Genomic DNA, 471198 nt, shown 5'->3' on the forward strand with positions numbered 1-471198 from the left:
TGTTGTAATAGACACAAGACAACAATAGCTACGTGCGCAAGCACGGCACAATGCAATGCGAGATTCTATAAAGCTTCGTAAGAGAGTTGTCGCTGACATACCGGTACTCACCTGCGCGTGAATTATTGCCGATGCGCGCCCACTGATACGCCGCACGCTAAGGGGCAGCGTGCGAAACTCTTGATGCCTTCATCATCATCAAATATATTACAAGACAAAAGAATTGCAACGTGAAAGGAGGACGTGGCCCTCACAACTTGCGCGGTTGATTTTTTTTAACTCTTTCGCTTGTTGGTTTCACTTTGAAAAACAAAAAAACAAAAATTAATTCTTTCTCCCTGATTTCGGTTGTTGTCTTTCTCGCGCATCTTGTTTATTTATAACATTGGCTTTTTTTTTTTTACTAGCTGTATCGTTGGATTTTTTTTCGCTTGTATCCCACGACATTAAAAATAAGCCGCCGAGAAAGTCCACCGATAAAATATAAACAGAATTCATCTGAATATAAAAAAAAAGAAGCAAAACAAAGAAAATGACATTACGCGTTGCGTCCCTTTATTTTTTTTCTCTCCAGAAAACTGGAACCTAAAAATAGAATCTTTTTTTCTTCGTAAATACAGCAGTTATTCTCTTCCTGTATAATACACGGTGAGAAAGTGAAACAAAAACGAAGAAGGTCGATGACGTCGGGCAGTAATTGATTAAAATAACCACACACACAAAAAAAAGAAAGAGCCAACAAACGGACAAACAAGAAAGAAGCGCACGGTAGCTGTAGCCAATCCAGCCATTGAAGAAATACGATGGATGTTGTGGATTTCCGTCCTATTGTGAGCGAATTGTATTCTTCCGATAGCAGCCTTTTGCCTGCCCATGAAAACTAGATCGACGTCAATGATACTTGCACGTCTTGACCATTGGCCGCCCGCACAATGGCACAAGAAAAACTGTCGACACAATCACAGTGGGGACCGATGGCCCGCCACCGGGCAGACTCTCTTTTGCCATTCATAGCATTTTCGTTATATCCAGAAAAAGAAAGGTGTAGAATGGTAAGAAAAAAGACGGGGGGAGATGCATAGCATGGGAAATAACAAGGAATGAATGTATAAGAAAAAGGGGTTGTTTCCTTCCAGCGGAGAAGGTTATTTCTCGTAAATCTATATTATTTTTCATTCCGCCAGGTCAACATGTTCTCCCGTTATTGAAAATAGATCGACCGATGGATTTCCGATTTCGCTTTTCTTTTTCTTTTTCCCACACTATGTCTACATGTGAAAGAGGGGGGGTTCCCGGCTTCCCACCCCACAAAATATCGTTATTCTCTCGGTCGGGGTTGTTGAGCACCTTAAGGGATCTCAGGTACATAACAAAACAAAAAATACCATTTTTAGTTTGTTGTACACTTAAAAAAAAAAGGGGGGGAGGCAATATAATGGCATACCTGTTTTTGCTCTAGTAAAAATGTGCGCATAAAACTATGCGAATTGGCGAGTAACAATCACGAGCAAGGTCATCCAACGGGGGGTGGAACTGAAGACTCAAAACACAGCAAACAGAAGAAACGAGTGTACACTTGTATGTGCCCAATCAGCTACAAAACTGGGGCAAAACAAAAATTTCGAAAAACAAATGATATGGGGGTCAACCCATTGCTTTTTTTTCTCTTTCGATCTTGAAGTGGATGGCTCATTAAACTAACAACAGGGTACCCACAACGAGGCTTTTTGGCTTATCTTATCTTTTTTGCAATAAACGCTGTCATTAAGAAATCAGCTCTTTGATTTACTTCCAGTTTATTTTTGGGCTCTTACTTTGTATGGGCAATGCGATTGGCACATCAGACGAGTCATCGAATCAAACAAGAAACGACCGCATTTCCGCGCGTATAAATAAATCGATTTCAATTTCTAAACACGTACTGGGAATAAAAATAAAAATAATAAATAGCCAAATTTCTTTTTTAGCTCTCCTTCATCAGTTGTCAAGGAAAAATCCATTTTTATCAAATCCAAATGCAGACAATGCCAACTTGTTTTTCTTGTCCTGTTTCCAAACGTCTTCCTTTGTCGTTAAGAAACGAGACGACCGGTTTCCCCACATTCGCCCGTGAAAAGGAGCGAAATACAAGGTGAACCCTTTCCATCCCGCTGCGCGATCGATTTAACAGCGAAAGTAAAGCAGAGCGCCATGGGAAAACATTCGCGAAAGGGTTCTTTTTCCTTTTCATATCACATAGGAAATAAGGAAAAGTGTTCTTTTTTTTTTCCTCCTTCAACTCTTTTCAGGAAGAAACAAGGTCAAAGTCTAGCCCTATGTATAACGATGCATTTTCCAGGTCCTTGTGTACATACCTTTTTTTCATACGTGTCGCTTGACCTGAGATTTTCCCACGCACACCGACGCCGCCGATATAGCAGGTCGTTGTTTATGCACTTGTTTGTGCACTCGGCTGCATAAGGGAGTAAGACCCAGTGGGATCGTACACGGTCAGTGAAGTGGGGGGGACAAATAACGAAAAAGAAAGTATAAAAAGGTAAAAATAAGAACATGCATCATCCTTTTCGCTCTTTTATGAAGGAGGGGAGGCTTGAGGAAAAAGCAATTCAATGATGAGGAAAGGGGAAATCAAAGGAGAGCGGCATCCGGTTGTCTTTTCTCTCATCCATCCTTATTTAAAAATAAAAAGGGACTCAGACCGTCTCCACCCCTACGCTGATAATCACCTGACATTGTCTTGTGTCAAAATCTGCTGTCCACCCTTTCCCTCACGGTTGACATTCGTCCCCAATGAAAGTTGATCACTCATCTTTTCTTTCTTTTTTTTTTTTTTCGCTCTCATTTTTTGTTTTCCTGCTACCTGAAAAAAAAAATAGTGAATCTCTTCCGACTTGGCATTTCAAATTCCGACAAAGAAAAGAAAAGGGTAAAAAAAGGAAGACAAGCTATTTGTCAATTTGAATTCAAATCGGATAAAGCCGGCCGACAGTTTGACCTCGAAATTCGTTCCGTAAATCAAAACAAAAAAAAAAAAAAAAGGAAAAACCGCTCGTATAACGTTTGATATTGTCATCGATTGCTGTCTGTGTTTTTAAAAAGTTAATTTAATGAGGTGCAGACTTAATGCAAGAGAGGGGAGCGAGAAGCGGATGAACTGCTGTACACAGGTGGGTGTTGATGGAGGTCAGCGTGAAGTTAACGAACCGAAAAAAGAAAATGAGTTTAAAGAAAAACCGCACAGCACCAATCCGTTTTAAATAAATAAAAACAAAAACGGTTCAGCATAGGAATAATCTGATTAGCATTTAAAAATCCGATTGACTGTCTGTCTATGTTTACACAAAGCTTTATTTTTTCTGTTCCAGAAGAATGAAAAAAAAGGGGTTGAAAGCCCCATCGTCTTCGAACTTAATGAGCAAACAAAAACTCAATAAGCCGAAAAGGAAAAAGAAACAAAAATACTCGATATTAAGAGTTCATTTTTTTGTTTTGTTTCTTATGGTACCGATGAGAAAAAAGAGGCTCACGATGAGAAAATAATAATGAACGCGCGCGCGAGGTTCAAACGCGAGTTTAGCCCTCATTTCCTTAGCTAAATGCCGCGACTATTACGTATAGCGGATACATTTTTTTTTTTGGCATTACGTTTGTTCAAACTCTGTGTGTTTTGTTGTACTAAGAATAAAGATCAACCGCCGCGTGCCTCAGTCGATTTGGAAATCTTTTTTAATGAAAACTTTGGCCTTATTCTTGTTGTTTGTTGTTAAAGGCCTCTTTATGTTCCTTTAAATATTAGCGTGCTTCTTTGTTTCTTCGTTTACTTCCATTTTCGGGCCTTTTTTTTTTGTGTGTGTGTGTGTTGTTGTTGAGAGACAAATCGTCGTGGACTAACAATGAAGCAAGGGAGCGACTATAGCCGACCCCCACGCATTTCAAAAAGAAACTCCGAACGAGTTCGCTGTACACAGTCCGGCAAGGAAGTTTTTATGTATGATAACTGCTCTGTAATTAGGGGTCGTAGCTGGGACGGCAGCAGACAAGTCGATCAATCACTGCACGATCGAAGCTCTATGCTCTCTTCTATACTTTCCTCCTCCTCGGCTAACTATTCACGCAGCGTGTAATTATCGCATCGATTCATTATGCGCCTCAAACGGACCGAAGAAAAGGGCAGCAGCGTCTGAGGAAAGCAGCAAAAGCAAATGGGCATTCAACCATTTATTGAACTCTCAGCACTTCCATTTTTTTGCTTTTGTTTCGTTTTAAAAAGTACGCATTTGGAAATTCTAGCATCTGGATTGTGCAAGAAGTTTTGACTTAACTTTGTTGCTTTGGTACGTTCTGTTTGGTTTCGCTTTTCCTCCCTTGGTTGACAGCGTTTCATTTCCCTGAATGTTAAACATTTCTACAGGACACTATTTAACGCACGTTCAACAGATGCGAATAGTTCTTTGGTTCCGTTTTATGTGAACATACTCGTAATCAAAAGGAAAAGTTATATGGTCGGAACCAGCGTTCAACTGAGGTAGTAACAGATTTCATCGAATTCCAAGTGAAAATTTTTAGCTCGATTTATAATTTTTGAGTAATGTGAATCAAAAGCGGTTGCACTTAAAAAACCGATTAAAGCGACGAAAGCCTACGATTTATTAAAAACTATGCTATTAACGGGGAAATGAATAGCTTATTTTCAATCAGCGATTAATATTAAGTGTATCGTGCGATTTTTATCGAATTCCATGAGACATGGTTTTTTGCCGATTTTGACAAAAGTGAGAAGGGTATAGCCTTCCCACTTTTTGAGTTTTGGCTAAAATCTAGATTTCATTAAAAATACACCATTTTGATCCGCAATTAAACGAGGAGCGCAAAAATGGGCTTTGGTTTGACGTGGGACTGGTAGTTTTTGAATGAAACATAATAAACAGACGAACTTATTGTTTTCGCGTACGGGCATTTTCGTTCCATTTATTTCGAAAACGGCTAGTTTGATAATAAAATGAGTTACATTTTTAAAATTCGCATTCAATTCTGAGCCTATCGAGTGGTTTTTATTGATTTCCAAGAGATTTTGGTTTTTGGCCGATTTTGACAAAAGTGAGAAGGCTATAGCCTTCCCACTTTTCCATTTTTGGCTAAAACCTAGATCTCGTTACAAATACATGATTTCCATCGAAAGTTGAATGAGGATCACGAAAATCGACCTTATTTTCTCGTGGGACTGATAGTTCCAGAGTTATTCGACTTTAAAGTGGTTGCGGGGCTTAATTAATAAGCCCGACAAAATAAGCCAGCCAAAATAAGCCCGACATTTAATATTTTTTTTTTTGTTATTTTTAAAAACACAGGTATGGCTTCTAAATGGATAACTTTTTCTAAATCGGCGTTCAATTGTGATTATAATGCGTGGTTTTTGGAGAAGGCTATAGCCTTCTCACTTTTTCAATTTTGGCTAAAATTTAGATTTCACTGAAAACACATCATTTCGATTCAAAATTCAACGAGGATCATGGAAAACGACATTGTGTGGGACTTGCGGTTTTCGAGTTAGGATATGGCGTTGTGTACATTTCGGCAATAAGAGGCAGAAGGAAAATGGTAAGCAGGGGTCTTCTGATTAAAAGACCGCAATGTGGAATCGGATTTTTTTTTCTGTACTGTATGGCCTACCTGGTATGTTATAACATACTGTAACAGTCGAGTACGTAAAAAACCTGTGTAATACAAAAATACCTTTGTGCAACATCACCCCGCAGACCTTGGTGAGATATGTAACGGATCGGATCTAATAATAATCTGAGAACTTTCCTTAAAATTGTGAAAAGAAGAAGGAAAAAAAAAAGGAAACGAATGAAAAAAAGGAGTCCGATATAAACAGTTGACGCAACATTTATTTATATATGTATACGCATGAATAACTGCGTGCCTTCTATATATTCCTTACGTATTCGTTTAACTCGACTTCTTCTCTTTCCATTCTCATGAATATAAATCATAGAGCAACCAATTCTTCTCCAAAAAGAAGAAACATTTCTTCTTCTTCGTCTCGATTTCCCATCTACCATAAACACATCCATATATCCGTATCTATAGAGCTCGCATTCATCGTGGTGCCATATTTTTATCAAAAGCCTATCTATATATATAACTACGGCCACCTCCCCCGCCACCCCTTTTCTCATTCTTCTGGTTCTGTTTTTTTTTTTTTTTTCCTTTTTTTTCTTTTCATTTTTTTCTTTTCATTTTGTACATCAAAGGCCCTCTGCGTCGTCGATGTTTCCCGTGTTCTTGTTCCTCGCCGTATCGCCGGATGGTAAAAGGAGAGAGTCTTGGCCTACAATTCTGAATCGTATTATGCGACGCTCGATTTGACAACGACAATCACGCGCACAAATAGGGGAAGTATGTAATGAAAAATTTCAACCATGAAAACTTAAAAAAACATAAAGAAGTTGATGATATCAGGACGTTGAACGAAGATGACGCGCATTTTCTGCCCAACATCCGACAAATTTCTACGCTGTGTTTCTCTTTCGTTCAATAAACTGCCGTTGCGCTAAATTATTTTAACAGTTCCGTAACCAACGGCGATTCGGAATGGCTAATATTCGCTGGGTTTTTCCACACGAAAAAAAAATAAATATGTTATTTCAATCTGTCGTTCGATGGACTTCCTCTTTTCTCGTCGCTTACAGGTCGACACACTGCTGGCCAGGCTATTTTTATTTTATACCACACAGATTGCAATTTTCGATTACTTTTCAATCTAGTTCATTTAACGGCGCGGGTGTTATGTTTTCCATGAAGGCATAAAAAAATTCAACAGCGATAGTTTAACGTCCTTGAATCTCTTTTTTTCTTCTTCTTACTTTCTTTTCAAGCTTTTTTTTTCGTATTATTATTACTTTTCCTTTGCCAGTTCACAATTTTGCTTTCATCCTTTTCTTTTTCACACAGATTTACCAACAGATGGCGGGCAATTCATTTCCCGTCATCAAAAAAATTTGAAAAAAAAAAAAGGGAAGCTATAGGAGCAACAGGACAGCACCATCCACAGCGAAAGAATGAAACAAAACAACGACATACAATGGATTTTGCTGGTTCTTCTGTTTTTCCTTTTTTATTTCATTTTTTTATGAGCGCTTCTAATAACTCCTTAAGGGTAACGATCAGGTGACGACGTGGAGGAAAACCACCGCCGGAGACGACACAACACATTAGTAGCTTCTTAATCGCGGTCCCATGATTTTTATGATTCTCCCATTTTTTTTTTTTTTTTTCCCTCAACCTCTGATAAAATCAAAGATTATGCAACAGATGAGCGGTTATTGGTTGGCTGGTTTGTTGGTCATCGTTGCTTTTTTTTTTTCTTGTTTCTGTGGTGACCGATATCGTTCTATTAAATACCCGTTAATGGGAAGGCCCGATGCGATTTCATTGGCTGAAAACATGGTGCGATGTTTGACGCTTCTTTGGGCACACGTACGCAACAACGTTCTTCCCACCGTGGACGCCATTGCACCGACGCACAACTTTTGGATACGATGACAAAGCGATTTTTGTTTTTTATTTTTTTTTTTTCCCTAAAGGATATTTTTGTGAATTCACACGGGAATTTTGTAATGTTTTCTTCTAGATAGATGGATTTAATTGTTCCCGCGTGACGCATTTCCGATATTGACCGTGCGTATAACAACGGTCAAAAAACCCTCCCTAAGGACGAATTCACTTTGTGGGGTTTCCAACCAATGCTTCACAACACTAAAAAACGTTTCGTTTTCTTTGAGGTGACACCTGTACTATCCGGACTGCTAATGTGCACGGTCAAGTATCTTCACTTGCGAATCGAATCCAGACGTGAAAACAAAACTAGTCGCACGAAAATTTTGCGTCACGTGAAAGGGCAAAAACAACAAACACATAAAATTGCAACAAAAAAAAAATCGATTGGTTTAAAATCCAGACACTAAAAGTTGCGGATCATTCGTAATATTCCGGCAATCAAGGTCATATAAAGGGTGGAAGAAGCGATTTGCCTATGAGCCTATAGTCTGGACAATATTATCTATACATAGTGTGTGTGTGTGTGTGTGTGTGTATAAAAGCTACAAATGCAAGGCAAGTTTAAACGATGTCGGCATTTTGGTTTGTGGTGTTTGCATATTTATCGAAAAGATCTCGAAAAAGAAAAAAATCTTGTGAGAAAACTATTAAATGGCGTATTGGGAAAATCGAGAAAGATACACCCGAAAATGGAAAGGGGTGGAGATGTCTGCGATGTTGAAAGCAGTTGGACTTGATAGGTTTTTCTTCTTCAACTTGCACAAGGGGGCGAGGAACGTGAAATAGTAATAATAATAATAGGCAGAGGGACCGACGCTCGTCGGCTGCGTGTGGGTGTTGCATAGTCGACGATTGGCCATTCAAAGATGCGCTTTTATTCGATTTTGACCTTTGACCCGTTTTGTTTGCTTTCTTATCTCATAGACGAGCTCGTTTCCTCGCCCAAATTCTGATTCGGTTCTCCTTTTTTTTTTTTTCTTCCACTAAAGTTGGTCGATCGGCGAAGCAGGTGATACGGGACAGACGCACACAACGGCGGCGGTGATGCTTGACATGAGGATGCGACCCAGACTCTCTCAGCAAATGATCTCCGATTTAATGGTAATAGAAAAACTAAATTCAGTACACGGTTCTTCGCTTAAAACGAACAAAATCGAAATCTATCGCTGTTTTTCAGAGGCTCTTTTATATGTTACGTTACTATCTTGTGGTCGTCCCCCGGATCCGATGATGGCGACACACCGATCCATACGTCACGACTTTTAAGCTTATAAAGAAGATAGTCTAGTATCTCTCGTCGCTGCTTTTTGTTTTATTTTGTTAGAACCTTTCCGACTTTTCATTCCACAATCCTCGGGTATAAATAAAAGGAAGTCTGGCGGACGGTATAAAAATGTCGGACATGTTAGATAGACGCAAACCGAGTACGATATGCGCGGAAGGGGACGACATTCGAATCAAACAGCCAAGCAAAACAAAAAAGGCAATCGATTGTTATAGAGATCTCAAAGTTTTTTTCTTCGCTCTTTCACCTTGTACGTCTTTCTTTTGTCCTTTTGTCATTGTATGTATAGCTATATTCGGTACGGCTCTCTATGTGTGTATATCCTCGATCTAGAGCTGTCAGTGGATCCTTGTTTTTCTGCGGGGCATTTTTTTTTTCTTGACAAGATTGAAATTTAAGAAATCTGTTGAAGTAAAAAGGCAAACAAGAACAACAAAACCAAACCGCCAAGATGAAAAAGTCAAGTCGAAAGATATGCATACGCACTAGCCAAAAAGAATTGACAGCAGGGGAGCGATATCGGTGCTGCGCGTCAACCATCGCATTGGAAAACATTTCCATCAACAGTATTTCTTTGAGATATATGTAGGCCGTATAGAAAAATGATCTAATCAAAATCCGGCCAGGTCGTCGCGGGATAGTTGACATTTCACGCTCTAGCGCACCTTGCACCGCAATCTGTTGCTTCGCTACACATACACGGAAGAGGTCCCCAAACAAAATTGCGCAGTGATTTAGAGGCGCTGTGCAGTTTTTTTTTTTTTTTTTTTTTTTTTTTTTCGAACGTTTTTTTCATACTTTTCACGGCGCGTTAATTCTTAGAGCAAAAGATGGACGAAGGCAGCAGAAAAATAAAAGACCAAGGGGGGCATCAGCCAAGTTCTCAACAGGTTATCTGCTTGGAAAAATCAAGAGTTGAGTTGATCTGAGTGGCAGAGAGTCATCACCCGACGAAAACATAACTCGACAGATGCGGTCGACAAGATAAAAAAAAAGTTTTTTTTGAACAAACAGTATGGAAGGAAAAATGGAATAGCTTTTGGTAAACGAGAGAAAATTGAGTCAAACTTGAATGGTTATTTTCGTTCGAACCGCTGGCGCAGCGTTTCTATGGCTATGCCTTCCAACTATCCCCCGAGGTCATTCGCTAATAAATAATAAGGATAAAACGTAATTAAATCTAAATGATAACGACCTGTGTGAGTCGTGCGGCTTGTTGTAAATAATGAAATTAAAAAGAAAAAGGGAAGCGGCGAAATAGATCAGCTGACGGACGGGGTCCCCCGCAATGCCCTTTTGTTAGCTAAACAGAATTTTAAGATAGAAAATAAAAAGAAAATAATTCATTTTTTTAAATCGCTTGCCTTCTTTTGTCTTAAAAAAATCCTTTCATCTTTTTGTTTTCCTTTTCTCGGATACTTGAAACAAAAAGGGAACGAAAAATTGAAAGAAGCCAACTGAACGGCAGCGGCGGCGCTAGCGGCCGAATATGTGTTGTCTGCTTTACATGATTGCTTCATCGCGGATTATTTCCAGAGCACCATGTAGAGAGAGAAAAGAGAAAAAGAAACACACACACAGTGAAAATAAAGAGATAGAAAGATGTTTGCATCTGTAAGGAGAGCTGCTGGCGAATGGTCGGCCGCTCGTCCGTGTACAAGAACCAACAAATACAGAGCGATAGAGAATAAAGTAGAGAGAGAGAGAGAGAGAGATACTTTCACGTATAAGCAAAACAAAAAGAAAGAAATGTAGAAAGAGCGAAAGAAGAGCGACCCAAATTATATGCATAAACTGCTCGGCACACACAGACACACAAGGGCGCAGCTGGGGGAAATGATGATGATGGCGCGCCGTTGCTCCCTTCATAAAGTTCCTCCTTAAGTCTTTTCTACCTTCTCAACGGTTAATGGCCACTAGTGATATGGTTCCGCACACACACACAGACACACACAGACACACGCGCTCCACTATCTGCCTCTATCTCTCTAATTTACACACCCAACTCGTTGACAGCTCTCTCGCATTATTCAGCCAGTCCAACAAGCAAAACAATGCAATGTCTATAGCAGTTATGCTCTGTAGTATAAAGAAGATAGAGAGAACCTGCAACACGATGCAAATGTAAGGAACTATTGAAAATGTAAATAACATAAGAACAAGTGGAATGTTATTTTCCTCCGTTTTGTCGTCGAATGTCTCATTGTTTCCATCGCAACAGCGCAAAAAAAAAAGAGGCAAGAACCCAACAAAAAATTCCATTTAGATAAATCCGTTTTGAAACACATAGCGTGAATGACAATAGATGGCACTGGTTGAACCATTCCGGAGAGCCTTCAGACCTGAAACGGTAGAGAAAAAAAAAAGAAACGAAAATAATTCTAAAAAAAAAAAATAAGCCATCGTCTGGTGTACACGGTTCACACCACCAATCACGACCTCCCGCTGTTGGCTTTTAATTGCATTTTCTATACAAGCAGTGTTGTGAGCCTATACGTGATGGTACGAATGCGGACGAAACGTTACATACTAACCAGCTGATTACTTTCTAGGTTATCAATTTTCTAATGATACTCGGGAAAAGACCGAACCTGGAAAAAAAAAGGAATTAGGAAGAAGAAAGAGAAAGAAAACGAGACAAAACAAAAGTGTAACGGCCTTGCAGCGCAACCACTAATGAACTCATCACATCCCCTTTGCGATGGAACGCATTTCTTTTTCTCAGATTGTGAACGACGATGGATCACCAGACATCACGTACTTTGCCATTCCTAATATATACTTTATGTTCCAGCCATTACTAACCTTTTCTTCTTGAAAATTAAATGATATTGTCACATAATTCAATAAGATACGCTACTAAACTGTCGATCTTGCAGATAAGGTACACAATGACCGCAGAGATTTGAATGCGTGAACGCGCATTTAAATGACGTGAAGCGCGTCACCTTTTTGTTCGATTCCAAAACATTCGTAGGACATAACACGAGACGTTTGAGATTGCGTATCTGGAATCAGGAAATGAGTTCACGTGTAAAATATGATCCGAAGAACGTGTCGTTGTTCTATTTTGCTCCGGATATAACAAAACACGGCACGTCAACCGCCTTCCTTTCAACTATGCGACTCGCGACTCCGTGAATCAGTCCAACTTGTTCTCGTTCGCATTAGTTTTTATTTCTAAATGACCAACCCGTATTCCATTATGGATAAGGAATGGGCGCGGCTTTGGTTACAAGATTCGACTATCACAATTTCTTTCAACAAATTGATGTGGTTTTAAGATTTTTTTTTCAAAAATAGTCAAGATGTTCAGGTAGTAACCGTACGTGTTGTTGAGTCTTTTCGATTTTTTTTGTGCTCAATGTTTTGGCTTTTTTTTTTTTGTCTCGTTCGATTGGCGATGAAGTCAAGCCAAACTAGGTGCTATATTACGACAGCATAGAGAGGGAGGGGGCACTCGGGGTCCGCCTCACAATGTACACACTACGAAAAGGAGAGGGGCGAAGGAAAAGATGTTTAGTTTTTCTGTTGCGCCCTCCCTCCCCTTCTTTCCCGAGCGCTTCGTCTACGAGCGTGTGTGTGTGTGTGTGTGTTAGCTAACACACACTGCTAGCAGAAGGTGAGGGGAAAAGGAAAAAAAAAAAAAAACGCGCACGGCACAAGAGTCACAGAGTATAGAGCCATCGTAAGAGTGAGAGAGCGCCCAGTCGTAGACCGGCCGAACTCGCGGTCGGATCACACACGCACGTCTTCTCATTTTCTTTCACCGATTGAATTAGTTGATTTAACTTATCAATTGGTTTATCCCTTCTCCCTACTGTTTGACCTCGCTCATCTTTTCAACCTGCCACTCGTTGAGAGAAAAATTGCTGTGGTGGTTTTTGTGGTGATTCGGCTGACCGTTTCTCTATTGTCGTGAGTGCGACACTGAAGTGATCGTGACATCATCGTTATTCTTCTGCTTTGAATCCAACAACACGATTTTGATTTGATGTGCCAAGTGTCCCGCAACCCAACAACAAAAATTATCCCGTGCTGTTTGCAGATTGCTCTAGTGCCTAATCCGTCCGTTGAAATCGCTTAACGCTAGTGACTTGAACGCCGCAACTTGAGGCCAAAGACAAACCGGAAACGAAGGATCGGAACAATATATACAGTGACACAAAGTGTTGGGTTTTTTTTTTTTTCTGTGTGTGTGTTTTATTCGAACAAACTATTCGTCTATTCGTGAATGAAAATGGCTGTCTTCGCTGCCCAACATCAATCGGTCGCCTGCGATACACTCAAAGTCAGTTTACAATCCAATCAATCGATCGAAGTGAGAGCAATAGATTTATTTTGTGTGATCGATACCGAGTTATGTTTAGATGCTAACGTTACGTTCAGTCGGCCCCAAAAACTATCGAAATGTGGAAATAATAAAATATTAGCGGTCATCCAAACTAGCAGCTCCTCCGCCGAAAATGAAACGAAACCGAAAAAGCATTAAAAAAAAACCATGGGAGGTCCCGCGTAATGTCCGACTGAGCAAAAAAGGGCCACAAAATCGAAGGTGGAACTCGAGGGGGTTTTTTGATGCGCGATAGCAAGAGAAACAAAAACAAAACAAAAAAAAAAAAACAGAAACATATAGAATCGGGAGTCCGTCTGTTCTACACGCTATAACCAGTTCAAACTCGGCGCTCTATGGCTATGATTTTTTTTTTAAACATGTCTTTTTTTTTTTATACTTCAGAGTAAATGAACATTAGACTGCCATTTCATAACCTTCTTGTGTGTGTGATTGCGCCTAGCCGGAGTAAATGCGGTTCAGAGTCAGTTTCTTATACCTCCTACTACTAGTCGTTTGGGAGAAAAAAAAATAAAGTATTGAGCAAAGCCAGAAAGGAATGTCGATTTAGTGGGCCGTTTACACACAGCGTTACAAGCTGTATAGTCGAGTATATAGCTTCTATATGTATTTCTTTTCTTTCTTTTTTTTTTTTTAAAGCTCGCGCGCGGAGCTTTTTGGAAGAGTTTTCCATCATATCCCCCCGCAGTCATTTGAACGGATCCGTTTTCTTGAATTGATTTGCTTAAACGATCGGAACGATTCGAGAAAAGGAGAGAGACCATCTGTGCGGTGGCGCCCAGTTAAAGACTAGAGAGATGGTTACGAGTTAAAAGGCAAAAAAAAAAAAAAAAAATGCAAGGGGAAGAAGAAGTAGAAGAAGAGACGCTCGTAATAACAAGCACCGTGCGAACGTTTGTATAAACATGCAGCGGACAAGTTCTTCTTCCTTTTATTTTTTAAGAAAAAAGAAAAAGAAAAGTTATCAAATTCTTGCTTTTTTTTCCAACAAATATCGCCCCCCTCCCAACGCACGGCCAAAGTCTCTTTTCTGCGCCAGGTGGCGGCCATAACTCACGTCTTCTTCCGAACGAGAAGAAGAAGAGAAAATGCCGAAATAGTGTTGATCATTTAGTGCTAGAGAATAAGAAGAAAGATACAAAAAAAGTGAAGAGAAAGATAAACTTGTTGAAATTTTCCTCGTCCTCCCCTTTTTCTTCCTCGTCTGTGCGTATGTTAGTCAGTAATTTGTTTGCCTTTTTTTTTTGCGGTCATCTCATTTGTTTTTCTTTTCAATCGGACCGGTTGTCAAACAACCGGACAGAATTGTAATTCACGTTCAATGTGTTCTTAGTTGACTAAAAAACATGTCAAAAATCAAGAGTAGCTGTAGAAACTAAGATAGCAAATGTTTATTGCTGTTTTGTTTCCAGTTTGTTTTGCCCATTAGTCTTTTTTTTTTTTTTTCTTTTTCCCGTCCATTTGCGCACCGCCACAAACTTCACACGCAATTCAGACCGGTCAGTTGTCAACAGCAACCGGCATGCAAAAGCCAGTTGACCGATTTCGAGTTGAGCATAAAAGAAGCTGAAAGGTTATCGAGTTCGGTTACCTGGGAGACAGATGCATTTGTTTGATTATACCACTATATAGTTTATAGTATAAGGTGTACTAGTTGCACAGGGCTCTTCAATAAAAAAAAAAAAAACAGGTTCTATTTCTGCTTTTCCACGTTCTCTATATGCATATACGTACGCGCATTTTTCAACACAAGTGGATTACGTGAACTTTACAAAGGAAGGAGTCAAGGTGAGAGAGAGAGGGGAGACCCACATGATGATGCATCAGCACAGCTTAAATAATGTGAAGGATGATTGCTCGCGTCTAGGTTAGCGCACGTTATATAAATTGGGCCACCTCTCTCTCTCTCTCTCTGAATTTGATTCTTTTACATTCGTCTTTCCTTTCGCTACTTCGTGTATTCCTTCTTTTTTTTTTTTTCGCTTCTTGTTTTCATTCCTCGTCTTTTTGCTTCTGCTGTCTCTCTTTCTTCTCTCTCTCTCTCTCTCTCTCTCTCTTTCTCATCTCCATAAGAAAAAGGTGATCCGCACTGTACCACTGACTTGTTTACGACACGTTGCGCTGACGAGACTTCTGAAGACTTTTAAAAGGAAAACAAACAAACTGTCATCTATTTCTCCACGTATACCCGGGTACAGATTAGGTATATACATAGACTCAAAGCTACGTGATCTACATAAATCGGTGGTGGTAACAGCATATCAGCTCCGGCGGCCAAGCTCATTTTTTTCTTATTTTGGCCCGATTCTTTTCTCTTTGTCGTGAAAAAGAGTTTTTTATTTTATTTTTATTTTTTTTGGTCTTGTTTTGCATTCGATCTCTCGTGTCGTCTTTTCGTCTTAGATTTCCAAAGATTGTGAACTCCCAAAAAAAGAGGGGAGACCTTCCTTCATTCTCTCTCGGATGATCCAGAAAAAGAAAAAAAGGAAATTTTTCCAAAACAAAAAACCGAGAAGAGATGGTGGGAGCTTTTGCTGTTGGCGCGAGATCGCGTCCTACAGACTATATAACGTCACTGGCCTTGTTCCATTTGCACCAACGGGGCCTAACCTATAAATAACAGACAGAAGAAGAAGAAGAAGAAGAAGAATGCTGCTGCCCCCCCCCCCCATTTCTGTCTATCTTACACTGATGGGTTTTTCCCTATGCGCGCGTTCTTCTTCTCGTCGTTTGCTCGCCATCTCTTCGTGATGCAATCCATACAGCTTCAAGTGATCTCTCGTGGCGCTAACCGACAATGCGAGAAACCGATCTTGTATTTATGGGACCCGTGGCCCTAAACGCACTATCAAACGGATGACTCTAACACGATCTGCACTACACGTACCAGCAAACGTGTTGTGTCGCATAGGTGTAAAAGAAAAGGCAAAATAGAAGGGACTAAGAACGAGAGTGAAAATGAATTCTTGCTAGTAACACAAACAAGTAGTTGTAGCCTTGTTGCGCTTGGGGTTCGTGATGACGGCAGCAAAGGACGGCACGATCTTTTCGATGGGGGAGAACACGGCCATATTTATTATTATTTTTTTTTTTTTTTTAGAATAGATGAACAGAATAGCGTACAAAAACCCATATAGCGGTCGTCTCGTGTTTTGCCTTTGATCCGTCTTCGCGTGTCCCAACAGCAGCAACGTGCAATCGCCTGTTGTTATCCTACTCCGTGTTTGGTTTTTCTTCTTTTTTTTTTTTCTTCCATTTTCCTACTATTCATTTTGCTTTTATTCAGAGCATTACAAATCCACACGTCGTGTTCTTTTTTTTTTCGGGATTAAACGTGAGCGTCCCTCTCGAGCAACCATCCTTTCCGAGGTTACGGCCTATAGAAAAACAAAACAATGTCCTTTTTTTTTGTTATTGGCATTGGTTTCGGATGCGACACACATCCGCCACCTTTTTTTTTTTTTTTTTTCAAAATAGCCTGCCGCACGTGACTGATTTTTCTGTCGTCAACGGCAGTTACGATGCTGTATACACACGTAAATAGGCGAGCAGATTTACTTGAGTAGACTTAACGGTCGATTTTCGTTTGATATACGATGGTGTTGTGCAGGTTTCTGTACCGTGCAACAACACCATAGCGACACGGTCCAACTGTCTCAAACAAGAGGCAACTGGTCAGAAAGTGCGTATGTATGTGTAACAACAACAACAAGCGAAACGAACGATTTATTATACCTCCTCTACTTCCCTGAAAACAAAAAACAGAAAACAAAAAACAAAAACAAAGGGAAAATGGAGTACAAAAAGAAAAGGGGAACAAAATCGTAGAAGTAATACAGGATGAGGTTTACAATATATCACAAACGATCGATAGGCCTGCGTGAATGTTTAAAAACAAAAAAAAAGGGACGTAAGAGAGAAATTGTTGCACGTCTATTGCATGCTTAAGTTAATAGCGAATCAGCGCACCTGTATGGTCTATATGGAAAGTGAAATCGAGGCCGGCAGATGGGCAACGTGATGGTTTCACTAGCCGACTGTCCGCGGTCGTCACCCCACTTGCAGGAAGTTGATGGAAATAAGTCAGAACTTTCTTTTTTTTTTTTTTTTCTTTCTTTTTCTTCAACTGGTTCGTTATGGATAGATCACCACAATAGCGTGGCAAAAGCATCAGAAAGACAATTTTTGCTTGTCGCATATCATCATCGCGTATAATACACTGGCAAGTTGACTGTAGCCGACTGCAGTTGCGCTAACTCTTGTCATTCATTCATCACTGGACGCACGGGCAACAACGAGGGCGTCATATATAATTCACGCTTCAAGTCGACGTCGTTATTGTTATGGTTATGATGATGGTCGTTATTAGTACGACAACTCGTGCGGGCGGGCTGAAGCTAGGCGGACAGACGGATGGTAGGCGGAGGAGAGAAAGTAGGGCCATTATTATATATACAGTATATATATAGAGAGAGAGAGAAAGAACCGAGACCGCTTGTTTGCATAAGGATATAACATACACACGTTGATATAAATAAATACTCATCGGCTCGCTACACAAAATGTAGATGAACCGAAAGGCGGAGAATGGACGAACCCCAGCGTTCAACTCTCCCCCTTTATTTTTTCTTTTAATGTAATGACAGGCGGTGCGGTACTTTATGAGAGAGAGAGAGAGAGAAAAAAAAAAACTTGTTGCGATTGATTTTTTTTTTCTTTTGACTAACGATCTCTTTACCTTTTTCGTTTTTTTTTTTTCTCTACAGATGAACCAGCTGTGTAAAGTGTGCGGCGAGCCAGCTGCCGGCTTCCACTTTGGCGCCTTCACCTGCGAGGGATGCAAGGTACAAAAAAAAACTCAAAATGTTTCACTTCTTTTCTTTCGACGACAATCATCCCAAAAATAAGAAGAGGCAACCCAAAAAAAAAAAAAAAAAAAAAATAACTTGCTTCAGTTAATCGAAAAAATGCCAGTGAAGAGAAGAAAAGAAAAACGAAACAATTATCCTACGCCATCCCATACTAGCATTTTTTTTTCTTCTTTTCTCGGCTCACTATGTATTACACTATGTCTGAAAATGCCACGCAAATCTGCATACAGACGGCCGCGCATCTCATATATCTAACCCATAATGGCAGCCCTAGTTTATTCATATCTCTACTCCTCCTCACCGAAGTAATTTTTTTTTTTTTATTTTTTTTTTTTTCAAAACCTGGAATGCACTCGTTCTCGATTCGACTCGATGAGGTCGACGATTTCTCTCTACGTCGTACGTAGACGTTACTCTTTACAAGTGTACCGAGTTCCTTATCCCTTTAGCCTCTCCACCCGCCAATTGTGAACATTATACCGTTGGGCAGTTTTAGTTCGGGACCTTATTAGGGATGCGCCGACGTAATGGATCCCTCCTGCCTCGCTGGCTGTCCCATTCCCAGTCCGTTCGCTGACGAGGTGGAGAAGCCATTGCGCTCGAGCCAACAGCTAACTATCCGCACAAAACTGCGCGGCACATTCTTCGACGACTTTCTCCTCGTCGAGAGATATTGCTGCACACTATATTAAGAACGAAAAAAAGAAAAAAAAAAAGAAGAAGAGCTTTGATGGACTTGGCCGGACTGGACCGGACTAGGCCAATCGTTCGTAATCACGCCATGAAGCCAAAATGTAAAGAAGAACGAAAAAAAAAAAAAAAAAAAATCCTTTAAAATTACAAACGTTCAACGTTTTAATCTATTCCCACTCTCTCTCTTTCCCTCTTTGTATTTTGTTCCATAGAGTCGAAATGATGTTTTCTCAACGCCTCTTCTAACCTACAATGTAACATACCACCAGAGCATCAAAACGTTCTTCTTTTTTTCTACCCTCCTGGACGCCCCCTTTTACCTGCGCTATCCTCCACTTGATCATCATTTCTCTCTCTCTTTTCTGTTTGTGTGTTTGTGTGTGTGTGTGTGTGTGTGTAGAATCAATTAAAGAGAGCAGTTTCACAGGCACACGACTTGATGGTCGTGGAACACACTAGACAATATCGAGAGCTATTAAAAACAAAGCTGCTGAAAGAGCCTTTGCGATGCACTCCAGAAAAATAAAGAGTTCCCTTTTGTGCTTTTCCCCTTTTCAAAATGAAAAGAAAGGCCAATAGAAGGAAGGAGTTTTTCAGTATATTTAGTTGGTTCGCTATTACGTATGGGTATCGTCATTAAAACGAGACTGAACACTTTAGCAGTTGGTTTTGTTTTCACGGCAAATAATTTGACATTAACATTTTCTCGGTCTAATCACGAAACGCGCTCAGCCTACATCTTTTCCTTTAGATATATGTGTGTGTGGCACGGCACACCGATCTTTTGCTTTTTGTTTTTTTTTTCAGTTTTCTAAATCACGATAATGTACAAGTCTCGACGGCCGCCACAATCCAAATACTGCTCTGCTTTTGTTTAACTCTCTTCGAGCAGGGCTAGCAGGAGGTCATCACCTTCTTCTTCGTCCAGTTTCATCGTGTAGGACGAGAATGACTGGTGTTTATAATGCAGTCGGAGTAGACCGGTGCGCAGTGCACAAGATTAACTATAAGATTTCAATTTTTACGAATAAACTGCTGGCCACCATGGCATGTTGGCCCCCGTAGCCGCGCTGCCGCCGCCACCAAATGGATGGTGATGACGACGGGCCGATGAATATTCATGAAATGGGTGCACACACACGCAGCTTTTTTTTTTTTTTTTTTTTTTTTGAAGGGGGGAATGATAGAGAGAAAATGCACAGAGCCTGTCCGATCCGCTCATTATAAAAGAAGAGAGAGAAAACAAAAATGCTATTTGTAAAGAAAGACGAGAAAATCTTAAACTAAATTACGATAATGACGGCCGGGGTCTTACTGGGATTCTTTTTTTCGTTACACAGACGGCCGTATCTCTTGCGTGGCATCTCTGCATCCCCTCGTTCCAGAATGTTTTTGTTTCGTCCATTGTTTTGATTGTTGATTCATTAACTCGGAATAGGCTCTATATCTTTTAGCCACGATATCGTATCCTGTATTGTGAACGTTGGGCCGCGGTGGCCTATCAACATTCATGCTTCCCTTGTTAAAAATCCGAGTAACAGAAGCCTGAACAATCATTAACAACACAAAATACTGATGACATCTCAAAGAAAAAGAAGAAAAAAAAAAAAGGAAATCATTTTCTTTTGTGGTGTGTTTCACCTCGGCTGAGAATAGATTTATCAGTGATTTGTTTGCTGTTGTTGTTCGTTGGTGTGTCACTTTTTCCTTGTTGGCGAAGAAAACAAAAACAAAAATGGAACGTGAATCCAAACGAAAAGCTTCTTCGTCTAAACGTGCGTCCGCTTTTGCCTTATGAGAAGCTGCTCGCTCTGGTTGAGGTTTATTCTCCTTTTTTTTTCTCTCTCTCTCTCTCTCTCTCTCTTCCAAAAACCCATCGGGCTCCATGTTTTACGAGTTGGTATTCACACTATGTAAATACAGACAGATAGCGAGTCAGAGCCCAAGCGAGACTCTATGAGAGCTGTTGCTGCCGTTGTTCCATTCTACCTCCATCATCCTCAATCCTCCTCCTCTTTGGCAGGGGTTCTGGACTGCCTTATTGGAATGAGGCCACCAGCTGAAATAAACCGATAACAGGCTCAGTCCAACAGCTTTCTTGCAAATAAAAAAAAAAAAAATCCCTCAAATGAATAAGAGAATTTCAAGAGAAAAAGAAAAAAAAAAAAAAATCAGAATAAAAAAAAAGATTGCATTGATTGCGATGCTTTTATTTCGTTTATTCGTTTGGGTTCACCTCCCGAAACGCGGGTGATGATGATGAAGGCGCAACCATAGAGCGCAACCTTCCCTCCTATCGGGAAAAACGCAGGTGTGGCGCAATAGACTGATCAAATTGGGAATCACGCAAGCCCGAACTGTGGCGCGGCACACACGGCGGTGATTTGTCAAAAGAGAGGAAAACGCCAAAAAAATAAAAAAATAAAAAAAATAAATAATCCGGAACGGGATTGAAAATTAGTTGAGCTTTTTTTTTTTTCTCTTTTGGCTCTGCTCTACTGCTGTGGCAATATTTCAATTAGTTATGCCATCATACATATTGTCACTCGTATTGTCCATTCTACGCGTGCGCTTTCTCGTTTTCTGAACTGTTTTTGTGTGTGTGTGTGTGTTCTGTTTTTGTTTCGATTTCGTATTTTTATTTTCCTCTCGTGCCGTCAGGATTAGAAGAACGTATGTGGGCGCGGTTGCCTAATTTCCGCTCCCTTTCGCTATTTAATGAGCATCTATGCTTGCTCGTCGTTGTTACCTTTTGCTCGTTGTTCTTGCTAGCCGTGCCGTTACCGTTGAGCAGGACGCCCCACTCCGATAAGTACACACAGTCCGTACGGTCACGGACGATAGCCGACGCCTGGGCGCTGACGAACGCTTTATGGCACGGACAAGCAAAAATATATACCACACCATATCCTCCACCTTTTTTTTTTTTTTTTTTTTTTTTTATTCTTTTTTTTTTTTTTTTTTTTTTTTTTGTGTGTGTGTGTGTGTATGCCATTCTAATTGCAGCGGCTTTCACCGTTCCTCTGTGGAGATGTACATTTGATTATTGCGTTTTCTTATATATTCAAAATGACCAAACGCTTAGACTGGAGCCCTGCAATGAGCTGAAAAGATACCGCGAAAAAGAAACGACGCCCGAAATGATGTCATCGACTGATTTTTTTTTTTTTTTTTTTTATCCAGTTGTCCACCCTCCCCCACCTCTTCACTTGTATGCACTTAACAGTTAACAGTTGGAGTGTGTGTGTGTGTGTGTGGTTATCCCACAAAAGAAAGAAAATCATCGGATTTTCTTTTTTCTTTTCTTTTTCCCCTTCTCAGCATTTATGTTTGTTTTGAGGGGTTTTTCTTTCTTGTTCTCCTCTTTTTTTATTTTTTTTTTTGTAGATTTTATTTTCTCGTCATGTTCTCGCCAAATAGAGCCGAGGCACTAATATTCGCGGAGATCGTGAGGCGCCCGCATTTACACAGGAAAACATGGCCGACTCGAATGTCTTGATCTGGACGAAACGATTCGAGGCCAAAGGCGAACAAATAAGCGATGGAAGGCGTCGATTGCTGGCATTGAGACAGCGTTCCAATAGTTTTTGATAGGCCTACATTAAACGCGATCCCATAAACGAGCGGATAGATTGGTCCATTCGGTTTGCCTCTTTACTTTTCGTGTGTGTTTTTTCTTCTGGCTTTTTACGACGCCATCAATTGATCTTCAGCTTATATTGCAGCTATGAACCTTGATTGAGATTCGAAGGCAATTTCTACGTTGATTAACAGTTAACGCTCAGCTCTTGAGGCCTAGATATATTTAGAAATGGCAGCTGTTTCAATTGGTCGCGCGTAGAAAAAATAGTCGTCCGTGTTGAAATTCGATGTAAATAAAAAATCGTTTGCGATGGAACATTGTAATCAACTTTTGTCTTTATTCACGTACTTTGCAGTCGTTTTTCGGCCGATCTTACAACAATCTGTCGGTGATATCCGAGTGCAAGAATGGCGGTCAGTGCGTCATCAACAAGAAGAACCGGACGTCGTGCAAAGCCTGCCGACTGCGCAAGTGCCTCCTGGTGGGCATGTCCAAGAGCGGCTCCCGCTACGGCCGCCGCTCCAACTGGTTCAAATTGCACTGCCTAATGCAGGAGCAAGGGCCCGTCTCTTCCGTCTCCGTCTCTTCCTCGTCGCCCAATTCCAACGGAAACAACAACAACAACAACAGCAGCAACAACAACAATGGCTCCATGTCGATGGGTGGCATGGGCAATAATCCGTCCCCGAATTCGTCGGCCGAATCGATTGGAGCTCACCATCAATCATCCAGTTTCCATCATCACCATCAACAGGCATTGCGACGCGCTGGATTCCATCAGCATCACCTGATGACCGCTGCGGCCATGGTGGTGGGCGGGCCGGGCGTTCCTTCCAGCATGTCCAGCAACGAATCGAATAAAGACGATGCCGAAGCTGAATGCAAAAACTCTTCGGCCTCGCCGTCCGTCAGTTCGCCAGGTTCACCTCACCATTCAGATTCTTCGCTGGAGTTGGATCCATCTTCGGTAGCCAGCGCTGAGCGCACGAGTGGCAAGCAGAGCAACAACCACCGGGGGCATCACACCAATCATCACAGTAGCTTACATCATCACGCTGCACTGGCTGGCCTGGCTGGCCATCACCACAATCCTTTCGTCAACGGATTGAAGCAGCCGTTCAACCCGGCTGATTTCTTCCCGCCTTTGGGCATGCCCATGCTCCCACCTCATTTGCAAGCGGCAGCAGCTGCTGCCGCGGCCGCCGCAGCCGCCGCCAACCTCCACCACCACCACGGATTCTATCCGCCCAACCTTCCGGCGCCCAGGCTCCTCTTCCCTCCTGGTATGAGCTTCCCGTCGTCGGCCAACTCGCCGCCCATCAGTCTCAGCGGCAGCGGGTCCAAATCTCACGGCTCCTCCTCGGCCACGCCCAATTCATTGTTGCTGGACGCTGCCAGTGCGAGAGCGGCCAAAAAGTTCAACATCGAGTCGATGCTTCACCTTCACCAACAACAACAACAACAACAACCAGGAACAGCTGCAAAAGCAACAGCTCTTACGCAAGCGTTCTACCTCGTCCTCGTCGCTGAAGGTGACGCCGCCGCCGTTGCAACAATCGCCGCTCGAAGAGCAGGACACGCCGATGGATCTGTCGGTCAGGAGTTCGTCGGTGGCCATTAAAGATGAGAATCTGTCGGAACATTCCGATTGCGCCGCGTCGTATCTTCGCCTCCATCACGCCGACTCCGACTACGACAGCAACGAGAGCGACACGCTCAACGACGACGACGACGCCGACATCGACGACGATTCGGATCATCAAGCAGCTGACGGAAGCAGCGACATGGAACGGAAGCCTTTTCATCCGCTAGATTTGACGCGGAAGTAAAAAAAAAAAAGAAATAAAAAAAATGCTATTAGATATTTGTGTAAGCCGATTTAGAGCCGCTGTAGTACATGACTGTGCTGTGCCACTCGCTATGCCCTGGGCGTGGCTTATTCCCTTGTTTTCCATTTTTGAGGTTTTTGATTTTTTTTTTTTTTTTTTTTGTTTTGTTCGTGTCAGGAACTCACTATACCGACTACTTCTACTGCCCGCCTTCTCGTTATATATAACCATCCAACCCAAATTGTTGTCGATCCTCAAAACACATTCCGGAATCGAACAAAAATATTAAAAAGATTCCAAAACAAAATTCAATTCCGGAATCAATTACAAAAAAGAAAAAAAAAAAAAAAAAAAAAAAAAAAAAAAACGATTAGAGATTAAATGAATTTTTTTTTTTATATCAAACTCCCGGTGGTTTCCGATTTTCTATTTGTCATTCGTGTTTTTTTAAATGTACGTGTGCATATTATATTATCGCATTTTCAAAAGTGTGCGTATTAACATCAGATTTCCACAGTGGCCAGTTTGTTACGCGCTTTGTTTTCTGTTCCACGGGGTTTTTTTTTTCCCCATTCGAAAATCTAAACGACGGTGACAACACAATCCCCTCCTTTTTTCACGATAAAGATTTTCAATTCGAGGTTGCCAATAATTAACGATTCAGAGAAAAGATGACTGTGTCTTATAGAGCCTAAAATTTATCAGACGATAGCACAATTGTTTGATGCGAATGTTTGTTTTGTTGCGTGTCTCATTTCACATGTCTAGCTTTATATCATTTTTTCACTTCTATGCTTTACATACAGTACAGAGCAGCGGAGCGTTCATCCATCGCTGATGCACGACGATTCATTTTTTTTATTTCGATGCCAGTGATCCATTTTTTTTTTCTTCTTTTCTCTTTCCCTCTGTCGCCCCTCTCTTTTGTCTCGCTTTGTATTTTGTAAGAGATGTACATAGTTTTATAACAATTTGTGTGTGCGTTCCGGTGCAGACGAGATAGACATAATTATATCTAGGATTTATTATTATTATTTTTTTTTTGTTCATTCCCCCCCTTCCTTTCAAAAGCCTACCTATCCTCCATTCCTCTCTTGTATATTGTGTTGTTCAGATTGGTAGGGAAAGTTCATTAAAAAAAAAAAAAAGCATTTTTTTTTTTCTCTTTATTGCCCGGAGAATTCGACGACTCGCTGTGGGTGGGTTCGACAAAGACGAAAGGGACATTGAGCCAGTTTGTTTCAGCTAATGTATATCATTGCCACACATTCCATGTCGTAGCGACTCTCTTTTCTATTATCGCAGCCATTTCCTCCTGCCAGTCCCTTTTTTAATGGAAAAAAAAAAAAAAATATCCCGTTTGTGTTTGTTTTTGTTTTTTTCTTGTTGGAAACTTTCAAACATCTTCCGGGTATTGTCCGGACGATTCCGGAAACTGATGAATTCAAACCGACCAAATAAAATTAAGTGAACGTAAAACACATTTCACCATTAAAAACATAAGATCGTTAATAAGACGCAGACCGGATTGATAAACAAGAGCTGTGGGATGAAAAAAAAAGGAAAAAAAAAAAGAAAAAAGAAAAATACAAATCCCGAAAAAGGCCATCAGATATATCACGACATTCCGAAACCTTTCCCAGTCTGAGGTATTTCTGCGTACCTGATAACAATCGAGGATTCTTGAGCAATCACGACCCAACCTCACATTCACGCTCTCACTTTAAGACACATCCGGACGCAAACTACAAATCGGTACGCTTCCCTGCCAAAAAGGCCAAAGGTTTTATACACCAGCATCACACCTGCCTTGTCTTACGTCCATCAATGTCCCACTCACGCAAAAACTGTCGGTCGTTCTCCTTTTTATTTATTTTTTTTTTTTTGATGTAAGAGAGGAAGGGAATTCCGATAACGAAACCGGAATCAAAATGTTTGGCTGAATTGTGTCTCAAGCGTTTCATCATTCGGTTGGGGGAAGATAACACACACACACACACACACACACACACAACAAAAGAAAAAGAGAATCGAACACCTCCAGTCATAGAACACACACACACCCGATGCAAATTCCCTTTTTTTTTTCTTTTCTTTTCTTTCTCCTCCCACAACTAGTTTGAACGAAGTATGTTGTATGTATGTGATTTTTTTTTTTTTTTTTACTTGTTTTTCATGTGCTGTATACGTCGTCTTATTTCTTTTGTGGAGGTGGATTTTGTTTTTGTTCAGCATTTTTGTTTTTCTTACCCATATGACCCGTTTTTTCCAACTGCTCCTCAACTGTTGACCAGAATCCCGGTGTTTTTTTTTTTTGTTTTTTTTTTTTGTTGCTGCTGCTTTTGGATTGACTGACGCAATCCGAAAAAATTCTATGATTTTCTTCGACAAATATCGACGCATAAAAATCCAACCAATGCCCCCTCAACAAAAACATGAAATGAAAACAAGTGCCGATAGCTCCACTGTTGAATGTTCCCAAAGAGAATTACGAAATAATAATAAACGATGGCTTCCATTTTTTAACACGAATTTCAATTAGCGTCTAGCAAACGATGGTTTTACAGTGCACGTATTGTATACTACTGCACAATATTTGTTGTGCGAACGGCACGACAATTCACGATAGCATCGTGTTCGGAGCGGATGTGTTGGAAACTCGACCGCCTGCGAGAGGCGAAAGAAGATTCGTGTGATTGGTCAACAAACGAGTCGAGAAAGAACACACTTTGAAGTCAATACTTGGGACTGTTGAAACGAAATGGGAAAAAAAAAAAAAAAAAAGACGTCGATTCCCAAATGTAGACTCAATGACCGAGCATTTTATGCGCTCCTTTAAACGGGGCATACAGCTCAACTCTTACGTTCAAAAAAAGAAAACAAGGAATCGCCGTCGACATTTAAGGACGAAAGACATGTTTACCTTTACGACAGTCCCGAAAAAAAAAAAAAAAAAAAAATTTCTTTTCATCTTTTTCGGGGTTTTTCATCTTCGAGTACCAAAGAGAAGACTCCCGACGAGCAAATACAACCCAGTTTCACTGTTGATGTTTGGCCACAGTGCACACAAACTCTACATTTGACAACTGCCAGTCACCGTCCTAATGAGACATTACGCAAACTCGAGACAAAAAAAAAAAAAAAAAAATAAATGGTCGTTTTTTTTTCTTTCCTGAAATAATGAACAGAACTTTGGAGTGATATCTTGTAAATGGTACGTAGTCGTATGAAATATGTCCCGTAGAAAGGCGAAAGTTGCACCAATTTGTACGTACATGGATAGCGCGCACACGTGTGCTCCACTCTCGCCATTTGCCTTCCACAATTCTAAACGAAAAAGTTTAGAAAAACAAAGAGGAAAATAGAAGTAAGAAACCAAGAAAAGAAAATGTTAATATCAAACAATCCATCACTGGAAAAAGGTGAACAGAAACAAGTGAACATCGCCTGGCCCTGGACGGTAACGTCCACGGTCGTTTCAATGCAAAGCTGGTTCACCTTGTCTGTATGTCATTGGGCGGTTTGGTGAGAGATGTGGTCCGACCACTACACTCCCACCTGTACCTCACCTTCCTCATTGTCTGAAACGATTGGTGTAGGCAAAAATGTATAACAAATCTCCTGTTCGTATATGGGGGCCCCAAATAAGAAAAATACAAAAAAAGTCAATCAAAAACAAAACAAAACAAAAAAAAACGAAGGGGCAGAATCGAATTTCAGATTTGTGGAACGTGAAGGGAAACAGAAAAAGACAGAAGAAAAAGAGCGATTTCTTTCTCTATTCACTCTCGTTATGTACGGTATACTGTATAAATGAATACGCGATGTGGGGGGTTGATGCTATTATACATGGCACACTATGTAGCACAATGTGTTCGGGAGATGAGAGGAAACAACTTGGAAGTTTTTCGCTTGACTTTTTGTTTTTCCTTCCAAAAGAGATTGATTTACAGAAAATCAGGCCCTCTCTCTGCCTGTCGTGCGTATACAGAGGGAAATGCCCCGATTGCTCTTGTCGAGAGTAACCTACCCCCCACTGGAATAAAGAGGAGAAACAGATCCAATCCAAATCGAAATCCGTTTCTGTTTTTGTTTTTTGTTTTTTTCAACAAAAGTGATTGGCGCAGAGAAGCAAAAAAAAAAAAAAAAAAAAAACCGGCTGGAGAAAAAATAACAAGAGATTTAAAGAACTGACTGTGAGGGCACCTGTCCTTGATGGAGGATGAAGGAGAAGGTGGACCCTGATTTATTCATGAGGTGGACCATGCGTCTTTTTGTTTTTTTTTTCTTTCAGCCTGTTTTGGTGAACTTGGTGAATTGCTGCGATCATCATCAGAAGCCAGGGGTAAAAACATACTCAAAGAAAATTGCAGTTTACACTACAATAGAAGACGTGGGGGGAAATCCCAAAACGAACTGGAACCACATCTCCTCCATCACCAGGAGGGTATTTTTTTTTATTTTCTTTCTTTCTTTCTTCTCTCGTTCTAGATTGCTATACGCGCAAAACAGATTGATTGGTGTGTAATCATTTCAATTGTATTCCATTCTTTTATCTCCCCCCTCCTAATTTTTTTTCCTACCTCCCTTGAAGTCAGCGTGACTTGAGCCACCCGTCTAGAGAACCCTCAGCTCTTAGATGATGGATACAACCCGCAGAGCGTCGGTGCTCTCCATTTTTTTTCCCCTCCGTTTTGTATTGCAACAACTAACCAGCATCCGTCATTTGATAAGCATTTTTTTTAAACTTTATTTCGATCTATAACCTTGATTTTACTTTACACGTCCAGTTATTTTTTTTGTTTCCCAAATTAACTTAATGAAATGCTTTGCATTGTTATTACTGTACACACGTATGGTTGTACAATGTCTAACTTTTGGAACAGGAGATAAAACCTGGAGGCTTTTCTCGCTCTTGCTGACGGTGATAGGAATGCGATCGGGAGATCATTACCGGTGTAATTACACGCGAGGAGGGTTGAGCGGAGAGAACGGAATGCAGTGCGCAGGTGCTCCATTCGATGGCTCATCCATTGACGGATGAACTGCCTTCTCTCTTTCGATGCTTCTTCTTCCTGCCTATTGAAAGGTCGGACAAACGGAATCTGCTCAGGTAGCTGTTCTAGACTTCTTTTTGTTCACCGATCGTTGGAATCCGTTTCATCGGTCAGATTGAGCTTGGGCACGAGCCTCTCATCAGAGAAGAGAGCTTCCATTTTTTTTTTTTTTTTTTTTGTGTACTGGGGGGCTCATCGTTCTAACACATTTTACCTCTCTCTCTCTCTCTCTTTCATATTTTTATTATTTCTTATTTCTTTCGTCTTTTGTTTTCTTTCTTGATCATTATTTATATTCTTGATCTTCATCATCACACACGCAGCTGGAAGGCATTCATTTGTTTCGGTTCAAGAGCGGTGCGGGCACGAGCCCCAGCTGGGCACGCGCCCGCGGCCGCTTCGAAATTTGTTGAAGGCTTTTTTTTTTTCTTTTCCTTTAATTTTATTTTTTTTCGAGTTCTTTACATATTTTTGGGGGGGTATCTCCTTTTTTAATTGCATTTTCTTTGCCCCGTTCATTCGTGTAGGAATCTTTCCTTTATCCTGTCCCGGCTAAGCAAGCCAAAACTAAAAAAAAAAAAAAAGCCAAACAAGAAAAAGAGATACATAGGGACGCTCCGGGTTACGTGTAAATTACAGGTTCGCCACTTTTTCTCTTCTCTTTTTTTTTTTTTTTTTTTTTTTTTGAATTTTGGCCTTTCGCTGCTGCTGCCGCACCCCCGCCGCCACCGGATGATTTCTGCGATCAGTTCGACGTCATATGTTAAATTCCTTTTTTTTTCTTCTTCTTCTTCTTCTTCTTCTTCTTCATTTCTTTCCTGTCCTATTGCTTCCCTGTTTCGACTGCACACCTGTCAGAAAATTTCGGCGTGCTTTTAGAAATAAGTCCTTGGAAGACCCCCATCATGTATAGCCCGCTGTTGCAAGAGATTTATTCGGTGCACCTCCCTTATAGCGCGCACTGATTCCCGATGGCCTTTAATAACTGCAAGACTAACGTACATGGTGTAATTCATTTGTAGGAAATGGTTTTCCATCGTCGGGTTATTATAGCGTGCGTTCCGTCAAGGGGAAACGACAGAGAGTGATCGTAGCAAATAGATCCAGGCTATGCAATTAGATGCAAACGAGCCACGTTCTGTGTGTGTGTGTGTGTGTGTGTGTGTCTACGAATTGAAAAGCGACGTATCAATAGATAGAATTTAATAGTTCAGAAGGGCAAAAGTGAAATTCCTAGGAGTCGTGGACTACATAGAAAATGTGAAATAGACAACAGTTGGCTCTGTGATATATATTGCTTGTCTATCCATGTTAATTTTTTGGAGAGAGAGAAAATAGATTACAATCAGCGCTCTTCGGCTGACGTTATTGCAAGCCTTTAGGGGGTCAATCGAGTCCAACGTCTATGTTATCGATTACGCTGGCGGGATGGCAGGTCAAATAATAAATTAAAAAAAAAAAAAATGTGGTACACTTGCGCGACAGGCAAACAACGAGAAAGCGCACGACCGGTGTCTTCTTTGAATTCAATGGCAAACGCTTTGGCCAACAGTTGGCCCGATAAAAGACGCGGTGTGCGGGAAAGAATGGCGAAAACGAGACAGCGATAGAGAAAGAAAAGAGACAGGCCATAAAAACGACAACAACAACAACGAAAAAAAAAAAAAAAAAAAAGAGGACCGCATTCTTGGGTGTGCCACGATGGGTTGTGGAATGTTTTGCCGCGTGTGTCTCAACTTAAATCACGTCGCATTTCGTTCCCGCAGCTGGGACATGTGGGTCAGACTAAATGACGTCATACGTGGGTCATCGCAGAAAGACTCCATCTTTTACTAATTGAACAATTGCTGTTACTGTTTCCGCCGCTTACGTTTGAAATTTGGCAATGAACTCTCTCTTTTTCTTTTCTAACTCAAAGAGCTTCACGTTGCCATATCTTGGTCCCGTAATTGTTATACATTGTCCAGTATTGAGGCCATCGACGTTTTGACACTCTCGGTCCCAAAACCGCCGCATCTTTCTTATTACGCAATGCCCAAAGCGATTTTCTCCAGTTCATCTTCACGACCATCGACGGCGGCGTCTTTTTGTTCCATTTTGAAATCCAACACACACACATAAAAAAAAAAAAAAGCACGAACTTTCACTCCCGCTACCTCGCGATAGATCATCGCGCGATGTCGGAGAAAGAGAAAATCGTCAAAAAAATCAAAATACTGTAAATAATAAATAAATAAATCAGAGATAAGGAGATAGAAAAAAAAAAAAGGACGAATTCAATAGAGGCACAACGGGAGCTGACGTCCCCTTCCGCAAAAAAGGGAAAAAAAAATTTAAAGAGGAATAGAAATTATTCCGTCTCTTAGAGAGGTTTCCTCGAAACGGACTCCATTTGGCTGTTGACTTATTCCTTTCGTAACAAATACTCGTGTGGGTTGTATTGCTCGTTGCTAGGGTCATGTTCCACCTTTTTTTTTGTTTCTCCTTTGACTGTGCAATAAGGGAAGTCTGTTTTTTTTTTCTTTGTATGCATTATCCCAACGCGCTGCCCCGTTCCTTTATCGCATTCGTTCCAGGGAAATTCGATTCTAATTGGAATCGGAAGTGATGCGAGCGCCCAACTCTGGCGTTGCCGTCATATATCTTCCGTGGGGCTCTCTCTCTCTCTCTCTCCCGTTCCCCTCCCCAAACCTACGCAGGTGGGGCACCATATACTCACGCTACAATAGACACACTCACGTCAACCGGTCGGGGAACTTTTTTTTTGCATACATTATCCAAATGCAAGCACAAAAAGCGAACCCGTTCAAATATTATTTACCGCTTTTCCCACTTTTTCTTTCTTTTTTGTTTTGTTTATCTGCACCGTGAATTGTGTGCCGTTAGATTGTGGTTTGCCCCTCATGTTGTTGGCTATCGTTTTGGTGCAATCCGACATGTGTGTGTGTGTGTATATACGTAGTCTGCATAGTTTCCTATGATTCATATGCAACAGGACAGTAAAGAGCCGGTATACCGGATTCAGTGCAGCTCTGGAATGTTGCGCACCGAGTCGATTGCCCCGTGCACTCCCGCGTGCCTCCTCGTCGCGCCCATTGTCTTCTTTTCATAAATTTGAAGAGAAAAACAAAGAGGAAGAAAAAAAATGTATGTATAAAACAAAGTCCGAAAATGAGAAAATAGAAGAAGAAATAAAAAGAAAAAGGGAAATTTCTTTAGCCCATACCAACCCACGCCTATGATTGCGTTAGCCGTTAGGCGTCATCTCGATAACTCGAGCCCCGCCATTACGCTCATCGGTTTAATCTTCTAGCACTTGTCCGAGGCCGTAAAAATCGCATTCCATCCTTTTTTTTTTTTTCTTCCTTTTTCTTTAAAATTAAAAAAGATGAATAAGAAAATGAATAAGAAGAAGAAGACGGAAGAAATGGCTGCTGTTTCGGAAAATCAAGCTAACGATTGTTTAGAGTCGAGGTCATTGACGAGTGCCATTCTCCTCCGTAAATTTCCACCTGGGAAGGTAAGGCAAACGACACTGAGGTCAAACCGTTTTTTTTTTTTAATGCAAACGAATGGCTCGAACGATTGTTATCAATAGCTTTGGATATGCTGCCTGCGCTATGGTAATGCGCTTGATGTTTATTAGGAATATCCAGCAGGGAAAATATCCACAACACACACACACATGTATACAAAAAAAAAAAAAAAAGAATCGAAGAATGTGTTGGTTTTTTTCCATCTTCTTCCACCTTGCCGCCGCTTTCGTGATTACGCCGCCTCACAAAAAAAAAAAAAAAAAAACGAAACAGAGAGGCCAGCATCAGCCTCCAGTCAATACATTTCGATTGGCAATGATTGAAAACATGTCAGGTGGATGGGCTATTCAGGTGGAATATAAAAGCTTCAAAAAAAAAAAAAAAATATTCACCGCGCCGGAAATTAAACTCCATAAATATAAATTCCATTTGGGTATGTGAAAGAAAAAGGTATATTTATTTATTCGGTTGGTCGCGTCCGCGGATGACGTGACAAGTGATGAGAGAATAACGAATCGTTCAATTGGATATCCACTTTGTTTATCCCCCCATAAAAAAAAAATTGTTTAAAGTAAAGAGATCAAACGGCGCGTAAATGCATTTTTCAAATCCATGAAATCACGGAATGAAGGATGGAACGCACACCGTGCAAGGGTCACTGTCAAGACGATCTCCAATGCGCTCGTCAGCGCGCCGACAATGTGTGTTCTTTAACACCACATTCACGCATGTGAAGCTGATGATGGACGAATTCCATCAAAGCATTAGACTGTTATGCCGCATCGCATACGAGCGTGATGCGTGTGCGATGATTACGAGCCAAGCCCTTCACTCTAAATCCAGTTTATCATATTCTTCCAAACCCCCTGCTGTTGCTCTGTACCTGTTTCTTTTGCTCGCCTTTTCCTTTCCCTCCCATTTTTCTGACTCGGCTTATTTTTTTTTGTGTTATTTTGATTTGATACTTCATCGTATTGATTGCTGTCGGCTGCATTTTTTTGTTTCAATTATTCCGCTTAGAGCGATGGATTATTTTGATTTGTTGAATCCCTCCTATTTATTGTTTTCTGATTTGTGTGTGTGTGTGTGTATGTGTGTGTGTGCGTGGGAAACGTCATCACGTCCGTCTCTTCTGCTCTGTCTTTAAAATCTATCGGCTGCTGCCGTGCTGCGACCGGGATTCGCCAGAGGGACACGAACACCAGTTGTTGCGTTTCCCGATAGCTATCATCAGAGTCAGATCCGGGTCGTCGTGTATACCAGTTACATATATAGCATAACAAAGAGCGCACACAGCGCATAAATAAATTGTAGTGTGTGTGTGTGTGTGTGTATGTGTGTGTGCAAGTATCACGGCATCATGCGTCAACGACCAACACACAACGTGAGCTCTCCAAACCACCGATATGTACCTGCGTCACCTTGTTCTCCTTATTCATCATCTTTCTTTTTTTTTCTCTTATACATTTTTTCTATCATTTTTTGCTTCATCTTGATAGCTAAACGTATGGCAGTAGTAGGCGGTATGGAGACTTGTTAGATTCTTATGCCATTTCAACATTTCCAGCAGAGAGGACACGTAGCGAAATGTTGCGTGGGTGCTTTGTACAGCAGTTTTCTTTTTGAGTGGTTGGTCCAGCTCATTGGTTGCGACAGTGCGTATAGAGGTTTCCCTCTTGTATGTTACGCTCAGCTGGCCCGCCAGTGTGAGTGAGAGAGGCACCGAGACTCATCAGTCTTCTCTCTCTCCGAGTGGAAGTGCTTTATGTATTATATCTACTATAGCGTTTGTACGTGTATATATATATTCGTCTGAAATCCTCTACCGAGAAAGAACGACAACACCAAAAACAGGTTCACACATGTAACGTATACGTCAGCCTTTCACCATAAAAAAAAAAACAAAATGAAAGAGTGAGAAGGGGGGAATAAATAAGTAAAAAAAAAAAAATAAAAAAAAGGGAGTCGCGAGAGATGCAACAGTTCCATCTTGTGCATCTTCTTCTTTTGCCTTGTAGGTTCCATCTCATTCGCTGCTGGGAATCGGTTTCTAACCGACACGATCAGTACATGTACATGTCGCTTGTTGGACAGTGTGGTGGGTGTTGCGCAGTCTGTAACAATATACCATGAATAAGCAATGACATTTCTATTTGGTAAAATCATTCTCGCCTTTTTTTTTTGTGTTTTGTTTATGTCTTCCCTTTCTCTTAAAGTCAAAACAAGGTAAACTATACCCACCTTGTTAGACCGGCAGAACTCTGACAATTGAATAGGATTAAAACAATTCTACGAATGTTCAGCCGTTCATTTTTGTTTTGCGATTCACAATGGAACTCATCCAAAATAGATCCACGTACGTGAGTGAGTTGATTGTCTACGTGTGTACTGGTAAGAGTTGAAGAAGACAATGATGTCACATTAATAAATAATAATGACTTTGAACATGAACAATTCAAAAACTATAAGTCCCACAAGAAATTCAGGTCGATATTCGTGAGTCCCGTTAAATTTTGAATAAGAATCATGTATTTTTGGTCAGATTTAAAATTTTGCCAAAATTGAAAAAGTGGGAAGGCTATAGCCTTCTCACTTTTGTCAAAATCGGCCAAAAACCAAAATCTCTTGGAAATCAATAGAAACCGCGTGATATATTCACAATTGAACGCTGATTTTAAAAACATAACTCATGTTAAAGCCACATCTACGTTTTTGGAAATAATAAGCCCGAAAAAAAATTGAAAAGTAAGACGCTGATAGCAAAGAAAAGTTTTGTTTTGATTCAGTTATTATTTTATAACGCAGTCAAAATGCTTACTTTTTTAAGCGCAACGACTTTTCAAATAATGCTGAATCTACAAGACCATGGGCTTATCTAATTTTTGGAAATGATGTATTTTTAACGAAATTTAGATTTTAGCCAAAAATGAAAAAGTGGGAAGGCCTTCTCACTTTTGTCAAAATCGGCAAAAAACGAAATCTTTTGGAATTCGATAAAAATCACATGGCATAGCCAAAATTGAATGCTGAGTTCGATCATTTAAGTGTTTTTCTCCTTAACCCAGCCGTTATTATTTTTTAATAGGAAAACTATAGAAATTTTAAGCCCGACTTTTTTTTGTCGGGCTTATTTTTCAAGCCCCGCAACCACGTAAAAGTCGAATTACTCTGGAACTATCAGTCCCACGAGAAAATAAGGTAGATTTTCGTGATCCCCGTATAGTTTCCCATTGAAATGATGTATTTTTAACGAAATCTAGATTTTAGCCGGAAATGAATTTGTCAAAATCGGCAAAAAACGAAATCTCTTAGAATTCGCCCAAAATCCCAACGTCATACTCAAAATCGAACGCTGATTCCGAATAACTGATCCATTTCTTCGTCAAATCACCCATTTATGAACTATTTACAATAATTGTGCTGTATCTCAGTGTTAAACCTATATGTAATGTTAAGAAAAAAACAACTCACACAATATTCATAATTTTTAAGCCTTATATTGCTCTTCTATTTATTTAGTTTTCTCTCGATATATTTTAGGGTGCGGCGGCCTTCGAAAGTGGCAAGGAGTGTCACATGGACTACATTTCTCGGCTCTTATTCATTTTTGGCGACGGAGGTGCATCAATTACGGTGTGTGCGTGTGTGATGCCGGCGGGGCTATCCTTCTATTTTTTTTTTTTTTTTTTTTTTATTCTATCCCCACCCAGGCTGTCATTTACGACTTTGTTAGTCCCGTGTAAAATTCCGCTCCCATATTCACCAAGAGGGGACAAAACGCAGGCCGTTCGGATAGGTGAAGGGGCATTGGGTCCAGCTCTAGAACGAACGGCCGCACTAGAGTCAATTGGCACCTACCTGTTAGTACAAAGGAGGTCTAGTGGCAAGTGGAAAAAGAAAAAGGAAATCTAAAAGCCACGACGAACAGAATGAAAAGGGGGAGAAGAAAAAATGGCCCTCCCACGTCGCGCCCACGGGCTTCTTTGACGCAATTCTATATGACACTGGCTCGCGCTTGCCTCACCTCATTCTTTCGGGGTTGTCGGTGACCGTTTTTGACGAGTTGACGACTGACTTTTACCTCACACGTCCCTTCCCTTGCAAACCATTCGTCTTATTTCGTTCGGGGTTTATCGCCTTTTCGATGGGCAGCTGGACAATGTCTAGAAATAAATCAAACGGGTCGAAGAAACCCCATCGGATATTTATATGTATTTTTTTGGAAGTTTTAATGCCCGGATCGTTTTGCGAGTTTTGTACGAGTTTTAAAATCGACGCAATAGCGACTACACACCGCATATTATATGGCAAGCGTAGCGATCGTGTATACCTGTCTATCCGTGGTGTAATACGCTTTGATTTATTGTTTCTGACGGAACGGATTGGCTTATATATGTTTTTTTTTTAAGTGTCAAACTATTCAACTTGTGGCACATCCGGCCTGTTGGTTTTCTTATCCGTTTCTACAATAACAGAAAAAATCATTTGTGCTTTATCTTCACGCCTACGATTTACTGTCAGACAAATAGCCTATTGATCTTTGGGCACTCCCCACACGATATCCCACCAATCAATGTAGTTGGAACGTAACAAACGAAGAATCATCCGCTTACTTCTTCATGACTTCATCCCATTCGTGTGGGAAAACGAATGAAGAACTGATGATGGCCTCTATTGAAAAATGTTTGAAGACCCCATGCTGAATTAATTGCACAACGTACTGCACTGGACATGATGTAACGCAGAACTAGCGGACACCGTAGAAAAAGATGAAGAAACGATTTACGAAAAAAAGAAGAAGAGACAATGATACATCCTGTACAGCATCACCTGGCAATAAGACGAAGGCAATAGTTCAGAACTTTCCCAAAAAAAAAAGGAAAGGAGTATAACAACAGCAGAGTCATATGCAAGAGAAAGATGTGAGGACTTGAGGAAGACGGTGAAAAAAAAAAAAGAGTAGGAACAAATATCGAAAAAAATAATAATAAATTCAGAGACTTTGATGGACGACTGTCGTTATCGTATCCAGGGAGAGGAGGAAGAGTAAGAAGAAGAGCTCGAGATGGCTCACAAGACAACAGGCAACAATGTGCGTCTCGCTGTTTGTTAGGAAACAAAACTACGCTCCTACATATCTACTATATAGAGAAAAAAAGAATGAAAAAAAAATATGCATAACAGATCAGTTTTCCCTCCCACCCCCCTCTTTTTTTTATTATTTTGATTTGTTACGGCCTCGTTCACATTCGACTGGATCACCATAATAAATCATCACTCCATATACTACGAAACTTATTTCGGTTCCTATCGTGATCTATTGACCCGACACTGTCCGACACACTTAAATGCGACGCTGTTGCGTGAACAGTGTTCACGAAATTTAGTCGGCTAGATGCGCACAAGGTCTGCGTATATACCAGCAATGCCATTCATCAAGTATTCGGACGTAATTTAACAAACAATTAGCCGCAAACGGATGTGAAATAACCCGTTATTCTTAGTAGAGGACGATGTCTTTCTTCGTATTCCACGTAAACGGCTTGTATAATCTATAACTAGCTAACAAATGCTTAAATTAGCATAGTATTTTCCCGTAATCGTGGCCGTTTATGGTATTGCGCAAAAAAATATATAATCCGCCATCAAGTTGGAGGGGAAAAGGATCTCGAGAGCGTTTCGTGATTTGTCATCGGAATCCGATCGTTTGGTCATCATAAACACGTCGTCGGTGATATAACGATGAAGTAACGGCATGATGCCGTTTGAGCGTCTGATGAATGATACGATTGAAATGAGTGATTGCGCCGTGTACCTCTCCATCCAACCGGTCCGCAACTTCTTCAACTTCCATCCGCCTCTGGCGACTCTCTGACGACCATGTTTGGAGTCTGTGTGTCTGTTTGTATATATAAATAACATAGGTATATATATATATATGTGTGTGTGAGTGTGTGTGTGCTGTACCACGGTACGTACATATACAAGTGTGTGTATAAAAGAGCGTGGGAAAGTGTCAGAGTAACACACAGCGCATAATGAAAGGGGGCGAGGTTTTTCTTTTTGGGCGACCTACCTTCAGTGCCATCTTTTCTCTCTTTCTACAGGTCACTCCTTCTTCTTCAACGAAAAATTAAAAAAAAAAACCTGTTATACATCTTTGAAGATGTGTGACCACCTACGCCATTGCTCCTCTTCTACAAATGTATATATACCAACGATGGCAATATAAAATGTTTTATGTCCGTTATTTTTTTTTTTTTATTTATAATACCTGTATAGATTTTTAGGTTGCGAGATTGATTTCTCACCCACTATTGGTATCACATCTTTTCTTTAGATACAGTTGGAAATGGCGCTACAAGTTCACTTAGCACCTGAGCAGCGAAATAAGACGACTGGCTGTTTTCACCTTCTGTCTTGAAAAACGTAAACCTTTCATGGAAAAAGAAAAACATGTGGGCCACATCAAAGCGAGAGACCAACGTCCGTTCGGTCAATATTCTCTTCAAATGTCCTCTGACTTTTATTCCCCTTCTTAAAAAAAAAAAAATGTGTCTCTTATATGTGTTTGCCTCTATACGTTCTCGTGTGTAGGAGGATTCACAACGGGGTTCCTCCGTTCGTCTTCTTCCTTTTTTTTATTTTTTTATTTTTTTTGTGCGATGCATTCGTGTTCGTATCGGTTAGTTTTCTCTGTCTCTTTCAGTTTCATCATCTATTTTTTTGTCGTTGTCGGGAAACCGAGCGCATGATCCCCGCAACTCGATCGAATTTGTCCATACGTAGGTGTAACCTCCACATTCCCGAAAGCCTTTCACAAGTTTCTTATCCTTTGTCACGGTCTCTTTTGTTTCTTTTTTTCTATATCTTTTCTTTCAATAGGAACAAAGCCATTCTTACAGTACAACGTATGACTTGTTGTCTCTCAAGTCACAAATAACTCGGCTATGGTCTATCACAAAGTCGAACCATTCATCACTGGTCGGTCCCGCCCCGGAGTTTTGCATCGCAGAGAGTTCAATGCACTTGGATTTCAGCTGACTTAACGGTAAATACATTTCACGGCTTATATAGCGATGCGTGATTGAAAACTATAGGGATGTTGCACAACAACGGCAACCAAGTGGGGATCAATTAAAAGAAAAGTCGTATAGAATCTATAGCCCATGGCAGTTTAGGAATTTGTCTCATAAATACAATCCAAGCTTTCGATCCGATAGCGCAATAGAAACAGGGGAATCGTGAGAGTTGAGTGGATCGATTGGTTGATGGTGACAAAATATCGCAAAGTTCAATCTTTTGTATTAGAGAATAGCATTTTGAGGCACTCGAGTTACGAACGAAAATGAAGTCCCTTACAGGTAAACGTTTTTATTTTACAGCCTTTTTTGTTTTCCCGAATACGAAGGTGTTGCTGCGGCCGGCAGCCGAGAGGCCATTACGAAATGCCGCCACTTTATCTGTTAATGATGATGATGGCAAAAGGTGCTTTTGGTTCAATCAGACGCTTAAGCAAGGGGCTAACGCTTCCAGCAAGTTATGGCACGATTAGTCAGACAACATTCAGACAACAACTTTCTTTTTCTCTCTCGTTTTCTTTGATTCTTTTTTCAAATCATATCGTTCCTTTGGCTTCCTCTGTCTAACGATCAGTTTGTTAGACGTTGATCTTTGACGGACCAGGCCTAATAGCAGAGACATGCAATTGAATGATGATTGCTCCTGCTTCGATTTCTCGGAGCCAGACATTGTAACAAGCATTCGTACCTTTTGTTTTTGTTTTCCCATGATGTACTTGATTACCTACCCCGGTGGGCCGAAATGTTTTCAATCCATAGAGGGGATGAACGAAACCAATGAGAATTTTTAAAAAGAGATGTTTGACAACTTCTCACGGTTTGCCGATCATGTTTCGTTATTTCTCTTAAATGTGCGCACACATTTTTTACTTTCATCTTCATTTTCAGGGTTTTTAGAAATACAAAGAGTCGACAAATGTTTCGAATATAAAAGGCGGAGTCCGCTGGAAATAGTCTTAGGAAAAAAAGAGGCGAAAGAAATCCATCAGAGCACGCCCTCCTCGTTTTATTTTTCGTTTCTTTATTTAAACAGTGTGGACGCGATTTACATTGGGAGCTACTGCGTTGTATGACTCCGCCATATACTCTGATGTAGACTGACGCCTCTCTCGCACTGTCTCCAAGGTTGTTATTATGATTACGGGTTTTCCCGAAACATAAAAAGAAAAAAAGAAAAATTTCAAAAAGAAGCCACCAACGTGAAACAGGCCGCTTATTTTTCTCCTGCTGGGTCCATTTTTCAAATACGCGCTGCGGACGTGAGTAATTTGTATAAGAAAAGTTGATTGAATCGCTACTTTCTGGGCTGCCTCCTTGTCGCCTCGTTTCTCTTTCTACCACACCTTGGCATTGGATGGGCCAAGGATGAGAAGGAGTGGACACTGGATGCAACGGACTGCAATTGTATGGCGGGAGAGCAGTGGAAACATCTGATCGTAACCAGATGCACGCCGAAGAAGGAGTACGCTAATTATAGTTATCACCCAAGTGAGTCAGTATTTTCATCAAAAGCTCCGATTCTCGGAAGCATTAACCAGCATTCCTTCTATGTGTGTGTGTGTGTGTGTTATGTCTTTCGCTAACGCTATGCTGCACACACAACTATTTCGGCTCCTCTCGGAAAAGTCAGCGCCGTGCCGCGACAAGTGAACTACTTTTCTCTCCTTTTATCCGTTTATCTCACTTCTGCGCAGTTTCCACTCTCTTCATTGCGCACCCCTAAAAAATAATGCTTTTGTAAAAATTACATTGTACTATCAGATAGGATCTCAATAGACTTTCAACATCGACGAGATCTCATAAGAAGAAACTTCTTTAATAACACAATAATAATGGACTAAATAAACCCCGTAAAAGGAAGGATCTGCATTCTAAGCGTCGTCGCGATTTCTCTTGTAACATTCGCATTTTCGAGAACATTTTTTAAAGTCTCCATCGAAGACGTCGACCACCGCCGTCGACTCGATGGCACGATATCATTTAGATAAACATATCGTAATGGAATGGAAGAGTGGAGCGCCGGAACAATCCAGCCATAACGAAGAAAAAAAGGGAGAATGTTCCACAACAACAACAAAAAAAGAGGCTCTACAGAAAGGAACGGTAAGTGGGTTGGGAGGGAATCATGTTGTACGGTCAGCACTGCGGCTAGAGAGAAACAGAGACGCACCGCCGTCATCCGTCTCCAAAATGATGGCCGCTGACGACGGGCTAAGGGTTCTTCTCGACAAGGGCATCACCTTTGGTAACTGCTGTTCTTGTTTGAGCTCTTGCGGGTGGTTGAATTCTCTCGGTTAAAAGATGACGATCTGTTGAAGGAAAAAAAAAAAAAAAAGAAGGAAAGATGGAGGGGTAAAAAAAAGGAAGGTATAATTTTTTGATTTTCTGCCGAGTAAGCAACGCTCAAAAGAAGCCGAAAAATAAGCCACCAGCAGCACCGAACAGAAGCCAGCTGCACAATCACCTTCTCGCTATAGCAGCTTCTCTCTTCCTCAGCAAGTCCCTTCTGTTGTGCGTACATACGTTTGTGTGTGTTTGTATGTGTCTCTGACCGTCGGCTCTGTTAGTTCGGTCGTATTCAAATAAATAGACACCAATCTTGTCCCTATCGGGAAAAAAAAAAGGCTGAAATGATGTCGGCTTCTTCTATCGTTAATATGATCGAACCTCATCTACCCCAAAAAAAGAAGCAAGCGAACAACCGATGCGGATGAGTCGAATCATTCCCCAAGTGTTTTCCTGGAACTTATTAACAATAGAACGTGTAACAGTGGACTGTTCGCAGAGGAACGTAACAGAAAATAAAAAAAAAGAGAAAGAAATTCTCTATCCTTTAGCGGTTGAGAGAAAGAAAGAAGAACAGGTAAGAACGACACGCGCAAAAAAAAAGGATAAAAGGAGTGACCGAGTGGGCGAGTGTTCACGTCTCATACGACGCCCTCTTTTCAGTGCGATGTTATTTTATTCTCGGTAACTTTGGGTTATCCGTAAAGACGCACTTGAACTTGTTTGTTCACGATAAATTCCACTTTTGGTCTATTTTTTTTTTCCCAACTTAATTTCATTTTGATGAGAAGTAGAAAGAAATGAAAAGCGGGAAGTGAGATACAGGGGAAAAACCCAATCTTTGTTGTCTATACATCAAATATAATCATGCCTGCCAGGGGGTGTATTAGTGGCCTTCGTGAGGGCAGGACTGATAACCTACCACCTTGGTTACGTTCACTTTTGCGGACGAACGAAGGTGAAAGTTGATCCGGCCTATAAAAAAAGCGAAGCATACTGTACATGTATATAGTCATCATAACGATGGGTCATATACCCCTCTGTGCGTACACACACCCTCTATGGATGGCCATAAATATAAGGTCTATTTAGAGCAATCAATTTACCAATGCATCCCACTTCCCCCTTTTTATTTTCAATTCACTTTTTGATGAGCTGATGATGATGACAATGTTCCTGTCATATGATTTCTAGTAATCCCCCCCTTCTGAACAATCTAATATCCCGGATGACGCAACCGGATCTTCCATCCAGATGGTCACCATACACTCATTGGAGTCACCCTCAAAAAAAAAATAAATAACAACAAGAACAATAAAAAAGGAAAGAGAAAACAAAAGCCATGATTGCGTTTAGGGTACTCCCAGATAGTCGAGCAGTGAAAACGAAAATGGAGATCACCTCTCTCCGCTTTTACCTCTTACCTTGAAAGGTCATTTGTGACGCTCCTGTCGTTTCTGCCTGGATTTAATGACGCAATAAAAGTGAACCAATCAAACTCAAAACTAGGGAAAAAAAAAAATAAAATAAAATAGGGTCTTCCTTTCTTTCCTCGCCCTTTCTCGATGATGATGACTCTCCGTCCACTGTGTATGACATGTAGAAGAGCAAGAGGAAGTAGGACTTTTATGATCACCCCTTTTTTTTTTTTATTTTGACTTTTCTTTTTTTTTAATTGTGTTATATATCAACTATGATGCATTACTTTTTTTTCCCCTATCCTATTGTTGGTTGAGCTTCTTCCATCAGCAAGAGGGGGAAGGATGAAGAGCGAAAGGGAAACGAGGACAGGAAGTCATTTGAATAAAGCACTCTTCTTTGAAAAAAAAAAAAAAAAAGAATCGACACTACGACGACAGTCAGCGAGTTTCCCCCTTAATCACGACTGTCGTCTTCATGCAGTGGACGTGTCTATCATTGTGTAAAACCACCTTATGAATCCTGCATGAAAATGGAGAAGAAAACGAGTGTTACGACGGTCACAATAAGAGAGAGTTGCTACGTTAAGACTCGGAATATTTCTGTGCTCATTGTTCGTTTGCCTATTGACACTGATGCCATACGTACGCGATAGAGTACATTTGTAAAAGGGGAGTTCGAAGTGAAAGGCATTGACACAAATTCGGCCAACGTTATAAAAACGATAGCAGCCGGTGGTAATTGTCGGATGCGTCGTCGACAAATAGAAGGAAAATCTTTCATAGCAAGAGAGGGGGGTCTTCTCTTATTCTTTTCTTCCAAACAAGCGCACGCAGGTCATTTGTTTCACAATTTTTTTTGGAGGGGATTCTCTTGTCTTATTACGTTTTTTTTTTTTTTTTTGCCGATGCGCACCATCCGGTGAATGGCCATAGAACAACTCATCGTTTATTGTTGCGTTTCGGCGCATTATTACCTTCGTCTCTGATTTTCTTTTTCTTTTTATTCAGTCATCAATGTCGATGATGATCATGACGACATGTAGAGAAAGACAATGGTTATAGATGTTTTACATACGGCCAACTCTACGGTACACGCGTAGAAAGAAAGACGTCGTGTTCTTTCGAAGGACTGTCGTAGTTTGCCAGCCGGGCAAACGCACGCAGAGAAAAAGGAAAACTACTTGTTACTGCCCGATTGAAAGTTTTCCAGTTCAAAAGGCCAACGGCGTGAGATGACACTTGAAATCGGAATTTAGGGAAAACGGACGCATTTCCCATCTGCCCGCTCTTTCTCTTCTCGCACTGCACTCGTCTTCTTTATTTATTTAAAAGCTCTCCTCTCGCAACGTCTATAATATGCAATATAAGAGAAAATGTAAAAAATAAAAAGTGAGCCAGTCCACCGACTGCGGGCCACTATATACGCAAGATAACTCAACATTTTCCAAGTAGATTCGATAGTTACTCTACTCGCTCTCTCTCTCTCTCTCTCTCTCTTTTGAATTGTTATTTTCTTTTCTCTATACAGGATGTACGTGTACATTCGATAAGAGAAACCAGGGTTCCACTCGCTCTCTGTCTCTCATTTGCTTTTTGATGACGTCGACCTTAAAGTGCAGACTGCAGTTCGGCCGAATCTAAATAGCCGAGATAGGTGGAAATCGAAAGAAGGCGGGGCTCGGCCGCCGAAGGGAATCAAAAAGGAAGATAGGGTTTCAGTGTTTCGACGCTATAAAAGTGAGTTGTCGCCGCATTCCGCATTTCAAACGATACGCACTCAAAAATAAAAGGGAAATAGAAAAAGAACCCGGGCAACGAGAAAATGAAAATAAATTTAAAAACAAAAAAAATCGACAACTTAGAAGTGGATGGAAACAATGGCGCACAAGACAACAACAAAAAAAACTAAGCGAGAAAGTCTGAATAACAAAAAAGAATTAGAGAATCACCAGGTAAAAGACGACGAGCGAACAACTGGTGTGCTATGAAAAGTTGTGTTGGAATGATTTGGTTGTTTTTCTTTCGTGGAAAAAAATAAATAAAATACAAAGATGTGGGCACACGGCGACGTGCGTGAGAATGTGACAAATCTCTCGCTCGCGACATTGTCTCCCAACGATCAACCGCCCGAAGAGAGTTGAACGAGTGCGAGAGGAGTAGAAGGAGAGAGAGAGAGAGAGAGAGAGAGAGCGATGGATTTTTGAGTTAAGAGCAGCAACGTCATCCTCTTGTGAGTTCTGAAGACTCTGCCCAGCAGCATGCCAAAAACTGTTTCGTCTATTTTTCTTTTGAGCTAATTCAATATTCATGTGCGCCTATATTATCTTTGTGTGTCTTCGATACTATGACCGTACCTTATCGGAATATTCATCATCATCATCAAACATCATCATCATCATCGGGAGTTACTGAACCGAACACGGACGAGCACTGAATTTTAAAAAAATCTCTAAGAAAATATGGCAACCCAAACGGCCCATAATTCGGTTGGCATTTTAGCAGGGAAAGAACAGTCACAAAATGCATGCGGCTCACCCCCCGCCATTTGGAGGAGAGAAAAAAGGCAACAACACCACAAGCCAAAATCATATCAAAGGGATCAAGTTCATTTTGACGATGGGCCGCCAACGTCGCTGACCGAGAATCACCGATACTTCTATTTCTTTTTAAAGAGAAACCCAACTAGTAAAAAATAGAGAAACGCCATCCAACCCGCCCATTTGAAAAACTAAACGAAAAGTATCGTCTGCAATATTCATGTGACCTTTTCGAGTTGACTTGGTAATTCGTCGAAAGAAGAAAAATAATACGGACGGACGGATATAATAACGGAGAAAAAAAAAACTAGCAAAGGTTCTCCCGGAGCATTTTTTTTTTTCCTTCTAGCTGGAAAGAAAAAAAAAAGGAGCGTTCAGCGAGCAGCGTGAGAGATGTCGGCGATTGTCACGCTAATATCTTCCAGCAGTGTCATCCAGTCCCTTATGTTGGGTCTTATGTGTATATATAGCGCATTTATTTTCCTCTTTTACCTTGGATTGTCGGGCACCTGGAACCGGCCCAACTAAAACAGCCTACGACGTCTTGGCGGGATGCAAGTGCAGTCTCATTCTCTCGTCTCACTGTAACTGCTCCCCCCTCGTGTGTGTGTGTCTCTTCCACATATCTCCCATATATACCTGATGATGATGATGATGCGCGCATAACACGGACAAATCTCCACTCCCTCACCCTGGCCCGTCTCCCTTGACCTCTCACAGTCCCGTCCAAAAAAAAAAAAAATAATATTTCCCAGCAGCGAGTCGCCGTCACAACACGGTGACAGAGCCAACCAACATAATACCAATAGTCTCTTATCTGATTCGAATAAATATGTGTGTCTGTCTGTGTGTGTGTGCACGCTGTCGTGCTGTTCGTTAAAAAGGGGAGGGGAATATGGTTTTGAAAAAAAAAAAAAAAAATGAAGTGGACGTTTTTTTTTTTTTTGTTTTGTTGTGGTTCGGGAAAAAAAAATTCCCGTCTCCACTATTCTCGTATCAATGTGACATTTATCGTGAATAACAAGTCATGCGTCGTAACTAGGAGGATTAATTGCGATAGGTTGGATGGTGCCAGTCGGATCGTTTCTTTCCGGTTCGTTCTCACCATCACTTTTTTTTTTTTTTCATTCCTGTGCGTAGATGGTGGACTATTAATGCCGCATTCGGCTGGCCGCATTGGTCACAAACAAGACGAAACTAACGTTTGTTCATGTTGTTTTGTTTGCGTCGATAAGTTGGCCATCAAAATTCGAGAAAAGAGCTGAACGAGGCGTAACGGGTCGGAGCTTAAACTCGAAGAGAGTCCATTGCGACAAAGCAAATCTAACTTGATTGCGGATGATGGAGAATAAAAGAAGGGGGGAAAATAGAAATAGCGTTGCTACGATGAAAGAGGAAAAAAAACAACTACGAAGAATGGCATAGGAGGCGTGCAGAGGAGGAGCTGAATGGAAATGAACAGGTTACATACACCGTGATTCGCCGTAACGAGCCTCTCAGTCTCCGCCCCAATCGACTGTGATACTTTCAATTTACAGATCTGTTAGCAATTCTAATAATAAAATAACACAGCAGCAACAACAAAAAAATGAATCCTTGGCCTAAGCTTACACTAAATCTATTCTGATTCACTTCACCTTGTCAATCAGTCCCCCCCCAAAAAAAATCTTTAATCTAAACCTCTCGGTGCTTTTCTCGCTCACAGTTCTCATTGTGTAACGTCTACTGTGTAGTGGCCGGCCGCAAACGAGATCTTTTGTCGGCTCCCCTACACCGGGACACACCTTATACGTTGAATAGGGGAGGCTTACAATAATAGTAGCAACCTACACAGTCCATTGAATCATCGGCCGTCGCAGCAGGTGATCTAATACTTTGGTTTTTAGCTTCATATCAGTTTTTTTCCCCCTTGTTATTGTAATGCGCGTCGCGGCGCTGGACTTAAAAAAAAAAATAGGAAAATCGTATCCTCTTGGCTACTTCCTTTTTTTTTATAGGGGGTTTTGTGCTGATTCTTTTTCGCCTTTTTTTTACAGTTGACATTTGCAAGAGGGGTGCCTTACAATTCAATCAGCCGTGATGAATATACGTCGTGTTTAGTCTATCCCTACCGTACGTGCGCTGATAACAGGGCGGTGAATTCACACAGACTTAGACAATCTCGGTGAGAAAATGTGGTTTTAAAAAAAACGAGATTTTCCCAGAAAAAAAGAAGAAAAAAAAAAATCTTTTGTCGCTCTAACGATCATATTAGCTTAACAACTATTATTTCGCTTCAGCTGGCTAATCTGTTTTATTTTTTTTAACGAGCAACAACGGATCTTTTATTTTCTGATAATCACTCTTCTGATTTTTTTCTTTCTCGCCCATGTTTCGAATAGTATTCCAAGTTGGCAAGCTGATGCATTTGAAAATGCTCTCACATGGAAATAGGATGCGGTGAATCCATCATCCAGTTTGATGAGATCCTTCGTCTTTGGCTATTATCTTTAGCCTTGCAATGTGGTGTATACACGTTTATGTCGTCATACCTTTGGTATTTTTCTTCCCGCACAATCGAGCGCGTTGGCGCGTTCTTGCGACAGTGACAGCTTTTTTTTTTGTTGTTTGATAATTCTTTTCTTTTTTCTTTTACTTAAGATGACCATGACTCTCAAGTTGGAAGAAAACGCTACAAATTCCGCACCGAATCGTGAAAGGTTTCCCATCGCAAAGAGGCAATCCTTGTGCGTTCAGTGTTGACTTGGTGTTGGCGTGTCACTTTGGAAAGAGTGACGTCGCCCAAATATATATACACACACAAAGAATATACACATTCAAACGACACGGCTTCGCTAGTGTTTATTGATTTAATATTCATCTTCTCCCGTTGGCGTTCAAGGTAGGCCTCGAAGATTTCAATGAATGCCTTGCTATTGTTTCGCTTTTTTTTTCCATATTCTTCGTTTGCCAAAAGAAAAAAAAAACTTGTCGGCCAGGTACATCTATGGCGCCATTGGTATTCGTTCATCTTTTTTTTTTTTTGTTTCTCTCTCTCCCCCCTATTTGTTACGCTGTCGGGACCCCTGAACGTTTGGCGATTTTCATTGTTTCCCCTCCATCTCGACCGAATCCGGTTAGGAGCTAATACGGCGAAAGTCATATAAGAAAATGAAAGAACACATTTCGAGGAGAACACAAAAAGATAAAAAGAAAAAGAAAGAAAAAACAAAAAACAAAAAAAAAAAACATCTGCTGAAAATAAAATATCGATGCCTATGTGACGTCATTGCTTTGGAATGATAGTGCTGATTTGGTTTTCCTCTGTTGTTTTTTTTTTCTGGTCTACCATACGCTCGTGTTCATCAGTCGAATTTCACGGGACACGATCAAGTTCAAGCGACGTCATTCCGACCCAATGTGGATCCGCGGCCGTTTTTTTCTGTGTTGTCGGCGTGAATCACTGTTGGACAACAACCACCGTCAGTTTCCCACGCAGTTGGCCTAGTTAACTATTAGTTAGCATTTCTGTCAATGGCTTATCTCACCGTGAATTTTTTTTTTTTTTGAAAATCGAGGTAAAGAGAGAAGACGAGTGCGCTCCCATTGATTCCGCTGTTGCCGAGTCCCGATCGAATGCCAATGGAATGTTTTGGATATTTAAAAAATAATAATAATAATAATTTCTGGGCAAGTCAAAGAAGTGAAAAAAGGGACTCGAGTCAAGTCATGGTCGTGCCACGGAAATTCGTTTTGATACCTATTATTCATCTTGTTTTTGTGTTTTCGTGTTATTTTTCACGTTGGTGTTTTTGTTCCGCGTCGGGATCGAAATGTGTCGCCGCTGTCGGTGCGTGTAGCGATTGGCGTGGCCCAATCGATTGGTCTCGATACAAGCGTGAACGATATGGACTCAAATGCTGCGCTTGCTAACATCACGAAGTGCGAAGAGAACGAAAAGAGAATAAGCGGGACTCATCTTTTTTTTTTTTTATTTCTGTCGTGTTTCTAATTATTTTCTCTTAGGCGTTTTTTTTTCAATTTTCGCATAGTCTTTTTTTTTTTTTTCCCTTCTTGTTTTGTTTTGCTTTGTATATTTTCCTTTTCTTGTCACTTGTTCTCTTTGGATGTACCGTACCCTTTGAACGAGACGAGAGGCATATAACACGTGCAATGAGGAGGGAGTTAGACAGTACAAAGAAAGAAAAAAAGAGTCAAAAGAAGAAGAAGAATAGACCAAGGCCGGCATGCTGTGTGTTTGAAAACGACACTCCGAATACAATCGATGGCCTTGCGTCTTGTACGTAATTGAGGCCGTTTGAATGTTTAAAACATGATTATTTTGCTTGCAGTGGCGGTGGTGGTCTATTGTTCGATTGATTATTGCGGCGCAATGGAAAAGGAAAAAAGACAAAGGTCATTTGTTTTTATTCGATTCCGAGAAAATCTCGGCAGATAACACAGCGGGTCAAGTTAAACTTGAAGAATTGGCAATGTAGATAAAACTAATAACTGTGTTGTTTTTTTTTATCACTTTTCGTGATGGTGGTGTCGTTTTGTCTTTTTTTTTTTTTTTTTACAGAATTTAACAAAAAAATATTCGTGGGAGAGGAAAATGTGTTAACTTTGATGAGGCAATTAAATGCAGGGCTCCTGAGCGGATGCTGTATAATATCGATAGTTTTTTTTTTCCTTCTTCTTCTTCTTTTCTGGTGTTTAAATGTTTTCTGGTCGATGTTTGTTGGCTCTTCTATTCTTTTTTGGCACATCTTCCCTCAGCTTTTTTTGGGGGGTGTCTGCCCTTTCTCCGCTTTTTTCTTTTTATTGCCGTGCTCGTTTTTTATTCTTTGGAAAGGCCACAAAAAACGGGAAAAATCCATAGCGCAACCCAAAACCATCCGAACAAATATTTCAATATGAAGTTATAAAAATATCCTTTTAAACGTTTTACACACACACACACACACAATGAAGAATGAAAGAAACGAAAGCGAAGACTTGCGCTGTGCAGACTTTTTGAAAATCGTCCCAGCCCTTCGTCTTAACCGCCGTGCCCCGGGAGAAGGACCCCCTGCCCGCGCCCCAGAGAAGAAAAAGAAGAAGAAAAGAGTTGATCCCTTGAAAAAAAAAAAAAAAAAAAAGAGAAAAGGCCCGCAGTCTTCTCGACGGGTACCGCGCGATCCCCGCCAATCGTCCCTCCACATGAAACGGTAATAAAAACACTCCCACCTACCGTCGTCTCGTCCGCCGTCGCCATCCGTTTCGTTTCTCTTTCTGAACTTCTTCTAACCCGTCCAGTATCTTATTGTACACGAGAAGACAAAAAAAAAAAAAAAAAAAAAAAAACATTTCCTCCCGATAGCGTTCGAGATTGGGGAGCACTTCAACATTCAAATGGTTCCACACACATACACCACTTTGAGAAGCCACCTCCGCCGGCGAGAGTTTAAGAGCTGCTGCTTTTTACATTTATTTATTTATTTGAGTTTTCCTTTTTTTTTTTTCTATTTGGCTGCGATTTGAATGTCACGCAGCAACCCGAATAACTGATGCTGCCCGTACATCGACGTTCAAGTCAAAAGTGCGTGAACGCGCGTTGTAGTGATGCATAGAACCTGAACGGATTCCAAACGCCAATGGCGAAGAAGACGCGCAGTTTTGACCACCTTCGTCCAATGTTTTACGACGAAACAACATGCACTTGTGTCCTTTATATTTGGTCGATTGTTTTCTTTTTCCCGACTGTTACAAGAGCGGCTATAGACGAACGCTCCTTTAAAGACGGCGAACGGAGATGTCTGGTATCGAGGTCTGTCGTGAATGGGGACGACAGGTGAATGACAACCAATCTCGCCAGATAATCGGAACTCTATTCTACTCTTTTGCTACGAGAGCCTTTTGTCGTTGTCTTTCACTATTGTTTGGATGCTGAATTTTTTTAAGGGATAAAAGGAAAAAGGGCAGCAGCAGCTCTCTGTTCAACAAGAAAATGGAGATGCGCACATTTCAAGAGGCAAAAGGAACTCAATGGATTGGCAGACAGTTTCGACAAGCCGCTAAAAAGGTGAAACGGACAACAACGAAATCATCTCTTTCTTTTTTTTTTTTTTTATTCACTCTTCACCTATCTCTGTTTTGGGAAAAAAAAAATAAAAATAGACGAAAAAAAAGTGGAAGAAATAACTCGCCGGTTGTGACGAGATGCAGATGATTTTGAGAGGCTGTTACCTGAGCGAGTAGACGCGGGACGATAGGTTCAGATGAACACGATAATACTGTATTTCTGTTTTATTTTTTTACAACCTTAAACTGAGCAAAACAAAATGAAAGGTGAAATGGGAGAAAAACAGAAATTGTAAATTTCAATTGAAGGATATTTAAAATGTCAGGTGTTCCTAGTCATCCCAATCAAATTCAAAGTGGCTGCGCTAAAAGCATTTTGATTGCGTTGTATTTGAAAATTTATATTACTTAATGAAAAACAAAAATTTTATTTGGAATCGGCGTCTTATTTTGGTTGTAGTAGGCTAGTGTTCACGTAAATTACAGTCAAAATTCTAACCCCAATACAAAAATCAGGCTTCAAAAATAAGCCCGACAAAATAAGCCCGACGTTTCGATGTTTTTTTCTTTAATTTTTAAAACATAGATATGGCTTTAAAACGAGTTATTTTTTTAAAATCAGCATTCAATTGTGTATAAAACGCGTGGTTTTTATTGATTTCCAAGAGATTTTGGTTTTTGGCTGATTTTGACAAAAGTGAGAAGGCTATAGCCTTCCCACTTTTTCAATTTTGGCTAACATCTAGATTTCATTAAAAATTCATCATTTCAATTGGAAATTAGACAAGGATCACGAAAATCGACGTTATTTTCTCGTGGGACTCATAGATTCAGAGTTATTCGACTTTAAAGTGGCTGCGCTAAACCCACGTTGGTTGTTGTTTTACTGCGCTAAAAACATTTTGACTGCGTTGTGTTTAAAAATCTTCGTAACTTAAAGCTATTTGGAATCAGCGTTTTATTTTGATTGTAGTAGGTTGGGCTTCGTGTAAATTCCGGTCAAAATTGTAAGCCCAATGTGTTTATACAAAAAGTCGGGCTTAAAAAAATAAGTCCGACAAAATAAGCCCGACTTTTCAATATTTTATTTTTTATTTTTTAAAACGTAGATAGGGCTTTAAAACGAGTTACGTTTTTGAAATCAGCGTTCAATTGTGAATATAAAGCGTGGTTTTTATTGATTTCCAAGAGGTTTTGGTTTTTGGCCGATTTTGACAAAAGTGAGAAGGCTATAGCCTTCCCACTTTTTCAATTTTGGCTAAATTTTAAATCTGGCCAAAAATATAAGATTCCGATTCAAATTTTAACGAGAATTCCAAAAATTGATTTTTTTTTCTTGTGGGACTATTAGTTCCAGAGTTGTTCGACTTTAACATGGTTACACTAAACCCCCTTTGGTTCCGTTTGGTTATGAAAAACATAGTTTACACTTAAACAAATGACATATTCAGAATTTGATTTTCATTACGGGTTTAGCAGTAGCTTTTGTTTAATTCCAACAAAATTTTAGTCTGGCTTACTTCGTTTATGGGGATTTCAATGCAGGATCTCTATAAAATTACCAAAATAAATGACGAACCGGCCGGCCGAAAAAAAAAAAATTGAGAATTCACGTTTTAAACTCCAACTGAGCATTGTGTGAGGGGAAAAGATGAGCCAAAATCCTTATTCTTTTTCTTTGGCATTGACGGTTTGATTGTTGTAACGGAGCACTGGGAATTTCTTAAGCTCTTTTCATCACGCTCTCTCTCTCTCTCTCTCTTGCTAAGTCTCTATCTCTTTTCTTTTCTTCTTCCCAATAAAGTCTCCGGTTTTATTTCAAACATTATATTGCAACGCACGCGTCCTCAATGCTTCAGCACTTTAAATGCCATTCGTTTTGGAGTGTAGCTTTTCCTTCTTTGCCTCCCTGGATGATATCGAATCGACGCAGACCAATTTTAGCGAAAATGACTTGAGGATAATCGGCAGTAGGCTCGTAGATAAACTTCGTTAGACGAGTAAGAGATACTCACAAAGAGCATCACATATTCGACATCTACAGTCCATTCCCGTTCAGCCAATCCTGTGCGCATTTCACAAGTGGGTTCGTACAAACAAATCTTGGTGTGAAAATGGCTAAATAAGGAGAGAAGAGCGAATTTGGCCAACGTTATTGTTAGTCTCGAGCTTTCGATATTGGCGCTTGCATAGTTTGTTAGACCAAGTCGTGATGACAAGTCAACGGTAACGCAAAAAAAACAAAATGGTTAAAAAGAAATAGCGAAAAAAAGTTCGATTACATTCATCCCACCAGTTTGCGTCTGTCGAGTATCCAATCCAATCTAATAAATCATCGAAACTCGTTTTGTTCGTTCCTTTTTCTTTCTCATTCGTGGCTGGCGGTGGAGGTTTTTTTGTTTTTTTTTTTGTTTTTTTGTTATACGATCTCATCCGATTGAACGCGCGGAAAAACGAATCGCTGCTTGTATAATGAAACCGCATCCACGGTGTAATCATAATCATGCATCATGCGGTTAAACAGATGAATCGAATATTACGAGCTCTGGTGCAAAGCTGTACGCCATTCTCGTTCTCGTATAATAATATTCACACGTGAGACTAGCGAATGAAAGGGAAAGAGAGAGACGTGTCCAAACTTTAATCAATTACGGTATTTTTATATTTTCCAATCGGTTCCGATCGATTGTGTCTGGTGCTGTGTAACGCGCCTCGCGTGTGTGCAGAGTTCCAGCCGGTTATGATAGGCCGTCACTTGTTTTTGTGTCCGTGCGCTGTGTGTGCGCCTCTTCTGAGTATCGCTTTTTATTGGATTCGTTTTTACGATGCTAACATCATATTTATTCATGTGTGTGTGTGTGTGTGTGTGGTGTGTATACATATATTGCAGCGCATCATGCAAATTGTTGGGGAGAGAAGATGGACAGGTTGAACCAACGGAGCGAAAAAGAAAAAAAGAAACTGCTTTATCTTATATTCACTGTAAATAGATAAGGAATAAAATTCTCGGCGTGAGTGCAGCTTATTTCCAGGCGACGGTCCCAGTAAAAAAAAAAAAAAAAACTTAATAAAAAAAGAGGCTAACGTTATAGAGTCTGCGTTATAGAGGTGCAGCCACATTTGTTTATTTATTTATACCTATAATACCTCTTTAACTTATTATTATTATTATTATTGTTTCCCCCTTTTTTTTTTATTATGCCTTTTCTTTCCGGTGTTAGGTAAAAATGAGGGAAAGCGATTCACGTATAGCCGGCGCAACATTTGAATCACGTAAAAAAAGGGGATCCGCAATATGGACGTAATTTAAATGGCCGACTGGATCTAAAAACTGTGTCCGAATGTTGCGGTGACGGACTTTCTTTCGTCGCTTGGTTTGTCCGCGATCTACGCAATCATGAGAACAACTCAAATCCGAAAATCTTTCAAACCGCAATTTTGTTTACATGGTAGAACGGAGCGCGACCATACGCCAACGAGATGGACAACACGGTCATGAGTGGGTGGACTCTCAAATGCCCGCTGAGTTGCTCAGCAGCTCGGATGCTTTACGCGCGGCCGCGTCCGCTATTACTGCGCTTTAGAGGCTGAAGACATTGACGGCTGTGAGTAACATCTGCATGATCCGGCACGCGCCGCCACGCTCGGCCGCTCCTTCAATTAACCCTTGATGCAACCTTTTTCTCTTCGTTTCTTACAAATTGTATTGGAACTCTTGGCGCTGACTGGCCATCCCATCAACCCCGGATGGATACCCCCGCGTTTTGCGTATACCAAGCCAATCATTTCGTCCAAAATGAGAATCGTCTCATGGTGTTCTGCGAGTAATTTGAAAGCTAAAAAAATGAGAAATGAATAAGAAAATAAGCATTCACCCACTCCGTGCCGTCCGTCAACATGCCGTTCTCGGTCGTTGATGTCGTCGAATAACAAATCAACGATGACGACACGAGCAATCTCGACAGTACGGCACACACACACACACACACACACATCATTTATATGCAAATGCAAGGTTTGCATACTGAGCGTATGAATATTATAGAATAACAAGACGAGTGAACAACATTTCATTGGCTGCGAGACACCGTGAAAGAGGGGGGTTGATGCGGTGGGTTGAACGCGTGAATAGTTGCTAAGAAAGTTTCTCGTCTCTCTTTTGTTTTCTATCTGAATTGCTACGTGCTGTCGAGACGAAGCCATTTGTTTCTCTTTGTCTCTTGAATTCTCTTTTTTTTGTGTGTTCACGTGCATACGGTAGGGCAGACTGTAGGAAGATTTCTCTGATTCACTGGTCTGTTGGTTTGTGTCTCGTGCACTTCATGTTTTTGTCCGATCCTAATCGTTCACTTCTAAATCAAAAAGCAGAGGAGATAAGAAGATGCGCTTCTGGCCCTCCTCCCGTTCCGTAAAGAAAAACGAACAAGCTCGAGCCAAAAAGTTAAATGATACATTGCGGATGGATGGAACAAGGATAACCCTAGAACACGACGAATTCCAACAGGCCGTTTTTAGACCTGTTCGTCGTAAATAACGGATTACGCCAGCAAGAGCACGTCAACATAGTCGGCATTGAACAAAACACTACATATGCAATTGTGGACATAGTAAAGAGAGCCCCACAACGATAAGAGACTGTCTCTCTCAGCTGGACCGTAGGCAAAATGTTTAGAGAGTTTCTTTTGCGGCGTATTTTCTTTTTTGTTTCGAACCATAGTGAATCAAAAACCCCTATCGAATAGCAAATGCGTGTATGGATGGTTTAAGCCTAACTGCTGTTTAAAATCTCGTTTCGATCTTTATCCCGTAAGATGCGAGTCGCTAGCCGGGACTCGATCCGATCCGCTCAATAAATCACGCATAACGCCTACCCTACCTTGGTAATCATAATCGATCGAACGCGGTCGGGAATCGATGACACCACGCGGTGCGACTCGATAAAACAAAACGGAAAAAAAAACAACAACAAATGAAATAAAAATACCGAGACTGTATGCGTGTACATGCGCACAACACGGGAGAAAAGAAGAAGAAATCCCGAATGCGCACACACGCAGGTCTGCCGCCGCAATCATGTTAAATTCGGAATACGAATGTATTCTTCATCATCGAATTGAGGAAAAAAAAAGAAAACGGGGGGAAATGAGGCAAGAAGACGTATTGATCCATCACGTGATTGTCTTTTTCTTTTTCCTACGTCTTGGGTTGTAATGATGAAAATGCGCTTCTATCATGAACAAAACGAAGCGGCGTCAGCGGCCGAGGTGGGAATTTTACAGAGGATCCTCTTCCGCCGCCACTCGCAGACGAAAGATCGGAGGAAACAACAGGATATTGATGTGTGTGTGTGTGTACTGTAAGCTAAGGAATGGGGATACATGACGGACAACGTATTCTCTTTTGGACGGGCTGGCCGGTCTTCACCGGCACGCGTGACCCTACTCCCTTTGCGTGTTTCCAACAATTTTTGATAGATATATATTTATTTATATAACTATGTGATTTCCTCCGACTATGTTGGTGCATACGATGTATGCATATATAGGAGACGGGGAATTCGGGTGGGGAAAGGAATGAAAAAAAAAAAGAAAAGAAAAAAAAAAACGCGATCCGAGAAAAAACATTCCGACTAGTTTGTCTGGCCGGTGCGTTTGCGCTCCAGCGGAATCAAAGAAATAAAAATAATTCCGTGGCGTGATGCTGGGCGCTGGGCTCTTTTGTTTCCATTCCGTTTTTCTAATAGGCAGGTGGACGATGCCGTCATTTGCATACTTCATCGGCTAGAAGCGGGTTGCCTATGCTCGGCCCTGCTCTCCCCCGTCGCGATATGACGGAGAGAGAAGGACCCTTTTTTTCTTTTGTTTCTATCTTATGCTTTTAACCTGGCCATACTTTTAACCTCTTCGTCTTCTTTCGTCTTCTTCTTCTTCTTCTTCTTTTTTTTTTTTATATCTCAGTTAATATAAATACAATAACACAAATTCGATTCCGGAGCTATCCCACAAAAATAAAAATTGCTGCTCCATTCAAGGCGACGGCGGAGGAGAAACGTTCCAGCCGCCGGACGGCCACCAACCATCACACCGTCCGGGAATGTCTATCCTCCTTTTGGACAGCCTATACATTTTCCTCTCGGCAACAGCTGACAAGTTCATTATTATAAATGCCGGATTTATTATCACGTTCGAGGTCTATTACTTCATTCCGATTTCGTCTTCTCTCTATCTCTTAGCGCGCTCACTTTGAAAAATCCCTTTCATCGTCTTCTTTTGTTTCTCCATCTCTTATTCAGATTTATTTTTATTGGAGTTTTCGAAGGGCCCTTATTCGTATGCCCTTTTAACGCTGCGCCGTTTGTTTCGTTCGGTTAAATTGGTTTTTAAACGAGATCAGACGTCATTCTCCGTTTAAACCCCCGCTGACTTTCATGCCCGATGACCAATCGACCCGTCATTTGGGTTTTCTCTTTTTTTTTTTTTTTGCTTCTCTGCGGATCTTTAAAAGGCATGCCATTTCTTTTCTTTTCGATTGTTGCTGTTATGTTTTGTTTTCTGCTACACGTTTGGGAAAGCCAAGCACAGGATGAAGATGCTACGACGCTGAGCAAAATGGAGATTTCAAATGGGACGGGCCACTTTGGCAATACACGAAAGTTAAGAAAAGAAGAGCCATCGGATGACCGAAATTGTCGCTGACGGGCTTCATTTGGCGTCAGCCAGGAAAACAGGATGGACCGTGTCTCTCGACGGGCGACCGGACACGCGACTCAGCCTCTGCGGGCATGTAAAACAATATAGCTATATTTAAAACAAACAAAAAAAAGAGAAAATTCATGTTTAAAAAAAAAAATGGAAGGAATTTCATTTTCGGAAGATTGGCCGAAAACAAGAAAGAAAAACAACAAACAAAAAATTGAGGATTCTTTGGTCGATTCAACATTTATTATCGAATCCGATGTACATATATCTTTATCAATGACATACGCAGCGACACGACGATTAACGGACAAAAGGAATCGGAAATCCCGGCTGATAATCGATCAAGAACACGAGATGTTATGCTCTGATAGAACGTACCGACGATGTGGCGGATAGGTAAAACCGATTGGATGAACACCGGCACGATGATGTTAGAAAGGAACAGAAAAAAACAAAAAGAAAACGCGCGCGTATGTCGGAGGACTGAAAGTCGGCTGCGTGCAGTGAGTTACTAAATATATTCCCGGCACAATAATAATTACACTAGACAGCACCGGATAGCTGTATAGGTATAAGTATAAGCTGATTTGATATGCAAATATCAATGTTTTATCTAGCCGGTCCATCAGCGGGGGCACACACATCAGTTGGGGCATTCCATCCATTCGGCCATCCATCTATCCCCAGATATGTTTGTGTATTTAAATACCCAAAAAAAAAAAGAAGGGGGGGAACGGGTTACGTCTATCTTTACTTTTCTAAGTTGTTTCGCTTTCTTTCTCTCTACGTGTGTTGGTTATTGTGTGGCATCTCCATCGGGGGGAAAACAACAAGAGGAAAATATGAAATGCATTGAATAATCTCGGCAGCGGTGATGGCGGTAGCGGCCGATTCAAGGAGCTCCTGAGACGCATAGCGCATTCCGACGCGCAATACATATAATTGAGGGCCCATATGGAGTAGATTTGAATTTGAATTGATTGCGCTTCCAAGTGAAAAGGCACAGCCAAGAGAAGCCAATGCTTTCCAAGGGTTGTGCCGGTATTGTCGAAAATCATCGAAAAGAAACAGATGTAGAGGATTGAAGAAGAAGATGATGATCGAGCAGAGAGGGAGGCACATTTTGAAAGCGAAAAAAAAAGGAGATGAAGAATAGTCAGGGGTGTATTGTTTACTTGTGTGTGGTTTGATCGCGGGGGAGGTTAGAAAACCCTTCAGCACAAAAACATACAACAAAAAAAAAAAAAGAACACGCCGAAATCGAAGAGAAAACATACAAGACCCAATTGTTGCTGTTGTTGTTCATGAAAGATATGATGGATCAGTTTCGGTGAGGATCCCCGTGAATGCAAGCAAGAGCTCAGCCAAGGCACAGTCCGTGCGACTCGGTAAAGATTTTAAAAAGGAGAAGAAGACGGCCCAAAAGGGAGGAGGAGGCGAAGTGTAGGGAGGGGGGCAAAAACGCTTCTGAATGTTTGTTTTGTTGATAAATCCACGACGCGATGAGCAGCGTAGAGTATCAATTACCTTGGCCTCGTACAAATCCCGACGCTGTTTAACATAATGTTTGTGCATGTGTGGGATCGTCGGGAAAACTGGGAACCTGCCATTCTTTCCAAACGAAATTTCCCTTTGAATTCAGCACCCACTAGAGAGGAAAAAGAAAAAGTAGAATTCAACTATTGCCCCTCGAAAAAAGAAAAACCGATCGTGAAAAAGGGGCCGACAGTGGGGAAAATCGTGACGGCGACGCTGTCTGACATGTTCAAACTAACCGACTGCTAATGAATCAAATCTTTGAATCTCCCTGTGAGCGAGGGAGAGAGAGGCTATTCTTATTGCGAGATGATGACGTAACGATGAGCTATTCACGTTGGTGGCGGCGGCATGGGCGGCAGGGTCGTGAGACGAACTGCCCAACGGAATCCTCATTCGAATATTTCAAAAAAATCAAAAATAAATTCCGTTTTTGATCGACATGCGGGATGTGCTTTGGACGTGTAATCAAAAGTGGATCTACCCCTCTCTTTCTCTTTTATTCGACTGGACGCCCTTGTACGATCGATCAGAACTGGTTTACCTTTTGTTTTTTTGTTTTTTTTTTCATTCTCTTTACCGTGACCGCTTTATTTTTTAAGTGGTGGCTTAAAAAAAAAAAGACAAGAGCCAAACACAAGCAACAGGTCAAACGTTATGAACATAAGCATTCGAAAGAGAAACAGAAAGGAACTATTGTTACATAGCTGTCCATCATATTCTGGGCCTGGCCGTCATCCATCACTGAATTGAACTGGACTTCGCCTTGGGCAGCCTACAAGGACCTTTCACAGTGGACAGTTTGAAACATCGGGGTCTTTATGGCTAATAAATCCAATGTTAAAAAAAGAAAAATCTGAATCGGTTCAATATAACGCCCACGGATTCATGTGACGTCATGCAAAGATCCGTTGAAAAACATTCTTGCAGCGAAAGAACAAATTAAAATTCGTTGTAATGGTCACTCGGAGCGAGCGTGTAACCGACTGCCATCACATTATTAACATATGAACCATCCCTCTTTATGGTCGGTCGTTTCTAAAAAAAAAAAAAAAAATCATTAGTCTATCCTAATAACAGTTATGATTCATGACCTGATTATTTGAATGGGCAGACAGCAGCCGGAGCAGTTGGGCAGAGCAGGCGCGGATGTTCACACAGCTGGAGGCGAACGCGCGGGTTAAACCAATTCATTTACTGGTGGAATGGAAACGCATTAGTTCAAACCATCATTATAGTCGTAAATGGTAATAGCGTGAGAGAGCTCTAGCTTAAAGGTGCCCCTGCGTGCGTGTGTGTGGTCATGGAACGAGTGAAAAGTCGAGCAACCAGCACTGAAACCTTTTCTTTTTTTTTCCGTTTCCCTCTCATTGCCTACCATGCGTGCAGACACACACACACACACACACACACACACTGAATCATTTCTTTATTGTTTGTTTGTTTTGTGGAGATTTTTCTGTTTCTTTTCACGCTACAAATCTTCACCTGTCAACTTTCGACTCATTTGGAAAACCGCCCATCCAATTCAGGGGGGAGGGGGGCTCATCTTATTTCGTTTGAAGCCTCTTTACTTTTGGCTTCTAAAACGCTTTGGTTTTTTTCTTTTTTTTTTTCGAGAACAAAATTAGGTTTTTCAATGAGCTTTTTCATCTTCCTTGGCCTTTTTTCTCTGAAAATGGGAAAAGACAATTGCCATGCAGAACCGTGTGCCGACGGACGTGCCATCACCAATTGTTGCTTTTGTTTTGCTCTAAACAAAGAATCACGCGGTGAACGTACGTGATGGTGATTGTTCTGTTGTTTCTCGACGACATTCGAATCACCGAAGGCCAAACTATGAGACTCCAAAATTCCAAATGAAAATTCAGTCGTTGAAACGTGTCAGTTGACACACGATATTATGGATTTATCGCTAATTCTTAAAACACACGAAACACTGAGGATCAAATTCGCAGGAATCCGTACCAACCCATTAACGAGTTTCGTGAGCCCGCACGCTGTATGTTTTCCTAGTAACTGGCTTATCTCTCGAGCTCAATCCCGCGTTTCAGCACGACACTGACTCACGAGAAAAGTAAAGAAAAACTTAAAAACCAAAGAAGCTTTAATAATACCAATGCTGATGTAATTATTGACAAAAGAAGAAGAATGGGACACTGTTTAATCTGATAAAAAACAAAACCGTTTCACGGACAGTTTCTAGCTAAACAGACTCCATAAAAATGGAAGGGAAAGGAGAGAAGAAGAGGGAAAAACCGGAATCGTTTGATCATGGTTTTCTTTGCCAAAAAAAAAAAAAATAAAAAATGTTTGGTTCCCACCAGAAAATTTCAGATGCGTCTTATCCTGCACTGATGTGTCCTTCTGTCGACTGTGTGGTCATTTTTTTTAAATTTAAACAAACAAGAAACGAAGAAACGAGAGACACAGACGGTGGGGGAGACGCAGACAGGATGTATACTAATCTCAATGACGTCACTATGATAAATATCTGGACGTAAACAGAAATGGATGGGCGACATTGTTGGTTCAGGTCGTCTCCTCAACCTAATGGATAGTCTCCAACTTGGTTCTGCCCGATGATGGGTGGGCAATCGTTCACATTCCACCAAAAGAGAACCAAACGACACTGTACCAGGGCGGGCCACGAGTTGGTGGTCTTCTTCTTCTTTTTTTTTCTCGTGACAATCGAGAGCAATTAGTCGGCTGCTTCACAAGGAAACCCGGACATGTAAAAAGATTCGTGTCAAAACAATTTTCGGCTAGATAAGAGAAAAAAAAAAAAAAGGTGGAAATAAAGTACTAAGTCAAAAGGTAGAGAGGGAGAGAACCAACCGGATTTGCATTCGAAATGTCGTGTGTATTATTTATTACACGCTGCTCGCAGCAAAACTCTTTTTTCTACCTTCCATTTGAGTTTGGTGGTCGACATGTACCTGGTCAAAAAACATACAATACGGTCAGAGCATTGCTATGTCATCTTATTGCCTCACGAAAACATACAGAGAGCGAGGTCCAGTCCCCGTCGCGTGATTGATTACCTCAACTGACAGTTTGAATGTGGTTATGAGTTCCATGATGGCGATAGAACTGGTTTACCCCCTTTTTTTTTCCTTTTCTTTTTGTTGGGATTTATTAGTTTCAAAAAGCGATCGTGTTTACTTTCTAGGTTTCTTGGCTTAATTGAGTTTGTCGTTTTCCTTTTTTCGCTTATCGCCCATACTGATAACATTGACTTGGGAACAAGTGAAGGCAAAAGAAACCGAACGAGAGCCCTGCGTTATTAGATATCATACGAACGGGGCTGATAACAGCTCAAATATCGCGAAATGTCATATAAATTTGGCTTTTGCTATCCAAACTGCGGTCGAAAGGGGAGGATCGAATATCGATGTCGTCGGTGTTGTCATTTTTCTTCTTCCACACACACTTTCTTGTTTTTTGTTTACGTTAATGGGGGTTAAATTGAAATTCTTGTTTCAATTCTACTTGGCTTGGCTCCCCTTTCTACCGTTGTTATTGCAATGGATGGCCAAGGTTTGTTTTAACTTCATCAACAAGAACGTTAAGTATCTGCCTCGTCTCTGTCTCAAACAACGACGAACAAATTCATGGCAAACGAAATGGAGAACGACGTTGAACAAAAAAGCGAGGCAAAGAGAATTTGCCTGGGCCGTGATGCCATCAGACGGCGCGCGTCATCCTCGTCATTGATAACAACCAGCTGAATAAAGAGGGGGGGCAAAGAAAAACAAAACAAGATAGCGAATATTTTTGTATCATATGAACCCGACTGGTTCCGTTATTATTTTTCATTTGACCTGTTTAAGCGCTAGGCATTTCGTGCGACTGTGTGTGGTCAAACACAAGCTAAAATGCGCACATCTTATCTTATTCATATGACATGTTGGAAACCGCAGGAGAGAGAGAGAGAGAGAGAGAGAGAGAGAGAGAGAGAGAGAGAGAAAGTCGCCTGGACGTTCACGACCGAAAAAAAATCTGCTCGACTGGACTTGTTGTGAAAAATGGCGCTCCTTCTCATAAGAAGAAATACACATATACAAAAAAAAAAAGGATGGACGAAGGAGAGCATGCCAGTAAGGTTTTTTTTTTGGGAGGGGGGGGGGACATTGGAGAGGAAATGAAAAACGAGCTCCCTTTTCTCTGTCTCCTTCCTTTTAAAATCTCTCTTCTTTTCGTTTTAATGCGCTCGCAAAAGGGCCCTGACGACTATGGATCGAGCGCATTACTGTCATTGTGGAGTCGAGTCACGCGGGATTCAAGTGGATCACTTAAATTGTCAACGTTCGGCGGGACTAAAGGAGGAGGAGTTTTTTTGTGTGTGTGTGTGTGTGTACAAAAATGGCTCATCCATCAGCTGGCCAAGAAAAAAGAAGAGAGTCCGGTCCGTTGTCTCCTGCTGAGTTTAAATTCTAAATCTTAAACAAAAAAAAATGTGAAACAATCCAATAGAATCAAAGGTAATTTAACACGTTGCTGTCACAGGGTCACTTCGATTTTTTTGTGTGTTTGTTTTATTAATTTAATTATTTATTCGCTTTAACTTTGCTGGCATTGACCATAAAATACGCTAAATAGACAAGATCATTGTGAGACGATCTCCTTTTCCGGCCAACGTTGCATAGTCCATCTCCGTTGTTGATGGGGTTACCGTTTCGTTTGTCCAGCACAAGCGTTTTCATTCTCTGTGTGGTACAAAGACAAACGGAACGAGCGCACTCCATTTAAGTCTTTCAAAATGGGATTTTTATGTTTTAAACCATTTTTGCTTTGGTTCTTCTTTTTGAAATTTCCCTGTTTTAGACGTCGCCCGTCGTCTTTTGAATTTTTCTTTGGGTTTGCTTGTTTCGTCATCCAGCAGGTCACGGGTGCGCTCTCGATGGCCAAAACAAAAGAAGAGCGGGCACAGTCCCTCGTCTGTTTTCTTTTCTCGCCAGTTTGGCGCTACAATCTTCTTCGACCCTTTAGCCTGCGTTCCAAACTTGGAAGATATGGCCAAAACAAAAACGCACTTCACGTGAAACATTTTTTGTTTGGCCTTTCGTGCGCCTTTTTACGTCGTCGCTGATTCACCTGCGGACGGTCAAGTTGAAGAGACAAGTCTATGGACCATCTCAACAGTCCGTTATGTAGGCATTTGAAAAGCGGCGCGAAATCACCGAGCCAAAAAACGCGGACGAAAACGACGACAGCGGGAATGACAGCGGTAGCGAAAAGGCGGCGGCACGCGCTCTTCTCAATCGATTCCAAAGAAGAGACTAAACAATAAAAAAGAAAAAGAAAAAAAAAACGGCACCCGCTTTCCGAAGACATTGAACCTTATTTTTAAATGCGCATTCGTGCGTGTGTGTGTGTCTCCTTTCTTCTTATGCATTTTCTTGTCTTTGCGTTCGGCGTTTATTTTTTTTTTTTTTTTCAGTGGACAACGACGCGCGGGCAAAAGAGAGCATTTTCGAGAAAAGGGCGACGTTGTTTGCATATCAATGTCTTGACTTCTTTTTTTTTTTTTTTTTTTGTATGTATTTCGTTACCCATCATTGTAAAAGGATAGGTTCAAAAAGGGGGGCAACATGCAATCCAAATGGAATCGAGAACAGCGCAACTTCTTTTTGTTTCACTTTGGTCGATGTTGGTCGTCTTGACCTTTCACGGACTGACCAAATGCGTCGTTGCGACCAAGATGATCATCACGATTCTGAAGTTGTATCAATAAGGCGGAACTACAAACGAAACAGCAAGACGGCGACAAAGAGCGAATTCAATCGAACTATGTCGCCCTGGCCAAAATGAAAAAGAAAAAAAAAAACCAAAAAGGAAGATAAAATGTATATATATTTTTTTAGTGCAACAGAGAGGCACGTGTGTCACATACTCGACAGACAGTCACACAATAAATAAAGCAAAAAAAAAAACAAAGGGGGACTTAGGATATATAGGAAAAAGAAAGGTAGAAAGATTAGAAACGAGAGATGGATTGCTACACTTTACTGCCAGTATGGAGCGCACGTATTTTTCGATCCCATTCCCACACATCGTTCACCTCACTCCTTTCTTTGATGGAGAGATTCATACCAGCAGCCACCCACTGGCAATACCACCTACCCGTATATGTGTTCTTTTGGCTCTGTGTGCTCTTTCTCTTCATCGTTCTGTCGTATATAGTGTTTTGTATTTCTACGTAATATGCGGCACCCGTCGCCGTGCAACCGGTTATTCAAATAAGATCTAGATTTCTTGTCAAAACTTGACCACTTGTCGTCCGTGTAACTCTCGAATCGACCGTCAACGGTTTTTCAATTCTCGTTCCACAACTGGTCCCCCGCCTGCAAGTCTCCTCCACCAGCAAGATGGCGTTGTTCTCCCTTCTTTTTTTTTTTGTCTACATGTCCGATGATTATCGGGACCCAACCTGTTGATCGCCGCCTTATCGTGTCCCCTAAGCAAAGACACACACACAAAATTCATTATTCATTCATGGCCGATTACGCAATGAGCCGCCTCACCTTCAACGTACACTCGGCCCAATCTGATGAAACTTCCAGACCGGTTTAATTGGATCAGACCTGTCACAGGTTAGTCACATCAAGATTCACGATCGCTATACATAAAATGGGCACGTTTACACGACAAACGTCACACAATTTGTTAAGGGACGTGTTGTTGACACGCACGATTTTTCTCTCTCTCTCACGGTTCTCCGGTTTCGATGAATCATTTGACACGAACATTTCGAGTCATTTGTAATTTCCTTTCTAAAGTAATGCTGCCGATGGCCACCGCCCTCCTTTTTTCCCATCGCTCTGTCGCTGCGTTAAAACATGATAATGATAGTGATGAGTATATGCTGAATGGATTATTTCAATCATCAACCTGGCTGGTTGAAAGAGAGGACCTCCACAGTGTACAACCGAGGGAGGGGTTAACGAGATTCATAAATCACGCACGGGAAAAAGAAAAAAAAAGATTCGCTTGATGATGGTGATCGACCGGCAGACTCAGACCGTTGGGGCCGCTATGCACACGCGGCGGAGGGACGTTTTGTTGTTGTTGTGTGGGCCATTTGTGTTGAGATAAAGTGGCACTGGTTTGTTATGTAGTCGAAATCATTTGCATACGTGCTGCAGACGGTCCATCAATACCTTCACGGCGGCGCTGCTTGTATAATCTCTCCGTGTGTAATAATTTGTTAAGACCTCCTTTCTCTTCTCGTCTTCTCTTTCTTTTTTTTTTTCTTCCCCTTTTAAAGTTCTTTTTACTCGATATGTTCCACCTCCACATAGTTCAGGCTAAACACCATCTTCTAACTTTACCTTATTTGTAATTTTTTATTATTTTATTTTTTAATTTATTTGTATTTCTTTTCCTTTCCCCTTTGCGTCATCGACGTGTTTTTGTTGATGGGGCAAGCTGATAGCATTTCCGGCCGACAACGGTATTAAAATATATGCTAATTAGATGTGAACAACTGATTCCTACTTTTGATACTCTTCTCTATCGTTTCTTTGTTTTCAACTGTCTCAGTTAAACGACTTGTTGATCGTTTTTCTCTTCCCTTCCATTATATTACGTCGAGGGGGAGTGAATAAATGCCCAGCCGTCACACACACACACATACAGAAAAAAAAGACAAATTCGATATCCCAAAACAAGTGGCTTTTCCAATATTCTTTTTTGTTTTGTGTTCCATTCCATTTTAGTTCTGTCGATACGCTGATGCAGAGAGTTCCGGAGCAGTAGAAACAGATAGAAAGATCCATCGTCGTCGTTTTTTTTTTTTGCTGGACAAGTTATCTCTATGCAAATTTTATGGATCTAAGAAGAAGAAAAAAAGAAGTGCGGCACTCAGCTGCTGGGATTGCTTCGCTCTTTAATACGTAAACCTTATCGTCCCTACCGTATTGGCTGCCTACCATACAGACCCCTCTACCAGTTAAGTATAGACTGTTAAATGAAAAGATACATATACAGAGGCAAAGAAAAGCAGTGCGCTGACGGTGAAGCTCCTCATCCGTTCCAGCACATCACAAAGAGAAGAGAAAGAGAGTGGGAGGAATCCATCCATCATTTTTCGGGGTAATTCGTAGCGGAATGCCGAATACCAACACAACAACGGCGGATGAAAATGAAAAGAAATGCAACCGGCTTGTGAGTATGGTAACATTGGTTTCAGGTGGGAGATTACCTTTGGGCTGTACTAGTAGCAGTAATAGAGAAAATCATGTTAGTGTGAAAAAACAACTTTGAATTTAAATAACTCAGGAACTATAAATCCCACAGAAAAACGAAATCAATGTCTGTAATCCTTGTTAAATTTCCAATTGAAAACGTGTGCAATTGTAGCTATATCTAGGTTTGTTGTAGTAGAAATAAAAAAAATAGAAAAAGTCGGGCTTATTTTTGTCGGGCTTATTTTTTTAAGCCCGACTTTTTACATAAAAACATTAGCCATTGAAATTAAACCATTTATAATCAAAATATAACGCAGATTCTAGATAAAATAGTCTTTCCCCCTTAGTTATGCAGTTTTGGAATAATATCGTCATCTCTGTTGTTCTAGATGTGAATGCATTTCCTGTACTGTTTTCTAATTAACAAAAAAAATATTTCATGATTACACAATAAAGCGTACAAGATCTCCAAGGATACTGAAGAGATCATAATGGAACTATTGAGCGTAATGCCGAGTTACAAGAGAATGGGGTATTTTATTCACGCTACCTATGCGAGTGTGTTATGCCATCCGGCTTGGATATCGTTTTGTCTGCCTTATAGTTCGTTCATGGAACAGAAGACCTGGAGATTGTGCATTGAAATCAATGGACTTTCTTATACACACTCGTTCGCATCGGCTGTGTATACAAAATAGACGCTCTATGCATTACAGAGCGATGAGGTACCGACGAGAGCAAACCATCGTTCCGACAAGTGGAACGGCCGGTTAGCGTGTCGTGCCTTATCAGTTTTATTTATTTCTATTTCGGAAATAGTAATTTGATCTGAGCACATCAACCGCATTCCAAGCCGCAAGTGCTCGGCTAAAGGTTTGGCGGCGACGACAACAGAGAACACCCCCTAGCTACAAACACACGAAAAGAAGAATAAATACAATTGAGGATATAATATAAAAAAAAAGGTAATGAAAAAGAAAAGAAAAATGAAGCGGCCAACATTTTGTTGAATAAAATAAAATAAAAAATGGTGGAGGCAAACTGGGCGGTGTGTTGTTGTGTTGGATACCATTGGGTACTGTCCTGGTTCGACGGCATCGGTGCGATGACAGATGCGCGGCTGATGGACCGAGAGCGATCCATCATCATAGATTATCCTCTCGTCCGCGCGTCGTGTATTGTACATACACGCTTTGATCTTTCACGTTCTTTTCTTCGTTGAATTCTCTGTTTTATTTTTTTCAAAAACTGTTTTCCCATATACCACAGTTAACCGAAACACATCCAACTTTTTTGAATTTTTAAGCTGCGAAAGACGAATACGAATACGCAGCGAAAAATTGTTAGAGCCTTCACTATAAGAGGATGGCCAGGGCAGCTATTCATAAAAGAAATGTCCGGCTCTCTTTTTTTTTTTGTTTAGTTTTTATCCCATCATCTTTTTCTTATTGGAAGGCTTGCCTACTCCTTTTTAACTCGCGACCGAGTTTGCGTGCGTTATCAATGAATAAATGAATGTATTGTCCGTTTTGAAAGGAAAATAAAAGTAACAAAAAATAAATAATAATAATAAAAAAAAAGAACAAGACGAAGATGAGGCGAACCCAGAAAAACATTCCAACACGGACACGTAGAAAGGGCGCGCTGAGCGAAGTCAAACCCCACTTGACTTGCATCGGAATCGTATCAACGTCTTTCACTTGGAAACAAGGGAAGGGGGAGAACCGAGAGAAAAAAAAACAAAACAACAATAATAAAGGAAAGATAGACAGACAAGGAGGTGGTAGGCTACGATGTGTATAGTAGATGGGCGGATCCCGACCGCAATAGACACACGCTCTGTCGGTCTCTCCAAATCGGCATCCACCATTATCGGAATCCAACACACACACACAAAAAAGTCACAACAAAAGTTTTTGGATTGTTTTTTTGTTTTGTTTTTTTCAATGACGAAAACGGGCGTGTTTGAGTTACGACCGCCTCACAAAAAAAAATGGGATGAATCGTCTTATCTTCTGAAAATTGAATTTCTTTTATGTAACATCCGTCACGGAGTTGGAGTTGAAACAAAACGCCATAAGATTCCTAAACAATAGGAATTTTGTATATTTTGATTTGTTTTTTCGATTCTTCCAAACAAGTTCGCCATAACTTGCGATGTCCTAGCGGTTATTTTCTTATACATAACCGCATGATAATCTAATAAGGAAGGCAAAGGTGCGGGAATTTGCGCTCGGGTTCTGGTTATTCATTGCGCGGTCGTTGTCGTCGTTTTGTCGTTGTCGACGATCGTAAAAACAATGTGACGCAAAAAGAAAACGAATGGAATGTGTCTACACGCGTTGCGTTCACCCTGCGCGCGCGAGCGCATTCGGAGAAGAAGAAGAAGAAGAAAAAAAACGGACTTACGCAATGGCAACAACAAAGAAAGAAGGAAAATACACGGCATGTCAGGCGACAAGTGGGTCACGATCATTCATCCCGACAAAATGGGAACTACAACTCATTTTTCAAGCACGAGAACCCCCCGGAGAAGAGCCGAACCCTCTTCTTTGCCCACACTTTAAAGGTTCTGTTTCGTTTGTTTTGTTTCTTTTTTTTAATCTCGCGCCTATCCTTAACAATAACGATGGTCGTTTTAGCCTTTAAATTTCTCCCAAGTACGGTATGTGTTCGTACACTATAACTCAAAACTACTGCACGTACAAATAGCGGACTATTAACGTGACATTTTTCTTTCGATTTGCAAGAACGACCGTCATCTCTGTGTCCTTTTTTTCGAATCCGTGTGTCGTCTTTTGGAACGCGCTGATTCTATGGGAAAAATGTCGGTAACCCAAAACAACCATCAATAAACGAATTGCTACAAATCCCGGCATTGTAGTCCGTGCGTTCAGTTTGTCACTTCACGTCCCATTTGAATGCATTTATTCTTCTTCCTAGAAAAAAGCGTTCCAGATTGCTTTTTGATTCTCGCCTTTTATGTAGACACAGTCCGAATCTTTCTCAATTTGGGAGAGGAGAAGACAAACCCAGGAACGGAGAAACGAGACGGAAATCAAAGGAAAAACACGCACGGACACAGTGCACATGAAGACGGACGAAGAGAGTCGAGCCAAGTTTTATCGGTTTGCTGTGACTAACACTTGACATTCGATCTCTTTTACCACCCCCAATTTTCTGTAGAAGAAAAAACAAAGATTTTCTTGGCAGGAGATAGAAGACGGTTGATGCAACAAGAGGCGGAAAGGTTTGTTCTATTCTTTTTTATTTGATCCCGGAGGTCAAACGGTCTGGAAATCCAATTAGAATGCAAAGCGATTCGACTCGTCTTTCTTGTACAGTCGTGTGTCTGTCTCTTTCTTTTTTATTTTCTTGCTTGTCTATTCGCTTCCTAGATTTCTTTTTTCTTCTTCAGTTTCCATTTGTTTCGGATTCGAAAAGAATGGAATTAGTGCTCTGGCAGAATGAAGAAGAAGACTGAGAACTGTTGGAGAGATTGATAATAGACGCCCGTCTGAGCCGTTAGTAGAAGGAAATAGCAAGTCAAACAGACACGGAGAGAATCAAAAGTGCTAGTTGAATACTATGAATTTATCAAATTCATCACATCGTTTCAAATTTAAAAAAAAACAAAACAAATGAATTGTGCTGGAAATTCCTGATGCTTCAGTGGACTGATCCGGGATGATTCAACACACCCACACGCGCAAGCAAAACATAATCGTAATAAAGAGTGTGTGGGAGCTATTTTTATTCTTTTTTTTTTCATTCTTAAAATTATTTTTGGAGTTTTTCTTCCCGTGTTGGTGGACGCTGTTAGATGCCCAGTGTGCGTTACTCACAGGCGAGAAATCCCCCTCAAAAATTTAAATAATCCCCTAGACATTATGACAGATGCCAGCTCGGAAGGAGAAGAAGAAGGAGAGATGCCGATCATTTGCATGTCGTCCATTAGCTCTTCTTTTTTTATTTTTATTTGTGTGTGTGTGTGTGTGTGTACCGTTTCAAAGGAAAGAAAACGTAAACAGTAACACTGAATTTGATTTTTAATTTTCCTGGAACTGAAACAAGAAAGGAAACATAACAGAACGGGAATTTCCGATGAATTCATAATCACGCTTGCACGCAGGACCATAAGAGTTCCACGGAATCAATGCTCCAATTAACCGAAAAGAGCTTTATTGTTGCGTAGACAGCTTGAAATGCAGAAATTGAACTCGACCTCCAACACGGTCCGATTCTAAAAGCAAAAGAATTGCTGAGAGCTCCGAGAATTCAAGATCTCTTTTCTCAGTTTCTGCAATTGAATTATTCCAAATGTTATAGAAAGGATAGCACAAGATAAACTAAAACCTTAAAAGAAAAATCACCATGTTTTTAAACCGTTTTCATGTTACAGACCGAAACGTCTTAGGAGGTCGTGAGTTACCCAATGATTCCCTACTTCATTGCCACCTTCCCACAGATGCGCACTTGGTCGATGGCGGTGAGAGAAAATAGATTTGAAAAGAGAAAATGATAATACCACGTAATATTCATTGGCTGCTGACTAGCAACAGTGGCTCCGGGTCGGTCACGATCCGTCGTGATTGAACTCGGTATACAACACGGTTTTTCTCTTTCTCTTTCCCACCTTGTTGTGTTGTCCGTTTGTTGTTGCGTGAACGGATTCCATAGCTGATGGTGGAGTACCACCATCGAACAAGCGAAACATGGCAACGAGCGGCAGCCCCAACAAGCTTCCGTCCAACTCGAATGAAAATAAAACCAAGGAACAAGTTTCGATCGCAAATGGTAGTCGTTATAGCGGCCATTACGTACGACTCTGTACTATAACAGATTAGAGTTTTCTATATGGGCGAAACGAGATGGAAAGAAGGCAAAAACTGAACAATAAGAGAAATAGCAAACGAATCAAAAGGTATACACATTTTGGAAACATCATCGATCTTTTTTTTTGGGGCTGGCAGTCGGGAGCTCCTCGTTCGTCTCGACACCCTCCACCCCCACGCAGGACTACTTGATGATTCTTCGTATGCGTTTTTGCCAGTGAGAAGAGTCTTTTGTTTTTTTCCTTGTTTTACGTTTTTTTCTTTTTTTTTTTAAACCCGGATGAATCACTACGACGCTGGCACACGCACACGAAGCAACAGACAGACGACCATACGGAAATCAAATGAGTAGTTGAGGCAAGAGGTTAGACCTCATCATCCGTGAATCCATCATGTCATTAAAAGTGCAGAGCGCAATCATCGCGCTAGGGAAATTTACATCCGTTATCTCGTTGATTGAGTGAAATTCCAACCAACCAAAAAAGAAGAAGAAAATAACAACATCCCGGTTATTGTTCGTTTTCTCCATTTCGTTTCTTTTCTTCTTCACTACACCCATTCAGGGAAAAAGAAAAAAAAAAACATTCTTCAGCGTCTATATGCACGTCACAGGCGTCCAGCTCGGCGTGAATCCCGCCGCGATTCCAGCAACTGCAACTCTTTATTGTGGAGTTCTTCAACTTGGCGAAGAAGAAAACAAAATAACGAAATCGGGCAATTTTCAATTCGAAATTCATTTTCGACAAAAGAGGAGAGAACGAACAAAAAGGATGAACGAACCAAACAGAGAAACGTGTTCACCCAAAAAAGCTAATACATCCCCTCTGTGTGAGTTAGTCTAACAAAAAAAAAAAAAATATGGACTGAATTTTCATTTTTCGTGAAAAGACATGGACCCATAAGCGCTCCTCACAGCCTGACTTCATCATCATCATCATCATCCATAGTGGTAGGTACGCACTATACGCACAGCGTTCCATAACAGAATGGGAAGAGCCTCTTTTTTTTTTTTTTTTTCTTTTACACGTTGGGTCTCGTCTTCTGAAATGGGGAAATAAATGGGAGAGAAGCGCCCGCTGCTGTGACCGAAAGGGTCAAATCGAGCCGATATATTATCAAGAACCCATTTTTTTTTTCTTATTCTTTCGTCTGACTAGTGGGTCGTGCTTGCAGTGGGTTATATAGAGGCAATATATATATATATATATATATAGGATGAGAGCGGAGGAGAAGGCAGAAAACTCAGCAGGCGGTCAGTTAACACTTGAAAACTTGCGCGCGCGCGCGCGCGCCAGCCATCAGAGCTCGTAAACTTTCATTCTTTCCAAATAGCGTTCATTCATTTGTATTATACCGGCGAGAAATATTTTTTGTCGGACTTTTAAGATGGGGGGGGTTTTCTCTTGGCCTCCAAGTCCCATCATTCATTGATATGAAATGACGTTCAGTTTTCTTTTTCCCTTTTCTTCCTACACATTATTAGATGGCCCTATACTCATCTTCTTTTGTGTGTGTCTACATACACCTTCTTTTTGTGCGATGCGTGTGTGGTGTATGTACGTTCTTTCGCCGGTGTGTTTAAAAGAGCAAAACTCTATTTTCGTTGCCATCAGGAACGAATTTGTTTTTTTGTTTTTTTTTCTCTTCTATCTTTTGCTGCTGCCCTTTTTTTCCCTCCTTTTGCTGAGATTTTTTTTTCTCTCGCAGTCCCGCGTGACGGATGGCGCAACGTGAGGGCTGATGGCGAGAAAAACTCTCTGCGCGCATGTAAATCAGGAGAGCAAAGCGCTTTTATTTTTCCCACGCCATCCGCATCTCCATCTTCCATTCGGCCGTCGCTCGCGTGCCCATTCAACGGAAACGGAACAAAATAACTACAACACTTACATATATGCATATGCCGAGAGTAACATTGGCGTGCCATACCGTATCACCGAACTATTGCAACACCAACCTCTTTTGGGGCCCTTTAAACCACCCGGCCGTTCACCCTCCTCTTTCCATCCCATCCATAAAAAAAAAAGAAAAAAGGTGAGAGAAAATCCCAATTCCATCGCATTCCGGTTGGGTTAGCCTCGACTGGGCTTTTTGGGGTCGACCCCCATTCGAGCCCCCCGCGTGAAATTAATCAACGCGCACCGTAATGTAATTAAAACACCTGAGGGGACATGCTGGGCAGAGAGAAGGAGAAAAGAAAAAAAGAGAGAGAGAGGATCTCCTAAGAGCATCAAAGGTCAGCATCTCGTACATCTCTCTGGCCGTCCGCCGCGCCCCCGGTACATACAGCATCGGGCCACGCGTGAGACATGATGAATTTATCACGGTGCCATGTGTCTGAAGTCATTCCATACACTGGGCTACGTCTTTGTTTTTTTGTTTTTTGTAACATATTTACCACCTTTTGTCTACGTGCAATACTTCTTGTTTCGGTTGAATTTCGGTATTGCACGAAGGCACAACTGTTGTTATGTTGTTATATAAAAAGCTGGAGGTGTTGTTCCAGCGGATGAAAAGAAAAAAACTTCAAAAATAAAGAAGGTGCACAAAACCAATTTTTTTGGTTTTGTTTTAGAGAGAGAGAGAGAGAGAGAGACATGTTTAATTCAATTCACTTCTCTTCTTCTCTTTTGTTACTCACGAATAAGAACTATATAGCCGAAATGCAGTGGAGCTGTTGCGCCATCCATCAACGACGTGACCTGCACGCGCGCACTATAGACGTGAAAGAGAGACAAAAAAAAAAAAAAAAAGCTCAAAATCTGTTGAACATTATTCAAGCGTCGGTGTATAAATAAATGCAACTGAATGTTTTTCAAGTCGTCTATAAGCCCCATCAGAACTATATTGATTGGTTGATTTCATTCATGTATTCATATCATATCTCAGCCGAAGATTCTCCGATCCTTCTTCCTGGTACCGCAACACTATGCCGCCTGATTACTTACACATACCTGATCGCTATAAATATATATCAGCTAAATGAATTAGGTGCCACGAGGATGGTACTGTGCTCGGAAACAATGAGGTGCAGTACGAGCAACAATTCTTACTTATTTTCGGCGCCGTGGACAGGCTTCTAGCCACGCAGCGTTCAATTTGCTGATTGTCCAAATTTTGTGATAAGCAAAAATTGCTTCGGCATTCGTTTGGTTCGAATTGCATCACATTCAGTCCAATCTAAAAAATAAAAAAAAAAAGAGAGAAAGAATGTTCATTTCCATACGGTATGAAGCTCATCTGCATTTTGATATCGGCAGGGACTATTGTTCGGCATTTCATGACTCCAAAAGTTTTACTAACTAACCAAGGCTCTAAACGGGAATTCTTACTTCAGCTGTTGCTTTCCTTACGTTGGCTATACGTGTTTGTTTTGCATATATTGCACCCTTGCCGGGGCGTAATGAACTAGCCCTAATTGATTCTCACTCTGTGTGTGTGTGTGTGTGTGTACGGCCGAAGACTATCGATCAGCCGCGGCGGATGTGGCCCATCCATCACGCGCATTCGATGGATGAACACCAACGAGCATACGCTTTTGTTTGGGCGACACACACGATGCAAATGAATTGAATGAAGAATAAAAAAAAAAACACAAAAAAAAAGGGAACCAACTATAAGGATAGGCGATGATTGGTTTTATTCATGGGCACTCATTATGAAACTTGCAGTTACGTCACGCTGTGCGTTATTCAAAAACGCGCCCGTGTGGTCGTCCCTGTCAATGTCGTGTGTTTCTTCATCGAACAATCGTTTGGTTGGGCCCTTTTTTCTTTTTCTTTTCCTAACGTGCCAGCGTAGGTGGTGTGAGGAGACACGATCGGCGTGAAAACCTGAATTCCATTGATTTATCTTCATATCGAGACCGTTTTGATTGCTCGTTCAATTTCCTCATTCAAATGTGGCCTGCCTCGACCACAGCCGAAATCAGGCACTCTATACATATCCACTATACAATGCATTTATATAGTGTCTGCAAGAAAGAAGAAGAAGAAGAAGAAGAGAATGGAATCACAAATGTGTATATGTGGTATACGATTATTGGAGAACTGATTCATTTCGGTCCGCCGTAACTGTTCGATGCTGTGTACCGGTGTCTGTGTGATTGTTATTTATGATGTAATTCTTTTGGTGGTGTACAGACAAAAAAAAAATATGCTCCATAGTTCTGTCTGTTCTGTGTCTGTTCTGCTTTTTTTGGGATGTACAGCCTCCGTGGTCGATGGCTTTTTCGTGATCCAGCCAATGGAATTCCGTTTCTCTTTGGACACTATATCGTCCGTTACTTCCACTTCTACCACTTCGTTCTACATGTATACGACAATCGAATGAATGGAACTCTTTTCACGATGTGTGTGATGGAGAGTTGGAACGCGTCGCTTTCAATTGGTTCCACCCATTCTCACACGAGCCAGTCTCGAAACATGAACAAGCACATTGAAAAGTGAACTTTTTTGTGTCGCAGTTGTCTCTCTCTTTCGTAAAAGGGCTGGGTTTAAGGTGACGTCATTTGGTACGTCTGCAAATAGAAAAAAAAATACATATATACTTATATATGTTTTATAAGAAAAAGAGAGACTGGGGTCAGACCTCGCCAGTTTTTTAAAGAAAAAAGGGTTCGGAACAGTTGGAGAGTACCACTTGGCTTGTGCCATTCAATAAGGGAGGAGGAGGTAAAGAGACGATGCAAATATAGAAGAAGAGAAAGAATCAAAGAGCAAAATAAATAGTACCTGCCGGTTTGAACTAAACGTTGTCATCAATCAATCACAGCGAAAGCGTATGCGTGCATGGCTTATCCATTGCATTATGTAGCAATAATCTAGCACCATCCTCCTTTGACTGTCACGGGGCAGAAAATGACGTCATTTTAATGAATGTTCATTTTCTTTTTGATTCTTTCATTCTCGTTTTCTTATTTTTCTAAGCGGCGATTGATGGAGCCGAGAAACTCTCTTTGTTTGATGCCATTTTTTTTCGGTACATAAAAGAGAAATGACGGTCGTTGTTTGATGAGCTTCATCATCTTGTGGACCAACCCATTCCCCCCCCCCCCCCCTCTAAAGAAAACTGTATAGAGTCAAGTAAAAGTGAAAAGCTTAGTTGGCATGATATCCCCGTTGCTTTTAATAACCAGTGAATAAAAGAATCGTCTCCGTCTAATTGAAACGAATCACTAAAAGCTTTCTAAAACATTCGAACGGTCACGTTGGGCTAAATGGTATTTGTACGTGTTACACGCTGAAAGAAAAACCGCCGTCATTAACGTCGTCGTTTGTAGACTGGCAGCGTGTAAAGAGTATCGAATCCGAACGGTATCTAGGTTGATGTAGAAAGTTTTTCATAGTTCACCAACCACTCGGACGCCAGAGAAACGTCTAGAGAAACTCTTTTTTTTAACTATTAAAACGCTTTAAAACGCAACAAGGGGAAATAAAAGAGGTTAAATTGCGAAAAAAAAAAGAAAGAGGGAGACGAGAAAGAGATGGATTACGTGGATCACCTTTTTCGAAGAAATAATCACGATACGTTATTCACTATAGAGTGCAGTAATAAGGTAAAGGGCAAGGTACAGGTCATTTTGGGTGCGTTCCAAAATTGAAAAAAAAAAATTATAATACCCGCGATGGTCAGGTGTGTTATCTATCCGTTGAAATGTACACTCTACGGAACATGCTGCTCTTCACACTGTATGTACAAAACCGTAGATTTCTTGGGATAGATACACAGAAAAGCGTAGCACGAACAAGAAAAGCCAAACTTTGCAAAAAAAATCGATGGGATTCAATGCTGTTTTTTTTTTGTTTTTTTTTGCCAGACGACAGAGACCCGATTCTTTACGTATAGTGGCAGGTGAATTGCGGATGTTGTTCGACAACAAAAACATCGGCCGACACTCTTGCAGCCTGTGGCGGCTTTGCGGAATGCTAGGCAGGTCAACATTTAGAGAGAGGGAGAGAGAGAGAGAGAGAAAGAAGAAGAAAAAAAATATGAATAAGGACTTTTTTTTTTTGTAGTCGAGACAGATCTTTTTACCTTTCTCACCTGTGTGTGTCGGCTCGCGCTGACAATGGAACAAAAGGGGGGCCATCGGCGAGTCAACACTTGTCGGCTCGGGAACCTGTCTTTTGTTAAAGGTGAGAATATCTAAAAATTGAAATTGAAAAGCAAAAAAAAAGAGGAAAGATTGAACACAATCCAATCTCTTGTATTCACCTTTTTACCTTGTTGTTGGTTATTTATTTATTTATTTATTTTACATTTTTTTCTTTTTTGATTCGCAAAAAGACTGGAACAAAAGAAGACAGATGATGCCGATTTTTAGGGTCGAAGTTTGTGGATGATATCCCGGTGTTTCTTTCCTTTTCCTTTTGCTTTTTTCTTAAAAATAAGTCTCAACAGATTTTCGAAAATGTGATAATCGTGCAGAAAGGAAAAGCTTTCAAAACAAATCAGGGATTAAAATCAGACGAGCAGCGCGCGTTCCATCTTAGATAATTCGTCCGCATTTGTTGACCTTGTGCTCTGAGAACCCCCCAAAAAAATATATTTTGGTTTTGTCCCTTCCATTTTTGGGTGGGTTTTCTATAACGTAATCTGATTTCATTTTTCCTCTTGTGTGGTTGCCCTGCATGTTCCACTCGCCTGCGTTTACCCAAACCATCTAAGCCCTTCATTATTCCATTAGACTTTTTAAAGAATTTCAAGGCATTGAAAGATTAAGGTCTGCCGGAAAAGCTCCCAATGGAAGAGGACGGTGATGACGGCCGAACGCTCCCGACAACAGCAAACAAGCCAGTGGTCGGGATCGATCAACTTCAACGGCTCGTTGAACTGGAAAACAACAAGGAAAAAAAAGTTCAGTCAAGAGCAAAACGAGATGGATGGAAAGGAAGGAGCGGGAAGGAAACCGGATTAAATCGGATGGGGCGTGATGATGATGATGATGATGCAAACCCAACGTCCTCCACGGGTGGACCTTGTATAGTTTGTGTAACATCCAAATAGATTAGAGTCACCGCGTCATCCATCTTGGTGAAAATGAAAAATGAAACACTTGATGAAATCCGATCTTTTTTCAAGGACTATTTGGTTTGAATTATTATTTGTATACGTAACGTTGATGTGATGTTTCACCAGTTGTTTGTTTAAACAAACAAAACAAAAAAAAAACTTCTTTGGGAATTTGATTTGTTGTCAGTTGATTTTTATGGAGGCCTATCGTAACGCATAGTTTACGTTTGAACAAAAAATTCACTTCGATTGATGCGAATGATTTCGAATCCATCACATTGACAGACCGGTTCAAATCTAGACCGGAATTACTGGAATGATGGATCGCCTTTAGGGCGGAATGTTTCCATATTATCCTCGTTTTTTTTTTTTTCTTTTTCTTTCTATCTCTCCCACCCTTCTCTCCTCTTTTTTCTTTTTTAAATGTAGTTTACCGTGTCTGTATGCATATTTATCTCTTACTTTTTTCTTTAATCTTTCGATTCTTTTTCTGTCTTTCCCATACCTGTGAGAAACCCAGGTGAAATTCTTGCTTAACGTGAACCACCACCTTACCGCCTCTCATTGAAAATGATGACCCATGAACGAATAAAAAAAAGAAGAAGAAGAAGAGGATGGGAGAGCTATGGCAAGTACCAAATGATGGGCTTTAGACTTTATTTTTCTTCTTCGCTCAATTGAATAATTCAACCAAGTAGTTCATGCGTCGTCGCTCCAGGCCCCCCTCCTTTCACTCGTTTACTATCGAATTGTGTGTGTTAGCCAGAGAGAGTTGTGTGTGTGTGCGTATTCAGAATACACACACACACACACACACACTATAACTTGTAGTTATATTTCAATCTCTGCCCTAGCTCCAGGAGTGATGTCGGCCGCTAAAAGGAGTATTACGAATTATTGCGCCATGTTGTAAAAGTATATATGACGCCCTGTAGAACGTGTATGTGTGTGGGTTAAGAAACAAGTTCTCGATCGACGATTGTATGAAATCTAATGAAAGCATAAATATTTTCAAAAAATATAAACCGTGGGAATGGTGATGAATAAGTGCTTACAAGTCCGGGGCATACCTTTGGACGATCATTATTATATAATTCCCTACTCTTTTTTTTCTCTTGTTTTGTATAGATAAAAGTTGAAAAGCTGGGGCGATATGTTGTCGAGCGAGAGCGGCCATTATTTAGAAAATAAATGAACAACTCGAAACACGTACGCCATGAACAACTCACGATCCGACTCAATTTTTCTTCTTTTTTTTTTCTATTTATCTAATAATTTTTGTGCTGTTGTTGTTGTGTGTTTCTATAGAGGAGAAAAGAAGGAGGGGGGGGGAGACCGCCTTGGTTGCTCGTCGATCCATCACCACCTTCGAGCGGCGCCATCACACAAGGTAAGCAATTAACATTCAATTAATTAAGGGTCTCTCTCTTGCCTCACGATTTTTTGGTCTTTTATTTTTTATTTTTTATTTGTCTGCTGATGTGTGTCTAGCCCTTTCATTATTATCTTTTTTTCAGTTCAATAAATACCTACGTTGCGAAGCCACCCGGCTTCCTTTTCGGTTTGCCCGCTCATGCCTCAGTGGCATCAGCTTCATCAATTTTCTTCAGAAATGCAAGTAAACCTTGAACTGCCTTTGTTGTCCCTCGACTTTTCTTTTGTTAATCTAATTACCTGCCAGTACTTATCCCGAAATCAATGACGGTCAACCCTACACGCACGCACAAGAATTCCTCGCGTATGAGAGAGTTCGCTTCGCTTGAAATTAGAGTGGAGCAACCGCAAAAAAGACGCATGCATTCCTTTTGTTCATCTCATCCTCTTCTTCATTTAAAATGCCCTATCTTGTTTCAGTTTGCTTTTTTTCAGGTTTCCTTCTCTTATTTTTTCAGGTGAGCTCCGCCGTCCGTGTGTAAATTACTGTGCGTTGGTTGTTTTTTGTTTTTTTTTATTATGTGACATCGTACACCTTCGACCTCGATGCGGCCAGTGTCATCCAATCCGTCACCTTGAGAAAATGAGTCGACGTGATTTAAGAAGAAAAGTCAAAGAATAAGGACAGTGAGCCATGGGGTCCATTTATGCGGGAATAATATATTTTTTGAACAAGAACAAGGTCTTTTCGTTCTATCAACTGTTCTGTCTATGTCTGTGTGTGTGGTATATAATTAGGGTTGGTACCACTAAGCCAGCAGCTCAGACCCACTTGTTCGCTTATTTATTTTGTTTATTTTCTTTTTTTTTTTTTTTCACCAAAAAACAGAAAACAAAATCTGCATTGACCTTTCTGGGTTGCAACATCTGTGAGCTGTTCTCTCTCATCCGCCTCCCTCTTTTGTTTTCCCCTCATTTTTGACAGTGTTTTTGATAAACACATAATTACGGTGTATATACATAGTAGTATAGTTACTATATACTCTGTACGTTTAAAACGCGTAGCTGATGCATTGTTCTTATTCCTATTCCAAAACCGCAATTAGCATTTGAAAGTATATAATTCATTTCCATTCTTCTTCTTGTTTCTTTTTTTTTTTTGGTTTATATTCTTGATAAGTGTTTTCGATATCGGAGAGGAGGTGGGTTCACACATGAGCTTATATTTTCTCTTCATTTTTTATATTTTGCTGAAGTCTTTGAAATTATACGTTCCATGCAACTGTACAAGGAGAACTTTACATGTTTCTAGGATAGCCCCAGCAGCATATTGCCCGACATTTTGGTATCACGTTGTGTATAACATATTTTTTTTTTTTTTCAATATCCACCTGAAGCGACGAAGGATTTCTCCTTTATTCGTGTGAGAATATAAAAATGCATTCCTTTTGCTATACAGAAGAAAGAAAAAAAAAAAATGAAAGAATTCACACCTTTATTGTTATACCACAGCCAAGGCATAGGACACCGTTTCTTTCATTTTTATTATTATTTTTATATACGTCTATGTATATTTATACGATATGATATTATTTCATTTTATTTCTCTTCTGCCTCTTTTCTTCTTTTCTTTGCCTTTTCGCCGTGATTGAATCGCTGGCGTCTTATTCCTTCGCCGCCGTTGTCCTCGTCAACATATCATTTTTTTTTTTTTTTTTTCAAGGAAAAAAAAAAAGGGCTATACACACATATACATGATACAGCCCCCTGCTATAAATAATATCCGACCATTAGACATTCTTAATGGCCGGTTATAAAGCATTGTATACACAGGCTGTGAGGTATTATATATAGAAGAACCATTTTCGGCACTATAGTGGATTTTTCTAACCTTCTTCCAATACGATGCCATCCATCCATCCGTCCACCAACACACCGCACGCAACCACCACCAAAAGATGAAGGGAAAGAACATCTTTCGGCTAAAAAAAAAAAAAGAAAAATGTATGGAAAACCCATAAGCATCTGCGATAGGTGGAAGAAGAATGTGCGCAAGCGAGAAAATGAAGATGTTTGGAAAGGGGGACGACATGATAACAAACGGCAAAAGAAAAAAAAAAAAGATTCATAGAAAAGTGTTAAGAAAAAAAAAGACATTAAAAAAAAGATGAGCTTTAAAGATTTATAGGTCATCACATCGGAAGGGGATTCCGATCGGCTTATGAAACACGGCAAACCTATTCAGGTGAGTCGTCGGCCTCCATCAGATCTGATTTTCAATGGGGTCTGCAGCTCTGGTCCTCTTTGCAGTGTAAAGAAAAGAGAGTTATAAATCTTAGTACATCAAAAGGGCCCTTCTCCCTTATACATCTTTGAAGAATAAAAGAAGAGCTTGGACTGTTTAGGGAAAAAAAGAAAGAATGAGGGAAAACGTTGCATCTTCTCACTAGAATTCTTGTGGTGTTCTAGCGCAACGAGTAGCAGATGAATCTCGGAACTGTTACCGCAATCGTAGCGATCCCCCAACGCGCTATAATTAAGAAAAGTCATTAAAAAGGTAAGGGACGCGTTAAAGAAAAAAAAAAAAAATAAATAAATAAATAAATCCAAAACTTTGAAGTCAGCAGGATAATAATTTGCTACGGCGACAAGAAGCGCTCCGCTATACACCTTCAAGATAGACAGTTTTCTACCCCTCTCTTGTCTTCCTCATTTCTTAATAGCTCCGGTCGTAAATAATCATGCTAATCGCGTGTAATTAACCCGTGCTCAGTGCTCTTCTCTTTCACATGTCCCTTCCCCCCCCCCCCTTCTTTTCTCAACAAACAAATGCCAAACTGTTCTTGTGTTACAAAGTATTTCCTTTCAAAATAAAAATCAGCCCCGGTTTGAATGCGTCGCCAAATGACGTACGTCAACGAAAGCTTGTGAAATTCTGCAGCTAGTTTCAATGTAGCAACCGTACATGCACATTAAACATCAATTCAAATTTCTCCTCATATGAATTTTCGCTTTTGTTTCTATGCTCACGTAATGGGCAATCCATTTTTTAAAAAAAGAAAGACGGGAATCTAAGCTATAAAATGTCGTGTAAAATATGATCCCGGAGCGTGAGGATGGCCAGCGTTTCTCGGGATTTTTCTTTTTGGTGATAACGAAAAGCTGATAGCGAAAGGATGCCGATGCTCATCCTTGTATTACAATCATAAAAAAATAATAATAATAAACGTGAGGGATTGATGACACCACGTATGGTATTTCTCTCTCATCTTTAGTGGTGTGTGCGTCTTCCGTGCGTCGTGTTCCAGAATTTGTGGGAAAAAGAGAAATGGCCGTCGCATTTTCGGGAGACGCAATGTGTTTCCAAAACGTCCCGATGATCGATGGTTGAACAGCAAACAACAAACCACTCCCTTGTTTGCCATTCACAGCAAAGAAAAAGAAAAAAAAAGGAAAAATTTAATAGAAGGTCCATCTACAGCGGGATGGGTCTCTCCATCCTTGTTGTACGGTGCGCAGCGAGCGGTACGGCACAACGGAAAGAAACCAATGGCTGGATTTTGTGTAATGTATGTGATGATGGTGATCATCATTATCATCAGGCCATCATCATCATCATCATTGCTGGGCCCCGCCGCCTAAAAGTGTCGATCATTATTCAAATAGATACCTCCCAAGACACCAACCGTATAACATCCTCCCGAAGACCCCGGCGCCATGTCCTTTTATTTATTTTTTATTGATCAACGTATAAATTAAAAAGAAAAAAAACCTTGTGTTGTATTTTCTTGCCCTCCTTGCCATTTCGTGTGGTTGAAATAAATAAAGGGGAGAGAAGTTAAATAAATTTTTTAAAAACTATACAACGTCCATTTGCCAGACCATCTGGCGGAGCCACCAGAGTTTTTGAAAATGCTGTAAAATGACAAGAGAGCGCCGATTTAAACTGTAATATATCTGTATAATGTCGTCGCTTTGTATCGGCTAACGGCCCGTAACCAATGGCTTGATGGTTTTCTCTCGTTTCTCCTGAAAGTCGGAATTTGTTCGCCGCCCTTTTGCGCTGCGCATCGAAAACAAGACGAGTAAAAGGACAAGAGAAATAAAGGAACAGACAAAAAAAAAAAAAAAAAGGGAAAGAAATCAAAGAAAATAAAATAAAAATCCCGAATTTAAAATGGTCATTCTACTTGAGTTACGACCTTCTTTTTCGTTCAATTCCCTTTTTATTGATTTATCGAAATAAAAAAAAAATGTGTTACAAAGAAATAAGAAAAAGGGAAATACGAATCGTGCTATAAAACTACTTCGTCTTTAACTCTCCTCCTACTCCCGTTGATCTTTTCTAGTGAAATAGATTAACCAGAATCCGGGGGGGGGGGGGGGGAGGGGGAACACATATAGGCTCCGGAGCTATTCACTTGAGAGACGGAGACGTAACGTACACTAAAACCCGGAGAAGAAGACGATTACGGCCAAAGTGAAATGCTTTTTCTTTCGTTTTCTATTCTTCTTCTTTCTCTTTCTTTTTTTTTTTTCTTCTTGGCATTCTGCGATGTTCTACAGTTTGACCCCCCGAAGAGTCTCCTCTTACCTATTTTTTTTTTTTTCCCCCTTTTTTCTCTTTGACTATGGCACGGCCAGCAATACCTATAAATTCCCGCACCGAACCGTGCGCGCTGGAATGGCGCGGATGCCACGTGGCGGGACTCGACAGGAAGCACTTGGCGGACACTTTACAGAAGCCATAAATATGGCTGCGCGCTCTCTCTCTCTCTCTCTCTCTCTCTTGCGCTTGCTATAGTCTTCTCGTAGTCTCTATAGAACCTCTCTCTCTCTCTCTCTCTCTACTATCAGTTTAACAAAAGCGAAACACACATACACAGAAAAAACCAAATAAATGTTTCTCTTCTTCGTATATATATATATATTTTTTTTTTTGCGTGACCCAGCCCCATATTTGGAGTGTGCGGAGGAGGAGTAGGATTTGTTTTTTTTTTTTTCTCTCCAAACCTATACCTAAGCTTTTTCATTCTCTACCTCAACGAACATAAGAATTCGAAAGCGACCCCCTTTTTTTTCTTATATAATTTTTTTTTTTTTTTTTAGTTTTTAACGGCTTTTATGTAGATTAATAATCAGTTTGGCTTTTCAAAGGGTTCGGGCGATAAATTCGTCCAAATTAGTCAATCGTTAACTTACAACTTGTTTTTTTTTTCCCCTTGGCTTGCCTATCAACCGTTTATATATTTTCGTTTTGGTCCTTTTTTTTTCGCTTCTTTCGGCTGTCTAAAAGCCGAGGAGATCGAAGAGGTGGAGGAAGCTTTTTTTTGTAGTGTGTGTATCTTTGCTAATCAGTTATGGCCGATGCGGCGTCATTGGCGGCACTAGTCTTTTGCCCTCTTCCTCCTACCTTTTCTTTTGGATCTTGTTCTTCCATTTTATTTTTAAAAAAAAAAAAAAAAAAAAAAAAAGAAAAACGGAGGTCAGAAGGACGTCGCCTTAAGTTTCTTCACCTTTTTTGTCCCCTTCTTTTTTTTTCACCCATTTCTGGTGTCATTAAATTACGAACGGAATGGAGATCCCAAGAAGTCCACCATTCGGCTAGGACATCCAATCACCCGGCGACAGTTTACGGAGAACGATTGTTCCGTTACGTAGAAAAAGTGTCCCTTTTCGCCAAAGGTACGCCATCGAAAAATGACGCTGGCCAATGAACTTTGGCTAGAAGTTAAAAAAAAAAAAAAGAGACAAAAAAAAAAAACCATTGGCGATGATTTATAAGGCGATGTTTCACTGAAACGTTAATGCGCTAACATTACAATCTCTTCTAGTTGACAATGATGATGATGATGACGGCTGGTGATAATGGAAAATGATGAAAAGGTGAACGCGCTGGAGCCAATGAACCCCAGTCAAAGGAGAAAAAATAATTATTATTGCTATTATAGCAGTTTATTGGGTGTGAGGAGTTAAAGGGGGGGGGGGGTTATCCATCGTTCAAATGATCGACACGACGGGCGCACCCCCTGGGCCAGCGCAATTACCGATGCCATTTCATCGAGTTTAAGAGACTTATGGACTTAAAAAAAAAGAAGAGACCATAAAAATGGCTTTTCGTCTTGAAAAATTTCCCCTTCTTAAAGTCCCATGGTCCCAGCATCACCTTATTATTGCTCCATTGTACGCCGCAGTAATTACCGCATTCGTCACGGATCATTTCTTTATTATGTGTGTGTGTGTGTGTGTGCCACATACAATAGTGCACCGTATGACTGCGAAGCTATACGAAGCTTATAGAACGACCGAGAACCCCAAAAAGGATGGAGACGGCCGAAAGACCATTGGGCGCCTATTATTGAGTAGTATTTAAACTTTGCAACGCACACAAGCACTCGTCATCATTGATTTATATGTAGGTTTCAGCTATTTTTATTGCTGTGCACTTTTACTGATAATAACGGCCGGACGGCACGCAATCCCACAGGTATGTATTCTCCACCCTGAAGGAAAAGGGAGGGAAGGGGGGGGGGGTTATATTAGACCTATAACTTGTTGATCTTTTGTGTCTGAAATACATCTCTTCTTCCTCTGCATTTTGCCTCTTTTTAAACGCATTCTCACCGTTGCCTTTCTGTTTCGTTTGCCTTCGTTTTACGAAGGGGGAAAAAAGAAATAGGATAAAAATGGGGAGAAAAAAAGAGAAATAATTGATGAGACAAGGTGTTGCTCTCACCTTTCAGCGTCACCATCCTAGCGATCATCGTTTTGAATAAATGAGCTATTAGTTTTTCCCTTGCGTTAGTTGGTTTTATGAAAGTGTCAATGCGATCGATTGACTGCGTGGAGCTATGCAATAACATTAGAAGTTGAATGCCTTATCCGATAACAAATCAGGTCTGAAAGCAAAACGAAAATACCAAGGGTACGTCAAACGTACAGAACAGGTGGGGTAAATGGGGCGTGGAACGTTACGACTTCAAACTTTAAAACCTTCATTTATTTTTAAAATAACAATTAGTAAACAAAAAAAGCCCTTGAAATACAGAAAAAACGAAAATTGATAAAGAGAATTAGTCAATTCTAATTGACGTCACGTGACGGTACATTATTCACACAAAAAAAAAAACATAATGAATTCCTAAATTGGCAACAATAATAATAAAAAAAAAAAAAAAAGGAAAACTATACTTCTAAATATATCCAAACATATACCATATTTTGTCATGGAAGCGGCAACAAGAGAAAACCGCGGTGGTATGTAACTCATGTCAAACTTCCATCAGCTGTGCACACTTGTGTACACGTACACCAATACAACCAACAATACAATACATTGAATACATAAATATAGCCTAGCCTGCTGTATATTAGAATAGTATTAAAATAAAAAAAAAAAATAAAAAGAAAGAAAGAGAGACTTTGGCAGCTTGCAGTTAAAGCGTTTTTTTTGTGAAAATGGAAGCGACGTTGCATATGGCATTTATATTCGAGAGAAAAAAAAAAAAGAAGGCATCGACACACACAAAGAGTCGTCGTCTGTTCCTTTAGTTATAGAGGAAAAGTAGGCGATTTGAATGCACGTCGCAACCTTCATCAAATTCACGCGCGAGAATTCACTGTTGCGCGCATTTTCTTTTTTTTTTTTTCTTTCCGGACCGCGCTCTGATGATGTAGCTCTGTGGGCCGTCCAGCATTTCAGGAAAGAGAGAAAAAAAAGAAGCGGCGTCGGCAGCCAAAACAACCACAACTACACAACCACAACAGCATCACAAGCTGAAAAGAAATAAGCCAAGATGGGAAAGCAAAATATAAGATGGGACATACCCAGCATATCCAACAGCATACAAGGAAGTATAAATATATATTTTGTAATATGCATTGATTTACAAGCAACCGGGTCCGGTCATCGCGACGCCCGCAATATCAAAGCCTACTTTAATACCTAAGCGAACCGAATTAATTTACGATTCTCTTTTTCTTTTCTTTTTTTTTTCCAATAAACTAAACCGCCTTCGTCGCACCGCATTTGAACGCATCACCAACCAACCACACACACAAAAAAAAAAGGGCTAAATATATCCACGTATTAAAGTCCTAACGTATCATCAACACCGCCAACCAAAAATCGATAACGAACGGCCCGGGCGCGTGGCTAATCGCGTCCGTCTCAACAGCCTATTTAGCGCGTATAGCACACACAGCATCAGTTCGTTGCTGGCCCGTAAAAAAAAAAAGGTAAAAAGTACAGTATGTATTCAAGTGTGTGTGTGTGTGTGTGTGTATACAGACAGACACAGCAGTTTATGTAAATCGGGCGGAATCGATTATTTAACTGATGAGCCGTACCAGGTACAAGCGCGCAGAGAAAAGAACGATCAAGACGAGCAAGATGGAAGAGTATTAAGGCAAAAGGATGTTTTCTCACTATTACGCGTAGATAAATAGTGAGATGAAGAAGAAGAGGATTGAGCACTCGATTGAGCGTGACGACACGCGGAATCCGGATGACCGAAACACACTGTTCCCGCACCTTTCCTTTTTTTTTTTCTCATCACAGTGTTTTGGCCTTCTTCATCTCCTTTTTCTTTTCTCAAATTTTGTTATTTTTTTTTTTTTTTTTTCATTCTGGAGTTCTCTCATTCCCGCGTAGTCGAAAGAGATTGGAATCTCGTTTTCTATATACTAAAGGGTCGCAAGATGCTGTTCATCATCATCACCCAACCCTACTTAAATTCCAATTCCACAGAGCGAATTACCATATACAACAGTTGGACGCGCTCTCTCTCTACTCATCTCCTTTCATATTCTTCTTTTTTTTTCTTTTTATTTATTTATTTTTTTAAAACGTTCCTGTGGCTAGCTTTGATCGACATGATTTATACTGATACATGTGTCTTGCGCCCTTTCTCTAGCGGTTTTGCCAACAATCACCTTAAACAATATCGAGATTTGGTGCGTGGCAACGAACATTCAAAAATCTTTGATTTGGATTCAATCGCTCATTTCCAGGGGCTTTCTTCAGGTAGATTAACAAACAGGCAAAATTTAATTGTGGACGTGACGAGGAATAATTTAACAGGATCCACCTGCTGATGGCGACAGGCCACGACAAAGTTGAATGCAGTCCACTGCTTCAAAGTATACAGTCGTTGGCGTTTTGTGTCCAGACGCGGCATGTGCGCTCTTTATTCAAAGTCATAAAAAACCATGAAAAAAAAAAAAAAAACGAGTGTGGGTTTTTGCGTTCAAATCGCATATTTTTTCTTTTCCGTATGCATAGCCAAACGTTTCCTTTTTTTTTATGTTTATTCTTTTTTAACCCGAGATTTCGTGTTCCGTTTTAATATCCATCCACTTTTTGGAAATGGCTTACGTCGTAACGGTTTCAAAAACCACTAAATAACATTTTTCTCTCTCTCTCTCTCTCTCTCTCTCTCTCTCTCTCCACGAAATGTAAACAAAATGGCAAAAGAAAAGAGCAGTTTCAACTCAAAAAATTCTCGACAGCAAAAAAAGAAAAAAAAATGTAAAATACCAGAATTTTTTATAACAAGTGTCGGTTGGCTGGCCATTGAGCAGTATACGTCTCGTTGTAGCTTGTAAACGTTACGTACCGATAAAATTCTTTTTCCCCTACCCATTATGTTCTATGTGAGTCTCGTCCAACTGTTGATGAACCGTTTTTTTTTTTTTTTTTTGCAGGCGAGATAATCATACAATAAACGACGCATTTTTTTTTTATTTCCTATTTTATTTCACTTCCATTGCGTCCAGTGTAACGTTAGCCAACTGCCATCACAGTAAACGGAGACGACGTTATAATGTAGGGAAATTATCCCCGGCGTGTTTGCAGCGTCGTGAGAGAGAGAGACCCCCAGAAGAAAAATCGTTAAACTGTTTTGAATTCATGTACATTGGTAACGTCCGTGTTGTTGTTACTTTGTGCTCACTGTATATACATCTTATACAGCGGGATAACAATGAGTGTGGGTTAGGTTAATTCCGAAAATCTTACGTGCGTGCATATTATATATCTGTTATCGGTAATCGACTAGCAATTTGTTTGTGCTCGCACCCATCCACCGTGGATATGAATTGCTAAACTATTTGCATCGCATTCACAGACATATGATGGGAAACTATTCATTTCCCAATAATCGGAATATCTTAACGACCGGCAAACAGACTGGGACGATCCTCTTTTTTTTTTTTTTCTTCACGAAAAAAAAAAAATAAAAAGATGAGCGTGTTTCTTATAATCAGCTTGTTTCTAATATTATCTGTCTTTCTATTTACTTACATATTTATTTATGCACATTTCTTCAAAGAGAAACTGATTTGCATGTTTCTTTTCTCGATCGGGAAAAGAAACGGTGAATGCGTAAAGAGAAACAATCCCGATGAAGAAAAGAGGCATAAATTCAAATACAAATGCAAGATATCAATGATCCGATTATCGAAAATCAAATTCAAAACTGTACTATCACATAATCAATGTTGCAATACGCCAACATGTTATTGTTTCTCTTTTCGATTACGTCCGCACACACACACAAAAAAAGGACGGCGTGGGAAAAGGGAGTTTCATATAATGGCGTACATGATCGAAATCGTGGACGTGCCCGTTTTCTCTTCTTCTCACGCCGATCAAAATGTACCTCCTATATGTACGCATACTGATCATCACTGACTCTCTCTCTCTCTCTCTCTCTCTCTCTCTCTGTATCCGAATACACTCTTTTTTTTTTTTATTACTTGCTCAGTGAACTTCTTTTCTTTTTTTGGCCGACGGCCCGCCGTATAGTCGCCACTGGGGCTGCTGTTTGGGGGCTGTTTGCGCCCTTTTCTCTTCTCTAATGTAATCGAGATAGTTCACACAAAATTATAGACTCTCTTTTCTCAGCCTCCGATATCGAATGACTAGCAACAACAAAAATCATCCCTGGGTTTTTTTGTGTGTGTAGGAAACCCATCGGTATAGCGCAGTATAGGTACATCCTCGGGCGTGTTACGCAAGTTTTCGATCACGACCGACCCGAAGCTGAGAACGACAATAGGTGGAGATAGAAAAAAAGGGGGGGTTGGGTTGGGGATTGCGATAGGGTATGTTTCAAAAGAAGAAGTAAGAAAATGAATATAAAATGATTAAAAGAAAAAAAAAAGGGAAGAAAAATCTCACGGTATGGGTCAGTCACTGTCTCGGACTCTTTTAATACTACATGTCTATGTAAATGAGATGATCGGTAGGCAATAATCACAATATTTATAGAGGAAAAAAAATCATACCGGCTGGGCCTGTGAAATATAGAAAGAGCCTTGTGAGAAATACAAAGTTTAGAGGCAGAGCTGCTGCATCGAAGTGGAATAAATTTAAATACTAGTCCAGCTAATAGCGGGGTGAATAAAGATGGAGGGGGGTATGTAGTTCTAGTAGTACACATACTTTACATAAGCGGCTTGCTTGGTATGTCAGAAATCTCCAATCAGAAACAAAAAAATCCTTTCTTCTTCCTCGTTTTACATCAGCCAAACTGAACGCCAACTCACGACCGTGTAGGCCAACGTTAAAATTTGGCAGGTGCTTTTCGTTCCAAAGGAAAATCAGCTTAAGACAAAAAGGCATTCGGTTTAATGTTTGACCAAAACCTCAGACGGTGGTCCTTAAAAGATGCGCTTCTGTAAGTGTAAAAGACGTTTTCGGTTTCTCTCCAGGCACTCACGAAAAAAAAAAAGAAGGAACCAAACAGCTCAAACACACACACACACACACACACACAAAACATGTGTGTTTCAATATTTATGTTAAAGACAATGGGCCGTGTGTACAGATCGCCGATGTTGAGGCCCGTCCTACAAGGACCATTAGATGCGCGTCTATCGTATAAAATATGGGCAAATGTTACGGAGCGGGTTCTGTGCTTTTCGTTGTCTTTCCCTCCAACTGCACAAACGATGTCGAAAACGGTTCGGGAATGTATGTAAAGAAACAGATTTAACTATACACTTTGTATGTGTACATGCATTATGATGTGGTGCCTGTGTTGTTTGGAAATTCCTTGGACATTAGGCCTATATATATATATGTACATTACGAACGCCTCCTTTTATGCAAATGAACGGGATCCCGGTGGTCATTAAAAAGTGCCTCCCGAAAGCCCCCCCCCCCCCAAAAAAAAAAAAAATGAACAAGAGAAGCTAACTGTTTGTTTCTTCTGTGGTACGTTGCCCATACATTGCATTCACTGTCGCTATGTGTTCCTTCTCTTTTTCCATTCTTTCTTTTTGTTTGGCACACCTGAGCCTTTCATGGCTGTCATTATCGTTAGCAGTTTTTCTTCAGAAAAAAAAAAATTCAAATAAAAAAAATTGAATAAAAAGGCTGGCGTGGTTCGAACCCCTGTCTCCCGTAGCACAGCTGGTGCGATATATAGAGCCATATACACCTGCAGGCAGGTATAACAATTGGTGACCTTGTTTTTACCCATCCTGTTATAGTCCATATTTTCTGATTCGATTTTAATGACATCGTTTCAGTGGCGCATTTTTTTTTTTTGTTGGTCGACTTTTGTTTTGTTTTTCCTTACCCTACCTTCCTTCTTTGAATTTACCTGAAAACCGTCCTTGAATCGTTTTGCATTTGGGGTGACGCATCGCAATCGATTTCCCGAAGGAAAACTTTTAAAATGTCACCCCTTCCCCACAGCCTCCATGGATTTTGAAGGATACCTTGTTTCTTACTCTGCCTCTTTCTTCGACAACCTAAAAAAAGCTGCACGTGTCGACTTTCGCCGTTTGTATTTCAGTTGGTGCACACCTTTCAGTAGGGTACACGAATTACTGGGGATGATTCACCTGTGAAAAATCCTGCGCAAGCCAACCCAAACATACATCAAAAGGTACGGTTTGATACAATCAATCTTAAATAGGAAAACTGTGTAAATGATTTTCATTAGATTTATGCATTTAACTCATCCGTATTAAGAAAACAATAGCTGAAAAAATTTAGCCACAGAAATAAAGTGCCATAGCTCCGGTTGTTGTTGTTGTAAGAGTTTAGCTTTGGAGGTCACATCGAACCAAAAATAACAGCAAAAAAAAAAAAAACCCAAAACAAAGAATCGATAAGACAAAAAGAAAATGGAAAACTATGGCCGTTGTTTGTGTATATTCTAATTGGAACATGACGCGTGCTGCGCCCATTGCACACTCCTATATACGTGTCGGCTGCGCGTTGCTCCCGCTACATGTTGCGTCCGTCATTTGATCGCCCGTCTTCATCCATATTCATTTGTTTTCTTTTTAATGGATCGGGTTGCATTTTTGTTTTGTTTAGCGTTCATCGTTCGTCTGATTTAAATAGCCCGCCTCGGCTTATGTGTGTGTGTGTGTGTGTGTGTTAGTCGAACCTTTCAAACGATACAAATTACACTCTCAGAGGCTGGTCAAATCATTCTTTACAGACATCCACAGCGGAACGCACGCGCTTTACTGGCGTTGTTTGCTCCGAAAAAAAAAAAACAAAACACGAAAAACGGCGCAACAAAAACAAAATTTCAATAGGGTCATAAACGCAGGCGAACACACGTCACTCTGAACGTTTATTTGTGTGTGTGGCCACTGATTTATAGAGCGTTAAAAGGTTGAGGGGTGATACGCGAATAGGCTCACCTTTTCTTTCAAGGTGGTATATCGCCCGTTAACTTTCCAACTGTTTCCAGATTTAAACCAGAATCGATTTCCTTTCCACCCCCCTCACTTTTTAATTTGGTTTTCGTGGGGGGGATGCTATTCCGATCTGTTTAGTTGGAATGGTTTCACATCGTTCACAAAAGGCCATTGCGTTTCATCGTTTCATGGACCCATTGGCCCATTATGTTTGTAATGATCTTCTACACTTCAAACGCTTGCATTTGTCCAATGACTGCAAGAGAGAAAACCATTAGCTCCACATAAACCGTAGTTGTGTGAAAATAAAAATGAAATGAAAAACTGTGTGAATGTTGGAACGAGACCAATTCACTACGGACGTGATGACGATGGCTAGCGGTCAATCATCGTAGTTAATGTGTTCCCTTTCAAACCGGACTCTTAGTGTTTTTCGTTATTCTCCTTCATTTTCCTCTTTCTCATTTCGTGCAATAATTTTTGAAATAAATAATAGTAAAAAAAAGAAAAAAGAACGTGGTCGGAGTTTAACGACGTCATTTCCATGCTAATCGCTCGACACCATTCCTCAATTGAAAGCCGAGAAATGGGAAAGGTTGCATAATGCACACGCGGTCATGTTGCACCGGCTGAGCTTTGATTTATATACGGAATGAGGCGGAGAAAATGATGATGAAGAAAACGGTGGAAATGCACCAGCGACGACCTACTTTGATTTGACGATGCCAAAATAAAAAGAAGAGAAGGAAAGAAATATAACACGACATGTCATTCGTAGATTCTTGTCACGACGTAATGAGAGGAAACGAGTCATTATTAATTACGTAAAAAAAAAGGAAAGAGAAAGGAAACGAAATAAAACTTTTCTTTTCACTATAAAATGAGTCAAACACATTCCGGACTAATTGCGGCTGAAATAAATAAAAAAAGAAAAGAAAAAGGAGATGCGCCATGTGGATTTTTGGCCCTTCTTTCCTCTCCTTTTTTTTTTTTTCTTTATTTTATTTGGATTATTTTCCTCCCCTTTTTGCCCCATCCATTATTATTACGCCTTCAGTCTCGTTTCACTTTTTACTTTGGGAGACTTCGTTGTCTGATGACGAACGTAACTAGACATGGGTCATTATGTCATCGACATGTCGACAGCCCAGCAGCGCATGTCCAACGGCGTTTGCTCGTTGAGGGTATAATCATACATTGAACATCAACTCATGCCCATTCGCAGCTAATGTAACAGGTATAGCTTTTCTCTTTTTATTTTCAAATTTGAATTTCTTTTTGTTTCCTAAAACAAAAAATGTTTTTCTTTTTTTTTTTTTCAATGATGATTTACCGTCCACTGTCCGAGATGATCCGGCCGCTGTGCCTCGACTTCTCTTCAATCGAATTGGCCCGTGAGTTTCTTTTTTTTTCTTTTTAGAAGCCCCAACTTTGCTGCTGTTGTGCACTCGTGGACAGAGTATTTCTCTGTCATGTCGAAGTGGGCAGTTAAAAAGAAAAGAAAACAAACACAAAATGTGTCCGGACAGGCGAAAGCAGAGAAGAAGGTTAAAAAAAAAAAAAAGAAAAAGAAAAAAGAATATACAGGCATCCGGATGTGTGTGTACAAGGGTATCATAAATCACCACTCCTTTCTTTGATGGTTCCAGCACGGCCAACCTTTTCTCCTTCACGCACACCAGCAAAAAGAAAAATGAAACTTACCACCACTACTAAAACTGAAATGAAATATACCGAAAATTTAAATTTAGAAATCATCTTTCCTTTTCTTCTTTTGCGATGCACATTGTGTGTAGCGTATATAGCCTACTTCGGAAGACCCACACAATGAACTAGAAATACGAAATTAAGAAAATGGTACACGAAAAAAAAAAAAAAAAAACCCAGAGAGGGTGGAGGGGCGTTTTCATCCTGGAACTTGTACGGATCTCATCGCAATAGCGGCGCGTAGGCGAAGGCACAAAATCCATCATCCGCTTCTTGTTGTCCATATTCTTTCCAAACCACCACACACACCAAAAAAAAAAAAAATAAAAAAAAAAATAAGTAGATGTTATGCATTTTTTTATTTTAACATCATCAGTTCTGGATCCATCGACAATTATGAGTTTTCCACAAAAAAAATAAGAATCTTCTTCCAGAGTTGTGAAGAGAGATCAAGGCGAAGAGCGGGCGTGGGCGGTAGGTGGGTGGACACGTAACGAGTATAACGAAGTATAACGAGATGCTACATTATGTGTATTCTTTTTGATTCTGTGGAGGTCACGAAGATGCTTCCGCAATTTGCCTCTTTTGCTTCTTCGTGTGCTCCATCCACGGGCTTGCATATGGCAGGCCAGCAATTATCCGTCTATATGTAAGATCAGGCCGCATGTAACAACGTTTCATCTTGTTTTGAAACATTCACGTTTTCCAGACCAGAGGTAGTCCCTCCTCCCCTGGAACGAAGGAAAAAAAAAAAAAAGAGAGAGAAATAGATTATCTCAACCATAGTGTACGTATGCAGAGTAGGGCGATCGGTTTTTCCTTTTATTTTTTTTTTTTTTGCGGGATGTATATCGAAAACGTGACGTGCTTGTTGTTGATGAACAATGCAAGCCAACACGGCCATACTCGAGACAGGTACACACGGACGAATGCGAAGAGGAGGTGATAATTTTCTCATAGAATCCAAGGTTAATCATCATCACGGACATCGTCAGACTTATGCGTTTCGAGTACCCGTTTTTTTCTTAAATATTCGTGTTAAAAAAAAAGGAAAAAAAAAAAATCCTTTTGTAAACGGGGAAGATGGAAAAGAAAATAAATAAAAAAAAATGTCGAGAAATAGTGCTAGAGCTTTAAGGTTTTTTATATCAAAACCTATAGAGGAATATGGGAGATCGTTAAAACAAAATTTCCCCCCGGCGCGCTTGTAATCGAATGGCTGCATATAACACACACACACGAGCCACTAACGGGGCTATACTATTACCGATCATCAAACTACTATTTCAAATGCAAAAGGTGTGCATATAGTGCTATATAAATACACGTATAAAAAAATAAATACATAAATGAATAAACTGACGAAATGTTTGATGGCCTTGCTGGACACCATTTTTTTTTTTTTTAAGGTTTCCCCGCTGTAAACTCCCGTACGGGATCCTCCTCGTCAAAGGACGGCGACTTGCAATGTCATTAATGACTTGAATATGTCAGACTTTTAGGCACCAGCAACAAACAGTGTGTAACAACAACAACAACAACAACAACCAAAAAAAAAAAAAGGGGGGGGGGGGGAATAAAAGAAAATAAATTTTTTAAAATTTCATTTCATATAACAACTTTTTTTTGTTCAGTTTGTTTTATGACTTGGCGATCGTATTGCGCATTTTGGATCCGATCACCTTAGAGAAAGAAAAAAAAAAGCGCTGTAATGCGGCTTCTTCTCTTTTTGATGAAAATAGAAAAAATAAATAAAAGAAGAGAGAGAGAGAGAGAGAGAGAAAGAAAAGAACATGGCAAAAATAATAATAGACACAGAAAGTCATTTGCCCCGTGTGGTTGCCCGTTGTCCATAATTTCAATCTGATGTTCCCCTATGAAGAATCTGGCCGAGTATAGACTAGCAAAAGTAAAAGTTCTTGAACAAAAAAAAAAAAAAAATTCTTATTGTCTTTTGTTGAAACGAAAATAAAAATCCATTTCACGCGTCCATCTTTGTTCTTTATCTGCATTTTTGATTTACCATAAGAAAAATCGATGACCCCCCCCCCCTGTGTTGGGTCACCGTAAAAACAAAAACGTTTCGTGTTGGTTTTCTTTTTTGAAAAAATTCATTTTCGAAATACAAATTTTTTTTCTTTTTTTAAGGTGATGACGTGTAAATGGATAACTGGGACTTTGCGGGCGGGCTAGTTAAAAAAAAAAAAAAAGGAAAGATCGCTAACTAGATCATTGTTATTTGTTGTTGTTTTGTTTTTTTCAGACTGTGGTCCGTTTAACACAACAATGAAGCAACGCGTTAAAGCCTTTCCCGGCGGTCCTGCGGGTTGTGTGTATCTCGCCTTGATTTGAATATATTTTTTTTTAGTTTTCTTGTGTTCAGTCCGCCTTTTTTATGACTGACCCGTCAGTTGGTCCGATTTTGGCATTAGCCGGCCAAAAAAAAAAAATACATTTTTTTGTTTTTGTTTTACGAAATAAATTTCTTCTTTCCTATCCTGTAATAATAACTGTCTCGAACAAACAAAAAAGGGGCCAAAGGAGAAAAACGATCGATGGCGCGAGCTCGCACAACGAGAACCTTAAAAACATTTAATATAACATTCAGAGCACGGTGCTGACTGATCGTATACGTACACTCCGATTCCGATCTCCTTTTAATGGCTAGTCGCGTCACGCAATTTAAAACAAAATGTTTTCAAAACAACAAGAAAATCACATATTTTTTTTTTTTTTTTTTTCCCAAGCAGCAATCTAAAAATAAAATTCATATGCAATCATACAATTGAGATTCACTATTTTAATTGATTCGGCTTTGAATGAGCAAAAAAAAAAAAAAAAAAAAACCCAACAGAATCCGGTATACAGAAAATGAGCGTACTATTTCGAAACGCGCGGTCATAAGTGTGGGAGATGATGATTTTCAATCACTCGCTGGAATGTGCCAAATAAGAAAACAACGGTATAGAAAAAAAAAAAATGAAGAAGCAGCTAAGAAGCATTTGCATACAGCGCAAAAGTAACACGAACAAAAAAGGGGGGAGGAATTATTTTAGAAGGATAGAAAACAATAGAAGCTCGCACCAGCAAAATATGGTGATTACACATATTGTCTCGTAGGTAGAGCAAGAACCATTTTTACGACGCGGCTCACATATTTTCTTTTCACCAACGCGCGCAAAAAATAAAATAAAAATGTTTTCAAAAGAACCTTCATCTTTCTTTCTTTGCCCTCCCTCCCTCCCTTTTTTTTTTTTTTTTTTTTTTTTCAAGAAAAGCGCTACCTTGTCTTCGCTAAACACAAAAGAGAGTTTTGGTTGAACTGGAAGAACAAGTTTCTCCGCGACGGACCATTCGTCAAGTCGGCACGTTAAAAAAAACCCAAATTTGAACGGGCCAGGGACTATATATCTCATTGGTTTTACTCATTTCATGGCTGCTGTTGGACAAAAGAAAAGGCGAAACACAACCTCAGAGAAGTCGTTAAAGATATGCCTCCCCCACCTTTGCGTGTCACCTATTAAACAAGGTGAAATTTGCCCGTCGACTGACCAAAGCTATACATATACGCAATCAGCTCTACACGCAGTATATCTACCACGTCGCGCACATGTTCGCTGTTTCTTTTGTGTTAAAAAAAAAAAAAAAAAAGGGGCACTAGTGTTTTATTTTGCTTTTTCTTGAAAGAAGGTTGTTGCGGAAGAAGAAAAAAAAAAGAAATATGGCGACGAGGCGATTTACGAGCTTGATGGTGTCAATACAGAAGCCGCAGGGTTTCCAGGTACTGAATTCTACCGACACAACAGCTTTTTTTTTTTTTTTTTTTTGCGCAACGTCCCATTTTGTTTTTCTTCATTGTTTTGTCGTTTTCTATACCAGTCGTTTTTTTTTTTTTTTTTTTTTTTGGGGGGGGGGGGGGGGTTCTTTTTGCTACCAACTAGTTCAATTTCGGCGCTCTTTACAAAAAGAGATAAAAACGAAGAGGGTAAGGAAAAGTTCGTCTACGTTGTTTTGTTGCACCCTCTATTTCTTTTTCAAAAAAATTGAGAATGAAAAAGGAAAACTAAACAATATGCCTCCTGCGACACACCTGGACGAAGAGACTTGCGACTTGGCATGACGTAACAAACACGCAATTGATGCAGTTCGATCAAAGTGTCATTTGGTTTTCCCCGAGTTTGAATGAAATGATCAAGCAGCAAAAAACAGAATCGGTTGGGGACGTTATGCAAGAAATCGGTAGTTGGCTGAGAACAGGTGACCTCGAGGGCCGCGTGAAAGTCGATCGACATCGTCCGGTTGTCATTTTTTTTGGAGGTGAAAAGTGGGGGGTGTTTATTCCGGTTGTGGTCACCATTATTTACGTAACAGTGAGACGCTGCCGTATTTTCCAATGATGACGAAGGCAAAGGAACAAAAAAAAAACAGCACTAAAGACCCTGATCGCTTCTTATTTACATGAAACGTGTAGGTGCGACGTGTGCGGGTTGTGCAACGCAACGATCCGGTTCCTTTTTTTCTCACAACATTTCTGTCCTTCATCATTTATCAGCAGCTGCTTAACAAGCTTTTTTTTTTTTGCCTTTGCCTTCATAACAGTTTTCTATTTTTTTTTTTGTTGTTGTTGTTGAATTATTTTCGCTTGACGTTAGTTCATTTGAATAATATTTGGTGTCCGTAATTCAGGCATTTCTTGCGGGGAGAAAACAGAGAAAGACATTGCCAACTGTTTCTGCATTTCTTCTTCTTGAATTTGTAATAATCAGGTGTTGAATCATCGTTCGTCCGAGAATCCTTTTCACCGGTTACGTTGAGCAATAGCATCAGGTTCGTTGCATATACGTGTTGTTTAAGATCACCTGTAACCCACATCTACATGTGGGCCGGTTAGGAAGATGTGCCTTTTTCTTGCAGCTAACCATTTAGCTGGACTGGCCATCTAAGGATCGAACCTTCTTCTTTTTATTTCTCATTTTATTTTATGTATTTATTCTAATACTCTAACTCATTCAGTCTGCTCTTCGTCTTTTATCCGCGGAATGGCAAACGAACCCCAGATCATATAGCAAAAAAAAAACAAAAACCAAATTATGGGAAACTGATATCCCGGCGCTCTTCTTTTTATTAGCGCTTTGGATATTTACCCGATTTGGATAGTTTTGTTTTTTTTTTTCTTTCCGTTTTCGTTGTTTTTTGTTTTGTTTTTTTTTTTTTTACTTTTTTTTGGATTTTATTATGATACCCTTTCTGTCTTTCTCTCTCTCTCTCTCTCTCTCTCCCATGGTTTCGTTTTGTTTAATGTGCCTGGTCAGTTGAATGTATTCTTCCCCTTTTTTGAAATAAATAAAAAAAGATGGGATAGGGCCCTTTTGATCTTCTTCTTTTAACATCTCCTCGAATGTAAAAAAAAAAAAAAATCCAGTTCGGAAATCGGTCGTTAACCAGGAAGAACTATGCACGTCTTCTTCTTTCTGCAAATGGTCTTGCTGGGTGGCGCTTGTTTTAAAAAAGCAAAAATGCATTAACACTTAGGTTGTTAACATTATTTTCCTTAACAAATACACACAAAAAAAAAAAAAAAAGAAACATAAATCGGGTTTTAAAAATAATCTCAACCGATGGTGTGACCACCCTGATTCCTCCATCCTTTTTTTTGCGCAATATCTCCCTGAAAAAAAAAAAAAAAAAACTAAGAGCAACATCACAGCACGTAAAAAAAAATATATATATCAACAGGTGAAACTGACCGATCGAGCATTTAAAAAAAAATCAGCCACTAATCGAACCTCTTCAAACATTCCAACGTTTATCTTCGTACGTCATTCGAAAAAAAAATATATCGCCAAAGGTGAGAAGAAAAGTGCTGTCCGATGGCGCAGACAGACGAGGCTACAATTCTGAAAGGATGTCACCTGTTTTTACTGCGCAAAACAAAAACAAAAAATGTTTTGGCCAATTTCCAATTTCCACTAAACGGCTCACCTGTCCGCTTGATCATTGGAGAAATTCACCTGAAAAAAAAGCTAAATAGATGTTGCGTTATACGAATGTTTTGAACATCGTTCCGTACGGTTCCATTTCTCATTTCGAACAGGTGCGTTGGGAAAATGAATGGTAAACTTTTTCATTCTTGCTACCGCTTTATAGAACGCTGGTTAATACAGTGCCGCTGTTTGCGTTTTAGACGCTGTCTACCTTAGACAGTGATTCATTCTGCGGCATATGTTATAATGGGAAACGAATAGTTGCATCAACGTTACGTCCACCTGTAATCTCTTAGCCATTTTGTTCGCCAATTGTAACATTGCCAAAAGCCACGTGACGAGGGCCTTTTATTTTCACTTTGAAAACGGGAAATTCACTAAGAATCAAAAGAGAAACGAGTCAGTTGTCTAACAATTTCTACTTGTCTAACGTCGAATCTCAAATGTTTACGATGCTTCAGACAAGAGGAGCGAGAATGATATGACTATTTCTTTTTTTTTTTTTCTTTCTTCTTTCTTCTTGCTTCTAAAATATAAAATCAAATCATCCACCAGAGCGTGTGAACTGTTTTAAAGCGTGAACGTCTGCCACAGTACACACACAAAAAAGTGAAAATCCTTAATCATTGCGTCTTGGCTGTTTCACGATGAAAAGCCAACGACCAATCCAAGCATCCACATGGCACTACACGTTACATGACATATGGGATATTTGTATAAAAAAAAAATAAAAAGGGCAAAGAAAAGAAAAAGGAGGCGGTCCCATTGAACTAACACTTAAGACTGACATTATTTCAGATAACTATTCCATAGTCTGCCTTTCTTTTTTTTTTTTTTTTTTCTCTCTCGACTGTACCGATTATTATTACCACGAGATGACAAAAGAAAGTCCACAGTCAGTCTCTTTACGCGTGATGCTTTAACAATGTCGGACGGTGAGTTAGAATAAGAAAAAAAAAAAAAAGAAGGGGGGAGGAAGGATAGGGACTTGGTTAAAAGAGAAGAGCGCAACGTCACTCTTGTGAACGGGTGGCCCAATGGCACATGTTGAGCAGCGGTGTGTCCGTCGTCATCAACACAACAAGACTTCCAAGGACTGTCATTATCAAGCAGTCCCCCAGGTACGCGCTACCTGGAACGAAATGATAAAAATTTGTTTTTTTCTTCTTCTTTTCCTGTTTGATATTTTCTCCGATTTCTTTAAACAACGTGCAATCACAGGTGATTTTTTTTTTTTTTTTTTTTTTTGCTTTTTCTCTATCTCGTTTGAAGAAGAGATTGCGCTGGGTTGACCGCGGCTGCGAGAAAAAAGAGCCGCTCGCATCCCGCGCAAGATGAGCCGCGCTCACTAGCCGGGACAATTGAAGAGTTTATCTAAACCGAAATGAAACGGCCGTATCGGATTCGAGTAGAGAAGATTTCGAAATGAATAGGCAATCAGCCGAGCGTTATAGACGCACACACACACACACAGACAAAATCTCAAATATCGCGTCGTGTGTGACAACGATCCGTCGACAATCATTCCCACACTGTGCCGCTGTTTCGGTCATCAGAGATGCCATGACGTCATCGATTTGCCAGTGCCATGTATTATTATTTATTTTTTTCGAAATCCACTCAAAATTCCTCTTCCAAAAATAGAAGCCGAAAGAGACGTGGAAATCAGTGCGTCGAATTATTTACACATACCAAAATTCATTCCGTAAAAAGAACGTTGAAAACATTCACAAATTTTATTATAATTTTTTTTTTTTTGTTCTCTCTCTTCGGGCCTTTGTTGTTTTTGAAAAAAACAAAAAAACAAATGTTGTTCGCCTTACAGGTGAGCAGAGCCACACAACCAGTTTTTTATTAACTCACTAAAAAAAATCGGTCGGCATTTGCATACGGGACAGCAGCAGCACATCGAGAGAATAAGCTAACGATAGAGAACCGCGAGTAAGCGCGGGCGGAGACGGACAGTAGAATCGTCATGCAGCCGTCTGTTTTGGTGATTGGGTTCGTTTTTTTTTTTTTTTTTTTAACAACCCACCGTTCGTTGTATCGATGAATAAAGAAACAACACATTCCGCAAACTGAGATGACACACAAAATGGAAAGCAAAAACCCTCCCCCAACAACCGGACCTAGTAAAAAAAAAAAAAAAAAAAGGTGTCTGGGCTCGTAACAGGTTCAGGTGTCTTATCGTCGTGTTACATCTTAAACGCGCTTGTGTCAGCTTCATGATGAAAAGAAAAACCGAAAATATTTTCATATTTTTTTTTTTTTTTTTTTTTTTTGTCTATTTGATGCGAGTAGCGTCTCTGAAACTCAGCTGCTTTATGGCTGGATATTTTTTTATTTTGATTGCTTTACCAAATAGCCCGAGCAGCTATATAGCACCACTTGTATATCTCACTCGTTTTTATATGTGTGTCACTCGCATTCTCTAGCTGACTTTTGCCTTGGCCATATATCCTATATATTAGCATTCCGTACAATACCACACGAACGGCCAGTGAAGGGAGTCATTGGGGTCGTAAAAAATTTAAAAAAAAAAAAAAAAAAAAAAAGGGACCAAACCAGTTTTCGTCGATGGTGTGAGTGATATAGACCTATTTCGTTCGATTGATGATGATGCCGTTCCTTTCGGTTTACTTGTTGCGAAAAAAAAAAAAAAAAAAACTTGTTTAACAACTGGCTTTTTTTTTGGGAGGGGGTTGTTCCCAGACGAGTCATATGCATACACTAAATAGTATATACGTCGGCAGTCATATAGCAGTGTGAATTGTGAGTTGGAACCAAAAAAAATCGTGAAAGGGCGTGAAAAAAAGCAGACGATATTTCGGGATTCCAGTCGATCGGCCACCGTGGGAAGAGCGTCTCAGCCAGCGGAGAAGGTAAAGTACCAACAGAAAATGATGAGAAAATAGAAAGAGGAGGGGGGGGGGGGGATTGAAAACAAAAACAAAACTGGAAACAATGAAAAACCAAAAATAAAACGAAAATGCGTACACAATCAGATGGAATGAAAAAAAAAAGGAGATGATGAAGAGAGAAGAGAAGAGGCGGGAGGGGGGGGGGCTATATATCGCCCACTTTTTTTGGTATTTCATTTTTTTTTGTTTTCTTGAATAATCACAGACCAATCAGCCATGCCTATTCTACCTTCTTGATTCACTTTCTTTTTTTTTTTTTTTTTTTATTCCAACCGAAAATCCATCGTAAACTTATGGAACACGCCGCGCCATCTACACGTGAGAAAATGGTTCGTCATTCACGCAGTTCTAATTGAAACGCCTACATTATCAAATCACGCGTTTTTACATCGTTGACAAGGTCACGTCATTTGTTTTGTTTCTTTTTTTTTTTCTGTGTCTGTTTTGGGTATCCATTTTTCCCTAAAACAAAAATTGTGAGCGTGATGGATTCCTTCCAATCGGCACGCCCGCTAGCATTTTTTTTTCAAAAAAAACAAAAAACAACCACCGCCTCCGATATATAAGAAAATCCACCTGTGTTGATGTTGCCCATTTTTTTTTTTTTGCTTCCATTATGGGCGCGTCACGATATTCCCATTTTCCGATATAGCGCCACGAAGAAGAACAACAAAGCCCATCATTAGCGCAATCGAAATCGGTGTGCGTATACATGTACATCAACATGTTTCGTTTTTTTTTTTTTTTATACCATCAGCTCAGACGGGGAAATTATTTGGCACAGCTTTAAATATTACCATTTCGTTCGTGAACTGTATGTATTTTTTTTCCCGCCCCCATTTCGTGCATTTTCAAATCGGGAACAATTTCCACCCAAAAAAAAAAGGTTCTGACAATCAAGTGACGAATGAAGGAGGATCGCAGGATGATAACCAAGAGGTTCCATTAAAGAGTCAATATTTTGGTGGTCGGGCATTTTTTTTTTTTAGAGGGGGGTGATAGATGGTCTATGCGTGGAACAAGGGGTTCGACGTTGAAGTAGATGCATCTAACTCGTCTAAAATTTATCTATATAGGCCTATGTCTAATACTCGAAGAAGAAGAGTTTTTTCTTTTTTTTTTTTTAAAGCTTTTTTCCCACACTGCGTACATATCCATACATTAGACATATATGTCTTCCGGGAGCCCATTCAATGGCGAGACATTTTGGAGAGACGAATAGCCTTGATGAATATCGTCCCGTTCCGATCGACAAGATGGATGTCTCTCGACCAACATTTATTTGAAGAGAAGTGCTGGCCAGAATAGAGGCAGAAAACACAGAGGCCGCCAACAGCAGGAGGTGCACAGAATCTCCCTTTTTTTTTTTTTCTTAAATTTTATATTTTCAGGTTAAAAGAAAAGAATCTGATGGCGTAACATAGACACATTTATTCTTTAACTCTTTTTTTTTTTTAGCCGGACGAATATTGAATAAAGTCACAAGTAAAATAAAAAAAAAACGAATAATCATATTCGTATCGCCCTAGAGGTGTCCATCTATTATAAACAAGTTGCAGACTAGCATTATACACACATATAGGCAAAGCATCTGATTAGTGCGCAGACAACGCGGATCTCATACCGAACTGGTCAAACGAGAAATCAGAAAACACGAACATCAAAACAAAAAAAAAAACAAAAAAAAAATGTGAAAAAAAAAAAATAAAAATAAATGACTGTGGGATGAGATGATGAGCAGGGTGAAAGCGTGAGAAGACGAAAAAAAAGATTCTCATGACTTATTGCGTCTGAGAGAGACTCTCTCTAACTAGACGCCAGCCAAAAATAATCGAAAGGGAATCGAATCAAAGAAAAAGAAAAAAAAAAGACAAGCATTTATTACCACGCAAATGAAGCGCGATTGTATATACACACGTCAGGCTGTATACGGTCATGGCGTCACTGTCATTACAAAAAAAAAAAAAAGCCAGCTATTAAAATACTATAAACTTTGGGGTCGATAAGCTTCTGATGCTCCTCTATTACACCCTATAGAAAATTCTAACCCCCTCAAGAAGTCTATAACCAGCCCCCTGGAAATGAAGCCCCTCTCCATCATCATCTGCATCAGGGTCTTAGCCTTCGAGAGGGGTGTCTTTTTTTTTTCTTTCCTCCCGTGATCGAGGACTTGATGTGTCGTCTACCGTTTGATATCGATAGGGCGCGGCTTCATCTTCTATTTTAAATGCCCCAAGCCTTTTAAATGCTCCTTTATTTCGTTGTTGTGTTTCCCACATCGCACTGAGATCGACGCACGATCGTGATAAGCACAACCCTCTATTGTTGTGGCTGCGAGTATTTATCTCCCGTTTGCCCTATTCCCCCCCACAAAACACAGCAACATTTTTATCATCCCATATAGACTCCTTTTTTTCTTTCAATCGTTATCATCATCATTATTATCAATTCTTTGTGTGAAGGTTTAATGTGCTGCCGTATTTTTCCTTTTAAAGCCCAAACTTTGCTTGAAAACCCCAAATGGGGTGATTTTGTATTTTGACTACTGGCACGTTTAAACAATTGACAGGTGATATGTGGCGACCTTGATGTACAATACGTTTTTTTTTTTTCCCATAGAGTTTTTTTTTTTTTTTTGGTAAAGATCCACTCAATCTTTTCGTCTCTCATCACGCGGGGTTCTATACCCGCAATCGAGCCCGTAATTTCTATTTAATAAGCCACCGACAACAATTATCGATTCAGACGTTACGCTTCTTTGAGGTTTTTTTTTCGTTTGGACGAAAATCATTTCCCACGTTTTATAATGTGGTTGACCCCATCTTGATTACATCAAAGCTGCAGTCCCCGGCTGGGTCATAAAAACAAATTCACGTGTATAAAAAAAATGCATGATGACGCGTCTCCGAAATTGCCCTAGCGTCAGAGAAAGTCCCGACAATCGACACCCGATAACAAAAATCGCTGCCTCGTTCAACATTTGTTTAATTGGGTTCAAAAGAAGATCGAGCCATGTTTCTATAATTTCGCAGAAAACAAAAAACAGCAGGTTGATGATGCAACAATTGTTTGTAATTAAGCAGAGCTCAACGTTTTCTCTCTTATTATGTTCTATAATTTCTTTAGTTTTCGAAATATATATGTATACGTATATTCTCTACCTGTGTGCCCTACAATTGCGGTCGACTCTTTGGTGAGCGATTGGCACAGGTTACACGCGTATCCACGAAACGTCTTCGTTTTCTTCCAAGGACTCGAAAGTTGCCGAACATTATTCTCCTTTTTTTTTTTTCATTTCATCCCCATTTCGTCTATGCTGACCTAAAAGATAAAGCACTGCGATAGGGACCTTGTCTTTAGCCACATCAGAGTAACCAGCAGCGCGTATGAGCTGGGCTGTGTCCCGGTCATTGGGAAAAGAAAAGAATAAAAGGCATACAACAACACACATACATTTCCCACTATAAGACATACAAAGAATAAAGCACTGCATTTTGTTTTTTTCTTTAAAAAAAAAAAAAAAAAAAATCTTATCTCTTCATACACACACATGTGCTGGGCACGTATACGGCGCGCACACAAAAGAATTCTTCTTTTTTTTTTTTCGGGAGGTTATTATTCGTTTATTATCGTCACGCGGCCATAAGATAATCGAGTACCGCAATGCCCCGGTGTTGAACTTTTTCTTGTTGTGAAATTTGTTGCTATGTGTGTGCGGTTTAACCGTTTAACCGACCCCGTTTTCTCCTCGAGGTCCAGCAGGTCCACACACACACACACACACACACACACGAGTTGCCTCCCGTATATATTATTCAAGAAAAGTCAACCCATTCGGATGGTTGTGTACTGCAACTCGTATATATATTGCGGCTATTGCTTGCGATTTGCGATGCGATGGATGAAACGATTTATGATGCCCGCCGCCGTTTTTCATCCATGTATCACGATTATCGCCGTATAGTCTTGTGCGTATGATAAGAAGAAGGTCTCCTGCTAGTTCGTTTTCCTTTTTTTAGCAGTCCAGGCATTTGCTTCATGGCAATTGTGATGATGCGGTAGGGCCTGTCCTGCTGTCCTCTCTTTTATATATTTTTCCTCCATTCTATTTATATCTGCCCCTTTCTTCCACTTCGTGTACTTGTTATTATTCTTTTCGATATCTTTTTCAAAGATGGCGCACACTCACGACGGACCTTGATGTCAAAGACATATTTTTATTTATTTATATTCTCTCTTTTGGGATGAGCTTTCTTTGAGGTACCAGCAGTGCCTTGTCGTCTATTCATTGCGTCTTTTCGGCGGGGACAAACACATTTTTTTTTTTCCTAACCCTTCCTATCAACAACAACACACGCCAACATTTCTCTGTCTATCTCCATGAGAGTGGGACATTTGTGAAAATCCTTGTTTGAATCCGATGGATGCGGCGGGATACCTGGTTATTATTCTTGGTGGGCATCGCACTTCTTCTACATACATTCCTATATCTACCTGTTTTCGCCATTGTTGAACGCAGGTTCCCGATAAGGGGCTTCCCAATCGTCTCATGTGTCTCTTCTTTTTCTTCTTTTCACAACAGCATAAAAAAAATCAGATGATGATTCATCGTGTTCTCTAATTTTTTGTTTTTGCTGTGCATGTTTTCAATGACTTGTAGCTACTTCTTACCTGCTGGCGGTGTGGTCTACATCAATTTTCAGCTACCTGCGTGAGCATGCTAGAGCATGGATAAGGTCGATTGGCCATGGAACTGTTTTTTTTTTGGTTTTTCTTTTAAAGGATAATTTTCACAGACGCCAAGCAACAACAGTTGCATCACACAAAAAACAAAACAAAATGAAGGATTGATGTGGGTTCCAACCGGTAATTTACGACTTAAACGATCTGTGCATGTGTTTTGCACTGTTATGCTCCTTTTTTCTGCATTATTAAACCGATAAAACATGAGCCAAGAGCATATGGCATTGTTTACTCCACCCCTTGCTGTGGTCAAAGCGATATCGTCAAGCAACTTCTTCCATATTTTCAGTTGCAACATATCAACCCTTTTTGTTTTCTCTCTTTTTTTGTTTTTTTTCTAATTCTTTGCCTTTTCGGAAAATACATCACCATTTTGGAATGCTTGACTTTATACACAACAGCGTCTCCGCCCTTTTGTGTGTTGTGCTTGTCGTCGTGTGATTACGTATCGGACGTGAGATCGCATACTCGTATACCACTCGTGTGCCACAGCGGGCCGAGCCTCTGGTTTAAAGAACTCGTCCACCCCGCCGCATACCAACGTAACTTAACTAATGTGACTGGCCCCAACTGTGTAAAGGCCATTTTTCCAAGCACTAAATAATTTTTTTTTTTTGGTTTTTTCATAATTCCATTATAGCACACGTCCGTTCCAGTTTTCATACTTTGACAAAGCGAACGAAATGGCGTGTTGTACGCGGAAAAAAAAATGGAGGCGAATGATACGTGTGAAATCCTTGGGATATTCAAAAGAAAACGGAATATTTAAGCGTGGTCAATTTGACATATCAAATGAGGGGAACGAGTGATGGAATAATGTGAACCACACACACACACACACACATGTGGTTTGCCGTGAGTGAGCTAATGGATCAGCGGCCACCTCCCGTTGCCGTAACGATGGTGTTCTATAAAACGGTCGGGAAAAAAAAACAAAAATAACTCATTACAATCTAACACATAATAAATGTGATACGCCCCTTTTCTCAGAGCAACAAAACTGAAAAAAAAAAAAGAAGTGATGATTCTATAAAAACTCGGTTCATCATCATCATCATGAACAGGCGGACTGGTTGTTCTCTTTTATCATTATCAAAATCCCGGTAGGAGGGCCACTCCTTTTTGGTCAGCTCTCCTTCTCTCTGATTAACCTTTTTGTTATAATCACACACACACCCTAATGTATATCTACTGCTTTCATAAAGTATATAAGGTTAGCGCGCATAGCTCCCGGTTGTCTCTCGCAGCGTAATCAGAGAAATGATTAAGAAATATACAAAAAGGGAGAAGAAAACAAAAAAGAAAAAGGAGAACACAACACCGTTCTTGATGAAAATGGATCTATTTAATACATCTATTTCTACCTGCGCTCATGTGTGTTTCTCTGTTACACACGGCATTTTGGTAAGAAGACGGACAAGGGTTGCGTGACTGCGGCTTTGCTACTGCTTATGTAGAACAAGAGTGGGGAACCGAGACTGATGGCAATAAAAGAAAGAGAAAGAAAAAATGAAGAAACGAATAAATAAACGAACGAAACAGCAACAAAAAAAAATGCTGCTGCACCTTAGTGTGCATACACACATATATAAGCTTCGGTGATAATTACCTTGTCAAATGTTCAAGTCTTGAAAGAAAAGAGGGAAACCTTTCACGGTGGTGGCTTTTTTTTTTTGGCCGTGATGATGATGATGATTTCCCTGACTATTTTTAAAAAGTCGGGGTTTGCGTGCACAGTCATTTTGCGCTCTTATGTGTATAGCTCAACTCGCATACATCCATCAGTGACCTCTTCTTTCAGCTACTGTTGTAATGCGGCTTCTTCGTTTCTCTTTTTCTTCTTCGTCTTTTGACGCCGTTTCCATTTCACCCTCGTTATTTGAATAAGAATTCTCTCAACAATTCAGTAGTTCTCGTCTATCCAGGTGTGGTATACACAGGAGAAGCTCCCTAATTTTTCGTTGTTTGAGAGTAGTAATAACAAGACGTGAACTTTCTCTTTGATTTGCAACCACACACAGATACGTAGAAAGACAGCAGACAGGCACGTAGGGGAGAGAAAGTCGTCACCTGTTGGATAAGAGAATATGATGGACACTTGTTGAGAGAGTGAAAAGCCCAGGAAATGAATGATTTCCTCGGATTGTGTCATAGGGGAGAAAAAAAAAGGAATCTCTTGACAAGCTTTTATTTTCTTTCTATTTCTGCAAAAAACTTGTAAATCAACTTTCATCAATCAAAGGTATAACTCACCGTGCAATATTAAATGAGTGTACATCCCGTAGGGAAAGAAATTTGGCAAACTGCTTTAATCTAAAAAGAAAAAAAAAATCGTTCATCATAAACGCCATAACTGGACGTTAAACAATCGCTTGTGTTAGGTAGCAAACTCGTTATTAAACATTGAACCTTGTGAATCGCCTACTGGACATGTTTGTTTTCGAAATTTTCAGGGAAAACGGAGGGATATAAATTTAACATAAAAAAAAAACAGAACTCCAATCTTGACATTTGATCTAAATAGTTGATTGGCTTCAGGTGAAATCACAAGAAGGGGGAAATAAGGTGGGCGTTGCGGGGGGTTTCGATGTGAAAATGCCGCAGGAAAATAGCTCACTGGTACATATCTTTTATCTTCATCATTCGTCCCATTTCTTTGGAAATGTTGTGTGTCTGTTTGTAGGGGTCTGATTCCGAAAACGTCACACTCTGACAGTTGGATGTCTTTATCGAGTTTCGTTTATCTCTCATCTTAATACTAAATATTTGTATTACGCTGGCAGTGCCTGTTTTTTCTTGGAGGATGACAGCTCACCACAGAATTTCATAGACGTGAAAAAAAAGCTCCCGCAAAAAGCCTGCTAACGTCACGTTAACAAACCGGTTGCTATGGTAGTCTTTAAATATTTATTAAGATCAAAATTAACGACAATACCCACACACATTCAGGTTTCCACAGCCTTAAGCTGAACGAGGTTTCTACTCACCTGTAACGTTCACGGTTCGGTATGGTCTAGGTATGCACACCTTCTTGAATTCAAAACTCCTCCTCCTAGTCAGACGAAGAAAAAAAAAGAAAAAAGATGGGGAATAGAGAAGAATTATTATTATACTTTTATGTTTTCTTTTTCTGATTGTCTTCATCGTATCTCTTCCCATTTCTTATTGCAGTAGTACTTCATTTTTTCCCATTGTGCTGGAATGAACTTGATCGCACGATCGGACCCAGGATTTCGGGTGATGGACGAGCGGAGTCGAATCGTGTTGGCGCACATTCGAGAAGAGCAAGGTAGATGGGTGAGCATATTTGGAAAATGGGAGGAGAAAAAAACAAAACAAAGTGACGTCAGTATTTAATGATGGGGGGGGGTGGGATCTTCTTTAGTCGGGCGCCATCATTGCTGTAGGTCTGCGACCGTACGACTGACTGACAGCGCTACCGTTGATTGTTATTTGCCGGGATCGATGAGTGCGGCCCCCCCACACACTCACGCCGATTAAAAGACCCCATATCACTACGTTCCCCAGGAAAAAAAAAAATGTTGGGTTCACGTAGTCTAATGAAAACAAGGGGAAATCCCTCCGATGGCAAACATGAAAGTCACTGAATGTCGCCATTTCTTTTATTAACATCTTCACAACAAAATAGCGGCACGTATGCACGAAATCGATACCAAGTTTAGAATAGAAAGTTTCCCACTCATTTCGTAAGTACAATTAAAAGAGTGAAAACACTTTTCAGGTACTCAATTTTTTGTTTCGGCCAAATACCAACGCCAAGAAGCAGAGAATCGTTGCGAATAAAAAGAGGATGATTTGATCAAAAAAAAGTCCTTTTGGCCTTCGACTCACCTTTCATCTTACATGAATTTATGTGTACATGCGACTGGAATTTGCCTTATGTATTACTTCGAAATAGAATCGCATGGAGCAAAGAGAGGCTCACTTGAGAAAGAACGGAGATGTTCTCTCATGTGTCAGTAGAAAAAGAAATATCCAGCTGTGTGTATGCTTTGCACTCCATCACATCGCTGTCTCAACTCGACCGTTACCAAATTAGCCACTGGGGGGCTGAGAAGCTCAGCTTTTTTTTTTTCGAAGAGTGATAAGAGTCTGCATCTTCATTTTTCTCTATTTTGAATTTCTCTTCTGTTTTGAAGCTTCTTCAACTGTTGGACGCGTTCCTTTAAATCGCGCATCTAGTAGAGGTCCAAGTGTGTCACGGCCGCCGCCACGCAGCCAAAAAGGACGACATGAGAAAGAAAGAAAGGAGGATATCAGATAGAGTCTGACAGAATTATATCACACGAACAACTGTACGCATTTAAGGTCGACCCTATGGATGAGAACACGATGGGGGGAATAATACAGCCCACAGCTGAATATGCTCTCTCTTCTCAGCGGTGTCTTTTTTGGGGGGGTGGGGGGGGGGGACTGTTGCTGCTGTTGCAGCTGAGGCACTTGTCAGCGCTTATCTGCAGGTTATCTACCCAGCTAGCGGTCACATAAAAACGTTGGATTTATATGCAACTCGTTCCACCGAATACCCCCCTCCTCCTCCACGTACAGAGCAAAAGGAGACCTATACTGGAACACACGCAACAATGTAGCCAAACGTACCCACAACTGGATGCATTGCCAGCCCTCATTAAACCCCGATCGAGAGATTAAACCAGACGACAAGAAAAAGAGTTTTTTCCTTTTTTTTTTTTCCTCTTTTTGTTTGTGTGTTTACGGGTTAAAAGGTCCCTCGGTGAGCCACAAAGGCTACGGGGGAAATAAAATAAAAGTTTCCAGTCTAACGGTTGAGAGAGAGTGGACTCAGTCCGTCCCATTCAATCGCGGACACATATATCTCTCTCGCTCTCCAACTTACAGTCGTAGATGACTATCACCGTCTTCTTCCCAGCTGGCCGTTAGAGTTGCAGTGCACATAGATGTCCCCCCTCCAACGTCTCCAGCTGTGTGACTTTCGTCTTCCCGCACGCAGCATCTTTACCTTAACAATACGAAAAGAAAAAAAAAAAATAAGAAAAGGAGAAACAAGTGTGTTATTACACAAGAGAGCGCGTCATAGACACACAAACTCTTTCAGGGGAAAGTATTAAACGACTGTGCGACCCACGCGAGACATAAACGAAATAGGACATGTTTCAAAATCCCTCCTGCGCCCCCTTTTACAACAAAAAAAAAAAAAAATCTAATAAATAAATAAATAAAATAAAAAAAATAGTGGTAGAAGTAAGAAAAGCCGTTGAGCTTGGCCATCACCAATGCAACCGCCATAACAATCTAATAAATCTGGTTCAACAGCGACTGGATGTTTGTAGAGAAAAAGAAAAGAAGACGAGAAAAGATGGTTTTTCAATCCGCTTCTTGTTATGTGTGTTAAGCTTTCTGAGCCTTGATGGCTGAGCAGAGGCAATGACAGTAAATCAACCTTTCTTTTTGAATACGTAAAGCCTTCCCGTCTCTGGTCCGCAGTCAAAAATATTCTGCGTGCAAGTGATGTTTCGTGCAAAAACATCGTCCTGCCATGAATGAAATGACCAATGCGTGCCGATCAATACCAAATACCTACTAAAAAAAAAAATCGAATCCTCCTGATTTTTATGTTTATTTTTTTTTTTTCGTTCCAGACACTATTTTGCATCCTATAGTGTGTAAAGCTAACATTTTGTATAATAATGTCTTTCCATTTATTTCGCTATCGCGTATAGAGTCGACACCGAAAATGGTCAGCACTTTTTTTTTTCTTTTCTCTTTCTGGTTCACACAAATGGACGTCTAAGCTGGTGACTACAATTTCAATGGCTTCGCCTTTTTGGCAGAGCATCCAGTGCAGACAAGGTGTCTGAGAATGAGTCACCACGGCGACATTTGCTCAAGTTCAAGCCGGACGCACTATTTCATACTGAATAATAATAAAAGCTTTAGGGGGATATACGGCGCGATTACAGAACAAAACGACTTTTTCTGTCGTGTCATTTTCTTCGGGATTTTTTTTTCTTTATATTGTTTGTGTCTTTTCTATTTGCACCTGTTTGCGCGGGGTCCGCTTTAGAATCCCTAACTGATCTCATTATGGAATTATAACGCGCGCGCTCGTCTCTTCGGCTGCAGTAGGAAGGAAGTGTTTGTATGGCAGCACATGGAAATCTAAATGATTTCTCGTGTCATTTGATACGTAATCCGCTTTCGAGACAACAAAAGATTAAACCGAATATTACATACTTGACGAGCCAGACGTTTATTTCAGAAAAAGCGCGCTCGGGCTTACGTTTGACTGCCAAATAGAGAGACAAAATCGGACGCTGACAGATCTTGACTAGCAACGGCGATTGTTGGCTGCCTTTGACTCGGTCGGCTCCTCTTTTTTCCCCTCCTCAGCCGCTCTTTTTTTTGTGTGTGTGTGTAAACTAAATAATGCAACAGGTTGAATCTTTTCTTTCTCATTTAGGATCTAGATCCAAGAATGGTCATCATCTCTCTTGCCCTGTCTTTTTCTTTTCACCTTCAAATCGGAAATCATCGTTCATCTTACCTGTTGCGAACAGAAAATCCGTAATTTTATGCACGCAAAAAAGTCATTGGCACGTCTGTGTATCGAGTTCTCATTCTTGGCCGTCACTGCTGCCCATAAATCGTCTATAAAAGTACGATTATAGCGCATCACCTTTTTTTCTTTTGCCGTACGTTCTGTTGAACCGCACCGAAACGTTCACGTCCGTCGTCATGTTGCCGTCACGAGGTCACCGTGCGTCTATCCCCAAACCAGCATGTGCAGATGTTTATCGTGTAGCTAGCCCGAGTCCTTGACAGCAGCAGTATGAGCATTCCGCAAGAGCCAGACATAAATCGCGGACAATTCAGCGCTCAACCCAAGACCAAAGAAAAAGCGTTCACAAAGAGAAACATATTACAAGCAGTCATCAGTTTCATCAGAAACGAAATAAAGACGAAGAATAAATAAAAGTGCACAAAGTCAACCCTTAAACATGCCAACGGGTCAGTGTGTTCATCTAGATCGGGAGCGATTCTCATCTCGAGCCATCAATTGAGCTAGGAGGATAGGTGGCAGTGGTAGTAATGGAGTACCACACAGGCACATACAAAATCACGCAATAAGAGTTGAAGAGCCCCTTTTTTTTTTATATGGAGATCTATGTATGTATATCTATTTGTTATCCAGGGCTTTTATTGTTAGTGATGGTGGCGCGCGAGTTCTTCGTTCGTGAGTTGTTGTTTTTTTTTATACGCGTCTGCATTAACGGAGAGACGATCGACCCGAATTCTTTAACGCTATTTTTACGACTGAAGGAGAAAGAAGATGTGAGGCAGAGGAGTGTAACACAATACTTTGAGTGCGTTCAAGATTTTCTTTTTGGCTTGTATACACAACAAACTGGGCGGGCGTCGCATCATGTCGTCTTGTGTAGAGTTCAAGCGCCTTTTGGTAATAATGGGCGAAGCAAAAAGAAACGAACGAAGCAAGCTTGTAGATAAAAACAGCTGTTTGGTGCTGGCCAAGGAAAGAATATGCCTCTGTCGCCCGTCTCATGTCCGAGTGAGAAAGACGTGCAGAGTACAGTGAGAAGGCGAGAGAGAAGATGAACGGGCACATTCAAGCGCGAGCGGGACACTTGAATGACAAAGCAAGAAATTCAAAGTCACTCGACACCGGGCAACTTTGCCCGTCAGGTAGAAACACACACAGACTAAATATCGCGCCGGTTGTCAGTTCCCACCCACAGCCAGGTGCGACGCGGGGTAGATGCAACGTCGCACAGACAATTCCATCCGCCGCGCCATCCGTGAATGTACAAACTAACTGGAATGACAATGAAACGCGATGAAAAATTTGTTTAAAAGAATTTGTTTTTGCCGTGACGAAATAACAACGAAAGGGAATTACCCGTTTTGTTTTCTTATAGTTTTTCCTAGTTCATGATCATGTAGAGCCCACACGATTTACGTGGACAACTTGTGTTGTTCTTAACAAGATTGAAGCAAATGAAAAATTCATGAGGCCATCATTCCAAACATTTTTTCCTAAAAATAACTCTAGCCACCACTCAATTTTAGTTGACAATCCATCGTGGTGGAGAGCAAGAAACTCAAGGTATCCACAAAAAGGTAATATGAGATCAAGAAGAATAAGAGGAGCAATTCCTTATTCTTTTGCTCAGTGACTGGGCAAAGCGTTTTCTTTTCTTCTTGTCATCGTCTGACCAAAATCCAATTTGTGGTTGGCTCGGGGTACGAACACACACAACGGACCCACACGCGTATGTATATATATAAGTATCCAGCAATTCATGTGTGCAGACAGAGAGGTCTCGAGTGATATTTGACACCTTCTTCTACACTCTACCACACGGAGAACCTTCTTGCGCTGACTACTCATTTTTTTTTTTTTTGGCATTCTTTCATGGATGGCTGACTTCCCTGCTGTTATTTCTCATTGCCCGCAATAGACGTTTTGCTATTCTTCACGCACGCATTTTTTTTTCTGCCTGTATCATGGAGCATGAAAAAGACGAGAGACACATCTTCTATGATACACAAATGAAGAGAAAAAAAAAAAGAAGTTGAGACAGCAAAAAAAGAAGAATTCTAATCAAATAAAAACACAGTGATATGGCTGTTGCCACACAACACCAGACACCACACGACCACCTGATTCTAATGCATTGTCCACCACGCCGCACGTTCTCCTATGGCATGTAGACTTGTATATTCTAACACACACACACAACACAAAAATGGATATAACAAAAGAATGAAAGAAGATTTCAAGGTCTTTATAAAATCTACGCGCATTTGGGCTGGAATGCACCATGCAGCACGGGCTAATAATGTACTATACCTCTTTTTTTTTTATTATGATACAGAGAAGGAAGAGAGAAAAAAAGATCCATAAATTGTTCTTCTTATTGGAAAGAAAGCGGATTGTGTCGTTGGCAAGCGCTGGAAGATGAAGGAAAAAGAACAGCGTGGCGTTGCTGTAAAAACAGAAAAGACAAGAGGACTGTTTAAGAGCCTTTGATTGTTTGGCGAGAAGAAGGAAGAAGAAGAAACCTGTAGAAATAACGTTCAATACCGCGTGACTGGACGACCAACAAAAGGTCCGCATGCTACACTACCTCGTCTGTATAAAGAAATCCAAATCATCCTCTTCTGTGTGAACTGTATGTATACTCACCTCTCGGCTGGCGATGGAATAATCGAAAATCTCACACACTCACTTCTCTCGTTTCTATTCCCCTTTGCCACTATTCTCGCTCATTTGGATTTCAATTTAAATATTTGATAGTCTGGTATTTTTTGGGCTCTTGTAATAAATGCCTTTCTTCTCTCGTGTCTTTCACCCTTCCTTTACCTGTAACAGTAAGGGCTTTTGTATTTGTATTTAACGAATGTCGACTACACAAGTTTCTTGTGGCAGCATTTTACAGCGTTCCGGTCTTATGAAGGAATGAAAGAACAAGACAAACCGAGAATGACGTTGGCAGATTTCGGCCCTTGGGGGCCGCCCAAGCAACACTATATGGCCCGTCTCACCCAAGACACATCCTAACTGATAGGCACTACAATGTTTCGTTGACTTCGCACTCTCCTCTTCTTATTAGACAACGGTCGACAAAAGCTACTCAACAAATAAGGGAGGGGTCCTTGGCGTCTCTTTCAACAGCTCGTAAGACACCAACATATGGCGGTGCCAACAGAAAGGCTCTCGGCACAACATTCCACACTGTTTTGCCCTTCTACAACTCTTGACTTTCTTTGCAACCATGTCAGCCTTCTTCCTCTTCCACGTTTCAAATCGAGACATTTATTTTGTGCCTGTAGGTATCAGGTTGTTTTTGTTCCACCGGAATAATGCCTCACGTGCTATCTTAAATGATTGTACGTGATATCTAGTTCTGAAACGCCCATTCAGTAGACGGCATGCTTGTTTTCCAATTCACCATATGAGTTATTGTATTTGTTGATTCTCTTTTTGCATTTATTACAGCTTCACGAAAACCCTCCCTATTATCTACGGACAATGATCCAGCTTGCTAATTGATTGCTTTAAACAAATGTAAGGGTATTTTCTAGTAGGTAAGTCCACTAACTTTTCACGTCAATGCAAAGGTCCCAGAGTGTGATGAGGTAACTTGCAGAAATGAGCCAGCAAAGAGTTAAATTTCTTCCTCAACTAAGAACAGTAAACAAGTCTGAAGCGCCATGAACCTTTTCAAATCTGTGGACATCTTCTTTTTTTCTTCATGATTATATATCACAATTTCGAGGCCAAATAATTTTCTGAAGTTAAGGTCCCTTCAAGCAGATTAGCCACTTTCAAGGCGCATCCGTAAAACGTGGTCAAACCAGAACCTCCATGACCATAATTGTGTATGACCTGCAGAGACAACAATCGTAAAGTGACGGCAATTATCAACGGGATTCAGAGGCAGTTATAACATATTGTGCGTAGAAATAGCTCCTGCATACCGTCAGCGGTTTGTCGTCGATCATCTTCTTCTCCAGTTCGACTCGTAGTTGACTGCGGCCTGGCCGCAACCCAACCCATTCGTATAAGATTTCCGCTTTCTACGTAATATTCAGTGCCCAATAAGCATATGTTTGTAAAATAAAGGGAAAAATTAGGAGATGTGTTGCGCTGCATTACAGCTATTATGTGGTAACGGCATGTTTATCAATTACCTCTAAAGAGGGGAACAGGGAAGTACAACCTTCGAGGATAAATTTGGCATCTTCTTTCCTGGGAATGGTATCCCACTGATCCTTATCATGCGTTCCTCCCAATACAACACTGTCCTGGCTGCTCAAAATAAGAGTAATGAAGAACATTCATTGAAAGGGAAATTGGAAGACCGGGTAAATACTTTGGGATGATGTAATTTCCAACATCACTGTCATCAATCAAAATGGATTTTTGCCAGGGAGCTTTTATCTATATGTACAGTAAGGATATCATGTAACACAATGTTTTAACCGTTCCAGCAACTTGGCGAAAGACTTACACGAAAGATATGTCCACGGATCGGGTGAACTAATGTATCTTTGGCCAATTCTTTGGCTCCAATTCCAGAGCAATTGATAATTACATCAAAATCAGAAGCTAATTCTTCGAGACACTCTAGCCGTTTTACTACGACGTTGCCTCCTTTGCTGCGGAATTGCTCCATTAAATGTGGCATTAATTTGGATCCTTCACAGGTGAAAGTGACAAAACGATAGCCTTGCCTGCCAAGAAATGATATTTATTAGACGTCTGATTTCCGGTGTACGAGAAAATATTAACAGACTTCCACTGTGGTTTTTTGTAACGGGCCAATTCTTCTTTTTTGAGAACTTGAAATCCATAAACGAAATCGCTGTACGAGGGTATGGAACTCGGTGTGTCAGAAGTTTGTAAACATGGCACAAGGGACACTCCAAGCTTTCCACCTAAAGGTGAATTCCACAGTTCCCTTAAGAAATCCCATGTGCCCTTGGAATAAGCACTGCAAAAAGAAAATATATACTGAAAAATTATGCAACTTCAATTCTTTATCATAAACCTTACTAAACATCACTTTCAGGTGTATCTCCGAGAAGAAAAGGCATCCAGAGACCAGCTAGTGTTTTAACTGTTTAATTTTTTCAGTTTACTATATAGAACCTTGTGAACAAATTACCTGCTCCATCACTTGTTGTCCCAGGACTAAATTTGTCAGCAAACAGGGTAATAGGTAGATGTGGAAATTTCTCTTGCAAAACCTTTGCAACACTCAGTCCAACTATTCCTGCTCCAATCACTGCTACTCTCACAACCATCTCAAGAGTTTTGAATCCAACACAATATCACAGATAGCCACTATCAATCTAGTCTGGATTTCCTAGACCTTATTTTAGTGGGACTGCTGATAGCTGCAACACTGGATGCCTCTGAATTAGGTTCAGAAACAGTTCCTAGTAGCTCTCGGACAAACTTGAATCGTGACAAGAAGAATTTCCAAACAAGAAACCAACCTAAAACAGACCAAGTGATCTTTATTGAGTATAGAAGTTTTGAAAAAATTTTATAGGGGCTCATATGGTACTAAATTGAAAAGAATGAAAGCACGTATCAGTTGGAAAACTAAAACTCTAGATAACTGTCGTTTAACTATCGCCTCTAGTAATGGCAATGATTGAAGAAAATACCTATTCCAACAATGCTCAAAACAATAATAACAGAAGCCACCAATCCCAGGATCACGAGCAGTATATCCGTGACGAAATGGCTCATTTTTAACAAACATTTACATTAATTATGCTTCGCCATGTTAACACACGGACAAAGTTCGTGCTTTATCAAAGTTGTTGTCTTGTTGACGATTCGTTCATAATAAAACATTAAAGGCCTGTCCACTATTTAGCAAACCAAGGTTTGGTCAAGGTATACGTACAAGGTTTGCCATCTGCAATGAGAAAGAGGAAGTTCTGATGAATAGTATAAATCAAAATGAGAAATGATTTCATTTCATTTCGATAATTGGCCAGATTTACTGATCCCTATAATTTATCTACTAAATATAACAACTATTTTTAAAATTTGTAATTTGATCAATCAACAAATGCAAATAATGCCCTTTCGTTTTCCTATAGAGGACCCAAATATTTTCTGGTGATTATAAATTAAGCTATACCAGGGTTTCGTATTTTGTGTATTTTGATATTTTATTATTGCATTATTAGAAAGATGTGCGTAGATTTCGAAGCATGCTACGCTGACTAGTGACTAATAGTCAACTTTTTCGTAATGGTTTTGCCGCCATTTTTGCCGTAGCGGAAGTCTACGTTATGCTACGCGCAGACTAAATAGTCCCGTAAAATATATACGTTATCAGTACAATTAGTTAATGTCATTATTTTTTAACTAAATAAAAATTCAAGTTTATTTTTTCAAGATCCAGTGTGTGCCCCACTTTGTCCAAATATTGGATTGAGGTAATCGAGGAATTCTTTTGAAATAGAGCCTCCGCCTGGTGGTTTTTTTTTGCCACCATGTGGGACTACTCACCGGTTTTACTGAATCCAACCCTAGTCGGTAGCCGTTTGATTCTTTCACGCCAGCCCATTAACAAGTCCTAGACATTTTTTACGGCTGAAAGATCTGTGATATTTATTAAATAAAAGGAGGGAAAATGGTGCCCGAACCCAATATTCAACTAATTCAAATTTTGGAGAAAACCGTATCGTCAGGTTAGTTGGTTTTATATTATTTTTTTACATTCACAATACGGCATGGTTACAACGCCATTGATCTTCTAGTTTACGAATGCTTTTTCTAACTGCCATTCACATTTGTTTTCACAGAAAAGAATGAATTGGAAGCAGCCCAAAGTTATCTTGAACAAGCTGCTAGGGGGAATCTGGTGAGTAATGGTTCTTTATAAGTCATTTGGCTGTAGACCTTCTGTTACCAAGTGAAACTCCACCAGACACAAGAAATTTTATAGTGGCCTACCATTATTGTTGCTTGTGAGTGCTCATATACATTAAAAATGTAATTGTTGGATTGTCATTTCTTTAAGGTGGAATTTATCAGAGCCTTATCTGATATTCTTGCCCATGGAGCCAATAGCCCTGTTGCCCGGATGGCAGCTGGTCTGCAGTTGAAAAATTGCCTGACTTCTAAAGATACAGATGTTAAGCTAGAGTACCAACAAAGATGGTTGTCGTTCCCACCCGACCTAAGGGCCTATGTCAAAAAGAACATTTTAGCTGCCTTGGGAACAGAGACTATTCGACCCAGTTCTGCTGCCCAGTGTGTTGCGTATATGGCAGTTGCTGAACTGCCAGTCAGTCAATGGCCAGAACTTATTTCAGTACTTGTTGCCAATGTCACTGCAGCCAACAGCACTGAAATGGTTCGTGAAGCCACACTTGAAACTATTGGATACATTTGCCAGGATATTGTAAGTGGCTTCATCAAGATTATAAATTTCAATTCTGATCAAATTGGCAAGAGGCATATCAATTATATTTTTTTTTTTCTAAATTAGGATGCTGAGGTGTTAGCAACTCAGTCGAACGAGATCCTTACCGCCATCGTTCATGGTATGAAGCGCGAAGAACCAAGTAACCACGTCAGATTGGCCGCCACAACTGCATTGTTGAATTCTTTGGAGTTCACCAAAGCCAACTTTGATAAAGAAGTATATTCCTCGGTTAGTTTGATCAGTCAATTTTTTACCGATATATTTTTTTTTACGTAGAGTGAACGCCACTTCATTATGCAAGTTGTATGTGAAGCAACGCAGTCACCTGACACCAAAGTGCGTGTTGCAGCTCTTCAATGCCTGGTCAAAATTATGTCTCTCTATTATCAATACATGGAGCACTATATGGGACCTGCGCTTTTCGCCGTAAGTCACAATAATGAATAGAAGAAAGGAATATTAAAGCATAAAATTTCTGAATAGATTACCCTGGAAGCGATGAGATCGGAAATCGATGAAATCGCCCTTCAAGGTATTGAATTCTGGTCGAACGTTTGCGATGAGGAAGTGGATTTGGCCATCGAGGCTAGCGAGGCTGCTGAAATGGGGCGTCCTCCCGAGCATACTTCGAAATTTTACGCCAAGGGCGCGCTTCAGTACTTAGTTCCCGTATTGATGCAAACCCTGACCAAACAAGAAGAGTATGATGACGAGGACGATTGGAATCCTTGTAAGGCAGCTGGCGTATGCCTCATGTTGTTAGCTAACTGCTGTGAAGATGTTATTGTTCCTCACGTGCTTCCGTTCGTCAAGGAAAATATTGAGGTAGAGACGTTCGTATTTTATATCTTCCGTGTGACAAGTAAGTTTAATACTTCTTTCTTTAGAATCCTGATTGGCGTTTCCGCGATGCTGCTGTCATGGCTTTTGGCTCCATTCTCGAAGGGCCTGATGCCACACAGTTAAAGCCAATTGTAGAACAAGCCATGCCTTTCCTGTTTAAATTGATGCATGATACCAGCGTTAATGTTCGCGATACTGCAGCATGGACGATAGGACGTGTTTGTGAAATCATTCCCGATGCCGCTGTAGCCCCTCCGAATTTGCAGCCATTGCTTCAAGCGTTAGTCACTGGACTGACTGCAGAACCTCGTGTTGCCTCTAATGTCTGCTGGGCGTTCTCAAGCCTTGCTGAAGCTGCCTATGAAACTGCATCACAGGTATTTAATTTCTTTTTATCCGAAATTATTTTTAAAATATATATATATGTATTGTGTTAATGAACAGGCTACTGACGGAAATGAACCGGACTCCTACTGCCTATCTGAATATTTTGAGCCAATTGTTCAGAAATTGTTGGAAACTACCGATAGACCAGACGCTGCCCAAGCTAATCTTCGTGCCGCTGCCTATGAAGCTTTAATGGAAATGGTCAAAAACTCTCCCAAGGACTGCTATCTCACCGTTCAAAAGACTACAATGGTGATCTTGGAGCGATTGCAACAGGTATTTCTGCCAACATATTTTCCAGAATTATATAAATATTTTGGATTTTTCTATCAAGGTCCTTAACATGGAATCCCATGTGTCATCGCACTCGGATCGAGTCCAGTACAACGATCTGCAGTCCCTACTTTGCGCCACGCTTCAAAGCGTACTTCGTAAAGTCACCCCAGAAGATGCGCCCAAGATTTCCGACCCGATCATGGCGGCCCTGCTGCAGATGTTCAATTCGAGCGCTGGGCCAAACCGAGCTGGTGGTGTTCAGGAGGACGCGTTGATGGCAGTGGCTACTTTGACTGAAGTTCTTGGCGAAGGCTTCATCAAGTACATGGAAGCTTTCCGCCCCTATCTCATCATGGGATTGAGGAACCACGCTGAAACCACCATATGTCAGGCGTCGGTTGGTTTGGTTGGTGATATTTGCCGAGCCCTTGGTGTCAAGATTCTTCCCTTCTGCGATTCGATTATGTCGCTTCTCTTGGAAACGCTTGGCAACAATGATGTCGATCGGAAAGTGAAACCACAAATTCTGGCTGTATTTGGAGATATGGCTTTGGCCATCGGCCCAGAATTCAAGAAATACCTTGAACTGGTTCTTGGCATGCTTCACCAGGCATCTCAGGCCCAAGTCAACCGGGTAATTATAGTTTTTAAGATTTTATCCATATAAATTTCTTCAGTACCTGGTTTTCCTCAGAACGATTTCGACATCATGGATTACTTGAACGAGTTGAGAGAATGCTGTTTGGAAGCATACACTGGAATTGTTCAAGGTCTCAAAGGAGAAGACAAGGAAACGATTGGCACCGATGTTCAACTTCTACTTCCGCATGTTCCACACATGATCAATTTCATCACGACGATCGCGAGAGACAGGGAGAAGTCGGACGGAACGATTTCCGCTGCCGCTGGCCTTATCGGGTATACAATTATTGTTATCGTGAGTGGTATCAATCTAATTTTGTTTAATTTTCCACAGCGATCTTTGTTCGGCATTTGGTCACCAGTTATTGCCATTTGTTGATACTGAACCCATCACCGAGATGTTGACAATTGGCCGACGATCAAAGACAGGAAAAACTAAAACGCTGTCGAACTGGGCCACGAAGGAAATCCGTCGCCTGAAGAGCTCAGTCACTGCTAGTTGGTGAGTATTTCAGCTGCTAGCGTATTTTAGTTTCAAAGTGAGAGGAACGCTTTATTCTAGTTAATTTCATTTTAAATTACCCTTATTTTTATCCATAAAGTTAAGTTATTTTATCTTAGGTTAGGTACGTATAGTACGATAAACATTGGTTCTAAGGTTGATTGTGAGTGAAAGAGTATGGATATGAATGCGATTCTTTGTCTTATTGTCTGTTGCAGATTGGCCAAATGAATGGTACGCATGCGCGTGAAGCAAAAGAGAAAATACGTGAACATTTTGATGATGAAGCGTGAGTGGTGGATGAAAGTGAATCGGACTATGCCTACTAGTATCTCTTTTCAAAACTTGAAAACTTATTCCTCACTTCAGTACACCTACACGCAGTCTTCCATCCTCTATCTCTTCTGTCTTTCCTTATTTTTTTTTACGGAAACCATCGCACCAATTCCTCTTCCTCGCCAGCACTAGTTCGCCCTTCCGTTTCAGTCTCTTTTCCTCCCTTTTTCCGTTTATTTTGGTTGAACGCTGTACGAATGTCCGAACGGATGTCTGCGAGCGTGTGAGTGTATGTATGTGTACAAGTAACATATCCATCATGTATGTCTGTATGTGTGCGAATGGGAAGTCGGTCAATTGATCTGTATGGAAAGATGTGAGAAAATGAGACGTGAAACTTGTATGATTGAAGTGTCGGGGAGGGAATTCGAGTAAATGAGTGAGCGAAAGAGAATTTGCACGCAAGGGCGACCTTAGTGTCAAACCAGTTCTATCAATTTCTCTCTTCCCCCTTTCTATCTAATTAAGGTTTTCCACTTAATCCAAGAAAAAAAGGGAAGGGCTTGCACATTTAGCTAAACCAACGACTGATAACGCGGGAAAAACGACTTTATACTGACGTGAGTGTGTGCGTGAATGTATGTTTCGGGTTTGTTTCATGTAGTAAGAATCTTAGATGTCCTTGCCAGCCTTTGAAAAAGATATTCACCATCGTAAGGGATAGTGCGTGTTGATTCCATTCCAATTTATATTACCGACCGATATCTATAATTTGGCCAGCTTATGAGACATGGTAATAAGCGAATAGTGATCTTTTTTTATTTTAACATTTCCCCAACAATTTAGAATCTAATCATTAATTTCAAACGCTCTTAATTTGGTCGAGTCATACCTGTTGTAAATGAGAATACCAAGTACCTTTAAAAGTAAAAGCTCATCTAAGAGAGGGCGAATTGTTTAGAAATAGTGAACTAGAACTTGGTAATTAGATTGGAATAGAAGAAAAAAAAAAGTTTTTGCGAATTGTAATTTCGGTGAATGAAGAAATGATGGGGAATTTTGTAACGAAACAATGTGTGAATGGAACTCTCCGGTGTAACTGAAACTGTGTAAATGTGACCGACTTAATACTTCTTAACGTGACTAATAAATGTGCGCAGTGCGGGCCCTTGAAAAAAAAACAAAACATTACTCGCCTTCATTACAGTATTTAGCACGAACGATTACAAAGTACTAATCTAGTGACTGAGAATCAAAGAGATCGGACATTCCTTCCTGTCTTAAAATTTTTATTATTTCATCACGTTTCGATTTTAAATCGAAATCTTTCGATGCAAGTGGTTTGTATCTTCCGTTTCATGTTTTATTTAATATTTTTTTTTTAATAACTACGCTCAATTAATGGGAAACGTACCCCATACCTTCAGTGGAAAAGCTTGTGTCTACTTGCCAACTTTTCACTCTAAACTACTTACTGGTTCTTGCAGCAGTAAACGGTGTGATTGCATCTTTGTCTTTAATTAATACAAATATTCGTCGTGATTTTTTAATTTGGTTTGAAAAACGAGATTTGTACGCCTTGGTGGATGTTTTTGCCCGCAATTGAAATATGGTAGGTATAGAATTTAACACCTTACATTTGTGACTGATATAGATTGTTGCGGTCTTTATCCAGGTGGTAAATGAAAGAAGAAAAATCCGTGTTTGGTAACCAGGAAACAACGAGTAACTGTTAGAGGTAAACCAGTGTCGGTCAGTCTTACGGTAAAAGCTTGTGTAATATATATATAACAAATAAATACAAATTTTGAGGGATTTTAGTTCACCGTACCAGAAACCTTCGGTCTGTTATGTATTGTTACGGTTGAGAAAGCTGTAAAGGGCCATCTTTTTCCGTCTCGGCGTCGTGTGTGAAATAGGTGAGTGTAGGCTGACGTACCCCCGAAGGCCGCATGCACCGTACGGAATTCCTTTTTTAAAGCGCTATTTGATGTTGGCGTTTCTTCCTCCTAGCCAATTGCTGAAAAAAGAAAAGAACAAAAAAAAAATTGTGGAACATCTGAAAATATTTGCTAATCTATCATTGTGGATTTTCTGCTTAAAACGGATCTTTGGATTATTCGATGAAATGGAAGGTTTCGGATGGATTTAATGTGGGACTCCATTAACTCGCAGCTGTTGTAAGGTAACGGTTCATACTACAAGAAATGCATAACAATGTGGTACTCGATAAGACTCTGCGCATTAGGAAAACAGAAGGTCAAAAATGATTACTGCCTGCACTCCATTTCATTTGGGAAATGGCACCTGTAAGGAAATACTGGAGGAATTAGAAGAAATAGAAAGGATTTCGGGCGACCGTTTTCCCCTTGATTGAAGCGAAGGGGAACAGGGCACATTCATGGTTATAACATTCATGGCTGTTTGCCCGTTTCCCTTACCTGACGGGTCTCTTACCTGTTGAACCTCCTCTCCTTTATCATCTTGCTCTTTCTCCTGCTTTTCTTCCTCCGGTTCCCTTTCCTCTCTCTTTCTTCCTCCCCTTCACTTTGTCGGTTAGTGGTGGCGCATTTCGGTCTGGCTGGCAATGGCAGCATTCAGCAGCAGTTGGTAGAGATTCAGTCGAGTCGAGTCGCTACGCTAGTTGAGAATCCCCTTCACCTCCGCTCTCTCTCTTTCTTCAGTTTTCAACAATCACAAGGAAAACTAGGATGTGCTCTTGGACCGGATTTTGATTAGCACATCGTCTACTCCATATTCAAAGGTAAGACATTTTTCTTTTATCGATTTCTTTCTTTTTGTCTTTGTTTTAGTGCATATTGCGGTGTTTCATAGACAGCATCTGGGGTACTGGGTAGTTGCGGTTTTGGGGTCTCTTGTTTTTTGTGTGTGTGTGAGCGTTTTGGCCCTTGCCAATGCCGTGCAGTGTTCGTGTTGTTTTGTCCAGCCTGGCGTTCTGCCTTCCATCGTGGTATGGCAACTTCGAGCGACGACCTACTTTCTCGTCTTCTCAGTTTTCGACACGGATTAGCGGTTCGAACATATTTTCAGTGTAACCCCAAACTCAGATGTGTTTATCATAGTTCTAGCAAAATTCTTGAACTATTTTTCGGCGTCGCGTGTCCCTAATTCTTGTCATTTATAGATTTATGAATCAGTTTTCGTTCAGTACGTATTCCTTCAAACTGAATTCGACAGTCACGTACAGCGTAACACGTAAGCCTGGCTACATTCTAGTGAAAGGATGAAATTATGCGTACACTATTGCGTGGGTGACTTTGACGAACGGTGGTTGCTCTAGCTCTTGCATTCTATAGTACATACCCAAGACACGAGAAAGGAACTGGATCAGCTTTTCAAAATTTAATGCACATTCCGTGTACACCTATAATATACAGGTTGATATCCGATTAAAAGTAAAAGCTAGGGCGTTGGAGAAAAAAAAAAACGTACGTAACCAGATTCTTTGATGAAGTTGAAACGAAAGAGGGAAAGTTTGTGTAACGTTTCGTAATGTAAGGATCTGATTCAGGCGTGGGCGGAGTATGTGTGGAGGAGGGAAGTAAGCTTCGGGAACTCTTTTCTAAAGGAGAAAGAGAAGGTCATGTATCTTTTAGTATAATAGAAGGATACGTTCTAATGAATATCAAGAAAGGAACAAACAATAAATCGAATATGGCCCTTCTTGGTTGTGTGGTATCTCCCAAAAAGGGGGAACCGGAAGGTCCATTATTCTTCACCAAGGTTTTGTGCAATGATTTCGTGGTCTCTGTCCCCTCTTGCGTACTCACCTGAGCCAAGTCTGCTGTTATTTATACTTTTGTGAGTTTCTGTTTGCTAACAGCAATAAAGAAATGATCAATTAGAAAATAGCCACATTCCCTGGGCGCAATTTTTCCTTATCTGGTGGGAATCGATAATGCCCGATGTGTCAAAAACATCATTTCCGAAAAAAATATGCAGAAAAAGAAAATGCGAAGCGTACACTTAACCTCGATTTTATCTTTTCGGAAGAGTATTCCCACCTTAAAGGTTATGTGCACAGTTGGTTCGTGACTGACACATATTTCTTCCTACTGCCGTGAAGAAGAAAAAAGGGAAGAATTACACGGGCGGAACTTGGTCATTTGCATGGAGAAAACAAAAATAGGAACATCGACCCCCATTTTTGATGCATTTTAAAAGGCCAAGTAAAATTTTTTGGGTGTTTTTTTTTCCCTTTTAGTCCCTTCCTCTCTTTTGTCTTTCGTTCTCTCCCCTTTGAGAAAGCATGATCGATATGCCGCGGGAGTTAGCTGTTGTTACACTTGTTTCTCCCCTGCAGCCATTCAAACGGAACGGGAGAGAAAAAGAACAAAAATTCACATTCAAACGGGAGGGGTTTCATATACATATTAAGACAGTGTCCCTACCTGAAACAACGTCAGTCGGTGTCTTGACCACTCACTAGTGAAGGTGCGTCGCTCGTGCCAGCCCTTTTTTTTTTTTTTTACATGTACTCGTGTGTATGTGTGTGTAAATGTGCCGCCTAAAACAGTAGGGATTGGATTATTTGCATATAGACTCATGTTTGAATCGTGAAGCCACTGTCTAATAAACTATGGCTAGCAAAGATCGCGCTGTGTATAGTAAACGGTTGACACCGGGTCGGAGTAGTAGCTCCCAAGACACTTCCACCTCTGATTATGGTCGAGTGATTCATAGCAACTTCCATTTTGCCGAAGGTCCTAGTGCCCTTTACTCGGGCCGAAGGAGTGCCCTAGAAGACGCCAGTCCCATAAACAAACCGCTCGTCAGTTTAGATGTTAACATTGATGTAAGTTTGCCGTTAACTTTAGCGCGACAACTATCCGTAAAAATGTAATTCATTGACCTGTTTCCCGTGGAATTTTATGAACGCAAAGGTGGAAACAAAAAAGTAGAATGTTCCGCCTTTGCAGTTGACCTAATTTTGACTGTTGGTGATCACGACCGCAGAGTGTGTATCTTCTTGGGAATGAAATGGGTCGGCCGGAAGATGGTTCTCGAACAATTGTTACAAGCTGTGACGATACTATTGTAATTTTAATTCAAATTGAACAAGTTTCCCTATTTTTCTTCTTCAAATTATAGTCAAAGAACAGCGTGAGCAGCCGAGGGAAACGGGTGCGAAGTGTCAACACGATGGCGCCGCAACAGCCGATGAACGTGGCGAATGATCCAGGTGTTTCCGACGAGGAGGAATACACGGAAGATGAGGAGAGCCCGTTAACCAATAATGATATATATGGCGGCAGGTAACATTAAAATACTCTTTTAACAACTCCGTCGCATCATTTCGTGAGATCCCTCATGAGGATGATGCGAGAACGGTCACGTTGGTTCATCTACCGTTATAGATGTGTAACATGTGCCACCTGTTTCCCCTACATCACCGTTAGACGAAGAAGAATCCCATCTGTGGGCTCTTAGAGGGCCGTAACAGGATATGCAATCACGGCCTTATAAAGGGCAACTAGCATCTGTTTAGACCATTGATTCTTAGCACTTGGGTATTTTGGAACAGTCTGGGTTACTTGAACGGGATTCACAACAGTTGTTTTTATTGCTTGTTTAAGGAAAATCGAGTTTCAAACGAGAACAGACCAAACTCTTTGTATTGTGGCGACGAATTCCATTTAGTTAACAATGGAACTGGTTTTCGTTTGAATTTAGTTTTCAAGGGTCTAAGGCTTGTCATATTTCATTGCAGACATGTTTGGAAATAGTAGATCTAAAAAGCATTTGACGATTCTTGTCACGAACCGGCTCAAACTATTCGTTCTTAGAAATCCCACCGTTCTTTAGAAACAAATAAAAAAAAAGTTACTTGAACAGCGCATGATATTATATCCAACAGCATAATATGAATGGCGTAGACAGATATGGCGGATGTTTTACCTGACCTACACACCTTGCCAACAGCCTTTATTTTCCACAACTTTTCTCTTTTTGGTACTCTTTTCCAATTGGCAATTATAGTGAAAGTTTTCTAGTGCAGTCTCCTATCTTTTTTTTTTTCCTATTTTGTTGAAAGAGAAAAAACGAGGCCGAATCGAGTGAAAGGGAAGCGACAAGAAGACTGGATAATAGAATAAAAGCATAAGCCCGGCAGCTAAATGGTCTTTTGTGTGTATAAAACTAATGCCACCTCTCTCTTTCTGCACGTAGTCGACGTTTTACCCACTGAATATTCAATCAAATTTTCGAATGCTATTCCATAGCCAAAATGTACGTCTCTCAGAAGGACGAACGAGATTGAAACATTGTTTGGTTATTTTCTAAAATAACGAACCTCGACTGGTCGTGAATTGAAACCATTTTAAATTACGTCACGCCTCCATTAAAAATGAAAGCTTCAAGTTTACTTCTGGGGAGTTGTTACCAATGGGTTTTCTTGGGGCTGGGAGAGGGTTTTTGAAAATTCAGGTTGTTACACCTGTACTTACTACCTTCGCTATTTTTTTTTGCCACCTTGTCACGCAGTACATTACGTCGTGCAAGCTTTCCAACTATATTCCGTAGCTAGTGTCGTAATTTTTTTTGTCGCAATTCATGAACGTCTAGAACAAAGAAACATGGGGGATAGCGCTCCAGTTTGAAAATGTGATGTGCCGTAATAATATGCAGTCAAGTCCAACCGTTATTTTACTGCCCCATCCCTCCCGTCTGGCAATCCTTTCTAAAAGTGTGGATGTGTATTTGGGTATTCGACGAAATTAAGGTCATTTTTTCATCTGACTAGTGTTTGTTTGTTGCCCGCTTACTTTAGCGAATGTCCGACGGGCTATTCAATGTCTAGAACAGAACCACACCCATACCAAAAAGAAATCCGAGGTCAACCGTGAACAAAAGAAATGCTTTCTATCCCTTTTTTTTTCCTACCCGTTCTCCTTGCAAGACCTTCGTGATCTATATTAACTTAAACTAAACTTTCATAACTGCTGCAAGCGATCATTTCTTATTTTTTTAGTTTCTTTTTATCTTTATGAATTGTATGATTTTTTTTTCCTACAGCCAAAGAAGCGCAATCGACACGAAAGGATGGGACGTATTCCGCAATTTACCACCGGAAGATTTGAGTGGTTCCCTTGCCAACCAAAAGGTTGTCGAAATGACAGTCAAGATCTTCAAGGTGGTGGCCTATTTGTTGACATTCGTCGTCGTCCTCTCGGCTGGTGTCATCTCCAAAGGCACTGTCTTATTTATGACCTCTCAAATCAAACCTGGCCGATCAACAGAATATTGTACTCGACGTACGTCAATTAGATATAATGCTTAATATGGAATTATTTTTTAATGATTCGTAATTGAAAATTAGGAGCTGGAAGGTCCTTTCAGGCCCATTTGAGCGAAGATGAGCGTGTCTCATGGATGTGGGCGTTGCTATTCAGTTTCGTCATCCCCGAATTCTTCATGTGGTTCCGGTCGTCACGTATTTGTTTCTTTCGACAATGGAAACGGCCGCGCTTTTTCGATTTTATGGTGGTCGTCGTCTTTGAGACGCTGCACGTCATTGGTGTCGCCATGCTCATCTACGCCGTCTTGCCCAACATGAAGGTCGTCCAGGGCGCCATGCTCACTAATTGCGTCTGCCTTGTTCCAGGCATTCTTGGTCTATTGTCACGCAATTCCAAGGAGTCTAAACGATTCGCCAAATCAATTGTCGACATCTTTGCTATCATGGCCCAGATTAGTGGATGTTTTCTTTGGGTTATTCCGGAGCTCAACAAAACCAACTGGCACCACGTCTGGATGTTGCCTGCATCGCTCATCTTAACATCGTTTGGATGGTGGGAAAATTACGTTGACAAACATTCACCTATAGGTACGTTTGTAATCTTCTTGCATTAGACTGGAAATGGATTAACAATAATTTCGTTTTACTTTAGGTTTTGTCAAATACTTGGGCAAGATCAAAGAAAAGATGAAAGCCACTCGCTATTTCACTTACATTTTTGTTAGTGTTTGGAAAGTGATGGTCTTTTTCTGTTCAATGCTCTTGATCGAACTCCTCACGGTCGGCAAGATGGACAACATATTCCTGTTCTTTATGCCTGGTTTCGGTGATCATAAAGTCAACTTGACGGAGCTCAGTACCAATAAATTCGCTAACCTAGACATTCCCGGTGCTGGACGATTGACTGAAACAGAAACCATCCCGGCATGGCCCAATACGGCTATATATCTTTGCGTCATTCAATCATTCGCTTCGATGCTCTGTTTCGGTCTTGGAAAGTTTGCCTGTAAAATTTGCATTCAGGTATGTTAGACAAATTATAGACAAGTTTAACGTGATTGTTCACACTACCCTTTTTTGTTTCGTGATTCAGGGTTTCAGCTACGCTTTCCCCGTCAATCTGACGATCCCAGTGACCATTTCACTCTTGATTGCGTTTTGTGGCTTGCGAATTGGCAATCCCTGCATGTTTTCCGACGCCATACCACCGTATTTATACTGGGATTGCCCCAACGGCGACTTCCTCACCGAGGTTATTACCAATCAATACGCCTGGGTCTGGCTCCTCTGGCTCCTTTCGCAAACTTGGATTACTCTCCACATTTGGACGCCAAAATGCGAGCGTTTGGCCACCACGGAAAAGCTGTTTGTCAATCCATTTTACTGCTCGCTACTTATCGACCAGTCGATGGGCATGAACCGTCGCCGAGACGATGAAAGTGACGTTAAAACGGAAGACATTGAGCTGGAACGTGACGGCGTCGCCGATACGGACATGACACAATATTACGAGACCATATCCATCGGGACGGAATCGTCGACAGCCACACCCAAGACCGTCAAGGCTTCGGACAGCATCACCCGCATTTACACTTGCGCTACCATGTGGCACGAGACCACCGAAGAAATGTTGACCTTCTTAAAGTCCATCTTTCACATGGACGAAGACCAGTCTGCCCGTCGTGTCGCTCAAAAGTATCTCAAGGTGAGCGTCTCTAAAACAACGCCCAAATTCATTAGAATCATTGAAGGATGTTTTGTTTTTCCGCCCTTTTATTTTATCTGACATTCCGTGATTGTCCCTGAATTTTGAATTCTATTATTTTTTTTTAAACAGATCGTCGACCCTGATTATTATGAATACGAAACTCACATTTTCTTCGATGACGCTTTCGAATTGAGCGATCACAGCGATGACGATGTCGTTGCTAACCGATTCGTGAAACTCTTGATGAACGTCATGGACGAAGCGGCCTCTCACGTCCATCAGACCAACATTCGACTTCGCCCGCCCAAGAAATACCCGACACCTTATGGTGGCCGTCTCGTTTGGACACTACCCGGCAAGACCAAGATGATTGCTCACTTGAAGGACAAGGGCAAGATCCGTCACAGGAAGAGATGGAGTCAAGTCATGTACATGTACTACCTCCTTGGACACAAATTGATGGAACTGCCCATTTCGGTCGATCGTAAGGAAGTCGTCGCCGAAAACACTTTCCTCCTCACCCTCGACGGCGACATTGACTTTTTGCCCAATGCTGTACAACTCTTGGTCGATTTGATGAAAAAGAACCGAAACCTGGGCGCTGCATGCGGACGCATCCATCCCGTCGGATCCGGCCCTATGGTGTGGTATCAACTCTTCGAATACGCTATCGGCCATTGGCTCCAAAAGGCTACCGAACACATGATTGGCTGCGTCTTGTGTAGTCCTGGTTGCTTCTCCCTCTTCAGAGGCAAAGCTCTCATGGACGACAACGTTATGCGCAAGTACACGACCCGATCCGACGAAGCCAGACATTACGTCCAGTACGATCAGGGCGAGGATCGTTGGCTTTGCACCTTACTCTTGCAACGTGGATACCGTGTCGAATACTCTGCCGCCAGTGACGCCTACACCCATTGTCCTGAAGGTTTCAACGAATTTTACAATCAACGTCGTCGCTGGGTGCCTTCCACTATGGCCAACATTATGGATTTGCTGGGCGACTACAAACGGACCATTAAAATCAACGACAATATCTCCCTGCCTTACATCTTCTACCAAAGCATGTTGATGGGCGGTACTATCCTTGGTCCTGGAACCATTTTCCTCATGTTGGTGGGTGCCTTCGTCGCCGCTTTCCGTATCGACAACTGGAGCAGTTTCATCTACAACTTGATTCCGATCCTCTTCTTCATGTTCATCTGCTTTGTCGCCAAATCCGAAATTCAGGTAAGACTGCATAAAGATGATCCAAACTTAGGCCATTAATTAATTTGTCTTTTTTTCTTCTATAGTTACTTGTTGCGCAGATATTATCCGCCTGTTACGCCTTAATCATGATGGCTGTGATTGTCGGTACAGCGTTACAGTTAGGCGAGGACGGAATAGGTTCGCCATCGGCCATCTTCTTGATAGCCTTATCAGGGTCGTTTTTTATAGCAGCCTGTCTCCATCCACAAGAATTTTGGTGCGTCGTACCCGGTCTCCTCTACCTGATGATGATTCCCTCCATGTACTTGCTCTTGATTCTCTACTCTATCATTAACTTGAACGTCGTATCCTGGGGTACTCGTGAAGTTCAAACCAAAAAGTCTAAAAAGGTACGGGGGCTCTAGAAAGGCAACATAGTTTGATTAATTGACCAACTGTTTCATCGTATGCAGGAAATTGAAAGGGAGAAAAAGGAAGCTGAAGAAGAGGCCAAGAAAGCCAAAATGCAAAAGAAATCTGGCCTACTAGGATTTTTCAATAGTTCCATGACAGATTCGGAAGAAGGATCACTGGAATTGAGTTTTGCAGGACTATTCAAGATCATGTGTTGTACCCATCAAAAAGCGGTTGACGAGAAGCAACAATTGCTTCGCATTGCAGACACATTGGAATCACTAAACAAGCGTTTAGACATCATCGAAAGGTATACCCGCTTTTACAAAACTTACGTATCTATGCTTATTTATCTAATGGTTATCTTTGATCAACCAGAGCTGTTGATCCTCATGGTTTGGTGGGACCTCGTCGTCGATCCATGTCACGTACGTCACATAGAGGCGGCGGCGGTGTCGACGGTTTGGCTTCCGTCCACGAAAACGATGGTGGATCTAACACTGACGATAGCGATGACGAAAGTGACAGCGTTGGTAAGTCGTTTTTGTGACTTCTTGTTGGGTTGTGTCTCATAAAAGTCGCTTGGTTTTCCCAGAACCCAAAACGGAACGTGACGAATTGATCAATCCCTACTGGATTGAAGATAAGGACCTGAAACGCGGAGAAGTGGACTACTTGTCTGGCCCTGAAATTCAATTCTGGAAAGACTTGCTCGACAAATACTTGTATCCAATCGACGAGAACAAAGAACAACAAGTGCGTGTTTGTTTTTTCGTGGTTTCGTGCTTTGCTTTATCGTTTAATGATTTGTTTTTATCTTTTTTTTGCATTAGGCTCGTATTGCGGCCGATTTGATCGAGTTGCGCAACAAGTCCGTCTTCTTCTTCTTCATGTTCAATGCCCTCTTCATCTTGATCGTCTTCTTGCTCCAGTTGAACAAAGGTGCCCTGCACGTTGACTGGCCTTTGGGTGTCAAGACCAATATTACCTACATCGAAGAAACATCTGAGGTGCGTGACGAGAATCTATCTCTATTCAGCGTTGTATAAAACTATACCGTTATTTTAACTAGGTTTTGATTACGAAAGAATATTTGCAGCTGGAACCTATAGGTCTTGTTTTCGTCTTCTTCTTCGGCCTCATTCTTATCATCCAGTTTGTTGCTATGTTGTTCCATCGTTTCGGAACGTTGTCCCACATCTTGGCCTCTACCGAGCTCAGCTGCTGCAGTCGCAAGGTAAAACCGTTTGTTTCTAAGCTCTTTAAAATTGATACTGTAACAATCTTTTACTCGTCTTAAAATAGGTCGACGACTTGTCGGAAGACGCTTTCATCGACAAAAACGCTGTTGAAATCGTGCGTAATTTGCAACGGCTGCGAGGCATTGACGATGCCGATGAAGATAACGAATCTGGTTCTTATCGGGATCGCATTGGCCATCGGCGAACAATTCACAATTTGGAGAAACAGAAGCAGAAAAAACGCATCACTGGCACTTTGGATGTGGCTTTCAAGAAGCGCTTCTTTTCCATGACTGCCGAAGGCGAGATTGAAGGTAAACTTAACAGTTATTAATAGAAAGTAATGAATTTAACCAATGGTTCCGATATTTTCGACAGACACTCCGGTAATGAGTAACATGCGCAAAATACCTATGCGTCGTGAAACCATTAAAGCCTTGGAAGTCCGCCGAAACACAGTTATGGGAGAGGCCCGTAAACGCTCTACCATGCAAACACTTGGTGCTAATAATGAATTCAATCGTAACAAGAATCGGCATCGTAACAAAGCAACCGTCGTTGGTAACACTGTCGAGCGCATTTACTCACTCAACGCTCAACTCAACCAGGTTGTGGGTAATTCGAATGCAGCCGTTCCCAATGAAGGTTATGAAATGAGCTCGGACGAAGATCGTTCTAATGTTACTCGCAACTCAATGCGCCATGCGCAACCAACACCCCAGCCCGTCTTGGCTGAAGTGCGGAACAGTCAGTTGTGAGCCGACAATGCTCAAACGATGCTGAAGAATCACTTCCTCTAAGTGAATCCTTCTACTCTTCCGTTCCTTCCTTCTGGCTTTTTTTTTTATTTTACAAAAAAATTATTAATGACCGTAATGGGACCTACTTACGATTGAGTGCTTGCACATGGCATTTATTTGACTTGTAATTTTTAAAAGATGGACTATTCGTGTACAAAAAATATACATTAAAAATAAATACCCCTTGTAGTTTTTGCGTTGTTGAGAATGAGAATCACAGAGAATAAGGGTCGGGTCTATTGTACCGACAGATTTTCGGTGCCCGACGATCTGGTAATGTTGCATGGGAATTATTTTTCTTATGTTTCCGCCGCCATTGAGAATGAAGACAAATATTCGGTGTATTTCAAGGGTGGTTGGTTTAAGATGAAAACCAATAACTGAATCGGAATCAGCGTCCAATTTTCATTATACTTTGTGTGAGTTTCGACGAATTCCAAGAGATATCGTTTTTTGCCGATTTTGGCAAAAGTGAGAAGGGTAGGCTATACCCTTCTCACTTTTTCGTTTTTGGCCAAAATCTAGAAATCGTTAAATATACATCATTTCAATTTGAAATCACACGAGGATCACGAAAATCAAAGTTATTTTTTCGTGGGACTGATAGTTCCAGAGTTATTAGACTCAAGTGGTTGCGGGGCTTGAAAAATAAGCCCTACAAAATAAGCCCGACATTTAATTTTTTTTTAATATTTTTAAAAACACAGACATGACATTAAAAAACGTTATGTTTTTTAAATCAACGTTCAGTTTTGAACATAATACGTGGTTTTTATACATTTTCAAGAGATTTTGGTTTTTGTCCGATTTTGACAAAAGTGAGAAGGCTATAGCCTTCCCACTTTTTCATTTTTGGTTAAAATCTAGATTTCGTTAAAGATACATCTTTTCAATAGGAAATTAGACAAGGATCACGAAAATTGACGTTATTTTCTCGTGGGACTGATAGTTCCAGAGTTATTCGACTTTTACGTGGTTGCGGGGCTTGAAAAATAAGCCTGAATTAAAATTTCTATAGATTTTCCTATAAAAAAATTATAACGGCTGATTTAGGGAGAAAAACACTTACATAATCGAACTCAGCATTTAATTTTGGCTATGCCATGTGATTTTTATCGAATTCTAAGAGATATCGTTTTATGCCGATTTTGACAAAAGTGGGAAGGCTATAGCCTTCCCACTTTTTCATTTTTGGCTAAACTCTAGATTTCGTTAAAAATACATCATTTCAATGGGAAACCATACGGGGATCCCGAAAATCGACCTTATTTTCTCGTGGGACTGATAGTTCCAGAGTTATTAGACTTTTACGTGGTTGCAGGGCTTGAAAAATAAGCCCGACAAAAAAAGTCGGGCTTAAAATTTCTATAGATTTTCCTGTTTAAAAATAATAACGGCTAGTTTAAGGAGAAAAACACTTATATGATTTTTATCGAATTCTAAGAGATATCGTTTTATGCCGATTTTGACAAAAGTGAGAAGGCTATATAGCCTTCTCACTTTTTCATTTTTGGCTAAAATCTAGATTTCGTTAAAAATACATCACTTCGATTGTAAATCACACAAGGATCACGAAAATTGACGTTATTTTCTCGTGGGACTGATAGTTCCAGAGTTATTAGACTTTTAAGTGATTGCGGGGCTTGAAAAATATGCCCGAATAAATAAGCCCGACAAAAAAAGTGGGGCTTAATATTTCTATAGATTTTTCTATTAAAAAATAATAACGGTTGGTGTATGGAGAAAAACACTTACATAATCGAACTCAGCATTCAATTTTGGCTATGTCGGGTGATTTTTATCGAATTCCAAAAGATTTCGTTTTTTGCCGATTTTGACAAAAGTGAGAAGGCTATAGCCTTCTCACTTTTTCATTTTTGGCCAAATTTCAAATTTGGCTTAAAATATATCATTTCGATGCAGAATTGAATGCTAATCACGAAAATTATGTTTATTTTTCAATTGGCCCTATAGTTTTTAAATTTAACGTAAAAAATATCGTGGGAAATTTGCCTCAAAAATCTGAAAAAACTGACACCCATTACTAATGGTTGAATACCCCAGAATACTCAAAATTTAATGCTGATTCCGGTAAAATTGTTCTTTTTTCATTAAGACAATCGTTTTTTAAATAAACCTAATATTTGACACAACGCTAGCCCGCCAGTCTCCGGTAGGACATGGGTTAGTGTAGTACATTGACAACCCGTTTTCCTAGTGTAGGAGTTGAAAAATAAACAAAAATTTCATACTTAAATGGGGTAGCGCCAATACCTTCCAGTGGAAAGCTGGCTGTTGATATTATAGAGGTTTCGCACTGTCATCTAGTGACAATCTACCTTCCAGTAATTTAAGGCATCACCGACTTAGGAATGGAACTTAAATTTAACAATTCTGTTGTTAGTATGGAAGGAAGGGCAATTGTGCAATACATGACGCTTTACAATTTATTTCTATCGCCTCATATGTCGAAAATAACTTTGTTCAATAAGAAAAAAGAATTTTATTCGCCTTGTGACCAAGTTATAAGTTTTGACATGCTATGGGGTCATCAGTCATAATAAAAAAATTTTATTTGATCGCAAGTGAAGACGAAATGAATAAATAGCAAAAATTTCGGAGAAAGGTAAACGACGGCACGACTCAGGAAGCTGCAGCTTCATCGCTTGTAGGTTTCGTTCTGTTGCGTACAGCGGCCTGGATCTGCTGGACCTGTGAATTGGTAAGTCGGCGGATCTCGCCATTGGAGAGAATCAAGGTTAGCATCTTCGAGTTGCCTTCTTTAACAATAGTCAATCTTGCTCCAACAGCTTCTGGGCCAGCAACTGAACGAAGAATATCAGCACTGATAATATTGTTCTGCCTCGGATCGCTAATAAGGATTTGCTTGGAAACGGCTGGCGATCCATTGGTCTTCGGGGTAATGATCGGGTTAACAAGGGATGGCGTCACGGTAGGAGGAATTGACTTAGTTACAGTTGTGACATCTATTGCGGCAGGTGGATCTGCGTGAGCCAAATTAGTGGCAATAGAGGTTGTAGGAGTCGATTCATCAGCAACTGGAATTGCAGAATTTAATTCATTTGAAGTGGGTGCTGCAGAAACAACTTCAGGAGAAGAAGAATCGACAGGAGTTGATTCGGGAACTGCAACGGCCAATTCAGGAACAGCTTGAACTGCAGGAGTGGAGTCAGAAACAGCAGGAACAACAGAAGCGGCGTCCCTAGAAGCCGCATTAGTAATGATTTTCAACTTTCGTGGCAACGGAGAGGCGCTGATGACTTTAGGACCAGCTGGTGTCATTTGGGCCGTGACCATGAAACGCCCATGTTGTCCCATATCCAATGCTAGACTGCGCGGTTCGTGAGCCACAATCAACCCATTTAGGGCTGCCTGGCTTACTAACTGGGTGATGTCGATGGACACCGGTGCTGGTGGACTGCCACCCGCTTTTTGAAGATGGAGAGGTGGCCTTTGATGAATGAAAATTTTTCTCGGTTGAGCAGCAATTGGGCTAGACGTAGTTGACTGTAAGGACCGGTTCGTTTTGAGCTGTGTGAGAAATCCAGCTGTTTTCGGGTTCGTGATTCTTACCAGTTGCCCGTCTTTAGATGGAAAATAAACGGATGGTGAACCGTTAGGTGAGCTGGCAGCTGATGCACTTGGACGAGGATCGTTACTGCTGAGTAAAGCCTGCTGTCGGCGGAGTTGACGAAGCTGATCAACGAGCTGGTCTGTTTGGACGCCTGCTGGAGGAGATTTGTCTACAGACTTAATCACAGGTTGGCTATTAGCTGGTTCTTGAGGTGGACTTGTGCTTTCTTCTGGAACACCAACAAATTCGGCTGTTGCCCTGGTAACGCGTCGCCCAATCCAGAATCCAGGATTTTTCATTTCCGGGATATAGTTAGAACGTTTGCGACCCACAGGTGTTTCAGGTGTTGAATGGGCGTCCGAGTCCCAAGCCGGATCAAAGTTATAGGAGCCTTTGCGATTTTGTTTACTAGGAGGCTCTTCTTCCATAGGACTGGAACTTCTCGTACTCTGATGAGAACCATTAGCTGTGTGTAAAATACGTTTAACTCGAAGTCGGCGTGAATGTCGCACGCCATCGTCCGATCCGATAGAGCTCGCGTTATCTTCTGGTTGAGAACCCTCCGATTCTGACATGCCTGAATCACGAATTCGATCGCTTTCCTCTGTTGCACCAGAGCTTTGGCGATTGCTCGATGAAGAGCATCGGTAGCGTTCCCATTCTTTCCAAAGTTGTTGACAAATTTTTTGGTTGGCTTGTTGCTGGTCAGACGCCAGTGGCTGGGCTTCCTCCAGCAGAGACTGAAGGTGCTCGCGGAGTTTTACCTCACAGCGAGGACGGGGTTTTCCTTCTTCATTTACATCGCTAAAGCGATTGATCCAGTCCTGCAATTCTTCTACATTGGAAATGATGAGTTCGAAGAAGTAGGGATCATAAGATGCACGATCAGGATCGGCAACCGCATCGGAGATCGATTCTGGTTCCAAAGAAGTGGTACTTTCAGGAGCAACTGGTGTTTCTGGCTCATTTGACGGCGCGAGTTTTTGCAGCAATTGAGACACCGTGAAGCGTTGAGTGGTAGCTGATGGCGAAGACTCTTCACCCTCACATTTAACTTGACCTTCTTTCATCGGTTCGCTCAATTCATCGTTGGTTACAGGTTGTTCGATCTCTTCCTGCTTTATATCGGTCTTAATGGTTTCGCCCTGTAAAAGAATTGGCTGCTTTGTTCCTTCATCTTCTTCTTTGGAATCATTTTCTACCTTGTCAAGCGTCTCATCAGCTTCATCAACGACATTGTCATCTTTACCGATTTTGGGCGTCTCTTCTTCTACTTCTTCTTCTTTAATAATCTTTTCTTCAGTCTGAACTTTTTCTTCAACATCTTCTTTTTCTACTTTAATTTCCACTTTTTCTGCTTCTTCAGTCGCCGTTTCTTTTTCCACAGTTTCTTCTGGCTCTTCAACGATCTTTTGCAATTTCTTTTTAACCGGCCTCTTTCGACTTCTTGTTCTCCGACCACGTTTTTTTCGCTGAGCAGTTTTCGCCACAGCAACGGTCTGCTCGTTAGGCTCTTCATCTTCTTCGTCTTCCTCTTCTTTGTCACCGTTCGGTTCTTCTGAAATTTCGCTAACTTCAACGCTATCCTCATCATCCTCCGATTCACTGGATGTGTCTTTATAAAGGGTGAGGCCAGTTTGTCGTTGCAAGGTACGCGGGGAGACGCGTGTACCTATTCGAGATGGACGTTCATCGGCTGTAGTAGATCTTTTTCTCTGAGGAGTTGGAGTCGTGTTGACAGTTGGTGTCCTTCATTTAAAAAAAACAGAAGTGGTAAATATAATTTTTAAAACTTTCAGATGAGTATTATTCTTGTGTACCGTGATTGCTTCTTTTTGGCAGGCGTTGACCTTTTTGGAGTCGTTGAAGCCCGTTTAGAGGCTGTTGACGCTCGTTTACGCTTCTTAAGTTCGGCTGCCTTGAGCTCCTCTTCACGGATGCGTTCTTCTTCTGCTTCGCGACGCTCAGCTACGATTGGTCCCCATATGGGATCGTCTTCGAACTCCCCGGTTTTCTGACGATAGACCCGAATATCTGACCCACTTACAGCCGGGAAATGTAGATAAGTAAACCCATTAGCGTCTTGACCGAGAGTCACTTGCCGTGATTCGGGCCCTTCCTCTTCCGCCATGGCTTCTTGTACTGTTTTGTGGGAATGCACTACCGTGTCGCACATACCCTTGAAAATCCAAACTCTTTTCAAGAAGCTCAGTTGATGGTAGAGTTTACCTCCATCTAGAGGATTAGTATCACCGCAAACCCGCCAAAACATGGGCTCCAAACCAAGTACTTCGTGTACTGCAAGTAAAAACAGAAATGTCATTAGTTGTAAAAAATCATTCAGTTAAAAATAAAGGCGAAAAATTGTACATTTCACGAATTGGCGTCCTTCCCGATTGTAGTTACGGTACCATTCAGCAACCCGGCTGTTGACTTTGGCAGACCAAACAGCGTAAGGCGTAGGAGGCGATTCCGCTAATTTCACGCGCTGATTGGGAGAACTGAGCAACGACGTCATGAGTGTGGCCAGCAAAGCCGAAGCTTCGGGCATGAGGAACATGTGTTCCAACTCGTACTGTGCAATCTCCCCGATGTGAAGAGCTCCACGAGCAAGATGCAGAAAATGGCCAATTTGCGGTATTTCCCACATTGTTCTCATCTGGGCTTTCACCTGCGGATTCATCATGCGTTCGGCCCAGAGACAACGCTGACGTTCCTTTTCTTCACGTTTTAATCGTTGCTCTTCGGCACGTTTCTCTTTGGCCAACTGATCACGCTGCTCTCGCTCGTGTCTCACTCGGTGTAAAAGCACCGAAAAATACGCATCAGATGACCCAGGACGAGCTTTCCGTTCAGCGTCGGTTTCCGCAACGGCACAAAGGGAGCGTAGGTCACTGGGTAATAGAGCCAGTTTCTGCTCAAGACTTTGTTCGAGTCGCAAAGCCTTTTTCGTTATGGGGTGATTGGGCCCGTTGTAGCGATAACAATTCTCCAGTATTAATCTCATGTCGCTGACAAAATCGCTGATGGAAGTGTACTGATTCTGTCGAAACTTGTCCTTGATCAAGCTAAGCCACATTGGCTTCTTGACGACTTGATGGTAGTCGGGAGCGCCGTCTTTGACTGGATCCACTTGTTCCATGAAGGGCCAAGTTGTGTTGTGGTGAAGAGAAATTGTGAGATCCAAGAAAATACGTAGACCCCTTTGTAATTCCTCACTCAAGTGGGAGAATTCCTTCATTTCACGCTCTCTTTGTTGCTCTTTGTAGAAGCTGGGGCTTGGCTTGACAACTTGTTGTGGTGGCTTAGGAGCCAAAACTGCAGGCTGAGACAGCTTCTTGCTGTAAAAGCTCTTGACAGCTACTTTTTTGCTGGGCTCATTTTGTTGAGGTTGGATTTTAACTTGTGGCTTAGGAGTGGGCTGCAGTGAGATTGGCTGGGCTCGACCATTGGTTCCATTTATAGGAAGCTTTGGCTGAATTGCAATTAAACGAATGTTTCTCAAGGCATTAGTCAGACCAGCTTGAGCCGTAGAGGGTTGCTGGACTGTCTGTAAAGTTACAACTTGCATGATAGGTCCAGAGGATGTTAAAACTGTTGGAATGTTGTAAATTGTAGAAGGCTGTGTCTGTGCTTGTGGCAGTTGCTGAATAGGGGCAGCATTTGTTGCTGCACCAGCAATAACCTCGTTGGAAGTGACAACTTCCTCACTGTGGACAACCATCTCCTCAGCCCCTACGGAGAAGCACTCTTCAGTGGCCCCTACTGGCCCTTGATCCATCTGCGGAGTAAAGCAATATGGCATTAGTTGAAAGCAGCTACAGGAAAAGGGGAGGGGAAGGGAAGATGGAGAAGACACAACATCAGAAGTCAAAACAAACACACACTAAACAATTCAAACAAGCAGTTTCCCGCCATGTCAAAATCAAGGTAAATACGGCTTGTTTTCCTTAACGTATTAAACAATTAAAAGAACATCGGTCATGGCCGTGACGAGCATTGTAGAAAGGAAAAAGTTGGTAGAGGATGCCCAAAAAATCTAAGAAATCTTGTTCACAAAAACAAACAATAATCACCGTAGCTGGCAGCGGTCTTCGAATAAATAATCACAACTCTAGTTAATTTTGCTTAACAGTGTTTGGCGCATAGGCGAGAGGCCATAAGTAAGAACCAAGAAAAAGATATATTTTACCGCATGGTTGCCGGTGTGACAAAAGTTTCTTTAGCTTTAGCGATCGGAAAATCACTTAAATGACCAATATCGCCTAAACTAGTATATCAAATATTTTATTTATTTAATCTTTAATGTTCAATCTGCCATTAAGATTATAATTTTTGTTTAAAAAAAATTATACTTCTAGTTGGCTTTGTTGGCTGGTGGTGGCACCTATCGGTGTGATTTTAAGCGGAAGCGTATCTTGTGACGATGACAAATTCGTCTGAATCGTGAATGACTGAAAGGGACGAGTGTCACAAGATTCAAAACACGACTTTCATTTTTCAAACAAACTCAATGACTTATTAAATAATTGTAGAAATGTCTACAATGCCGATTGACTTGGCTGATTTGCTGCGTAAATTCAAATGGAAACGAGAGTTGGACAATAAAGGCATTTCGTAAGTTGAACAATCGCATAAAAATATCCGACAATTCGATCAGTGATGAAAACACCAGTCTTTGATTTACAGATTCAGAAAGACCTTAATATTTGTGCTTGTTGGCACGGGCTTATTTCTATATTTCGGACCAAATTTTCTCCGATGGCTCTTTACATCAAAAGGCAATTCATATGGTAAATTTTTAAACATTCCTAGAATCTTAATCACAAACTGTCTTCTATCAAGTAACTATGTCATGAGAAAGACCTATTTACTTTAAGCAAATTTACAAAAGCTAACACTAAATATTCAAAATAAAAATTTGTGTTCAGACACTCTTAGTAGGTGCATCAATGACAAGATTGACTCCTACGTACTAGAATCATTGGATTCTGATTCCCATATAATATATCCTCCCGCTGAACCAGACTCTTTATCAGATAAATCAAATGTCCTCAACCATTTTGTTGGAAATGGGATGGTGGGGACAGAAACTAAACCAGATTCACCTCTATACATCAAGAGTGAAAAGGTGTTGTCTTTGGCTGTCCCGTTCCAGCCCATCACAGGTGTCTTCCTGCCAGGTGCAGACAGAAGTGATCATCAAAGAGAAGCGTCAGTGCTTCAATTTGCTAACGGCCTCGCCCACAAAATCCAGTGTATTCCCTACGGAAGTGCTTGCCTAACTGTCACGCATCAAATTTACGCTCATCGCACCATCTCATCTCTCCTAGTCCAAGATATAAAAATTACGAATCCTACAGATGAGGATGTAGTCCTATCACTGGAAAGGGGAGGTCTATCTAAGTGGCATACTTCTGTTGTCTACACACACAAGTACTGTCTTTCAGTCAGTTAAAAGCTTTAACCATTTTCGTTTTAATTAGACTTCATTATCATTCGCAGATTCAAAATTGGTAGCGAAGAACACGACTGTTTGGTGATAACGGGTTCATTGACCGATGGCGCTAAGCAATTTGTCGTAGCTGTAACGACAACAAAGCTGCCGTCTACTATCGAGGTAAAAAATTATTAGAAAGTTAAAGCGAATTGGCTTAAGTGTTTTACCCGATGTCCACCCTAAAATTAGGTGAAGAAAAGATCTTCAGAAACATTTCACGTGTATACTATCACAACGTATTCAACAATGTTGAATATTGGGAAATATACAGCCATTAAAGAGAGTCTGGAAATGGATGCCTTACAGGTATGTTTTTCGAAACTACATGACATCTTTCTTTGTTCCACATAAAAACAACAAAAGAGATATTTGTTATTGTAGATGATGAACTCAGTGGTAACCATGACTTCACGCCAGCTGCGAGCCGCCCACGTCGAAGTGTGGCATCACCTATTTTCTAGTGGATTGTTCATAAGTACGTCGAAAGCAGCCGGTGCCATCAACGGTGACCGAATTAACGCCACGCTGTATATGACTCTGTCGCAAGTCCGCGCACAGAAAATTGAATCGGAAATGAGTCAGGAGGAACTCAACCAACACCATTCCCATCTGGCCTACACGGAAGGCTGTTACGGTGGCCATCATACTCTGTAATCTTTTCCCCATATTTCCTTAAAAAAATGATAATAATATCTCTGCATGGCAACCATCTTTAGCCAAGCTGCCAGACTTTGGCTAGATCTCAATTCAATGGATCGAATCGTCCAAGTCACTAGTTTATGGTTGAAGACTTTAGAGTCTCAGGGTTGCCATAAATTAGTGAAGATGGGTGCCGAGGGAGTGATGCAGGCGATGCTGTTGAGTTTCGGTTCGTGGAAGTTTAGCAATCAGCATCTCGAGTTTAATACGGAGCCCAAGGATTTACACCGCGACTTCCACTACCGGCGGATTAATTACGGCAACGGGACGCACGTCAACGTGACGGTGGCTGTGCTGGACGACAACAAGGCCGCCCTGTACGTGGCGCTGGATCGCAACGACAAGGACTATTACGGTTGCGACGGCGGATGTTTGGATTCGCCCGTCCAGTTGAGCTCGCAGCGGAGGCAGTTTCCCGTCAAGTTGACGGAACCGAGGACGGCCGTCCTCTACATCACCAGTGATAAACAGCACATGGAGAATTTGAAGCACACGATACACGTCCACGAAGTGGCCGAGGGTAAGCAGACAAATAAAAATAATAACCTAAAATATGCAGACTTCAATGGCCTACTAGTCTCTTTTCTAATTTTAAACTAACGATGTTTATGTTTATCTTTTTCCTTTCCCTAGCTCCGGCACACGAGCAGGTAAGATACGGTTGTGTATTGAAGACTTGCTTCGAACGATGATTAATGTCCGTTTCTGTTTATCTCGCTTACAGCACGTCATTGCCCTTCATAAACACGGGCACGCCCTCGGTGGACTGCCGACCTTCTTCTGGGCCACGTTCTCTCTCCTCATCGTCCTCTTCCATCTTTTCCTTTTCAAGCTCATTTACAACGAGTATTGCGGAGGAGTCCAACCGGAAACCAAGTCAACCCGCTCCAGGTTTCTGACTCATTACAAATATTTATTTCCTTTGGTTAAACAAAAAAAGTAATGGGGGAAAATGTAACGTAATTTTATTTTTATTTCTCAGAAAATTTTCGGATCTTTAAAACCAAAACAATTTGGCTTTACATTTCATCCATCGGAAGAACAAAAATAAAGACATGACTAGAAGACGACGAAAATGATAGGATACATTAATAACTTTTTTTGTTTACATCATTTCAGCGTCATAAGGATACCAGTCGACGTACACGTCCATGTTGGTGCTTTTGACTGTGGCCAGCATCAACGCGTAATCATCTTGATCCAACTGTGTTTTGTAACAGTTTATTATAGAGGTTGTTTGGTTATTAAAAACTACAAAAAAAAAGAGAACTGTTTCTTTTATTGCTACTTGCCTGTGGGCAGTTCCACAAACGAAGCAAATTAAGGTCACTGTCTCTTTGCAGAAGCTCAAGCAGCAACGTCAGCGAAACGTGGCGACAGCCGTCAAATGTGGCGTGCGATAAGGACATCATGGGATTGACCTTTTTGTCCCCACCCGAGAGTAAAAAAATGTGTAAAGTTTAGATATGGGGTTACATTGATCACGCAGACATTTGCGTCCTTGTGTGTCTGCTGCTGTAAACAACACACAGCTGCCATGGGCGCTTATCGGTTGCCAGGCCAGAAATATCATTTGAAGAGCGGGGGCAAAATAAAAACAACTAGTTTGGCGAGTTTAAGAAACCCAGCAGTGAAACAACACACACACAGGCTTACCGTCCACAGTTCGTTGAATAACTGGTCAGTTAGAACGTGGCAGTTACGGAAGAGTAAATTTTGAACACGCTGGCAAGGAGTCGTTAGTTGCTTGATGACGAGAGCTGGAAGCTGAGCGCCAGCTAAGGCCCACAGTTCCAATGCTTCCAACTGAGTGTAGAGTTCCGGTTGGATTGAATCCACTGGCGCAAAATGGCAAATTTCCGATAGTGCCAGATTTTTTAGTTCCAGACATGCCATTCCGATAACTATAAGCAATGTATTTCCAATGACATATTTAATAATGTTGTACGTTAAAAGAATAATTGAATACACACAAATGTCAAGTATTTGAACATACCTTGAATGTCGACACATGTGAATCGGGTCAGAATGAGGTTGTTGAGTTGATGTCCGACAGCCTGAAGTACAGGGACGATGCTCGTATAGAAATCCATCGAATAAGCCGATGGGCCATTGGCTAACGACAGATCACACAATCGGCTCAATCGGCTGAGATTCCATAGTGCCGATTCTTGAAACGATGGGCTGGATGTCAAGGCAACCGACTGCAAATCCGGACACAGATGAAGAGCCGTGACTAGATTTTCGGACGTGCTTAATGGATCGCTTGACTTGAGACTTGTCAGGCGATATGGTGGGCATCCATTCGATTCATCGATTAACTCCTCCAATGCTCTTTCGTCACCTCCCAACTCAGTCAAATGATCAAATACTTGGTAAATAAATTCGTATTCCACCTGGCGTAGTTGTGGCATTGTCCTCAAAGCTGTGGCTATACCCTTTAAGCAACCAACGGATGAGAAGAAATGAATGGCAACGATGTCAAAAAGCCTACAAATGAATACGTACGTACATAATGGCTAACATAAGTGTCCGTCACAAGGAGTCGCGTCAGCTGGCAAGGAAGGCCGTCCTCTTCCGTTTTCCGGCCGAGCAATTCCAGGCCCCTATCCGAAATGGGAGTGGACGAGACATCTAAACTGCGTAGTTGGCGGCACGTCTCACCAATTTGACCTAAAACCTGTTTTGTTTTGAGGAGTTAAAACAAAAAACAGATTGCTTTTTTTGTTTGTTATTTTTATCAGCATGTTTTCCCATTTAATAAGTGGGCAAAAAAATGAGGTTAAAAACGCAAATAACTTGATCGTTGATTGGTGTCATCTGAAAGTTGATGTACTTGAGAAACGGAAGTTTGGCCACAAGCCGGCAGAGTAGATCAGGCCCCAAATACGAAATGTACGACAAATCCAAACGCTGTAAATTCTAATAACAGAAATCAAAAAAAAAGAATTCGATTAGCGTTAACGTTATTATCATAGCGCTAGAGTGAGTTATTGCAAGCGGTCATTCTTCCCCTAATTTCGATGACGAATGATTTTTGCAATAATAACAAGCACATCCGCTGCATCGTCAACGTATAACTACAAGCTATTGTTGCTCTTGTTGTACATTTTTTTGGCCGCATTCAATCAAAAGAAAATGGACAAATATTTGTTTGGCTTTCTCTGATGCTTAGGATGTCCACATCGATCGATGTCTACACGTACTATTTAGGCAGTCGAGCATTTTTTTTTTTCTTTACTTGGCAACGATCACCGACGAATTGGATGGCGAAATAGACATCTCCGATACCCGACGCCAAATTGAAGCTAACATCCATAATAAAATCACATTTAATAGATTCATAAAGGCGTTAACACAATATCGAGTGCTGGCGATCAAAACCTCTCCAGATGTGGCTGAATCAAATGATGGAGGTAAGCCCGGCCTAGGGGACGCTGCTGGGCAACTGTTTGGAGCATTTCTTCAAGTAAATCGGACGCTTAAAAAAAAACAAAAAAACAACAAAAATAAGAAATGCAAAATGTTTTTATAAAAAAAAAACGAGAGTAAGAAAATCAAAGCAAGTGCAGGCAAGCAATAAGTTAATTGTCGAGTTAAAACGGACAAAGTAGGCGGTCTTAAAAGAGAAGGGCTAATTAAATCAAATTAAAAAGTCTCTTTTACATTCAACGCTCGCTTAAAATCCAATTAAATCTACGAGACTTTCTAGGGCTCATGGCAACAGCTGGTAGACGACGATGTCGGAAGGATTATTCCGGTTGACATATCGCCGTTGTTGGGAGCAACTGGACCCACTCGTCTCTCACTCGACTAGGATCATTGGAAGATGCTGGTGAAGTGAGTCGAGTCTTTTGTGATGTGAAAAAGAGACGACTTGGATGATGTTTGACGTGGCCACGGATGGAATGCCTCTCCATATCAGTCCCGAGACAAAAGCATGTCGTCGCCATGAAGCGATCCCACTTAATCCTTCTGACGACAACGATGACGACGTAAATGCTAAAAAAGAAGTAGCTCCTACATCCTTGATAGTTTGGATCGAAAAAAAAAAATTCTAGTGGGCCTGTACCCGCTAGATAAGAACGACATACACCAGGCTCTTAACCATATAAATAAATATATCACGTACTTTATTATAAGGTAAAAAAAAAAAGTTTACAGTATGTGAAAGCTATTTTTCCGGGTTAATCTAAAAAAAAATTGTTAGGATTAAATATAAAAGTCCCGTTACATTAAAAAAAAAAAGAAGAAGAAGACCTTTAGCAGGTGACACTATCGTGTGGCCAAGAAATACCAACGGGCTATTCGGCAGATGACACATCTCTTTATATCTCTTTCGTTTCCTTCTTTTTTAGCAGACCACAAACCTCTCAACTCTTTTTCATTTCTCTTTGTTGTCACGGTGGATAAATCCCGAAGCGCCATCAGCACCACACACAATTCACGGTCGATTGAAGACCGGCCGCTTTTGCTACTATACTTTACTATCCTTCCCTTTTTTTTTTTTGCTTGCCTACGTAACTGCTGATGACATCCCACATAAATATCCGCGACACACATCTATAAAAGGGTGGATTTCGATGTTTCTTTCTTTTGTTTGTAACGAAGAAAGAGAATTTTTTTTTACACGATTGGCTATAATGTGTAAGACGCTGCGCTCTAGTTACGTATCGTGTCGTCAGCAAAGAGTCCATATACAAACACAGTAGCTAGTAGGCAAGGCTTTACAACTAGAGGCCCGGAAAAACATAAACAAAAATGGGACTCACGCCATTGGGTAAAAGGTCCTTTAATGTTCAAATAGCTTCCATCTTCGATCAGGTCGGCGAGTGTATGTGTCGGTGTAGTTCCATAACAAACGACTGGGAAATGCTGAGCCAAGCTTTGCAATGCCCGTTTTCTCATGGACAAAGGTTGATTCAACCGCGGCATGATCGAATGTTGTCACACTGTTTTTATTTTCTGTTTTTCTTTTATGTTTGTTTGTTTGTTGGATGTTTCGCAAAGAGAATCCCTTGTCGTTTTTGGTGCTCCCAATGTTTACGATTCCTCTTGGCTGCAGGAAATTTCAACAACCACGAGCCATTGTATAGTGTTGGGTGATGAGAGCTGAATAAAAACGCGACAACGTCACAGGCCCACACACTAAAGACTACTTTACGCTTTCATGCGAAGCAGACGACGACATTACGTGACTCATTTCGAAAAAGAAGACGCTGCTAGATCTCGAGTTAATCCACTGTGTTTCGTTCAACCATCAAAATAGGCAAATCAAGGTACATCTTCCAATACAATTCAGTTTTCATGCTTCTGATTTTCCCCAAAATTTTACAATAAGTTAAACGATAGAAATTGGGGTGGTGGGAAACACATTTGGCCGAGAAAGAGATGGATGATCTATTCATAGATTTCTAGCGCGCGTGTTCTGGGACAGGCACGTTTTTCGTCTGCTTTTCGTCGGCTATGTGGGTTTGGTGCGTCGATCAGCGAGTGTTTCGAATCGGCCGGGGTCAATATAAATAGAATAAATAAAAGACTCACGCGACGTTTACTTTACAGTTCGTTTTTGTGTAGCTACGTGTGTTTTGTTTGGTCGGCGAAAGCAGGGTGGGGGAGGGGTAAGAATTGTTTGACAAAATGGTGGATCGATCTCCTGTCGAACATCTAGCAGCCGACACTAGTGCGAGAATATGGCGTTTGAAACAGCACACAGAAAGTGCTCTTTGCATTATTATATGTGAGTCTAACTGCTGTTTCCTCCAAGCTTTATTGCCATCATCATGTAGGAAAGAATCCATTCTTTAATAATAGTCGGGTGCACGAGCACTTCAACAGCAAAGGCAGCAGCATCATTAGTGTGGGGAAGAGATGGAATTGCACGTTCTCCACATGATTGCTGAGGAGGCCTTTCACAATCACCCTCTACGAAAACTCGATTTATACCTTCTGGTCCCTTTTCCTTACTGCACAAGCTTGTGTTGTTATAATAGATCTCGTTTTCTTCTTCTTTTCTTCTTCTTCTTCGTTCTTTTTTTCTCCTACCGTGATATACAATAATGGATCCACTTGAATTGTTTGGAATCCAGAGATGACTTCCTTCCGAATTGGTTAGCAGAGGCCCCCCCGCCCCCCACGAAAAGGGGTTGGGGGCCGGAATGAATGAATTCCGGTGCAAGATGCATCCGTTCTCATATCCCCAATCTCTTCGTCATTAAACATTGTTGGGGTTATAATGGGAAATCCTCGTTCCCTTATTGTTTCCCCTCTGTGTGTGTGTGTGTGTGTGTGTAACGATTAATATGATTTTAGCATTCAAAACGGTCTATAACAAGGACTAAAACAACACAATCCACTTAGAGACAAAAACACAGCACGACATCGGGTACACAAAGGGACTTATAGTATTCTTTTCATTAAAAGAGGGGAGAAACAATCGATCGTTCACCTTGAATTCCGGTTCATTTTTGTCTTAGTTTTTTTGGTGAGAAGCATGACGATCATGTAGCCACGGGTAATTCCAGTGCATTATCATCATTTGCGGTTGGCTACTTTGTGTAAATAGTCTATCGGAAATACATCGATTCTTCTATCCTATTTTTTCTTCTTCTCCCCCCCCCCCCCCCCTCTTTCACACAGAGGCGTTTCAATAACCTTCTATGCCGGTTCGTTAGCGCTTGTCTAATTGAAAAAAGAAAAACATTGTACACACACATATATGCAAGAGTGCATCGCGAGAGATTTATATCTAGGCTCGGTTCCCTCTAATAATCGAATCAGCCTCTCTCCTCAGCTTGTTTTATTGAATTTCGGGATGATGGAAAAACATTAGCAAAAGCGGAGAGTACGTACCTTAAACATAGTGTATAGACGTTGCGGAGCATCTGAATCATTATACGTAGCATAGATAGGTGTACATATACACACACACACAACAGAATCGGCTCTGCGTCTACATACGACTAGTGTATGGAGGCTATTTAGCCAACAGCCAATCAGGAAACAGAGTAATGTTTTGCTGTTGTGAAAGGTCTTTGCTGGCCGTCCGTCGAACCTTTGCCCGCAAATCGATAGATGTCGAGCCGGTGTGTATGTGTGTGTTCGTGTATATGATACAAGGGCGCAGAGAGACAGACTCTATAAATACCAGCTGCGTCGTTCTTCTTCTTTTGTACATGTGTGTGTGTGTGGCTGTACGGTAGTAGTAGTACCTCTTTACATAACGACCGACTTGAAAGCGTATGATGGCCTATTAAAACAGTGCCTGCATATGTTGCGTATGTAGACGACGGTGTGCAGCTTAAAAGGCCTGTGCTACCCTCTGCTGCTTCACGGCGTCCCGCTCGCATCGACATCTGTTAAATGAGAACAGGCGGGATAAAATAAGCGGCGTCGTTGCTCAGCCGTCGGCGGCCCATACACGCATACACACACAACACGTTGACAGAAAAATTGGGCATCGTTTATTTCTTTTTTAGGGTAAAAAGAAAAAAAGAAAAAAACGAACGGCCTGAACGGTCCCGGAAAATCGATCGATTCACGCCGAATCGCGTCCATTTATATGTTTCTAACAAAAAGAATAACATACCAAGCGGGAAATGTCATTTTACGTGAGTGCGTGCGGCTATTTTGTGAGTCAGCTTGCTAATGGTTGTAACGGTTAATCACCGACCAAAAAAAAAAAAAAAAAAAAAAAAAAAACAGCAAAACGATTCAACGAACTTTGTTATTAAAAATACATTTTGCGGTCTCGAATAACGATTGATTAAAATATCACACATACAAAAAAAAGAAAGAAAAAGTAACGACACCCAAAACTCGACACGCCTAAGAATTAAAAACAAAACAAAACTGAGAGTACCGTACAGCGTTCACGTCCGCTGCAGAACGTGCGTGATGCATTATTCATCACAGCAGGTCATTCGATGCCCTAATAGTAATACACCATTGCGTTATATCAACCGACACCACTACTTCGCCACTTCGGACCTCTCAAGTCAAACTAATGCCCCAGTCACTCAGTTGCTTCTCGAGTCCCGGAAGAGAGTTGGATGTACCGCACACACCATTAACAACGTGCCTTTTTTTTAGTGTGTTTTTCAATGTCTTTTTTTTTTTTTTTTTGTCTGAACACAGGAAGATGAGAGAAGATTTTATTTACTTTTTTTTTTCGTTCTGTTTCTAATTTGGAAAGAGAATTTTTTTTTTTTTAAATGAGTGAAAGAAAGAAAAAAGAAACAGTTCAAATGCCTTGGAAATTCGTCGCGCCAGTTGGTCAACCGGAAGAGGGCCTTGTTGTGAAAATGAATCCGCTAGTGGCGCTGTGAGCTGTGGCGCGCGCGAGCGCCACATAGAAAGAGGCAGGACACAGAGAGAATCTCATAACCGTCATCAGTTGCTTTCGACCGGTTGAGACGAGAGGTAGCATTTTTTTGTTGTTGTTAAAAACGAATTTTTTTTTTTCGTCTCCCCTCCTCCAACGAGCGAGAAAAAAAAAAAAAAGAAGGAACCGTTGGGGAAACATCGTGTTGGCAGCAAAACGACGAGTGTGAACGTGATTGTTTTGCGTATGGTTTTATTGTTTCTTGTTGTGTTGTGTTACATTTTAACGTTGGAGTGTGTGTCGATCGCCAAATTTTGAATCCATGGCGTCGGGTGGCCATCCTCATCCTACAATGACGATGCATCCATCCTACAGTGGAGAAGAGGCCAGCAGCAGCAGTAGCCCATTAGCCGTTTGGACGGCCCAGGTGCCCGCCCTGAGTGCCAATGGCATCAATGGATCCGATTTGTGCTGGCAAATGGTCGAAAGCGGCCAACAGGCCGTTCAGCTGCAAAGGAGACGAAACAGTCAGAAGCTGTTCCACTTGGGTCGAACACTCTTGTTGAAACATCTGCCACGCGATGTCAACGAACACGTAAGCGATATTTAAAAAGACACGTTGCATGCAAAAAAAGACGAAATGTACCATCCTGTTTCCCCCTTTTTTTTTTCTTTGCTTCCTTATTTCTCTTGTTTGGGGTTTACGACCTTGGGGCCACCATCTTGACCCTCCGGGCGCACCTGGGAAGTTGCTTTAAAATGTCTCGTCATGGCCATGTGATGGAGACGGAACACTGAAGAGATTCTAGCAATCTGTCTATGTTGACCTTGACGAGCCTTTCCCCCTATGGCGGATTCCAATCTCTTTTTTTTTTAAATTTTTATATTTCGCTTTTATTCACACAACAAAAATTGCGGGGTCTCATTAAGAAACAGCATCCTCCCACCCACCATGTTGACTTTCAATCCCATCTACTGTGTCCGCCAACTATACAAATGAAGTGCACCTGAATGGGGGGTGGGGAGAAGTGAAAAGGAACGACCTAAAGTAACTCACGTCAACCTGTCCCGCGTGAACGGCTCTGCCGAGGCAGAAATAAGCAGCTGGGGGCTCACGGGAAAATTGGAAAAATCTATTTCTAGTAGGCTCCTAAAATTAGAGTTTGTCTTCAAGTTTTTTTTCTTTTTCTTCGAAAAAAAAAAAGAAGAATTGAACACTACACGCCCTAAGTGTGAGTTGGTCAAGTGAATTACTGTTTTCTATGTCTTTTTTCGGTCGGTCTTAATTGCAGACATGAGTCATCATTAGAGATATATATCGATTCACACTTCTTTAATAATGAGGATCGGTTTTCTCTCTTTTTTCTTGTTGTGATCAATCGGATTTTGCTTTTTTTTTTGTTTCTCCGTGAAAGATTGTAACGAAATTTTCGGCTGGTGGCGTCACATTCTCGTGTTCTTTTTTGATATTTGGCGCCACCGCGAAACAGACACTTCTTTTTTAGTTTATCAACAAAAGGGGGGAGAAGGGATCCCTCTTTTTATTTCTCTCTCACTGGTTCTCCATCTAATGTTATTCAATCAGCGGAATGGAAGACCCGGTTTCAGCAATAGAAAGGGGAGTACAGCAGACAAAAAAAAATGCGGGGATTCGTCTGATTGGATCCTGATGGATCACAAGGAAGTCAAGAACTTCCTGAAATTTTCGTTGTTCTTTCAAGTGTAAAGAGGGAGGGGTTAGGAAATAAAGCAAATAAAAACAAGCACTGACGATTCGAAGAGAAATGACTCGTGGCACTTTGTTGATGCCCCCCCCCTCTCCTGACTTGATGATATAGAAAAGATTGCGCAGCCATGTTTGATGTTGTGCCCAAGATGGCCCCTCCTGCCGCATTCGAAAGTCGAAGAAGCTGAGCAACATATACCCCCTTCCTATAAAAAGAAAGAAAAAAAAACTGCCATATCTTTTTTCATAAATCAGATAGAAGATGATTGTCTGCGTGAAGAGCGCGCGAGTTTTTATTTTTATTATTCGCCCCATAACGGAGACATTCCAGCGGGATTATTTTTCATTACGAGCGGCGCTCCGTTCCATTTGATTGAACAATCAACAGACGAAATAAGGAAGGAAAAAAAAAAATTCTTGCACGACAACAATGTCCCGTCAGTCCTGTTCTCTCTTAACATTTTTCTTATATCGGCCAGTTTTCTTCCCTTTTTTTTTTTAATTCTACATATGAAGACGTGGAAATACCAAAAAAAAACACTCACGACTCTTTTTTTTTTTTTTCGAGATAAAGAAGAGGAACTCGTTTTATTTTTTCAACAGCTGGAGAAAAGCAGCAAAGGGGGATATCTCCTTTTTTCTTCTTCTTTTGGGCTCTGCTAGTCAAATCAACGAACAACTGGGGGGGAGAAAGAAAAAGGCATCAAATAAAAAGCAAAGAGAGAGAGAGAGAGAGAAAAAAAGGACGTCTCGCTCTACTCGTTTTTGCGGCTAGTGCTGCGATGCCGTCGAGATCAATCTTCTATTCGTAGGTCTTGAGAAATCTTTTCCGGGGCATACACGCCCATCCTGTCTCTTTCGGAAGGGATACATGTCTTGGATGTGCATATAGTCGTTCGGGGTTTGTCTATTTCCGAAAAGAGATCCCCCCCCCCCCTTTTTTTTGAGGAGTACTTGTTCGAAATTGAAATGATGGATCTTGTACACACCGAAATTCAATCGTATTTTCGTTCGCCTTTTTTTTTTTTCTTCTTTTAAAGATGATGTACAACAAATCCTCTTATGACGTCCATTTAAAAATGGCGCCCGGGAAGGACGACATCTGTTCCATTTTATTAGAAAAAAAAAGAAAACTTGAGCGAGTTCAAAGAGGGAAAAAAACACAACAACATTGAAATGAGGATTTTCAAATGGGAAACCACATGATCAGTTTCTTCTTTTTTTTCTGCTTGTGTTTTTTTTTCTTCTTTTCTTTGTTGATGTTGTCGGAGTGGGTGGGGTTGATCCTCTCGTGAGAAGACGTTAATCCCGTGCGTGACGGGAATGCGCCGTCCGGTCGACAGCAGCAAAAGACAACATCTAAACAAGTAGAGCTCGAATGGGAAAGAAATAAAAAAAAAAAAAGAATTGCCGACTGACTCGCATTCATCCCTCCCCTTTTTGTTTTGTCCGTCGATTTCTTTATTTATTTATTTTTGTTTCGGACGGCCCTTTTGTAATAATGTGTTACCCTGGAGCAATGCTTTTGTTTTTGTACGAGACGGACTGCATCGTCTGGTTTTGTTTTTTTTACAACAAGCGCAGAGCGATAGAGTTATAAACAAAACTGGATTTATAGAGCCATTTTCTCTCACTGCTTTTTATAACGTTAAACTTTGAATGTAATCAATGCTAGTCTTCATCCCCGACAAAATCCACAACAATTTACACGCACCGCGTAACTGTTATGAGGTTAGCTACAGATGATATTCCATCGCGTCGTACTGTCGTCACATACGTAGGGAAATGTGATCTTTTCTCCACACATCGTGAAAGAGAACCCGAATGTTTTTGTTCCCACCTTTTGCTCGAGTTCCACTCTCGTTTCTCTTAGGGATCTTGTTTTTTTTTTTTTTTTGAAGGGTTTTAAGATAAATACGTAAGATTTCCCTCTTTTTTTTTTCATGTCAGCGCATGCACTACCTCATTTTCTTGTACGTGTGTGCCTGCATTTCCTTTGAGATGATCATAATGACTCTCAAGGGGAGTCAGCAGAGCGTGTGTTGTGCCAAACTTTACAGATCTGTGCAGAGCTATTCGACAGAGTTTTTTTTTTTTTTTTTGCTCGTGAGGAGTGTCAACTTTTTTTTTTTTATCGAATTGATTGCTTTCGCAGTACGGCAACGAATGTTATGACACAGATGTGCGAGAGTTTCAACTTTTTTATTTTTTCGCTCTTTACGCCATCGATCCAAAGTTGTTCCTTATCGTGAAACTTCATTTTTCGGTGTTGTGTAGATGTAAAAGATTGCGTTTGAATGGCTCATCCGAGTAAATCAGTTTGCCTGTCACATATCAATGAAAATATATAGGAAATGCGTCCCTTTTTTTTTATTCAATAGCTTCTTTTGACTGCCGACGCCAGCTGATACTTCCTTTTTTTTTCGGTGAGGAAATGTGAAAAATGGGCAACCCCCACATCAAATTGGCATTTTTATGTTCTCTCCTATTTGACACACACACAAAAGTTCTTGGTGACATGTCAAATACTTTTGTAATATTAAGATCCGGGATTATCGATCGGGAGGTCATTTTCTCCATTGATGACGTCATCACGTCCACAGGTGGGGAATGACAAAAATCTCACGCTCTATTCACAGGATTTTTGAAGGAAAACCCCCCCTCCTGTACTCCACCCAATCTTTCAACAAAAACAAAAATACGTGTCTAGAATAAGGTGAATAAGACGCATTTTTTTGTGCATTGCCGGTCGTATTTTTGATGGAGAAGGAAGAGGAGCGGGGGGAGGTCACATGTTTATTACAAGGTATTCTACACACACACACACACAGGCTCTGTGGCCGTCCCCCAGGCAAAGCTGGCCGTCAAGTTCCGTTACTTTTTTTTTTTTTTTTGTCTTGATTCTTTCCCCTCTGTCGAGAGGTCGTTCAACCGGGCCCCGCCGCCATGACCGTAAGAATGAAAAAAATACCTTAAAAGAAACACGCATGTAAAAAAAAAAAAAATGATTATACTCCCGAGTTTCAAAAAAACAAAAAACATCTTTGCGATAAGCATAAAAACCTTTTGTCAATGTTAACCAGCCGACCAAAAAGAAAAAAAAAGTGAGTCTGCTACGTGTCAGACAAAGCCGTAGGTGGAGTCTAGCCTTTAGAAGACGGGATTCCCGAACGTTCTTGCGTGAAAAAAAAGATAAAAAAATTTTTGTGTGTAAAGAATACCTGGTGAGGTCACGTCCGTTCAATCACCCCTCCCCGGTTTTTTTTTTTTTTCCTAATGTGGATGTAACTCTATATTGACACGCCCACACACAACGTAGTTGATGAAATGTTGCAAGAACAAGTTTTTTTTTTTGGTTCGATACAAAAGTTCATTGTGTTTTGTTTGTTTTTTTTTCCGGAAATGATGCCCTTCGTTAGGGTAAAGAAAGATCATTAGGATAATTAATATGGAATGGTTGACCTACTTGTCTCGGAACTGTCATCATTATTTGAGTCGTGCGACGTTGACAAAGTAGCTCGACAGAGCAGCTTTTTCTCGAAAAAAAAAAAACGCAAGAAAAATCAATACGCCATTTATTTTCTCGAAATGTCCAATAAAGCTAATTGGATATGACGTTTGCGTTGCTAACCAATTATTTTGATGTTATCACCTACGCTCTGCTGGGGGGGGGCCGTGTTCATCTTCCAATTTAAGGAGAGAATTTTCCTCTTTCGAAACATTATGTTGAAGATGATTTCATTGTTGAGAATTTTTATGTACTAGGAACCCGTTAGCTACAGCCATAGGGCGAAAGCCACCCTTGTTTTTTAAAAACTATAAATTTATTTTTAAATCCCCCCCCCCCCCCCCTCCAAAAAAAATGAGCCATATAGACGTCCACGGTTTAGATGATGTACGCCCCCCTTTTGTTGTTGTTTGAGTTTTGTAGAAAAACTAAAAATAATCTCCCTCTCGTTCTACCTCCCTCCTTCACCTCGTTCCGGTCGACGATAACTTCCTGGTCGTTCCAAAATTCCCTCGTTTCGTCCATTTTTTTTTTTTCTTTTACCCTTAAAAAAGAATCGGGAAAACAATTGGAATGCATGCACGTTTTGGGTTGGGCACCATTTTGTTACACACACACAACGCAATACTTAAAAAAAAAAAGCAATAACTAAAAAAAAAACGAACATGTGTTGAAAAAAAAAAAAACTAACAGGAAATCAGGGACATGCTGAACGCCCGGGGACTCAAGTCGTCGAGCGTGACGTTATCGCCGTGCGGATCGGGGCCCAACTGGGCGAGGGCCGCTCCACTGGCCGCTGAAAGTCATGCGGATTTCTGGGAAGAATGGAAGCAATTGTGCCTGCGCGACAAACTGGACGCCTGCACTATTCGCGGTCACAAGGTCTCGCTTTGTCCGTCACCCTCGGAAAACCTGCTCTGCGTCGCCCGTCTACCGCGCGACCTCCTCGACGACGAGTTTAAAGAGCTCGTCTCATCTTATGGTCCAGTTCGCCGTTGTTTCCTTCTTTACAGCGACAAAACCGGTTCGTTTCACCACGTCATTCCTTTTTATTAAAAAAAAAAAAAAAAAAAAAAAGAATTTTGAAACATGTCAAAAATGTTTATTTAAAAAAGAAAAAAAAAATGTAGAAAATAGACGTGAACTATTTTTGAATTGCACAGTTAGATTTTGATGGAGATTGACACACATTTATTTCTTCTTTTTTTTTATCCTCAAAAAACTGTCTGACGTTGATGATGTACAGGCGAGAGCAAAGGCTACGGATTTGTCGAGTATCAGAGCAGAGATTGCGGCCAACGCGCGCGCTCGCAGCTGGACGGGAAATTGTACGAGGGCCAGGCATTAGCCTGCGACTGGCTCGACTCTTCCATCGTCACGCTGGCCGGTCTCCACTCTAAACTGCTCTACGTCGATTGCCTCCCGGACGGATTCAGAGACATGAGCCAATTTAGGACGCTCTTTTCTCAAGTGGCCAATCCGCCCTACTGCCAGGTACTATATACTACACCAGCCACTATTCTTTTTTTTTTTCTTTTACTCTGTTCAGCTGCAGCAGCTGCTTGTTGCTGCGTCTGACAGACGACAGATGATGGATATACCCTAATATTTCTTTTTGAAAAATAAAAAAAAAAAAAATCTCTGCGTTATATATATATATTTATAGATTGCGCTGAAAGGTGGCGCCCCTCAAGATTGGGGTCTGGTCGAGTTCTCGCAAGCCCAAGAGGCTGAGGACACACTGCGCGTTTTGGATGGGAAACTCTTTCATAACTCACCCATCAGGGTGGCTTTCTTTATACCGGGCGTTAGAGCCATCAACATATACATGAAACTTCTGAACGACACGGTATTTTTAGTTTTGATTTATTCAAATTTTATTTAATTTCATTTTTTTTTTCTCCATAACGTTTCATCAGTGTCAGAATAAGGGAAAAGCTGCTCTACTACCCGAGCCACCCAGCGATACAGTCTTCCATCAGTTACAAAACCTGACCAAACAGAATCCAGCTTGTAAGTGAAGAATTCAACCATACGTGACGATGGATAATTTGCATTTTTTATTTAAAAAAAAAAAACAATTTTCTTATACATTTTATTTTATTTTTTCCATTTGTGTAGTTGTTCACAGTCTGCAGAATATCATTTTAACGCAAATTCAGCATCTAAACAACCCGGCCAACAGCACAGGAAACTCCAACAATTGCCCGGGGGCAAGCTCGGCGGGAACGCATAATGGCGCCCAGAGGGCTCAGTCTGGTCACCAGCAATCTGGCCATCAACAGCAAGCCAGTAATGCTTCTCTAGCAGCAAGTGCCCAAGCGGCGCTGTCCATGTTACTAGCGGCCCAGCAAACTACGCAGCCGAGTCCGGCTGGCAGTACTAGTAGCAATGGTAGTCGTAGCAACCTTAGTCACGTTAGTCCTCCTCCACCTCCTCCTCAACTGCAACAGGGACCACCTTCGTGTTCCCAACCGCCACCAGCTGCTGGCGGTGGTAGTAGCAGCAGCCGAATGATTCAGTCGCAGTATGGCAACGGTTATCGACCAGCAACTGGCCAAGCCCATCAACAGCAACAGCAGACATTCCCTTGTGGATTGATGGAAGCGCCGCCATTGAATATTAACGTACCGCCACCACCTTTCCTTTATCATCGACCACCAGAACCCACTCGACCTCTACCTCCACCGCCTCCACCACCTCCTCCTCCTATGCAGATGCAGGAACCTGCGGCTGTCAACAACTTGCAACAAACGCTGTCGGCCCTCCTGGGTACGCTCAGTACGGCGGTACAGTCGCTCTCGCCTAACTCCAGTGTACCTCCCCTGACTCAACAACAAACGGCGGCTGGGGCTTTGCTCGGTCTCCTCCTCCAAATGGTTCAACAGCCCAACAACTCTCCATTACAGCAACAACAGCAGCAGCCGTCGCCGCTGGCTCCGCTGAGCCTGGCGACCCTGAATCACGACACGAACGTATCGTACAGCAACCTCGGCGGCCTGCTGACGACAGCGCCACCTGGCGGTCCTTATGCGAACTACCTTCCACCTCCGTCACTCAACCACAGCCCATCATCGTCCTCTTGTCAATCGTCGCTATCGTCGACGTCTTCTTTGGGCGCTTCCACGAATGTCGGTACGTGGAACCATATTCTAGGGCAAGTTCGTTCTCTAGGAAGTGGAGGTCCGAGTTCGTTGGGTTCGGCCGGTTCCAGGGGATCGTCCCCCACTTCGTCTTCGAGTCCGAGCACAAGCCCAGCTCGTGGTACGGCTATTTGCGTGGGCAACAATAACAACAATAACAATTTCGCGACGCCCGTTCAACAGCAGGGCACTAAACGGAAATATAATAATCACGTTTTACCATCGCCAGAGCCTTCTCCGGAGGCCGGATATATCGGCCAACATTCTCAAGGCCTCGGCGGACACTATGCTGACTCTTATTTCAAAAGAAAGAAGCGCAACTAATTCTTTTTTATTTTGTCAAATACCAACCGTTGATGACCATTTATTTGGCATTTTTAATCTCTCCATTTTGATGATCTTCAATTTGAACCCTCTTTGAATGTTTTTAACGTTATTATTTTACGTGCGCGATTTTTTTTTTTTTTTTTTTTTTTAAAGGAAATCACTTCATTTTTTTTTCCCTTTTTTAAGACGGGGCCTTATAAAACCTTGTGTGAACATAGTGATTGTAAAAGGGAGGAAGACTTCGCTCTATTCAACTGTAGGAGGTAATTAAACGAGGCTCTTTTTTAAATCCAGAATGCAGTTTACCGCCCACCCCTATTTTTAAATTATTTAAGAAGAATTTTCAAAAGATTGAAAGGCAGCTGAGGCAATGTATTTACCTCGCCAATTTCCTCTCCCCCCGTTACTTATACCATAACTCCCATCTATCGATGGCTAATCCCCCAAAATGTCTTGTATTCTTATTTGTATTTTTTTTCCCTTCAAAGAGAAAAGAAAAAAAAAAAACATTTGTATCGCCCGACTTTTATTTTGTCCACTTATTGTGTTCCCCTCCCTCTAATCTGCATTTTTTATTTAAATTAATGAACACTTAATCATGTTGACTCCCAAATTCCTCCAACAAGCGGCTTTCATGTGAAATTTATTCTTCCGTGTCTCTGTCAAGCTTTATCAATTTCTTGTCTTCATTTTCAACGGCCGTTGAAAAACAGAAAAAAAAAATTCTCTTTCTACGATACGTTTGTGCTCTCGAATTTTTTTTTTCTCTCTACACATATCTGCACACGTAAAACGTAATTCGACGGTCATTCTACCCTCCTCATGTAAAACTGGAAATAAAGAAAAAAAAACAAATAAAAGCAAATATAGAATGTTGGAAAAATTGTGTTATTCATCATCTTGATGTTTTTGATTGGACAGAACAGAAATGGTCAATATGCAAAAATGATAATTTAATGGTTAGGCATTATAAAAAGAAAGGTAACAATAAGCTCAAGAAAACAATGATCTTTGTTTTGTTTTTTTTTGTTTTGTTTTTTATGATGCAATCACTTTGGATTTGTGATTGCGCTCCATTTCTTGCTGGCGGACGCGAGTGTAGGCGGCGCTGCCGAAAAGGACGACCCAATTGGAGATCCACCAAAGGAACGGTTTCACTTCGCTGTACCAATAGGTTGCCAGCACAGTCTGGGCGCACGCTTTCGCCGTGCCGGAGATGTTGTGCGTCAGAGGTGACGTCACTTGAATCTGAAGACCCGTCACATAGCCGATGGCGAAGCCGAACACGCCTCCAGCCACCATCATAGTCCAAAATGTCACATTAGTGTAGCCCTGGAAGGTCATCAACGTCGGCAATTCCCCATTGAGCAACATCAATGGCAGAAAAGGAGACAGGCGTTCAGGTTATTGTAGTAGCCCAGCAACCAAACACTTTGATCGACGAATGGCAATACTTTTTTGGTATAGATCGAATTGAGCGATACGAACAGGGAGGCGAGCACTCCATATATGGTTCCCGATATCGATAGTGATCCTATGTATCAGTATTATGCATTAGGTTTTGCATAATAAAAGTGAAAATGTAACTGATTCATGACATACCAGCAACACCTTCTTGGTCAACTCCCAGCCAGAAACCCCCAACAATGATGGCGCAACAGACAAGGGCACTAAAAGATGTCTTTTCTCCTAAATGTTTGTTATAAAATAAGTCATTTTCTGATGAATTTTTTATAAAGAAAGTCTCACCCAACAAGATCCATGTCATGAGAACGTTGAAGACTGTGGTCAGTGACCTTCCAATATAGTAGAATGCCACACCAACATATTTCAAGCATAAATTGTTGAAGGAAATCATGGCAACAAATACCAAAGACAATGGAAGAACCTGCATTTATGGTTTTTTTAAAAAACACTATCCTTGACTTTTAAGATGTTTAAAAAAAACTTACTTTGAGCATAACTTGTACATCTAAGCCAAGTTCTGGAAATTTTCCCAAATTTGGGAGAAACTTGGCACCAAATGCTAGAATGGCACACAGGGCGACAGTTACAACACATTGAAACCATGTTACAAATAAAGGTGCATCCACTGTTGTTCCATTTGTGCTGCCACTTAAAAGAGCTTTATTAATAAAAACTAGTGAAATCGATACAGCCCTGTGAATGAAACAAAATAAAATCAGTGATTTGGAAAGCAGCTTATGAATTTCAGAATTACCAGTATGCTGTAACGACTGCAAATATTTTCAGGTACTTTTTCAAAAGAGATTCTTCCGCACTAAGCTTTTCCATTTTTCTCTTTAAATTTGGCGAACTTATTGGTAAAGACGAATACTGCGGACGTGGATACATCAGAAATTGTACCCAACTAATACTGATCAGCTCTCGTTAGCGTAGTTTAACGTATGAACAGGTGCCGTGGTTTTCTTGGGAATTTCTAAAGAAAGACAGCGCTCTTTAAATTCACGAGAAAGAATGACTGTCGTTGTGTTTGTGTACATGTGGCACATATCTGTGCATATGCTTAATAGCCAAATTCCAACCATTGTTTTGAAATGCTGAGCAGATGGCGCTACCGTTGGTTGTAGCAGTATGACTCTCCCCCTACGAGATGGCGTTGATGGCGGATTCGAATGAGAGCAGACAACTTTCTCAAATTTGTGTGATTAAGAAAAGAAATCCTTTCAAGTTCTTAGCTTTTTTATTATCCAAGTTCATGAAAGGTTTTAAAAATGTCCAGAAACTTTGGGTCAAACCTTGGCCAATTACACTTCAAAATTGTACTCCTTGGTGAAGGCTGTGTCGGAAAAACATCACTAGTCCTGAGATACGTCGAAGACAAGTTTCATGAGAAACATTTCTCAACAATCCAAGTAAGTCAACATAATCACGAGACCAAGTAAAAAATCAATAAACAAAATTAAATGGTGCTGTCTTCAGGCCTCATTCTTAACTAAAAAGATAAATCTGGAAGGACAACGGGTGACACTGGCAATTTGGGATACTGCTGGTGAGTCAGGTTAAATTTAGTCATACAACCACTCTATTAGCACACATCACTTATCTGTCAGGTCAGGAGAGATTTCATGCACTGGGCCCCATTTACTACAGAGATTCTCATGCTGCCATTCTTGTTTATGACATTACTGACCAAGACTCATTTGTAAAGGTAAAGAGAAAATACTTTTGTTTTGATGATTGAAATGGAAAGCATACTAATGTTACATCACATTATAAAGGTTCAAAATTGGGTCAAAGAACTCAAGAGGATTTTAGGAGATAAAGTAATTTTGGCAATTGTTGGAAATAAAACCGATTTGGACAAGGAAAGAAATGTCCCAGCAGATGAAGCGTCAGAGTAAGTGCGTGTCACATACAAATTTAAGGTTAGAGACTAATCTTCGATTAAAATTTACTCAAGGTATGCCAAGTCCGTAGGAGCGACACACTACCAAACATCGGCAAAAACAAATCGTGGTATTGAAGAACTCTTCTTGGACGTAACTCAGCAGCTCTTAAGGGTAGCAGAGAGCCAGAATCAACTCAACAGTTCCGCAAACCCGACTAGTAATCGTAACCAAGAAGTGGTTATTGTCGACGATAATCCAGCCCCCAAAAAGTCTTGTTGCGGCTAATTTTCGTTTTATTTAGATTCCTTACACTCCACTAATTATTAAATGATTGTTTCCTTAAATCACTATTCTTCGTTTCACCCAAAGCTATTGGTACTTGAGGTTCGGAAATGTTCACTAAAGTCATGAAACCTGTGGCATCGCATTATCTGGGTCATGTGTTGGCGGAAAAGCAATCATGTCGTTATTTAGTCACTCCGTGACGGGATAAATTTTTTCTTTTGTAATTATTTGATGGAATGTTGTATTATTTTTAAAAATGAAACTTGAAAATACAGATAAATAACACTTTGCCCACCACATAACGCTTTGACTCGCAGTAACTCTTTTCCCGAACAGATTCCCCTGTTTCACAGGGCCAAGGTTGTCCAAAAGGTGAATGAACCATCCCGCACTTCGCTCTTCATTATTATGGACAGGAAGACCAGATCGTCCTTTCGTAAGGGCCTACGACCGAAGCGAAACCGGTCTTAGGCTGTTTTCTCTTTTTAGAAATATACTCAATGTGTTGTGCGTGCGTATATATATATATATTTTTGTTTTGGTGTTCTCCCCTTCCCGTTTGCCCGAGCAAGGTTCAGCCCTAGAGCTAAAATTTATCGTTCATGCCATCCATACGAAAATCTATCGCTAGATGGCATCGTTTTAGCAGTCGGCGTTTCGCGGTTTGTTTGCAAAATAGACAAAAATTGGCGGCGATTTGAAAGGGCCACAAAGACTTTAGCACATGTACTCGTCGGTTAGGATGACTTGTCATTAATTGTATTCAAATTAAACGATAGTGAATGGCATAATCCTAATGGCTGCCTCTCTGGCACACCCAGCGACCTCCCTTTCCTCCCCCCCAGTGAACGGCCAGAGATAGCGTCGAGGGTATGCAGCTCCTCCCTCCTTCCCCTTTCTATTATAACAACCCAGAGAACCTTCTCTCTCTCTCTCGTTCTTTCTCTCTCTATCTCACTTTTTTTTTCTCTCCCTCCCTCCATATGTAGGGTTCTTTTTAGGCCATTTCGGCCTTGGGTAGAGCTGTATAGTTGGTAGTAGCAGCAGCCCAGGGGTTGTTCAACCCCGCTCACGTAACTTCAGTCAGCAAACAAGCTTCCACGCATTCACTCGTTTGTGCCATCTCTCAAACTCATTTAAGGGACCTTATCTTTAACAGGTATGATTTACTCACTTATTTAACTAATAACATTATTCGACACGAAGTTTAAATCGAGGTTAGGTTATTGAACTGAGTACGATGTTTTCCTAAGAACAGTAAGCATGAGAGAGGGTTGTCATGGCGTTCACTCGACACGCTTCAAAAAAAAGTCTACCCTACTGAATGAAAGAGAACAGTGCATCAAAATAAACATGGCGACCAAAAATTGGTCGGGTTTAGCTTAAGTGCCATGTTTTCGGGATACAGTTTTTCGAGGAATTTTGTGAGGGAGAGGCACTGTAAAAACAAGGGAATGGGCCCAATGAAAACGTAACGCCAATGGTTTAAGTTTTTGGAGAAGGACTTTGTGCGTATGTTGTGCATGACTGTGTGCGAACACTTTGTCCAACGTACAATCTCATTATTATGTATATTACCCTCCCTTCTTAGGGACAATGTCTCTCCCCCTCTACTGACGCGTGCTAGAGGGGAAAGGGGAAAAAAAGCGAAAAACTTTTCTAACTTCTCCATTCCCCCAAATTTTTCAGGCGTTCCGGAAGCGAGAGATGCACAACACCCAGCAGAGGTTTCGACCCCCAAAACTATTTGACTTTTAGGATTTATTTTTAGGAAGGAATTTTGTTACAAGGCTGGAGTCTTCGGAGGCTGTCGACAACAATTTGTCGAAAAAGAAACTCAGCCATTCATTTCGACATAGGAAAAACAAGAAAATGTTCAGTTTTCATAAGCCGAAAATCTACCGTTCAGGAACTGGTTGCTGCATTTGTCGCGCAAAATCCAGCAGGTTATTATTTGCTCTTTTTTAAAAAAATGTTTGATACAATTGTACAATGTAATCTGGATCCGATCAAATTGATTGGAACAACGTCCGTTGAAAGGGAGAGCCAGCTGCAATCGATAAAAACACCCCTTCGCTCCGCCCCTTGAGGGAAAGCTTTGGGGATGGTTATGGTTCGTGACCCGAATTCGATCGAGACGCACTCTAACGGACAAAATACTATTCCAATTTCGCCTGTTTTTAAATCGTTGTTTATTTATTTTTTCTCGTGTTTGAAATTCAGTTCGAGGTTTACCGATTCGGGGAAATATCAGCCCTATTTTGAAGCTTGTTTTCATCTAGAGGAGGAACGTTCCGGTGATATATGCAACGCTTGCGTTTTGCTTGTCAAACGCTTTCGCAAGCTTCCCACCGGATTGTTACGGCATTGGGGCCATGTCAGTTTGGTCTCACGACGAAGTCGCAAAATGTCCAAAATTAATCATATATTCTGCTTTGATAAATTACAGGTCGTCGATGCCCGAGCCAATACCAAAGTCCGTCCTAAACTATCGATAGTGGAAAAGACGCACCAGATAGAAGATGAAGAGGAAGCAGGTGGTGATGACGCTGAGGACGATGACGACATCAAATTAGTCTCTAAAGTAATTCGCAAGAAACGCCGAGAAAAACGAGAAGAAAAACATTGGAACCGTTCACGCAGTAAGATAGCAACCAAGATAGAAAATCAAATGCCCAGCTTTCTGGACCCTCAACTATGGCACAGGTAAGTTTGAATAATTTTAATTAATGTGCAAAAACGAAATTTGATTTCCCATTTTTTCTTTAATTGTTTGGCACAGGGAGACAGTGTGCTGTGGAACCATTTTCCGTGGCCCTATGAATGCCATTGTCATTGATACAAACAATTTCCGACCGTGTTTGGCGCGCCGGTCGAGCCGTGAAGAATCCGTTAGTTCATCTTCGCTTAGTGGCGGCGCCAGCCCTTCTAGTAGTGGATCGCCTGTCGCCACTTCGTCGCAAATCCATTTTAAGATGGACGCAGACAAGGGATGTGTTAGCGGGGGCGATTCAGAACCTGAAACTGTCGACTTTGACCAAGCATTTAAGAGCCAAAACGGCCATTCCAAAATGGCCGTGCCGGCCGCACTTTAGGAAATTTTTTCATAGGCGCGCTTCCTCCTTCCGCGACGCGAAACAAAAATCACCTGAAATTTTTTTACCCAAAAAAATGAACAATAGACCCAATTTCTTTGACTAGCCATTCCTACTTCTACAAGAAGAAAAGGGGAATTCGGCTTAATTTTTAATAGTTCAATTTCGTTACAAAAACAAAAATGGCCCAAAACCCATCCCAGTGTTCATCTAGTATCGTGTGGTTGGTCTTTTTTCTCTCTCTCCCAAAGAGAACAAACACAAATTAGTTCAAATGTTTTTAAATAATAATTAACACTCTACGTCTCACGTACTTGACAAGAAAAAAAGTAAACAAAAAAAAACATAAGAAGCCATGTGCGCGTCACTGTACTCTGTGCAGCTTAATTAATCAATAGTCGTGGTTGTGTTTTTTTTTTTCAACGTTTGTTACTGCAATAAACGCAAGTATTGTACCAAAATGGTCTTCGTTTATTCTTTCACGAGCGTTTTAATCTTTTGAGAAGATTCATTTGAACAGTAGATTCGTTCAGACGAACTAAAAGAGGGTCTTCAGGTACTTTTTCTTCCGCAGGAGGTGGGAATTGCCAATGATCCATCTTTTCCAACTCGTCGGGAAGTCGGTGTAAGCGAGAGCGGATTTTGTACGCTTCGTGATGATCAAGTGGTATCTTTTTTATTCCACCTGCTGCTGGACGAAGTAGTACACATGGATGACGATAGGCATAAACATTTCTTAAGTTGGTCAATGTCTCTTCGGTCAAAAAGACGACTTTCACTTCGCACATCAAAACGTAATCGTTTACTGAAATCTTCCCGAAAAACAACTGGTTAGCTAAAGACAGTTAGATCGATTGTATTGTATTAGTACTACTCTTTGTTTCCTGATAGAGTTCCAACATTCGGTTTCAAAAATGGCGAGTCCTAGAAACCCAAAAGTGAGTTTACTGCCTTGCGATTCTTTGGAAATTTGTTCTGTGACTGACGAGGCTTCATGCGTAGTAGACTGTTGACGTTTTTCAAAGGTAAAGATAGTGCCGTCCCAAACACATAAAAAATTTAAATCTGATGAATCTTCGGACATGCTCACTACCTAAAAGCCAATTACCAAAAATACTGGGTTGCCCTACAAGGTTCAATTAAATCATACCGTTTAAGTATAAGAATACCTGGCAATACAGGTCACAGACGAGTTGATCAGACAGTTCTCTAAAGGCTCGTATACCTGGATATCTTGTAGGAAGATGATAAATTGGATTTGGTGTCACATAATCGAAGAATCGATGATTCAACGTCCACCAGAGACTTAGCACACGCACCACAGCAGCTCTTTCCTGAAAACCTGGATTGTTACATGTTGTGCTTAACACGGTGATTATCCTACAGTACTTGAGTAATGAATCGAGAGATTACTTTCACGGATAACTGGTGCTTTAATATCGGGATGACAATACAAGGTAATATCTGATTTGTTAAATACTCGTCCATCACATCGATTTTTGTACGATTCAATCTGTGGGATCAACGAAACATTAATAGCATTTTTACTAATGGGCACGTTGGTACATGTTTTACTATACCTTAACGTTAGTAAAACGAACAACGTCACCGCGATGAAATTCTGGATGATCTTCCAGCATATTCATGAACAGGGACATTTTGAACTCACCAGGGGCCATTTTATCATTTTGATCACCATCAGTAACAGGAATCAGCGAAGGATCTGATATGCATATGAGGGAATGCCATGATGATGTTGTTTTTGTTGGGAGTTTATTCACAGCTGTAACCACACCAAAAATCTGCAACCTGCTGGTTGTGATGTCAATGTCACTTAATTTTGTATGATTAGTTGGGACCGTGTACATGTCCTTGACCGTTGCATCAGTTAACCGTCTCATATTCTTCAACAACTGAAAATTACTGTACCCATCAATTACTATTCTTGGCATCACAAGTTTCCTTTCTGCATTGTTGATCACCAACTTCCCCATTACTTTGTGTTTCTTTGATAGGAAATGGCACACTAACTTTTGTGTAGTTGCCTCAGGTTGACATGTGGTTGAGGTAGAGTGTTCTCCACTTTCGATACACCATTCAACAAACTTGGTATCTGGTATGCGAGATTTGTAGAATGTAACAGTGTTTCTAACTTTCCCAAATTCATTCTGATTTAATTTATGAAAGGGAGAATTTAGGCTAGACTTGTTAGTTCGGAATACTTGGCACAACGATTCAAGAAGAGTTGGTTGTATGTTGTTTTTTTCTTTCTCATTAAAATACTCCTTTCTTGAACTTTTTGAAATAGGAGCGTAAGAATTATCCGAGAAAGTACAGCCTAGTGATGACATCAGATGAGAATCAAACAAATGATTAGGGCGCTGTCCATCGCAATAATTGAATTTCATTTCATAAACCACTTTAATACTGCGAATAATATGCGCACCCTAGAAAACAAACAAATGCCAACGAACGTCATTTCCGCGCCATTTTTAGCAGACGATAACTACGGAAGTCAAGCTACTTTCCCGTCTAGCAATGAAAGCTTGAACTGACATACGCGGTTGATGCTGGTAAAACGAAAAGGAATTTGAAAAAACAAAATTTTAACGCACAGTTAAATCTTTAAAAAAACCTCTGCGCACACAAAGGTTCCAAAACTATAAATTTTGCCCTATAATGAATTATTTATTATGCTAGCGCATCATTCCATTTTAGTGCTACCGATTTCGACATTAAATAAATCGTCATATTTCGACGAGGTGGCCGAGTGGTTAAGGCGATGGACTGCTAATCTATTGTGCTATGCACGCGTGAGTTCGAATCTCATCCTCGTCGTTATTCGCTTATTCCTTTTTATTTAAACCACCTATTACTCGCTTTCTATTTAATTCGTGATAGGTTACTTTTTCTGTCGTTCGAATTATCTTCGTCAGTTGTGATATCATTGTACAGTCACCCGGAAAAGTTTCTTTAGCAGGCAAATGGGTATATATAACTTTACTTCGTTTCCACGGAAGGAATAGCAGGTAAGGATACGTACCGTACCTCTTTACGCTATACCTATTTATTTTTCTTTGCTTGGTTATAAACAGATGTTTTATTACGTTAGCGCGTCATTCCATTTCCGGACTTCCGATTTTCATATTGAATAAATCATCATTAGAAGACGAGGTGGCCGAGTGGTTAAGGCGATGGACTGCTAATCCATTGTGCTCTGCACGCGTGAGTTCGAATCTCATCCTCGTCGATGATCAACAATTCTTTTTAACACCATAAATGGCATTATTATTCGCTTTCTTAGGGTAGCGTTACGACGGGTTACGACGGTAGGACGAGTTACTTTTTTCGTTGCTCGAATTGTCTTTGCCAGTTACGAGGTTATTCACCAGCTTTTATTATAGGCTGGCGACTTAACCTTAAATTTGTGTGATTCAGAAAAGACAAAAAGAGAATGGAAACACAAACTAATTTTTTTAATTCAATTTATATTCAATCTAAAGATATGACAATCAAGATCACAGATGAAGGGGAGATGGGCAAGACCACGGGGTGCAAAATTTGAAGGACATCGGCGTTATCTAACGTCTGAGAGAAGCAGTACGTAGATCGTACTGTATGTTTTTGATTTGTTTAATTCTGGTTATTGATGATTTATTCATTAACTAATTTTAACCCTATCTTTGATGGAAGAAGCACCATGAAAAATTGACAAATGGCGCCCAAATTACGTTTCTGAAATTATAAAAATGGGTGGGGAATGTACAAAAACGTTTCTCCCAGTCGTAGGCGCTAATATCAGCCAAAAAAGTGCCAAAAAATTGCCCACGTTTTTTTTTGCATGGACTTACCCCATCTCCCTTTCTTCTCTGATCAAGACCATGAAAGAACGCAAAGAATTTCATAAATTGCTCAAACACCTTAGCCATTCACTCGATGCAAAACTGTAGGCAATAAATTTTGCTTACATATAAAAAGGCTTAAAAAGATACAAATCACTAACTAAATATCTGCTCAGTTGCGCGCTCTAGGTCCCAGTCACAAGATGAAAGTGATGCTCGTGCGTTCATTTCTGTTACACCAAGATCCTTTAATCGTCGAATTTTGTTCTCGTAGTCTGTGTTGATCGACGGACCTTTCCATACAACCAAAATTTTATTGAATCAAAGAATGATGTTTAAATTTTTTTCCTCTTCTCACAGATTTTTTAAACTCACCTCCTGCATAAGCATGTGCCCAATGCTGAGCGGTGAGTTGAAAGATCTGAGGTTTTTCTTTACACTGTCTTGCTACAACAGCATCTTGAGGATCATCAGGTTCAGGTGAGGCAAGTAAGGCTTGCAGTGACAGCAGCACTGTTCGTAGAGTCATGGCAGCAGCCCATTGGTGCTTTTGGCAAATGTGATATTAGCATTGCATGATGTTTAACCTGTTGCTTATTAATGGCTTTACTTTTAAAATGTCCAGGCAGATAGCTCCAGTTACTGAAGACACATTGGGATGCCAAATTTTTGTGACAAAGCGAACTTTGGGTGGGTTAAATGGATAAGTTTCAGGGATCTTGATTTCAAGTTGAAATCTAGCTCCTTCATATGGAGTATCAGGAGGACCAGCTATCTCTCCTTTGAGCTCAGAAAAATTTTCTCCAACAAGTTCGACATGGATGGAACACCGTGCGACCTAAAGACAACGAATGCATAATGACGTTGGTAACAATCAAGGGATTAGAAGTTTGTTACGATATTGCGTTACCTCATCGCTATTCAGAACTTCTTTCAGCTCCCTTTTTATACGTTGCACAGCAATATTTGCCATGACATAGATTTACTCAGCTAATAGAATTTTGCTTAGTGCCTTTTGAAGTAATTTGCAATCCAGGAGATGGTTTTTACTTTTTTTCCTGTCGTTACGTACCGATAGTTTTTCTTCTGTATACGTTCCCGAACGCCACCTGGTGCGAATTATTATAACGGGAATTCATTAAGACAAAAAAAATTAAGAAACAATTGCTCTAAATTCAAGAGAACCCATTAGACTTAGAATTTTGTTGAATTATTTTATTTTATTGTCTGTACTGTAAAAAGTTTTCTATTTGATTTTACTCCTATGGTGCGGAAAGCGGTATAATTTTTTACCCAGTTTAGACTGTCGCTTTCGTCTGCTTGTTTTTCTTTTAGTGTTTAGGAATGAGTTAGGAAAGATCTTACCTCTTTAAAGCTTTAAAATGCAATCTCTGCAAAGTTTTCGTATTTTAGTCAGTAACCGGCCTCATTTACCAGCAAAATCGAGCAATCTACGCCAGATTTTTTTTACAGGTGGTAAGTGGACTGGTCGAGGGGGCTCTTCAAGATTACAACCGAACCGAAGGGTGGAACTCACACCTGCCGAACCTAACATATTACCAGAAGGCAATGGACGTTTGATAGGACCAATTTTTTTCACAGTTGGGGTACGGTTTCTTAGTTCCATTTTTCCTGCAGCTTTTTTATAAATTGTTAGATGTTTTGTTCATTATCAAGTTTACAGGGTCATGCTTGTCCTTGGCTGCTATTTGGGAATATGAAAATATGAGAAAGAAAGCACTACAGTTCAAACAAAAAGCTACAGGATGGATTCAAAGGCAGCAAAATTTGAAACATGTAACAAATATTTTACAGAGTCTTGGAATGCATGGTCTCATGGATTGCTCCCAATACAGGGTGATTTAAGAAATCATATGAACCATTGGTGGAATAGTCAGACAGAAGAACAGAAATTATTTTATGGTATTTTGCTGGCAAATGCAACAGTTCTGTTGGCATGGAGAATCCCTTCATTGAAAAACTTCATGACATTATATTTTTGCTCTAACCCATTTGCAAGTAAATTAAAAGTTGAAAATGTATGCAATGGGTTTCTATCTCTACTGACCTAAGCTTGGTTCTGAAGGAGCTGTTTGTTGGCCAATGGTGTTTTCAACATTTTCCCACTACTCCTTTCTACATTTTGGAGCCAATATGTATGTTCTTCAGTCTTTTATGAATGGTAAGGTTCCTCCTAAAGTCATGCAATGTATCAATCATATTCTTCAATTTTTTTTTTACGTAATCTAGTTTATTATTTTTTTCTTTGTCATTAGCTACCGCACACTCGATGGGCAAAGAACAATTTTTAGGTTTCTACCTATCTGCCGGGGTCGTCTCATCGTTGGCCAGCCACATCTTTAAAACAGCTTTGCGCATGCCTGGCCTTTCCCTTGGAGCAGTAAATTACAAACTATTTAAATTTTTTCCGTCAAATTTGAAATCTATATCTTTGGAATCGTTGTCAAGTCTGGAGCTGTTATGGGTGTTCTTGCTTATTTTTGCTCTCAGCACCCCAACGCTTTACTCCAAGTGGCATTTGTTCCTGGTTTCACCTTCACTGCCGATTCAGTGAGTTTTATTTCATTAAATTTTATATTTCACATAATTTTTCTTCCATATTATTCTAATTCAAAATTATCGGTAATACTAGGGTCTGAAGGCGCTACTTTCGTTCGATGCAATAGGTTTGGTAATGCGTTGGAAGCTATTTGATCATGCAGCACATTTGGGTGGTGCCCTATTTGGACTGTACGTAACTTGTGTTATCCATTAATATGACTGTACCTTACGTTGTTATAATTTTGTTTTAGGTTTTGGAGTTATTGGGGACAAAAAGAGATATGGGGTCGTAGAGTGCACTTTTTGCAAGTATGGCACGAATTCCGAACAGGAACCAGATCAGACAAATAAAGAGGTATACATCACCCTGTGTCTATTTTTCCGGAAACAAAAACAAAAACAAATATTAAACCGTAATGTTACAAGGATCGAAAAGCGTTCGCTAAATGAATGAAGCACATAGTTTTGTGACGTGGCAGTGATATGACTTGAACGTAAGAAAAAGTGATTCACATTTGCTTTTTCAACTTGTAGTATGCACATGGGCCTGCCTGCTGACCGCATTTCACTTTTATTGCCCAATCTTATTCGGTAGGAGAATTGGCTGAGGGGTTTTCATCGGGCAGATAATGTCGCCATGATCGGTACAAGTAGCGGGTGAATTTTTTCAGCTGACGGAACTTGCAGAATGCAGATCCTTCCGTAGCTGGAACGTGTTGCGTTTGGATTAGAAATCCCTTGTCGCCAAAAGTTTGTTCCATCTTTTGGCGTCGTGATAACCTCCTACTTCCGCTACCGGGACTGATATCTAGTAAAGACGAAGACAATGCTGCTGCAAGATTTCGAGGTGGATTTTTTGTTGTAAGCGAATGTGGTGGGCACCAGTTTGGACGAATAGTATTAATCGGAAGTAAAGCGGGGATCGGCTTGACTTGTTGGTTGTGCTGCTGCGGGACGGTGACTGATGCAATGATCGATTGTTTACGCTGTTCTTGCTGCTGCAGTTGTTGTTTTTCCTGATTTTGCTGGTGCTGTAATTCGGGGAAAAAACGGAAGTTTCCGCCAGAATCAAGGGAAAGGATCTTCTTTTCCTGTAATCTTGGAGTCTGTCCAGCAACAAATTTGAATTTACAGATACAAACGTCGTTATCGGCAAGCTTCTCTGGCGGAAGAAAGATTGCAGAACGCTTCTTCCGTCGTCGGATGGTAGAATTCCTGATCACCTGCTCCTCGGTAGCTGTTCCGCGAGGCAGTAACACTGGTAAAGATTCGTCCCGAACACACAAATTCAATGGCTGCTCACCGTTGTTTACCGATGTGACTGAATCTATTGGAGAAAGCAAGTGGCAGATTTCCCCTTTGGCCCGCTTTCGACTTCGCGCTCTCGAAATGTTAGCCATTGTGTTAGACTGCTTCCGCACAGGAAACGAAAGGATACGTTAGAGAAGTATACGAGATGCGTCTCTCTCGGTGGATGGCTTAGCAATGCCCATATGGGTCCAGTCTACACACAATACGAAAAAAAAAACAGTCTATAATTAGCCCGTCTATGCCGTAACCTTACATAGAAATGTCGAGTTCGCATTCCGCGCTGGATCCAAGCAAAAAAAAAAATTTTCAGTTTTCTCACGTAGAACGCGGAATTCCATTTGCTTCTGAAAAAAGATGAAAAATAAAGAGTCTCTCGTTAAGTTGGCGGGATAAAACAGGCGTGCAAAGGAAAAGCAATTGCTGTGTTATCGTAGGAGTCCATTGATAACAAAAAATCTAAATCAATGCCCTTATAAGAGCAAATTTCCACCCCCGATCTGTAGTGTCTAATTTTATCCTTCCCAAACTTACGCCTATTGGGCAATTCTGGCACTACGCATACGATCCATCTAGCAGACTATATAGTCATGTTTGCGTTTGACAACCCGTTGTGTAATTTTTTTAGACCTTGTCCTTGTTCGTCGTCCGTTTCTACGGTGGCTGTTTTATTTGAACAGTGTTAGTGTTTTTAAGCTAGCAGATGGTTATGGCTCCAAAGGGAAACAGTAAAGCCATAACCAAGAGTTGTCCTTCGTGTTCCAAACATGTAATATGTGACTTAACTTAAGAATAAAAAATGTCTTGTTTTCAATATGTTGTAAAATAATAAATTAACAAAAAAATTTGTGAATACTACTTTTTGTGATGTTTGTTTTGTAGGTGGCAGTGGCCTGTAAAAACTGTCCTTGTGGTCACATATTTTTTGTGGCTAGAAGATCTTCTGCATTGGTGTCTAAAATGAAAGAAGAAGCTGATCGAACAACTAGAGTCAGCCCACCCCCACCACCTGATCCATCAACTTCATCAAGATTTCAGCCCGGTATTAGACGAACAGAAAGGGTTAAAAGAGATAAACCAGACTTCTACAATGCTTCAGAATATGACAAACAAAGAAAGGTGTTATTTTTTGGTAAATCTCAACTGTATATGCCTTAAGCAAAAATTGTGTTTAGCCAAAATCTTCTAGACAACGACTAGCAGCAAGTGTCAGCGAAGATAGGGATGACCTTTTGGGTGATGAATCGGACCAGGCAGCTGGAAACAAACGAGGCAGAGGAAGGCGCAGAAGGAAGAGGAACCTTGCTGGGGAATTAATTGATGAGAAGAAGATAGAAGATGATGAAGCAGGTCCAGTTGTCCCTGCTCATAAACAATTATGCTTGGGCATTAATCTTTCTGAAATAAATCGTAAACTTATAGCAGTCAACCCCATTTTTTGATTCCATTTTCATATAAAATGAATGAATGTTTGGACCATTTAAATAAACAATAAAATTTTGATATTTTCTAACACATTTGCTTCGTGTTTATTTATTGAATCATGATTTCATGAATTATCAATGGAAGAAAATTTCGTATTGCAATTCGGGGAAAATCGATATGTAATGCAATCCAATCACAAGGAAATGGGAGGAGTTAGAGTTTACGCAGCTTTGGCAACAAATGAATCTCTTTAGCTCTGTTCAGCCCTCCACTCCTTCAATCGCTGAGGTTCGCTCGGAGGTTGCATAACCCGGTCGAGCGGATCCAGTGGAACCACTACCAGCTGAAAGGGGAGTAACTGCCCTCGTGCGTTGTTAGGGAATAGAATAGGAGCAGAATAGAGAAGCAGCAGAGATATTTCGACTGAAACCTAAGTGGAAGCGCCATGCCGTCGATCGCTGCTAACAATACAGCCGTTAAAGCGGAGAAAGTTCCGGCTTTAGACCTTCCGGAATCTTTCAGATCCGCCACTGTTGTTATCGAGAAGAAATGCAGAAACCTAGAAAAACGCAAGGTAACATTACAATATAATTCATTTTTTTTTTGTTCTGTGAAAAGCCAGAGAGGGCAATTCTGGGCAACACGCGGTCGTCACGCCGGCTTTATATGTCTCAATATGGCTATCGGTACTTCAGTTAATGTCAAATGGTTTTTGTTCTACATCTCATCGAATCTCCTTGCAAAAATCGTTAACCCCATGATACTCAATTACAAAACTAACCATAGATGTTACTTCTTAAGTAAATTTTTTTTTATATTTGTAAAATAAATTAATTTCCCTTCTTTACAGATTAAGCTTGATGGGTATCGGGAAGAATTGGCTAGAGGAAAGGGCTTGTCTGATGAACAACAACGTGCTACTGATCGTTATGATGAAGTGGTTGCCAACTTGGAATTGACCAAGGAGTTCCTGACAGCTTTCGAGAAAATAGGGATTGAAACTAGCAAAGAAGAAAAGAAAAGGAAGAAGAAAGAAATCTTTGAGAAGCAGCAGCATGAATTGGCGCGCTTCAAAGAGCTTTTTATCATCCAAGTCTGATTTTATCCTTCCTCCTTTTATGATGCAATTGCTAATTGCCACATTTAATCACAGGAAGTTTTCAGTTGCTTGTGTTCACCTGCAGCACGGGAAGATTTTGTGAATGGATTCCATGGTGCACCCCAACTTAGTGAATCTGATCTCCAGAAACTTGATACTTTCTACAGCTTAGTATCCATTGATCGTCAAAATCTTCCAAAGACATTCAATGTATGTCCTATCAAAAAATTTTGAATGGCTACATTAGTTAAAACAATTTTTCATTTCTACTTTCCTTTCGTAGGATGCAGTCCTGGGTTCAGCTGCTCATTTTCAGCACCTTATGGAGGGTAGGAACAAAGAAGTAGCAGGTAGCACCTATCGTGAGATTAAGGACCTCGTCTTCAGTATTATCAACAATGGCTACTTTGATTGGAAGGCCCCACCAGAAGTTGAGCCTGAGCCTGTAGAACCTGAAGTAGTAGAACCGATTGTAGAGCGGACAGAAGCTTTCCAAACCACTCACATGGAGCCGGTAAGTTTCTCGATATATTTCGTTGTATGTTACCTCATGTGACATCTTAATCGCAGGTTTACCAGAGCCTCCCTGATGAGCCAACCTACGTTGAACCTGGAATGGAGTATATTGAACCACAAGTTTCATTGCCCATTCAGCCACAGATTGTCCCACAAGCCGCGGCATATTTCCCCGTCGATATAGAGTAACCAACTTCACCTATTGGTCAAAGTATTGACTCTAATCTTTTCGTTATTTTTAGTACGGATTTCAATTTTATCCAAGAATCAATGATCGACGCTAAACCTGTTTTACCGACAATTCCTGCATCTGTTCCCATGCCTCTACAAACCGCTCCACATGTTCCTGTTTCCCTTGCGTCGATGGACTCCGCAGTAGTAATGGTCCACTCTCAGATGCCACATTCTCAGATGCCACATCTGGCGTATCCTCACTATGCAGCTTCAATGTACGCTGCCCATGCTGCACCTCTTGTGCCTGGTCCACCGTCTATGCAGCTGCCTACTTCCACGCAGCACCAACAACAGCCACCTCCCCAGCAAATCCATCAGCAACCGGAACAACCCTCGAATGATCTCCCTTGTGAACCCGTTATCCATGAAAGTCCAACTGCTCCCACCACTCAGGTTGAAACACAAGACAATCGGGCGGCAACAAGTTCGACATGGGCCGAAGAGCCCCAAGAAGATATCCCGGTTTTCCAACAAGACCAGAGTCGTAACGAGTCCAATACTTGGACGAATTCCAGTTACCGTTCCAATGACCAAGGTAACTGTGGCTTTGTTTATTGGCTTTCCATGAAATAGCTAATTGTTTGTGTCAATTGAGTAGATGGACGTCGCGGAGGCTACCGTGGACGTGGGAACGGTGGGCCAAGAGGGGGATCACGTGGAGGATCTGGCTATTACAATAACTCCAGAGGTGGATACAATGATCGTCAAGGCAATGGTGAAAGGACGTACCAAAACAGCGATCGTCATCAGGGCAACGGAGGAGATCGCAACGGAATGGATCGTGGTTCTTACAACCAGGGTGGCGATCGTTCTTACCAAAGCAACAACGGCGGAGGTCGCTATCAAGGCAACAATGGCGAGCGTAATTACCAGGGCTCTTACCGATCATCTGGCGGTGACAGAGGAGGCAATTCATATGCGCCACGAGGAAACAGCGGTGGTTACCGTGGTGGTCAACCCCGAGGTGCTTCGAGAGGATCATCTCGAGGTGGTGGCAATTACGACGGCAGAAACGCATCGTATAAAGAATAAAGAAGAGGGGAACGCTGTCAAACCAGAATCATCCCATTATGTTCTGAAATAGAAGTTCAAATGCCGGCTTTTTTTCTTTTTTAAACAAATACGTCTACTCCGCCATCTTGACAGTGAAACGGGCAGTCGCCATCATTTTCAACTCTTATTTTTCTTCCTCTTATTCTTGTCACCCACCGTCATCATTTCTTTTGTCCGCGGCCGCGAAGGAAAAGGAAATCAACTTCGCATGTCTTGAACAAATAATTCCGCACGCGTGAAAACCTAACTATTTTTTACGGCGCGAGAGCTTTCTTCAATCCTTTTGTTTACTTTCTTTTCCGTCGATCACGTGTCCCGTTTTTTTTTTCGATTCTGAAACTTGTGTCATGTTGCACATTAGCCAAGAATTTAATCTTTTTGCGTCCTTGCTCCTTGCTGCTGCTGTATTAGTCACCTCCTATAAAGCGGTGAAGAAAAAATAACACAATCGGGAAGTTGGCCGTTCGGAGAATACACATTCAAGATGACGTGAAAATCCGCATTACCTATTTCCATCTTGTAAACAAGGTTCTCTAACTGATTGACTCATCGTGAAAAAAAATGGTTGATGTTGATTACACTTCCATTCCGTTTGGAGACAGACAAATGTCGGCACGAATTCTTCGTCCATAGGATTTTGCTGCTTCGACGAACGTCCTGTAGAGTCAAAAAGTTAGCCATGCCATAATGCTAATGCATTACTTCATTAAAAGCAACATTAAGATTATCGGTTTTCCCCCCGTTCTAAATTGCATTTAACCTTCCAATGACAATGTTTTAGAATGCAATTAGCATTTCGACTATGCTAGATTTGTCAGGGGGGAATCAAGGAGAGAATATTGCGGCATTCCTGAGCAAGGGCGTTAGCCTTGCCAGATTGTCTTAAATGAGTTTAGTTTCAGTTATTATTAAGTAACAATAGAAATATATTGTTTCTTCAAACGCTATCAGTGAGCGATTAGGCCGAACATCATGAAGACGAAACAGAAACTAGGATGTCCGTTATTTTCACAGAATATTATCTGATGTTGCGAGTCTAAGAAAATTGTAGACATGTTCTATCAGTTAGAAATGCCCTTGTCGCTTTTTGTTTATGCAGTAAATTTAAGAATTTGAAATTCAGGCTTCTCTAATGGGTTCTCACACCTTTTGTAGCTTACGCCACTTTCCCTCATTTCCACTGGGAATAATGGGGTATATGAAATTACGAATAAAATGTGCAACTTCATATCTTTACAATCTGGTTGAACGCCATCAAGGTTTCGTGATTTTGCAATATTCATTAGAATATAATTATTTACGTGGTCTTAGCACTGTTGTAATGTTATTTTATTATTACTACAATTTTTACCTTCAATTTGTTATGTATCGAACAAAAAACTCGATACCGATACTGATTTCTTTTGACTATATTTTACCCTGCAGCGGTAAATGGTCACACGCCCTCCAGATGGAGTTTGTTCAACAAGTGAAAAACATCTCTCCTTCGCTGTGCTAGTGTGTTGCAAGTCTTCTCGGTTTTTTGACGTGAAATAATATTTTTGCTACATGAAATCTTCTTTTGGCTGTGGAATATCTTTCAGTTCGCGTTTTATTTATTAAATCATACAACAACAAAAAATGTGGGGGGCTTTGCGATTTTTTATCTTCAGGTAAATATCCTACTGTTTTTTTTTAACCAGGTAGAAGTAGGGCAGGTGCCTTTCCTCATTTGCAATGGGGAAAGTGTGTCATACATGCTTCTGAGTTGGCCCATGATTGATAGAAAATTCATTTGTGTATGATGAAATAGTACTTAATTAAAATGTATTTATTTTTTAATTAGCATTGACCGCCAGAACATCTGAAGGATCTTATCATTCTCTAATGCCCATCTAGTAGTTCACTAGCTGCACGTTGGCCTCTATTAAAAATGACCAACATTTCAAACCTAGTGGTCAGCTGCTTACATGCAGCTGTAATATTCCTAATGTTGGTAAGTGATATTATATTGTCTGAGATATAATCCATCATTTTTAGTTTAGTAGACTCACTGTGTTCTCTGGTGTCAGTGCAAATATTCAATTTTAATATCTATGCTTGCTAAACCTGGCAATTATAGATCTAAAGCAACTGCATCAACTAAAAATTAATGATTGTGAATATTAATCTAGCAGTGGAGCCAATCAGCTCATTTGAATCCACCATAGATTAAAAAAATCTTCAGTTTCATGGTGTGTTACTTAATTCGACTTTTTAACCTGATATGCTTCGGCAATCGGTGGCGACTGGAAATGTAGGCCAATGGGTGCGACGTCTACCGGTGATTCAGAAGGATCGCTCCGTGAATAAAGTGACAAATGGGTACGCCGAGTAGCGTTGCGGTTTTGTTTTAGTAAAGCTTCCCGTTTTATTCTCGTGAGATTCTTTTTCCGCATTTTGATTGGCCCTAATCCAAATCTCGAGCTATCACACGCCGCGCTACATCTCGTGCTATGATTTTCTCACCATCGTTCCTGTTAAAATCCGGATGTACCCAAAATATCTTTACATTTTTGTTTTTCCACTTTTTTAATGACTGCAATCGATCAGCGACTGAGCCAGTTCTGGCAAAACGGAATTTAGATTTTTTTTTTCTACATTCATGTAATTATTTTTTATTGGCATTATTTTTAAAGGCTCAACACGTTAGCACGGCGTCATTAAGCGTCAGATTTCCCGATGAAGTTGCATCATTGGCTGTGGTCCCTCCAGGCGCAGGCCATTACCGTTTGGATTTTTGGCCAGCCCAGGTGCGTAAAAAGAGAAACATTGATCTCACCTTTTCTTTCCTTTTAAAACTTTCTTTTTGTGTTCACCCACAACAAAATGATGCGATACTAGGGAGTGCCACCGCCAAACAACACACTCCTACCTACAGAACTTCTACAGCCGATCGAACTACGCGGAGTCCAACCTGGTACCAATTATCACTTTAGGCTACTCTTCTGGAACGCTACGCTCAACGCCTGGCCGGCTTGGACTCTCACCTTACCCACAGGTTTCATTTTAAATAGCACTATGAAGTGTCTTCGTTTTCTCTGTTCTAAATGTTTTGAACGGTAATATGACTTTAAAACAGCTCCTGAACCACCATCAAACCTGGTTATCCGCGTCCGGAAAGCGGTACAAGTAACATGGGACCCCCCTGCCGTAGGCGGAGTTACTGGATACAAAATTAAGGTGCCTTGAGATACATTTAAGTTTGACTTTCTCTCCCCCTCAAACCGCATTTTAAAAAAATGTTTCCTCCGTCTTTTTAGCCAAAAATAACGGTCGCTTTACGTGTGTTTATTTATTCCTTCACTTAGCTTCACGCTCTGTCTGAACCGTTGACTGGTGTCCGCACCTTCGTTCTGTCGGCGGATGCCTCGCCTTTTCCGCTACGAGACCTGACACCAGGCGCCAGTTACCGGCTGGAATTGCACTCCATGTTCGAAAACCGAGACAGTGAAGTGGCTACCGTCCAAAATTTCACAACACGTACGTGAGATTTTTTCTTGTGAAGTTTTAAATTACAGAACGTGTTCCGTTAACTATTTTCAATTTACATTACGGTAGGGCCTAATACTCCGGGAAGGTTTATCGTGTGGTTCAGAAACGAAACTACTCTTTTAGTTTTGTGGCAGCCACCATATCCAGCTGGCATCTATTCAAATTACAAGGTGAAGTACACTATCGAAGTCCCAAGTCTGCGGTGTCTAATTTATTTTTCCTTAATCCAGGTGTCGATTGATCCGCCGGACGCAGTAGAAAGCACGTTAGAGGTCGAGAAAGTAGGAGAGCCACCTGGCCCTGCTCAAGCTCCGTTTTATGGCCTGCTTCCAGGTTTGTTTATAGTTTCTCGTGGCTAGATGCCATTCGTAATTAAAAAAAAAAGAATAGTTCTAATCTTGTTTTCTTATTCTGCGTTTTTAATAGGGAGGAATTACAACATTTCGGTTCAAACGGTCAGCAACGGAGAAATATCATTACCGACTACAGCTCAGTACCGGACGGTGCCGCTGAGGCCAAGGAATGTCACATTCGAACGGCGTCTGGTCACCTCAGATTCCTTTCAGATTAGATGGGAAGAGCCGAAGGGCATGAGGTATTTATAATTATACCGATTTAGACTTAGTACGAAACTGATTGAATACTATGGCTGCAGTGAGTTCGATCGATATCACGTATCAGTTGGGACGGGTCGGCCACCCATCATTGTTCGACGCGATGAACCACGTATGGCTTTATTTAACGAGGGTTTAGAACCAGGTCGAACTTACCCGGTTTTGGTCAAAACTCTGTCCGGGAATGTGGCATCTTGGCCAGCTACTGCAAATGTCACGACACGTAAGTTAAGGCTTCTAAATGACCGATGATCAATAATAACTTTTGAATATCGTCTTTTATTACCAAGGTCCCCTTACGGTTCAAAACTTGACCGCTTCACTTCCATCACCTGGAACCGAGGGTGTCACATCAGTGTCGGATTTAGTCCTAGCTTGGTCACCTGATGTACGTTCTCAGCAAGATGCATACCGTGTGGCTTATCAAGAGGTAGCAGAATTGGAAGGAAACCCTCCTTCTGCAGGAGATGTGACTGCATTAAACGCTGCAGATACCAGTGGCGTTTTAGTAACAACTGCTACTCAGCTGGTCATGACTTCTCTTTTACCTGGTCGAAATTATTCCCTTTCTGTCATTGCCTTAATGGCTGGAATGGAAAGCGAATCTGTCGCTGTTTACCAGGCCACGCGTAACGTTCTATTGTTTTTTTAAATCACAGCTTAAATTTTAACCGTTCTTGATGTTATGCAGGACCTTCATCTCCAATCATTGAAGAGTTAACTCCCGTACCCAATGGCCTGAATGTCTCTTGGAAATCAGATGTCACATCTAAGCAAGATAGATATACTGTAGTTTACATCCGAAATGATACTGGTATAACGAGTAAAATAGTTGTTTGAGCTCACTGGTTCTAGAAATTTCGGAATATAGGTGACCCCAAAACTCGCGAAGTAACCGAGCCGCGTATTCTGCTAGAAAATCTATATCCTGGTGCTAGTTATCAAATCAGGGTTTTCGCTGTTAGCCACGGACTGTGGAGTGAGCCAAACACTCACTTTCAAGCTGTTTGTACGTATTTTCTTTATCCAAACATTCCCAGCTTTTATTCACACTGAATAATATTTTAGATCCTCGGTCACCACGCAATTTCAGTGTGGCGGCCACCAGTTCGTCGTCTCTGCGACTAACGTGGTCCTCACCCGTGGATTCCATCTACACCAATTACGTTATCCGGTATGGTATAAGTCTGTCATACATTTTCACTAATTAGTAGTTACATAAACTTTTGATTGTGTTCCCTTTTGCAGTTATCGTACGGCTGATAATGTTAGCTGGACCGAATTAAGTTCAATCGTCAGTACGGATACAGAACTGAAACAACTGACCGCTGGCGAACGCTATGTCCTTCTGATTAATTCAGCTAGCCACAGAGTCGAAAGTGCCGCGCCCATTGAACTTCAGTATACGCTTTGTGAGTACTGTTCTTTGTCCAAAGATTGAAATTCGTAATTTGAAGGTTTTGTTATTGGTCTGTACCTCTAGATCCAAATCCTGTGGCGCGGTTAACACCCTTGGTTGATGCCACTAATGTGACACTGAGCTGGGAAAGACCACCGGGGCGTGTCGATATGTACCGACTTGTATGGTACCAAGCAGAATCGGATCCCATATTGCCTTCATTGAATTTGCAAGATGATCGCAGAAAGAGGCAAACGGACCAGCCGCAAAAACGCTCTGTGGTTGTCAATGGTGATTCGAATCATTCGTACATCGATACTTTATTCCCAGGCACCCTTTATGTCATCGAGATGACCTCCATTTCTTTCGGAGTGGAGAGCAACAAAACGTTACTTACTTTGCGAACTTGTAAGTTTAAAGAGAAAATTTTATTTCCTCTATCGCCGCCTCTTAAATTAAATCTTATTATGCAGTACCACTAATCACTTCCGATATCGTGATCGTTAAACGGCACGAGACGAATTCCTTGACGCTTAGCTATACGCCGACGCCGTCCTCAATCTCACGATTCAATTCGTATCGCTTTTCACTAACTGACAGTACAAAGAAAACAAACGTCAAAGAAAAAACCGTTGATGACCCCGACCGCAAGGTGATCTTTGATGACCTCGTACCAGGCAGATTGTATGAAATTTCAGGTAGGCGTGAACATATTTTAGTGCGTACTTTCTCTTATTTACCTAATGGATTTGTTCTATTTTCAGCATGGACTGTGTCGGGTGGCGTTACCTCCCATCCCGTCCTAAGGCAAGTGCGGCTGTATCCGGAACCGGCGTCTGCTATCAGTGCAAGGGATATTAGTGACACTGAATTAACTCTTTCTTGGAAAGCCCCACAAGGAGACTGGAACTCTTTTGAGGTTTCACTCCCTTTTTTTGGTTGAATTTTATTCTTTAGGTTTTAAATGTTCATTTCTGTGTTTATTTTTTTAGCTGAAATATTTAGACTACAACAATTTATTAGTAGCAGAATCCACCAAACAGACCTTTATCACAATTACGAATCTCAGACCGCACAGGAATTATACCTTCACTGTTTACACACGATCTGGTGATAATGGATCAGCTTGGAATAGTATTTCGCTACCCATGAGTGCTTCCTTCAGCACCAGGGAATCAGTCCCGGAAAAGGTAAATTAGTTTATTTTTAATTTGGCTTTTTCGCTCAGATCCCACAAAGTGAAAAGCCCACCAGTGTTATTCATACAATAACTTACCCGCTATTACCAATTGCTGCCTTCTAGGTTCCGACATTTAGACCTGTTGAAATTCAACCAAGTCAAATTAGATTCGAATGGACCTTACCTAGCCATGATCAAAATGGTGTGCTCATCGGATTTACCGTTTCATACGGCATACTGGTATAAGAACAACAGGGTTTAATTAGAATAATGAAATTCATTTATGTACGATACCCAATAGGGTTCGACGTCAACTGTAACTCGTGAGTTTCCTCCTGGCAGCTCGTCCGGCACAATTAGTGGCCTTTTCCCGGGCAAAACGTACTTGTTCCGAATCCAAGCCAAGACGAAAATAGGGTCGGGCAATTCGACCAAATGGGAGCAAGTTATGCCTATCTGGGGTGAGATATCCGTAGATAATAGGATTTACTTCCAATCAATATCTTTAATCCAATTGTCGTATTATGTTCGCGTAGCTCCACCCAAACCTGGTAAAAAAGAGGTACCAGAAATTCTAGCCAAAACAACAACGACTGTGAAACTTCAGTTCAAGAAGGGACTTTTTTCAGACGAGAACGGACAGGTTTATATTTATCAATCATCATGCACGTGGGGGATGTATTGTTACCATACCGTGTTCTCTCTAGGTTATTGGATATACCATTATTGCCAGCGAAGACGAAAATAAAGACATATCAACTTTGGAAACTCCTTTACTCTTACGTTGGAAGGACGTTCAAAGCTACAACGTGTGGCCTCCCTATCAGGTATGAAACAAATATTGTTTACCTAGAAAACAAGTCTACTAACTTTGCGTAATCCAGGTTGTTGAGCAATACAATCCGTTTACCAATTCGACCACTGAGGTATTCACAGTTGGTAGTGAAACCTGCGAGTCTAGAATACAATTGACTGGTTACTGCAACGGACCTCTCAAACCCGGAACTGCATACAAATTCAAAATCCGGGCTTTTACGGCCAAGGACAAATATAACGACACTTTGTACAGCCTCCCAGTTATTACAGGTAAATATTAGTTGCGTAAATCTTTGAAAATATCTAAATAAAAGCAACTCTTTGTCCTATAACAAGATCCTGACAATTCAACGGTAATCGCTGGTGTAACTATCCCTGTCATACTTCTTCTGTGCGGTGCTGCCACCGTGATCGTAATGAGAAGAAAAGGACGTCGGAGCGGAAGTGCTGCGTCCGGATGTTTGGGCAAAGTCCAACATGGGAACCATCGTGGTCCAGATGGCCTTCCATTGTCTGATGGCCTGGAAACAACGTACGCCCTATTTTTACCTTTTTTGTTTATTTTGTTTTTTGTTTGTTTGTTTTTTGTTTCTTTGTTCGTTCTTGTTCCATATTCTCTCTTTTCATTCACCCATTCGCTCAACAGGAGACCAGTCAAGCTGAAAGATTTTGCCGATCATTACCGCCGGATGGCAGCCGATTCGGATTTCCGCTTCTCCGAGGAGTTTGATTGTTTGAAACATGTCGGGCGCGACCAACCTTGTATAGCGGCTGATTTACCAGTCAATCGACCTAAAAACCGGTTCACCAACATCCTGCCGTACGACCACTCGCGTTTCAAATTGTTACCAACAGACGATGAAGAAGGCTCGGATTACATCAATGCCAACTATGTTCCGGTACCGTGATCGAAAGAATTTTGTCTTTGATTGTTGTTTTACTGTTTTTGCCCATTGTTTGCCGATTGCGATGTAGGGTTTTAATTCACCACGGGAGTTTATAGTGACGCAAGGGCCGCTACATTCAACTCGCGACGATTTCTGGCGCATGACTTGGGAATCGGGCACCCGTGCAATTATTATGCTCACCCGTTGTGTAGAAAAGGGTCGTGAAAAATGTGATCGCTATTGGCCATTTGACACCCAACCCGTTTATTATGGAGACATTCAAGTAATAATGTTAGTTGTGTAATGCACTGGGCTGGTACTACCAATTTTATTATTGTATATTAGGTAACTATTCTTAATGAAAGCCACTACGCCGATTGGTCCATCTCCGAATTCCGCGTCTGTAGGGTAAGATAATTTGTCTCGTTTTATTTGTTCCGTGTTATTTTTAATGAAACAGTTACACATTACTCACCTTTATGAAAATTTAGGGTGAATCAAGCAGAATAATTCGCCACTTTCATTTTAACACATGGCCGGACTTTGGAGTACCTGATCCACCAACAACGTTGATTCGTTTTGTCCGATCATTCCGTGATCGTGTCTCCACCGATGCTCACAAGCCAATCGTCGTTCATTGCAGTGCCGGCGTTGGCCGATCCGGAACATTCATAGCCCTTGATCGCTTGATTCAACAGATGCAGGTATTAAATATTCTTTTTTGAATATCCTGTGGGCTGGACATGCAATATCTCGCGGTATTTTAGTGCCAAGATCACATTGACGTTTTTGGAGTGGTTCAAGAAATGCGCCGCGAGCGTGTCTGGATGGTACAGACGGAACAGCAATATATATGCATTCATCAATGCATTTTAGCTGTACTTCAGGTATTTGCCCGATATTACGATTTTATGTTACATATTATTACGTCTTTCATGTCCAGGGATTTGAATATGTTGATGCCAATGGCGTCAATGGAACAATTGGCTCAAATGGTGCTGCCTCTGTTGGTCATCCGTCGATGGGCATGATTGGTGGCATCCTTACAAGAGAGATGCATGATAATCAAGGATTTGAAGGTAAGGGAATATCTTAATATTCCGAGTATTCGTTGTTTTGTTTGTCTTTTTTTTTTCTTCCTGCAAACAGATGATGAGGGAATTGCTGAATCAGGAATGTGATGCGGAGATATTGGCACCTTAGGGCAGCTATAACCTTCCTGCTATCTGCGAAAAAAAAATTTATTGAGCCCAAGCCTTGTATATTTTTATGCCATCATATTTAAATATTTTTTGTAAGCCTTACCCCTCCCCCACCCAATTTTATCTTCCCTCTTTTTAATTCGATTATTGTGACATTTAAAAAAATATGTGTGACCTCAAGTCCTCAACTTCTCATATTGTATTCCGTCCACAACGTTGCTCGTGTTTGTCTCTCTGGCAACACAGGAAAAATTGCCTTAAGGAATCTTTATAGTTATGCATTCTAATCCATGTTTTTGTTTCTTTTCTCCGATTTCTGTTCGCGTCCCGTTTTATTGGACTTTTGAAGATCTGGCCGGGTTTTAACATTGCCCGACTTTAAGTATTTCTGACTGCACTAGAGCATTTTTCTAGCATTCCCTTGTTTCATCACACGATTTTGACTTTATACAGGTCAAATGAGCTACTGTCTCGCCTTAAACTTCAATATTCAAGTGACTTTAAAATAAAACTTACCGACGTATACGTTATCTTGAAGTACTCGTTGTTCATTACCAAATGAATGACGCAATTTCACCACGACAGTTGACAGAAAAGTAAGGAAGTACAGGTCGTTAAACTATCGGATCGAGGATTCTTACCTTTTGTCACCCTTGGATGATTTTATGGCCATAAAATATCTGTGACCTTCAATCGATGTTTTCGGGAGCAATCGGATGAAACCTAAGCCGTAAGCATTATTCTACACTGTCGAACGCAGTATAATTATTAAACTATATTGCAGGGCATCGACCGATTTCACAGTCGTCTGTTCGTTGAATTGCTTTTTGCGTATTGCTACCCTTAGACACGATGACAGTAATCGTTTATGATTTGATGAGTCCTATAAACTGTTTTCATTTATTGCCACCCTACTAGGTATGTTTTGTTTTTTGTTTTTCTTGCTGCATAGAATAACGAGTTCAACATCCCATGATCAGGATGCTTTCGACGTTGTCTCTCACGCCGGGTGTATAAAACCGAACAGGACCAAGATTCTCCAGAGTGTCAGCGTCGTCTGAAACGACAACGTGGTTGCTTGTGACTTCCAAGTCTCGCTCTGGTAAAACTTTATATCTTTTCTAACTAGATTTTATGAAGAAGCAAACTAATTTCAGTACACTTTCATTCTCGTATTATAGTGGCCGATTCCAAATACCACGGTACTGTCTGGGCTCTTCATCTTACTACTCACAAGATGAAATTTTACTACGTTACGTTTGTGGCATTGGCAGTCGCCTACACGACGGCCATTCCAACTAGGAAATGCAATCGAAAACATCTTCTGGAATCTAGACTTGATGAGCCAGTCTACTACGTATTCGATCCCAATCAAGAACAATATCCTTATGGTGATTCACCCGTTTATCAACCGAGTCATCCTGTTGACCTGGCCGATGCTCAAATCCGTATTTAAAATCTTCATTGACTTTATTTGCAACTAATACAGAAAATAAGCACTGTACATCATAAAATTATTTGTCATTTTTAGAAGCCAGAGTTCCGCAGTCGCAGACTGCACCTACAACGACGTCAATCTTCGGCATCGGTTCTATACCCACATTCGGTACCCTTCCATCGTTTACGTCACTTTTCCCCGTATCGGGAACGAAATGCACTACTAACTCCGGCGATGAAGGAACCTGCCTTTCCCAGACTGAATGTGACAACCAAGGCGGAATAAAAGACGGCGATTGTGGAACTGTTCTTTTCCGTTCTGCTGGCGTCTGCTGTTCATGTAAGTGGCACAGCAACACAACATAAAAGTCATATTTCCTGTAATGTTCTTTTTGAGTAGTTATGATTAAAAAATGCTCTGAAACTGCAATCCGCAGTCCGTTGATGTGGATGACTCCATCAAGAGCGTCGAGCAAGCAGTCTTGCACATTGACGTTCCCAGCCAACCCTGGTATCAGAGTCGCCGGAACAACAATTGGTGGAGGATTGACTTCCTCCAGCAACAGTATTCGCAGCTGCCAAATCAAGTAAGTTCTCCATGAAATCAATTAATAGATGCATTATAAATGTATTTTTGAAAACAACTAATTTAGGGTGGAATTTGAAAATTTTCGACTTGCTCCACCTAATCCAAATACGACCATGTGCGACGAAGATTATTTCGCTGCAGTTGGTAGCACTACACCGAGCCAAAAACTGTGTGGCGATTCATTTACTGATCAGCATCGTAATTTCATCTACAAATTTTTTTCCTAATTCTTTTGGTTGACAAATAATATCTGTTTTCTCTGCTAGTTTACCTGACATTTAATGAAGAACAAGACGATATCACACTAGGGTTTTTCTTGACTGATGCAGCAAATAAGGATTGGAAGCTGAGGATTACGAGAATTCCTTGCTCATCTCAAGATCTTGGTCTGTAACATTCTTATGCTTCTATTTAACCATTCTTCTGGATGCAATAATAAATTTTTTTTTTAATTTTAGCTCCCGCCAACTGCCTACAGTATTTAACTAAAACGGCGGGATCAATTGAATCGTTCAACTTTAAGCAGGAATATGGAGGTTCTGTACGCCAACTTGCTGACCAGAATTACAACATTTGCTTCAAAAGACCTTCGGTGGGCATCCCCTAGCTTATCTTAACGAATCTAGTAAATAAGTCCTTAATTCGCCTTGACTTAAACAGGGTTATTGTGGAGTTTGCTTCGCACCTTGCCAAACGTTTAAGAATGTTCCAGGTTTTCTTTTAACCAAATCAGCTGAGAACGCGACCAGTGCAACCAGTGGTTCCAATTGCCCTGATCAGCTAATTATTCCGGGTGGTACAAACGGCGGAAATGTCCGCGAATCTGTTTATTGTGGAGCTGCACTCAACCCGGCGAAAAATGCGACTAGCGACGCTCCAATTTGCAGTAACAATTTTATTTCTGAAATTCAAGTGATCAACGGACTTTGTATTCAAGTGTATTTCTGTTTTATATTTATAGCTACATCTGATCGAATAACTTACATAACCGACTCCAAGGAGGCAAAAGACGAAGTCAACAATGTTGGATTTTGTTTGACCTATACTCAAAAGAAGTGTTAAATTTGTTGGAAGAATCTGTTTGCAACTGTGCGTTTTGTTGCTGTTATTTAGTTTCATTATTTAATAATCAAACATTTGTGTTTGCATTTGCATTTCATAACTACACAATTTCTTTAAGGACGCCGAAATTTCTGTCGCTAGAAATTGTTCGTTCAAAGGTTCAAAACGCTATACGTATGTATCCATCTAGTTTCTCTTATGACTTTCTTTTGTGAAAGGCGAACAGACATGCAATAACTGTAGCTACTAGAAAAATGAAAAAAAAATAATAATAAATTAAATCTTCAGAGCAAAACGAGGGTGGCATAAGAGAGAGGGTAGTACCGAAGCCTAGATCGGAGAAATTTCGCCTGTGACTTGGCGAAAGAGTTTTTCATGAAGACGCTTTTTGAAATCATATTCTTGATTGCACGCAAAAAAAAACGGAGAAAGTTTTCGGCGATTAGAAAGAAGACGGTTAAGTAACTCAGATCAAGGCGGGACTTTCACCGCCGTTCAATCACCGAGACTTCATAAAACACACATCCGTTTTTCCCCTACTTGTTATTAAGTTTAAATATTGGAACCAAATTGAGCGAACTCATTTGTTTTTCACGATAAAAACAAATCGGCAAATCATAGTTAGCATGTAAACTGAAAATGTTGAAGGAGAAAGCTCATTTTGCAAGTTAGTTATCGGAGAAACCACAGTAAAGGAGTTTAGCAACACGGGGTTATTACCGCATTGCGAGGAGCGCGGCGATGTAATCGAATGGAAAGCTGCCTACGGGCGGAAAGGTTCATATGGAAATACGTATAAAAGCCTTTGCAAATTCCGTAGATCATCAGTCTTCCTGCCTTCTAATACTCCAGCCAGTCATCGTCTTCAGCTACAAGAATGGTTTGCCTTCAAATATTTTTCGGTAAAGTTAGAATTATCGATAAGAAAAAACTTGGATTTTCATTACAACAACAAAAAACTGTTTGTAGTTTTTGTTAGTGTAGCAGCTGTGATATCTCAAGAGGAGCAGAAACCTTTCGCGGCTGAACAGGATAAAGAAACAGACGTTAACTCCATTCCTGGTAAACTGACTGATAGCCCTATGCCTTTCTTTATCGCATCAGTCATCTAAACCAAATTTTTCTATGCATACAACAAAGGCGTTGCCGGAAAAGATTATCCCAACTATCACGAGATTCCAAAAACGAATTTTGGTTGTTCGGATAAAATTCCTGGCTACTATGCTGACACAGATGCTCGCTGTCAGGTGAACATCCAAAGTCATAGCTTTTGGCTTCCTTGTATTTGATTTAATTTGAAATTGTTTTATTATAAAGGTTTGGCACTATTGCAGTCAAGAAGGTTTAGTGGATTCTTTCCTTTGCCCGAATGGAACAATCTATTCTCAGGAGAGAAGAGTATGCGAGTGGTATTACGATGTGGATTGCACAAAATCGAACAAATTCATCGATGTCAACAAAGATTTGTACATCATTCCTGAGACAACGAAAGCTCCGTCAGGAAGTGCCGTTGAGAAGGAGGAGCTAGAGGAGGACCTTTATAAACAACAACTCGTTAAAACTTCGAACTTACGCAAGAGATATACCCAAACCCAACTTTGATAGCGAGTTAACTAAAATAATTTCCACATGTGATAAACTGATAATCCATCGTTTCATCAACGGAAACTGTTGTACAATCGTATATTTTGTTCTTTGCCGTATAGTCTTTCAATAAATAAGCAACTATACTCTAGTACTTGTTTCATAAAAATTCTACTTTGTTGCTCTTAAGGAAACTAAAGATCAAGGGCCGATCGTTTTTCATTTGTATAAAAAATTGCTTTATGCGATCTGGCATTCCTCGTCACGTCATACGTCAAAAATTAGAGGAATTCTCGTCTGCTTAACAACTAGACATTCTCGTATAGTTTAAATTTATCAGAACTGAAGATATTTCGAATGTGTACCAGTTCCTATGAAATATCGTGTCATTTTTCAAAATTATACGCCCACTACCCACTGTGTTCTACAGGTTGTTCTAAATGCAGCAAAGTCTATTAGGCAAGCTGTTAAACTTACAGCTATGGCTGAGGCTAACAAATCTAAGATGAGAGAGTGGACACCAACAGATACTAATCAAGTACTGAAATAAATGTTACAATTCATAGATAGAGTTGAAAATATGATAATTCTAATGCAATAGATTCGATTGAGGCACTTACGTAAAGTATGCATAAGAAATGTTTGGTTGAAACAAGAAACCAACCCCGAAAGTATTGTCTTTTATTACACCTTACATATCACTACCATGTCAGCTCCATTCTATACAAGTGAGCATCAATCAGGTGAAAGTATTGATTGGAATGATGTAGATACAAGAAAATTTCCAGAAAGTATTGTCAATTCTTGCCCAGGTATCTGCAATGACTATTATTTGAACTGCTCCCTATTGCACTTGTGTTACTAACTATAGCTTTCCTTCCTTTATTCAAGGTGTGGTAGTGAGAGTGTGGGCCAAACAGGACAGTGACAGTTCTACGCCAGAATTAATTACAGTTTGGGCTGTCTACTTTAATGGTCTAGTCTATTTAGGATCACAGCCTCCCAAAGAAGCTATTTTGTTCGCCAATAATGCCTTAATTTTTGGCATGAATTGGGGTTTCTTTACTGCTGGCAATTCATTGAAATCTCAGTTAGTTTTCCCTCCAATCCAAGAACCGCAGGAAAATTCCTGCAGCAAAAGCTACACTGTTGCATCTATGTGCAGGTTATTCGGAGTATGTTGTACAGCTTAGAATCAATTGTTTTATCTTATTTATTCGGCAGAATTCATCGTATGCAGAGAGCAATCTACAAGGAAGGAACCGAATCAGAGCGTCTCAAACTAGAAATTCAATCAGTTCAGTCAAATCCCAGCCGGTATCGTAACAAGACTATTCGTTCGATTCCTTCACTAACTGCCTCGCCCGCTGATCTACTTGCCCTGCAGCAACTGAGAGCCAAACGTCAAGTGGCTCTGGCAAAAGTTTCAATGCTTCAGCAGGAAAGGAATAGACAGTTGAAAAGTTTAGAGCAATTAAAAGAAACATTAAAAAATCTCCGAGTGGATAATCACACTAAAGGTTTGTTGGCATAAGGCTACGGACGAGGATTTAAAATTCCAATTATTCTCAGTTTTTTCTTAACAGCTTTGCATTTGAAAGAGAAACATTTTCATCTACAAATGGATAAAGACCGGCTTTCTGAGTTGGTAAAAAGCCTTGCGAGTACTGAAGAACAAGATACTCGGTTGAAGCATCAACTTATTGCTCGCCGAAGACAATTATTCTTGGAATTAATAGAAATATTTCCTATAGTTCAGGTTACCTAAATTCAGATGCAAAGACTTTCGATGCTCGTTTTTAAATGCTAAAAATTTTATCCCAAAGGTGAAACCTGGTGTTTATTCAATCAACGATGTTATTTTGCCGAATTCCGATTGTTTTGTTGGATGTGACGACACTCAACTCAGCGTAGCTCTTGGCCACGTTACCCATTTGGTCCAAATGCTTTCCGTCTTCCTCCAAGTGCCCAATCGGTACCCTGTGGCCGTATTCAGCTCACGAAGCCGCATCGCTGACCACGTTAGCCAACGAGATGCTGATGCCCAGAAAGAGTACGACTGCTTTTTGGAGAAAGCTACTGTGTACTATTTTGATTTCTTTACCATCCCTCATTTTTGGCCGGCAATAGATTCCCATTATTTGCAAAAGGAAAGGATAGGCTATTCTTCGAATACGCTGTTTATCTTCTCAACAAAGATGTAGCACAACTGCGGTGGTTGTGCGGTCTTACTACCACAGATCTAGCGGCCACACTACCGAATCTACACTCGTTGCTACAGCATCTTGTTACATCATGTCCAACGTAAAATTCCTGCATTCATTTAGTTTTTTTAACCGATTCTATAGTTTATTGGATTGTGTTTGCAGTGACGAAGGAAAAATGAAACGGTCAGATAGCCGTGAAAAGGGTTTTACACCACGAAGCCACAGCATGGCTTCGGCGTCACAGTACATGTTTAAGACGGCGAAATGGCAGCCTCATCGAGTCTCACGATCGCTAGCTGGGAGTCAAATGAGTCTAGCGGATCCCAGTATGGCTTCGACGGTCAGTCTGGACCATTTAACGGATTCGCCACAAGCCGGAGGCTACTTTCGGCAGCCGCCTCCTCAACAGCAGCATTGGAACAATAACTCATCGTCGACATTGTCGTTGGACTTGGTTGTTGATCGCCTAACATTTTCAGTCAGCTCACCATTACTTTCGTCGGCCGGGTCACATCATCACGGATCCGCCCCTGATCTGCGTAGTCCCGATTCAGAAGCTCCTACAAGTCCTTCCCCACCACCCAGTATTAAATCAGTCATGCTTATTGGTGAAGTTGTATTTTAATAAGAAAATTCTTTACTGTTTGATTAGTAACGTTCAAGGCTCCTCCAGCCTTTGAGCCTGCTGAAATTGAAAAATCTACCGTTTCATCATCACCTATCACCATCAGCCAGCCATTGGACATGGATGATGGGATGGATAGCGTGACGTCCCGAACTGAAGCGTTAGCCATCTCCAGCACGTTCAAGCTACGCGGTAGAGGACGTACAATGTCGACTTCGTCGCAAAGCAACTTTTGAGGTTTTTTTTCTTTTTTTTCCATTTTCGTTCATCATTCCAGTCAAGTTCAGAATTTTTTGTTGTTGGTTACATTGTTACCGCGAAAAAAAAAATATCTTTCAAGCAATAACATAAATTCCATCAATGTGAAACAAAAAAGGAACAAAATTGTTCGCATAGTTATTCGCCGAGATATTTCTATTTTAAATCCGGCCGCCAAGGAATGGCGGGTTTTTTTTGGCACGCGATTTCTGCGTACCCAATTGGTTCTGACCAGTGGCTTTTTTAATGTATTTCGGGATGCGCAAACGTGCCGCACATAACGTAAAGGCATGCAAACTGAACCGGAACGTGGAACATGAACGAATCTATTTCTGCTTCCGGTTGCCGTGGGCTACCAGTGGTGGTATTTAAAATTTTTGTTGTTGTTTCTCCCCTTTCCAGTGCCGTAAGATTTCTCTCTTCCGATGGGAACTGCCTACGGGGTCGGAGAAATTGGACGTTGAATGTGTGTGCATTGTGGGTGCGTGTCCCCTATTCGTTGGCGTCGTCAGCGTCGCCGTCATCGCTATTCGGAGAACCGTTTTGGAAACAAATAACGAAAAACTCTTTTTGCCTTGACGGACGGGTATGAACGATTTCATGGGACGCATTCCAAATTTTGTGTTCTTCTCCTTTTCGTACCGAAGCATTTGATTGAACCTGTAACCTACATAATGTAAAATGAGAACCGGTGGAGATCCTTTGATAGCTATTATGTAGGTTTGGTCGTCTCCAATGGCAGCTGCCTCTTGTGATGTTTTGGCGGTTGGTCTATGATGGAGGGAACCTATTTTTTTATACATATATATTTTCTTTTTTTTTTTTTTTCATAGAAAGAGAAAACATATCAAAGAGAAGAAAAAGGGGGAGGGGTGGTTTAGCGCAACAGCTGCTTCCAGTTTGGTGGATACAAAAATGCGATCGGGGAGGGGTGAGGCCCATATGTGCAGTGTGAGGAGTATACTACATAGGAATCGTAAGAGGGGGGGGGGGAGCGAGAACGCATGCGAAAAGACTGTGTGTGTGTGTGTGTCTAAGAATTCCTCTGGCATTAGTCTGTGAGTGTGGGCGCACTAGGGGGGTAGGAAAAGGAGGAGGGACCAACCTACACATATACACAGTAGCCGCCCGGACTTGGGACGAAGCTGACGCATCGTCATCCGCTCTCTTTTATGGCGTTAGTCGTGACTGTCGTCATTTGAGTGCCATATAGAAAAAGAACTGTGGTGTGTTATCGTGCGCGTGTGTGAAATGAGTGTGTCCAACCAATGCCATAAGGACCATTTCGATGGTAAGATAGACATTTGATTTGTTAATCATTTTACATGAATTGATGGACGTAATTTCAATTGATTAAGTATTCGTGTAAATTGTATTGGTCGCACAGGAACTGACGGGAGCGATTCTGACGCGACGACGACGTCATCGACGGAGCATTTGACGCGGGAAGAGAAGCTTTACGTTCTGCGTCACACGCCGCGTCAGGAGCCGCAAGGTCAGGAGAGCAAAGGCTGGCAGCAGCAACAACGTCGATCGCCCAGCTGCCGCAGCTGCAGCGGACTGCAACTTGCACAGCAGCAACAGCGCAGTGGCAGCGTCAACCGGCTAGAGCAGTCGCTGAACAATAGCGGCGGTGGGGGACCCGATCCGGCTTCCTCTTGTCGGACGCTCATCATTCACGGTAGCCTCTCGGATGAAAGCTGGGCAAGGTATTTTGCTTGCATTATCCATTATTATTTCAATCTACACATATGTGTGACCTAAAGACGTTCATCATCATCAAAGATGGCGTCAGTGTCACTTCATTGTAAAATAATACCCGGGTGTGTTATGCTGGTGAAATTTAATCTGACGTGCCCTCCCTTCGTCCTCCCTCCACCTCCGCTCCCGTCTTTTTTTATTTTTTTCCGAGTTCTTCTTCGTCGTCTTCGTTGTGTCTCTCTCTTTTGTTTACGTTCACGGTTTCGTCATTTTCATTCGCGTTGTCATCGTTCTGGTCACAGTATCAAAAGAAAAAGGAGAAAAGCCGGACCGGACCGTACCGGACTAGGACGATGATTGTGGGTGGGGGCGGAAGGAGTTGAGTTTAGCTCAGTGTCAGCTGATTATATCGGTCCACCGGAAAGGATAGAGAAAGAGAGAAAGAAAAAGAAAAGTAGTATAAAGAATGAGATGCTATTCCGAGTTGGCAAAGAGCCATAATGTTCTGACCGTCTCATCATCAGATGGCAGCAGCGCTAAGTCCGTTGCCGGGATCTCGCCAGAGAAAATGAGCGACTGGGACTGTCTGAGAGAGAGAGGTACAGTCTAAAATTACACATTCCGCAAATGCCTGGCGCGTTTGTGGTGCTCCATGTGTCTGTTTGCTGTGTGTGCGCGAGACTCGCGCGTGGATGATAAGAGAGGAAGAGAGAACGAGAAAAAAAAAGTCCAGCCCAGTTTTATCTCTTTTAATCGATAGTTGTTGAGCCACTTAAAATCTAGTGCCTCCCCCAACACACGTCTTCGTCGTACTCCTTTCGTCTCTCTCTTTCATGGTGATGTTTTCTTTTTGTGTCGACCACGGGTTATCAAAGGGTTGCCTGATTAAGCGTACTGACCACTACGAAGCGAAACCTTTTTCTAGTATGTTGACGTTGGAGATTGGCGGATGTTTTTAGTCCTACGCTATTTTATCCTTGACTCGTTGTTATTGCTCCACACAACAGGTTGGCTGGAACAGGATCGATACCCGATTTGGGACTGACCGCTTCGACACACTATCTAACCAGCACACCCAAAACGCCACCGTTTCGACCGGCGTCGTCAGATTGCAACGACGACGCAGACGATCTTTTGCTGTTGGGTAGTGCAGATCGTCGTAGACGTCGAGGAGGTCATCATCCCCCACCTCCGCCACCCTCACCTGGTGTTGGGGGATTCACCACCCGGAGTTTGCCGCGTTCTGCCAAAGATTTCAGTGCTCTTTCTACCTATCAGCGCCATCATCCGTCATCTCATCTGACCAGTTTAGCTTCACTGTACCAGGAAGAGCAAGACAACCCAGAGTTGGATCATCATGATGGATGCTGTGAACGGAGGAAGCAGTTGAAAATGCTCCAGGGCCTGGCCCGTGAAATGAACTGGAGTTTGCCCATTACGACGACGACGACACTAACACCCGGGACTAACGATAGCTGCTATCCATTATCCATAGAGGAAAGTGGGGAAGGCGCCTGTTCGGCCCTGTCCATCAGTGACACGCTCCTCAACGATCATCAGACGTTGCAAACTCCTTCGTCGTATACAAGAGATTTTACGTACTTGAGTAAACCACCACCTGCTTATCCGCGGAATAAAAGCGTTGCAAGTGGTACAACAACAGCTTTGCCAGTCGACAACGGCGCTACAAATGGAAGCACTTGTAGTAGCCGAAATTCGTCCTCATCTTCTTGCCGACGAATTAAAATCCGGAGGGCTCTTTCCCGTTCACATCCTGATTTGTCCAAATTGGGTAAAGAACTTGGCTGGAACAAGAGCAGTGCTGGAACCACTGATTCTAGTAATACCTGCAGAGCGTTACGTCACAAGTACGTATTGAAAATCATTATAACCACTAGAAATGCGTTCAATTCATAATACACATGTTTTTAAGATATATAGCTGTCTTAAAGATAAACAAAAACATGGACATCGTAAATTCCGATGTCGTAACTCTAATCTTATCACAAAAAACATGTTTTTGACCTTGTCGTAATAGAAACGAGTCAGCCACTACTGAAGAGGCCCACACCAAAACGGAAAAGACCCAGATCGATCCATCAGTTGAAGTTGCATCTATTCCGGAGGATGCAAACAGAAAAGCAGCATCAGCTTTAGCTGAAGGAGACATGTTGGTGAGGCGAGATGATTCCGAAGCGGTGTGGAGCACGCCGGAACTAGTCGATGCCATTTTGGAAGAGAATTTCAAATTGCGCCAACAAGTGCAGAATCATCAGGATCACATTGCCAAACTGCAAAAATTCGAAAAGGAATTGAGTGCAGTACAGTCCGCTCATCAGGCACTGGTCAGATCCTCTGAGCGGAAAGAGTCCCTCGAACAATCCGCTCGAATTCGTCTTGAAGCCGAATGGCGTCGTTCACAGGAATTGAACACAGCACTGCGCAATCAAGTTGAGCTGTTGACATCACAGTTGGCGCTCAGAAGTGCCTCAGTAACTTCTCTTGGCAGCGCCACCGAGTCCGCTTCCGCTGCCGACTGGCAAAATCAAATTGCTCGTCGCGACGCACTCATTGCCCAACTTGTTAGCCAAAGTATACATAGCACTTATTCTGGAAGTAAAAATAAGATTAATTTAAACTTTTTATATATTTTTTTTGTTTTGGTATCCGTCTTTAGATAAAGAGCTAATGACTAACAAGGAGCGACAAGATATAGAACTTTGCGCTCAAAAAGCAACGTTACAGCAGCAGAGATCGCATATTGAAATTTTGGAGTCAGCCTTGGGGCGTGCCCAGCAACATGTTAATCGATTGGAGGACGATGTTAGCTAGAACAAAACATATTGTGACATAAAATCGTTTCCCTACATTTTCTGTTGGTATATGACAGTTTCGACGACGGTGTAATGGTGACTCGAGGCATCTTTTGGTTTCCGCTGGTGTCGATTCTAGTGCGACAGCTCAAACAGAACCGGCGGCTCATAGAGAATTGGCGAATATGGAAATTAGGTATTAAATAGCAAATCCATCATTGTTAAAGAGCGCTAACAAACATTTGAATTTTCTCTTTATATCACATAAAAGAATTCGAGATTTGGAGGCCAAACTGAGCGAAAAGGAAATGCTGATACATTTGCTTCAGCGTGCCTCCATGGATCGTGAAATAGCATTCGGAGCCACGAGAGGACTACCCGAATCAGTCTCCCTGCTCAATAGATATCCCAGCCAACAGCAACAGTCTAGTCAACCGCAACATGAGAGCCATCCTACCACAAGTAAAATTTCATAAACTCCTTGACATCTAATTAAAAAGTACCTTTAGCTCATGGTGAATTTTGCTATGATGTGTAGATCTCGCAACGACAGTGGTAAAAGGCACATGGTCGGGAAGCAGCGGCTTGTCCAGCCTACCTAGTAGCTCACGAGGAAGTGCCATTAGTGTCGCCAGCAATAATAGCCCTGCTCGCAACAAGGCACTGTCATCAACCGCCAATGCTCCAAACGCTTCTGCCGCAACTGATGCGAATCCATCGGTCGCTAGTCAAAATAATGGGGGCACCGAGGCGACTCAAAGTCTTGACAATCAATTACGCGCCCTTGATCGGTTCTACCAAAACAAAGTATGTTACTATTGAAAAAATAGTGGATGAGTATCTAGATTTTTAAATGATTTTCTTTAATCTGTAGCAATCACTGATTCAGGCTTTGCAGTCGGATAAGGAACGCTTCCCTAATAACTATTGGCCTTCTTAACAGAATAGAGTCGGCCGTTTACAGAAATCTGTTAAATCATCAAATTTTCTTTCTCTTATTCTCCACCCGTCTGCCTATCTATCTTCCTATGAAAAATGAAAAGTAATCAAAGGTTTCTAAGTTTTAAACACTCAAAAGACTGTTTGTGGAATGCGTCTTTGACTTTATGTGGTTGAAAAATGCAATCGTTTTTCTGACTCTCGTTGCGCGTTTCTTTTCGTCATAGTTGGCAACCTGTTGAAGTTGAAATTTTATCCGCTAGGGTCTTTCTAGTGAAAAGTCCGGACTGGTAAACATTTGGGGGAAGGAGCGGGAATCATTTAGTTCGTCTCGTCCTAAACCAAACGTTGCGTAATAAGTTCTGAAAATATAAATACTTGTATAACTTTTAGTTATAACTTAGTACGTCCACTCCGAGTTTATAAATTGACGTTGAGTCATGTCTGTTGCAGACCGCTCCGAATCAGATTACTCGGACGAAGACTTTAGCGATTTTTATTCGGGTGCTGCGAAACGTTATAAAAAAGAAAAACAAGCAGTTTGCCCAACTGGAGAAGTCCGCCTTGTCAATCAGAAAGAAAAAAAACAATCCACTGCAGAGAAAAATGTGTCACCCACACCAGCCCACGAGATTGACGATAGCAGTGATGAAGAACTATTTAGAGATCCAAACACTGAGACTCACGAAGTTAGTTTAGATGAAAGTGAAATCATCCAACCCCAAAAACAAGTGGAAACCTTGGAAGACATAGAACAGTACATCAATGTCACCCCTGATGTGTCGTTTTCAGAAGAGAGAAAAGTGTATTCCTCTGCATCAGTTCAAGCTATTGATGAAATTGAATTTGAAGAAGACCCACTTTATTGCACCCCGTTGAATGATTCAGTAAGTATTTACATTTACCAAATGAATGGTGGTTGTACTTTTTGTTAAAAACCTAATTTTGTAGGAATTGAACCTAGTACCAGATGATGATGAAATTGTGATGGTTAAAGTACGCTTCGTTGCTCAGAAAGTCTGGAGGATAGAACTAAAACGGGTAACATTCATACTACTGGCTTATCAGGTTTAACAAAAATCATATGCATTTTCATTGTAGGCTGAGTATTTTAAAACCATATGTCAGAAATTATCAGAAAGCACAGGTGTGGATGCTGGTAAAATCAATTTGTATTTCAACGAACAACTTTTGGATGTCTATGACAGTCTCAAAACCCGGCCACTAAGGATAACGGACATTATTGGTATATTCCGAGGCTTATATGGTTTCAAAAATAAACATTTCGCAATATTTAACGCTTTCACAGATGCGTTAGTTTGCAATGATAACGCCATGAGCACTCCAAATGACAGCATGCTCGAGTTTAAAGTACAGAGCCAGAATCGGAATTCGCAAGTGGTGGTGTCGATTCGTGCCGAAGATCCTATGAAAATTCTGATGCAGAAGTATGCAGAAGCAACCGGTTGTAACTTGGGGAAATTAACGTTCAAATTTGATGGTGAGTTATTGGCAGACAGCGATACCCCTTCTAATCTTGAACTTGAAGGTGGAGAGTGTATTGATGTTTACGTTAGAGAATAATTAACTATTTTAGTCAATAAAAAAATTTTCCTAATTCTTTTAAAAATATTTAAGATATATATATTTATCATAAAAAATTGTAAATGCGTGAATAAAAAATCAAAATTTTATTTGTATTTTGACGCACAATGTATTTTCATACCTCGCAAATAAAAATTGGTTAAGATAGAGGGCAGAAAACACAAATGGAAAAAAGTGTAGGGAGGTGTAGTTGGCTAATTTCTAATGTATTGATAGTGCTACAAGTCTTCATCATCTTCTGGTAGGGCAATGTGTTGAGCTTCCTCCAATTCACCTTCAATTTGCTTCTGCCAGTTAGGATCCATCTGCACCTCAGGAGGCTGCAGAGCAGGCATGGCAACAAACTCAAGGTTGGGGTCACCAATCAGCTTGCGGGCAAGCCAAAGGAAAGGCTTTTCAAAGTTGTAATTTGATTTGGCACTGATGTCATAGTACTAAAGCAAAGAAAGTTAATTTTTGTGTGCTTGAATCAAATGGTTTTATTACCTGCAGATTCTTTTTCCTGTGAAACACAATTGATTTGGCCTTGACTTTTCGGTCTTTGATGTCCACCTTGTTGCCACAGAGCACAATAGGGATGTTTTCACAGACTCGAACTAAATCTCTGTGCCAGTTGGGAACATTTTTGTAGGTGACACGAGAGGTAACATCAAACATGATGATGGCACATTGACCCTATGGTGACATTTTTTTAGTATTCATTCCAACAACAAAAAACAAGAGCATTTACCTGAATGTAGTATCCATCTCGTAGCCCACCAAATTTCTCCTGTCCAGCAGTGTCCCACACATTGAACCTGATTGCTCCACGGTTGGTGTGGAAAACCAGGGGGTGAACTTCAACTCCCAAAGTGGCCACATACTTCTTTTCGAATTCACCAGTCAAGTGACGTTTCACGAAAGTGGTTTTTCCGGTACCACCATCGCCAACCAACACGAGCTTAAAAGTGGGCATATCAGGTTCAGCAGCCATTGTAGTGTATATTCTATAAATTAACGTAAGAAATTAAACTAACAGCACAAGAAATCTATAGCATCTTGCTTGCGTCACTGAACAGGAATTTCACTATGTTCGAGATAAAAGTAGAAGCCTAATCATTTACAGTATCTCGATTTATAACTCTTCTAACCTTTTGAACAATTGTCATGCGTGAAATTAATTAGTTAGCTTTAATTTACTTCGAACAACAATCACAAGGATTTTACCGCCAACGACTGGTCAGCTGCCTTGTTCTCAACAAAAACGACTGTTGGAACGAATGGCTTTGGAAACCAAATGAATAGTAAAACTTACGTAGCTAAAATATTTGCAAGTAATGTAATATAAAGATTGACTTTGGGAATAGATCTCCAAACTTTAAGATATCAAAAAGTATAGGATGTGGGTAATATTCCAAGATATTCAACTCACCGGCAGGTTTCTTGCTCTAGGTTCACAATGGCGCGATTCTAGAAACCAAACTGAGCCCAAATGCATTCAACGGTTTCGGCTCGAGGGTTGTTCAGTACTCGTTGCAATACCGAACGGACGTTGCCAAGTCCTTACTAGTAGTAAGGCGGGAAGGTTTTTGCTTTAAAAACGTTTTGGGACATTCAACAAACAAAGGTTCTTAGACATGTATGATGAACGGTTTGGTTTTGTACCATAATATGATGAGAGGAAAAAGGTAATATTCACGTGAAATGGACGAATATGTTTTCAGTATGTCTCATCACAAGAAAAATAGGGATTCAATTTTCTTTATTCTCGTTGGTTTAGAATTTGAATCACACCTGTTCATTGTTAAATTGAAGATTTTGAAAAACAATGAAAAAGTCGGTCTTATTTTGTCGGGCTTGCCTCAAATCTGCAAAGACTGATATTCATTGGAATTGCTTGAATATATCACATATACCAAAATTTTAATGCTGATTCCGAGGATATTGTTATTTTTCTTTAAGCCAATAATTTTTTTTAATATACCACATATTTGAAACAAATTTAGCGCGCCAGTACGCTCCAGCACGATGCAGCATAAATATTCGGTGTAATTCAGAGATGGTTCGCTTAACGAGAAAACCATTAACGTAATCGAACTCAGCGTTCAATTTTCATTATACTGTGTGAGTTTCATCGAATTTCAAGAGATGTCGTTTTTTGCCGATTTTGACAGAAGTGAGAAGGGTATAGCCTTCCCACTTTTTCATTTTTGGCTAAAATCTATGGCAATCCGTTTTACACAAAAAAAAAAAAAAATTTCGCCAAAAAAAAAAAAAAATCACACTTTTTTCTTTTTTTCCGACACGTAGCCATCTACCGCTTAGACTCGTTATTACTGGCATAGGCAATTTCAGTCCATTGGATGCCATTCGCAGTTAGTTCAGTAACGTGGATGGAGAATAACGCGTGGCTGGAGGAACAATTGAAAAATGGATAAGATAATACAACAAAAGGATGGTAAGTATAAACATTATTATATTGGTTTTCAATTATTAATTATTGTTTATTAGATCAAATTATGAAGCTGTAGGCCCAATTATTGGAACAACCCAAAATATTAGATAACAGCAAAGCTAAGGATGGTAAGGCCTAATATGTAATGATTCTATTTATTTGCTTTTATTCATTTGTGTTTTGTAGCTCAAATTTTGAGTCTACAAGCTCAGCTAGGAGAAAAGAACAAATTGGAACGGAACAGTTTCCAAACAGTGAAGGAGGTTTTTCAAAACTCCTCCCTAACTGAACGTGAGGATGAATTGGCATTAGGCGAACACAGTCAGGTACCTAAACGTTTCAAATAAGAATTCAAAATAAGTATAGAATTTTAACAAACAATTATTTATTGTTTAGTTATTCAGTCTACCACCTGACAGTGTGTTAAAGTTAAATTCTGTTAGTGCTGCAGTAAAAGAATTGTTAGTAATAAGTCCATGCAGCGAAGGAAGTGAACAATTGTGGGACCGTATTTGGGCTGAAAATGGGTGTGGTACGGAAACCCAGAAATAGCATGAGTTCAACATAAAACATGAATTAGGTACTTTTCGGTTTTTTGTCTATTGAAAAAGTATTTTTAATGCTATTATTTTGCATTCACAGAATTTTAGTGGGGGATCAAGTCAAGTCTGGAAGTGTTACAGGATGGAAGAGTGAGCCTACAGTTGAAAAAACACTGAGAGTGCATTGCCGTTAAGGTATGAGGTAAAGTAATAGAGTATGCAAATTGTCTAATGAGAAGTACCATCTTGTGTGAATGAATCCTGTATAACAGCAATCCTTTATAGTTCTGTCACAGCTAGAAGCCTCAAATAATTCTGCCTCTCTTGCTAAAGAACAACTTGTCCTTTACATTCAGAGTGTTGGTGAAGCTAGGTACTTAAATGGCCCTAAAGATGTTTCATTTCATTGGCATTGCAGCGATGAACATCATACATGGACTTTTAAGGTATGAAAGGAATTTTCTTGAAAATATTTTGAATTTATGACGAAGCATTTCTCCTCCTTTTTGCCAAACATGTCTAATCTACAAAAAAAAATTATCCAATAGGAAAGGATTTTCAGCATACTGGGAACACAACTATCAACAATGCAACATTCTACGGGTGTTATTTTATCATTCAAGAGCCTTGTACAATGATTTTCATCTACAATTTGTATGGCCTTTCCCAAGCTTCTGTCAGAAGTTGAATCTATGAGTCATGTAAGTCACATGAGCAACAATTGAGATGCTTCATGGTGTTGTTTTTCTTTTCTCAGTGTAGGTTAATAGTAACATTGGATCTGAAAAAATTCGTGGTTGGGGCATGACACTGAATAAATTGTAATGATTGGATGGATGACATGATATTTCTATACTTCATTCGGATTCCCGAGACGGTATTTTATATTTAAAAAATTGAAGTGCATATCTGGGCTCCCTTCCTTTCCGTAGCCCCGTTTCCCCTTGACTCGTAATAAGCCCGTAGGGGGTCATGCCCCTACTGTACGGTATATATAAAAACAACATATACCGAGGTTTGGAGGGCTCTGGCCGGAAAGGGGACGTGGGGTGCCGCTTAGTCCGATGATGTGTTCACGGAGGGCGACGTGGCTACCCACAAATCCGAACTAAAGGTTAATCGCTCCTGTAAAAATGTTCCAAATCTTCAGCTCTTCTTCCGGCTTCTCTTAGCCAATCACCGGGTAATCTCCCCGGTGGGTCAACAAGGCAGTGTCTCCCCCTGCCTGGGTTGACGGCAACTTTTGAAAGGGCTATTGTGCCCTTTTAAAGTTGCAAAAATAATTGTAATGTGCAGAGAATTGTCAATAAAATTTTTTTTATAAAATATTTTTTGCAAAATTTGTTTCTTTCATTGTCTGTGTTCACACATTACATTTATCAACTTTTTTTTATTTGCTTTGCTTTATTTTATTGGTTTTTGTCACTTTTGATGGTAAACATTGTTTCCATTGGTCTATCGTTTATCTGTAACCATTCAATTATTATTTATTACACTCTTTGAATTCTTCAACTTAGATTCAAGGAACAACGTGTAATATCTGGATATTTTTTGAAGTAATTTTGTATTTTGTTTCACTCGTATGGGAACCGATCCCCAGACATTCAGCGTGCAACGCCGATGCTCTAACATTGAGCCACGAGACATCTTAACATTTTATTATCGCATATCATATGTTATCGTCTAGGATGTTCATGCAATCTTTCACATTTATATGTTTATCTTTCTTTTGCTTTTATATAGGTATTATCTCTGTGGTAGAGACTTTAGCTGCGATACCTGTTACCCAGGGTTCAAACCTCAATAGATGTGTAAAAATGAAGTAGAGTAAATGTAGAAGAGTATATTGCAGAATTGCATTTCAGTTTTATTCTAAGTGTAAATGCAAGTCTACAAGTGACTAGAAAAAAGCCAATTTTGTCGTAACAGGATTCATGGCTCATTGGTAGAGCATCGGCGCGGTATGCCGAACATCCAGGGTTCGATCCCTGGATAATAATAGAATGCTTACAGATAAATGATAAACAGATGGAAACAATGCTTACCATCAAAAGTGACAAAAACAAATAAAGCAAAGCAAATAAAAAAAAGTTGATAAATGTAATGTGTGAACACAGACAATGAAAGAAACAAATTTTGCAAAAAATATTTTATAAAAAAAATTTTATTGACAATTCTCTGCACATTACAATTATTTTTGCAACTTTAAAAGGGCACAATAGCCCTTTCAAAAGTTGCCGTCAACCCAGGCAGGGGGAGACACTGCCTTGTTGACCCACCGGGGAGATTACCCGGTGATTGGCTAAGAGAAGCCGGAAGAAGAGCTGAAGATTTGGAACATTTTTACAGGAGCGATTAACCTTTAGTTCGGATTTGTGGGTAGCCACGTCGCCCTCCGTGAACACATCATCGGACTAAGCGGCACCCCACGTCCCCTTTCCGGCCAGAGCCCTCCAAACCTCGGTATATGTTGTTTTTATATATACCGTACAGTAGGGGCATGACCCCCTACGGGCTTATTACGAGTCAAGGGGAAACGGGGCTACGGAAAGGAAGGGAGCCCAGATATGCACTTCAATTTTTTAAATATAAAATACCGTCTCGGGAATCCGAATGAAGTATAGAAATATCATGTCATCCATCCAATCATTACAATTTATTCAGTGTCATGCCCCAACCACGAATTTTTTCAGATCCAATGTTACTATTAACCTACACTGAGAAAAGAAAAACAACACCATTAAGCATCTCAATTGTTGCTCATGTGACTTACATGACTCATAGATTCAACTTCTGACAGAAGCTTGGGAAAGGCCATACAAATTGTAGATGAAAATCATTGTACAAGGCTCTTGAATGATAAAATAACACCCGTAGAATGTTGCATTGTTGATAGTTGTGTTCCCAGTATGCTGAAAATCCTTTCCTATTGGATAATTTTTTTTTTGTAGATTAGACATGGTTGGCAAAAAGGAGGAGAAATGCTTCGTCATAAATTCAAAATATTTTCAAGAAAATTCCTTTCATACCTAAAAAGTCCATGTATGATGTTCATCGCTGCAATGCCAATGAAATGAAACATCTTTAGGGCCATTTAAGTACCTAGCTTCACCAACACTCTGAATGTAAAGGACAAGTTGTTCTTTAGCAAGAGAGGCAGAATTATTTGAGGCTTCTAGCTGTGACAGAACTATAAAGGATTGCTGTTATACAGGATTCATTCACACAAGATGGTACTTCTCATTAGACAATTTGCATACTCTATTACTTTACCTCATACCTTAATGGTAATGCACTTTCAGTGTTTTTCAACTGTAGGCTCACTCTTCCATCCTGTAACACTTCCAGACTTGACTTGATCCCCCGCTAAAATTCTGTGAATGTAAAACAATAGCATTAAAAATACTTTTTCGATAGACAAAAAACCAAAAAGTACCTAATCCATGTTTGATGTTGAGCTCATGCCGTTTCTGGGTTTCCGTACCACACCCATTTTCGGCAGACTTTATGGCAATATTAATCAAAGCCACACGTCCCACTATGAAATGGATGTTGAAAAGCAAATAAAAACCTGTTGAGATGGATATCAGGAGAATCAGAATAGATCTCAATCAACTTCAGTTATTCCCTTCCCTATAGTACTTAGTGACATAGAAGAGAAGACCTAAAATGCAAAGGTAAAAATATTGGGCATAATTGCAGTTTACCAAGCATAGTAGCAAAATAAAATAATTATCAAAGAAAAACATATGCACACTTGGGTTGCCGAATGGGTAAGTTTGATGCAAACTATGGCAATCCGTTTTACACCCCCCCCCCCCCCCCCCCCATTGACTACGCCAAATGGGTTCTTGCTTATCGGATCCTTTAATCGATTTTCGAAAGGCCAAACGATATTCGTTCCGAAAAAACGCAACTAAAAACGCACTGGTTTTCCGACATCATCGTTGAATTTCGATTCAAAATCATGGGTTTTTATAGCAATCCAGATTTCTGAGAAAATAAGTAAAGACAAAGTTAAGCTTTGTTTTTAAGTTTGAAGCTAAAGTTTTTTGTTTGAATCTGACTGAACTGGATTTTACCTAGATGGCGACACATGATGTCTTTGAAGAGGAGGAGCCTGTGTCTGTCACATCATGAGTCACGTCACGGGAAGCGAGTGGGTCGACAGGCAGCGCGTGGGCCGACGGGCAGATGAGTGGGTCGACGGGCAGCGAGGGGGCCGACGGGCAGAACGGGGGCTGACGGGCAGAGAGAGGGTCTACGGGCAATAACAGCGGGCTTCTTAGCGGGCAGAAGCAAAAAATGGATGGACGGACAACTATAGCGGGGGTGTTGACGGGCCGAGACTGTGACGAAAGGGTGGGCAAATGCAAAAAAAAGGTAGATGTTCCCCCAGTAGGCATTTTTGGGGGCAGAATGGGAGTTGACGGGCAGAGTGTGGGTTGACGGGCAGAGAGGGGGTCGACGGGTAAAGTGTGGTTGGGCAGAGAAAGTGAGGGGATGGCCGGCAGAAACAATGAGTGGGTCGGCGGGGATGAAAGGGGAACTCTTGATTGATGAATAGAATTAAGAGTAGACGGGCAAAAAATAGGCATGGGTCAATTTTCTTAAAAATAGCGTAAAAATACGCTAGCGCCAACTATCCCCCGGCCGTGGACGGGCTCAACGTTACTAGTAAATAAATAAAGTGAGAGGGTTTGCGGGCAAAAATAGGGAGTGTTTTAATATGAAAAAAGAATTAAAATTAGACGGCAAAATAACGAATAAATTAGGCTCAAATTAACGATTGACCGACTAAAATTAAGAAAAAGAAGCGTTAAAATGCGCTATCCCCAGGTCTTGCACGGGCAAAAGTTACTAGTGCGTTGCTAAACGTAAAAAAAAATATTAATATAATTATAAAAACATAGAATCGAACCCGTGAAATCAGCATGGTAGCCGTATACTAAGCCATAGCGCCATACTACACTATTCCATTGCTTCATAAGCTACCTATTTCAATGGGTGACACCCAAAGCAAAATTTGTTTGGGATGTGCGGTCCTGGCACAGTGGTTACCACCTTCGCTTCGCATTCTGAGGGCCCCGGGTTCAAGTCCCGCCACCGCCAATTTCCCTCCCTCCCTTTCCCTCCAATTCATCATTCAAGATACGCAAGATTCTACTCATTCAAGAAAGAAAAGAAGAAGAAAGAAAAGAAGAAGAAAGAAAAAAATAAGAAAGAATAAAAGAAGTGAGAAAAAAAGAAGAAAGAAAAAAAGAAGAGAGAAAATAAGAAGAGAGAAAAAAGAAGAGCCATGCCTACTATAAAGGGGCTAAATGGCGCACCAAAAAAAGCCTTGCCAGGCTAAAAATGGCAAAAAAAAGCCTTGCCAGGCTAAAAATGGCAAAAAAAGCCTTGCCAGGCTAAAAATCGATCTGTAGTACTGTTCACTACACGTTAAGGATCGACCCACAAACTGAAGGGTGGAGAAGAGGGGAACATTGAACGTAGGCTGTTCGTTAGCCTCCCCACGGCCTGAAAGACGGCTCGTGGATGCAGACGCTTATGATCGGGATATGTGACCCAATTCGATACCTGTAAGTTTTTGTTGTTCCTTTTTGTATCTAACACCATTACGTACAGTAGTACTAGTAGACTATTTAAAATTGACAAATTTATATAAATTTAAAACTTCTTTCATATTCTTTCCTAAGGAAAATTAGCCGAAGAAGCCGAAGAAAATCTACCAGGCTGCTACTCTTCAAACATGGAGTCTTGCTGTCGCCTCTAAGAACCCCATAGTACTACTTTTTCCAGGTTAGTTCCATAGTTAGTAATAGTCATCTTAAAAGAAAGAGTTAGTCAGGTGAAGAAATAGAAGTTGAAGTTCTTTTAAGCTCTCTTAGGTATGCAATGGAAGTTTTTGCATGCTCATAACTTTGTTCTATACGCTCAGAAACGTCTTCAGCGAGCTCGATTTGTTCATAGTTCTGTTTTTGGAATCAACGGCGATATGGAACAACAAATATACACAACAGTATGTGGACAACAAGAAAGCTTCTGTTTGAAGAAAAAACTACATCAGTAACCAGTTGCAGGTTCTCATTCATGGTAAAGCTATATGATTAACTGACTTTTGCTATTCTTCTTTAGACCTCATGTTTAATTCATCATATATACATATTTCTTTTCTTTTTGGGCATGGTTATGTTAGATTTACATAGAAAACCGATAAGAGTTTTTGGACTACCGTACTGCTTTTCGCATGTTTGACGTTTATCCGTCGATATCCATGTTGCCATGGCTAAAACAACAAAAAGGTTGGAATCTAGATACTACGTGGTACGTTATTATACAAATATTTATTCATTAATTGTTTTCTTAATTTATTTTTGTTACAGCTTTCACTTTACGCTATGTACTTCGAGGACTTTGCGTTTAGCTGTGAAAACCTTATTCTTCTATAAGCAAGGCATGTCGTTTTGAGATTCCATTTTAATCATTACTAAAACATTTTCAAAATTGTATCACGTTTTCAGTGTGTCTTGTATTGCCAACGCTGCTGATGTCTGAAATAACCATGGCCTAGGTAAGGTTTGAGTCGTATAATTCTTTTATGTGCTATATTAATCTGAAGTCTTTCTTATCTGTGAAACGAGAGCAAAGAAAAGGAAGCATTCGTCTTTAAAACAACCGACTACGCAGCAACATGCAACCATGTATCTACCATTATCATAAGGGTTTGTTATTAGAAACACAGAGTTAAACATCCGGAATTGGCACAGCAGCAAAGCTTCAACTTCAAAATAGTTGGAAGCCATACAAGTAATAGTATTTATTTAAAATTTTACGCTTCTCAATCTGAAGTTGAGTGCTGAGAAGCTCTTCCCGTATTCATATATAATTGAAATGTTCAAGTGATGTGAACGAGGTAGGACATCCATTTAGATCCAAATCATTCTAACATCTAGATATCTTGCGTAGTTTGTCATAAGTAATCCCTCAATCGTCCTCCATTTTACTATACCATTCTATTCCACAAATTCAAAGTTAATTCCAATTACAAAGGGAACGGCCTCCTTGCGGATATTTATTTATTACGTATAAATTTATCTTTGTTTAATGTATTTCTTTGAAAGTGAAAATGCAGGCAGAACGAAACGGAATCACTAAGAGCCGTTTTGGTCAGTGTGGGAACGGGGTGAAGTTAAATCCGGCTAAGGTCTAAAGGCGAAGCCTTAAGCACGGGATTTATTTAATAAATTTACAATTCGGGTGATTTTTTTTTCTTATTTCACATCATGTAAACTATATACACACCTTTTGATTTTATGCTTAATAGGCTTTCTCGAATATACGTGGCGGATGTTTTAAAATTGCATTATGTCTGTATATTGGAGTAGGCCTATCGTAGTTTAAATCCCAGAAGTGTGTGATTCATTCCTCATCAGGGCAAAACATATAGTTAACAAGATGTCGAATTCAGTTGTCGATCGAGGAAGTTTTCAATGCTTTCTGTTGATTTCGTCGAAGGTTTTCGGCCGGATTGCACTCAACTCGTCCCCATACTGACCGAAATGGCTCTGGATGATTTCGTTTGCTTTCCAACAGACAAACATTCCATCTATTTCAAAGCGTGCTTTATACTTGAGAAAACCGAATACGCCTTGATAAGTCTCTGCACGTGAGGCCGTTTCCCCTGTAGTTGGAATGAAATGGTATGGTAGAATGGATGAAAATTAGATGAACTTGAATTAACAGATATTTTTCTGGATTTTTTTATCGCACACATCACGTACAGTCTACATTTTTCAATAGCAGTGGTACATATTAATCTGTCCTGATGGTGAATTAATAGAAAATTCTGATGTTCAATAATTCTTGAAATGCACAAAACTTATCTTCAAAGGATTAAGATTTTAGTTAGTGGTAATCTTAATAGCCATGTTTTTCTTGAATCGTTATAATATTTTTCCCTTCCAGATTACATTAAATCAAGGGATTGCTCTCCTACTATGATTACAACAAGGAGTCACATCAATTCCAAACAAGTTAACAATGAAGGTTTTATGGAAAAGCACTAGCACGTAACCTGGATGAGCCCGGCGGATCTCCTTAGCCAAGGTTTAAAATGTTTTCTCTGTCTGGCTGTTACGCAAAACAAGGGTGCGTGACACATACTAAATCGGGTGAGTAATTAGTAAATAAGACCTATCGAAGTTTAATTATTCTCGGAACATTAAGAATCATCCTTATTTTCTTCTAATAGAAACTTTCTCTTTCTAGGTTACTAATATTGATGGATTTACATTGCGCCGGAAAAATTGCAGCTAGCATCAACAGCCGTTAAAGTATGTAAATAATATGTGAACTTGCGTCACCAGGAAGTGGGTTTTGAGGACTGTTTGATTTGCCCAAAATTTTTAGTTTCCCAAGGATCTACGTAGGCGTCTCCAATTGGATACGAAACATCCTACTGACTGTCACCGTTTTACAATCTGCTGAAAGGTAATAAACGTTATTCTTGTTAGACTACTCGGTATTCTCCTGCGTGTTATTCCGCGCTATCCGATTCAGTTTTCTCTGGGCTATTTTGAGCGTGTTTTATACTTTTTACGTTCAATCGTCTGACTCTGGGGACGAGCGCAAAAAACTAAAATGTCGTTCTTTTTGGTCAATATCTTCATTAAATTGGTATTAGCGCAAAGGGCACACAGGCGTACGCAATACCGAACCGATTGTTTTATATGTAAATGTCGTGTTTTTGTATCATGTTGTGTGACCGACAGTTGATCTTCTAGTAATTCGTTGTTTTGACTTAACCTTTTCATTTTGTATTTTCATTTTCTAACCGAGAAGACACAAGAAAAACCTGGTGATTATGTGTTGATATTTATACGAGTAAAAGCTGGCAAGAGATGGGAAGTACTATTTTAAACAAAAACACGTAAGATTATTTATTCTTAAACTACAGTTTGATGCTGGTCAGACACGCTTGTAAAAAGCCCTGTGAAATTTCCAATCTAAATCGTGTATTTTAATGGTAATACCGAGGTTTTTTAATAAACAACTTGTTCACTAATTCTTCTTCGATTCACTTTTATTTTGGTTGTTGAGAAAAAAACTAGATGTCGCTGTTGCGCTTCCAAAATGGTGGAATGTTTACCTGTGACAGTGGTGTAAGCAGTTAATCCTGCTTGAAAGTCTTTGTTAAAAATGTTAGACTCCAGTGAAAAGTTGTATAAAATTAAGTACTATTAAGTGTTTTATTCCCTGTGTCGTTTTGGACGTGAAGCAAACCAAATATTTCATTTTTCATGTAACGGGCAATCTTGCAAGCTATGCAAGCTGCCAATTCCAGACTGTCACAAATTGCTCTGTCAAAGAACTATGACCTTAGCATTCCATCATGCTACTCTGTTGCTCTATTTAGAGGTATATAACTTGTGTGTGGCCGTTAATATTGGCATGATTCTGACTTTAACATCTAGCTTTGTAAAACTTACAACGGAAGACATACTAACCAGTGGGAAGGTCACCAATGATAGAACCAACACACCACTGTCTCATTTGACTACCCTTTGCCTAGTCATCAGAAACAGCTTTAATCTGACTAGTGCATCGTGTCCCTCTTTGTTTGGATTCCAATGATTAACCACTACCAACCAACTTACATAGAAATGGACATCACAGCCAGTCCTGTTTGGTATTTTAAGTTTGAGGCTTATCTACTGTTGCCATTCTTTAAATATAATATCCCATCGTAGGTCTGCCGAGCCTTCTCCTTCAGCAAAATTACCAGCCCAACAACTTTTGCGTCTTTGGACAACAGGGTAAAGTAAATTTCCCTCCCTGTTATAATTATGCCAATAATATTATATTCCACATGTAGTAACGTTTTCTTCATATTTATCATTTAGAACTATGCCATCATCTTCTGTTCCACGCAAAATTGAATCAAAATTCTAAGTTTTGCCCGTTCTTCACTTCATAATCCTTCGTCGCCTGGCTTTTCGCCCCGTCCGTCGCCTCGCCTGTAGCCGTCTTCGCCTCGCCCGTCTCCCCGTCTTCGCCTCGCCCGTCGCCTTGCCCGTCGCCTCGCCCGTCGCCTCGCCCGTCGCCCCGTCTTCGCCTCTCCCGTCGCCTCGCCCGTCGTCGTCGCCCTGTCATCGCCTCGTGGTCACGCCGTCTACGCCTCCCCTATCGCCCCTTCATCACCTCGTGGTCGCCTCGTCTTCGTGGTATGGTTGTGTTTTGTTTTATGTTGTATTATGTTTTGCAAACTAACACGTTGGCTGCCACCCACCCACTTTGATCCCCTTTTTTTTTGTAGCTTGACAGGGACGGGCCGCGCTGTTCTGCTCCATGGTCTATCTGCCATGGGGTGGAGCAGCGCCACTGCCCAAGATTGGCCGAATGGCCCCTAGGCAACGCACCACAGGGAATTCCCTTTTTCGATGCGGCTGATGAGACCTGGGGTGTGCGTTCCCAAAAAGGTCTCATCGCCGTGTCAGCCCGGCCTACCCGGCCCCCTTGGTCGCTATCCCTAGGATAGCGACACTAGCGACAGTAGAAAATGGTGGCGTGGCAGCCAACGTGTTAGTTTAAGTGTATCTGTGTATGTATTGTATGTTGTGTACTGTATTTTAAAATGTATGTAATAGTGGTGGATATGTGGGTGGAAGGAGGGACAATAAAAACGATTTTACACTATTTAATTTTGTATTTATTATTTAGCTGTACATTAACTGATATGGGGATCGAACCCTAGTATTCTAGCATGACAACCACATGCTTTACCATTATTCCAACCATGAACTAACAAATAACTAATATGCATTCAACAATAAGCTAGTGTGTACTGAATATCTATATAGGTATCACAATCCGAAACAATGTTAACAAGGGTAGTATGACATACCGGTAGCACGCTGGCCTATGGTGCAAGAATTCTGTGGTTCAAATCCCAGGCGACTTAAAATGGATTATCGAAGTAAGAATATTAAATGAAGAAAGAAATTAGAAGAATGCCAAGCAGAAAACACAAGACCAAGCAATATAAAAAAAAAGAAAGGGCAGAGTAAGAAAGCAGTTAAAAACATAAGTTTTGCTATTTTTTGTTAAAAAAAAATAAATTGTATTGACATTACTCTGCACATATAAATGATTTTGCAACTTTAAAAAGGCACAATAGCCCTTTCAAAAGTTGCCGTCAACCCAGGCAGGGGGAGACACTGCCTTGTTGACCCACCGGGGAGATTACCCGGTGATTGGCTAAGAGAAGCCGGAAGAAGAGCTGAAGATTTGGAACATTTTTACAGGAGCGATTAACCTTTAGTTCGGATTTGTGGGCAGCCACATCGCCCTCCGTGAACACATCATCGGACTAAGCGGACACCCCACGTCCCCTTTCCGGCCAGAGCCCTCCAAACCTCGGTATATGTTATTTTTATATATACCGTACAGTAGGGGCATGACCCCCTACGGGCTTATTACGAGTCAAGGGGAAACGGGGCTACGGAAAGGAAGGGAGCCCAGATATGCACTTCAATTTTTTAACATAAAATACCGTCTCGGGAATCCGAATGAAGTATAGAAATATCATGTCATCCATCCAATCATTACAATTTATTCAGTGTCATGCCCCAACCAAGAATCTTTTCAGATCCAATGTTACTATTAACCTACACTGAGAAAAGAAAAACAACACCATTAAGCATCTCAATTGTTGCTCATGTGACTTACATGACTCATAGATTCAACTTCTTACAGAAGCTTGGGAAAGCCCATACAAATTGTAGATGAAAATCATTGTATAAGGCTCTTGAATGATAAAATAACACCCCTAGAATGTTGCATTGTTGATAGTTGTGTTCCCAGTATGCTGAAAATCCTTTCCTATTGGATAAATTTTTGTTCTGTAGATTAGACATGGTTGGCAAAGAGGAGAAAAGCTTCATCATAAATTCAAAAATTTTTCAAGAAAATTCCTTTCACACCTAAAGTGTCCATGTATGATGTTCATCGCTGCAATGCCAGTGAAGTGAAACATCTTTAGTGCCATTTAAGTACCCAGCTTCACCAACATTCTGAGTGTAAAGGACAAGTTGTTCTTTAGCAAGGGAAGCAGAATCATTTGAGGCTTCTAGCTGTGACAGAACTATAAAGGATTGCTGTTGTACCGGATTCATTAACACAAGATGGTACTTCTCATTAGACAATTTGCATTACTCTATTACTTTACCTCACACCTTAACGGTAATGCACTCAGTGTTTTTTCAACTGTAGGCTGACTCTTCCATCTTGTAACACTTCTAGACTTGACTTGATCCCCTGCTAAAATTCTGTGAATGCAAAATAATAGCATTAAAAATACTTTTTCGATAGACAAAAAACCGAAAAGTACCTAATCCATGTTTTATGTTGAACTCATGCCATATCTCAGTTTCCGTACCACACCTATTTTCGGCCCAAATACAGTCCCACAATTGTTCAATTCCTTCTCTGCATGGACTTATTACTAACAATTCTTTTAGTGGAGCACTAACAGAATTTAAATTTAACACACTGTCAGGTGGTGGACTGAATAACTAAACAATGAATAATTCTTTGTTAAAATCCTATACTTATTTTGAATTCTTATTTGAAAAGTTTAGGTACCTTACTGTGTTCGCCTAATGCCAACTCATCCTCACGTTCAGTTAGGGAAGAGTTTTGAAAAACCTCCTTCACTGTTTGGAAACTGTTTCGTTCCAATTTGTTATTTTCCCCTAGCTGAACTTGTAGACTCAAAATTTGAGCTACAAAACACAAATGAATAAAAGCAAATAAATAGAATCATTACGTATTAGGCCTTACCATCCTTAGCTTTGCTGTTATCTAATATTTTGTGTTGTTCCAATAATTGGGCCTGCAGCTTCATAATTTGATCTAATAAACAATAATTAATAATTGAAAACCAATATAATAATGTTTATACTTACCATCCTATTGTTTTATTATCTTATCCATTTTTCAATTGTTCCTCCAGCCACGCGTTATTCTCTCCATCCACGCTACTGAACTAACTGCGAATGGCATCCAATGGACTGAAATTGCCTACGCGAGTAATAACGAGTCTGAGCGGTAGATGGTTACGTGTCGGAAAAAAAGAAAAAAGTGTGATTTTTTCTTTTTTTTGGCAACGGCAAATTTTTTGGCGAATTTTTTTTTTTTTTTTTTTTTTTGTAAAGCGGATTGCCATAGTTTTTATAGATTTTCAAGAGATTTTGGTTTTTGGCCGATTTTGACAAAAGTGAGAAGGGTTTATTCACATGGCGTAAATTAATTCTAATGCTGTCGAGTGACACATTTAGACGTTAGGTAATTTCATTCAAATAATATGCCGCCGCAGAAAAAGATGCTATCGACTGGTTGGTTTAACGAAAATAGAGTTAGTGTTTTGAACACGCTAAAATTTAGCAGTTGTACTAGGACTCCAAACATAAAGTATATATGCTAACGCTGGCATGTCATACCAGAAGAACTAAACCATGGAAACAACATTTTTGTGTAAAACGAAGCAGTTACATAACAATTGTGAAATGCCGTTTTTGTTTTCCCTATCCAACAAGCGCTGATATTACCAGGATGAGCTGACGTTTTCTTGGAAGGTGAAACGGGGAGAATTTTCGGAGTAAAACTGTTGGAACCAGCGTCGGTAGTGATTGATAGCGCGATCTTCTGCCACAAGCATAGGTTTATTCATGAAAGTTTTGCTATTCCAGACAGCGACATCTCGTTCGAACTTTGGAAATGGACGAATGTAAGATTTGATGTGTTAGAAAATTAGTAAAAGTTGTCACTTACCATGACAGCCTCGCCCCAAACAAAAAATTTTGCTATAGGTCCTATCATCAAGACAGGCGCATACAGCCGGTGAAGAACGCGTTGAATCATTGGTTCAATCGGTGTAACTGTCTCGAAAAGGAGACATCTGCCCAATGAGGTATTAAAAGACAAGCAAACTAAGCCGGGGCCCATTTGTTTGGCTTCCACATCAACCGAAATGAATGACAATCGGCCGAATAGGCGTAGTTCATGATGTAGGCTAGAAATAGCTACATGTTTTTCTTCGGAATTGGGTTCCCATTTTACCTTCCAACGATGCTGAAGAATAGGTGCCCAGCCGTTGTCACTCTTCCCGGCTTGTGCTGCATTAAGCTCAGATCCGTATAATAGAGAAGGGCCATGCAGACAATCCAAATGGGCGACATCAGAGCCATTCTCAGGGATCTCTTGAATATGAGCGTTCACTTTATATTCACTCCGTCCACCATAAATCCATTTTCTATTAACAATTTCTGGTATACGCGGGACTCTCCAGCTTGGGTTTTCTTGTTCAGCATGATACCAGACAAATATAAAACCGTTTACTTCTTCGCAAGGCCAAGATTTAACTCGCGCAGATTTCGGTACTATAGTTCATTACAAAAAAAGTTTTATATATAGTTTGTAAATTTAAAGTGTACAGTTGTCAAAATAAATATAGCTAAAAATGAATAATAATTTACAAGATTACTGTACTTTTTCCCGATGTGTAGGGAATGGAGGTGCATTGACCATCCGCCCCCCGAAATTGCCATCCATGGAAAGGACATTCAACACAGTCGCCTACTACCCGACTCCCTACACCTAAATGTGCACCAAGATGTGGGCAATAAGCATCCAAAACGTAAGCGGCACCTTCAGCAGAGCGAAAAACCGCGAAATGTTCACCTATGAAAAAAAGTTCAAACTGTTTTTGGTCTTTGCATTTTCATTACTGGATTCAATGTCAGACATACCAAGGGCGTCAACCGATCGGACCTGACGATTTTTTAAATCATCTGACTCACACAGGGCAAACCACCCATTAGGGTACACTGGTGGGATCTCTCCAATTTTTTTCCGTCGACGCATTTCATTTGCTAACTGACGTCGACTTTGCCCATAGTTATCTAATCGCAATTGTTCTTCGTAACCGACATCACATAAGTCCTAAGAAAAGAAATTTCATGATCATACAATTTTTGGTTTTTACTAAAGACATTTTTACCCTGATTCGATTTAGTGGCTTGAAGAGGAAATAACAGGCAGTCACGCTAAGCACTATTGCAGCTGAAGAAACTAGAAGTCCCACTATTTCGGATTTGAAAACGAAAAAAACATCCATGTCTACAAGTAAGATTTTTTGCAGGTAAAACAACTGCAAAGTAAAGCCCAAATAATTTAAAATTGAAATTATCGCTGAAACAAAAAGCAAGGGCTAAGTGTATCGAAAATCTTACCATCAGAGATGTTCAAACATTTGCGATGACTATTTCAATGTTGGCATAAATTGACGGACGGTTGACACCAGAAAAGAATTATCCTAAATAACATAGTCGAGTAACAGGTAGATTGTGCTTACGTGCTCTCAGACACATGAAATTTTATCATTCTGATGGGCTTGGATCGAGATAAGCGTTATCATATTGGATACCCTACCACGCAAGCATATGTAACGTATGTACAGGTCGATCAAACTTAACGAATACTCTGGGAAACATCCCATACGAGGCTCGGAAAATTGCGGCTACGATACCAACCAAGTTCATGTTGTGGTTGTTTCAACTTGGCCGGCGATTTCCGTCCGAGTTAAACTGACGCCAGATAAAATACAAAAATTGTTTAAAAAGTATTTGTTCATCATGCCATCAAAAAAATTTTTAAATTCTGGCCAATCTTTAAATTTATAATGCATCATGAGTAAACATTGCCATATGTAAATTTTGTCAGAACTAAAATCACAAGTAAGTTTTTTTGTTTTATTTACACACTAAGTTTACCTTATACAAAAAAAAACTTGCCAAATTATTGATATTTCTGAAAACTATTTCTTCTTCTTCATCAATGATTTTCCGTCTTTATTTTAATGCTGCTCACTTTTGGCAGCTCTTTCATCCAGTCGACGATTTCTTTCATAATCTTTCATTCGAATTAAATAGCTACAAAATAAAAGGAGTTAAATTTAAAATTACAATGCAACAGCATATGGACTTACTCCTCATATTGGCAGTGAAGGTATTCATGCTTGTCGTGATGGCACTTGTACACCAATGGAAATGTTTCACTTCTACACCCTAAATACTTGAGAAGATAGTCTACACAGTAATCCCGTTTATCCAAGGGAATTTTGGCCGATTCCATTTCTTCCAAAGTAGTTTTAATTTCTAAAGAGAAACGTAGAAATCATAGTAAAATGTATCTCGTGAAGCGGTTTACCATTATCAAGATATTGCTCGCACCTCGGGGTTTACGACCATTGGGGAATCCTTCCAGAGGATCATGTTTATAATCGCTTCCTCCTTCCAAAGCCTTTGCAGATACTGAGCCCATTATTTAACTATCGGTTTGGATGTTACTGAAAATCACAAGAAAATGAGACACAGATTTCCTTTTCGTGTGAGCAGACAGCAATCTAGACTTTTAATCACGAAATATGACAAAAGGAGCGCTAATGGAGCAGCTCAATTGGGTGAGGGTACACAATCGACAAACACACAAGTCCCGGTGTTCTGGGTCTAGTGGCTTTGGCCTTTGGGGAATAGGAAACGGCCTCCGAGCTAAAAGCCATCTAGTGTTAGCTTTGGGATGTTTCTTTCCGCCATCGTAAAAGCCAGAGCCCAGAGTAGTTCTCCAATTTCAGCGCAATGAGTACGTAAGAGTGCGTGCTCCTCTAGATATACTTCATGCTACATGGTCAAATCGGGGAGCTCTTAAAAAAGCGGGTTCCAGTGCTACTCGTTTTGCGTTTCTCGTAATGGGTTATATTTTACAGATAGCTTTAAAACTCGTTTAAAAAAAGAAAGAATCGTTTTATAAAATAAGCGAAAAATTAACATGGTTTGCTTAAAATGTAGGCGGTACTCCAAGTGTTAATATTCGACATTTTAGTCTAAATTTGAATCCTTGCTGGGGATTCTATTCAAAAGTACAAATAAAAACAATTTTTTTTTATTATACATTTTTTTGCATTTTGTTCAATTCTTTCACAAATCACGTTTTTCCTTATTCGATAGTACAATGCTATTTAGCCTCCTGGTGCACCGTTTCTCATGCGTGTACAAAAGAGATCTGTATAATGAAATATAGCTTATTTTAGCTATGCTAATCTAGGACCTACCATTATGCGTAATAATACATTTACGCGTGTACTTCCTTTAGAAAGTTAGTCGATATATGTCTTTTAAGCATGAGAATGCAAAATTAATTTACATCGTGTATGGTCTACATCTGTTGCTCCATAATTATATCAAATTATTAGGTTTAGACTGGAAACTAGACGATCAGAACATATCTTTGGGCCAAGAATTTCGATGATTTCGCTGACTGGTGGTCCTTCCTAGAAAGTGTATATAAATATCGTATTACAGGCTCTATAGAACTGCTTTTAGATAGAATAAGAATAAATAAAGTAAAAAGGTACCAACTTTGAGTCCTGTTAAGGAAGACCGCATCAATTTCATAACTTCATTTACTTTCAATTTATGTTCCAGCGCAATTTGTCGTAAGATAACCGACACTTCCTTTTTTTCTATACGATCACATTGGTTTAACATTTCAACAACTCGAACCATGACGTTTCCTAATAATGAGTAAAATAATTAAAACGAGGCCGGTTGTTTTAGAGAAACGCTACCGTGCCGAATTTTAACTGAGTTAGGGAAAATGCAAATGCATACTTGCTGTAAATGGATCGATTTTTGAAATGATTGGATTTCGCTGGGAACTCCACAAAAACCCTAGATGCGGATCTGTCAACTGCCGTAAGAGATGAATTCGGCCTTCACTTGATGCCCAATGAAGAACCTTTAACAAACTGTCATCTTGCAGCATCTCCTTATCGATTGACGAATTAGGGATATTCTCATAAACCAAGCGGGACAGCTGTTTTCTCATTTCATCAATTTTGTCAGGTTGGCTAATGCGATTTTGCAGAGCTAATCGATTAAAATGATCGAGTCGAGGCATGTCAAGCCTTCCTGAATGTGTTGTGACACAGCCTAGATTAAACTTCAATTAAGACAGTTTACAAATAAATCAATAAATAAGATATATGAAAATGTGAATGAAAATAATAGTAACAATGATAATAGTAATACCAGCCCATACCGCTTTAGCCAGCTCAGGGAGTGAATGCAAATTTTGTTGAATGTCTATGGACGACGAAAAACCTCCGCCGACTAAGCAAAGTAAGCCAATTATGGCTTCCGGATAAAACCCTTGAGATCTGAAGTAGTCCAGCCTAATGTCGTCTTGTCTTTTGGACAATTTCGTGCCGTCTGCATTCGTTATTAACGGCAAATGAGCGAACCGGGGTGGATGCCATCCAAAGGCTCTTTTAAACGGAACGATGTAAAAGTAATTTTTACACGTTGCTTTTTTGGCAGACTAAGAGGCAAGTTAAACTGACTTGTATAACAAAATATGTTTTGGAGTAGAAACAAGCCACTCTGTTCCTCTCAATACGTGGGTAATTTCCATAAGATGATCGTCTACTACGTTAGCCAAGTGGTAAGTCGGGTAACCATCCTGTTTCATGATCACTGGATCGCCTTCATGTAAAACAGCATTGCGATCAATGTCTCCGTATACCAAATCCTGAAGAGGTTCTTCTAAAGAACTTAACTTAAATAAATTCATATTAACAAGTGCATCAATAAAAACGGACTTTTCTACTGCCTTATGGAACAAGATTAATGTTTTTTTTACCTTGAATCTTATGCAGGATGACATCCCATGTTGTTTTTTTTCTTCAACCTGAGCATTGGAAAGCTGACGACAACGATTATCATACCGTGGAATGGCACCCTCTCTTATGGCCTCTTTTTTGACAAATTCTAATCTTCGCTCAGAACAAAAGCAGTGATATGCTTGCCCATTTTTAACTAACTCTACGACAAATTGATTGTACAAACACAATCTTTCAGATTGTGTATAAGGTCCAAAAGTTCCATTTTTCACTAGATGCAAAAGGTGAATCATGTCTTGAAAATCGTAAGTTGACTAGAAATCTTCATTAAATTATGTAATTACTTGGACTTTCATCGGGTGATAGACCCATCCAGTCTAAATCCATTTCTAACTGATTTGCTGCTCCAGGTACTAAACGTTTCTGATCTGTGTCCTCAATCCGCAAAATAAATTGTCCATTATTGGCTTTCGCGAATAAAAAATTATACAGCGCTGTTCGGAGGCCTCCTAAATGAATGTAACCTAAGAAACACTAACTCAGCAGCTGTAATTTGTTCAACGATAACTATCTAAACTAACCGGTAGGGCTGGGAGCAAATCGAACTCTTACATTTCTTGTACAACAAGAAAGGTGGAAAAATCGCCGAGAAAATTTGCTGAACATTTTCATACCACTTTAACAAAAGGAAATATATTCGTGATACTGTTAACGTTCTTCAGCATAATGGATTGAAATTTTGTTCATAAAAATATTTTTGCTACAGATCTTGTTCTGCTACTGGGCGTTGCCTAATTGTGCATTTGAGTTTTGATGATTGTTACGATTACGAAAAAGAAGAACAACAAAAACAGACAAAAACAAAAAAAAAAGAAACAGAAAAGAAAAAAACTATGGAACAGAATAACGAACGATAGATGAACTGAGCAAGTGAATCGACAAACGAGTTTTCATTTTTAGACCGTCATAACTATAAGGTATGGAGAACCAACAATTCACCCCAACGCTACCAGGATAACGCCGCTTACCAATGGCAAATACGTTTTCAATAGTTAAGAGGTCCCTCTCAGGATCTGTCAGTCGGTAATGACAGTTATGTACGCCTTCAATATTTATTCTAACGAAGTGGAAAATTCAATTGGCAGTAGATGCGGTGCAGCAATCGAAGTGGATGTGAGTCCACGTCATAAAGTTAAATATTAAGATTCACTAAAGCAATAAATGCAAGTATAGTAATGCGAACTTTGGGTTGAAAGTTTTTGAATACTTTTAGGGAGATGATATATGTCATTATATGTCGTATATGAACCGGTAGAAGCTTACAAGAAGTACATGAAGACTTCGTTAGAAATTAATTTCACTTTTTAGGTTTTTCAGCCGGAATTCAAGGGGATCCCCTTTACGAGTCTTCGCCAAATGCTCCACCAAATTTTCAATAATTGCAATCCCTTGCGTAGTTCCTTGAACGTACAAGTTTTATATAGCAAAGGACAAAACATTTTGAGGAAATCATTTAAACTGTATGAAACATTTCAAACGCAATAGACATCTAACCAGGAGCTGGACAGTATGTGTTTGAAGGTGTATCTGTTTGCACCAACAATGGGGTAAATTTCCAAGATTTTGCTGCATAGCAATTTTTTGCAAACGGAGCAACAAAAAATGCGGTTCCTTCGTTAAAATTTCCACCACAGTCGCTGACTATCGTTAAATCTATAGCTTATAGAAGCCCATTTTTATCAGTACCTGCCTTTTAAGACAAAATGGTGCATAATCGGGAATTTTTTTTTACGATTAGTTATTGTTGTTATTATTATTTTTTCCTACATACCTTATATTGGCAACAGTACGGAAGACGTCCTCCACCGACTGCCATGTTTGAATCCAAATCCAAGGAAATTCGAACGGGTTTAGATAGTTCGGAGGCCGCTATAGCGCAGGCCACAGCGACTAGTGTAGAGCGTGATATTTTACCACCATATGAACCACTCAATCGGCGAGTTCCAACGTTCACTCTAAAGATTTCAATAGCCAATTACTGTCGCGACGTTATATTTGCGTCGCTACTTACTGCGCCTTATTAATGTTCAGACAACGCGCCACAGCATTTTGAACTGCATCTTGATCTTGAGTTGCGCAAAGGGCGTCCATGCCATCCTCCAGCGGAATGCATGCAGCAACCATCAGTTAATCATTTACAGATTAATGATTCATATTGTTTATTCACATGGCGTAAATTAATTCTAATGCTGTCGAGTGATACATTTAGCCGTTGGCTAATTTCATTCAAATAATATGCCGCCGCAGAATAAGATGCTATCGACTGGTTGGTTTAACGAAAATTGAGTTAGTGTTTTGAACATTTAACAATTGTACTAGAACTCCAAACATAAACTATATATGCTAACGCTGACATGTCATACCAGAAGAACTAAACTATGGAAACTACATTTTTGTGTAAAATGTAGCAATTACATAACAATTGTGAAATACCTTTTTTCCCCTATCCAATAAGCGCTGATATTACCAGGATGAGCTGACGTTTTCTTGGAAGGTGAAACGGGGAGAATTTTCGGAATAAAACTGTTGGAACCAGCGTCGGTAGTGATTGATTCCGCGATCTTCTGCCACAAGGATAGGTTTATTCATGAAAGTTTTGCTATTCCAGACAGCGACGTCACGTTCGAACTTTGGAAATGGATGAATGTAAGATTTGACGTGTTAGAAAATCAGTAAAACTTTTCACTTACCATGACAGCCTCGACCCATACAAAAAATTTTGCTACAGGTCCTACCATAGAGACAGGCATATAAAGTCGGTGAAGAACGCGTTGAATCATTGGTTCAATCGGTGTAACTGTCTCGAAAAGGAGACATCTGCCAAATGGGGTAATAAAAGACAAACAAACTAAACCGGGGCCCATTTGTTTGGCTTCCACATCAACCGAAAGGAATGGCAACCGGCCGAATAGGCGTAGCTCGTGTTGTAGGCTAGAAGTTGCTACATGTTTTTCTTCGGAATTGGGTTCCCATTTTAACTTCCAATGATGCTGAAGGAAAGGTACCCAGCCGTTGTCACTCTTCCCGCCTTGTGCTGCATTAAGGTCAGATCCGTATAATAGAGAAGGGCCATGCAGACAATCCAAATGGGCGACATCAGAGCCATTCTCAGGGATCTCTTGAATATGAGCGTTCACTTTGTATTCACTCCGTCCACCATAAATCCATTTTCTATTAACAATTTCTGGTATACGAGGGACTTTCCAGCTTGGGTTTTCTTGTTCAGCATGATACCAGACAAATATAAAACCGTTTGCTTCGTCGCAAGACCATGATCTAACTCGCGCAGATTTCGGTACTATATCATTACAGAAAAAGTTATATTTATATATATTAAGTTGAAAGTGTACAGTGTAAGAATAAATATAACTAAATAAATAATAATTAAGAAGATCACTGTACTTTTTCCCGACGTGTAGGGAATGGAGGTGCATTGGCCATCTTCCCCCCGAAATTGCCATCCATGAAAAGGACATTCAACACAGTCGCCTACAACCCGACTCCCTACACCTAAATGAGCACCAAGATGTGGGCAATAAGCATCCAAGACGTAAGCGACACCTTCAGCAGAGCGAAAAACCGCGAAATTTTCACCTATAAAAAAAAGGTCCAAACAGTTTTTTGTTTTTGCCTTTTTATCAATGGATTCATCGCCAAACATACCAAGGGCGTCAACTGATCGGACCTGAAGATTTTTTAAATCATCTGACTCACACAGGGCAAACCACCCATTAGGGTACACTGGTGGGATCTCTCCAATTTTTTTCCGTCGACGCATTTCATTTGCCAACTGACGTCGACTTTGTCCATAGTTATCTAATCGCAATTGTTCTTCGTAACCGACATCACATAAGTCCTAAGAAAAGAAATTTCAGTATCATGCAATTTTTGGTTTTTACTAAAGACATTTTACCCTGATTCGATTTAGTGGCTTAAAGAGGAAGTAACAGACAGCCACGCTAAGCACTATTGCAGCTGAAGAAACTAGAAGTCCCACTATTTCGGATTTGAAAACGAAAAAGAGATCCATGTCTCCAAGTAAGATTTTCTGAAGGTAAAACAACTGTAAAGTAAAGCCCAAATAATTTCAAACTGAAACTGTCGGCGAAACGAAGAGAAAGGTTTAAGCGTATAAAAAATCTTACCATCAGTGGTGTTCAAACATTTGCGAGGACTATTTCAATGTTGGCATAAAGTGACGGACGGCTGACACCCTAAAAAAATTATCTAGAATAACATAGTCAAGTAACAGGCAAGTCGTGCTTCTGTGTATAAAGTTTCTCAAGTTTATGTATTATAGTGGGTTGCTGAAACAACTCCGGAATACATGTTTCACTCATGCGGTATTTATACCAGTACATGATGGGAATTTCAAGGTAAACAGTGGAAAGGTTACAATCACTTTTTTTTTTGTCAGATGCTTGAGGGGATGTAGAAAGTGAAACTTTCTATAGCCAATCTTCGGGCTCGTTACACGTGCTCGCAGACACATGCAATTTATCATTCTGCTGAGCTTTGAAATCCAGATAAGCGTTATGATTTTGGATATCCTAGCACTGCAAACATATATAACGTATGTACAGGGTGTTCAAAACCTTAAAGGAATACGCTGGGAAAAATCCCATCAAGGCTCGGTAGCATTACGGCTACGATACCAACCATTTTCATGTAATGGTCGTTCCAACTTGACTGCCGATTTCCGTCCGAGTTAGACTAACGCCCGATAAATACAAAAACTGTTACGAAATATTTCTCCACCATACTACCGGAAATAAAAAAAATTCTGCCCAATCTTTAGATTTTGTAATGCATCATGAATAAACATTGCAATATGTAATTCTGCCAGAAGTAAAATAACAAGTATGTTTTTTTGTTTTATTTACACACTAAGTTCAGCTTGTACAATAAAAACTAAAAGCCAAATTATTGATATTTTTGCAAACTATTTCTACTCCTTCATCAAAGATTTTTCATCTTTATTTTTAATGCTGCTCACTTTTTGCAGCTCTTTCTTCCAGTCGACAATTTCTTTCATAATCTTTCATTCGAATTAAAGAGCTGCAAAATTAAGGAAGGTAAATACAAACTTAAAATTGAACAGCATGTGGACGTACTCCTCATAATTGGCAGTGAAGGTATTCATGCTTTTCACGATGGCACTTGTAAACCCATGGATATTTCTCGTTTCTACTTTCCAAAAACTTCACAAGAAAGTCAACATAGTAATCTCTCTTATCCAACGGGATTTGTTGCTATTGAAATGAAATCACAAGAAAATTAGACACAGATTTCACTTTCGTGTGAGCAGACAGCCATCTAGACTTTTAATCACGAAATATGCGAAATGGAGCGCTAATGGAGCGGTTCAGTAGGGTGAGGATCCACAAGCGACAAACACACAAGTTTCGCTGTTCTGGGTTTAGTGGCTCTGGCCTTTGGGGAATAGGAAACGGCCATTGTGCTAAAAGCCATCTGGTGTTCCGCTTTAGAATGCTTTTTTCGGCCATCGTAAAAACCGGAACCCAGAGTTGTTCTCCAATTTCAGCCCAATGGGTACATAAGAGTGCGTGCTCTTCTAGATATACTTCATGCTAAACGGTCAAATCGGAGAGCTCTTTAAAAAGCGAGCTCCATAACTACACGTTTTATGTCTCCTGTAATGGGTTTTATTTTACATGCAGTTTTGAAATTCGTTTTAAAAAAGGAAGAATCGTTTAAGAAATAAACAAAAACTAAACGTGGTTTGTTTAAAATATCGGCGGTGCTGCAAGTGTTTATATTCGACATTTTATTGGAAGTTTGATTTATTACTGGGGATTCTAATCAAACGTACAAATCAAAAGCATTTTTTTATTATTCATTTTTTTTTTTTGCATTTTGTTAAATTCGTTCCCAAAATGAATCACGTTTTCCCTTATTTGATAATACACTGCTATTTAGCCTCCTGTTGCACCGTTTCTAAAGCGAGTACAGGAAATACCTGTTAAAAGAGAAAAAGCTTATTTTAGCTATGCTTATCTTGGACCTACCACAATGTGCAATAATAACATTTACACGTGTCTTATAACTTTCTTTAGAAAGTTGGTCTATATGTATGTTTTTTCAACATGGGAATTAATTAGCATCGTGTATGGTCTACATCTTTTGATTCGATAATTATATCTAACTATTAAATTTAGGCTGTGAACTAGACGACCAGAACAAAACTTTGGGCCAAGAATTTCGATAAATTCGCTAACTGGTGGCCCTTCCTAGAAATGTGGATAAATATCATATTACAGGCGCTACAAAACTGTATTTAGATGGAATTAAAATTAAATATAGGGAAAAGGCACCAACTTTGAGTCCTGTTAATGAAGATCGCATCAATTTCTTAACTTACTTTACTTTCAAACTATGTTTGAGAGCAATTTGTTGTAACACGGTCGACACTTCCTTTTTTTCTATACTATGTATGCCTTCAATATTTTTTTTAACGAAGTGGAAAATTCAATTGACAGTATATGCGGTGCAATAGTCGAGTGGATGACAGTACACGTCATAAAGCTACACATTAAGATTCACTAAAGCAATAAATGCCGATATAGTAATGCACCCTATAGGTTCAAAGTTCTTGAATACTTCCAGGAAGATGATATATGCCATTATATGTCGTACATGAACCGGTAGAATATTACAAGAAGTAGATGAAGGCTTTGCCTAGGAAAGAATTTCACTTTTTGGTTTTGTTCACTGGAACAAATAATGCGCTGGGTTTGTTAACATCATCTTATGAAGTTTGTCTATAGTTGCTGGACCATCTAATGATAAGAAAAAGATATGTAAAAAAGAACCTAACCGATGTCGCAATGGCAATTCAAGCTTACCCATCTGATACCAATCTGAATTGCCAGCATCACTTCGAGCAGCATCCACAGCGTTGCGTAAAGCGAAAAGGACAGAGACTGACATACACAATGGGGGTTCACCAGTAGCTAAGAATAAGGTTATTAAACTATAATCTCCAAACGCTTTGAAAAACCAAGATCACTAATCTACGTACCTTTAGAGCGTAAAATGCCGAATGGGTGAGCTGCGTTTTTCATCATTGTGACGCGGAAATCTACCGGAACGTCAGCATTCAGCGGAGGTTTGTAATTCTAATCGTATAGTTAAAATAAGTGTAGTAAAGCATTAAATGAAATCGACATACAATACTGTTTAAACAGAAGTGAAACATAACCTGTATCGTATACATACCCAAGTCCCCCGACTTAACTTTTGCCCCGTTACTGGATCGTACTGAAATAAAGGAACTCGACGAATTACATCAACGTGAAAATTGGCATTGTAACCACATTCGCATGCAGAACGAAACAAATGCACAACATACCGTAATCTTCTCGCTTGTCCATAGGCCAACTCCCATCATAAATGCTCCCTCGATTTGTCCAATATCTATTAACGGACTTATGCTCTGTCCAGCATCTTCAAGTATATCTACTCTGCGAAGCTATTACAAATAAATTAGATTTCCAGGACTCATAAAAAAAAGGCAAGATCTATTGCTCTACAAACCAGTTTCTCCCCTGTCAAAACATCGATTTCCACTTCCGAGACGGTAGCGCCGTGGATGATGTATCCTTTCACCTTGTCATCAGATGTATAACTTGATCAAAATTAAGAAAGCATTAGGAATAAAAGGTAAACTAATAAAGTTTTAAAGAATAAAAAAAAAATACTAATGGCGAGCAGTTAGATCGACGTTTGAATTAAAACAGTTTTCCACAAGTGCGGTCCAGCTGGCATCTGGTAATTTCTCTTTTATAGGAAGCATCCGGTTCATTAGTTCTTGACACGCTTTCATGGCAGCCTATGCTAACCAAATTTCTTAATAATAATTGATGCATTTATTAGAAATTAAAACTTACATAGCAGTTCATCTCACTTGTTACACTGCCTCCGGTGACCGATCCATTAGTATTTGTCAATGTGTTTGTTGGTTTGATCGAAACCAACGAGAGGTCAATGCCAAGTTCTCTTGCCACAACTTGCGCAACCTATTATGATGTAATTGAATTGAGCATTATTTGAAATTATGTCTGTCTAGCATTTGTTACTTTAGTGTTAATGCCCTGGCCACATTCAATACCACCATGAGAAACGGACACAGATCCACCATCATGGTGAATAGCTACCAGAACGTTGTAACGAAAAGGAAAAGATTCGACGGGGTAAACCATGGGAAGCAGATTAATTCCACGTTTTTTCCATCGATTGTTCAAGTTGAATTCTTTTATCTGGATAAACAAGATTAATTTTGACCAAACAGACTTTGCACAAAATTATTGTCGATATACTTCGCCTAGACGTTTATCAAAATCCGACGAGCGGCGTAGCTCGTCAATGATCTTTCGCATGGAATTGGCCTCATCGTTTCCGCTAGTATTTAGGTTTTTCAGTCGGAATTCAAGGGGATCCTCTTTACGAGTCTTCGCCAAATGCTCGATCAAATTTTCAATAATTGCAATCCCCTGCGTAGTTCCTTGAAGGTACAAGTGTTATATGGCAAAAGACAAAACATTTTGGGGAAATCATTTAAACTGTACGAAATATTTAAAACGCAATAAGCATCTAACCAGGGGCTCGACAGTATGTGTTTGAAGGTGTATCTGTTTGCACCAACAATGGAGTAAATTTCCAAGATTTTGCGGCATAGCAATTTTTTGCAAACGACGCAGCAAAAAATGCAGTTCCTTCATTAAAATTTCCACCACAATCGCTGACTATCGTCAAATCTATAGCTTGTAGAAGCCCATTTTTATCAGTACCTGCCTTTTAAGACAAAAAATGGTGCATAATCGGGAATTTTTTTTAAGATTAGCTATTGGTGTCATTATTTTTTCCTACACACCTTATATTGACAATAGTACGGAAGACGTCCTCCGACGAGTGCCATGTTTGAATCCAAATCCAAGGAAATTCGAACGGGTTTAGACAGTTCGGAGGCCGCTATAGCGCAAGCCACAGCAACTAGCGTAGAGCGTGAAATTTTGCCACCATATGAACCACCCAAACGGCGAGTTTCAACGTTCACTCTAAAGATTTAAATAGCCAATTACTATCGCAACGTTATACTTGCGTCGCTACTTACTGCGCCTTATTAAGGCTCAGACAACGCGCCACAGCATTTTGAACTGCATCTTGATCTTGAGTTGCGCAAAAGACGTCCATGCCATCCTCCAACGGAACGCATGCGGCAACCAAAGTTTCCATATAAAAATGATATTGGGTGCCAATTTCAAACTCACCTTCGACAACGGTTTCAGACTGAGAGAAACCATCTGTTAACAAGTGAGAGCGCAATGAATAACCAATTTAACCAACGCAAATTGCAAGGCCAAAAAAATATACCTTCGAAGTTGCCAACATCAAAAACGTTGGGTGGACCAAAAGCAGCATGGATCGTTGTTCTTTCTGGATGTTTCATTGCATCTTTAATTTTCAAAACGGGCGTTTGACAGTCTTTATATGAAACTCGAACCAATTTAGCCGCTTTGGCTGCTTGGCTCTGCGTATGGGCTACGATGAGCCCAAGAGATTGGCCGGCGTACAACACCTTACCAGAACTAAATACCTATATGATACCAACAAGCAATTGAAAGCAGATGGTGGAACGACGAAAAGACTGTATTCTACCTCTTCGTTAGTTTGGCTGTCGAAGGCGCCTTGCGCAAAAACAAATAAATTGCCAGTCTTAATAGTTTTTGCATCAAGAAACGCAACAACTCCTTCACTTATCTAAACGAGAAATTTCTTATTACGTTTGTTGAAAGTTGAAAAAAATTAAAGTATAACGAATTACCAATGCCTCAGAAGCGTCTATCTTATCAATGGAACAATTAGCCATGGTGCTCAAAACAAAGGCTCCGTGGAGTTCATCAGCTCGCAAAGGCATATCATCAATGTATTTCGCCTCCCCTAGTACGTGAACGCAACAATTATTCAATGCTCGGATTTTTCTTCAGATAAGTGCACGGAAATTACCTGCACATTGTGCCCGCGCTTCTATTTTTATCGTTGGTTGATTAACGGGCCATTCTTTTGAATCGGTATCATAGTCCTGCTTCCCGACCATGATATCGCGTTCTAAGTTATGCGCGCCTGATCTCAAGAGCGAAGATGATTTTTCACCAATTACGGTCAATGCAAACTGCCAATCGATAAAAAAGCAATGAAAATTTACTTAAATGGTTGTGTTAGATTGAAATATACCTTGTAAAATAAACCCTGAGCAACACACTTCAGATAATCACCGTCCGGATTCAGTAAATGCTCCTCAGGACACAATTCTTGTTCCAACACGTTTAGCGCACCTTGAAAAATCTTTTCGTCATCCAGGCATTTATCGGTCAAAAAATTTTCCGTCTCGCTAGCGTGTATCTTGAATATATATTGAAGAATGTGCATTCATGCCATTCATTAAATAAAGGAAGCTTTGAGTGGTAAGTTTAAGACTACAGCTTACCAGAGAGGAGCGAATTCCGCCAAAGATAATCGTAGGTTTCCCAACAATGCGGATGGAATCTTGACGCAGAATCTTCGCGCAAAATCCGGCGTTTATGTAAGCATGAGCGTTGCATGAACGAGGCATAATTTTAAACGTTTTTATAATATGATCCGTCGACAATGGAGGAAGTTCAACACTAAGAATAAGTCGACCCTTCATATCCGTTTCAAGGAATTGTGGCAAATCAAATTGTAAAATCTCTCCATCGCTGCCCACTGAAAAAAATAAAAAGATACTAGCAATATGATAAACATGAAAGAATAGATAGCTGAAATAGCCTTACTGACGGTAACCTTCGCTCCAACAGTTTCAAGAACGACAAATAAGTCAGAAGGAAATTCACGATGAGCGTTTTTCAACATCAAGTTTCCTGCAATACTTCCTGCCTACAGTGAAAATAATGATCTCTAGTTTACGCTTGCAGCCTGAAATGATTAGAAAATGACAGTTTGCCTTACATTTCGCAGTGGAACGCTTCCAATTTTTCCTATATGTTCCGCAAGAAGTTGTCCATACCAGTAGTCGGTATTTGTAGATCCGACAGACGACAGAACCCCTTGAAGATCTGTCAGACTTACTCCCCCACCAACAGTGAGTGGAGTATCTTTTGAGATATGGTGCAAATCTCCGATATTGTTTATGTCGACGTACACGTCGTACGGTCCATCAGTTTTGTAAACACCTGATACAGAATGTTCAGTAATTTTTTAATTAGCGTTTGTAACATTATTTCCTACCAGTTCCTGTGTTTCCAGCAACAAGACGGTATTTAATGCGTTCTCCGAAAGATTTTAAAAGCTTTGTCAGTTGCTCTAGCGATTCCGGCCGGTACCAATTTCCCATTTTAAATACTCCAGTGTTTAGACCATTACTGGCTGCGCAATTTCCTGCACAAGCTGCACCGGTTTTTGGGCAAAGTTTATTGCCCAAGTCCTAAAAGATTTATAAGGTAAAGTTCAAGTAAATAAGATTTCATGAGGAATGAATAGATTAAATATAGTTTCTTATTTTTACTTCCAAATCAAGGCAACGTGATTTTAGTTCTGGAGGCGCATCCTTGGCGAAGGTCTTGAACGCATCCATAATGGGGCGGTAACCGGTGCAACGGCAGATATTTCCGTCCAAGGAAGATTCGATATCTTTCATCGTCAGATCAGCCCCATTCTTCTTTTTTAATAAGCTAAATACGGATGCAAAATACGTTTAGTTGGATCAAAAATATTTAAAGAGGCTAAAAGCGTAAAAATATTCAGGAAAATTTTTTACCTGTACATTGACATCACCATTCCTGGAGAACAATAACCGCATTGACTTCCATTCATGTCCGCCAACTGGGACTAAATTTTTAATTACAATTTAACATAAGATTCTTGTGAAAAAAAGAAAAAAGAAAATACTTGAACCGGATGATATCCGTCTTTCTTGTTTCCTATTCCCTCAACTGTAGTTATCTCACCACCATGACAGGACATCAATGGCAACAAGCACTATTTAAACACAAAACTTTATATAGAACATTTTTGCCATGCATCATACGGTTATTTCGTTTCAAACATACCGAATTAACAGCACGATGCTGAATGATTCCTGTTAATGGATCTCCCTTTGAAAGAGTCACTACGCACGCTCCACAACCTCCTTCCCTGCACGAGGTGACAAAGGATAAATTTGATCAAATTTTAGGTAAAATCATTTAGAATATAAGCTTTGTCACTCTAACCTGCACATCCATTTCGTCCCAGTTAACACTGCGTTTCTGCGAAGGAAATCGACTAATTTTGTATCGGCGTCTACATCCCGATTGACTACAGCCATACAGGAAATGAGGTTAGAACATTAAGTACAGAAGATAGGCAGTTGACATTCTAATCCTACAACCGTAACAAAAATGACTTAGCGATTATTTTTCAACTGTAATAACCCTTTTTTTCTAATCTATTTTCGTTTCTTTTGTTGCTGTAGCAATCCGTTATTGCACGTGGTAGACTTTCGAACGATGCTAGAATCATTGGCGTCGTCATGATTTTAAACATTTTCCGTAGTATCCCCAAGATTTGGTTTCTTATTAGCTTTGTTTTTGCTACTGCACTGCTTTCACCGTGCAAATATTATCTTACATTGCGGCATAACGCTATTCTTCTAAGCTGATGTCACACTAAAAGACCAGAAACAAGTCAAGCAAGTACCCAATGAATCCTGACTAGTCTGTTTTCTCAAGTGAGGGCTAGACGTTGGCCTCCAATTCTTCTAACAAACGGTCCATTGGAAAAAAAAGCCAATCATTCTTGTATGTGACAACGACTGACTTCCATTTTTGTTGAGGTAAAGTGGCGGAATTCTTTTGCTAGCCATGACGTCCACAAAAATGAAAGAAAAAGACACCAGAAACTGCCAGAAGCCAATTCATTTGATTTTCAGCAGCCTCTAGCGACTGTCAGGTAGAACTACACTATTAGTTATCGAAAATTATGATTTATTTTGTGCTAACGTGACTCGTTTGTGCGATTAACGTAGCTTTCCTGTGCACTCTCTAAAAAGCACCTGCAATTTCAGAACAAGAATGTGCATAGTGCCAGGACATTGCTCTCTATGAGCCATTTCTCAGCTTTCTGTCTGAAAATGGAAAGCCACCATGATGTGGCATATTTTTATTTCAACCTGAACATTTCTAAGATAAGTACTAACTCAGACAGGCACGAATAGTTTGTCTGAGTGACACTGTGAGATTATGTAACACTGATGAGCAAAACAACCAAACAAAAAACGTTCGACCTAGCAACAAAATAATGTAATGCATAAAAATGCATACCTGAATATTTTTTCCCGTTGATTCCGAAATCAATACTTGCTGGAGTATCGTTCATTATAGCTGTAAGATGATTTTCTCTCCTCAATTAAACTGGACTTTTAGGCACACAGAAAACTCAAGTCAAATGGGTACCACATGTAAGGCGGGACTGATAATAACAAAACAAAAACGTGAAGACGAGAGAAACGGCACAGCAACGCTCCAAGTGGTCAAAATCTGAAGAGGGCTCTGCCCATCTTTCACTCTGAGCGATGTTGATATCACACTCTACTGTTTCCTCTTTTCTTTGAAGAAAATTATTACACGTTCAAGATTTACAATTTATTAATTCACAAAGTAAGGGTTGAGCTGCGTTGGATAAGAGTTAAGAAAAAGCACAATCGATTGCATCAAGTTCAAGGCACTGAGGTCAGAAGACTCGCAATATTATTGTTTCGATATTTTTCCGAAGTGATAATAATAATAAAAAAAAATAATACTGGTTTAACAATAGTCCCAAATTCTTTCACACAAAATACACAAAGTGATTGGCAAACCTCACGCAAACGAGTAATCAGCATTCAGTCAAAAGATAAGAAAAACGAGTTTGGAAGGATGGAAAAAAACAAACACTTGAAAAGGGAGGACAAAAATCCATGGCACATTTGAATTTAAAATATCAGCTGTCGATGTTTTGTTGAAAACGAGAAGCGTTATGTATCAACCATGTGAACGGTGACAGGTACAATTAGCTGGTTAAGGCTAGGATCGGGCAAAACAGTCATGCCTAGCGTATCGTCTAGCTGCCGGATGGGGGGCGCCGAGTGCAAGTCCATAAGCTCTTTTTGCCGTTTCTCGTTATTCTCAGCCTCTAATTCGTCGGCCGATTCAAGCAGTGTTCCAGGTGATGTAATTCGTTGATTGGCAATTCGTCCCGTCGGGTACACAGGCCCAAGAGGAGACGAAGCCCGTGATGAGAAAGAGCCCGTTGATACGGAGCGGGCCGTAGGCCGATACCGATCCCGTCCTACAAGCAGGGGCTCGACGTATGATGCCGTATGCTCCGAATCTTCATGCATATCGTGCGTCATTGTTGAGTAGCCGTGATCTGAATCGCCACCGGCTGGGCGTCGATACCCTGTGTTTACGCGATAGGGGGAAACGATCGCAACATTATCCAACCCGATGCCGCCGGCCAGGCTGAACTCGTGCGTCACTACAGCCGTAGTCTCATCTACATCTGGTTCAATGTCATCATGCTCATCCATGTCGTTGTCCAGTTGAGTCATTCTCAATCCAGCTCCAGATCCTGAGCCGTACGCACCACTGCCACTACCTTGATGGCGCCTACGTGTTTGTTGACGGTAACAATAGACGGACAAGGCGACGAAGCAGAAGAAAGCCAAAACACCACCGGCCACTGGACCCACAGGTAACGACTTGAACGCGGAATCTATGTCTGCTGCTGACATGCCACCATTATTAGTATCCTCAGTATAAGGTGAAGATCCTCGAAGGACTCCACCATAGCATTTGAAGTGTTGTGTACAGAACGGAACCTGTTGTATAATTATTAATAAAAACTAGGTTATCTTAACGGTTGACAATTGAAATACCTGGAGGGAAGAATGTCCGTCTGTATCCCTAACGCACCATTCGCAGCCCACTACACCGAAACACTCTCTTTCCGAAAGGCGACCCTCGCAATCGAGTGCCAAGCAAGCCGGCAAGAGTTCAACGTCCCGTGACCGCTGGGAAGGAGGTGGTGGAGGTGAAGAAGACATTTCAGGTTGGGCTGGGCAAGTTGGCAAACCGTCAGCTTCGGACTGAACTGTATCCGACATGTTAATGCATGTGTCTAGCTCCAGTGGGCATTCGCACGGACACTCGCATTCGCTTTGTTCCATGCGGTGGCAGTTTAAACAGAGCCGGTCCACCTAACACATAAGAGACATTTAAGGTTTGTCTTGCAGATCGAAATCGCTGTGGCAAAGAAATTCTTACCGTTGAGCAAGGACAGAACGCCGTTGCTGATTCGCAAGTTTGATTTACAACACCAACGAACAAATTTGTTCCCTGGATAGCAACGATCTGGTAGCGAATGCAATGTTCGCCATGCACTAGGTTGGTTAAAACAGGAACTGGCATATCTGGGGAGCCGCTACTGTCAACCCATTGGTCGTTAAGCGTCAGATTTAATTGATAAAATCGTTGTACAGTACGATCCGGGTAACTGGAGCAAGCCTTCTTTAGTACGAAGCGGTCATGATTTAGTAAATCGGAGGCCACCAAAGGTTCATGATGTGTCAAATGTTGTTGTTCGATGTTGTTCTGGCTTCCTGGAGGTGATGGATCCAGCAAGTTGGGATGGACCAGTAAGTAACCACGTTCGTCCATTATGAAACAACGGATACTGGAGCCTCTTACTTGGCCAGCTCGGTCGGGACAAAAGGGCAATGTAGCCCAAAGCATCCGATGCATGTAGGCTAGTGTCAAATCCGCTCCCAAAACCGCAACAACGTCGTCCATGGGACTGTGATGCGTAGATGATTTTCCCTCGTAAACAGTGTGGCTGATTGAGATAACATAGCCCGAACCGGAAGGATCCAGTGACGGACCTGTTACAACAACTTTGCCAGGGAATTCAACGGCCTTTTGATACCAAGGACGACGTAATGGATCAAACGACGCAGGCCGGACCGTGGCCGGGTATTCGATCATGACACCACTGGTAGCAGTAGCTGCATAACGCCGGACGATAAACTGGCTTAGTATCGAATGGCTGAATTGTGACCTCCAGTACGGAACTAGCTGCGCTAAAGCACCAACATCCGAACGGACTGCCGAACGCAGTCCCGGGTTGGCTATCAGCTTAGTTTTGTCACTCAGGAATGCCATAAACGATTGGATAACCAAAGGTGATGGTTCTGCCCATGACTCAAATTGGAAAGACGACACATGTGCGGCAGGTGAAAGGAACAATGATCCTGCTGCCAAAGTAGAGTGCTGGCGGAAATAGCGGCATAAATCTACTTTGCTGGGGCTCGAGACCACATCTAATCGATGGTAAACCAGGTCAGGTAGCGACGTCGGTGGCAGCCGGCGTAAGGCTTGGACGTCTGATACAGCCTTATCACGCCGCGTTACGATGCAGGCGATGTATGGAGTTGAGCCGACTCGCTCCCAGGTGTACGTCAACGTTGTACTCTTGACTCCATCGTCCTCTTCTTTGTGATCTGTAGATGTAAACGATAACATCCCGTTACCCGAAGCGGAAGCGAGGATTCGCCTGCGAATGGCCGTAAATCCACTACGGTATTCCAAAAAGCCAATGTCTGTAGCAACTGTTTCTTCGGAGACAGTGTTCGGCCGGGAAAGTGTGGGGTGCATTAGTACGGTGCCTACAAATAAATTGGTTATTTACTATTTGGATGACAACTTAAAATTGCATTACCAATCGAATCGATCAGAAAAACGTAGCTGCGGCCACCAGGAACATTAAAGTATGTTAAGTCTTCAACTAGATCGGCTAAATGTACATCTAGGCCAACAGCTCCTACGAGCAGGTCCAAGTGAAAACACGGCTGTGTTAGACTAATAACCAATCCTGAAAGAAGAAGAATTTTGTTATGAATGATCTACTATCACATAAATTCTTTTAAGGTTTTACCTTTCCCTAATGGATCCCAATAAGGAGGAGAATATGTGACCGTAGTTTGTTGCATAGCTGAAGAATTTAAAAGAACTGCTTGGTAGTCCCCAACAGTGGACGAAAGCCAGCGGGTCGAATTGATGGCCAAGGCTTGTCCTCGCATAATAGGAAGCCTCTCGAGAGCCGCGAAAGACACGTTGTACCGCGAGTAGTTTTGCATGGCCACGTCTTGTAAAAATGCTTTTTCATACATGATCGGTTTTCCATCTAAAACAACGGGTTAATTATTCGGTTTTCATTTTCAGAGCAAAGAGTAACTGTTACCATCAATTAGTGCATAGGTATTGATCACCAATCGACCCTGGAGGCAGAGCTGACCGAGAGCTATTAGTTCTAAAACCTGTCGAGGCTCTGCTAACGAGGACAAAAGGCCGCGGCTGATATACATCAATAGCACTGGATTCGAACTGGCCGTCGGGCAATCACCCATTGAAGGAGGTAAATGGCCACACGTTTGATTTCCTGATGCACAACTGTTCGCTGATGCATGTGAATTGGCTTCTGCTTCATTCCCATTCACTAACATAGCTTGTCTGGCCATATCAAGAGCTTGCTGGAATCCCAGGCTATGATTTGCAGGTGCTTTGGCTTTGGTCAAGCTATCGATGAATCGGTTTAGTTTGAATTTAGTTTGGTGGCTTGCACGTGTCATTCCACGTGTAAAACAATCACCGACACCAGCATAGTGAAGTTCATCAGACAAGGCTATCAAGCCAATGTGGTCCTTATCTGATAAGCTTGAGATGATATACTTGCCAATAGCTTTTGCTATGGATAACTGATTAGGACTAAGGGCACTGCCGTGGTCGATGACGATAACAACAAACTTGGGTTCCGGATAGACTGAAGAAAGATATAAATTCCTTCGGCGGAAACGGTCTCCAGCCTTGTTGCAACCAGACTTGCTATCAACACGATGGGCTGGGTATTCGCTTAGCCCACCCTCTGCACTAAGAAAGTATTGCCACTTGATGGAAGGTGACATTTTCAAATTGTTGGAGAAAACTATAAACAGAATTCAGTAATCAATTAATTAGTAATACTTTAATGTAGCAAAATTAATACCATCAGTAAGATTATGTCCTGGAGCAAAACTGAGAGGTTTGTGATTTGGAACAGAAACATCACAGGATAGCTCTTCTGAAACTGGGGCCCCAAAATGGCTTTCATACCTGTTTAGCAATGATAAACACATTGCATTCACACACTAATGGATATGTAATTTAATTTGTTAACCTAAGTATAGAATCTGGAAGTTCACAGCAAGGAGCAGGGGTGCTTAAAGGCCTATGAAGATGATGCCAAAAGAGTTCTTCAATGGCACTTCTACTTAGATTCACTAAAGAGGTATAGTGAGATAGTTTTCTTTGAAGCCGATCACTGAGATCTTTGACTCTGGAGGCATCATCCTTCTCCGACACACCAAAAGGTAGGGAATCATAAATGGTTTGTAGGGCTGTAACACCAAGCTCTTCGTTGCTGACTGTTCTTAAGAAGGATGCAAGGATCTGAGACCCATCATCCAGATAGAAGCCCCTGATGGGTTCGATTTCTTCTTCTTCCGCCAAACCAACTCCCATCCATCTGTTTGGGTTTCTCAGCTCCTTCTTAACAGAGGTCCTATCACGATCTTCTGCATTGATATCTCCAGCAGTGGAAATATTTGAAGAATTATCGGCTAATAAAACATCCAACAGCAATAGAAGCGTTATCAGTAGATATTGCCGCAAGCGATATGCCTTTGACCAAGCCGCCATGATGTTTAGGTTTTGGCTTTGTTTGGGCGGCCGCCGTCCCTTTGATGTCGGAAATTTCTTTTCAGTTGCAGTTTGATGAAAAAAATCCAATCAATGACGAATGCAGCATTCTCACTTAAGTTTGAAAACACCATGTGCAAAAGATTTTTAAAGAGACTTGCAAGTTAAAAATTCAAGAAACACAAACCCAAAAGGAAAAAGCTACTATTGCTTTTCACAGATGACAATAGGCGTTGTCAAATTGTACTTGTATAAATATTTTTGCCAGTGGCTAAAGCCTTTTGATTTTGAACTTTAACATTTTATTATATTTTATTTAAATTTAAGGGTATAAATTTTTAGTATTTTAAATAAAAAATGATTAAAATTCAGCTACACGATCGTTCTCCGTTACGGTTTCGAAAAATAACATGGCTGCCTCCATTAGACGCACCTTGTCACCTTGTTTACGGTTTATTTTCAGAGGCTGGAAATTCAGGAATGTTACGGAATATCAATCCAATGTATATAATAGAGTTCCTAACGTGTATAATTTCAGGGAATTTTCAAAAAGTCCAGGTAATATTTTCTTTCTGTAATTTAAACATTTTTTTAAAGACTCGTATCAGTTACGTCATTTTTTGTTTTCAGTTTATAAGAGCGGGGAATACGAATGGCAGGATCCCAAGTCCGAAGACGAAGTGTAAGATTCATAACCATAAATTGATTTTATAATATTATTTCTAATTTGCCTACACCTCAAACCTACTAAGTAATGTTCTGTTTTTAATTTAAATCTCTACCTTTACCCTTCTAGTGTAAATATAACCTTCATAGACAGGGAAGGAAAAAGAAGACCAGTTAGGGGAAAAGTTGGAGACAATGTTCTTTACTTAGCACACCGTCATGGTATTGAATTAGAAGGTAACCCTATTCTTTGTAGGTTGTGCTGTATCAATTTTTTATGCAACATTTGTACACAAATTTTCAATGCTTTTGGAAATATAGGTGCTTGTGAGGCATCATTAGCCTGCTCAACGTGCCATGTCTATGTTCAAGAAGAGTATTATCACAAGTTGTCAGAGCCCAAGGAGGAAGAGGATGATATGCTGGACATGGCTCCGGGGCTAAAGCCCAATTCTCGCCTTGGTTGTCAGATTATCTTGTCACACGAGCTGGAAGGCATGGTTCTCAAACTTCCAAGTATCACACGTAATTTTTATGTTGATGGGCATGTTCCGCAGCCTCATTGATACAAAAGTTAGCTATGTACATTAGCGAATGGTGTTGTGTATTATTAGATGTATCTCGCCATATGACAAAAATAATGATCAAAACCATGTGAGGAGTGAAGGCACTTGTTTCATTATGTAATCGGTAAAGCACAATGAACTGCGGAGAAAGATGAGAAAGTTTGCTGCAGGAGAATGGCCAATCTTAGAAGAGGATGATGACATAGAGCAAATAAGGAGTTCAGCGAAGCAAGAAGAAAAGTCTAGAATTTATAATCTGCCAATTGATCGGAATGTGTAACACAAAAGAAAGAAAACAAATCATCGACTTCCTTTGAACATATAAAGGCATTATCCGCGCAGAACAAAACAAAAAGGAAAATCAGAAGAAATGCTTGCTTGATGTAATCTGCCAAAAGAAATGCGCAACAGGCTGACATTTTGCCCCAGCAGGTGAATTGAAGGGCACTATATGTCGTTAAATTGTCCGTTTAGTGCATTCCATTGTGAGCGAACTCTGAAAAATGCAAAGAAAAAACATTTATATATTTTGAAGACGATAGCGTGGAACTTTTAAAGTAAATGTACCAAAACGAACAAACGGAAACGCGCACATTAAAATTAAAGACCGAAAACAAATAATTTTGTTAACACTAGGGGAGGGAAATAAAGAAAGAAAAAAACCCATCAAACGCAATGTCGGGCGATTACGGCATAAAGGATTTTCAATATCATATCCAATATTTTCCCAGAGTTATCGGACTCTCTTGGAAAGCTGTTGTTCGCGTGCGTCTAGACGTAGCTCATGTGGCTCGGAAAATAAAATGGTACAGAAGTAGCTGATCAAATTGCAAAAATCTCCTAAACCGGTTTTAAGCAGTTTAAGAATCTTCGAAAGATATCATTTTTATTGTGCTGAAAAAGAGGATCATTAGTTATTCAATTCCTTTTACCGTCGTCTCAGGTGACTTCTGTAAACCACGGCAAAACACGAAAGTTGCTTCTATTTGTTACACGAAACAAAAATTCGACGTGTGTTAACAACGGGTCAAAAATTCGACGTGTGTTAACAACGGGTTTTCTAGTTTTTTTTTTTAATTAAATGTTGTTTTCTTTGCATGGTTAAGTTTACCAGTACAAAGATGTCAGCTTCTACAATATCCCCATTGTAAATGGATGCAAAAGTTTTCTCTCTGTTTGCCTTTTCCATCGTCACAAACTTGGACATGAAACCCTGGCTGGCGTACAGAAGCCAGCCCTTTTAAGGTATGCTTAGCGATGTATGTGCAAAGAGGGGGAAAGGGCCACCATGATTTTTTATAAAAATAATATAGGCGAGGCCATTCGGAGGAAAGTTAAAAAAAAAAAAAAAAAAAAAGAACACAAAAATAAAACGAGTTCATTACTACGAAACGACCCAAGCACGGCTCGATTTAAAAATTCCCTCGTTTTCAAACATCAGCAAGGTCAGACGCACGCTGCGTGCGTGATTCATCAACGCGTGGGCGCCAACAAGCTGTACGCATCCTTGTCTGTAGATCAAAGCCTATAAAAGAATATTCAGACGAAACAGACAGAGAAACAAAGAGCGCAGTTACGGAGGGAGCTTCAAAAGAGGAGGACAGCCGATTAGGTAAGGATCACGTCGGTCAACGCGATTCTCTCCACCAATGCAACTGGGTGGAAAAGAGGATTGAATCGGATCAATCTAGAATGACAGATGAACACAAGAAGTGGGCGATCGTCGATGACCTAAAGCGGAGTGCATCGTAGACATGTCCAAGATGATTAATGGTGGCCTCAGACAAAGCGTTTCCGTCTCGCCATGTATAAGCTAGATGGGCGTGAACGCGTGATAGATTCAGCAGAATGACAGACATTATTAGTCATCAAACGTATTGGGGAAGAAGAAGAAAAACGCTGTGTATACTGATACCCCAAAACACTAACTTGGATGTGTTTAGTCGCGCACAAATCCATTTGGGAATCATCTGGCCAAAGTTTGAAGCATCGGACGACAGATGCATGACATAACCCATTAAGGAAAACGTTGGGGAATTCGAAATCTCAATGCCGCATTATTTATGAGATCGACTGATGAATAAAGCGAAAGCTGATATCGCCCAGATTTCTAAAGCTCCGCAATACTTGACACAGAAATGTGTGGACCGTACTGGCAAGGGGGAGAAAAATCGATTAGAAAAAATAATAAAAATACCATCGGGACGGATTTGGCGTGTAGCTCCGTAAGGTGTCATGCCGGACTGCGAAGCTCCCTTGTTGCTGCCGTATTGCAGGCCGATGATCTTGTGGCTCTCGGCGAGCTGATCGGGAGAGAACATCCGCCGGTTTTCGTCCGCCACCTTGACGCCGATCGTCGGGCCCTCCCAGTTCTTCTTTTGTGCCTGTTTGATTATTTTTTCAAAAAGAATTATTATTATTTATTCGACAATAATAACAGTAACAATAAAGATATAGACGTCGATTGAGACCAGAAAGGTGTCTGAAATAGACATACCATTCCACCAAGGGCAAAGATGGTATCGACCACCTAAAAATGAAAAAAAAAAAGGCCAGACGAGAAAGTAAAATAAATTAAAGTAAATGGTTATTTCAAGTCAGACATATTCATTCATTTGAATTGGGTCTTACCATGTAAAGATTCTTGTGCTCGTACAGATCGTTGACTTGAAACAGGTCCTGCGACTTGAGCCCGTAATTCTCGCAGCCCTTGAGGAACAGTTCTACATTTTCCCTCTGTTAAATGGGAAAACAGAAATCAAAAATACAAAGTAAGGAAAACGTTCTAAATTGTCGGCAACACGCAATGCCCATCCTACAACATCCACATTGAAATTGAGTTATTAAAAAAACGGGCAGAAATCGACGCTTCCAAGTCATCATAAAACATGTAATACAGCGCCAGCTCTGGACGATAACGGGAATGACTGCATATTCATCACACACAGATGGAAATCAGTCGACTGGAAGTGTTTTTTTCATACAACTGGGGCAGACATACCACACGCATAACTCCATGCAAGGAAAGAAGAAAAAAAAAAATGAGAGAGGGGGCAGACTAGAACGCAGTCCAAACATGGTTACATATCGAGGCATGTCCACTCGACAAAAAGTCCCGGACTCTCCGAAACAAAAAAAAAAATGAAATAATAATCGGACGATGGTCGGGAAAACTTGAAAGAAAAATCCTATAATTTATGCAATATGAACATTTCATATTCCCCGCAATTTTCTTACAACAACCTCTATGAAAAAGTATTTTCAGAGACTCGAGAGGGATTTTCTGTTTTGTTTAACGACAGCCTTATTTGGTGGAATAGCCTAGCACCATACTGATATGGTCGAATGGCCGTTGACCTAGTCTCGTTTGTTTGAATGGTTACGTAAATATCTTCAATAGACTGTCGTCTGTAGACCGAGTTTGTTCTATGTAGTCGCTTTCGCCAGTCATCGAGTCCTTGACGCAAAACTTTTCCTGCCTTAAAAGGACTTTGGGGATTGGTTGTTCAAGACGGTGTCAACGTTACGTTCGTTTTGTTTTCGCGAGCTGGTTTCCCAGTCGGTCTTCAGCCGACCAATTTCGGTCGTGAAAAAAATCTGTTTTTTTTTTTTTTTAAGTAAATCTACATGCATTCGACTGCCAAAAGTCTAAACAACATTTTTATAGGGTCGATGGTACGAAATCGATTTTTTGTTTTTTGTTTTTTGACGTCAAAGTTTTTTTTTTTTTCGCTGGAAGCTGACCTCAATCTTTACCAACCGAATTCTCCTTTCCCTTGGCTGAGCCTTTTCAACCTTTTCTTTCGTCCTCTATTGGTTAAAGGCCTTCGACTTTCACGTTCTATGCGCTTCTAAATAAACGGAGAATAAGAAAAGGAGGGAGAAGAACTGGAACGAATGGCGTGATTCACTCCCGTGAAAAGAGAGAGGACCAACCAGGACGGAGGTCAAGAGGTTGGCAACAATAAAAAAATGGCGTCTAGTCGAAGAAGAAAAAATTGCTAATCAAACATAACAATATTTTTCTTTTTCTTCTTCTTAACCCCTCAAGTTATTTGCTTCTTGTTTATTTCCCTCTTTAGCCGCAAGTGAAAAAAAAAATAGCAGAATTACGACACGACCTTCCAAAATGGAGCAGCAGCCAAGTTTAAAAAAAAATTGGAATAAACAACCTTGAGAGAAGAGATAGAGGACAGAGAATTAATTGTTTCTTTCATCCCAGTTCGATCTGCTCAATAAGGCAAGGCATTCGCCTTTTTTTTTTTTTCCAGCATGAATATTCATCAACTATTTGACGGGCGGATTGGAACGAGATGACTATCCACTTGTTCTGATTATTTTCCCTTTTTTTTTTCTTCTAGTAAGAATTCAAAAAACACACACACATCTGTTATTGGAAATTCTGGAGGGGCGTTACTTAAACATCACACGTGTCAACCTCACAGCTGCCTCAACTGGGGCTCCTCCAAAAAAAAAAAAAAAACCTGGGCCAACCTGTAGCTGCAAGAAAATGACTCACCAGGTCCAGCTAAAATACTTTTGCCCAGCAAAAAAACATTTTTTTTCTTTTTATTCCTCCACATGTTTTCCTTTGGCAACGGTCGAACTGTTGGGGGTCCCTCCCATTCACGCATTGCAGACAGAGACAGACCTACAAGGTAGTTTTCAAAAAAACTAAAGGTGGCTCCGACCATGTAAGGATTTCGACCTTTTTCGTTATTGTTTAGCAGTCTGAACGAAACTGAGAACCTTTTTTTTCCCGATGGTCGAGTCACGACGCCCTCCCGCCCCTATTGCCTCCCTTCGTATTCCATCTCTCCTTACATATGCGTGTCCTTTTTATTATGCGACTTCTTTCGCTCAGTTGTGCGAAGAAGCAAAAAGGCGACAAAAGTCCTGTCAAAATCAAATGACGCATCGGTTGGTCTAATGGCATTGAACCATCAGTTCGATAGATTTGTCCATTTACGGAATGGAAACAAAAAAAAAAAATCAAGTATTCAATGCAAAAATGTAAAACTATTTCCGATTGAAACAAGCGGGAAACAGGAAGCTACGTTGTCACGGTTGTTTGACCGTGTTGCATTGGTTATAAACCTTTCGTCGACAATCCATCACACATGAGTAGAACAAAACTGGCTATCTTTCCATTCACGCACTTAAATATGTGGACGGGAATTGCAATGCCCAACAGGCGAACGACCCACTCGATTAAGCGAGGAGACAGTCCATTTCAAAACACAACCAAATACGGCATTTGTAAAAACAAAACAAAAAAGGAAAGAAAGAAAATGAAGTAATGTCATACCTGCTTGAAAGGTGCTTTCATCGTGTTGATCTTCTTAACCGCCCCAGGTTCCAATGAGTTAATCAATCTGAAAGTTGCGTGAAAAAAAGAAATTAGACATTAAACTTAATGCCATTAATTTCTTTTTCATTTCGCCAAACTTGTAATCCACCACAAACCGCTTTGAATTTCTCTTTTAAAAACAAAAAAAAATTTCAAACTAAATAAACAAACACAAAAAAGTTCGTTGTTCACTCGTTTGGCTATCGCCCTCTAATACCACATCCGCCGATAGTGGGCCAGAAACCTAAAAACTAAAATCTTCGATTCTCGTTAAAAATCCAAAAAGACTAAAAGGGAGAAGCGAGAAAATGGACGAGAAAAATAACTGGTCATGCTTTGAACGTATTTCCACCAAATTGGTAAGGGCAGGACGAGGGCGTTTCTCTTTGTACATATTTATAGGATAGCATCAATGTAATCAAGCTGTAGCGCAGCAAACAAATGCCAAGACATTTGAAACGTGCTATTCAATCTGATATTTCCGTCCAGTTGAATCAATTCATCGCCCAACTAAATTCTTCGTCAAAAAAAAAACAAAACGGGATAATAATAACACGCTGGGTCACTGTCGTTTTCACCTGCGGCAATCAACAACTAAATTTAGCTCCCCTCCAAACATAAAGAAAAGACACACTCGTATTAAAACAGTTTTGGTGGAACCAATTACCTTTCCACAACTGAAATGAAATTTCAAAAAAATAAAAAGGTGTTCCTCTCATTTTTTTTTTTTTTATTATCATCTCCTTTTTCTTTGTTTTCCCGAATGGAGAAACGACCGAATGATGAACGAGCATTGTAGCAGGTAGCTGACAGACGGAGTCTCTCCCGCGATCTGTGTTCCGCGTGCCCACAAAAGGGCCGCGTGAATAAGCGTCACCCGTGCAGCTGTTGAACAAAAAAAAAAAATCCTGTAGACCGCAGTGGTCGCCCCACCTCCCCTCTCCCGCACGAAACACACCTCAGTCGTAATATCACTCCCAATGTGTTTTTGTGTGTGTCTGCGTTGTGTTATTATTATTTTTTATGCGTCAAAGAAAAAAACTTTTAACTAACAATGGCAGCTGCATGTACGTTTTTTTTTTTTTCCTAGATATACATAGAGAAAAAAAGAGTCTGTGTGTGTCTATTTAAATAGAAAACGTGGACCTCTCTCTTTCGTCTATTCCAAACGAAAGTTAAGTAAAGCTTTCTCTTTTTTAGTGAACGTTTTTCTTTTCCGTCTCTCTCATTTCTCCTTTGAACACATCCTTTTTTTTTCTTTTTCGATCGCTCGGATAAGCGCATTTTTTTTTTAAGGATAGAGAGAAAGAGAGATAGGAAATGAGGTTGCATCTCTCCCGCAGGAGAAATTCTAGGTTAAAAAGAAATACATAAATAAAAAAAAAGAAAAAAAAAATTACAAATCTGATCTCCCTCTTTTTGCTATCTTGTTTGACTCTTTACTGTACTCGCCTTGTATGGAATGCAAAGGAGTTCAATTCTGCTCAATCAACGGGATCCGATCTTTAGAGCAAAGCTCAACCGCAATCCTATTCCAACTTTTTAATACTACGGTAAAAGACCAGCTCCCATTCTCTGCTATTTCCAATAGTAGATCGCATAACGGCTTATCTTAGTTTGGAATATAAAGATCCCATCTTTCCCTTTTTCAAAAGCAATTGAAAAACAAAAAAACTACAAAACATTTCAACCCATTAAGAAAAAAGAAAAAATGAAACAAATAAGGGCAGGTATAGGAGTGAGTTATTGGGCGGAACGAGTAGTTGGCAGTGATGAGTTCTAACCACTCGGAGAAATCATCATTAGTCAGGTAATGCGCCTACTGGCAGGCCCAGCTGCATGGCCATCAACATCACTAGAAAATGAGACACGGTCCGTGTTTGGCGGCCTGTCTGTCAGTTATTTATTTCCCCCCATTTTTTTCCCCAAAAACTTGTTGCTGCAAAACTGCTCATTTACCACCGCCCGTTGGCTTAAACACGTGTCGACTTGAGTTGTCATTCAAAAAAAAAAAAAAAAAAGAAAAGTACGCAGGTTTCAGTCACGCTGGGTTGGCGAACGGAAAGAGAAAGATGAGTTGCCTGTTGGTTGAGAAGGCTCTTTTTGCACGGTCATACGACACCTACGATGGATCGATGGATTTCTTCATTCATGGTCGACCGCATTCGGCGCACTTTTTTGCCCGTCGAAGCATACCACTATCCCCCCCCCCCCCCCCAAAAAAAAAAAAAGATTGAGACGAAAAAAGAAAATTCAGAACTTACTCGCAAAGGGTAATTCCGTCTTTCAGGACGTGGGCAAAGTCCAGCTGATCCCGCAGACCTTCGGCCGGCTGAGGGTATGGCAGTTGACGGTCCAGCACCGCCTCAACCCAATCCAGAGCCTCCCGGGCACGCTCCAAGCTAAACTTGGCCTGGCTCTGCAAAAATATACACAACACAATCATTAGGAAATGTGTAAGCAGAAGAAAAAGTTAGTAGAGGAAAAAAAAATATATATAATGTCGATAAAAGAATAGCAGCGACAAATTCATGGGGCGACGCACAAAGGGAAAGCTTTCGAAGGCGGCCGATGCCCCTTTCTACTTTTGTTAAGACATTGATTGACGGGCTGTCGGCCCGACGACGCCACAAATTTCGAATTTGAGGTAGTTTGCGGTCTGCTTGGTGTTCTCTCCTACTATAATCAATAGCTGAGTTTTAGAGCAATAGTCATTCATGGGTTAGGGAGAGCAATCCATTGGGCTCACTAGATAACTTTGTTTCTACCCAAACAGTCCGCCACGTTTAAGAAAGTAACTAGCTATCGAAATGTATCTAATCTTCCTGTCAAGATCTCTCATTCCCCTTCCAGCTTTGTTTTTCTTCGTTGGTTTGTCAAAAAGAAAAAAAAAATGACTAAGAAGGACTAGCTCATTCATTAAACTAAATCGGATGCGGGTTGATGTGACTCCCTTTGTGGGTGGTTTGAGTTGCATTTTTTTTTTTAAAGAAGAAAAGGGACTTCTTTTTTAGAACGAAACCAGGAATTTGTTTACAACCCTTCGGGGCTTGCCCATTAAAGGAGGTGTACTTTCCTAGATTCTTTATTTTTTTTTCCTTCTGAAAGAAGACGACGGAATGGAACGTGATTTACGTGCCTAAGAAGAGAGGGTGTCATTTTTCCCTTTGAAATTCAAAAGCACTAAATGTGTATATACCTGCTGCGCAGCACGCCCCAGTCACTTTTACAGGGAAAAAACACACACACACCACAATCCATTTAGATGTTTTTCCAAGCTACTGCTCACGTTAGTCGCTCTGTAAACCCCCGTTCCTCTGTACCCTATACCAGGTCTTCACCTGAAACGTTGGGAAATCCAATACGACAATTTAAAAAGAAAAAAAAAAAGGACCCTGCACATGTTCAGGTAGGCATTATCTTTCAACAATCAATGGACCATATGTGGCTTGAGTTGTATCCCCAAAGAAAACGACGTACGCAACGTCCGGTTTGGTACAAACTTCCGTGATATTGACGTCAAACTACAACTCATGCCGCCTGTTGCTCTCGCCGACCCCAATGCAATCGAGAATTTTCGAGAAGTCGTGTCAATATTTGAATGAAAATATACTGAACAATACCTTCATCTGACACTCGCGACTTAGTCCGTAAGCTGGTCCGTGATAAGCCATTGTTTCACGTTGGGTGGATGAATGAGGCTAGAAGCAGATGATAATGTGTCACTTTTTGTTGGCTCTGAACGAAGCCAAATAAAACGATGTCGACGATCGACAAAGAAATGAAACTGCAATACAAAAACAGGAAAAACAAAAGATCAGATTTTACCACTGTAACAAATCGTGCACCCAAGTTTTAATAGAACAAAAAAAAAATTCTCGACGTTAAAATAAAAAAAAAGGAAGTCTAAAAAACAAAAGAAGGGAGAAATATGTATGACAAAACGCCCGCAGCGGAGAGATTTCAAGCGGGAGGTGGTGTGGGTCAAGTGTTACCTAGAGCTCGTCTGGTAGTCGACTGAAGGGATTCAGAGGCGGGTAAAGGAGAGTCAGGACACAGGTTTGTGTATGCGTATCAATATTTCCTACGGCGGCGTCGACGGGCTCTCTTTTTTTTCAGATTTTTCAATCTCTCTTTCTTTCTTTCCGTTCACACACAGAATTCTTCTTGCTTCGTCGTTTTCTCTTTTGCTTCTTCGCCTTTTTACGTTGCATCTCCATTCCTCTTTACGTCTCCTCACGGATTTCATATTTATCGCGGCTGTAGATCATTTCGTTTAAGGTGAAACCACTGACAATTATTCATTCTATAAAAATATGCCGCGTCTTCTGCACTTTACGTGTGATACATTCCGATAGATTTTACGAAAGGACCGATGGCTTCATCAACCGGATTCTGAATGCGATGCCTGTCAAAATATTTTTTTTTCTTTTGAGCTGCTATAACGGGTTACAATGTGGCTTAATTTCATAAATAATTAAAAAACCTTTCAAGGTGCAGAACCAATAGGGAAGTAAGTAAGGTGGGTAGGTGTCGAGGCGAAATCGAACAGGTGGGGCAGATTGTTCCGTTTAAATGCAAGTGTCCAGCGTTAGGCAGCGCCACTGTCACAATCCGTTTTAACAGGGTTCGGGAGGCAATTTTAAACGTTGTGTACCTAACGTTTGCAGAGCGTGATTTCAAATGTTTTTGCTATCACAAAAAATGTCTAGATTTTCAAAGCTAATAAAGTGATTATGTTGATGTATTCTATCAGAAATTTTCTCATCAGAATGGGAAACTAGTTCGAACTGAAAAGATATGAACTTTTCTTACCTTATTTTTCTTTGATGTTTCCAGACTATAGAGAATAAAGACACAGCCATTTTTCTTAATGTTACACTTTTACGGCTGACATATAATAAGGCGGAATTGTGTCATACCAGGAAGATAGCCTCCTCCTTCACAGAAGATAAAAAAGGTAAATACAATTTAAGTATATCTTCGTATGAGCCATAATTACTGTTTCAAACAGGAACAAGGTAGTTCCAAACTGAAATGATATTTCATGTTTTTTCCTTTCTCAAAACATATTCTAATCTGCACGAAAGTGACTGGTCACCAAAAATAATCAAAATTGGTCATTTATAAGAGTTGGATTTAGCATGATACACAAATGCATTCTGTGTTAAATAGCAACACAGAATGCAATGCATGGTGGAATTGTTAAAAATTATTCACTAGGAAAACTAAATACATCTTCTTGTCGATTTACCTTCTAATTATGCTAGGAAAATTAGGGAGATTAACTATCACAACTGATGCAGCCAACCTTAACTCAATGTTTCAAGAAAGTGTTTTGGCGGGAAACAAGATATTACCATAGTGCAAGATATGAATACCAAAGAGTGGAACGTGACGTGATTCCTACAGGTTATTGTTCTCGTGGTGTGCAGCAGATGAAAGAACTAAATGGTTAAGAATTCTCCGGAGAAAACTTGAGTTATTCAGTCGCTAGATGGCCTTTGTTGAGGATAACATGGAGGCAATTCCGGCAATGTAAAAGTGGTTGTCTATCTGTCAGGTCTTGTTGTTTTCCGTCTGAAGAGTGTATTTATACTCTCCCCTAGGTTCATTTCTCGATGTCAAGGTATTGAAATAGTTTCTTTCTTGCTTTTCACGGTCACGCTCGGTATCTATTTCATTTGTAAAAGACGAGAGGGTTTGTATGGCGTGAAGGATGCAGTGGGCATTGTTCCAGAGCCATGTCAGTGGTGTATGCGTGTGTCTATAGCTACTCTAATCCACTGGGAGCGGATCAATAACGTACAGACGACGGCGACGTGTCTTTTCTTTCCATCTCTTTCTTCTTTTCATTTCGGCGCTTGTTATGATCCATCTACAGCTGGTCAAGCATGGGTGTAAAATTTTGAGATACATGTTTCAGGAGAGCACTTCAATCTCCTTACCAATAGAGAGCATTCTTTTGATAGATGAAGTTGCCTCTTGTGTATCCAACTAACGTGGCTGACCACTTCTGCATGCCAACTCAAACAAGAACCAGTTGTTGGCCGTTGAAAATTTCTTGGGTGTTGACTGCTCATCTTTCAATATCATTTTAATTTCACTTTTTAATTTTGTTTTCTTTGCCGTATATTCCTCCTCAATGTCTGGCAAGAAGATGAAGTCATCCAAGCATACAGGACGGAAGAAGCAATACCTGGCACCAGATACAGTGGAGCTGGAATATGATGAATTCAGTCCGAGTGCTCCAAATTTCTCCACTGGAACCATTCCATTGCAGTACAGGGAAACCAGCCACTACCTAAGTGAGTGTCATCTGCCTTACATTTTCTTCACCTTTTGTTTCCATTTTATGTGATAAAAAAACAACAACAACCAAACAAAAGGGGACTCCCATCATGTCCTCCTTTTTCTATGGTAGTCTAGTGGTTGTGCGAGGGTGAGCGTACGGGTTAGGACACGGCCCGATGAAAGACTTGGCTGAGTTACAACGAGGATAGATCTCCCGTATGTTTCGCCCAGTTAAATCGGGCTCATTCGCCATGAAGGTCGGTCTGGACCGAGATCAAGTTGCTTGCGATGGGTGGCCGGGTGGGGAGGGAGGCGAATTTTCAAATGGCGACGAAGAAAACGGTCTGGTTGTCGCCCAGCTAGTTAGTCTTCAGATCTAGCAGTGGACCGACGTTTCCATCCTCCCTGTTGGTTATTTCTATAGTTAGTTTTGGGTCTCTTTATTGGCCTCGTGCGATTTGATTTAGTGTAACCGATTCAAATGAGCGGAACAAGATCTCGTCTCCGGTCCACGTCAAGGAGAAAGAGCAGCTTGTCACGGACATCAAGTATAGTAAATCTCTTCTTCGCTTTCCCCATCATTGATTATTGCCGCTCGAGCGCTTTTGTTTTTTTGTCTCTTGCACTAATTTCTTTTAACGCAGCCTATTTCTCGCTGCTTTTGTCTTTTCCCCTGCGCCCTCCAACTCGAAGCGCTTGCGTATGCATTACAGCTTGACGTTCGAGCGTGTCGCCGCGCTGTAACTACATCTAAAGTTAACTCTTCTCACTCTGTTTTTTTCCACTGTGCCACGGCATACGGTGTAAGGTGATAGCCTTCTGTTTCTATTTGCGTATCGCATGCACGTAGACGGAGCTAGACACAATCCAAATTTAATATTCCCTTTTGTTTTCCAACGTATTTAGTTGTCCCTTTTTTTTTCCAAATAGATTTCAGCATTTCAATGAAAAAAAAAACAGTTCTTTTGAGAGGGGAGGAGAATCAATCGAGTTGAACGCTAAGGGATGAAAAGAATAGAAAAGGGAAAAAAAAATTGGCTGGATTTCTTATCAAGTGAAGATAGAATCCGGAAGGGAATAGAGAACAAAAAAAAAAAATGAAACCAGAAAAAAAAAAGTCGGAAAAGAAATGGATCTGAAAGCGGCGCGGATATCGGTACAACTCTATGAGGAAAGGAGGGAGAGACCATTGTCAGCCAATTGCAAGGCAGAGGTTGACCCCGTCAGTGGCTCCTCCTCCGTTCCGTCCGATCGTCGTGACATTCACGCGACGATCTTGCGACACGTTGGAAGGGCCAGCGAAGATGTGAGAAAGTCTTTGGCGAAAGAGATCGCCGCTCCAGGGGGAAAAAAAAACAAAAAAACAAAAATAAAGAAGCGTCCGTTTTGAAACGTGAGTGGACCGTGTGCGAATGCTTGTGTGGCCGGGAGTGGGTTGTCTTCTAGTCCAAGAGAGAGATGGGTAGGGTGATGGGGGGGCTTACCGGCTGCGTGAGTGGGACGCCTGTGTGCGCTGCGCCGAAAGAAAGGAATTAAGCCGGAAGGAGTAGAGAAGAGGGGATCTACCACCTGTGAGTGTGCAAGATCAGTCCACAGTGGTGGTTTGACCTCTATTCCGGTTTGACGTCACCATATTTTTTTCGCCATTCAATCGAAAGACAATTGCTCTCTCCGTCCCGCTCCGACTTGTTTTTTTTGTGTGTGTGTGTTAGTCACGGGGCCCGCTGTCATCGCCATGGTTAAATCTCGGATAACAGCGTCGAGGCGGCTACGCGCCCAGGTGAAAAAACATCAAAAAACGCGAAGAGGCGGTCATAACGGATTCAGTCCGCGAATGCGAGAATTAAATTCCGGCGACGTGCCATGGGAAATGCCGAGCGGCGGTAAGAGTAAGTTCAAGAGCTCGTGTGGTTTTTTTCTTTCTCCAAACAAAAGATCTAAGATTGTCTCGTACACACATGTGTGTTTTCTCTCTTGACGTTAGTTCAATTGTCACCTGGCGCAAAAAAAAAAAAAAATTTCTTTTGTTCTCTCTCTCTCTCATTCACAGTTGACGAAATGATGGATTAGAGTGGCATGTCATGTGTCGCACGAATTGCTTCAGACGGGAATTTAATCGAGACGAGTGGTTTACCCTTTTTCCAATGTACATACTCAATTTGTACGTGATAAACTAGTATGAAATTTATTTTTGGTATACGGTCTTTTTACCGCCGAACTCTAGGGCGGGTTCGTTCCGGAAAATGACGGATTGGGGGGCTTCATTTCCAGGACGCGCACACGGTTCACGGTGGGGGGAGGTAGGAAAAAACTAGAACACACCCAAAAGATCGATACTATTTCACCTTTTTTTTTTTTTTCTTTCTTATTCTGCTTGTCGATCTTTTTTTTTTATTATTTTTTTTTTTTGTTCTTGTTTCTACCGTTGACTTTTCCTTGTATCCATCACTCTTTCCCTTCTGCTTGGATGAATCCGCCGAGCGCCTTGTTTGCCGTTCGTGTCTTGTGTCTACCGTTGTTGACGTCGTCTCTCCTACCGTTTTCGCTTTATCCGGAGCGTAGTAGGAACAGCGCCCACATTCATGTGGCCCAAACGAGTTGTTCTTTTTTTCTTTGCCTTATTATTTATAACCCCCTGCTCTCGTTGAAAAAAAAAAAAAAATAATGTTTGTCATCTCTCTGCCAAAGGATTATTGCCAACGAGTTGCTCGCACTCATCGCTTTTTAGTTATATCTCTTGTGTGTTTCATTTTACACGAGGGCATTATCCAAAAATTTTTCGTATTTTATGCAAGGCATTTGAATTCGCAACGTTTTCCCTCCTGTTTCTGATTTCATGTGTGCAACGGAGCTGAGTAGGATTGATGGCAGGGCTGGCGGACGATGTACAGTATAGGTTAATTGGCTTTTGAAAAGCGGGATGGCCTTCGCTCTATATTGTAACGCGCGGACAGATAATGGGAAGGCGGCCAGAGAGCATTGCGACGACTATTAGCAAAGCTTCTATGTACGTGTCTGCTGTGGGCTCTTTTGGAAATGTCAACCGGATGCAAGTTCACTGACAACAGCTGACGTACATTATTGATGGGATAGAAGCTCCAGTACATAGTCTAGTGGTTGAGGTAGTTCACAAAGAAAAAGTGGGTGCTCTTTTTCTTTTCTCTTTTTCAATCCTTTCATCATTTACTTGAAGATCGATTGAAATATTTACAAGAAAAAAGAAATTTCGCCGGCGTTTTGCACGGCGAGTATTGCTCAACAAAGAGTTACTCCTTACTACGAAAATGTTTCGCAGTAGTACGGCATCTGGTCATTTGGAAGTAGCCAACGGGCTCGAGGCCAAGAAATCCGTTGCTGCTAAGGCGAAAGAAAAAAAAAACAGGGGGATGCGCACGAGAAGAAAAAGAAAAACGGAGATAGCTTTAACGGTGAATTGGCGACTAGAAAAAATCTTTTAAAAATATATAAAAAAAAAAGGGCATAAGAAGATACTTGACAAGCACCCGTCACAGAGCGTCCTCTAACGTAGGCCGCAACGGCGATTACATTGAGGTGATTAGTCGCCGCTTGTCTGCCAAACGTCCTACGCATGTCGACAACAGCTAGCGGATCCCACCTACGTCCTGACGTGATTCACTCACGCTGAGGTGACAACACATTCTCCTGATCAAGGAGAAAGACGTGCCCCCTTTTCTTGATTGTCATTGTCTTCTTCCTGTTTAACTGCGGTACGTCGGCCTTTTTTTTTTTTCAACTAGGGACATCCGCATCCTTTTCACTAGTAATTTACACTTGATTGCTGTCTCACTTGTCTCTTTGACTGGCGTGAAATAAAGAGGTCAGCCTATCTAGACGCCCGTTGCATACTCCTCATTTCCCATGTGATAATCAAATCGATTACAAAGTTTGAACCGTACGCTGCATTGGGAAAAGCTCTGAATATTTCAAAGGATCAAAACAATAGAAAAAAAAGACAAAGGCGAAACAAATGAGCGTGAAAAACGTATCGTTCGACAGTTTATGGAATTGCCTAAGAAAGAAGGGGAAAAAAACAAAAAGTCTTCTATTGTTAGACAATATCAGAAAAGAATCGAAAAGATTGTGTTTTTGGGCGCTATGTAACAAGACAATAGCGAACGTCAGTTGACCGTATATCAGCCATCTTTTATATCGTTTGATGGATGGTATATTCCGCTGACGGCAAAGCTTCTCGTGTGATTTTTTTTTTTTTTAGTGCTTTCCATCCCCTGTACTTTCATCTGCCCATCTCTTCCGATTGCCCCCACGCACAATTCTGATTAATGGCCTGATTGGATGGTTCCCAGATGGACCATCTCTCACATTTTACCTGTGGGGGGGGGGGGTGGCGCACAGTTGGCCAATTCGCAGAGCTGAGCGATAACTCAACTTTTATTACGATAGACGTAGAATATTCCCCGCGTTCGGAATGATTCCGCAGGCATCCATTCCGCTTTGATCTCAATTTCGCGTCCGCAAGAAAAAAAAATAAAAATAAAAATAAATCCTATTTAGGTATATACGTCTATAAAGATTGGACTGTTCTATTTTAGAATGCCTTCCTAGTTTTATTCCAGTATATATCTTTGTACCAACTGGTCCTTTCCATGTCTTTTGTCCGGATCAACATCCGGATGTGTCCTAGATAATAGAAAAGACGTACGTGTGGGAAGATACAAATATATATAAAAAAAAAAAGAGGGGGAGGAAAAAACAATTGTAAAAAAAAAAGAAGAGAAAAGTAAGAGATAGGCGGATTCGTAGTCATTGGCAGTTCCATCGTGTCCCATCCTTTGCTGCCCGATGATATGGCGACCGGTCCATCTTCGTTCGGCCAACTTCCACCCGCACTGGGATTGTCCGTGCATTTTCTCCGACCAACGGATCGCTCAGTTGTGGCAATCGGAAAAGAAAAAGAATTGAACACTCTATTTATATGGGCGTTCATTCGTGGAACTATTCCAAAAAAAACTTTTTCAAGTTTTTTTGTGTTTGTTTTCGTCCTTTTTATTTTAATATATTTTGGGTTGGAATTTGTTTTCTTAGCGAACATTTTTTTTTTTTGTTTGCACGGGTTTAGCGGGTTCTTTGATACGGTTATGAGATGTCGTTTGCTTCAGACGCTTTTTCTTTGTGTTATTTTAGAATCAAGATAGCACCCACCCCTCAAAAAAACAAAAAAACAACCTCGTCATCAATTCGCAGTGTGGCGTTGTGATTGTCAAATAACAATAAAGCTCCAAGGACTCGTTTCAAATGACGGGATTTCGCGGTTCTGCGTGGCTTGTGTACATGTGAATGTGTTGTTAGATTGTCTCTTTATTTTATTTTTTTTCTTCCCTCCTTTTGTTGGTGGCTACCGGACAAAAGTCTCTTTTATTTTTGCTTCCATCTTTCGTCTTGTTTGCGTTTAACGTTCAATTCTGTTGACTATAGCAGAACGAAAGGGAAAAAGAAATTCAGAGTGTAGTTGCTCAGTGAACTGTCTAGAGGACAATCCTCCGCGTTAGGCGTACCGTTATCCCCTTTCATCAACATTCCCGCGGGATCTTCTTGCGCGTGCCGCTCACTTTCGCTTGTCTACTGTTCGTATATTTTTAGGCGAGGAAAATGAGGGACGGGCCTCGTTGTTGTTACAACCCGCCACTTTGCTCGTTTGTCCCGTTTTCACGTGTGTATCGCCAAAAGTTTGGTTGATTGCATTCAAGATGGCCACTGTCATGCTCTATTAGTATTCTATGTATCTACTAGTGAATCTATCGTTGAGCAAATTTCGTTTCTATTCTTACATCTTTGATTTGTGCGTTCTTTCGTGATCGTGTTATATTACCGAAGGTTCGCTTTCGTTCTGGTCTTGGGTTCGATTCCCGGATAGGCCTTTTCTTTTTTTCTGATAGTGCGCTCTCTATATATATCTTTTTCTCGCTACTCTTTTTTTTTATGATATGATTATGCGTGCTAGTCCCTTTATTTATGTCTTTTACAGACATTTTGTTTATTTCCTTTTCTTTGCTTTCCGCCACCCGTGGCTTATTTTATACATCTGGATGTACTGCATTTGTATCTCATTTTCTCTTTTGGCGCTTTTCTGAAGTAATTTTTTTTTTCTTATTGATATTTTTACGTTCCCTTTTTTGTATCTCGCATTTTCTTGTTCGTCGTTGCGGAAAACGATCCCCCTTTTTTTTTATTATTAGCGTTCTCTTCTACTCCACCTCATTTCGGGATTAAGTGCATAAATACCGTTATTATGATGCTGCTATTACAAGCCTCGAGAAGTTGCATCGCGAAAATGGAAACTCATCAATCGATGCATTCGTTGTGAGCTCTGCTTTTTTTTTTCCTGGTTTTTTCTTATCCATTTCTTCCTTTTTTCTTGTTCCTGATTTCCTTTTTTTCGGCTATCTGCTTGCAGATCAAGACATTGAAGCGCGGAGCAGCAGCGCTTCACTTTCGTGACTGATTGAATTGGGAGATTGGGAGTTGCATCTCTTTCAGTAGCTCTCGGAAAAGATGTCGGGAATCATTGGATCTACAACAATAATAGAAAAGAAAGAAATGCGTATTGAAAGGAATGGGGGCAATGTTATTTTTTTTTTTTCTTGTTGATATCCTGGAATGTGGTTTGTGCCTTCCCAATCGTCGTAATATGGAATGAAGACATTATAGCTTTTTTTTCCTCCCCTTTTTCTCATCTTCCGAAAGAGAAAAAAAAAAACACCATCGTGATTGATTTCCTAGTATTCCAAGCAAAGCAGACTGTAGTGATCGACTAATGACATTTTTAAGCTCGAACCCACATTGAATCCGTTCGCCGTTTTGCAATTTATTTTGAATGAAATATAAGCGTCTTATGGATGGACAGTTTCAAATCTTTTGGCGCATTCGTATTCAGGCGTGCAGATTGCATTTTCCCAGCTTTTTTCAAAGCCGATTCGAAATGGCTTCCCTTGTTGAAATGAGAGGAGTCCAAGTCCATTGTCGCCACCAAACAATTTGCACAAATCTCGACCAGTTTTTTTTTATTATTTTCCGTATTATCTAGTAAAAAAAAAAAAAAAAAAAAAATTGAAAGCTCTAGTGGGTGTAGTTAGATTGTTCAATCAAAACCGGTGGCACTGTCGTTGAGGAAACAACAAAAGAACAGAAAAACAAACAAAATAATAATAAATAAGACAGTGTCTAACTTGGGCCAACGAATCAAAGCAGCAGGAACCGGTGTAGGATGAACGAAAACAAATGATGGAGTAGAAGAGAGGCCAAAGTGCTCCAATCCGATTCATTCGTCTCCGTCGCTTCAGTCACTTTCTCCGGCAAATCTCCTTCCTTCTCTCTCTCTCTCTCTTCCTCTTTTTACTACTTGTTTTTCTTGTGATCTGACTTCTTCTTGAGACCTGTGTCTAGCACGTCTGTCATCTTCCAGACGACTTTGAGGAATCGACTTGCATCTATTTCATCTCAACCGCTTCCGTTTCGCCCGGCTAACGTGAATTCGTTCATGCGAGAAACTCCCGTATCCAAGACCTGCAGTTTCTCCGAGTCCCCCCCCCCCTTAAAATAAAATAAAAAATCGATACCTAATCGATGCCCATTGCTGCATTCGCTTGAGCGCTTCCTACACCCCCACATCCCCACACCATGATTGTAATATTATCTATCTATCACGAATGCAATTCTTTTTTCTTTTTTGTTTAAGAATATCAAAGATCGAATTTACATACAAGGTCTTCCCGTCCGGATAAGAAAAAAAAAATAGAAGTGGGGGGGCCTTCACGATCTCTTCACGTCGTTTGCATTTCATCGTGATATATTCTGAATCAGATTTTTTTTTTTCTTTTCGGGACCACAGGGAGGGGTTTATGTAAAACAGGAGACAGTCTCCCTATATTGCCGATCCACTTGACGGAAGCGGAACGGACTATATACTTGCGCGGTTGGGGGATATCTCTTGTGTTTTGTTTTCATTTTGACAACTGAGTTTTTTTTCCTGCTTGCCTTCGATCGGTTTTTGATTTAAAAAAAAAAAAATATTCAATAAGTTTTAAAAAGAAAAAGAGTTTCGATTTTGTTGGTGTCCGGGTGTTGGTCAGATGGCGTTAGGATCTCTAAAGTTTGACGGAACTAGAAACACGGCTGATTTGTCTTTTTTTAGGGTTGACCGTATTTTTTGTTCTGTGTGTGTGTTCTAGACGCAGTTTCCAGTTCGCTTTTTTTTTTCTATTTTCTTCTTCACTCTCTTCCATCGAGTTTCACGTCTCAGTCACGCTTCAACTGACGATTGGTCCGTTACACTCTTCTCGTGTCCCATTCTTTTGTTCCGCGTCGACAGAATCTAATCCATAAGCTAAAAAAAAAATTTTTTGTCAAACAAATCATTAAAAGAAAAAAAAAACACAGGGTATTTGTGTGTTGTAACGCCCAGTGAATACAAAAAAAGGAGTACCTTATCATCGTGCAAACGGGAGTGCCACCAACGATCGACATAGAAGAATATGACAAGTAGACCTTCGACTGCCACGCTATGGCGTAATTTGGCAAACCTCTGACACTCTATTTCTATGACAACTAATTCTCCTTAAAGCGCTACGAATAAATAATAACCTGTTTGTGAATGTGACAGTTGATTTATGATGATGGAGACAAGTCCGGCCAGAGCCCAACTCTCTTTAGATAGTTAGGGCGATTATTAACCGTTGGTTGATTTATGTTGTTATTTTTATTGATTTTTTTTTTTTGGTATCCTCTTCGTTTTACAGGACATTCCGGAGGCGTTCAAGAAGATGACGTCGCCCCGTCTGCTCCGCCATTGGATCACATGGATCAAGTATATGGTTACGAAACGACATCTTTTGATGCAGGTAACGTTTTTCGTGTCATTAACGTTTTTTGCCTTTTTGAATAGGAAAAATCCCAATTGAAATTGATTTCCACCAGTTGTCCTTTTTTATTGTTTTTAACTTTGCGTGGGTGGATGACTTTGTGTTTATTATTGCCTAAATGGACAGTGTGTGTTCCCCCTCCGCCGAGTTTGTCCGAATGGGAAGAGGACCAGCAGCTGCAACTGGAACAACAGAAATCACAGGCAGATGGCGAGAAGAAGGAGCAACAATGCGAACAACAAATGGCCCAAGGAGATGCAGCAGGAGGGTGTAGTGGGACGGGACCAACGAGTCCGACCCGTCTCCAAATCGCCGACCTTCCGCCCGTCAGCGAAGTTGATGCCCGTAATGCTCTCCTCGGCATGGTGACGGAGCACTGCTGCTGGGGTAGGGCAGCCGCCCGTCACATGTCCATTGGAAAAATCCTTTCTTCATCCGCTTTTCACGTAAGCCACACGCCTTAAACTCCTCGTCTCTTTGTCTTTAAACAAATTTTCTAAATGCAATTATTTATTTCAGTACGAAATTCAAACGTTCACCGAGAAACGCGAGACATCGTGGGCTTTTATGCCGCATGGCGGAGGCGAAGTTGACGGGCCTCGTTGCGGTCCAGCCCCTCGTCCGTGGGACATTCCGGCCGATCCGACAGACCTTTTTCGCAGCGAAATGAAAGTACTTCAAGTGCCACACACGGCGTCTGTCAAAACGTGTCACCGTTGTCGCGGAGCCGGGAGCCTCCTCTGTCAAGAATGTCACGGCAAAGGATGGGTAGGTGGAGGTTGGAAAAAATAAAAAAAAAATTTCAACGTCATTTCGTCACCATTTTTATTACTGTTTATTTATTCCCATTTCTTTCTTTTTTTTATTTACATAAATTCTTGAAGACGAGGTGTCTGAGTTGCCACGGCGACGGATGGGGTTCCGATTCAGCCGGCAACAAGGAGCGCTGCTTCTTCTGCCAGTCGTCGACGCACGGAAGAGGACGTCAGGTAATAAAAATACATCCTCCTACAATCCCTGACTTTCAAAGTCGACTCAATCCGTGTGTGTGTGTGTGTGGGTGGTATGCCTGAACCAACGCGTACGTGGGTGGGATCTTTTTTTTTTTTTCACGGAGTCCGTGTGTTTTTTTTTTCTCGGTCCACTAGTACCGGCCTGCGTCTTATGATTGCAAACCCTGGGAAAATCACGCCCGCCTTCAACTCGTGCCACATCATCCAGCTGGCCAAAAAAAAAGGGGGGGGGGAGATATATACACACACACACACATAGAACCTCCGGCAATCCTTCCAACTCGATAATAGTCTTTCATGCCTGCTAACCTCTGAGGCAACGGTCAATATTGATCTTTTCAATGCTAAATATATAAACGTGTGTGTGTGTGTGTGTCTGTCTACGTGTAGAAGGCAAGCTTCTACACACACAGTAGTCATGTGCGTAGCCGAACGGCTGTCGATCCACGGGCAAATCGGTTTTTCCGTGTGAAAACGTTTGCTAGACATCTAAAAAAAAAAAAAATCCGTCCCTTTTTTTCCCCCTCCTTTGAAATAACGAGGCAATATAAACATTCGGCGGAAGCCAATGGCTTACACCGCTGTCGTTCCTTTTTTTTTTTTTTTTTTAAGTATATTTGTATTAGAAGAGTACTGGATGAATCAGTCGGTCGTATTCCCCGTTCGTTGCGTCCTAACATTTCCTTCTTTACTCAAATCAGGTGATGTGTTACGAACGCATTTGCTCTTTGTAGTGGTCAGAATCTTGTATATATCAGAGGCTCTTCTCTTTTTATAAAATAGTTTATGCAATTGGGATGGGCTAGAGAGGCAAGTCGATGAAACAAGAGGTAATCAATAGAACGAAGTTAGTCCTTGACGAAATAAAATTTTTAACTGCGCATATCTTCAAACTTTTGCCACCGCTAATATTTTCCTTTTTTAAAAAGTTCCTGTATTCTGATCTTGACAGTGATAATGATGAAATTTCTTTAAATATTGTGATTACATCAGGATTGTTTAAAATGCAACGCCAAGGGCCGAGTGGCGTGTCCGCCGTGCGACAGCTACGGCCAAATCCGCTGCTACATCAGTCTGACCATCACGTGGAAGGCCAATACGTCGGAGCACATCGTTGCTAAGTCGTCGCTACCCGAAGATCTCATCCGCCAAGTCTCGGGTCAGGTGGTCTACGAAGAGGAAGGCCCGCGCATCACGCCGTTGCATCACTTTACCGACCCGACCATCAGCCTGGCCTCCACCCAGTTGGTGCTCAATCACAATCGTCAGTGGCCCGATCAGAGAATTCTCGCTCAGGTGAGTCATATGAATTTCTCTTTTTAAAAAAAAAAAAAAAAAAAAAACCAATAAAATAAATATATACAAACACACAGAGACAACAAGTCAGAATGGTGCCCGTCACCGAAGTTCACTACACTTGGAAACGGCGAACGGGCAAATTTTACCTTTACGGCTACGAGCACAAAGTCCACGCACCCGACTATCCTCAAACTTGCTGTTGGGGCTGCTCCATTTTGTAACTATATGCAATTCCAAAGCAAAAGAAAAACAACAAGGACGACAGCTTATGGCCGTCTGACATGAAACTTGCTTAGCCCACTGACATGCACAACTCGTACATAATTCAAGTGTTTCATGCACATAAATGGCTAAAGGAAAAATGACAGTCTGCTTCTCGTACGGCCGCTTCTTCAATTTGACAAATTATTTGGGACATTTTTTTTTTGTTTTTATAGACGCCGACTTTGCCAAACAGTCCAACCCAAAAAAAAAGATCACAAATACTTTTGTTTGTTTGTTTTTTTATTTCTTCATCATGATTTTATATTTAGTGGTGTTTTCCTCAATGTGCGTGTGTTTTTGTTTCAAAACCATCAATTGAACGTCTTTCTACGGTGCGTGTAAAATTGTTGGAACAAATGCGTGAATGTTCGCATCCATGACAGGCAACACAGGAAGTTGTTCTTTTGTTTTTGACGTTATTTTACTTGAGGTTTTTTGGCCTGTGTTTTTCGTAAGCAATTATTTTCTACCTCTTGGCGGCGAAATGAATTTGTTTTTTTTTTATCATCAGCCCATCACCTCCGGTTGCAGTCTTGCCCTCAATGTATTTAATTTTCTTTTCTTTTTTTTTCGTTTACGGTCTTAATTATGTTTCTTACTGTGCCTCTGTACTCGTGTCTTTAATTGCATTTCAGTGTTTTTGATTACGTTCGTCTTTCCTATCGATTTTTTATTATTATTATTTTTTTATTTTACATATACAAATGTGTTTCCATTTGTTTTTTTAATGGGAATAATTTTGCAAAAGCTCTTTTGGTAATCAATTTCAATCTTTTTGTAGCAGCTGTACTCTTTTTGTTTCTCTATGTTTTGATTTCGGAGGAAAAAAGTCGGGTTTGGGCTGGATTTCTTTTGGATCTGTTATGACGCCCATCGTCTCGCTCTCTCGCAAAGAAAAAAAAATATTACAATACACTCGATCCTCGTCCATCTCTCTTGCATTTAATCTCATTTCAATAAATGGTCAAGGATTTATTTTTCGCACGAAGAGATATACCACACACAGTCATTTGATCGATGATGGAAATGAGTCAGGGCTGTAGTCACATATGGCCGACGTTTAATTACGTGTCGGTACGTCCCACTTATTACAAATACAACAACTCTCAGGCACTCTTATTCGTTGTGTATATTTTCTAAACAAGGCAGCGTTTGTTGTATACTAGACGTGTGCTCCATCTTCATTCTTTTTCCTTTTTCGCCGTTCATTCTTTGCTTCTCTTTGATTAAGGATTTGTTGAAGTTGGCATCTGTCGGCGATTTCCACCAGCTGTTTGGTGAGAGACAAGTGTAATCGGCACACACACACGATCCAGACGGGCTTCGTTCCATGACAGAATAAAAGTTCTTATTTCGTGGGGTTTTAAAAAAAAGGAGGGAGTTGAGAAGTATATCTGTCTCGGTCAGAGTTTTCACGAATGACGGCTCGCGTTCAGTTATCTCTGTTCTTTTTTTTTGTTGTTGTTGGGATTTCTACCATAGTCGAGTACGGACTGGAAATAATAAAACGCAAAACGAACACGAGTTGCAGCCAAAAAAACGAGGGAAATCTATTTTCAGCAACTCTTTTTCCTCACCATGTCGTATGGAGTCACAAGGCCTCCTTTCACTGCCGAGCATCTCTGCAGGGGTTAACTACTATTTAAATAAATAATCTCAATACGAGTTTCGCATGTTTATATACATCATCGAAAACCGGATATCGTAAGTATCCCGTCACAGAAATCTGTAGAAATGCTTGTACTTTTACGTGCACTCACGTAATCCCACTTGCAAACATGCCCACGTCATAATACGTAATAACCATTTATAATCATGTTGGTGATATATTTGAATGGAAAAGATTTGAAGCTTGAAGCTAAAATCCCTGTAGAGAATGTTACGTCCTCAAGCCTCGTATAGAACCTAATCAGCCAACCAGAAAAAGAAATTTATTGTATTAGCAGTTTACTATCATCATCAAAGTGTTTTGTGCATTGTGTGTGTTTTCCAGGCGTCCAATTCCCTGCGTGTCACGCGGCTTTGACGAGAACCGCTCTGCAGAATAGCGATAATGAGGTTATGATGACATGTTTGCCTTCATTCCAGTACGAAAGTAACCTCTGCCAACTCTATTTTGTCACAGCACATGCAACATTTTGTTTTTCCAAGTTCCAATTTGCTTCTTAACTGGCTCCATCCCACTGAGTGCATATATTCTATCGAAAAATAGTAAAAGTTTCTAGATTTTTTTTTGGGAGCTTATAAAAAAATATCACAAATTCCCGGAAAAAACATGTTGAAAAAAATGGGGTTTTATTATGTCCGAGAAAAGGGGAGGAAAATGGATGTATCCCGTAGGACAAGAACTTTCTTTTTCCTCTCTTTCATATAGATCCAATGCTATATAAGAACGTAATAGGCACTTGTTACGATACTATATATATAGGTTTATAGGGGAGGACTTATTGTCGTTTGTTTTAAGAGCCGGAAAGGAGGACCGGGATGTGCCGCAATCACGCAGAAAGGCGGTGGAGGGGATGCTACTGCTGTCGTCATCAACAACGATACGATGGGCTCTCGACGTACAAACCAGCTGACCAGTAGCTGGGAAAAAAAATATATATATATATCACTTGGTTTTCTAAGAGACATACTATAAAACCTAGGAAAAAGAAAACATAAAAGAATAAGGAATGTGAAACCATAAAAAGATTGCCATGTTAGATTCTACGCCACTTACACACACCAATTTGTGGGACGACCACAAACCATTTTCGAGAGACGTCGTTTTACGATGGCGTCGTCAAAAGCCCATCGACACTAATTAACAAAAAGATTTAAGGCGTTGGAAGATTTTCATTCATATTTTGAGTAGTATTTTTTTTTTTCTTTTTCTTAACGATGATTAGTCATCAAACGTAATGTGCATTTTTGGCAGACTCGTAAACCGTCATGTTACGGCACACGAGTAATAATAGGGCGAGAAAAATTTCATTAAGCTCTACATATCGACGTGAGCTAAAGAAAAAGGTTGGCTATTATATGTGTGTGTATGATGGGCCTTCTTTATGATTTCCTACTGTTTCCTTACAGTCACGCACGGTCACGTTTTTCTCCCCCCAAAAAGGAAGAAATGAATACGAGAATATGGAGAGACTATAAATAAGATGTCGTAACGTGGCGGTGTGGCTACATAGGAAGCTAGAGGGAATTGAATCGATCTATTCTGTTCACGTCGCGCACATTATTGTCAACGCTCTACTAGAAAAAGACAAGAAGAAAACGCCGCTGAGCACGTCTTTATCCCTTTTTCTCTTAAGACTATTGTGTCCCTCGGTGGGGGTCCGTATTTATTTAAACATCATTCTTTTCTTTTTCGGATTTTCTGTTCCAAACACACAATATGTTACTGACAGAATTTTATGTTCTTTCCTTGTATTGTTTTTTCACGACTTTTATTCACTTAATATCGATTGCGTTTCTCTGTATTATATCATCACTACTGTCCAATGTTCATCCATCGTTAAATCACCATGTAGCGTGCCGAGACCTCCTACGTTTTTATCGACCTTTTTCTTTCCTATGCTAAAACTACGTCAAATAAACAAAGAATACAAAAAAATCAAGGCAAATAAGAGTGTGGTATATATGGAGACATCAAAGAAAGGCACATCAGAGTCACTTTGATTTACGTGCAGTGCACCTTGCTGTTACAATTCACCACACACGAACAATCCTTGCTGTCGGTTATCTTTAATATAGCTATAACAAAGTCACTTGCTGATGCGATATTTCAAGACAAAAGAATTTTCAAAAGGCCAACTCGTAATAAGAGAATTGCTGTTGATAATGAATTTTGACGTCGTGAAAAGGAGTCCAAAATTACATTTGAACAAAAGAAGTTGAAAGGTGAACATGAGCTGCCGGACCAACAACGATAGCTACAGTGAATAAAGAAACTCGTCTGTACCTCTCCTTCCATTCCGAGATTGAATTTTCCCTTTTCTTGAAAAGAAATAAAAGTTTTCACGTAACAAAGCATAGCGATTTCTTTTTATTTTCTCCGAAAGTGCTGCTGATGCGATTTCAAGCTACGCAATCGTACTATACTTGTCGTTTATAAATGTAGGTACAAACAAGACGAGAGAGCGCACATCACAACAGAAGCCATCACCACCAGGAGCCAAACAACCCAAGCCGAAAGAAATAAATGTGTCTAATGCATTCAGTAAAGTTGTCGAAACCCATCAACAAAGCCAGGACTGAGTAGGGTTCCATACAAGGATCGACATCATTCTCGTTCTTTGAGTATCAAAACGCATTTTATTTTTAACACTGTTTTTTTATTAGTATTTTTATTCGTTTCATGATACTAAACACTTTTACATGTATCGTACATCACACATTTACGACATAGTAGTAGAAGCGATCAGAGACATAATACACAAGTATCCGCTGTGTGTGTCTGTCTGCGTATTGAATATATATAAATAAAGCATAAGGGTTCGCCTACTGGCACGAATGTAAGGAAAAGTTGAAAAAAAAGAAGAAGAGTGGTCGTATATATTGTATAGGGCCATCGATCCTTTTCACAATTATTCCCGGCGCACGACCATAAAAGCCTCCATCATCTTTCTTATTCGCCCCCGTCCGACAGCGGGAGCCCGCCGATGCAGCAACAGCGGCACAGCAGTAGCACGTTTTCTCATTTTCTTTTCTTAAAAAGGGCAAAAGCGCTTGAAAAAAAAACTAAATAGCTTATATAACCCACCACTACCACCAACCATCTTTTTCAGCTTGGCTAGTTTATATATTTTTTTTTTTCGTACACGTCAACCCCATCGTCTTTACTCCTCAAATTCACGGACCGTCGCTTCAAGGCAAATGTCTGCTCCTACCCTTTCACATACAAAAAGATATTTTTGTATTACGCCCAGTAGCAAAGAACTCATGAGGAGGATTATATTCTGTAGAAAAGCCCACACGCATATACTGTAGAAAATTATTCGCAACGTGTAGTATAGTGTTCGGGCAGAAAACGTATCATCATTTTAAACAAACACAGGGGGAAAAATGGAGCAAAACAAAGCGTACTAGGCCTTAACATTTTATTCCATCAAGTCCCAGTCAGTGACATGAATAATTACTCTCGTGTTTCCTGACATTCAACGATCAAGAGCTGGCCCCACGGTCGTTATTCACTTTCAATTCATCAATAACAAACAAAAGGGAGTGCCGAGCGTCGTGATATCATTCCAACTTGGAATGCATACCTTAAACAATTTCGTGAAACTTACGTAAAGCTCACCCACTATTTCCCTGGTTTATCTGGCACATAAAAACTTGCTACTTCCAAGAAAATTTAGTATCACTTCTCTTCTGGAAGCGTGAGGGAATAATGGTAATTTCATCTGATGCTTTATTGAAAAGCTACTCAAGTTTTATGGCTTGGGGATGAATCCAGCAGACAAGTGGCTGGAGACAGCTCGCATGCAAGTTGTATTGATACCCATATACACAATATATCGGAGAAGACGATAAAAATCGTAAAAAAAAGGAGAATCGCTGTCATAACTCCGTCGTCCCCTTTTGGCGTACACTTAAAAAAAAAAAGTTGGGAGATAGTCAAAATATGGAAACACGCACACACAATAGAAATGAAGGAAAGAAGAAGACTCATTCAGAGCGGGAGTTAAGGACAGGAGTTGGAAAAAAAAATCATTTTTAATATATAAGAATACTTGGCATTATCGAGCGATACATCAGGCCAAATTGGAAGACATGCCAGGCTGGAGAGAGAAACGGAAGAGATGAGACAACAATAATTTTTTTTAAAGACCAAGCAAATTTTCTAAAATAATTATCCATCGATCAATCAACGACCGAGTATCAAATTTTGTCTTTGTTTTTCTCCATCTTTCTTTCCTAGAACGAGATAAAAACGAGTCACGTGGTTGAGCATGTGGCAAAAGGGAAATTATTCGATGGACTCCACACAAAGAGAATAGCCGGAATAATAAGAAGAAGCACGTTGAACGGATAGCAAAGGCCAGGCATGTGGAGGAATGTTAAATCGGTGGATTAACAAGTTCCAAACAGAACAAGAAAAAATGTAGATGGTCCGCATAGGCAGGAAGAAAAGGATTGAAAAAATAAAAGCGTGTCACGCAAGAGTTTTGTGTTTTCTCTGGTTGGCGAAAGAATCAAGGCTACTAGACGTTCATAAGGAAAGGGGTTTGTGCGACATTAAACAAACTTCGAGTTTTCGAATGCGTCCAAACGGCAGGAGAATTTGGTTTTTAAAAAAGGAGGATAATCGAAAAGTTGTGTGTTCTTTTGTTTTAATATGGCAATCAAAGAGTGGTTGAGCTATATTGTTGGTTTCTTCTTCGTTAGAAGGATATTAGTCAATATCATTGCTCAAGTGGGAAAAAAATTTTAAAAATAAAATATCAACAGATTAAATTGAGTCGATCGAGGAGAAGAAAGCAATGTGCGTGATGGCCAGCGCAACGGGAGTGGGAGTTTACAGCAAATTAGTGTTGCGCATTTTGTTTTTTGTTTTTTTTTTAGACGGGGGTCAACGATGAACGTACAGTACAAATGATATTTCAGACTAAGTTGTGGTATCCAAGACAAATAATAAAGAGAGAGTAAGAGTAAGAGAGAGCTGGGATGATATGCACTGGCACCAAGTCGATTAGAACAGACCACAGTCTTTTAAATTGTTCTTGATCACCACATCCGTTACGGCGTCAAAGACGAACTGGATGTTGCTGGTGTCGGTGGCACACGTGAAGTGCGTGTAAATCTCCTTCTGGTCGCGGCGCTTGTTCAAACTTTCAAACTTCATCTGGATGTATGCGGCGCCTTCCTCGTACGTGTTGGAACCTTGAACAGGAAAAAAAAAAAACCATTCCAATCATTCGTTCGCATTGGCACAAACTCGAAAAATATAGTATTTACCTTGGTATTCAGGAAAGCAGATGGTGAGGGGCGATTTAGTGATTTTCTCTTCAAAGAGATCCTTCTTGTTGAGGAACAGGATGATGGAAGTTTCCACAAACCACTTGTTGTTGCATATGGAGTCAAATAGTTTCATTGACTCGATCATACGGTTCATCTCTTCATCTTCGGCCAACACCAGATCGTAACCTAAATGCAAAAGAGAAATCCATCAACACCAATTAGAATTGGAAAAAGTGGAACTAATTAGAAATCTTTCTCCACCTGATAATGCCACACAGAAGATTATGGCTGTGACACCTTCGAAACAGTGTATCCATTTTTTGCGTTCTGATCGTTGTCCACCAACGTCAAACATTCTGTAAATTCGAATAAAGGCAAATACATTTTAAACAATTGTTAGAAGTGGGGAAATGAATGACTTACTTGAAACGAAGTCCTTTGAAAGCAAAGTGCGTTTCAATAATGCCTGTGGTTTTCACTCTCGTCCTCAAAACATCCTGCTGCGTTGGTACGTAGTTTGGTGCTGAAATACGGTCTAAGGCGTTGAGATAATAGGCGGCTGAATCGTTTAACTGGTATTCGCGAGAGCGAGAAAAGCAATGTTGCACTCCACCATCCATCCACAGTCGTTTCATTACCTAAACAATAAAAACAAACCGCTAGGAAAAGTTTTCATTAGAGTGGCCAGAATAGTCGTGCGAACGAACCTGAGCCAGATCATAAGTAAGCATTCCTTCTTCGGCAGCACTGGCAAGTGTGAAAAACAGTCGTGCATCATCCTGAAAAGAAAACAGACATTAATGATACATATTAATTTTGATAATGGGAAAATTAACTTACAACAGCTTTGCTGGAGTCTGCAAAGTTGATTCTAATTTGACCCATGGCACAAATGATGGCCATTAGACTTTGTATTGTGTTACTGTAAACTACTGGTCGATACTGTTCACACTCTTCTTTTGAATATCCAGTTTCATGAATTATTTTCATCTGTTTCACAATTGTACTCTTGCCAGATTCACCAGCACCTGTAGACAATACACATATGTCAGAATTTACACGACAAACAGAGAGACTTTAAAGTCAAGTGTGCTACTCACCAAGCAACAGGAGTTTGACTTCTCGAGAAGCACGTTCTCCATCAGCTCTAAGATCTTTGTCAATCTTCTTGGATCGCTCAACCGCTTCTTTGTCGGTTGTTGAGCTAACCGCACAACCCATGGTGAACTCTTGTGAATAGACCTAAGCACACAATGTTGAAATAGTTAATCAGACCCAAGCCTAACTCACTATGTCAAACATTCAGATAAAATTTAAAAAAAGAATCATTGTCACTAACACCAATTAGTTGTCAAGTTGAACTAAAATCGAAACGAAATCAACGGAACAAAAAAAAACGAGAAAATAGTTCTTTAAACTTTGAAAGGTGTCAGATAGGTAACGGAGCTTGGTTAAAACTTTCAAACGGCCACCGAGTCGTGTCAACAGTTCACTGCAAGTACCGAATCTAAGCGTAATTTCAAAAGGTAGGCAAGATCGATCAAAACGAACAACGATTTTTAATTTGACGCCGTTTGTGACAAAATGAAAAAGTTTAAAACGGAAGTTTTGACATTTTTGCTTCTATTACAAGCAGTAAAGAAAACCCAACTTACGCTCTATGCAAAGGCGGGGCATTACAGCGGCAAAACTCTAAACTAAAGCTCTGTGCCGCTTGCAAATTGGCAACACGGCTTTTGGAGGAAACCACGCCTCTCTTTTTTCAGATTTTTTTTGTCGACCCCAAAATGTGAGAGCATTGCAGTACGAAATGGTGAGTCCCTTCTTTTTTTTACCATGACGCTACGCTCGTGTGAATAGACAGATAACCGTTACGAATTCGCCATACTCGAGACCTCATCGCGTCGTTTCAAATATTGATGTCACTTAGCCTGACAACTAATTCTATCACTGATCTCGGGCTATTGGTTACCTGTTTGCTTTGACAAATCGATTTGTTTGCCTACCAACAATGTAAAACCATGCGTCTTGAAGCCTGCAAATTCGTTTGCCCTTTTGTTTGTATGACACGTAATTACGGCATGTTAAAAACCGGTTTTACAACGGTTCGGCAAGCAGCCTCCATTGTGCTCATGTGCGAGAGCACTACAACACAGTACAAACAACGAAAATGGATAAAAAGAGCTTTGGTTGTATACAAATCGACCGGAAATACTTCGTCTCACGCACACGGTCTTTTATGGAAATACCCCCACCCCCTTTTTTTTTTGTAGACAACGCAGTATTTCTGTTGGGTTTGTTCTGGGTGGTTCAGTGAGGAAACCGGAACCCTCGTTTGTATATACGTTAGCCTTTAGAAGAGGCCGCGCCCTGATTTCTTTCTTTTCCATTTCCTCAGCATGAAATATTCATGTTTCTGGGTCTTAAAACAGATGCGCTCTTTGAGCTGTCTTTTTGTAAACAAATACGCGCCGACAACTTGTGAGACATGATTCATATTGAAGTGATGCTAGACCACCCGCTGCGATTTAGCATTTTGTTGCAAATGGATTGGAAAGAAAGCGATTTAAGCCTCCAGCATACATACGATGATCCCGGAGAAGTCACAGTTATATGTAAAAAATGAAACAGTATGGTAAATGACGTCAATGTAACATCGTAATGATAAAAAGAAAAATATTTTCGAAACATATGGAATTCGAGACCTATCGACTCCCTTTGGGATATCATTTGCTTCTAAATTTGAAACATCAAAGCAATTTTACAGCAAAACGCCATCAGCTAGTTATTTGGTTCTCACCATTATTTTTTAAACGTGACTAAGCAAATGTGTGGGTGCAAAGTCTTTTAGGTTACTCACACTTCCGTATTGCTCTATCTGCTTAACGAAGGGCTTTCCACCATTTTCTGACCAAATTCAATTGAACGAATTAAATAAACTACAACGTGGGGTGTATAGATTACCAGGAATTCAATATTTTTGTAATAAGTTTTCTTAAGACCATTTTTTTTTTTTAGAATGGACATGATAAATGGTCAAACCAGCAACTACACGGTAATAAATTCCGCTTTTTTTGCGCATTTGCAGTTTGCGAATGATGGAAAAAATTGCTGTTGATGGCCTAACATATCCAGAACACCCAGTAGCCTGCAACAAAATAGGTCACATTGCTGTTTAGCGAAGCATTTTCTACGTTACGGAAATTCGGCATGGTAAAATGTTTCGATTATAAAAAAGGTTTTCTTTTTTAGTTTTTGTTGTTCAACAGATTTTTAAAATTGACTCAAAACATAAAGAAGCGCAAGACTGCTGAGAAAATAAAATGTAAAACAGTCATATGCAGATAAAAAAATATGCGTCGTTAAACTGGAAAGTCAACGATAGAATTTATAGCCAACACCCAGGAAATAGCCTAGCTTTTGATTTGAACTGCGTATCCTTTTTATTCCGAAACTTTGAGCATCCATAAAGGTGTCAAATGACCCGAAAACGAAAAGGAAAGCAATATGGAAGCTGCGTAATGGATTGCAAACGCATCGATATGCAAAAAAAAAAGCAAACTTGCGCACATTAGCACATTAGTGCGCATCGCCAACTAATGTGAAGAAATTGTCAAATGTGAATTATTGTCAAGAAGGAAATGTCGAAGACCTACTACAACGTACTACTCCAAATAATAAAAATGTTACACCGATTCGGTGTTTAGAGTTATCATTTCTGCTCGTGTTACAGGAAGTATCAAGTCCACAAGTACAGAGAGATAAACCGTTATCCTCGTAAAAAAATTAGCTGAATTTCATCATCGTTTTCTACAACACGGAAATGTCAGTGTGACACTTTGACCTTCTAATAGGCAAGAATGGAATTTGTAAAAAAAAGTTAAATATAAATAGTTATTTTTCACATGATCATGTCACCTTGTAGAAATGGAATTAATTCAGTGTAACACATATTTTCCCTCTATAAAATTGTATTGCTGGAACAGCATCAATCATTTCTACACCAAAAGACATATTTCTGACTATAATGAGCTGCAGGTCTTTATTCAATGTTCGATTACAAAATCATTGAGAAAACAGCAATTTATAAAAGGCCTATATATATAGTTATTCCCTCCACAGAAAAGACTTGAGACGAACGACATGGTTTCCATTGGTACAAGTTTAAAAATTGCAATTTAAATGCTAGAATCAATTTGACGATATCATTAGAGATATCCAATCTGAGAAAGGTAACGAATGACATATTCTTTTAGTGGAGTCTCCTATATATAGTACAGCCATTTCCATATTTTCGTTCCTTAGTTCAAGATCTGAATGGGGAACTGGAAGCACATATTGAAGGGGCTCGCAGTCAATTTCCATCTTACATCATAGCGGCGCTATAATTTCAAAATTCATAAAAATAGCAAATCGTAAACCATATCGCACGTTTAAAAAAAAAATGTAATAGACATGTTTACGGTAGGGAATCCTCGACTGACGGGAAGAACGTAGCGATAAGTTTGCATCACGTTCGGCTGGATCGGGCAAGTCATAGTGGCACAGGCGTTGGTGTTCATGTTTGGCAAGGGGAGTTCCAACATTCTGTTGGCCCAGAAGGCTCTTCCAGTGACTTGGGACGCGCCGACAGCTAAACAAGATATCAAAAGAATGTTGCGTTAACATACTTGCCAGCGGAAGGGGGGAAAATCCTTTTTTAAAAATAGGATACCCCGTTAAGTATAGCAAACAGGGAAAATCTCAACTATTGTAGATTTCTGCCGAAATGCAGACAGGAAACGACAACATTTACTAGTATTACACTTGTTACTTACTTGGCGTAAAATCAACCTCGATAGTAACATTGGTTCCTTTTTTCAATACACAGGGGCGGCGTTGCAATGCCTCCGGGCACGGAGTGATACGAACTTCCTTTATAGTCCCCGTTCCATAGTCTATATTTTGAAACAGCATCTTATTAGTTGGTGATACGCGTTAGCAGATTACATTACAACATTTCCAGCAGTATAGGCTTCATAGACACTTGTCAAGAGGGCTACAACAATTTTTTAAAATTATCGCTATGTAAATTTTATCACGTTCTCCGTGGATGCATTTTCTGCGTTTTGAGACATCTGGCTAATGAAAAATCACGGAGACCATGAAACGAAATTAAAAGACGTAAAACGCATATGCCCTTTACAATTGCATACACGACAATTCTAAAAGGCCCAACACAGAAGGCGGAGTAGGAGGGAAATATGAAAAGGTATAAACTTACTTCCTCCTCTCTGGCATGCGGCTACCGAAAGAAGCTTTTCAGCATAGCTGATGCTGGGAAGGGCAATAAGAATCAGGAGGAGTAAACGGTTTGCCATTCTTAGTACGGGAGCGACGACTTGCAACGACACAGAATAAATTGGTACAACCGCGAACAAGAAAATATTGCCGACTAAAACTCTCACCCAAGTTTAAATAGGCTTCTGAAGTGCTCTTTCTCCCCAATAGCATCGACGGATTCTTTCAATCATACACACTTGTGTCCCCACGTCAACGCTCTTTCGACTTTTTTTGGGCGGAGCTTCTTGTGTGCGCTTCAACCAACAGCTACTTTCAATTTCAAATATCCCACATGACCCCTTTGAAATGATCAAGATACTTCTTTTTTTTGCGTTCGTACTCTGTGTAAAAAAAAACTTTACTGGTCCACTTTATACTTCGTCTAGTGAGTCATTTTATCAACGCATCCATTTCCGATCCAATGACCCTGAAATCAGTTCGAATCAGCTAGCGTTGTGCCAATATCGTAAACAGGAACTGTTGGGAACCAGGCGTATTATATGGAGTCAGTTGATACGAATTTATAACAAACTGATGCACTCTTACTACAAGCGATTATACGCAATAACAAAAATAGATAATTCTTCATGCATTTCGTCTACTATCACAAAACCAGACAGAAATGTCTCCCAAACCATGTCTGGCAAAAGAATACATATCTACAATGCTTCTGAACCAGTGTAATAAAACACGCTGTCTATCTTGTTGCATAGAGATGCGAGCAAACAGTGGCAATTTCACTAACGACGTTGGTATCTCTATTCTGTATAACAATTAATTGGGATTCGTAAAACTTATACTCGATGTTGGTTAATTGGACGTCTGCGAGAAAAAGCAATAGAATTGGGGCATCTGGATCTGGTTTTTCCTGAGAGCCACTGCATGTTGTGGGACTGCCTCAGACATCAGTAAGTTGGTTGAGAGATCACATTTCAAGGGTGTTTCGAATAGAATGCCAAGTTAGCTATATTATTGATAAACTTACCTGTGTTTAGCCTAATAACTTGTTATGCCAATAACTTTTCAAAGAAGTCGTGCATGCTCTGTCTTCCATTGTTTCTTGAGGTAACGACAATGATAAAGAAGTGAATTTAAAAAAAATTGCGTAACCTCACCGTTAGATGGCTACTAATGTAAACTTGACAGCAAGACAAAAATGACAGATTTCAATCACAAACACGAAAAGGTGATTTTTTTACAATGTGTTCATTATATTTATAAAGACACTTAGAAATTCTGTAAGCTTAGGGCATCAATATAGGATATAGTTTCATTTACAATCACGTGATTACGTTAACTGTCGTACTACTTCTCACTGTCTCTGTTCTTACTTGTTTCAAGCTCAATTACTGCATCAAAATGTATTCAAAATTTTATTGTGGGTGTTTTGGTGTAGGTACTGTTGGGACTAAGCTTCCTACAAGATGCTGCTTCTAGAAGTTCACAGCTTACAAGTGGAATGGTCAACATTTTGACATCATTTGAAGAACGGTTGGCAAGGCTTGAAAAAACCATTTTGCCTGTATATCATGAAACAAAAAATTTGCAGCAAAAGCAAGAAAGTAAATTATACATCCTTATTTATATCTTCAGTTCAAGTTTGATGACTAATGCATTTTTTTTTTTTTAGACATTGACAAAACCTTAGCTTCCTTGGATCATGTGATTGGCTACTATAGTGTCAGCAAGGAAGTTGAGCCTGTCATTAAAGAAAGCCCTTCAAGCCAAGGACTGGATGTTTTTCTCCAATCTCTTGGTAGACTCCAGGAAGCAATGCATTTCTTTGAGAAAAATAATCCTCAGAGTGTGGAGTTGGAAAATGTGGTAAGTATCTTTTAAGGTACAAATAAGTAAATAAATTTTTGAACATTTTTGCTAGATGAGCTTGTTTGAAACGGGGAAAGATAACATAATTAGTGAGTTTAAAGAACATCTAGCCAAACACAGTCACGTAGTTCCACCCATCGCAGTGCTGGAAGCTCTTGCAACTGATGAGGGTAAATTCCATTGGCCTAAAGTGTGACAGATTTTTTTAAAATTTAAATTCCCTCATTTTGAGTTTCAGAAGAGATAAATGTGAATCACTTCTCTGCAGAAATCAAAGATAATCTGATGCAAATAGCTGACTGGCTAATAACCCACAATGAAGATGACTTCATGAATGTATTGTTTACATTAAAACTGCTGGTATATCAGCTATGTTTCTAAATGTTCTATCGCAGGTGTACGCTCGATTCCGAGCAAATACGGTGCAAAAAACTCTTCTTGGTCTACGAGATCACTTAAGGAGTTCATCTGTTGGGGCTGTGAGTCACCAAGGCGTCAGTCCAATCGCTCCTATGTCTGGGACGTCTACTTTGCTGGTTAGCTGATTGTTTTTGCATTTGAATACCAGTTTTAACAACGGCTCTCTATTACATTTAAAATTTCTGTAGGCAAAATCGAGTGTTAAATCCAATTATGACACCCCAAGTCGTAAGACATCTAAGAAACTTCAGCAAATGCTTGAGCGTAAAGCGAATCAGATGCTGTTGAAAGCCTCGCAAACCTTAGAAAGTTCAACAGGACTAGCTTTGGGCTCAAGAAGATCTGCCGCAGGTAGGAAGAGAAATCACTATTCCTTTTTTCTTTGGCCCTAACAATGCCTCTGTGCAGACATTATAAAGGAAGACTCTGTCGAAGAACAGGAAATTGAATCTTTTTTCACGGAATTTACGGCCCTGTTGCGACTGTTGCAAAGTGAACTTCGTCTCATGCTGGGCATTATACCTTTACCGCACCAAAAAGCAGTTCTTTCGATAATCCTCAGGGACGCACTGGAAATGATTTGCCATGATGCCGAGGTTTACAGATTCCGAGTTAAATTTTAGCGAGTTTTATAACTTGAAGTACGTTTTAAGAGTTTAAGCGCTCGAGCTCGGAGAAGCGTTTCGCGGCTAGAATTTGGCCCAGTTTTACTACTTTTCCCAGCCTTACGCCACTTGGTGTGCTTAAAGGGTGACTGTGATAAATTGCTCGAAGGATGCGATTCTTCAGTGCGAACTCGTTTTTACGGAATGGTTAACAATCTTCACACAACGGTATCAATACTTATACGTAGGCTTTATCGGTTTTTCTCATTACGATATGATTATTAGTGTGGCAAAGCTCTTGAAGATTTCGCTGAATCGGTTCGTTCCGAATCTGCAGCTCCATTACCCAAGGATGGCACTGTCTATGAAATGACAAGTAATGTGGTCCTGTTCCTAGGTCAACTGACCGATTTATCCGACACCGTCGGTCCTCTCCTCGCCCAAGACCAAAGTTATTCAAATGCCTTAGTGCACACGCAACCTTGGCCAAAACCACAGAGGAACAGAGCTTTACTCGGACTCTACATCAGTATTTATATTTTAACTATTAGATCTATATTTGAGTTTTATGCGGCCAGACAAATAACTTACGTCTTCTTTTTTTAAAGAGAAAGTCTTGGTCCAACTTAATTTGACATTGGTAACGAAAAGTGATGCCTATAGCGATTCATCACTGCGCTACATTTTCCGTTTAAATAACAGCCACTATCTGTTGGGGGCTCTCCAACGCAGTGGGCTTTTAGACCTCTTGAAGGTAACATCTAGCGATTATTTGTGATCATTGATAGATCAAGGATAAGTTGAATTCGAAGCATTATCTCATTAAAAATGAATAACTTAATCAGGTTGTGGAACCAGAATGTGAAACTATTTACCGAGAAATGATCAACGAACAGAAAAGACTCTATTCTCAAAGGTAAGTAACATTCACTGATATCTTTGCAGAATTTTCTCATGTAAGTTTGTTCGAAAAACTCTTAGTTGGAACAAAGTTTTGGCTCCTATCTGGAACTCGGAAGATGTTCCAGCTTCCGTACTTCTTTCCGGAAGGCTCCGTGAAAAGGATAAAGCGTTGATAAAAGAAAAGTTTTCGGCAAGTACCCAAATAGAGCATAGATTTTACATTTTGGTTCACTATTTACATCACAATTCGACAAAAAGACTCTCAACAAGGAGTTCGAGGAATTGTCCAGAGAGCAGCGAGGTTATTCGGTGCCAGACGTAGAACTTCGCGAAAGTCTGAAACGAGATAACAAAGAGTACATCCTGCCGAAGTATCAGGCCTTCTATGACAAGTACAGCAACGCCCAGTTCAGCAAACATAGTGAAAAATACATCAAGTACTCACCGGCCCAAATTTCATCAGTAATTGATACGTTCTTTGACGTAGCTGCATGAATTTGAAAAGCATTATAATTAACAAGAAAACCATTCTGATTGTATTTTCAACACCACTTTAAATTTATTACAAATTGAATTTCAATAGCGACAAGTCTGAATTCTTTTTAAACAATAGAGATAATTCAGTCAGAGAAGACTCATGGCATGTACACTTATACAGGCACATTACATTTCATGAAAAAATATGACTCCGATAAAACTTCAAGCTTTTCAAGATTAGAGAGCAGGATAGACACATGCGACAACACGTAAAATGGTTCTCCTTATTTTCTGCTTAATACTAGTGACAACTCCGTCTTAGAAAGACACTAATAACTAGTTAAATTGTATCAGTTAATAACTGGTTTGAATAGAATGCCTAGTTAACTGTTTTACCGATAAACTTACCTGTGTTTAGGCTAATAAGTTGTTATTAGGGCTCGGCCCCGATCGTCTTTGATCGGGGCAAACCGCGGTTTTTCATTTTAAAATCGTCAAACCGTCGGTTCGGTTTGGTCATTTTTCACTGCGGTTCGGTTTTCGGTTTGCAGCTGGGCAAAACCGGTTGGAACCGCCATTAAAATTTTTTTTTTTAAATTTTGCTGAAATTCCAAATCAAGTAATTATCACTAATTGTTGTGAGCGTAATGACGATCAGCAACTTGTTGTAAATCAAATTTCCGATCAGACTTGTAGGCATCGCGATCGAAAATTGGTCGATCCTTTCGCCATCTAGCGACAAAATCTGTTACTGCTGTTATTGTACCTATGCAAACCGCAAATCCGCGGTGCAAACCGTCAAACCGCGGTACAAAACGTCAATCCGCGGTTCAATCGGTTTGAAAAAAAAAACGGCAAACCGAACCACACCGGTTTGTCCTTTAAAAAAAAAAAACCGCGCGGGTCGGCCAAAATCGTGCCCGATCGTCGCGGGGCCGAGCCCTAGTTGTTATGCCAATAACGTTTCAACGAAGTTGTGCATGTATGTATGGCAATCCGTTTTACATAAAAAAAAAAAAAAAAAATGGCGGAAAAAAAAAAAAAATCGCACTTTTTTCTCTTTTTTCTACCCGTAGCCATCTATCAGTCGGTTTCGTTATTACAGGCATGTAAGCAATTTGAGTTAATTGTATCCCATTAGCAGTTAATTGAGTAGCGTGGCTGGAGAACAACGCGTGGCTGGAGGAACAATTGAAAAATGGATAAGATAATAAAACAAAAAAATGGTAAGTATAAACATTATTATATTGGTTTTCAATTATTAATTATTGTTTATTAGATCAAATTATGAAGCTGCAGGCCCAGTTATTGGAACAACACAAAATATTAGATAACAAAGCTAAGGATCGTAGGCCTAACACGTAATGATTCTATTTATTTGCTTTTATTCATTCGTGTTTTGTAGCTCAAATTTTGAGTCTTCAAGCTCAGCTAGGGGAAAAGAACAAATTGGAACGGAACAGTTTCCAAACAGTGAAGGAGGTTTTTCAAAACTCATCTCTAACTGAACGTGAGGATGAGTTGGCATTAGGCGAACACAGCCAGGTACCTAAAGTTTTCAAATAAGAATTCAAAATAAGTATAGAATTTTAAAAAACAATTATTTATTGCTTAGTTATTCAGTCCACCACATGACAGTGTGTTAAATTTAAATTCTGTTAGTGCTGCACTAAAAGAATCGTTAGTAATAAGCTCATGCAGTGAAGGAATTGAACAATTATGGGAACGTATTTGGGCCGAAAATGGGTGTGGTACAGAAACCCAGAAATGGCACAAGTTCAACATGAAACATGGATTAGGTACTTTTCGGTTTTTTGTCTATCGAAAAAGTATTTTTAATGCTATTATTTTGCATTCACAGATTTTAACGGGGGATCAAATCAAGTCTGGAAGTGTTACAGGATGGAAGAGTGAGCCTACAGATGAAAAAACACTGAGAGTGCATTACCGTAAGGTGTGAGGTAAATTAATAGAGTAATGCAAATTGCCTAATGAGAAGTACCATCTTGTGTTAATGAATCCAGTACAACAGCAATCCTTTATAGTTCTGTCACAGCTAGAAGCCTCAAATAATTCTGCTTCTCTGTCTAAAGAACAACTTGTCCTTTATGTTCAGAGTGTTGGGGAAACTGGGTACTTAAATGGCCCTAAAGATGTTTTAATTTTGCTGCTATTGCAGAGATGAACATCATACATGGACTCTTTAGGTATGAAAGGATTTTTCTTCAAATAATTTTGAATTTATGACGAAGAATTTCTCCTCCTTTTTGCCAACCAGGTCTTATCTACCAAAAAAAATTTTATCCAATAGGAAAGGATTTTCATGTACTGGGAACACAACTATCAACAATGCAACATTCTACAGGTGCTAGTTTATCATTCAAGAGCCTTATACAATGAAGTTAATCTGCAATTTGTATGTCCTTTCCCAAGCTTCCATCAGAAGTTGAATCTCTGAGTCATGTAAGTTCCATGATCAACAATTGATGTGTTTAACGGTGTTGTTTTTCTTTTCTCAATATAGGTTAATAGTAACATTGGATCTGAAAAGATTTTTGGTTGGGGCAAGACACTGAATAAATTGTATTGATTGGATGGATGACATGACATTGCTATACTTAATTCGGATTCCCCAGACGGTATTTGATATTAAAAAAATTGAAGTGCATATCTGGGCTCCCTTCTTTTCTGAAGCCCCGTTTCCCCTTGACTCATAATAAGCCCGTAGGGGGTCATGCCCATACTGTACGGTATATATAAAAACAACATATACCGAGGTTTGGAGGGCTCTGGCCGGAAAGGGGACGTGGGGTGCCGCTTCGTCCGATGATGTGTTCACGGAGGGTGACGTGGCTGCCCACAAATCCGAACTAAAGGTTAATCGCTCCTGTAAAAATGTTCCAAATCTTCAGCTCTTCTTCCGGCTTCTCTTAGCCAATCACCGGGTAATCTCCCCGGTGGGTCAACAAGGCAGTGTCTCCCCCTGCCTGGGTTGACGGCAACTTTTAAAAGGGCTATTGTGCCTTTTTAAAGTTGCAAAAATAATTGTAATGTGCAGAGAATTGTCAATAAAATTTTTTTTATAAAATATTTTTTGCAAAATTCGTTTCTTTCATTGTCTGTGTTAGTTTTGTTCACACATTGCATTTGCTTTATTTGTTTTTGTCACTTGATGGTAAGGTGACGTGTATTGGTTTATCGTTTATCTGTAAGCATTCTATTATCATCCAGGGATCGAACCCTGGATGTTCGGCATACCTCGCCGATGCTCTACCAATGAGCCACGAATCATATGATTTTAAGTTGGCTTTTTTTTCTAGTCACTTGTGGACTTGCATTTACACTTAGAATAAAATTGAAATGCAATTGTGCAATATACTCTTCTACATTATTCTATATCATTTTTACACATCTACTTAGGTTTGAACCCAGGGTAACAGGTATCGCAGATAAAAGCTCTACCATAGAGCTAAGAACCTTATGGCAGCAAAAGAAAGATAAACATATAGTTGTGAAAGACTGCATAAACATCCTAGACGATAACATATGATATGCGATAATAAAAAATTTAAATATATCTCGTGGCTCAATGTTAGAGCATCGGCGTTGCACGCTGAATGTCTGGGGATCGGTTCCCATACGAGTAAAACAAAATACAAAATTACTTCATAAAATATCCAGATTGTTCCTTGAATCTAAGTTGAAGAATTCAAAGAGTGTAATAAATAATACTTACAGATAAACGATAAACCAATGGAAACAATGCTTACCATCAAAGGTGACAAAGACAATAAAGGTGAATTAAGCAAGCTAAATATAAAAAATGTAACGTGTGAACAAAACTAACACAGACAATGAAAGAAACGAATTTTGCAAAAAAATTTTATAAAAAAAATTTTATTGACAATTCTCTGCACATTACAATTATTTTTGCAACTTTAAAAAGGCACTATAGCCCTTTCAAAAGTTGCCGTCAACCCAGGCAGGGGGAGACACTGCCTTGTTGACCCACCGGGGAGATTACCCGGTGATTGGCTAAGAGAAGCCGGAAGAAGAGCCGAAGATATGGAACATTTTTACTGGAGCGATTAACCTTTAGTTCGGATTTGTGGATAGCCACGTCGCCCTCCGTGAACACATCATCGGACTAAGCGGACCCCCACGTCCCCTTTCCGGCCAGAGCCCTCCAAACCTCGGTATATGTTATTTTTATATATACCGTACAGTAGGGGCATGACCCCCTACGGGCTTATTACGAGTCAAGGGGAAACGGGGCTACGGAAAGGAAGGGAGCCCAGATATGCACTTCAATTTTTTAAATATCAAATACCGTCTCGGGAATCCGAATGAAGTATAGAAATATCATGTCATCCATCCAATCATTACAATTTATTTATTCAGTGTCATGCCCCAACCAAGAATTTTTTCAGATCAAATGTTACTATTAACCTACACTGAGAAAAGAAAAACAACACCATTAAGCATCTCAATTGTTGCTCATGTGACTTACATGACTCATAGATTCAACTTCTGGCAGAAGCTCGGGAAAGGCCATACAAATTGTAGATGAAAATCATTGTATAAGGCTCTTGAAGGATAAAATAACACCCCTAGAATGTTGCATTGTTGATAGTTGTGTTCCCAGTATGCTGAAAATCCTTTCCTATTGGATAAATTTTTTTTGTAGATTAGACATGGTTGGCAAAAAGGAGGAGAAAAGCTTCATCATAAATTCAAAAATTTTTCAAGAAAATTCCTTTCATACCTAAAGAGTCCATGTATGATGTTCATCGCTGCAATGCCAGTGAAGTGAAACATCTTTAGGGCCATTTAAGTACCCAGCTTCACCAACACTCTGAGTGTAAAGGACAAGTTGTTCTTTAGCAAGAGATGCAGAATTATTTGAGGCTTCTAGCTATAACAGAACTATAAAGGATTGCTGTTACACAGGATTCATTCACACAAGATGGTACTTCTCATTAGACAATTTGCATACTCTATTACTTTACCTCATACCTTAATGGTAATGCACTTTCAGTGTTTTTCAACTGTAGGCTCACTCTTCCATCCTGTAACACTTCTAGACTTGACTTGATTCCCCACTAGAATTCTGTGAATGCAAAATAATAGCATTAGAAATACTGTTTCGATAGACAAAAAACCGAAAAGTACCTAATTCATGTTTTATGTTGAACTCGTGCTATTTCTGGGTTTCCGTACCACACCCATTTTCAGCCCAAATACGATCCCACAATTGTTCAATTCCTTCGCTGCATGGACTTATTACTAACAATTCTTTTAGTGCAGCACTAACAGAATTTAACTTTAACACACTGTCAGGTGGTAGACTGAATAACTAAGCAATAAATAATTGTTTGTTAAAATTCTATACTTATTTTGAATTCTTATTTGAAAAGTTTAGGTACCTGACTGTGTTCACCTAATGCCAATTCATCCTCATGTTCAGTTAGGGATGAGTTTGGAAAAACCTCCTTCACTGTTTGGAAACTGTTCCATTCCAATTTGTTCTTTTCACCTAGCTGAGCTTGTAGACTCAAAATTTGAGCTACAAAACACAAATGAATAAAAGCAAATAAATAGAATCATTACGTATAAGCCCTTACCATCCTTAGCTTTGCTGTTATCTAATATTTTGTGTTGTTCCAATAATTGGGCCTGCAGCTTCATAATTTGATCTAATAAACAATAATTAATAATTGAAAACCAATATAATAATGTTTATACTTACCATCCTTTTGTTGTATTATCTTATCCATTTTTCAACTGTTCCTCCAGCCCCGCGTTATTCTCTCCATCCACGCTACTGAACTAACTGCGAATGGCATCCAATGGACTGAAATTGCCTACGCCAGTAATAACGAGTCTGAGCGGTAGATGGCTACGTGTCGGAAAAAAAGAAAAAAAGTGTGATTTTTTTTTTTTTTTTTTGGGCGAAATTTTTTTTTTTTTTGTGTAAAACGGATTGCCATATATATATGTATGGCAATATGGCAATCCGTTTTACCCAGAATAAAAATAAAAAATACTGCCTTTTTCTTAGTTTTACTGCTACCGCCATCTACCGATCACTTTTCTAGTTAATTCTCTACGTACACTGACCGAAAAAAAATTTAAGCCTGGCTAAATAAGCCCGACTAAGTAACCCCGACTTTCTGTTTTTTACGGTTGATTCAAAAAGTAGAAGCCTGATATAAAAACATACCCCCATTTTCGTGATCAGTGATCAATTTCGAATCGGAATAATGTATTTTTAATGAAATTTAGAATTTGAAGAAAATTGGAAAAGTGAGAAGGCCTTCTTACTTTTTCAATTTTGGCAAAATTTTAGATTTCGCTTTAAATACATGGTTTCGATGGAGAATTGAACGGACATCACGAATATGAGAGTTGTTTTCTCGTGGGACTCATGGTTTTTGAATAAAACGTAAAAAACGGTAAAAGTTGGGTTAAAAAATAAGCCCGACTTTATTTTTCGGGCTTAAAAATCTTTCCTATTAAAAAATAATATCACTAAATCTCAATAACTATTCATGATTATCATCCAAAATTAACCAAGGAACACGAAAATGGAATTTTTTTTACGTAGAGTATATAGTTTTGAAGTAATCTAAAATATAAAATTAGTGTGTGTGCGAATCGAAACCATTACTAGCGCGCCAGTACGCTACAGCGCTAGCGTGACACCAGACTTGCCGCGATCGCGATCATCGATCACCGATTACGATTAAAAAAACGATCGCCGATCAAATCTTTACATTTTGATTTTGATTTGATCGGCGATCAAAAAACTCGTTGATGGACAGCGATCATTTTTGCGATTGAAGTCAGCGCCACCAAACGTAAAAACTTATGATTCATATAAATTTTTGCTAAAAAGTTTTGCTGAGGATGCTGTTTATCCTTTTTTCGCAGCAGACGCCCTTTGGTCGCCCTTGACTTGAAATGGTGACAGTTTAGTTTAAATTTCCACCACTAGATTTCGCCCCAAAATGATCGCAATCGCAGAAATTTGATCGCCGATCAAATCATTTTGAAAAGATCGAATCGCCAATCAAAATCAATCAGTGATGATTTGATCGGCGATCAAAATCGAAAAAACAATCGCAACGGCAAGTCTGTCCTTATAGAATATAGTTTCATTTACAATCACTTGATTACTTTAACATTTGTACTACGACCCACTGCCACTGTTCTTACTTGTTTCAAGCTCAATGGCTGCATTAAAATGTATTCAGAATTGTATTGTGGTGTTCTGGTGTAGGTACTGTTTGGACTAAGCTTTCTACAAGATGCTGCTTCTAGACGTTCACAGCTTACGAGTGGAATGGTCAATATTTTGACATCATTTGAAGAACGGTTGGCAAGGCTTGAAAAAACCATTTTGCCTGCATATCATAAAACAAAAAATTACAGCAAAAGCAAGAAAGTAAATTATACATCCTTATTTAGGGCTTTAACTCAAGTTTGATGACTAATGCTTTTTTTTTCTTTTAGACATTTACAAAACCTTAGCTTCTTTGGATCATGTGATTGGCTACTATAGTGTCAGCAAGGAAGTTGAGCCTGTCATTAAAGAAAGGCCTACTAGCCAAGGTCTGGAAATTTTTCTTTTAAACAGGTTGTGGAACCAGAATGGGAATCTGTTTACTGAGAAATGATTATTGAACAAAAGAGACTATTCTCAAAGGTAAGTAACATTCACTGATATCTTTGCAGAATTGTCTCAATGTTAATTTGTTCGATAAACTCTTAGTTGGAACAATGTGTTGGCCCCTATCTGGAATTCGGAAGATGTTCCTGCTTCTGTACTTTCTTCGGGCAGATTGCGGGAAAAGGATAAAGCTTTGATAAAAGAGAAATTCTCGGTAGGTACCCAAATAGAGCATAGTTTTTAGATTTTGATTCACTATTTACATCACAATTCGACAAGAAGACTCAGCAAGGAGTTCAGTGCAGCAAACATAGTGAAAAATACATCAAGTACTCACCGGCCCAAATTTCATCAGTAATTGATACGTTCTTTGACGTAGCTGCATGAATTTGAAAAGCGTTATAATTAACAAGAAAACCATTCTGATTGCATTTTCAACACCAATTTAAATTTATTAAAAATTGAATTTCAATAGCGACAAGTCTGAATTCTTTTAAAACAATAGAGATAATTCAGTCAGCGTAGACTAATGGCATGTACACTTGTACAGGCACATTACATTTCATGAAAAAACATGACTCCGATAAAAACGTCAAGTTTTTCAAGTTTAGAGAGCAGGATAGACACATGCCACAACACGTAAAATGGCTCTCCTTATTTTCTGCGTAATACTAGTGACAACTCCCTCTTAGGAAGACAGCACCGCTAGAGAAGAAACTGAGCCATTCGAGACGTTTGAATACGCATGAACTACAATTACGGAAACAGACAGTACACAACGTTGTAATCATCAGGGAATAAAATTCAAGGTTGTCATTCTCCAGCTCGAACAGTCGGATGCGTATATCTAGCCTAATTAACCTTTCCGTTACACCTGTTTTGAGCATGTCTTCCCATGTTCATCCCAGTGCGCGACCTGAAAACGTTCGTTTAAAGACTTTTTCATTAAAGGCTTTGAATCAAATTGTAACGATTTCTTCTGCTTTCACAGTACCTGGCAGTCACGGGAACAGTAGAATGTAGTTTGGCACCCACTGCACTTTTGTTGGGCTTCTTGACCACACTTAAGACAGGTATAAACTTGATGCTGTGGAACTTCCCGTGAAGGTCGACGACTGACAGATTGCCTAGGAACCTCCGATGATTGGGCAGCAAAATGTCTTTGAGCTTGGGCATTAACTGGTGGCGAAGACATGGGTATCTGACGCTGCTTTTGCATTAGTTGGTGTCCGCCTGGCAAGGAATGAGACTGCGACTGCGACACTTGCTGCTGCTGTATTCCAGCGATGTGATTTGGTCCTGGCTGTTGGTTAGACAGCTGTTGCGAAGCAGGCTGCTGCCTCACACGCTGTTGCTGAACAGGTATGTGCCCCTGTAGGTGTGAGCCTAGTAAGGGCATGTTTTGGCGGGACAAATTGTCTCCTGAGCCAGACCCCATTAAACAATGCTGAAGTTGTTGCGATTGACTCATTTGTTGCAAACCATTGTGGTTGGTATACTGGTGCTGCAGCGTCGCCTGTTGCTGTCGATAAGACCCTGCTTGATAGCTGACAGGGACTTGCATCCGAGTTGACTGCAGGGTTTGTACGTATGCTTGGTGAGCTGCTTGTTGCTGTGGCCAAGAAGACTGTGGTGGCGGAACTGTTTGCTGGACCGCTGGCATCCGATGTCTACCTGTATACTGTGCGTTCATTATAGGAGTAACAACCGCAGTATTTTGCACCACTGTGGACGGATAGGCAAGTCCGTTACTTTCGGAGTTGCCCGCCCAACCTTGACGTGGCATGGTAGGATGTCCTTCTGTCATCAGGGCGTTAGGGCTATTATGGGCAAATGGAGGTGTCTGATGATGAACTTGACGAACGTGGTTTGTGAGCATTGTGCTGAGCGCACCGATGGGCGAATGGCCATCCTGCAGAACTCTGGTAACTTGGCTCCGCTCAACTGGTGAATGCTCGGAACTTTGAGCAGAAATTTGCATATGGCTTGCCAAAGTTGGAGATCGGAATGCTTCGGGTGTGGCTAGGTGGATCGTAAAAGTCGGCATTGATGATTTTCCCGATGAAGGAGAAAATTCCACGCGCGAAGGAAGTATGCAGGCTTGATCTTTAAACTTCATCCCAACTTCAATTGCGCATCGTAGGTTGTTCTCCAGCATCTGTTTCATGTACGTGGAATCCACGGCCGGCATACCATACCAGCTAGCTTTTTGGGCTTGCAGAACTATCAAATCAAGCAGCGAAGCGGTTGTAGTATTCTTCTTAATCATAAGCCGATAGAATGGTACGAAGTAGTCCTTCATATGTTCGGCGCCCTGTCGCAGTAATGGGTTATCACGACTGAGGCTAGTAATATCCTTTGAACAGGCGTAATTCGATTTCCATTGGGTAAATTGACGACAACTGTTCACAATTTCTTGATTGAGGAGTGTTTCATCATCTGAGTTTGCCGTTGGACTATTAGGATTTACAAACTGGGAAAAGAAAGGATACGCGTCGTTCAACGAATTCAATGAGATTGCCAGAGGTAGCACCGCAAACGAAGCGGTAGTTATATTTTGGCTTGTAGACGCTTGCATAGATTCAGAGTTACTCAAACTATCTGCCATTCGAATGGCTACAGGGTTGTTAGTTTTCGCAGACTGAGTGACGGATGGCGATCCCATTGCCGGCGTTGTTGTGCTGGATAGGGTAGGGCTAAAGTCAACGGCGGATGTATTCTGTATCCTCAAACAAATCGGTTGAGTCTGAGGTGGCAGTGCTTCGCATTCCATTTCAACATGTGATGGTAGTTCCGCGGACACAGTAACTGTTTCAATAGCTAATGTTCCAGCTTCTTCTGTTGACAAAGTCGATTGTGATTCGGCAACCGTCACTGGCGGTACAGTACTTGGCAGGCATTGCACAATAGGACAAGGTGATGGCTCCTGATTAGGCGAATCAACGTTCACTGATGTTGAGTTCTCCGGCAGTGGGGATGGTATAATTTCTGATTCAGTTTTGTCTGCATGAATTTCGATTGCAAGTAAAATATTCAGATTAGGCATGATTTCCTCAAATGCCATGGCGTCTTTGATGGCTGTGATCTCTTGCCTGTTCACTTCATTTTGTTTAAGTTTTTTACAGAATTCTATTTTGATTATTTCCTCTTCAATGTCAACTGCCCGTAAACATCTTTTCTTTCCTTCATCTGCCAGGTCTTCCAGTTTCAATTTCGCTTTTTCGATTTCAGAGGTAACTTTGTTGAGATCATCGTTTAGCTCTTGGCACATTTGACGAGCTTCATCCAGAACTTTTACGAGCGTCTCGAGTTCTTCATTTTTCTGCCGAAAAATGTGTTCAGCTTTTTGATAGGCTGTTTCCGTCTGTTTATGCACGGTAGACTTGTTAGCAACTTCTTCTGTCAGTTCGGCGACACGTTTTTCATTTTCGGTGATATCCAGCAAGGGATTTGGCTCAACAAGCTTGGCGTCGCCCTGATCCAGCTGTTGGCGGATTAACTGCACTTGTAATTCTCTTAGCTTGATTTCTGTTTGGAGCACCATATGGTGAGTTCTTTTCTTTTCCGCCGCCAGTCGATTGCGTTCTTCACGTGCAATATTTACCTCGTCTGACAATGCTTGAACCGCAAGCACATTAGCAGATATATCAATATTTTTCACGCCTGATTCTTGTTCCAGTTTCTCTGACTTGGACACAAGTAAGCGGAGCTCTTTATTCAAGGTTCGACGTTCAGAAAAAATTTCTGAAAGAGCGGCTTGGATTTGCAATTTTTCTTGCCGGATTTCCCATTCCCGCTGGTTAAGCTGCTCAGCTGGGGCATTAATTGACATGCAACACACTTTATCAACTGGAGCCAAACTCTTTTTTCCAGTTTTTTCGTCAAAATGGTCCCCAACGATTGACATGGAGGCATCTGAAACTGTTTTAAGATTCGTCGATGAAGGCGAACAAGCCGTTTTTGCTAGACAAACAGCTGCTTTGCCCTGTTCGGCCTCTAAATGTGATGGTGGCACAACGCCCTCTTCTAAACACTCCAGGGGTAATGTGTCAGATTGGTCCTCCATGCTGTCCATTTCGCCATTTTCTAGAATAAAGCAATTTCGGGAGCTGGACCCATTTAAACGTAAGACATTAGAATGTACCAGATTTGTCAGCTTCCATATGGGCAGACTTTTCTACTTCATTGATGTGTGAACATTCTGAAAAAAGAGCGCAAAAGATAAACATATATTATAACTCAAGAGAGGTTTAACTACCTGTATGGCTGTTTGAAATATCCAATGGCGTAGTATGGTCTGCCCCTATAGTATTTTTGTCTTCCACAACTGGAATCGAAAAAAAATAAGACGTATTAGAAGGGAAATAGAAGAATATACAAAAACAAAAAAATAAAAATAAAGGATGAATACCGTTTTCCTCGTCCATAGGGTCTGCACGAGCGGTACTACCAACAGTGTTTGCTAGTGGACCATTGGGATTGACGACTGGGAAAGGATTTTCCTTTTCGGCATCGTTACTCGATGCAGTATGTGAATCTTGTAGACTTACTATAATGTTAACAGGGGAATTTCACTAAAAAAAAAAAAAAAACTACGCTTTTCCAATTTTAGTCAATTTACCTTCTTCCTGAATTTGCTTTTCGTATTTAAACCGAAGCTGTTTACAAATTTCATCGGGCGGGTTTACGCTCTGTGAGCACTGCGCTTCGAGTTCCATTTCGTCTTCTGTTGTTGAGTTTGATGGAAGACCACTGTTCTCTGCAGCTGTGCTTGCCTTATCGGGTGACACAAGATTAACAACTTCTACTGGTTCTGTGTGATCCACGGAACTGTTAATGCTTTGCCTATCGAATTCAATATCAAGAGCAACTGTTGCGGCAGAATCGCTACGAGGAACATCGAAGTTATTTTTCTCTTGAACAAGTGCACCAGTTTGGTCTTCTGGGTCTTCGAATACCTCTTCGTCTGTGACAGCCTCATTCAATGACGTAGGCTTAGGGTTAGTGCTTGAAACTTCTTCCATGTTGCCACCCTGTTGACTAATTAACGCAACAGGTTCTCCGGTATCATTGATGATTTCATCAGAGCCAAACTACACCCAAAATATAGTATTAATCAATTGTAAAACTCAAGAAACATCTAAGAATGCTTACATGCTCCCTGTTTCCTAAAATGGTATTTTTAGAAGCGCATCTGCTACTCTCTTTTGATTTTTCTCTAGATTTTTTCTTCTTCCTTTCGTGCCTTTTAACTCTCTTTTGGGAATGTGTGCTTTGATGTTCAGATGAAGAAAAACCACTTCCACCCGTTTCAGAGCGATGTTCTGGCTTCGTCGACTTAAATTTTTCTTTTTCTAACTTCTTTTTTAGTTTCCCTTTTTCCTTGTCATTTTCTGGCATTTTTGATTTTTGATCTTGTATTGCCTTTATCTCTGTTTGAAGATGTTTTGCTTTTTTCTTTTGAAAATCAGATTCAACGCTTTCATCTCTTCGAAGTTTTTTGGGTGTTTCATAGACAGCATCAGCTTCCGTAAATGCATCTTCTAGAGATGCTTTTCTTTTCAGACAAGTTGGTACACCACCTGGAATTAATACAAATTTGTTATTTGGGTTATTATAAAAATAAAAATAAAACAATTGAATTTTAGTCCACAACCATACATTAAATCAAGCATCCAAAGATTACTACCGATGAAGGTTTTACCTGAAAGATTTATTTTTAAATTGAGGGAGGTTGAACTGTGATCTCTAGGATCAGGGGATTTTTTGACAATTTGATATCTCTGCATTGCATCTCGGTCTCTATTAGTTGTGTAATCTGGTAATGTGGTGCTGGAACATTTTTCAATTTTCTTTAAGATAACAACTGGTTCTGAATTTAACTGGTGCAATGCCGCTTTCAGCATAGTAGACTGCTACCCTACAAAAGCAAGAAACATCCAGACTATTGTGAGTACACATCAATATGTCATACTCTAATAAAATTATATTAATGACTAGGATAAGTTATCAATGTTTTGGATTCAATGGAATTTTTAAGACAAGAAAGTACACACCCTGTCAAGGCATAGTTTGATATGTTAACAAATATCTGGCTTTGTTTATAATTAAATTTTTTACTTATTGTTTATTACACACATTGTTTCTTGGGAAGAAAATTTTAAATATTTGCAATCTAACAGTCATACACTTGAGGAATAATACCTGTGCAGCCAGCAATTGTTTAAAATATTTCATCACTTTTAGTTTTAAACAAGTCACAACCAATACCACCTTCTAACATACATTACAAGTAATATTACGCATTATCTTATCAGTTGCGGTGTATACCGGAGATGGATATTTAAACGTTCCAAACCACTTAGAGCTATATCATAGTGAAGGCCATTTCTCGAAGAAATGACGATATTGCGTTAAACGCTTTACACTTTCACATAATAGAAGAATTTACCTCAAAACTCATGTAGACCTAAAAAAGTAGTTGTCTGAGTCCTTCTGGTAAATTATAAAACGGAGTGAAAAACGGAAGAAACGAAATGCGTTGAGTTTAACAAGATTTGGATCACCATATGCAATGCAAGTGAAGGTAGCTTTTTGCAGACATGTTTTCTAGTGATTATGAGGACAAGTAGCGACATCTCGCATTAAACAACTTTACTTGAATTGCTTTTCTTGCTTACCATGCTGAGAAAAACAATCTGAATTTTTCTTATTGTTGAATGATGGAATATGAATTGTTGGTTTCGGAAAACTATTATCCCGTTAAAAATGGGCCACACTAACAACTTAAAGCGTACGAAATTAGAGGAGACGAGTTCAAGTTCCGAGGCGCAAAGGCAAACACAAACTGAGAATGCACTTGTAAGGGAAGTACTTCTTCACGTATTCATTTTGTTCTACTCGAAAATCAATTAGCTACGGAAAGAACATTTACTGAACGCTCGCACTTCCTTTCTTAACGACTATGAGGAGCAAACGTAGCACCCACAGATAGCAACTAGCAAACTGAATCATAGGGAAAGGTGTTCCGAAATATCCACTTCTGATGAAACTCAGTTGTACACGATGGGAGGAACTGCTGAATAAATAAGTTTGAGCTGCTGTATCGATCTCAAATGGCCCGAAACGAAATAATAACACTGTCGCCAAGGGAGGGGCGAAACGGGAATAAAAAAAGAAGTAACGAAATGCGCATTATATTTTGCGTCTTTTGTCAAGTGTACTCTACACGTTGTCGTTCAGTATGAATAGGAAATAAGAAATCCAAATTTTCAAAACTCCACTTACGATATGTTAGGTCATTTTGGGCGGTTAGCCAATCCAAACACAATCTTTAGCTGTGGCCCCTGGTAACATTATCGTTAAAGAGCTATGGAAATTTTACGAGGAAGCTCGAAAATCTTTTCGATTATTGACGAATTGCATGCTACAAAATTAACTGATCGGCCTTGAGTTATTCGAACTACCAGGTTTTCCAGTGAAGGTTTTTTTTTAACGCCACTCACACATACACATGCCTTTTGTTTCTAGCCGAACGATGGTGCCAGACGATTGGTAAACTGGTTTCACTGCCATTAACTTACTGCTGCTGATTTCCACAACGCTCAGGAACGAACTGTGACTATAAAGAGATTCAGGAGTGTACTAACAGGTGTAACTTGAATACACAGCCGGTTTTACTGTAAAAGTGAAACTCTCTAGTGCACGCCCAATCCTTCACTCATTTCGTGTATCGAAATGCTACGCAATGTTTTCAATTTTTTAAATATTTTTTCGTACGTTCACAGAATCAATTCTGGCATATCGTTGCCCTATCAAGCAAAGATATGACACGTCAGCTACCTTGTTTTGAGCAATCGCATGACCTAAAGGAGCTATAAAGAACCATTTTCAACTGAGCGTTACATATATGATCTCGTACATCATACATGCTATCGTATATCATACCCCGTGTTCTGATGGGTTGCTATCTCACCATAGAATTGTAGACATACATTCTTTACTCGATAATTGGAAGATTAAAGAGCAGTTTAGCCATTTACAATGCAATTTCTTGATTAGCTGTTACTGGTAATTTTTTATTTTTTACAGTATACTTTAATTACAGAGGACGCCAATCCTTGGTCCCAAACGGAAGATTTCATTAGTGTTTGCAAAAATAATAAAATTTTGCGGAGCAACATTTTGACAAAATAAAAAAAGGAAGCCTGTATAAAGATAACAGAGCATGATTCAAAATAAAACCTCTTTGAAGGAATTTATTATCAAAACATCTTTGGAAACATAACATTTCGTATAAATTCAAAACAAATAATTGAGCCTGTCGTATTATAATTAAATATTTTTCAAAATAGTTTCTTCTATAATAATTTTGCATATTTCTAACAGTTTTTTTGTTTGCCCAGTTTTTACATTGACATGGGTAGTGATTTTCAGTTGGCTTAATGGCGGCGTGTGGTAGGCGTTCTGCAATGTTTCTCTGTAAACGTGGTAGGAATTTTTCAATGATTTTTTCTCTTGTTCAACGTGTATAAGATTTGTACAGAAAAGAAACTGTTGCGGCACTTGATTTGAATTTTTTTCTTGCTACACCATGTAAAATCAGCAGAAATGTCGGAATGCGGGGAACTTGTTTGCTAAATTAAATCGCATATATGAATAAAACTGTATTTGAGTTAACTCCTTTGAAGGGAAAAAACGGTTTTAATAACCATTTAAATGATTAAAACGTATATCTCATGATGTAAATCCGTTGAAACGAGCAGACGAAATCGTCGCATTTCAGCTACTGAAACCAGTATAGCAAAACACCTAGGATTGTTCGCTCACAACAGCGCGCCTAGTGGCAAATTTTTCACCCACTGTTTACTACACTGTGCTAATCTTACACTTCCCATTTCATGGCATTGCTATATCTTTGATTATAGTTTGTCCATATATATCCACCATCGTATTCACAATATATATTTTTATTGTATTTATTTAAAAAAAAAATTTGAGAAAATTTATTGTGAAATTTTGGTCAACATAATGACTCGACCCCTATAACTAAAATATTTTAAAATAATTTCTGTTTATACGATATCATTTTCTTATGTTTTGATATGTACTCTATCATTTTTGCAGGTTTCCTCTGATGCAAATGTCGCCAAATTAATTTTTACCAACACTTTCTACCTTTATAATATAATGAAATGGGATCAAATGATCCAACTTTCATTATATTATACATTGGTAATAGCGTTGGTGAAATTTCTACGAATGCTCTACGAGATCCAACTTCATCAAAATTGAAAGAAAACTTTTCTGTCAGAAACTTCATTAAGCTAAACTTAAAAACTGAACTGAATGCGTGGGATAAATCATTTAAAATTTCTAAGTGAAATTGAAATTCATCATAAAGGAATATTAAATTATTGTGATTTTTTTTTCAGAACAAAGTTCTTTTGGGTTTCTGCAAAAAAATACTCAGTTTGTAATTTTTTAAGAATTCTTTGCTGAATTCTAGAAATGAGCTGCAATGAATGGAAATAAAAACATTTTTCATAACATTCATAATCATAAAAACATTGTTTCATGATTATCTATTTGATAAATTACTTTGTCCATTAGGGTCAAAGAACAAAATTTAGAAATCGTTGGGGTTAATTGTTAAATATTTCTAAATTAAACAAACCTTTTAATTTATAAAGAATAAATGTTTGTAGATTTTATTGTGGTCTTATATTTTTGTTTGTGCCTTGGTTTGGTTTTTCAGTGTACGACTTTTTTTACTTTGTAGTTTTTACAACAACATTTATTTTAAAAATACAGAAATTCACTTTTACTTTTCTCTAAAAATAATTCCAGCGCGAGACACTTGAAATAACAAAAAAATTAAAACCGTAAAAGAAAATGTTTTAAAGAAGAATTCAAGAGAGAGGAAGAGATCAATAACATAGAAATTAAAAAATTTTGTCTGAAAAAATGCTACGAATAATGCATGAATGAATGTATGTAAGTCGCAGATATAACACGTAGCGTTGTGTGAGCACAGCAAAAAATTTTAAACGAAAATCATTTGGTTTTCAAATTTTTAAGCATCAGCGTATTTTAAAAAAATTAGTTTATCAACTCAAAGTAGAAACATTTTATAAATGTGGTTTAAATTAAATTGAAACTAGCATTTAGCAGTTAAGTAGGATACATAATGAAGTGATCAATTTTAAGTTTTCTATGAAACAAAAGCATTTGTAAAAACATGAACAGCTTTACCTAAGTCTGTAGCAAAAAGATTGTTTAAAAATTAACAACAAATGTAAAAAATTGTCGTGCTAGTTACATTAAGATTCTAGAATAAAATAGTTCAAATTTGGAATTGTGTGTTATTTTTTTCGTTATTAGCTGAAATTCACTTCCATGGATAAAAAACAGTTTTGGTTTTCAGTAAAAAATTGTTGTGAACAAATCTTTTAGGAAAACGTTTAATTAGGCTTGAAAGAAAGCTTTCATTTCTTTTATATTCATTTGAAAGATTCTTCCTGTAGACATTCAATGTTTAATATAGGTATTAAAAAATTTAACTGTTTCGTTTGATTTTTAAAAATAACTTTTAGTAAAATTCTTTACACTGCAAACTGTTAAAAAAAAACCTTAGAAACAATGGTTTTTAAAATTGCAAGTTCGTTCAATTGCTTTTAGGTAATAAATAAGTTCTTGGAAAAATTTTACTAACTGTATTACGTACCTTATCAGTGAATTTAACTGCTCAAAAATTCTCGTTATTGAATCTTAATCATGCAAAATTTAATCGTGATTAGCAAACAAGAATTTCCAAATATGTTTTGCCAAATTTTTCGCTTTCTTAATAATAAAATTAATAGCCCTCAGGTTGTTTGATTTCTTAGAAATTGCTAATTTTTTATTAAAAATTGAATATATTATTAGCAAAAGAACAAAAGTAGTTAAAAATCGAAACGAAACTGATGTCTTTCAACGATAGAGAATTTCAAAGAAACAGAAAAACTGCAAAAAAAAATTAAGTATTGGTATATAATTTTACAAAGAAACTTCTTAGCAATTCTAAAATACCTCGCAAAATATTTGTTAAATGAAGAATAATAAAGTTCGAAAAGAATAACTTCAATTGTTTCGCATTTTTTTCAGTTAGAGTTTGTATACTGATGTTTTGAACAAATTTAATTTGGGTAAGCTAAATAACTGTTAAGGACAACAGTTATTAAGTATTAAACGTTAAATGTAACGCTTCATTGAATAAATTCCATTCCTTTACAATACCATTAATTTAGTTAGTAATGAAGATTCATCGTATTTTATCCAGGAAAATTAAACGATTTTCTTTAGATGAAAGTTTTACCCATTGTCTGTCTGGAGGAATCTAACATTTTTAGGTTAAGAAGAAGTGGGAATAAAAATACTTAAAATTTTGAAATACTTTCCGTTAGAATTTTAAGGTAGAAAGGAATATTGGAAGAAATAGTTAAATCGGTTGCACTAAAGATATTTGTTAATAATAGTGGAGACAGCTACCAGTAAAATTTTTCTTTTTTTTTGCCACAATTCTGTATTATTCGTTGAATCCGAAGAAAATTTTGTTCCTGCAAAATGCATCACTGCTGTAAAAATAAGTTACCTTTTCAAAACGATTTCATTCTCATTCTTTCCATTGCTTTGTAATTCCAATAACATTATTGGAAACAAAATAGTTGAAAGGAACTAACAAAAACAGTTATTCGTAAAATTCATTTTCAAGTATAGCATGGAACAAAATTCTCCAGAAGTTCTTGTGTGAAAAACCGCTTTCGAGGCAGAATTTTCTTTGCGTGTTACGCTTATGATTACAAATTTGCTGCCAAAGTGTCTGAACAAACGCATTACAATTTTTAAAAATTTTTAATTTACTCGTTCTTGTGGAAAACATTTTTACATAAAGAAATAAACAAATATTTCATTGTTTTTTATTTCTTTGCCAAATTTTTTAGTATCAGAAATTATTTGCAAACTGACACAAAAATTGTCTTCAGTTTTCAGCTGTTTACTTTTTCAGATTTTTTTGAATTTTTTGTGCATGAGAAAAAAAGGAACTAAAGCCCCTATTAATAATTTTTAGGTATATTTTTTATGTTGGGTTCAAATTTCAAATCATGCAATTGAACGACACATACAATGCATATCTTTGGCAAAAAGAGTTTTAGACAAAAAAAATGTGCATAAACTGGTGTTTTCCAGAAATTTTTGTGTATTAACCAACTGTGGGGCTTGAGAGGTTTTTCTTTTACTTAGTATCAGTTACTTAGGTATAAAACGGAATCACGCAAACTGGGTGCTGAAAATAAGTTATTAATTTTTATATATTTGAAAATTTGATATAGAGTTTCCGCAATATTTAAGACAGAATAACACCGGAAACCAAAAGGTGGAATGCCTTCATCACGGAAATGCGAATGTCTACTATAATCATTATTTTCTTTTATAGGGTTGTGGTTTTCAAGTCATGGAATTCGCCACGCAGAAAATGTCTTATCTATAGACAAAACTTGCATATTATAACACACAAAAATACAAAGTTGTCGGTTTTTGCTCATTATGTAGCATGGGACTGCCAAACTTCCTTATTAGGTAATTGTTGGCCAAAAACTTTCTATGCAAAAACCTATACTCCGAATTTTTTTTTAAATTTATCTTGTTGAAAAATATACTTTGTCGCTTAAAAATTTTCGAGTTGTCTTTTTTTTTAATTTAAATTTTGTATTAAGTTAACGCACATCGAAAAAAGACATTATTTGTTCGATAAAATAACTTATTGCATCGCAGATGTAGACATACTAAGAAAATTATGAAAATATACCAGAATTAGGAAAGCCACTTAAAGTTTAAAAAATCTCTAAATCAAATTATGCGGAAAGAATTTGAAAAAAAACATCTTTGCTAATTGGGAAGTAGTAAATTTTCTTGTACGAATCGTATAACAGGACGATTGACTAGGTGAGTTTGAAATTTCGACTAATAAATTTTAGGAGAAAGTAAATTGTAGTTCAGTTCCGTTTCATCAGTTTTGGTTTTTAACGGACTAAAATAGCAAATATTTAGCAAAAAAATTGGATACATAAAAAAATTTAATATTTCAGATGGTATCTGATAATCCGTGCATTTGATTCTTAAAACACAATATTATACGCCCATCTATTAGTTTAAAGAATTATAGTGTTAAAAAATTTCCCACCCAAGTTATGTGGTAAATGTTTTCAAGTCATAGAATTGCGCTTCGCAAAGTTCCGGAATTTTTCATGTTTAATTTCATCATATTAAAAGCATTTGGTGAGAAATGGACTGGAGTATATCTGCGTATTTCGTAGGGACGGGTTATTCGTTCATTTATGTGGAAACAGTTTTCAAGTCATAGAATTGCGCCTCGCAAAATTCCAGAATTTGTCGTGTTTAATTTCATCATATAAAAAGCATTTAGTGAGAAATGGGCTGGATTATATCGGCTTTTTTCGTAGGGGACGGTATTCGTTCACTTATGTGGAAGCAGTTTTCAAGTCATAGAATTTCGTCTCGCAAAATTTCAAATATTGTAAGATTAATTTCATTATCTAACAAGATGGGTATGGTAAAATAAGATTGACATTTTCCGATTGATATCAACTGCACATAGAGAAATATTGTGTCCATAAAAAGAAAGGGGGAACAAAATAATTAAAAAAGCGCTGGCAATTGTATGTATCTATTAAAAGTGAGTAACATTCAATGAATTTGCGACACACGAAATTTTTAGCTATTCAGCTTGTACTCTGAAACAATAGTACAAGAAAAATACTGCGCAGTTCTGGTTACCTAGAAAATGTAGTTTTTTTTTAAACGCCACAACGTCATCATACATTTTTTCGTCTGAAGAAAATAGTGATTGAAAATTTTTTAAAATTATTATGTGGTAACAGTTTTCAAGTCATAGAATTAATCCTCGCAAATGTGAGTATTTCCGATAATTTATTCTTTATCGTAATTAAAGAAAAAAGAATAGCAACATCGTTTGCAATCCAGGGAAGTATATTTAATTGTTAGGGAAGTCAAAATGTTAAAGTGTCAAAAATTCTGTGTATCTTCAATAAGGTTATGGTTTTCAAGTCATAGAATTTGCCACGCACAAAATTTACAGGTTCAGCTTGTATTCTGAATTTATCGTACAGGAAAAAAATACCTTTCTGTTCATAATTTAGTAGGTGGCAGACAAGTGTCACCAAAAATTACACACCGAAATATTTTAATAATGGTAGCCAGTGTGCTTTTAAAGTAGAATATATTTTTTTTAACTTAAAAAAATACCGAGTTCTCATGCGACAAACTTTGGCATAAATAATTTTTTTCAAATAATAAACGATTAAATTTTGCGGTAGCGTTATTATTATGAGCTATATTTGATACAATTATCTTGATAATCTAAAATACAAATATTAAAAAATTGGCAATTAATTAAATTTATTTAACACAACTTTGTGGTGCGAAAGTTCAACAAAAGGACTTACATCAAAGCATTTAAACTGCTGCATTTAAGGTAACACATCGGAAAGTGTTACAACTTTTTATGTAATTTTTCTTATTTTTCCACTTTAAAAATTTAAGCATCCAAGAGAAGTTTTTACTTTGAACTTTATTTTCGAAATTTTACTCAAGGTCTGCTTTCACAGCCAACATAGGATTAAGTATCAAAAAAGGGAAGGGGCAACATTCGCAACGTAATTTACGGCTCGGAAGTTCAAACAAAGTGAGTAAAAATATTGAAGAAACAATTTCAGCGACTTCAGGAAAAAAACGTTCACGAACGTAAGGAGTAATCATTTTGGGGTATATGGAGAAAATATCAACGTTGGCTATGAAAAAAATTATTGAGAAAAAGGGCGAGTATTTGGAGCTCTGAAGAAAATTGTGAAAAAAATGTTTAGAATCGTGTTCTCTTAGAATTCAGGGACCCTTTCTAACAGAATGATATTTAATGTGTTTGGCGATTCTTTTAATTATTGCAACCAGAAAAATACAAAAGCAGCAACCTAGGTAATTTGGTTCATTTTAAAGTTTGAATGGATTTATTTTTGCATAAATTACGAAATATCAAAAAGTAATTTAGGAGAATGTTTTTGTTTTACCTGACATAAAAAAGGAACATTGAAATTTTTCAATTAGCGATGTGAGGACCTGCATTAAATACTTACTTTTTAAAATCATCTGGTTTTCTATACTTTTTTTTATCTATTTCTGTTCACTGGATGTCCAACATATCTAATACCTATACCAAGATGTAACAGGGAGGGGGAGGGGGTTCACAAGAATTTAGGGCTATATGCACCATAAAATTGTGCCAACTATTTTAAGTTCATCTGGTTTTGAACAGTGTATTTGATTTTGGCAAATCAAACCCGCAAATCAAATAGTTTGCGGATTTGGATTAGATTTTTGGATTATTCAAGGCAGCAAGAGTCCTAGAGTAACCTAACCTCACCTAATCTAACCTAACCAATCCAATCTAAATCGGCAAAATATTTTATTTTATTTGAATTTGATTTCATTTGCGGATTTCAGCTGCCAAAATCCCATACACTGGTTTTGAAACACGATTCTCTTGTGATTAATGGCCCTGGAGATTACCGCTTAGCGAAAGCGGCTCAAATTAGTTAGCTTTGCAATGAAATTTAAATAATTAACGCCATGCTAGATGCTCTTAATATTTTACTCTCATTATTTGTATTTTTGTTTTTTTTTTTATTTCAATTTTTAAAAAATTAACTAAGTAAAAAATTCACTGAAAATTGACTTTGGTTTTGATGTAGGATTGAATTTGAAGGGAATTCCCTTCGATTTTTTCACTTTTTTTTGCCCCCTCCCAAGAAAAAACATTAATTAACTAAGTATATGGGGTTTACATTCAAATTATTTACGGATTTGATGAGCAAACAAATACTGCTACGAATCAGCAGTATTACTATTTATTATACAGCAGCGCGACGAAAAGTTCAAAATACCGTACCCTACTGTCGCGACGCCGAAATCAGGCTGGTTTACGTAAAAATACTGTTGTGTCGCCATCTGGGAACAGTATTTGAAAGCTATAATACTTCAGGAAGCAGACATCAATTTGGAATCCCCAAAAGTTGTCTGTTTATTTATGAAAGCTGTTGTATCATTAATAAGAAAACCAAAAAAACGTTTATAAAAAAAAAGATTAGTTAGAATTCTTCAGAATATCTTTTAAAACTTATGATCTGGTTTTAGTTGATCCACACCGCTTCCCAGTAATTCGTTCTTCTTTAGATACCTTTTAGAGTAAAATGTCTAGGTTGCCCAGTAATACCTCTGGTGATGAATCTTTTGACTTTCTTTTCAAAATTGTTGTGATTGGTGATTGTGGGATAGGAAAAACTAGTTTGGTCCAACGATTTAAATCTGGTATTTTTACTGAAAGATATACAAATACGATTGGAGTTGATTTTGCTATGAAAACAGTCATCATTGAAGGGAAACGTGTTAAGGTATGGGAAACAAATGTCCTTTTATTATACTTTGGATTAATGATATCTCCTTCACATGCTATCTATCATACTTTCATAGTTACAAATCTGGGATACAGGTAAAAAATCTAAAGCCAAAAATTTTCTTTAAACCCTCCAAACACAAATAATATTTCTTTGAAATAATTGGCATTATGCAGCTGGGCAAGAGAGATTTCGAACAATTACTCAAAGCTACTACAGATCAGCAAATGGTGTATTTTTAGGTGAAAATTAGAAAGTGTAATTTTAAAATATGTAGTGTTTTATACATAGTACCATTGTGTCTACATTATTGCAGTTTATGACATCACCAAAAGATCATCTTTTTTAAGTCTACAAAAATGGATGGAAGAGATCCGGAGGTTTACAGCAAGTAATATATCTTGGATTCTCATTGGTACCTTCTTTAATTTTTTTTCATGTAAATTTCTTGATAAACCTTTCAAGTTTCATATTCAGGTAATAAATGTGACATGGATTCATTACGTGAAGTAGAACAAGTAGAAGCCCTTGCCTTGGTTATATCTTGTATAGAAAACAGTTTAGTTGCCCTGTTTGCTAACAATCTTGTTGTATTAGGCGGAGCTCATTCCTGAGATTGTATTGGTATTGGAAACATCAGCAAAAGACAATACCAATGTAGAGCAAGCATTTGTGGAACTAGCCACTGAATTGAAGGTGACGTTAAAACATATCTTGGTCCAAGGCATTAATTAAAATTTATAATTCACAGCATAAACAAGGTGGAATAGGAATATATGATGCTGACCAGGAAGAAGTTTTTAACTTAAATAACAAAAGAATACTGCAGTCCACAAAACAGTGCTCAGCATGTTCAATTTAGTGTAAAATGTATGAACAATGTTTTACTTCTAGCAAACTGCCTTTTATTGTTAAAATCTCAACATAAATGACAATTCTACCACTCATATCTTTTGAAAGAAATTTAATTTTGACTATATATTTGTACGATACTTTTTAAGAGTACACAAACGTTTGGGCATGCGATTGAACAAAATTATTCTCGTGCAAAGTTCGATTCCCGATTTATAAAAAGGCGAGTATTTTATTTACATTTTATTGATGAATGAAGATATACGAAGATAAAAATAGATATTTGTATTTTATTGTTGAGCCCTATTGTGGGTCGTGGACTGGAAAGTTGCGTGGTGGACCTTGCGGATTTTGGGCGCCCTGGGCGGTTTATGAAGTTCAACTAATCAAACTGTCTATTAGCGCAACTTTAGATACAGAGCACTTCGTTCAGCAGTCGACAACATCACATGACAATTGGAATTACTCCATCTTTAACGTCAAGCTGTACAGACCGTCTTCTGATTTGTCTTTCAGTTTAATTACAGAAAAAAATGCCATTTTGCGGTCCGAAGTGTTCTCTGTGTTGCACTATTGTTAGCATATGGGGGATCGTTCAATTGGTAAGGGATTCTATCATTACCAGGAACCATATTGTTTGCTCAAACAGTGTGTTAGTTCAGAAAAGTACATTCACTAAACTGGTGTTTCTTTAACTCCTTTTTCCATATTGTGTACCCCTTAATTTTAGGTACTGATGGGTGTATTCTTTTACACGCACAGTGTAGCACTGGCTGAGGATCTGACTCTAAAGGAGCACTACAATAATCTGGATGAATTTTACAAGGATGTTAATGCCAGCTATGAACAAGTAATTTAATCTTCTGAAAGAACAACAAACCCATACCTTCATGTGTTAAGCATTTTCTTAGTTCAATAGCAAGTATTGCATCTTTAAGCTTGGAAGGGGTGTGGCATTTATAGTCCTTCTAAAATAATACCATTTTCGCTAGTAAGTGCCTCTAAAAGGCAAAAAAAAAAATCATAAATGTGTGACACTTCACATGTCGAATCCTTTTACTATTTCTCTACATTTATTGAAATTTCAGTAAAGTTGATGGGCTTATTTGGGAGCTGTTGAGATTATTAACAATCAATATTTTCTTTCATTGCAGAATGCATACAATTGCTGGATAGCTGCACTTATTTACTTGGTGACATTGTGTGTCTCAGTTCACCAATTTTGGCTAAACAACCGGGTCTCTTATCAAGTCTAAATTACGGCCAAGCCATTTTTTGAGAAACCATGTGGCTGCATGGGGTTACCATTTTATTATAGCCTCTCAGTGTTGTAGATCATTGTTCATTTAACATTCCTGTGTACATATGTATTGTCTGTCAATTTAATACACTTATTCCTTGGGCTTGAATTACAAATGCCGCAATGTTAAATGAAGATTCATTAAATTCTTCTACTAAATTTTCTCCAAAGAACACCTTAGCTTGCCAAAAATGTGACGACTTTTTGCACTGATCATCTAAAGGATTCCGTTCAGATTAATACAAGAGGTATTGCATATGTCTGCGATTGTAATTTTCGCTGCCAAGTCAGCTTTGAATTTCGCAATATTATCAATAATATTTATACTGTCTAGGAAATTAACTGATCACGTTAACTGGCGTTCCGTGTATTCGAGTCCATTCGTTGTTTTATTTTGAGTTATAAACTTGTGGTTTTCACTATATTCTTGATATAGTTAAATGACCTATTTATGGCAATGCGGTTTACCCAAAGAAAAAAATTTCGAGTTAATTCCCTACACAAACTCACCGAATTTTTCTGCTGCATCGCGCTAGCGCTGTAGCGTACTGGCGTGCTAGCATTCCGTCAAATACTCGGTGTATTTAAAAAACGGTTAACTTAATGAAAAAAATAGCAGTTTTCCGGAATCAGTATTCAATTTTGAATATATCCTGTGATATTCAACTAATTCCGATGAGTGCCGGTGTTTGCAGAAAAAATTTTTAAGCCCGAATAAATAAGCCCAAGCGCCAGAACGCGACAGCGCTAACATTGCCTCGAATACTCAGTGTATTTAAAAAACGATTAACTTAAGGAAAAAAATTGCAATTTTACCCGAATCAGCATTAAATTTTGAGTATAGCCTATGATATTCAATCGATTCCGATGGGTGTCAATTTTTGCAGAAAAAAATTTTTTTATGCCCGACTAAATAAATAAGCCCGACTTTTCTTATTTTTTCGTTTTTTATGTTTAATTAAAAAACCATAAGGCCTATTGAAAAACTAAATTGCTTTCCATGATGAGCATTCAATTCTGAATAGAAATCGTGTATTTAAAGCGAAATTTAAAATTTAGCCGAAAATGAAAAACTGCAAAGGCTATAGCCTTGCCACTTTTGTGAAAATAGGCCAAAAATAGCATCTCTTGGAATTCCATGAAAATCACACAGTATAATCAATATTTAACGCTGACTCAGAAAAAGCCACTCATTTTCTTGTAAAATTAGCCGTTTTTGAATTATACCGAATATTTCTGCTGCATCGCGTTAGCGCTGTGTCCTACTGGCGCGCTAGCATTGCTTCAAATATTCGGTGTATTTCAAAACGAGTAACTTAATGAAAAAATAACAATTTTCCCGGAATCAGCATCCAATTTTGAGTATATCCTGTGATATTCAACCAATTCCGATGAGTGTCAATTTTTGCCGAAAAAAATTTTAAGCCCGACTGGTAAATAAGCCCGACTTTCTGCTGCATCGCCCTAGCGCTGTAACGTACTGGCGCACTAGCATTGCGTCCAATATTCGGTGTATTTCAAAAACGATTAAGGTAATAAAAAAAATAGCAATTTTCCCGGAATCAGCATTCAATCTTGAGTATATCTTGTGATGTTCAACCAATTCCGATGAGTCTCAATTTTTACCGAAAAAATTTTTAATCCCCAATAAATAAGCCCAAGCGCAATTATGCGACAGCGCTAGCGCGATGCAGCAGAAATATTCGGTGAGTGTATGTAGAGAATTAACGAGAAATATGACCGCTAGATGGTGCTACAAATAGAACAGAAAAAAACTAATTTTTTATTTTCGTGGGTAAAAAGGATTGCCATATTGCCATACCTATTTTTTCCCCCCTATTTACTTCAAGTTTCAACTGAGCCAATACAATCGAGTAACCTCTAGTTGGAGGAATCACATGTTCGCAATTCCAGGAAATCTGGTGTCTGAATTGTGTTATTGTAGCCTAATGCCCTATTTGATTTGGAAAAGCAAGACATATGTGGCTTAAGTAACAATCGCGCGGTAATGGACGTCTATGACACTGTCGACTGCTTCTGTTTGTTCCGTGGTTCGAAAACCTGCCCTTTTGTATGGGTTAAACCACTTGACGTTTTGGCTTTCTTCTCCTTTAGGGTTTCGTTCTTGATTTTCTGTTGATAGAACCTTAGTTCTTATACAGTGATTAACTATATCTGACTAATATGATCAACACTAAATATTATACATTTGTGAGGGCTGGAACTCAGCGCGCCCGGTTCCGAAACCGGATGCTTCGCTCAAACCAGTTAATAACTAGCACTCCAAAACTCTTAAGAAAGTTTTTCTCGTCTAAATCTAGTTCAGTTCTCCATCGTCCCTCAAGCGAAGAACTTGAGGTTTTGGAACGATCGGTAAATATAATTGGAAATTTTCTACAATTCAGTTATTTTTGTCATTTAAAAAAATCATTATCCTGACAAACAATATTAACACCAAGAAAAATCTACTAGTCATGGCCACTTCATGCAAGATAAAGGACCAATTTCATGAATTCTTCCCTGAAATGTTAAGATGTTTCAAGAACTCACCACCACTGCAAGAATTACCGTCAATGCAAGAATGGATCAAAAAGGTTGTTGGGATATTTTATAAATCAGTTTTGATAACTTATTTCAATGTCTCATTTAAAAAAAATTTTAGATTGTTGAATACAACCTAAAAGGAGGTAAAATGAACCGTGGCATGGCTGTTGTGGAAAGCTTCATCATTTTAAAAAATCATCAAATATCAGAAGAAGAGAAGAACACAGCCATAGCACTTGGCTGGGCTGTTGAGATGGTACTTATTAGATTTCTTGTTTATATTTGGCCAACACAACTTTTTGAAATGTCTTTCCAATGATTTCAGCTTTATGTTATGTATACTTAATTTTGTTGATTATGCACTTTTACTACAATTCTTGAAGTAGTTTTTTTTTAAATAAGTAAACTGAGGGAATAACTGTTGATAGTTTATATTGATAACGAAGAATTTCTTTCTCTGGCCATAGTTGCAGGCATTCTTCCTTGTGGCAGATGACATAATGGATAACTCCCTCACAAGAAGAATGAAGCCTTGTTGGTATCACACAAACAATCTTGGTGTTAAGGCTTTCAATGATGCCATATTGTTAGAAAGCTTGATTTATCAGATAGTCTCATCTTATTGTAAAAATAAGCATTATTACCTTCCAGTGCTTGAACTGTTCCATGATGTAAGTAGGCCATTTCATTCATCGGTTTGATTCTAGAGGTTTTCTCTTTTCCTTTTTTTTCTGTCGAAAATATCCTATAAAGGTTACCATGAGGACCTCGCTGGGACAGGCAATGGATTTACACTCTGCACCAAATTCGAATGAAGCCCCTGACCTAGGCAAATTTACAGTGGAAACCTACGATGCCATCGTGAAATACAAAACAGCATATTATTCGTTCTACCTTCCAGTGGCTATCGCAATGCGTCTGGTGAGAGCTTTGTCCTACGGCTTTTGTAGTTAATTTATATATTAACTATTACCTTTTTTTATTTTTCACATTTGGCTCTCTTGCGCCACCTCTGTTTTTAAAGGCGGGAATACAGGATAACGTTCTTTTCAAGCGGGCAGAAGATATTTTGTTGCCTATGGGGCGTTTTTTTCAAGTTCAAGACGATTACTTAGACTGTTTTGGAGATCCTGAAATAACAGGTAAAATTGGAACAGACATTGAAGATGGTAAATGTTCCTGGCTAATCGTAACGGCCCTACCAATGTGTGATTCCACTCAGCGACAGCTGGTTGAAGTGAGTACCGAATTATATTTTTGTACAGATTTATCATACAGAGTGCTTCACATTCTAGGCCCATTATGGATTGAAAAACACTGAATCTGTGAACCTCGTGAAGTCTTTGTACCAACAGCTCAACATCCCTAATCTGTATACTGAATATGAAGAGCGCAGTTACAAGGAGCTAACACAAATGATAGAAGGAATGAAACATCAACTACCGACTTCCATATTCCAAGGGTTTATGGAGAAGATTTACAAGCGATTGAATTGAAGGAAATTGAGTTAAATCTCGATCAACGTCAATTTCCGACTCGATGACAGTATATCAAGATACCAACGTTACAGAATGAAAGCCGGTTAACTCGTTAAACTCTGACAAATCGCTGTAGTCAATAAAGCTAAATTTATTGCTTAGCACGACACAATATACTGGTAGTTTATCATGAATTCAAACTTTTATTGTGTTATAGAAATAGAGTTGAACTTTAAACTTGATGAAAAAAAAACACTAGATGAGAATCAAACGCCGAAACGTATATAATGAGATAGGCGAAGCTTTAGAAATTTAGTGGCACTACAGGAAGACGAATGGAAAATAGTGTACCATCTTTTACGTACGGGTCTAAAAGGGTCCAGTTCCAATTGATAACCAGTCAGGAAGGAGAAAATCGTTATGGAGATCTTGTATGACTGCTAGAGTCGCGTTATTTCGATTATTAAATAGTTATTCAAAAAGATGATCTTATGCGTCCGTGACATGTGAACGTCGAGTCTGCAAATACAAATTTCAGTTCGATGTAGGGGTAAACCGCGGAGACCGACGCAGTAACGGAGCAGTTGCCTTGAGTGGCGAAGGTTTCTTGTGAATGCGAGTATTTTTCGTTTCTATGCCTCGCAACTTCAGCCCAAAGGGTGTATTTGCCCCATGCGTCCCATGGTTTGGCGTCAATAACGGCGCTTTAATCTAGACAAAAAAACGATATTTTTAGATTACGAGCTTGCAAAGGAGATTCGGGTGAAAACTTTATGATCACCTTGAGGTCGTAACGATCGTTTCCTTTGCAAGACAGAGGCAGCGCATTTGCTCGCTGACTTTCACGAAGTGGAGAAACTTGTGGAGTCTTAGGAGGCGTCGAGCGATCTTTAATTACTTGAGGATCCGAAAGTTGTCGCTGGATGTTAGGGCGTTTTCTAGGAGAACGTAAAATCAGTGGGGTTGTCTCCGTTGAACTGCCAATGACACCAGGATTTAAGGCAACGCAACGGGCATCAGGAAGAGTGGGAGAGGCTAGCCTATCAAATTTCCGAACATGGGCCGATACCTTGCCTATGTTTTCAGAGCGTATCTTTTGAACTGAAGGTCTGCCAGTTAGAGGAATTTTTAAATGATCCAAATGCCGGTTGAGAACTTCTCCGCTGGCCCATTGCTGGCAGCCTTCAGGTGTAACAAGGACAGCAGTGTCTGCCAGTGAGGCTGGAGAACCCAAAGGTAAGCTAGCTGCTGTAATTTCGTTTTGGGTTATTGCCGTAAAATTTTGTGCTAATTTCAAAACGGAACCGTTGCGAGTTACACATTGTCTCGGAACATTCATCGAATCTCCGATTGCCAAGGTATTGGGATGTGGCACAGTACGTAACCTACTGATGCGAGGGGTCTCATTTTCCAAATGCATCTCTGCGCCTTAAAAAAAAAAAAAATAAACAAATAAATAAAAAAACAAAACAAAATACAATAAAAATTTAGCGAAATGGAAGATTGCATGCCTTTAATTTATGTTTACTTTTTTTACTGTTTGATTGGCTTATAGACTGGGCTCTCATAGGGGTAGGATCCTTTAGGCCAGTGCGAATAGTATTAGGTTTGCCACGTCGAAGAGATATTTTTGCTTCTTGAGTGCTCGGATGAATTGGTTCAATCAACCGCTTAGGTGTTATCATCTGCTGAACAAGAATACTAGGATTTCGGCGAATAGCTAACATGGACTGACTGCGAGTAAGGCGTCGAGACGAACCAGAAGTGTTCTGCACGTAAAAACCATATCAGAAAGTTTGTTCCTTCATGTTAATTCAACTTCATTACCGAGTCAGAAGGATTTGCCCGCGGAGATTCCCTAGATCGGCGTCTGATTGCACCAATTTTCCGTGCACTGGGCGAACGAATAACTCTTTGTTCTGCACTTTTCCTGATACGTAGACCCCGGCTAAGTTGTCGCGCCAGTTCTTCCGAAGCCGAGCGCTCTAACAACAACTTGTCGGATTCCTCCAAAGTCTTCTCGTATTGATCCTGTACTTCCAACGCAAGGAAAACCTTCTGCCCTTTAGTACCAAGATCCGGACTTAAAGACTGCAGTTTCTTCTGTACCACTTCTTTCTTTAAAAACGCATAACATTTTACATTCTGCAACAAAAGAAAAATTAATACTCAAACACATTTTTACCTCTAATGAGGTGACGTGAATCTTCAACTCTTCATAATGTTGGTGCATCGCCACGTAGTCTTCCTCCTCGACATGCCTGACCGGTGACGTAGTAAGAATTTTTTCAGACTCTTTCGTAATGGTTTCAACATCACGTGGTGGTGAGGTAGCAATTGGTTTTTCATCAAGTTCACACTTCTATGTTGAAAGCAAACAAAAAAAAATCCGATATTTCACCATTTGTTAATGGGCTCTGCTTACAGGTAAATTACCTTTTCTATCACAAGGTGTTTTTTTGAATTTTTTTTCCCCAAACTTAGTCGTCGTTTCGTCAGTTTAGGAGTTTTCATAACAGGGTGGGCAGGATTGGATTCTTCATTTCTATAACAGATACGGTATAATAAAGATTTTTTTAAAGCAACTATGATACCAATACCTTCCGGTTATTTTCTTTCGATGAAAAAACCGCAGAACACCTACTGACGATCTGTTACTTTCCGGATTTACAGTCGGACCAGAAGGACTAAATATGAACAGAAAATTCTCATTAGGTATACTGGTAAAAAGACATTTACTTCACGTTGATAAATTTATGTATGCATTTGTTTTATTTACGTTTTATTCTAATTTTTTTATTATTATTATTATTATTATTATTATTATTTTTTTTTTTACAAATAGTCTTAGATTTTCTAAAAATTGAATTATTGCAGTGCAGCAGGTGACTAGAAGAAAAAAAAAAGTTTCGATCAAATGAAAGTTAGTGAATAAAGTCCAACCTAGGATTTAAGTCGATACGAGGTGACGCGAAGTATGAATGATGATTATCCGTCTGAATTACATATCGGTGATTCCCCTGTGGAGTGAGGGGCGTAGTACACAACACCTTTCCATTAGATAGACCTTCTGTTGCAGCTTTTCTAAGGTTCAAATAAAATAAATTTAAAAAATCAACATACCCAGCCTAGCATATGAACAAGTGGCCAAGTTACTTCTTTTTAATTGTAAATCCTGAATTGATATCGATATCCACTTTCCGTTTGAAAGTCGAACGACTCACTGGACTTGTCGGAGTCACCAAGTCGGTCGCTGATTCTGTTCGGCAATCAGAGAGATGTTCCACTGAAGCAGAAATTTCACTTCTAGCTCCAACAATTTTTCGCAAACCTTCAAATACTCCTGAAAATCGTGGAAATTAGAATTAGCTTTGAGAAAAACGAGAAATTTCACGCTGTAACCGTACGGTTAAATGAACTGCTGCGACGGTGCCGGCTTTTGCTACGGCTATTGCGTCGGCCACGATCTTGATCTACCAGTGAAGTGGAGGAAATTGATACGAGGCGGCTGGCTATAGAGTGCGGAATCCCACAGAGTTTGTTGCTATTTTCGATAAGCGTCTGAATGAATTGACCTTTATGTTTAATCAAATTGTTTATGTAAAGGTCACGATAAATTTTACCTGTATGACTTTGGCAGAATTTTGAAGTTTACTGCAATTTTGGCGATCGTTTCTGGACGACGCGGCTATATGAACCGGCATGAGCGTTGGTGCCATAACTATAGAAATATTGCTAGCGTCCATCAAATTCGTCGATGAGTTGGCAGCTACTGCTTCGAAGAACTATTCAGAAAACAGATGACAACCTCTATTTTGCTTATGTAAGAGCATTTCAAACCTGTAACAAGTAACACAAAGTTGCCAGGGCTGGTTGAGGAATTAATAAGCAAGTCAAGTGAAGCATCTGAGAAGCTTTTTCTAAGCTCTCCATCTGAACACACCTGCAAACAAGTTGGGTTATGGCTTTGTAAGGAACTTTAAGAAACCATATTATCATACTTTAATAAAATATCATGGAGCTGGTAAGGAATCAATGGATCTGGAAGCTCTCTTAGGAACTGCTTCAAAATGTTGGCTAAATCTATTACATCATGACTTGGTTTGAGCCCTTCTCTTCTTTCCAATTGCCGCTTTATTTCACGCTGCCTGCAAGCAGAACCAGCTTTCCTGAACAAGCCTTCAGTCTGAACACCTTTTAAAATGGCTTGACAAGATTGTACAACAAATGTTGGGACTTGGACCAGAATATCTCCTTTGGCACATAGCGGAGTAGACCCATCTGGAATATTTCCTAGTTCAGTTTCAACCATGATAAGAGCTTCTTCACTTTCTAGTAGTTCTAAGGGTTGGCAAAATAGACTTTTTTTCTGTGGATCCTAAGTAAATAAACAATTATTATTAAGGAAAGTATTTTTCAACCAGATATTGTCAGATGAGAGCAGGATGAATACGTTGTTTCGTGTTGGTTTTCTCCATCTTCCAGTTTCTTTGATTCCATGTTTTTTCAGCTCCGTCCAAACTAATGAATTGAATGCAATATTGTCGGTAACATTGAAAATATGATGCATGATGGATCACTTGCTTCCAATGTTATAACCGACACGTCTTTGTGTTTTAACACATAAATGAATAAAACGGTTTCTGCAGCCCGGGAATAGCACTGTTCTAACTATGTACTCTAGCTTTTAACGTGCTTCACTTTAATCCAACAAAGTTTCAAAACGCGCAATTGTCAGCGAATCAAAATTCAACTAGGGTGCGTTAACCACGCCCACATCTTGATGCCAGATTTTCCTATAGCAATCAGCAGTGCGCAGAATTTTGTTAAATTAAATGGATTTATACGGAATTATTTAATCTTCTTGCTACTTAAATACAGAGAGATAAAATTTATGGAAAATTTTAGATCAAATTCAATCAAGCTTATCTACTTAACGCAGTGAAACTAATGAATAATATTTGGCACTAGTGCATCATCGTTTTCCAAAAAAAGTATTTGAACAGTCTGCAGATAAAGTAAGCGTTGATAACGTCACAGGCTATCGGGGTACTAAAGGTTATAATCGTTTTATTCATTGGTCACTTCGTCAATTTAATCAAGGTATTTATGATCGAAGTTATAGCCTCGCTTTATATACCGCGAGGATTAAGTTTCTACATTCTACCACAACTGGGAAGAAATCTTCAGATTCAATCAAATCCATCTTCAGTTTGCATTTGTTCGTATCTGCCTATGACAGCGTAACGGTTTTACGGTTTCTGAAACTCAATCAATTTCGAAATTTTACTTTGAACTGTCATTTCAGAATAAGTTTCGTAATATATATTCGAACAACAATTTTGTAGCCTGATTTTAGATACTAGTTAATACATAGTTGGCCATGTCAGTTGTGGGATAGGTTTCGTGAGGCTATAGCTGTTGCATCAGATGATCTTAGAATGTTAGTTTCCAATTGCAGAATGCCATACACTTTGCAAAAAAATATAATTTTTTTTTTAGATAATGTTAGAATTTAACTTTTCATTTACAGAATGTCATCCACCTCCCAGAAACATCGCAACTTTGTTGCTGAACCCATGGGAGATAAGGCTGTCACAGATCTTGCTGGAATTGGAGGAGTACTTGGAGATAGGCTGGAAAAGAAAGGCTTTGATAAAGTATAAAGGCTGTCTATGCATATACCATATCATATATATATTTGCACTTTCAGAAATGTTAATTTGTTTCATTTTTCATTGCAGGCATATGTAGTGCTGGGGCAGTTTTTAGTCCTCAAGAAGAATAAGGAGCTTTTTGTTGATTGGCTGAAAGACACAGCTGGTGCCAATGCTAAACAAGCAGGAGATTGCCATCAGTGTTTATCTGACTGGTGTGATGAGTTTTTGTAACTTTTATTACTTCAATTGGGTATTTATCTGTCCCCAGACTCCTTCCCAAACTCACCATCCATCGTACATATTTCCAGCATACTATGCTTCGATCTTTTAATAACATGCTCCGCCGCTGCCTTGATGTAATGGGCTCTCCATCGTATGTCTTTTAAATTACGCATGTGTGTATGTCCATTTAAAATCTACATACAAGTTATACTTCTGGAATTAATGACTTAACCGAACGATAAAAAAAAAATATAATTAGTTCAATGTGTATTTTTTTCCGATCATACAATGTTTGAAATTGAGTTTTTGTGGGAATAGGGGAGGTGGGGTAATAAGGATTTTTCACGTACACTAAATCGGGGCCCTAATAATAGATTTTTGTTGTTCGAATCATAGATTACATCAAGAACTTGGTTGCAGCAACAAGAAGAGCAAACCTACCCAATTAATATCGCCGCCATTTATCCACTTTTTTTTTTCACTTGACTACTTTCTTCCATTCCATTATTCTCTTCACTCACGCTTCCACAACGAAGACAATTTGACGCAGCCAAAAAAAGAGGGGAAAACCACACGTCTTGTTTCACTCACACTTGTTCAAGTAATTTTCCTAGTCTCGTAATAAGAACTACAGTAAAGGATGGGAGGGTCAAATTAAAAGAACGCACGGCATGCAACAAAGACGTTTGTTACGTGGGTGGAAACCTGTGTAAAATGTTATCAGAAAGCCGGGATATAATTTCCCTATTTGATTTTTACAAGTATGCACGAGAACCCAGGATCAATCATATTAGAAAAGAGAAATAATGAACAAGATTTCAAATACCACAATGAGGCAAGCCGGAGGAGGGGAGCTAAAAATATTAACGGGACAAATGTTTTCTCTCACTGATAATTTGCTTCAGAGTTGTTATGAATTACTTAATAGCGTCGGATCTAGGATACTTCCGCACTGTTTCACAAGATGAGTCCTAATGGGTTTCATTCCTTGCTTTAAATACTTCACAGCCAAATCTCACTAATCATGCATTATTGTTTTTTTTCTTTTTTTTTGGGAACTGAGAGTAAAACAGAAGAAAAAACAAAAAAAAAAAACGAAAAAGATTATTTGAACACCGACATAGCTTTTCCTTTTTTTTGCGTGGGATGTTAAAAAGAATGAGAGATAAAAAAAAAGAAGGGGAAGATTCTTTCCTGCGATAAATTTTTTCGTGCGGTAAAAATAAAAGAAGCTACAGATCGTTGGACATGCACATTGTTTGGGGGGCCTAGTTCTATATATATAATATGTATATAACTGGTTAAGGGTGGAATTTTTCTAAAAGACGTTAGAAGTGATTGAACTCAAGAGGTAATGTCAATAAGGAGAGCAAAAAAAAATGCAACATCCTTCCCTCCCCCTTCTTTAAACTATTTGAACGGAGAAAATTGAATTGTTTTGGATCTTTGTCTTTTTACAAAAAAAGGTGGGGCAGCGTAAACACGAGAAATATTCCGAGACTAAAGATCTATAAGAAAGACGGATAAGATACAAGTTTTTCAGACAGACGATGGGTCAAAAATGCAACGTTTTCTTCCCTTAAAGGTTTATAGCTAAGGTCGGAGTCGGGTTGTGAGAGAGATAGAACAGCAACAACGGAAGCAAAAAAAAAAAAAAACGGAAAATCAGCGCATTTTGGGGGGTAGAATCAGAAATTAGAAGTCACTTCTCATCTGTCACCAATCTTTTGTGATGAAATCACGTTGTAGTATTTCTTCTGTTCCATATTCACCGCCTGTTGATGCTGTGGTCAACACAATGTATACCAAGTCGTTATGGATTGCATACGAGCTGGTAGTGTATCATTTCATTGCCGCTATGGATAAATCGATTGATGATGATAGATATATCTTTGATCGGCAACACTGCTTGTTGCCTGTACTGCCGCTTTCTATGACTCGGGCGAAATCGCACAAGCGCGCTGCTGTCATTCATACAATTTCTATTGAAATTTTTGTTGTTTTGTTTAGGGATTTTTTTTGTTTTTTGTTTGGTTTTGCAAGTGATCGCGCTGTTTAAATTTGACCATTTTATGTAGCAAAATTGGATTTTCTTTTGGTTTGGGGATGTCCATTTCCTAGACAAATACTTTGGCCAGGGCGTCAGCTCCAGCAGACGCGATAAACGGTTTGCTTGGATGAAAAGCAACATCAAAAATAGATTCGTCAAACTTTTTACGGTGGGATGTGATCTCTTGAACGCAAGTTTTGTTTTCCAAATTCCATAGTCGAATGCTACAATCATGACCTATATTTCATTGAACGATATCAAACATTAGGGTTGCAGAATAATAAGAAATTGAAACTACTATTACATACTTCCAGAGAGCAGATAGAGCCCATTGGGATCTACGGCCAGGCACGTGACAGCGTCCAAGTGGGCAACCATAGCGTGTGCGAGCTTCCCTGTGTTGTTGTCGTAAAAGCGGATGTGTCGGTCTTCGTGGGCCGTTATTGTCAACGGAAGGGTAGGATGTGAAATGACGCGATTGATCTGGCGACCAAATACTGAATCCTCCACTCCCTAATTAATTCAATGGATTACAAGAAGAACAACAAATATACTGTACAATAGAGAACGGTTTGAGACAATTTTACCTTATCTGTGTCGAGCCGAGTGACTGGTTGACCCGTTTCCAGGTCGAAGAGGATACAAGCGGCCGAATTGTAGGATGTGACCATTCGGTTCGGGTCGTCGCGGACAAAATCCACTGACGTCGGTATTCCATCTAATGGCAATGCGAATCAAAAAAATATTACATTACACGATACTATTAGAGCATTTTTCTCGATGTCGAGCCAACCTGATTCAGAGGTAAAAACTGATAGGAGTGGAGACTTGGACTGCGGATTCCATAAGCGAACGCTGCCATCGGCTGAAGATGACAGCAAATGTAGTTTTTGGCTGTGCAAACTCAAACCCCATACGGCATCCGTGTGGCCCAAAAGGGAGTTGCTCAGTACACTCGGATCTTTTTTTAACAAATGAGAAAATTATGAAACACTTCTGGATTGATACCCTTACCAGACGTATTTTAAACAATGTAATTGCGCATATAAGTGGCTACAAGCTATTCAATGGAATTATACTACTCACCATACGAATCGTACGGATCGATATTTGACCCAGGGATATTCCAGCATTGTAAGGAACCGTCAAGACCACCACTGAAACACTGCTCGCCCGAGGAGCTCATAGCTAAACAAAGAACTGGTCCGGTATGGCCTCGGAACGTATAAACAGGTTCTACATCCAGTGAAGCTGACCTGCCAAAGGAAAAAACAAAAAAGAAAATGTCAAACGTCGCAAATAACGGAAAACAGAAACAAATATATACTTTTTGGCCGGAATGGTTTTCTGAAGGTTCCATAGCTTGAGAGTACAGTCCTCGCTGGCCGTGACCAAAACGGGTTCGACGGGATGGAAAGCAAGAGCACGCACACCGTCAAAGTGGCTACGTAAAGTATACTTGGCATTCCATGTCTTGCGGAACGACTCTTTGTTCACCGATATCTGCAATAAACAACCAATTAGTTAATATGTGCCACGGTAATAAATAAATAAAATTATGTTAAACTTTACATCATAGCTAACTTCTGCTTCGTTATTGACGGTCAACTGTGCCAGTTCTCCTAAGCCAAGATGACCATCAACGCCTTCATCATCTGAGGAGGATAGGCCAGTCAGACCGGCTAAATGAGCCGTCTCACTCGCAGCTCCAATTCCAGTTGGAGCTGGTCCTGTCACCGGCGCAGGAATAACAGAACGCCGTGAAACACCACCGGTGCTAGTGCCGCTGAATCCTATTTCAAGTAACAATCAAAATGAAGATTCTTTTTTTTTTATCCGTCTACTTAACAGAAGAAGACGCTATTTGAATAGTGATATAAATAGATAAAAATAAAGACTAGGTTTCTCCGCAAGCTATTTTTCTGCTGGGTTCCTCCAGGGGCGAGGGGGGGGGGGGGGCCATCCAGCCTGTTGGACAGAAAAAGTGTTGCAAGGCAAGAAGGGGCGCTACCTGTACGGATTCTTGGAGAAAGAGGTGTAGAAGAAGAAGTGAAAGAGGAGTACAGGCCGCCATACTGCTCTTCTAAATCAATTTCGCCCAGCATCTCATGTAACGCGGATCGTTTGGGACCTGACCGAGTAACGTAAGCAGTAGCAGAGGCAAACGACGATTTGGGTAAGAAGAGGACATGTTGAGCCCAGTAACCCACAACATGCGATTTTCGAATAACAGAAAGCGAACACGACGAATAGGTTCAAAGGTTAAATCAAGCAGCGAAGGAAAATTTTTAAAAAAGAAAATAAATGTTAGAAAGTTAAAAAAGAAAGGAAATGTTAGAAAGTTATAAAACAAAATAAATGAATTGAATTCTGCGAAAATAGTTTCCTTTAAGCATAGAAGTCGTGCCTTAATTCTTTTGATCGAAAAAGAATGTTGCACTTTTCGTACAATTATTATTTTAAAATGACTGTTAGAGCTGATGTCGTTGGTCCGTGTGAATTAGGACAATTTTTAACTTACGCGCTACGAGCCCCCTTTTGTTCTTGGCACGATCTCGTCGGTACTGCTCTTTGAGCTGCGAGATGTGCAACGGGTCGACCAGCCAATCCGGGCCATCATCCGACGTCGTCAATCCGCCCCGATCTAATAGCACGCATACGCACGCACACACGAACAATCAACAACAACAACAAATAAAGGGGAAAAAACGAGACAAAACAGAATGCCATTCAATAGAAAAAGAAGTTAGAAAAGAAACTAATTCATGCTTTGAAACTAGTTTAGTTATTTTAAAAAATCAGACGAATCATTTGTTTACAAGGCGTACCAGGACAACTGCCACTCGGAGCCATGCAACTAGAAAAGAATCGTCCAGAAAAAAGACACTAAAACTGACAACGAGATAACATATCTCCGGTAAGGAAACGTGTACCATTGATGGGGCATTCAGTGTGAATCGGCACAGAGAGAAGAAGGAAGGTAGCCAGAGAGAGAGAAATAAAAGCGACGAAGATATTGCCGAATTCCAGCTTGTTTCCTTTCATTTTTTGAAGGGGAGAAAAAACCTTTGCTTTTGTTGTTCTTTGTTTCTATGTATAACATAAGGAGTCTTGCCCTGAACAAGAAGACTATCAAGCCGATTTGGAGGTATGCAAAGGCAGAGGACATTCAAAAGCTGCACCTTCCACCATTTCAGCATAGACGCAACGTGAACACCGAGTACGAAATAAAGTCATGTGCACAGAAAAGCGTACGGAATTCTCCGAATAGACGACAGAGGAGGCAACTGATGAATTAAAAGAAACGTTTAAAAAAAATCATGTATGGCTTACCCCAGTCGGTAGTATCCGTCTGCATCCGCAATTCGTGCGAAGCATCGTCGGTGTCGCTACCCAGGAAGCTAAACTCGTTGAGCACTTCCTCCGTCTCGGCGTCCACATCGTCTCGGAGATTCTACGTGACAAAAGGAAAAACATTACGATAAAAGTAAAAACAAACAACAACAAAGGCTTCATTATATACACCGTAAAATACAAGGGCCATTGCAAATTTTTAATTTCTGTTTACTAAAGGATTTGAAATACGAATAGACACTAAAATCTTGTGCCTATTCTACTCGACACATTTATCTTTTTTTCTTCAAAATAGTTACATCTTTTTGGTAGACGGAGAAAAACTCAAAAAAGGATTTTTCCTTCTGTTTTCATGGACTGTTGGATAAGCGATCCACTTGTCTCACAAGTACTCGGAGAAACTTCAGAACAGAAACGAACGGAAACAAATGATACGCAATAACCAAGAAGTTTCAATATTGAGATTCCAGAACTTGTTACAAGTGGATAGAAAATCCAAACTCTTAAAACTGACAATAGGCTGCTTTCTCTGAAATTTTTTGTTTTCATTTGCATTCTTCAACGCACTTTGGCTTTCATTTTGTTTCGCTTGGAAGTGGCTGCGTTAGATGCGGCGGAAGCAGCGGCGTCGTCTGCGTCATCGTCTGTGTTGTCCTCCATTTCGTCGCTCATTTCGTCTTCGTCATCGACCTCAACGCCGACTCCTTCTTGGGCCAGGAAATCAAAGTTTGCCATGACAGCAGCCTCTGTGTCCATAATCATGGCTTCGGCAAGCGATGCAGGAGGCACCTTCTTAGCCGGAGCCCGCCGGCCCTGCGATTCGCTCAGTCGCTTACTGTTCCCGCTCGGATCGCCAGGACTGGAGCCTGCGACAGCAGAACCCCCAGTGGTACCGCCGACAGTACCACCAGTAGCTCCCCCGTTGAGAGCCGATCCGCCCGTTTGCTCTTCTTTTTCAGAAGTTCCTGCTGGGTTTAACCCCAACAAGGAACGAACACGGTTCGATCGGACGTCAATGATTGTGTCAGTGTAACCAATTTCTTGGAGGTACCTTTTGCAAGCAAATGTACAGAATAATTCAATTACCGATGCTTGTTAGTTCCAAACTGGTGTTTTTTTTTGTATTCCCCATTGTTCGAGGCTTACTGGCGCAACAGTTGCCGCCCTTGTCTCCAGTTGACATTGCTGTTAGTGATGAAAATGGACTCGCCATCGACAGGTTCGCCGCCAATGCCGTCCTCAAAGATAGGCGGCTTGACGTCGCCTTGCTGAAGCTCCGTCCCATATTTGAGTTTGTGGTATTTGGCTCTGTAACAATAAATAGGCGTTGATTTACATTCAAATTAGTCAATTTGCGAACACTGAACTCTTACCTTTCTTGTTTTAAAGCGTACTCCAGCATTTTGATCCGCCGGACTAGATCATTCTTCAGATTTTCCTGTCCTTTTCGTTCACCCTGCAGAAAAGCTATTCGCGCCTAGAACCAAATAATATAAATGAATTAAATGTTAGTTAAAACACTTGTAATGACGTTCTGAATGTGCACGGTTAGGAAAAAAACTAATAAAAAAAATCAAATGGAAGCTGTTTTGCGTCAGACTGTTTAAACAAATTTCCTCTAAGAAGAACCAATCGCTCCTTTAGGTTCAGAGATTTCCATGTTTTGAACTAATTGGAAGGAAACGGATCCAGGAGGGAAGAGATATATTGCAAATGGGCTGCATTTGTTTCCACAAAACAAGCCAGTTCGGCAGATAACTATGTTTTATATCGGCCATTCAGCAGAAACATTTTGGATTTGCCAGTACTCTTTTCTTTAAATGAGTGACCACATACGCGCTTCAAGTTGTTTAATTGGGCTTAATTCAAGTGAACGAGTGTTTCAAACTAACTCTACATCAAGCTAAAATCAAAAATACGGAAAATGCAAAGGACGGAGTTAAGTTTAATGCGCGGGTGGATTCAACAAAAAAGAGCAGGATGCTGTCCGTCTGCCGAGCACTAGAACGTGACGCACTTGACTAGCACACCATAGGTTTACAATTACAACGCCATTTCCTATCCCTACCAACCTAGAACATAACTAACACGAAAGAATCCGTTAATAAATACTTATCCAATCGTGGGAAACAAGTTAAAAAAAAAAAAAAGAGGATGGGAACAGCAAAAAAGAAGTATTGGTGTCCAGCCAAGCAAAAACTTGTCCTAAGGCCCTAAGGCTGCATGTTTCTGTGTGTGGTTTTTAAAGTAACCACTAACATGTCAGCTATGTAAAGGAGTAAATATGGTTGCACAAGCTATGCACTTATTCGAATGAAGGCCAAATCTTCTTCCAACTATTTCAGGTAGCATTTCTTGGCGGTTGATGAGCTGTCCAAATCACTTTGTCAAGCTGGTTGTCCATAGCAAATACAAGTCAAACAGTTTTGGATAGTAACTTTTACAATTCACTGCTCAAATAGCAACCATGCCACATAATTTACGATTCAAAGTTTTCCAAACTTTATTGCAGAACAGTATGAACATCCTCTAGATCAGAGATTGGGTTGTCGATCAGCTGAGGGACTAACCCTGGTCAAGTACCAGAAGATGAATGCCAAAGAAAGTTTTGACTCAATATGGATACTGAATGGTGTTCTAACTGAAATTTGGGGGGATTTACTTTAATCTTATGAGGGTTTGTTTCACCTGTAATTCTGCTCGTTCCACCTCCCACTGGGAGCGCTCCATTTCGAAGCGAGCCCATTCGTGCTGGATGAAGTGGAGGATGCCCGGGATTGAGTACTGTGTCCTTGGATTGTTGTCGTCGCTATTGTTGACTTTGACACTAGACGAACTTGTGCCCACACCAGAAGGTCCCAACTGGCCATTATGCGGTGCAGAATTGGGCCCGTCTTCCATCGTTCCGGATTCCGGGATTTTCATCACTGACGAGACGCCATATTGACACTAGCTAAGGCAGGGTTGCCACTTCACACTAGAAACCAACAAACTCATACACGTACAGCGCCAATATTCCTAGCGGAACTTTATACAACTATTTGGTTAAAAAAAAGAAATACGAATTGACTTTTCTCAACGTGTTTAGGTGATTGCTATCATTGAAAAGCGTTTCAACTGTGGATGAGATAGTTGAAAAACGAACCTTAATAAAAAGGTTAGTTTTTTGTACGGATGATTAACGAAACAATTCAATACGGTCTCAGTTGTCCTAGTTCACTGCGAATTATAGCTTTGCCTTCGACTTCAGTGAATACCATCTTGGCTATCTCTGTTTCACGTTTTGAGTTTTAGCAGATTTTAGCTCATGTTTTTTTTCGAAATTCGAAGTTATGTCATTTTTAAAAAGTTTTTCAAGATTTTTGTTTTAAACAACTCTGTTTATTGATTCCCTTGAGTGCATTAAAAACCCCAGAAATTCAACTTTACCGCCACTACACAGACGTGGTGCTTCTTCACTAAGACAGATCAGTAGTCTAAATGTTTAGAAATTTTGAAAATCAATAGAAGCAGAATGCGTTATATAAAGACATACGGTAAAATCAAACTGTTACGTGAACATTTTGTTCGTGGAAACGTAAAGTCAAAATGATATAAGACATAGAAACAGACCTGTAAATCACCAGGAAATTTCTTTTGCTTATGCAGAAAACTATGTAAAATATTGGTGACAGCAAATCCCACCCTGCATCACGATATGCTAAACCGTCTCTAGGTTTGTGACGCTGTGTATGTATCGACCTTTTTTAAATGTTTGTAGATGTTGTCAAAAGCTAATGCTCATCATTCAAATTTTAGCAGCACATGATAAAGAAACCACAATTAAAGTTATGTTTTTAATTTTTACACAATGTTTTAGCTATTATCTGAAATATGATCTTTTGAATCAAAAATGAAATTTTCGTTTAAAAATTATGACTTTTTCTGGTTTTTCGTTCGAAGAATAATTTTTCTTAGGTTGTTTAAAATTTTTTTTTTATTTTGTAAGGATTTTCTCGTTCTTTGACATCGTCGCAGGATTTTCTGAAAACAAAGTAGAAGCGCCGTTGCCCAAATCGATTATTCGTCGTTTTGCAAACATTCTACACTCCCAGTGAGGTATGTTTTTTTCTTGGAATAGCGGGTATACAAAATGTTTCGATTTTGTGCTATATCAAATCTTAACGGGGAGGTAAAATTTTCCCATTATTTTGAGTCAGCTTTATGTGCCGTCACCAACTTAGAGAGGGAAATAGTACAAGAATGTCTTAATACAGGAGACAAACAGGTGGATTTAACCAATTTCATTTTCATTTAAATAAAGCAAGAGGTTGTATTTTTGTTTTTAGGGTGTTATAAAAAGGTCAGATTGCTTGGCAGTTTTCAAGCGTGAAGGTATATTATGTGTTGTTATTGGTGCAGTTCCATCTGCCAATGTAAACATAGCTTCAGATCTTTTACATTGTTTCACCTTTATTCTTACACATCATCTTAAGAACAAGGTATGTAATGATCTCTGGAAAAATGCATACAATCATTACTTTTTATTTCGTGTAAAGACGGAGATGCAAACAGTTCATAATAAAGAAGTAATTCACAACATCCTGACTCAAATGGTCCATGGAAGTGTACTGGAAACAAGAATTTCTCATATTCCAGCTCTTCATGACTTTCAAATGGCAACTGGCACTGAGTATTAATTTGAATTCATTAAGGTAGCAACAGATCATCAATAAACGTCATTATCACTACCTTGTTAAATTTATTTCAATCAGCAATGGAAGTTCAGGTCCATACCCAAACCATTTGTTTTTAAAAAGAAGTATTATGAGATTTTTACAAAATAAATAGTCAGCCCACCATATGACTAGCTATGTCAGAAAAAAGGAAACAAAGTAACTCATGGGTTGAGATCATTTATCATTGATGGGTCTTCCTTGCGTCTTGGGTCACCAGCCAACATGGAAAGAATCATGCTATATAACAAAAAAGAAACAATCAGATAAATGTTTTTAAAGGCATATGAGATTTTTTTTACCAGTACAAGTAGACAAAAAACATTATTAGATAATATCCCAGGCCAATCATACAATCCCTCATGTGTTTTTTTAGCTGTCCCCGGTTGTAAATTTCTGTTGGATCATAAACACCCATATTTCCACGAGGCACAGAAACACATCTGCAAATCAAATCATGAGCTATGAAGTAAATACTGATATGTAAATACTGACATGAAGTAATGTTACTCATAAATTAGCCAGAGAGATACAGGAAGTGAAGTGAGAACAATCCACCAATGCCCAGTGAAGGACAAGAGTATGATGGTAATAAGATGGGCAATGATTCTTGGGAAAATCCACTAGAAAAAAAAATCATTACTAAAGCAAACATTGATAATGGCACAACTTCATGTGTTACAATATTTAGGTTTGAGCAGCACTGCTGTGCATTGAGATAATCACATTCCAAATCAGATAGAGTGATAATCTGGAAACAAATAATTAATGAAATGCAACACCGATAGGAAAAACTTTTTGAAAATGCATACGTAGTACACGAGTAGAAATAATAGTGCTCCTGTGTCGAACAGGCAAAATGCAAACATCAGCGTGTCCGACATTATGAACGAGTAGCCAGGATAAGATAATAAAGCCGGACGATTTCTTTTTTCAAAATCGGATAGGAGAAATATAGGTTTTAAGCTTTTAGCCCTATCCTACACGTCTTTATTCAAGTTATTTTGTGAGATTGGTTGAAGTTATATAGAACTTGTTTGATTTTGGCTGATTGTTAATATCACTGATCATGGTACACATTCATCACCAATGAGATGCATCTTTCCCACAATATCTGTGATAACGAAAAAGCTTTATATCAGCGTCGCTAGGTGGGATACGGGTGGCATCTTCTTTAAGGCGTCGGCGTAATCCCTTCCCGGTTATTAATATATACAATTGAATTTCCCAACACTTATTGCTCGTATTAGTTAATTAAAGAAATAAGACATATATTCTATTTCCTACTTTAACAAGAATTACCACCTTTTACTAATTCTGTTAGGTGATTTTCCACATTCTTGATCGCACTTGCGGCGTTGCAAGACTTTCTCTTCTTCCCTTAAGGGAGAGTCGAGTCCTTCCTCACTTACTGAAAAAAAAGTTTTCAAGATGGTGATTGTGTGAGAGCCAGACTGGGTGCGTTGCATGGGATTTATACCGAAAAGTGACACGACGAAAACACTTTAAGGCAATCCCATAGACAATTTAGAACAGCCACTCTGACTGCTTGTACTCTTGGAACCGTATCATATCTTGGATTACGTTGGTTTCCTTCATCGTACTGGAAAGAGAAGATTGTAGAAAACTGGTGAATACTATATATCAGCCCTCTTTTTCCTCAGAGTAAGTATAGTGAACAGATGAGCGGGTCGGTGCATGTCGGATGAGGTTCACATCATTCGTTTTTCAACACTACCAGATTGTCTATGTCTGATTTCAATTCCTTTGAAATATCTTTTCATAATCAATTACTTTCCAAAAAATGGGAGTATTAGCATATTTACTTGCTTCTGATCTTTGACTTTGATAATTGATTGCACTTAATCTTATTGTACCATCTGAATGCTGATATCAGTTTTCTTTTCTTTCAGGATTGGTCACAAATACCAGCACTTGGACTAAGAAGAGGAAACTTGTGATAATCAAATGACAAACTAGGGATATGTCTTGATGAACACACATTCGGGCCAACACTAGGCCCCTCACTCCTCCACCTTTACAAAGTGCTTGCAAAGATCCAGACAGATAACTTAGGATGTCTGCTGGACCGCTTGTTGACAAAATTGACCCATTCAAAAGGTCACCCAAGAAGAAGCCCAAAAAATCGCAGGGCTCATCAAGGTATCACTCGGGCAGTGAAGCAGATCTGCAACCTCTTCCATTATTGAAAGGTAAAAAACAGGTTTTTACTTTCGTTGTTTCTATATTTTACTCTTAGAAGGCAATGTAATACAAATCCTTGCCGTAACCCTACCTGGTTTCCAAAACTATTCTTGTTAAGTCACCAGTGGCTAGGTACCTGTAATGGTGCCAGCTACGATCATGGATGATGCCTTAATCTTAATTTTTACTGGCTGGATATGTTTAATTGTAGAATCACTACATGTGAGTATCAGCGGCAGGTCACTTATTTTCTATGGTTTCATGATGGCCGTTTCCGGGACGTACTATACCTCAATAGGCGTTCCTTGAAATGCCAAATTTTCTGATGTTTTATCACAGCTGATTGGATAAAAACATATACCTGTCAGAGACAAACTCGAGAATTCTCTATTGACTGCTTAATTATAATTCCCGTTATTGCAGATTCAGAAATTGGTATGCGAAACCTTACAAGAATGTATTATTTGATAAAGAAAGGTTATACCACGTTATTCTATTTGTCCTTTTAAGTCAATCCCCTTTTCTCGCCATCTCCATCTAGGTGATGAATCCTAACCTTCCGATTCATTAATTTCCCAAATCTTTGAAATTGATCTATCAATAAGGATGCTTGTCTAACTATAAAGTTGAATCGTTCGCTGGAATGTCAAACGGATGTTGATAAATCGTAAAAAAGAATTAGAAAATGAAACGTTTGCAATTTTTCATGTGCTATCGCGAATTCTAGTTCGACTTGTTTTTGTTGGTGCCAGAAGTGGGTGGGGCTGGACGATGAGTATCTCAACTGGGCAGAAAAAGGAAAGAGAGGGCTTGTGTGTATATATGTGTGTGTGATGGACCAGCTTTATTTTTAGGCTATGTAGCCCAGTCAGTGCCAAGTTCCGTCTCCATTCCCCTCTTTCTCGGCTCCTCCGCCGTTCTCCCCCATTTTCCCCAATTTTTTTTTTTTTTTGCTTTATAAAACACGAGGCGACCGTCAGTAAGACGAAAGAAATTTGCGTTTTGCGTTGGGAAACGATTGAGTTGTTCCGTCACATCCGTCGATATGTCTCCCGTCATGTGCAACATTCTGCCTCCTCTTTGATGCGCACAAGCGCATCACACTGTAAAATCTACTCATTGTGCGTCTATTTCGTTTACGATTTTTCCTGGAAAATTGATTTTTTTGTCATTTCGTGGTTCGCAGATGTCCCGGCCGGCGAGCAAGAGGAGCTGTTCATTCGTAAACTGCGCCAGTGCTGCCTGGGCTTCGACTTTCTCGACCCGGTGGCCGACCTTAAAGGCAAAGAAATTAAGCGAGCCTCGCTCACCGAGCTGGTAGACTACATCACGGCAGGTCGTGGTGTCTTGACTGAGCCCGTTTATCCGGAAATCATCCGCACGGTATACATTACAAATGAGAGTTTCTATTTTATTTTTTTTTATTTTTATTTATTGTCGTTGTTTTTCTACACCTTCCGGACCTTCGAGAAACAAGCGAGTCTGACATCTGACAATTTCTTTTGACACTCGGCCTATCTCTTCTCGTACAACATCGTTTTATCGATTAGGCAGCACGAGTCTGGCAGTTGGCCTTTTTCCCTTCGCCTACCTTCATTCTTACCCATGCCTGCCTCCTCATAATCTTAGAATTTCTAGACCGTACTATCGACTTTTGATAAAGATAGAATTTCCCGCTGTGGGTAACGTAGCGAAGTCGACCCAATCGGACAAACACATCTCCCGAGAAGTTAGAGAGGGGAATTCGGGAGTTGTTTAATTACTCTTATGTCCCTTTTCCATTTTCAACTGTGTCTACGTGTGTTTCTATACATTTTTTAAAAAATTAATACTTGAATATGTCGGTTATAGTCGGAAAAGGATGAGAACCTTTTTTATTTCCCCTTTTTTATTCTTTTTTGTGGAACACCCCATTTTGAATGACAAACTTGTTAGCACAGGTGACGCGATTCCTTTTGGCCCTTTATTTCCACAACACGTTTGACTTGTTTGCTTTATGGAATGGAAAAAAAAATTGTAAATGTTTCTTGTTTTGTTTTTATTGTTTCACCTTTAGATTACGAGCAATCTATTTCGGACGCTGCCACCGAGCGACAACCCCGATTTTGATCCGGAGGAGGATGATCCGACACTTGAGGCCTCATGGCCTCATCTACAGGTGATTTATGTGAGCTCCAAAACCATTAACGCTTCTTATTGACCCTTTGCGATTGTAAGAAAAACGAACGCATTCAAACAAACCTGGTGCGAAAAACTGTTGATTGCATCCTATTTTTTTTTTCTTTCTTTGCTTCTTGAATGCGAACGTCATAGTGTGTACGTCTAACTATGTATGGATGTTCGTCTCTCGTCTTTGCCTGAACTACCAGCCGCCCTATCAACTTTAATTTAAAATCGTTTACTTTCATCACATAATTATTTTTCTTTTTCATTTTTTATTCTCTATAATTTCGGTTGCGTTGCTGTTTTAATTTGCTTGGAAATCGTCTTTGGTCATGTTGCTATTAAGGGCGGACGGTTTCACGCAGAGACCGTCGACGATAAGGTTTTATGACTTGTTAATCAGACTTGAATGGTGTCGCGGCTTTTCGATTCAGCAAATGCTGAAATCTGTCACTTTCAGTGATCGTTGCATTCGGAACTCTTATAAAGTGGTGAATGGATGAAATAATGCGACTGTTTAAACTGACGGAAGCTAATAATTCAAAATAGTTGATTTTACCTTGTCTATTTGTTTTGTTTGTTTGCTCGTTCTTTTTTTTTCTCTGATATGTATCAACGTTATCTCCTTCCTTGTTTTCCCTCTACTTCCACATCCCCATTTTTTTTTTCCCCATTCATCCTCCTTTATAGTTGGTCTACGAGTTCTTCTTACGCTTCCTGGAGTCACCGGATTTCCAGCCAGGCATCGGCAAGAAAGTGATCGATCAGAAGTTTGTCCTTCAGGTACATATATATAATTAGTGGCGATCATATTGAACCCATTCACGCACATCAGTTTTGTTGTTCGTATGGACAGCCGCGTGTCTTTTTCCTTTTTTTTTTTTTTTTTTTTTTTTTTATTCTTGCCTTTACTTTCTTCATTTTCTCCCGCCATCCTTACCAGACCATATCGATCACGAACCGTGAGTGTAGCCAGGTGATCCGGTTTAGGGGGAAGGGAGTTTCCCAATTGGAATCCTGTCACGCATATGCGTTTGCTAGCCCGATGTTCCTTTTTGTGCTGTTCTCTGTCACTCACCCGTCCTACGGACCTATTAAAGAAACGATGGCCCCTTCTCATTCTTTTCATCAAATTTCTTCCCCACTCCTGTCCACCTATTTATTCATTTCCTTTAATTCGCTTATCTGGTTTAAGTCATGTTTTAACATTTCATGTATTTTTTTTTTTTTTTTTTTTGTCTCTGTTCGGGTATTACCCACTTGGACGCCAATAGTTGCTCGAACTGTTTGACAGCGAAGATCCCCGCGAGCGAGATTTCCTCAAGACAGTCTTGCATCGGATTTACGGAAAGTTTTTGGGCTTGCGAGCCTTTATCCGGAAACAGATCAACAACATCTTTCTCAGGTGACTGAGAACTCAATTGACTCTTGCATAAGTTTGAACTCATCTAATGTCATTTCCTTATAGATTCATTTATGAAACGGAACACTTTAACGGTGTGAGCGAGCTTTTGGAGATTCTCGGGAGGTAATAAATCTACGGCTCAAAGTAGGCTTTTGTGATAATGTTCGTGTTGCATTGACATTCTTTTTTTCCGTTTAGCATTATCAATGGATTCGCCCTACCGCTGAAGGTGGAGCACAAGCAGTTTCTGGTCAAGGTCTTGCTGCCGTTGCACAAGGTCAAGTGCCTGTCGCTCTATCACGCCCAGCTGGCCTACTGTGTCGTCCAATTTCTTGAGAAAGACCCATCGTTAACGGAGGAGGTGATCCGCGGACTGCTCAAGTACTGGCCAAAGACCTGCTCCCAGAAGGAGGTCATGTTCCTCGGTGAAATCGAGGAAATTCTCGACGTGACGGAACCGGCCCAATTTGTCAAGATCCAGGAGCCGTTATTTAAACAGATTTCGCGATGCGTTTCCAGCCCTCATTTCCAGGTATTTGAAACGGGACCGTTAAAGCTTATCACGTCATTTCATGTATTTTGCGTTTCTCAAAACCATTAACGTCCGGTTTAGTAGGTGGCCGAACGCGCCCTTTATCTGTGGAACAACGAGTATGTCATGAGCTTAATAGAAGAGAACAGTGCGGCCATTATGCCGATCATGTTCCCTGCCCTCTATCGTATCAGCAAGGAGCACTGGAATCAGACGATTGTCGCCCTTGTCTACAACGTCCTCAAAACCTTTATGGAGATGAACTCGAAACTCTTTGATGAGTTGACAGCCACCTACAAAACGGAGAGACAAAAGTGAGCATCAATCTTATACGCATGTTTATTTTCAATACTCATTTGTTGCCTGTGTTCTTTTATCTTAATTGCATCCGTAGAGAGAAGAAGAAAGAAAAGGAGAGAGATGAGCTGTGGCGGAAATTGGCCGAGCTGGAAATCAGCCACCGACGACGTGAGCCGTCGGCCAAACCGAACGCCACAGGAGGCGTGGCCCTGGCCAAACAAAGTCCGCCCACTTTAAAATGAAAACAAAAAGGAAGAAAACAAAAGAATGTAACAGCCACCTCGACTCCTTCGCCGCCCACATACATACATACATACACAGACACCCAACAAACATATACTTACGTACATACTCACCGTCCCTTTCTCCTCCTTACAGATTTTCACTACCCCATTTGCCCCTCCTCCCGCTTCCACTGTCCCCCCTCGAGATGATCAATTTAATAATAATTTAACCCGTTTCAATCATTCATGAAGAACGAGTGTTTTTGAGTCGACCATTGAAAGAGAGGGATAATAATACCAAGCAAAAAAGATTGGCCATGTAAAACCATAGTGTCGATGTGTGACTGTGTTGAGTGCGCGCGTCAAGCCGAGTGACAAAAACATTTTGTGCGTGCGTGTGCGAGCGAGCGTGAATGGCTGGTTGAATGTATGATGAACCCAAAAAAAGTGAAACCGAAAAAAGAAAAAAACTGAACAAATGTAACTCTGTCCTCCCCTTGCCCTTGTCGCATCTTTCTTCTTCTACACATAGGCCACCAACGGTTTTCCTCTTATCATGTTCGTTTCTTCATCGCCTACCCCGAACTCACCCCCCTCTCCCACTTCAAAGGAAAATGCAGATGTTTGGAAGAACTAGATTTTTAAGAAAGAAATCTGTACTTGAATGGCAACAGATTCAAATTCGGCTGTACACTAGTCCCTCTGCTGCTATTCTGGCGATTTAACAAACCCAACAGGACAAACAAGAAGTAAAAACACATTTCAAGTGCAAAGATGTAACTCCCAGATCAAAACAAAATTTCGGATTGATCCTTTGTGTTTAAGGCATTTTTTTAAATGGCTTAAACAAAAAACGAGGTGGGGAGGCAAGTTCAGTTAGGAGTTGACAAGTGTAACAAAAATTTTGAACAAGAACATTACGGACGTGATAATAGCCAGCAAAAGAGAAGAGACAAAAAAAGAAAGGTAATAGTGGAAGCTTCAAATGCGGGCGTGTACTTTTTTTTTTTTTTATTTTTTTTTTTATTGTATTGTAATTTTTTTTCCCCGTTTGATTTGCTAAGAAGGTTTAATTCGGCTCTCACGATCCTTTTGTTCTAATGTTGACTTTCCCCCCATTTTTTTTTTATGTCCCTTCTACACATGAAAGAAATCAATTAGTCGCCGTCTTGTTGTAGCCAATTTATTGCAATCATTCTTCCCATTTAAAATTTTTTTTTTCATTAACGATTTGTTTTAACTTGCTCCCTTTTCTCCCTCATTCTTTCTAATAGGTCTTATCGACGAAGTTATGTTGCCCCGAGTAACTCTTGCAAGTCACGAAAGAGAGACGGCCGCGTTTGATTGCTTCTCGTTAGTTTGAGAAATATTTGAAAATGAATGATTACATCCATACCACAAACAAACTTTCCTGTATAGTCGCTGCCCACCTCTCCCCCCACCACCACTTCTCTTAACTTCATCTTTTGATTTCATGAATAGGTGTGTCGTGTTCTTTATATACATCTGCTGATCACTTCTTCTTGTCTTACGTTGCAGTTTTTGTTTGTTTATACGATCGTTCACATTCTTTGCAGCTCTTTGAACTGATTGAGCAAAATATCTTTCTCTTTATTATCTTCATGCATTGTTTTGATTAGATCGTGTTTTTTTTTCTAAACCACTTTTAATCGCCCCTCTTTCCTTCCTCTGTTTCTTCAGCGCATCGATACGATAATGCTGGTGCACTTCCCCCACAACTTTTTTTTTATTATTTGAAGAAAAAAAAAATAATTAGTAATAATAATGGTCGGCTGTATATTTTCTTTTCTTTTTTTTTTCTGTAATCCCGTCATACCTGTCTCCCCAAAATTTGTTTGCGCTCTCCACCTTTATCATGAGTCTTTTCTTCGTCCATGCCCCCATCCAACAAAAAAAAAAAATCCTGCACCCCTTTTCGTGTACAGATGGTTGAACATCTTTTATGTCTTTTGTCCAAACTGTTCGATCATCGTCTTGGATTTTTTTTTCTCTTGTATTAGAAGAAAACCAATCAAAAAAGAAAAAAAAAACAACCGACCGGCAACACCAACAACAAAGTAACATGTGCCCTCCCACCCCACCCCCCGTTTTATCCCCTGTTGTCAAGTGTGTTTACTCTGCATCGACCGAGTTGTATGTCTGCAGTCAAAAAACCAATGAAACGAGGATTATGAAGGAAAACGAGAGCGAGATACAAACATGAAAATGATCGTGTATTGCGTACCGATAATCCGTCGCATTTTAGTTTTCATGCAAGCTCAGCAGACGAAATCGTAAACATTAATGAGTCCAATTAATAATTCGGCGTCGTTATTTATTGGCGACTTAAAATTCACTTCGTCAAATGGAGCAATCTTGTTTGCAATGCGCAAAGTGTGCTGACGACAGGTCAGACCCAGTTTCAGAGCGCTGTTAAATCATGTAAGGCATGTCTTAGTTATTTATTTGTTTGGGTATCGCTTACTAACTTAGTATGAGAATGTAAGTCCAGAAAAAAAAGCTTTCTACCTTCTGTCAACACAAATCGTTAATCGAAACTGAATGGTCATGGTGTATTAAAAATCTATTCTAGCAAAGTGCACTGCAGCATGCGATTCATGTTACGCCAGTGCTTATTCCTAATGGAGTCCTTCCTCAATGTATGACCGATGCCCTTTTTTTTAAGGCTTTAAAAAGAATAGCTCACGATGGAAATGAACGAAGCAGCTATTGTTAGCTATTAATCGATAGAATAATGGTACGGCTTCATAAAGACGCTACTTGCACACGTCAACGAACAATCAGACGTGAAACAGATGTGCAGACATTTGACTTAATAAGATGGCCCTGTGTATTCGTTGCTGAAGAGGTATCGACCGACCCTTAAGGGTAGTACGTTTTCTATTGTGCACAAAACGAGAACCAACTACAGCACTGGGGAAACGGGACAGAATATCTGGATTTAGGTATAGATGCACAATAGGATTTGGACTACGTCCTTGGCAATAAGATGACAAGTTGTGTACACATTTTCGCGACAGTGTCGCAGACGTTGAACGAAACAATCGTCGATGGGGGTAAATAATAGATTGATATCCAGAATGAGCAACTCTATATTGATCGAGTGATTGCGTATGAACATGAACCTCAAGTCGACATATTTGTGTCAGGGCCTTTGAATTACACTTCGATTTCATCCAAGGTCTTTGTGACTATCTTTACACCTGATCATGCTAAGCGTTCTTTTAATTAGACATCATCTTTTCATCCTTTCTGCATTATTGATTTCCGAGTTTATGTTTACTTGCTTCTACATCAAACCAATTGTTCAAATTTTAGATTTCGTGCAATTTAATGGCTGTAGATGGGAGTAAGCTAACAGACCCACCCAAATCCCCCGGTCGCATGTTTTCATTATAGTTAAACCATGCGTGCCTAATAACGAAGCCGGCGTTACGCCTCTCATGGCATAGCGTTGTGGTTTTTCACGGGGGCGCTGATACTGTAGGGAAATATGTAGGTAAACAAAAAATGGATTTTCATGTCAACAGCTGTGGCTGGACCGTATCAAATTTCTCTCTTCTATAATAATTACCTTCCTTTGAGTAGGTAAGACCATAATTGTTTGCAAAAGTTGAATGTTTGGTTGTTTTTGTGAACTCACGGCTGACAAGTCTGATGTGCAAATTCTCATGTTATTGATCTTCTACCATCAAAGTTTAGCGAACAACTATACGAACTGGAGTTTCAAAATGCACGCCAGGTAAAAAGTTTACAGTTTACGTCAGCCATGGCAAATCCAAATTATGATGAGTTACCATTTTAAACGCGAGGAAGGTTAATATCGATTTGTACCATTGTTATAACATTTAAATTAAACCGGTAGAAAAAATGAAAAATCTTCGATCAGTTGGGGCATGTTAGGCAATGTGAGGAACAGTTTCGTTTCATTTTCCAACTCTCAACGTTCACAAGTTTCTGATTACCATTTCGCCTAATTTACTCCTTTCGAAAGTCATTTTCTCCAGGAAAGAGAACAGACGGAAATACAGATATAGATTATTAAGCCACCGTTAATATTAATCGCAGACGTTTTCTTTATCAGGACGGCGAGACAAGTCACGGAGAGACAGTACGCTGGATCGACGACCTACCTGTATTTTCGCGAAAGAAAACCCCCTCTGTTGGTCTCTAATATTTAGAACAGTATACTTACCAGAAAATGGCGGAAGGAAAAGACTGCTACTTTACATAGGGCTTATACCTGAGATTCGACGGATTGTGCCCCTTGAAAGCGCACAAACCTTGCAGTTTGTATTGCAAACATCGAGTTTTTTGCCCTGGATAGCCTTGAACAGATTTGAAAAATGCAAACGGTGGAAAGAGAATACGCCAGGTTATAACTTACTGAACGCATTTCTGCTTTATTATGGAGAAATTCAAAGTATAATGGAAACTAAAATGCTCCTACTTTTTTTGAAACATAATGGCAGTGTTAAAATGAACCATAATTTACGCCAACCTTTCATTTTGGATTCCTTAGAGTTACTTTAATACTCTATTTTCTCGCTAAATAATGGTGATGTATGCTTTTGGATACCTCGACATTAAAATCTATATTTAGCTTGGCTGATAAATTACATTTGTGTTCTGTTTCGTTCTCATGCAAAGCGAAATCCCACTTTAGGGGACTCTCGAATGCCAGATGTTGGAAATCATCTATCTTAGTTATCGGACTCTTCAAGAAAAGCCACCTGATTTCTGACATTATTCTTCGTCTGAGCTTTGAGGACCAGTCAACTATGCGAACGACACTATCCGCAAATCTGTTTAGAAATAAAAAAGGATGTTCTTTTTTTGCAGAAAGACGAACCGGAATGAAATTGAAGCCACAGAGGAGCGACCAACATCCGCCGTATCGCCAATCAGTATACAAAAAAGGCGAATGATGTTGGAAAGAGGTTGAGGCATCAAATTCCGTTCAAAGTGTCACGCAGAAGCCAGTCACGCTTGGCAAGACATTCCTATTTTCAACGGAGACGACGACAGACGATGCGGATTATGAATATCTTACGCGTCAGTGACTCAATGGCTATGCAGTTGTTACGCCCGCACGCCAGTGCACTCAGGACGGGTACAACAACCGGAAAGAATTGGATGTGTTGGATGTGGACGTCCCACGTCATCTAAAGAACACTATTGCCGTAATCGGAATCAAAAAACAAAAGTTGCATACATTCACGAAATACGATTATTGTACATGCCTAATAAATAGTGTCACAAAGAAATGTAAAACGAATACAGACATTCAAGTTGTGGGAGGGTTCTGGTTGCCATGGAAACGACAGTCATTTGCACTTAATGTATTTCCACACCGTTAGCCACATCAGTCAGCTTGTCTTAGCAACGGCGCCAAGCCGAGTTAACTATAAGAAGTCTACAAAAATCTTAAAGAGCTCACTGAAATGGAAAAGACATTAAAAATGATTTTAATCTAGTTCCGCTTTCTCTTACGTGCTTCACATTTAAAGAGATTCCAATAAATGAGCTGAAAATTTCAGTATTATCTCAAATTTCGGAAAGGTAAGTTCAACAATTCAACATCTGAAGAAGTGGATTGATGCATCTCTGATTTGTTGGGCATATAGATAACATATTCACTTTCAGGTTTTATTAAATACATCAAATAGGAATCGGAAAATAGACGCCGTTGTCATCGTGGTCCACCGCTACGTAGTTCAGTTTCACTAGAACATTTATCGCTAGTAGATGCCCTTCTCTGCATAGGATTACATTTTTCTTCCAAATGTATTCAATAAAAAAGTTGAATCGATTTTTACATCAAGTGGTTTGAATTATGGTTAGGAGAAAAAATGTATTTTTCAAGTAGACTTTTCTTCAGTTCGTAACCTTTTTTGATATCATGATTAAAGTTTTAATATTTAAATGCATCGTGTTTTGAACTCCCCTTTCCCCGAAGTTTGTTGTCGTTGCCCGAGTACAAGTTGCGTTTGTTGTTGTTATCCTGTTTTGGATCAAGTTTTCTAGGCTCTAATTCACAGAAATTAAAGTTTCCAGCCTTTGGCCCACGCACGGTCTCCAGCTGAAGGGACTCAAGTTTTCAATCTAGACTACAGCCCGCGTGAAATCGATTTTACCACGGTGACGGAACTCAAGAATTTATGACATAAGTCTAACCATTTGTAAATAAAACATTGCATTATTTGAAAGACTAATGTAACCTTGGCCTTGGATTACCGGTATGGATTCTAATTCGTGTTTCTCGCAAACTTTTTAGAAAAACTCTTTTTGGCTTATATTTTGTGCCTACACTATGGTGTTACGCTACATACGACGTACCAGGAAAGTCTATAAAGAAGGCGTACCAATAAATCGGTGATGGCGCACCAAAGAAAATGAAGGCGGAGATGTAGATCTTTGTCAACAAGTGAAATGCCATCACTCGTGAAACAAATTAAAAGGGATTAAACTTTCAATTCGATTTTCCTTGTTATTAAGCAAATGTATATTAGAACGTTTTTTCACGTTCACGGCAAACCGATTTGCACAAGTTTTTTTTTTTGGTCACGGTACATATCAAGATAAGCAAATCATTTTCTCAAATTTCGTATTTTGTCCACACGAAACGACGACATGGATACAAAGCACGCGTTATCGTGTTTCTCATAAGACGAACCACTCTCTTCAATTCTCTCTCTTGGGCAAGAAGGACTGACTGTAAACGCCGGGAAACAAGATCACGCTCGGAATTGCAGTCGGCCAAAGATGAACTTCCCGTGAAATAAAAATAAAGACAGCACCATGTCGATGGATTCCATTACGGCAAGAGTATTATTTCATGACCAGAGTTAAAGAAGCATATCAAATAAGGAAATGTAGGATGTTCAGTCTTCGGTAGGATCGGGTGACCGCTGCCCACTCACGGTTGCGTCAAACGCAGCAGTGGTCGAATTTCGGTGCCGTCGAACTGTTGCTGGACTAGGCCGTTGAGGCAGAACAAGACGTGCCAGCTGTCCGAACATGTACGGGTAATGTTGAATATTACGGTCATTGAAATCTGGGTATTCTTTGAAATGAGGATCCAGGTAAGAGCGGTGATTAATTAGCAAGTGGACCGTGTCCTGATTCAAGCGCCAATCGGGCCATTCCATCGAATCGTATAAATCTTGCATCAACATGTGGACACCGAACCGCCATTTAACGCGATGCATCAGTTCAGGTTGCCGGTGTAGGATCTCCGTTGTAGGACGTTCACCTGCATTGTAATACCTGTATGTAATAAAACAAAAGATGATTGCAAGGTTCAGCGTGTAGTTGTTCGTGCTTTTTTGTAAAGGTTTTAAATCTAGAATGTTTTTTTTCGGTATATAATAGACTTATAATTGAGCAGACAACTGGGGGTGTGTGTTCACGTTCCCACGATTTCATGTTGTTTGGGCTGAGATAGGATACGTGCCGAAATGTACTTTAACGCTAACAGATTTTCACAAGCAGATCAATAGGAAATAGTAGCACGAAAAAGAGACGAGAAAAGAACGACCATTATCGTTGAATCGATCACGAATGCCCTGAAAACAATACACGCATTTGATTTGTTTTTCTTATTTCTTAGAAAAAGGAAAAACAAATTAAACAAGTCTTTCCCGAGAAACTCGATAAGTTTTAATTCAAATCAATTCACGTCACGTAAATATCTTGAATTTTTAGTTAGACCGGATGACATAAGAGAAGAACTAACCATAAATCGGCGTGATATTGTCTGTAGGTGTCCAGCCAAAGGGGAAGGAAACGAGCGTTGCGATGGGCGATGATGACCTGACTGCCGAGAAATTGACCCTCGTCCCAGCCCATGGCAATTTCGTATTTACGGTACTTGTCGAGATTGTGAACGACGTAGACGTCGTTATCCAAATAGATGCCACCATACTTCATCATGGTGCGGATGCGGGCAATGTCCGAGCCGTGGTAGAGTCGCCATCCGTCGCTGAGGGGCTGCCCGAAAATCTCCGATGGCAATTCAATCGGCTGGAGGACAATGCGTCTATACAAATCCGGTTCCGATTGGATCCACTTCCAATAGCGGCCCGTCAAATTATTCTCATCGACATTCGTGTGAAGGTAAATACGTTCAGGTTTCTGTTGAATGTAGGCCGAACGTAAACAGATGTAGTCGACGAACGTGAACGTCGTCTTGTTGAAACGGATGTAGTGGACCAGATTGGGGACGACCAAACGCCCGCCATAACTCCGTCCGGTCTCGTTATCGAATCCTTCAAAGTCCAACGAGTCAAAGTATTCTGTTGTCGGGCTGATATCACTCGATCCTTCAACATTGCCAGCGGGGATAGGCGTTCCATTCCATCTGTTGCTGCCTCCGACAATGTCGTAGATGGTCCAGTATAAACACAACCCAGGGAAGAGAAGAAGCGAAACGAAAGACAATGCCAATAGTCTTTTTTGGTTCCTCATTTTCTTTCCTCTGTTCACTCTACCTTCACACGAGGCTCATGATTTCACGTTGCCCAACCGACAAAGCATGTGTCCACTTTAAACTGTCTGGACTGATGGTAACGCACATCTTTGCCCGTGTATGTATACACGATGAATGTGTGCAATATCAGTGGCTCCTGTTAGTATAGAAATATATATATATATATTTAAAAAAAAAGGCCACACATGCGCGTTGTGATATAGACTGGTCGCGTCCCCTGTCTTCCCTCCCCGGTCTACCAACCCCTCCCCACCTCGGAGTCTGGATAAAAGGGACCCACTGGCAACCTCAATATTTGATGGCGTTGTTTAGTTAGATTCTTATATTTTACTACCTCTTCTTTTCGTACACCATCTGAAATCGGCCATCGATTTTCTCATCCCTTTCACTTTATGCAGCACTGATGCACTTTAGACGCACACGTCTCCCCTCCCCAGAAGCTTCGATCCTTTATCGGCGTTTTCTTGTACACACATTGAAACCACTTTTCTTTTTTTTTTTTTACCTTTTGTACGCCATCGTCTCCTATTCCTAGTGCAATCAATATAGATGTAGCGCACCGACGCCCTGTTGATTAATTCTTTACGATTGGCTAGCACGCAATCAACAAATTCAACTAAGAAACGCGTCGCGATCGCACGAACGCTTTCGTGTGCAGTTTTTTTTAGAAATTAAATAAGTTTTGTTCGTACACTGCGAATTAATGTTAAACGTAGAAAGGAGGCTAGGGCGGATCCTTATGGTTTGTTCTAAATGAGTCACATCGTTGCCACAACACCAATCTCGCGGAGTAACGGTAAACCATAATGAAAGGCACGAGTGACATTTGCTGTTACCGAAGGTCAGCTAAAAGGGGGAGTAAACTAGTAAAAATTTCGTTGAGGTAGGGGGGAGGATGCCGGATGCGTCGGGGTTCAGCAACTACGCGTTGTCTACAACGCATTGACAAAAGGGGAAATCATTTGAAATCGATTGTCGTGCGTTAGGGGAGAATGCCGAGCGTGAAAAGGAAGAGCTCCGTTCAGCAATGGAGCTGGCCTACTTGTCAATTCTGTCCGTTTCTACTCTCCTACTCCGATACATTCTATTTCCTGATAGATTTCCTCAAATCGTTTCATGAATAGCAAAATACAATAGGTCGGAGTTGTGTTTTATCGTGTGTGCGTCTTCCTCAAAGCCGTTGTTGTCCGTCTACACTAGATGGCTGTCTGTGTCTTGGCGGCCAAATAAAAAACGGCTGTGAATTCCGAGATAATGATGCATAATTGAGCATTGGCAGGTTGTTTTCAAATTGTAACTTGCCCTAGGTAAACAATATAAAACTTTGAAGGCCACACTCCAACTAGACAGCCGTCTCCTTCAGTGGCCATCAATATATTACCGTCTTTTCTTACGTCGTGTTTACTTCTCGTCGGTTAATACGTTGTCCTTTGTAAACAGAAGTAGTGGGGTGACATGAACTATTTCCAAGGATTAGCATGTCTCTCGCTGGCCACTTTTTTTGCCCTACTGACTGGCGTCAACTACTTGCCAAAGTTAATCGAGTTCGTGTACAGCCCTCCTGCCAACTTGGTCTTCAAAGCCAATCCAACTTTATTCAGTGTGAACCAAAACTATTTCAAAGACTTTGAAGGATTTGATAACGAGACCGGTGCCAATAATTTTATCGTACCCAATATTATCCACTACATTCGTCTCAATAAGAAAAGTTGGTCGTTTGTGGAGTACATTTGCTTACGATCGGCTTACGTCAATCAACGGCCCGACTTCATTTTTATCCACACCAACATCTTGGATGGTTTCAAAGGGAAATACTGGAAATGGATCCAAGAAGAATCTGATTTAAAATTGCGTTTGATTGTAGTACCCGTTCAATTGCCATCCGAGATCTTTGGTCACAAACTGAATCCTCTATGGAGGATCCATCACGGGTCTGACTTGATCCGCATTCAGACATTAATGAAGTATGGCGGAATCTTCTTAGATAACGATGTCTACGTCGTTCGTAATCTGGATAAATACCGCAAATTCGAAATGACTTTAGGCTGGCCCAGGAATGAATCCCTTGGCACAATGGTTCTTTTGGCTAATAAGAATGCCCGTTTCCTACCCCTTTGGCTGGACAATTACCGAGATTACAAAGCGGATCAATGGTATGTATATCTAGTTTAATTCTGTGTACGTACGAAGTTGGTAGTTAAGTATTAAGATATCTTAATAACTAGGTATTACAATGCTGGAGATAACCCGACTGCAACCGTGTTAATGAAACATCCGGAACTGGTCCATCGAGAACCCAAACGACTGGGAGTTCATTTTATGTTGCGTGAAATGTTCCAGGAAACGAAGAATTTTCCGTGGCACGAAAAACTGGACACCGTTCATCTGCTCATCAATCATCGAAGTTATCTCGACATGTTCTACAAAGATTATCGCTATTTCAACGAACGAAATATCATGCATTATCCATTCAATTTCGGCGAAATGGCTCGGCTTGTTTTGAACCGCCAACCGGTTGGAAACTACACAGTATCAATCCAGTAGTAATGCCTGTTTATTCCGCACGCATTTTGTTTCATCACGTACGTAACATCATTAATCAAAAAGGGTTTTTAATTTTTTTTTAACTGATGCTTAGCTTTAATTTGTTATTTTGTTTGAAGCTATATTCTGCAATTACGGCCGGAATGTTTCAAACTGTTTTTTTTTTTGTAAGCTGCATGTAGTTACGCACGTTTATAAAATCACGGAGACTCTTAAAAACAATTCAATATTCAGTGTTCTAAAAAAGACAATAGTCATATTCACAGGTGCAATACAGACAAGCTTACGTAACGTCGCTAGAATCTGCATTGCGTGTAAACTTCTTGTAGTGTTGAAACAGTTGTGCATGCATTCTGTATAAGTATTGCACAATACACCCAAATGATAGAAAAGCCATTTCTATTTCCCATAGTTCTCGTACACGATCGTAACTATCTGTAGTTGCTGTAAACGAAAACGGAAGTGTGTTGCTTCCAGGAGGAGTGACTGTGTTCTAATAATCATTCGTGCCGGGTGTATTTCGATTTAGTCGATTGGTAAGACCATTTGTGACACATGGGCATACCAAAACTGAAAAAAAACGTATGATCGTCCAACTTTTAAGAACACTTGGAATATTGTCACAAACGGTACATTTTGATTCAGTCGTGTTCGCTTACGATGCGAAGAGGACTGTTACTTTTGAGAAGCAATGCGTTTCGCAGATTGCTGCGCATATCCGTCTTTTTCTTATTCTTTGGAGCTGCCATATTGATGATGGCGAAGACCTTTCTAGGAACAATTTTTCAAGGGTTTAGTGGATCGCGTCACGAAGAAGAATTAAGTTTCTTTAATTTTAACAACGAAACTGGAGCCGACCACGTTATCGTGCCCAATATTGTTCATCTTATTCGTTTCAACAAAACGGAATTCTCTTTTATCGATTATATTTGCACACAGGCGGCTTTTCGTAACCACCGACCTGACTATGTTTACATCCATACTGACTCACCAGGTGGTAAATTTATAGGTAAATATTGGGAACTGATTGAACGTGATCTCGAGTTAAGCTCTCGCATCCATATTTTGCCACTGGAACCACCGTCAGAAATTTTTGGGCAAGAACTCAATCCCGATTGGAGATTATATCACGGTGGCGATATCGCCCGTATACGCACCATGATGAAGTACGGTGGCATTTACCTGGATAACGATGTTTACGTTATTCGAAATCTAGACAAGTATCGCAAATTCGAAATGGCCATCAATTGGGATGAGGGTCAATTTCTTGGTACTCAGGTCCTTATTGCCAATCGGAAAGCTCGTTTTCTTCCATTGTGGCTTAACTCCTATCGGGAATATCATCCGGATCTATGGTAATGAAAACGTCCTTCTGTTTGTTTTCTCTATTAGCTCATTTAATTTTAAAAGAATTGTCTGTTCCTGCAAGGTATTACAACGCTGGAGAACGACCAACGGTAGAAATTTTATACAAGCATCCGGAATTGGTTAGCGATCGCTAAATTACAATAAAGGCGATGAAATGCTAAATGAATGTAATTTTATTTTACGTATAGGTCCATCGTGTCAAAATGCAATTTGGAGCTGATTACGATCTATCGTATAATCTTTATACTTACAAAGAATTCGATTGGCGTACGTTAGATACCGTTCATCTTATGATAAATCATCGTTATTACAGTAAGTTCAAAGTTGGTTTCAACATTCAATTTATAGAAATTTCTTTTATTTTGTTTTCAGTGGATCCTCGTTACAACGAAACACCGTTTTTTGACGAAAATATTGTAAAAAATTATGCCTACCCATTTGGTGAAATGGCTCGTGAGATGATAGCAGCTTCTGGAATGGAAAATTTGATTGGCAAAAACATTTAATTATCATTATCAATGTTTTTTTCTGTCATCGAAATGGCTTCGGCGCCCATAAGAGTAAATCGTTTTATATAAACGAGCTTCTTCTCAATGCAAATTTCATTTATTTTATGATCTCTCATATAGTAGATGACTTAACACAGCATGTAAGCATGTGACCTATGGAGCAATAAAAATTAATTGATCATGTTTTCATATATAAATTTCCAGTTGCTTGGAAAGCAAAGTTATTTTCGTTAGACGGAAAACTGTTCACACATGGTGTTTCATAGTTCGATTGCCTGATCCAAAAGCCCCAAGTGTACACGTCAACATGACATTGTTCGAATTTTTGAATGACATGTGTACAGTGGACACAAATGCGTTGAATACATCCCAACAGTAAATGACGTAATCTAATCCTTTATTTTGTTAACCGACGACAGCGGTTATCACTTACCTCTTTGTTGGCATTCTCACCGCATTGCTGGTGGTTTTTATTTCAATTCTGATTGTCAAAATCGTGCATTGCTAACCAAAACAATGCAGCGGTTGCCATCATTGAACTCGTGAAAAACAATTGGCAACGTGTGAAAAAAAATTTGAAGGAGGAATTTTTTTAATTAAAAAGATATTTAAGTTTTGTTCAATCAGACAAGGTTGGTAGTGCCGGCCTACTTTCTATTTATTTACGAACATTTGGTTTAACACTATCTGCCATGCGTGATAGTCACCTCTGTTTTCGTTCCATTTTCACCAGATGCGACAGATGGCTGAGAATGATTGTCGATACATTTCTCATCTACAACAATGCTAAACAAAATTTCATTTGCCCTTTGGGTGGTGAACCGGGTAAGGGAATATACAGAGTAGTCGCGCACAAAATGCGGTTGACCATACGAAGAAAATTACTCCACATATCCGCCGTAGTTTTCTTTCTGGGCACGATTCTCCTCATGGGCACTGCCGTCTTCGAGAATTTGTTCGGAAATGTTCGACGGCAGCATTTGGATTTTGGATCGACATTTTCTGGTTTTAACAACGAGACGGGAGCCGGCCACTTCATCGTTCCCAATATCATCCACTTAATCCGGTTCAGCCAACCGGAGTTTTCTTTCATCGATTACATTTGTATCCAGGCGGCTTTTCGTAACCATCGACCCGACCATTTCTACATTCATACGAACGAAGAGGGTCGACAATTTACGGGCAAGTACTGGGAGTTGATTGAACGTGATCTCGAACTTAGATCTCGCATCCGCATTTTGCCTCTGGAGGCGCCGTCTGAGATCTTTGGACAAGAAATTCCTCCTGATTTAAGACCATATCACGGTGGTGATATTGCACGCATTCGCACAATGATGAAATACGGCGGCATTTATCTAGATAACGATATTTACGTCATCAAAAATTTAGATAAATACCGTAAATACGAAATTTCCATCAACTGGGATAAGGATCAGTTTCTTGGCACTCAAGTAATTATTGCTAATCGACGTGCTCGTTTTCTTGCCATGTGGCTCGATTCTTATCGTGAATATCATCCAGAATTGTGGTAAATAACTACTTTTAAGCATTTTTTTTCTGCTTCAGTAAAACTAGGTCGATTTAATTTCTTTTGAAGGTACTATAATGCGGGAGAGCGCCCAACCACAGAGATCTTATATCGCTATCCCGAATTGGTGAGTAACAAACAAGTGACACAGACCGAGAATTGCATGACGAATTTAGAAAACCCATTATTGTAGATACATCGAGTGAAAGTGCAATTCGGAGCTGATATTTCTTTATCTGTGAACCTCTATACTGAAAAAGAATTTAACTGGCGTTCGCTGGATACCATCCATCTCATGATCAATCATCGAAGTTACCGTGAGTATAATACATTTTTTTTTCATGATATTATTTTCTCGCCATATTTGTAATACTTCATTTGAATTTTTAGTGGATCCCTACTACAACGAAACACCGTCGTTTGATGAAAATGTAATCAAAACTTATCTCTATCCATTTGGTGAAATGGCACGTGAAATGGTTGCGGCTTCCGGAATGAACAACTTTATCAACGCAAAGAATTGACAAGTAATGTTTTATTTGCGCTTTCTTTTATTCTCTTTGGATGATTTGTGCAATCCATAATGCCAGCATTATTTTCTTCACATTTTTTTTTTATAGAAGCCGCGTTTTTTCAGGTCCATCACGAGCGATAACAAAAGAAAATGCAAGCACATTTTAATGTAGAGAGAGATTGTTTGTTTATGTGAGTCAGGGACCTATTGCATTAAAATATAACTAGTGAAATAATTCAGCCTCTGGATATCAATATCACTTTTTTTTTTCATCGCATTGCATATTTCAACCTACATTTTCGAGTACGTCATTGCTCTCATCGACTATGTACGTATAGACTATGTACGTAGAAATCCACCTTCATACCCACAATGGTCTTTTAATTCCCGGTGATTTCTCTTGAGGCAAAGTCGCCATCCCCTATGGGCATTCTCTTGTGTCTGACTGAGATAAATCATATAATTATCTGGTTTTCATGAAGAAACTTTCGTCTTCATTCATCTCGTTTCTGACTTTCTTTGAACTGCTGGCCTTGGGCTGCAAAAGCTATAGTATCATGTGATAAACGAGTGTGCGTACATGCTCTTTTGAAGAAATCGAAAATTTTCATTCGCAACCCAGCGTCAGCTTTTCCTTTTGCATAAATCCATATCAAAACGTTTCGGCAGCTATTCGTCACTGACTCATAACCAAAGCACACAAAAAAAGGAAACACATTTTCCCTGCTTTCTGAGTGAAGCAATATTCCGAACTCATTGTTATACATTGCAAAAGAAAGTATGATTCCAAACAGTCAATATCCGTAGGATGATCCACTTTTGCTGGAATTTCTACATGAGCGATTGAGTGAACTCGACCAAAAAATGTGTTTAACATAGAAAACGGTCGTCGAAACAGATAGACAGAAGCGTTTGTAGTAAATCCGACGTAAATCCTTGGAATGTCATGAAGTCGTTCGGTGGCACTAATTGCAAAGGTTCTTCATTGGCAGTGGTCACTGAAGAGGCAAGACGAGGAAAGTAGCCTAATCACCAGAAGTCCCGATCAACTCTCAAACCAGTCGTGTCATGGCTTTTTCTCCGCTCAAAAACGTGTCGAAGCGATCACAACATCACGAACGTATTATAATAACTGCGTGCACATTGCCACGCAATGATTTATTTAGAACAACAAAAAACTATTTTTTTTTATTCCAAACATATTGTGAAACTTTCTAACTTCGCCCTTCAATTTTCAATGGGTTCAAGACTATGTAAAAAAAAAATACTGATATATTCTAATGTTGTATGTGTCTGCTGATTTAAACAAAGTCGAAAAACGAATTTACGCAAACAACTGAGATTGAGATTCTTTAGCTATCGTCTTTTTCCCGTGAAATGAGGTGGTTGTCAACTTTCGTCAAAACTGGAAGCTTCCAATACGTATTTACGTAAAGCCTTAGTTGCTTTTCAGTTGACAGGCTGACTTTCTAAATGAGACAGACCTCCGCATTTCAAGGATTTAAGCAACCAAAAAGCTTTTCTCATCCGTTTTCAGACCACCTTGAAATAACGTTTACAAATAAAAATAGAAACAGCAACAACAAAAATGCAGCCCACATACCTACCCTTAGAGCAGTGCTCCAGCTAATCAAGTAAAGCTCATTTTGTTTCCAAGAAATTTAAGTTTGAAATTTAACACTTTCATTCCACAATGCTAGAAACTTCATAAACAAAAGTTTACTAAAATGCTACAGCTCTTAAATAAAAGATTTCAAATTACGAGAATTCCTTTATCACCTTGACCAACAGTAGTATTAAGGAAGGACATCATAACATATTATGCGGTCGGAAACACTCTTGCTGTTATTCTATTTTAAGCTTCTACGCAAAAACCGTTAAAATGTGTATTTTATGGAAGGTTTCACAACAATTCTTTTGAGAACTTTCGTAGTACTGCCTGCCGGTAAAAATCAAAAATGATGTGACTGGCTTTTTGGCAGAGTTCCATAGCTTCTTGAAAAAGTTGGTATGGAACTTGGCCTTCACAATGGCTCAAAATCAGGTTATATTTTTGACTGTCAAAGGCAAAAGTGAACATAGCTTTATAGCCTTCCTGTAATAAAATAGAAATGTTTCGAAATTAATGGTTATTTACAAACAAACATGGACCATACTTTAACTGTGCGGATACATGGATCAAGAACAATTTTGTCCTTTTTATCCACCAAACAAGTTACTGCTGCTACAAGACACTGCAAAGGAAGACCTGAATCGAGTAAGGCCAGGCATACTGCATTGATGGATGCTGACAATAACTAATGTAAAAAAAGATTAAGATAATTTAGGATGATTGAGAAACCATATTCTTATATCTTACAGTTCCTCCATCTTGCATCTCTTGTACTGTAATACAGACTGCTGTTCTTGGGTGCAAGTTTGTCAAGATAATGTGATTGCATGTTGTCTTGATCAGTTTTTCCTTGCCGCGTTCAGCAACACCTTACCGAAACAATCATTAGAGTCATACACAAAAGACAATTTGCGAAAGCAATGTTTACCTGGCATTCCAGTTTTTGGCTTGTAGTTCACTTCAACATACATTCTATCGGACAGTTCCTTTTGAATTTTAGCTTCCAATGGCCCATACACTGAAGCCATTACGACTGTGTTCCCTGAGATGTATATAAAGATTAATTAGGGTTTATGCTAAAGTAATGGGATGAACGGAGCATATGAAGGCTTAAGTTTGATACCTTGTGAAAACATAACTGAACCATCTGCGCGTGACAAAACGCTCTGTTCACATTTTAAAGCGCGAATGCTTTTCTGTTCAGTTTCCATAATGAAAAATATTACCGGTGAATTTCAGTACTTGTATGAAACATAAATAGGAATGAGTCTGAAAATGTATAGGAAACGTGATCGTGAAAAATAAGACGAAGTTGCGCCTAGCGGTTTGCAGACACACGAAGCTTGTTACCATAGAAACGATATCTTTGCAAAAATGTTTGCAATAAATTTTAAAAAAACCCTATATTTTCACAAATTCAAGAAAAAAAAATATTTACCAATTTTTTATCTACTAAATTTCAATTTTTAAAAAACTTGTTTTCATTTATCACGAAATAATGGCAACTCTGGATTCAACCCAAAAATTCCCAAGGCCAGTTGCTTTGCAAAGCAGAATCGGTCGGAGAACGAGACAGTATTCATTAGGTCGTGACTAGAGCAGCACGCTCACAGACACACATACAGATACACGTAATAGTTTGTTCTTTCTCTCGGCCGAGAAGGCATTAAGTGTGTGTGTGTGTGTGTATGTGTGTGTGTGTGTGTGTGAGTTTTTATATATGTATGTCTGTGTAAATGCGAGTGTGCCATCATGATTGGAAAACTACGCATTCGTTGAAAAGTTCGGGCATTTCCACCGGCCAGCTCATCTCTCCGCATTACCGAACTTTTTTGTCATCATCAACGTGTTATCACGCTTTGTGCTCCCAGCTGTGTTGGTTTTAACGGTCGTGTGTTCACTAGTTGAGCAAATTTTGCCGTGCAGTCAAGAGGAGGTAAAACCCAACCTTTTTTTTAAGGAGAAAGAAACGGAAAAAAATCTATGCGGTGCCAGGGCGGGAGAACGGCGAAAAAAAGGTGATCTCTGCCTCAGGCTATGTGACATTCCAATCAACCTGTTGGTTGCTGGAACCCGTTTTTTTTTCTCTTCTTCCTAGCTTCCACCTGATTGCGTACACACAGGCCCCACTCCATCGAAAAGGCTGTCGTGTGTGAATTTCACAGCCCTCCGAAACCCAAATTTCGTCATTATCGTGATTGTGTTTTTTTTTTAAATTTCAAAACAAAGCATCATCATGGATGATGGAAACGGTCAGGTGACCTTCATGTTCCAAGTTGGACTCGTTCGAGACTTTATCTCCACGGATGCCTCTCAGTTAACACTGAAAACGCTCAAAGATTTGGCCTGCAATTTTATTAATCAACGGGTAAGTGTTTCCTACCCAACAGCCACTCAAACACTGATCCAATTACCTCGTCTATGTATCACGATACCTGACAGCGCCTTGAATGTAGTAGTAACCGAAGAGGCCTTTTCTAATCTGTTGTTTTGATTATGTTCTATACGCTGCAGAGCTAAAACAACCTTGATGGGGGTTACGTTTTTTTTAGGGTTTTTAAGTTTTAAGCTGTTCAGGGGGTACTCATCTTTCTCCATCCTTTTTCACAAGAGACTGTTGACACATTCCCGATGTCAATTATAAATGGGGCGCGTTGATTAGAAATAATCTCATTTCACGAGCTCCAATCGATTTTCATTTACAAAGTTAGTCGTATTAGATTTTAAGGGAAATAACTTTCCTGGATAAACAGAAAAAAAAAACGTGACGAACGACATTCTTTTTGTAGTAGTTGCTGACGCTTTTCTCAAGATATTGACGGAAGAAGTTCCATCGGCTTGTTCACGCAATTCACGTTCCCTTGGGCCTGTCCAGATTCATTTCCTTTTTCCGGCGGATCTCTCGAGAATAGGAAAACCTCCGGGCTCCGTTTTTTTATATTCTCTTTTTCGATTGGGTCAATAACAATAGGAATTAGAACCCCATCACATGGCAAGATGTTGCTGATGTTGGTTGCCCCTTTATATTCCTCGTGATTCGTCTGTAAGACTCACGGACACGCACAGAATGTTGACCTTGGAGGAGAAATGACTCGTTCGCTGATGGGAGGCAGTAGGAGGAGTCTGAAAAGAATCACGCATTTCCAAAACGGATATGCAAGAGCTTTGCCCCCATTGAGCATCACAACGCTGTTGGGATCATGCATTGTAAAAGCTTGGCATTTGGATGCGAGCCGAAACTATTATTGTTCGATATTTTTCTTTATGGAGTGTGAGAGGCTTTTTGGGAACTTTCCCAGATTTCCTTCTCGTCCGTCTCTGCTGAATGCGACGAGACGATTTGATTAATGAGCTACTACTAGCCGTCGGCGACGTCTGCAGACTACAGTCCTTCCTCTACCACTCAGTCCCGTTAACTCTGTTGTTATTCTATTCGTGTTTCTACCGTGCTGCCATCTACTACTTTGCAGAATTCATCGCAAATCCACTAGGAGATTCCTTTTCTCCCTTCGCCCGATAGGTAGGAAATGAAATCGTAATAAAACGAAAGGGAAGAAAAGTAATCGTAAAAAGAAACGAAAAAACAAAACAACAACAGCATTGAAGTCAATTTCGGTGGTCTATCTGATTGTCGTGTGCTGCAAGCTATGCTATTTTCCAAATAATAGGAATAATTGAATGGGAGTTACAGGAAAAAATAAAGGAATGTTCTCAAAAAATATCTAGACCCACAAAATACAAGACTTCCGTTTCCTTTACCGCATCAAATCGTGATTTTGACCCAATTTGAGGTTGTGTTTTTGTGGGGATGTGTGTTATTCTTTGGTTGGTGGGGGTGTGGCTGAATCGTGGATTGAATTCCTGGATCTCGGCCAGTGAACAGCCGGAGCAAACAACAGCAGGCCAAGAAAAAACAAAAATGGTGCCTTGCGCTCATTTCGTATGCTTCAAGTTTTTTTGGATTTCAAGTACGGACGAAATAGAAAACAACAAACTTTACGTTCACCATCACCATCAATGCGTGATCAATCAATCAGGAAGGCGACGGTTGAGCACACTGTATACATTTGTGTGTTTTCCTTTTATTTTATTTTTTTATCTTTTTGCTTTTTTCCATTCGCTAACCAACTCGGCTGCCGCCAGCTGCAGCAGCGCGATCGATACCAAACTTTCCCAACTTCTGCAACTTGTGTCCCTTGGCCGCCCCAAAGGCTCGTTAGTTGCTCTCACGCCGTCTTTATATCCGCTTTTGTCATCGAAACTAATAGCAAATGGATGTTGTAGAGAAAATTCCCTCGCTGTAAGTTTTATTTATTTATTTTTTAAATTCTGTTTTCTCCTCTCCAAATGGATGTTCAACGTAGAAATCCGTTATAACCTTCAATGACAGGGTATCACAACCATTACCTTTTCTCGTGATCTTTATTGTCTGATGGGTATTTGTCGCAGAAATAATAATCTGGTAGAAAAGATAAAAGCCTCTCTCCCGGGTTACTTAAAATAAGCTATCATCTCACTATTGAGTATTCAGATGGCGGCGCTTGTCGTCGCGGCGTTGATGCGATTTCACATGGCACAGAGTAGACGCTGCCCCGGAGGACGTTTCAAAGAGGCGCTTGTTGATGCGCAGCCCAACCCAAAAGCCGTCGGCCCTTTTGCGAGGCGCCGAGAGTGTTTTGACTTGCGGAAGCGTCTACACACTTTCAAGTGGCGTCTTTTTCTTTTTCCCTCTCTATTTTCCCTTTTTTTTTTCATTTTTGCTCTGCGGCACAATGCGTTCAATCTAGCTGTAGGAATGGAAAGTCATAAAGAAAGGAGCACCAAGATATATCTGCCGGATTGACATTTGGTTCTATGTCGCACCATGTGATACCTTTAGCTACGTCTGGAGATCACATTCGAAGAAAATGAATGTAAAAATGACCAAGCCGACTCATCCGCTCCATTTCATTATACGAGTCTCTATCCTTGAATGAAGAGGGGTTGTTATACGATCGGTTTCCAAGTCCTTGACTCTCATAGGTTGATCAGATGTCTTGAGTTTACAATGTCTCCTTTTTTTTTTATCTTATAGTTCTTGGATCATGGCATCCCACGACTCAACGAGTGTGTCAACCTCTTCCGGCACGATTACACCAAGCCCAACATTCTACAGCTCATCAACTCCGCCTCGGAGATCACTGACGACACGCTAGTCGAAATTGTCCTTTCGGGTACGAATGTCATTAAGCCATACTTTGTATATTTGTTACGTCATTTTAAAAAAAAACCGTCTTTTATTCTATTCACAGCCAACATTCCCCAAGATGGCGTGCAAATCCGTCCGCATCAACTCAACGTGCACTCGTACAAGTCGCCTGCCTTTTGCGACTTTTGCGGCGAGATGCTCTTCGGTCTGGTCCGTCAAGGACTCAAATGCGAATGTATGTAATCAAGTTATACACAGTCATATAGCTTTTATTAATTTTTATATTCATCTCGACCTTGTTTTTTTTTCCAGTTTGCGGCCTGAGTTTCCATAAACGATGCGTCTACAAAATTCCAAACAACTGCTCTTACACACGGAGCAGGCGATCGTCGTCGTCATTGACGCCGTCGCTTTTACCGCCACCTTCCAACGTCCTGCCTCGCAGTCCGTCCGATTCCATGTCCTGCAGTGATGAATCTATTACAGTCAGCGTCATGCGCGTAATTAATCAGATCAGCTTTTACGAGTCTTGAATTTTTAAACCTAATACGTGCGCATATTTTGTTGTTATTGCAGAGTGTGTCCAACAGCCCGTCAAGCGGCAGCACAAGTCCGAGTATTCAAAAGCACGGCAGGCCTTCCATAAGCGCTGGCCGTCCTTTTTGGATTGAAAAGGAAATGGCTGGTCGCATTAAAATCCCGCACACGTTTGTCGTCCACTCGTATACGAAGCCGACTGTCTGCCATTTCTGCCGTAAGCTCCTTAAAGGCCTCTTCAAGCAAGGCCTGCAATGCCGCGACTGTCGTTTCAACGTTCATCGCAAATGCAAAGACAACATTCCCAACACGTGCACAGGCGAAGCTCCCAAGGAGCCGGGAGTTGAGACGGGTAGAACTTTCTTTATATCTTTACTTGAAAGAGTCACATCAGCTTATCGTTTTCTTTCGTGAAAGACACTGAGAGCTTAGATGAACAGATGGCTCCCATGGCCGATGGAGTTGACGAAGACAGTGACGATGACATTTCAATGACCCACAGCCATAACATGGTAACGCATGGTTTATGCATATGTGTGCCCGTTTAAATTGCTTATTGAGAATTTCCTTCTTCTTCTCTGTACTCCAGCCAGATGACTGTATTCCTGAAGTGGCTGATGACATCACGATCAAAATTCGACCCAGCAGGTAATTTGAGCAAAATGGGTTCTGAGAAAATTATTTTGAGATAAAACCTTATATTTTTTTTCATCACCTTCGTAGCCCAACCATGAGTAGCAACATCCCGTTGATGCGAATTGTCCAGTCGGTCAAGCACACCAAGAGGCGAGGCTCTAACGTCTTGAAGGAGGGTTGGATGATTCACTACACCAACAAAGACTCTTCTGTATTAACTCTATTATTAATAACAAATATGTTGTTGTCGGTTAAAGTGATTTGTCTTACTATCCTCAGAGACGGAGACACTTTTGGCGGCTAGATACCAAATCCATTACTCTGTATCAAAACGAAACTGGAAAACACTTTTATAAAGAGTTGCCGTTATCAGAGATCTTGGCCGTTGAGACCGCCAAAGGTGAGATTAAATACTAAGATATCCCCCTGATGATTGTGCTAATTAAGTGCTTTGTAGACCGAATGCACTGTTTTGAACTGAGGACGGCCAACGTCGACTACTACATCGGGGAGGACCCCAACTTTGGCCAGAAAGAGAATGGCAATGCAGCTTCGGCCCTCCCGCAAGCCCTAGAGACAGGACTCGGTGTCCACTTGGCCAAATCTTGGGAGACGGCCATCCGCCAGGCTTTACTGCCCCTAACCAACAACTCGCAAGGAGCCGCCGCTTCCGCCTCCGCTCTGACAAGTACACAAAACTTTCACTCTCTTCTTGGAACTAGTCGAATAAAGCCCATTGTTTTGTAGAACCAGCTGCCGGGGATAGCAATGGTGACAGAGAACAAGAAATCGGATCGGATATCGGACAGGTCTATCAAATTTTCCCTGACGAAGTACTGGGATCGGGCCAGTTTGGTGTTGTGTACGGAGGTTAGCGATTGATTTAGTTCGTACCTTCTTACCCTTTCTATTTTTTAATGTTTTTTCCTCTTAACATTTAAAGGAGCACACCGCAAGACAAATAGACCTGTGGCGATCAAGGTCATCGACAAGATGCGGTTCCCCACCAAACAAGCTGACCAACTCAAAAACGAGGTCTGTATTCTGCAGAACCTGTCACACCCAGGAGTTGTCAACTTGGAGCGCATGTTTGAAACGCCCGAGCGCATTTTCGTCGTCATGGAAAAGCTTAAAGGCGACATGCTGGAGATGATTCTCTCTAGTGAAAAGGGACGGTTGTCGGAGCGTATCACCAAGTTCCTCGTCACCCAGGTTTCCGTTTCGCATCGATGGTTTCTACGATCATAACTAATTCTATGACGTTTTTCTTCCAGATTCTCGTTGCATTAAAACATTTGCATAGCAAGAATATTGTCCATTGTGACCTGAAACCAGAGAATGTCTTACTATCAACCAACGCCGAATTCCCACAAGTGAAACTGTGCGATTTTGGTTTCGCTCGTATCATTGGAGAAAAATCTTTCCGCCGATCTGTGGTCGGAACCCCCGCCTATCTTGGTAAAATTTAATTTTGTTTTCCTCCACTCTAATTACACTCGGAAAAGGTACTTATCTTGTTTTTGTTTCTTCAATGTAGCTCCCGAAGTCTTGCGAAATAAGGGCTATAATCGGTCACTGGATATGTGGAGTGTCGGTGTGATCGTCTACGTAAGTTTGAGTGGAACGTTCCCTTTCAACGAAGATGAAGATATCAACGACCAAATTCAAAATGCAGCCTTTATGTACCCCCCTAATCCTTGGAAGGAAATCTCTTCCGACGGTAAGTGCCTCATTCAATCAAATTATCTATTTTTAGTGACTAATTTTCATTGATTGAACGTAGCCATTGATTTGATTGCCAATGTTCTGCAAGTAAAACAGCGAAAGCGCTACACAGTGGACAAGTCTCTGAACCATATATGGTTGCAGGTTAGTTGTGAATGCCTTGTTAGCAAGCAGTTGGTTTCCGTTCAGGCTTATGGTGCGCTCATCTGACACCACCCATTTTTCTTTACGGCAGGATTATCAAACGTGGTGCGACTTGCGAGAACTCGAACGCCAAATCGGTATCCGCTACGCCACCCACGAATCGGACGACGCCCGCTGGGAAGCCTACCGCCGAGAGCACGTGTTGGATAACGGTGATCACTTTAATGCCTCTTACGGCAGACTCCGAATTTAATGTAGTGTGGGCCAAAAGAAAGAAAAACAAAACAAAGAGATGACGTGAAACGGAATAAATAACAATGGCGTGAAGGGGAAGGGAGTAAGTAGGTGGGGCGCGGTGTCTCTCTTTGTGTGTTGTTTTAATTACAACGGTGGCCTTTTCCGTCGCGCTTATTCGCTGTTACGCCCAATTATTTTGCTGTCTTCTATATCTAGAGAAAGGAGAAAAAGAAAAATTGTGAAGAAAAACAAAAACAAAAGAAGTGTAAAATTTCCTCCAAGTAGATTTTCTTTTTTCGTTCCAGAGGGGGAAAAAATATAGCTACGCATCTCAATGTATTTAGGCGGATGCGAGATTCGCGATCAAAGCATCATCTATGTGCAAGTAGCATATTTTAAAAATCGTGTCGATCCGTTGTCACCGATGCCGTTCTTTTTAAAAAAATATGTATACATACTTGGGGCTAGAATTCTTGGCTATTTGCCATCCTTACTTATTATATGATAGCGATGCTTGATTGTATCTTCCAGTGCCCGATATTTTTTCGTCTACTTCCTATTCTTCTTCCACTTTGGATAATTGTATCCTTGTCTATTTTGCCTGTCTTTTTTTTTATTTTTTGCCATCTCTCGTTGATTATTTGATATAATATTTCGTTAAAATCATCAACATTGTTCCATTTGGTGCTGGGCTCTTTTTCCACCCGATACGTGTATCCATATCTACAGCTAATACAAGAAAACACTAAAATATATTTCACGTCCGGCCATCTTTGGACTGCATCGTGCGTGGGAAATTCAACAAATGTTGCACTTACCTGCTGCCCATGAGCGTGATCGACCGTCGGCAAATTTCCTGGTTGTGTAATTCACGGTGTTGTCCGAGAACCCAACAAGAACAAATAGAGGCCTTCAACGATCCAACAGTTGAGGGACAACAAGCTCAGATCAAGGTATATCGTAAAGTACTTTTACGAGCAACCGTGAGAACTTAACAATTTTTTTTAAATTAAAGGAAAATTCCATCAACTTACTACGGGATGAATTAGAAGCGTTCGTCGAAGAGCCTTACCTTGTGATTGTACCGGTTACATGTGGAAATCGATAGCGCATCTGGAACTTAGAGTTGTGTTGACATGGTTCGTGATGGATGTGTTTTCGTGGCAATTCGTCTCCGTGGACGCCCATCGTTATTCATTTTCGATCTGCTGTAGAGAAAATTGTAAGGTAAGTGAATAATGAAACATTATGTTTGCAAACCTTCCCCTTTTTCGATATCTGGAGGTGTTCGACGATGCAAGTGTTCAACTATGCCGTGGTCGACTTACACGTAGTCGAGAAGTAGCTATCATCCAAAGAAGATGACTAACAAGCGGGTACCAATCAAGAAGACGTATTCAGTTTTGAATCTATCAAAAGAGTTTGCAGCAAATACTTCGATGCATGGTCTGAAATTCATCGCCCAAGATGAAGCTTCACTACCAGAGAGGTGATTGTCATACACTGTCACGTGCAGTTTTCTTATAAATTACATATTTTTTAATCTATTTTACAAATAGGATTTTGTGGATAGCACTTTTCCTAGTTGGTTTATTATTTGCCGTCATCTTTTCGTGGAATTTGTGGCAAAATTGGCAAGATTCACCTGTTCTCATCACCATTCAAACTGCTAACTATCCGGTAAAACCATTTACGAATGTGATAAAATACAGCGCATTTCTTCTAGTACTTTTTAAATTAACTTATCCTTTCAGATAAAGGAATATCCTTTTCCAACAGTCACTATCTGCAGTGTCAATAAGGTTTCAACTCGAGCTCTTGGATATTGGATGTCAGCAGACGAGTAATAGCCATTTACTTTGATACATGCTTAATTGTTGTCACACTTATAATTTTCCGGTGAATTTGGTAGGGCAAAGAATTTCAAACTGGATGATATTCGACGAATTTTGGAAATCATGTCAACTAATCGAGTGGAACACGAAGAAGAGATCGCACGGCTTAGCCAACTTTTGCTGCAAGCCAATATAAGTAGTAATAAAGGTTACGAAAATCTCATGGACCGTGTAAGTATCTATGCACAATGGCATCATAAGACCACAGAATAATAATACTCGTTGTAAATTTTATTACAGCTATCGCCAAACTGTTCAGACATGGTAATCTACTGCTCGTGGGAAGGCAAAGAAGAAGACTGCGCCTATCTGTTTGACTCCGAAGCAACCGATGATGGATTTTGTTGTTCTTTTAACTCGATCGTCATCGGACGCGATGCAAATTCAATGACTAACAAAAAGTTATTTTTACTTCATATGTGGTGAGGCATCTTTTCTTTATAATGATGCCGTCTATTGATTTAGGTTGAGACACGCTCGTACCAGTGGAGTTTACGCTGGACTTACCGTTCTATTAAACGCAGAAATTGAAGACTATAACGTTACGTCTTCTTCAATAAGTGGCTTTAAAGTATAGAGCAGCATTCTGTTTTGGAAAAATAGGGTGTGTTAAAATTCTTGGTTTAAGGTTTCCATCCAAGATCCAAAGGATTTTGCGCGTACTGGACGGATCGGATTCCTTGCAAGCCCAGGGTTCCAAATCGATGCGGCTGTTAATGGTCAGACTCAGATAGGAGATGACCAATTAAGGACCATAGATCTAAAGAAAAGATTGTGTACTACCAAACAAGAAATTACGCTTCAGTACTTCGAAGATTATACAGGTTGGCATCATAAATTTTTTTGAATATCTCAAGTATTATCCTGAAGTATACTGTCCCCGAGTAGTAGCGGGGGCACTCTTCGGAAGAGCTTGAGTTCTGCATGCTCCATAGATGGCGTTGTTCGAACGCCAGTACGCTCTGGTATTTGGCAGAATACATTCACTCACCACAACGTTTTAGCAGAGTACTCTGGTGGGGTCAAATTGCGAAACGTACTGGCGATTTTGTAACGCCATCTCTGTAGCTTAACACGTGTACTCAAGTTGTTTTGCAGGCATTACTACTCCTGATATACTTCACGGTATTATTAATATGAGTATTTTGCTTCAGGACCATATTGCCAGCTCGATTGCCTTACAACCCACTTTATGGCCAATTGTTTTTGCGTCCCATACTATTATCCAGGTAAAGGAAGGATGTTTGGTAGTGGGGGGAAACCATTTTTGTTTATTTCTAACTCAATGGCTTTTGTTGACTTTATGCAGTGCCCGCCCGACTGCCAGTCTGTAATTTATTGTCTTATCCCTGTTTAGAGAAAGCGAATGGTAAATATTTCTTGGCAGCAAACTGACACCATTTAGGGTTCGGTTCACAATTATGTATAACAAATATCCTTTTTCCGTGCAAAATATAGAACTTGTGCTGCAAAACTCAAGTTTGTGCGACTGTCCTGATGAATGCACCACCGTCTGGTATAGGAATGAGATCTCTAGTGGAACCTTTCCAAATTCAGTCTGGCAATATCCGAACAGTGTCATTAAACGACCGGAATTCAAACGCCTAAGCACGAATTCCCTCGATGCTTACGCCAAGTACTCAAACTTTTTTCGACGCCGTTCGGTATTTCTATTAATATTGTTGACCCATCAAACGCAGAAAGAATTTCGTCAAATTAAACGTCTACCTCAAGTCTGATTCTGGATTGTGCTATATCATGACTGAACGAACTACGTGGACGGATTTTATTTGTAATTTTGTCCATTTTGACCTTAACATTTCAATCAGTTAAAAACAATTGGTTTTTACTGGTGTTATCTTTCTAGCCGCTGCTGGTGGGCTGCTTGGTTTAGGCTTCGGGTTCAGCATTTTAAGTGCGGCGGAACTATTCTATTTCTTTCTGGTTCGTTGGTGCTATCATTGGTACCATGAAAAAAAGCAGCAACAAATGGTTATCCAGATTCGGCCACCCTATCCGTTGATGCCTGGTCGTCGTCTAATAGAAAGTACGGCAAGATTGCAATTACGAAGAAAATCTAACAGGGTAAATATTTCTTATACTAATTTAGCCCTGTGTACTGTGTATTGGGAATAGTTTGTTTTCAATCAAGACCAGTATTGCTGACAGACTTCCTCCGACTTACAAGGAGTGGAATCGTCGTAATCACACCGAAAGCTGGGACTGTCTTGGTCAGCCAAATTTAATCCGATCGTGGGTTGATTATTAGGACGTCAAATATCTCAACTATCCCACTGAGCTTAAGGTAGTCACACAGTTTCGCATGTCGGATGACGTTTCAATCAACCGAAAAAAGCACTCACTGCAGGTACCCCTAAAATCCTATTCCTTTATTAGAAAATTAGCCTAGCATGTTTCTACTGTTATGTCGTTAACTATATCTTGAAAGAACTTATTTTTATCTTTCTGGGCTACATTTGTTTACATGTGACTTGAAACTCGATTGCGTGTTTGCATACCACAGTTTCTCTTTCGAGTAAGGGGGAAAACGAGAAATCATATCGCTCCATAGAGATAACTCAATTGCTATTTGGGCACAATGAAAACCAACATTGTTGCTAACTCTACAATAAATTCAAACAAGACTGCATGGAAAATAAGTTTGCAAAAAAAGGATTTTTATTTGCATTTAAGGAATTTTTATGGAATTTTGAAAACAGGTTATCGTGAAAAACAAAATAATCTGGAAGTTGTTAACGGGAAAAAGGAATTTTGATGACAGTGACTTGCTTGTCATTCTTATCTTTTATCTCGTAACTCATCACGAAAATTCAATATTCTAATGCATTCGGTCACATAGTGAGATCAATATTGCTCAGCACGTAGCGTCTCGGGGTATCGTTGAATATCAAATGGATTAGCACAAATTTGAAAATCAAATAGCCCGAATGGTTCGTTGTAAGAAAGCGAGTTAAAGGGTACTGCAACCTCACTCATGACCATTTTTAGAGCATTACAAAATAATGAATGTGACTAATCGGTAAAACTGTAACAAGACGGAACCAAGCTGGCCATGCCAAAGGTTCTGAATTGATTTACACCATTCTACACTATCGCGCCGTTTTCGATCTCCGGCGCAGTTTCACAGCTGATTGCTGAAAGAATGGCTTCAAAATTGCCATCTTGGAACTTCGGAACTCCTTAAATGCCAAGTGAATTTAACCTTAAGGCAGGCATCTTTTGATTGGTGGTTGTTCATTCGTAAATCATTGATGTTCCCGTCTTTTTTCGTTTATTAAATCAGATACTACACAATAAAGTGCAAATGCAAAAAAACAAAAAACAACAAGACTGTCACATAATTACAAATCATATCCATGGCAATGTTAACCAAAATATGCTGTAAGAATTGTACAATAATAACGAAGAAAAACATCCAGCACAACAGGTAACGGTCCGTTCGTGCAATAGTAATGGTAACTCTAAGGGTTTGTGTTTGGTGGGTGATTAGAGACTCGTGCAGTCTGCTATAAACTTTCTTTAAAAATAAGGCGGAACAGTTTTACCGTCTAAGCTTTTGAGCTGAATTTATTTTTCATTTATAATCAAGTTTTTATCATTGATGTAGTTGCCCTTTTATTATCTTGGCAAAACTGAAAAGTCTTTCTGTGGGCTCACATTTGACCTTTGCAAGGTCTTGATTTGGGGGAAGGCTATAACCTATGGCAATCCGTTTTACCCAAAAAAAAAAAAAAATTTTGGCCTTTTTTTTCTTTTTTACAGCTATGGCCATCTAGCGGCAGATTCCTGTTTAATTTTCTCATTCATTCCTTCAGACATGGATTGTATATTAATATTTTAAGATTTAAATCCTTTTATAGATTGTCACATCAGTGAGCAAGGTTCAGTTTAGGGATTGAGAGCCCTCAGCGACTATAACACCTAGCCCATATTCAAATTGTAGCACTTGATTGCTGCCACTGATTCTTCAAAATGCCTATCTTGTATGGAATGCTTGACAGCCAAATGGTACTCTGACGTCACATAAATATCAATTGTTTACTTTATTTACATTTATTAAAAATTTTTGAAGGAATGATTTAAACAAATGCCAAAGGTGAGACATGCTGGAAAAGCTTGATATGAATGTGTAGACGTAGTTTTGGAATTCAGAGGTGCAGCTGGCTGTTGGGTAAAACTTCATTTAAATTTTGTTTCAATTCAATATGTTTTAGTTACTATTTGTGTGATTACGCAAAGGATTGCGCCATCTAGGCAATGTGGATATTCTGCCATGTACATGATAAACCGAGGATTCTTCGTCAACATGCAAGATGTGACTCACTGGTAATGCTTTTCTGCTGAGTTTGTTTAGTTTTCTAGTTTTAATCGTCAATGTTGTATTAGTAAACTACTGTTGGCGGAAAAGCTGATACATTGGGAAAACGGTTATGGCAAGTGCGATGAATAAATCACCATAGGTCAGTTGTCTTGCCTTCACAATTGCAACGAAGATGAATCATGGAGTCAAAAACATTAAAAGGTGGTACTATTTTAAATTTTTTAATTGTTTTAATTGGTGTATCGCTAAGTGCTGATACATGTGTAGAACATGCTGGAATTCATGTCATCCTGGAGAGGACTAAAAAAAACGAGCTTTATCCACGAAGCAGTTCATTAATCATGTCCCAAACGATTGTCTGCGTCAGCCAGCAATCTTTCAATGGCTAACAAGCATTTAATAATTTTGAAAATCGCGGTTTGCACTCCCTAAGGCGACATTCCTTAATCCTCACTTGTCAATAGATTTGAGTGCAACCATTTCTATTCTGAACTGTCGCCTACGAAATTCTTTTTCCATAAAATCAGGTGATATGATGTTATAATGGAAATTGTTGTCAAGACTGCCGATACCAGGTACATTGTTTATCTTAACGTTTAGTGATCAAAACAACCAACTTTGTAACCTATCTGTTTTTTATGGTGCATGGAACGTCCAACCGGAAAGCCCATAGAAGATCTCTGTGTCCAACACGAAGGGTTCTTCCAAACTTTCGTATTCAAGTTTTGGCTATGGTAATCATTTGCAACTGCATAGCCTTTTAGAAGCTCCTGCCAGGAATCTACAGGAATATGGCAGATGATGAATTTACGTACCATGTAAGCGATATCAATAAGAACGTCTTATGCTTATCTATGTTTTATTTTCTTAATTTAGATTAATAGCAATAGTGAACCTGCGAAGGTTTCTGGTTGGGATGTGATAACGAAAAGTTATAATAATTTGAAGTACGGAATTGAATTTCCCTCCATCAGTCGCCTGTGTATTCCCGCGTATTACGGTATTAATTATTTAAAAATTGAAGTGCATATCTGGGCTCCCTTCCTTTCCGTAGCCCCGTTTCCCCTTGACTCGTAATAAGCCCGTAGGGGGTCATGCCCCTACTGTACGGTATATATAAAAACAACATATACCGAGGTTTGGAGGGCTCTGGCCGGAAAGGGGACGTGGGGGTCCGCTTAGTCCGATGATGTGTTCACGGAGGGCGACGTGGCTACACACAAATCCGAACTAAAGGTTAATCGCTCCAGTAAAAATGTTCCATATCTTCGGCTCTTCTTCCGGCTTCTCTTAGCCAATCACCGGGTAATCTCCCCGGTGGGTCAACAAGGCAGTGTCTCCCCCTGCCTGGGTTGACGGCAACTTTTGAAAGGGCTATTGTGCCTTTTTAAAGTTGCAAAATCATTTATATGTGCAGAGTAATGTCAATACAATTTATTTTTTTTAAACAAAAAAAGCAAATCTTGTGTTTTCAACTTTATTCTTACTGTGCGCTGTTTTTTCCTTGCTTTTTTTTTTCCACACATGTAGCCATAATGTATGTATTATCCTGGTTATTGATACATACCTGAGAGCCTTATTTGTTTTGATTGCGCTTTCAATTTTGACTTATTGGGAATCGAACCCTGGATATTCGGCATACCGCGCCAATGCTCTACCAATGAGCCATGAATCCATGAAAGCCGGCGCTATGAAAGTTGGCTTTTTTCTTGTCACTTACGGACTTACATTTACACTTAGAATAAAATTGCAATGTAATGCTGCAATATATTTTTCTATAATTATTCTGCTTCAATTTTTATACATCAACTGAGGTTTGAACCCAGGGTAACAAATATCGCAGCTAAACGCTCTACCACAGAGCTATAGCCCTTATGAAACAAATAGACAGATAAACATATAGTTGTGAAAGACTGCATAAGCATCATTGACGATAACATTTGATATGCGATAATAAAACATTTAGATATATCTCGTGGCTCAACGCTAGAGCATCGGCGTTGCACGCTGAATGTCAGGGGATCGGTTCCCATACGAGTAAAATAAAATACAAAATTACTTCAAAAAATATCCAGGTATTACGCGTTGTTCCTTGAATCTAAGTTGAAGAATTCAAATAATGTAATAAATAATAACTGAATACTTACAGATAAACGATAAACCAATGGAAACAATGCTTACCATCAAAGGTGCAAAAACAATAACAAATAAAGCAAACAAAATTAAAAAAAAGTTGATAAATGTAATGTGTGAACACAGAAAATGAAGGAAACAAATTTTGCAAAAAAAAAAAAAAAAAAAAATTTATTGACAATTCTCTGCACATTTCAATTATTTTTGCAACTTTAAAAAGGCACAATAGCCCTTTCAAAAGTTGCCGTCAACCCAGGCAGGGGGAGACACTGCCTTGTTGACCCACCGGGGAGATTACCCGGTGATTGGCTAAGAGAAGCCGGAAGAAGAGCTGAAGATTTGGAACATTTTTACAGGAGCGATTAACCTTTAGTTCGGATTTGTGGGTAGCCACGTCGCCCTCCGTGAACACATCATCGGACTAAGCGGCACCCCACGTCCCCTTTCCGGCCAGAGCCCTCCAAACCTCGGTATATGTTATTTTTATATATACCGTACAGTAGGGGCATGACCCCCCTACGGGCTTATTACGAGTCAAGGGGAAACGGGGCTACGGAAAGGAAGGGAGCCCAGATATGCACTTCAATTTTTTGAATATAAAATACCGTCTCGGGAATCCGAATGAAGTATAGAAATATCATGTCATCCATCCAAGCATTACAATTTATTCAGTGTCATGCCCCAACCAAGAATTTTTTCAGATCCAATGTTACTATTAACCTACACTGAGAAAAGAAAAACAAAACACCATTAAGCATCTCAATTGTTGCTCATGTGACTTACATGACTCATAGATTCAACTTCTGACAGAAGCTTGGGAAAGGCCATACAAACTGTAGATGAAAATCATTGTATAAAGGCTCATGAATGATAAAATAGCAGCCCTAGAATGTTGGATTGTTGATAGTTGTGTTCCCAGTATGCTGAAAATCCTTTCCTATTGGATAATTTTTTTTTTGTAGATTAGACATGGTTGGCAAAAAGGAGGAGAAAAGCTTCATCATAAATTCAAAAATTTTTCAAGAAAATTCCTTTCATACCTAAAGAGTCCATGTATGATGTTCATCACTGCAATGCCAGTGAAGTGAAACATTTTTAGGGCCATTTAAGTACCCAGCTTCACCAACACTCTGAGCATAAAGGACAGGTTGTTCTTTAGCAAGGGAAGCAGAATTATTTGAGGCTTCTAGCTGTGACAGAACTATAAAGGATTGCTGTTATACAGGATTCATTCACACAAGATGGTACTTCTCATTAGACAATGTGCATACTCATCTCTCACAATTACTTTACCTCATACCTTAATGGTAAATCCACTCTGTGTTTTTTCAACTGTAGGCTGACTCTTCCATCTTGTAACACTTCCAGACTTGACTTGATCCCCTGCTAAAATTCTGTGAATGCAAAATAAGAGCATTAAAAATACTTTTTCGATAGACAAAAAACCGAAAAGTACCTAATCAATGTTTTATGTTGAACTCGTGCCATATCTCGGTTTCCGTACCAAACCCATTTTTGGCCCAAATACGGTCCCACAATTGTTCAATTCCTTCGCTGCATGGACTTATTACTAATGATTCTTTTAGTGCAGCACTAACAGAATTTAAATTTAACACACTGTCAGGTGGTAGACTGAATGACTAAACAATAAATAATTGTTTGTTAAAATTCTATACTTATTTTGAATTCTTATTTGAAAAGTTTAGGTACCTGACTGTGTTCGCCTAATGCCAACTCATCCTCACGTTCAGTTAGGGAAGAGTTTTGAAAAACCTCCTTCACTGTTTGGAAACTGTTCCGTTCCAATTTGTTATTTTCCCCTAGCTGAGCTTGTAGACTCAAAATTTGAGCTACAAAACACAAATGAATAAAAGCAAATAAATAGAATCATTACGTATTAGGCCTTACCATCCTTAGCTTTGCTGTTATCTAATATTTTGTGTTGTTCCAATAATTGGGCCTGCAGCTTCATAATTTGATCTAATAAACAATAATTAATAATTGAAAACCAATATAATAATGTTGATACTTACCATCCTTTTCTTGTATTATCTTATCCATTTTTCAATTGTTCCTCCAGCCACGCGTTATTCTCCATCCACGCTACTAAACTAACTGCGAATGGCATCCAATGGACTGAAATTGCATACGCCAGTAATAACGAGTCTGAGCGGTAGATGGCAACGTGTCGGAAAAAAAGAAAAAAGTGTGATTTTTTTTTTTTTGGCGAAATTTTTTTTTTTTGTGTAAAACGGATTGCCATATGCGGGTTTCATATTTGTTTATGGCAATCCGTTTTACCCAAAATAAAAATAAAAAATATTGGCCTTTTTTTCTGTTTTACTGCTATCGTCATCTACCGGTCACGTTTCTAGTTAATTCTCTACATACACTGACCGAAATTAATTTTAAGCCCGACTAAATAAGGCCGACTTTTCTCGGTCGGGCTTAAAAATTTTTTCAGGTTCACAATACTGTCTTTAACCACTACGTATTTCCTTTTAAATCTTTACTATCGATTTTTACTCAAATTTGTGATAATAACAAGTTGATTGTTCAATAGCAAACAACAAGAAAGGTCAGCTTAAAACAACATGGTCTCCGCGAGTTGACTCGACCGTTCGGGTTCCCAGCGGCACCCCCATTCTTGCGTTTTGATTGGCTCTCCAGCTTTGATGCCAGTGGCAACCACCACTGAAAGAAAGCAAGCTGTTGATGTGTCGTCTGCTTGTGCCGTCTGCGTGTCGTCTGCATCGATTTTAATTTTCAAAATAATTCAATTTTCAAATCACAAAATTACTAATCAAAAATCATAAAACGTTCCTGATATTAACACTGACATCTTTAACTACAACCCCTTGGATTCGACGGTAAGCGACTTTTTTGTTTCCGGTGAACCATGATAATGTAAGTAGTTGTAATAATAATGTAAAGACTGTAAATATTTGAATATGAAAATAAACCGAATGAAAAAAATTTCTTTTTCTTTTTGTATTATAATAACGATAAGCCTATAATAAGATAAATATAGAATCGTAAAACTGTTTTTAATTTAATTGACGTTGATAATAATAGAAAATTTAAAAATTGCGCCTAAAAATAATGGCACCCGTTTTCTCAATTGTGATTGGTTGTTTGTAATTTAGTATTTCCTTAACTAATTTGATAAATTTTTGTTGTTTAATACCCACGAAAACATTCCTCGTGAAACAAGGAATCTAGATATTACCTTTATAACATATAATAAGCCTAAAGAATGCCTAAACGAAGGGCCCAAAGTTTTCGGTTTTTCATAGTTTCCCCTCCTCCCATACACCGTCCAAAAATTAAATATTTATTAATGGAAAAACTATTGGTCTAAAAAGAATAATTCTAATTGCAATGAATAGCCCATTCAATGGGCTATTCATTGCAAATCAAATCATAGCATATCAGCATATTCATAGCTGTAGATTTTCAGCCGCAGGGTTCTATTTCAGCTATTTATGCGAATGCCAATTGAAGGAACTGTTTAGTGTTCACCCTCAATGGACTCGCTGTGACAGCCAATGCTATTTTCGAAACATTGTAAATTTTTACCGTTAGATTCACAAAAATCGCTAAAATTTAATGCAGTTTGATTTCCATCACAAAAAAAATATAAAAAATTTTATTTGCAAAGTTTTGCGATCCAAAGATGTAATAGACCCAAACGATAAAACGACAAAAAATCTTTCGTTCCAGAAATTTTTTGATTACCGAAATCCTACTTTTAATGTTACAGAATTAGAAAGCTCATACTAAGAGCTATTCGTTGAAATGAAAATGATTCATTTCAGACCGATAGTTTTTCCATTAATAAATATTTAATTTTTGGACGGTGTATGGGAGGAGGGGAAACTACGAAAAAATCGACAACTTTGGGCCCTTCGTTTAGGCATTCTTTTCGTTTAGGCTTATGATATGTTATTAAGGTATTATCTCGATTCCTTGTTTCACGAGGAATGTTTTCGTGGGTATTAAACAACAAAAACCTATCAAATTAGTTAAGGAAATACTAAGTTACAAACAACCAATCACAATTGAGAAAACGGGTGCCATTATTTTTAGGCGCAATTTTTAAATTTTCTATTATTATCAGCGTAAATAAAATTAAAAAACAGTTTTACGATTCTATATTTATCTTATTGTATAGGCTTATTGTTATTATAATACAAAAAAAAAGAAAATTTTTCATTCGGTTTATTTTCATATTCAAATACTTACAGTCTTACATTATTATTACAACTACTTACATTATCACGGTTCACCGGAAACAAAAAAATCGCTTACCGTCGAGTCCAAGGGGTTGTAGTAAAAGATGTCAGTGTTGATATCAGGAACGTTTTATGATTTTTGTTAGTAATTTTGTGATTTGAAATTGAATTATTTTGAAAATTAAAATCGATGCAGACGACACATCAACAGCTTGCTTTCTTTCACTGGTGGTTGCCACTGGCATCAAAGCTGGAGAGCCAATCAAAACGCAAGAATGGGGGTGCCGCTGGGAACCCGAACAGTCGAGTCAACTTGCGGAGACCATGTTGGCTTAGAACAAGGACACGGTAGGATTCCCTAAAAGTCCGAAACGAGCGCCACGAGTAATGTGGCCCATATCTGTAGTTTACCTTGTTCTTTTGCAGTCGTCTCATAGCGGTCAGATTCAGTTCAAGGGTTAATTTTGAATACATTTATGTATATTGAATTTTGTTTATATTCATCACATACACTGGGAATTCAACGACCTGTTTATGTAGCTGTTAGGAGTAGATTAACTCAATCTTAGTTTTCTCTGTCGTCAAAAAAGTAAGTAATTAGCACAAACAATTTCTCCGATTCCTGCAGAGAATGATACAGATCGAGTCGCTTAGGATAGCCCTTGATGTTATTGTGATAATCAATTTTGGTTTTTGTGCAATTTGTCTACTGTTAAAACACATAGATTAATAATTGCTTTTGAATATTCTCCTCGCAGTGACAATTACCCTATTCGAATTAGTTTTGATACAACAGACTAACTAAACATTTGTTGTGTTGTTAGGGGTAGCTCAGGCGATACGCAAGGATTACAAAGACAGCCTGTAGTTGATAATTTCGAATTCCTTAGCGCCGATAACTTCGGAGGAAATTAAATCACCGGGACAAAAAGGTACGTGAAAGATTAACACATGCGGCAAGAATTGAGGGTACATGAACTCGATTTAAAAAACAAAACAGGATTGGAATATAGAGTGCATAACAGTGATAGTGTGACTAATCAAAACCTAGCGAAAATGTTTTAAAATTATGTTTAAAGTTTCTTGCTTCCTTCATCATCTGTCGCTTGTCTGGGAGGCCGAACTACAGGAGCTGTTCCAATATAGTATCTGTTAGAAATGTAGAAATAAGTCAAAAGCTTTCGCTGATTTGAATGCCATCTCGTCCCTTAAATAACAAAACCTCTGTAATTATTGAACATGTTTATGCTATGCATATGATACGAGCAACTTTTTACCTCATTGTTTTCTGGCTGGGATCTGCTTCCGTCCTTAACAAAGAAATTTTGTTCATTAGCGAATTGGTTGCGCTGGGGTTGTATAAGGTACATGTCAGACTAAGTCGTTCAACTAGTACTGATATTATCCTGACACATCCTAACACATATTTACAGATACATTAGAAAATTACAAAGATTAGAATCACTTTGAGTTAAATAGATTTCGAGCTTAAATTTTGCAAAGTACAACTAACAACAACATTGAATACAAATCAGAAACCAACATACCTGACGAGCGACGCGTCCAAAGGTGGTGCCAATGCAACAGTTGCAATGGAAGATCCTTGTAAGACTGTGAACTGTGGTATTGGCTACCGCCTTATATACACGTCCACACGTTCCACGTCCTGTCTTTCCCGTAATAAACGTCTAGGGTAGGGATGCAATTCTGAAGGTCGATAGCCGCAAGATAAACTTTATTTCCACGTGAACTCTGTTAGATGACCGTTCCCCCTCGATGAACTCAAACTCTTGCACCTAAAATAGATGAACAACCTTGGGCAATTCAAATAAAGAATCAAAACGCCATTTTGTCCTTTCCAGCTCAGTAGCTCACGCACCTGCACAATATGCACTAGTGTAGTTTTATCGCATTGATTACCGATGTAGTAATTCACACTTTCTCACATACATTAATTTTGCGAACACCAGTTGGATACCTTTTGTAATTTGTGGTTACACCAATCACGTACTAAAAAAGCACTGCATCAGCACTTGGTCTTGCCTCTGCACTAGTTTAGTTTACTTGCATATATGTATTTCACTGGGTCGTATAGCTAAGTCATTGCTTTTGCACAACATTACCCTGGCCATTTCACTTCACTATTTCATGCATTATTTAGCAGTAGCAATAATTGCTCGCAAACCATGTCTCTATAATGAACACAATGTTTGACCATGTCACACAATTTCCAAATGCCCCGTCAATCCCACCGACCTCCCGACTACTAATACTAACGAACTATTGTTAATAATAAATGTTTTTTTTTTCAGGAACTTACTATAAAATGTGGTTGTTATTTCTGTCTGTGATGCCTGTTAGGTTTAAGCTGCAACTTGTCGTTATCTAATTATTCAAAAGCATTTTTTTTGTTTTGTCTTTTCGTTTCTGTGCGATCAGGAGGGCAACCTGCGGGGGCCGAAGAGAACACGGGACATCGGGGGATCATCGCGGGAGCTACAAGATCGTCGCGCAAAAAGGTATCATTGATAAGTTAAAATGTACTAATTGTTTTTTTTTGTATTTTATGTTTTTAGATTGGCCGGCCCACACCGAAGAGGCCCAACGTGGATCGTCGTGGGAGCTGCAAGATCGCCGTGGGATCGTCGAGATCGTCGCCAGTAAGGTATCATTGATAAATTAAAGTGTACTAATTGTGTTTTTTTGTATTTTATGTATCTAGATTGGCCGGCCAAAGGACCGAAAAGGCCCAACGTGGATCATCGTGGGAGCTACAAGATCGCCGTGGGATCGTCGAGATCGTCGCCAGTAAGGTATCAGTGATAAATTAAAGTGTACTAATTGTGTTTTTTTGTATTTTATGTATCTAGATTGGCCGGCCAAAGGACCGAAAAGGCCCAACGTGGATCGTCGTGGGAGCTACAAGATCGCCGTGGGATCGTCGAGATCGTCGCCAGTAAGGTATCAGTGATAAATTAAAGTGTACTAATTGTGTTTTTTTGTATTTTATGTATCTAGATTGGCCGGCCAAAGGACCGAAAAGGCCCAACGTGGATCGTCGTGGGAGCTACAAGATCGCCGTGGGATCGTCGAGATCGTCGCCAGTAAGGTATCAGTGATAAATTAAAGTGTACTAATTGTGTTTTTTTGTATTTTTTGTATCTAGATTGGCCGGCTAAAGGACCGAAAAGGCCCAACGTGGATCGTCGTGGGAGCTACAAGATCGCCGTGGGATCGTCGAGATCGTCGCCAGTAAGGTATCAGTGATAAATTAAAGTGTACTAATTGTGTTTTTTTGTATTTTATGTATCTAGATTGGCCGGCCAAAGGACCGAAAAGGCCCAACGTGGATCGTCGTGGGAGCTACAAGATCGCCGTGGGATCGTCGAGATCGTCGCCAGTAAGGTATCAGTGATAAATTAAAGTGTACTAATTGTGTTTTTTTGTATTTTATGTATCTAGATTGGCCGGCCAAAGGACCGAAAAGGCCCAACGTGGATCGTCGTGGGAGCTACAAGATCGCCGTGGGATCGTCGAGATCGTCGCCAGTAAGGTATCAGTGATAAATTAAAGTGTACTAATTGTGTTTTTTTGTATTTTATGTATCTAGATTGGCCGGCCAAAGGACCGAAAAGGCCCAACGTGGATCGTCGTGGGAGCTACAAGATCGCCGTGGGATCGTCGAGATCGTCGCCAGTAAGGTATCAGTGATAAATTAAAGTGTACTAATTGTGTTTTTTTGTATTTTATGTATCTAGATTGGCCGGCCCACACCGAAGAGGCCCATCAGGATCGTCGCTGGAGCAACTAGATCGCCGTGGGACGCAGGGACACCGAGGATCGCCGCCCAGCCCCGAGATTCTGCCCATTAAGATAATGGAAAATCAGAAGATGGTACGGATGAGTATTGCCAAATCGGCATTTTTCTTACTTATTCTTGCTGTGATGTGTGTGTTTTAAAAATGTCTCCTCCGAGCCCTTTTGCCTTACCTCTGTTTTCCCTTCAAGCACTATGGATTATCGTCATTGCACCATGCCTTTACCTCGAACTGAGCACGCAACTTCACTACACATTTAACTCACGGTTCGTTGCCTGTTTGTTTTACCTTCCATGCACCAGTAGGTAGGCTTGTTTTTAGGTAATATAACTCCGCACTTTACACCGGTATCTCACTTAAATATTGGTTGGTGTAGGTTTACTAATACTAATTGCTTTCAGGACAAACAGGAAAACGAAATAAACGTATTCGCTTTGTCCAGCGTTGAAAACAAATCAATTTTGGAGTAGCGCCTTGAAACAGTTTGGCTTTTATTCTTATATTTTTAAAAGATAGTTGCGCAAGAAAAAAAATTGACAACCCTTTTACATAAGCGATTGCTTGGTGTCGTGTTGCGCACCCCGATTGGGCAAACTGATTGAAATCCTATAGGGCATGGGGCCAATATAAGGCAGCCCTTAACCTATCCGACCCGCCCCGAAAACCGGCATAATCACCATGGTTGATGCTGGGTCGAGCCGGCATCCTGCTATGATCTAGGGCTGGCCAGTAAGGACCTAGGATCATTGTAGTTCCAGGCGGGGATTTCCTACGTTGTGAATTGTAATTAAAACAAGAAGAGGCTTCATGCCTGGCAATCTTCGTTGTTTACCTGTACAGTCTGTAGCTACTGTGTGTGGCTTGTTGTTGTTACATGTCATTTCACATTTGTTTGATAGCATTAAACAAAATGACATAGTCACTTGCAACCATAATTGTTTGTGATTACATCAATGCCGAAGTAAGTGCTACACTGGTAAGTGTTTCCATTATTCACCTAATTAACTTTGTAACCAAATTTTTAAGTTTTGGTTTAATTAGAATCAGATGGTTTGATTCCTGTGAAAAGTTTTTAATTGTAAGTAATGGCAAGTGCAAAGACAATCATGATGGATGTTGATAAGTGTAGTACAAGAATTAATTACATTATTAAATGACATATCAAGTCATACTTGTGAAAGTATGACTATACTTCAGAGGTAATGTGTATTACTATGCAATATCTTATATTGTTTCTACAACAATGGGACAATCACCGCGTAGAACAGTCAAGATCTTAAAAGGTTATTAATTGAGGATTTGGATAATCATCATGGACTAGCCACTCAACAGGTGTTTTATGACGATCTAAGGTAATAATCACATATTCATATATGTTTGAAGGATAAACAGTAAACATTTTGAGCGCAGTCTTATATTTGTCATTCTAGTGCTATCGAAACGGTGCGTTTTGGCGTCACTCCATGTGACCGACTATAAGAACCTTGGTCGCGGTGCTGGCTATGGAATTTTCCCTGTATCGACAAACGTAAACTGAACGGTTCCGTAATTCGCTTGTGGTGGAATTGTGTGATTTTTCACATTTACCCCTAAAATTCAAACCATTCGTTGCCGTGGCAGTTCTGATACTACTAAAGTGATTATTCACGCTGGATTGCAATACGACGAACGTACGTAGTAGTACACAAGAGCTTCGAAAAACAACCTAATCAAAGTTGGATTGCTTAGTATGAAAAACACAACCCAACCCAATCCAACAGAATTCATCTGGGGTCTCTTCTGTCGTAGTGAGTACATTAATTATACGTATTTTAATTTTGTTTGTAATGAAAGGGAAAACATGGAGCGTGTTTCCCAGTTGAACTAGGAATTCCGAAAAAATCACAGTGAACTTAAGATGAGATACTGTTAGAGAGCCTTACGTTTACATCTGGTGTAATTCTGAAATAGGTAATCAAAGACAAGCGTTGCTATCGCAATTATTAATTGTTTTTACCATTCTAATGTGACGGATGTAGTTCAATATCATTGTATCGTAAACTTGTAAAGAAACAAACAAAAGGTAAAATTAAGAAAAGAATGGTTCATCTTTATGCCACAATTCTTCGAGTGCTTGATGAACAACGGAACTAGTTTCGAAACGTTCATTCCAGGACTGGATCATTCCTGAAACATTTGCACTATATTCCAATAGCCGAACAGCCTCTCCTGGAAAGTTAACACAAAAAACGTCAATTTTTAACATCTTTTCAGTTAATAGGATTTTTCCCCCTACCTTCCAGACAAGTGTTAGACTGAACGAAAATCTTCCTGGGTTGCTTCTTTTCGAGGATAAGCGATCTCCACTCAGCAAATGGATAAGGACCCGTTGAAGATACTTCTGAGTATTTGGCATACATAGCTCGAGCAGCTTCCAAATTGCCAGTCGACTTATAAATCTTCAACATACACAAAGTTGTGTTAGAAAATAGAAAAAAAAAATCTAACGAAAATCAAATAGATTACTTGTAGTTTTCGCAGGAAATTGCCAATGGCTTCTTTTCCAACGGTGCCGATTTTTGTCCTGTCGAGCGAAAGCAAGAAATCATCTCTGCCGTCACTTCCGATTACTTTGGCAACTTTTACCAAACCCTGGCCTGCTTCCAAAAGTACTTGGAGGATAACGTATCGCGCTTGGGAATGAGCCTGTAACGTTCAAGAGTGACAAACGAAAACAGCGAGTGAAAAATTTTCTATAAAGCAGACCTGCATCCATGATTGTGTTTTGGGATTGTAAAATTCCATGGCTCTTGTTGACCCATTCAACAGTAGACTAAGCCAGTTCACGTAAATAATATCTTGTGCCTTATCACCTTCGTGACCAAAAATCCTAGAGGGAAAAAAAAGTGTTAATATTTTAGTGAAATCGAGTTTTCGGAAACAGTTACTTGAGGACGTCTTCGTTGAGAGACAAATAGAGACCGACACATTCTGCGCGGCATTCTTCATACGATGACGAAATGGTGGAAAACTTAGAATCGTATGTTTCTCCCTCTTCATACCAAGACAACTATAACACATCCCGAAACAGTATGGTAAGAAGAACAAGATTGGACAAGTCTTTTAACGTATACCTTCTCATCGCCCAACGATGCTTTAACGCTCTCCATGTCGAAGTTGTAGGTACCGTCAGGGTTTTGACGAAATAGCTTACCACTACCGTGACCCAATAATTCGTGCAAACCTACTTGCAGCTCAAACGATTCGGTGTTGTGGCTGATCAGCAACTTCTTATCTTCCTCCGAAATGAAGAAAATATTGGGATCTTTGTAAGAGGCAGGAATCACGTTACCCAATGAAACATTTTTGAACCCTTCGTCCTGGCGAATTTCACCGTCTAAAAGAACACTAGGTAAATACGCGAACAGATAGCTTAACAAAACAAATAAATAATCTTTACAGTTTGGAATGTTAATCCCAGCTGGAATGCCACTGCCACTAAAAGTAAGTACATCCAGAGATGTGAAATCTGGTTTCAGATATTTGTCGGTCTCCAACGTCGACGGCCATGGAAGTAGTGGCAAGAAGTTCTCGGCACCAGCCACTAACGTTCCGAACTTGGCAGACATTACTTTGTTGACAACTGCAACAAAACCTTCAAATTCACCACGCATACCCGCCGGATCACGGTAAGTTTCAATAAAACCGATGTATCTACACAAATGGATTACATAAGAAAAATTTCCTGCTTAAGCTTTAAAATTGCAAAGTTTTACGTTTCAATTACTGGTCCTTTGTTTTGAACCCAATGACGCGATCCATTTTTATGATCAGTCAGTGAACCCGTGGTAAACGACTTGATGTATTCCGTTAGCATAGCAACTTCAACGTCGTTCGAAGCATAGCTCTAGGGGAATTGTTAGCAAATGAAATAAATACCATAGAAACGAACACAATTACAGAAAGGCAAAATACCTTAGCTTTTTCTAGCTCTTCAACAACTAGTTTCAATAGTGGAGAATAATCTCCGCGTGTCACGCAGAACTGATAACCTTCGAATGTTTCTGGCTCGCGTGTAATACCGTCCATAGATCCAGTTTCAACGGAGGCCAAACGGATCTAATGGTAATAATAAATCTCGTGCGAAATGCGAGAGCCACAATCGGATTTTACCTCGTATTTTGTTACACCATTTGCTTCGGTTTTAACTACGCGGTTATTATAACCTTCCATTTGGATTGACTTGAAATAGCGGCTAACAATATCGGCATCTTCACTTGTGCAATTAGACGAGAAGTATGTTGTAGTTCCTTTATCACCAAGGCCAAGATGGCACTTCTTGGGGCTCAAATCATAGACCAAATCTTTGATACGGTTCCACACCTTGATCAAATCTGTATTCTTCTGGAAAGCTTTTGTGGCAAGTAAAAATTTCTCAAGCTTATCGGCAGCAAGATTTGGAATTATTTTTGAATCTCCAAAGCTTTTGTAATTTCCCATGTTTGCATACACACCACAGGTGAATACAAGAATAGCCTAAATATAAAAAATTTAGTTTTTAAATCATAACACTGTTATAGGCTGCACTGAATGTACAAATTTACCTGGAACTCATCTTCTGACAATCCATTAACTTCCAAGGCTTGTTTCTTGAGATCATCAATGATATCATTCTCAAAGACTTGATGAAGAATAGAGAACATGGAACCAGCTTCAATGGATGTCTGCACACAGAACATGTTTATAGTGTAAGAACATTAAATTTAGCTAGATCACAACATTTACTAACCTGAATCAAAACTACCAATCCACCGTACCATGAAGCCTTGCTCAAATGGTGCGCATAAGCTTTCTCTTTAGCACTTAAATTTGTAAAAGCAGTACCACATTCAAGGGGAACCACAGGCTGCTCATTTGGAAGAATGAAATCCTTAACAGCTACTTCAGACATCTTAATAGAGAACTGCCTGGCTTGTTGAGAAAATCTGCAAGGGGAAAGTAAACATTGTCATTGCTTGACAAAACGCACACAAAGTTAGAATGCAAGCCAGAACAATAATTAACCCGCCAAAGGAACCAGAGTGATTTTTCATAAGTAAGTTGGAAAGCTCAAAAGTTCCGCGGGAATTGAATTTACGCCCCTTACATTCAGGTATCAATCGACCAGACAAGGGGCGAATCCGAAGCACATTCCTCGAAATATTAAACATGACGTACAAGTTTTTAGTAAAAACAAAAAAAACAAACCAAAGTTACGGAACAAATGAAGTGGGACAGCTAGTTACGGCGACCGGCAGGATGACAATTGCTATTTCGTAAGTGCTAGCACATCGTTGTCGACAGTGATGTTAACGTGATTGTGGCATACCGGAAAACCGTATTTTAGCGACATCGCACATTTGTGCACGTGATAAATATGAACAAACACCTGTTGATGTGGAAAAATTTCTGTTTTCATTCTTTTTTTAGCTCTTGACGCTGATTGTTTTTGTTTGTAAACATTTTTTGTTCGTTCACCAAGTTCACTTGCTATTCTCTAGCACAACAAAAGGAATGGCAATGTTGCTTAGTTTGTTGGTTACTTCTGCTATACTTCAAATACCTTGATTATCCACGTGTGGTTTCTCCGTCTTTTTCGAAGGAATCACGATGGCTGAAACCGGTAGGGAAAATATACCTGGCCAGCCTTCAGATGTTCTTTCGCATCCGATAGCTACGATAGAACCACTAGAAAATAGCAACAGTTTAATAGAACAGAAAGAGAAAGATGCCAAGAATCAGGGAACCATTATAACAGAAGGAAAAGCACAGGTTCACTATGCTGGATCTGAAGATAATGTTTTCTATAATCCTGTTCAGGAATTTAATCGTGATCTCAGGTAAAAATCACTAAAGAAATATTAGAAGGTTTCTTAATAAAACATTATTTATACATAAAAGCATTGCAGTACTGAGAGAATTTGCCTTGAACCACATCAAAGAACGAGATAAAAGTTTTGTTGGTGAAACATTTCTTAAACCAGGAGAAAGCTATGAGGTATAGAAAAATATTTCATATTATTATTATATTTGATTTTATACTGTATACTTTTAATAGCATGGCCTGAATGTCCTTGAAGCCTTGTCTGCCTCTGGTCTGAGATCAATAAGATATGCAAAAGAAGTTGGAGGTCTAAAAAATATCCTAGCCAATGATTTGTCATCCTCTGCTGTTGAGAGCATAAAAACAAACAGCCAAATGAATGAAGTATCTCACTTGATCACTCCTAATGAAGGAGATGCATCGTTAGTAAAGTTTATACCTTTTTAGTCAAGTTTTATTTATCTCCTCATTTTGGTTAGCAAAGGATCTTGATGTATCAACACAAACACAAAAAAATCTTTCATTGTGTTGATATCGATCCTTATGGATCGCCTTCACCATTTATTGATGCTGCTGTCCAGTGTGTGACCGATGGAGGCCTTCTCATGGTTACTGCCACTGACATGGTATTTACCTTTTATTCCACTTTTGGTATCGTTTCATAACATGACAAAAGTATTGTCTTAGGCCATTCTTTGCGGCAATGTTCCTGAAACATGTTTCGCTAAATATGCAAGCGTTTCCATTAAAACCAAAGCTTGCCATGAAATGGTAATATTTCCTTCAATGGCAAATTTTTGGTATCGCTTACGGATGATTTTTTATTTCAGGCTTTGCGAATTATTCTTCAATTCCTACAGACTACGGCTGCCAGATACGGACGCTATATTCGTCCACTTCTTTCTGTTTCTGTTGACTTCTATGTGCGTCTCTTCGTCGTGGTGCAGACTGGGAAAAATGAATGTAAATCGGCGGCTAGTAAATTGTCAATGGTAATGTTTGTTAAGCTAAAAAAAAAACAAGAAGATGCATACAAATACCTTTTTATTTTTCCCAGGTGTATCAATGTGTTGGCTGTCATAATTTGACATGGCAACCTCTTATGAAAAGCGCGGAAAAGAGATATTCACGGGCCCATGGACCCCCAACAGATACAAAATGTGAATACTGCCATTCCCGCTTAAATTTTGGTGGCCCTCTTTATTCCCAGCCAATCCACGACTTGGAGTTTGTTCAGTCTTTGCTTACCAGTTTGGATAATCCCGAGCTCGGAGAATTGAAAACAGAGAAACGCATCCGCGGTATATTAAGCGTAATCTCTGAAGAACTGCCAAACTGTCCTTTGTACTTGAGCCTTGATGCAACGGCTTCAACACTAAAATTAAGCGTCCCTTCTTTAGTTATGTTTCGATCAGCAATACTGAATGCCGGATACAATGTGTCTCTCTCCCACTGCTACCCCCTCTCCATTAAAACAGACGCTCCTATGTCAGTCATATGGGACTTGTTTCAAGGTACGTTCTTGTTTCCGTTTAAGTAATCAAAATCAATGGACAGTTGTACGTACTGTAATTTGCATACAGGTTTCGCAAAGAAACAGCATCCTGATAAAGTTTGGCCACGGCCCTTGGGAGATAAAGCCTCTCCTACTCCGGCTGATTACATCCTGAGCCGGCTTGTCGCAGTCGAAGCTGATTTCACAACTCACCCCAAAGGAAACCCGTCTTCAAGAATGCAAAAACTTGTAAGGTTTCAAGAGAACCCGGAAAAGAATTGGGGACCGAAATGCAGAGCGAAAGCCAAGTAACCCGTGGTGTTATTCAAATATATAATTGTAGATTGTTCACGCCTTGGTTTTTATATTTTAGCGTTAGGCGGAACAAAGCGGATCGCCAATCGGAGAAAAAGAAACCACGTTTGGACGTTGACTGTAATACCGAAAAATAAAAACGAGAGTATTTGGATTTTGTGAATTATGACTGTAAGACCCTGCACGTTTGTGTTGACGACAATAAAATTGAATACCGAAAAAGATGTTGCCTGCCACAGCTGCGAATTTAAAGCTGCCATTTGGAATGAGGTATGTTGTGTGTTTGCAAAATAATAACAATTTTTTTTTTATTAGGTTTATTCTAGACTTCGACGTGATCAAGCAAGTGTGCATATTTATGGAAAATGTTTGCTGGTCAATGTAATTTTGAATGGTGAGATGGTCGTCATCTGGGAAAACGAACTTTAATGGTATTATACTATTGCAAATGGAGATTCTGAAGAGAGCAGAGAAAACGGAAAGAATGAAAAGTTTCAAGAGAACCCAAAGTTTCCAGGAAAAATTAACCTTATCCAAACCATGGCACAATAGAAGTCCATCAGTAAAAAGAAACTGGTAAAAAGTTATAGGAATTAATATTGTGCAGTGCTACGTATCTGCTAAACTTTAAATTCAATGAAATTAATTTACAGTAACAGTGTTTATACACCGAAATAATCATTAAACATTTTTGTGTGTTTTTCTTTTTAGAATCGCCGTTGGAAGAGTCAATGTTTACACTGTCTGGTGTGATGTAATTCGTTTAATGCGATAGACGAGGACAACTTGAGTAAAGTTCGGTGCAGTTCGCGCCTGAGCGGCCCATCATCGCCGCATCCATGTAGGAAGTGAATCCGCCGACATGACGCGTATGCAACAGATAGCTTAAAGGCAAACTAGGTGAAACAAATGGTGAGATAAGACTTAAAACTAAATTAAATCTTTTTTAAAACCTGGATAACGAAACAGCCCATCCTGCTTGTCCTGGCGCGGACATAGCCAGCCGGTTCATGCGGCACAAAGTTTCCTGAGTGCAGATGGTATTTTCAAGAACTGTGTCTTGCTCCCATAATTCGTGAACCATACTCAACCAAGTCGGACCGTCCAGCAGCACTGTAATGAAAAATTGGAACCATTTAAATGTATTCCCAAGCAATGCACACAATCAGATGATGCTGGGATTTACGAACAAAGATTTGGCGATGGCCCTAAAAGATTTACCATCAGAGAGATCATTATCGTCCATACTACGCGCTGCTGCAAGCGTGGTCGATCTGATGTAGAGAAAGAAGCCGAGGAGACCCAAAAGTCCCACCAAAAGGATGGGCAAAAGTTTGTTCTTACAACATTCGTCATATCCACTGTACCCGTAACTACTTCCACCCCCGTAACCGCCGCCATAACCACCTCCTCCGCCATAGCTACTTCCTCCGCCATAACCACCTCCTCCGCCATAACCACCTCCTCCTCCTCCTCCCCCACCCCCACCTTTTTGACCACCGTCATCATCGTCGTCATCTCTATTTTTCGGGATGTATTTGGTAGTACCACGATCAAGAGACTCATCTAATCCCGGAATAGATCCGTGCGATTCGCCATAGTGTACCTTACCAGGAAATCTGTTCGCCTTAGGATTCTCATTCATGTCATAACCAGTCATTGTTTGGTAAGAATCTTTATCTCTGTATCGATTGTTAAGCCGATTTTGATCATATCTTGAATACCGATCTTCTTCGTAAGTATCATCGCGGCTAGTAAATGACTTTGTATCAAACAAGCCAGCAGGTTCACCAATGGCACGAGCCGACGACTCTTTGCTTTTGGTACCACCAGCTTTGGGGTTGACATTGGTACTGTGCAATTTGACTTCCTCAACTTCTGCGTAATCCGGACCGGAACCGTACGCTTCATCATAGTTCTCATCCGGGTAGAAAACGTCAAACGAGTCCCATCCGCCAGGTGCTGCGTTATAACAATTAACTGTGGTGTCAAGGTTTACTACCTGTCAAGCGTACGTATATTTTGTTATTAAATTACCCCACGTTTCAAATTGTCAATCTGTCGTTACAATGTTATCCGGAAAGCCTCAAGACGTCTTAAATTATACCACCAGATCGAGTGGGTAGTATCCAGAAGCTTTCGGATAACAGTGTTGATACAAGATTGACAATTCTTTTCTAAACATACCTGAGGTGATTCCTCCTCCGATGAACTGTGATATCTTCTGTTACTAATGGACGTTTTTTTACCGTTCTCTGATGTTTCATCAGCATTACGGCGATTACTATTAACCCGACGGGTTTTTAACCTAGTACTTCTAATGGCACGAGATAGCGACTCTTCAGGAGCATCGGTCCACTCATAATCATCTACTGATATGGTCGCTGTTCGGAGACCCAGGATCCGCGGATCGCTTAAAATGCGTTTGGCCATTTTGCTGACTACTTTGAGAACGTCTCCTTGGACGCAATCTCCATTCAGGCAATAATCGGCAAACTCACTACGCGCCATTCTGAAATGCCGGCTGTTGATTTCGTTGCCGGTGCCGATGTCTGACATAGCAAGGAAATCGCCACTTTCAGGATGGTCGTTTGCTGAAAGACTAATATCAGCTGACGACCTGGAAGTGGTCGTTAAACCGTTGGTCACGACCAACGTCCGAGCGGAAAGCATAACGACTAGAACAGCAGCCACGCACTTGCGCTTTCTATAGTGGGATGGCACTGTCGACGGTCGAGACATGCCAACGAATCAATTCAAAAGGTAACTAAAAAAATCACTTTGATATCAAAAATCAGATGATGCTAGAAGCACCTGTACTTGATTAAGATAGAGGCTTCTTAAGAATTAAAGCAATAGCTAATTGATAATCACTATTTAATTTAGCGAATGGGAAGAACTAATGTCGACCGCCCAATGAAGCAGCTCAATCTCAACTGATAGCACTAGTAACTGAAAAATAGACGAAGCGTTGAGAATTGAAAGAGGATGGTGGGCAGTCGGTAATTTTCGACAGGGTACGCCTCCGAGTCTAGGAGGCGTTCCACGACACGAAGGAGAAGTTTTTTTGCCAGCCTCCGGAACAAGGTCGATGACCACGATTCACGACTGAACTTATCACCCGATCATAACACAATGGGCTTAACTATCCAAGATTAAACGGCCCTTGCCGAAGGACTTCAGTTGATTGCATTCTATCGTGCAGGTATACAAAAAATTTAAATAGGCAGCCGTTAGTTATTTTCCGCTCAATCAAGGCAAGGTAGTTTGCCGTCAATTTTCACGGTGAAAACTTCATATAATTTACGTCCTTATTACGTTTCTCAAAACAAATCAAGAGAAGACCTTCGTACGTTACAAACTCTTAGGCGTTAAGAAAACTATGCAAAAAGATGAACGTAAATTTCATTTTTCCACATTTTAAATTAAATAATTAATATAAAATCTGTTTTAGACGTACCGGTTACAATACCACAGCCTACCTGCAACAAAATGTGCAACACGACGCGGAAATAGTTATTCTAAGCGAGACGAAATGGTTGGTCTTTTAACACAATTTTTACTTACTGTAGGCTCATAGCATCTATTTACATTTACTATCTAGCCAAATATGTATTGGGCAACTGAATCTGTAATCATACCTATGTCCTGATGGGAGAGGAGCTCTTCAAGACTTAAAAGATCATTGGCCATCGATCGCTTTCGACGGACTGCTGCCTTCGTAGTACTTAGCAACTGGATGAGGAAGAGGAACAGGAGACCAAGAGCAATGAGAGAGAGCAATCCCAAGTAATCATGCTTTTCACAGCACATCTCGGAGCCATAACCTCCTCCGCCATAACTCCCTCCACCATAACCACCTCCGCTATAACCCCCTCCGCCATAACCATAATCATATCGATCTCTTCTGGGAATGGCGCGAGATGAAGTGATCCATTCAGTTCTTAACATATCAGTTGAGCGTCTGATACGGAGATCGCTTCGCAAAATCCCCATTAGTGGACGGACAAAAGTCAACATTCGTTTCAGTTCGTACTCGGAATCCAATGGTTCTTGGTCGTTGGCACCGACCAAATAACTCAATGGATCCATGACCAGTAAGATACAACTTCCGAGTTTAATATAGGTGCTGACTATTACCATTATTAGGTGCTATTAATTAGAGGAACACTATCACTCAACCGTTGGCAAGGCAAAAATCGGAGAATAAATGTCAAAGATCGGACACTAGCAATAGAGAATTCAGTTCACCAAAGAATGGAGATAAAACAAGGTACGAATTTCTTTCAAACGACAAGAAGGTTTTAACAAGTTACCTCTGCGACTTTCGGGAGTGAAATGTAAAAATAAAGCTCCTCCCATCTCTTATTCGTTAAAACTCCGCCTCCGGATTAATCCGGCCCTTAAGGGTAGAATTATTTTGCTCCAACCCCGCTGTGTGGGACAGCCCCAATAGGCACCTGGACGACGTAATCAAAATAATGCTAGCAAAAACAACGTCTGATATGTTTTTGCCCGCGTTTTTGTGTTTCCTCGAAACAATTCAACTGCGAAAAGTTCGAAGAGAAGTTTATAATTGAATCGGAATTTGAAATACTTTAACCCCCAACTCTCGCAGGTGAATTACCTAAAGGACGAAGTAAATCAAGGGAAATAATTGACACAGAGGTAAAAACGTTTGATTCGTTACTAAGATTAAGCATAATCAACTAACGCTTACGATTGAATTGATAGAACGAAGTTAACAGCAGCAAATGAATTATTTACTATACGCAATTGCCTTACCACTATTATAATCGTTCGAGCGGATCCATCTGTCCTCATCGATGCCTCTCTCCGCAGATCGTTTATTGCTTCGACGGCCAACTGGTTTACGGGCAATGGCAACTAGATAAAGCAAGAGACCAGCCAGAGCGAGAAGAGCCAATATAGGAAGAAGATCATCTTTTTTATCACAGCAACCGTAACTTCCACCTCCACCACCGTAGCCGTAGCTGTAGCCATCTCGATCGTAATCGTTACGATGAAATCTATTGCGATCGCGATTGATGTCACCGTAGCGTAGACCGTAGTAGTCTTCTCTGTTAGATCGAGCTGAGCGGGTGGAATGTCCACTTCGATTGATGGTCCGATCAGTCCTCAGGATGGCCATCAATGGCGTGACGAACTTCAACATCCACTTTAATTCACGTTCAGATTCTAGTACCGAATCAACAATCGCTTCCGGCAGGTCATCGACCTCTTCCGCGCCTGCCACCCCATTGTAGGGGTTAGTGTAGCAAGATACTAGAAACGAAGCTAATGCCGTCAAAACACACACCGATTTCTTCATGTTTTCTAACTTTTCTCAGATAAACAACGAATAACAAAGTCTTCAAGATTACGAATGACTACGCTGGAGCTGTTTCGGGCAGGTGATAGTCTGAGGGCAGTACACAGAACCGGCAATGGAATCATTCAATCAGAGAATGAAGGCAGAAACTTTTCTTGCATGATCATTTTTGTCTATGAGCTATAGACACTAGTTAATTACAACCGTACGCCGCAACAAGTTTTTATCATAGTCCCTCCGTCGACTCCGCCTCATTCTGTAAATAGCCCATGCCTTTTCGTTCCACATCCTTCCCATCATCGTCCTTCATATTTACGCCCTCCCGTGAACTTGCGGTCATTGTCTTAGTAAGACGGTCACTGGATCCCCTTTTTTTTTAAGACCTGTAACTAGCGTGCAACATCTTAACATGCCTGGCACTCTGTATCGTTTTGCCTTTAGCTATTTCTTCCAGAGCTTAAAGACAAACTGACAGAAGACTTGAAACATTTGACGAATTACTTACTTTCTTCTTCCCGTTTAGGCGGTGTGATCATCCGGCGACGTCGACCGCCCGTGACAGTAGCGTTGAGCAGGAAGAAAAGAAAATAAGAGATGGCCACCAGAACAAAACCGGGCACGAAAGTGTGGAAGTCCAATTTCTCACAACATCCTTCTTGGTAGCTTCCTGACGAGGAGTAATCGCTACTGCTGTATGATGAAGAGTATCGTTTATAGTCGTTGGTGATCCTAGATTTTAGATGTTCCAGGCCAATCATAAATTCATCTCCCATCCGGCTGACGAGATCTATTCCGGGAGGAAATTGGCGTTGAACCGATGGACTGTTAGGTTTGTCATTCCTTTGGATCAACGTTCCGTCGCTATACTGATCCGATTGATTAACATGGTCTGATCCATAGAATTGCTTCGGCGCAAACTGTTGATCCACTTGTCCTTCTGTCACCAGCACAACAACAGTCAACAACCACCAGAAGAATAAAACACCCCGTCGATGTCTGTTGAAATTCATCTTTCGTTATTTGTCTCTGTGCAGGTTGAAAAAAAAAAATTTGCAAGCTGATGGAAATAAAATTCGGTCACGACCTCCGATTGCAAAAATACGAAACTGCAACAGAGAGGGGAGCAATCAACTCAAATTGGAAATGAAGAGCATATAATTCAGTTCACAGTGGCTCGTTCGGGGACAGACTGGCAGGTTTCTCCTACATTTCAATGTTGGGCTGCACAGGTAACATGCTCTGCCCAGTAATTTCTCAGCAAGCTAGTTATCTAGTCTGCTTTTTCAAGTCAAAGATTTATTCTTCAAAAATCGCCAGTAGGCAGGAGATGTGGCAACGTCTTCCCTCATGTCTCGTTTCGTATTCCCTTCAAAAAAAAAGAAAAACGAAGGTTATGTCAGTGTCTAGCACTAGGGAAGATTGTTTCATTATCTCGGCCACAAAAACCAACGTTGAACCGATTTACTAACCTGAAGCGTTTATTGCGTAGACATATAACGGAACAACGGATTAGTTTGAACATGGATGAGTGTTGATTAACTGTTCTTTGGCAGCAGGAACTACACGAGACAAACGTAATGATATTTTATAAACGTTCGAAAATTGTGTATCGCCCAAATCTAAACTACATATTCAACTGTTAATCAATCAAACTAATAAGTAGCTTTCTTCTTCATTTGTTACGTTTGGATACTATCTGTTCCAAATGACTGGAATAACAACCAAAAAAAATACCACAATAAATGTAGTCTCTATTTTGTAAGATTTTAAAAGATACCTACTGGACATTTTGCATATTGCCTTACGGTGGTTAATGTTTAAAGAAATCCAGTAAATTCATTTTCTCCATTATCAGTTTTCTTGGTGTTTGCTTTAGGTTCTACATGTATGAACTTGATACCTGTGGTAATTCGTTTGCAAAGAAGCACATTGAGCTGAAAATGTAAGGATTACATCCTTAGATGATGAGTTTCATAATCCCAGTCTGATCATTTACATACAAAGTATAGCTTTATATATTCCACGATGTTTTTACCGAATTTTCGTCTGTATTTAATTTTCAGATTTTCGACAGAAACATTGACACCAACGAATTCCCACCCGATGTCGTTAACTAACCGTAGCCAATCCCACATGATGAAGAAAGAATCACTGTTGAAGGTATAAATAAATCATAGCACACAGATTTTGTTTTATAATCGGATTGAGGTCTAACGTACGTAAATCATCATTAATTAGCCGAATTCATCAAGGTGATTTGTAATTGTAGAATCATGAATCCTTCTGTTATGTTTAACGGATAGATATGTATGACTTCAAGCCTAATTAATGCGCGAACAGCTACTGAAGATTGCAGTGCAGTTTTCTCCATAGCGGCCCATTAACGAGGCATCAAGTAACTAAGGAAGCCGCCTTGATGTCGATGATGGAGCATGTAGCTGAGCGGCCAACTAGACAGCGAGACGGCCATCCCGGTTGTGCCTGGGGAATCGAGAGCTAGTCGATTCATGCGACAGAGCGCTTGGAGTGTGCAAGCATCGCCGGAGTCGTTTTCGTCAGCATTCCAGAGTTCGTCTACCATTGAAATCCATGTGGGAGCATCCATCAATTCTGAAAAAAAAAATTCCAACAAGAAACATGACAACAACCAAAAAAAAAAGAAACTAAGGTAACTTGCCTCATAATAATATTATCTTCGATATATGTAACAGTAATTGCTAATGGCTTCGTACATAGTTGATGCCAAAAAAAGAAAAACTGGTCGTTGAACTACGCCTGAAACTTCTGTCCGTATAATTTACCCAAACATTCTCTATAGTAATTGGCCCAAGGCGAGCAAGTATAGAACGAGCATTTAACCCTTCAGGACAGTGTTCCCGGCGTTGTTTGATTAGCTTGAATGTTTTTAGAATTTTATATTCTTTGATTGAACTCTGGCTCTTCTATTTACTATAGCAATTTCTTATAATAAGCAGCCGTTGGGATCAGACTCCCGCTCGCATGACATCAGTCTATGCCTTTCTACTACGTATGCTATTTACATAGGAAAGTTTTGCCGCGTAAAAATTTGATGTCAGCACAACAGGTACGTATCAAAAGTCGATGATAATTTGCTATACTATTATCAGTTTTTCTCGACAATAAATTTATCATAAATGTTTTCAGTTGACAATGATGATTAACAACATACCTCTATCAGGCTGATCTTCATCCACGTAGAGATGATCGTCATCAAGACTGTTTGGATTTCTTCCTTCATCCGTTTCCATCGCGACTCTCCGCCGTCTCCGGGCCGCTACTGTCGTCGTTGCAATAGCGATCAAATAAAGCAGTAAAAGCGACAAAGCTAACAACGCCAATATAGGCAAGAGGTCATCCTTTTTGTCGCAACAACCGTAACTACTTCCACCGCCATAACTACTCCCGCCGTAACTGCTCCCACCACCGTAACCAGAGGACGAAGAATAGCCACCGCCGTAACCACTTCGATCGGCTTGCATCTCTTCTGGATATTTGTTGTACTGATTGTACATTGGAGGACGCCTGCCAGCACCCCGTTTTCTGCTCTGACCGAACACTTCTCTGGCCACCCGCTTATTCAGTCTTGATGTGGAGATCTCAAAATTTTTCTTCTGGAAGATACCCATCAAAGGTGTTACGTAGAGCAGCATCCGTTTCAATTCGAGCTCCGATTCAAGTTCATCTTCCACTTCTTCAGCTGCGTTGTTGTCTAGTAATTTATTGTAGGAAAAAGAGGCCATATTGCCCTCAGTTGCGGCAGTCTGTCCGTCCATCGAGTGGTCGGCTGCGTGACCGGCAATAAAAATCAACAGTAGACTACACACAGTTTGTGTGCCAATGAACTTGATCATTTTGTTTACCTTCCGAGTTAACTAGAATATGCAAGCGGTATATAGTAGGGTATCAAATTTTTGAAAAAAAACTATGAACTTCTTGTATAATACCGGCTTTTCTGGTAGTTTTAGAAGCAGGAATGGAGATGGGCAGACTGCATTTGCCACTGGATGAAAATTAACTGACTGAAGCTGCGTATCTGTGAATGGTAACTACGAAATATTCATGAATGCAGTTGCTGGCGTTCACTTTTTTTCTTCTCATTTTCTTGACCTTTTTCTTCTTAGTGCTTCACTTCCATAGAAGTACAGTGTTAACGTTAGACTGGACATCCTCCCGGAAGCTCCTCCTCTCGCTGCGACCCAGCAGGCAAAAGACTCTAGAAATCAATTGTTGTTTCTTGCGTGCAGCATATAAATGTAACGGTACAAGATGTTGGTTCAACTTCTTTAGTTAATCCGCACATGATCCCACGAAGAGACGGTAATTTTATTGTAGGTATTCATACAAGTCCCCACATGAATCTTAAAATCTCCTACAATTTTGTCCAATTTTGTCCTCTAGGTAAGCAGTAGACCCTGCGGAGCTAGTATTATACATGCAAAAAATTAATCTATGGATTTCCTTGACTGCCCTCCGATCGTTACAGATACGTATTATAAAATAGCAGACTACATTAACGATTTATTGGCCATGCCCAGGTGGAAGGACATCGCTATCGATATGTACCGTCAGCGACGTAAAGAATAGTGCTACTAGAAAATAGACGTCAGAAAATGCATCTTTACAAATAAAGTGACAGCATTACATCAAGCGTAGATTACGGCGGAATCAATGAGACGTGACGCAAGTGCATTTATTGCACGGCAATAAATCACGGGAGAGCAGCACCTGTTGGCTTTGCCAGTTGCTACACTATCGACTAGTTGAGCGGAAAAAATTCGGAGCCGACAGGTCTTGGGCTTGTCAACCATGATGCTTCGGCAAAATTATACTGCCTCTCACATTCGTCAAGAAAAACAAAATAAAATATAGGCAAGTATAACGAACTTCAGATTCACGTTACGAAAATGTCGTTACCAGTTTATTTTATACCTTCCATAGACTACTTTAGCACGCAATTATCGTGTCTTACAGAAGTTTGCACGATATTCATTTGGATCAACATGGCGACAGTCAAGAATCATCACCTACCACGAAAGTTGGGAGGATAGTTTCCAAGATCGTTTTTACTTGAAATATGATTCAACATTGCGTGACGACCAGAAGGCGTCACGAGCGTTCGAGGTAATCGTATCCTTGTTTCTTTTTGTTTTGGATATTTGTTACTTAAATATTTTATCATTTCGTTTATCAAAGGATAGTTAAAGAGCAACAGGCTTTTCGGGAGATTATCACGTTACAAATTTCGAAAACAGTTGTCGACAGAAAAAGCGATTTGGCGCCAAAAGAGCTAATTTAAATGCAATTGCAGAAAGGCTTGACCCACTGTTAGAGCGTTCCATGTATCTGCGTCCGTTGATCGCCAATTTTTTGCAAACTCTTATCGATTTAAAATGCGACATTACAGCGATGAGCGAGGAAAACCACTCATGAGAAAGCATCTTACAAGAATTCGTCACCCCTAAAGAAATTGAGTTGCATTGCTTAGCATGAACATGCAGTGAAAACAAACTGGAGGAGACGCAATGGCTAGCCATTGTGAGCTTCAGGGAATTTCAAAACGCCCCGTGAGAAACGGGCAGTCGACTTTGCCCATATAACGCAGGTAATGCCTACATTATCAAAGTAAATCATGCTTTTTAAAATTTGAACCTCTCTATGCCCGATGAAGTAACCTTGGAAAACCGTTACCTTTCATGTTTTTCTCGACACAGCATATCAGCAGTCCCAAAAGGCGACGACAGAAATTAGGCATAATCGGTGCACGGATTATAACGTTACAAAAAAACGTTGTCCGGAGAAAATTGTGTTTTGCCGAAGCTGTAGGTTATCACGTCATGCACTAATTTGCCATCACTTTATTCCCGTTGTCGATGCAGACTACGGTGGAATGACGGCTTGAAACTTTCGATTAGAAAGACTTTTCATCTGCCTATGGGAGTCACGCTCCTGACCTGTCTATTCACATCGAACTCAGTGGCATCATTCTCATCATCAGACTCCCATCAATCTTGTTACCAGAGGTTGTTGTCCTTTTCGTGCGGCTGCACCATATCCGTAAGTAGAGAACTAGCTATCATATTTATTGTGACGCGTGAAAAAAAAACGAAATCTTTTTGCAGTGCTAACAGATCTAGAAGAAACATCTACACACTTCATCTCTGTCAGCGTAATTTATTTTTTCGTGAGCCTATACTCGGAATCAACATGAGATGGCATTTTTCTGCTTCATCGCCGAACTATTATGTCAAAGACCATTCGCAAATTACATGGAAACTATATCGAAGTGTAAGTGTTGATTTTCAACATCTTTTTCCGCCCGCCAATATAAAAAAACGCTGTCAGTGAAGCAGGTAAGCTAATACTCTTGTAATGAATTTTAACTGATGGGTATTTTTAATAATGTGATTTGCAGTATTATTCACAGCAATTGGAACTTCCAGTATCGAAGGAAGCGAAGAGCGCCTCGTATCTGAACAAATAATAATTCCACAAACTCATCCCGAAATCAGCAAGTTGAAGTTTTCAAATACGTCAGATCCCTTGTAAACTATTAATCTTTTGTTTCAAACTCATCTTGTACGATCCCGTCCATGCGACGGAAAAATTTCAGTCCAGTCTCTAACGCTTTTAAGTAAAGGAACACAACATTGCAAAACACGTGGAAGTAAAATGTATCGTTCTGTAACAGTTATCAACACAGTTCATGTACAGAATAGTAAACACATAATCTGGACAAGTCAGGCACATCATAAGGCATCAGAGACATTCAGTGAAGCGACCGTCTCATCGTGAGTAGCAGCTTTCGTCGACTTGTGTAGATTCAATTCCAAATAAAGAAAATAAAGAAGAGGGCAGGCTAAAAGCACCAAGAGCGCCATTCCGAGTATGTGAGTCCAGGAAAGGCCACAATCGTCACCTTGGCAGTCAGTTCGGTTTAGGCGAACAGTCCGCCGCAGGCGTTCAGCATCAGGGATAAACGTAGAAGTTGCAGGATCGTTACTGTCAATGTCATATACTCTTGCTTTTTCTTTCAACCGTTGAAGATCTTGGTCCACTTGCTTCAAGAATTCTAGAGAATTGGAAGGTTTGAAATCCCCAGATTTGGTATCTCCGCATGGCAGAAGGCTTGCTTTATCACTGGGAAGCCTTTCTGTCAATGAAGAGTGCTGGCGTACAGGAATTTTTAAAGTTCTTCGAGCAAAGAATTCAGCTTCCTTCTGAATGTTGTTTGCAACCTTCAGTTCAAAAACCTAAGTAAATTTTTTTTAATAAAATGGAAATACCAATAATTTTTTAAGTGATTAAAGTAGCACTGTCATACTGTGCACCGATAGTGAAGGGCTAACCCTTGCAAAGTCTCCTTTGGTTTGATTAGATGTTCTCTATATTCTCGTTGAATATCAGAAGGACTGGAAAGAGATAAATGGGAAGCTGAACCAGGCCATCGTTCTTTTCTTTGGTCAATATTAGTTAGTCTTCGTAACTTGGTACTCGGCAGGGAATCATTATCATCATCAGTACTACAATAGACAATAAAATTATAAGGGTAAGGCTGTTTAATGCATGTTATATTCGAGGTAGTAGATGGTAAAACCTTGAATCTTTTCGACTGGCCGCTTTTTCTTCATAGCTTATCAACCGGGAGTATCCGTAGGATCGGTTTGTCATGTTCTAAAATGATTTCCATACAGGTATATTTACAAAATTTGGTCAGGAACAGTCACATTCACTGTAATTCTTTAGACGTTCCTTTTATCAAACGATAGCGTAAACTTATTCCATGTTGGCAAAAAAGAAAAATTCAATGTCAAACTTAGCTATCGATATATTTTTGGTCGATAGTTTTTCGGAACTTTCAAAATAGAATGTAAACTTTAATATTCAGAATAGTGATTTATGCCAGATTACACGAAAGAAGATCTTCCGTGTAAGTTCAAAGAATTTTCCCTGAAGAAGCTAAGTTTACTTTATGAACAGTTACGTTTGACAATCGACTGGCTCCGCCCATTTAGTGAGCTGTCATTCGGTTTGCGTGCAACACGGTTCTCTACATCAAAACTGCAATATACGAAACGAAGAAGAAAAATAAACATGGGTAAACGAAAAAAGTACGCTGTTCTTTTGAGGTCTTCATTAATTATTTGTCTTTTTCAGCAATTTCTAGCAATCAGTCTTTTATTTTGGCATCTGTGTTATCATTTTTGGTATTTTCTGGGATGCAAATGTATAAACACTTGCTGGTGTCATCTCAGCCCCTAACACTTTTCGGCGGATTTCTTGGATCAGTTCTTTTTTCCCTCATTTTGACTGTAAGCCAATAGCTTAGATTTATGCAGTGTGCACAAATGTCATTATCATTATTATAGGCTGTGGGGAACCTGGAATCTACGCTTTTTGGAAAAAGCTTCCAGATGAAACTATTTCCTGAGGTTGTCATTTGCTTGGCAATTGCCTTGACAGCTTCAGGAATGGTTCACAGGATCTGTACAACTGTTTGGTAAAACCTCAATTAGTTTGGGATTTGAGTTGGTACTTTCATGAGCCTTTTTTAAAATTCACTTTAGCTTGGTGCTATCATTAGTCCACTTGTACCACATAAACTTGCTGTCTCAGAAAATCTATGGACAAAGTGCAGTTGTTCAAACCTTTGCTACAAAGAAAAGGAAGTAGGATTGTACAGTCATTGAATACATTTCTAAACCCTTTGTATATTATTTCAATCCATTTCAAATTTGTTGCATAAGATTTTGCTGAAACCTAGAAATCCTTTTGAAGTTTTCTTCCATTAGTATGTTTGCTTTTGTAACAACATGGTCAACATACTGCAAAATTAAAATTTTTTTTTTTACTTTATTCTATTATTCACAAAGTGGAATTTGAAGATCACCTCAGAAGTAACTAGCAATTTGCCATTAGCTGATAAAGGAGCTTCAATGCCATGGGTTGAACGGATTGCTACAATAATTTTTGGCCATTCTTGATGTGAATTTTTCCGTGATTTGAGAGATATGCCAGAATTTCTGAATCCTGCTTGTACTCCACAGCTTAGCTTTTTCAGAAATGCATTTAAGATAAATGAAATGTTAGAGATGAAATCCTGATGTGGAAATACCATAAGCTGTGCATCATCTAGGGTTCTACATTGGACATGTAGTACAAAGGCCTCAAATTTGAAACTAAGATCTCCAATCGAAGGGTCAAGTTTTGAATATATTTCTTCACATGAACACTTACTATGTGATACATAAACCCATTTGCAACCTTCTTTTTGCACAGACAGCTCCTAACATTAAACCAGAAATATTAGGAAAAACCAAGTTGCAACTTGAAGAAGAGGAAATGGCTGTGCTTTACTTCTTCTACAGTCTCCGCTAACACAACAATTCGTCCAGAGCAGGAGCTGGTTGTGAAGTATCTTTCTGACGAATTTATGCAATCAACTAGCTCTCTGATTGGTTCGTCAACAGAGCCTTTTCGACTTAAATCTTGTCCTGCAAAAGCAGCCTGTTTTTGATTTGCGAACATTTTCACGGACATTTTGACTAATAAGTTGGTTCGTAACTGTAGTTGCTTGGAACACTACTGCTGCTCATACCAAAACCTTACGTCGCTAAAAATGATATTACAACATTTTAATTCAAAATTAATTAATTCATTTAAGCATAGGATATTTTTCACATCTCCAATGTAACTCACTGGCATGTAGTTTTCTTTACTTTTCCTCTTAAATACGCAAGGCGTTCGAAGACGATTCAAACACAAGATATCGATATCCAACTCCTCCGGCTCTCTACGGGTTCCAATCCCGCTCGTTGGCATAGAAATAGAATTTTTTTTTGATTTTGGGGAAGGCCAAGCAGACATTTCTTTCTATAAGAATATATATAGTACCGGACGGGTTGTGCGTGTGTGTTAAGTGTTCAGTCAGTAAAGTGTTTTGAAACTTATTAGTTGTCGGAAAATGATATAAGATTTTGAAGTTTTTTTTAGCATGTAACAGAGATTAACAATTTTAGCATCAAAATGTCAGAAACTGAAGTATTAAAGAACATGGTGATGAGCTTTCGTGTCTCGGAATTGACTATGTTGCTGAGTTTTGCTGGACGTAGTCGATCAGGTCGGAAAACAGAATTGCAGATGCGAGCTCTGGAATTGATCAAATTACGATCTTCACCTATAAATGCCAAAGTTCGCGAATTATATCGGTCAATTCAACAGCAAACAGTGGCAATGGGACAGAGTGCTGCAGAAACCACACCACCTTACATTGGTGCATCAACCAGATCAAGCTCATCTCTCTCGCCATCCAAATCCAGTAATTATTCTGAAATGGAGAGGGCTGCAATCCAAGGAAGAAATCCTTACATCCATACCAGTGGTCTGCCTTACTCAACAGGTTACACTTCTAAGCAAGCTGTGTCTGGCGGTGGTTCACAACCATCATTTCCGGTTCACCCTGATGTCCGATTGAAGAGATTACCATTCTTTGATTCAATAGCAGAACTTCTACGCCCTTCCAGCTTGGTCCCTACAGGGAATTCTCGATATCACGACACAAATTTTGTATTTCATCTCACACCTCAGCAAGCAACAGACATAGCAAGTTCAAGAGATGCCAGGCCTGGGTCCAAAATAGACTATTTGAATCAAATTCAAATGAGGTTTTGTCTCTTGGAAACATCATGTGAGCAGGATGACAACTTTCCATCCAACCTCTCAGTCAAAGTAAACAGTAAACTAGTGACCTTGCCGAATCCTATCCCGACCAACAAACCGGGGGTAGAACCTAAACGGCCACCAAGACCTGTCAACATAACTTCACTGTGCAGGCTTTCACCAACAGTGGCTAACCAGATCAATGTGACGTGGTCATCGGACATGGGCGGGAGAGGTTATGTTATGGCCATCTATGTTGTCCGGCGTCTTGCCTCCACTGATCTTCTCCAGAGATTGCGAACAAAAGGAGTACGTCCAGCAGAATATACTCGTGGCCTCATCAAAGATAAACTAGAAGACGCCGACACAGAAATTGCCACCACATCTCTTAAAGTGTCGCTCGTGTGTCCTTTGGGGAAAATGCGAATGCAGTTGCCTTGCCGAGCAACATCTTGTTCACATCTACAATGTTTCGATGCCTCGCTTTTTCTGCAAATGAACGAACGAAAGCCAACTTGGGTCTGTCCCGTCTGTGACAAATCTATTCTCTACGATCAACTTGCGATTGATGGCTACTTTTCTGATATTCTGAATTCACCTCTTCTTCCGGCTGATATTATGGAAGTTCAACTGAACGTCGATGGAACATGGACCGTGCTGTCGGCTAAAAAAGAAACGAAAAGTAGTATTACTTTCTTTTTGGGATGGAAAGAATTATAAATTAACTTTTTATGATTATTTTGTAGAAAATACAAGTGGAGAAAGTTCAGTTAACTTGGACGTCGTCGAGGAATTGCCAACTAATCCGACGAATCCAAAGGTAGAGACTATTGATGAAACAGAATTGGAATTAGTTTGCGAAGGTCCTCCTCCCAAGAAGAAAGCCCCTATGGTAGTAGACCTGACGCTTAGTAGCGACAGCGAAGAGGACAGTGACACTTTGATGAGTATCAAGGAGCGTATGCTTAGTCGTCAGCGTAGCTCCGGCAGTCAGTCAAGTTGCCCTGGTGATTCAGCCGACGAAAACGCAGCAGCTACGAATGGTATTGGGAGCTTATTCTTATTTTCAAAAAGCGCAATCAATTTCACATTTGCCTTTAATAATTTATTTAAAGCACCTGTTAACCTCAGCAGCAACGTGAATACAGTCACAGGGAGCAGTAACAGCAGTCTAAGTTCATCAGCATCGAATAGCTCTGCGAGACCAGCTCAAAACTTTGAATCTTCGTCAGGGTTAGTTTATTCCCCACCTTGTATTGATTTGGATGACGATTCTCTTTAAATTAAAAATCAAAACAAAAAACAGAAAACAAAACAACAATCCTGCTATTTTCCTGTCATAAAGATATACTTGAAGGGATCCATGTACCATCGTGCTTGAGTGACGTTCGCAAGGCATGCTTCTGATCCATTTGCTTCTGTGTTTGATTCGGTATACTTGATGGTTCACCTTCAAAACCATGATTATACTGTTGTGATTATTCCTTCGCTATTCTAGATATCCAGAGTATCATGGTGTTGTGATTCATTTCCACGCTCCACTAGTTCTTTTTACAGGTTTCAATAAAGTCGTCTTCTCGGTTTTGCTTTTATGTTTTCGTTTGTCCGTTTCAAAATTCTTTGCCTCGGTTCGCAAAAAATTTCAGCATGACATTTTATGGGTTGATTTTCTACTGCTCATTTCGAACTTCGGCCTATTTTTTTCCCCCTTGTTCTGGTAGCGGTATTTAATTTCTTAGTAATTTTTCTTGGCTTTTTCGCATGAAGTTTCCTGATTCGTTGAGAGTCTGCCAACTTGGATGAATGGCATTCTTTTCTCATCATTATATCGTTGTTTTCTAATTGTGAACTTGAAATATTTGTTATCGTGACCCTCGAAGCGCTTTTTATCGAATCCATTGCCTATTTAATTTTCCAGAATTTTTGGAATGAAATTAAATTATTTTACAGCGTTAACAGTCCACTTGCATACAATTATATGGCCGGGAGCAGTTATGGAAGTCCGACTTACTTTTCCTACAGTTCATCAACTACCAATGGACAAAATCTTTATGCACCGTATTCCAATTTTGCCTATTCCTACGGAGGTATGATTTACTGTTCATGTTTTGTTTTTTTAAACAAACAACTCACTCATGTCTGTTGAAATTGTTGACAGGTACGAATGAGCTACAAAGCGTATTAGGCGACGCGATGAATGGCCACACCTTGCCAACTGCAGCGACCCAACATCAATCCCCAAATAATTCGGTGCCACCTGTTAGAAATAATTATAGACGATCCCAATCCCCACCAGATGTAATATCTTTGGACTAGTTAGTTACGATGGAGGTAAAAATGTGTCGTCAGCTCGCCACATTTACTCTTTTATTCTGTATTTTTTAAAAGTTTGTATTCCAAAACCTATGTAAAACTAAAATCATTTTTATGACTGTTTAGTTAATTTAATACAACTTTTGTCATTCTTAACTTCGTTATACTGTAACCTCGTTGCTATTTATTTTTACGTGGTTTACTTTTAGCCAGATTCCTCTAAGAAATGCAATTTTAAAATGGTACACTAGAGAGTTGCTCGTTGATTGGCGCAAATTTTCGGTTACCGCCCAGCTGGCAAAGTTGGACTGGTTGGTTTAAATCCACATGTTGCCAATTCACTGTAAATCATCGTTCTTTGATTTTCTCATTTTTTCTAAGTAGGGCTTGGCGCCGGATTACCCACCGAGTTGTCAATGGAATATACTGACTCGAAAGTTAAAAAATGTGGCAACAAATACAAGTTAAAGCACATTGCGTGTGTCGCGCCAGTATCTTCCGGCAGTAAAAAGGTAACCGGGTGCCGAGCCCTGCCTCTAGAGCCTCACCCTCACCCTAGGGCTCGGTACTCATTGTCTGAGTACCCGTTAAACTGCACCGACCTACCGGAAAATGAATAATCGGTTACGACTCGGGTAGATGTCTGCCACTGTTGCCATTCTTTTAATGATTAGCTAAAACATGTTCACTAAACACAAAAACACGGCATCTTTTTGTCTTGTATTTACAATAAAATAATACAATATATTGCAGAAAATGCGTAAATGCAACAATATTTAATTTTCTGTTTAAAAAATTAGGGTATAAGTTGAGGTTAACGGGGCAGAAAGCGGTGTAATTGGGATTTTAACCAGAGCATTGTTACCGGTTTCTGTTTTCTTTCGTTCCGATTTTAAATCGGAAGCCTTCACGAATATATATAGACAGAAAAAGAGATACTACCCGATGAAACCGTACCGAAATCCTAAACGACTCAATAGATTGGCCTAAAAGTTGCCCGATTGGCACGGGGCCGAGCTCTACGGCCCTACCCTAACTGACGTAGCCTTTTGTCCTATCAAGTGGAAGAAGACAAACTTAGGAAAACAAGAACACCAACTGGCAACTACCATTTTGGCAGACCGCGCATTTTATTCCACCATTGCTCTTCCCTCTCTAAGGTAACCACGTGTCTGTTCCTGCCACACAAGATTTCCCGAAAGAAATTCGGTAAGTTTCTCAGAGGAAAATTATAACGTTGTATTTACTAAGGCGTAATGAAACAGCTGTTTTGTTGTTGATACTGTCAGCACAATAATGACTCGTTACGCCAGAGCAAACGGTTCTAAATCATGCAATGCTCGTGTGAGTGCAGATCCGACGCCGTGGTCCGAAATGGTTTCCCCTAACAAGCGCGTAGCCGAAAGCATCGATGATGATGACGTTACAACTCCTAAAAGAGAGAAGAAAACTCCCAAGAAGACTCCCAAAGTTGTCAAGCTTGAACCTGGGACGCCAAAATCACTTGCTGTTCTTAAGAGTCCAGTTCATGAAACTTCACCACTAGTAGCTACAACATCTGCTAAAAAGGTTTTGCGGAAAACTCCTGCAAAGCAGAAGGACACAAGCTCTGTTAATACCCCTGGAAATGCCAGCACCCCACAAGGTATATTTGCCATTTTGTTTAATCACATTTTGTTTCTGGCAAGTGGTTATATTGTTTTTAATTTTTGTAGCAGGAAAGCTTTCACAACCGAGTCCAATTCAAACAAGGTCAGCACGTAAGAAGAAAGCTGAACTTAATGCAATACTGGGAACCCCAAATAGTAAGGCAGTTTCTCCAACTAAAACTGTTAAGGGGACAAATTTAAACTCGAAGACTACAAGGAAAACCCAAAAAAGTACTCCTAAGGCTAAAGGAATGAAAAATAGCAATAAAGAAGACTTTAAACTTGAGCTTGATGATGAAATGGATTCTGACGATTTGGATTCTGATGACAACATGGGCCCTGATCATGATTCAGATGACATTGATTCAGATGATGAATTTATAGGTATGAATAACATGAGAGCCAATACTTTTTATGGATTGAGTAATATTCTGTTTGGTTAAATGAGAAATAATCCAATGTTATCTATTGGTAGATGAAGAGCATGCTGCAAAACTAAAAGCAGAACTTCAATCAATCATCAATAAACCAGTCAATAGCAAGTCAATTCTGAAGAGCACTAAAACACCAGTTAAGAAAACGAAAACGCCGGCGAAGGAATCCCATGCATCCAAAAAAAGCCCAATTAAGGCGGACACTCCAGCAAAGGAAACGCTTGAGCAGGGTAAAACTTCAGCGAAAGAAACGTCTACTCAGGTTAAAACTCCAGCCAAGGGAACGCCTATTCAAGTTAAAACTCCAGCAAAGGAAACATCTATTCAGTTTAAAACCCCAGCCAAGGAAACACCTATTCAGGTTAAAACCCCAGCCAAGGAATCACCTATTCAGGTTAAAACCCCAGCCAAAGAAACACCTATTAAAGCTGAAAATTCGGCCAAAGAAACATCTGTTCAAGCTAAAACTCCAGCAAAGGAAACATCTATTCAGGCTAAAACTCCAGCCAAGGGAACCCCATCTCAACCTAAAATTCTGGCGAAGGTAACGCCTACTCAAACTAAAACCCCAGCCAAGGAAAACCCTACGCCAGCTAAAACTCCAGCCAAGGAGACGCCTACTCTAGCCAAAACTTCAGTGAAAGAGACCCCTACCCAAGCTAAAACCCCGGCGAAGGAAACGCTTACTGTAGCCAAAACTCCGGCCAAGATTCCTGCCCCGGTTACAACCCCAGTGAAGGAAATTCTTACTCCAGCAAAAACTCCAGCCAAGGAGGCGCCTACTGTAACCAAAACTTCAGCGAAAGAGACCCCTATCCAAGCGAAAACCCCGGCGAAGAAAACGCTTACTGTAGCCAATACTCCGGCCAAGACTCCAGCGAAGGAGATTCCTGCCCCGGCTACAACCCCAGTGAAGGAGATTCCTACTCCAGCTAAAACCCCAGCGAAGGAGACGTCTGCTTCGGATAAAACTACGACCAAGGGGTCTCCTGCACAGGTGAAAACTCCCAAAAAGCCTCCGACAACAACGCTCGCCACGGAAACCACTGCTCCAGTTAAAGCCCCGGCTAAAGGCAAAGAAACTTCGCCTCCAGTGAAGACTACAGCTAAGGCGAAAAACTCTGCGTCTCTGGCTGAAACTTCGGCAGCGGATGCCACATGTCAAGCAACAAGTGCAGTACAGGATAAAAAGGCTCCCGCGAAATCGTTGACTTTAGGGAACTCAAAATTGCCAAACAATAGAGAACGAAAAGCTCTGAAGGCCAAGGAAAATCAAGCACCGAAAGAGTCAGGAGTTTCCGAAGTGGCCCATAAAGGATCACCTAACGATTCACAAGCTGAAGATGCAAAAGCAGCCAAAGCTGCAAAAGCTCTAGCGAGGAAGTTAAGGTGGAAAAAAAAGAGACTTGAAGCTAGAGACAAGAAAATTGCTGCAATGCAGGCAGAGAATAGTGGAAATAGTGATTCACAAATAAATAATGGAACCTCATTGTCAGAAAAGGAGGCTAATGGCGCAGTTAAAAAAACTGTCGTACACGACATGATGAAATATCTTACTTCTAGACAAATAGGCTTAACGTCGTCAAATCAGTCTCCGAAAACTAAGACGAATGCCGCATTGGCCGAAGAAGAAAGATTTGTCGAAGTTCGCAAGAAGCTAGTAGCCAGTGGCAAAACGGAGGAAGAAATCGATCGAGATCTTCCGAGGGTAATTTTACCATTTTTTCGCTTGTTTAATCGGTTGAATTAAAAATAAAATACTTTTTAGATAATGATGGCGATCCAGAAGCGCTTAGAGGGAACCCGATGCCTTAGGTGTCGTAAAAGGGGACACATGCAGAGAGACTGTCCGGTTTCTGAGCGACGACTGGCCAGCAAATGCTATAAATGCGGAGACACGACGCACACTATTAAAGAGTAAGGCACAATTTTGTCCTATGTTGAAGTCTTACTTAAATGTTGTTTATTTAGTTGTTCCATCAAGGAAGAGGTTTACACTTATGCAGAGTGTTTCATTTGCCGCCAGACTGGTCATCTTACTCGAAGTTGCCCTAGTAACCCAAAAGGGATTTACCCTCATGGTGGTGCGTGCTTTAAATGCGGTGACAATAGTCACTTGAGCAAATCTTGTCCTGGTACCAAACGATCCCAGGACGAAAAAAAAATGTCAGACGTTATTCAGAAGAAAGTCATCGCTGGCGTACTGAACGTTAAACAGTCCGCTGATGCTGACGTCATGGAGGATACCGTTGAAAAGATTCAAAACAAAACTCCAAAGCAAGGAAATAAAAAGCGGGTCGTGAAATTTTGATGCATTGACTAGTGGTGTACTAAACATTTATGTATACACCATATGCTGTCCTAATCGGATTCTTGTGAATTGACTTACGGGAAATACACGGTTCTTCAAGACGTTTTCGTACTCATAAAATGTTTCGTGAAAAGTTTAAAATTTGGATGGTATAGTACCAACTGTTTGTAGTGCATAGTGTGATAAGTTTGAATTTCCTAGTGGAAGTCGACATAAAATAAATTGGAAAAACAACTGATTTCGGCACTAAAATGGTAGATGCAATACAAGAATGATATTGGTCTGCAACATATTTTAACGCATAAACTTTGATTTCAAGGAAAGGCCTTTTTCTTGGTAACCAGTTGAGGTTTTCTTAGTCACTACTATTTAAAAATACAAGTTTAGTGCTATCAAATCTGAAAGTTTCTGAAAGTCGAACAGAAAATATAACTGACAATCTGACATAACCAGGGCAATAATCGGGTAATCGATCGACTGTGATTGGTCCGGGTTGGGTCCAGAGGTTGGAACCATCGATATTATCAATCAAACAAAAAGTATTACACAAAGCGCTAGCGTATTATAGAGGAAATTAAAGAAAAATTTCATCAATTTTCCATCATAATTCAATTAATTATCAATTCAATAATCCCAGTAAAACGAGTATGAGGAATTAGAAACAAAAATGGTTTTGAATACAGTTGACGTAAATTACATCCATACGCTGTGTTGCCAATATTTTTAAAGCTGACAAGACGCACTTGTTTCTTTTTAGCAACGCTGCCTCTCTAAATCAGTCCTTTCATTGAAGTCGACTCCTTAGTTCGACTCTCTCTCAGTCTTCATCGTTCTATCCGGGAAATGGTGAGTTCGGTCTATCTTCGTCACTTTAACTCGTTAAATATCTCGCCGTATCGAAACCATCTTATTGCCTGTTCAAAATTTTTCTACTTGTCATTTTGTCTTGTTGCCTAATCCGTTATATTTTGTTTGTTGCGCTCTTAGTCGACCAATCGAAAGAAGACCAGGAAACTTCGTGGTCATGTCAGCCATGGCCACGGTCGTATCGGTACGGAAGCGCGTCTTGTTTTATGCTATTTGTTTGTTTAACGTCATCTAATCTCATTTTTAGGCAAGCACCGTAAGCATCCTGGTGGTCGCGGTAACGCTGGTGGTATGCACCATCACCGCATCAACTTCGACAAGTACCATCCCGGTTACTTCGGCAAGGTATGATTGTGTTCCGTTCAGTAACAAGTGCCGTCTTCTCGCATATTATGTGTCACTATGTAATCTGCATTCTCCTTGGAGAAGAAAGATTGGGCCATTGTTGACTGTGCAAGAGAAGTAGATCAACATGTAGAGTAGTGTGCCATCCTGCTGGACCTCTTTCTTAATGTCCACTAGCAAGATTCTTCACTGTTCTTCCACAATTAATTAATCAATTTATTTTTACAGGTTGGTATGAGAAACTTCCACTTGCGTAAGAACCAACACCACATGCCAGCCATCAACCTTGACAAGCTGTGGACCCTGGTTACTGAACAGACCAAGGAGAAGTACAAGAACCACCCTGAAAAGAAAGTCCCCATCATTGATGTTGTGCGAGCTGTAAGTGTTAGATTTTTCGTTTCGTCTTCCTGCACCTATGTGCCATTCTTTAACTTTTTGCAATCTTTATTTTTAAAGTTGTGAGAAGTAAGGCCAGAATTGGCTGTGCAAATGGAAGTATATTATTTGGCATTCACATCACATCTATTCGGACCTCTTTCTTAATGTCCTTTGATGAGATAAAATGAGTGTGAAAAACAATGACTACTTTGTGAATATTTTTAACAGTTGTTATTTCTTTTTAACAGGGTTACTACAAGGTTTTGGGCAAAGGTATTCTCCCCAAGCAGCCTGTCATTGTCAAGGCTAAATTCTTCTCCAGGATTGCAGAGACCAAGATCAAGTCTGTTGGTGGAGCCTGTATTTTGACTGCTTAAGATGTGAACCTGTCTTGGCATTAATACAGCGTCTATATCAAACTGGTTTTATTTTTTTTTTTATTTTGGTTTATCAGTATGAAAGTTAAATAATTTCGATTTCAGTATTTGACTTGAGATGCAGCCTAAGCTACAATTTGTCATTCCGTTTAACATTTCCTTGTAGGCAAAATGTTTTCACAATACGGAACATTTAACATCGCCGCTTGAAAACTTTTTTTTCCAGACGAGATCTCGACGAATTGTTTAGTGTCTTCAAATCCGTAAGATTGGGAAACGGGTTTTTCCTGAGCCGTTTTCCCCTCGTCGGCATTGTTAGATCAACACCCGTAGCAGCCTCAAGAAAAAAAAGGTTATTTCTTTTAGACAGGATATCAAAATATCGTTACTATACCTTAATTTCCGCAAGTAAAGCGGGATCTTGCCATTCGGGTACCGCATCTTTGACGGGAGTGCGCAATGTTAAAGGATCTTTGGGTCGACCTTGTTCATCACGAGCGACAATTAGTCCATGAAAAGGACATTTTTTTCGATCTTTTCTAAGACAAAGTTTTCCATTTGGTAGTTGAGCCCTGCAAGACCATTTAACTGGACAGAAGGCTTCCCCTAGTTCTACGGGATGACTAACCAAGTCTATTGTTGCTGAAGAGCCGCTTTCCGGATCCTGAACCCAATAACTTTCCACGGTGTTTCTAGTTATCAAGTTAACCAAATGAAATCAACAGTAACAAAATTAATAAAATGTTTTAGTCACCGTGAAAATGTTGGAGCCGGTACACTAGACAGCGAAGTTGCGTATGAATCTATATCAAGAGGCAACGTCCTTTCGTTGTTTTTTCTACGCCTTTTACGGCATAGATATCCATGGGATTCTGGCTTAGTTTCCACAGTAGCGTCTGTTGTGCTAAATATATCGGTTAAATTTTCCTCATGGCTGTCCAAATCAGGTACAGTTTCTAAATCAGAATCGGAAGAGCAGTCTAAATCGCTATGTAATTTGCAACTTGCAAGATTAGTTTCTTGATATTTTTTGATCGTCAACTCCACTTTCATTTTCAAGTCAAGAATACTTTTTTGCAATTTTTCTTCAGCCCCTAGTTTAGCTGAAATGATATTCCACTTAAAAACAGCAGGTAGCCACCGACCAGTGAGCAATCGATATTGATCTTGCATGCATCTGATTAATTCCCGATTATGTTGGTTCACTTCGATGATTTGAAAAGGTTGGACATCGATTACAAGGCTGAATGTTGCGTTATTGCTTATGCCATGCGCCCTGAAATCACATGTGTCTGAACTATCTGGATCTTCACACCCGTTGGGTGCCTTGATGGCAAATTCATCAGGCAGCAACAACTCCAGTCCATTTTCAATTTGTGTAAGACAATCCCTAATTTCGATTTCTTCAGTAGTTACTTCTTCTTTTAATACTTTCAGTTTCTCTTTTCTCACAGCAGTCAATTTAGCCTCTTTTTCTTGCATCCTTTGTCTCTCCTGAGCTGATCTAGCTTCCATATCTTCAAAATCAACAACTTTACTTTTCTTCAAATATTGAAATCCAATTTTTAGCTTTTTGTAAGTCTCGCCATAGGTTTCATACCATTCTTTAATAGTTTTGGTTGCAAGAACTTTTAATTGCTTCAGTGCTGTAGAAGGTGGTGGAAGAGGAGTATTAGGGTCTATTTCTAGCACCAATTTGGAGAAACACTGGAAATCTGCAATTAAGAGCTCTCTGAAGTGATGTGACCTTTTGAATAACTCTTTGATTATGAGCAATGATGACAAACGAATCTCTGAATGCATTTGGCTCAAGTGATGTATGACAATTTTGAAGGCTTCATTCACATACACATCTGAAATTCTGAAAATTTTAGATCAGCCAGTGCTTACACCTTACACAACAGGAGTAAATGGATTTACCGACAGATGTTTTTAATCTCTCTCAATTTTGATTCCTCTATCTGTTTCAGACCACTGCTGACAATATTTTCAATGGTCTGTCCTAACTTCGCGATCAAACTGATGTCCGCCAACTTTAGATCCATTCTTTAACGAGGTAATGAATATCAGTTTTGGCTTCAAATTTTTGTGTGAGCAATGTTCTAAACTTTTTCATTTATTCTATATGGCAATCCGTTTTACCCAAAATAAAAATAAAAAATATTGGCCTTTTTTCTGTTTTACTGCTATTGCCATCTACCGGTCAAATTTCTAGTTAATTCTCTACATACACTGACCGAAAAAAATTTTTAAGCCCGACTAAGTAAGTCCGACTAAATAAGCCCGACTTTTCTCGGTCGGGCTTAAATTTTTTTTCTGAAAAACTGACACTCATCGGAATTGGTTGAATATCACAAGGTATACTCAAAACTGAATGCTGATTCCGAATAAATTGCTATTTTTTATGAAGTTAATTGTTTTTGAAATACACCGAGTATTTGACGCAATGCTAGCGCGCCAGTACGCTACAGCGCTAGTGCGATGCTTATTTTGTCGGGCTTATTTTAAACCTGGCCATACAGTTTTTCCACTAGATGGCGCTGCAGATCAGCCATCATCAGATCAGCCCATCATCAGCCTCTAGCGTGTGCAATGGAACTATTGTTACTTTTTGTTGTCATGTGATTCTCATTGTTTACTTTGTTTTTACGTTGACAACGTGTATTTGAGTTTCCCTCGTCTGAACGGTATCGTTATTTCTGTTTTTTTTTTTGTTTTTACCTCCACCCCTATTATCGATGTGCAAATATTGCACTGCTTCATTACCTAAACGAAATGTCAGCCGTTGCACTTGGGCTTAGAATGAGGTAATATTAACATACTTTTGGAAAACCAGGTCTCATGTTGTATCATTCTGGGTAAAGCCAGTGTTACCAGCAGAACTGTGCATGATATTTGGTAAAAATTGATGGTTTTTGTGTTTACAACCAAAAGCCAATTTTCAGGATTATTAAGATGATAATTTACTACTTTTACATTTGCAACATGTTAATCTTATTCTTCTTTATTAGTAAACATATCCAGTAGTGGAGTTGCAAGTAACAGATGTGTTCTGTTGTGTACTCTGCACATATCGTGGTTTGTTGCATGATTCTATTACTTTGTGAATCAATTGTAACTTATTTATGAATTGTTCATGCCTGAATATTAATGCAAAAACTACATGCATAGCAGTCATTTCCCAATGCAACAAAATATTCATAGTTTGTAGCAGAAGATTTTATCATAAGTAAACCTTGAAGACATTCTTGAAGATGTGCTATTTGCTAATATTCTGCAAGAATAGGATCACCCATTTACTTCTGTCTGGTAATAACCATATCTGTTCCACTATCCCCTTAATTCTGATGGCTACAAAATTAAAGGTATGGTTTTAATTATTTGCTTCGATTATTATGTGCGTGGTAGTGCTTTGAAATGGTATACAGGTCGTACCTGAAAACTGACCTTTAAGAACTTTGAAAGGCCATGTTATGTTCATTTACTATAGTTTACGTTTGAAACTACGCAGATCTTTTCTAACTTGTGAAGGAGAACATAGTTCATTTTTTAAATTTTCGAAATTTTAACTTTCAGTACAACTTCCGGTTTAAAAATGCCTAATAACTTACTATCTGTTGGTCTGAATTAAAAAAGCCACATTTTCGTAATCCTCGTAAAATTTGGGGTCGAATCCATGTGTCAGTAGGAAATACCCGAAAATCGTCAAAAATCGCAAATTTCCCTGAACTATAGTTCAGGAAAAATCGCGATTTTGGCCAAATTGGACTTTTCGCCAAAAACAGGTCAAAATAGGTCAGACACACCTTAAAGTTCACGAGGATCACGAAAATCATCTTCGTTTTTGGCCAAATTGGACTTTTCGCCAAAAACAGGTCAAAATAGGTCAGACACACCTTAAAGTTCACGAGGATCACGAAAATCATCTTCGTTTTGTTGTGGGCCCAGTATTTCTGGAGATATAGTCTACTTCTGGTCACTTCCGGTAATTTTTTTTTCAACTTCGCAAAAACTAAAAAATGAACATTAATATGCCAAACATTTTAAGCATTTTGATCATATATGAAATGGTGTAGTGTCTTCTTTCGTGCTTGTTTTGTTATTGCACTGTTGGTTGATCGCGCGACTTGATATACTTATGACACTACTTCGTTAACAGAGACTACTAGCATTATGTATCACGCTAATGGGAAGGTATACCTGGTAAATATAGATCATAGCATGAAGATATACCACATACTATTATTATAACCTTATCATGCACGGCCATCTGATGTACAGTCAGGTTTAAAAATAAGCCCGACTTTTTCTTATTTTACGTTACGCTGTAGCGTATTAGCAAGCTACGGGAAGTTACGTAGTACTAATAGCTCTGAGGTAGAGCGTCTGAATACAGGAATCGAAAGTCAAGAGTTCGAGTCACGTATGGATCCTATGTGCCAGAGGATTGGGTTACGGTTCCCACTGTAGACAATATTTCTTTGTCCAAAAAATGAATCACTCTATTGTATTTATAGGTGACATTCCGAGATGGAAATATTAAATTGCGTTGGGACGCACAACAATATTATTACAAGTGCAAATAGATTTCCTTCAAAATACATGGAAAAATAGTTAACTAATTGATAAAACTCATGGCTTTATGGTTGAGTATCGGCGTCGCACGCCTGTAATCAAGGGTTCAATCCCGTAAGGAGTAAAAATGAAATTAAATAAATATATATACGTAACTCAAAATGTCAAATTGTATGTACAATGCATGTATACTATTCAATATCATTAATGCACATGGAGTTGTAAAATCTCCATGAAGTGAGATTAAAGTGCATCATTCCATAAACAATCCATCGTACAACAACGAAATGTTCGCTCATGATTGGGTACAGGAAAAAATTGAAAATACGAGTACGCCAATAAAATGACATTACGACATAATTAAGGAAATGTTCACAAAAGTTAAAAATGCAGAGCAACACCACGACAGAACAAAAAGACAAGATCTGTAAAGCTTTTTTTAAAATTTGTATTGAAAATACTCTGCACAATTTAAAGACTTGCAACTTTGAAAGGGCAAAATAGCCGATTCCAAAGTTGCTGTCAACTAAGGTAGGGGGAGACACTACCTCAGTTGACTCACCGGGGAGATTACCCGGTGCGTGGCTAAGAGAAGCCGGAAGAAGAACCAAGGTTTCGGACAAGCTTTTACGTGAGCGATTAACTGTTAATTCGGATTTTTGGGTAGCCCCATAGCCCTCCAATGATATCATCGGACCATGAGGACCCCCACGTCCCCTTTCCATACAGCGCACTCACAACCTTTGCTGCTGATCACAGTAGGGGCATGACCCCCTAATTATTACAAATCTAGGGGAAACGGGGCCACAGAAAAGAAGGGAGCCCAGATATACACTTTAATTTTTAAACACATAAATGTTTTACGTTCTGGATGAATCAGCAATTAACCGTGAAGTGAAAGTATCGTTCTTCAAAAATCTAGCATCTCTTTTCGTCTTCTATTTTTGAAACGGAAATATAACGGCTGGACATCTTTTACGGTTAGCTGCAAAATTTCATCATGAAATCTGGAAGGAAAAAGAAAATTCAGATCAAGGTAAAACATGACCACAGAAAAGATGAGAGAACCTATTAATTGTGCTTCACTTTGAATGAAACAAATACCGTAACATGGGAGATCTGGACGATATTTCCAATGGGAACTTAATTATGCACTTCACTTTGAACATACCATGGGTGACGGTTGGACCAAAATATCGATATCCTTTTAACAATACTGATAGTTTTCAATTAAAAATATGTCAACCTCCACCAAAGTATAGGCTTGTCACTTGGGAGTTTCCTTTCTGTAATTTACAATATTTTATTTAATAAACTCATGATCTCTAAACCATCAATTAATTACCAAATTGTTTAAGAAGACATGTTTGGCAGAATGACAGTCATTGATAGAAAATCAATAATCTTTGCAGGCCTCTTCGATTGCTGAAAAGGCAAAACACTGTTCAAGAAAGAGGACAAGATCCAATTACTGCAACTGAATATTATCAGAGCAACTCCAACCAAATATTCCAAAATGTTTTCAACTTCAGGCAACAATTCAGGGAAGTTCTCTAAAGAAAACAAGAACATTCCCTTCGTTATGCAGGGAATTTTGTTGTAATTATAACAAACGATCAAAGTTGTCTCACAGCCGGGATGGGAAAATGGAAAAGGTTTGTCCATAGATAACCTATCAACCAGTACTGTCACATCACTGCCAATACAGAGAAGGAAATTCAAAAGTTATTTAAAATTCAATAGATATTTTACCATTAATGATACTGCAACACATAGCTGTAGCAGATGCTTATTCTATGAAAAATTTATCCTATTGTAGAATAGGCCTTGCCTAAAATGTAACGCGAATGCCATCACCTAAAATTTATGGCAATCCGTTTTACACAAAAAAAAAAAAAAATTTCGCAAAAAAAAAAAAAAAAAAATCACACTTTTTTCTTATTTTCCGACACGTAGCCATCTACCGCTCAGACTCGTTATTACTGGCGTAGGCAATTTCAGTCCATTGGATGCCAATATGCCATTCGCAGTTAGTTCAGTAGCGTGGATGGAGAGAATAACGCGTGGCTGGAGGAACAATTGAAAAATGGATAAGATAATACAACAAAAGGATGGTAAGTATAAACATTATTATATTGGTTTTCAATTATTAATTATTGTTTATTAGATCAAATTATGGACCTGCAGGCTCAATTATTGCAACAGCACAAAATATTAGATAACAGCAAAGATAAGGATGGTAAGGCCTAATACATAATGATTCTATTTATTTGCTTTTATTCATTTGTGTTTTGTAGCTCAAAGTTTGAGTCTACAAGCTCAGCTAGGGGAAAGGAATAAATTGAAACGGAACAGTTTCCAAACAGTGAAGGAGGTTTTTCCAAACTCAAACCTAACTGAACATGAGGATGAATTGGCATTAGGCGAACACAGTCAGGTACCTAAACTTTTCAAATAAGAATTCAAAATAAGTATAGAATTTTAACAAACAATTATTTATTGTTTAGTTATTCAGTCTACCACCTGACAGTGTGTTAAATTTAAATTCTGTTAGTGCTGCACTAAAAGAATCATTAGTAATAAGTCCATGCAGCGAAGAAAGTGAACAATTGTGGGACCATATTTGGGCTGAAAATGGGTGTGGTACGGAAACCAAGAAATAGCACAAGTTCAACATGAAACATGGATTAGGTACTTTTTGGTTTTTTGTCTATTGAAAAAGTATTTTTAATGCTATTATTTTGCATTCACAGAATTTTAGCGGGGGATCAAGTAAAGTCTGGAAGTGTTACAGGATGGAAGAGTGAGCCTACAGTTGAAAAACATTGAAAGTGCATTACCATTAAGGTATGAGGTAAAGTAATAGAGTATGCAAATTGTCTAATGAGAAGTACCATCTTGTGTGAATGAATCCTGTGTAACAGCAATCCTTTATAGTTCTGTCACAGCTAGAAGCCTCAAATAATTCTGCTTCTCTTGCTAAAGAACAACTTGTCCTTTACGTTCAGAGTGTTGGTGAAGCTGGTTACTTAAATGGCCCTAAAGATGTTTCATTTCGTTGGCATTGCAGCGATGAACATCATACATGGACTTTTTAGGTATGAAAGGAATTTTCTTGAAAATTTTTTAAATTTATGACAAAGCATTTCTCCTGCTTTTTGCCAACCATGTCTAATCTAAAAAAAAAATTTATCCAATAGGAAAGGATTTTCAGCATACTGGGAACACAACTATCAACAATGCAACATTCTAGGGGTGCTATTTTATCATTCAAGAGCCTTATACAATGATTATCATCTGCAATTTGTATGGCCTTTCCCAAGCTTCTGCCAGAAGTTGAATCTATAAGTCATGTAAGTCACATGAGCAACAATTGAGATGCTTAATGGTGTTGTTTTTCTTTTCTAGGCATAGGTTAATAGTAACATTGGATCTGAAAAGATTCTTGGTTGGGGCAAGACACTGAATAAATTGTAATGATTGAATGGATGACATGACATTTCTATACTTAATTTGGATTCCCGAGACGGTATTTGATATTAAAAAAATTGAAGTGCATATCTGGGCTCCCTTCCTTTCCGTAGCCCCGTTTCCCCTTGACTCGTAATAAGCCCGTAGGGGGTCATGCCCCTACTGTACGGTATATATAAAAATAACATATACCGAGGTTTGGAGGGCTCTGGCCGGAAAGGGGACGTGGGGTGCCGCTTAGTCCGATGATGTGTTCACGGAGGGCGATGTGGCTACCCACAAATCCGAACTAAAGGTTAATCGCTCCTGTAAAAATGTTCCAAATCTTCAGCTCTTCTTCCGGCTTCTCTTAGCCAATCACCGGGTAATCTCCCCGGTGGGTCAACAAGGCAGTGTCTCCCCCTGCCTGGGTTGACGGCAACTTTTGAAAGGGCTATTGTGCCTTTTTAAAGTTGCAAAAATAATTGTAATGTGCAGAGAATTGTCAATAAAATTGTTTTTATAAAATTTTTTTTTGCAAAATTTGTTTCTTTCATTGTCTGTGACACACATTACAATTATCAACTTTTTTTTATTTTGCTTTGCTTTATTTGTTTTTGTCACCTTTGATGGTAAGCATTGTTTCCATTGGTTTATCGTTTATCTGTAAGCATTCTATTATTATCCAGGGATCGAACCCTGTATGTTCGGCATGCCGCGCCGATGCTCTACCAATGAGCCATGAATCATATGATGTCAAGATGGCTTTTTTTCTAGTCACTTGTGGACTTGCATTTACACTTAGAATAAAACTGAAATGCAATTCTCTCTTCTACATTTTTTCTACTTCATTTTAATACATCTACTCAGGTTTGAACCCAGGGTAACAGATATCGAAGCTAAAGGCTCTACCACAGAGCTATGAACCGTATGAAAGCAATAGAAAGATAAACATATAGTTGTGAAAGACTGCATAAACATCCTAGACGATAACATATGATATGCGATAATAACATATTTAGATATATCTCGTGGCTCAATGTTAGAGCTTCGGCGTAGCACGCTGAATGTCTGGGGATCGGTTCCCATACGAGTAAAACAAAATACAAAATTACTTCAAAAAATATCCAGGTATTACGCGTTGTTCCTTGAATCTAAGTTGAAGAATTCAAATAATGTAATAAATAATAACTGAATACTTACAGATACACGATAAACCAATGGAAACAATGCTTACCATCAAAGGTGACAAAAACAAATAAAGCAAAACAAAATTAAAAAAAAGTTGATAAATGTAATGTGTGAACACAGACAATGAAGGAAACAAATTTTGCAAAAAAAAAAAAAAAAAAAAAAAATTTATTGACAATTCTCTGCACATTACAATTATTTTTGCAACTTTAAAAAGGCACAATAGCCCTTTCAAAAGTTGCCGTCAACCCAGGCAGGGGGAGACACTGCCTTGTTGACCCACCGGGGAGATTACCCGGTGATTGGCTAAGAGAAGCCGGAAGAAGAGCTGAAGATTTGGAACATTTTTACAGGAGCGATTAACCTTTAGTTCGGATTTGTGGGTAGCCACATCGCCCTCCGTGAACACATCATCGGACTAAGCGGCACCCCACGTCCCCTTTCCGGCCAGAGCCCTCCAAACCTCGGTATATGTTATTTTTATATATACCGTACAGTAGGGGCATGACCCCCTACGGGCTTATTACGAGTCAAGGGGAAACGGGGCTTCAGAAAAGAAGGGAGCCCAGATATGCACTTCAATTTTTTTAATATCAAATACCGTCTGGGGAATCCGAATTAAGTATAGAAATGTCATGTCATCCATCCAATCAATACAATTTATTCCGTGTCTTGCCCCAACCAAGAATCTTTTCAGATCCAATGTTACTATTAACCTATATTGAGAAAAGAAAAACAACACCATTAAACATATCAACTGTTGATCATGTAACTTACATGACTCATAGATTCAACTTCTGGTGGAAGCTTGGGGAAGGACATACAAATTGCAGATTAACATCATTGTATAAGGGTCTTGAATGATGAACTAGCACCTGTACAATGTTGCATTGTTGATAGTTGTGTTCCCAGTACATGAAAATCCTTTCCTTTTGGATAAAATTTTTTTTGGTAGATTAGACCTGGTTGGCAAAAAGGAGGAGAAATTCTTCGTCATAAATTCAAAATTATTTGAAGAAAATTCCTTTCATACCTAAAGAGTCCATGTATGATGTTCATCTCTGCAATGGCAGCAAAATTAAAACATCTTTAGGGCCATTTAAGTACCCAGTTTCCCCAACACTCTGAACGTAAAGGACAAGTTGTTCTTTAGACAGAGAAGCAGAATTATTTGAGGTTTCTAGCTGTGACAGAACTATAAAGGATTGCTGTTGTACTGGATTTATTAACACAAGATGGTACTTCTCATTAGACAATGTGCATACTCTATTACTTTACCTCATACCTTAATGGTAATGCACTCTGTGTTTTTTCATCTGTAGGCTGACTCTTCCATCCTGTAACACTTCCAAACTTGATTTGATCCCCCATTAAATTCTGTGAATGCAAAATAATAGCATTAAAAATACTTTTTCAATAGACATCAAACCGAAAAGTACCTAATCCATGTTTCATGTTGAACTTGTGCCATATCTTGGTTTCCGTACCACACCCATTTTCGGCCCAAATACGGTCCCACAATTGTTCACTTCCTTCACTGCATGGGCTTATTACTAACGATTCTTTTTGTGCAGCACTAACAGAATTTAAATTTAACACACTGTCAGGTGGTAGACTGAATAACTAAACAATAAATAATTGTTTGTTAAAATTCTATACTTATTTTGAATTCTTATTTGAAAAGTTTAGGTACCTGACTGTGTTCGCCTAATGCCAATTCATCCTCATGTTCAGTTAGGTTTGAGTTTGGAAAAACCTCCTTCACTGTTTGGAAACTGTTCCGTTCCAATTTATTCCTTTCCCCTAGCTGAGCTTGTAGACTCAAACTTTGAGCTACAAAACACAAATGAATAAAAGCAAATAAATAGAATCATTATGTATTAGGCCTTACCATCCTTAGCTTTGCTGTTATCTAATATTTTGTGCTGTTGCAATAATTGAGCCTGCAGGTCCATAATTTGATCTAATAAACAATAATTAATAATTCAAAACAAATATAATAATGTTTATACTTACCATCCTTTTGTTGTATTATCTTATCCATTTTTCAATTGTTCCTCCAGCCACGCGTTATTCTCCATGCACGCTACTGAACTAACTGCGAATAGCATCCAATGGACTGAAATTGCCTACGCCAGTAATAATGAGTCTGAGCGGTAGATGGCTACGTGTCGGAAAAAAAGAAAAAAGTGCGATTTTTTATTTTTTTTCCGCCATTTTTTTTTTTTTTTTTTTTACGTAAAACGGATTGCCATATGAAACGGATTGCCATACAAAAAAAAAAAAAAAAAATAGCCACGTCGCCCTCCGTGAACACATCATCGGACTAAGCGGACCCCCACGTCCCCTTTCCGGCCAGAGCCCTCCAAACTTCGGTATATGTTGTTTTTATATATACCGTACAGTAGGGGCATGACCCCCTACGGGCTTATTACGAGTCAAGGGGAAACGGGGCTACGGAAAGGAAGGGAGCCCAGATATGCACTTCAATTTTTACATAATTAATACCGTAATACGCGGGAATACACAGGCGACTGATGGAGGGAAATTCAATTCCGTACTTCAAATTATTATAACTTTTCGTCATCACATCCCAACCAGAAACCTTCGCAGGTTCACTATTGCTATTAATCTAAATTAAGAAAATAAAACATAGATAAGCATAAGACGTTCTTATTGATATCGCTTACATGGTACATAAATTCATCATCTGCCATATTCCTGTAGATTCCTGGCAGGAGCTTCTAAAAGGCTATGCAGTTGCAAATGATCACCATAGCCAAAACTTGAATACGAAAGTTTGGAAGAACCCTTCGTGTTGGACACAGAGATCTTCTATGGGCTTTCCGGTTGGACGTTCCATGCACCATAAAAAACAGATAGGTTACAAAGTTGGTTGTTTTGATCACTAAACGTTAAGATAAACAATGTACCTGGTATCGGCAGTCTTGACAACAATTTCCATTATAACATCATATCACCTGATTTTATGGAAAAAGAATTTCGTAGGCGACAGTTCAGAATAGAAATGGTTGCACTCAAATCTATTGACAGGTGAGGATTAAGGAATGTCGCCTTAGGGAGTGCAAACCGCGATTTTCAAAATTATTAAATGCTTGTTAGCCATTGAAAGATTGCTGGCTGACGCAGACAATAGTTTGGGACATGATTAATGAACTGCTTCGTGGATAAAGCTCGTTTTTTTTAGTCCTCTCCAGGATGGCATGAATTCCAGCATGTTCTACACATGTATCAGCACTTAGCGATACACCAATTAAAACAATTAAAAAATTTAAAATAGTTCCACCTTTTAATGTTTTGGACTCCATGATTCATCTTCGTTGCAATTGTGAAGGCAAGACAACTGACCTATGGTGATTTATTCATCGCACTTGCCATAACCGTTTTCCCAATGTATCAGCTTTTCCGCCAACAGTAGTTTACTAATACAACATTGACGATTAAAACTAGAAAACTAAACAAACTCAGCAGAAAAGCATTACCAGGGAGTAACATCTTGCATGTTGACGAAGAATCCTCGGTTTATCATGTACATGGCAGAATATCCACATTGCCTAGATGGCGCAATCCTTTGCGTAATCACACAAATAGTAACTAAAGCATATTGAATTGAAACAAAATTTAAATGAAGTTTTACCCAACAGCCAGCTGCACCTCTGAATTCCAAAACTATGTCTACACATTCATATCAAGCTTTTCCAGCATGTCTCACCTTTGGCATTTGTTTAAATCATTCCTTCAAAAATTTTTAATCAATGTAAATAAAGTAAACAATTGATATTTATGTGACGTCAGAGTACCATTTAGCTGTCAAGCATTCCATACAAGATAGGCATTTTGAAGAATCAGTGGCAGCAATCAAGTGCTACAATTTGAATATGGGCTAGGTGTTATAGTCACTGAGGGCTCTCAATCCCTAAACTGAACCTTGCTCACTGATGTGACAATCTATAAAAGGATTTAAATCTTAATTAATGAGACATGCAGGATACTGTATAAAATTATAGTAAAGATGGTACCAAATGCTGAGTTACTAGAAATTTTGCCTGGGAAATCTCCAACTGACCATGTGAAACATAAGTCAGCTGTACTGCATTTGCAAATCCAGTGTTCAAGTAACCATGTACAATCCATGTCTGAAGGAATGAATGAGAAAATTAAACAGGAATCTACCGCTAGATGGCCATAGCAGTAAAAAAGAAAATAAGGGCAAAATTTTTTTTTTGGGGGGTAAAACGGATTGCCATAGGTTATAGCCTTCCCCCAAATCAAGACCTTGCAAAGGTCAAATGTGAGCCCACAGAAAGACTTTTCAGTTTTGCCAAGATAATAAAAGGGCAACTACATCAATGATAAAAACTTGATTATAAATGAAAAATAAATTCAGCTAAAAAGCTTAGCGGGTAAAACTGTTCCGCCTTATTTTTAAAGAAAGTTTATAGCAGACTGCACGAGTCTCTAAATCACCCACCAAACACAAACCCTTAGAGTTACCATTACTATTGCACGAACGGACCGTTACCTGTTGTGCTGGATATTTTTCTTCGTTATTATTGTACAATTCTTACAGCATATTTTGGTTAACATTGCCATGGATATGATTTGTAATTATGTGACATTCTTGTTGTTTTTTTTTTTTTTGCATTTGCACTTTATTGTGTAGTATCTGATTTAATAAACGAAAAAAGACGGGAACATCAATGATTTACGAATGAACAACCACCAATCAAAAGATGCCTGCCTTAAGGTTAAATTCACTTGGCATTTAAGGAGTTCCGAAGTTCCAAGATGGCAATTTTGAAGCCATTCTTTCAGCAATCAGCTGTGAAACTGCGCCGGAGATCGAAAACGGCGCGATAGTGTAGAATGGTGTAAATCAATTCAGAACCTTTGGCATGGCCAGCTTGGTTCCGTCTTGTTACAGTTTTGCCGATTAGTCACATTCATTATTTTGTAATGCTCTAAAAATGGTCATGAGTGAGGTTGCAGTACCCTTTAACTCGCTTTCTTACAACGAACCATTCGGGCTATTTGATTTTTAAATCTGTACTAACCCATTTGATATTCAACGATATCCCGAGACGTTACGTGCTGAGCAATATTGAAATAAAAGGCCAAAATTTTTTTTTTTTGGGGTAAAACGGATTGCCATAGTAAACCTTGGATTAATACAGCAGACGACCCACCAAACGGTATAGCCATCTATTGGTATATGGCAATCCGTTTTACCCAAAATAAAAATAAAAAATATTGGCCTTTTTCTGTTTTATTGCTATCGCCATCTAACGGTCACGTTTCTAGTTAATTCTCTACATACACTGACCGAAAAAAATTTTAAGCCCTACTAAATAAACCCGACTAAATAAGCCCGACTTTCTGTTTTTTACGGTTAATTTAAAAAGTAGAAGCCTAATATAAAAATATACCCCATTTTCGTGATCAGCGATCAATTTCGAATCGGAATAATGTATTTTTAATGAAATCTAGGATTTGAAGAAAAGTGGAAAAGTGGGAAGGCCTTCTTACTATTTCAATTTTGGCAAAATTTTCGATTTCGCTTTAAATACATGGTTTCGATGCAGAATTGAACGGACATCACGAATATGAGGGTTGTTTTCTCGTGGGCTTCATAGTTTTTGAATAAAACGTAAAAAGCGGTAAAAGCTGGGTTAAAAAATAAGCCCGGGCTGATATTGTCGGGCTTAAAATTTTTCCTTTTAAAAAATAATAGCATTAAATCTAGATATCTATAGATGATTCTGATTCAAAATTAACCAAGGAACACGAAAATGGAATTTTTTTTTACGTAGAGCTTATAGTTGTGAAGTAATCTAAAATCTAAAATTAGTGTGTGTGCGAATCGAACCATTACTAGCGTGCCAGTACGCTACAGCGTTAGCCTGACACATCAAAGTTCTTTGATTATTCAAAAACCATAAATTCTACGTAAAAACAAATTTCATTTTCGTGTTCCTTGTTAAATTTTGAATGAGAATTATCTATAGATATCTAGATTTAATGCTTCCATTAGATAATCAATGCAAACCATCACTAGATAACTATATATAATGATTCTGATTCAAAATTTATATCGAATTCCAAGAGATGTAATTTTTGGCCGATTATGGCAAAAGTGGTAAGGCTATAGCGTTTCCACTTTTCCATTGTTGGCTAAATTTTAAATTTCGCTTAAAATACATGATCTCGATTCAGAATGGACTGCTTATCACGGAAATCAAATTTATTTTCTAATGGGCCTTGTGGTTTTTTAATTAAACTTTAAAAACTAAACAATTAGAAAAGTCGGGCTTATTTAGCCGGGCTTATTTAGTCGGGCTTAAACAAATTTTTTACAAAAACTGACACTCATCGGAATAATGTAATATAATACACTGCAACAACCAGCAACGAGCTTTTATTATTCAAACACATAATTTATACCTTAAACACACCATTCTCATTATTATTAGAATTTAATACATCCTTTTGCTGCAGTACAAAGTGGACTTCAAGTTAATAGTAATAATAAATAAATTAAGTAAATAGAATAGAACAAAATAAAATAACGTTTAATAATATGTTGATTAAATAAAGTTATTAGTTTAAAATTTTTTATTTTTATATGGCTAGAATATGTAAAGTTGTCCTTAGAGAAAAAACTATAAATCTGATCGGTAGATGGCGATAGCAGTAATACAAAATAAAGGCCAATTTTTTTTTTTTTGGGGGGGGGGGGGTAGAATGGATGGCTATAAATGCGAACACGATAGACACCATCTATTGCCGTAATTTTGTACCGATAATGTTTGTTGTACCTTGGAAATAGTCTCTATCCAAACATTTTGTAAATTTTATTTGATACATTAGTCATCCAAAATTAACTCAAATGGAAAATACTACGTTATATAAAGAGCTCAACAATATTCCGTTGGCTGATGATGATCCCCAAGGTGAAAATTCCTTCATATTACATTCAATTCATACGTTGTTTAACTTTTCGTTTCGTTATGGCTGCAGCTGTCATTCCGTCCGATGGAGAGGAAGCAGGCGTAGAGCGCCATTCATTAGACTCTATGTCTTCTCGTTTTACCAATGATAGCTCAGAGCATCCCCTTTGTGGTGAATCGACCATATATAGTTAGATATTCATTACTAGATTTAAGATCATGAAGTGTTACAGATGGAGATATCAACTTGGATGAACAAGAAGAAAAGGCGCGTCTAATAGCCCAAGTTATGGAACTCCAAAACACTCTCGATGGTATATAATGTATTGTTGCTAAAAAAAGTGTCAATTTATTTTTGTGTATATCGTTGACAGATCTCTCTCAACGTGTGGATAGTGTTAAGGAAGAAAATCTGAAGCTGAGGTCAGAAAATCAAGTTTTAGGGCAATATATAGAAAATCTAATGTCAGCATCTTCAGTCTTTCAATCAACATCTCCAAAAATTAAAAAAAAATAAATACTCTGGTCAAGCAATTACGTGAGCCACCACAGCTTTTAACAATTCATCATCATTCTTTTTTAGCATTATATTTATAATTTTGCCCACTAGTCTTATTGACAATAAATTTCCACTGCACTGAATTTTCTCGAATCATTTGAAAATTTATCCAGCGAACCGAGTTGACATGTTGTTCGAACAATTTAGTTGGCACACAACGTAGATACACTTGTGCCAGCTGCGACTGTCGGACCCATTTTGGCCCTTATTTTGCTGACGCAAGCTTTTGGCCAACACATGTATCACTCTTATAGGTGAAAACATTGGTGTGTTTGGATATCCTTGCTTTTCTACTATGAAACTACGCAAACCTTTGCGCCATAAGATACGCTACCCTTTTCGTGAGCGCAAATATTTGGAAAGAACCAGAAAAATGTAACAACTGTGTGCGGTATTTTATGGGCAGATTCAAAAAAAGAATCTGTTTCCTTGTAACAGCGACTATTTTATCACTGACCTTTTTAATGAAAAATGGGCCGCATTTGCTGACGATACAATTTTGACCTCATTTTATTCCTTTCTTTTGGAGTATCCTTGTCGATATGGCAAAATAATACTCCAAGTGGGTTATTGCAAAACTTCCTATTAGTACAACAAAAAAAAAAGGAAAAAATTTTGAGCTGTAAATGGTAAGAGCCCAATTTGGGACCTCTTGTCCACTTGCTGTTTATAATGCTGCATCTTCTTTTTGTGATCAGTATTGGTCAAGTCACCTAGTTATAACGGATAAATGAAGAGAACGATGTGAAAGCGAGACGATCCCTGCAATTGCAGTAACCTACATTTGATCCAAACTAGTAGAGGTTATACCTGCTATCTTATGTTTCGCTGATGTCCTTATTATACTCATCAGAGTACAAGAAACAGTGTACGTATATGCAGAATATTCATATTTACAGAATAGTTGTATCCCTTTATTTTTAAAACGTCGTAATTAGTAATAAACATAACTGGAGTGACGCAATGAGTTATTTTATGCGTTTAAATCTTTTCTTTTTTTTTTTTTTGCATTTCTTTTTCCCCTGCGGAAAAGGAAACGGGAAATACACGGTCGACTGATATCCGCGTTTGACCAAACAGTGGATTCACATGACTTACGCTACGACCCATAAATGAGAGTGAGCGAATGATAAATTTGAAAAAAAAAAAATCACCGGAAGTTGTTGTGCTGGGTTGTGCAGCACGCAATACACGCATAAACATTGAGAAACCATTGCGAGGTGATTGAAAGGGGTGGTGAATACAAGGAAAGCAACGGAGCTATGTATCGTTGAAAAAGAAATAAAAACTCCTTTTCGAGTGACGGCAAAATTCAAGTTCAGTGCTCAACACACGATCGTCCTGTCAACGGTCTTTTAAACAATCACGAACACCGCGATTCGTGAAACGCCTCTATTCCAAACCGAAAAGCGGTTCCAAAAGGAGGTTTATAGATGACGACATTGTTTTGCTTTTTTCCTTTGTTTTCTTTTTTTTTTTCAAGTCTGAGCCACTCAACGGAAACAGGAAAACCATCAATTCCGTCTCCCTACCCCCTCGATTTTCTCCTCTGTTATCCCATTTTAAGAATATTACAATGAACCATCCCTTCGTGTATTACTAACATCCTTTCTCGACGATGATCTACCTCAATAACGGAGCTTTTCTAAATGATCATGTTATTCGAAGGCACATGACCTTAAAGGTTGAAGCCTACGTGGTAGAAAAACGCATACAGGTATATGGGGGTAGGGGGGGAGGTGAAATAGAGGGGGAAATCCCAGCATCATAACGGTATCTCGTTCTGTTAGAATTAAAAGAGGGAGGAAAAGAAAAAGAAGTGTCTGGATCAACACAATCTTTTCTCTTTGTTTCTTTTCCGATGTTAAAAAATCTATAAGAAAAGCTATCTGATGGATCCCCATTGGAGGTCAGCGAACTCTCGAACAGCACGACATCCGATGAGAAAAGTTGGATAAATTTGGTTTTTTATAAGACGATTTAAGCTGCCCTGGACTAGAAGACATGACTGTACTCTAGAGAGAAAGAGAGATAATATGTAGAACTGAAGGGAAGGAAGGAGAAAGAGGGGGGAGGGATTGACCCCGACTGCATAACAAACGGTTGTAGCCTTCAAGCTCCGTAAACGTCACAAAAGGAAGGAAAAGGTTTGGGGTTTGGCCCAGCCGCGAAAGGTCCCGTCACGTCAGTACTTCTGTGTCCTCCGAACCGGACGGACGAATTATTTTCTGTGTGTGTGTGTGCTACCTTGCAGCTACTAAAACTACGCATTGTAACGCCTTTCTTGTGTAACACCATCGATTTAAGCGGGCACTTTTAGTGCAAGGAATTGCCAAAGTAAGTACAAAGTTAACCTATAAAGTAAAGTGTGTCGTCTATGGTGTGTAGTAATAAAGCTCAAAATATAGAGCAATGGTGTTCTGATTAGAAATTCGATTTTTCAACCATGTCGTGAGCCGAAAATTTCTCTTTCCCTTTGTGCGTGAATGGTGGCTGTATCTTTTTCAGCAATAGGAAAACCAATCGCTGTTGCGTTTGGTTGTAATGAGGTAATTGAACTAAACCAATGTTCCACATGCCAGCTGATTGGAAACGTATCGTTGCATAAGATTCTAGTTTTTCTGGTGGGGCGGGAGTTTCTTTCCTCTTGCGATTTCTTTTCTTTCCCGCAGGAAATTGGCAAAGATTGTAGTTTTATTTGTTTTGTCAGTGACGCCCATTACTCACACACCTTTCATCCTGTTTATTTGTTTTCAATGTTCCTGTAAACATGTCAGCTAATCTAAGACCCTATTTCAAGGTTCGTTTCGTTTCTTCCCAGCAAGGATTAGATCCCAGAAGAAAGAGATAATCTCAGCAGCTTTGAAAAAAGAGGTCATCAATTTGACTCTTGGGATCTTCCTTTTCTTGCAAGCCTGAAAGATGATGAAAAATTTGGTACTAATCCAGATGGCCTTCGTGGCCATCTACAGTGCGTCGATACGAGATTCAATCACCTTCGACGGGCCGGAAGCTAGCCCGTGGTTGCGGGACCCACGAATTGTTTTAGACGATGGTGTTAGTGTCCCGCCCGCACTCCGTCTCAATCCCGAGAGCTATCACCACTATGACGAAATGACTACGTTTCTGAGGGCCGTTCATGTTGCCTATCCCCAATTGACGTCACTGTATTCAATCGGCCAATCCGTCCAAGGTAAAACACACTGTCTGGCTGCATCCGGCCGCCATTTGGTTTTAAATATCATATGATCTACATTGCATATTTAATTCGCTTTGCAGGCAGAGAGTTGTGGGTATTATTGATATCCACTACCCCTGCAGAAAGAACGATTCTCAAGCCAGAGGTGAAATACGTTGGCAATATCCATGGCAACGAGCCCGTAGGCCGCGAACTTCTCCTCCGCTTGATTCAGGTACCAGAGCAAACATAAGCCATGCATTTGTTAAAGCACCATCTCAATATTTCAAATCCAATTTGAACCCATACTTTTAGTATTTGCTGGTGAATTATCCAAAAGACGACTACGTCAGGTTTCTAATGGAAACGACGAACATTCACATAATGCCGTCGATGAATCCTGATGGATTTGAAGTATCACGAGAGGGCGACTGTGGGGGCGTGCAAGGAAGGTGAGTGCCTTTTCAACCTGTGGGCGTTGATGACGTCATGTCAATCTCTAGTCTAACCCATTCATTGTTTTTGACTTTGTGATGCCCCTATTTTTAGATACAACGCCAACGGAAAGGATTTGAACCGAAACTTCCCAGACCTGTTCAGAGGAGGCAAAAACAATGGAGATCCGCAACCGGAAGCAAACGCCATCGCTCGATGGATGACTCAGAGGCAATTCGTCTTGTCGGCCGCTTTCCACGGCGGAGCTTTGGTGGCTTCCTATCCATTCGACAACAAGGAAGTGACATTGAATTTGCCCCATCTGAGCGGACGTTATCAACCGTCTTTGACGCCTGACGATGACACGTTCAGACATTTGGCTACGACGTATTCGTTCAATCACCGAAAAATGCACTCGGCTGGCGCCTGTTTCCCAGGCGACTCCGTCTTCCCCAACGGAACGACCAACGGAGCCGCTTGGTACTATTTGGCCGGCGGGATGCAAGACTACAACTACGTGTGGAACGGTGTCATGGAATTGACTTTGGAACTCGGCTGCTGCAAATATCCGAGGCGAGACCCTACCTGAATATTGGGAAGATAATAAACAAGCCATGCTCAAATACTTGGGCGAGGCTCACCGCGGAGTTCGTGGCCAAGTGTTCGACTCACTCGGCAATCCCGTGCCCAATGCTAACGTCCGCATCAAAAGCCGAAATTTCGGTTTGAAAACGACTCCGCTAGGTGAATACTGGCGTATTCTAATGCCCGGTGTTTACACCCTCCAGGTATGTAATCATTTCAAATGTATGGTTTGGTCGTTGAAATTATATATTTGTTTCGTTTGTAAGGTCGAGGCTGATGGATTCGCCACGCACGAAGAGACATTCCAGGTGGAGGACGGTAGACACACCCTTCTTAACGTGTCATTGCGACGAGGAGATAAGGTAATCGCAGCATGTTGACCTGCTAATTGACGTACATAATGTTCAATGTTTTTGCATGTACATAGAATTCTGGATCCAATACATTCAATGATCGATTTCCATTGCCACAGCTTCAACCGTCTCAACCTCCTAGAAGACAATCTGTGTTCTCGTCATTAAACAAATTTTTCGGCGCGTTTGGCCGTGCAAAATAAGAATTTATTCGCCGCTAATGAGGCTTTTCATGTTTGATATTTTATCCCACTGGATTTTTTGTTTTTAATTATAGTTCCTGTTGGTTAAAATTGAAAAGAGACTGTGAATTTGCTACCAACAATAACGAGAATAATGGGAAATACACCTCTTTTTGTCTTCCAATTACGTGCGATGATACGATGTTTATTATTATAGTTTCTCGTTAGGTGACAGACCGATACGGTTCGACTGAATGCGCATCTCCAAAAAAAAAGTAGAAGAAAAGAGAAAACGGGCATAAAATGACCAACTGACGCCGTGAATGCTTGTATACACGACAAGTCATCACCCAAAATGATGAAATTCGGGTTAGTAGACCGACACCAAAAAGAAGTAGCCGCGCTCTCTTTTAACACAAGCCAAGGGTACGTTAGCTGCGGTGTGGCTAATGGAGGTGACCACCAATAAGAAAAGAGGACTGCTACGATATACTACATATTCCTCCTCTCTTTTTTTTTTTTAGAGACACTTGGTGAAAGTTTCTTTCCCCTTCTTCTTTATTATCTATTTCCCTCTTCCTCTTTAATCGTGGTTCTTTTTCTTTATAGATTTCTTCTCGCGGGAATATCTCACGCCCAGATGGAAAGAGCGCAAGAGAGAGATAAGTAACAAAACAAAACAAAATAGACGCTGGTCCAGTCATTCGTGATCCGACAGTCACCGCGGCGGGTGCTCGTGTTTGCGTGCGCGGTAACACAGTCCCGGGACGAGGATGACCATGTGACCATCGGTTTCAAATTGTTTGATTTTTTTCATTTTGCTTCGAAGTTTGAGATCAGTTTTGGAAATACAAAAGTGTTGGGATTTTAAGGTGGACGAATACTCTAGTGACACGTTATCGAATCAAAACAAAAATCAAAACATAATGAATTATCGTGCGATTCTTTCAACAACAATTTTCGTTTTGTTTTCGTATTGCGGCTACTCGAGTGCGGCGGTCATTCCGCCCGAATGGGCTGACGTCCGTGTCAATCCGTGCGCCAAGGTTTCAACATATTTATCTGTTTCATTGAACACTCTTATATATCTATGCATCAAAAAATACTTCTAAGAAAAACAAATGGTTCTTACGAAATATAATTCTACCAGGAAGTCATAGTTTACGTTTTCATGTCTAAAAACAACTTCCGATGACAAAGTTTGATGCTGTTATTTAACACGAATGTTTATCTTGAAATTTTCAAAGGCGTCGTGGCAATACTTGTTCTGGAAATCTGACGGGAAATGTTATCCGATATTCAAGCAAGGCTATCCATGTCCGGCTACGATGGAACTCGTTTTTGACTCTTCAACCAAAGAGGCCAAATGTCAATGTCCGTCTGGTCGGCTATATTGGGAAGAAGATGGTCGCTGCTACGAGCCTTTCACTCCAGGTTTTCAACTCTTCCCTCCATTTTTTTTGTTCTTCTTCTTGTCGAACATCATTTCATTGAAACTGACGTATTCGCGCATATTTTTGTTGTTGTTCAGGTCCGTGTCCCGAAGGCAGTTTCCTCCACCCGGGCCAAGAAGTCCAGTCACGCGGTATGCAGCGACCAGATCCACATCGCCGGACGCTTCATCAAGTGCAGGTCAGTTGGCCAAGTGTCCTTCAATATAAAAGATGCTGGGGGATATTTTACGGGATTGTCCCTGTACACCGCGACAGTGTTTCCTATCTCTACTGATTCCACTGTATATATAACGAAAAGGTTTTCAAGAGGAAAGAGGCAAACCATCGAAAAATCGATCAGACATAAAGTAGGCCGTCTCTTACAATATTCCGTTATACTACTGATACTGTTCTCATTACAGAGTGTCCACGGCGGGTACGGACTCTCTACTATCTTTAAAAAAAAAAAAAAAAAAAAAAAAAAAAAAAAAAAAGTCCGCCGGCTACTCTTTTTTTTTTTTCTTTGTTATTATTTACATTTCCGAACAGTTAACCCACACGTTGATGGTGCGGAAAGTGTAGAACATCTGTCTTGCATTTTCTTTTCTTCATTCTAAAAGTTAGACTATTATGGTCGGTCGTCACCAATGACACTTGTAGTCGACCATTTTCTTCTGTATTTGACCGACTTAACCTCAATTTAACAAGTCGAAAATTGTTTGCGCTCTAACGGGCCATTTCAAACGGCAAGAAAAAAAAAACCAGAGCGGTCCAGCAAAAAGAAGCAGCAGCAGCACTCTGGTCAAGCAAGATAAACCCGTTCGCTCTCGTTTGATAGTCCCCAACAATATATATGTGTTTGCTTCAGGCTAAATTTGATTAGATCTACCGCAAAAGATCTGGGTTAAGAATATAACGTACTACGGTTGTATGTTGATGCTGCTGGATATAGGTAAAATCGCATAACACTACTAATGCACACGTGATTGCGCTTTGATTTACAGGCATGGCTGGGTCAACAATACGAGCCCAGTAAAGTTGAACCACTTGGGTTCGTTCATTGCAAACAACGGGGCTACTGTCCGGCTAATTGGGGGTTTTGGCCCGCAACGGAACTTTGTTACCCATTTGATAGCCAGGGACCTTGCCAGAGCGGCTCTCTCTTTCGCTGGAACGTCGTCAGTCAACAGGCGGAATGCGGGTGTCAGTCGGCAGTTATTTATCAAACGTCCACTAAGAACGATACTTTAGCTGGCAGTTCATGGCGCCCATTTTTTTGGCCGATAAGTGCCACCTGCCACGAGCACCACACCAATGGTATTTCTCATTTTCCCAACATTAAATTCAAACCTAAGGGATTTTCCTGTTGTTTAATGACATAGGTCCATGCAAGCTGGGCGAGGTCTTTGGTTACAATCAGACGGCCCAGACCACACAGTGCTCATGTTCCAAACATCTGCCCAGCTATCACGCCGAATCAGGGCAATGCTTCGAAAAGTACACCCGAGGTCCCTGCAGTGTCGGCATGTGGCTAACTTCTCATCCGCAGGATCTGCCGCAATATTCGATGCCGGCATCTGTCCGGCCGACTCAATCAACTCGTTCGAAGGGCTCGAAAACGCGAAAGTATTCCAACACGCAACCGGTAGCCAACAATCGCCGGAATTCCATCAAACAGAGCCTGTCTTGTTACTGTCTCCCTGGATTTGTCTATAGCGAGGAAGATGATCAATGCTTCCGGGAATATACTCAAGGCCCTTGCAGATCCGGATACTTTTTCATCCGAAGCGATGAGGACGACATTAAATCACCTGGCCTTTGCTGGAAGAATCCGTGTGGCCGACAAGAACTCTACTTGCCGGAATCTCAGCGTTGCTATACCATCCACACACAAGGGTTTGATTCTAAGAAGTTTCTGTTATTATTATTTTGAGTTCCATGGCAGACCATTTAAATTGATTGTTTTATCTTACTTTTTTAAATGAAGGCCATGCTTGGATGGGCAAATTATTTTGGCGGACGATGCCCACGGCATTGGTTACCGAGGTCGGTGCGGATGCTCAACCACTAACCTTCAGCATTATTGGCCGGCTGACGGGAAATGCTACGCTCATGAAACGACGGGACCGTGCGATGGTGATCTACTTTTCAGTCTGCGATCCGGTGATGGATTGACACCTGCTTGTGCCTGTCCAGAGGACTACGTTAATTACAACGGCACAACAAACTGTTACAAACCTTTCAGCCAAGGCCCTTGCCAATGGAATGAGTGGCTAGTGCCCGCAGCCGCCGCATCTGGAGTTGGAACTAATGACGTTGGTTCCATCAACGATAACCGCTTGGATTTAGAACCGTATGTGTGCCAGTGCAAACCTGGCTACGAATATCAGACGGGATCGACTTATTGCCAACCGCCCAGTTTGGAATTGTTGTTTTCGTTGCCAAAAGCCAAAAATGGGCCATCTCGTCGATTTAAACGAGAATGAAACGGTGGAATGTGTATCGGTTAATTCTTTGGACAATTTGCGTAAGGCCGTCAACACAACCCAAGTACGCATCAAGGGAAAAAAAAAAGACTTAAACAAAACAAATTGAATCAATCACCAAGTTTCGAATCTCGTTCCGCTTCTTCGACATTCTGCAATCCGGCACTATAATGTAGGAGGAGGAGGACGAGAGCCTGACGCCTTGCTTCGCATAATTCCGCTTCTTTCTCCAGTTTCTGTTTTTCGTCGCCGGACCAAGGAGTTCCATCGGGTCGATCCAAACGAGCGGCCAACTCGTAACGACGGAGGATTTCCATTTCGGTTGCCGATTCCAGTCTCTGAAGCTAAAAATCGAAATGAAATTAAAAAGACAATGAAAATGTTATTAGTTCGCGATATTTTGAGCTGTGCGTGTGACACGGCCCGCTCGACGACTGAACGGACCATTGAAGAGATTCTGTTTCGGCGCTGGCCACTGTTTAAATGACTGTAAATTTCCTTGCCGGAATCCTTGGCCAGGCGCATTAGCGACTCGTCGTGTTCGCGCGACTGCAACCGGTCGACGGCCGACTCCAATTCCACAAGTTCGTCGACATCCTCTTCCGTAGATAGAAACGGATTCTCTTCCGGATCGACCTGATGAAAGTTGTGTACAAAAACAAAATAAAATTTACCTTTAAATAGTCTACCTTGAGAAACGATCGTTATATATTGTTTAATAAATAATGAGTGGAAACCTTGGGCGTATCTATCGCGATCGGCATGGTGGGAAGAAAGAAATCATCAATACCACACCACTTCCGGTCAGGAAAACGCTTGATACATTTCTTGTGGCAAACCAGTTCGCAATTGCCACACTTGAATGCTTCCCTCAACCAAATCTGTACGTAAAAAAAAAAAAATATAAGATAGAAAACTATAGGCGGTGCAAAGATACCTTCAAGGTGAAATAAAAAGCAAACCTTTTTCCGGCAGAAATCGCACAGGCGGACATTAATAAATTGCGTAAGGACGAAATGGTGCATTGGCATTGAGTCGTTGACCATAATGTCAACAGCAGGTCGGGCCATTTCAACAAGTGGTGATAGCAGATGATGTGCTGTCAGGTGAGTTAAAGGGGAAAGCGGATATGGAATGCCATCAACGATGTCCGAATCCAAGTCAGGCGATGGTAAATCTTCGTCTTTATCCGGACGATAGACAAACGACAACGAAATGTCACCATAGCAGAGACGGGGATCAAAACCCAACTGATGGCTAGACGGACTCTGGCGGCTATTAGTGGAATAGATAAAAGATGGCGAACGGGCCATTAAAAACATTTGTTAATAAATTTTATACCCTAAATTCGCCTTGACATCAGCCGGATACAGCTGATAGGTGGAGATGTGATGACCCTGTGTATTGAGATGACAATCGGCCGCAACTTCCGGGAGGCAAATATTTACGTAGCCAATTGGAACGTCTTTCGACTGCTCTTTAGTTCCAGTAGACCCTTTGCTTTCCACTTGATGAAGCGGTGAATGTTTTTTGAACAAATTGCTCAAATTGGACTTGGCAACGGACGATTTACTCGGGCTAGTCGTTGTCGATGATGAAGGCTTGCCGCTGCTATTCTTGCCGGTCGTCGTTTCGTCGACCGCGGGAACACCCGTCAACCAGATGGATAAGTTAAGGAAGCGGTGCTGGCCAGCTGGCGCTACGTGAAATTTTAAAGTGTCACCCAAATGAATCACCTAACCACATAAGAACACAGCGTGAGCACAACATCAATTTGGCAATAACAATTTGCCATTTCCCTGAACCAATTATCGGTTACTTTCAAAGACCCTTCGCAATTTCAACGGGTTACCTTTTCTAGAGGACGGGTAGCAGTTCGTTTAATATCCAATGCTTGATTGAGTTTATTAATGGATGGCAGATTATTAGTGGGAAGGAAAAGATGTGATCCGGCCTCATCCCATAAAGACGCAGCAAGAGCACTTGCCTGGGATTTTTCGTCGAAGCCATCTAGGAAATGAGAGCATTACTTCTGATATTCGTGGAATTCTCTTGATTAAGTTAATGGATACCGAAAGTCATTGACGGCGTCGTCGTATCGAAGCGCATCTGCAACAAAGAATAATAATAAAGAAAGAGACCCAAAAAAAACTTAGATGTCACACCATCTATTTCTGGCTGATTGATGCGTTACCATGGAACCTCTCCTGCGTGCGAGTAGTCGATCAACTCGCAGAATGACAAAGAGATCACTGGATTTGTGAACAGCTTTGATGACGTCTTCGCCTGAGCGGACGGTAGTCTCATCAACTTGCAAGATAATATCGCCGATCTTGAGCCCTGCTTCTTCAGCCACAGATTCGGATTCTATTTCTAACACTGGCGCTCCATGGTTGGCCGGTTTCCACTCTTTACCAGTTTCTTCTAATGGCGAAGACTCTGGCTGTCAACAAATAAAGAAATTAAGTAATTTGAGGCTGCCATTTTTAATACAGGCAACTGAAGCTAAATGAATTTTTACCGAGGACGATTGTTGTTGAAATTGAATGCCTAAAGACTGATGTAGGCGACGAATCATGCGGATGTCAAGGACTACTCTCCCTTCTGTCTCCGACGGGGAAGCATTGAGCCAGGGACTGCTGTCTGTTGTCACGGAAAACAAAAACAAGTTGCCATGTTAAAATGAAAAAATGTTCCTCGGGAAAAACAAAACAAACATGATCCAATCAAAACGTGCCTAGCGCCATGGTACAGTAAACTCCTTCCCCTTGGAGCAAGGGATTCAGACGGGCTATATCCAATGCAGTGACTTCTAGGGAGCCTCTGCGAATCGGTGAAGTCGTAGGAGGCGGAGGAGTCTGTGAGGAACTTGTGGGAAGGAGGAGCTGGTTCGGATGTGGGAAAAACGGTCGATGACGCATTCGGCTAGATGGTAGGGTGTATTTCCTTTGAATCCATTTATGAATCTGTTTTACAACGCCGGAAATTTCATAAGAAGACGTTACGTGCATGCCACAGATTGATTTATTCCACCACTGGACGTACCTGCGATGAGACTAGGCTTGTTACATGGCTAAAAGATCTTCCTTGAACCCTGGATGTCACATCAACATCCAGCTGTGGTGGCATCGCAAAAGCCACAGACCAGTGCGAATACGGTCTCCGTGAGAAACTTAATCTGACTTGGCCTTTTAGACGAGACACTGCGTCATCCACATAATAATGAATACATATGTTGTGTCCTCTTTTTTATTAAGTACTGCGTACGTGCAATCTATGAACATTAATACCTTTAGCCGAAAGGAAAGCAGATTTGCCGTAGGCCAAGGTTACATCGATCGCTATACCCAGTCCTCCACTATAGTCAATGGTGAGATCGAAATCCACCGACTCCATTTGTTTTCGGTCGTCATCCATACCGACCCTGTGGACACCGATTTGATGAATGGACGGTGCTCTTGACCCCATTTCGATGTCGTAAATCTTTGGATGAAAAAGTACAAGGAGAATGAGAAAAACGTTGTCTTTGTGGCTTTTGAAGAACTCGACGCATACCTTAAGCCCTTTAATGATTTTGCTAACGGCTCCTCTGGTCAGGACTTCCTCCATCTCTTGGTTGATCCGCCGGAGTAGGAAACGTCGGACGGGCCCCTGGGATCGCAATTCGCGGAAGAAGAACTGCACCAGTAAATTGACGGCCAATAATGTTTCATCTTTATTGCAGGAACCGACGGAATCGGCGTTGCTCGTCCGATCGACAAGTGCCTCCAGTTCCGCCAACAGTTCCTGGAATGATTAAATATTGTACAGAATATGTTGTAAGTTGAGCAGTGATCGATCGAGTTATTGAAATGCCATCGAATTTCTCCGTTTGTCAAGCATGTGTTATGCCAATAACAAAATGTAGGTTGATGGACCCATAGCATCAAAACATGTTCTTGTTTGCAGTCACGATATCTCAATATCACGATCTAATTTTGATACGAAAGTCAGCTTTCGAGTTCCACTTACTCTGAAGCATTACAAAAATTAATAATCAACGAGCTTAAACAAAGAAGAAAACTAGGCGCAAGTTCGTTATGTGACAGGACGACGTTACATGTGAAAGTCGAAGAGTGTAACAAAAACACTGCACTACGCTGCAAACGATTAGGTTGTACATAGAACAATGGTACCTCTGGGAGCTCGATGGGATTGTTAGCTTCAATCCGTACTTCGTCATCATCATGGGCAAGTCGATGAGACCGGACTGGTTGAGAAAAAAGGTGCCACTCGACCCACAGAGTTAAAATCGCGCCGAGCAAGATGCAGACGGCGGCCGTCGCGATGAGCCAAATCACCATAATTTCACCGTTCCTGATGGAAAACTCAGAGCACCAGTCGGTAATTAGCACCTCAGGTAACCAAAAAAAAGCAAACAATCAGTCGGGAAGACCAAGTTTGCTTGATGGCATGGCGCACAAAACTTTTGACAGCGCGACTGGAATCGTTGCTGCAACTAGACTAAATTGAGGCCAGCGCCAACCGAGTGCTAGCAGACGACAACACAACGGATTGTGCGTGGCTTCGCATGCGCCGTGACGTCAGTAAACCGTGTCGTAGAAATCGATTCTTCAGCGCACCCTCTTTTTCCTCAGTCAACTTCCTCCCTATCCCCTTCCTCGCTGGTTTCCGTTTCAGGTCGAGGGGGAAGCCCGTGGCTATACCACCAATCAATTCCTATGCACAGTGGTTAATGCATCCACATAGCGGGGACAGCAACATTTGATTTCGAAATTTCGATGGGCAGGCCAAGTGCTTCTAATTTTGTCTGAGTCAATACTGTCCAGGCAACGAAAAGATTCACAGTTTGTTTGGCCAGCAGCAGCAATCGGTGATGGCAGCTGTCGTCGTCACAGTTCGTCGAGATTGGCGCTGCTGGATCGCGAAGGTGATAAACGTACACTGGACAAGCTAATAAACACACATTCGACGCGAAATCAGTCGGTTGAATCTTAATTTAGAACATCAACCTTTCCTACTTGGAATTCAGGGCAACAGACAGCGTCCGATGCGGGTTTGTTTCCCAGAGACTTGTTTGTTTGTGCTATCGCAGACGATCTATGTGGGGATTATAAACGCCTTAGCTCCTTTCTAGGTAAAGCCTACGAAGTACCTCGGCTACGTCCTCACCTGCCATATAAAGAAAGCTGAAAGGTTAATCACAGATGTACTGCATTGAAACACGCAATTTAGAACTTGCAGAAAATTGATTTTGAAATTTGTTGATTATGACTTCGGACGTAGCTTATCAGGTAAGTGTCTGTTGTTTGATGTAGAACGCTTGCTCGACACGTTGGTATCGGAATAGTCGGGGCTACCACGATTAATGTTTCTCAGCATCGCTCAAATACTTTGTAGAGATCAGGAAGGTCGGCAATCTGTAAGATGGTGCCGTCATTTATCCATGTTTTGGGAGGAAGTAATGAAGCTTTTATGGCAGGATAGAGAACATGCTCCACCGTCCACTTCCAGTCTTTATCTGAACCAACGTTGAGGACCTAGAGTGTGTTGACGAAAACCTTTTGTTAAGAAAACGGCTTGAGGCTGCAATAACCTATAGAAAATCTTACTTTATGGTCGTTGGGTTTTCGGTAGAATCGAGCCATGACTCGACAGATGGTATCAAAGCAATCTTTTTCCACGTTCCACTCAACATCAGACGCCAGTCGCAAAACAAAAGATGGAAATTGAGTAAGGTCCGGAATATAATCCACTACATCAAAACGCAAATTTAGTGGCGACATGCTAGAACGGTGAATAACTGCTAAAACTGTTACCCAGAAGTAATGGTATGGCAACAAGGTGTCGTTTTTCGTTAATTTGCAGGCTAAAATAATCATCTAGCATCTCCGATTTGGAAAACAAAAGCTGACTCGCCAGATTCGCCAGGTGGTCCTTCGGTCCGTCATCTGGATGCCATGCATTCTCTTCCTGGTCCAACGCCATTAGGGCAAGATTGTACAACGGAGGAGGATCCTACAAGAATAAAATAACAAAAAATAATTTCACTCAATGAGGAACAATATTGTCGCATCTATATATAGCGTTTGCTACCGATAGACAAATAACACCGCAATTGCCAAATTCATCAAGAAATCTCTGATAAAAGAATTCCTCTGCAACTCTTTCCATGTGAAATATGTAGAGACGCGTTCCATATTGAATGAGGCAATGCTTCTCACTCACGCAACCGACGAATATTGAATCTTTAAAAGTATCACGCAACACTTGATCGGTATTTTTCTTTACATCTTCACGCAACTGGGTGAGACTGGTAAGTTCAAACTGGCGTCTTTCGACGATTCCCTGTGCAGCTGCATGCAAAAGAAAAATACACAAGACATTACTATACGTAACGCTACATGGAAAAGAATTATTACTTGAGCCGCGATGTCTCATTGTACTATCGCTGCAATCTGGAACTCCTTGAATTTCTCTTTCAGCTTCCGAAGGTATACGTTTTTCAGTTTCTTTCTGCTGGAAACCTGCGGCGACAGGCTCCTCAAAGGACTCCATAGAAGTTTGATTGATAAAATTACATTCACTTGATGACGACAATGGCATCGACTCCATGGTTGTTGACAGAAATTTATCGATTTTCTGATCACGGCTGTCGGTTCTAACAAGTTGCTTGTCGTAAACTTTGGCACCGGCAACTTTACTATGCTGTTTGTCAAGGAAACTAATCGGCGGAATGACAGTCTGTCGGCACGAAAGGCTGAAAATGAATAATCCAACGCGTTTTGTTTATAATGAAATAATAGCTATTGTTTACCTGTACAGCAAAACTTCTCGACGTACTAGCAGCTTTCAGCAACATATCTGCTGACGACTGAATCTTATGTATTATGGCATCTTCGTTCAGGAAATGCACCTCGTGCTTGGTGGGATGAACATTAACGTCGACGCAATTGGGAGCAATTTCTATGCTCAAATAAACGAAAGGGTGTTTTCCTTTAGCGAGATAAGTTGCATAGACGCTATCCAGTGCTCTCTTTACAAAAAAAATAAATAAATGAATAAAAAAAGGCAAGTAAAATAATAATAATTGACATTAAAGTACAACCAGACTTATACATAACGAGAAAATTCTTAGTTCACCTTCAGCGGCGTAGATTCCACAAGGCGGTGGTTTATGAATAACAGTATGGTGAATTTCGTTCCGGAATAGTCAACATTGGATATCAGGCCGTTTACTTGGGTTATTTGAAACAAAATTGTTACTTATGCCATTACATTCTCCCCAATCAAACAGGGTTACCTTTAACTTTAAGACTTGGGTCTTCTACTTGAAGTTTAATTAAATCTTTAGCCACAGCATGTCCGTAGAGAATTCTGATGTTATCTTCTTGTGTTGAATTTGGAGATGTCCTCACATCTGACCCATTATCATTTAACTTCTTTAGGCTGAATCCAACTGAAGCATTGTGCACAGCAAATCGAGTGACAACTTCTATAATTCTGTTATGCTCCTCTGAAGGAGATCTCAGAGAATTCTTTCGAGTAGGAACATTATAAAAAAGGTCTTCTACCACTATTTGAGTACCCTGTATGAAAAAATTCTACCTGTAGTGTCGGCATCAGTAGGTTGGTAACACAGAAATTACCTGTGTTCCTGCACACGGTTTGGGTGCTCCAACAAGCTTTCCATCATGATAGGAACATTTGTAAGCACATTGCATTTCACTGGTTTTGGTTATGATTGTCAAATGGGCAACATGTGAGATAGACGCCAATGCTTCCCCTCGAAACCCAAAAGTACCAATGGCATTCAGGTCTTCAAATTTTTGCAGTTTACTAGTAGTGAAACGTTCGCATACAATCGCAAAATCTTCCTTATTGATTCCACTTCCATTATCTTGAATCTTCAATAGTTTCAGACCACCGTCTTTCACGGTCACTTGAATCGATGTAGAACCCGCATCCAAACAATTCTCCAACATTTCCTTGAGGGCATTTGCAGGTCGTTGAATAATTTCTCCAGCCGCAATTCGATTGACAACAGTCTCATCTAATTTTAAGATATTCTTGGGCCTTTTGTTTGATTTTTCCATTTTTAAGCGGGAACAGAGTGTTAATTCAGTCAAACCCTGATCAAACCACAAAACAGGTTTTTGTATTTTTTTTTTCAAGCAAGCTATTGCGCTGTTGCCGGCTAAGCTTTACGCGCTAGCAATAACAAGATCCGGCAACGCAAGCAAACCTGATGATTACCCTTAGGCTATGTCAAAGGCTGACAAAGTTGAATGCCCTGATAAATTTGTAAAAACAATTATTTAAAATTATATTGTACCATGAATTCCGCTAGCAATTTTCGCTAGCAGAGCCGAGTGAATTACAGTTCTTGTGGGCTTTTGCGACATCATAGAAAATTCTGACCTATTATCATGAGTGAGACCAACAAAAAGATGCAGCTAGAGCTGCTCATGGAAAAGCTAAGGCACAAAACAAGCCACCTAAATTTAACAGATAGCGCCAAAACTTTTCGAATGACAATATTGGTAATCAGAAGTTTAATGCATACTATGCTTAAGATTTGTTAATCATTCTGGGTTACAGGAAAAACGCTATAACAATGATACAGTGGAAAAATTACAGTACCAAAAATGTCTCGATCTGTTGCAAACCAACATGAAAGTCACCTCATTGCAGTCAATGCTTGAAAGGCTGGAAAGCATATCTAGACAAGCAGGGTAAAAGACCACCTTCAAGACTTATATATAGCCTTGTAAATGCATGTATCCATGTTCTAAACATGCTTATCTTTCATGCAGGTTAAAATTTACAGCTGATGGTTCAGGCCGAGCATTTTTCATTTCTTCAGATATGTTCTATCTTGAAGTAATTGTTGAACAAGGTGGCTCGGTTTGTGAAGTACATATTCAACATGAAGGGAAAAGTGAGCCCCAAACATGTAATGAAATTGCTGTCTGTCTGAACTCTGGAAATTTTTCAAAATTTACCAACCACCTTCAGGTAAGAAGAATGGCAACCAATCCTGTTACTTGTTTTACTCTTCCCCAGTACCTTTAACTTCATTTATTTAAAGAAGTTCTTTCTTTTTTACAAACAATAACAAAAAATGTCCAATACTTTCAGGGCTTGTGTGCCATTTATCAAGTGAGTGCAGATAAGAAGCTGAAAGCCAAAGCTTTTGCTGCTTTAAGTGCGCTAGAATTAGACCTGGGTTCAATGTCAAAACTTCAAGTTTACAGGCAAGACATTGCCACACTTGTTCACAAATCACCCCTTGGCATTGTAATGCAAAGAGTAGGAGGATTGCCACTCACCCTTACCTACTTTCTTTCTCCCTACGACCTCGTGAATGTGCAATCTCCAACACTCACCATGACACTGGACAAAATCCTCGAGAAAAATGCTGGACTTTCTTGCACGATTGGAATTGACAGCGCTAACAATTATCAGCTACCGGTAAGGTCACAAAGCTGTGTCTCATTGACCTGTTAACTATACTTTGCTGTTTATTCAGATTTCACCACTGTTCTCTGTCACCCGAAACTCAGACGGGGAAAGCGTGCCTGCGTTCTCACCTCTTAACGCTGTTAATAGTGCATCCTTACCGGCAACTTTTGTTCTACGTATGCGTGACCCATTAGTACTGTGTTTTTCATTTGCCCAGCAAATAAAGGTAATAATTATATTGTTTCAATTTTCTTCTCCGTTTAAAATTCCTTCACTTTAATTTTGCAGTCTATTACTGGAATGGAAGTAGGAAACTGGGATCAACCTGAATATTTATTTTGGTCTTTGATCAAAACGGTATCAAAAGGTCTCATAGAATCCTCTGGAATTGAAGACGGGATCTGTCGGGCGCTTCATGTGACTTTACCTGATCAGCAGCATAGCTATTTTATCACTGAAAGCGAAGATACTGCGTTGAAGTGTTGCTCTGTTAGCTCCATTCCATTTAGGTAGATATACTAGTTTCCTTTTAAGCTCCACATCCTAATTCACGAATTTGCGTTTTCGTTTAGTCATCCGTCACATGTACCGCAAATTCTTGCCATTCTCAGAAGACAAGGGCTGCTAAACGCGCTGCTTTCGTCGTGCATTCGCCCCAAAAGTCAATCGGACTCGGATGCTGCATTGACTTTTGAAATCAATTCAATTGCTCTTGACCACATGTCTGTAACATTTGAACATCCGCTTTTAGAGCAGATGTGCTCCGTGGAAATTGATTTAGGCATGGATCCTACTTGTATACGATGCAGTCTGTTTGGAGCTGAGGATGAGAGGACATCAAGCGACGAATATGCTACGCGAGTGTTACAGCGGTGCTTATCCATTCCAGTTACAATGCGAGCTATTTTGCGTCAGGTAGATTTACATATTATTCAACTGGTAATTGTGCTCAAATGCATTTTTCTTTGAAATTTAGATGCAGTCTCCGTCTTCACGGTGGGCAAATGGACCTGGAGACCCTCAAGGATCATTTGAACGACGTTTTCAGACGCACATCAACGGGGATTCAGATTCCCACACCGGATCCAATGGGCAGTATGGCAACCCATCGTTTACAGGCGGAAGCGGTGGCGGAGGATTCGATGGTGGCCATTCACCCAGAACCCACAACATTGGAAATAGCGACGTCATGATGCATCAGTCGATGTCAAACCCTCATGCATCAACTCCAAAAGAAACCGAGAACGAGTCTTTCAATGGAGAAATGGAGCAGCCAGGGGAAGTAGTCTCTCTTGCCGAAGATGGTACATCAGCGAACCGAAGTAACTGACTCGAAAACACCAGTCCTCCGCTAATTTTAATTTTAATTTTATTGGTTGTCAGTCATTTGTTTACTATAAAGTCGCGAATTAAAGTTATCTCAGTAAACAACTGTATCCCTTTCGTTAATTTTGAACCCGTCTTTTCCTTCAGGTAAAGGTCAGTTTCTTCCGGCGTCCGAAGCGAGATCTTCTACTTCTACACTAGGGAATGCTGATCTTACAAAATATAGGTGTGCAAGTAACAGATTATATACCACCTTCATGATTCACCAAATTATTTGTGTGGTCTCATTATATAGTGTCAACTCTCATTCATCGGATTCAATACTGGGCATTACTTTGAACAATTCCTCGACGCAGTTCAACCCGGTTCGTAGACTCAACAACGATGTATCTTTGAAATCTGAGACGGTGGACATGGAGGTCAGCGTACTGGAACCTACGACAGAGAATAACCAAAGTGTTACAGAAGATGCTGATTCCCTGTCGTCGAACGATGCAGTTGCATCTCTATTGAACGTCTCAAAGAATAGAGAGTCACCATCTCCGAAAAACAAATCTGCTTACCCGTCTGTCAGCATCACACCCGTAACTTCCTTACACACGAGTTCGCTCGCTACCGCTTATCCAAACATTAACTTGGAACGACGGCCCGGAATTGAGATCATTCCTTTCAGCAAAGATCAGTCCTCGAGTATCCCAAGCTCGCTGACCATCACTCCGGTAGGGGGTAAACCGGCCAAGGATAAGAGCAAGTACAAGGATTTCCGCTTGAAAGAGAGTCTCAGCGCTCCTGATTCCGACACGAAGGAGAGGGATCGCGAAAAGGAACGAGAAAGGAAAGAAAGGAAACGCCGACGAGAAGGAGAAAAATCGCCTTCAAGTGGCAGTGGGGGAAAACCAACAAAGATGATGAGCCTAAGTGCTACCCTAATGGGGCCACCCGGAGCTCTATTGAAATTGGATTCCAGTCCGAAACTAAGCCATAAAAATAATAGCAGTGGAAGTAACAGCGGATCTACACCACCCGCAAATACCAACCAGAGCCCTCTAACTTCCCCTTCAAAATCCAGCAGCAAAAGTTCGACGCCATCCAGCAGCCCTAAACACCCTAGTTCTGGCGGTAAGCCATCAATGTCAGCTCTGTCAATGTCGGCTCTGAAATGTAAGTAGTTTAGATGATATTTCTTTAATATGATGAATTTATGGCAATATAAATATGACATGTTTTTAAAGCTGCTGCATCCTTATTCACAGGTTCAACATCGCCGTCTTCAAAATCAAAGAAGAGCAAAGACAGAGATCGCGAAAGAAGTGACAAGGACCGAGACAGAGACAAGGATCGAGAACGAGATCGCGACAAAGACCGAGATCGGGACAGAGAAAGAGACAAAGATCGATCGAGAGATCGCGAAAAAAAATCGCGTACACCGACTCCAACATCCAATCACCATAGTCGTGGCCCACCTTTGCTCAAGACCAAGTCGCTTGATTTCGCCTTAGCCGTTGAAGACAAATCGGAAGAAACCAAAGAGGACAACAGTTTCGATTCCATTCTAGCCCTGGCTACGGCTAACAGGTACTAACTTGTGATGCCTTCTGATAAACGAAGGGATATAAATGTCGTCTATCTCTTAGCGAAATGTTGCCATCTCAACTGGATTTGCAAAGCTCTATTCATGCGGTCACCCAGGAGCTTCTATCCTTCTCACCTCCAACCCTGTCCGGTAAGTGTACGTTTGAACTGTTTCTTCATTACAAAATCATCATTTCGTGTTGTCTTGTAAATTAGATTCTGAAAATGGCAAGGTTAGTGGTAGCACTGGGTTGCCAGCGGACGGTTCGATGTCGTGTCCGTCTTCGGGCAATCCTAACAAATCACCTTTACGATCAAGAAAAAGTTCGCTATCGGCCGTCATAGATAAGCTTCGGTTGCAACATAATCCAGAATCGGACGTTTTTCAGAACAGCGGTAAGGCACTACCTGCATAAAAACTTGCATTTTATTCGTTTTTTTTTCTTACTTATTTCATATTTTCAATGATAATTAGGGCCCAAGTATAGTGCTGATCCAGCATCGAGGATGGAACAATCAGAGGTTAGTTATAATCGCATGGAAATCCAACTTCATGTGATGCATTTAACCCGTGAAATTTAACAACGAGCAGGGTCGTTCCAGCTTCATGGATGAGTTAATGGAAGAAAGTGATTCATCTGCCAGTCCAAAGACTAACGATGTCGAGGACAATATGCATTTCAATAGGATCCATTCGGGTAGCAATTCTCCAAATGATCCATTTTCTCAGGGTAAATAGCCTTAAGTAATTGAAACGATCAATTTTAATTTAGAAAAAAAAAATGTCCTATTAAAATTGTAGAAGACAGTGGCATTAACGAGACGACTGACGCACATGAAGGGGAATTTAACGGAGATTCTTTGCCTGACAAGGAGTTCGTTAAACCGTTCCCGCCTCCTTCCTCTCGCGGAACATACGGTATTCGACAACACGGGTACCTGTCGAATTCGGAGGCTGATCTGAATCCTAACTCGCCATCCGTATCTGTACACATTGTAAATGTTCCTTCTCCTCTAGCTTTACAGCAAACGAGGTAAAGACAATGTAAATGCTTGAGGTCGATTGGTCTTGTCTTCCTTTTCGCACTTTGGTGTGTTTGAAACATCAGAGTAATTTGAGCGATCTTCTTCATGTAGATCTCCTTTAGCCAATCAACTTGCTCTTGTTACGGCCGCTAGCGGCGGACCATCACCAGCGTCGAGTACCTCTCAAAGCTCGCCGTGCATGATTGATGACGACCTAATGGATGAAGCCCTAGTCGGCCTTGGGAAATGATCAATGCCAACACTTGTCTCGAGTTGGAAAATAAACTCAAGTACATCAAACGTCTGTCTTCTCCTTCATTAAACCAGATTTTCCTACTGAGCGTAGCAAACGTATTTCACTGTTTTAGACATGTTAAAAAGAAACCCGTTCCAGGCACAATCAACATATTCAAATGGGGCGTGAATCAGTTGCAAAGCGATCGGGAGTGATGTTCCTTTGAAGAAGATGTTCTTTTATTAACAGAGCAAAAGACATGGTCTTTGTGAATCGCCTTCTTTTTTCTTGTTCCACGACTTTACAGCCCGAGTTGACGTCGGTAACAGCGAGGTAAATATATACTGCCAAGGGACGAATGCTAGATTCGCAGTGTTCATGAATAATAAAAAAGTAGAAGCCATTAATAATAACAGCTGACTCGGATGCACTCATACAGAAAAAAAGTTAGGTTTGTTTCGAAGTATTCATCTTTTTTTTTCCTTCTTCTGAGTTCATGACTCTTTCCGTAAATTCAAAATGATCCTGTAGGTAAAACAAATAAAGGAAAACTTTGCCAGCTACTGCGAAGGAAACGGCATGGCTGAGTACATCAAACTTTTAATCGATACGTTTAGAAAATACGCTGTTTATGTTGTCAAACTAATGACATGGTGCTCGCACTCGTTACCACATATGTCTGTTAGAAGATCAACGGGTTAAGCCAAGAACATAGATGCACATTCGTGCCGAGGAACTTGATTCCTTTGGACACCGTGTTATTGTAAATAATCGTTCTGTTGCTGTTGCGATGGATCTACGAGAAAAAATGGCGCTTGGTTCTCCGAGTTAGTGGGATTCGGGAGTAAGAAAGAAACTGGAGCGTATTCAGGAAAGTGGATGCGTACACAACTTTTATGTCCAACGCCTCTCTCTCTTCGATCGATGAGTTTGTTGCCTTGAAAGCATCGCAGCTGCATTGAACCATATCGTATATGCCGTTCACCAGTTCTGGACACATTTGTGATTTTTTTTTTACTGGGACTACCTTCCAGCAAATTACGAAAACGAAAGGCAGCAGGTGATTAACGAAATATAGCTCCACTAAGTAACCGTTTTTCTAAACTTATGGCAGGATGTGACAGAAGTATTACTTCGTTTTCATAAAACTTGCTAAATTAGTTGTCAAGCCATGTATAATCCAACCTGCACAAGTGCACATGTGTTCCAAGTTCCAACGCTGAAATTACTTTTTTTTTTTATGAAAATGGTTAGATCAGAGCACCTACCAATCGTGGCCGCAAGGTTTGCGGCTATCTCGGAGAACTGCAATGTACTTTTTGTGTAGCAAGTTCAATTAGTTACTAGGTGACATCCAATTGCAATGCTTGCTTGCCTACTGCTTAGAGATAACATGCTGCTGTTTACTGAACTGGGAGATAAGGCTAAAAAGTTTCCAATCTTTTAATAACGATTTATGAACGTTTTTCAGTTCACCTTCACGATAAAGTATTTTTAGTTTGCTACATTTGAATTTCAAGTAATAACTTAAATGATTTAAACTTTACATTATAATAAACTAAAAATTTTTGCACACTTGATTGCACACACGCTGTAAAAATTGGCATTGCTGTTTCGTTAGTCAACGTTTACATTTGCAAACGTCAGTCATTTTTATTTCAGTGTGAGGCCCGTTGTCGGTAAAACGGAACGTGAGGAAGCAATCCATCAATCCAGCTCAGTTTCTGTTACGCATTGTAGGTGTCCCTGGTTTCCTCCTTTCGCGTGTTGCAAAAACACGAACATGGATGTTAGACAGCCTTTAGTTTTAGCTGCCGGAGTTGGAGTGGGCCTTCTTACTGCCGCGGCTGCCTACAAACTTTACATGACATCTTTGCAGATGAAGAATTCCAAGCAATTAGTTAAGGGGTGGAAGGCGTGTGGCGTAGTAAGTCAAATCCACATTTTCCCCATCAAATCATGTCAAGGAATACAAGTGAAGGAGGCTGATGCTTGTGAAATGGGCCTCGTCAATGGAGAACTGCAGGACAAGTATATCAAAATAACTTTCAAGTATTTGTATGGTAAAAACAGTGTTACAATGTGATCACAGGTCATTTTTGGTTGTCAACGAAAACAACAATTTTTTGCATGCTCGGATTCATCCAACAATGCTCTTGATTAAGGTGTCCATCAGTGGAAACAAAGTAGAATTGACAGCACCCAGCACAGAACCAATTACATTTCCAATTCTTCCTCAATCAGGAACAAAAGTCAAAGTTAGGTTTGTATGTAGTTTTTCCTAATAAGTATTGATGGTAATAATATTGTTTTTCAATAAAATACAAACAAAACTGTTGTGCACCATAGGGTTTGGGGAGATGAAGTAGCTGCTTTTGATTGTGGTGATCAGGCAGCTCATTGGTTATCACAATACATTTTCCAAAAAGATTCCGGTGCGAGACTGGTTCATTTACCGTACAGTCACGTGTCTCCTCGCCCTCTGAAACCCAAATCATGGCTTCCCTGGATGAGGAAAACAGACGGGGTAAATAATGATACACCTATACATTTAAGTTAACTAATCAAACAGATATGTGAGTGTTGATTGATTTTATTACTCATTGCAACATAGGCGGTGTTTTCCGATTTGACTCCATTCCACCTACTATCCACCGAGTCCGTTCAAGATTTGAATTCTCGGCTATCGGACGGGAAAGAAGTCTCAACACTTAACTTCCGCCCAACCATCACCATCAGCGGATGCCAGCCTTACGAGGAAGATGAATGGAGATTTATACGTATTGGCGAGAAAGCTGTATTCCGCTACGTCAAGGGTTGTGATCGGTAAACGTCCATTCCCGTAACAAAAAACCTGCCATATGACTTATCTTTGTTGATTTATTTATAGATGTCTATTAACTACGATTGATCCAGCAACTGGAATCAAAGACCCTGAACAAGAACCGTTACGAACTTTACGAAAGTATGTATAGCCAGTGCTACGTTCTTTTGTTACCACTTCAATATGTTTGTTTGCCTGCGCAATCTTATCTTTTGCCTTTGTTTTTCTTCCCTCTTGTTTCATTCTCTCCCGTGTTTCTTTCTCTATACCATCCAATGTAGATATCGTCTGGCGGAGGATCCCGAGTTGCGTAGGGGCATCGGTGAGGCCCCCCTCTTGGGAATCAATTTATCTCTGGACCAACCGGGCCGGATCCGTGTAAGTGATGTTGTCTACGTCGGCCAACTGTAAGTTACAATGCCATCGAAGCATTCCGCAGCTGCTCCACTCCTTGGATTGGTTTTTCGCTTTTCAATCTTTATGCGTTGAAATTGGTTGCAGTTACATGTTATCTAGTTCTGTATTCAAAGTTTAGCAAGCTGATTATATTTTAAATACTGGTTGGCAAACTTGTTACTTAAGTTTGTAAACTTTTATTGTGGCGATTTAAGTTTGAGAATAGCAAAAGAATCTACGATATAATGGAAACTGTTTGTTCATTTATTTGCAAAGACGTAAGCGAATTAGAGACACACAATCAGGAATGCAAACAAATAAAGACAGCCAGGTTGGATGCGACAAATAAAGAAATCTAATTGTAAATAGTCTGAAATGTCAAGAAGGAAAAACAGATTAGTGGAGATGCAGGGCGAGCTTATGCATCGCCTCGGCTTTCAGATAAATGGAGGGCGAGAGGGGTCAGGTTTTTAAATAGTGTTTAGCCGCTTTAATATCATAAATTAATTGCCAGCACGTGTGCAGCCAGAAGACTGTTTTTTTTTTCATTGGGAAATGCGTGAAATCGGCAATCCTATTCATTCCGGATGGAAGGATTGCCGCAAAATTAAAATTACGTTGGCCGTCCTGTCGGATCTTCTGTACTGCTGATTACGTACTAACACAAACAGGCAAAAAACCACTAGAAAAATGCAGGTTGCGGTGAAAATAAATAAAAGCCTGTATACACAGCAGTAAGTTATGACGTGAGTTATATCGTGGCCGTTTCTTTATAGCTTAAGAAGCAGAGTACAACGTAAATCCTCTGTATTTCACAGTTTACGCTCCTATTTTTGAAGAAAGGCGTCCCTCGACGTGCATTTTGTTATGCGCACTACACTAAACCTGGACAACGTTTTACGACGTTACTCAATGATATGGAATTCCTAGCATTTAATCTAGTCTCATTTTATTTTAAGTTTAAACACGCTAATGAATTCCAAATGATAGGAGAATGTGACCTTGCTTTCTAATTCGTTTAGGTTCTTCATGAAACTCCGAATTGCTGAGCCATTATACCTTATTAAATAGACCTTTTGTTATTAATGAATTCTTTAGGTTATGAGAATATGTACTATAATAGAGATATCATTGTATAAGCCCTTCTTCTTTTGTCTATACAACGATTGCACAAAAGAAAGCGGCCGTGATTCTAAGTAAGTTGTTATATAGTTCATCGTAGATTATGGTGAATATGTTGAGAAAAGGATTGTTACATCGCATTAATCTCTGACGTGGCTAGCCTTAAACTTTGCCCGAATTCTACGAACGTATTATATGCAACCCTAATTAAAAGATTGACTAAAGTATTCTCTTGCAGTGCGAACTACATTTTGTGCCCTGTCTTACCATTTCTAACGAGAAGCAATGTTTGAACGCTACAGCGGCTCCGCATTATAAACAAATTTCGCTTATTGCTTACGGGTAAAAGAGCCTCTTTTCTTTTTTGCCCATTTTATTTCATAAATTGCTTTTAGAATAAAGCCACTTTAACTATCGATTTTTTGTTGTTGCTCTCTCAGCCGTTTAAAGATCACAGCCCTGTTTGTTGTACGTGTTTACGATAAACACAATCGCAAATCATATAGCCGTTGAAAAAGTTGGGACTTTGGACGATGAAATGGAGAACATCTGGCTATCCGTAAGAATCCCAGAGCTGTTGTGTGTAAAAATAGGCACAGGTAATTTCCCTGAAAGCTCATAAATTTTTCCTCTATACTCTCACCGACGTTTTCAATGGCTTTGTGACGATAGGTTAGCGCTTCACTTTGTTGAAGCTTTTCTTTTCCTGTTTTATCTTTTGTATTTTAAAGTTGTTGATGAAACAACTCACGGAAGAATCACACACACACGATGTTAACGACCCTCGTTTTGCGCATCCACTCGCCGGAGTTTCTTCCGAATACTTTGGCAGTCAGAATAAACTGTGTGTTCACGAGGTCACGAAGCGCGAAATCGTGAAATAATTGTCTTTGCGTGCTGATGATTGGGTAAGAGATACGAAAGCTTCCCCTTTGACCCTTTTTAAATTATCGTTCCTTGGATGTTACGTATCCGCTGCGCTTCAAATACCCATGACTTCATCAAACAACATGATTCACATTTTTAAAAAATAAAGTAATCTTTAAAAAATATTAAAGATCATACTTAATTTCTCATTCCACGCCCTAACAAATGTGTGGGTTAGAGAAGGAGTGTATGACTCATTTAGGGAAATGAAGAGTTCGGTGAGGATTGTCAGTTGGCACCATAAAATAGACTCTATAAATCTATTGTAGTGCATCTGAATTGTCTCGATGGGCGTAGTTGGGAGAAAAACGGAGGAGGCAAAGAATTGGGGGAACGACCTAGTTGCATCAATCTGGTTATCTCCCTCTATATAAAAGCATAAAGTGGTGGCTGATGGGGTAGTCGATGTCGTGCTGTCTCTGACACGGCGTCATGGGAAACAAACTCGGTCAATTTCAATTTGAGGCAAAAACCCTAGTGACATTCTGTGTAAAAAGGCGGGAGGTGGTATAGGGGGGGAACGATTGTCACGGGGCCACTCCCATTTTTTGGTGGGGTAATTGTACGAGAAACAAGTCAAAAAGACTTTTAGTCTGCGTGTGGCATCCCAGCCCACCCCACTAAACGTGGGTGGTATTGAAGCTGTTGGGAAACGGTTCACGCTTCAAACAAAAGACAAGAGAGACTGCAGTCGTGTGCTTATAAATTTCATTGTTGTTTGGGGTTGGCTCTCGGTGGGATTCGTAGATGTTGTGCGTCTACCAAATGTACAGTATCAATAAGTTATTTCATCTATTCCAGCAAGAGAGTCTTTTCTCCATGCGTTTGTTGGCAACTACGGAACCAGCACTCAGAAGCCAAAAAAAAAAAGAAGCAAAAACAGATCAAAGGGAGAAACTTGTATAGCACACAACAAACACAAACATCGATTGGCACCGACAACAGCCGGTGCAAAGAAAAAGGGGCTGCTCTTACATTCCTTCCGGAAGCCCTACACCCTCCCAACACAAAAAAATGTCTATATATAAAAGGATATCTAAAAAAAGAGACTCTCCGTTGGGTTGGCAAAGAGAAAAAAAAACGCAATTGAATTTCTCTTATACGCGTATGTAACTGGTGTACACTGATGTAAAACAGACGTTTCTTATATTGCTATTCGAAAAATATGTCGCAAATGTTTTACGATTGTCTAGCACAGCAACATTCTTTGCAATTTCTCGAATTGCAACGACGAAATGCTTTCCCCTTTTCATTTGAAACGTAGAAGCACAGCGAAAAAAAAAACACGATCGATCAGTGAAAAAAAAAAAAAAGAAATATCGTTGCACTATTAAAGTTCCTCTTTCCTGTTGGCGGGTTGTTTGTTTCTGTTGGCCAGGTCCGTCTCGAGAGACTGCCGCATGGCCATCGAGGAAAGGGCCATCCGTTTTTTTCAAGATCCAGTTCTCTGCCCCCCTTTTTTTTGGATGGGCCATTTTGGCTTCGCTGTCACAGGTGAAAAAGAACACAACATCTAAGCAACTCTTGTCAAGTGGTGGGTGCTTATAGTTGTGCGTGTGGCGGTATTGGGCCCTCGATCCGCGAGCCACGAAGAGGAGCATCTGGAAGCAAATGGCGCAATGTCTATATAAACGCAACCGCCATAGAATAAGGCGGTCAATGGTGAAACGTCTCTTTAAGTGTGTCGTTGTATGAACCATAGACAACTACTTAGCAGACTCTTTAGGTAAACACGAAGTCTGCTACGTGTAACGATGAGTGGATTGTTTTCTTCTAAAGGTATTAACTCCCACATGTTTTTTTTGGGAGGTTCCAGCCGGAGGAATCATAACCTTTACTTAAATGCGAATGACTTGTCGAATTTGTTTTTCTAGTCATTGAGTGCAATGGGAAGAAAAGGAAATTAAAGAGAACCGAGAAAGAGAGACGAGTTTCTCTGCAATTCTCGGAGGATTGGCGAGTTTCGGACGGAATCGAGTTAAGTTTCGCATCTTGCGCGTACACGTTTGGCATCCTCTCATTTTCGCTGTTGGTACATATCCCGCGTGTAATAACAGGATCCTTTTACTCGTATATATTTGTCCGTTTTCCCTTCCAGATCAGTAAATTGCTAAATGTAGTTACAGCAATAACATCAATCGAAGCATTTTTGTTGATACGGGATAAAGATTGAGAGCAAACGGGAGTCGCTTTTCTTGTCGGCCATATCCATCACTTGCTGCTTGTCGTCGTTTTCTATAGTAGACAAGTGGCGGAAATCAGATCGATCATCTGACGTCCATCGATATACAATCCTGATCCATGAAAACCATAAAAAAACAAGTTCTTAAATAGAAAAGATTGTGCTAATGCGCTCCTTCTCACGGATTCAACGAGAGAAAACGATCGTTATCGATGCATTCATGAATTTTATCAGCATTTCATTCGTTAGTGCCATATCGATTTAATAACAAGGTGTCTATACGCACATCATCATCAATAAGCCTTTGCTGGTATACTAGGCTCTCAGTTTTCAATTTCTCAGTTCTTCTTCTAGATTGCATAATTCGTATATAGCGAAAGAAGAAAGGAGAATCATTGAAGCCCTCATCGTCTCATTCAGGGCTTCGCAGCATCTCAAGTTTCGTCTTGATGGTAATGTAATCCGATTACCCACGGCTGCACATCTAGCGCTCTTTCGACTTGCTGCTTAAGAACGGGCGTCGGTGCTGCTGACGTTAGCTGATTAAACCTCGTTCGTAAGAACTCTTAAACTATTAAGTCACTATATGCTGCCCTTTTTGCAATTGTTATGTATTACCAATTGACCTTTTTTGTTATAAGGTTGGCAGGGATCATCACATCGAGTTTAATTGCATCTCTGGTTGCGTTGAATTTACTTATGAAATCATCAGCAGCATTAAAAAAAACGATCCTGCAATGGTTGTTAAATAAATTCAGCAAACTGTTGTGATAAGAACCTGGCCAATTTCCCATATCGATTTTTAGTCCTAGTTCTGCTATTTATTTAGCCAAGAAAAACGATTTTGCTAAATGCAGCTCGGTGTATACTGGCCGAGTGCGTCTAATGGACGAAGCCAACCGTCAATCACGTTACACCACTGCACCTTCTATCCAAGGATCACTTAGTTTCTTATATTCACTATGAATTAGTGCCTGATCACGCTCAAAGAACGAATCACGCAAAAAAATATCAAGAAAACAAAACAGAAGCTTCATTCATTCCAACGACAATCTTTTCCGTTTGTTTTGCGTATTTATTTATTCCTCGGGCTCTCTGTATATAATCCGGATTTGTTGATGCAAGGCGAGCCGGCGCTTTTCCTCAATGACATGCAAACGCAAAAGGAAAAAATTGGGTCAAAATTGTTTACGGGGTACACGCACGTGTTTCGTCCGCGAAGGGAGTGTGTAAAAGAACTGCATGTGTGCATATGGATTGAGAAGTAAATATTTATTGAACGACACCAAACAGTGGAGAGACAAGAACGTATTTACATTCTATTCATATATTGAAACAGAGATCTCCCTTTTTTCTTAACAGTTCTTGTATCTGTGAGAAAGGCAAATAAAAATGACGAGTTCAAAAAGCGGGCCGCTTTGCGCTCTAAAAGTCCGGACAATAGGACGCATGAGGATCGCTTGAGTAATTGATTTTATGCACGCAGTGTGTTACATAACGCATAATTGACAATCAGCGAGAGCGTCGTGTCACAACGGCCGTGCAATTTTTCTCAATTTCAATTTTTAGGATTGACATCGCTGGAATTTATTTGCACATGAACGCAAGAGGATTCGCGTTCTTTCAGTCACTGCCTATTTGAGATATGCAAAGTGACGTGTAGGACACGTCTCAGTCGTTCTACTCAAAGAGTTGTTTCTTTGTTGGATCGTAACGTTGCCGTCACATTTTTCACTTTCGCAGTTGATTATTGATTTCCGCTGCGTGATCTCATTTCTTGCCAGCGAGTTTAAGAAGCTTCAGGCAAGATTTCCAGATTCCAACATCCTTCATGTATAAGAGACTGGATCAAAAGCGAACAGTAAAAGTTATGCTTACGAACCCCCACAAAAAATAAGAAAGGGTGTATCAAAAGTGGTACAATCTTTAAAAGGTAATCACACAACTTTTAGGGAATGTGTATCGCTCTTTTTATTTTTCGTTCTCTATCCTTTTCATACGAGTCACGTCTCTTCGTCCCAGTTACACGATTGTTTGAAAAACGCCTGGCGCGTGACGACCTTTCTTTGACTTTTCAAGTTAACATGTATCAATTATAGATGATCATCTTTTTTTTTTTTCTAACTGCGAAAAACAAAAAAATTAGTCTGGTTCCATCCTTTCAACTGCCATACGCATTGATTTATCTTTTGCATAATGAAAACGGACGCGTGAGGAAGCCAACACGAGAAAAGAGACACTCATCGTTCTCCTTCAGATACGAGAATATTTTCAAATGGATACGGAAGATAGTGAGCGTCTAGGTTGTCACGACCAGTTTTTATTTATTTGCTCTTCTTGATTTGATTTCGATATGTTTACAATATTGAAGTCAGCCAGCTGACAGTTGTTGGCGCCTCGTTTTGATAATGCACCACGTTCTTCGAGGCCATCTTCTATATAATACAAGAGGGCAGTCTGCTGTTCAAAAATACATTTCAGAATTTAAAGATTATGAATATATAGATAAGGTCGCTTTATACAGTTGAAATCGACTGCAATAATGCTGTGGGAAAGCCTCTTGAAAAGCATTTCCACCCTTTAATGTTTTCGAGTGGATATTGTCCATTTTATTGCTGGATTACATCACGGTCCGCGTAACATCATTTTTCTCTTCATAAAAAGCTGTGCATTAAACGAATTCTCACAAATTAGACAACAGATTCTTTGAACCATACTTTTGTTCGTCAGATATAGTCGACATCGATTTCCTGCAGACTTTTGCTTGTCCATATGTTTTTATTCTTAATTTTATGTGTGTCATTCTTCATTATACAACTCTGTTGTGTACATGTAGCTCTTCCTCCGCATTTCTTTTATACACGCGTTCTTTTTTTCAGGGATTGCTCGATCGATCCAATGTGGGCTGCCTCATCTGCTCAATCACGATACATCTATTGTCCAAATCCGACAATCCCCACTTAATATAGACGTGCACAAACGACTGTCGTTAGATCCTTGCGGAAAAAAGCTTTATTCCTCCCCTCGAAGCCGTCGATGACCACTCCAAAAGGCGTGCCGAAAAAAAATTCAATCTGGTCAACATTTATAGTTACACTGATATACGTATGAAGAATTATTAGCAGCTTTCACGGTCGAATCATACACATCATCACGTTAAACGCTGAAAATCCGAGTGTTCAAAAGAGAACAAAAATGATAAATGGCAAAAGGGCGGGATTCTTTGAGTTCGCTGCCTCTCTTTGTACGGTCTATTATGTGTGTATGTATGTAAATTTTTTATATGCGGGGATATAGATCTTTTAGCCATTGTCGCGCTTTCGGTCGTGCAACACGCGCTTCAAAAAAAAAGTGGGTTTGCGTGCGGGAAAATACAAGAAAGAGACAGCCCTCATAATGACGTTTTCCAAGAGGATATTTTAAAGATTCAGCACAAAGAATAAAAGACACACAAAAAGGAGACGACACAAGGACTTGAAATGACGCGATCATGTCGGCTCGCCATATCGTGTGGAATAAAAAAAAGACTCATCTTTTATTTTATTTTTTTCTAGCCCTTTGGGCTGCAATGTTTTTTGGCCTTTTATCGTCGTCATTCATCATCAAACGAAGAACTCGACTTGTTTTTCGATTACAACAAAGCAGTCCCATTCTTCGTTGCTTTCACTATCGTAAAAAACTGAAATCAACCTCCCTTTTTTTTCTCTGCTCGTCCTGGTGTTTAATCAATAATCGTGCACTGCAGCAGCTGTCGACTGCCTGGTGAGCCATATCGCCAAAAAAAAAAGAAGAAGAATACCTAACGCACACGCACGCACAAATGGAATGAGAAAAATAAAGGGAATGACCCCCGTCCAATAGAACACGAGTTAAATAGCGAAGACCATGGCACCATACCGTATGATGAGGCGTGTCGTTCAAAACTAAGAGACCTCTTTATATGGGCCGCGATTATGTTTCGTGCGTATATATATATTATCTCTCCATCCTTTTAAGCCACTTTCTGCTGACTAGTGGCCCATCTCTTATTGACCCGGTGTTAAACAACATACCCCGCTGAGCTAAGGCAGTTTCGATTGCAATGAATTGTGAAAATTCGCCAACAGTTGTTGGAGATAATCAAGCGACGAATTGAAATATGTTTAATGCAAGCGGGAGCTAACAACGTCTAATTGATCATTAGCACCGTCTGTTACGCGTTAAAAGGCGACACGGCCAATGGGTCCCAATTGTTTATCCCGTCTATGGCAGAATATTAAAGAACGCCTTCCCTAAAGATTTATCTCTTCCACGTACATCGCACATTCAGTGCTACATCGGGAAGCGAGGAAAAAGAAGAATCAGTATACTATGCACTCTAATGTAGCATGAATGGAAAAAGGTTACGCGTTGCTGGGATTCATTACGGCGTGCAGACGGGTACGTATATTTACCTAAGGCTTTTAAGATGATTGCCACAATGAATTTCGCCTAGCAGATCGTTATTACTTGCAATGCGTGCGAAGGGTGTTCAAGAAGGAGGCGTGTTTTTCGATATTTAATGAGCTCCGAAATGCGTCAATGACTTTTAAAACTCGGGTTTCATGCAAAGAGGAAAGAGGAACCCGTATTGCTGTTATTTGCTGATTTATTGAAGGCCAAAGGATTCAACGTAATTCTATGCGATTGTCGATGTTGCAAAATATTCGAGGACTTGCCATTGTTTTGAAAAAGAATTGCAATCAATCGATTGGCGTTGAAATGATTTCCGTAAACACTCGAAATTCCTGCATCGTCATTCATTGGCGCTAGTAAACACGACAACAACCACGCAATCAAAATAAAAAGTCTTCAATTTACAGACACACGCACATATGTATGCAAATTTATTCATCATGCAAATAGCGAATTCTTTGAGGCGGAATGGCGCATCGTCATAATTCGTCCCTACCCATAAAAAAAATGCAAATGTGTGTCGGATCAAAACTTTTCGGGACAGTTCCTTTGATAACAGTCCAGACGACATGTCATACACTGTGCAAGTTTTCTATAGACGATACATACAGAGTGTGGTTTTAACGAGTGAAGGTATAGCTGAACGCATTTGCATGCAGTTGCCGTGCTAGTCGGTGTTTGTACATAAATCCACTTTATTTATTTAAACAATTGGCAAGTTTGCAAAAAAAGAAATTAATATTTTTGTATTCGACCAACAATTTAATTTTTGGATTTGGACTTTAAAAAAATTGCAATTTTTATTTCTGTTTTGAAGGGTGGAGAACTAACTAGCATCTTACACACTTCAATTTGTTATAGCATTTCCGCCTTTATTTTTGGAAAAGAAAAGGGAGGCAGGAGGTCATTACGAAAGTAGTTATTTCTCTAACGACGGGCGAATTTAGTGAACATATTGGATATTTTTTGGTGAGGGTGGGGAGAAATTCGGGACCTGTCCGTAACGGCACGCATTTAGCCGATGGTTATTACGCGTTCAACCGACGATATAGTCACAGCGGCATATGTGTAGTATGAAAAAAAAAAAAAAAACTTATGAAAAACACATTTGATGTTTTTCCTGTTCATGGAACATAATTAAACGTACACACACAAAATACCCTCGTGTGCTTTTTTTTTTTTCATCAATATTTTTCCATTTCCTTTCGTTTTTTTTTCAACCGCCGCCACAAACTTTAATGGCGTCCTTGCGGTCGACATACAACAGCGTCGTCCAAAATGATTTCCATGAGAAAAGCAACAACGTATCGCCTTCCGGAATCCGCCCGGCAAGCATGCCGCGCAAAACAGAAGGCCAAGCTTGGTTACTATGGCAACCGCGTAAATCCCGATTGTTTGCTTGTCTGCTTTACTTGCCCCGCGTATCTTGCAGGAAACACGTCCTCCAATGTTTGGTTCTCTATACGATCCATTAAAATAAAAAGCAAACAAAA

The 471198-nt window shown here is 40.0% G+C and overlaps 72 protein-coding genes, 12 long non-coding RNA genes, 2 other non-coding genes and 1 pseudogene across 136 annotated transcripts; 50 read left to right on the forward strand and 37 right to left on the reverse strand.

The window, feature by feature from the left end:
- The first annotated feature begins 12454 nt into the window (after positions 1-12454).
- On the forward strand, positions 12455-26704 carry LOC130697509 (protein embryonic gonad-like). The gene is given in 4 exon segments (XM_057520412.2): positions 12455-13139; positions 17969-18046; positions 22705-23817; positions 23819-26704. Coding segments are annotated over 4 exon segments (1608 nt in total). The 5' UTR covers positions 12455-13082; the 3' UTR covers positions 24179-26704.
- Positions 26705-120770: 94066 nt separating this feature from the next.
- On the reverse strand, positions 120771-122783 carry LOC130697452 (D-aspartate oxidase-like). Its single transcript, XM_057520356.2, has 8 exons — positions 122499-122783; positions 122387-122438; positions 122127-122324; positions 121842-122064; positions 121704-121771; positions 121522-121639; positions 121309-121407; positions 120771-121216 (listed from the first exon to the last, which is right to left on the reverse strand). Exons 1-8 carry the CDS (start codon positions 122635-122637, stop codon positions 121094-121096), a joined length of 1020 nt encoding a protein of 339 aa, XP_057376339.1. The 5' UTR covers positions 122638-122783; the 3' UTR covers positions 120771-121093.
- A 1094-nt stretch (positions 122784-123877) lies between these two features.
- LOC130697455 (importin subunit beta-1-like) lies at positions 123878-129263 on the forward strand. The gene is made up of 12 exons (XM_057520358.2): positions 123878-124047; positions 124162-124220; positions 124380-124763; positions 124851-125003; positions 125064-125213; positions 125271-125612; positions 125675-126007; positions 126075-126293; positions 126352-126927; positions 126988-127211; positions 127270-127437; positions 127656-129263. Coding segments are annotated over exons 1-12 (2667 nt in total). The 5' UTR covers positions 123878-123989; the 3' UTR covers positions 127657-129263.
- A 1066-nt stretch (positions 129264-130329) lies between these two features.
- On the forward strand, positions 130330-140499 carry LOC130697453 (chitin synthase chs-2-like). 2 transcript variants are annotated; one of them, XM_059494363.1, is made up of 15 exons: positions 130330-130477; positions 132826-132989; positions 134749-134987; positions 135053-135559; positions 135624-135994; positions 136065-136676; positions 136809-137909; positions 137975-138280; positions 138344-138594; positions 138663-138817; positions 138880-139040; positions 139118-139294; positions 139357-139521; positions 139590-139839; positions 139904-140499. In XM_059494363.1, the coding sequence occupies exons 2-15, from the start codon at positions 132877-132879 to the stop codon at positions 140281-140283; spliced, it is 4788 nt and encodes a 1595-aa protein (XP_059350346.1). In that variant the 5' UTR covers positions 130330-130477; positions 132826-132876; the 3' UTR covers positions 140284-140499. The 2 variants fall into 2 exon arrangements, with proteins under 2 accessions (XP_059350346.1, XP_059350344.1); XM_059494361.1 differs by lacking the exon at positions 130330-130477 and adding an exon at positions 132142-132529.
- A 2314-nt stretch (positions 140500-142813) lies between these two features.
- LOC130697451 (uncharacterized) lies at positions 142814-148126 on the reverse strand. The gene is made up of 4 exons (XM_057520355.2): positions 147997-148126; positions 146291-147701; positions 145741-146218; positions 142814-145669 (listed from the first exon to the last, which is right to left on the reverse strand). The coding sequence occupies exons 2-4, from the start codon at positions 147699-147701 to the stop codon at positions 142969-142971; spliced, it is 4590 nt and encodes a 1529-aa protein (XP_057376338.1). The 5' UTR covers positions 147997-148126; the 3' UTR covers positions 142814-142968.
- Positions 148127-148362: 236 nt separating this feature from the next.
- LOC130697489 (uncharacterized protein KIAA2013 homolog) lies at positions 148363-151388 on the forward strand. The gene is made up of 10 exons (XM_057520389.2): positions 148363-148537; positions 148610-148713; positions 148852-149356; positions 149426-149540; positions 149610-149726; positions 149802-150070; positions 150137-150639; positions 150753-150769; positions 150844-151010; positions 151102-151388. Exons 1-10 carry the CDS (start codon positions 148458-148460, stop codon positions 151118-151120), a joined length of 1896 nt encoding a protein of 631 aa, XP_057376372.1. The 5' UTR covers positions 148363-148457; the 3' UTR covers positions 151121-151388.
- On the reverse strand, positions 151068-155292 carry LOC130697487 (uncharacterized). The gene is made up of 9 exons (XM_057520388.2): positions 154892-155292; positions 153504-153600; positions 153361-153427; positions 152919-153041; positions 152632-152799; positions 152116-152557; positions 151776-152023; positions 151412-151540; positions 151068-151323 (listed from the first exon to the last, which is right to left on the reverse strand). Exons 1-9 carry the CDS (start codon positions 155052-155054, stop codon positions 151225-151227), a joined length of 1536 nt encoding a protein of 511 aa, XP_057376371.1. The 5' UTR covers positions 155055-155292; the 3' UTR covers positions 151068-151224.
- Positions 155293-158563: 3271 nt separating this feature from the next.
- Positions 158564-167486, forward strand: LOC130697485 (ribonucleoprotein PTB-binding 1-like). Its single transcript, XM_057520386.2, has 6 exons — positions 158564-159037; positions 164370-164700; positions 164923-165170; positions 165343-165525; positions 165596-165689; positions 165798-167486. Exons 1-6 carry the CDS (start codon positions 158765-158767, stop codon positions 167141-167143), a joined length of 2475 nt encoding a protein of 824 aa, XP_057376369.1. The 5' UTR covers positions 158564-158764; the 3' UTR covers positions 167144-167486.
- Positions 167487-168013: 527 nt separating this feature from the next.
- On the reverse strand, positions 168014-169683 carry LOC130697486 (GDP-fucose transporter 1-like). The gene is given in 6 exon segments (XM_057520387.2): positions 168014-168528; positions 168531-168680; positions 168749-168835; positions 168896-169034; positions 169099-169306; positions 169368-169683. Coding segments are annotated over 6 exon segments (1062 nt in total). The 5' UTR covers positions 169502-169683; the 3' UTR covers positions 168014-168184.
- A 93-nt stretch (positions 169684-169776) lies between these two features.
- On the forward strand, positions 169777-171064 carry LOC130697478 (ras-related protein Rab-21-like). Its single transcript, XM_057520382.2, has 5 exons — positions 169777-170022; positions 170090-170159; positions 170221-170318; positions 170389-170507; positions 170571-171064. The coding sequence occupies exons 1-5, from the start codon at positions 169882-169884 to the stop codon at positions 170782-170784; spliced, it is 642 nt and encodes a 213-aa protein (XP_057376365.1). The 5' UTR covers positions 169777-169881; the 3' UTR covers positions 170785-171064.
- A 708-nt stretch (positions 171065-171772) lies between these two features.
- Positions 171773-173915, forward strand: LOC130697479 (SIN3-HDAC complex-associated factor-like). The gene is made up of 5 exons (XM_057520383.2): positions 171773-171943; positions 172474-172730; positions 173008-173161; positions 173234-173490; positions 173567-173915. Exons 2-5 carry the CDS (start codon positions 172657-172659, stop codon positions 173877-173879), a joined length of 798 nt encoding a protein of 265 aa, XP_057376366.1. The 5' UTR covers positions 171773-171943; positions 172474-172656; the 3' UTR covers positions 173880-173915.
- A 412-nt stretch (positions 173916-174327) lies between these two features.
- On the reverse strand, positions 174328-176389 carry LOC130697467 (uncharacterized). The gene is made up of 5 exons (XM_057520370.2): positions 175460-176389; positions 175293-175392; positions 175049-175221; positions 174754-174972; positions 174328-174691 (listed from the first exon to the last, which is right to left on the reverse strand). The coding sequence occupies exons 1-5, from the start codon at positions 176285-176287 to the stop codon at positions 174359-174361; spliced, it is 1653 nt and encodes a 550-aa protein (XP_057376353.1). The 5' UTR covers positions 176288-176389; the 3' UTR covers positions 174328-174358.
- A 246-nt stretch (positions 176390-176635) lies between these two features.
- Positions 176636-176717, forward strand: Trnas-gcu (transfer RNA serine (anticodon GCU)). Its single transcript has one exon. It is a non-coding gene; the product is annotated as a tRNA-Ser (tRNA).
- Positions 176718-177047: 330 nt separating this feature from the next.
- Trnas-gcu (transfer RNA serine (anticodon GCU)) lies at positions 177048-177129 on the forward strand. Its single transcript has one exon. It is a non-coding gene; the product is annotated as a tRNA-Ser (tRNA).
- Positions 177130-177400: 271 nt separating this feature from the next.
- On the reverse strand, positions 177401-184398 carry LOC130697480 (ubiquitin-conjugating enzyme E2-22 kDa-like). The gene is made up of 5 exons (XM_057520384.2): positions 184386-184398; positions 178632-178768; positions 178332-178559; positions 178097-178268; positions 177401-178014 (listed from the first exon to the last, which is right to left on the reverse strand). The coding sequence occupies exons 2-5, from the start codon at positions 178692-178694 to the stop codon at positions 177878-177880; spliced, it is 600 nt and encodes a 199-aa protein (XP_057376367.1). The 5' UTR covers positions 178695-178768; positions 184386-184398; the 3' UTR covers positions 177401-177877.
- Positions 179025-180648, forward strand: LOC130697550 (presenilin-associated rhomboid-like protein, mitochondrial). 2 transcript variants are annotated; one of them, XM_057520458.2, is made up of 9 exons: positions 179025-179137; positions 179195-179328; positions 179399-179518; positions 179578-179740; positions 179808-179903; positions 179998-180122; positions 180191-180292; positions 180375-180472; positions 180535-180648. In XM_057520458.2, exons 1-9 carry the CDS (start codon positions 179104-179106, stop codon positions 180632-180634), a joined length of 972 nt encoding a protein of 323 aa, XP_057376441.1. In that variant the 5' UTR covers positions 179025-179103; the 3' UTR covers positions 180635-180648. The 2 variants fall into 2 exon arrangements, with proteins under 2 accessions (XP_057376441.1, XP_057376440.1); XM_057520457.2 differs by having other exon boundaries at positions 179028-179328.
- On the reverse strand, positions 180640-181910 carry LOC130697551 (uncharacterized). The gene has a single exon (XM_057520460.2). The coding sequence runs from the start codon at positions 181681-181683 to the stop codon at positions 180868-180870; it is 816 nt and encodes a 271-aa protein (XP_057376443.1). The 5' UTR covers positions 181684-181910; the 3' UTR covers positions 180640-180867.
- On the forward strand, positions 182203-183106 carry LOC130697552 (UPF0547 protein C16orf87 homolog). Of its 2 annotated transcripts, none has more exons than XM_057520462.1 (3): positions 182203-182360; positions 182474-182710; positions 182767-183106. In XM_057520462.1, exons 1-3 carry the CDS (start codon positions 182295-182297, stop codon positions 183031-183033), a joined length of 570 nt encoding a protein of 189 aa, XP_057376445.1. In that variant the 5' UTR covers positions 182203-182294; the 3' UTR covers positions 183034-183106. The 2 variants fall into 2 exon arrangements, with proteins under 2 accessions (XP_057376445.1, XP_059350298.1); XM_059494315.1 differs by having other exon boundaries at positions 182210-182411.
- Positions 183311-185963, forward strand: LOC130697406 (caprin-1-like). The gene is made up of 7 exons (XM_057520303.2): positions 183311-183590; positions 183867-184109; positions 184170-184325; positions 184399-184629; positions 184686-184816; positions 184874-185400; positions 185464-185963. The coding sequence occupies exons 1-7, from the start codon at positions 183462-183464 to the stop codon at positions 185895-185897; spliced, it is 1851 nt and encodes a 616-aa protein (XP_057376286.1). The 5' UTR covers positions 183311-183461; the 3' UTR covers positions 185898-185963.
- A 1399-nt stretch (positions 185964-187362) lies between these two features.
- LOC130697442 (tyrosine-protein phosphatase 10D-like) lies at positions 187363-196055 on the forward strand. Its single transcript, XM_057520345.1, has 32 exons — positions 187363-187570; positions 187744-187893; positions 188576-188689; positions 188781-188937; positions 189019-189119; positions 189248-189419; positions 189498-189601; positions 189662-189764; positions 189858-190026; positions 190087-190268; positions 190336-190674; positions 190737-190859; positions 190917-191054; positions 191114-191219; positions 191294-191457; positions 191529-191852; positions 191918-192142; positions 192209-192363; positions 192437-192634; positions 192748-192864; positions 192926-193085; positions 193161-193267; positions 193332-193451; positions 193509-193710; positions 193777-193972; positions 194087-194339; positions 194416-194610; positions 194673-194735; positions 194819-195031; positions 195095-195214; positions 195271-195406; positions 195477-196055. Exons 2-32 carry the CDS (start codon positions 187831-187833, stop codon positions 195506-195508), a joined length of 4851 nt encoding a protein of 1616 aa, XP_057376328.1. The 5' UTR covers positions 187363-187570; positions 187744-187830; the 3' UTR covers positions 195509-196055.
- Positions 196056-196195: 140 nt separating this feature from the next.
- Positions 196196-198912, forward strand: LOC130697444 (uncharacterized). The gene is made up of 11 exons (XM_057520347.2): positions 196196-196259; positions 196314-196387; positions 196482-196631; positions 196711-196977; positions 197061-197306; positions 197367-197553; positions 197620-197753; positions 197822-197941; positions 198014-198147; positions 198216-198441; positions 198517-198912. The coding sequence occupies exons 4-11, from the start codon at positions 196767-196769 to the stop codon at positions 198615-198617; spliced, it is 1359 nt and encodes a 452-aa protein (XP_057376330.1). The 5' UTR covers positions 196196-196259; positions 196314-196387; positions 196482-196631; positions 196711-196766; the 3' UTR covers positions 198618-198912.
- A 479-nt stretch (positions 198913-199391) lies between these two features.
- LOC130697448 (U-scoloptoxin(01)-Er1a-like) lies at positions 199392-200352 on the forward strand. The gene is made up of 4 exons (XM_057520352.1): positions 199392-199519; positions 199587-199679; positions 199758-199864; positions 199935-200352. Exons 1-4 carry the CDS (start codon positions 199495-199497, stop codon positions 200217-200219), a joined length of 510 nt encoding a protein of 169 aa, XP_057376335.1. The 5' UTR covers positions 199392-199494; the 3' UTR covers positions 200220-200352.
- A 149-nt stretch (positions 200353-200501) lies between these two features.
- Positions 200502-204000, forward strand: LOC130697449 (UV radiation resistance-associated gene protein-like). Its single transcript, XM_057520353.2, has 10 exons — positions 200502-200739; positions 200803-201013; positions 201093-201366; positions 201426-201721; positions 201788-201960; positions 202028-202254; positions 202332-202505; positions 202571-202992; positions 203061-203270; positions 203694-204000. Exons 1-9 carry the CDS (start codon positions 200575-200577, stop codon positions 203267-203269), a joined length of 2151 nt encoding a protein of 716 aa, XP_057376336.1. The 5' UTR covers positions 200502-200574; the 3' UTR covers position 203270; positions 203694-204000.
- A 417-nt stretch (positions 204001-204417) lies between these two features.
- LOC130697443 (uncharacterized) lies at positions 204418-208947 on the forward strand. Its single transcript, XM_057520346.2, has 9 exons — positions 204418-204582; positions 204679-205000; positions 206000-206860; positions 207031-207584; positions 207670-207815; positions 207883-208001; positions 208077-208267; positions 208344-208612; positions 208680-208947. Exons 1-9 carry the CDS (start codon positions 204543-204545, stop codon positions 208743-208745), a joined length of 2568 nt encoding a protein of 855 aa, XP_057376329.1. The 5' UTR covers positions 204418-204542; the 3' UTR covers positions 208746-208947.
- Positions 208948-209035: 88 nt separating this feature from the next.
- Positions 209036-210353, forward strand: LOC130697445 (NFATC2-interacting protein-like). The gene is made up of 4 exons (XM_057520348.1): positions 209036-209631; positions 209696-209785; positions 209846-209990; positions 210054-210353. The coding sequence occupies exons 1-4, from the start codon at positions 209185-209187 to the stop codon at positions 210326-210328; spliced, it is 957 nt and encodes a 318-aa protein (XP_057376331.1). The 5' UTR covers positions 209036-209184; the 3' UTR covers positions 210329-210353.
- A 67-nt stretch (positions 210354-210420) lies between these two features.
- LOC130697446 (GTP-binding nuclear protein Ran) lies at positions 210421-211885 on the reverse strand. Of its 2 annotated transcripts, none has more exons than XM_057520350.2 (4): positions 211761-211885; positions 211080-211335; positions 210836-211024; positions 210421-210783 (listed from the first exon to the last, which is right to left on the reverse strand). In XM_057520350.2, exons 2-4 carry the CDS (start codon positions 211320-211322, stop codon positions 210568-210570), a joined length of 648 nt encoding a protein of 215 aa, XP_057376333.1. In that variant the 5' UTR covers positions 211323-211335; positions 211761-211885; the 3' UTR covers positions 210421-210567. The 2 variants fall into 2 exon arrangements, with proteins under 2 accessions (XP_057376333.1, XP_057376332.1); XM_057520349.2 differs by lacking the exon at positions 211761-211885 and adding an exon at positions 211529-211547.
- Positions 211886-212696: 811 nt separating this feature from the next.
- LOC130697450 (uncharacterized) lies at positions 212697-214019 on the forward strand. Its single transcript, XR_009002841.2, has 6 exons — positions 212697-212786; positions 212840-212911; positions 212970-213109; positions 213180-213363; positions 213426-213771; positions 213874-214019. It is a non-coding gene; the product is annotated as an uncharacterized LOC130697450 (long non-coding RNA).
- A 3769-nt stretch (positions 214020-217788) lies between these two features.
- LOC130697484 (uncharacterized) lies at positions 217789-219782 on the forward strand. Its single transcript, XR_009002851.2, has 5 exons — positions 217789-218907; positions 219025-219127; positions 219267-219421; positions 219525-219652; positions 219712-219782. It is a non-coding gene; the product is annotated as an uncharacterized LOC130697484 (long non-coding RNA).
- Positions 219783-219847: 65 nt separating this feature from the next.
- LOC130697483 (uncharacterized) lies at positions 219848-223366 on the forward strand. Of its 6 annotated transcripts, XR_009002848.2 has the most exons (5): positions 219854-221499; positions 221597-221661; positions 221738-221818; positions 223078-223143; positions 223231-223366. It is a non-coding gene; the product is annotated as an uncharacterized LOC130697483 (long non-coding RNA). The 6 variants fall into 6 exon arrangements; XR_009420600.1 differs by lacking the exons at positions 223078-223143; positions 223231-223366 and having other exon boundaries at positions 219848-219899; positions 219970-221499; positions 221738-222055; XR_009002847.2 differs by lacking the exons at positions 223078-223143; positions 223231-223366 and adding an exon at positions 222170-222392.
- A 1101-nt stretch (positions 223367-224467) lies between these two features.
- LOC130697556 (uncharacterized) lies at positions 224468-226421 on the reverse strand. Its single transcript, XR_009002871.2, has 6 exons — positions 226294-226421; positions 226169-226240; positions 225971-226110; positions 225717-225900; positions 225310-225654; positions 224468-225208 (listed from the first exon to the last, which is right to left on the reverse strand). It is a non-coding gene; the product is annotated as an uncharacterized LOC130697556 (long non-coding RNA).
- Positions 226422-226743: 322 nt separating this feature from the next.
- Positions 226744-228758, reverse strand: LOC130697477 (cholesterol 7-desaturase nvd-like). The gene is made up of 6 exons (XM_057520380.2): positions 228619-228758; positions 228387-228536; positions 228136-228328; positions 227876-228067; positions 227159-227766; positions 226744-227096 (listed from the first exon to the last, which is right to left on the reverse strand). The coding sequence occupies exons 1-6, from the start codon at positions 228619-228621 to the stop codon at positions 226932-226934; spliced, it is 1311 nt and encodes a 436-aa protein (XP_057376363.1). The 5' UTR covers positions 228622-228758; the 3' UTR covers positions 226744-226931.
- A 365-nt stretch (positions 228759-229123) lies between these two features.
- On the reverse strand, positions 229124-229830 carry LOC130697438 (NADH dehydrogenase [ubiquinone] 1 beta subcomplex subunit 7-like). The gene is made up of 3 exons (XM_057520344.2): positions 229618-229830; positions 229374-229542; positions 229124-229317 (listed from the first exon to the last, which is right to left on the reverse strand). Exons 1-3 carry the CDS (start codon positions 229706-229708, stop codon positions 229242-229244), a joined length of 336 nt encoding a protein of 111 aa, XP_057376327.1. The 5' UTR covers positions 229709-229830; the 3' UTR covers positions 229124-229241.
- Positions 229831-230577: 747 nt separating this feature from the next.
- Positions 230578-232794, reverse strand: LOC130697432 (probable glutamate--tRNA ligase, mitochondrial). Its single transcript, XM_057520332.2, has 8 exons — positions 232646-232794; positions 232409-232588; positions 232085-232335; positions 231786-232000; positions 231485-231710; positions 231055-231385; positions 230803-230957; positions 230578-230714 (listed from the first exon to the last, which is right to left on the reverse strand). Exons 1-8 carry the CDS (start codon positions 232734-232736, stop codon positions 230625-230627), a joined length of 1539 nt encoding a protein of 512 aa, XP_057376315.1. The 5' UTR covers positions 232737-232794; the 3' UTR covers positions 230578-230624.
- A 1472-nt stretch (positions 232795-234266) lies between these two features.
- LOC130697435 (cholesterol 7-desaturase nvd-like) lies at positions 234267-236457 on the reverse strand. 2 transcript variants are annotated; one of them, XM_057520341.2, is made up of 6 exons: positions 236270-236457; positions 236038-236172; positions 235788-235980; positions 235527-235718; positions 234815-235422; positions 234267-234752 (listed from the first exon to the last, which is right to left on the reverse strand). In XM_057520341.2, exons 1-6 carry the CDS (start codon positions 236270-236272, stop codon positions 234588-234590), a joined length of 1296 nt encoding a protein of 431 aa, XP_057376324.1. In that variant the 5' UTR covers positions 236273-236457; the 3' UTR covers positions 234267-234587. The 2 variants fall into 2 exon arrangements, with proteins under 2 accessions (XP_057376324.1, XP_057376323.1); XM_057520340.2 differs by having other exon boundaries at positions 236038-236187; positions 236270-236455.
- A 1780-nt stretch (positions 236458-238237) lies between these two features.
- LOC130697441 (uncharacterized) lies at positions 238238-238546 on the reverse strand. The gene is made up of 2 exons (XR_009002840.2): positions 238464-238546; positions 238238-238375 (listed from the first exon to the last, which is right to left on the reverse strand). It is a non-coding gene; the product is annotated as an uncharacterized LOC130697441 (long non-coding RNA).
- A 205-nt stretch (positions 238547-238751) lies between these two features.
- Positions 238752-254119, reverse strand: LOC130697431 (uncharacterized). Of its 2 annotated transcripts, XM_057520330.2 has the most exons (28): positions 245483-245642; positions 244394-244478; positions 244232-244316; positions 244071-244160; positions 243940-244010; positions 243688-243853; positions 243411-243606; positions 243132-243355; positions 242957-243059; positions 242632-242888; positions 242379-242546; positions 242151-242316; positions 241969-242084; positions 241803-241904; positions 241518-241740; positions 241258-241447; positions 241018-241201; positions 240743-240938; positions 240464-240648; positions 240224-240403; positions 240035-240163; positions 239846-239976; positions 239682-239772; positions 239497-239616; positions 239364-239405; positions 239167-239263; positions 238991-239098; positions 238752-238924 (listed from the first exon to the last, which is right to left on the reverse strand). In XM_057520330.2, exons 1-28 carry the CDS (start codon positions 245535-245537, stop codon positions 238854-238856), a joined length of 3831 nt encoding a protein of 1276 aa, XP_057376313.1. In that variant the 5' UTR covers positions 245538-245642; the 3' UTR covers positions 238752-238853. The 2 variants fall into 2 exon arrangements, with proteins under 2 accessions (XP_057376313.1, XP_057376314.1); XM_057520331.2 differs by lacking the exons at positions 244394-244478; positions 245483-245642 and adding an exon at positions 254116-254119 and having other exon boundaries at positions 244232-244322.
- On the reverse strand, positions 246175-251157 carry LOC130697430 (VWFA and cache domain-containing protein 1-like). The gene is made up of 8 exons (XM_057520329.2): positions 250410-251157; positions 250239-250345; positions 249438-250178; positions 249132-249380; positions 248916-249068; positions 247466-248862; positions 247078-247398; positions 246175-247020 (listed from the first exon to the last, which is right to left on the reverse strand). Exons 1-8 carry the CDS (start codon positions 250928-250930, stop codon positions 246175-246177), a joined length of 4335 nt encoding a protein of 1444 aa, XP_057376312.1. The 5' UTR covers positions 250931-251157.
- On the forward strand, positions 251310-252186 carry LOC130697437 (adrenodoxin-like protein 1, mitochondrial). Its single transcript, XM_057520343.2, has 4 exons — positions 251310-251488; positions 251561-251612; positions 251727-251833; positions 251918-252186. The coding sequence occupies exons 1-4, from the start codon at positions 251341-251343 to the stop codon at positions 252160-252162; spliced, it is 552 nt and encodes a 183-aa protein (XP_057376326.1). The 5' UTR covers positions 251310-251340; the 3' UTR covers positions 252163-252186.
- LOC130697436 (calponin-1-like) lies at positions 252417-261647 on the reverse strand. The gene is made up of 8 exons (XM_057520342.2): positions 261508-261647; positions 261136-261299; positions 259777-259931; positions 257471-257537; positions 254794-254898; positions 254660-254692; positions 254360-254546; positions 252417-252658 (listed from the first exon to the last, which is right to left on the reverse strand). The coding sequence occupies exons 2-8, from the start codon at positions 261184-261186 to the stop codon at positions 252633-252635; spliced, it is 624 nt and encodes a 207-aa protein (XP_057376325.1). The 5' UTR covers positions 261187-261299; positions 261508-261647; the 3' UTR covers positions 252417-252632.
- A 336-nt stretch (positions 261648-261983) lies between these two features.
- On the reverse strand, positions 261984-262647 carry LOC130697440 (uncharacterized). Its single transcript, XR_009002839.2, has 3 exons — positions 262515-262647; positions 262328-262452; positions 261984-262169 (listed from the first exon to the last, which is right to left on the reverse strand). It is a non-coding gene; the product is annotated as an uncharacterized LOC130697440 (long non-coding RNA).
- Positions 262648-262892: 245 nt separating this feature from the next.
- LOC130697433 (protein SSUH2 homolog) lies at positions 262893-276209 on the forward strand. 7 transcript variants are annotated; one of them, XM_057520334.2, is made up of 8 exons: positions 262893-263141; positions 263673-263820; positions 272581-272682; positions 272830-273149; positions 273223-273471; positions 273588-273692; positions 274710-275012; positions 275090-276209. In XM_057520334.2, exons 2-8 carry the CDS (start codon positions 263673-263675, stop codon positions 275234-275236), a joined length of 1374 nt encoding a protein of 457 aa, XP_057376317.1. In that variant the 5' UTR covers positions 262893-263141; the 3' UTR covers positions 275237-276209. The 7 variants fall into 7 exon arrangements, with proteins under 7 accessions (XP_057376317.1, XP_057376318.1, XP_057376320.1 ...); XM_057520335.2 differs by having other exon boundaries at positions 263012-263141; positions 263670-263820; XM_057520337.2 differs by lacking the exons at positions 262893-263141; positions 263673-263820 and adding an exon at positions 263962-264354.
- A 4524-nt stretch (positions 276210-280733) lies between these two features.
- On the reverse strand, positions 280734-283933 carry LOC130697555 (guanine nucleotide-binding protein G(i) subunit alpha). 2 transcript variants are annotated; one of them, XM_059494308.1, is made up of 8 exons: positions 283886-283933; positions 283331-283472; positions 283071-283258; positions 282938-283009; positions 282654-282868; positions 282492-282586; positions 282228-282416; positions 280734-282152 (listed from the first exon to the last, which is right to left on the reverse strand). In XM_059494308.1, exons 2-8 carry the CDS (start codon positions 283449-283451, stop codon positions 281962-281964), a joined length of 1071 nt encoding a protein of 356 aa, XP_059350291.1. In that variant the 5' UTR covers positions 283452-283472; positions 283886-283933; the 3' UTR covers positions 280734-281961. The 2 variants fall into 2 exon arrangements, with proteins under 2 accessions (XP_059350291.1, XP_057376448.1); XM_057520465.1 differs by lacking the exon at positions 283886-283933 and adding an exon at positions 283570-283879.
- Positions 283934-286181: 2248 nt separating this feature from the next.
- LOC130697476 (ecdysteroid-regulated 16 kDa protein-like) lies at positions 286182-287684 on the reverse strand. The gene is made up of 4 exons (XM_057520379.2): positions 287494-287684; positions 287048-287167; positions 286694-286863; positions 286182-286612 (listed from the first exon to the last, which is right to left on the reverse strand). The coding sequence occupies exons 1-4, from the start codon at positions 287588-287590 to the stop codon at positions 286532-286534; spliced, it is 468 nt and encodes a 155-aa protein (XP_057376362.1). The 5' UTR covers positions 287591-287684; the 3' UTR covers positions 286182-286531.
- Positions 287685-288647: 963 nt separating this feature from the next.
- LOC130697577 (exocyst complex component 7-like) lies at positions 288648-299946 on the forward strand. 4 transcript variants are annotated; one of them, XM_057520497.1, is made up of 14 exons: positions 288648-288738; positions 288949-289114; positions 289183-289376; positions 289432-289549; positions 289618-289715; positions 289775-289915; positions 289988-290150; positions 290208-290395; positions 290453-290632; positions 290690-290933; positions 291013-291158; positions 291250-291320; positions 299559-299670; positions 299739-299946. In XM_057520497.1, exons 1-14 carry the CDS (start codon positions 288709-288711, stop codon positions 299841-299843), a joined length of 1956 nt encoding a protein of 651 aa, XP_057376480.1. In that variant the 5' UTR covers positions 288648-288708; the 3' UTR covers positions 299844-299946. The 4 variants fall into 4 exon arrangements, with proteins under 4 accessions (XP_057376480.1, XP_059350287.1, XP_057376481.1 ...); XM_059494304.1 differs by lacking the exons at positions 299559-299670; positions 299739-299946 and adding exons at positions 291386-291501; positions 291566-291905; XM_057520498.1 differs by lacking the exons at positions 299559-299670; positions 299739-299946 and adding exons at positions 291386-291497; positions 291566-291905.
- LOC130697596 (uncharacterized) lies at positions 292879-294476 on the forward strand. Its single transcript, XR_009420666.1, has 5 exons — positions 292879-293010; positions 293064-293329; positions 293400-293583; positions 293646-293991; positions 294063-294476. It is a non-coding gene; the product is annotated as an uncharacterized LOC130697596 (long non-coding RNA).
- On the reverse strand, positions 296698-297596 carry LOC130697601 (uncharacterized). The gene is made up of 5 exons (XM_057520531.2): positions 297534-297596; positions 297409-297480; positions 297211-297350; positions 296957-297140; positions 296698-296894 (listed from the first exon to the last, which is right to left on the reverse strand). The coding sequence occupies exons 1-4, from the start codon at positions 297559-297561 to the stop codon at positions 296985-296987; spliced, it is 396 nt and encodes a 131-aa protein (XP_057376514.1). The 5' UTR covers positions 297562-297596; the 3' UTR covers positions 296698-296894; positions 296957-296984.
- On the reverse strand, positions 299862-307218 carry LOC130697565 (uncharacterized). 2 transcript variants are annotated; one of them, XM_057520474.2, is made up of 9 exons: positions 306744-307218; positions 305161-305376; positions 304611-305038; positions 304078-304549; positions 303868-304005; positions 303715-303783; positions 303601-303657; positions 300451-303542; positions 299862-300372 (listed from the first exon to the last, which is right to left on the reverse strand). In XM_057520474.2, exons 2-9 carry the CDS (start codon positions 305360-305362, stop codon positions 300325-300327), a joined length of 4506 nt encoding a protein of 1501 aa, XP_057376457.1. In that variant the 5' UTR covers positions 305363-305376; positions 306744-307218; the 3' UTR covers positions 299862-300324. The 2 variants fall into 2 exon arrangements, with proteins under 2 accessions (XP_057376457.1, XP_057376458.1); XM_057520475.2 differs by lacking the exon at positions 306744-307218 and adding an exon at positions 305908-306058.
- Positions 307219-315608: 8390 nt separating this feature from the next.
- LOC130697593 (ras-related protein Rab-43-like) lies at positions 315609-316880 on the forward strand. Its single transcript, XM_057520515.2, has 7 exons — positions 315609-315979; positions 316059-316077; positions 316159-316224; positions 316299-316397; positions 316460-316518; positions 316580-316678; positions 316734-316880. Exons 1-7 carry the CDS (start codon positions 315779-315781, stop codon positions 316842-316844), a joined length of 654 nt encoding a protein of 217 aa, XP_057376498.1. The 5' UTR covers positions 315609-315778; the 3' UTR covers positions 316845-316880.
- Positions 316881-317272: 392 nt separating this feature from the next.
- LOC130697603 (ribonuclease kappa-like) lies at positions 317273-318243 on the forward strand. The gene is made up of 3 exons (XM_057520533.2): positions 317273-317436; positions 317565-317684; positions 317989-318243. The coding sequence occupies exons 1-3, from the start codon at positions 317368-317370 to the stop codon at positions 318088-318090; spliced, it is 291 nt and encodes a 96-aa protein (XP_057376516.1). The 5' UTR covers positions 317273-317367; the 3' UTR covers positions 318091-318243.
- A 1767-nt stretch (positions 318244-320010) lies between these two features.
- LOC130697584 (farnesyl pyrophosphate synthase-like) lies at positions 320011-322350 on the forward strand. 2 transcript variants are annotated; one of them, XM_057520505.2, is made up of 7 exons: positions 320011-320507; positions 320594-320728; positions 320797-320934; positions 321146-321349; positions 321432-321599; positions 321703-321915; positions 321974-322350. In XM_057520505.2, exons 1-7 carry the CDS (start codon positions 320319-320321, stop codon positions 322172-322174), a joined length of 1248 nt encoding a protein of 415 aa, XP_057376488.1. In that variant the 5' UTR covers positions 320011-320318; the 3' UTR covers positions 322175-322350. The 2 variants fall into 2 exon arrangements, with proteins under 2 accessions (XP_057376488.1, XP_057376489.1); XM_057520506.1 differs by having other exon boundaries at positions 320376-320507; positions 320607-320728.
- On the reverse strand, positions 322340-326975 carry LOC130697567 (uncharacterized). 2 transcript variants are annotated; one of them, XM_059494300.1, is made up of 14 exons: positions 326610-326975; positions 326158-326534; positions 325997-326099; positions 325780-325941; positions 325564-325717; positions 325313-325499; positions 325100-325240; positions 324757-324843; positions 324593-324701; positions 324342-324515; positions 323984-324274; positions 323685-323925; positions 322938-323584; positions 322340-322867 (listed from the first exon to the last, which is right to left on the reverse strand). In XM_059494300.1, the coding sequence occupies exons 1-14, from the start codon at positions 326724-326726 to the stop codon at positions 322691-322693; spliced, it is 2967 nt and encodes a 988-aa protein (XP_059350283.1). In that variant the 5' UTR covers positions 326727-326975; the 3' UTR covers positions 322340-322690. The 2 variants fall into 2 exon arrangements, with proteins under 2 accessions (XP_059350283.1, XP_057376461.1); XM_057520478.2 differs by having other exon boundaries at positions 324342-324518.
- Positions 326976-327132: 157 nt separating this feature from the next.
- Positions 327133-328308, forward strand: LOC130697609 (barrier-to-autointegration factor-like). Of its 2 annotated transcripts, none has more exons than XM_059494309.1 (3): positions 327133-327259; positions 327690-327816; positions 327901-328308. In XM_059494309.1, the coding sequence occupies exons 2-3, from the start codon at positions 327691-327693 to the stop codon at positions 328045-328047; spliced, it is 273 nt and encodes a 90-aa protein (XP_059350292.1). In that variant the 5' UTR covers positions 327133-327259; position 327690; the 3' UTR covers positions 328048-328308. The 2 variants fall into 2 exon arrangements, with proteins under 2 accessions (XP_059350292.1, XP_059350293.1); XM_059494310.1 differs by having other exon boundaries at positions 327180-327205.
- A 1721-nt stretch (positions 328309-330029) lies between these two features.
- On the reverse strand, positions 330030-336416 carry LOC130697604 (striatin-like). Of its 3 annotated transcripts, XM_057520534.2 has the most exons (14): positions 336131-336416; positions 334816-334919; positions 334589-334750; positions 334010-334493; positions 333422-333542; positions 332610-332732; positions 332100-332219; positions 331661-331881; positions 331416-331591; positions 331175-331344; positions 330882-331049; positions 330676-330806; positions 330397-330601; positions 330030-330325 (listed from the first exon to the last, which is right to left on the reverse strand). In XM_057520534.2, exons 1-14 carry the CDS (start codon positions 336365-336367, stop codon positions 330156-330158), a joined length of 2592 nt encoding a protein of 863 aa, XP_057376517.1. In that variant the 5' UTR covers positions 336368-336416; the 3' UTR covers positions 330030-330155. The 3 variants fall into 3 exon arrangements, with proteins under 3 accessions (XP_057376517.1, XP_059350285.1, XP_059350286.1); XM_059494302.1 differs by lacking the exon at positions 332100-332219; XM_059494303.1 differs by lacking the exons at positions 332100-332219; positions 332610-332732.
- A 1101-nt stretch (positions 336417-337517) lies between these two features.
- Positions 337518-338172, forward strand: LOC130697600 (uncharacterized). Its single transcript, XM_057520530.2, has 3 exons — positions 337518-337709; positions 337771-337923; positions 337981-338172. Exons 1-3 carry the CDS (start codon positions 337575-337577, stop codon positions 338119-338121), a joined length of 429 nt encoding a protein of 142 aa, XP_057376513.1. The 5' UTR covers positions 337518-337574; the 3' UTR covers positions 338122-338172.
- LOC130697598 (protein cornichon homolog 4-like) lies at positions 337947-339270 on the reverse strand. 2 transcript variants are annotated; one of them, XR_009420598.1, is made up of 6 exons: positions 338970-339270; positions 338840-338908; positions 338668-338780; positions 338460-338600; positions 338174-338397; positions 337947-338110 (listed from the first exon to the last, which is right to left on the reverse strand). XR_009420598.1 is itself a non-coding variant. In XM_057520527.2 (5 exons), the coding sequence occupies exons 1-5, from the start codon at positions 339039-339041 to the stop codon at positions 338322-338324; spliced, it is 471 nt and encodes a 156-aa protein (XP_057376510.1). In that variant the 5' UTR covers positions 339042-339270; the 3' UTR covers positions 337947-338321. The 2 variants fall into 2 exon arrangements, 1 of the variants encoding a protein (XP_057376510.1); XM_057520527.2 differs by having other exon boundaries at positions 337947-338397.
- Positions 339271-339466: 196 nt separating this feature from the next.
- Positions 339467-347040, forward strand: LOC130697605 (serine/threonine-protein phosphatase 2A 56 kDa regulatory subunit epsilon isoform-like). 2 transcript variants are annotated; one of them, XM_059494306.1, is made up of 10 exons: positions 339467-339822; positions 340071-340370; positions 341549-341745; positions 342419-342529; positions 343216-343308; positions 343800-343930; positions 343994-344053; positions 344129-344462; positions 344547-344776; positions 344857-347040. In XM_059494306.1, exons 2-10 carry the CDS (start codon positions 340235-340237, stop codon positions 345002-345004), a joined length of 1440 nt encoding a protein of 479 aa, XP_059350289.1. In that variant the 5' UTR covers positions 339467-339822; positions 340071-340234; the 3' UTR covers positions 345005-347040. The 2 variants fall into 2 exon arrangements, with proteins under 2 accessions (XP_059350289.1, XP_057376518.1); XM_057520535.2 differs by having other exon boundaries at positions 342419-342520.
- Positions 347041-351552: 4512 nt separating this feature from the next.
- On the reverse strand, positions 351553-353656 carry LOC130697585 (uncharacterized). Its single transcript, XM_057520507.2, has 2 exons — positions 352746-353656; positions 351553-352276 (listed from the first exon to the last, which is right to left on the reverse strand). The coding sequence occupies exons 1-2, from the start codon at positions 353474-353476 to the stop codon at positions 351892-351894; spliced, it is 1116 nt and encodes a 371-aa protein (XP_057376490.1). The 5' UTR covers positions 353477-353656; the 3' UTR covers positions 351553-351891.
- A 1139-nt stretch (positions 353657-354795) lies between these two features.
- Positions 354796-356369, forward strand: LOC130697587 (uncharacterized). The gene is made up of 2 exons (XM_057520509.2): positions 354796-355651; positions 355724-356369. The coding sequence occupies exons 1-2, from the start codon at positions 354954-354956 to the stop codon at positions 356040-356042; spliced, it is 1017 nt and encodes a 338-aa protein (XP_057376492.1). The 5' UTR covers positions 354796-354953; the 3' UTR covers positions 356043-356369.
- A 333-nt stretch (positions 356370-356702) lies between these two features.
- Positions 356703-357916, forward strand: LOC130697557 (uncharacterized). Its single transcript, XM_057520466.1, has 4 exons — positions 356703-357397; positions 357472-357529; positions 357599-357722; positions 357783-357916. Exons 1-4 carry the CDS (start codon positions 356703-356705, stop codon positions 357914-357916), a joined length of 1011 nt encoding a protein of 336 aa, XP_057376449.1.
- Positions 357917-358793: 877 nt separating this feature from the next.
- On the forward strand, positions 358794-360196 carry LOC130697589 (uncharacterized). The gene is made up of 5 exons (XM_057520512.2): positions 358794-359447; positions 359517-359574; positions 359641-359764; positions 359838-359974; positions 360068-360196. The coding sequence occupies exons 1-4, from the start codon at positions 358849-358851 to the stop codon at positions 359969-359971; spliced, it is 915 nt and encodes a 304-aa protein (XP_057376495.1). The 5' UTR covers positions 358794-358848; the 3' UTR covers positions 359972-359974; positions 360068-360196.
- A 1626-nt stretch (positions 360197-361822) lies between these two features.
- On the reverse strand, positions 361823-362909 carry LOC130697592 (exosome complex component RRP46-like). Its single transcript, XM_057520514.2, has 5 exons — positions 362697-362909; positions 362502-362615; positions 362321-362442; positions 362118-362258; positions 361823-362056 (listed from the first exon to the last, which is right to left on the reverse strand). Exons 1-5 carry the CDS (start codon positions 362782-362784, stop codon positions 361865-361867), a joined length of 657 nt encoding a protein of 218 aa, XP_057376497.1. The 5' UTR covers positions 362785-362909; the 3' UTR covers positions 361823-361864.
- Positions 362910-363179: 270 nt separating this feature from the next.
- On the forward strand, positions 363180-370276 carry LOC130697573 (serine/threonine-protein kinase D1-like). Of its 2 annotated transcripts, none has more exons than XM_057520489.2 (16): positions 363180-363509; positions 363803-363941; positions 366648-366996; positions 367074-367261; positions 367338-367650; positions 367716-367810; positions 367888-367946; positions 368022-368145; positions 368214-368334; positions 368392-368622; positions 368682-368804; positions 368878-369146; positions 369209-369392; positions 369472-369654; positions 369718-369803; positions 369895-370276. In XM_057520489.2, the coding sequence occupies exons 2-16, from the start codon at positions 363810-363812 to the stop codon at positions 370054-370056; spliced, it is 2619 nt and encodes an 872-aa protein (XP_057376472.1). In that variant the 5' UTR covers positions 363180-363509; positions 363803-363809; the 3' UTR covers positions 370057-370276. The 2 variants fall into 2 exon arrangements, with proteins under 2 accessions (XP_057376472.1, XP_059350284.1); XM_059494301.1 differs by having other exon boundaries at positions 363187-363941; positions 366648-366786; positions 366865-366996.
- A 1050-nt stretch (positions 370277-371326) lies between these two features.
- Positions 371327-374246, forward strand: LOC130697579 (pickpocket protein 28-like). The gene is made up of 13 exons (XM_057520500.2): positions 371327-371529; positions 371600-371720; positions 371795-371883; positions 371953-372106; positions 372176-372336; positions 372401-372506; positions 372564-372759; positions 373090-373164; positions 373245-373304; positions 373394-373571; positions 373636-373727; positions 373803-374020; positions 374088-374246. Exons 1-13 carry the CDS (start codon positions 371402-371404, stop codon positions 374202-374204), a joined length of 1695 nt encoding a protein of 564 aa, XP_057376483.1. The 5' UTR covers positions 371327-371401; the 3' UTR covers positions 374205-374246.
- A 1580-nt stretch (positions 374247-375826) lies between these two features.
- On the forward strand, positions 375827-376276 carry LOC130697615 (uncharacterized). Its single transcript, XR_009002884.2, has 3 exons — positions 375827-375964; positions 376029-376127; positions 376196-376276. It is a non-coding gene; the product is annotated as an uncharacterized LOC130697615 (long non-coding RNA).
- An 11022-nt stretch (positions 376277-387298) lies between these two features.
- Positions 387299-389530, forward strand: LOC130697612 (uncharacterized). Of its 3 annotated transcripts, XR_009002880.2 has the most exons (5): positions 387299-387439; positions 387505-387815; positions 387874-388133; positions 388192-388413; positions 388717-389530. It is a non-coding gene; the product is annotated as an uncharacterized LOC130697612 (long non-coding RNA). The 3 variants fall into 3 exon arrangements; XR_009002877.2 differs by having other exon boundaries at positions 388192-389530; XR_009002878.2 differs by having other exon boundaries at positions 387894-388133; positions 388192-389530.
- Positions 388454-391802, reverse strand: LOC130697574 (dipeptidyl peptidase 3-like). 3 transcript variants are annotated; one of them, XM_057520491.1, is made up of 13 exons: positions 391690-391802; positions 391232-391427; positions 391047-391166; positions 390616-390978; positions 390418-390561; positions 390219-390349; positions 389903-390156; positions 389577-389839; positions 389391-389512; positions 389209-389332; positions 388969-389148; positions 388739-388901; positions 388454-388671 (listed from the first exon to the last, which is right to left on the reverse strand). In XM_057520491.1, the coding sequence occupies exons 2-13, from the start codon at positions 391391-391393 to the stop codon at positions 388532-388534; spliced, it is 2166 nt and encodes a 721-aa protein (XP_057376474.1). In that variant the 5' UTR covers positions 391394-391427; positions 391690-391802; the 3' UTR covers positions 388454-388531. The 3 variants fall into 3 exon arrangements, with proteins under 3 accessions (XP_057376474.1, XP_057376475.1, XP_057376473.1); XM_057520492.1 differs by having other exon boundaries at positions 391699-391782; XM_057520490.1 differs by lacking the exon at positions 391690-391802 and adding an exon at positions 391507-391678.
- Positions 391803-392040: 238 nt separating this feature from the next.
- LOC130697582 (tRNA (guanine(26)-N(2))-dimethyltransferase-like) lies at positions 392041-394278 on the forward strand. The gene is made up of 9 exons (XM_057520502.2): positions 392041-392321; positions 392383-392479; positions 392540-392727; positions 392790-392931; positions 392993-393076; positions 393136-393297; positions 393363-393819; positions 393889-394108; positions 394174-394278. The coding sequence occupies exons 1-9, from the start codon at positions 392092-392094 to the stop codon at positions 394250-394252; spliced, it is 1659 nt and encodes a 552-aa protein (XP_057376485.1). The 5' UTR covers positions 392041-392091; the 3' UTR covers positions 394253-394278.
- A 296-nt stretch (positions 394279-394574) lies between these two features.
- On the reverse strand, positions 394575-396857 carry LOC130697586 (uncharacterized). 2 transcript variants are annotated; one of them, XM_059494327.1, is made up of 4 exons: positions 396303-396857; positions 395337-396117; positions 395078-395228; positions 394575-395011 (listed from the first exon to the last, which is right to left on the reverse strand). In XM_059494327.1, the coding sequence occupies exons 1-4, from the start codon at positions 396855-396857 to the stop codon at positions 394879-394881; spliced, it is 1620 nt and encodes a 539-aa protein (XP_059350310.1). In that variant the 3' UTR covers positions 394575-394878. The 2 variants fall into 2 exon arrangements, with proteins under 2 accessions (XP_059350310.1, XP_059350309.1); XM_059494326.1 differs by having other exon boundaries at positions 394577-395011; positions 395069-395228.
- A 4634-nt stretch (positions 396858-401491) lies between these two features.
- Positions 401492-403528, reverse strand: LOC132087802 (uncharacterized; annotated as a pseudogene).
- Positions 402105-404331, forward strand: LOC132087803 (uncharacterized). 4 transcript variants are annotated; one of them, XR_009420611.1, is made up of 6 exons: positions 402105-402532; positions 402647-403099; positions 403195-403356; positions 403428-403510; positions 403590-403796; positions 403867-404331. It is a non-coding gene; the product is annotated as an uncharacterized LOC132087803 (long non-coding RNA). The 4 variants fall into 4 exon arrangements; XR_009420609.1 differs by having other exon boundaries at positions 402647-403356; positions 403590-403800; positions 404004-404331; XR_009420608.1 differs by having other exon boundaries at positions 402647-403356.
- A 109-nt stretch (positions 404332-404440) lies between these two features.
- Positions 404441-406153, forward strand: LOC130697611 (uncharacterized). Of its 2 annotated transcripts, none has more exons than XR_009002875.1 (5): positions 404441-404589; positions 404662-405070; positions 405180-405522; positions 405588-405818; positions 405881-406153. It is a non-coding gene; the product is annotated as an uncharacterized LOC130697611 (long non-coding RNA). The 2 variants fall into 2 exon arrangements; XR_009002876.1 differs by having other exon boundaries at positions 404667-405070.
- LOC130697591 (lysM and putative peptidoglycan-binding domain-containing protein 3-like) lies at positions 406124-407290 on the reverse strand. Its single transcript, XM_057520513.2, has 3 exons — positions 407063-407290; positions 406790-406988; positions 406124-406718 (listed from the first exon to the last, which is right to left on the reverse strand). The coding sequence occupies exons 1-3, from the start codon at positions 407134-407136 to the stop codon at positions 406215-406217; spliced, it is 777 nt and encodes a 258-aa protein (XP_057376496.1). The 5' UTR covers positions 407137-407290; the 3' UTR covers positions 406124-406214.
- A 116-nt stretch (positions 407291-407406) lies between these two features.
- Positions 407407-408173, forward strand: LOC130697608 (protein KRTCAP2 homolog). Its single transcript, XM_057520536.2, has 4 exons — positions 407407-407563; positions 407623-407777; positions 407835-407965; positions 408033-408173. The coding sequence occupies exons 1-4, from the start codon at positions 407560-407562 to the stop codon at positions 408136-408138; spliced, it is 396 nt and encodes a 131-aa protein (XP_057376519.1). The 5' UTR covers positions 407407-407559; the 3' UTR covers positions 408139-408173.
- LOC130697594 (tRNA wybutosine-synthesizing protein 3 homolog) lies at positions 408141-409253 on the reverse strand. 2 transcript variants are annotated; one of them, XM_057520518.2, is made up of 5 exons: positions 409165-409253; positions 408823-409078; positions 408581-408751; positions 408356-408517; positions 408141-408290 (listed from the first exon to the last, which is right to left on the reverse strand). In XM_057520518.2, exons 2-5 carry the CDS (start codon positions 409003-409005, stop codon positions 408195-408197), a joined length of 612 nt encoding a protein of 203 aa, XP_057376501.1. In that variant the 5' UTR covers positions 409006-409078; positions 409165-409253; the 3' UTR covers positions 408141-408194. The 2 variants fall into 2 exon arrangements, with proteins under 2 accessions (XP_057376501.1, XP_059350774.1); XM_059494791.1 differs by lacking the exon at positions 409165-409253 and having other exon boundaries at positions 408823-409090.
- A 67-nt stretch (positions 409254-409320) lies between these two features.
- LOC130697576 (E3 SUMO-protein ligase PIAS2-like) lies at positions 409321-412593 on the forward strand. The gene is made up of 5 exons (XM_057520495.2): positions 409321-410806; positions 410871-411167; positions 411240-411357; positions 412075-412211; positions 412283-412593. Exons 1-5 carry the CDS (start codon positions 409492-409494, stop codon positions 412438-412440), a joined length of 2025 nt encoding a protein of 674 aa, XP_057376478.1. The 5' UTR covers positions 409321-409491; the 3' UTR covers positions 412441-412593.
- Positions 412594-413516: 923 nt separating this feature from the next.
- Positions 413517-416932, forward strand: LOC130697571 (neurofilament heavy polypeptide-like). Of its 3 annotated transcripts, none has more exons than XM_057520485.1 (6): positions 413517-413646; positions 413727-414082; positions 414153-414470; positions 414562-416228; positions 416289-416437; positions 416492-416932. In XM_057520485.1, exons 2-6 carry the CDS (start codon positions 413734-413736, stop codon positions 416829-416831), a joined length of 2823 nt encoding a protein of 940 aa, XP_057376468.1. In that variant the 5' UTR covers positions 413517-413646; positions 413727-413733; the 3' UTR covers positions 416832-416932. The 3 variants fall into 3 exon arrangements, with proteins under 3 accessions (XP_057376468.1, XP_057376469.1, XP_057376470.1); XM_057520486.1 differs by having other exon boundaries at positions 414156-414470; XM_057520487.1 differs by having other exon boundaries at positions 413792-414082.
- Positions 416933-417582: 650 nt separating this feature from the next.
- On the forward strand, positions 417583-418843 carry LOC130697599 (large ribosomal subunit protein uL15-like). The gene is made up of 5 exons (XM_057520528.2): positions 417583-417677; positions 417819-417882; positions 417946-418043; positions 418272-418424; positions 418673-418843. The coding sequence occupies exons 1-5, from the start codon at positions 417675-417677 to the stop codon at positions 418799-418801; spliced, it is 447 nt and encodes a 148-aa protein (XP_057376511.1). The 5' UTR covers positions 417583-417674; the 3' UTR covers positions 418802-418843.
- Positions 418844-418849: 6 nt separating this feature from the next.
- Positions 418850-420883, reverse strand: LOC130697581 (UV-stimulated scaffold protein A-like). Its single transcript, XM_057520501.2, has 4 exons — positions 420722-420883; positions 419556-420662; positions 419196-419493; positions 418850-419138 (listed from the first exon to the last, which is right to left on the reverse strand). Exons 1-4 carry the CDS (start codon positions 420844-420846, stop codon positions 418995-418997), a joined length of 1674 nt encoding a protein of 557 aa, XP_057376484.1. The 5' UTR covers positions 420847-420883; the 3' UTR covers positions 418850-418994.
- A 7410-nt stretch (positions 420884-428293) lies between these two features.
- LOC130697595 (uncharacterized) lies at positions 428294-430109 on the reverse strand. Of its 2 annotated transcripts, XM_057520520.2 has the most exons (7): positions 430034-430109; positions 429909-429980; positions 429711-429850; positions 429457-429640; positions 429303-429394; positions 429051-429233; positions 428294-428979 (listed from the first exon to the last, which is right to left on the reverse strand). In XM_057520520.2, exons 1-5 carry the CDS (start codon positions 430059-430061, stop codon positions 429330-429332), a joined length of 489 nt encoding a protein of 162 aa, XP_057376503.1. In that variant the 5' UTR covers positions 430062-430109; the 3' UTR covers positions 428294-428979; positions 429051-429233; positions 429303-429329. The 2 variants fall into 2 exon arrangements, with proteins under 2 accessions (XP_057376503.1, XP_057376502.1); XM_057520519.2 differs by having other exon boundaries at positions 429051-429394.
- A 1568-nt stretch (positions 430110-431677) lies between these two features.
- Positions 431678-432159, reverse strand: LOC130697616 (uncharacterized). The gene is made up of 3 exons (XR_009002885.1): positions 432058-432159; positions 431839-431986; positions 431678-431774 (listed from the first exon to the last, which is right to left on the reverse strand). It is a non-coding gene; the product is annotated as an uncharacterized LOC130697616 (long non-coding RNA).
- Positions 432160-433121: 962 nt separating this feature from the next.
- On the forward strand, positions 433122-461188 carry LOC130697588 (mitochondrial amidoxime-reducing component 1-like). 2 transcript variants are annotated; one of them, XM_057520511.2, is made up of 7 exons: positions 433122-433126; positions 459517-459851; positions 459913-460083; positions 460170-460347; positions 460435-460646; positions 460711-460785; positions 460926-461188. In XM_057520511.2, the coding sequence occupies exons 2-7, from the start codon at positions 459604-459606 to the stop codon at positions 461053-461055; spliced, it is 1014 nt and encodes a 337-aa protein (XP_057376494.1). In that variant the 5' UTR covers positions 433122-433126; positions 459517-459603; the 3' UTR covers positions 461056-461188. The 2 variants fall into 2 exon arrangements, with proteins under 2 accessions (XP_057376494.1, XP_057376493.1); XM_057520510.2 differs by lacking the exon at positions 433122-433126 and having other exon boundaries at positions 459445-459851; positions 460926-461187.
- Positions 434842-435627, forward strand: LOC130697602 (short coiled-coil protein B). Its single transcript, XM_057520532.2, has 4 exons — positions 434842-434988; positions 435056-435157; positions 435219-435299; positions 435360-435627. The coding sequence occupies exons 1-4, from the start codon at positions 434925-434927 to the stop codon at positions 435500-435502; spliced, it is 390 nt and encodes a 129-aa protein (XP_057376515.1). The 5' UTR covers positions 434842-434924; the 3' UTR covers positions 435503-435627.
- Positions 437732-440461, forward strand: LOC130697583 (carboxypeptidase M-like). The gene is given in 8 exon segments (XM_057520503.2): positions 437732-437881; positions 438345-438737; positions 438824-438957; positions 439038-439174; positions 439272-439727; positions 439729-439945; positions 440009-440104; positions 440170-440461. Coding segments are annotated over 7 exon segments (1440 nt in total). The 5' UTR covers positions 437732-437881; positions 438345-438466; the 3' UTR covers positions 440299-440461.
- On the forward strand, positions 440995-444936 carry LOC130697578 (uncharacterized). Its single transcript, XM_057520499.2, has 6 exons — positions 440995-441323; positions 441525-441711; positions 441809-441909; positions 442715-443027; positions 443093-443606; positions 443698-444936. Exons 1-6 carry the CDS (start codon positions 441204-441206, stop codon positions 444194-444196), a joined length of 1734 nt encoding a protein of 577 aa, XP_057376482.1. The 5' UTR covers positions 440995-441203; the 3' UTR covers positions 444197-444936.
- Positions 444197-449357, reverse strand: LOC130697570 (PDZ domain-containing protein 8-like). Of its 5 annotated transcripts, none has more exons than XM_059494748.1 (15): positions 449218-449357; positions 448372-449140; positions 447752-447982; positions 447487-447679; positions 447242-447399; positions 446930-447162; positions 446718-446835; positions 446391-446639; positions 446269-446305; positions 446049-446206; positions 445538-445932; positions 445159-445471; positions 444934-445077; positions 444700-444832; positions 444197-444540 (listed from the first exon to the last, which is right to left on the reverse strand). In XM_059494748.1, the coding sequence occupies exons 2-15, from the start codon at positions 448537-448539 to the stop codon at positions 444362-444364; spliced, it is 2709 nt and encodes a 902-aa protein (XP_059350731.1). In that variant the 5' UTR covers positions 448540-449140; positions 449218-449357; the 3' UTR covers positions 444197-444361. The 5 variants fall into 5 exon arrangements, with proteins under 5 accessions (XP_059350731.1, XP_057376466.1, XP_059350729.1 ...); XM_057520483.2 differs by having other exon boundaries at positions 444641-444832; positions 446718-446839; positions 446934-447162; positions 449218-449356; XM_059494746.1 differs by having other exon boundaries at positions 444641-444832; positions 449218-449355.
- LOC130697575 (DNA mismatch repair protein Mlh1-like) lies at positions 449445-452326 on the reverse strand. The gene is made up of 9 exons (XM_057520494.2): positions 451846-452326; positions 451500-451785; positions 451340-451434; positions 451014-451232; positions 450619-450940; positions 450293-450552; positions 450016-450214; positions 449809-449951; positions 449445-449736 (listed from the first exon to the last, which is right to left on the reverse strand). Exons 1-9 carry the CDS (start codon positions 452290-452292, stop codon positions 449572-449574), a joined length of 2136 nt encoding a protein of 711 aa, XP_057376477.1. The 5' UTR covers positions 452293-452326; the 3' UTR covers positions 449445-449571.
- On the forward strand, positions 452448-457885 carry LOC130697566 (mediator of RNA polymerase II transcription subunit 1-like). 3 transcript variants are annotated; one of them, XM_059494789.1, is made up of 17 exons: positions 452448-452739; positions 452798-452931; positions 453013-453214; positions 453338-453670; positions 453729-453887; positions 453950-454170; positions 454234-454576; positions 454638-454983; positions 455135-455213; positions 455283-456148; positions 456220-456562; positions 456622-456710; positions 456776-456955; positions 457035-457081; positions 457149-457290; positions 457362-457593; positions 457697-457885. In XM_059494789.1, the coding sequence occupies exons 1-17, from the start codon at positions 452626-452628 to the stop codon at positions 457833-457835; spliced, it is 3969 nt and encodes a 1322-aa protein (XP_059350772.1). In that variant the 5' UTR covers positions 452448-452625; the 3' UTR covers positions 457836-457885. The 3 variants fall into 3 exon arrangements, with proteins under 3 accessions (XP_059350772.1, XP_057376460.1, XP_059350773.1); XM_057520477.1 differs by having other exon boundaries at positions 457152-457290; XM_059494790.1 differs by having other exon boundaries at positions 456241-456562.
- Positions 461189-471198: the final 10010 nt, after the last annotated feature.

This window comes from Daphnia carinata, chromosome 3 (genome assembly GCF_022539665.2).
Source record: "Daphnia carinata strain CSIRO-1 chromosome 3, CSIRO_AGI_Dcar_HiC_V3, whole genome shotgun sequence".
Classification (NCBI taxonomy): Eukaryota; Metazoa; Arthropoda; class Branchiopoda; order Diplostraca; family Daphniidae; genus Daphnia; species Daphnia carinata.

Coding starts and splice junctions, on each gene's coding strand:
- LOC130697602 (XM_057520532.2), top strand. CDS start 434,925: ATGGAAAATACTACGTTATATAAAGAGCTCAACAATATTCCGTTGGCT. Junction 434,989..435,055: donor GGCTGATGATGATCCCCAAG/GTGAAAATTCCT, acceptor TTATGGCTGCAG/CTGTCATTCCGTCCGATGGA. Junction 435,158..435,218: donor CTCAGAGCATCCCCTTTGTG/GTGAATCGACCA, acceptor GAAGTGTTACAG/ATGGAGATATCAACTTGGAT.
- LOC130697575 (XM_057520494.2), bottom strand. CDS start 452,292: ATGGAAAAATCAAACAAAAGGCCCAAGAATATCTTAAAATTAGATGAG. Junction 451,786..451,845: donor AACCGTGTGCAGGAACACAG/GTAATTTCTGTG, acceptor TTTTTCATACAG/GGTACTCAAATAGTGGTAGA. Junction 450,941..451,013: donor CGAGAAGTTTTGCTGTACAG/GTAAACAATAGC, acceptor TCGTGCCGACAG/ACTGTCATTCCGCCGATTAG.
- LOC130697433 (XM_057520333.2), top strand. CDS start 265,542: ATGGTTAAATCTCGGATAACAGCGTCGAGGCGGCTACGCGCCCAGGTG. Junction 265,696..272,580: donor AATGCCGAGCGGCGGTAAGA/GTAAGTTCAAGA, acceptor TTCGTTTTACAG/GACATTCCGGAGGCGTTCAA. Junction 273,472..273,587: donor AATGTCACGGCAAAGGATGG/GTAGGTGGAGGT, acceptor AAATTCTTGAAG/ACGAGGTGTCTGAGTTGCCA.
- LOC130697432 (XM_057520332.2), bottom strand. CDS start 232,736: ATGAAAATGTTCAGCAAATTTTCTCGGCGATTTTTCCACCTTTCTTGT. Junction 232,589..232,645: donor ATTTGCTCCCAGCCCTACCG/GTTAGTTTAGAT, acceptor AGTGTTTCTTAG/GTTACATTCATTTAGGAGGC. Junction 230,715..230,802: donor CTTCCTTAACAGGACTCAAA/GTTGGTACCTTT, acceptor TACACTTTCTAG/GAAGGACCACCAGTCAGCGA.
- LOC130697576 (XM_057520495.2), top strand. CDS start 409,492: ATGTCAGAAACTGAAGTATTAAAGAACATGGTGATGAGCTTTCGTGTC. Junction 410,807..410,870: donor GGCTAAAAAAGAAACGAAAA/GTAGTATTACTT, acceptor ATTATTTTGTAG/AAAATACAAGTGGAGAAAGT. Junction 411,358..412,074: donor AACTTTGAATCTTCGTCAGG/GTTAGTTTATTC, acceptor ATTATTTTACAG/CGTTAACAGTCCACTTGCAT.
- LOC130697585 (XM_057520507.2), bottom strand. CDS start 353,476: ATGAGGAACCAAAAAAGACTATTGGCATTGTCTTTCGTTTCGCTTCTT. Junction 352,277..352,745: donor CAATATCACGCCGATTTATG/GTTAGTTCTTCT, acceptor TATTACATACAG/GTATTACAATGCAGGTGAAC.
- LOC130697445 (XM_057520348.1), top strand. CDS start 209,185: ATGTCTGTTGCAGACCGCTCCGAATCAGATTACTCGGACGAAGACTTT. Junction 209,632..209,695: donor GCACCCCGTTGAATGATTCA/GTAAGTATTTAC, acceptor CTAATTTTGTAG/GAATTGAACCTAGTACCAGA. Junction 209,786..209,845: donor GGAGGATAGAACTAAAACGG/GTAACATTCATA, acceptor TTTTCATTGTAG/GCTGAGTATTTTAAAACCAT.
- LOC130697570 (XM_057520483.2), bottom strand. CDS start 448,539: ATGGTGATTTGGCTCATCGCGACGGCCGCCGTCTGCATCTTGCTCGGC. Junction 447,400..447,486: donor TGCTTTCCTTTCGGCTAAAG/GTATTAATGTTC, acceptor TGGATGACGCAG/TGTCTCGTCTAAAAGGCCAA. Junction 444,833..444,933: donor TCGCGATAGATACGCCCAAG/GTTTCCACTCAT, acceptor AACTTTCATCAG/GTCGATCCGGAAGAGAATCC.
- LOC130697452 (XM_057520356.2), bottom strand. CDS start 122,637: ATGGTTGTGAGAGTAGCAGTGATTGGAGCAGGAATAGTTGGACTGAGT. Junction 122,325..122,386: donor ACACCTGAAAGTGATGTTTA/GTAAGGTTTATG, acceptor TTCTTTTTGCAG/TGCTTATTCCAAGGGCACAT. Junction 122,065..122,126: donor TACAAAAAACCACAGTGGAA/GTCTGTTAATAT, acceptor ATTTCTTGGCAG/GCAAGGCTATCGTTTTGTCA.
- LOC130697437 (XM_057520343.2), top strand. CDS start 251,341: ATGGCTGCCTCCATTAGACGCACCTTGTCACCTTGTTTACGGTTTATT. Junction 251,489..251,560: donor GGAATTTTCAAAAAGTCCAG/GTAATATTTTCT, acceptor TTTTGTTTTCAG/TTTATAAGAGCGGGGAATAC. Junction 251,834..251,917: donor TCATGGTATTGAATTAGAAG/GTAACCCTATTC, acceptor TTGGAAATATAG/GTGCTTGTGAGGCATCATTA.
- LOC130697571 (XM_057520485.1), top strand. CDS start 413,734: ATGACTCGTTACGCCAGAGCAAACGGTTCTAAATCATGCAATGCTCGT. Junction 414,471..414,561: donor TTCAGATGATGAATTTATAG/GTATGAATAACA, acceptor ATCTATTGGTAG/ATGAAGAGCATGCTGCAAAA. Junction 416,229..416,288: donor TCGATCGAGATCTTCCGAGG/GTAATTTTACCA, acceptor AATACTTTTTAG/ATAATGATGGCGATCCAGAA.
- LOC130697605 (XM_059494306.1), top strand. CDS start 340,235: ATGTCTGCTGGACCGCTTGTTGACAAAATTGACCCATTCAAAAGGTCA. Junction 344,054..344,128: donor CTTTTGGAGATTCTCGGGAG/GTAATAAATCTA, acceptor TTTTCCGTTTAG/CATTATCAATGGATTCGCCC. Junction 344,463..344,546: donor TTTCCAGCCCTCATTTCCAG/GTATTTGAAACG, acceptor CCGGTTTAGTAG/GTGGCCGAACGCGCCCTTTA.
- LOC130697449 (XM_057520353.2), top strand. CDS start 200,575: ATGAAATATCGTGTCATTTTTCAAAATTATACGCCCACTACCCACTGT. Junction 201,014..201,092: donor TATTGTCAATTCTTGCCCAG/GTATCTGCAATG, acceptor CCTTTATTCAAG/GTGTGGTAGTGAGAGTGTGG. Junction 202,506..202,570: donor CTTGTTACATCATGTCCAAC/GTAAAATTCCTG, acceptor TTGTGTTTGCAG/TGACGAAGGAAAAATGAAAC.
- LOC130697406 (XM_057520303.2), top strand. CDS start 183,462: ATGCCGTCGATCGCTGCTAACAATACAGCCGTTAAAGCGGAGAAAGTT. Junction 183,591..183,866: donor GAAACCTAGAAAAACGCAAG/GTAACATTACAA, acceptor CCTTCTTTACAG/ATTAAGCTTGATGGGTATCG. Junction 184,110..184,169: donor AAGAGCTTTTTATCATCCAA/GTCTGATTTTAT, acceptor ATTTAATCACAG/GAAGTTTTCAGTTGCTTGTG.
- LOC130697593 (XM_057520515.2), top strand. CDS start 315,779: ATGTCTAGGTTGCCCAGTAATACCTCTGGTGATGAATCTTTTGACTTT. Junction 316,225..316,298: donor AGCAAATGGTGTATTTTTAG/GTGAAAATTAGA, acceptor ACATTATTGCAG/TTTATGACATCACCAAAAGA. Junction 316,519..316,579: donor AAGTAGAAGCCCTTGCCTTG/GTTATATCTTGT, acceptor TTGTTGTATTAG/GCGGAGCTCATTCCTGAGAT.
- LOC130697579 (XM_057520500.2), top strand. CDS start 371,402: ATGACTAACAAGCGGGTACCAATCAAGAAGACGTATTCAGTTTTGAAT. Junction 371,530..371,599: donor GAAGCTTCACTACCAGAGAG/GTGATTGTCATA, acceptor TTTTACAAATAG/GATTTTGTGGATAGCACTTT. Junction 373,305..373,393: donor CTGTTTAGAGAAAGCGAATG/GTAAATATTTCT, acceptor TGCAAAATATAG/AACTTGTGCTGCAAAACTCA.
- LOC130697595 (XM_057520520.2), bottom strand. CDS start 430,061: ATGGATAAGATAATACAACAAAAGGATG. Junction 429,851..429,908: donor TAACAGCAAAGCTAAGGATG/GTAAGGCCTAAT, acceptor TGTGTTTTGTAG/CTCAAAGTTTGAGTCTACAA. Junction 429,395..429,456: donor CAACATGAAACATGGATTAG/GTACTTTTCGGT, acceptor TTGCATTCACAG/AATTTAATGGGGGATCAAAT.
- LOC130697603 (XM_057520533.2), top strand. CDS start 317,368: ATGCCATTTTGCGGTCCGAAGTGTTCTCTGTGTTGCACTATTGTTAGC. Junction 317,437..317,564: donor TATGGGGGATCGTTCAATTG/GTAAGGGATTCT, acceptor CCTTAATTTTAG/GTACTGATGGGTGTATTCTT. Junction 317,685..317,988: donor TTAATGCCAGCTATGAACAA/GTAATTTAATCT, acceptor CTTTCATTGCAG/AATGCATACAATTGCTGGAT.
- LOC130697587 (XM_057520509.2), top strand. CDS start 354,954: ATGAACTATTTCCAAGGATTAGCATGTCTCTCGCTGGCCACTTTTTTT. Junction 355,652..355,723: donor GATTACAAAGCGGATCAATG/GTATGTATATCT, acceptor CTTAATAACTAG/GTATTACAATGCTGGAGATA.
- LOC130697586 (XM_059494326.1), bottom strand. CDS start 396,857: ATGTCTCGACCGTCGACAGTGCCATCCCACTATAGAAAGCGCAAGTGC. Junction 395,229..395,336: donor CGATAATGATCTCTCTGATG/GTAAATCTTTTA, acceptor TTTTCATTACAG/TGCTGCTGGACGGTCCGACT. Junction 395,012..395,068: donor TGGGCTGTTTCGTTATCCAG/GTTTTAAAAAAG, acceptor TGTTTCACCTAG/TTTGCCTTTAAGCTATCTGT.
- LOC130697582 (XM_057520502.2), top strand. CDS start 392,092: ATGGCTGAAACCGGTAGGGAAAATATACCTGGCCAGCCTTCAGATGTT. Junction 392,480..392,539: donor AACCAGGAGAAAGCTATGAG/GTATAGAAAAAT, acceptor TACTTTTAATAG/CATGGCCTGAATGTCCTTGA. Junction 393,820..393,888: donor CATATGGGACTTGTTTCAAG/GTACGTTCTTGT, acceptor ATTTGCATACAG/GTTTCGCAAAGAAACAGCAT.
- LOC130697567 (XM_057520478.2), bottom strand. CDS start 326,726: ATGCATCATATTTTCAATGTTACCGACAATATTGCATTCAATTCATTA. Junction 326,100..326,157: donor CTCCATGATATTTTATTAAA/GTATGATAATAT, acceptor ACTTGTTTGCAG/GTGTGTTCAGATGGAGAGCT. Junction 323,926..323,983: donor GGGCAAATCCTTCTGACTCG/GTAATGAAGTTG, acceptor TTTTACGTGCAG/AACACTTCTGGTTCGTCTCG.
- LOC130697552 (XM_057520462.1), top strand. CDS start 182,295: ATGGTTATGGCTCCAAAGGGAAACAGTAAAGCCATAACCAAGAGTTGT. Junction 182,361..182,473: donor GTCCTTCGTGTTCCAAACAT/GTAATATGTGAC, acceptor TTTGTTTTGTAG/GTGGCAGTGGCCTGTAAAAA. Junction 182,711..182,766: donor AATATGACAAACAAAGAAAG/GTGTTATTTTTT, acceptor AATTGTGTTTAG/CCAAAATCTTCTAGACAACG.
- LOC130697479 (XM_057520383.2), top strand. CDS start 172,657: ATGTTCAGTTTTCATAAGCCGAAAATCTACCGTTCAGGAACTGGTTGC. Junction 172,731..173,007: donor TGTCGCGCAAAATCCAGCAG/GTTATTATTTGC, acceptor TTTGAAATTCAG/TTCGAGGTTTACCGATTCGG. Junction 173,162..173,233: donor TGTTACGGCATTGGGGCCAT/GTCAGTTTGGTC, acceptor GATAAATTACAG/GTCGTCGATGCCCGAGCCAA.
- LOC130697443 (XM_057520346.2), top strand. CDS start 204,543: ATGAGTGTGTCCAACCAATGCCATAAGGACCATTTCGATG. Junction 206,861..207,030: donor TGCAGAGCGTTACGTCACAA/GTACGTATTGAA, acceptor TTGTCGTAATAG/AAACGAGTCAGCCACTACTG. Junction 208,268..208,343: donor TGAGAGCCATCCTACCACAA/GTAAAATTTCAT, acceptor TATGATGTGTAG/ATCTCGCAACGACAGTGGTA.
- LOC130697601 (XM_057520531.2), bottom strand. CDS start 297,561: ATGGATAAGATAATACAACAAAAGGATG. Junction 297,481..297,533: donor GATAATACAACAAAAGGATG/GTAAGTATAAAC, acceptor ATTGTTTATTAG/ATCAAATTATGAAGCTGCAG. Junction 297,351..297,408: donor TAACAGCAAAGCTAAGGATG/GTAAGGGCTTAT, acceptor TGTGTTTTGTAG/CTCAAATTTTGAGTCTACAA.
- LOC130697431 (XM_057520330.2), bottom strand. CDS start 245,537: ATGAACGATACTCCAGCAAGTATTGATTTCGGAATCAACGGGAAAAAA. Junction 240,404..240,463: donor TTGATAAACGTCTAGGCGAA/GTATATCGACAA, acceptor TTGTTTATCCAG/ATAAAAGAATTCAACTTGAA. Junction 239,406..239,496: donor GGACAAGCGAGAAGATTACG/GTATGTTGTGCA, acceptor CCTTTATTTCAG/TACGATCCAGTAACGGGGCA.
- LOC130697600 (XM_057520530.2), top strand. CDS start 337,575: ATGTTTCGATTTTGTGCTATATCAAATCTTAACGGGGAGGTAAAATTT. Junction 337,710..337,770: donor TTAATACAGGAGACAAACAG/GTGGATTTAACC, acceptor TTTTGTTTTTAG/GGTGTTATAAAAAGGTCAGA. Junction 337,924..337,980: donor CACATCATCTTAAGAACAAG/GTATGTAATGAT, acceptor TTTCGTGTAAAG/ACGGAGATGCAAACAGTTCA.
- LOC130697435 (XM_057520340.2), bottom strand. Junction 235,981..236,037: donor AGCCACTAAATCGAATCAGG/GTAAAATGTCTT, acceptor TTCTTTTCTTAG/GACTTATGTGATGTCGGTTA. Junction 234,753..234,814: donor TATGGGTCGAGGCTGTCATG/GTAAGTGAAAAG, acceptor CCATTTCCAAAG/TTCGAACGTGACGTCGCTGT.
- LOC130697574 (XM_057520490.1), bottom strand. CDS start 391,652: ATGTTTAATATTTCGAGGAATGTGCTTCGGATTCGCCCCTTGTCTGGT. Junction 389,149..389,208: donor AAACACAATCATGGATGCAG/GTCTGCTTTATA, acceptor TGAACGTTACAG/GCTCATTCCCAAGCGCGATA. Junction 388,672..388,738: donor GTCTAACACTTGTCTGGAAG/GTAGGGGGAAAA, acceptor TTAACTTTCCAG/GAGAGGCTGTTCGGCTATTG.
- LOC130697573 (XM_057520489.2), top strand. CDS start 363,810: ATGGATGATGGAAACGGTCAGGTGACCTTCATGTTCCAAGTTGGACTC. Junction 363,942..366,647: donor GCAATTTTATTAATCAACGG/GTAAGTGTTTCC, acceptor TTTATCTTATAG/TTCTTGGATCATGGCATCCC. Junction 369,393..369,471: donor CGGAACCCCCGCCTATCTTG/GTAAAATTTAAT, acceptor TCTTCAATGTAG/CTCCCGAAGTCTTGCGAAAT.
- LOC130697565 (XM_057520474.2), bottom strand. CDS start 305,362: ATGCTGAAAGCGGCATTGCACCAGTTAAATTCAGAACCAGTTGTTATC. Junction 304,006..304,077: donor AAAGCAAATTCAGGAAGAAG/GTAAATTGACTA, acceptor TTAACATTATAG/TAAGTCTACAAGATTCACAT. Junction 303,658..303,714: donor TATTTCAAACAGCCATACAG/GTAGTTAAACCT, acceptor CTCTTTTTTCAG/AATGTTCACACATCAATGAA.
- LOC130697446 (XM_057520350.2), bottom strand. CDS start 211,322: ATGGCTGCTGAACCTGATATGCCCACTTTTAAGCTCGTGTTGGTTGGC. Junction 211,025..211,079: donor GAGATGGATACTACATTCAG/GTAAATGCTCTT, acceptor ATGTCACCATAG/GGTCAATGTGCCATCATCAT. Junction 210,784..210,835: donor ACAGGAAAAAGAATCTGCAG/GTAATAAAACCA, acceptor TCTTTGCTTTAG/TACTATGACATCAGTGCCAA.
- LOC130697438 (XM_057520344.2), bottom strand. CDS start 229,708: ATGGGCTCAGTATCTGCAAAGGCTTTGGAAGGAGGAAGCGATTATAAA. Junction 229,543..229,617: donor CAATGGTCGTAAACCCCGAG/GTGCGAGCAATA, acceptor GTTTCTCTTTAG/AAATTAAAACTACTTTGGAA. Junction 229,318..229,373: donor CTTCACTGCCAATATGAGGA/GTAAGTCCATAT, acceptor TTTATTTTGTAG/CTATTTAATTCGAATGAAAG.
- LOC130697581 (XM_057520501.2), bottom strand. CDS start 420,846: ATGGATCTAAAGTTGGCGGACATCAGTTTGATCGCGAAGTTAGGACAG. Junction 420,663..420,721: donor GAGATTAAAAACATCTGTCG/GTAAATCCATTT, acceptor TAAAATTTTCAG/AATTTCAGATGTGTATGTGA. Junction 419,139..419,195: donor CTTTACTTGCGGAAATTAAG/GTATAGTAACGA, acceptor TTTTTTCTTGAG/GCTGCTACGGGTGTTGATCT.
- LOC130697598 (XM_057520527.2), bottom strand. CDS start 339,041: ATGTCGGACACGCTGATGTTTGCATTTTGCCTGTTCGACACAGGAGCA. Junction 338,909..338,969: donor TATTTCTACTCGTGTACTAC/GTATGCATTTTC, acceptor ATTTGTTTCCAG/ATTATCACTCTATCTGATTT. Junction 338,781..338,839: donor GCTGCTCAAACCTAAATATT/GTAACACATGAA, acceptor TTTTTTTTCTAG/TGGATTTTCCCAAGAATCAT.
- LOC130697551 (XM_057520460.2), bottom strand. CDS start 181,683: ATGGCTAACATTTCGAGAGCGCGAAGTCGAAAGCGGGCCAAAGGGGAA.
- LOC130697608 (XM_057520536.2), top strand. Junction 407,778..407,834: donor TTTTTTCCCTCATTTTGACT/GTAAGCCAATAG, acceptor TCATTATTATAG/GCTGTGGGGAACCTGGAATC. Junction 407,966..408,032: donor AGGATCTGTACAACTGTTTG/GTAAAACCTCAA, acceptor AATTCACTTTAG/CTTGGTGCTATCATTAGTCC.
- LOC130697430 (XM_057520329.2), bottom strand. CDS start 250,930: ATGGCGGCTTGGTCAAAGGCATATCGCTTGCGGCAATATCTACTGATA. Junction 250,179..250,238: donor AGGACATAATCTTACTGATG/GTATTAATTTTG, acceptor TTCTGTTTATAG/TTTTCTCCAACAATTTGAAA. Junction 247,021..247,077: donor ACGGACATTCTTCCCTCCAG/GTATTTCAATTG, acceptor ATTATACAACAG/GTTCCGTTCTGTACACAACA.
- LOC130697485 (XM_057520386.2), top strand. CDS start 158,765: ATGGCGTCGGGTGGCCATCCTCATCCTACAATGACGATGCATCCATCC. Junction 159,038..164,369: donor CACGCGATGTCAACGAACAC/GTAAGCGATATT, acceptor AAAAACTAACAG/GAAATCAGGGACATGCTGAA. Junction 165,171..165,342: donor CCAATCCGCCCTACTGCCAG/GTACTATATACT, acceptor ATATATTTATAG/ATTGCGCTGAAAGGTGGCGC.
- LOC130697455 (XM_057520358.2), top strand. CDS start 123,990: ATGGTGCCCGAACCCAATATTCAACTAATTCAAATTTTGGAGAAAACC. Junction 125,214..125,270: donor TGGGACCTGCGCTTTTCGCC/GTAAGTCACAAT, acceptor ATTTCTGAATAG/ATTACCCTGGAAGCGATGAG. Junction 125,613..125,674: donor TCGTCAAGGAAAATATTGAG/GTAGAGACGTTC, acceptor TTCTTTCTTTAG/AATCCTGATTGGCGTTTCCG.
- LOC130697599 (XM_057520528.2), top strand. Junction 417,883..417,945: donor CCATGGCCACGGTCGTATCG/GTACGGAAGCGC, acceptor TCTCATTTTTAG/GCAAGCACCGTAAGCATCCT. Junction 418,044..418,271: donor ATCCCGGTTACTTCGGCAAG/GTATGATTGTGT, acceptor TTATTTTTACAG/GTTGGTATGAGAAACTTCCA.
- LOC130697444 (XM_057520347.2), top strand. CDS start 196,767: ATGAAATTTTACTACGTTACGTTTGTGGCATTGGCAGTCGCCTACACG. Junction 197,554..197,619: donor ATTCGCAGCTGCCAAATCAA/GTAAGTTCTCCA, acceptor CAACTAATTTAG/GGTGGAATTTGAAAATTTTC. Junction 197,754..197,821: donor TTCATTTACTGATCAGCATC/GTAATTTCATCT, acceptor TTTCTCTGCTAG/TTTACCTGACATTTAATGAA.
- LOC130697448 (XM_057520352.1), top strand. CDS start 199,495: ATGGTTTGCCTTCAAATATTTTTCG. Junction 199,520..199,586: donor TTGCCTTCAAATATTTTTCG/GTAAAGTTAGAA, acceptor AACTGTTTGTAG/TTTTTGTTAGTGTAGCAGCT. Junction 199,865..199,934: donor ACACAGATGCTCGCTGTCAG/GTGAACATCCAA, acceptor TTTATTATAAAG/GTTTGGCACTATTGCAGTCA.
- LOC130697592 (XM_057520514.2), bottom strand. CDS start 362,784: ATGGAAACTGAACAGAAAAGCATTCGCGCTTTAAAATGTGAACAGAGC. Junction 362,443..362,501: donor GCCAAAAACTGGAATGCCAG/GTAAACATTGCT, acceptor TGTTTCGGTAAG/GTGTTGCTGAACGCGGCAAG. Junction 362,259..362,320: donor AGATGCAAGATGGAGGAACT/GTAAGATATAAG, acceptor TTTTTACATTAG/TTATTGTCAGCATCCATCAA.
- LOC130697566 (XM_059494789.1), top strand. CDS start 452,626: ATGAGTGAGACCAACAAAAAGATGCAGCTAGAGCTGCTCATGGAAAAG. Junction 452,740..452,797: donor CTTTTCGAATGACAATATTG/GTAATCAGAAGT, acceptor TCTGGGTTACAG/GAAAAACGCTATAACAATGA. Junction 453,888..453,949: donor CATTTGCCCAGCAAATAAAG/GTAATAATTATA, acceptor TTAATTTTGCAG/TCTATTACTGGAATGGAAGT.
- LOC130697476 (XM_057520379.2), bottom strand. CDS start 287,590: ATGGCAAACCGTTTACTCCTCCTGATTCTTATTGCCCTTCCCAGCATC. Junction 287,168..287,493: donor CGCATGCCAGAGAGGAGGAA/GTAAGTTTATAC, acceptor TTCAAAATATAG/ACTATGGAACGGGGACTATA. Junction 286,613..286,693: donor TCAGTCGAGGATTCCCTACC/GTAAACATGTCT, acceptor TTGAAATTATAG/CGCCGCTATGATGTAAGATG.
- LOC130697550 (XM_057520457.2), top strand. CDS start 179,104: ATGCAATCTCTGCAAAGTTTTCGTATTTTAGTCAGTAACCGGCCTCAT. Junction 179,741..179,807: donor TTGCTCTAACCCATTTGCAA/GTAAATTAAAAG, acceptor TTGGTTCTGAAG/GAGCTGTTTGTTGGCCAATG. Junction 180,123..180,190: donor CTGGCCTTTCCCTTGGAGCA/GTAAATTACAAA, acceptor ATCGTTGTCAAG/TCTGGAGCTGTTATGGGTGT.
- LOC130697557 (XM_057520466.1), top strand. CDS start 356,703: ATGCGAAGAGGACTGTTACTTTTGAGAAGCAATGCGTTTCGCAGATTG. Junction 357,398..357,471: donor GAATATCATCCGGATCTATG/GTAATGAAAACG, acceptor TGTTCCTGCAAG/GTATTACAACGCTGGAGAAC. Junction 357,723..357,782: donor GATAAATCATCGTTATTACA/GTAAGTTCAAAG, acceptor TTTTGTTTTCAG/TGGATCCTCGTTACAACGAA.
- LOC130697442 (XM_057520345.1), top strand. CDS start 187,831: ATGACCAACATTTCAAACCTAGTGGTCAGCTGCTTACATGCAGCTGTA. Junction 189,765..189,857: donor GTTTTATGGCCTGCTTCCAG/GTTTGTTTATAG, acceptor CGTTTTTAATAG/GGAGGAATTACAACATTTCG. Junction 192,635..192,747: donor GGGAATCAGTCCCGGAAAAG/GTAAATTAGTTT, acceptor GCTGCCTTCTAG/GTTCCGACATTTAGACCTGT.
- LOC130697453 (XM_059494361.1), top strand. CDS start 132,314: ATGGCTAGCAAAGATCGCGCTGTGTATAGTAAACGGTTGACACCGGGT. Junction 138,281..138,343: donor AAACCAAAAAGTCTAAAAAG/GTACGGGGGCTC, acceptor CATCGTATGCAG/GAAATTGAAAGGGAGAAAAA. Junction 139,041..139,117: donor ACGAGAACAAAGAACAACAA/GTGCGTGTTTGT, acceptor TTTTTGCATTAG/GCTCGTATTGCGGCCGATTT.
- LOC130697584 (XM_057520505.2), top strand. CDS start 320,319: ATGATCAACACTAAATATTATACATTTGTGAGGGCTGGAACTCAGCGC. Junction 320,508..320,593: donor TTGAGGTTTTGGAACGATCG/GTAAATATAATT, acceptor ATTAACACCAAG/AAAAATCTACTAGTCATGGC. Junction 321,350..321,431: donor TGCTTGAACTGTTCCATGAT/GTAAGTAGGCCA, acceptor TATCCTATAAAG/GTTACCATGAGGACCTCGCT.
- LOC130697477 (XM_057520380.2), bottom strand. Junction 227,767..227,875: donor TCCCTACACATCGGGAAAAA/GTACAGTAATCT, acceptor AATGAACTATAG/TACCGAAATCTGCGCGAGTT. Junction 227,097..227,158: donor TTTGGGGCGAGGCTGTCATG/GTAAGTGACAAC, acceptor CCATTTCCAAAG/TTCGAACGAGATGTCGCTGT.
- LOC130697589 (XM_057520512.2), top strand. CDS start 358,849: ATGGGCACTGCCGTCTTCGAGAATTTGTTCGGAAATGTTCGACGGCAG. Junction 359,448..359,516: donor GAATATCATCCAGAATTGTG/GTAAATAACTAC, acceptor TTTCTTTTGAAG/GTACTATAATGCGGGAGAGC. Junction 359,765..359,837: donor GATCAATCATCGAAGTTACC/GTGAGTATAATA, acceptor TTGAATTTTTAG/TGGATCCCTACTACAACGAA.
- LOC130697467 (XM_057520370.2), bottom strand. CDS start 176,287: ATGAAATTCAATTATTGCGATGGACAGCGCCCTAATCATTTGTTTGAT. Junction 175,393..175,459: donor TTCGTTTTACTAACGTTAAG/GTATAGTAAAAC, acceptor TTGATCCCACAG/ATTGAATCGTACAAAAATCG. Junction 175,222..175,292: donor AGCACCAGTTATCCGTGAAA/GTAATCTCTCGA, acceptor GTAACAATCCAG/GTTTTCAGGAAAGAGCTGCT.
- LOC130697609 (XM_059494309.1), top strand. CDS start 327,691: ATGTCATCCACCTCCCAGAAACATCGCAACTTTGTTGCTGAACCCATG. Junction 327,817..327,900: donor AAAAGAAAGGCTTTGATAAA/GTATAAAGGCTG, acceptor TTTTCATTGCAG/GCATATGTAGTGCTGGGGCA.
- LOC130697480 (XM_057520384.2), bottom strand. CDS start 178,694: ATGGCAAATATTGCTGTGCAACGTATAAAAAGGGAGCTGAAAGAAGTT. Junction 178,560..178,631: donor AAGTTCTGAATAGCGATGAG/GTAACGCAATAT, acceptor CGTTGTCTTTAG/GTCGCACGGTGTTCCATCCA. Junction 178,269..178,331: donor TCTGCCTGGACATTTTAAAA/GTAAAGCCATTA, acceptor ATTTGCCAAAAG/CACCAATGGGCTGCTGCCAT.
- LOC130697594 (XM_057520518.2), bottom strand. CDS start 409,005: ATGTCCGTGAAAATGTTCGCAAATCAAAAACAGGCTGCTTTTGCAGGA. Junction 408,518..408,580: donor TAGATGATGCACAGCTTATG/GTATTTCCACAT, acceptor TTTCTGAAAAAG/CTAAGCTGTGGAGTACAAGC. Junction 408,291..408,355: donor AATTGCTAGTTACTTCTGAG/GTGATCTTCAAA, acceptor TTAATTTTGCAG/TATGTTGACCATGTTGTTAC.
- LOC130697588 (XM_057520511.2), top strand. CDS start 459,604: ATGGATGTTAGACAGCCTTTAGTTTTAGCTGCCGGAGTTGGAGTGGGC. Junction 460,084..460,169: donor GGAACAAAAGTCAAAGTTAG/GTTTGTATGTAG, acceptor TGTGCACCATAG/GGTTTGGGGAGATGAAGTAG. Junction 460,786..460,925: donor CCGTTACGAACTTTACGAAA/GTATGTATAGCC, acceptor CATCCAATGTAG/ATATCGTCTGGCGGAGGATC.
- LOC130697451 (XM_057520355.2), bottom strand. CDS start 147,701: ATGGATCAAGGGCCAGTAGGGGCCACTGAAGAGTGCTTCTCCGTAGGG. Junction 146,219..146,290: donor AGGACGCCAATTCGTGAAAT/GTACAATTTTTC, acceptor TTTTACTTGCAG/TACACGAAGTACTTGGTTTG. Junction 145,670..145,740: donor GCCAAAAAGAAGCAATCACG/GTACACAAGAAT, acceptor TTTTAAATGAAG/GACACCAACTGTCAACACGA.
- LOC130697487 (XM_057520388.2), bottom strand. CDS start 155,054: ATGCCGCGGTTGAATCAACCTTTGTCCATGAGAAAACGGGCATTGCAA. Junction 152,558..152,631: donor ACACTTATGTTAGCCATTAT/GTACGTACGTAT, acceptor GGTTGCTTAAAG/GGTATAGCCACAGCTTTGAG. Junction 151,324..151,411: donor GTTTGTGGAACTGCCCACAG/GCAAGTAGCAAT, acceptor TACAAAACACAG/TTGGATCAAGATGATTACGC.
- LOC130697578 (XM_057520499.2), top strand. CDS start 441,204: ATGAATTATCGTGCGATTCTTTCAACAACAATTTTCGTTTTGTTTTCG. Junction 441,712..441,808: donor CTACGAGCCTTTCACTCCAG/GTTTTCAACTCT, acceptor GTTGTTGTTCAG/GTCCGTGTCCCGAAGGCAGT. Junction 443,028..443,092: donor CCACGAGCACCACACCAATG/GTATTTCTCATT, acceptor TTAATGACATAG/GTCCATGCAAGCTGGGCGAG.
- LOC130697577 (XM_057520498.1), top strand. CDS start 288,709: ATGACAGATTTCAATCACAAACACGAAAAG. Junction 289,716..289,774: donor ATGAAGATGACTTCATGAAT/GTATTGTTTACA, acceptor GTTCTATCGCAG/GTGTACGCTCGATTCCGAGC. Junction 290,396..290,452: donor TGATTTGCCATGATGCCGAG/GTTTACAGATTC, acceptor GTACGTTTTAAG/AGTTTAAGCGCTCGAGCTCG.
- LOC130697591 (XM_057520513.2), bottom strand. CDS start 407,136: ATGACAAACCGATCCTACGGATACTCCCGGTTGATAAGCTATGAAGAA. Junction 406,989..407,062: donor GCCAGTCGAAAAGATTCAAG/GTTTTACCATCT, acceptor TGTCTATTGTAG/TACTGATGATGATAATGATT. Junction 406,719..406,789: donor CCCTTCACTATCGGTGCACA/GTATGACAGTGC, acceptor AAATTTACTTAG/GTTTTTGAACTGAAGGTTGC.
- LOC130697478 (XM_057520382.2), top strand. CDS start 169,882: ATGTCCAGAAACTTTGGGTCAAACCTTGGCCAATTACACTTCAAAATT. Junction 170,023..170,089: donor AACATTTCTCAACAATCCAA/GTAAGTCAACAT, acceptor TGCTGTCTTCAG/GCCTCATTCTTAACTAAAAA. Junction 170,319..170,388: donor ACCAAGACTCATTTGTAAAG/GTAAAGAGAAAA, acceptor CACATTATAAAG/GTTCAAAATTGGGTCAAAGA.
- LOC130697436 (XM_057520342.2), bottom strand. CDS start 261,186: ATGGCTTATCACGGACCAGCTTACGGACTAAGTCGCGAGTGTCAGATG. Junction 259,932..261,135: donor GTCGCGAGTGTCAGATGAAG/GTATTGTTCAGT, acceptor ATATTTTTGCAG/AGCCAGGCCAAGTTTAGCTT. Junction 257,538..259,776: donor GACGGAATTACCCTTTGCGA/GTAAGTTCTGAA, acceptor CGCAACTTTCAG/ATTGATTAACTCATTGGAAC.
- LOC130697555 (XM_059494308.1), bottom strand. CDS start 283,451: ATGGGTTGTGCGGTTAGCTCAACAACCGACAAAGAAGCGGTTGAGCGA. Junction 282,417..282,491: donor CTTCTGTGTGGCATTATCAG/GTGGAGAAAGAT, acceptor TTTTGCATTTAG/GTTACGATCTGGTGTTGGCC. Junction 282,153..282,227: donor CTGCTTTCCTGAATACCAAG/GTAAATACTATA, acceptor TTCCTGTTCAAG/GTTCCAACACGTACGAGGAA.
- LOC130697604 (XM_057520534.2), bottom strand. CDS start 336,367: ATGAAAATCCCGGAATCCGGAACGATGGAAGACGGGCCCAATTCTGCA. Junction 330,602..330,675: donor CTCGGCTCGACACAGATAAG/GTAAAATTGTCT, acceptor TGAATTAATTAG/GGAGTGGAGGATTCAGTATT. Junction 330,326..330,396: donor GCTCTATCTGCTCTCTGGAA/GTATGTAATAGT, acceptor AATGAAATATAG/GTCATGATTGTAGCATTCGA.
- LOC130697489 (XM_057520389.2), top strand. CDS start 148,458: ATGTCTACAATGCCGATTGACTTGGCTGATTTGCTGCGTAAATTCAAA. Junction 149,357..149,425: donor TCTGTTGTCTACACACACAA/GTACTGTCTTTC, acceptor TATCATTCGCAG/ATTCAAAATTGGTAGCGAAG. Junction 149,541..149,609: donor AGCTGCCGTCTACTATCGAG/GTAAAAAATTAT, acceptor CCCTAAAATTAG/GTGAAGAAAAGATCTTCAGA.